Here is a 574,012-nt window from a genome sequence, read left to right as displayed (position 1 = left end):
CTTTTTTCAGAGCTGGCAGGCAGGAACATTTAAGTCTGCTGAAGCTGCACGCACAGCTGCCCCTTCCCCCAGGTGCTCTGTCCCAGGGAGATGGGGATTTTATCTATAAGCCCCTGACTAAGGCTGCGGCATTTCTTTCAGAGATGCCCTGCCCAGAGATGAGGAATCTATAGAGGCAGTCTGGCTACAGTGACTTTGTGGCATTGTGGTGGGCTCTGCCCAGTCCAAACTTCCTGGAGGCTTTGTTTACACTGTGAGGGGAAAACCACCTACTCGAGCTTCAATAATGGTGGACATCCCTACCCCCACCAAGCTCGAGCATCCCAGGTCGACTTCAGACTGCTGTGCTGGCAGCAAGAATTTCAAGCCAGTGGATCTTAGCTTGTTGGGCTCTGTGAGGGTGAGATCCGCTGAGCAAGACCACTCAGCTTCCTGGCTTCAGCCCCCTCTTCAGGGGAGTGAACAGTTCTGTCTCACTGGCATTCCACACACCATTGGGATACGAAACAAAACTCCTGCAGCTAGCTCAGTGTCTGCCCAAATGGCCACCCAGTTTTGTGCTTGAAACCCAGGGCCCTGGTGGTGTAGGTACCCAAGGGAATCTCCTGGTCTGTGAGTTGTGAAGAGAGTGGGAAAAGCATAGTATCTGGGCCAAGTAACACCATCCCTCACTCACAGCTTCCCTTGGCTATGGGAGGGAGTTCCCCAACCCCTTGCACTTTCTGGGTGAGGAAATACCTCACCCTGATTCTGCTTGCCCTCCATGCGCTGCTCCCACGTTCTAACCAGTCCCAGTGAGATGAGCTGAGTACCTCAGTTGGAAATGCAGGAATCACCCACCTTCCATGTTGGTCTCGTTGGGAACTGCAGACCAGAGCTGTTCCTATTCGCCCATCTTGCCTGGGAATCGATTTTCTGTCTCTTTACAGAGTTCACAGACTCACAATTGGAAGCACACATGCTTAGAGTGTTGTCTCCAAAACAGCAGCATCAACATCACCCATGGCTGGAGACAGGTGGGAGGGGTGCTGCAGGGGCTTAGGCTCCCTAGGGATGGGCAGAGATGGTGGCTCAAGTTTGGAGGTCTGGTGGGCACATGTTCAGGCCAGGCTCCTGCGGGCCGCGCTGTGCTGTGCTGGACTGGCCTCAAATTTTAAATGGCTAGTATCCTCTATCAATTTTTGGAGGCTTGACAAAGGTAGCTTAGGATAAACAGGGCAAATGGTGAATTGCTGGAAATGCATAGGAAACAAAATGATTGTTCATAGAACCAAATAAAAGCCTTCCACTAGAATTTTAAAAAGTCAATCATTTTATATATATGTATGTATAAGTAAAACCCAAAAGCAAACAAACAGCAAATAAAAATTAGAAGCAAAAGAAATAAACAGGAAACCAACCCAAAATTTTTCTTATACTCAGTTTACCTTGGAGGCTACAGTGTTACTCAGAGCCAAAAAAAAAAAAAAAAAAAAAAATCGCATGACGAATATTTTCTTCCTGATATGCAATTTAATGTCTTTAAGGCCACCAATACTACCATACATTTTGTGCAATTAGGAAATTCACTTTAGGTCAGGTGCAGTGGCTGACGCCTGTAATCCCAGCACTTTGGGAGGCCCAGGCAGGCATTTGAGACCAGCCTAGCCAACATGGTAAAACCCCATCTCTACTGAAAATACAAAAATTAGCCAGGCATGGTGGTGTGCTCCTATAATCCCAGCTACTTGGGATGCTGAGGCAGGAGAATCACATGAATCACAGAGGCAGAGGTTGCAGTGATCTGAGATCTTGCCACTGCACTCCAGCCTAGGTGACAGAGTGAGACTCCGTCTCACAGAAAAAAAAAATAACAAAGAACAGAAATTCATTCTCAGTACATGACCAGTATTATACTTTAGTGCTAGCCCTATCTGCAGAACAGCAAATGTAGTGTGAATCAATGCAAGCATGTATGTGAGATGTGGTTCTACGCTAAATCTGGCTTCATGCTTAACTATATTTTTTAAAATTGCCAAACTACCAATGTATTTCTTTACAATATTTCCTATATTTCTTATTTTACCTTCATCAAGACTACAAGATTTAACTATAAGCAATGTTAATTAGCCAAATTTCTCCAATTTTCTATCAGGTTTTAAAGAATATTTGCATGAAGAGAGACACACAGACAACGTATGACTTACACAGACCATCTGTGACATGCTTGGACTTTCTGTTTTGTTCTACATTTTCCCTTTTTCTTTCTGTTTTGTTTTTTTGTTTTTTTTTTTAAATAACCAGTCATTTTACTTTAGGACAAAAATTTGCCATACAAGATCCTTTTTCATACATAATTATTCTATTTTCTTTGGAATCTTTTCTTTAGAACCTATACCAAAAATACATCTTCATATCCATAACTTTGTTCACATCTCTCTCCTGTACTTACTGGTTACTTTCTACCTTGTTTCATAAATAACATTTTCAAACCCATAATTTGAATTAACCTTTAGATAACTTCTGAACCAGACAAAATGATTCTTTTTCTCAATAAAAACACATCTTTTTTGGCACACTTTATATACAGAATTATATATTAACTAGAATTCTTATTCTTAGTAACCTTAAATTTTAGTGAAAAAACCTAGGAAGTAGGAAATCCTGAGCTGCTTATCAGATATCAGCATTTGATAGATGAGAACTAATCCACAATTTGTAAAATTATTTTTTCCCATATCATAACCATTTATTAATTGGAAATGAATCAGATATCCAATAAGCATCAAAAATAATTTTAAGATTTTAAATTATACAAAATGTTTACCTATAACATGTATCCCATTTACATGTACTCAATCATTTCATTTTTTAAGTTCATCTAGATTACTTCTGAAAACTGAGATATAAGACACAACTAGTCATCAATCAAAGTAATTTCCATTTTTTATTTTTTATTTTTATTTTTTTGAGATAGAGTCTAGCTCTGTCACCCAGGCTGAAGTGCAACCTCCACCTCCTGGGTTTAAGTGATTCTCCTGCCTCAGCCTCCCAAGTATCTGGGATTACAGGCCACTGCCACCATGCCCAGCTAATTTTTGTATTTTTTTTTAAAGATGGGGCTTCACTGTGTTGGCCAGGCTGGTCTCGAACTCCTGACCTCGTGATCTGCCCACCTCAGCCTCCCAAAGTGCTAGGATTACAAGTGTAAGCCACCGCATCCAGCTAACCATTTTTTTAAATAGCCAGGATCTAAGTAAGAAACTTAAAGTTAAATACATAAGTATTTTTTGCCAATAACTCAGAAGATTCAGCTAACAACATTAAATTGATCTCTTTTGTCAAAGAAGGCACACAAACGAAGATTATTTTGTTTATTCCAGCTGGGTTCAGTTTTATAACCTTCTGTGCCAAACCCTGACACCTCAAAACATCTAGCAGAGACAAATATAAAACCTAGACAAAAATGTATGCTGACAATTCTGAAGACCCTTCTACTTTTATTTTATCAGTAATTTTAAAGCCAGCTTCTTTATTAAAGGTTTATGTAAGTCTTGTGAACTTGAAAAAGACTTTGGACTTAATATATGAGTTTTTTGTATTTATAAGCCAATTTGGTAGACACAACATATAACGTACATACATAAACATATATAGACATGTATACACACATATATAAACAAAGATACAATAGCCTTTGCCTTTGAACTGTAGCCATAAGATAGCAATACAAATCACCAGTTTATGTGGCTACACTTTGTTTGACTGGATAGGCAATCCAGTGAAGGCTGTGAACCAAAATTGTGGGTAAAGCAGTTTCCATGGCAATTTGTTTTTTAAAGGCCAAACCTCTCCAGACTCCAAAGAACACTGAAGCCAAACAGCACCATGGGAGAACATCGCATGATAACCAGGCCCAAGGCTGGGCGTGGTGGCTCACACCTGTATTCCCAGCACTGTGGGAGGCTGAGATGAGTGGATCACGAGGTCAGGAGTTTGAGACTAGCCTGACCAACATGGTGAAACCCCATCTCTACTAAAAATACAAAAATAAGCCAGGTGTAGGCCGGGCACAGTGGCTCACGCCTGTAATCCCAGCACTTTGGGAGGCCGAGGCGGGTGGATCACTTGAGGTCAGGAGTTCGAGACCATCCTGGCTAACACAGTGAAACCCCGTCTCTACTGAAAATACAAAAAATTAGCCAGGCATGGTGGCAGGCGCCTGTAGTCCCAGCTACTCGGGAGGCTGAGGCAGAAGAATGGTGTGAACCCAGGAGGCGGAGCTTGCAGTGAGCTGAGATTGCGCCACTGCACTCCAGCCTGGGCGACAGAGCGAGACTCCGTCTCAAAAAAAAAAAAAATAAGCCAGGTGTGGTGGAGCGCAACTGTAATCCCAGCTACTCAGGAGGCTGAGGCAGGAGAATCACTTGAACTCATGAAGTGGAGGTTGCAGTGAGCTGAGATCACACTACTGCACTCCAGCCTGGGTAACACAGCGAGACTCCATCTCAAAAATAAATAAATAAATAACCAGGCCCAACTCTGCTTAGAACAGCAGCACAAAAGCCTGGATACACAGAACTCCATCCCACTTTCCCATTCAACAGCAAACTCCAGATTCCAAACAATATTGGGGTCAAACAGTATTACAAAAGAATTTCAGTTTATTGAATTCTGATTTCCCATGGCACACACACAATCACCAAAACACAATTCAAATGCTACAGCAATAAACAAGCCCCAAGAGTGTCCAAGCTGAAACATTTGGGGTGCTTCCTCTCTCTATTGGTTGGGCTTGATCAACCTGCAAATAAAATTCCTTTGAAATTTTTCAAATTGAGAGGATCCAATCCTGCTGTGTGGTACCTGCAAGACACTCACTTGCCTGGACACACACACATACACACACACACACACACACACACACACACAAAACACACAATTACAAACAAGCCCCCAAGAATGTCTACACTGAAACAGTCAGGGTGCTTCTCTCAAGTCAGTTGGGCTTGTTCAACCTGCAAATGGAAATTTCTATAAATATTTCCCAAATTGAGAGGAGCAGATCCTGCTATCAGGACCCACAAAGGACACTATCCCATGTGGATGCAGATGTCAAATTTCAAAGGATGCTCTTTCTAGGCAATCAGGAACACAGTTGGGGTCAGCAGCAGGGCCAGAGGGAGACCAAAACTCACCTCCAGACAAAATTGGGTGGGCAGCTGCTTAGGATGGCTTCTGAGATTCCTGGCCTGCAGCAGCCAAACCATGAGCAATGTGTTCCTGGTCAGGGAACCAAAATCTGTTACCGAAACAGCAGGGTTTAGTTTAGGTCCTGCTGCTCCCCCTACAGAAAGCCAATGACTGAGATGATGAGTATTGCCAAGGAAGAAGGCTTTAATCGGGTGCTACAGCCAAGGAGATGGGAGGTCAGTCTCAAATCCATTTCCCTGACCAATTAAAATTAGAGGTTTATATGGCAGGGAAGAAATTTAGCAATGTGTGGGAAAACAGGAACTAGGGAGGAGTAAGAAAGCAATCATGATTAATGACGCATGAGATCATCTCACTTTCTGGATGTGGGGATCATCTGGTGAGTTTCAGTTCTTTGAAACTTTTTTTTTTTTTTTTTGAGATGGAGTCTCACTCTGTCACCCAGGCTGGAGTGCAGTGGCGTGATCTCGGCTCACTGCAAGCTCTGCCTCCCGGGTTCATGACATTCTCCTGCCTCAGCCTCCTGAGTAGCTGGGACTACAGGTGTCTGCCACCAAGCCCAGATAATTCTTTGTATTTTTAGTAGAGATGGGGTTTCACTGTGTTGGCGAGGATGGTCTCGATCTCCTGACCTCGTGATTCGCCCGCCTTGGCCTCCCAAAGTGCTGGGATTACAGGCATGAGCCACCGCAGACAGCCAGTTCTTTGATAGTTTTTGAGAGTCCTGGGTGTCCTTTCCTGAAGAAGGAACTCAGATAAAACAAATATAAGTTTAAGACCAGAGGGGTAAATTTCTATGTTTATCCAAAAGGACTGTCTGTGAGACTACTGGGTCACAGATTGTCAGAGAAAACTGGAACACAGACAATGTCTTACCTAAAGAAGAATTGCTGTCGTTGCTATTTTTTAGAATAGAACTTATTTTATTCTGATTATAAAATGTTATAGAATTAGCCATCAGAGAAACACAAATCAAAACCACAATGAAATACCACTTCACACTCACTACGTTGGTTATAATCAAAAAGGCAGATAATAACAATTGTTGGTGAGGATATGGAAAAAGTAGAACCCTCATACACTAATGGTAGGAATACAAAATGGTGCACTGTTTTGAAAACACAGTCTGACAGTTTCTGTATGTTAACAAAGAGTTAACATATGAGCCAGCAATTCTACTCCTAAGTATGCACCCAAGAGAAATAAAAACATATGTCCACACAGAAACTTGTATATGAAATGTACATGACAACATTATTCATGATAGTCAAAACTTTGAAACAATTCAAAGGTGAATGGATAAATAAAGTGTGGTGTATACAAGTCAATTTAATATTTTTTGGCAGTAAAAAGAAATGAAGCACTGATACCTGCTACCACATGGATGGACCTTGAAAACATCATGCTGCCTGAAAGAAGCCAATCGCAAAGAACCACATTCTGTATGATTCTAGTTACATGAAATGTCCCAAACAGACAAATCTATAGAAACAAATAATAGATTAGTTGTTTCTGGCCGGGTGCAGTGTCTCCCACCTGTAATCCCGGCACTTTGAGGGGCCAAGGCAGGTGGATCACTTGAGGTCAGGAGTTTGAGACCAGCCTGGCCAACATGGTGAAACCCCATCTCTACTAAAAATACAAACAAATTAGCCTGGTGTGGTGGTGCATGCCTGTAATCCCAGCTACTAGGGAGGCTGAGACAGCAGAATCACTGGAGCCCAGGAGATGGAGGTTTCAGTGAGCCAAGATGGTGCCACTGCACTCCAGCCTGGGCGACAGAGTGAGACTCCATCTCAAAAAAAAAAAAAAAAAAAAAAAATTAGTGGTTTCCCAGGGCTAGGGAGATTGGAAATGAGAGGTGATTGGAAATGGGTATGGATTTCTTTCTGCTGTGATGCAAATATTCTAAAATTGTGGTGATGGTTGCACAACTCTGTGAATATATTAATACTAAAAACCATGGAATTGTGCTCTTTTTTCTTTTTCTTTTTCTTTTTTTTTTTTTTTTTTGAGACAGGGTCTCACTCTGTTGCCTAGGCTAAAGTGCAATGGTATGATTACACCTTACCATAGCCTCGACCTTCTGGGTTTAAGTGATCCTGCCACCTCAGCCTCTCAAGTAGCTGGGACTACATGTGCACACCACCACCATATTTGGCTAATTTTTATATTTTTTGTAGAGACAGTTTTGCCATGCTGCCCAGGCTGGTCTGGAGCTCCTCGGCTCAAGCGATCCGCCCACCTCTGCTTCCAAAGTGCTGGGATTACAGGCGTGAGCCACCACACCTGGCCAAATTGTAGTCGTTAAGCAAGTAAAATATATGGTATGTAAATTAGATATCAATAAAGCTGTTGCCAAAAACAGCTGTATATTAATTGTGGAAAGAGAGAGAAAATTACATAAAACCAGTATGGCCTTCTTTGTCAATCTGCAATATGTAACAGTCCATCTCTTATTTCTCCAGGTGGTCACTCCACTCCCTTTGAGACCATGCTTCCCACCAAAAAAGCCCTGGGCTTGCACATACAGAAGGGAGCCCTCCTTCCATCACCAGAGCTCCAAGCCACCACCCTTCCCTGCTTCTGCTCCTGAGGCTGGAACCACAGTGTTACATAATGCTGGCCATGGAGATGCAGAGCTGCCCTTGAGGAGGTCACAGTTTAGAGAAACCATTCACATGTCCTTCCACAAAGGACTGCATCATACGAAAGGAAAATTGATACTATAATGTTATTATGCATAATTTGATCCCTTGAAATCATGTCTATATTTATGTATGTTTATGAAGCCATAACATATTCCAGAAGAATGCAAATACTATATGTATTAGTCTTGAAGGGAATGGTGTAACAAATTGAGTGGCTCAAACAACAGAAATTTATTGTCACATTCCCAGAGCTAGACGTACGAAATCAAGGTGTCGACAGGCCCTTCCTGAGGGCTGTGAGAGAAGGGTCTGGTCCAGGCCTCTCTCCCTGATGGTGTAGATGATTTGTCCCTGTCTTTACATTGTCTCCCCTGGACACATGTCTGTCTGTCTCTGTATCAAATTTCACCTTTTTATAAGGACACTTTTCACATTGGATTATGGCTTACCCTAAGGACCTCATTTAACTTGATCATCTACAAAGCCCCTATCTCCAAATGAGGTCACATTTTAAGGAATTGGGGGTTAGGACTCCAACATATCTTTGTGGGAGACTCAAAAGTCAACCCATAACGCTATTCAAGAAAATAATAACACAGGCCAGGCGTAGTGGCTTTCGCCTGTAATCTCATCACTTTGGGAGGCCAAGGTGGGTGCATCACTTGAGGTCAGAAGTTCGAGACCAGCCTGGCCAACATGGCGAAACCCCGTGTCTACTAAAAATACAAAAATCAGCCAGGCGTGATGGCACATGCCTGTAATCCCAGCTACTCAGGAGGCTGAGGTAGGAGAAACGCTTGAACCCAGGAGGTGGAAGTTGCAGTGAGCCAAGATTGCACCACTGTACTCCAGCCTGGGCAACAGAGCAAGATTCCATCTCAAAAAAAAAAAAAAAGAAAGAAAGAAAATTATAAAACAACATTTTTTTCATGGAACCAAAAGAATAGTTTGAGGTGTGTGAGAAAAAGGGATAAGGCAAGAATATGCTAACTTTTCAGACGGCTTTGATTAACACTGAAGGTATGGTTCTTAACCCTGGCTGCCTATAATAGCCCAAAGCCAAGGCCAAATTCTGGACTAGTTAAATTTGAACCCCTGAGGGGACCGGGGGTGGATTCCATGGATCAATGTTTTTTCTTTATAATAAACTTTAAAATTTTATCAGCACCATGCTTTAACCGATTAAGCTAAACAGCCGCTGAGAAAACTTTTAAATTTTAGAATAGCTTTAGATATATAGAGAAATTGCAAAGATGGTACAGAGAGTTTCCCATATACTCCACACCCATTTCCCCCAATTATTAACATCTCACATTAGCATCGCAAATTTGTCACAATTAATCAATGTTGAGACATTACTATTAACTAAAGTCCATACTTTATTCAGACTACTTTAGTTTTTTCCTAACATTCTTTTTCTGTTCCAAGGTCCCATCCAAGAACCCACATGACATTTAGCCATCATGTCTCCTTAGGCCCTTCTTGGCTGTGACAGTTTCTTAGGCTTTTCTTGTTTTTGATGGTCTTGAAATTTTTGAGGAGTATTGGTCGAATATTTTGTAGAATATCCCTCGGTTGGGATCTGTCTGATGTCTCATGATTAGACAGGGCCATGGGCTTTTGGGAGGAAGAGCACAGAGGTAAAGTGCCATTGTCATCACATCATGTCAAGAGTACATACAATCAACATGATTCACCACTACTGATGCTGACTTGAACACCTGGCTAAGATGTCTCCATTGGAAAGTTACTTTTCTCCCCTTTCCATACTGTAATCTTTGGAAGAGAGTCACTGTTTGCTACTCACACTTTAGTTATAGGGAGTTGTGCTCTAGCTCCTTGAGGGTGGAGTATCTACATACATTATTTGGAATTCTTGTGCACATTATTAGGAATTCTCCCACCACAAATTAAATAATTAATTAATTTAATTGTATATTTATGTTAGTATGAACTCATTGATATTTATTTATATGTTGGGTCCAATACTATTTTATTAATTTTGTTGCTTAACTCGTCCCAGCTTTGGCTATCAGTTTCAATCCTTTATAAAGCTAGGTGATTCCAATGTTCAATCAACGCTGAGAACCACTGCTTTAAGTAAAACGTTGTTTATGATTATGCCACCATGAAGGTCCTGATTTCTCTCAAATTAGGACAAATGCTAACTGCAAGTAAAAAAAAAAATCACCCATGTGGCTGCAGATACTAATCTACACCCACAATGGACAGTTGATTGCGGGTTCCTCCCATTCTCCTCCATTTCTAGCATAGACTTCAGGAATACACAAAATAATAATACTTGTTTCTTGATTGGGACAAATTTTAAATAAGAGCCTGTAGACTTTTCAGGTTGAGTGTTCTTGAATCAACAAGCTGAGAGCAGCTTGGTTGCTCAGAAAAAGTTAAAACGGTGAGCCTCTGGTGCCCCCAGTGGCTAGAAGCCCAGATGTGTGTCTGCAGGAACAGGGTGGTCATCTGGGATGCCGTTTTTTCCAGCTTGGGAAAGCAATCTTGGCCTCAGTAGTTTCACTGCCAGGGAAAGCCTCAATACTGACTTCAAGTAGGCCAGGACTTGATAGGGTTTCTCCAAGGATTCTTGAACCATCTCTGCATGCAGAAGTAATGACTCTGGAAGTGACTGCTTCGTTATTCTGAGGTAATTACTTCCCCAAGCCGCAGCCCAGCCAAAGGGATAGCTCATTTCTAGCCCTACAATTATTCAGGTTTGCGATGGAGACAGCCAGTCATTTCAATCTTCCAGTAACATCTAACAGCAATGGCTGCCGTATGGGTCAGGATGATTGGTTAAGGAGAACAAATGAAGGAAAGGGAATATTCTTAGACCAGCCCTGGCATAATTTTCGTGGAACAGTGGATCTCAAAGTGTGTCCCTGGACCAGCAGCATCAGCATCACCTGATAACTTGTTAGAAGTGCCAATTATCAGGCCAGGTGTGGTGGCTCACACCTGTAATCCCAGCTACCTGGGAGGCTGAGGTGGGAGGATCAATAAAACCTGGGAGTTCAAGGTTGCAGTGAGCCATGATTGCACTACTGTACTCAGCCTGGGCAACAGAGGGAGACCCTGCCTCAAAAAAAAAAAAAAAGAAAAAAGAAAAGAAAAAAAGAAATGTCAGTTATTAGGCCCTGAACCAGAGCTACTCAACCAGAAACTGTATTGGTGGTGGGGTTGGGAGGTGGCAGCATCCTATGTCTTAACAAGCCCACCAGGTCATTCTGAAGCCCATTCAGGTTTGAGAACCAGTGCCTTAGAATATAAATCCAAGCAATGTTTGCAGTTCAAGTTTCCATCTTTTTCTAGTGATTTCATGATGAATAAAATAATGACTCAACCAAGCTCAGTGTCTCAAGAGCTCCCAAATCCTCCTGGAACAGAGCAGGAACCATGCTGTGTTCCCAGAGCCTAGCCAAGTGCTTGGTACATGGCAGGTGCTCAATATATGTTGGGTCCAAGAAGTAAGAAATAATCAACTGGTGATCAAGTCAACATCACCCAGTTTTTTTTGTTTTTTTGTTTTGTTTTTTTTTTTGTAGAGACAATGTCTTGCTATGTCTTCCTGTTATTATTATGTCTCACTACTATCACTCCAGTCACTCTAGATTGCAACTCAATGTCCCATCTCCACTGGCTGACAAGGGCTTTCCATGGAGGCCACCAAGGTCCCTTCCCTGGGTTTCTTTCCCTTAATTGCAGGATAGATTGTGTTGGTGCAGGGGAGGATGAAAGTGAAGGAACTAATGAACTATTCCCTGTGGCCTCTACCCTTGCTAATGACAGAGTAGTCGACAGAAGCGCTCTTGTCACAGGCTTAGTTCTTGCACAGAGTGTCTCAAACTCAAAGACCCATGAGGGCAGGGAGACACGATAAACAATGAGGCAGAGGGCACGCGCATTGGCTTAGTCCTGTGAGTTGGGGGAAGTGGGGAGGGTGGGAGGCCACCAGGTCAGACACTGCCCGGACCCCAACCCAACCCTCAAGTGCAGGTGTGCGGGACAGCCAGTGCTGAGCTGAGCTGAGCTGAGCACGTCCCTCTTCACTTCCCCAGTATCCTGTACAATTTCCATGTGTGTCCGGAGGGAAGCACGTGGCCCTTGCCCCCACCTCAAGGGCAACTACCTCTCATTCACAGGTTCAAGAATGTGGGCTCAGAGTTTCCATATGATTTTCCAAAAGAAGCCAGCTCCTGCTTGCTCACTCTCTCTCTCTCTCCCTGTAAAATATGCTGGTTTCAAAGTATTGGCTCCTACGTATAAAACTATTCAAGGCCAAACAAAAGGTATCGGCCAACGGCCAGGTTGCAGCATCTGTTGGAAAAAATGGAATTTTTTTTTCTACTTCATACCCATTAGGAAGGCTATTATCAAAAAGTTGGAAAATAACAAGGAATGGCCAGGACTCCGAGAAGCTGGAATCCCTGTGTGTTGTTGTGGGAGTGTAGTATAGCCACTTTGGAAACAGTTTGGCAGTTCCATAAAAGAGTTAAAAATAGAATTACCGGCCAGGTGTGGTGGCTCATGCCTGTAATCCCAACACTTTGGGATGCTGAGGCAGGCAGATCATCTGAGGTTGGGAGTTCGAGACCAGCCTGGCCAACATGGAGAAACCCCGTCTCTACTAAAAATACAAAAAGTGGCTGGGCGTGGTGGTGCACTCCTGAAATCCCAGCTACTTGGAAGGCTGAGGTAGGAGAATTGTGTGAACCTGGGAGGCAGAGGTTGCAGTGAGCCAAGATCATGCCACTGCACTCCAGCTTGAGCAACAGAGCAAAACTCCATCTCAAAAAAATAAATAGAATTACTATATAACCCAGCAATTTCACTAAGTATATACCCCCAAAGAATTGAAAGCAGGGGCTTAAAGGGATATTTGTACACCCATGTTCATAGTAGCATTATTCACAATACTCAAAAGGTGGAAGCAACCTTAATGTCCATCAACTGATGAATGAATAAACAAAGTGTGGTGTCTACATACAAGGAATTTTATTCAGCCTGAAAAAGGAAGGAAACTCTAATTCACACAACAACCTGGATGAACCTTGAAGACATACGCTAAGTGAAATAAACCAGACTCAAAAGAACACATATTGTATGATTCCATTTATATGAGGTGCCTAGGGTAGTGAAATTCATAAAGACAAAAGTAGAATAGAGGTTGCCAGGGGCTGGGAGGAGGGACAATGGGAAGTTAGTGTCTAATGGCTTTGAAGTTTCAGTTTGGGAAGATGAAACAGTTCTGGAAATAGGTAGTTGTGATGATTGGACAACATCGTGAATGTATTAATGCCACTGCATTATACACTTAAAATGGTTGAAATGATATTTTACCACATATAAAATGGTAAGTTTTATGTTATGTATATTTTGCCAGAAATATTTTTCTAAAATTAGCTAACATTTATTGACTGTCTATACGTGCCAGAGACTATTCTGAATGCTTTCTGTTCTCACCACAAGCCTCTGACGTAGTTACTACTATCATCCCAATTGTGTGTATGTGTGGAGGTGTGTGTGTGTGTGTGAGAGAGAGAGAGAGAGAGAGAGAGAGAGAGAGGGTCTCAATCTGTCACCTGGGCCGAAGTGCAGCGGCCCTATTACAGCTCACTGCAGCATTGAACTTCTGGGCTCAAGCAATCCTCCCACCTCCAGAGTAGCTGGGACTATAAATGTGTGCCACCACACCTGGCTAATTTTTTAAACTTTTTGTTGAGATGGGGTCTTGCTTTGATACCTAGGCTGGTCTTGAACTCCTAGCCTCAAGCAATCCTTCTGCCTCAGCCCCCCAAGTGTTGGGATCACAGGTATGAGCCACCATGCCTGGCAAAATAATTTTAGAGACAGAGTCTCACTCTGTTATCCAGGCTGGAGTGAAGTGGCACAGTCATAGCCCATGGCAGCCTTAAACTCCTGGCCTCAAGTAATCCTGCTGCTTCTGCCTCCCAAAGCCCCAGGTTTACAGGCTTGAGTCACCATGCCGGACCTTTGATAAGTTCTGACATATGTATAAATCATGAAACCATCACCACACTCAAGACAAAACATACCCATCTCACCCCAAAAACTTTCCTCCTGCCCCTTGGTAACCCCCGTCTCTGCCTCTTTCTATCCCACCTCCTTTGTCTCTTCGTCACTACAGATTAAATCTAATCTTCTAGAATTTTATATAAATAAAATCATACTGTATATACTTCTTTTTAATGGAGGGGATCTGGCTGTTTTCACTCTACATAACTATTTTGAGATTCACCCATGTTGTGGTATGTATCAACCATTCATTCCTTTTCACTGCTGAGTAGTATTTCATTGCATGGATGTATCGCAATTTGTTTATTCACCTGTTAATGGATATTTGGGCTATTCCCAGTTTAGTTATGTTACAAATAAAGCTGCTATGAACATTGGCACACAAGTCTTTGTGTGGACGTATGTTTTCATTTCTCAGGATAAATACTAGGAGTGGAAGGGCTGGATCATGCAGTAGGTGTACATTTAGCTCTTACCAAACTGCCAAACTGTTTTCCAACATTTAACCATTTAATATTTACACCAGAAGTGTATGAGAGTCCCAGTTCTTCCATGTCCCTGCCATAGCTAATCATGGTCAGTCTTTTTAATTTTCACAGTTTCTGTGTGTGGTTTCAGTTTGCATTTTCCCAATGACTGATGACGTTGAGATTTTTTCATGTACTTGTTTGCCATTTGTGTATCTTCTTTGGTGGAGTGTTTGTTCAAATTTTTTCCCCATTATTAGGTTGTTGTTCTCTTACTGTTGAGTTTTGAGTGTTCTTTATGTAGTCTGAATTCAAGTGTTTTATCACATATATGCTTTACAAAGTACTTTTCAATGTCAAAAAAATCTTAAGGACCATGATAATAATTGTGATCTCACTATCTTTGTAGTTGAGAAAATTTATTTTATTTTATTTTATTTTTGATACAGAGTCTCGCTCTGTCACCCAGGCTGGAGTGCAGTGGTGCTACCTCAGCTCACTGCAAGCTCCGCCTCCTAGGCTCACGCCATTCTCCTGCCTCAGCCTCCCAAGTAGCTGGGACTACAGGCACTCACCACCACACCCAGCTAATTTTTTGTATTTTTAGTAGAGACAGGGTTTCACTGTGTTAGCCAGGATGCTCTCGATCTCCTGACCTCGTGATCCACCCACCTTGGCCTCCCAAAGTGCTGGGATTATAGGTGTGAGCCACCGCTCCTGGCCAAAGAAAATCAATTTTTAAAAGGTCTTCAGTGATTTAATAATCTTTCTAAATTAATCTCTAATATATCCACCACAGCAGCATGTATCTCCCTCTTAAGGTGTCTCAGTCCATTTTTGTGCTGCTATAACAACATGTGAGACTGGGTCATTTACAATAAACAGGAACTTATTAGCTCACAGTTCTGGAGGCTGAGAAGTCCAGTGTCAAAGTGCTGGCATCTGGTGAGGGCCTTCTTGTTGCATCATCACATGACAAAAGGCAGAAGGGCAAGAGAGGACAAAAGAGGGTCAAACTCTCCCTTTTATAACAACATCAATCCACTCATGAAGATGGAGCCTTCATAGTCTTATCACTTCTTAAAAGTTCTACCTCTTGATACTGTTATAATGGCAAATAAATTTTAACATGAGTTTTGCAGGGGACTAGCACTCAAACCATAGCAGGAGGTAATCCAACATGGTGATTAAGGACCAGCGTTGATCAGAAGAAAAAAAAGTCACACATAGCCATTTATAAGCTGTTAACACTACATATCAGGAAGGTGCTCAACCCCCAAGCACCTAAAGCACTGCTTCATCACTAGTGGTTTCTTGGAGAGAAATTGCCAGGACACACGTCGTCGGGTCTGGTTGCCACCCTCACCCTGAGTGTATCTTCAGGCTGAATCCAGTCCAGCCTCCATCCTGTTTTCCAGTCACCCCCAACCTACCTGTCTTTGTGTTGCCATGTCTGTCCTCCAATATGATGCAAGCACTGCCTCTCCCACACCTCGCTGTGTTCTCAGAAGCTCCTCTCTGTGATCTTAAACTCTCCCACATCCTCCATCTCTTCTCCTGCCCTACCTGAAACATGGCTGTCCCCAAGGCCACTGTGGCATTATTAGGCAGTGTCCTCATGGCCTGCAGTTGCAGTTTCCAATTCCTATTCCCTCCTCCAAAATCCTCAGCTCTTCTGAAGGTCAGGTCATCTAACTCCCTTGACCTCCTCCTTGAAGCTGTGAGCTACTTCTTGGCGATGCCCCTCCATGCAGGAGAGACTTGCACTTAGCTTCCTGCTTTTCCCCTCCTCCCCAACTCCTGCCATGTCATTTTTACCCATTTTTGTGACCTCAGCATTGATTGGTTGGAACCACCTAACGCCATGTAGTTGAACCATTCAATGCTCTGGCTTCTTAGGTCTTTAACAGATGTGTCCTCAATGATCTTTTTCACCATTCCACCTCAGCTACACACTCACACGGTCACTTCCTTGGGATCAACAGAAATGAACGCATTTGTGAAATCTTTATTTAAGCATCCTACCCTCTGACCACTACCTCTTTCCTTTCAATTCACTTACTCAAGTGCGTCCACTACCATACTTCTTCAACCTTTTCAAAATCTTCAACCCAGTGGCCCACCCCACCATGGCTTGACATTCATCAGCTCCTATATGACTTCATTCTCCTCCTCGTCTTGCCTAGATTTCATGGGCTAAAGTTTAAATTGAAGTAAAACATGCTTGTAGAAAAGTGTAGAAAAGTAACAGCTCAGAAGAATGAGGAGCAATTGCTTGATGGGTATGGGTGGGGTTCCCTTTTGGGGTGAGGAAAATATCTTGGGACTAGACAGAGGTGGTGGTTGCACAACGTTGTGAATACACTAAATCCCACTGAATTGTCCACTTTAAAATGGCTGATAGTCAATTACATGTTATGTGGGTTTTACCTAAATTTTTTTTTAAAAGTTGGCCGGGCGCAGTGGCTCACGCCTGTAATCCCAGCATTTTGAGAGCCCGAGGCTGGTGGATCACAGGGTCAAGAGATTGATACCATCCTGGCCAACATGGTGAAACCCCGTCTCTACTAAAAATACAAAAAAATTAGCTGGGTGTGGTGGCGTACGCCTGTAATCCCAGCTACTCAGGAGGCTGAGGCAGGAGAATCACTTGAACCCAGGAGGCAGAGGTTGCAGTGAGCCCACATCAAGCCACTGCACTCCAGCCTGGCGATAGAGCGAGACTCAGTCTCAAAAAAAAAAAAAGTAAACAGTTTGATTAATTACCACACAGTGAATACACATATTTAATCACCACATAGTTTAGAAAATAGAACCTTACCAGCACCCCAGAAAACTTCTTGAGGCTACTTCCACTTGCACCCTTCTATATTGCCCAAAGGCAACCACTATTTTGTGTCTGGATTCTTTTGTCCAATGTTTATGAAATTCATCCATGCTATACATAAATCGTAGTTCATTCATTTTCAGTGTTGTAAATATTCTTTTCTTTTTTTAGATTAAGGCAGTTACTTCATTTTGAACAAGGAAGTAGCATAAGCAACTCAGTGTGTGCCCCTTAAGATGGGAGCTCTTCCCCCATATCACTCCCCACTCCAAGGAATAATTTTGGGAGAAAAAAATGTCTTCTATCTGGCTACCTGTGATACCTATGATTGCACCTTCTTATATGGCGGGCACGTCATCACGTCCAGACGAGCATCTAAGGAACTGCATTTTGGGAGTTGAAACTTTCATTTGGGTCTGAGATGAATGCATGAACTAACACAGGGCCATGGACCCACTAGTCTTGATCAAGTTAGAGAAAATGAAGGTGACTATTTACACTTCCAAGTTGCTTTCTAGATCCTTTCATTAAAAAATGTTCTGATCAGGCCGGGCGCTGTGGCTCATGCCTATAATCCCAGCACTTCAGAAGGCCGAGGCAGGTGGATCATGAGGCCGGGAGATCAAGACCATCCTGGCTAACACAGTGAAACCCCGTCTCTACTAAAAATACAAAAAGAAAAAAATTAGCTGGGCATGGTGGCAAGCACCTGTAGTCCCAGCTACTCGGGAGGCTGAGGCAGGAGAATGGCGTGAACCCAGGAGGCAGAGCTTGCAGTGAGCAAGATAACAGGATTAAGAGATTAAAGTTTAAAGAGATTAAAGACAGACATAAGAAATTATAATAGTATTATTTGGGAACTGATAAATGTCCATATTAAGAAGAAATCTCCACAATTTATGTTCCTCTGCCGTAGCTCCAGTCAGTCTCTCCATTCAGGGTCCCTGACTTCCCGCAACACCAAGTAAGCTTTTCTTTTCTTTTCTTTTCTTTTCTTTCTTTCTCTTTTTTATCCCCTCTCTCTCTCTTTCTCTTTCAGATGGGGTCTTGCTTTGTTGCCCAGGTTGGGGTACAGTGGCACAATCACAGCTCACTGCAGCCTCAACCTCCCTGGCTCAAGCAATCCTCCCTCCTCAGCCTCCCAAGTAGCTGAGACTATGGGCACACACCACCATGCCCAGCTAATTTTTGTATTTTTTGTAGAGACAGGGTCTCATCATGTTGCCCAGGCTGGTCTTGAACTTCTGGGCTCAAGCAATCCTTCCTCGGCCTCCCAGAGTGCTGGGATTACAGGTGTGAGCCACTGTGCCTGGCCTAAACTTCTTTTCTTTATGAGTGACCCAATCTGTGGTCCTTTGTTATAGCAGCAGAAAAAAAAAAAATGACAGGTACTATGGGGGAAAATGGACAAGGAAGATCCTCTCATATGGGCGAGAGGGTGGTTATTTTGGCTGACCAAGGAACTCAGCATACTTCTGGAAAATGAGAAAAGGTGATATGGTTCATGCTGTTGACTCACACCAGTATTTGTTGCTTCCCCGCTCCCATTTTCACAACTTTATTGAAGTATAATTTTGAATAATAAACTGCATATATTTGAAGTTCACTATTTGATAAGTTTTGGTAAACATATGTAACTATGAAACCATCTCCACAAACAAGATGCTGAACATTTCCATTGCCATTGAAGGTTTTCTCATACCTGTCTGCAGTTCATTGCACTTTTTAACCTGTCCCCAGGCAACCACTGATCTGCAGTCTAGCTACATAAGTTAGTTTTTATTTTCAAGAATTTCATATAAGTGAAATAATACAATATATATCTTTGTTTGGTTTCTTTCAGTCAACAGATTACTTTGAGATTTAATGAAAATCAGTTTTGATTTTGCTCAAGTGATCCTCCCACCTCAGCCTTCCAAATAGCTACGACTATAGGCACGCACAACCCTGCCTGGCTAATTTTTAAAATTTTTTCTAGAGGTGGGGTCTTGCTCTGTTGCGTAGGATGGTCTCGAAATCCTGAGCTCAAGTGATCCTCCTGCCTTGGCCTTCCAAAGTGCTGGGATTATAGGCGTAAGCCACCACACCTAGCTGACTTTCATTTTCTTAACTGACTTTCAAAGAGAAATGTTTTAAATGTTGATGAAGCCCAACTGATTACCTATTTCTTTTTCTTTTTTTTCTTTTTTTTTTTTTTAGATGGAATTTTCTTCTGTGGCCCAGGCTGGAGTTCAGTGGTGTGATCTCGGCTCACTGCAACCTCCACCTCCCAGCTTCAGGCAATTCTCCTGCCTCAGCCTCCTGAGTAGCTGGAATTACAGGCATGTGCCACCATGCCCGGCTAATTTTTTTTTAGTAGAGATGGGGTTTCACCATGTTGGCCAGGCTGGTCTCGAATTCCTGACCTCAGGTGGTCAGCCCACCTTGGCCTCCCAAAGTGCTGGGATTACACATGTTAGCCACCATGCCAAGCCCCATCTATTTCTTTTATATCTTCTTTTGTGTTCTACTTAAGAAAACTTTGCTTATGCCAGGGTCCCACAGATTTTGTCCTATATTTTTTCTAGTAGATTTATAATTCTAGGTTTACATTTAGATCTATGATCCATTTTAGATTTTTTTTTTTTTTTTTTTTTTTTGAGATGGTGTCTCCCTCTGTAGCCCAGGCTGGAGTGCAGTGGTGCAATCTTGGCTCACTGCAACCTCCGCCTCCCGGGTCCCAGTTCAAGCAATTATCCTGCCTCAGCCTCCCAAGTGGCTGGGATTACATGCACATGCCACCATCCCCAGCTAATTTTTGTATTTTTAGAGAGACAGGGTTTCACCATGTTGGCCAGGCTGGTCTTAAACTCCTGACCTTGTGATCTGCCCACCTGTGCCTCCCAAAGTGCTCGGATTAGAGGCATGGGCCACCGCGCCCCGACATTTTAGATTAATTTTTTCGTAGGGTCTGAGGTCAAACTCCTGGCTTCAAGCAATCAATCCTCTTGCTTCAGCCTCCTGACTCACTGGGATGGCATGGGCCACTGTGCCTGGCTCCCAGCCTCCTCTTTAATCAAGGAGCTTTGGCTCTGTGAATTGACTTAGATCTCAACACAAGAGGCCATGACTGTCCACTGCAGTGACTCATCAGGTTTTTAGCTACCAGACCTAGAATTTTTCCCTCTGTTACAGATCAAGCAATACAATGGTAGATTGCCCATCTATTTCATTCCTAAGAACACCATAACTTAACCACCATCAAATATGTCTGCAGGCCAAAGCATTCTGATTGCCCTTTACAGTGGATGCATTTACTTTGTCCTTGGAGATTCAGTGCCACCCCTACCTATGCCACTCTGAGATCCCATCATCCCATCATTGAAATTGGGGAGACCATGTCAATGGCATATTTTCCACCTACCCTATAGAAGAGAGCAACCACAGAGCTCTCCTTTGAAAGAGGTTGCAGGTGCTCCATTTATTAATGCATTTCTCAATGCTTTAGTGAGGGAGATGTCTTCTGGGTTTTCTCATGGGACATTGTTTGGAGGTAGGACTGAACAATGACATGATGAGAACAGTAAGGTAATGTTTTATACCATATTCTGGGCTCTGTTCATGATTACTTTTTTCTGATAATAAGGACTGTTTCAATATTTTAGACATTTTAGAACATGACAGAAGATTACAGAAAGATATTAGGGTATTTTATGATTTGAAGTCTCACAAGGGACAGAAACCAGGGAAGTCTCCAGGTTCCTCAGCTGCATTTATTTGTGTATCTTCTTTTGAGGATTCTGCCATTATTATGACAGATTTTCCGTTCTTAGTTTTGGGTCTCTCCCTTCCAATTCTGGCAGGAGAAAAGCCCAATTTCTTTTTCTCTTATTTTATCAACATTCTTGGAGCCTTTACTGATAAAGGCAAAATTCAGTACAAAGCATACTTTTAACTGGCCTATTTAACAAGTATTTTAAAGAGCAAAAATCTTTCCTATCAACTTCCACAAAGGTGTCCAAAGTCATCCTTTTAAATTGGAAAGAGTTCTTAGGGAATTACGCAATGGTATGTACAAACCTGAACAGGCTGTACTCATGAGGACAAATATGTGATTTATCTAAGCATAGTAAATACTTCAGAGTTTAGTTTTCAGGGTTGGAATGTCTACTGTAAACAGTAGCAATGACTATCTCTATAGCAAAATTTCCAAGCATAAGAAGAAATCAAGTTTTTCAAGAGAACATTTGCTCAGTAATACCTTTGCTCTTTTATTTATAGGGTAAAAGAGGGAAGAAATATGAGAAACATGCTTATAATACTTTTTTCTTCCCATATCCTTTTCCTTACCATAAAAAAAAGTTCTGTGGACTGGAATTAAAGATCAATGATGTATCACTGAAGCCATGAAGTCCTGCAAGTTTACATCATGATGATTCAGTGCTCCTGGATTAGCAAACCTTCCTCTCTGTGCATAAGCATCCCTCAACAATCCCAGGCCCCCGTGTCAGTACTGCTTCTGAACAACTCGCTAGTAAGCCCTTGAAAGAATGCAAACCTCTTTAATGTAGTCAAATGAAACAGATTTGTGCTCTGTCAACTCAGTCTTGACTTTTGCCTCCAGATTGTGGATTACTTGAGATGCCTGAAATATATTGTTTTTAAAACTGAAAGGTAGCTCCATCATTTCAAAAGCAGATAGTAGAGATGTTTACCAAGAAAAACATAGCCAAGGCCGGGCGCGGTGGCTCACGCCTGTAATCCCAGCACTTTGGGGGGCCGAGGTGGGCAGATCACGAGGTCAGGAGATCGAGACCATCCTGGATAACACGGTGAAATCCCATTTCTACTAAAAATACAAAAAACTAGCCGGGCGTGTTGGCGGACGCCTGTAGTCCCAGCTACTCGGGAGGCTGAGGCAGGAGAATGGCGTGAACCCAGGAGGCGGAGCTTGCAGTGAGCCAAGATCGCGCCACTGCACTCCAGCCTGGGTGACAGAGCGAAACTCCGTCTCAAAAAAAAAAAAAAAAAAAAGAAGAAGAAAAACATAGCCAAAACATTACATTCCAGCCCATGGGCAGTGAAGATTAGATTTTCCTGTTATCTTCCACCTGTTTTTGTTGTTGCTGTGGCTTTTTGGCTTGTTTGTTTTCATCCCTGCTGTAATCCCTGATTAACTCTTATTTTTTCAGGTTGTTGTTTCATGTATTTTGGCCACCACTTCCTGCCAAAACTATCTAATATCTGTACATCTCTAGAGGGTTCTAGCAACTATGCTGTCCTTTTTTATAGGAACTGATTCTTTTTTCTTTTTCCCACCCATTGAGCTGATTCTACTTGAACTCAATGAACTTTTGGTCTCTGTGCTTCTTTATTTTAATTAATTGAGCTTTCTATCTAAATTGGCACACTAAATCCTGAACAATCCAGAGCTGCATGTTTGGTCTAGATTGGTTAGCCACACTGCAGGTCATAGAGTTAGCGTGGAAAAAATATTCCAATTTCCAGACCCTTGTGAAAATCAGAATTAGCCAGAAGCACCAGTTTGTAGAATCATGGACAAATCTGGGAAAGCCCAACAATTTGGGGGATGTTTAGCCCCAGATGCACAGGATTGGATTAGAATTAGTTCTAATCTACCAGATGCGTTGGCACACACCTGTAATCCCAGCACTTTGAGAGGCCAAGGCGGGTGGATCACCTGAGGTCAGGAGTTCAAGACCAGCCTGGCCAACATAGTGAAACCCCATCTCTACTAAAAATACAAAAATTAGCTGGGTGTGGTGGCAGGCACCAGTAATCATAGCTACTTGGGAGGCTGAGGCAGGAGAATCACTTGAACCCAGGAGGCGGAGGTTACAGTGAGCCAAGATCGCGGCATTGCACTCCAGCCTGGGCAACAAGAGTGAAACTCTGTCTCAAGACAAAAAAAAAAAAGAATTAGTTCTAATCCTATTTATGGCATACTTTCCTCTGTGGTCCTTAAGTGGCCTCCTCCATTAAATATTGTTATGTTAATATACATATAAACATAGCTGTAGACATAGATAAATACTCATGAACCCACCATCTCAAGCAAAAACTAAGACCTTGACAACAACCTACATCTAACCATATGGTTGCTTTTCCCATCGTGTCCCTCTGCCTTTGTCTACTCAAGGTAGCCATATTGCTGAATTCCATGTTAACAATTTCCTTGCCTTTAAGTCACCATAGTGTTTGCAAAAAAATAAAAAAACAATTTCCTTGCCTTCCATTTCATATAGTTGAATTGCACGTATTTGCATTCATAAAAAGGAACTATTATCTTGGTCATAAATTTTATTAAAAATGCATTGCAGAATATGTAAACTCTTTAGATTCATTTATTATTATTATATTGTTAAGATTCCTCATATTTTTGTGTGTTGTTATGTGGGAGTTCAATCAGGCTGGTGGGAAAAATATTAAAGATAGTTATAAAAATAAACACAAACTTTCTTGGAAGGCCTGAAGGTTTTTACAGAAGTCTCAGGATAAGACAATGGCTGAAGGCAACCTAATCCTTACCTTGAGTAAAAAGCTTCAAGTGGGTAAGGAAGAAGGCAGAGTAGTGTATCTAGCTAGGTTGTTTAAGACTAACCTTTGATCTACCACCGGTGCTTAATTACTTTCTACAGGAAGTCCACAATGTCAATTACCCTCTGGTGGTGTTGACTCAAGCCTTTGTCAATTCATCTTTACTAAATAAATGCGAGTCTCACTAGTTGGTCAGGGCCATGGTCGTGACTGTTTACAGCACTCTGCTTGGAGTCTGTAAGTGGCCCAGACACTCAGCTGGACTGGCATAGCAGAATATCTGTGTGTCAGTGTACTTCATTCATCCATCGTTTGGGTCAGGGTCTGCAGATAGACCCCCTCATTGCTATAGTTCATTCATGTTGACTGCTGAATAACATTCCATTGCGTGGATTTACTACAATTTATTTATTCTGTCTTTTATAGTTAGGCTTTTAGGTTCTTTGCAGGTTTTTGCTGTTGTGAACTGAAATCCTGTGAACTTCCTTATGCAGTCACTTGTACACATGAAATGGTTTATGTTGGGTCTATACCTAGGAGTAGAATTGTTGGGTCATTGAGTATGTGTATTAGTTTCATAGAGCTGCTCTAACAAATTACCATAAACTGGGTGCCTCAAAAAAACAGAAATGTGTTATCTCACAGTAAGTGTCCTCAGGGCTGGTTCCCTATGGGAGCCTCTGAGGGAAAATCTGTCCCATGTCTCTCTCGGCTTCTGATGGTTGCCAGCATCCCTGGACACCCCGTGGCTTGTAGATGCATCACTCCAATTTCTATCTCTGTCTTTACATGGTCTTCTCCTCTGTGTGTTTCTGTCTCTGTCTCTCCTCTTCTTCTTTTTTTTTTTTTTGAGATGAAGTCTCACTCTTGTCCCCCAGGCTGGAGTGCAATGGTGCAATCTCAGCTCACTGCAACCTCCGCCTCCCAGTTTCAAGCAATTCTCCTGCCTCAGCCTCCCAAGTAGCTGGGATTACAGGCGTCCGCCACCACACCTGGCAAATTTTTGTATTTTTAGTAGAGATGGGGTTTCACCATGTTGGCCAGGCTGGTCTTGAACTCCTAACCTCAGGTGATCCACCCACCTCAGCCTCCCGAAGTGCTAAGATTACAGGCATGAGACCCGTGCCTGGCCTCTTCTTTTCTTATAAGGATGCCAGTCCTATTGAATTTAGGGCCCAGTATGACATCATTATAACCTAGCTACTCACATCTGCAAAGTTCAAATAAGATCACATTGAAGGTTCCAGGAGTTAGAATTTTAACATTTTATTCTAGGGGACAAAATTCAACCCATAATAGTATATGAATGCCCAAATTTAGGAGAAAATGTCAAACTTTTCCAAAGTAGTTATACAATTTTACATTCTCACCAGCATTGATAAGATTTGGTGTTATCAGACCATTCAAATTTTTACCAGATGAATGAGTATAAAATTGTGTGCCATTGTAGCCTCAATTTTTTTTTTTTTTTTTTTTGAGACGGAATCTCGCTCTGTTGCCCAGGCTGGAGTGCAGTGGCGCCACCTCAGCTCACTGCAAGCTCCGCCTCCCGGGTTCACACCATTCTCCTGCCTCAGCCTCCTGAGTAGCTGGGACTACAGGTGCGTGCCACCACACCCAGCTAATTTTTTTGTATTTTTAGTAGAATCGGGGTTTCACCATGTTAGCCAGGATGGTCTCAATCTCCTGACCTCGTGATCCGCCCACCTAGGCCTCCCAAAGTGCTGGGATTATAGGTGTGAGCCACCACACCCGGACTGTAGTCTCAATTTATACTTCCCAATTACTAATTATGTTAAACATCTCTTCATATGTTTATTGATCATGTGTTTTCTCTTCTGTGAAAACAGTTCTTTTTTTGGCCCATTTTCCTATTGGGCTGCTTATGTGTTTTTTCTTTTACTGATTTGCAGAAGTTCTTTATGATACCAGTCCTTTGCCAGTTTTATGTGTTTTGAATATCTTCTATATATAACTTTTTACTTTCTCTAACAAAGCAACATTTATCAATCTTTTTCTTTTATCACCAACTGGAGTGCAGTGGCATGATCATGGCTCACTGCAACTTCCCCAGGCTCAGATGATCCTCTCATGTTAGCCTTCCAAGTAGCTGGGACTACAGGCATGCACCACTACACCTGGCTAAGTTTTGCATTTTTTTTTTTTTTCAGAGATGGGGTTCTCGCCATGTTGCCCAGGCTGGTCTCAAACTCCTGAACTCAAGTGATCTACCTGCCTCAACCTCCCAGAGTGCTGGGATGACAGGGGTGAGCCATCACCCTGGGCCACCTTTTGCTTTATTAAATGCATACATGCTATGTATCTTTTTGCCTTTAAGTCCATTTTATCTAATATTGCTGTAGATAAACCAGCTTTATTTTGATTAGTATTTTACTGATATCTTTTTTATTCATTTACTTAGAGTCTTTGCAATTCCTTATGCTTTAGTTTTATCTCTTGTTAATAGCACATACCTGAATTTTTGTTATATCACATTTTTCCATCTTTGTCTTTAACTGATGAGTTTAGTTCATTTATATTTATTGTAATTATTTATTCGGACCTGTTTCTACCACTTTATTTTTTTTCAGTCTGACTCACTTTTTCTATATATATTATTAACCATTTCTTTAAATTGGTAACTATCTCTTCCCCCATAAGAACAAAACTTTATACACTCATCTCTTCATCTCTGTGCCCCCAATCCACATCATGTTATTATCTACACTTTGATGCCAGATTATTGTGTCTATGAGTTCTCTTTTTCTTTAGTCTTGGCTATTCTTTTAAGTCAAAGAAATTTTACCGGTGTACTTGGTCATCTTTACTTTACATATCTCTGGCAGTATCTACTAGATTTACTCTCCCTTTATTTAAGCCTTTCATCTAAAATAGTTTTCAGCATAGCCTTTGTGTGGTAAATCTTCTGAGAACTTCTGTGCCTGATAATATTTTTTTTTATCATGCCCTTATCTTTGAATGGCCAACTGGATATAAAAATAGAGGATGGGCAGGGCATGGTGGCTCACGCCTGTAATCCCAGCATTTTGGGAGGCCAAGGCAGGTGGATCACCTGAGGTCAGGAGTTCGAGACCAGCCTGGCCAACATGGTGAAACCCCATCTCTACTAAAATTACAAAAATTAGTCGGGCCTGGTGGCACACACCTGTGGTCCCATTTACTTGGGAGGCTAATCCAGGAGAATTGCTTGAACTCAGGAGGTGGAGGTTGCAGTGAGTGGAGATTGCACCACCAGGCTCCAGCCTGGGCAACAGAGCGAGACTCTTATCTCAAAAAAATAAATAGGCCAGGCGCAGTGGCTCACACCTGTAATCCCAGCACTTTGGGAGGCCGAGGTGGGAGGATCACGAAGTCAAGAGATCAAGACCATTCTAGTCAATATAGTGAAACCCTGTCTCTACTAAAAATACAAAAATCAGCTGGTCGTGGTGGTGCACACCTGTAGTCTCAGCTACTCAGGAGGCTGAGGCAGCAGAATTGCTTAAACCCAAGAGGCAGAGGTTGCAGTGAGCCAAGATCGTGCCGCTGCACTCCAGCCTGGCAACAGAGCGAGACACTGTCTCAAAAATAAATAAATAAATAAATAAATAAATAAATAAATAAATAAATAAAATTGAGGATGGTTTCTTTGCCTTTATTATTTTGAGAATACCATACCATTCCTCCACCATTTTTTTCTTTTCTTTTTTCTTTTTTTTTTTCCCTTTTTCTTTCTCTTATTTTTTTTTTTTAGAAATGGAGTCTCATGCTATTGCCCAGGCTGGAATGCAATACTATAATCATAGCTCTCTACAGCCGCAAACTCCTGGGCTCAAGAGATCCTCCCACCTGAGCATCCTGAGTAAGCTAGGCCTATAGGAGTGCACTATTGTGCCCGGCTAATTTAAAATATTTTTTTAGAGATGGGGTCTCACTATGTTGCTCAGGCTGGTCTCAAACTCCTAGTCTCAAGCAATCTTCCCATCTCACCCTCTGGAGTAGCTGGGATTACAGGTGTGAGCCACTATGCCCAGCTCATTCCACTGTTTTCTTACATCAGTTGTTGCTGTTAAAAAATCTGATGTCAGGCCGGGCCTGGTGGCTCACGCCTGTAATCCCAGCACTTTGGGAGGCCAAGGTGGGCAGATCACCTGAGGCCAGCAGTTCAAGACCAGCCTGACCAATATGGTGAAACCCTGTCTCTACTAAAAATACAAAAAAAAATTAGCCAGGCATGGTGGCAGGTGCCTGTAGTCCCAGCTGCTCAGGAGGCTGAGACAGGAGAATTGCTTGAACCTGGCAAGTGGAGGTTGCAGTGAGCAGAGATTGTGCCACTGAACTCCAGCCTGGGTGACAGAGTGAGACTCTGTCTCAAAAAAAAAAAAAAATCTGATGTCAATCTGACTTCAGTCCTCTTTTTGTGATGTTCTCTTTCTCTTTATAATCTTTTAGAATTTTCCTTGAATTCTTTTTTTTGTTGTTGTTGGGTTTTTTTGTTTGTTTGTTTGAGATGATGTCTTGTTCTGTCACCCAGGCTGGAATGCAGTGGTGAAATCACAGTTTACTGCAGCCCCACCCTCCTGGGCTCAAATGATCCTCCCACCTCAGCCTTTTGAGTAGCTGAGACTACAGGCATGCATCACCATGCCTAATTTTTAAAACTTTTTGTAGAGATGGGATCTCACTTTGTTGCCTATGCTGGTCTTGAACTCCTGGGCTCAAGTGATCCTCCTGCCTCAGCCTCCCAAAGTGCTGGGATTAAAGGTGTGAGCCACCATGTCCAGCCTTGAAATTCTTAATTTTACTATAAAATGTTCTGGTGTGGATTTTTTCTTATCTTTTTTCTATAACCTTTTTTATCTTTCTTTCATCTTTTTACAGTTATGGAAGATTATCTCATTTTTCTTCAAACATTTCTTTCTGTTCATTTTTCTTCTTTCTAGAATTCTTATTACCTAGATGTTAGTACTTCTGTCTTCCACATAACCTAGTTTTTTCTTTATATTTTATACGTCTTTGTTATTTTCTTATCTCTTCTGAAAGATTTCCTCCGCCTGGTCTTCCAAGTTGACAATTAGTTTTGCAGCTCTATCCATTTTGTTGTTTATCCATGTGATGTGTTCACTTCAACTATGATATTTTACTTATCTAATATTGCTTTTTTATGTTTTCTTGTTCTTATCTACATTGTCATTATCTTCTTTTATCTCTTTTTGTATATTTATTAGGCCAATATCACATTATCTATGCAACTGTTTTTATATATATAGTTGGATTCTGTAATCTAAAATGCTATGTTTCATTTCACATAGTTGTGATTCTGAAATCTGCTACTTTGACCTGTGAATTCATGTTTTCCTGAAGGTATATGCTCCTTTTCTGGGGAACACATATAGGGAAAGGCCAGTCCTAATTAGCTCATTCCCAGTCAGCCCCAGTTAGCTCTGAGGGTGAGAATGGATGAAGCCCAAGGGGGAGAAACAAGCCAGGGCACAAGGAAACCACTGTCATTTACTCTCCACCTCACAACACAATGGGGTCAGAGCTTCACTCTGCCTTCCAGGGCACTCAGCATTCGGAGGAGACCTTGTTGGACTGTCATGTGCCAGCTCTGGGGGTTTGGTGGGAAGGGGAACTGATACCCCAAGGTAATTCGTCCTCACCTCATGCACAACTATTAAATTTAAGGTTGTGAATGTGATTTGATGCCCTTATGTGGTATCACTGGAAGGCAAATCCCTGGATGATTATCCATCATTGGGCACTATTTGCACTAATATTCTCCCCCAGTGGGTACCATGAAATCCTCCTTTTCCAGAAACATCACTTTTTCAAGAGTTCCCCTATTCCAATCCCATCCCTTTGCACTTCTTCCCTTGTGATTCTTCTCCCTCCTTTTCTTCTTCAGATATTTGTTAAGGGCCTAATGTGTGTCATGTACTAGGCTGTGAGTCTGACATGTGTGAAGAGCAGATGTGCTTGAAGAATAAGAAAAATAGGCCTGTTGTGGTGGCTCACGCCTGTAATCCCAGCACTTTGTGGGGCTGAGGCAGGCGGATCACGAGGTCAGGAGTTTGAGACCAGCCTGGTCAATATAGTGAAACCCATGTCTACTAAAAATACAAAAATTAGCCAGGTGTGGTGGCAGGCGCCTGTAATCCCAGCTGCTCAGGAGGCTGAGGCAGAAGACTCACTTTAACCCAGGAGGCAGAGGTTGCAGTGAGCCAAGATCATGCCACTGCACTCCGGCCTGGGCAAAAGAGCGAGACTCCATCTCAAAAAAAAAAAAAAAAGAATAAGAAAAATAGAAACCGAAATGGAGCCAAGATTGCAGAACTAAAGACAAATTGGGCCTCCTTTCCCTGGCAGCGAAGCAAGGAGAGGGCTTATCCTTCCTCTGAGGTGGAGCCTATCAAATGGTGATGGGAAGGTGCTCTAAGTCAATGGTTCTAATCTTGACCTCTCCTTAGAACCACCTGAGGAGTTTTTTTTTTTTAATCCAGTGTCTATACACATTTAATTGGCACAACTATGTCAACTATGTGCCAATTAAATCGTAATCTCTTGAGGTGAACTCAAAACCATATATACATACACACTTTTTTTTTTTTTTTTGAGACGGAGTCTCACTGTATCGCCCAGGCTGCAGTTCAGTGGCACCATCTCAGATCATTGCAACCTCCACCTCCTGAGCTCAAGCAATTCTCATGCCTCAGCCTCCTGAGTAGGTGGGATTACAGGCGTGTGGCACCACACCTGGCTAATTTTTGTATTTTTAGTAGAGAAGGGGTTTCACTATGTTGGCCAGGCTGGTCTCGAACTCCTAACCTCAGGTGATCCACCCGCCTCGGCCTCCCAAAGTGCTGGGATTACAGGCATGAGCCACCACGCCTGGCCCATCAATATATTTTTTAAAATTCTCCAGGAAATCCAATATACATCCACGTTTAAGAAGCACTGCTTGAATATACAGGTAACCATCAGGCTTGGGATCAGGAGTTATGGGTTAAATCCTGTTATAGGGCCAGGTGCAGTGGCTAATGCCTGTAATCCTAGCATGTTTGAGGGCCGAGGTGGGAGGATCACTTGAGCTCAGGAGTTCAAGATCAGCCTGGGCAACATAGCGAGACCTCATCTCTAAAAAAAAGAAATTAAAAAAAATCCTGTTATGAGTTGAATTACTTTCCTGAAATTTTATATGTAGAGGTTCTAACCCCTACACCTCAGAATGTGACCTTATTTAGAGCAGAATCTTTACAGAGGTAATCCAATTAAAGTGAGGTTATTAGGATGGGCCATAAGCCACCCATGTTTAGGTCATTACAGCAGCCCTAAGTGTACTAATACAAATCCTGAGGTAGCCACGTAGCCATGATTCCACTGTGTGCAATAACTTTCCTGAGAGTGCTTCACCATCTTATCAGAAAAACAATATTTAAACTCTCACTCACAGGTTACCGAGAGGTTTTTTGTTTTTGTTTTTGTTTTTTTGAAACAGTCTCGCTCTGTTGCCCAGGTTGGAGTGCAATGGCACAATCGTGGCTCACTGCAGCCTCAAATCTCCTGGGCTCAAGCAATCCTCCCACTTCAGCATCCCTAGTAGCTGGGGCCACATGGGGCCACAGGCGTGTGCCACCATGCCCAGCTAACTTTTTAATTTTTGTAGAGAGGGGTCTCACTGTTGCCTAGTTGGTCTTGAACTCCTGAACTCAAGCGGTCCTCCCTCCTCAGCCTCCCAAAGTGCTGGGATTACAGGCGTGAGCCACCGTGCCCGGTCTTACTGAGAGGTTTAAATGGGTAAAGTAAGTGAAAGCATCCTGCACAGAGATAGGAACGTAGTAGGTGCTCAGTAAATGTTTGTTAAATCTGAGTCTTTCCTGCCCAAAGAAACTTTTCCAGTTTAGCCCACCGTGGTCAGTTCAGCAGCCTGAGGATGCAGGCTAGTGCAACCGGATCCCCTCTATGGCTCCCAAAAAAGATGGAACAGCCTTTGTCCGCTCTAGTAAAGGGAAAGGGAAAGGTAGCCCCCTTTCCATGCAGTGCATCGGCTTAGGGCGCCCCAACGCTTTTCATTCAGCCTTGTCTTTGAAGCAACTTTTGAAGCCGACCACTAGAGGGCGGACAGTCTCCACAACCCGCAGCGGCGCTCGGCCGCGCTGTCAAGGAAAAAACGCGAGGGCTACTCCGGCTGCGGGCGGTGCTCGCCCCCTGTTATCCTCCACCGTCCCCGCAAGCCGTTTCCAGACAGTAATGCCGAGCGGGCGAGGTTCTCTGCGTGCCGGCGCGGCCCCGAACGTGCCCTGACGCCCAGTGTGCTACTTCACTTACTCTGAACAGTCCTATTGTTCCTCCCAGGTGAGTAAATTAAGGCTCAGAGACATTAAGCAAACGGCCGAGGGTCACACAGCTATGGGAATTAAATCCAGGCAGTGACACATGTCTGCCTGACTCCAAAACCAGCAAACACTTGTGGTCAAAATGAGCCCCGATGCCCAGCCCTACTTGCAGACCTACTCAGAGGCCCAGCAAGAGACCCCAGAAGCAAGGAGGATCAGAAGAGCCTCTGTTACCCTCCCTTCTCTCTCCGGAACCCCACTGCCGCTGCCACAGCCCTAAACCAGTGTTTGCCTCCACTGGTCATCTTTTTTACTGCCCTAACCTAGTCTGAAAATGAAGATGTTAAAGTAATTCCTTTTGTTTTTCTTTTCTCCCCCTTTGTATCCGTGAGGATGATCGATTTTTGCAGCCACTCCAAAGGAGTACTTAGGATGGTTTAGAAGCGGGTTTTAATTGCTTACTGCCTCTCCATTGAAGGAGCCAGGACCCATAAAAAAAAACAAAAACAGTGGTAACTACATGTACTCGGCTGCTGGTATCTACACTGCGGGGCAGTGGGAGAGGTGTTCCCCCAAGACATAGCCTTTCATGCCAGAAAAACTAACCAATTTGAAGTTCTATATCACTGAACTTGTATTTGGAGGCAGTCCAGGGGATATTCTGCATCTTCTTCCGGCAATCACCCATCCATCCCTCCCTCCCTCCCTCTCATGCAAGGCTCTGTGCTGTGGCTGTGGAGAGATGGCCCCAGCTAGATGTCTTTCCACCGGACATTTGTGATCCAGCACAGTGAAGCTCACTCTCAGGAGAACTGGTACCAAGAGCACGATCAGAAAACCCTTTTTTTTTTTTTTTTTTTTTTTTTCGACAGAGTCTTGCTCTATAGGCGCCCGCCACCACACCCAGCTAATTTTTTGTATTTTTAGTAGAGAAGGGGTTTCACCATTAGCCAGGATGCTCTCGATCTCCTCACCTCGTGATCCACCCGCCTCGGCCTCCCAAAGTGCTGGGATTACAGGCGTGAGCCACCGCGCCCGGCCGGCAATTCTTTTTAAGAGGATTAAAGCGATTGAGTAACACATGGGGAGGCTGGGATTCTGTTGTGCTAAACAATCCTGGGCCTGGGGACAAGGCCCTTGGTTTCTGTGTATATGAGATAAGGAACATGGGCTCCTTCCTGGCTCGGCCGATCTCTCATGTCACATGCTGGTATCATCGACTACCAGTCTTGAAACTCCTCTAATCGCTCTCCCGCCTGCACCAAAGTTCACAAGGCATAATGCTGTTCGTGTGCAAAATGAACTGTATTAAGACCCCTGGGCCGGGCGCGGTGGCTCACGCCTGTAATCCCAGCACTTTGGGAGGCTGAGGCGGATGGATCATGAGATCAGAAGATCGAGACCGTCCTGGCTAACACGGTGAAACCCCGTTTCTACTAAAAATACAAAAACAAAATTAGCCGGGTGTGGTGGCCGGCGCCTGTAGTCTCAGCTACTCGGGAGGCTGAGGCAGGAGAATCGCGTGAACCCAGGAGGCGGAGCTTGCAGTGAGCCGAAATTGCGCCACTGCACTCCAGCCTGGGAGACAGAGCGAGACCCCGTCTCCAAAAAAAAAAAAAAAAAAAAATACCCCTGGAAAAGAGACCCCAGGGCTGTGGCAGCCTCCTTCCCCTCCCCTCTGTGCATTTGTTCTTTTGTTTTGTTTTGCTTTTTTGAGACCGAGTCTCACTCTGTTACTCAGGCTGGACTACAGTGGCATGATCCTGGCTCACTGCAAGCTCTGCCTTCCAGGTTCAAGCAATTCTCCTGCCTCAGCCTCCCAAGTAGCTGGGATTATAGGTGCCTGCCACCACACCCGGCTAATTTTTGTATTTTCAGTAGACATAGGGTTTCACCATGTTAGCCAGGCTGGTCTTGAACTCCTGACCTCAGGTGATCTGCCTGCCTCAGCCTCCCAAAGTGCTGGGATTACAGGCGTGAGCCACTGCGCCCAGCCCCTCTGTGCATTTGTTCTATAGGTTAGAGGACGCAAGGAGTCCACCTTCCTCTGGAGCCCTCCCTGGGCCCTTAGTTCTTCCATCATTTCTGTTGAAAGATTTCACCACCAAATATCTAAGCAAATAGTATTGGGTGCCATGGAAGGTTGAGACATTAGAAAGCTGCTTGTGAATAAAAGTCATAAGAGCAGAGCAGAAAGTCCATAGAACAATTCCTGTGCCTTGGGTAGGGTCAACTGAATCTGATCCTTAAGCCCCAGCCTTTGGCATCCTTCCCTTGTCCAGCTAAGCTCCCTTTTCCCAGGCTTGATGACCGGTGCCCTAACCCTGCCCATCCAAAGCTGCTTGCAAGAGCAGGGAGACTACAGCATCACAGGCAGGCACAAACAGTCAGGTGCTGGCTCTGCCCTCCACGAGCTCTATGAATTTGGGTAAGTCCCCTGGTCTCTGAGCCCAATGTCCTCATCTATAAAGTGAGCATAGCAATATCTAGTGCACAAGACTCCTTCAAGGCATATGAAATAGTGGATATGAAACACCAGCACGTAGTACACAGTAAATAAAAGGTAGGTATTTTTTGTAGTGTTACCATTCCAGGTGTACTGCAATTTTATAGGCAAAAGTTTCAGTCAAAGGATTGACCTCATACAGTGAATTGAAGGCCATAACCAGGAAGGAAAGTGTGTTTAAAGAGATTGGTCGTCTTTCTACTGCCATCACATGATAGCAGGTGGGCAGCTACCAGCAAAAAAAGCAGTTTTGATAATAGAATATTAGAATAATTATTAGATTATTTGGAATACTGCTGCACTTACATTGAAACAATTTTAGAATTATCAATAAATTTGGATTTGCATTGGCTCATTTGGCTCTAACAGTGTACCCTGTAAGTAGTTCAGGCAGATATCATAATCCCTGTTAAGACATGCAGAAACGGCTGGGTGCGGTGGCTCACGCCTGTAATCCCAGCACTTTGGGAGGCAGAGGTGGGTGTATCACAAGGTCAGGAGTTTAAGTCCAGCCTGGCCAAGATGGTGAAACCCCATCTCTACTAAAAATACGAAAAAATTAGCCGGGCAGGGTGGCAGGTGCCTGTAATCCCAGCTACACAGGAGGCTGAGGCAGAGAATTGCTTGAAGCCAGGAGGCAGAGGTTGCAATGAGCGGAGATCATGCCACTGCACTCCAGCCTGGGCAACAGAGTGAGACTCTGTCTCAAAAAAAAAAAAAAAAATCAGAAACAAAATAAATAAGTAATAAAATAAAATAAAAACAAAGAAATGTAGAAACAGGCTCACAGAGGTGAAATGACTGGTGGGAAAAGACTTAACCCCAGGGGCTGATTCCTCTGGATTCCAAGCTCAGTGTGCTTTCCACCATGCCCTCAATTGCAAGTGTGTAATATTGGCAAGCTTAACTGGACCACAGAGAGCCACTGTGTGTCATTGTCACGACATGTCCCAGAGCCATCAGCGCAGCTTTCCTCCAGGAGCATGTCTTGCATTTCTCCTGGGAACTACGGCGGAATATAGTTCTTGCCCACAGCGTTACTTTCCAGCCAGCTTCTCTGGAACACATGTGCCCCATGCTGCGGACAGAACCAAACTCTTGATCTTGCCCTGCCCCTCGGCTCCTCCTCCAGCCTTCCCCGTGCCTTTGGGGTACAGGAAACTCCCAACAGTCCACTTCCTCCTCCCAGAAACCTGGTGCTTCCCACTCCTTCCCTGCTACACTTTGCTACCCTGTCCTTATTCTTCCCCTAACAAGCTGTAGCTTCATCCACTCCCTCTCGACTGCCATAATTCTGTGACCATTTTCGTTTGACTTCAGCTTGCATCAGAATCACTGGGGGAGCTTGTTAAAACTCCAATGGCAGGGCCCCCACCCCGAGTTTCTGACTCAGTAGATCTGAGGTGGGACCCCAAAATGTACATTTCTAGCAAGTTCTCAGTGATGCTGATGCTGCTGGTCTGGGGTCCACCCTTTGACAACCTCAGTCTAAGTAACTGTAATAGCCTCCTAATGCCACCGAACCTCCCTCCAATCCATTCTCTATACAGTAGTCCAAGAGATCTTTTCAAAATCTAGCTGGATCATGTAACTTCCTTGCCTAGAACCCTTCCTTGCCTAACCCACTTCACTTAGGAGGGAGACTATGTCTGTCTTCTGTCCCAGTGCCTTGTAGATGCTGCACAAAGCTCTCTTGAAATTCATGTCATCAGACTAAAATCCTGCCTCCCTCCTGGTTACTGTCACCTGCCAGTACCCTGGTCATTCCTCCTTGTCCCTTACAGACTTGAGCATTGGGCTCACTGCTTTCATTTTGACCATCTACTAGTGTCACTCTTTGGAGAGTGATCCGTCTGACACCTTGGCCTCTCCGTTCCTTGACCTTTGTGCCTCAAATGATCTTGAGCCTCCTACTCTGGAGGTCACTTGCTTGACCTTGTCATCGCCAATGACCGTGTCGCCCCTTATTCTCACTTTCAAGCGCCTCACTTCCTGACCACCTTGTCCTCTCTTTCCAGTTTAGTGGCTCTAATGCTTCCACACCAGCAATTATTTAATCTTATGAAGAACCATGATTCATTGGCCTTGTGAACAGGTCTCAGTCAATTTAGGAAGTTAATTTTGCCAGAGTTAAGGATGCACACATGGACACAGCCTCAGGAGGTCCTGATGACATGTGCTTAAGGTGGTCTGAGCACAAACTGGTTTTATACATTTTAGGGAGGCATGAGACATCGATCAACATACATAAGATGAACATTGGTTTGGTTCAGAAAGGCAGGACAACTCGAAGCAAAGGCAGCACAACTCAAAGTGGGGAGAGGGCTTCCAAGCCATAGGTAGATAAGAGACAAATGGTTGCATTCTTTTGAGTTTCTGATTAGATCAGATATGCATTCATCTCAGTGAGCAGAGGGGTGACTTTGAATAAAATGGGAGGCAGGATTGCCCTAAACAGTTCCCAGCTTGACTTTCTCCTTTAGCTTAGTGATTTGGGGGCCCCAAGATTTGTTTTCCTTTCACAGCCCCTATCATCATCCATCATCTCTTAGTTTTTCACTTCATTCCTGACCCAGCTCAGATTACATGGCACATCATTAAAAACACTTCCTTTCAAATATTACTATCTCTTTGGCTCTCCCTTTATCCTTGATTAGACCCATTTACTCCATCTCTGTGCCCAAGCAGCAAGAGAAAAACACCAGCTGGGTGAATGTACTCACTTTAAATTGAGGCCACAAACCTCCAAGGTCCATGCTCGCAAATCCTATCCACCTCTTGTGTTAGTCTGTTTGTGCTGCTATAAAAAAATACCACAGACTGGGTGATTGATAAGTCATAGGAATTTATCTCACGGTTCTGAAGGCTGCGAAGTCCAAGATCAAGGCATCGGCAAGTTCAGTGTCTGGTGAAAGCAGCTGTCTCTGCTTCCAACATCACCATCCCTCGTTGCTGCATCGTTTAGAGGGGATGAATGCTGTGTCCTCACATGGAGAAGGCAGAAGGGCAAAAGGACCCAGCTAGTTCCCTCCAGCCCTTTTATAAGGCTATGAATCTCATCCATATGAGGGCTGAGCCCCCATGACTTAACCACCTCCTGTAGGCCTCACCTCAATACTGTTGCACTGGGGATTAAATTTTAACATGAATTTTGGAGAAGACACATTCAAACCATAGCACTTCCCTTCCTAACCAAAACGTGGTGCTGGACCAACAGCACAGGCATCACTGGGGAGTTTGTTACAAATGCAGGAGGCCAGGCCCCACCCAGACCTACTGAATCTGAATCTGCATTGTAACAAGGTCCCCAGGCGTCCAGATGATTCATTTCCACAATTAAAGTTTAGAAGCACTGCCCTAGTGGTTTGTTTTTTGGATCATCAGGACAGTCATTCATTCTCATCTTTTTCTTTCCCCCTCAAATCTTCTGAACCCCTGTGGCCATCACCCTGAGCCTCACACTCCATTGAGAAACCAGAAGCAGTCACACGAAACCCCTTCGCCTTCCAGTCACCACATCTCCAACCTGCTTCCATCTGCATCCACATCCTGCCTTCCCTCCTGTTATTTATTTCTTTTTTTTTTTTTTGAGACAGAGTCTCACTCTGTCACCCAGGCTGGAGTGTAGTGGCACAATCTCGGCTCACTGCAACCTTGTCTCCCTGATTCAGGCAATTCTCCTTCCTCAGCCCCCTGAGTAGCTGGGTGCCCACCATCACACCCGGCTAATTTTTGTATTTTTAGTAGAGACAGGGTTTCACCATGTTGGCCGGGGTGGTCTTGAACTCCTGACCTCAAGTAATCCACCTGCCTTGGCCTCCCAAAGTGCTAGGATTACAGGCGTGAGCCACCGTGCCCAGCCCCCTCCTGCTATTAATACAATGGGAGATGGGGCTCAGCTCTAGTCAGAGGCCATTTCGTTTCATTGGTCTCTGGATTTCACCTCTCTTCTGCTTCCCTGAATCACGAGTTGCTCCTTGGCTATAGACACGTTCTAGTCCCATCTTGTTCTAGTCCTGTCTTGAAAGACTCTCTCCTGATCTTGCATTCAGTCCTCCTGTCCATTTCTTCACTGTGAAATTCCTGCAGACTTTTTTCCTTCCATATGGAAGGAAATATATATGACTACATGTATAAATATATATATGACTACAGACACATGCCACCATGCCTGGCGAATTTTTTGTATTTTTAGTAGAGATGGGGTCACCCTATGTTGGCCAAGCTGGCCTTGAACTCCCAACCTCAGGCGATCCACCTGCCTCGGCCTCCCAAAGTGCTGGGATTACAGGCGTGAGCCACTGCACCTGGCCCTCCTCCCATATTCTTATGGTTCACTTCCTCTCTTCATTTAGGTCTTGGTGCAAATGTCACCTCTGCAGAGGGGCCTTCCCTCACACCTTCTGTAAAATAGCACACACATACTTATTCAGCTTTAATTATGTTTATAACACCACCATCTGGTACGCCCTGTGTTTCTTTGGTGTCTGTCTCTCCTTACTGAGGGAAAGTTCCAGGGAGCAGGGACTTTGTTCTGTCTGGGGCCATATCCCTGAGGCCTGATGCTCACTCTTGTTGTGCAGATGAGTGGGGGCCAGCTTGGAATGCCACATACCAGGAAGAAACACCAGGCTACCAAGAAGACAAGGCCACAGAGACCCCTGTATTTGCTAACAGGCGATGGGACCAATAATAGTGTCTTTTTCTCCCTTCATCGCTTTCTTAGGGTCTGTCTGCTCCAAGGACATAGAAATGCACTTAATAGACACAAGTAAAAAAGAGGGGGGCCACTCTTCTAAGAGCAAGGAGGGTCTCACTGAATCCCACACAGGAAGTTCACAGGGGCCTCCCAGACATTAGAAAGTCACCAGATGGCCTTCAGTGATTCTCCCCTCCCTATATTCATGCCTGGCGTGGGGCCCTCCTACACAGGATGGGCTTGGCCTGTGTGTCACCAATAGGATTGTGGAAACAATGGCATGTGGCTTCTGAAGTTAGATCATCAAGGACATTGCAGCTTCTGCCTGCTCCCTCTTGGAGCCATGAAAGCAACTAGAAAGGTCACTTAGCAGAGGGAACTAGTTCTCCCAATAGCGGCCCTCTCCTTCTCACATTGCGATACACTTTTTATTTGGGCACACGACAATCCAAAATAAAGACAGCATTTTCAGCCTCCTCTATAGGTGGGTGTGGCCATGAGATTAAGGTTCAGACAATGGGTTGAGTGGAAAAATAGTATGTGCAACTCCCAAATTAAACCCTTAAAGAGAAATGTCCTATCCCCTCCTTCCTTGTTCTCTCCCTCCATTGTACTGCTGAGCCAGCGTGGACCACATAGATGAGAGTAACCACCCAGGGCTGCATGATGACTTTCTTTTTGAGACGGAGTCTTGCTCTGTCGCCCAGTAGGCTGGAGTGCTGTGATGAGATCTCAGCTCACTGCAACCTTTGCCTCCCAGGTTCAAGTGATACTCCTGCCTTAGCCTCCTAAACAGCTGGGATTATAGGCGCGTGCCACCATACCCAGATAATTTTTGTAATTGTATTAGAGACGGGATCTCACCGTGTTGCCCAGGCTGGTCTGGAACTCCTGACCTAAAGTGATCCACCCACCATTGCCTCCCAAAGTGTTGGGATTATAGGTGTGAGCCACCGTGCCTGGCCTGCATTATGACTTTTGGGAACCCTAAGCACCTTTGCCTTTGTGGGCCCCTTCTTCTGTTAAATTATATTTTACTACTGTATTAGTAAAACGGCAAAAATAATTCAGGCTGGATTTATCATTATATTCTTTTTTTCCTCCTGATTCTAAATGAAATTAAAACATTTTCGTGGGTCCTAGGCACTGTGTCTGCTGTGCCTCACGGATAGGTCGGCACATAGAAGAGTCCAGGCACTGGGAGGGCCTTCACTGGGCAGGACTCTCCCTTGAAAAAGAATTAAAGGTCTGCCTTTTTTTTAAGTTGCTGTTACTTTGGGTCTCTCTGACATCCATCTGAACCTTCACTGGGGGGCCGGGAGGCTTCCTGTAGAGGTGACATCATGAAGGTTGAATAGAACGTGACCAGGTGGGCAGGGGACAGTAGAGGAGCGTGTTTCTGGCAGATAAAACAGCTTGAGCAAAGGCTGAGAGGAGACAAGGTGAGAGGAACTGGGGGAACTTCACTGTGGATGGAGCTTAGATGCAAAGCTGTGTGTGTGTGTGTGTGTGTGTGTGTGTGTATGTGTGTGTCCTTTGATCTGTTCTTAGAGCCACTCTGGAATTTGGCCACACCCTCTGATCTCTTTACCACCAATGTCTGCAGGAGCCAGCCCAGGCATGAATAAGTGAAATGGCCACAAGACAGTGACAGTGACTCTCCTCTCCAAAAAGAGAGTGAGCGTGTATGAGGTCTAAGGGGCCACCACTGCCCGGCTGCTGCCATTGGCATGTGAAATTGCCGGTCCAGGGGTGAAAGAAAGAGCTATCCATTTTTTCTAGAGAAGCCAGAAGTTTACTTATGAAACTCCTTTTAAGTGTAGGCCATTAATTAAAATAAATAACAAACACTGTCTGCCCCGTGAGTCCCTGAGCCACCACCTGGCACCTTGGCTTGTTGAACCCCTTGGGCCCCTGTGCTGGGCCCCACCCTTTTCTCTCCACAGTCTCCAGCGTCAGCAGCTTCCATTTGGGATGGGGAACAAGGCCAGATTTGGAATCTTTAAAGGGCTAAAACAGCCGTTGCCCAAGCTGTTTTATCTGCTTTGATTCAATTCGGGTTAATACCGTTGATCGATCTTATGCCACAAGTTTCAGTGACACTTAACGAGAAACTCTGAGTGAAAAAAGAAAACCAAAACACAACCGCTTTGAGGATCCAAAGCGATGACTGTGCACGTGGAGATGAAGGGGGAAGGTTAGCGAATATTTATGTATTGCTTACCATAATATTTAAGTTAAGTCTGTACTCTTTCTGTAGTTGGACATCATGTAGTTGGGTTTCTGGTACTTAGAAGGGCAAAAAGCCTTCTTGTCATAGAGTTTAATTTCAATAGTTCTCTTCCAAGGACAGTTGACTTGTAATCTTGAAACTATGCATATTTGTTAGAGAAAATTGCATTTGTTGAAATGTTTGTGGTAAAGAATGTATTTCTTGGCCGGGCACGGTGGCTCACGCCTGTAATCACAGCACTTTGGGAGGCCGAGGCTGGCAGATCATGAGGTCAGGAGATTGAGACCATCCTGGCTAACATGGTGAAACCCCGTCTCTACTAAAAATACAAAAAATTAGCCGGGCGTGCTGGCAGGCGCCTGTGGTCCCAGCTACTCAGAAGGCTGAGGCAGGAGAATCACTTTAACCCGAGAGTTGCAGTGAGCCGAGGTCCCGCCACTGCACTCCAGCCTGGGTGACAGAGTGAGACTCCATCTCAAAAAAAAAAAAAAAAAAATGTATTTCTTAGGCCAGGCATGGCAGCTCACGCCTGTAATCCCAGAATTTTGGGAGGCTGAGGTGGGCGGATCGCTTGAGCTCAGGAGCTCGAGACCAGCCTGAGCAACATAGTGAGACCCACCCCTGTCTCAAAAACGAAACAAAACAAAACAAAGAATGTGTTTCTTCACTTAAAATGACCACCACTGTGGTTTTTCTAGAAGGTTGCATTTGCTCCCCAGCCTTGTCATACATACCTGCTGAGAATGACCTCATTAATGTAATTCAATTATTATATAAACTGTCCATTTTCTTATTTAGTTAGGCAAAGTGTCTGGAAGCCTCTCTTTTCTGCAAAGGGAATTTCTGCAAGTAAAGCCAGTCAGGGGCTTCAATAGATTTATTTTTAAAGCACAAAGCAAACTCTGATCCTCCCATATCATGTAGATAGTTGTTGAAACCCCGGGGTGTGTAAGAGATTGCTCAGAAAGAGTGAAGACTGAGAGGAAAAGAGAGCCATGAGAAAGGCCCCAGCAGAGGGGAGCTCAGCATCCCAGACACCTCTGGGCCTGTCTCCCACCCCCTGCCCATCCTTTTTCATTTTGTTTAAACTTCAGTTATTGCTGTGGCAGTGGGTTCGGCTGATACCCCATCCATCCCTCCCCTCAGCCTCCTGTCGAATCTCTAGCATCTATCGGGGCCTGGGGATCCCTGTGGGGTCCCATTGAGCCATTCAGATTTGTGTGAAAACCTGGAAGTACTAGGGAGTTCCTCACCTTTGGGCACGTCTCGAGCAGTTGGGGCTGTCAGACAATGCTGAGGGCTGTTCTCCCCAGTGACTCAGAGTCCCCAGTGGGGTGGCTTCCTAGGGCCCACAGCAGTGACTGGCTTGAGAATACTGCCTTGGACTCACTCTCCCTCCATCCTGCTTTTACTCAGACACCACTGCCATTCCTGGAGTCCCTTCCTAATGAAACTCCCTACCGACAGTTCTGTCCAAGGCCCACCGGGGAAGTAGGTAGCACTGTTTTAAACAAAGGGAATTTATTCAGAGAAATGGTTACATATGTGACAGAAGAAGTTGAGAAGCCCATGAGGGGCAGGGAGACCCCAGTCAGAAGTCATTGACACCTCCAGGCAGGAGGGACAAAGGACAGGGGTGATGTCACTACAGCCTAGAAGAAGGCAGAATCACAGGGGGCCTGTCCAGCAGGCCCTGGAGCTGCATCTGGAAGTGCTGCCCCCACCTCCAACTGGTGCACCGCTGGCCTGGCCAGAGTCCAGCCAGCAGCCAGCTGACCTGGGAACCTAGGAGACGTCAGGGATCAGCTCCCTGCAGGAGGCCGTGGAGCAGAGGAAGGGCAAGGAAGGGATGCGAGGACAAACCGGTCTGGACTTGCACAAAGGAACAGGCACTGGGAAAAGGAAAACAAAAGAGATTGAGACTGAGCAGCCAGAGAACTCTAAATTGGTCCAATTTTTCAAAGTGTGCTTTGTAAGATTAAAGGAACCTTCCTGACTATTACACACACATATATTTTCCTGCTCTGTCAGCTGAGAGGGCCTGGAATTAATGACACCCCAGTGGTAATGACACACCTAGAGCCCAGCTCTTGGTTTGTAATACCATTCTTCACGAAAAGGAACTAAGTCTTATTGGAGAAATGGCTGACTCTAGGACTGGGTCAGGAAATACACAAGGTGAGCCTGGAACATCTTTAGTGCCAGAAAGTAATAAAGTGTTAAAAAACCCAAACAAACCCAAACCCCCCCACAATGATTGGGGTATGCCAAAGGGACACAGAAACCAACTGACAGAGCTCCCAATGGCCAGAGCTGGGAACATTTGAGCAACAAAATAAAGCAGTACTAGGCCGGGTGCAGTGACTCACGCCTGTAATCCCCGCACTTTGGGAGACCAAGATGGGTGGATTACCTGAGGTCAGGAGTTCAAGACCTGCCTGGCCAACATGGCGAAACCCTGTCTCTTCTAAAAATACAAAAATTAGCCAGGCATGGTGGCATGCACCTGTAGTCCCAGCTACTCAGGAGGTTGAGGCAGGAGAATCGCTTGACCCTGGGAGGCAGAGGTTGCAGTGAGCCGAGATTGTGCCACTGCACTCCAGCGTGGGTGACAGAGCGAGACTCCATCTCAAAAATTAAAACAAAATAAAATGAAGCAGTACTAGATGATGACCCAAAGTATAAAGCAAATATCCATGAGTCCATACTGATATAAATAAATGGCTGAATACATGGGAAAGGATAGACGAATCCCCAGGGCAGAAGAATACCAAACAATGTATGTTGATACTCCACCCTAAAGGAAATAGAATATAAACCACCATTCCTAAAATGTGGGCTGCACACAGTGACTTTCTTCCAAAGCCTACAATATGGAAAGGGGGAAAATGAGCAACTTTACAGTGGAGAAACCTGACAGACACTACCTCAGCCAGGTGATCAAGGTCAACATCATCATGGTAAGTGATATTGACAGTACGTACCCTTGATAGGATGTGACCCCAGTGGCACTTTAACTATCTGGTCTTACTCCCCAGATCAACCCCAGTCAAATCAGAACAAGAACATCAGAAAAATCACAATTGAAGAACACCCTACAAAATGCCTAACCAGCATTACTCAAAACTATCAAGATCATTAAACAGAAGGAAAGTCTGAGAAACCATCACAGCCAAGAGGGGTCTCAGGAGACATGGCAAGTAAATGTAGTGTGGGATCCTGGAACAGAAGAAAGGACATTAGGTAAAAACCAAGAAAACCTGACTTAGTGTGGACTTTAATTAATTATAATGTACAAATATTGGCTTATGAATTGTGCCAAATGTGCCATACTAATGTTAGATACGAATCATACGGGCACTGGGTGCAGAGCACATAGGAACTCTTTGTGCTATCTTTGCAATTTTTCTGTAAATCTAAAACTGTTCTAAAATTTAAACTTTTTTTTTTAAACCTACACAAATGTAATTTTTTTTTTTTTTTTGAGACAGAGTCTCGCTCTGTCACTCAGGCAGGAGTGCAGTGACGTGATTTCAGCTCACCGCAACCTCCACCTCCTGGGTTCAAGTGATTCTCCCCACCTCAGCCTCCCCAGTAGCTGGGATTACAGGCTCCCACAACAACACCCGGCTAATCTTTGTATTTTTAGTAGAGATGGGGTTTTGTCATGTCGGCCAGGTTGGTCTCAAACTCCTGACCTCAGGAGATCCGCCCACCTCAGCCTCCCAAAGCGCTGGGATTATAAGCGTAAACCACTGCACCTGGCCACAAATGTAAAATTGTCTATCATTCAGCTCTGCAGGCACATACCAAAGGCTCTCTCTAGGCAGACATGGGTTACAGGATCTGAAAACACAATAGGGTTCCTGCCGTTAGTAAACATACAGCCTGCTCTAATATAGGCTACAATAAATATCATGTATGCAAGAAGAGAAATATGCACAAGGTGCCAAAACAATTGAGAGAATGGAGTGATTGAGTCTTAAAGGCTTGGAGATAAATTGTTATCCAAATAGGATTTGAGAAAGGAATAGGATTTCACTAGGAAGATAACAGAGGGGATATTATTATTGAAGACTTGAACACTGAGAAAACAAGGACTGGGCCTGTATGTACCTGACCATAAACATTCTTCTGGCAGGCACAGTGACTCACACCTGTAATTCCAACACTTTGGAAGGCTGAGACAGGAAGATCGCTTGAACTCAGGAGTTCGAGACCACCCTGGAAAATATAGCAAGACTCCATCACTACAAAAAATTAAAAAGATCAGCCAGGCATGCTGGTACATGCCTGTAGTCCACTTGAGCCCAGAGGTCGAAGCTGCAGTGAGCTGTGATCGTACCACTGCACTCCGCCTGGGCAACAAAGTGAGATCCTGTCTCAAAAAATAATAATAATATTTTTTCTATACCTAAGGGCTCTCAGAGATGTGCAGCATATTGCTAGTGGTCTGGCCCTAGAGTCCAGTTGTCTGCAATTTTTTTTTTTTTTTTTTTTTGAGATGGAGCCTTGCTCTGTTGCCCAGGCTGGAGGGCAGTGGCTTGATCTTGGCTCACTGCAGCCTCCTCCTCCTGGGTTCAAGTGATTTTCCTGCCTCAGCCTCCTGAGTAGTGGGATTACAGGCGCACGCCACCATGCCAGGCTAATTTTTGCATTTTTAGTAGAGATGAGGTTTCACCATGTTGCCCAGGCTGGTTGCGAACTCTTGACCTCAAGTGATCCGCTTGCCTCGGCCTCCTAAAGTGCTGGGATTACAGGTGTGGGCCACCATGCCCAGCCCAGTTGTCTGCATTTCAATGACTACTCACCACACCCATCCATGAATATCAGACTTCTCTCAGCCTTATCTGCCTCCTCAGCTGCCTGTTTTGCCTCAGCTACTGTGTGTGGCCCACACACCTGCTCCCTATCTGGGGTTATGGCTCCTCCAACCACTTCCAGACTCAGATGAACAGCCAACCCACAAGGCCTGGGAACTAACTTCCCCAGCGCCTGCTAAAGAGGCTGCATGACACCACCCAGGAGGAAGGCATTCTCGACTCCCTATGGGACAAACTTGGGCCAGTAGAGACAAGAGACAGGGGAGAGATGGCAGCAAACTCCCTCTCCCCTTTCCTCTCCCATGGATCATTCTGAGGTGTGGTTTTTCCACGCAGCCAGTGTTCCCTAAGGCCAAGAAGCCATTCCTGCCATGAGACCAGGTGTGCTGCTTCATGGCTCACAGTAAAGTGGTAGCCAGTGTGGAAACTCATCGCCTTGCATTTGCTTCCCATCTTCCCTGCCTCACTCCCCCTACCCCTCACTCCCACATCCCTAGAATTGCACCTCCCAAGAGCATTGACTTAGATTCTATTTTTTCAGGAAACATCAGCAAGTTTTCTGGGCCTCAGTTTCCTCATCTGTAAAATGAAAGAAATAATAGTACCTAATTCATAGAGATTAAATGAAATTATTCATGTAAAGCACTTAGGTCAGTATTTAGTACACAGTAAGCAGTTGATAAATTTTAGCTATTGTTATCTAGAGCAACCTCTCAATCTTGCAGCTTATAAGGTTCAGAGAGCCTGAGGAACTTGCCCAGGATCACTTAGCAGTCAGTGGCAGAAATAGGATGAGAACCCAAAGGGATGCACTTTTTATACTTGAATGAACATCAAGAACATAATTGTATTAGTCGGTTCTCACACTGCTATGAAGAAATACCCCAGACTGGGTAATTTATAAAAGAAAGGAGGTTTAATCTCACCGTTCTACATGGCTGGGGAGGCCTCACAATCATGGTGGAAGGTGAAGGAGAAGCAAAGGCACGTCTTACATGGTGGCAGGCAAGAGAGCATGTGTAGGAGAACTGCCCTTTGTAAAACCGTCAGATCTTATGAGACTTATTCACTATCACTAGAACAGCATGGGAAAACCCGCCCCCGTGATTCAATTACCTCCCACTGAGTCCCCCTCCCTCCCATGACATGTGGAAATTATGAGACCTACAGTTCAAGATGAGATTTGGGTGAGGACACAGCCAAACCTATCAATAATACTTACAAACATTATATGTTATAAACATAATACATTATAAGTGATATAATGAACATATAACAATGAAGGCTGGGTGCAGTGGCTCACGCCTGTAATCCCAGCACTTTGGGAGGCTGAGGCGGGTGGATCACCTGGTGGTCAGGAGTTTGAGACCAGTCTGACCAATATGGTGAAACCCCGTCTCTACTAAAAATACAAAAATTAGCTGGGCATGGTGGTGGGCACCTGTAAAATAAAAATAAAAATAATTAAATAAAAAATTTTGAAACAAAACAAGTAACAAAAAAAGAACATGAAACTCTGACCAGTCTCTAAGTAGATAATTTAATAGGCAATATCTACTTCTTCAAAAAGCAATTAATAATAAAACTATTTCAGGATAATTAAAAGAGATAAAATATGAAGCCCCTCGAGAATTTGCATATTTTTGCATCTCCAGTGACTAGAATAATACTGACCTTTCCTGGTTGCACTCTAATCTTTTTGCATCTTTTCTCAATCTTTTTTTACTGCATGTTCCTCTATTTACTCCTGAGGATCCAAAACAGATATGGAAGAGATAAAGAGAACTAAAAGAAACTATTCTGTGCAACTCTAGAAATGTATCTGAAAATAGAGGAAATTGATAGCTTTCTAGTAAAATATAACTTAGCAAAATTGAGCCAAGTAAAGGAAGAAAATCTAAACAGATCAATGCCCACGGAAGAGACTAGAAAGGCAATTTAAATCTAACAGTTGAAAAAGCACCAGTCTCTGGTGGTTTTGTATCTGTATTCTGTTACCCTTTACCGCAGTGCTACTCAGCTGGTTACAGAACTGTTTGCTACCAGCCCGCAAAAAGTTAAGGAGCTTGCACTGGAACATAAATCAGTATATTGCTTCCTTCATCAACAAAGTCTTTGCTAAAAAACAAAAAACAAAACTCAGCTAAATAGTACATTCGAGCTAAATAGTATGTTTGATTTATACTTTAGTGCCTGCAGAACACATTTTGAGTAGCATTGCTTTATGAATAGATAATTTCTGTTATGTAAACTCTTTCAGGCTATAGGAAAAAAACCACTAAAAATCTCTAAAACATTGTATGAAGGCATCTCAATCTACAAATCTAAATAAGATACTAACAGAAAAAAAAGAAAGAAGAGAAGAGAAAAGGAAGGAAAATAAATACTCTAGATATTAGAGATTTCATAGAGAACAAGTCAGAGTATTGGCTGGAGGAGATTATGGTTTAGTGGAGGGAGACTGGGCACAGTATAAAAACAATATGCTGGCAAGTACTACTAAGAAGATAAAATAGGGAAATGTGGTGAGTTACTGGGGTGGGGAAAATCCACTTTAGCTGCTGTAACAGAGATCATCGTTTTTTGAAAATATAAAAATTTAAATAGTTAACACATGCACTTTGTACAAAATTCAAAAGCTATAAAAGTCAGGAGAGGCTGCCAATTTGGGGGAATAGGTGGAAATTCCAAATAGTTCAAAACGATTGTGACACTTGAGAGAAGGAAGAGCTGGGGGTATGGGTTATGACACTTCTGCCCAGCAGCCTTCCAGGTGTGCAGTCCCTAAGAGCCTACAGCCAGGACCTAATGACACTGCATTCAGAAACAATTTAAATTGCAGGAAACAGTTCATTGCCAGTTGTTAATTTATTGCTAGATGTTACTGTTTTTTTAAAAGTGTTTGGGGGAATTGTTCTTCCTCAAAGTGAGAGACGAGCATGTGTACAGGGTATAGAACTATAGCTTTTCTGGGCCCATCACTGAAAAGGGAGCAGTGGGAGAAAGAGAAGAGGACCCATAGGCATTGCACACCTACTGTGTCCCATGCATTTTGCTTGTGTTACTTCCGTTCATGCATATTTGGAAGCCTCTATTCTGAACAAGAGCCCCTTACCCCACTGAAGATCCAAACTAAAGCCGCCTTTCACAGGAACCACAGCAAGAGGCAGCCAGTCAACTGCTCCTGTGGGAGAGAGGGAGGGAAGGGGCAAAACAGGGGCAACAGCATGGGCTGAGAACTTCTCCAGCCTCAGTTCTCCCATGCTGCCACTCACTACATTGCCTCCTTGTTGAACCATCTAAAATTCCCCTCCACACCATTTAATTTCCCCCTCCAACAAAGACCCTCTCCTTGACCAAACCTGACTCATGCTCCTCTGAGCCTTCTTCTCCACTTAGACTCCACTAAGACCTTGGCACCTGTCCTGTCTTTGGCCTGCCTAGCCCAGTATGAACAAGAATATTGCTAAGTCAGTTTAGGGAGAATTCCCTCCATTTTGTGGTCTGATCACCACTGATACCTGAGCAAGTTCCTCATCCTCCACCTTTGATGTCTAAGTCCTTGGCTTTCCTTCAGTGAGAATCCTGCTAGTTCAGTTTAGCAAGAATCTCTCTACCCTTGATGTCTCCTCCTAGTAATTTTTCACCCACCAACCCCGTCACTCTGCTCCTTGACTATAAGTATCCATTTGTCCAAGCTGTGTTCAGAGTTGAGCCTGATCTCTCTCTCCTATTGCAATAGTCTTAAATAAAGTCTTCCTTATAGCATTTCAACAAGTGTCAGAATGACTTTTTTGTAGTGCCCCTACACCTTTGTATACCAGAAGCCCCTAAAATGAGCCTTTGTCATTGTCCTACCTTCAGGCCAGGAAACTGATCAAACTTGATCTTCTCTGCAAATTTACCATCTTCTTTTCCCCTTACTGTTAGTCCATAGCGTAGCATTTACCTCTCAGATTGTCTCTGACACCCTTTAGCACAAGGATTCCCTTATCCATTTTTTTCTTTTCCTTTTTTTTTTTTTTTTTTTTTTTTTTTTTTTGTTTGTTTTTGAGATGGAGTCTCGCTCTTGTTGCCCAGGCTGGAGTGCAATGAAACGATATAGGCTCACTGCAACCTCCACCACCCGGGTTCAAGCAATTCTCCTGCCTCAACCTCCTGAATAGCTGAGATTACAGGCACATGTTACCACGCCCGGCTAATTTTTGTACTTTTAGTAGAGATGGGGTTTAGTCATGTTGGCCAGGCTGGTCTTGAACCCTAACCTCAGGTGATCTGCCCGCCTCAGCCTCCCAAAGTCCTGGGATTACAGGTTTGAGCCACCCTGCCCGGCCACTTTTTTTTTTTTTTTTTTTTTTGAGACAGCATCTCACTCCGTCGCCCAGGCTGGAGTGCAGTGGCACGATCATGGCTCACTGCAGCTTCGACCCTCCTGTAGTCAGGTGATCCTCCTGCCTCAGCCTCCCAAGTAGCTGGGACTACAGGCATGCACCACCACACTTGGCTAGTTTTTGTATTTTTTTTGTAGAGATGGGGCTTCGCCATGTGGTCCATGCTGGTGTCAAACTGCTGGGCTCAATGATCCACCAAACAGCCCCTAGACTGGGGCTTAGCCTTGGAGAATTATTGACCTCACCCAGGAAAAAATTCAAAGATGAGCTGGTGGTGTTAGACAGCAATCTTTTATTGAATGGTACTGCTTCTTGCAGAGCAGGGCGAATTCATAGGCAGTGCACCCAGAGTCAGCAACATATGGGCACTTGGAAACTGTATTTATACTCACTTATGCCCACTTTTAAGTATATGCAAATTAAGGAAAGGTTAATGCAAAATGAGATGGGTTATTTAGAACTTCTTGGAAAGGGATGGTAACTTCTGGGTCATTGCCATGGTATTTATAAACTGTCATGGCACTAGTGGGAGTGTCTCACACTAATAAGCAAGGAGGGCAGGTAGGGAGCACTTTTGTTGCCATCTGCTGGTTTTGGCCAGTTTCTTCACATTATCCTGTCTGAACTAGATCCTATTTTCGTCAGCAGGGTTGTGACCAGAAAACAAGTCCTATCAGTCTCCTACCTCACTTCCCCCTTAGAAATTAGATACACTTCCTGATTTTTTTTTTTTTTTTTTTTTTGAGATGGAGTTTTGCTCTTGTTGCCCAGGCTGGAGTGCAGTGGTACAATCTCGGCTCACTGCAACCTCTGCCTCCTGGGTTCAAGCAATTCTCCTGCCTCAGCCTCCCAAGTAGCTGGGATTACAGGCGAGCACCACTACACCCGGCTGATTTTTGTACTTTTAGTAGAGATGGGGTTTTGCCATCTTGGCCAGGCTGGTCTCGAACTCCTGGCCTCAGTTGATCCACCTGCCTCAGCCTCCCAAAGTGCTGGGATTACAGGCATGAGCCACTGTGTCTGGCCAAAGCCTCCTAATCTTAAGGGGGCTGCAGAGGGGTGAAGGTCCATCTTCTGTAACTACTTCTTGCTGATTTTATGGGCATAGACCCCGCCTAGTATTGGCAGTGTAAAAGTCTCTGGATACCTGACCTAAGAGGCCCAATGGCAGGATGTTTTTCTTTTCCAGGTCCAAAGACCGGATGAGTTGGAAGCCTTGTGCTGGCATCATCTTTATGTGGAATCTAGAAGATACAAAGTTTACGAGGGAGGCTAAACAAGAAAATTACAATTAGGAGGAAGAGAAAAATTAATGCTCCTACCCCCACCCACAGCATCCTGTTATTTATCTATGTGCTTGCAAAACAACAGCCTTAAGTTTCTAGGTTCATAAATGTAGGTTGTGGTGTGCTCCTTTTATGCCCATGGGGAACTCATAAGACACAGGTTTAATCCTGGACAGGTGTACACAGCTAGTGACTCTCTGAAGCTTAACAGCAGTGACAGTATTTATCAATACCTGAAGGGGCCCTTCCATTTTGGTTTTAACTGATGATCAGGGGATCTTTTTTTGAAGTTTTTAGTAACACTAAGTCTTCTGATTGAACCGAGGAGCTATTTATTTTTCTCTGTGGGAAAGGCCAATACTTTATTTTCAAAATTTTTAAAGACCTTTTGAACCTGGCCTAAATTCCAAGGGAAAGGCATAGTGAGGCAGCTGACTCCCTGTTTCCTGTCATGGCCTGAGTTACTTTTTCCATTTTTTTGGCAGGGGGAGGGATTCTCTTTGGCCAGCAGACTTAGAGTCCAATGACTTGTAGCCAATTAAACATTCTAGGCCAGATAGAAGTGGAGGTGGGCATGTATTCATTAGCCCTCAAAGCCCTTTTAAGCAATATAAGAGTCAAAAACTGGCCAGGCGTGGTGGTTCACTCCTGTAATCCCAGCACTTTGGGAGGCCGAGGCGGGTGGATCACGAGGTCAGGAGATTGAGACCATCCTGATCAACATGGTGAAACCCCATCTCTACTAAAAATACAAAAATTAGCCGGGCGTGGTGGCATGCGCATGTAATCCCAGCTACTCGGGAGGCTGAGGCAGGAGAATTGCTTGAACCAGGGAGTCAGAGATTGCAGTGAGCCGAGATCAAGCCACTGTACTCCAGCCTGGTGACAAAGTGAGACTCCGTCTCAAAAAAAAAAAAAAAGAAAAGAAAAAGAGAGTCAAAAACTAAAAGCCAAAAATAAAGTTATATTCAAGGAAAACCACGAGCATAGAATTAAGCTGTATTCAGGAAAAACACTGGTCCCGCAGACCTCTAAGAAAACACTTTAGCATCAGATCACAGCAACTGTCAGAACTGCAGGAGAAAAAGTCACAGGAGCTGATGAAAAAGCTGAAGGAGAGAGTTACACAAATTTGAAAAGCTTTCAAAAGAAATATATCACAGAATGGAAAAGCAAAAGTTCTGGTAATTTAGCAAATGAACACCTAAAGAAAACCCAGTTTCAACACATAGGCTTTTTTTTTTTTTTTTCTTTTCCTTTTCTTGAGACAGAGTCTTACTCTTGTCACACAGGCTGGAGTGCAATGGCACGATCTTGGCTCACTGCTCGAACCTCTGCCTTCCTGGTTCAAGCGATTCTCCTCCTCAGTCTCCCGAGTAGCTGGGATTACAGGCTCACACCACCACGCCCAGCTAATTTTTGTGTTTTTAGTAGATACGGGGTTTCACCATATTGGCCAGGCTGGTCTGGAACTCCTGACCTCAGGTGATCTGCCCACCTTGGCCTCCCAAAGTACTGGCATTACAGGTGTCAGCCACTGCGCTTGGCACATAGATCATTTTCTAGAAAGTCTACCACAAACAATTTCCCATCAATCATAGCCAGCTTAGTCAAACACTTAACTCCCCTCACAAATTCCCCTTCATGAGCCCCTCACAGCCCACACAGACCGTCCATGACATGTCTGGACCCTCTGACCCATCCTACGTCACCTCCCTCCCAAACACCAGTGACTTTATTCTAGTACAAGAATCTACCACACAAGATTTCTCGTTACACAAGATCATTTAAAAATATATATATTCCACCCCACCAAAAAAAAAAAGTCTTCTATCCATAACTCACCACATATCTCTCTTTTTTATTCGCAGATTCCTTTATATTTTGAACCTCCCTTTTAATAATTTCTGAATTGAACAAGTTATTCTTTTTCACAATAAAGAATATATATCTTCCCTGGTACATTATATATAAATTTAGAAAGCAAAGAATCCTGAACTATCAGATATTGACATTCTATAGATGAGAACCACTCTATAATTTTAAGATTGATTGATTGATTGATTGATTGATTGATTGATTGATTTTGAGACAGGGTCTCACTGTCACCCAGGCTGGGGTGGAGTGGTACAGTCTCAGCTCACTGCAATCTCCACTTCCTGGGCTCAAGCGATCCTCCCATGTCAGCCTCCCAAGTATCTGGGATTACAGGTGCATGCCACCATATCCAGCTAATTTTTGTATTTTTTGTAGAGATGGGATTTCATCATGTTACTCAGGCTGGTCTCAAACTCCTGCTCAAGCAATCTGCCTGCGTTGGCCTCCCAAAGTGCTGGGATTACAGGTGTTAGCCACCATGCCCAGCCAATCTTAAGATTTTAAACTACACAAAAAGTTCAACATTTAAAGCCATTTTAACCATTCTAAAGCCTATGAAAATTAGTATTTTATCTAAGTAAAAAGCTTAAAGTTAAATTTTAGAAGTCACAATATTCCCTTCAAACTAACAAATTTAGTCCTATTTGTTTAATTTATGAGTGCTCTTTTATTTATAAGCCAATGTTTTGGTTTTGTTTTGTTTTGTTTTGTCTTATTTTTGTTTCCGAGATGGAGTTTCACTCTTGTTCCCCAGGCTGGAGTGCAACGGGATGATCTCTGCTCACTGGAACCTCTGCCTCCCAGGTTCAAGTGATTCTCCTGCCTCAGCCTCCAGAGTAGCTGGGATTACAGGTGCACGCCACCACACCCAGCTAATTTCCGTGCTTTTAGTAGAGGTGAGGTTTCACCATGTTGGCCAGGCTGGTCTCGAACTCCTGATCTGAGGTAATCCACCTGCCTCAGCCTCCTAAAATGCTGGGATTACAGGCCTGAGCCACTGTGCCCAGCCTATGAACCAATTTGATAGCATGCTAGACACAACACACATCACACAAATGAAGTGACCTATACAAGACAGCTGGATCTGTTATTTACAAAATTGGGACCTGTCTACCTGGCCAAATATCGTTTGCTCCAATAGGTATGGAAGACAGGAAGAGGCAGGGAAGGGGATCTTGTAGCATCAAATAAGGAAAGGAAGGGGCAAAGCCCATTGCTAAAGGGGAGACCTCAGAGTCCCTGAGCTGCTAGAGAGGTCACCCAGCAGCAGAGACACGGAAGAAGAATGTTTGGGTGGCTACTTGTCTGCCACTGTGGGAAGCTAACCATTGGATCAAGGGTCCGGGATTTGATCCAAAGGTTCTTTTCAGGACCATCATCTTTCCTGGCAGATGGTGGAGCTGAGTGGATAGATGAGCAGCCATAGCGCAGGGTTTCAAAGCTCTGGCTTACTTGAGCAAGGCAGCTTGTTGGGGCTAGTGGAAGAAGGTTAGTTCTAACATGGACAGGGAGCTTTTTCATCTCAGGAGGGATGATTAAGACATTCTTATTGCTGATTACCCTTTTGCTTATAGTAGGCATACTGATTCTGTCCTGGGGGCTAGCAAGTTGGGGCTCTTGTCTAGGTATCCCAGACACCAATGTCGAGACACTTTCTGGGGATGGGTAACCCTGAGGTTGAAGGGTGCTTACAGCATCACCAATAATTGTTCTTTTTGGTTATTTCTTTTGGTCTTTTCCATTTTTGCCCTGTCTCTATTGTTATAAATTTTAAAGGCCATGTTTAAGGCTTGGTTCATAGCGGATTGAGGTCTCACTGCTACTTTGTGTAGCTTCCTCCTAATGTCAGAGCAAATTGAATAATAAAATGCCTACCCAGGAGAGCTTGCCCTTCCAGGCAGTCTGAGTCTGTATTAGTATATTTCTTGAGTTCCTCCACCAAACTACCCAGAAAGAGTGAGATTTTCATCTTTACCCTGAATTACATCTCTAACCTTTTCATAACTGAGAGGCTTAGCCACACACTTTCCTCTGCTTTTTCTCTATGGCATAGCAAGTGGGCAACAATGCTTGCAAGTCATACCAAGCTAAAGAACATGGTCAATTTAACAAACTCTTCTATAAACTTTAATGAATTCTCTGAAAACTGGCAGAATTTTTCCTTGCATAGAGCCAAATCAGACATAGAAAATGGCATGTGTATTCTAAGTGTCCCCCCATCTCCATCAACTACCTCCCACAATGGACACAGCTTTGACTTCAGGGGCTGATATGGAGCCCCATTTCTAGGGATACTGGTTGGGCTACTTTTTCCGACAGCAGAGGGTTTAGGCTGGGGCTAGCTGAATAACAGGGAGGAGTGCCTGATGACCTTGGGTGGAGTCCTGTGTTAGAGAACTGGCAGGAACCCCTCCAAATTGGGAGACTGAGGAGGCTCTGGGGAGGGAGTAGGCCTTCTAAGAGAAGCAGCTAGGAGGGGATCCCTTAGGCGTGGCTTCCTGGTGCCTTGAAGTAACATTGAGTCAGTAAAGGGCCATAAAAGCCTGTACATAAGGGACCTCGTCCCATTTTCCTTCTTTTTAATGTTAATTGTAAAATAGCATTATAATGCATAGAACCATGTTTAGGCTAAATGTCTTGGTCTTCTCATTTGTATTGGACCCAAGTGGTGTTGCAATAGGAAATGAGTTTCTTTTTCTTTAAGCCAAAATTGAATTTGCTCCAATAGCCTGAAAGGCATCCTAACGGTGAGTCCTCAGGTATGCTTATCATTGTCTCCATGTCTAACGATGATTTCTACTGGACATAGAAGTTCTTCTGAGTCTAGTGAGAGGGAAAGCAACGGGGCCCTTTCTATTTTCCTTTCCAATTTCCACTTCCTGCAGAGAAGGAGTAAGTATAGGTAGCAACGTGTTATGAAAGTGGCTTATAAAGTGAATGAAATGTGACAAAAGAAGTATTTTCATTAAGCAAGTTATAGTGGGAAAAGTGTAAATAAAGTGGCAATAACAAAAGGAAATGCTGTTATGGGAAACGATAACTTTAGGGTAGAAAATGAGAAAAGGCAAGACCAAGATTCCCCTTAGGTAGGCTCCTACCCCACAATCCTAGTGAATGCCAATGCCAAAAACCCGGGAGTGCCTGGGGCGGCCAACAATACCAAATGCTGAAAACCCACAGTAACCGAGTAGTGGCCAATGAGAGTCCCCACACCCAATGCCAAAAATCCCAGAGCATCCAGGGGGCGGCCAAAGACCAAGTTGGGGCCACAGAACAACATGACTCTGGCATCCCAGGGTCAACACAACAGGGTACCTCTCATAACCAAGTGTTCAGCCTTAAACAATTGCCCAAATAGAGTTAGCAGGAAGCCAAAGCAAAAACTGCAAAGAAAACATATATTTCAAGGTGAGAAATAAAATAAAATGGCTGACAGAAAAATAAAATCGTGTTAGAGGAGAAACGACCTAGAAAAGGGGCAATAGGGATGTAATTAGGGATGCTATGGCAGACTTTGAATTGACTGTCTAAGCCAAAGGCCTTATTTTCCTGGCTCACCTGATATTTGGGGGATGAGTCAAAAGGGATACTTACCTGTCCACAGGAGCCAAAATAGGGCCAACTGGTCTCTGATGTACAGTGCAGGTGAAGGTTTGCTCCCCAGGTTTCCCCGGCTTGGGCAGGCTTGGTTGCTGCGAGGGAATTGGCATGTGATCCTGCAGCCTCCCAGCCAGAGCTTTGAATCCCTGCACTATGGCTACTCACCTATCCACTCAGCTCAACCATCTGCCAGGAAAGATGATGGTCCTGAAAAGAACCTTTGGTTAGTGTTCCAGCTCTCTGCAGCTTTGATCCTTACAGCACTGACTGACTGCCACATCACCACCTCTCTCTGATTGCCGCCTCTCACCATCTCACTGGTCACTGTCTTGCCATCTTGCTGTCTCACCATTTCTCCATCTCTCAAGTATTTCTTATCATTTGGCCTCTTTGCTAATTGCTATTGTCTTGCCATCTTGCCGCTGATGACTGCCATTTCTGCTGTCTCGACGCCACATTGGTCACTTCCTCCCACTCACTATCTTCATCCCTTTGTGGCCACCAGATGATGCAGAACAGGTGAGCCCCAAGATTGAGGCTTAGCCCAGAAGGGTTCTTGGCTTTGCCCAGGAAAGAATTCAAGGGCAAGCCAGTGGTTTTAGACAGCAACCTTTTCCTGAACAGTACTGCTTCTTGTGGAGCAGGGCTAACTCACAGGCAGTGCGCCTAGAATCAGCAAGGTATGGGCTGTCAGCAACTGTACTTATACTCACTTATATTCACTTTCAACTATTTGAAAAATTAAGGGGAGGGTTAATGCAAATTGAGGGGTGGGTTATTTAAAGCTTTCTAGGAAAGAGTCAGTGACTTCTGGGGCATTGCCAGAGAAAAGGGTGGTAACTTCGGGGTTGTTGGCATGGCATTTGTAACTTGTCACGGCACTGGTGGGAGTGTCTTATGCTAATGAGCAATGAGGGCAGCTAGGGATTGCTTTTGTCACCATCTGCTGGTTTTGGCCAGGCTCTTCACTTTATCTTGTCTGGACTAGATTCTGTTTTGGTCAGCGGGATTGTGACCAGAAAGCAAGTTCTGCTGGTCTTCTATCTCACTATCACATGATAGGCACTCAAAAAATGCTTATTGTATTGTATAAATGCTCTCACTTGATCCTAACTTAAGACTAAAGTAGCCACCAGTGTCCCACATTACCAAAGAGGACATTGGTTCAGAGCATTTATGTAATTTGCCCGAGGTTATTCCACTAATATGGCAGAGCTGGGATTCAAACCTAGGTCTTTCCCACTCCAAAATGCCACCTCACTAGAAGTGCTGTTGATAGGGAAGGTGGATGAAAGGAGAGATAAAGTGAAGGGCCTGCCATAAGTGATCAGTGATTTGGCTTTAACTAAAGATCATCTTTCTCTTTTTCTCTTTATCTCTTTTCTTCCATTCTAAGCTCTTTTTATTGGAAGTCATTGGTAAGCTTGGCTTTAATATGGTAAGCTTGGCTTTCATATGGATTCTAGACTGGACAACCAGAAGTCTTAACAACTAGAGGGAGGTTGCATCCCAGAATAAAATTTTATTAGAACTAAATCCTAAATTCAGGGTGACCTGAGGCCATGGGGCAGTCTCCAGACATTTCCCTGAGAATAAACCAAGCTCTTCTCTGTTCCCCACTCCCCAGTAAGATGGCAAAAACAGAGATAAGGTGTCAAAGTCCAAAAGCCTCCTGACTCCGCCCCCACCTTTGCCTGGCTTTGAATATTTGCCCTTTCTCCCCATCCCCCATTAGAAAAAGACAGTCATTGTTGAGAATGTGCATGAATTTGACACAACCCTTCCAGACAGAGAGAGGAGACTCTTTGGCTGGCTCCAGAACCTGAAGTCAAGTTCCGGTGCTTTCTAAACAAGCACACTCTCACATCTCATAATGGTATCACAGCTAGGGTATAATTCTCTAAGTGTCAGAGAACTTAAGCATTTCACAAGTTCTTTCAAGTGCAGTTGTTTCTGGGTATCTGTTCAAACTCTCTTTATCGTCATCCCCTCTGGCTTTCAAGCCTTCCCTAAGACATAAATATACTCCTGTAAAAGCATACCCTTCTTCACTTTCCATCTACAATAACTCCTTGGAAAGCTGAGGCCGATCAATCAATCAATCAGACAGTATTGATTCTCTACTAAAGTGCTTTCTTCAGGTTTTTTAAAATAAATTTTTTGAATAGATGATTCGTGCACATTATTAAAATGCCAAAACTACAACCAAAAGGTATATGGTGAAATGTGAGTCTCCTTTCTATCTCTATACCAATCTGTTATAGATTCAAACATGTTCTGTGCATATTCAAGCTCTTTTTCCCTTTTACACAAATGATAATGTAATAAATACTGTTTTCCACCTAATCTATCTAGGAGATAGGTCCACATCCATTCAGGTAGATCTAAAGATTTTGGTGACTACAGAGCATTGTTATTTTGTGATGTACCAGTTGGGTTTGAAGTCAGGGACTCATCAAACCACAACTTAGAAATATCCCCCAGTCTTACACTAGACTTATAGATAAAACTTGAAGGGTAAAAATGCTTGATGAGAAACCATACAATCAAACAACTGTTTGATTACCAGAGTGCAAAAGACACCTGTAGAGAAAGGATGCGCTCTCCTTGTATTATATATAAAACTTCAGGCCGGGCGCAGTGGCTCACGCCTGTAATCCCAGCACTTTGGGAGGCCAAGGCGGGCAGATCACGTGGTCAGGAGACCGAGACCATCCTGGCTAACACGGTGAAACCCCGTCTCTACTAAAAATATTTAAAAAATTAGCCAGGCATGGTGGCGGGAGCCTGTAATCCCAGCTACTTGGGAGGCTGAGGCAGGAGAATGGCATGAACCCGGGAGGCAGAGCTTGCAGTGAGCCAAGATCGCGCCACTGCACTCTAGCCTGGGCGACAGAGCAAGACTCCGTCTCAAAAAAAAAAAAAAACCTTCATTAGGCAAAGGTAAATGTCCCTCAACCCCCTACCTCCTTGGTTTTGGGGACTCAGTAGTTTTGGAGCCCTTATAACCAAGGGAAAGAGTGTAGGCTATTCATGTGAGGGAATTAGACACGTTCCACTAAAGAAGAGATTTGTCTCAATCTTCACCTGTATCAAGGTGATAACTGTTTTCAGTTACAGTCGTGCACCTCATAAAGACATTTCAGTCAATGATGGACCGCATATAGGAGAGTGATCTCATGAAATTATAACACTGAATTTTTACCGTACCTTTTCTTTCTTTCGGTTTTTTAAATTAATTTTTTTTTCGGAATTTTGCTCTTGTTACCCAGGCTGGAGTGCAGTGGTGCAATCTCAGCTCACTGCAACCTCTGCCTCCTGGGTTCAAGTGATCCTCCTGCCTCAGCCTCCCTAGTAGCTGGGACTACAGGCGCATGCCATCACGCCCAGCTAATTTTTGTATTTTTAGTAGAGACGGGTTTCACCATGTTGGCCAGGCTGGTCTTGATTTCTTGACCTTGTGATCCGCCCGTCTCGGCCTCCCAAAGTGCTGGGATTACAGGCATGAGCCACTGCACCCAGCCACCTTTTCTATATTTAGATATGTTTAGATAGACATACACGTACGATTGTGCTACAATTGCCTACAATATTCAGTACAGTAATATGCTGTACAGGTTTGTGACCTAGGAGGGATAGGTTATAGCATTAGCCTAGGCATGCAGCATGCTGTACAATCTAGGTTTGTGTGAGAACATGACGGGGTTCATACAATGACGAAAACTCCTAATGATGCATATCTCAGAACACATCTCTGTTATTAGGTGACACATGACTATATCATGAGTTTCCTTTAGCTATTAATCTTTTGTTCCCTTGTGGAAAAGCTGGGACAGTCAAGGATTGGGGAAAAAAAGTAGGATCAAATGAAGATGTGAGGGACCTGAGGGAGAGGGCTCCTAGGTAGGGAGGTGGCCAGCTCTGTGACTGTGGTTTCTAAATCCAATTTGTCACTAAAGGGAACCAGGGCGTCCTTGGATAATCACTGATTCCAGAGCTGAGGCAAGAAACGGACATTTTGGGCCGGGCCTGGTGGCTCACGCCCATAATCAAAACACTGGGAGGCTAAGGTAGGCGGATTGCTTGAGCCCCAGAGTTTGAGACCGGCCTGGGAAACGTGGCGAAACCCTGTCTCTACAAAAAAAGAACTGCACTGGGAGGCCGAGGCGGGCGGATCACGAGGTCAGGAGATTGAGACCATCCTGGCTAACACCGTGAAACCCCGTTTCTACTAAAAATACAAAAAAATTAGCCGGTCATGGTGGTGGGCGCCTGTAGTCCCAGCTACTCGGGAGGCTGAGGCAGGAGAATGGTGTGAAACTGGGAGGCGGAGCTTGCAGTGAGCCCAAGCTTGCAGTGAGCCGAGACTGCACCACTGCACTCCAGCCTGGGCAACAGAGGGAGACTCCGTCTCAAAAAAAAAAAAAAAAGAACTGCAAAAATTAGCTGGGCATGGTGGTAAGTGCCTATAGTCCCAGCTACTTGGGAGGCTAAGGCAGGAGGATTGCTTCTGCCCAGGAGGCGGAGGTTGCAGTGAGCTGAGATTGTGTCACTGCACTCCAGCCTGGATGACAGAGGGAGACTCTCTGTCTCTCTCTCTCAAAAAGAAAGAAAAGAAAAGAAATAGACATTTTGACATGCTGGAAAGTAACGAAGCTTTCAGAGATGACTTGGTTGTGTCCTAAATGCTTAGGTTAGGAACCAATAGAAAGAAACTCACTGTTCAAAGATGGAATAATTCAAGCATCCACACTGGATTGAAATACATCAAATATGTTAAAATCCATGAGTTTATAATTATACCAGAAAAAAAATTCTCATAGGTCACCTTTACGGGTTGCTAGGGAACCAACTCATTACTCTGAAAACTGATTTAAAAAGGGAAAGAATTGAGCATTTGTCTTTTGTATATGAACTGTATTTCAGGGTAACTAAATTGTTGTTGAGGGAAAGGTCTTCTTTTAGAAGCATTTCAGCTAATAGATGAAGGAGGAATGATAGAATTAGAATACCATAATTTTGCAATCATAGAAATAATGTATCCAAGCACTGGTCATCAATGGCTGTTAAAACTATTAGGGGAAATGCTGATGGGGAACTCTCTAATGGATGGACTAAGCTGGCAATACCCGAATCCTCTAATTAATCTTAACATTACAAAAATGGGAGGGAAGCAGACATGTGCCCCTGATGAGATGCAAAAGCTCGCAACACCACCTATGAAATAACCTTGTCAAAATATCAAGCTGGAATTGTTCAAGGCTGTAGATCTAGCAGACACTTTTCAGGAAATACAGGGCTTAGGGAAACAGGTGGAATGACACCACAGGGATGCAATCAGCAAAATTCAGAATGTGGGAAACTCAACAGGACAAATGGCCCAGTTTCTCCAACAAATAAATTGGAAGAAAAAAAAGAAAAGAAAAGAAAAGAAGACAGGGCAGCTTGTTACTGAAAAGAGAGCCAGTAGACATATTAGCCAACTGCAGGTGTGAATCATGTTTGAATACTAATTTAAACAAATTGTAGAAAAAAATTATGAGAAAATTGGAGACATTTGAACTCTGAATATTTGTCAATATTAACGAAGTTTCTTAGGTGTGATAAGGACGTCATGGTTATGCTTTTTAAAAAAACAGAATCCTTTTTTTTTTGGAGCTACATACTAAAATATGTATGAATGAAATGATATGAAGTCTGGGATGCATCTCAAAATAATCCAGAAAAGTGGTAGAAAATAGGGGAGAGAATAAGGGTTAGAGAGAAATAGATGAAATGGAATTTCCACACGTTGATAATTGTTGAAGCCTAATGATGGTCCATTACATTATTTTACCTATTTTGTATATCTTTGAAGTGTTCTATAATATAAAGTGTTTTAAAAGTGGGTGTGAGGGTGGCTGGGCATGGTGGCTCACGCCTGTAATCCCAGCACTTTGGGAGGCTGAGGTGGGCGGATCACTTAAGCTCAGGAGTTCGAGATTAGCCTGGGCAACATGATTTAACCCCGTCTCTACCAAAAATACAAAAAAAAAAAAAAAATTAGCCGAGTGTGGTGGCAGGCACCTGTAATCCCAGCTATTCGGGAGGCTGAGGCAAGAGAATCTCTTGAACCCGGGAGGTGGAGGTTGCAGTGAGCCAAGATCGCACCACTGCACTTCAGCCTGGGCGACAAGGCCAGACTCTGTCAAAAAAAAGAAAGAAAGAAAGAAAGAGAGAAGGAAAGGAAAGGAAAGGAAAGGAAAGGAAAGGAAAGGAAAGGAAAGGAAAGGAATGGAAGAAGGAAGGAAGGAAGGAAAGAAAGAAAAAAAGAAAGAAAGAAGAAAGAAAGGTTTTCTGTGACAAATGGGAATAATAATCCCTATTTTCTAACTGCAGGGCCAACATACAGGTTACCCTTTGTACTATTTTTCCTTTAGTAACCAATAATTTAAGGTAGACCCTCAAGAACTAGTTCAGGGGAGATATGCTTCTTTTCATAGACAAAAAGGCCCCCAAACCAAGGCTGGTCCTAGAATCTGATTAGCTGAGGTGTGGGTGGACTTTTCAGGTATCTCAGCAATGAGCAGGGCCAGCACTTGACTGGGTGATGAGGTCATGAGAGAGGCATAGCAGGCTCCCATGTCACCCTTCCTCTCTCTCTTTTATTTCTTCCTGCCTCTTTTGTGCTGCTTTGCCACTACCAGTAGCAGGGCTACTTTGTACAGTTGTGCAGGCAGTGCACTGTACAACTCCAGGGAACTACAGAATCTGGGTGAATGGAGCCTCCTGGACTTGTGCAGCATGACTGCCTCCAGCAGAAGCCTAGTCTTCTCCTGCGGTCTCTGAGTTTGGAGTTCTTAGTCCTAAACATAGCTACTTCCTCAGGACCCAGGCTTTAGTCTCTGCTAAGGTCAATGGGTAATAATGGCTTAGGTCATATTAGAATCTTTTTTTTTTTTTTGAGACAGAGTCTTGCTCTGTCACCCAGGCTGGAGTGCAGTGGTGCGATCTTGGCTCACTGCAACCTCCGCCTCCTGGGTTCAAGTGATTCTCCTGCCTTAGCCTCCCGATTAGCTGGGAGTACAGGTGCGTGCTACCATGCCCGGCTAATTTTTTGTATTTTTAGTAGAAACGGGCTTTCAGCATGTTGGCCAGGCTGGTCTCGAACTCCTGACCTCGTGATCCACCCGCCTTGGCCTCCCAAAGTCCTGGGATTACAGGCGTGAGCCACTGCACCCAGCCTAGATCATATTAGAATTTTTAAGTTGGTATTTGTCTAATATTTTTACTGTCTTTCTCATAATGGTAAAATTCCTGTATGCATTAGTCAGGATAAGCTAACAAACAAGGTCCAGATCTCAGTCATTTAACATAAGTAACATAAATAAAGGATGATCTTTTGCTTGTGTCACAATCCAGTGTGGAGTGCAGGAGAAAGAGGATCTGGCCCCTTGGCCATCTGAGGCCTCTGTCAATACCTCAGAGAAGTCCTTCACTGAGTCTGGTGAAAGCGGGGAAAGGTCATGAAAGGCATCCCCATCTGCATGGCCTCTGACTGGAGGTGACACACATCACCTTCACTCACAGTCCATCAGCAAGGACGAGGAGATAAGGAGAATGTCAAGGAAGGCAGTGCTGATGTTTAAGCTTAAGAACAACCAGCTAGGCTCAGCCATACCATGGGTAGTAACAATGCCTTATTCTAGTTAAGTGAACAAACGTCCACCCCAGAGTGCTGATGCTAACGTAGAAATTCCTGGCCTCCCAGAGAGGTGAGGGAGAGAGAGTTATGTGGCCGGACGCCTTCCTGGTCCTTTTGTAGCTGTGGGCAGGTAGACTCCTTACTTCACCCACCAGGTGGTAACTGCTTTCAGAGCAGGAATATTTGGATGGGGAAATATTCAGCCACGTCTCCTTTATATAAAAGGCTGGAGGCCCAGGAGTTTTTAAATGAAGGGAGGGAGTCCATGGATGTGCTTCAAGGGTTTGGTGATTCCCTGGAAACCGTAAGTAAAATTTTGTGTTCATGTGCAATTTTCTGGGATCAGAGTCCATAATTAGGCACATAGAAGACATTCAATAAATATTCCTTCTAAAAACTCACAAAAGGGTCTGTGTTAGTCAGTGTTCTCCAGAGAAACAGAACTAATAGGATGTGTCTATAAAGAGATTTATTTTAAAGAATTGGCTCATGACTGTGGAGGCTGGCAAGTCTCAAACCTGCAGGGTGGGCTGGCAGGCTGGAGACCAGGAGGAGCCAAGGCTTCAGTTAAGGTCTGAAGGTCGTCAGGCCAGAGAATCCCCTCTTGCTCAGGGGGAGTCAGTCTTTTGTTCTTTTCAGGCCCTCAGTGGAGTCAATGAGACCCACCCATATCAGGGAGGGCCATCTGCTATACTCAGAGTCCACCAATTGAAAAGTTAGTCTCACCCAAAAACACCCTCACAGAAATGTCCACAATAAGGTTTGACCATATACATCTGGGCACTATCACTTAGCCAAAGTGAGACATAAAATTAACCATCACAGAGTCCTTGACCCAGACAAAAGGCAAAGGTTAGGAACTACTGTTTTAAGAAGTTTCTGCCATTCTCCCTACCTCTCATCAGCTAGTTTCTATGCCTGGTCCAGCTTGCTTACTCTGGTGGCATGTAACCACTCCCTTCTAGCAACTTTCCATCTATTCCACACTGAGAAAATTGGAGCAGGAATACCCAATTGAACTTTTGTAAATGTTAAAGAAAGGATTACTGTTTTCCAGGATTTTTTGTTTGTTTGTTTAAGTTTTGACAGAATCTCTAGAAATGTTGCTTAATCAAAACATTTTAATCTTCCTTTTCTGTATGTGTCAGTGATGGTATAATTGGCTAAGATATGTATCTTTCAGTTTATATTTTACATCCTTGCTTCTAGTCATTTGTGTTGAAGAAATCCTCCAGCAAAATGAAGTTCCTTGAAATCACAGATTATACCTTATTCCTTTGCAATTCTCTACAGCGTTAAAAATGCTACCGGCACAGACACAAACACTCATTAACTGGTGGTGTTGTCACATTCTGTTTTATTTGACTCCACTAACATTAATCCACCAGCTAGCCCTGGTATTAAAAATAGTCCATATTTATCTTTCAGATTGTCACTTAACTTGGACATCTCTACCTTGATTTCACAGAAAGAGCTGCACATACAGAAGACAGAGGCAAGGCTGGGGCAAGAATCTTCTTACTTTCTGGTTATTTCTTTGCATAGGTAAAGTCCAGGGATTTAATGCAGATATTCTCTTCCATCTCCTTTAGCTTAACTTAATCCTCATCTGAAAAAGTCCAGTGAGGTGGGTTTGCAAGAAAAAACTCTTTCTGTTCATTCTTCTTCAGGGCCCCTACTCATGCTGTAATGTGGTATGGCTGAGACTTCCCTTCCTTGCCCTGGGAAAGAAAGGATGTTCTGTTTCGTGAAGTATTAAGGGACCTGGATAGGTCAGTGCTGCTCTATTAATATAAAATGAGATTATTCACCAGCTGTTGTTTCCTGGCTTTCAGCAGAGCCATTGAAACGTTTGCAAAATAGCAGAGGGTTCCAGATGGGAGGAGCCATTGTTCAAAGTCCAGACCACCCAGCGGGCATGTCAGGTAATGGGCTTCACATCTGACCCCTGTAGAAATTTGATAACACATTAAGGGTGTCATATGATTGGTCTGCGCCATTGGGGAAAATACCCTCCTTTTCCTTCCTGCTGACTTCTTTTTCCCCATTATCTTCCCTCTCCTCTTGTAGGACCACAAATCCTCCCAAAAACCTATTCAAAAGAAGTTACTAGATTAAGTTAAAATTAAACTTAGTTAAAAAAGATAGCAAATGTTGCTTTGTTGTCAAATTTGTCTTCTGCAGCTCACAACATGACCTGCTCATGTGTTTGATTTTCATAGACTCGTAAGACATTATCTGCAATGGACGAAACAATGGCAGAGAAAGGTATCTATGTAGAGCAGCAAGCCCCTCAGATTTAATGTGCATGCAAATCAACTGGGGTTCCTGTTCAATTGATTCAGTAGGCCTGGAAGGGGCCCAAGAATCTGCATTTCTAACAAGCAACCAGGGGATGAGGAACTCTGAGTGGCAATGGTCTGGATTGGATGTTGTTTAACTGCTTCCATTTTGTAGCACGTCTGTCAATTTGCCCAAGCTATAGAAAATACAGGGTGACAAACTTTTCTCCTTAAAACTTTGAATTCCTTAATTCTTTGTTACAGAAATATATGAGGATAGAGCATTGTCCATTATCCATTTTTTAAAAAAAGTTTCTTTCTACTGATGATCATTCAACCTTCATTACCATTTTTGTTGCTTTTCCACTGTGAGCACAGAACACCTATTTTCTATCTGGATCCAGTATACTAAGCTATAACCACCTCTCCCAGGAAATCATGTGTTTGCTGGGAGTGAATTTTTCAGAAGGCACCTTGGCCTCATGACAGGGAGGGTCTGATTCCAACTCTGCCAATGAAGAACTGACAGACCCTGGACAAGCTGTCTTGCCTCTCTGATCAATTGCTGTACCTAAAATAGTGTGCACTGTGTTGGGGGAAGCAACTAAAATTTTTGAAAAAAATTTAATTTTTTATTTAGTATTTTTTATAGGGATGGGGTCTCACTATGGTGCCCAAGTTGGTTCAAACTCCTGGACTCAAGCGATCTTTCCTTGACGGCCTCCCATAGTGCTGGAATTATAGGCATGAGTTACCACTCCACACCGAAAATAAAAAAAAAATTTTTTGAGTGGGAAAATAGAACTATCAACTTCACAGGATTATTTTAAGCTTTAAATGAGATAGTGTATGCAAATTACTTACTATATTACATGAAGTAAGAACTAATCCTCATAAAGCCATGTGTAATGCTCCATAAAGTAAGCTTAAAAACAAACAAACAAACCCCTGAAATTTACATTCAGAATTGCTAAAATGTTTTCCTGTAAACCATATTGGAAGGAAATCGTTCCAAGACATCTCCCATCCCCTGCCTTGTTTAATGGTGTCTACTGAATTTACTTTAGCTCTTTCCTCATGACTCAGGGTCCCTGTTTTGCAATGAGTGACTGCACTGTCCTGGAACACAGGGATGACCTCAGTCAGGGGTTTTTCTACCGTCCACCCTCCCCGCCCCTCTCCCCCACCCACACTCTCACAGACCTGTTCATAGTTCCATAATAGCACTTACCACACTGTGGCAAAAATATCTGTTTACTCAGCTTTTTGGCCTGGGACCCCCTTTCTTGGGGCAGGGGCCAGATCCTCAGTAAATGTCTCCCCAGGCCTCATTTAAAGTGTTGGGTGTCCAGGACTCAGCAGCATGGCTTGTGTTCAATCATTCCAACACTTTAAAATGCCCCCATGTCCTCGGCCAAGTACTGAAAGCACGGCTCTGTTTTATCTTTTCCAGATAACCAAGGACAGAAATTACATTCCTCTGTAGAAACTTGTAATGGTTTTAAGTTACTAAAGGACCAAGAAGATATTTACTCTTCTGCTAAAATTTAAGCCTAGTCTGTCTTCTTTGCTTTTTCTTTTGGGTCTTTGTTCTGCTTTCAGTGACAGCAAGGACATTGGAACCAGAGAGCCCTGGGTTCAAATATTGATCTACCATTTAGTAGTTATCTGACTCTGAGTGAGTCACTTAAATTCTCTGCTACTCAGCTTCCATATCTGAAAAAATGAGATAATTCTCAGACTGCAGAATTGCTGTGCATGTGGAGAAGCAGTAAAGGTATAAAGATGAGTAAAACTCCTCTAAGGAAGGAGTTTTGATATCCCTGGCTTTAATAACCTTGCTAGGGTTGGGGCAGAGGTCGGACTCTAAAGGCCTTCCTGAGTAATGTTAGATGGCTCTTACCCAGGCTTCAAGAGCATGGCCTAGTCATAGTTGGGCGTTGTACTTTGCAGAGCACACAGGTGAGTAGGACACCAAGCTACTCAGGGTGGGTGAGTCTGGTGGTTTTCTTCCCAACAGCCATTCTCTCCTCATCTTTCATCCTTGCTGTCAGAATCCACTTTCCAACTCCAGAGGCTAAAAATGTCAATAAAGGTTGAACATCCCTTAATCTCAAAATCTGAAATCCGAAATGCCTCAAAATCCAACATTTTTTGAGTGTCAACATGGTGCTCAAAGGAAATGCTCATCAGAACATTCAGGTTTTGGGTTTTTGGATTAGGGATGCTCAACTGGTAAGTATAATGCAAATATTTCAAAATCGGGAGGGAAAAAAATCTGAATTCTGAAACACTTCTGGTCCCAAGCATTTTGGGATACTCAACCTGAATAACTTTTTTTTTTTGAGAAGGAGTCATGCACTGCCGCCCAGGCTGGATGCAGTGGCGCAATCTCAGCTCACTGCAACCTCCACCTCCTGGGTTCAAGCGATTCTCCTGTCTCAGCTGAATAACTTTTATTATTAGGGCATGAGCATGTAACCCAACCCCAGTGGAGGAGTTTAAAGGTAAGTCTTCTGAGATGTTTCTGTGAAAGTTTTTCCTTTATGATGTGGGGAGGAGGAATAATGGTCCTCTTCCTATCTTTAGATATAGTTATGTGTGGACGTAATTCCTGGAGCTGTGGCAGCCTTCTTGTGACCATGAGGGAAACTCTGAGGATGAAAACCAACAGGCTGGGGATGGCACAGAGGGAAGTAGAAAACACATGGGTTGAGTGCTTGATGATGTTGTTGGGTCCCTGAATTAACAAAGCCTGAAAATGATACCCCCAGAGATAATAAACCCTATTATTTAAGCTTTATGTAGTTACATATTCCATTATCTGTTACTTCAGTATGCATTCAGCATACGACTGAGAAGGCTAAGCTTCGAGATGTGGGGAGAAGGAGGAGCCTTGATGGTAGCACAGCAGAAAAGGAAATTAGAGAAAAGCTGCTTCTGTTGGGTGTGCCCTATAAATCTCTACTCCACTGTTTTGGGGAAGCCTCAGTCAATTACACATGGCTCGTGAACACTTTTGGTGTTCATGGATTGTTCTGGGGGACTTGAAGAAGGGTTGAGATCTATATTAAGAATGATGCCTAATGAAAACAGAGGCCCAGCTGGAAATAGCTGCACTTCTGGGATACATAAGAATTTGAGACTATATGCAATAAATGGTAGATGCTATTATTACTATATGCAATAAATGACAGATGCTATTATTACTATATTATCAGAATTATCTTAGCTCCTGACTGGTAGGCAGAAAGGAGGTGGAAACTAGATGCTCATGGGTGGGGATGTACCTGGGGCAGACCCTGTAGTTGTCCTCGAGAAGAAGCTTGTGACCAAGGCTCTATGAAGACAGCAAGGGACTGAGCAGCAATTGGCAGTAGCCCCAGCGGATGAGCAGCAGCAGAGCTGCTGTGACTCTACAGATGGGGCCAAAGGCTGGATCCCTGTTAGCAGAACGAAGGTCTGAAATCAGAGCAGGCTCAACAGAAGTCTGACTTACTGTTTTGGAACGTGGCTTCCTGAATTCTCCCTGACTAGAAAAGAACTGGTCCTATATCTCAGGTTGGGACTGACCTTCAACCTTCCACACAGAAATGAAGTTGCCTTAAGAACGTTATACACCAGCCGGGTGCAGTGGCTCATGCCTGTAATCCCAGCACTTTGGGAGGCCGAGGCAGGTGGACCTGAGGTCAGGAGTTCGAGACCAGCCTGGCCAACATAGTAAAACCCCGTCTCTACTAAAAATACAGAAAATTAGCTGTGCGTGGTCATGGGCGCCTGTAAGCCCAGCTACTTGGAAGGCTGAGGCAGGAGAATCACTTGAACCCGAGAGGTGGAGGTTGCAGTGAGCTGAGATCATGCCATTGCACTCCAGCCTGGGCAACAAGAGCGAAACTCCATCTCAAAAAAAAAAAAAAAGTCATACACACACCATGCATGTAGAAATACACATAAATTCTCTTTCTTTGCCTCGGTCTCTCTTTTTCTCTGTATGTGCATATCTCCTTATTTTAAACTCTCACAAAGGGCCTCGGGTGCTAACCTAATTTACCCAGACAGCTACAGGGAGTCCTCAAAGTCAGGGATTTGCTTTGGTCAATGGGGTATCAAAGGACATAACATACACCGTATTTGAACTGAGGCTTTAAAGGGCCATCGGGTATTTTGCTCTTTTCATTCTGCCAAGGGGATGACAGGTCTTGCTTGAATGGGGGCTCCTCCTGCAGCCTTGGTCCCCGAACGTGAAAACACATGGAGCAGAATCAGAGCCTTCACTGATGTGATCGCAGACGTGTAACGGCAGAGTGAGGAACATGGGTTGTTACAAGCCCCTGGGATTTAGGAAGTCATTTGTTACTGTGGTAAAGCTGACTAGTAAATCCAGACAATCACTCAGATTGCCAAGCTGAGAGACATCATAAATTTTTGTTGTTTTAAGCCACTACATTTAGGGTCTTTGTAAGGCAGGAATAGATAGCTGGAGGTTGAGTGGCTTCCGACACTAAAAAGTTCAGGACTCAAATGATGCCTGCAGGGTTCAATGTCCCTGCTTCTCTTAACTCCACTTTCACCCTCGATGGGCTATTACCCCAGCTCTGTGCAGCAGACTCCAGCAGCCTTAGATGATGCCGTATTTCCAGGCTCACGTCTTTCCAGGTTCAAGTCCAATGGAAAGAGAGCTTCTTTTCTGGCCATGTCTACAAAAGCCCTGAGGTTCACTCTGAATAAACAGACCGGCTGAGGTCATGGTCCCACCTGTGAGACACTCACTGTGCGGGTGGGGATGGCAGTGGCTGGAGAAGGGGGTGTATCTGTTATGAGTCTTTCAGTTGAAACTCAAACAGCCATTTTAAAAAGGGAATTTATTTAGCCACATAACTAAAAAGAAGAAAAATTCATGGATGGCTCCAACTTCAGGTGTGCTATGATTTGGAGCTGAAGTAATGTCACTAGGACTCACCTCTTGACTTTTCAAAATTCCTGACAGACAAAATTGCTGAGATACACTTCCCACTGGGAATTATGAAAACCAAGGAGAAGTGGGTTTTGATGACAGTAATAGGTTCCAATCAAATGTTTGGGTTCCTCATTTAATTTGGTTTCTACAAGTAACCATAAACTATAAGATGTTAGTCTTGACATATGGTTGCAGGTTTGTGTGTAGCAAGGAATCAATGTCCATGTAAGTGCATCTTTGTTTCAACTGCCAACAGAGACAAGAGTGTAAAATGGAGCCGGATTGCCCAAGCTCAGATTCTGGCTCTAATACTTATTAGCTGGGTGACCCTGGGCAAATTGTTTAACCTCTCCATGCCTCGGTGTATTCCTCTGTAAAACGAAAGATGATATTCTCTACCTACCACATAGGGCTGTTGTTAATACATGCGAATTACTTAAAATAGTGCTTTAAACATATTAAATGCTCAATGAATGCTAGCTATTATTATTCCCATTTCTACAGAAAACAAATGATTACTAATAAAGACATTTTTCAAAAATGACCATTTTAGATAGCAGGGGTTGGCTTGGGTCAGATTTTTTGCTTAGCAGAAAGAGAGTGACTAGAACCGTATTTGCTCATATTGTGCATCAGAAAACATTCTTATATTGTTGTCCTGTGTGTTTTCACCTGCCCTTGCATGTTCCCATCAGTTACTGAGCTGTAGTCTTCCAAGAGAGATATTTGTGCTTCTTTGTATAAAAGAAAGAAACCCTACATAAAGCTCAACTAAAGCTATAGGGAGGAGAAAAACTAAAGATTTCTTAGATTAGTATATTTTGCAATCTAGCTTTGAATAATAAGGATGAAGCATTGATTTCTTTTTTTCTTTCTTTTTTTTTTTTTGAGATGGAGTCTTACTCTGCCGCCCACGCTGGAGTGCAGTAGTGCGATCTCAGCTCACTGCAACCTCTACCTCCCGGGTTCAAGCAATTCTCTGTCTCAGCCTCCCAATTAGCTGGGATTACAGGCGCCCACCACCATGCCTGGCTAATTTTTTTTTTATTTTTAGTAGAGACAGGCTTTCACCATCTTGGCCAGGCTGGTCTTGAACTCCTGACCTCGTGATCCAACTGCCTCTGCCTCCCTAAGTGCTGGGATTACAGGTGTGAGCCACCACGCCTGGCCCTGGAGCATTGTCTTCTATCTCCTTTATCTTCTCATTGCATAATCTTGTCTATTTTTGGGGGCAGGGGGAGCAGGGGGAAGCTTGAAAAACTTGACTGTCCAAGTGTGGCATTAGCAATTATTTGAACTTCATATCATGATGAGTTGTAGGTTACTCATTGCTTCTCAAGGTTATTTTTGTTTTAGTTGTATTGTGTAATTGTGGTTGATAAAACAATCGTTTGATGAGTCTGAACTTATCCTGGCTCTGGTTGCACACATTCCTAACTGTAAGGTGCCCCTCTGTGAGATTGGCAGGGATTAAGCTCTGCAGGCACATAATCCACAGCTCTGTCTTTCAGCTTTGGATGCTTTTACACAAAGTTCCATATTGAGATGAAAAGGGGAAGAGTGTGGGGCTAGAGAGATGCTTAGATAAGTTGAAGGGCTTTTGAAAGTACTGGTATGTATAACTTGAGTAGGTTTTATCTCCAAGTTAAAGTGGGGTAGGAAGATGGGAATTTTGCCTCATTGCTCTCCAAGTCAAACTTAGATCGCTGAGAGACTTCGTGTACAAACACAAACATTTGCCGAACGTGTTCCTGAATTAAATGTGAGGGACGGTTTGATGGTTTGGGAATTAGAAATCTTCTGGGACAATTTATGAGTTTAAACAGCTACCAGAGTCTAAGGTTTCTCCACGGCAATTCAAGTTGTTTTTCTCCTAGAGAAGGAACAAAAACGTGTAAGTATTCTATGACATTTTTAATCTAAATTTTTGGTAGTCTGCAAGGTTTATTGAGTACTCAAGGTATGAAGAAAATATTGATATCTACTTTGAATCTTAAAAGCTTCTTTTTTTTTTTGGAGAGACGGAGTCTCGCTCTGTTGCCCAGGCTGGAGTGCAATGGCACGAGCTCCACTCCCTGCAACCTCCACCTCCCAGGTTCAAGCGATTCTCATGCCTCAGCCTCCCAAGTAGCTGAGACTACAGGGGTGCACCACCACGCACAGCTAATTTTTGTATTTTAAGTAGAGACAGGGTTTCACCATGTTGGCCAGGCTGGCCTCAAACTCCCGACCTCAGGTGATCCGCCTGCCTCGGCCTCCCAAAGTGCTGGGATTACGGGCATGAGCCACCACACCTGGCCTCAAAAGCTTTTTTACTTTGGATCAAAAAGGGAATGTTTGATCCCTAAGCACTAATAATAATAGTTTTATTAAGCAATAAAGTGTGTTGGGCATTACTGACTACCACCACACAGGTGTAGGTATGTTTGTGTTTCTTTCTTTTTTCTTTTTCTTTTTTTTTCTTTTCTTTTCTTTCTTTTTTTTTTTTTTTTTTGAGACAGAGTCTCATTCTGTCACCCAGGCTGGAGTGCAGTGATGTGATCTTGGCTTACCGCAACCGCTGCCTCCCGTGTTCAAGCGATTCTCCTGCCTCAGCCTCCTGAGTAGCTGGGATCACAGGCACCTGCCACCATGCCCGGCTAATTTTTTGTATTTTTAGTAGAGATGAGGTTTCACCATATTGGCCAGGCTGGTCTCGAACTCCTGACCTCAGGTGATCCACCTGCCTTGGCCTCCCAAAGTGCTGAGATTACAGGCATGAGCCACTGCACCCAGCTGTATTTCTATTTTATAGTTTAAATATCTGAAACTTTGAAAGTTTAAGAAACTTCCCATGGTCACAAGTCTAGTAAAAGATTAAGGTGGAAATTGAAAAGATGAAGGTCTGTCTGTTGCTAAACGTGTGTTGTGTTCTTTCTGGGGTAGCCACAGAATTTTCTGTGATAAGGTTCTATATCTCTGTTACCAATACAGTCCCCACAATATGGTGACTATTGCGCACATAAAATGAAACTAGTGTGAAGAAAAACTCAATTTTTTTTTTTTTGAGACAGGTCTTGCTCTCTGTTGCCCAGGGTGCAGTGCAGTGGCACAATCATAGCTCACTGCAGCCTTGAACTCCTGGGCTCGAGCAATCCTCCCACCTCAGCCTTCTGAGTAGCTAGGAGTGGCTTAAATTTAAAAATTTAAAAGAAATTTTTAAAAGAATTTTTGTAGAGACGGGGGTCTCATAATATTGCCCAGGCTGGTCTCAAACTCCTGGTCTCAAGAGATTCCCTGCTTAGGCCTCCCAAAATGCTGGGATTATAGGCATGAGCCACTGTGCTGGCCCTAGAAACTTAATTTTTAGTTACATTTAATTTTCATTAATTTAAATTTAAAGTTAAATAGCCACATGTAGCTAGTGGCAGCTGTACTGGAGAGCATAACTATAGGACATCACACTGCCTTGTCTATAAATGCTTAAGCTACTATGATCTCATGGATAGAACATCTGCGTATCAAAGAGAGAAAATGTGAAAGTGTAGTTGGAGGAAAAAACACATTTTATCCAAAGCAAAGTTACTTTTCTTTTCTGTTTTTTGAGACAGAGTCTCGCTCTGTCGCCCAGGCTGGAGTGCAGTGGCACGATCTTGGTGCACTGAAACCTCCGCCTCCCGGGTTTAAGCAATTCTCTGCCTCAGCCTCCCGAGTAGCTGGGATTACAGGCACCTGCCACCATGCCCAGCTAATTTTTGTATTTTTAGTATAGATAAGGTTTCACCATCTTCGCCAGGCTGGTCTTGAACTCCTGACCTCATGATCCACCCGCCTTGGCCTCTTAACGTGCTGGGATTACAGGCCTGAGCCACCGCACCTGGCCAAAGCAAAGTTATTTAAACTGCAGGATTTAAAGGGAAATAGACCTAAAAGTTAAAAGACTCATACAAGTTAGGTAAGAAAAATTTCTTTTAGAAAATTTCTATTGGCCATTCACTAAGGATTATTAATGTATTGGCAATGTTGATTATAAGGGACATAGAAATTTGAAATAGGGGGGAAACAGTGTGCCCAGAACTGTATTGTTCATTTTGGGAGACCGAGGCGGGCAGATCACCTGAAGCTAGGAGTTTGAGACCAGCCTGGCCAACACGGCGAAACCCCATCTCTACTAAAAATACAAAAATTAGCCAGGCATGATGGCACACACCTGTAATCCCAGCTACTCGGGAGGCTGAGGCATGAGAATTGCTTGAACCTGGGAGGCGGAGGTTGCAGTGAGCTGAGATTGCGCCACTGCACTCCCACCTGGGCAACAGAACGAGCCGTTGTCTCAAAAAAAAAAAAAAATGCTGGGTGCGATAGCTCACGCCTGTAATTCCAGCACTTTGGGAGGCCAAGGCAGGCAGATCACCTGAGGTCAAGAGTTTGAGACCAGCCTGGTGAAACCTTGTCTCTACTGAAAATACAAAATTAGCTGGGCGTGGTGGCACATGCCTGTAATTCCAGCTACTTGGGAGGCTGATGCAGGAGAATCACTTGAACCCGGGAGGCGGAGGTTGCAGTGAGCTGAGATCACACCATTGCACTCCAGCCTGGGCAAAAAAAAGGAAACTCCGTCTCAAAAAAAAAAAAAAAAAAAAGCATTGTTACTGCACATTTCAGTTCTCTAGGTATTTTCCAACCTAGGGAATCATAAATTCCTCAAATAGTAGGGACAGAGGAGAATGTTTACAATCAAACTAATGAACCAGTCTTTTGGATGGCTACTTTCAGGTGTCTCCTGCCTCCCGTTACCTTGTTTTCCAGGAATGACTTTAGAGCTGAATATTTACAGACTGGAGTCTTTAACGCTCCATAATTAGTAAGCAGAGTATGTCTCCTCCAAATGGCAATATGCAAAGGATAAAAAGTTATCTACTTAATACAACTCTAGATGACAAGCCCTTTTTTGTCCGACTTGTGGATTTAGTGGTTTGTCTGAGTCCTCTCCTAGTCCTGCTGACTTGACGATAAAAATCTCTTTTCAGTAGAGACTAGCTTTTCACACTTGTTTAATTCTTCCTCTTTTGGTAACCAGTTTACCTAGACCTTTTTTTGTTTGTTTGTTTTGCAACTAAATATAACATTATTGTCCTGTGGAAACCGTTTTGTTTGTGCTGGATCAAGGAGGTATCTCTAGGTATTGTGACCCAGACAGGACACATGGCTCTCCCCCATCTCTCTGCGTGCTTGCCTGCAGAAAACCAAATTACAGACATGGGCCCTGCAATCAAGTTGCATGGACCCTCTCTCCTCCTGACTGTGCAAGAGTTACTTAGCATTTTTTGGCCTCAGTTTCTTCCTCTATAAAATAGGAGTAAAAATAGTTTCTACCTGATAATACTGTTGTGAGAATTAAAAGAAGTAATCCCAGAAAAGGCTTAACGTGGTTCCTGGCACATGGTGCACACTCAGTAGTTGTCATTGATCATTTTTTTTTCCTATTTACGTCTCTACATGTTGGTGATTTTTAAAAATCATTATTTTATTTTATTTTTTTCAGTTCCAGGGTTCACGTGGAGGATGTACAGGTTTGTTACATAGGTAAACATGTGCCACAGTGGTTTGCTGCTCCTATCAACCCATCACCTAGGTATTAAGCCCTGCATCCATTAGCTCTTTTCCCTAATGCTCTCCCCTGCTCCCTGCCATCCCCCGATTATTTTTTATTTTTATTTATGTATTTATTTACTTATTTATTTATTTTGAGACGGAGTCTCCCTCTGTCACCTAGGCTGGAGTGCAATGGCATGATCCCAGCTCACAGTAACGTCCGCCTCCTGGGTTCAAGAGATTCTCTAGCCTCAGCCTCCCGAGTAGCGGGGATTACAGGCACCCACCACCATGCCCGGCTAATTTTTTCGAACTGCTGGCCTCAAGTGATCTGCCTGCCTCAGCCTCCCAAAGTGCTGGAATTACAGGCATGAGCCACCACAGCCTATTATTATTTTATAACCATAATCCCCATCTTCACCAGACTATGACTTTTTTATGCAAAAAAGAAATGTGCTCCTCTTTTTTCTTTTCCTTTTTTTTTTTTTTTTTTTGACAGAGTATCACTCTGTCGCCAGGCTGGAGTGCAGTTGCGCGATCTTGGCTCACTGCAACCTCCGCCTCCTGGGTTCAAGCGATTCTCCTGCCTCAGCCTCCTGAGTAGCGTGCGCCACCACAACTAATTTTTGTATTTTTAGTAGAGACGGGGTTTCACCATGTTGGCCAGGATGGTCTTGATCTCTTGACCTCGTGAACTACCCGCCTCAGCCCCGCACAGGGCTGGGATTGCAGGCATGAGCCACCGCGCCCGGTTGCTCCTCATTTTTATTATACCAAACATTTTATGGATTCCCCTCCAATGGGTAAGGTTAATTTTTTTTTCTACTTGAGTTTATTTATTAATCCACCTAGCATTTGTTGAGGCCCCATCATGTGCTATGTACCATATTAGACACAGGGAACCCAAAAATGAGTAAGACATAAATGCTTTCCTCCAGGTACTCGTGTTTACTGGAGAAGATGATGCAGAAACAGATAACAAATCTGGTATTCGTTCAAAGAGGTCACTTCCCAGTAGCCCTAGTATTATCAAAATAACTTCCAGCAGGGATCAGCTGAAATTGGATGCCAAAGGATTGCTTTTTGTTTTCTTGTGTGGGGAGGGGAGGGTGGATGTTAATAATAGGTTAGATATATCAGACATTCCATCTGCTGGAGTTCACATGGTTTAATAAGGTCATTCATACCTTACCGTGAGTGAATTATTTCTTATCTGAGATAATGATTTATCTTAATAACTTTTAATTTAATTTTTTTTTTCAGCTATGGGATCTCATTCTGTCGCCCAGGCTGGAGTGCAGTGGTGCATTCACAGTATACTGCAGCCTCAAACTCCTGGGCTCAAGCGATCCTCTTGCCTTAGCCTCCTAAGTCTCTGGGATTACAGGCACGAGCCACTGCACCCAGCCTATCTCAACTATTTTGAGAGCGAAAACTTTGGTTTGAGGGTGATTTGGTGGCCTAATGCATTTGAGACAGGGAAGATCTGGTGGGTTGAGCACAGTGGCAGCTTCTGGAAAATCAGAAGGCCCATGAAGGACTGGACATGAGTGGAAAAAAATCAGAACACTCAACTTTCGGTCCGTTTGACAATTATGATCATTTACTGTCTTTGTATTTCTCATCTATAAAATAGGGAGAGACAGGAGAAGAGATGCTGCTGGACTGGAGTGGTGGGCTCACAGGTTCAAAGCATTATGCCTGTGAGAGGAGGCTTCAAGATCACCCAGTCCAACGTGCTCATTTCACAAGTGAGCAACTTGCTACTTATATGAAATAACCTGTTCAAGGACACACTGCTTGTTATTTAAAGAACCAGCAAGTTACTAAACTTCCAGGACTGTGTTCATCTCTAAGGTACCATTTGGTTCTATATCTAGTATTGTAAAATTATATTTTTACATATATGTACTATAATATCTAGTATTTTAAAATTATATCTATATATGTGTCCTATAATATCTAGTAGTATAAAATTATATTTTTACATATGTGTAAAATCATGCAGATTTCACATATGTGTAAAATCATGCAGATTTCACTTATGTGTAAAATCATGCAGATTTCACATATGTGTAAAATCATGCAGATTTCACATATGTGTAAAATCATGCAGATTTCACATATGTGTAAAATCATGCAGATTTCACATATGTGTAAAATCATGCAGATTTCACTTATGTGTAAAATCATGCAGATTTCACATATGTGTAAAATCATGCAGATTTCACATATGTGTAAAATCATGCAGATTTCACATATGTGTAAAATCATGCAGATTTCACATATGTGTAAAATCATGCAGATTTCACATATGTGTAAAATCATGCAGATTTCACATATGTGTAAAATCATGCAGATTTCACATATGTGTAAAATCATGCAGATTTCACATATGTGTAAAATCATGCAGATTTCACATATGTGTAAAATCATGCAGATTTCACATATGTGTAAAATCATGCAGATTTCACATATGTGTAAAATCATGCAGATTTCACATATGTGTAAAATCATGCAGATTTCACATATGTGTAAAATCATGCAGATTTCACATATGTGTAAAATCATGCAGATTTCACATATGTGTAAAATCATGCAGATTTCACATATGTGTAAAATCATGCAGAATCATGACCTTGAGACGGTAAGTATATTCTAAATTATGCCCACTACAATTTTAACATTGTTTATTTTATTGTAGTCTAATTATTTGAAAATGATATTGGGGGACAATGTGTGTGTCCCAGGCCCATTAGCCCATTATTATGCATTGAGGTTATCTTATTTGTGTTATCCACATAATTATGTATCAGTGCTTACTGGCCAGACACTAGCCTCGCTTGAGGTGTCCCCAATTATTTCTGGGGATTTATCTGGTTCTTCCTCTCTGACTTTTCACCTTACTGCTACAATGCTGTCTGCTGCTACTGACTATCATGGATCACGAGATGGTTGCCCTGCTAGGCACACCCATTTCCATGACTGATGCTCCCCGCACAGGGGACACCCCTTGGAGAGGAGACCTTACTTTCCTAGAGTCTAAGGACTGTATTTGTTCTTTGGGGAGAGTGGAGGTCTTCATTACTGCTATTCTAGACATTGGCCACAAGAGAAACCACTTGTCTTTCTGTGTCTTTTTGCTTCCGTTGTTCCTGCCAACACCACAGACTCTCACCATGCCTTGGAACCAGAGCTCCAAGCTCCGCCTGCCCCAGAGAGAGATGGAGATGATAATTTCAACCATGCAGGGCTTTCACAGGGATTAGAGATGATGTATATAAATTCCTGGCAGGAATTCAGTAAATGAAAACACTTATTATTTTACATTTCTTTACCACTGAGGTAAGAGCACTGCTAGGTAGCTGGGTTGATGCATTTGGATGTCATTTTCTTCAATTTTCAGTATTTGCTCTTTGCTTCAGGTGTGCTTAAAGTGTGGTGAATTAGCCAAAAGGTGATCATGAGGGAAGAAAGGAGTTTATTCATTCACTCATTAATTCATTTGTTCATTCAGCAAACATGCATGATAGAACATGCTGATAGAACAAAACACCTGAGACCTGATAATTTATAAACAACAGAAACTTATTTTATTTTATTTTATTTTATTTATTTATTTTTTTGAGACGAGTCTCTCTCTCTCACCCAGGCTGGAGTGCAGCGGTGCGATCTCGGCTCACTGCAAGCTCCGCCTCCCGGGTTCACGCCATTCTCCTGCCTCAGCCTCCCGAGTAGCTGGGACTATAGGCGCCCGCCACCGCACCCAGCTAATTTTTTGTATTTTTAATAGAGACGGGGTTTCACCATGTTAGCCAGGATGGTCTCGATCTCCTGACCTTGTGATCCGCCCGCCTCAGCTTCCCAAAGTGCTGGGATTACAGGCGTGAGCCACCCCGCCCGGCCAACAGAAACTTATTTCTTACAGTTCTGGAGTCCAAGACCAAGGTCCCAGCAGATTCTGTGTTTGGTGAAGGCTGCTCTCTGCTTGTTGCTGTGTCCTCACATGGCAGGAGGGATGAACACTGTGTCCTCACATGGCAGGAGGGATGAACACTGTGTCCTCACATGGTGGAAGAGACAGAAGGGCAACAGGCACTACGGCGCTCCCTTCAACATTTTTTTTTTTTTGGAGATGGGGTCCTGCTATGTTGCCCAGACTGGAGTGCAGTGGCTGGTCACAAGTGTGATCAGAGCCCACTATAGCCTTGAACTCCTGGCCTCAAATGATCCTCCTACTTCAGTCTCCCAAGTAGCTGGGACCACAGGTACACACTGGCTGCAGCCTCTTTTATAAGAGCACTAATCCATTCATGAGGGCAGAGCTATGAAAACTTCATTACTTCCCAAAAGACTCCACGTGTTAATACTAGCACATTGGGTATCAGCTTCCAACATATGAATTTTGGAGGGACATAGATGTTTACACCATAGCAATAGGTAAGAGAGAGATAAGACTACACAAATTGCAGCAATACAAAACCATAAGTAAAGTTCTTCTGAGGTTCAGAGGGAAACATATTACTCCTGGCTAGGAAGATAGTAACAACTAATATTAATAGAGCAATTTCAAAGCACTTCCACATGCATTTTAGAATTTGATTCTCACAAAACCCCAGTGATTCAGGATCCTTACTTGTAGATGAAAAGAGGATTGAGGGCAGATAATTGACTTACCTGGGCTTGATCTGATAGGATCAGCCCTGGGACCTGAATTTTCAGGTTCTGAAGATCCTTCCACAGTACCACGCTGGGAAAGCTTCATAGAGAAGGTGACCATGTGGGATGAGTATTCAAAGAGGAAGCGATGTTGACAGGCAGAGACAGAGGCAGGGCCATCTGAGCAAGTCAAATGGCAAAGATGTAAAAACTGGAAAGGTTAAGATATACTTGGAAAAAGGTGAGCAGAACATGTTAGCTGAAGCATGAGCAATGTGCAGGGGAACCAAAAATAAGAAAAAAGTATCTTGCACTGTGGCTGCATCACATATGATCTTAACCACTAGACAAGTTTATTTATTTTAATATGTATATTTTTTGAGGTGGAGTTTTGCTCTTGTTGCCCAGGCTGGAGTGCAGTGGTGCGATCTCGGCTCACTGTAACCTCCCTTTTCCAGGTTCAAGCGATTCTCCTGCCTCAGCGTTCCAAGTAGCTGGGATTACAGGCGTTGGCACCGTGCCTGGCTAACTTTTTGTATTTTTTTTAGTAGAGACGGGGTTTCACCATGTTGGTCAGGCTGGTCTTGAACTCCTTTTTTTTTTTTTTTTTTTTGATGGAGTCTTGCTCAGTTGCCCAGGCTGGAGTGCAGTGGCCTGATCTCGGCTCACTGCAAGCTCCGCCTCCTGGGTTCAGGCCATTCTCCTGCCTCAGCCTCCCGAGTAGCTGGGACTACAGGTACCCGCCACCACGCCTGGCTAATTTTTTTGTATTTTTAGTAGAGACGGGGTTTCACCATGTTGGCCAGGATGGTCTCGATCTCCTGACCTCGTGATCCACCTGCCTCGGCCTCCCAAAGCGCTGGGATTACAGGCATGAGCCACTGCGCCTGGCCTGGTCTTGAACTCTTGACCTCAGGTGATCCACCCGCCTCGGCCTCCTAAAGTGCTGAGATTACAGGCGTGAGCCACGGAGCCTGGCCCTAGACTGAGTTTATAAATGATTTGACAGACAATGGCAGAGGAGAAGGGTATGCTGATTGGGAGCAGAGATGAAGTCAGGAAGATCTGGAGAAGTGAGTCAGATTGCTGTGGAGGGATTGGGGAGGCAGGTGGACTGCTTAGGAGGTGTTAAGGTAGTCTCGTGGGTGGCATGGGAAGAAGAGAGAGATGCCAGAAACACTGAGTGGTGAATTAACATGGTGACTAGGTGAGGGAGTTGAGGGAGAGAGACAAGAAGTAAAGACGGCTCTTAGCTTGGAGAGGTGTCCCTGGAAGAATGGTTATGCCAGTAATAGAGGGGTGAGTTTGCAGAAAGAAGCTGACTTAGGAGGCAAATCATGAAGTCCTTTTCCCATCTGTTATGCTTGTGTTGCCTACGGCATACTGCTACCTGACTGACTGCTGGCATGACTCCCCATGCCTTGGGAAGGTGGAGAGTGAGTCAGAGGATTTGATTGACCCCTGGGCTGAGGGCCCTTCCTTCCTGTCTCCCCCGAGACCCCCTAGTCCTTCATACATGTGCCCGATGAATACAATGCTTGGTATACAGTAGACACTCACAATATGTGTGGAAAATAAATCCATTTAAAAGAAGAGCTGTCCAGAGAAGTTTCAGGCCAAGGATGATGATTAGAGTGAGGCAAAAGAGAAGGAGATAGTTTCTAACAATGAGAAGCACCAAATTTGAGTCCCTGGAGGTGGTCATTTCCCAGAGATTAAGGTCTCCAAGGTCTGGTGCAGGCTTGCACTTTTTACCACTTGAGTGGTAAAAAACTTGGTGAAGTTAAGGATGTAGAAAGACTGTGGTGTCAGGGTGCCACATTTGTGAATGCTGAAGTTACCAGGGGTACTGGCAAAGAATAAAAATGAGTAAACTAGATCCAGGCAAAAGGGCAGCCCTGCTTTGGACTGGGTGTGAAGAAAGGTGGCATAAAGTAACCTGAAAAGGGAATACCTACTAAATTATAATAGAGACTGAGCAACAGTCTGAAAATTTCTCTTCCATTTAGCCAAGGAGAATGGCAAACACACAAGTTCTGTTTCCTTAAAACCCAGAGTTGAGCTAATGTATTCTTTCTTTTTTCTTTTTTTTGAGACAGAGTCTCATTCTGTTACCCAGGCTGGAGTGCAGTGGCGCAATCTCAACTCACTGCAACCTCCGCCTCCCAGGTTCAAGCGATTCTCCTGCCTCAGCTTCCTGAGCACCTGTGACTACAGGCATGCACCACCATGCCTGCCTAATTTTTGTATTTTTGTAGAGAAAGGGTTTCACTATGTGGGCCATGGTTGGCCAGACTGGTCTCAAACTCCTGACCTCAGGTGATCCTCCCACCTCAGCCTCCCAAAGTGCTGGGATTACAGGCATGAGCCACTGTGCCCTGCCTAATGTATTCCTTCTAAATTCATAGCTGGTGTGTGTGTGTGTGTTTCCCTTCAAATGAGTGGTTAGACTAAGATCAGGTGTTGCAAACTGAGGACCTGATATTCTGAAGTGACTGAAATGCTTAAGTCCATTAACAAAATGTGAATTAACATTTAAAAATAAAGAGAAAAAGAATCTACCTTTTTGGTTTTCCTTGAAAAGTGGAATCTTCTGGCAACACTGGGCCACAGTCCAGTATGACCAGAGGATCTGAAGCCTGTGTTTATCAATAGGCCACACCCCACCACTCACAAGACGAATGCCCCTGGACATAGCTTGGCCACCAAAGGCTTCTGAATTCCTGACTTCTGGGCCTCAGGTTCTTTAAGGCCCTTTCGCTTTTTTTTTTTTTTTTTTTTCTGTATCTCCTCATATATTTATTCTTTTTCTGTGATCAGTGTCCTTTGCATGTTTTTGTTGGGTTGTTTGAATTTTTTATTTTTATTTTTTGGGGATGGAGTCTCACTCTGTCGCCTAGGCTGGAGTGCAGTGACACGATCTCAGCTCACTGCAACCTCCGCCTCCCAGGTTCAAGCAATTCTCCTGCCTCAGGCTCCCAAGTAGCTGAGATTACAGGTATGCGCCATATGCCCGTCTAATTTTTGTATTTTTTTTAGTAGAGGTGGGGTTTCACCATGTTGGCCAGGCTGGTCTCGACCTCCTGACCTTGTGATCCACCCACCTCGACCTCCCAAAGTGCTGGGATTACAGGCATGAGCCACCGCGCCCAGCCAAGGCCCTTTCGCTTTAAAGATTGTCCTTTTTGATCTCTTCATGGTATAGTCCTACCAACTTTTGACCTCAGTTCAATTATAAGTACTACAACATTACATACCTGCTCATGTCTACCATAGATTCTGAAAATTAACATACAAGCAAATGAAGCCCACCTGCTCCAGAAAGTAGCTTTTTGTTTTTGTTGTTGTTGTTTTTGTTGTTTTGTTTGAGACAGAGTCTCCCTCTGTCGCCAGGCTGGAGTGCAGTGGCGCCATCTCGGCTCGCTGCAACCTCCGCCTACCGGGTTCAAGCGATTCTCCTGCCTCAGCCTCCAGGCATGCGCCACCACGCCCAGCTAATTTTTGTATATTTAGTAAAGAAGGGGTTTCACCATGCGGGCCATGGTTGGCCAGACTGGTCTCGGTCTCTTGACCTTGTGATCTGCCCTCCTCGGCCTCCCAAAGTGCTGGGATTACAGGCGTGAGCCACCACACCCGGCCGAAAGCAGCTCTTTATCAGTGTAATCCATCCAAATTTCCCTCTTTCATTCTTTCGATGCCCCCAGAGGGAGTGGGAGTGCTACACAGGAGAGTCTGCGGACCAGGGCTGGGCTGCTGCCTGAAGGCTAAGATTCTGTGTGGTGGTAGAACAAGAAGTGTTGGGGGGCATGTAAATACAGGGACTGCCAGAGTGAAGGTTGCAGAACCGGGCTTGGAAGGATGATGAAGAAACTGGGCGACACTAAAGCGCCAGTTCAACAAGTATTGCGTATCTACGACGTGGTAGGCATTGTTTTGACACTAGAGATTCAGCAGTAATTCAACCAAAGTACCTGCTCTCATTGAGCTGAATTTCCGCGCGGGCACCTAGGTAACGCATATAAACACTCGTATCACATACATACACATGTACATGTCAGGTAGAAATGCTATTTATAAAACTGAAGCAGAGCATGGGAAGAGCGAATGAAGGTGGCTATTTGAGAAGACCCCCAAAAAAGCGAGACTGCAAAGCACTCGCGGTTGTTCCTTTTCTGATCTTCTAGCTACAGGCAGCGAGGTGCGCTCCCAGGAAGGCCCGCCCTCTTCCTCCTGATAGGGCGCAAGGTGCCAGGGACGCTCCCCCGCTCTTCCCCGCCCAGAGGCGGCCTTGTGGGGGCGGAGCTTTGTGCCCAGCAACATGAGCGCGGCGCGCAAAGAGCCGCGCGCGGAAGGGTCCCGGCATTCTCCTCGTTCTCACTAGGCGTGGAGAATTACTCCAGGCGGATCGTGGCATGATGGGAACTGTAGTTGACGACCGCCGCCCCGCGCCTGAGGGGCAGTAAAAGTCGCCAGGTCCGGCTCCATTTCTGGCACAAAACTTGCAGCACCGAGGGGTTGTGGAGAGCCCTTGCAGGGGAAGAGGGCAGGGTCATCCCGAGAACCAACGGGCACGTATAGCCCGGCGAACGCCCAAGCCGGTCACCGCCCCCGGTCACGTGTCGCCAGCCTCCGCGGCCGCGCGCCGCTCTCAGCACCGTTCCCGCCCCACCCGGCCCGGCAGTCGGCCCGCGCCTCCCCCGGCGCTACTGCCACCTCGCGCTCGGAGGCGTCACAGAACGTGCTCTTCTCTCCCCTCCCCCCTCCCGCTCTCCCCCTCCTCCCCCTCCCGCTCCAAGATTCGCCGCCGCCGCCGCCGCAGCCGCAGGAGTAGCCGCCGCCGGAGCCGCGCGCAGCCATGGCCGAGAACCCCAGCTTGGAGAACCACCGCATCAAGAGCTTCAAGAACAAGGGCCGCGATGTGGAAGTGAGTGTGCTTCCGCGGTCTGGGCCCGCCTGGCCGCGCCGGCCCGGCGACGCGGGGAGGGGCGGGGGGCCGGCGCCGGGCTGGTTCTCGTCGGCTTGTGGTCGGCCGGAGTTGGCCGCCGCCTCCCGTCACCGCGGCCCCGGGCTGGGCGGAGCGGGCGGCGAGACGCCGGCCGGGCTGCAGTCACCCCCCGGAGCTGCCGGCGCGGCGACCGGGAAATGCCGGCGTTTTCGGCCCCGTCACGCGGGCGCGGCCTGGTGTCGGCGAGGAGGGGATGTGGAGCTGAGGCGGGGTCCGCGGGCCAGGGCCGCCCGGATGAACGGGGATGCTGCCGCCCGGGCCCTCCGACCGCACAGCCGAGGGGGCGGCCGCTGCTTGCGCCCGCCACCGGTGCAACCTTCCGTCCGGTGCAGCCCCCTCTGCGCCTCCCGCGCGGCTCACATGGAGCCTCGGCTCTGCCGGTCCGGGCTCCTACCTTCTGCGAGCCGGGCCCAGGCGGGCGGTGGCGGCCCGCAGAGGGGGGTGGGGACCAGCCGGGTAACTGACTTGTTTGAGGGTGATCGATGGGGGAGGGTAGGATGCGCCAGGACCATTTTCTTATATTCCAGTGCTCGTCTTTGGACTAGTCGTGCCGAGCTGTTGCAGCTCATACTCCTGCAACTGCTGGCATTTGGAGCGAGCTGAAGGTGGACAATAGTTTGCCATCTATTGTGTTCAGGCTTCGGAAAAGAGGTTGCTCCGACCTCCGCTCATAGGACTTGTTTTCTTAGCCTTTCTTGGAGTGGGGTGTGCATAGGGTGATAATTTCTTTGACACGTTTTACTAAAATAAATTGGATACACAGGTTCATAATTCTCTTACATACCTCTTGCTCCAAGCTAGTAGAATTTCCAAGTGGTTGCAAAACTAAACATTCATCGCGGTCACTCAGTTAGTTGCTACTCAGCATGTTGCCATTGTCTCATTAAGGTGACATTAGCAGGTACTATTTGCAAACTCGGCTTATTGAGGCAGCGCTAGAGGTCTCTCTGCAGCTACTGAAAACAGTAAGTATAATGCACAAACTTCACTGGGACCGTGACCTTTGGATTTGTTAGGGGGAAAATGGTTTTAAGGCCGCAGCCTTCTTTGCTAATACTAGGCGACATGATTTGCAGTTTTGTAATTTTTGATAAGCTAGTGTGATTAAGAGGTGTGTTTTATCCTGTCTTAAGGAAGGTTGTGGGGTAAATATACCATTCAGTGTTCTATTTTGTAGAGAAACAGACAAACTCAGGCCGTTTTTCAGAGCTACAAAATTAAATACTAGTAGGAAAGAACCTAGGGAGATATCCGTGGAATTCCCATTTAAATGAGTCAAATAAAGATCATATATTCTTTCCTGGTCATGGTTAAATACCCTTTGTAAGAAATACATCTAAGCGAAAGTAAAACTTGGGAATAGGAACAAGAAATTTTGGAACTGCCTCCTGTTATTGGTCCACTTGATGACAAGTGTTAATTTTGAACTTTTCCCATTAGGAATTTTTCTTGAAGCCTATCCTGTTCCAAATAAAAATTTATTGAAAAATACTCATTGTTTGTACAGAAAAACCAGTAACATTCTTCTCTCGGATATTGGTACAGGTTTTTGTTTCATTGTTTACCTCTATTGTGTTCTGGTAGCTCAGTGATACTTAGTAAGGACTCCTGCACATAATAGGTACACAACAAATATTTGCTGATAAGAATGTAACCCGTGACTTTTAGATGCATGAAAAAGAGCATGGTTGCTAAGCCATTCAGCCTGGTATTGGTCACAACATTACATTTCTCGGGATTCTATAGTGTAACTAAAACATGAAATAGACATTCAAATGGTAGTTCTAATGTGGCAGACACTGTTACGAGCTTCATGATACCTTATTTAATCTGTGTAACAAGTATATGAAGTGTGGCATTATCCCCACTTTACATGAGTAAAGTATTTTTTGAGACGGAGTCTTGCTCCTTTACCCAAGTTGGAGTGCTCAGGCACTCATAGCTCAGCTGCAAGCTCAAACTTCTAGGTTCAAGGAATCTTCCCACCATGGCCTCCCAAGTAGCTGGGACTACAGGCGGACACCACCACACCTGGCTAATTTTTTAATCTTTTTTAGAGACGGGGTCTCGCTTTGTTGCCCAAGCTTGTCTTGAACTCCTGGGCTCCAGTGATTCTCCCGCCTCGGCCTTCCAAAGTGTTCGAACTACAGATGCTAGTCGTCACACCCAGCTGGAACTTTAGATAAAAAACCTCAGTGTGCTTATGTAGCCTGTGCATGTCACTCAGTGGATATGGGTATTATTTATTCACTAATTGTCTATTGGGTATCTATCAATGTTAGGTCTTGGGGATAAGGAATAAGATGCAGTCTGTACTTCAGGGAGTTTACAGTCCAGTGGGGGTGATAATTACAATGCAGAACAACAATTGTTACAGTATAGTATTCCGAAAATGCATGCCAAAAAAACTACTTGGAGGTGAGCAGAAAGGGAAGATACTCTGGTTGATTTCTAATGGATGAATGGGAGTGAGCTGATTGTGAAGGATGAAAGAAAGGTGGCCAGGCAAAGGGCGGGAGAAGGCTGGTGGAAGAAAGGGGCATTCCAGACTAGAGGGAGCAGTAATTGAAGAGTCCTGAGAGAAATGTAGGAGAGAGAGAGACTAAAGGGTAAACTGGGGTCAAATCTGATGAAGGGCCTTTATTGGGGATTTAGGCATATCTAAGAGTAGATAACCATGCTTAGTCTTGTCCATTAGAAACAGTACAACTTAGCTCTGTAACTGAGTAGTTGTGGTTATCAGGCTGTTCCAAAACAGTGAGATGCACTTTGATAAGCTATGATGCCTATTTTTTCACATATAGGATAGACAAAAACTAAAACATGTTATAAATTATAGAAGCAGCTGATACACAAGATGTTAGGTGCAAGAATAAGATCCATACTTGTTAAAGAAAATAAAAGGATAGAGTTATGCCAGGGGATTTGAGTAGAGAGAGGGTTGAGGAAGAAAATTTCTTTGTCATTCAATCGAGAGAGACTTTAAGAGATCTTTGGAGAGGAAAAAAAAAATGAGGTTAGTGAATCTTATAGGAAATATGTACCAAACTTAAAAGGGGCATGTTAACTGGTGAATAAATATCCAGGTAAAAAAGAAGAGTGATTATATTAAAGAGAGGAGACTTCCAGGTGGCCTGTGTTGATGCAAGAATATCTTGTGGCAAAGAGTTGCTTGGAAGCTTTTTCTTAATAGGGAGATGTGAAGGAATTTATTCCAGAGCAAAGAGGAGATGTAACATGATTAGAGCAATGGAAAGGGTGACAGGGCAGTAATACCTAGAATTCATTTTGGAGAAATAGCGCTGTTGTCTGATCTGCAAAGAAGAGTTTTCCAAAAAATTGAGACTGGGAATGGCTACAACCTGGAATGAGGATTTGATGATGCTGTTCTTCCTCCCTCTTCCTCCTCCTTCAAATTCTCTTTATAAAGATCACTGAAGAGAAAGGGAGTAAAGGTTATTCTGAGGTTTATAAATGGAGGAAGGGAGGGAGTAATTATCATCACTGATAGAAATTTGGAGCTTGGGTAGGGGATGCATTTTGTAGCAAAAACTAGGAAGTACATATTGAAAGGGAAACATTTCCTTTTATTTGTTCTGGAATGTGCTTTTTTTTTTTAAAAAAAAAAAAAAAAAAAAAGAGGGTCTGGCTCTGTCGCCAAGGGTGGAGTGCAGTGGCCCAATCTCGGCTCACTATAACCTTCGCCTCCTCCCAGGCTCAAGCCGTCCTTCCATCTCAGCCTCTTGAGTAGCTGGGACTACAGGCACATGCCACCACACCTGGCTAATTTTTGTGTTTTTTGTAGAGACGGGGTTTTGCCATGTTGCCCAGGCTGGTTTCAAACTGCTAGCTCAAGTTATCCTCCTGCCTTGGCCTCTAAAAGTGTTGGGATTAGGGGCATGAGTCACCATGCCCGGTCCTGGAATGTGCATTTTAATGCTAGACCTTTTCATGTAAGGCATTGATTCTTAAAAACTTTTCCTGTTTTCAAAGATAACTTATAGAAAAGTGTGCAAAACAGAAATGTTCTGTTTAATGAATAATTACAAAACAAATGCTCAGGTAACTGCAATCCAGGTCAACTCATTTTCTTGCTGCTGTATACCTCAAGGGTGTGACATTTTCATTAGTAACAGTAATTAATTATTTTAAAAACCTTAACATTTATTGTTTACAGTATATCAGTGCTAAGTACTTTATATAGATTATCTATTTAATCTTCACAACAGTCCTATATCAAGTAAGTACTATTATTATCCCCATTTACTGCTGAGGCAACTTGAGGCCTACAACCCTTAAGTAAGTGGCCTTAAGTCTTCCATCGGGTGTTAAGTGGCAAAGCCTGGACTTACAATATATCAAAGCTTTATGCTAAGCGGCTGGGCGCAATGGCTAACGCCTGTAATCCCAGCACTTTGGGAGGCCGAGGCAGGTGGATCACCCGAGGTCAGGAGTTCGAGACCAGCCTGGCCAACATGGTGAAACCCCGTCTCTACTAAAAATACAAAAATTAGCCGGGCATGGTGGCGCGTGCCTGTAGTCCCAGCTACACGGGAGGCTGAGGCAGGAGAATGGCGTGAACCCGGGAGGCGGAGCTTGCAGTGAGTCAAGATCGCACCACTGCACTCCAGCCTGGGCGACAGAGCGAAACTCCGTCTCAAAAAAAAAAAAAAAATACAAAAATTAGCCGGTCCTGGTGGCTCATGCCTGTAATCCCAGCTACAAGGGAGGCTGAGGCGAGAGAATCACTTGAACCGGGGAGGCAGAGGTTACAATGAGCTGTGGTCATGCCACTGCACTCAAGTCTGGGCGACAGAGTGAAACTCTGTCTCAAAAACAAACAAATAAAGCTTGATGCTAAAGCTAGAACTCTTGCTTACTGTGCTGTACTCCACCGAAGGGAGTCTAAGACTTGACATGTACAAACCACGCCTGAAAGTTAGTGAATGGGGAAAATATTGAAGAAATATCGACTATATCACAGAAATTGCTATTTCTATACTTTAAAACCTTGCAAATTTTTGATGAACTTTACTATTAGATTTATTTGCCTTTTTATCTTTTTACTCTTGCAAAGTTTCCTTCTTATCAGCAAGGAGCCAGTTGGTTGGTTTTACCAAAAAATGATAATCCGTATCTTTGGGCTTAACACTTAAGCTTTATGCTTTAGTTTCTGATACCAGGGCTAATATATATTTTCTCACCTGCAAAATTCAGTTAGCTCTACCAGACTTGCTTCTGTCTCTGGAACCTCCAGTGCTAAGTGGCACTATCTGATTGTCCAAGTTTAAGATTCTATCCTTGACTCCCTTCTCTTCCCCTCCTTCACCCTTCTTTGTATTAGTTATCTGAAGAACCCTCATGTTTGTACCTGTTACCAACCTTACTTCCTCTGCCCCTAGTTTAGACCCTTATCTTTGTTGCCTGAACAAGTATAATAGTGTACCTAGCTCTTCTGTGTTCAGTATCTTCTCTCCCCAGTGTATCTTGTGGATTGATCTTTCTCATATCTTTCTGTGTTACTTTCCTGTTTATGATCCTTCCCATTGACTTCAGGATAAAAGTCCTTAGCATGCCACACATAGTTGTAAGACCTTACCTTTTTTACCTCACCTTGCACTTTTCCTTATATCTCCTTTGTGCCAGCTGTGATAAAGTACTGGAGATGCTTGAGTAACCAGTAGTTTCTTCTTCATGCCTTTGTATATGCTGTTCTGTGTGCCTTCTTTTGACTATCTGTTGAGTTGGGGTTCACTCTGGCAACCTATCTCTTCAGTGAGACTCCTTCATATATCTCTGGAACACCAAGATTACAATTCTGCCACACCATGTCATTCTAGTTAAAAACCAAAAACAAAAAAAAACTTTAAAAGTTCTCCATGAGCCTTTCCTGACTTACAGTATACTTGGTACTATCAGTCCCTATTCTTTTCCTCCTCTCTAGTGTTTTCCTAGGTGAATTTTCCTTCACCTATTTGGGATAAATTGCTGTGATGTACAACAAATTCTGTGTTTGTATAGCTATTAAAGTATTTGGGCTCTGTTGAGAAGCTCAGTGAGAATAGATACCTTGGATGTAACTTGAAACATGAAACTTAATGAGAAGAGAGACTAGATGATATACCTGAAAAAAGTCTACATTTGGGAATGAAAGGTTCAGTATTATTCTAAGACATTAATTTTCTTTTGGTGTTGACTCCATGGCATTGATACTGTTGCCTAGCCCTCCTTGAACAGCCTGTTCTCCTATAATGTATTTCTGTAACATGAACTCGCTCATACTTGAATGGTTAATAAAAAAATGTTAAGGCAAAGTTCATATTGGTTCATATGTGATTTTTAGTATCACATTAATGTTTAGCACTCTTAAATAACAACAGTTGAACATAAAGTACAGAAACAGTTGAACGGATCAAGCCCAGGAGTATGCATATTGGCCATGCACCCATGTTCTGCCTCTTGGCTCTGTTTAACCATATGCAGTGTCTAAAGGTGCTTAACGACCATCCATCCTGTGCATTTCCCTCTTCTTCCTAAGTTTGGAGAGTGTAAAGTGTTTCAGGAATCTATATGCCATATAGCAAACAAACTTTTTTTTTTTCATGAATTCACTAATGGGGCATATACTGCTTCCTGGTTCTCTTGGAGTACTCTTTTTCAGTCAGCTTTGGTAAGTCTTCTTCCTACCCTTTGAATGTAGTAGGCATGGCTTGGGATTCTGTCTACGATTCTTTTATCTGTAGACTGTTTTTCTTGCTCATATCAGCAACTCCCTTGGCTTTAATCATCATTTCAATGTGCGGGGACTTAAATTTCATAAAATCATCTGCTGGAAATTATTCACATGAGCATCTTTTTAGCTTCTCAAGCTCAAAGTGTTTAAAGCCATGTTCTGCCTTTGTTTTTTCTTTTTTCTGTTTATGGCATCATCACCCTCACTGTGACCTGAATTTGAAACTTGAGAGGCTTCTTGGACTTCTCCTCTTCCACATTCAGTCAGATGCCAGTTATGTAGCTCGAATCTCTGTGCTGTCTCTGGATTTTGGCCCTGCCTCTATATTCTGCTGCCTCCAGCCTACTTTAGGCCTTATTACCTGTCACCTTCCTGTTTAAAAACTATCTCCAAAGTGGTTTTCTTCCTTTAGTTTATGAGATTTTTCAGTGAGCCTGATGCCTGATTATTTCTCCAGATTCAGCCTTCCTCCCCCACCCCCTTAAGCCCTAGCAACACTGAACTTCTTATATGCTTATACATAATCTGGAATCCCGCCTGCCCCTCCTCGCCAGTGCTATTTCTATTCTCAGGGCCATCTTGCTGACTGGAATATCCTTCTCTGCCTCCTGTTGCCTGGCTAATTCCTACCACTTTTAAATACTCAACTCTGGGTAGGTACCATTCTTTGCTCCTGGAAGAAGTCTGAGTGTATCTTTCTCGTTGCAATTATGATAATGTATTTTAATTAGATTTTATTTTTCCTACTAGATTGTGAGCTTTTTGAGGGCACAGACTATGTATCTTCATTGCCTACCACTTAGTACAGTGGCTAGAACCAAGCAAGCACTAAAATATTCCTTGAATAAATACATCGTAGGCACCGCAGACACAATAATTTTTCCCATGTGTATTTTTGAACTGAAATGTTTACTCTTTTAGTGCCTTTTCCTACTGCTTCCCAAATCAACTCCAAGCTTTTTATTATGACAGGTAAAGTTCTGGGAGATTAAGGTATATACATAGTGAATGAATTAGTGATTAAGGCTAATTTGTATGGCTAAGTAACATTCTATTGTATGTATATACCACATTTTGTTTACCCATTCATCTATAGATGAATACTTGGATTGTTTCCAACTTTAGTCTGTTGTCTCCCAACCATTTAAAAATGCCACTAATTTGTTCGGGTCAGTTTTCTTTTATTAAATTGCACTATATGAAATTGCTTTTTTCCAGGTTTGTAACAACAGCCAAGTATTGGCAATTTCATATTTAGCCTAATAGACTGTCCTAATTACTGGGTTTGTCTGTTTCCTTCTGGTGGTGCTTAACTGGTTCCTCTTATTTGTTTTTTTACCACCCTTCAGATTTTTTGTAATCTGGAAGTTTTTTTAAAAAAAAATTTTTAAACATTATTTTTGAGACAGAATCTTGCTGTTACCTGGGCTGGAGTGCAGTGACACGATCATGGCTCAAGCGATCCTCCTGCCTCAGCGTCTTGAGTAGCTAGGACTACAGGTGCACACTACCATGTCCAGCTTATTTACTTTTTGTAGCGATGGGGTCTTGCTGTGTTGCCCAGGCTGGTCTTGAACTCCTGTCCTCAAGCAGTCCTCCCTCCTCAATCTCCCAAAATGCTGGGATTATAGCCATGAGCCACTGAGCCCAGTCTAAACTGGAAGTTTGATTTAAAGTCTTGATTAGCTTCAAGTTAAGCTTCTATTAATTTATTTAAACTTCAGTTGGTGGTAGTGTGTACCTTAGAATATATCTCAGTAATGATAATAAGAATGATCGTAGGGTTCAGGTGATAAAGAACAAATAGTTTAATGCCATCAATGTGAAAGTTACTTAACAGTTTGTGAAGTGAATTTTAGTTATTTGGGGGAAATGGGACATGAAATTGATGACATTTCAAGAAGTGGAAAAAAAAGTAACTTCTTGGTATCCAGTAAAGGAGTTACAAAGTGTATATCTAGAACTTCTAACTTCAGAGTCAGTAGGATTTTCTTTCTATGACTGACACCACTCCTCAGTTGACCTTTTGTTTAGTTAGCATACGGTTTGGCTGTACAGCTGGCCCTTTGTAACCTGTGGATTCGTAGGGCTGACTGTACTGTGCCATTTTATAGAAGAGATTTGAGCATCTGCAGATTTTAGTATCTTCGGGGGAGGGAGCATCTGGAGCCAACCCCCCCGAGGATACAGAGGGAGGACTGTATTCTCATTTTCAAGTGGAGGTGAAGGAATATTAAAAGTATAAGGAGGATGTAGCTATCCTTTCTTGCAGTTTTGCTGTTAAGAAAAATTTTCTTACAGCATAGCCAACATCAGCAGTTAAAATATGGTAAAATAAATCATGACTATATTTACTTGGAATTAATCATTCTTGGTTTTCTGGGTTAGGGAGGTTGTATACATACTAGATTTTACTTTATTTTGACACTTGCCTTAAATAGAATATAATTTAGTTGTTTTCTTGGTTCTTGAGAATCACCATTATGCATATGGATATTGGGTTTTGCTTTTACATAAGTGATGCCTTCAGGTTGTTAAATTAACAGAATTTTCTTCTTGATTTTTACGCTTGTGGAGTTTTTGCTCTTCTTAATTTTTTTGGCTTGTCCTTCCCTTGCTTTTGGTCTATCAGCTTTCTTTTGATACTGTCAGCATATTTACTTGTGGTAGCCCCTATGTTTCTTTTTATTTGATGCTTTACATATTCTAGTGACTTGGGAAACAGATTTATTAAACATTTATTTAGCTTTTTTTTTTTCTTTGAGACAGGGTCTTGCTCTGTCACCCAGGCTGGAGTACAGTGGCACAATCACGGCTCACTGCATCCTTAACTTCCCAGGCTCGAGTGATCCTCTCAAGTAGCTGGACAGGTGCACGCCACCACGCCCAGCTAATTTTTTTATTTTTTGTAGAGACAGGGTTTCGCCGTGTTGTCCAAGCTGGTCTCAAACTCTTAGGCTCAAGTGATTCACCTACCTCAGCCTCCCAAAGTGCTGGGATTACAGGCATGAGCCACCGCGCGCAGCCTATTTAGTATTTTCTACATGCTATGTAGACATCATTAGGTGCCAAAGATTATAAATATGAAAATATTCCCTGATCTAAGGAAGTTCAGTTTAGTGGGAGAGACTGATACTTAAGCATATGGCTAGTGTACAGTGTGGTAAGTTCTATGATACAGGTAGATAATTTGTAAAGTACTATAAGAGTATAGAAAAAGTGTGATTGTACCTGGGGAAATTAGTAAGGTTACACAGAAGGTCATACTTGAGGTAGGTCTTGAAGGATGAGTTTGCCAACTCAGAAAGAAAAATAGTATGAATAACAGTGACTGTGTCATGGAGTCTAAAGGCTTGGCATGTTTAAGCTGCAGCTGATATGAGGGGCATTGTATCCATTCCCCCTGCTTTTGGAAACAACCTTCTGATTTGGCCTTTGGAAGCTACTTTTCTGCCATTGGCTATCTTATGGTGGGATTTTTAATGTAGGTGCTCCTGCCTCTGATTAATTAATGTGCCTCACATTTTTCTGGCTAACACAAATTAGGCTAATTTGTCCCTGGCATTTAAATCTTGAGTGAGCTGATACTGAGACCTAATTGATTCATCTTGACAGAAGTACTGTGAAGGTAACCATCCGTTAATTCCTGCCGGCTAGATATGTGGGAGTTGCTTTCGTAGGCTTGATTCTTCAGCTTTGTCTTGGTTTTGTGAATTACTCTATACATTCTACCAATAAATTCACTCTTCCCTTTATTTCTTCTTAAATTTACCCAAGTCAGTTGCTGTTGTTTGCAACATAACTCTAAGGTGATCAACTGTCTTGGTTTGCCTGGAACTGAGGTAGTTCCCAGTATACAGGACTTTCAGTGTTCAAACAGAGAAAGTCCTGGACAAACCTTAACAAGTTGATTGCTCTAATTGAAACAGTTTGGGCATAAAAATAATGAGTTCTCGGGATCCAAGTGTTGTTCAGATGAAAATATTCAGTATGCAGCTGAAAACAGTGCAGAACTAGCTTGCTTCAGTTATGTCACTCAGCAGCTATTCGAATTCTTTACTGAGTGTGAGGGATAAAACAATGAAAATAATGATAACCAGTAATTGTTGAGCACTTAACTATGTGTAAGGCACTGTGTTTATAAGAATAACCTTAAATAATCCTCACAAAGTTTACATTATACAGAGGAAGAAAATGAGTTCTTCATTTCTTCATTTTCTTCTTAATTTGTTAAGAACATACAGTTAGGAAGGGGCAGAACTGGCACTGAGTCCCAGATTTCCAACTTTAAAACTCCATGCCCTTAATAGCCATTTTCCTACTCTACCTCAGGGTTCCTGCTCAAGGAATGTATAGACTAGTAGGCAGATTATGTGAAAGCAAGTAAATATTTCCTGTAATGGAAGTGTGTACCTAGTGGAGCGGGCACATGGGGAAAGAATCACCTGAGTTGGCCTGGGTAAGTCACTGAAGGCTTCATGGAGGTGATTGTGCCTGAGCTGAAAGTAGAAAAATGTGTAGGTATTTATGGTAAATCTTGGGCAAGCCTGGAAGTAAGAGATAGTGTGATAGATTCTGGGGAACTAAAGTAACAGTATTTCTGGCTGGACGCGGTGGCCTTACACCTGTAATCCCAGCACTTTGGGAGGTTGAGGCAGGTGGATCACCTGAGGTCAGGAGTTTGAGACCAGCCTGGCCAACATGGTGAAACGCTGTCTCTACTAAAAATACAATAATTAGCCGGGTGTGGTGGCGTGCACCTGTAGTCCCAGCTGCTTCAGAGGCTGAGGCAGGAGAATCGCTTGAACCTGGGAGGCAGAGGTTGCAGTGAGCCGAGATTGCACCACTGCACTCCAGCCTGGGCAATGGAGTGAGACTCCATCTTAAAAAAAAAAAAAAAAAAAGAAATATTTTTCAATATTCAGGTGTGGAGTAATTTGAAATTTGGGTAGGACAGACAAGAGCCAGATTGTGAAAAACCTTTTCGCTGGGGAACATTTTAAACAGTGAAATAGATTTGTGCATTTAGAAGCATTGCTTTGGTTATACCATAGGGGATGGATTGGTGAAGATGAGAAGAGAGTTTGGGAGTAACAGAAAACCCTCAAGGTCTCAGATGGGGAGTTTGGGAGTAACAGAAAACCCTCAAGGTCTCAGATGGGTGGCCTGACTATAGTGTTGGCACTGAGATTGAAAAGCAGAAAAAGTTATTAGGACTAATCTTTTGGCATATTTTACCTTATAGAATAGAGGTTGGCAAGTTTTTTGTAAAGAGCCATAATATTTTTTAAAAGCCTAAATATTAGGGCTTTGAGGGCCATTCTGCTTGTATTGCAGCTATTCACCTGTGTCTTGAGCGCAAAAGCAGCCATAGACTGTAGGCAAACAAATGAGTGTGGTTGTATTCTAATAAAGCTTTATTTATGAAATCAGTTGGGGGTCTAGATTTTGCTCACAGGCCCTTCTAGGCTAGCGTATCCAGTGGTGAAGATTAATAGCTCAAGCAATGGCTAGAGTAAGATGATAATATAGGTGAGGGATTGTAGGGATAAGAAGGAAAGAGGAGCAGGGGAGGAAAGAACCCTGAGGAACCAAATCATATTAGGAGAAGAGGTGAAAATGGTACTGAGGGAGTCTGTAGGAAGCTTAGCAGGAAAATGGTGTATAAGAACTTAGGGAGGAGAGTTTCCTGAAGGAGGGGCAGTAATTGCAGTATCAAATGCTACAGAGAGGAGAGGCATGATGAGACCTTACAATAAGCCATTCATTGTATTTGCTCTTTGGGGGCCAGTGAGAAGGGAAAACTGAGGGTGGTGGAGGCTGGAAGCTAGATCATGATGAGCTAAGGAGTGAGTTGGAGTTGAGCTATTTAGACTAGTTAGAGCTTTGATTTAAATATTTGGTAGTCATGGGAAGGAGGAATCACAGGTTAGCTTGAGGAAGACGTAGGGTGGAAAGAAGGCTGTTCGTTTGTTTTTTATTTGTTAAGAAGGGTGGTGTTGACTAGGCTAAACTGAAGAAGCCAGAGCAAAAGAGACCTGAGGACTTGGTTAGAAAAGGAACAAACGACTGAGCCTAGATAGAGTAAGTAGGGAGTTGTTGGGGAAGGGAATAAGAAATATAAGAGATGTGTGAGATGTGGAGAGATCTTGAAGCAGCCTCAGGTGGAAAGGACTTGAAGTACAGGCAGAAATGAGGATGGGCTGCATTAGGGGTAGGGAAACTGGAACAAATTATACTTAGTGGCCTCTATTTTCTTTGACAACGTTAACTATAGAGAATGAAGGGTCTAAGAGGTAATACTTGAAGGAAAGGTGTTTCAGGGTAAGCAAAATAGGATTTATATAGGAATGAAGGCCCAGCTGAGGTAAGTACTGTACTAGATTGTTATTTTGGTAACAGTAATGAACAATTTTCAGTTAATTATATAAGATTTAGCTATGAATGCATTCTGGATTTTAGTTAGAATTGTTAAACCAAATTCAAAGTGTGGAAGTCATTCAGTTGAATTGTTAAAAAAAAAAAATGGAACTAGCAGGAACGTTGGAATTTAATGAGTCCAACTCCTTTTTCACAGATGTGAAAATTTAAGGCGTAGAAAAATAATGAATGTTGTCCACTCATCTAGTTGGTAACCAGGTTTTCTGATTTCAGAAAATCAAAAATCACTTGTTTTTAATTATGTGTTTTATCATAACACACTTAACAAAAATTCTGGCTGGGCACAGTGGCTCACACCTGTAATCCCAGCACTTTGGAAGACAGAGGAGGGAGGATTGCTTGAGACTAGGAGTTCAAGACCAGCCTAGGCAATACAGTGAGACCTCATCTCTACACAAAATTTAAAAAGTAGGCAAGCATGGTGGTTCACAACCGTAGTCCCAGCTTGGGAGGCTGAGGTGGGAGGATCTCTTTAGTCCATGAGGTGGAGGCCACAGTGAGCTGAGATTGTACTGTCTCAGAAAAAACAACAACAAAAAAACAAAAGCTCTCTTTTATAAAACTTTCAAACATATGTAAAAGTAGAGAGAATAATATATTGAACTCCCATGTGGCATTTTAAAACAATTATAATTTATGGTCGTTTGTGTAATTTATATCTTGTTAAAAGAAAGTCCTTAGTCAAATTAAAGAGTTCAACTGAGCAAAGAATGATTCGTGAATAGGGCAGCCTCCTGAGCCACAGTATGTTCAGAGAGACTCCAGCACAGCCAGGTGGTGGAAGAAGATGTATAGACAGAGGTACAGAAACAGTCAGATTGGTTACAGCTCGGCATTTGCCTTATTTGAACATGGTTTGAACAGTTGGCCCCTTTTAACTGGCCAAAACTTGGTGATTGGCACAAAAGTAGGTTACAGTCTGTTTACACCTCCATTTAGATACATTTATAGTTCACTATGTACAGAGAAACCTTTAGACTGAACTTCAAATATGTAAGGAGACTGCTTTAGACTAAACTTGATTTAACAATCTCTACCCACTTCTACTCTTCCCTGCATTATTTTGAAGCGTCATCTATCAGTATTATGTTTCATCTGCCAAAATTTTAACATGTATGCCTAAAAGGTAAGACATATGGTAGTTTCAGTGTTTTTTCTCCTTTTAAAACATAAACCACAATATGGGTTAATGTGGATTATGTGGGCTAAGCAGGTTGATGTGGGTTAATGTGGGTTATGTGGGCTAAGCAGGTTGATGTGGTTAATTTTTAACTTCCAAAGATGTTTATAAGTTATTATGAGTAGACTTTTTGGAATAAAGGTTTCCTCATATTGCAGTATTTTGGAAAGTGATTTTACTAAAAAATAATACGGGCCAGGCATGTGGCTCATGCCCGTAATCTCAGCACTTTGAGAGGCCTAGGTGGGAGGACTGCTTGAAGCCAGGAGTTCTAGACCAGCCTGGGCAACAAAGTGAGACCCTACCTCTACAAAAAATACAAAAAAAAAAAAAAATCATCTGGGTGCATTGTCGTGTGCCTGTAGTCCAAGCTCCTTGGGAGGCTGAGGCACAAGGATTGTTTGACCTGAGGAGGTCAAGGCTTCACCAAGCACTGCACTACTGCACTCCAGCCCACGTGACAGAGTGAGACCCTGTCTCAAATAAAGAAAAAAATAAATAGTGTAACAACTGTTTATGTGGCATTTATATAATATTAGGTATTATAAGTAATCTAGAGATGATTTTAAAATATGTGGGAGGAGTGCATAGGTTATATGCAAATACTATGCCATTTTATATAAAGGGACTTATGCATCCTTGGATTTTGGTATTAGGAGGTCCTGGAACCTGTATACTTTCTTTGCATTTCCTGTTTCAGAAACACAAAAGGGGTACAGATCCAACTCTTCAGCATATCTTTGTGGTGTTTACAGAGGGTGTTAAGACAGATACTGTTGTTATTTTTCTTTATGCAAAATGATAATAATAGGGACTGAAAGGTAGAAAGCTGAATAGAGTATGGAGGAAGGTAGCTGAACAGGCATTGAAATAATTAGAGGGATTGGATATTGCATGTGCATTCCTCAACATTTGAATCAGCAGGAAAAAAGGAATTCAGTAGACTGAGAAGGATGATCATGTTGGCTAAGTATTGGGCTACAGATTGTAGAGATGCATATATGGGTGGTAGAGAAAAAGTAGAAACCAGCTTTTATACAGTGTTAACCTCAGCTAGCAGAGAGCAATGGACTATACAGTTAGTATCTTTTTATAAATTTGAACTGACTGTAAATTTGAAACTACTTCCATGACTATATGTATCTTGGTTTTGAAATAATATATACTTGGGAATGCTTATTGAGGTGCTTTTTTTGTCTTTTTAGATTATGCATAAATAAATTTTAGTTAACTTCAGCATCTGGTATTTTAAACAAGGGTCAGAAAAACATCAGAAATGGATAGAAGCATTTTTCAATAAATATTTTGGGAATGATCCTTGTATAACTTAATTTGTGTACTAATTCATATTAAGTATTCACTTATAGTTATTTTTCTATTTATTCTACTTACTAGTAGTTAAAAATTAACTATTTTTTAAAGGGAAGGGGAAGATGAAAATAAAAATTGTGATTCTAAATAAAATCTTAGCATTCAGATAGATTCACAGATATTACAGAGAAAATTTATAAGCTGATAATTCCTAGTTAGGATTATCATACTATTTAATGATAAAATGCGTATTTACTCCTGTATAATAAGAATAAATTCTCTTGGCTGGAATCCTTCAATAGATGTGAAAATAATTTAAAATGCTTCCTCACTGCTCTTGGGCAATTTAAAGTTACTGTCAGGGACTATGGCTGGTAACAACAGTGTGGTTTTCAGTTATCTGTTGAGTTCTGGAAACCTTGTTTTTGCTTGGAAGAAAGAATTGATACTTGGATGTTAAAGTTCTGTAGGGGTACAGCCTGGCGTGGTAGCTCATGCATATAATCCCAGCACTTTGGGAGGCTGAGGTGGGTGGATCTCTTGAGGCCAGGAGTTCGAGACCAGCCTGGTCAACATGGCGAAACTCTTGTCTCTACTAACAATACAAAAATAAAAAATAAAAAAGTTCGATAGGGGCTGGATATTTGCTTTTGTTTTCTAAATTTTGTGGATGTGGGGCTAGTGCAAACAAACATTTTTGTGTATCCTGTTGAACTCTTGAAACTGGAAAATTTGGGATATTTGAGAGGCTTGGAACTAAATAAATCCAATTTCGGAATACAGAGGGAGAAAGTACATGGGCTATTGTAGTACAAAAAGCATTGTCACTGAATATGACCCACCCCAAGTCCGATTGAACAAACAGGTTGTACAAACTCTTTTTTCAATATTGTGGAGCAAGAAGGAAATAAAAATGAATGAAACAAGATCCTTCTATTCAAGGGACATATTTAATAAGGTAAATAATAGCTAAAGGCAACTATAAAACAGAACAGGATAGTTTAGTAAGAGTAAAGGAAGTTTGGGAACACAGAGAAAAGATAGGTGTGAATTACAGCCTTAGAGATTTGCGAGGGCTTCTTGGTGGGGATGAACTGGGCCTTGAATGTTTCATGGTTTGATGAAGATGTATAAGTTAGAAAAGCAGAAACAAATATTTTTTAAAGCTGGTTTGTTTGTGACAGTGTACAGCCATATGGATGAACTTCTCCCTAGTTTGTCACAGTGACCCAGGGTATTAGCATGAGAGCCTGTTTGGTCAGTGTTTCCCATGTGGTGTGCTGCCCTAGGGGTGGCCACCCGGGGATTTGGGTGGTGGAGCCTATGTAGCCTTGTCCTTTTATCTCAGTATGCTGTATAAATATTTTCTGTGCATGCCATGATATGAAAGTGGTTGGGAAGCACTATTTTAACTTACTAAATATTTCTCTCCTGGTAATAAATTCTTTAGTATATTGCTTAGTGTTTGTCAAAAATAGCTAGAATATATTCTTTTTTCTTTTTTCTTTTTTTTTTTTTTTTTTTTTTTTGAGACAGAGTCTCACTCTGTCGTCTGAGTGCACTCACTCTGGAGTGCAATGGCATGATCTCCGCTCACTGCAACCTCCGCCTCCCAGTTCAAGGGATGCTCCTGCCTCAGCCTCCCAAGGAGCTGGGATTACAGGTGTGTGCCACCATAAGTGGCAAATTTTTGTATTTTTAGTAGAGGCAGGGTTTCACCAGGTTGGTCAGGCTAGTCTTGAACTGTTGACCTCAGGTAATCCACCTGCCTTGGCCTCCCAAGTGCTGGGATTACAGGCATGAGCCACCATGCCTGGCCGAATATTTTCATAATGAGAACACATTCCTAATTAGTTGTATTAGTTACCAGTGCAGGAGTCTTCTGATAACGTTAGACATAGCTCCATGCAGCAGTTAGGGGGCATAGCCAGGTTTATCACCTTCATTCTAAGTTTTTGTATTTGTGAATGTGATGACATTATGTGAGGACATGATATGCTTGTGGTCATGGCTAAACTTTAAATATAATTTAACCAACATATCCCTCCCTATGCTTTTCTTTTGTTTTGGTAACATAGTAAATATTGGACCTATTTCTGAGAGAACTGTATAGTGTTTACAGCAGTGCAGGTATTAGGGAGGAAGGGATGTTGGGCAGATCTGCTTAGGGTAAAGATAGCCTTGAGAGGAGGTCCAGAGCTCTCTTGTCTAAAAGGCAGAGAAGGGAGAATGAGCAAAAGAGAAATCTAAAAGTTCTGAATTTATAAACCAGAGGAAACCAGGCAGCTGGACATCCAGGCCTAGGTGTTATAGGAGACCCCTAGTTATGACTGCTGCCAGGTGTTGAATTCGGGGTATAACTGTAGATTGTTGGGGCTGTGGCTCATGTGGCTTTAATTAATCTTTTTCTCTTTTTAAAGAATCCATTAATTTATTGAAGTGGAGAAATTGGAGTCTCTGCTGACTTGTATCAAGAAAAAGAACTAAGACCTGGTGTGGTGGGTCACACCTGTAATCCTAGCACTTTGGGAGGCTGAGGCAGGGGGATCACTTGAGCGCAGGAGTTTGAGACTAGCCTGGGCAATATGGCAGAACCCCATCCCTTAAAAAAAAAAAAATTAGCCTGGGTTTAGTGGCACACACCTGTGGTCCCAGCTACTTGGGAGGTTGAGGTGGGAGGATCACCTGAGCCTGGGAGGTTGAGGCTGCAGCGAGCCATGATCACACTACTGCATTCCAGACTGGGTGACAGAGCAAGAGCTGTCTCAAAAAGATGACTATGAATGGGATAGTATTGGTGCTATAGACTTTCAGAATATGGTTACTTCTTCCTTTCTTTTTTCTTTTGGTGAGGTAGGAGTTATCTGGTGCCTAGAGTTGTTTTAGGGACCTTCAGAAAATATATAACACCTTCCTGCTCTTGTTCAGTTCTTCTGCCTAGTAGACTTCAGCAGTGTGAGTTTGGTTTTATAACTACTGTAAAGTCATTTTTACATGAACTGCTCACCACTTAGTCCTAATTATCATTGGAACATAAAATGGACAAAACATTAAAATAGGTGTCATGTAAATGTTATTGTAAATTTTATTTATTTATAACACTCTTGAAGGTTTATTAGTTTTTGACTGCTTACAATTTTTTTTAATTACAGGGAATATTTATCAGCCGCCCCAAGTGTTGATAAGCAACACAGATCCAAGTGCATAATATGGTATTAATAGGATAAAAAATTAGGACATTGGTAATTATATCATCGAAAAAATCTTTGAGGCAGATTAATTTAGAAAGGACTTCAAATAATTTAAGTACTTCTCAGAATAATTAACATTAAAAAATTACAGAAGTAATACACATCAGTATTTAGCTTGATGAGTTTTGACAAATGATTACCTCCTTGTAACCACCATTGCAATCAAAATGTAAATATTTCTGTCTTCCCAAAAGTTCCTCCATATCCCTTTGCAGTAACCCCTTCCTGTCCCTAACCCTTAGGCAAATATTAATCTGCTTTCTTTCATTGATCAGCTTGCCTTTTCCAGAATTTCGTTTAAATGTGATGACAATACATACTCCTTTTGTGTCTGATTTTTTTAAAACTTAATATTAACATTAATATTTTGTGTACCTAAAGTTCATTCTTCTTAATTGCTGACTCATATTCATTATATGAATATACCACAACAGTAGGCCATTTACCTACCGTTGGCCATTTGAGTTGTTACTAGTTTTTGGCAATTGTAAGTAAGACTGCTATGAATATTTGTTTATAAAGCTATGTGTATGTCTTTTGGATCAGTACAAGTCTATGTGTTTCTCTGTTGTATCAATACCTAGGAACAGAGTGGCTGGGTCATATAAGTGTGTATTTAACTGTCTTTATTTATTTTGAGACAGAGTCTTGCTTTTGTCACCCAGGCTGAAGTGCAATGGCATGATCTCAGCTCATTGCAGCCTCTGCCTCTTGGGTTCAAGCAATTCTCCTGCCTCAGCCTCCTGAGTAGCTGGGATTACAGACGTGCGCCACCATGCCCTGCTAATTTTGGTATTTTTAGTAGAGATGGGGTTTCACCACGTTGGCCAGGCTGGTCTGGAACTCCTGACCTCAGGTGATCCACCTGCCTCAGCCTCCCAAAGTGATGGGATTACAGGTGTGAGCCACTGTGCCCAGCCCAACAGTATTTAGAAACTTTGAAATTCTTTTCCAAGGTGGTTGTCCTATTTTACATTCACCAACAGTGCGAGAATTCTAATTGTTCCACATGCTCACCAATACTTTGTTTTGCCAGTCTTTTAAATTTTCATTATTTTACCAAGTGTGTAGAGATGTCTTATTATGGTTTTATTTTGCATTCTTCACATTCTCTTGATGAAGAGCATCTGAAAAATCCACAGCTTATGTCATATTAATGGTGTAAATGTAAAGCTTTCCCCCTAAGATCAGGAATAAGACAACCGTATTCATTGTTGTTCTTCCTATTCAGTATTGTACCAGATTTTCTAGCCAACACAATTAGGCAAGAAAACAAGATGAAAGATAACCAGGTTGGAAAATAAGAATTAAAACTCTTTATTTGCAAATGATATGATCTTCTGGATAGAAAATTCTAAAGAACTCACTTAAAAACTATTAGAGCTAATAAATGATTTCAACAAGGTTGCAGGATACAAGATCAGTATACAAAATCAATTGTATTTTAGTATACCAGCAATGGGCAATCTAAAATTAAAACAGGCCAGGTGTGGTGGCCTATACATGCCTATACTTCCCAAAATTTAGGAGGCTGAGACAGGTGGGTTGCCTGAGCCCAGGAATTCAAGACCAGCCTGGGCAACATGGCTAGATCCCGTCACTACAAAAAAAATACCAAAATTAGCTAGGTCTGATGGTGTGTACCTGTAGTCCCAGCTACTCTAGAGGCTAAGGTGGGAGGATCACTTGAGCTTGGGAAGTCAAGACCACAGTGAACTGTAATTGTGTTACTATGATGAGCAGTAGAGCCTCCAGCCTGGGTGAGACTAAATAAGCAACAGAGTGAGACCCTGTCTCAAAAATAAATAAAATCAAAAATTTAAAAAGCTGGGTGTGGTAGCATATGCCTGTAGTCCCAGCTACTTGGGTGCAGAGGAGGGAGCCTTGAGCTGGAGAGGTTGAGGCTGCAGTGAATGGTGATTGCGCCACTGGCACTCCAGCGGGGGTGACAGAGTGAGACCCCGTCTTAAAAAACAAAATAACAATTTTGTTACAACAGCATTACAAAGAATAAAATGCTCAGGAATAAATTCAGCAAAAGTGTAAGACTTATTTTCTTTATCAGGAATTCATTGTTTACTGAAAGTTTAAGACTTGTATGCTGAAAACTACAACTTCATTGAAAGAAAGATCTAAGTAAATGGAAATATATTTCATGTTCATGGATTGGAAGAGTTAATGTTAAGCTGCAGTAATCTCCAAATGAACTAAGAGATTCAATGCAATTTCCCATAAAATCCAAGCTGACTTGCCTTTTTTCTTTTTTTCTATTCTTTTCTTTTGGCTTCTTTTTCTCTTCCTCTTCTTTTTTTTTTTTTTTTGAAATATCAACAAGTTGATTCTGAAATTTGTATGGAATTGCAAAGGACCCTGAATAACCAAAGCAAAACTTGAAAAATAAGAACTAAGTTGAAGGACTCATATTTATATTTAGCAATTTCAGAATTTACAGAACAAGCAAACCTATAGTAATTAAGACTGTGTGATACTGGCATAAGGATAGACATATGGACCAATGGAATAGAATTGAGAGTCCAGAAAGAAACTTTCACATTTACCAGTTATATTTTCGGGGGTTTTTTCTTTTCTTTTTTTTTTTTTTTTTTGGTAGGTGGGTAGGTCAATTGATTTTCAGCAAGGGTGGCAAAACAGTATTACAAGGAAGGAATAGTTTTTTTTTTTCAACAAATGGAACAAATGACTATCCACATACAAGAGAATACTGGAGCCTTACACAGTATGCAAAAACCAACTCAAAGTTGATTAAAGATATACATGTAAAAACTAAAATGTGTAAACTTCTCAGAAGAAAACATCTGTGTAGATCTTTGTAACCTTGGCACTGGTTTCATAGTACCACCTTAAAAGCACAAGTGACAAGAGGAAATATAGGTAAATTGGACTTTATCAAAATTAAAATATTTTGTACTTCAAAATACGCCATCAAGGAAGTAGAAAAGTGGCCAGGCATAGTGGCTCGCTCACACCTGTAATCCCAGCACTTTGGGAGGCCAAGGTGGGAGAATCACCTGAGCCTAGGATTTCGAGACCAGCCTAAACAGTGTAGTGAGACCTCGTCTTTATAAAGAATTTAAAAATTTGCCTGGTGTGGTGGTGCACATCTGTAGTCCAAGCTGCTTGGGAGGCTGAGGTGGGAGGATCACTGGTGCCCAGGAGGTTGAGGCTGCAGCAAGTGGTAATCATGCCTACCTGGGCATCAGAGTGAGACCCTGTCTCCAAAAAAAAAAAAAAAAAAAAAAAGCAGCCCACAAATGGGAGGAAAAAATTGCACATCATACATCCATTAAAGGTACTACTTAACATCCAGAATTTGTAAAGAACTACAGCTGAACAATACAAAGACAGTCTAGTTTAAAAAGGGGCAAGGACTTGGACAGTTCCCTGAAGGAGGCATACAAATGACCAACAAACACATGAAAAGATGCTTAATGTTATTAGTCATTAGGGAAGTGCAAATCAAAAGCAAGAGATATCATTTCACGTACACTAAAATGGCTAAAATCAAACAAATAATAGCATTGGGAAGGATAAGTAGAAATTGGAATTCTAATACGCTTCTGGTAGGATGTGCAGCAACTTTAGAAAATAGCAGTTCGAGATGTTAATCATAGAGTTCCCATATCACCTAGCAATTTTATTCTTAGGTATGTGTCCAAAAGATGAAAAACACGTACATGAATGCTTGTTATAGCATTATCATAATATCCCCAAAGTGGAAACAACCCAAATGTCCTTGAATGGAAGAATAGGTAGATAAAATGGGGTATGTCCATACAGTAGAATATTATTCAGCAATAAAAAGGAGTAAAGTATTTATACATGCTACAGCATGGATGAATCTCAAAAACATGCTAAGTGAAGAAGCCAGACATGAAAGTCCACATATTATATGATTCCATTTGTATGAAATGTCCAGGCAATCAAATCCATTGATACAGAAAGTAGATTAGTGATTGCCAGGGGTTGTGGGAAGGAGCATGGGGAACAAATGCTAAAGGGTATGTGATTTCTTTTTGTGGTGATGAGAATGTTCTAAAATTAGGTAGTGGTGATGGTTATACAACTCTGTACTAGAAACCACGGAACTTATCCTTTTAGGATAAATTTTATGGCGTGGGCATTATATCTGAATAAAGCTGCTACTAAAATAAAAAGGAAAAATACACCTAATAGTAGCATAAATTACCTAGTTAAGTCATTTTCAGAATGGAGTTTATGTAGTAAAAGTAACGTGGCATTCTGGCTTCTAGTAATGGTGCAATACTGTAGAGTTACCTTCCTATAGATAACAATGATAATATCTGGACAAAATACATTAATTTTTCTTTAAAGGTACTGGAGAGTGATCAAAAGCAGACAAACTGGAGGAGAGCCTATTCTTAAAACATAACTATCTTGTGAAATTCATGAGTTGGTGGGTTTTTGTCTGAGGGTGCTCTGTAATCCTCCTGCTACTTGGTGAAGAATACCACAACCTTATTTGCATGAAATGTAAGGATACAGAGTTCTGGGCTAACAGAACAGCAAGAAACTTAGTGGGTAAATCCTGGAAGAGAGGCAGCTACAAAGAAAGTGAGTCCAAAAAAATTCGCATATAAGATCTGTCCAAATTCTTGGCAGTTTTTAAATACTATGCATGCAGTGGTGGCATGTGTAGTACATGTATGTGTGGCACACAAGTTGGGTTCTTGACATTTAGTAGGTAGAACATTAACTCTGAATAGATTGTTTTAAGTTAAAGTCACAGTTGTGATCCCTAGTGAGAAATCTCAAAATTAAAAGATGAACCTAAATGCCAGGAGAGGAATATCTAATGGAATGCTAAAAAAAAAAAAAAAAAAAAAAAAAAAAATTGATTAACCCAAATGAAGACAGGCCGGCAGGAAGAGAAATAAAAAACAAACGAGATGATCAAAAACAAAAATACCATAATGAAATGCCTGATTTCAACAATATCAGTCATTATGATACATTTAAATTGACTAAAGCATCCCGATTAAAAGGCAGAGATTGTCAGACTGGATTAAGAAGCAAGACCCAACTGCATACTGTCCATTTTAAATACATTTTGCACTATGTAGTGCATTTTGGCTACAGTGCATATTGGCTTCTATGTAGCAGCTTTTTTTTTTTTTTTTTTTGAGACAGAGTCTCGCACTGTTGCCCAGGCTGGAGTGCAGTGGCGCGATCTTGGCTCACTGCAGCTTCAGCCTCCCAGGTTCAAGCGATTTTCCTGCCTCACCCTCCTGAGTAGCTGGGATTACAGGCACCTGCCACCACGCCCGGCTAATTTTTTGTATTTTTAGTAGAGACGGGGTTTCATTATGTTGGGCAGGCTGATCTCAAACTCCAGACCTTGTGATATGCCTGCTTTGGCCTCCCAAAGTGCTGGGATTGTGTAGCAGCATTTTAAATACAAAGACACAGTTTGAAAGTAGAAAGATGAAAAAATATAATAGTGATATGTACATTTTGGACTATGTAAGGTAGGTTTGTTGTTGGTACTCACATTGTAACTTAGTAATAAAGCACAAGTTTTAATGAATGCTTTATATAGGTATACTTTACTTTGTACAGTAAACAAGTCATATTTTGTAGATGTTCAGTAAGGACTTGTTATGGAAGGTACTTTCACTGTACTGTCCCAGAGATAGATTGTGATATCCTCGTTTCCTAAGTGGGGACTCTGGGGTTCAGAGAGGTTAAGTAATAGGTTCAGGATCACATAGCTAGTTAGTGACAGAGCCACTCTTATGGTCTTTCCATTGTGTAGCTCTTGTGGCTTTAATACCTAAGAAGGTACATAGGAATAGATTTTTTTGCAATTTGAGTCACATTTTTTAAAGCAGCTTTAAACTGTACACAATTTGATACTCTTTCACACACGTACATACACTGATGAAACCATCACCACAATCAAGATAATGAAAATATAATTTGTAATAGTTCTTTTTATTCTAATTTAATTGATATTATTCTTTTTTTCTTCTTTTTTTTTTTTTTATTGAGACAGAGTCTTGGCTCTGTCGCCAGGCTGGAGTGCAGTGGCGTGATCTCGGCTCACTGCAACCTCCACCTCCTGGGTTCAAGCAATTCTGCCTCAGCCTCCTGAGTAGCTGCGACTACAGGCGCCTGCCACCACGCCTGGCTAGTTTTTGTGTTTTTAGTAGAGACGGGGTTTCACCATGTTGGCCAGGCTGGTCTCGAACTCCTGACCTCAAGTGATCCGCCCACCTCGGCCTCCCAAAATGCTGGGATTACAGGCGTGAGCCACTGCACAGGCCTAATTGATATTATTCTTGTATTAAATTATTTCATGGTATTGCTCTAAAATTTTAAACTCTTAGGACATAATGTCCTGTGTTTAGTCCTAAACCTATACTTTCAGTCAGAACTTAAAATTATAAAAAAAAAAAAAAAAATCCTAACTTGATTACCTCTGTGAAGAGGAAAAAAAAAAAAAAAGGAATCCCATTTCAGTTATTTGTAAAGTGAAAAATCTCACTCCCTTCTTAATTTTTTAAAAAAATTCTAGTTGATATCTTGTAATATTAACGCAGTGGAATTTTCTGTCTGCAGTGGAGTAGGAATAGGCTTTTTTGGAAGGGTAAAACAAGCTTTAATTTTTGATGTTAGGTTTATTAATAAACTTCTCCACCCCCTGCTATATTTTTTTAATCTGTAACTGGCAGACCAGTGGAACTGGATAGAGAAGGAAGTTTGAAGTTTCCGATTTATTCTTAATTTCACATACTAGAAAAGACTTTTTAGATCAAAATAATGCTTGTCTTCCAGAGAGGATGCCATTCAAATAGCAAATTTAATATAATTTCTGCTATTTAGATTCTAAGTTATTTGATTTTTAGTTACTCTTATAGAGAGGCTAAATGTTTCAAATTTTGGATGGTCTCACTAGCACAGGAAGAGAACAGGTTCATAATCCAAAATTATAAAACACAGGAAGAAATATATCACAGATAATACAGACACCAAAAACGTCAGTCTTATGTCTCCTAAGAAATTCAGCAATAGAGGTAATCAGAGAAAGACTGTAAAATAAATATTTTTAAGATGATTGAATCATTTTAAGAAGGACCTAAAAACATTAAGAAGTACTACAAAAATAAACTTGCTAGAAATGAAAAATAAATCATTGATGTTAAAACCTCAATGGACAGGAAAAGTAATGGCATTTAATATTGGAAATGGAGATTACAACCTGTAGACAGAAAAGGGAAACAAACATTGATGACTGCCTGCTTCGTGACACGAGCTGCTTTTATTAATGTTTATTTTATTTAATTCTTGGAACTACTTTTTGAGGTAGTTGAATATCCCACTTTTAGAGAGTGCTGTTATCTACAGATAAGGTGAAAACAGTAAATTAAGTAAGACCAGTGAGGAAAATGATGAACTCAGTTTTGAATGTCTTAAGGAACATGTGGGGTTTTCTAGGGAGTGATCCAGGAGATACTTTAGTTCAGGAGAGAGATCCGGGCTTAAAATTTTAAGCTGCTTAAATTCCCAAGGTTATGGGACTTGCAGAACACACCAAAATCTGTTTACTTAGAAATACAGCAGTTTACTTAAAGGATGCTAGCTAAAGGGAGCTATAATTGGAGGGGTGATTGACGTCTGACATCTGACATTTTATGTCAGCATTTTCAAATCTATAGAGACAAAAAGTAGATAAATGGTTTTGTAAGACTGAGATGGGGAGCTTGGTAGAATGGTAAGTGTCTGCTAAAGGATAAAAGGTTTCTTTATGTAGTGATGAAAATATAGGCCAGGCGCGGTGGCTCATGCCTGTAACCCAGCACTTTGGGAGGCATAGATGGGAGGATCACTTGAGCCCAGGAGTTTGAGACCAGCTTGGGCAATATAGTGAGACCTCCTCTCAGAAAATATGATAAAATTGATTGTGTTAATAGTTTTATAACTCAGTGAAATACACTAAAAACCATTGAATTGTATGTATACTTTAGGTGAATTGTTGGTAAGTGAATTATATCTCAAAGCTGTTATGACAAAAAAGGTAATGGTTCCACATTGCTGTATTGATTAATCATAACCTAGAATATATACAGGTGAGCAAAATAATAAATAGTACGTTTTAGATGCCAGATACAAATATTTTTCTGTATTTAAAGATTAACTAGATTTTCCCTTACATGTATTCTATTTATAACATTGAAAAGTTACATATTACTGCCCAATTCAGAATTCATCAGGAAACAAATCTGGATTATCCAGAGTTATTAATACTTAATTGATAATTGAAGCCATGGAGATATATATGATAACCTAGAAAGGGTTTGTAGAGTAACTAGATGAATAGGCAAAACCTTGGGAAGAGCAACATGGATGGATGAAGGAGGAAGACCAAAGAGGAGGAAAACCAGGAATGTGGTGTTATGGAAGTCAAGGAGATGAGAATGAATGAAGTGTTCTCCCGCAAAGGTACCATGTAATTAAGGATTGTGTTCCATGAATAGAAGGTTGCTGATAATGTTGGCAAGAGCAGAGCCAATGGAATTTTGGATGGAGTGGACTAAATAAGTAGAAGTGAAGACAGTCTAGACTACTTTTTCAAAAATTTTGGCAAAAGAGAACAGGAACTAGTTAAAAGAAAATGTAGATTGAGAAAGGTTCTTTTTTTTTTTTTTAAGTGAAAGACATGGTCATGCTCATGATATGGGAAATAGAATACTTGAAAGATGGGAGAGAGGAGATGGATAATTGATGAAGCAAGGGGACAGTTGATGAGAGAATAATTAGATTCAGTGCACAGCTAGCCACCTCTTGCACTGTCATTGTGATAGGATGAAAGGAGACAGGGATCTTGGGATTGGGGAGGAGATTTGGACGTGCACGTTAGGAAGTTGAGGGAGTTGCTACTATCTGATAGTTTCTGTTTTCTCAATAAATATGAGGCCTGGTCTTCTGCTGAGAGGAAGGACGATTTGGAAGGGGGCTTGAGCAGTAGCTTTTTGTGCAAAATCTAACTAGGAAAGCCTGGAAAGATTTCCAGACAGTAAGCATTGAGAGCTTAATTGAGGTTAGAGACCTAGAATTTGTTATACCTATAATGGAGGTTGAGTAATTTATTTTTTCTGTTGCACACTTAGCAACTCAGCTTTTGGAGTGAGAATTGAAACAACCCAGAGTTAACTTTTCACCAGGGCAACAGGATAGAAGTACAAGAGTTAGAGTTGATGAAGTATGAGGACTATATAAGAAGGAAACAAAAACAGAGCGAGATTCTGTCTCAAAAAAACAAAACAAAACAAAACAAAACAAACCCAACAGACTAAAAACTGACAAACTGACTCTTTTTTTTTTTTTTTTTTTTTGAGACAGGGTCTCTCTCTGTTACCCAGGCTGGAGTGCAGTGGGACAATCACAGCTCACCACAGCCTCAACCTCTTGGGCTCAGGCGATCCTTCCATCTCAGTCTCCCGAATAGCTGAGACTCCAGGTGCACAGCACCACACCCAGCTAATTTTTAAAAATCTTTTTGTAGAGATGTCTCATTATGTTGCCCAGCCTGTTCTTGAACTCCTGGGCTGAAACACTCCTCCCACCTCAGCCTCCCAAAGTGCTGGGATTGCTGGTGCCCACCACCTCACCCAGCTAATTTTTGTAGTTTTAGTAGATGGGGTTTCACCAAGTTGGCCAGGCTGGTCTTGAACTCCTGACCTCAGATGATCTGCCCACCTAGGCCTCCAAAGTGCTGGGATTACAGGTGTGAGGCACTGCACCTGGCCAGTTTTTAGTCTGTTGCTTTTTGAAGATAATCTGTTTTTCTCTGGCTCCTTCTAGGATATTTTCCTCCTGGGAAAAGAAATCTTTTTATTTTCCCACTTGGAGTTTGTTGGGTGTCTTGAATCTGTGGTTTATTGTTTTTTATCAATTCTGGAAAATTCTTAGCTATTATCTCCTAACAGTTGCTTCTGTCCAGAGGAACCCAAACAAACACTGTTTTGTATTTTTTATTGTATCCTTTATGTTTCTTACCCTCTTTTCTATATTTGTCATCTTTGGCCCTCTTTTATTTCATAATTGACGGTTTCTTCTGACCTGTCTTAAAGTTCACAGAATCTCTTAAACTACTTTAAATTTGCTGTAAAACCCATCTGTTCAGTTCTTAATTTTGGTTATGTGTCTAACTTAATAATTATTTTTTCATATCTCAGAGTTCTGTTTGGTTCTTTTCATTTTTCAGATCTGGTCATTTCTGATCATTTCTTCTGGCTTGCTGATATATTTTACTTCCATTTTTCTGTTCCTGAAATATTTGCTGTAGTTATTTTATGTTGTATAACCTAAGTGTTAATTTAGGTTTAACTCTCCAACCTGGCATCAGGGGTCAGGACTTAATTTGTTCCCAGTATGAAATAGGCAGCTACCTTCATAGTTTTCATTTCACTTAATTACTTTTTATGACTTCCCTCTTAGGTTCAACTTGACCGACCTCTCCTCTTCTTTTTTTGTTTTTTAAGCCAGCCTTGGTGTAAACTTTATTTATTTATTTTTTTAATTTAATTTTATTTTTTTTATTGATCATTCTTGGGTGTTTCTCGCAGAGGGGGATTTGGCAGGGTCATAGGACAATAGTGGAGGGAAGGTCAGCAGATAAACAAGTGAACAAAGGTCTCTGGTTTTCCTAGGCAGAGGACCCTGCGGCCTACCGCAGTGTTTGTGTCCCTGGGTACTTGAGATTAGGGAGTGGTGATGACTCTTAACGAGCATGCAGCCTTCAAGCATCTGTTTAACAAAGCACATCTTGCACCGCCCTTAATCCATTTAACCCTGAGTGGACACAGCACATGTTTCAGAGAGCACAGGGTTGGGGGCAAGGTCATAGATCAACAGCATCCCAAGGCAGAAGAATCTTTCTTAGTACAGAACAAAAATGGAGTCTCCTATGTCTACTTCTTTCTACACAGACACAGCAACAATCTGATTTCTCTATCTTTTCCCCACATTTCCCCCTTTTCTATTCCACAAAACCGCCATCATCATCATGGCCCGTTCTCGATGAGCTGTTGGGTACACTTCCCAGACGGAGTGGTGGCCGGGCAGAGGGGCTCCTCACTTCCCAGCAGGGGCGGCTGGGCAGAGGCACCCCCCACCTCCCGGACGGGGCGATGGCCGGGCGGAGGCGCCCCCCCTCCTCCCTCCGCGACGGGGCGGCTGGCCGGGCGGGGGCTGCCCTCCACCTCCCTCCCGGACGAGGCGGCTGGCCGGGCGGGGGCTGCCCCCCACCTCCCTCCCGGACGGGGAGGCTGGCCGGGCGGGGGCTGCCCCCCACCTCCCTCCCGGATGGGGCGTCTGCCGGGCGGAGATGCTCCTGACTTCCCAGACGGGGCGGCTGCCGGGCGGAGGGGCTCCTCACTTCACAGACGGGGCGGCTGCTGGGCGGAGGGGCTCCTCACTTCTCAGATGGGGCGGCTGCCGGGTGGAGGGGCTCCTCACTTCTCAGACGGGGTGGCTGGGCAGAGACGCTCCTCACCTCACAGACGGAGTCGTGGCTGGGCAGAGGCGCTCCTCACATCCCAGACGGGGCGTCTGGGCAGAGGCGCTCCCCACATCTCAGACGATGGGCGGCCGGGCAGAGATGCTCCTCGCTTCCTAGACGGGATGGCAGCCGGGAAGAGGCGCTCCTCACTTCCCAGACTGGGCAGCCGGGCAGAGGGGCTCCTCACATCCCAGACGATGGGCGGCCAGGCAGAGACGCTCCTCACTTCCCAGACGGGGTGGCGGCTGGGCAGAGGCTGCAATCTCGGCACTTTGGGAGGCCAAGGCAGGCGGCTGGGAGGTGGAGGTTGTAGCTAGCCGAGATCATGCCACTGCACTCCAGCCTGGGCAACATTGAGCACTGAGTGAACGAGACTCCGTCTGCAATCCTGGCACCTCGGGAGGCCGAGGCTGGCAGATCACTCGCGGTTAGGAGCTGGAGACCAGCCCGGCCAACACAGCGAAACCCCGTCTCCACCAAAAAAATACGAAAACCAGTCAGGCGTGGCGGTGTGCGCCTGCAATCGCAGGCACTCGGCAGGCTGAGGCGGGAGAATCAGGCAGGGAGGTTGCAGTGAGCCGAGATGGCAGCAGTACAGTCCAGCTTCGGCTCGCCATTAGAGGGAGACCGTGGGGAGAGGGAGAGGGAGACTGTGGGGAGAGGGAGAGGGAGACCGTGGGGAGAGGGAGAGGGAGAGGGACCCTCTTCTCTACTACTTATATGACATCAGCACTGCATTAAAAAATATTTTTTTCTGTTAATAGCCAGGATCCAGTTGTTGTAGAACAGGTGACCTCCCAAAGTATGACGTCTTTCAGAAGTAACATATACTGTTTTTGTCCTACTTTTTTGTTATTAAGAATATGTATGTTATTTAAAATATAGGAATTCTTTTTAAAAACACGATACCATTATCACACTTGCCAACGTGATCATGGGGGGAAAGGGCAGCAGTGCTGGTGCAAGTCCTGGAATCCGAAGACCATAGAATCTGGAGTTCTGACAGCAAGAATTACTCTTGCCTCCTCTTTTTGTTCCATCTGGGCCCCAGCTTATTGAATGCTGCCCACCCACATTGAGAGTGAAACTTCCCCTATCAGTCTACTAACTCAAATGCCAGTCTCTTCAGGAAATACCCTCACAGGCACTGGGACAGCCCAGTCATTCTAATCAAATGCCTGACCGCCCGGGTTTTCCTTTCAGCAGAAGAGGGACGAGCTCAGTGCTGTCTGAACCACTGAGGATAATTAATGCTTTCACCAGCTATCTGGGTATCCCTTAATCCAGTCAGGTTGACACCTGGAATCAACTATTACAAGGTCCACACATTGCGATTGATTGATTGATGTGAACTCAAAGTCTCCTTTTTAATTTATGGTCTCTTAATCTCACCATCTTTGTCTTTTTTATGCACTTTATTGTTGGAGAAACTGGGTTCATGGAGGTTCTCATAATCTGAATTTTGCTTTTTTTTTTTTTTTTTTGAGATGGGATCTCACTCTGTCACCCAGGCTGGAGTGCAGTGGTGTGATCTTGGCTCACTGCAACCTCTGCCTCCTGGGCTCAAGCAGTCCTCCCACCTCAGTCTCCTGGGTAGTTGGAATCACAGGCATGTACCACCATTCCTGGCTGAGTTGTTTTTTGTATTTTTGGTAGAGATGGGATTTCATCATGTTGCCCAGGCTGGTCTTGAACTCCTGAGCTCAAGCAGTCTTCTTGGATTGCTGGGTTTACAGGCATGAGCCACCGTGCCCGGCTGGATTTTACATCTTATCATGTCACTTGACATGTGTATTGGCCCTCTGTATTTCCTGTAAATTCAAAGTTGAAGCTGGAGGCTTTATCAGATTCAGATGATTTGGGGGAATTGGGAACATGACTGCATCATATGTGATGGTTTTCTCTTCCATCAGAAAGGCACGTAGTGTCTGGCTGTCTCTTTCTGTTATGTTGACATCACCACTGAGGAACATTGTCTAAGTCTGTTATTTACTAGGATTTGTAAAATGGTGATAATCTATCACTCCTTCTTTAAGCTAGACCAGGGATCCCCAACCCTGGACCACTACCAGTCCGTGGCCCATTAGGAACTGGGCTGCACAGTAGGAGGTAGGCAGCAGGCAAGCAAGTGAAGCTTCATCTGTATTTACAGCTGCTCCTCATTGCTTGTATTACCACCCGAGCTCCACTTCCTGTCAGATCAGCAGCTGCATTTGATTCTCAAAGGAGCACAAACCCTGCTGTGAACTGTGCATGCGAGTGATCTAGGTGCATGTTCCTTATGAGAATCTAATGCCTGATGATCTGTCACCATCTCCCATCATCCCCAGATGGGACCTCTAGTTGCAGGAAAACAAGCTCAGGCCTCCCATTGATTCTACATTATGGTGAGTTGTGTAATTATTTCATATTACAATATAATAATAATGGAAATAAAGTGCACAATAAATGTCATGCACTTGAATCATCCTGAAACCACTCCTTCTACTTCCTAGTCCATGGAAAAATTGTCTTCTGTGAAACTAGTCCCTGGTGCCAAAAAGTTTGGGAACAGCTGAGCTAGACTACATCTATTAAGAGAAACCTTCCTCTCATTTATTAATTGGTTAGATTACCCCATGATAAAATTTGTTTAGAAACAGTAAAATAAATGCTTGATTCTTTTCCTTTATCAGTTTTCAAAATAATGAGGTAGTTCATTATCATCCTTCAGTGATGACAATTTAGTTGTTTGGGTTTTTATTTCCATTTCCTGGATTTACAGATTGAAATCTATGTGTGTTTGAATTCATTGTCTTATTGATAATTGATAATAATTGTATTGTCTTTGAACATTTGGAGCCTCTTCATGTTAGCTCTTGAGTAGTTTTTACAAGACTCTAGTCTCGTAAATATCTTTGATATTTGGTATGTTAAGATATTGCAGGCTTACCTTGTACCTTTTCTGCCCATTAGTTGGAATGAACCAGTTCTGTTTGCTATTGGTGGTATTTTTGAGAGTATTGTCTATGCACTCACTGATTTGGTCACTGTTTCTAGGCGTTGGAGATACACATCTCCAAGTAGACATCTTGGGGTGGATAGATATAGGATTAAAACAAAATTTTGTGTGTGTGTGTATGTATATAAACATATGTGTGTGTGTATATTTATATGTATACATATTTATATGCATATTTATATACATACATACACACATAAACACACACATATAATGCATATATTGATATTCCAATTCAAATTCAGGACTATGGGATTTTACTAAACAACTTCTATCATATATCCGTCTTTCTCCTAGGCCAAACTTCCTGTTTTTTTCTGACACCAGGAATAATAGAATATGACATTTTTACTCATTTGCTTTATTCCACATAGACACATAACAGTCTCAGAATAACAACACCAGCAGCGCTGCACCCAGTAATAGGGTTACCGAGAACAGTTTGGAGTTTTCCTGGTAGTTCTCTTTAGGGTTAACTGGAGATGCAGGGTTAAATTGCTGTGTTGAAAAGTTACACAGGATAGTGTGATTATGCTACCAAATGGATACACGTTTAGGTTCATTTCTTTATTTTTAGGGATTGCTTTTCTTGTTAAATTTGATTTTGTCATATTCATACGCAGTTTATTTTCATGGTTTTAAAGTCAAGTCCTAGTTTCCTTGTCATCACCTATATATTTATGTGTAAAATAATCATTGTATGTGATCTGTTTTATTTTTTGTTTTAGTATACTTTTGGCCTCTAGTTTGTGGTTTTGTTTTTGTTTTCTTTAGTCCTCTCTTTCTTAGTTATTTTCTATTGATTCCCCATCATGTACATTATTGAAATTAGTTGTGACCTTCTCTTTTCCTTCCCCCTCAGCATCTGATGTATATCCTTTAAAATTTTTATTAAAAACTGACCTTTATTTTGAGGTGATTGTAGATTGACATGCAGTTGTAAAATATAACACAGAGATCCTGTTTATCCTTTCTCCAGTTTCCCCAGTGGTAACATCTTGCAAGATGCTCGTACAGTATTTATGTTCATCCAAGTCATTGTTTGTATCAGCAGTTTGTTTCTTTTAATTGCTATATGGTGTTCCATGGTATGGATGTACCACAGTTTAAGCGTGAAGGATACCTGGGTTGTTTCCAGGTTGTAGCTATTAAGAATAAAGCTGTTGTAAACATTTGCGTACAGGTTGTGTGTGTGTGTGTGTGTGTAGATGAGTTTTCATTTATCTCATATAAATGTCCAATGTGTAGTTGCTGGGTCCTGTGGTTGTTACATGTGTACTTTAAGAAATGGCCAAAGGTGCTGTCATTTTACATTCCCACAAGCAATGTATGAAAACTCTCCATACTCACCAGCATTTGAAAGTATCACAATTTTAAATTTTAGATGTATAATAAGATTTCATGGTGGTTTTAATTTGCATTTCCCTAATGGCTAATAGTATTGAACATCTTTTCATGTGCTTATTTGCCATGTGTATATCCTCTTCCATGAAATATTTTTTCATTTCTTTTGCCCATTTTCTAGTTCCATTGGTTGGTTGGTTACCTGTTGAGCTTTGAGAGGTTTTTTGTTTTTGTTTTTTAATTCTAGATACTAGTCCTTTCTTGGATATGTGGTTGCAAATTTTTTTTTTTTAGTCTCTAGCTTCTCTTTTTATCTTCTTTACATGGGTGTTCAAAGAGCAAAATAGTTTTTTATTTTGATGAGGTCTAGTTTACCAACTATTTCTGTTATGGATCATGCTTTTTACGGTCAAGTTTAAGAACTCTTTGCCTAGCCCCAGATCCCAAAGAATTATCTCCTGTGGTTTTTCCTAAAAGTTTATAGTTTCACATTTATTTTGAATTAAATTTTTTTTAAGGTGTGAGGCTTAAGTCAGGGTTAATATTTTTGTCTGTCAATATCTATCTGGTCCAGCACTGTTTGCTGAAAAGTCTATTGATGTCCTCCATTTAATTGCTTTTGCACCTTTGTAAAAAATCAGTTGGATATATTTGTGTAGGCTTATATTGGGTTCTCTGTTCTTTTCAATGTGTATATTCTTCCACTGATATCACACAATGTTTATTACTGTAACTATGTAATATATCTTGAAATTGGCTAGATTGATTCCTTCCACTTCGTTTTTCATTTTCAGAATTGTTTTAACTATTCTACTTACTTTGCCTTTCCGTATAAATTTTAGAATAATTCTGTATCTGCAAAATATATTGCTGGGATTTTGATAGGAATTGCATTAAACCTGTATATCAGTATGAGGAGAATCAACATCTTTACCAAGTTGAGTCTACCAATCTATGAACACAATATGCCCCTCCATTTTTTCTCTTTTTTAAGCTAGAAACAGGATCTTGCTCTGTCACTGAGGCTGGAGTGCAGTGGTGTAATCATAGTTCACTGCAGCCTTGAACTCCTGGACACAAGCGGTCCTCCTGCCTCAGCCTCCCAAGTAACTAGGACAATAAACACTTGCCTCCATACCTGGCTAATTTTTAAATTTTCTGTAGAAGCTGAGTCTCGCTATGTATGGTCTTGACCTCCTGGGCTCAAGCAGTCCTCCCTCCTTGGCCTCCCAAAGCACTGGGATTACTTGAGCCATCATCCAGCATTGTTTGTTTGTTTTGAGGCAGGGTCTATCTCTGTCGCTGTGGCTGGAGTGCAGTGGCACAGTCTCCACTTACTGCAGCCTCCGTCTCCCGAGCTCAAGAGATCCTGCTACCTCACCCTCCCCAGTAGCTGAGACTACAGGCATATACCACGATGCCCAGCTAAATTTTTTTTTGCTTTTTTTTGTAGAGATGAGGTTTTGCCATTTTGCCCAGGCTAATCTCAAATTCCTTGGCTCAAGCAATCCACCTGCCTCGGCCTCCCGAAGTGCTGGGATTACAGATGTGAGCCACCACACCCGGCTGTTGTTTGTATTTTTAATTTCAGTGTCTATGTGTTCATTGCTAGTATATAGAAATATAATTGATTTTTATGTTGTATTCTGTGACATTGTTGAACTCACTTAATAGATCTGGAAAGTTTTTGGTATATTCCTTGGAATTTTTAAATCATCTTTTCTGCAAATAATTGATTGTTTTCTTTATTTTATTTTTTATTTTGAGATGGAGTCTCCCTCTGTCGCCAGGCTGGAGTGCAGTGGCACGATCTCGGCTCACTGCAACCTCCGCCTCCTGGGTTCAAGCGATTCCTCTGCCTCAGCCTCCCGAGTAGCTGGGACTACAGGTGTGCACCACCACGCCCAGCTAATTGTGTTTTTAGTTGAGATGGGGTTTCACTATGTTGACCAGATGGTCTTGATCTCTTGACCTCGTGATCCGCCCTCCTCAGTCTCCCAAAGTGCTGGGATTACAGGAGTGAGCCACAGCACCTGGCTGGGATTATTTTCTTTCTTTTGCATCTATATGCCTTTTACTTTATTTTCTTGCCTTATTTTACTGGCTGGAACTTCTTATACTATGTTGAATAATAGTGGTGAGAGTGGACACCATTTTCTTGTTCTCAATCTAGGGAAACATAGTATTCAGACTTTTCACCACTAGAATGTTAACTCTAGGCTTTTATTTTTCTGAGTGTTTTTACTATAAATGGATGTTGAATTTTGTCATTTTTTTCTGCATTGAATAATATAATCATTGATTTGTCTTCATTAGTCTATTAGTATGGTTTATATTGATTGATTTTCAAATACAGAACCAGCCTTGTATCACTAGAATGAAGCCTGCTAGTATAGTGACTTCTAGTTGGTAACATTTTGATAAGGATTTTTGTATCTGCAGTCATTGAGAATATTGGCCTGCAGTTTCTTTTTCTTCTTTTTTTTTTAATGCTGTCTTTTCTGGTTTTGTTATTCAGGTAATTTTGTAATTAGCTTCATAAAGTGAATTGAGAAGTGTACCCATCTGTTTTTTGTAGAGATTATATAAAATTGGTGTTAGTTCTTCTTTAGGCATTTGGAAGAATTCTCTAGTTAAACCATCCAAACCCTGAAGGGAAGTTTTAAAATTACAAATATAATCATCTTAATAGTTAACAGCGTTATTCAAATTAGGTATTTCATATTGAGTGAGGTGTGATAGTTCTTGCTTTTTGAGTCATTGGTCCATTTCATCTAAATTGTCAAATTTGTGTGTGTAGAGTTGTTTGTAGTTTTCCCTTGTTCTTTTGATGTCTGCAAAGTCTGTAGTGATAGTACCTTTTTCATTTCTAATATTATAACTCTGCATTTTCTCTTTTTTTTTGGCCAGTCTGCTGATTTTTTTTTTTTTTTGAAAGAACTAGCTTTTCATTAATTTTCTCTACTTTTTGTTTTCAATTTCATTGATTTCTGTTTATTCCTTCTGCTTGTTTTGGGTTTGTTTTGCTTTTTATGTTGTAGGGTGTCGAAGCTGGGAGTTTTGATTATTGGTTTGAGACTTTCTCTCTTTCTTAATGTTTGCATTAGGTGCTTTAAATTTCTCTCTCAGCACTGCTTTAACCTCTTTTCTGCTCTACTTCAGCATCTGATGTGATGCAATTTCCTTTTCTCACCAGTTAATAGTTAATAAGGCAATCAATACACTTAGTTGTTTTTTTGTTTTTATTCTTCTTGAGATGGAGTCTTGTTCTGTCACCCAGGCTGGAGTGCAGTGACGTGATCTCAGTTCATTGCAGCCTCCACCTCCCAGGTTCAAGCAATTCTCTGCCTCAGCCTCCGGGAATAGCTGGGATTGGATTACAGGTGCAACCACCACACCCGGCTATTTTTTGTATTTTTAGTAGAGATGAGGCTTCACCCTGTTGGCCAAGCTGGTCTTGAACTCCTGGCCTCAAATGCTCCACCCGCCTCAGTTTCCCAAATTGCTGGGATTACAGGCGAGAGCCACTGCACCTGGCCCACTTACTCAGTATTTCATATGCATGTTTTGTCTTCCTTTCAATTTTGTGTCTACATTGTCAGGGCATGTAGCAGTTAAATACTGTATTTTTTCCCTTATAACAGTGGTCCCCAACCTTTATGGCACCAGGGGCCAGTTTTGTGGAAGACAGTTTTTCCATGAATGGCGGGTCGGGGAGGATGGTTTCGGGTTGAAACTGTTGCACCACAGATCATCAGGCATTAGTTAGATTCTCATAAGGAGCACACAACCTAGATCCCTCACGTGCTCAGTTCACAACAAGGTTTGTGTTTCTATGAGAATCTAATGCCAACCGTGATCTGACAGGAAATGGAGCTGAGGCCATAATGCTCACCTCCTGCTGCTGTGCAGCCTGGCTCCTAACAGGCTATATGGACTGGCACCAGTTCACGGCCCAGGGATTGGGCCTACCTTATAAGGACTATTTAATCTTAGTTCTACAGGTAAATAAATTCATTGCTCACGGTCACCTTTTATCAGTGTCTCTCCAGTTATTTTGGTTGTGTGGTGACCATTCTCTATTAGATTCTTCAGAAAGTGCTCATATAAACAGTAGTCCTTGAGTTGTGTTTATAACAGTTGTTTTGCCACTTGTATACTTTAAATTTAGTGGTTCTGACTGGATATAAAGTCCTTGATTCACATTTTCAATATTTTTTGCCTAATGTCCAGATGCAATTTTCTCTTCTTTTCTTTTTGGAAGTCCGTTAGTTTCACTTGTATATTTCTCAGTGTTGGTTTTTCTGGATGGATTCCCCAGGTACTTGGGTGTACTTTCAGTATTTCAGTTCAAGTCTTCTAATTTCAGGAAGTTTTTTTTGATTTATAGTTTTAAGTATTTGCTCTATTTCATTGCTTCGGTTTTCTTATTTGAGGAGTCTTTATTATATGAATTTAAAATCTAAGTGCCTTTATTGTCACTTCCTTCTGATAATTTTCTTTTTTTTTTTTTTTTTTTTTTTTTTTGAGACAGAGTCTCGCTCTGTCACCCAGGCTGGAGTGCAATGGCGCAATCTCGGCTCACCGCAAGCTCCACCTCCCGGGTTCATGCCATTCTCCTGCCTCAGCCTCCCGAGTAGCTGGGACTACAGGCGCCCGCCACCATGCCCGGCTAATTTTTGTATTTTTAGTAGAGATGGGGTTTCACTGTGTTAGCCAGGATGGTCTCGATCTCCTGACCTCATGATCCGCCCGCCTCGGCCTCCCAAAGTGCTGGGATTACAGACGTAAGCCACCGTGCCCAGCCCTTCTGATAATTTTCACCTTCATTTCTGATTACAGTTTTTTTCTTTACATATTCTGTTTCTCTTAAGCATTATCTGTTGTTTACTGGCTCTTAAGATTGCTCTTGGCTAGGTTCCTTTCTGAAATAATTTTTTGCTTTATTTCTAATTCTTTTTTGATTGCTAGGACCTCATTTCTGAGTTTTTCTAATTCTGATTGATAATGTTATTTCACATTTTCTATCATTTTCTAGGATAGTTTTTATCACTTTTGTGTATATGTCTTTTCAGTAGGCTTTCAATAGCAACACTCTGTTTCCTATTCTCTCATTTCTTACAGCATGGGCTTCAACGCCAATCCTTTCCTGTCCATTTTTTGATAGATTTTCCTGAACTTTTAAGAGCAAGAAGTGGGTCAGAGTAGCCTTTCTAGTTTCACCACTCAAGATCTTTTTCTTCTGTTGTTTGTTACAAGATGATTTTTTTTTTAAGGGGGTGGCATTGGCATCCTATTTTCTGAGGTCTGGCTCTGTTCATTGTAGGACATTGTCCAGGAAGAGGATTTTAGTTCTTTGATTTTGTGTCTAGCTCCATCATACTTAACAATGTTGATGTGTGCAAAAGATCCCTTCCATTTGCAACTGTTCTCAAGTTGCCTTTCCAAAGTCTCTAGTCATTCATGATTTGGGAGTTCTCTTGTTCTCAGGGTCTTCAATCGCCCCATAACTTCTGCCCTTCCATTTTCTTCTGCATATATGCATATGAATCCTGTAGCTGGTGATTTAACCAGACCCTGCTTGTATTTGAGAATTCGTTAGAATACTTTGTCTCCCAACCTTGTAGGTGTCGTTTGTTTGCTTGTTTTGGGGACAGGGTCTCTATCACCCAGGCTGGAGTGTAGTGGTATGATCATGGCTCACTGCAGCCTTGACCTCCTGGGCTGAAGCCATCTTCCTGCCTCAGCCTCCTGAAGAGCTGGGACCACAGGTGCACGCCACCACACCTGGCTAATTTTTAATTTTTTTGTAGAGACAGGTCTCACTGTGTTGCACAGGCTGGTCTCAAATTTCTGGGCTCAAGCAATCCTCCCGCCTCGGCCTCCCAAAGTTCTGGGATTACAAGCATGAGCCACTGTGCCTGGCCCTCTTGTAGGTTTTGTCTGTGGAGTTTAAGTTTGGCTATTCTGATGACATTTTTTGTGTGGGGCAGGGGATGCCAAGAGATGAAAAAAATCATTGACACATTTTATTCAAGAGAAAGATGACACAGATTTTGCATTTTAAAAAGAACCCCCCCGGCTGCATTGTGGAAAATTGATTCAGTGCATGGAAGGAGACTAGTTAGGCTATTTTAGTAGTCCAGATTAGATGATGGTGGCTTACTCTTAGATAGTGGCCGTGGAGCTGGGAGGTTTGAATCCTGTTCTGGTTGACTTGTTTGATTTCAGAGGATTGAAAGTGAGTAGACAGGGATAGTCTTCCAGGATTGGTCTCTTGAAACTATTTGGATGGTTGTACAGTTTCCTAACATTAGGAGTATTGACAGGAGAGGAGATGTGGGGGATCTTTTTGGTGAGGGTGTTAGGAAGGGAACAAGTATATTAGTTTTAAGCATACTGAGTTTGAAGCCTTTAAACCATCTCTCTTCCAGCCCTTAACACACATATGCACATATTTTAATTCTTTTGGGAGCTTTTTTCTGTCCCTCTGATTATATCTCCTCTTGATACAGATCTTAACATTTACTTTCCTATCTCAAGCTTAACACTTTTTTTTTTCGAGACAGAATCTCACTCTGTTGCCCAGGCTGGAATGCAGTGGCCCACTCGTGGCTCATGGCAACCTCCGCCTCCCAGGTTCAAGCAATTCTTGTGCCTCAGCCTACTGAGTAGCTGGGATTACAGGCGTGCGCCACCATGCCCAGCTAATTTTGATATTTTTAGTAGAGATGGGGTTTCACCATGTTGGCCAGGCTGGTCTTGAACTCCTGACCTCAGGTGATCTGCCTGCCTTGGCCTCCCAAAGTTCTGGGATTACAGGCATGAGCCACTGTGCCCGGCCAGCTTAACACATTTTTATCACTCATTATTACTCTCATTTCCACTAGACCAGGTGCTGGCAAACCTTTTTTTTTTTTCCAAGGCAGGGTTTCACTCTGTTACCTAGGCTGAAATGCAGTGGCACCATCATGGCTCCTTGCACCCTTGACTTCCTGTGCTTAAGCAATCCTCCATCTCAGCTCCCCCAAGTAGCTGGAACTGTAGGTGCACACATGAGCACAATGAGATACTACCTCTACAAAAAATGAAAAATCAGCTGAGCATGGCTGTGCTCAAGTGATCCTCCCGCCTCGACCTCCGAAAGTGTTGGGATTACAGGCGTGAGCCACTGCACCTAGTCTGCTAACTTTTCCTTAAAAGGACAAATAGTAAATATTTTAGCATTTGAGGGCAAAGAGGCAAAAATAAGAGCATGATGTAGGTACTTAATATCATTTATAATGTAACCACTTAAAAAATGTAAAAACCATTCCTGTTGGGACCTACAGAAACAGATAGCCTGCCAGATTTGATACACAGGTTATAGTTTGCCGATCCCTGTGCTAGACTGTGAATTCTGTACTTGCTTCCCGGTTGGCAAATGTATTGCCCAATGTATTTTAAATGTATTGAGTAAATTTTTGTTGAATGGGTGAATGACTTATAGATTAGGAGCTTAAGAGACAGAGTGGACTAAAAATAGATACTTGGGAGTGGTCATGAAGCAGTAATTGCAGACATGAGGGTAGATGAGATCACTTGGGAAGAATATAAGGGAGAATATAAGGGAGTCCATCTTTTTCTGTAATTTAAACAAAGAGCATAGTAAGTCATGACTAACTCAGAGGTACTTAGGTATGGTAGTCAGTACCTCCTCTTCTTAACTGACCTAAGTGAGTTTGGCCATTTACATTTATATGATTCTTTCGGGTGAATAAGTGGTCTTTAATTATTAGAGATAGGTGAGGGTAACAGATACTTTCGCCTTTGAAGTTTTGCTACTAGTGAGTTATATACACAAATCTTAGAATTATGCTGCATATATAAATATGTATTAGTAAGCAGTCACAAAAGTCATATGGTTCGTTTCATGGGTATAGTACTTTTAGACTGGAGATTACCACCTTGTAAGAAAACTTCAACCCTAAGCAGATACCACAATGTTCTGACTAGGATTAGGTGATACAGTTCTCTAAGAAGGGATGGAACACAGGATCAAGGGGGTTTCTAGACACAGAAACTTCTCTGAAGTTGTGCTGTAGGGCCTGCCGGATTCTTAGACCCCAAACAAGTAAGAATCGAGGTGCCTGTATTTCTAGTCAATTCGTATATCTTGAATAACTGTTCTACTTTAGCAGTAAAAATCTATTTCCAACTTTCCTTATGCAGAGTATCAAACCAGTGTCTATAAATTGAGATGTTCATATTCGAAGCACTTACTACCTGGGAGCTAACTCCTGTTTAGGGGTGTTTAAAACATTAAATTAATCACCTCTTAAGTGTGGTTTCCTAATTTAGTGTGGTTCTTCAGAATTTAACTCACTAATTCTGTCTATACAGAAATATCTTAGTGTGAATTAAGATGATAGAGCAGAAAATCATATTTTGGAGCAGATATGCTGCCTGGATCTTTTTGTTATGCATCATCTTTTAATAATTCATAAATAGTTAAGTGTTGCAAATATTGCAATGAAAATATTTTTCTTTTCAGTTATAGGAAAAATTGAAGTAAATATTCATTTAGGTAAAATTTTTAACAGTGGTAGAGTTCTAATCTTCCAGTGAATAAAGATAGCTTATAGAGTTGTCAAATAACACTTCATTAATGTTGGTATTTGAAGATTGTTCAACATTTGTCATTTTTATGAACTTATGCGTAAGACATTCTCTGTATTAATAGTACTAAAGTCACAATATAGAAACATACTAAATATAGAATTAAATTCAAGGTTCTTTCTAGTGTCGAACCTTATCAGGGATAATAGTTTTTATCAGTATATAATTCCATCACATGAAATGAATATGACTAATTTGAATTTTGTTTGGCAGTTTTGTTTCTATTTAATATATATCTGTATTTAAGTTTAAGTTTATATCTAGATTATTTCAGTATAGTTAGCAAACTTTATAATTTGGATTTTATGAGATTTTTTTTCTTAAGAAGATCACTGTGGTTTAAGAAAGAGATATCACAAGAATTATTAAATAAAATATAGCACACTGAACCTTGGCAGTATATTAAAATAATAATATACCATGATCATATAGCCTTTATTCCAATAATATAAAGATGTAACCATGCTTATATGTGTAATAAAAGAATCCATTATATCAGTATGTTAGAGGGGAGATATATATTATTTCAGTGTTTCCCCATAAGGCATGCCTGATAGATCCTCTTAAACTCAGAAGGATACCTTACCTTTTGATACAAAACATCTATCTCAAACTTATTTTTATTTTCATGTTTTTAAGGCCATGGCAATGAATTTACTTTTTAAAAATATGAATCATTAGAGATATAATTCATTGATTGCAGACATCAGAAACCATCCCTGGCTGACTTAAGCAAAACCATAATTTATTGGAAGAATGTAAGGTAGTTCATAAGATGAGTAGAGAAATGGAAGAACTGGGAATTGAGCAAGTCAAGGATATAGGCATTATTTACTACCTTGTCCAAAATTCTTCCTTTGGAATTTAATGTGCCTTTTTTTCCCTTTCTCCTTAAGATTCAGAGTTATAGAGGAGATAATTCTGATAGTGTAGTTGAGTCTTGTGACCTACTTAAGCTAGGAGAGAGTGAGCCACTTTAGGTCTCATTAAGACTACAGGATGGGAAGGATGTAATTCCCCAAAGATGACTGGGTACAGTTAGGGCAGGGAAATGGGTCCTAGGCAGCCAAGTCCCACCTTCCACAAAATTAACCAACAGATATCCAGTAAATACAGAATTTGGCTTTTTAACTAATTGTAGCTCATCATTTAAAGTATAAGATGTATCAGTCATTGAGATTATAAATTTCTTCTTATTTATTTATTTTTTGAGACAGAGTCTCGCTCTGTCACTCAAGCTAAAGTGCAGTGGCATGATCTCAGCTCACTTCAACCTCCGTCTCCCAGGTTCAAGCGATTCTTGAGCGTCAGCCTCCAGGAGTAGCTGGGAGTACAGGGGCGTGCTACTGCACCCAGCTAATTTTGGTATTTTTAGTAGAGATGGGGTTTTGCCATGTTGGCCAGGCTGATCTCGAACTCCTGGCCCCAAGTGATCCTCCAGCCTTCTAAAGTGCTGGGATTACAGGTGTGAGCCACTGCACCCAGCCAATATTAAATGACTTCTAACTCAAATACCTGAGTTTTTTTTTTTCTTCTTCTTCTTTTTTTTGAGATGCAGTCTCGCTCTGTCGCCCAGGCCTGGAGTGCACTGGCGCCACCTCGGCTTGCTGCATCCCCCCGCCTCCCGGGTTCAAGCAGTTCTCCTGCCTCAGTCTCCCATGTAGCTGAGATTACAGGTGCCTGCCACCAAGCCCGGCTAATTTTTTTTGTATTTTTAGTAGAGACTAGGTTTCGCCATGTTGGCCAAGCTGGTTTTGAACTCCTGACCTCAAGTGATCTGCCCGCCTCGGCCTCCCAAAGTGCTAGGATTATAGGCATGAGCCACTGCACCCAGCTGAGATCTTTATATACTAGCAGTGTCCGTATTTTGATACATCTGTAATCTTTGTTTTTCTTTTCTAGACAATGCGAAGACATAGAAATGAAGTGACAGTGGAACTGCGGAAGGTAAGGTTGATTTACATTTAAAGAAAAGTAATTAGATTTTTCTGATGTTAAAATTCTGTGTATCTTGAATAATGAAAATACTGTGGCAAATTAGTGGTCATCCCTAAAACCACACATCACTGGATACTTTATCATGGTACTTATTCATAATAGCTTTCATTTACTGAGGGTACTAGGCCCTGTGTGAAGCACTTTACCATCACTGAAATTCTCATAACATCTGATGAAGTTAGATACATTTTCTTTGACATCCTCTTTCTGTGGGCTTCCTCTCCCTTTGCTTATGTAAAAGTTACACATCCTTGTTAAAGATACTTTACAGAAGTAAATAAAAGTAGAAAAGTAGAAAAACCTTGTGTTTTCCCAACTGAAAGCAACTGCTATTAAAATTTATTGTATTTTCTTCCATTATTTTTGGAGGATTTTAGAGTTACCTTCATCAGATTGTGTTTTCTTTTTTCTCTTTCTTTTTTTGAGACAGCGTTTCACTCTGTCCAGGTTGGAGTGAAGTGGTGTGATCTTGGCTCACTGCAGCCTTGACCTCCCGGGCTCAAGTGATCCTCCCACCTCAGCTGGCTGAGTAGCTATGAATGCAGGCACACCACCACACCCAGCTGTGAATACAGGCACACCACCACACCCAGCTAATTTTTGTTTATTTTTTGTAGAGACTAGGTCTCACTATGTTGCCCAGGCTGGCCTTGAATTCCTGGACTCAAACAATCGTCCTTCTGTTGGGATTACGGGCGTGAGCTGCCATGCCTGGCCCAAATTGTGTTTTCATGTGAACACATTTTATTTGAAACAAATATTTAAATTGCTAATCCAGAAAATAATAGTGAATTCTCTTTCTTTACACGTTTCTTTTTTTTTTTTTTTTTTTTCTGATGCAGAGTCTCGCTCTGTCGCCCAAGCTGGAGTGCAGTACTGTGATCTCGACTCACTGCAACCTCCGCCTCCCGGGTTCATGCCATTCTTCTGCCTCAGCCTCCCAAGTAGCTGGGACTACAGGCGTCCACCACCTCGTCCGGCTAATTTTTTGTATTTTTAGTAGAGATGGGGTTTCACCGTGTTAGCCAGGATGGTCTCGATCTCCTGACCTCGTGATCTGCCCGCCTCAGCCTCCCAAAGTGCTGGGATTACAGGCGTGAGCCACCGTGCCCGGCCTATACATATATCTTTTAAAAAATAAATTTAAAACTTATTTCAGATCTTTGGTGTTTGTCTTAGGTTAGACTTTTCCTCATGTAATTCACTCCTAAAACTCCTTCCTATATTGAATTACCATCTTGGGCTGGGTGCGGTGGCTCATGCCGTCATTCCAGCACTTTGGGAGGCCAAGGTGGACAGATCACCTGAGGTCAAGAGTTCGAGACCAGCCTGGCCAACATGGTGAAACCCTGTCTACTAAAAATACAAAAATTAGTTGGGTGTGGTGGCACACACCTGTAGTTCCAGCTACTCGGGAGGCTGAGGCTGGAGAATTGCTTGAACCCTGGAGGCAGGGGCTGCAGTGAGCCAGGGTCACGCCACTACACTCCAGCCTAGGTGACAGAGCGAGACTCTGTCTCAAAAAAAAAAAAAAATTACCGTCTTGAAACTTTTCAGTTGTAGGGAGAAGGAAGGAGGTCTTGATTCTGAAAGTACACATTTTCTTAGAGTCACTAGAAATAGACTTGTGCATTTATTATTTAAGAATTATTTTAAATACACACTTTGTTTCATACACGGGCTAGGTAGCTCTTCAAATCTGTAGTTTTACAACAATATTGCCAGAAGCTCATTTTAACTACATTCATAAGGTCTTCATCAGAAATGCATTTAGTTATTCAACCAAGCATTACCATTTGAGCAATTGTCTCATGGAGGTGAACACTAGATAAATAATCACATAACCAAATATATCCTTACAAATTGTGGATGATGCTATGGAGGAAAAATAGCCATGAAAGTTAACAGAGTGAGGTTTTTTTTAAAATTGGGCATTCAAAGGTGACTTGTCTGAAGAAATAACATTTAAGCTGAAACCTGAAGGATAAATTGAAATTAGCTTATTTTTTCTAAGTGTTTAAATAACCATATTTTGAATTTTTGCAAATCAGTGTCATGCTCATTGGTATAGTATATAGTTCCTGACATCCATTCTCCTGTACCCTTTCCCCGCCCCCTTTTTAAAAGTAAATTTTGAAAATACTTGCTAAGAGTTGTAGTATATATTTACTAAATTTCAAAAAATTCACCTGAGGTCAAGAGTTCGAGACCATCCTGGCCAACATGGTGAATCCCTGTCTCTACTAAAAATACAAAAATTAGTTGGGTGTGGTGGCACGCACCTGTAGTTCCAGCTACTCACAACATAGAATATTTTCTATGTAATTAGTCCAGTAGCTCCAAAATTAGGAAATTAACAAGGAAGATCATTTTTTTGTTTCAATCATCAATGGATTAACAACTAATGATAGAATTATTTTGTCTATTATCTATTAATCATCAATCATTTTGTATATTAATAAACATTAGCATAATAAACATTAACATAAGCATAAAAATACTTGCTAATTCCCATTCCCTGTCAACTCCTTTATGGACACAACAATACTTTGGTAATCATATTTGCAAGTTCTTTCAGATCTTTGGGTCATTTAGACCAGAGAAATGAGCTAAGCCTTAGCTTAATAAAGTAAGGTGTTTTTTCCAGTCTTAACACTTTAAACTTTTTTTCTTTTTCACATTTTGTTGACATACACCATACATACAAAAAGTCCACACGTCGTAAGTATCCAGCTTGATGAATATTTGTAATGTGAACACATTTGTGTAACCACCAGCTCCTGGATCAAAAAAGAGAATACCCCAGGGCCTCTTTCTAGGTATTGGTTATCCCCAAAGGTAACCATTATTCTGATTTCTAACAGATTATTTTGCATATTTAGAACTCTATATAGGTAGAATAGTGTGCGTCCTTTTTTGTCTGGATTTTCATTCACCAAATGAAGATTACTTTCTTTAATAGATGCAATAGAAGTAAAATTGGAATTAAGTAATTAGTAATTATTGCCATCTGTTAACATTACACCATCTGCCACCAGATATGGGCCCTTACTTTTCCTTAACTTTTCACGCTTGCAATTCAACTTTAAAACTTTTGTATTAGTTCAGAAGCCTCCTCTTGTTTAATCATTTTAGCCCTTCTAATGTGCTTATAAATCTAAGCTACTAATTTATATATTATATTTGGTTACTTGATCCTCCTCCTGTTGTTGTGCTGCCTTCTCTAATTTATAGAACTAAAAATTCTTGCATGTCACAGCATATCTTTTTAAATATTCACCTTAGTTGCCTTAGAGACCCCTTTCTTTTTTTTTTTTTTGGCTAACATTATTTCCTTTCCAGTTACTAAGGTTCAATTTCTGAAAATACTTGTAGTAGGACCAAAAATGAAATTAACTAAAGAAATCTCAAGCAATTTCTTATTTCAAGTTTAAGAATTCCCCAAGTAAGCAGTAGAAAGCAAACTTTTCCTGAAACAACGCCTGAAGTTTATTCAGACAAAACTTAATTGATTTTGATGTGATTTTACAGAGATGTGGAGAGCTCTTCAAGAGAAGATTCTTCCACTCTTTATGGTCAGAGTATCTGTCCCTGATTCCAGGCCTTGCTCTCTCTATTGCTCCATTGAGGAGAGAATCACATTGTTTTTATTTAGTGACATTGAGATTCTTGAAAACAAAAGAGAGCTAGTCCCCAGAGTTTCACTGAGAAATTAAACTAGTGGATATCATCTGTCAATTGTAACTCACTTTACTCCATGGGATTTTGCTTTGAATATTTCATTTTCCCTTAGATTGTAAGCTTCTAAAGTGCAGATAATAACCACATTCACTATCCATCTACATCCCTCCACCCCAGCCTCCCAAATAACTCCTAAGTCTCTTTCTTAGCCCATCTCAAAATGCCTAATCACATTGTGGCTATGTAGTCGATTAAGTGCTGATATTCACGAATTAAATTTAATTATGATCTCTAAAAATATGCACTTATATTTAAGTCATGTATTGAAGTTTTAAGACAAATACTTCAGATATAGGCCGTGCTACTCAAAAGTCCTGATCTGTGACAAGTTAGGGAGCTTGTGCCAAAATGTAAAAGAAGGCACTGCTTCCTTCAAGAGAGTCTTTCTGACAGAAGTAAATTGAAAGATATCCCATGTTCACGGATTTGGAAGAATTAGTATTATTAAAATATCAGTACTACCCAAAGTGATGTACAGATTCAGTGCAATCTCTATCAAACCTCTAATGTCATTTTTCACAGAAATAGAAAAAAAAAAACTAAAATTTATATGAAACCACAGAAGACCCCAAATAGCCAAAGCAATCTTAAAAGAATGAACCCAGAAGCATCACACTACCTGATATGAAAATCTACTGCAAAGCCATAATAATCAAAACAGCATGATAGAGACATAAAAACACACACACAGAACAGTGGAACAGAAAAGTTTGCTTTCTACGGCTTACTTGGGGAATGCTTAAATTTGAAATAAGAAATTACTTGAGATTTCTTTAGTTAATTTCATTTTTGGTCCTACTACAAGTATTTTCAGAAATCGAACCATAGTAACTGGAAAGGAAATAATGTTATACAGAAAAAAAGAAAGGGGTGTCTAAGGCAACTAAGGTGAATATTTGAAAAGATATGCTCTGACACGCAAGAATTTATTTCACCAGAAATAAATCCACAAATTTGTAGTTGGTTGATTTTTGACAAAGGTGCCAAGAACATGCCACAGGAAAGGACAGTCTTTTCAATAAATGGTCTTGGAAAAACTGGCTATCTACATGCAGATGAATGAGACCAGGCCCTTATTTCACACCATATACAAAAATCAACTCAAAATAGATTAAAATGCAAACATAAGATGTGAAACTGTAAAACTACTGGAAGAAAACACAGGGGAAAATCTCCATGATACTGGTCTGGGCAATGTTTTCCTGGATATGACCCCAAAAACACAGCCAACAAAACAAAAATAGACAGATGCAATTATATCAAATTTAAAAGGTTCTGCACAGCAAAAGAGACTATTAATAAAGAGAGAACCTATAGAAAATATTTGCAAACCATACATCTGATAAGGGGTTATATATAATGAACTCAATAGCAAGAAAACTAACAATTAAAAAATGGGCAAGGATTGGGCACGGTGGCTCACGCCTATAATCCCAGCACTTTGGGAGGCCGAGGCGGGCGGATCACAAGGTCAGGAAATCAAGACCATCCTGGGTAACACGGGTGAAACCCCATCTCTACCAAAAATACAAAAAATTAGCTGGGCGTGGTGGCATTTGCCTGTAGTCCCAGCTACTCGGGAGGCTGAGGCAGGAGAATGGCGTGAACCTGGGAGGCGGAGTTTGCAGTGAGCCGAGATCACGCCACTGCACTCCAGCCTGGGTGACAGAACAAGACTCCATCTCAAAAAAAAAAAAAAAGGGCAAAAGAGCAGAATAAACATTCTCAAAACATAGAACTGGCTAATAGGTATACTAAAAATTGTTCAACATTACTAATCAGAGAAATAAAATTAAAACTACTGTGAGATATCATCTTACACCTGTTAGAATAACCATTATCAAAAAGATGAAAGATAACGCATGTTGGTGAGGATGTGGAGAAAAGGAAACTCTTGTACACTCTTGGTCAGAATGTAAATTAGTATAGACATTATAGAAAGCAGTATGGGGAAGTTCCTAAAAATAGAACTACCATGTGATCAAGCAATCCCACTACTGTGTATATATCCAAAGGAAAAATGAAGCCAGTATGTTGAAGAGATACCTGCACTCCCATGTTTATTGCATCACAATACCCGAGATAAGGAATCAGCCCAAATGTCCACCAGTAGACAAATAGAAAAAGAAAATGTGGTATGTATACATAGTGGAATACTTTTTAGCCTTAAAAGAAAGAAACCCTCTCTTTTGCAACAACGTGGATGAACTTGGAGGACATTACATTACCAGAAATAAGCCAGGCAAACAAGGCAAGTATCACATGCTCTCACTTATGCATGGAGTCTAAAAAAGCTAGACTCATGTAGGATGGTGGTTACCAGGGGCTGGGGCCAGGGGTGGGGGGTACAGGGATTTGGGGAGATATTGATTCAAAGTATAAAAAATTTCAGTTAGATAGGAGGGATAAGTTCAAGACCTTTACTGTAGAACATGGTATATTGGTCAGTTTTCACGTTGCTGATAAAGACATACCTGAAACTGGGCAATTTACAAAAGAAAGAGGTTTATTGGACTCACACTTCCATGTGGCTGGGGAGGTCTCACAATCATGGCAGAAGGTGAAAGGCACATCCCATATGACAGCAGACAAGAGAGCTTGTGCAGGCAAACTTGTTTTTAAAGCCATCAGATCTTGTGACACTCATTCACTATCATGAGAACAGCGCAGGAAAGACCCACCCCCATAATTTAATCACCTCCCACGGCACACGGGAATTGTGGGAGTTACAATTCAAGATGAGATTTGGGTGGGAATACAGCCAAACCATATCACATGGTTATGAACTATAGTTAATAACAATGTGTTATATTCTTGAAAAATCACTGACAGTAGATTTTAAGTGTTTTCACCACACACACAAAAATGAAATGTAAGGTAATGCATGTGTTAATTTTTTTTTTTTTTTCTGAGATGGGGTCTCATTCTGTCACCCAAGTTGGAGTGCAGTGGCACAATCTTGGCTCGCTGCAACTTCTGCCTCCCAGGCTCAAGCAATTCTCCTACCCTCCTGGGTAGCTGAGACCACAGGTGCTCACCAGTTTGCTCAGCTAATTTTTTGTATTTTTGGTAGATACGGGATTTCGCCATGTTGCCCAGGCTGGTCTTGAACTTCTGAGCTCAAGCAATCTGCCCGCCTCAGCCTCCCAAAGTTCTGGGATTACAGGCATGAGCCACTGCACTCAGCTGTGTTTATTAACTCATAGCTATTATTCCACAGCTTATACATATTTCAGATCATCATGTTTTACTCAATACATATATAGAATTTTTGTCAACTTTTTAAAAATAATATGTTTAAAGCAGGTCTTTCTGTCTAAATAAAGAGCTGAACTAAACAGTGTGCTTAGTTTCACAGTTGGTTTACATTCTGGCACAAGCTCACCTCCCCACCTTTTTTTGTTACTTTAGAGGCTTATCACCCTGAAGGTAAAAGCTCCTTATCTTGTAGCAGAACTGTAACAAACAGTTTGAGAATTATTAACTAGTGTAAGGATCACACTTCAAATAACAGATACTGATCCGTCAAAATTGAGGATGACAGATGACATCTGTTTATTAATAGGTACTGTTTACCTGGCCTCTGACTCCTTTCGTGTGAATTGTTTTTTCTTTTACCTCCTTGCTCTCTTTCTTCCCAATTTAGAGAGGCTTTTATGCATCAACACTTAAACACACATCTGTACCTCTTTTTTTTCATCACATTGTAGACAGAGTTATGTAGGAATTAAGTAACTTGCATAGTCACAAGCTAATAAATGGCAGAGCTCTTACCATTATGCTATAATGCCTCTCAAAATACATGTGTGTTGGTTGAATAATGCTTCGTGGGTTGAGAATGAGCCCAAAACCTGTTACTTATATTTTCAACTTTTGGCACATTATATTAAATTTGACCTAATCTTTTCTTGATGATTGGTCAGTCAGGCCATAGGCCCTTATTTTCAGTAGATTTGGAGGTGAGGCAAGTTTAAGATCCTACATAAAGAAAAAATCCACCCAAGTGCCCCACTTGCTTGATAAGATCCAGTACTTGTTTAGTTAATTGTTTGAAAGATCTTTTAAAAATACTCTAAATTCCCCCATATTAATAAGCCAAAAAAGAAAAATATGATCATATCAGTTACTCATTTCTGATAAAAGGAATAGAAAGGAATTGCCTCATCTTGGTAAAGAGCACCACAAAAACCTCACAGCTAACATCACACTTAATGGTGAAAGACTAAATGCTTTCCCCTGAGATTCAGAAGCAAGGTGAGGAAGTCCATCATAACTGCTCTTATTCAGTATAATGCTGGAAGTTCTAGCCAGTGCCATATAAGGCAAGAAAAAGAAATGAAAGGTATGTAGTTTGTAAAGGAAGAACTAAAACTGTCCGTATTTGCAGATAATGTGATTATCTATGTAGAACATCCCAAGGAATCTATCAGAAAGCTCCTGGAACTAACAGGTGAGTTTAGCAAGGTCACAGAATAAAGAAATCAGTCGCATTTATATATGCTGAACATGCAGAAACCAAAATTAAAAACAATACAATTTTTAGACAATTCAAAGAAAATAAAATACTTCAGTATATATTAACAAACATGTACAGGATTTATACAGTGAATATTACAAAATGCTGGTGAAAGACATGAAACAAGACAAGTAAATGGAGAGATGTATACTGTGTTCTTGGATTGGAAGCCTCAACGTAATAATGACATTGATTCTCCCTAAATTGATCTGTTGGTTTAATGCATTTCCTATTGAAATTCAACCAAGATATTTTGTGGACATAGATAGACATTTAAAAATGTGTATGGAAAGACACAGTCTCTAGAATAGCTAAAACAATCTTGACAAGAAAAAAGGGGAAATTACTTCACGCAATATGAAAGCTTATAGTATATAGCCATAGTAATCAATACTGTGTGTTATTGGTAGAAGGAAAGACATAGACCATGGAACAGAAAATATAACCCAGAAATACACCTGCACAAATACCTCCAGCTGATTTTTAGCAGTTACAAAACCAATTCAATGGAGGGAAGGACAGCTTTTTCAAAAATGATGAGCCTAAACTTCACACCTTATGCAAAAATACAAAATGGATTATAGAATTAAATGTAAAGCACAAAGCTATAAAAGTTTTAGGAAAAAACATAGAGAATTTTCTGGATCTGGAGACAAAGAGCTATATTTGGCCACGAAAGCCTAATCCATAAAAGAAACAATTGATAAATTGGACCTGATTAAATTAAAAATTTTGCTGTGTGAGAGCCCATATGAAAAGATAGAAAAGACAAGTTAGATATTGGAAGAAAATATCTGTTAAACCACGTATTCAGTAAAAGACTAGTATCCAGCACATACAATGAACTCTCAGAACTCAGCAGTAAGAGCCAGGTGCAGTGGCATAACACCTGTATTCCCAGCTACTCAGGAGGCTGAGGCAAAAACAACTCTTGAGCCCGGGAGTTGGAGGCTGCAGTATGCTATGATGTTGCCTATGGACAGTCACTGCACTCTAGCCTGGGCAACATAGTGAGACCCCTGGCTCTTACACACACACACACACACACACACACACACACACACACACACACACACACAGACACACACACTTAATAGTAAGAAAAAACAAAACAGTCTAATTTAAAAAGATGTGAAGAGTCATTTCATTGAAAGGAGGACATACAGATATTAAATAAGCACATGAAAAGATGTTCAGCATCGTTAGCTATTAGGGAAATAGAGATTAAAGCCACAACTACACATCTATCAGAACAGCTAAAATAAACAGTAGTGACAACACCAAATGCTGGCGAAGATGTGGAGAAACTGATCACTCATGTTAGTGGTGGAAATGTAAAATGGTACAGTCACTCCGGAAAACAGTTTGTCAGTTTTTTGTCTAAACATGCAACCTCTGTATAACCCAGTGCTTACAATCCTGGACATTGATCTCAGAGAAAGGAAGATTTGTATTCATATGAAATCTGTACATGCATGTCTATATAGCAACTTTATTTTTTAATAGCCAAAACTTAGAAACAACACAGATGGCCTTTAATGGGTAAATAGACATACTGTAATATGTCTACAGTATATCTATATGATGAAATACTATTTGGCAATAAAAATGAACAATTATATAAGCAACAATTGTTGATACAAGCAACAATTTATATAAATCTCCAGACAATTATACTGAGCCTATAATTCTGTCATAAAAAGGTTATATACCATACGATCCCATTTATATAAAATTTTTGAAATGATAAAATTTTAGAAATGGAAGACAGGTTAGTAGTTGCCAAGGGTTATATACGGTGTCAGATGAGAAGGAGTTGATTTTGCTTATAAAAGGAGGAATGCATCTTGTGTTTTTGGAAGTGTTTACCATCTTGACTGTGGTGGTAGATAACATGAATCTATACAGGTGATAAAATTGTATGGGATGTAATACACACACACACATGCAAATACATGTAAAACGAGAAGTCTGAATAAAATAAGTGGATTGTATCAATGTCAGTATCCCAGTTGTGATACTGTACTATAGTTTTGCAAAGTGTTACCTTTGGGGTAACCTGGGCAAAGCATACAAGGGATCTCTCCATATTCTTATAACTGCATGTGAATATACAATTATCTCAATAAAAATTTCAGTTACCAAAAAAAGTCTAAGTTAGTATCGAAAAAAGCAGCTATTTGATAAGATGAATTAAATGATCCTGCAGGGAAAAAAGAAACATGCATTAGATTGTCAGTTCTTAACATGATTCATGAACCAGTAGTGTTATTTTAAAAAATTTGTTTTAATCAAAGCATAACACACTGAACAGAGTGCCCAAAACATAAATATAACTTATAAAACTTGTGGGTGAATATCCATGTAGTCACCCAGCAGTAATATCATTTCATAAATGTTAATATTGAGGGGAATTTTCATTGAGTATATTTTCCTACCTCATTAAAAGCATTTAGATGCAACCAGGGTTGGACTATTTCTTAAAAAACAAAACAAAACCCAAGGAACTAAAACCTAAACTAGATGAAGATTTAAAGTGAGGGTATTATTGGATAAAAACAGATTTAATTACTTATTTCAAGCTTGAAAGGGGGCTGATAAATAATGTAATTATCCTTTTCATAAGATTTAAAAGAATTGGCATCAAACTTGCTCCACAAGTTTAGGTATAGAATTGCAAGCCAGTTTTTCAAGGTGGAAAGAGGAATTTGGGAATGAAAAGGAAGTACTTTATATAGAGTTTAATAACATACAGAACTTACTAACTCAAACAATATATTAAGTTGGGTTATAAGAAATCGCCCATAGTTAACTGCTTTGACCTACAAAGCAGTTCATGTGGTTCAACCTAGTAAAAAACAGAAGATCCAAAAGGGCTAGGTAGATACATGCATACGTGGATAATAGATTAATAATGGATTTTTAAAGGAATTTAAGAAATCCATTTAATCCATATGTGTGTTTAAGGATTGGTTGGGTGTTGAAATTAGGTAAGTTCCCATAACCCCTGAGCTGCTTTCTCACCTGACAAAAGAAAAGTATACCCTTTACGGATGCTGAATTTATTGTAGTGCAGTTTTCAGGAGGGTAAAAATCTCTAGGTATCAACTGAAGGGACAGTTTAAGTTACTGGTTTTAATGATTAATCTGACCATTAGAAACCTGCCCAGTGATTATTTTTCCTTGGCTTGTACATATTTTTGTTAAGAGTAAAGTATGGGGCGGGCGCGGTGGCTCACGACTGTAACCCTACCACTTTTGGAGGCTGAGGTGGGCGGATCACCTGAGGTCAGGAGTTCGAGACCAGCCTGACCAACATGGAGAAACCCCGTCTCTACTAAAAATACAAAATTAGCCGGGTATGGAGGCGCATGCCTGTAATCCCAGCTATTCAGGAGGCTGAGGCAGGAGAATCACTTGAACCCGGGAGGTGGAGGTTGCAGTGAGCTGAGATCGCACCATTGCACTGCAGCCTGGGCAACAAGAGCAAAAACTCCATCTAAAAAATAAAAAATAAGTAAATATGGTTCTTGTGCCATAGATATTTTGGTCTATGTTAGGATGTTTTCAATTTAAATGCAGGGGTTGTTACCCAATGTTTGATAAAAGAAATAATTTACAAAGAAGCTATAATAGCTCTAAACTAGTATATGCCTAATAGAATGTCTCTCTCTCTCTCTCTCTCTATCTATCTCTCTCTCTATATATATATATATATGTGTGTGTATATATATATATATAAAGTCAAAATTTGCAAAATTAGAAGGGGAAATTCATCAAAGATATAATCATTGTGGGAGATTTTCTTAGTAATGAATAAACACAAGAAGAGATAGAAAATTTGAATAATTTAATTCACAAATTTTAACTAATAGACACATGTAAAACCACATATGTGTTTGGAAACTGGTTTTATGATAGAATAAGATGTAGTTTCCAAACTCTGCGCTGAGGTAACATGGGGCTCCACAGTGACCTGAAAGGGTCTTTGGGATATTTCAGTTTTGAGAGAAATACAGTGACATCTTTCAGACACCACAGAACTATTAGATCTCGAGGTAGTCCACAGTTTAAACACTTAAATAACACTACATTCCTTTCTACAATTATTTTATCTAAGAGTGAAATAATTTTTTCTTTTAGTTTATTTGTTTTTCTTTTCTTTTTCCCAAATGACTACTTTGGCGTACACTGTGGACTGAGAAAGTTTGGGAACTTCTGGTATAAAGCAGATGTCAGCTAATTTCAGTGTATTGTACATACATGTTCTCTGACTTCAATGTAATTAAATTAGAAATCACTGAATAAGACAGTTACAAAAACCTCATAGTTGTGAACGTTTTAAAGTATGTCTGAATATATTGAATATATTGAGTATAAAAGAAATCTTAATGGATTCTAGGAATACCTAAAAATGAACAGTAGGAAAACTATTATATGTCAGAACCTGTAGAATACAGTTAAAGTGGTAATTCAGGAGACAAATTTATAGCAAGTAGAGAGAAGGAACAACAACAAAATACCAGGAATTTTAGAAGTCTTATTAATTTAAATACAGCATAAATTTAAAAACATGAGTGCATCATCTAGTTTTTTGCTTCATAATACACCACTCCAAACTATGTAGCTTAAAACAATAGCCATTTTATTGAGCTAACAATTTTGTGGGTTGGCAGAGTGGGTTTTCTGGCACAGGCCAGTTCAACTGTTTTCTGCAGGCTTCCCTTACTGTCTCTGGTCAGCTGACAGGGTTGGTTGGTGACTAGATGATCTAACATGGTCTCAGGTAACTTGGCTGGGACTTGTTTGTTGTCCACACAGTCTTATTCTCCATGGCTCAGTGTTCACAAGGTGATTTCAGGAAAAAAGTTGCAAAAGAGAACCTGTCCCTGATGTGTAAGCACTTTTCAAGTCTGTTTGCTTAATGTCCCATTGCCAAAGCAAGTCACACAGCCATGCCTACAGTCAGTGCGGGACTGGATATGGGAAGGGGAATTACTGCCATTTTTGCAAACAATCTACAATTTAAGTATGAGCAAACTTACGCAAATAGGCAAGGCGCAGTGGCTCACGCTTGTAATCCCAGCACTTTGGGAGGCCGCGGCAAGCGGATCACTTGAGGCCAGGAGTTTGAGATCAGCCTGGCCAACACGGCAAAAACACATCTCTACTAAAAATATAAAAATTAGCCAGGTGTGGTGGCGCACGACTGTAATCCCAGCTACTCAGGAGTTTGAGGCACGAGAATCACCTGAACCCAGGAAGCAGAGGTTGGAAGTGAGCTGAGATTGTGCCACTGCACTCCAGACTGGGTGACAGAGCAAGACTCTTGTCTCCAAAAAAAAAAAAAAAAAAAAACACCACAGTGGGTGCTTAATGAAGTGTGTGTGTGTAAAAGCCAGCCAGGAAATTTTGTTACCGAAGCCAGAATGTGACCCTTGTCATTGGTTTGCAGTATGCACATTTAATTCATATTATCCTTATGTGTTCAGTATTTGTTTCATAATTGCCTAATAAAGTTGAAGTAGTTTTAATGGATTTTTCATTAACAGTAGTCCTTATGACTTCTTAAGCATTTATTGGTTGCCTTTCAGAACAAAAGAGATGAACACTTATTGAAAAAGAGAAATGTTCCCCAAGAAGAAAGTCTAGAAGATTCAGATGTTGATGCTGATTTTAAAGCAGTAAGTTACCATGTTTTAATAGTGATTTTAAAATAATTTTTATAGTAACTGTGAGAACTTCATTTTTAATATAAGACCAACTTTATAATGATAATGAAAGTATATTAACTCAGGTACACTGTTTAATGAATGTAATTTTGTTAATAAACTCTGCTGAACTATTTTTTTTTTCTTTTTAAGCAAAATGTAACCCTAGAAGCTATATTGCAGGTATGTTACTAAATTAATACTCTCGTTTTGAAGTATTTTGAAATTGATTTTTTTTTTTTCATTTCTGAAATTTACATTTGGTATTGCAGAATGCCACAAGTGATAACCCAGTGGTCCAATTGAGTGCTGTCCAGGCAGCAAGGTAAATACTAATTTGTCTAGAGAGAGAATTATGTCATTCCTCAGTTGTGTTACCTGGTAGTCTAGAAGTTAATATGTTGTTATTTCTTTTCACAGTTTGAAAATTATAGCAATTAATTTCTCATATTTATTTTCCTAGAAAACTGTTATCCAGTGACAGAAATCCACCGATTGATGACTTAATAAAATCTGGGATTTTACCAATTCTAGTCAAATGTCTAGAAAGGGATGATAAGTAAGTATGGATTTTACTCCCTATTCAGTTTTTTTCAGTTAACTTAAAAGTTTGGATTATTACTTAACCAGTGAGTTCAGTTTGGTTTTGTACTTATGATGTTTTTCAATCGTCATATATTTTAATTTAATTTTCTTATTCTGTGATCATATTTAGCAGACCCAGAGTGCTTCTCGTTTTCATTTCTGAAGGATGTGTATGTTTTCTAGGAAATTTTTATCTCCTGTTTATTGCCTGTTTTAACTTATCTCAAATATTTATAGTCTTTATTAGGATTTTTTATTACTAATATTTTAAAACAACCCAAATAATGTTTGAGTCACTCTTTGCTTATGAGCCTATATATAGATTAACCTCATGACTAAGTCAACATGGATGGTTTCCAGAACTAAGTGGCTCTTTCTTACCCTGGGAATCTTCCAGCTGATTACTGATCCTCTGTGTTGTCTTTAACAGAACTTCATCCATGATAAGTTGTCCAATGTCAGACTTTTTGTTTGCTGCAAATTAAGAATAAGGGGACAGGTTATATTTACCCAGGAGAGAAGGAGTAAAACTCCACTGGATATCTTTTGAGGAACTGGCCCTATTTCCATTTTTGTTTAGTGATATCTCAGTGCTGTGCCTTAAACTTTGTTAATTTGGATTAACTGGGGAGAATATAAGTTTGAACTCCAAAACATATTAAAACAAATGCTTTTTTTTTGCATTTAAGAGCATCTAGACTGAAACTTGGGATATTTTGCTAAATGTTGTCCAAGGAATTTTCAGTTGGCTAGATAAGAATAGTGGTATATAAATGTTGCCACTAAGGGTTTTTAGTATTTAAAAATACCATTTGCTTTCGTTGTGTGCCACAACCTCTCCCACTTTCCACCCCCAGGCCTGTAACACTTTTTAAAATACTATCATGTTTGTTTTCTGTAACAGTGTTACTTAAGTAAAGGTAAGTTTTATTTTAGCTGTTGAAAAAATAAATTCTGGCTGGACGCAGTGGCTCACGCCTGTAATCCCAGCACTTTGGGAGGCCGAGGTAGGTGGATCGCTTGAGTCCAGGAGTTCGAGAGCAGCCTGGGCAACATGGTAACATCCCAGCTCTACAAAAAAAAAAAAAAAAAAAACACGAAAATTAGCCAGGCATGGTGGCACATGCCTATAGTCCCAGCTACTTGGGAGGCTGAGGTAGGAGGATCGTTTGAGCCTGGAATGTGGAGGTTGTCCTGAGCCAATATCATGCCATTGCACTCCAGCCTGGGTAACAGAGCAAGACCCTGACTCAAAAAATAAATTCGGCTGGGTGCAGTGGCTCACACCTGTAGTCTCAGCACTTTGGGAGGCTGAGGCAGGTGGGTCATGAGGTCAGGAGATCGAGACCATCCTGGCTAACGTGGTGAAACCCTGTCTCTATTAAAAAATATTAAAAAAAATCAGCCGGGCGTGGTGGCAGGCGCATGTAGTCCCAGCTACTTGGGAGGCTGAGGCAGGAGAATGGTGTGAACCTGGGAGGCGGAGGTTGCGGTGAGCCGAGATCGCACCACTGCACTCCAGCCTGGGCGACAGAGCAAGACTCCGTCTCAAAATAAATGAATAAATAGGGGGGAGGGGGGAGGGATAGCATTAGGAGATATACCTAATGCTGAATGACGAGTTAATGGGTGCAGCACACCAGCATGGCACATGTATACATATGTAACTAACCTGCACATTGTGCACATGTACCCTAAAACTTAAAGTATAATAATAATAAAAATAAAATAAAATAAATAAATAAATAAGTTCTATTCTACTTCTACCTTTAGGACCCTCCAGTTGTTCTTTTTTTTTTTTTTTTTTTTTTTTTTTTTTTTTTTTGAGACAGAGTCTCGCTCTGTTGCCCAGGGTAGAGTGCAGTGGTGCAATCTTGGCTCACTGCAATGTCTGCCTCCCGGGTTCAAGCGATTCTCATGCCTCAGCCTCTTTGAGTAGCTGGGATTACAGGTGTGGCTAATTTTTGTATTTTTAGTATAGATGGGGTTTCACCATGTTGGCCAGGCTGGTCTTGAACTCTTGACATCAGGTGATCCTCCTGCCTTAGCCTCCCAAAGTGCAGACATTACAGGCATGAGCCACTGGGCCCGGCCTAGGGCCCCTTGTTTGTGGCCAACTTCTCTTCTTCTTTTTTTCCTTTTCTTTCCAGTCTTTTATATGTAGACTCATTTGTGTGTCTGTGTCTATGAAACATAACATATAATACAGAAAAATATGCTAAAATATATACAGCTTAATGAATAATTATGAAACTCAGACCTCTGTAACCACCACCCAAAGCAAAAACAGAAAATTTTCCGTGATTTGGATCTGACTTTATGGATTTGTCATGGGAAGTTGTGTTATAATGTAAAAGGCCATATACTTTGGAGCCAGATTGACTGTGGTTCAAATCCAGGGTTTGCTGTTGATAAAAATCCACGTGGCTTTTGAACCTCAGCTATCTCATCTATAAAAATTAGGTGATGGTAAGGAATGGAAATAATACATACAAAGCACTCTACACAATGTCAAACTTATGATAAATGTCCATTTATTTTTTATTTTTATTTATTTATTTTTTTGAGACCGAGTCTCGCTCTGTTGCCCAGGCTGGAGTGCAGTGGCACAATCTTGGCTCACTGCAAGCTCCGCTTCCTGGGTTCACGCCATTCTCCTGCCTCAGCCTCCCGAGTAGCTGGGGCTACAGGCGCCTGCCACCACGCCCAGCTAATTTTTTTATTTCTAGTAGAGATGGGGTTTCACCATTCACAGGATGGTCTCGATCTCCTGACCTTGTGATCCACCCACCTCGGCCTCTCAAAGTGCTGGGATTACAGGCGTGAGCCACCGCACTCGGCCATAAATGTCCATTTGTTATTGCACTCGTTTTTTCTATATCTTTTCTCATTTTTTTTTATTTTTCCACATGACATCTTGAAAGACTTTCTTTGGCTTTATAATTTTATTTTTTACATTTATCCATTTTCTCATTTAAGTCCCCCATTCCCAGTATTTTGCCAAACCACCTAACCAGCTTAATAACTTTCTCCTTCCAGTCTGAGGCAACATATACTGTCTTACTGTTTTTGATCTTACTGTTTTTTTTACTTCTTCCCTGCCTCTGATATACCATCTTATTTCCTGCCTTCTGCTAGAATTCATCATATACAGGGGAAATTTTAAAAGTTTGTGGAAAAGTGGAATCAAAAGACAATAAAATATATGAAAGATAATAAATATATAAACTTGATTTCTCAACATAAGCTCCATCAAGGTCAAGACACTTTTGTAAGTGATACTACCAGCCATTGTCTATCCCTAAAGAACTGAGGGTCCTGGGAATTTAACCATGTCAGCGCAGTCTTTTTCATGATATTAACTGAAGAAAACTAGATGCCCTTTACAGGTTGTTTTTTTAAGATTAGGAAACAAAAAGAAGTCACAAGATGGCCAAATCAGAACTGTAAGGTGGATACCTAATGATTTCCTATTGATTCTCTTGCAAAATTGCTCTTGTTTGATGAGCAGAATGAACAGAAACATTGTGGTGGAGAAAGACTCTCTGGTAAAGCTCTCTCAGGCTTTTTTCTGCTAAAGCTTTGGCTGACTTTCTCAAAACACTCTCATAATAAGCAGGTGTTATCATTCTTTGGCCCTCTAGAAGGTCAACAAGAATAATACCTTGAGCATCCCCAAAAACTTTTTAGTCATTACCTTTCCTCCTGACCAGTCCACTTTTGCTTCGATTGTACTTTGTCTTTAGGATCATACTGGGAAAGCCATGTTTCATCTCCTTTTACAATTCCTTGAAGAAATACTTCAGGATCTTGATCCCTCTGGTTTAAAATTTTCATTGGAAGCTCTGCTGTTGTCTACGGCTTATCTGGGCACAATGGTTTTGACACCTATCAAGGGGAAAGTTTGCTCAACTTTAATTTTTCAGTCATAATTTTGTAAGCTGAACCAATCAAGATGTCTGGTATTGGTTATTGTTTCTGCTGTTAATCAGCAATCATCTTCTGTTAGGGCACGACCAAGATTAATCTTTTCCTCAGATATTGTTGTTGATTGTTTGCCGCTGTGGATTTCATCTTCAACATCGACTTGTCCTTTTTTTTTTTTTTTTTGAGACAGAGTCTCGCTCTGTCGCCCAGGCTGGAGTGCAGTGGCACGATATCAGCTCACTGCAAGCTCCGCCTCCTGGGTTCACACCATTCTCCTGCCTCAGCCTCCCGAGTAGCTGGGTCTACAGGTGCCTGCCACCACGCCCGGCTGACTTTTTGTATTTTTAATAGAGATGGGGTTTCACCGTGTTAGCCAGGATGGTCTCGATCTCCTTACCTCGTGATCCGCCTGCCTCAGCCTCCTAAAGTGCTGGGATTACAGGCGTGAGCCACCATGCCCGGCCGACTTGTCCCTTCTTAAAAGGAGTTAACCATTTGTAAACCGCTGATTTCTTTGGGGGCATTTTCCCCGTAAAGTTTTAAGTACATCAGTGAGTTCACCATTATTTCACCCAAGCTTCACCATAAATTTGATGTTTGTTTTTGCTTTAATTTTAGCAGGATTCATGTTGCTCTTCTAGGGGCTCTTTTCAGATTGATGACTTACCCCTTACCCCTCTTAGTGCCTCAAACTAGATCATGTTCAGACGTGTATAGAAAGTTAGTATGAGTTTATTTTGGTGCAAAAAAATTGAAATCCATGGAGTTTTTTTCATAATACACATTTTTAATGAGTTTTTTAAAGTCCCCTCATAGTTCTTCTCTGCTACTTCATTTTCTCATATGTTCCATCTTTTTAACCTGTATATCACTATTTGCTATATCTCTGACATCTATTCTCCTTAAAACCTTTTGTTCTTGGATCTCTTCAACCTTTTTTCTCTTTTTTCTTTCTTTTTTTTTTTTTTTTGAGATGGAATCTCTCTCTGTCGCCCAGGCTGGAGTGCAGTGGTGCAATCTCAGCTCACCACAACCTCCGCCTCCTGGGTTCAAGGGATTCTCCTGCCTCAGCCTCCCGAGCAGCTGGGATTATAGGCACGCACCATCATGTCCAGCTAATTTTTGTATTTTTAGTAGAGAGGGGGTTTTGCCATGTTGGCCAGGCTGGTTTCAAACTCCCGACCTCAGGTGATCCATCTGCCTTGGCCTCCCAAAGTGCTGGGGTTACAGGTGTGAACCACCTTGCCCGGACTTCTTTAACCTTTTGATACTAACAACCTTGCTTGCTCTCTTCCCTGTTTATAGGCTTTTCTTCAAACTCCCTAACCTTTGTCTAATCTTAATTTTTGCTGACTAAATCCCCCCAATCCTTGGTATTCCACTTAAGGGAATTTGTACTCTTTCAGCTATCCTAACTTAATATCTATCATTTCCTTTTAACAGGTCTTTCCTTTATGTCTTTTTTGTGACAGGGTTTCACTCTGTCACCCAGGCTGGAGTGCAGTGACACAATCACAGCTCATTGAATCCTCAAACTCCTAGGCTCAAGCAATCCCCCCATCCCACCCCCGCCCAGCATCCCAAGTAGCTGGGACTACAGGTGTGTACCACCACATCTGGCTGATTTTTTTATTTTTTGTAAAAATGGGGTCTCACCGTGTTGCCCAGGCTGGTTTCGAACTTTTTGGCTCAAGCGATCTGCCTGCCTCAGCCTCCCAAAGTGCTGGGACTACAGGTGTAAGCCCCAACATGTCTTTTAATAGGTCTCTCCTATATCAGCCTTTAACCTTTTTTAGCCATTCTGCATACCATTGATTTGAACATTATTTTCTTTCCTCCCTTTTTCAATGCCCCATCCTTAGCATATCTGTAGAATACACTCCTCACTCCCATCCTGAAACACACACACACATGCACAAACACCCTGTTACTTGCTTCTTAGTTAGTTTCAGCTCTCTTGATCTAATCCTTGTCGTTCCTACACATCATGATCCTTCCATGCATGATACCTGTTTTATTTCCCACTGTCACTGCCTTTCTTTTTAAATCCATCTTTGAAAAGCTAGTTCAGTTGTCACTTTCTTTGTGAGGTCTTCCATTACTATTCGAAAATATAATGATCTTGTTTTTTCAACAAAATTATACAGCCTTGTAATATCCCTAGTATGTAAAGCAGATGGTGTAATGGAGACAGATGGGGTTCTAGCTTTAAGACCAGCCTAGAGCGTGTGATAGTGGTTAAAGTGAGATGATGAGGGCCTCAACTAGCACTTGATATTAGGGGTGATTATATAAATGTAAGAAATGTTTAAGAGGTAAAATCGACATGATATATTGATTAGATGTGTCTGTGGAGAGGAAGTCGAAGTCAAGGGAAATAATGACTGGCTAAATGTTGTAATACCAGTGGACATAAAGAAGCAGGTTCATAGTGACTGGCTTTGGGAGCCAAAGAGATTTTTTAAGTAGAGATGGCTGCTGGGTGCAGTGGCTCATGCCTATAATCCCAGCACTTTGGGAAGCCGAGGTGGGCAGATCACCTGAAGTCAGGGGTTCAGGACCAGCCTGGCCAACATAGTGAAACCCTATCTCTACTAAAAGTACAAAAATGAGCCAGGTGTGGTGATGTGCACCTGTAATCCCAGCTACTTGGGAGGTGGAGACGAGAATCACTTGAACCCCAGAGGCAGAGATTGCAATGAGTCAAGATGGCGCCACTGCACTCCCGCCTGGGTGATGGAGGGAGACTCCATCTCAAAAAAAAAAAAAAAGTAGGGTTGGCTAGCAGGCAATTGGATTATAACAAGGTGAAATTCAAGGACAAGGCAAAGAATAGCCATATCTTATCAGTCTTAAGATTCATTAATTTAAGTGGTAGTTATGTGTCTAAAAAGATGTGTTATTGTTTTTTTACAGTCCTTCATTACAGTTTGAAGCTGCTTGGGCATTAACTAACATAGCATCAGGAACTTCTGCACAGACTCAAGCTGTTGTGCAGTCTAGTAAGTAAATTCCTTACTGTCTGAACTTTTTGTGTTTTAATGATGGCAAGGAAGTAGAGTTTTGTAATAAAGAAATTTTATCTTGTAACATTTTTTAAATGATGACTTTTATAAGTTACTTTTGATGACCGATATCTTTTTCATAGCCGTCATTAATTTATCATGAAAAATTTTTAATTGTGGTTATTAAAAGAAGAGTAGAGTTTTATCTTTTGGAGTAGACATCATGCTGTGATAACAGGATTTTAAATTCCGTTTCTGATATCTTCAAGATGCTGAATGGCTTCTGCCTTTTAGCTTATGACATATTTTAAATTTTACTTTCCTCAAGATGGGCTAATAATTATTGTTAAATGACACTGACACAAGCTCTTTAGAAAAGTACTAGATATCACCACGTACGTTATTATAGTATGGGACACTTAGCTAATTTTAGGTGTGGTAATCAAGGTGATTTTAAGTAGCATGTGATATGGCAGTAAGTTACATTGAATCATGTATTGAGAATACTATTCTCACCAGACCCACAGGTGGCTCATGCCTCTAATCCCAGCACTTTGGGAGGCTAAGGCAAGCAGATCACTTGAGTTCAGGAGTTCAAGAACAGCCTAGGTGACATGACAAAATCGTGTCTCTACAAAATATTTAAAAATTAGCATTGCATGGTGGCGCATGCCTATAGTCGCACCTACTCAGGAGACAGAGGCGAGAGGATCGCTTGAGCCAGGGAGGCAGAGGTTGCAGTGAGCCGAGACTGCACACTGCATTCCAGCCCCGGCGACAGAGTGAGACCCTATCTCAAAAACAAAGGCTGGGTGCAGTGGCTCAAGCCTGTAATCCCAGCACTTTGGGAGGCCGAGGCGGGTGGATCACGAGGTCAGGAGATCAAGACCATCCTTGCTAACATGGTGAAACCCTGTCTCTACTAAAAATACAAAAACAAAATTAGCCGGGCATGGTGGCGGGCGCCTGTAGTCCCAGCTGCTTGGGAGGCTGAGGCGGGAGAATGGCGTGAACCCGGGAGGCGGAGCTTGCAGTGAGCCGAGATCGTGCCGCTGCACTCCAGCCTGGGTGACAAAGCGAGACTCCACCTCAAAAAAAAAAAAAAAGTTATCATGTGACCCAGCAGTTCTACTCCTAGGTGAAACCAAGAGATATGAAAACATATTCATACAAACACTTGTACATAAATATTCACAGCAATGTTATTCATAACTAACCCAAATGTTCATTAACCGAGGAGTGGATAAAGTGAATGTGGTGTATACAATGGAATACAATTCAGCAGTAAAAAAGAATGAAGTACCAATACCTGTTACCACATGGATGAACCTGAAGAATGTTAAGTGAAGTCAGACCCCCCAAAAAACACAGTATGATTTCATTTGTATGAAATGTCCAGAATAGGCAAATCTGTAAAGACAGAAAGCAGATATTTAATGGTTGCCTGCCGCTTGGGGAATGTGTGGCAGAGGAACAAATGTGGAATGACTGCCTTAAGTATGAGATTTCTTTTTTCTTTTTTCTTTTCTTTTTTTTTTTTTTTTAAGACGGAGTCTCGCTCTGTCGCCAGGCTGGAGTGCAGTGGCGTGATCTCAGCTCACTGCAACTTCCGTCTCCTGGGTTCAAGCAATTCTCCTGCCTCACCCTCCCAAGTAGCTGGGACTACAGGCACACACCACCATGTCCAGCTAATTTTTGTATTTTTAGTAGAGACGGGGTTTCACTATGTTGGCCAGGATGGTCTCAACCTCTTGACCTCGTGATCTGCCCGCCTCGCTTCCCAAAGTGCTGAGATTATAGGTGTGAGCCACTGTGCCCGGCTGAGTATGATATTTTTTTTTTTTGAGACAGAGTCTTGCTCTGTCACCCAGGCTGGAGTGCAGTGGCACGATCTTGGCTCACTGCAACCTCCGTCTCCCTGGTTCAAGCAGTTCTCTGCCTCAGCCTCCAAAGTAGCTGGGATTACAGGCGCCCACCACCACGCCCGGCTAATTTTTATATTTTTAGTAGAGACAGGGTTTCACCATCTTGGCCAGGCTGGTCTTGAACTCCTGACCTGGTGATCCATCTGCCTCGGCCTCCCAGAGTGTTAGGATTACAGGCATGAGCCATCATACCCAGCCAAGATTTCTTTTGAGGTCCTGGAAATGTTATAAAATTAGATTGTGGCGATGTCCTCACAACTCTGTATAAATATGAAATGTCATTGAATTACACACTTAAATGTAAATTTATTGTAATTATATCTCCGTAAAGTTGTTAAAACTGAATTAATTTAAATTTTAAGTAAATAATACAAGTAATACACAGATACAGCAAAAAAAAAAAAATGAGGTAGTGCACAGTTGATTGAAATTTTTAAAAAGTGATCTAGCTTATGCTGGAAATGGGTATAATGTATACATTCTGTAAAGAGTAAGGATTATGAGAAATTATTTTAAAGTATAAGATAGACCTGATATGAGATTAATCAGTTCTTTGGTTAATCCCCGTATCAGGAATTGAGATTTTGTAGACTAAAGCATTACATTTTAAGGTTACATGTTTGGGGTAGGAACTCTTTTTTTTTTTTTTTTTTTTTTAATGGATTATAGGAAGGATTTCATGCTGTTGCTTTCTTTTAGTTAATGGTATGATAGCAACCTTTAGATACTGCCAGTTGGTTACGGTACTTGACTATTACTAGGGGAAAATACTGAAATTGATTCTTTTTAGGGTAAAGATATTTGCCACATTTGTTCTTCCAGCTACAATATGCCAGGCTGTGTATTTGATCAATTTCTTTGATCTGAAATCTGTAAACTCTTCAACATGTTGCTAGTATAAATATTAGTTTTTCTTTATTACAGATGCAGTACCTCTTTTTCTGAGACTTCTTCGTTCACCACATCAGAATGTTTGTGAACAAGCAGTATGGGCTTTGGGAAACATTATAGGTAAGTGGTTTGAAAGGAATCCTCTTAAGAATCTAAATTAACTTTTTTCCTACATTGGCATAGCCATTACATACTATGTTTCCTCTGAATTTAATGTGTGTTGACTCTCTTCTTGCCTCATAAGTACTGACTTAAGATGATGCTCTTTGAAAAGGATATACAGTTTGCTGTTAGCATTGGTAGGTTAAATTTACGTTCCCCAGATCAAAATCTGGAGAAACAACACTTGATGCCTTTGACTAATGGTGAGGAAACATAGAACGTCAGTGTTCCCACATGAGCCATTGCATACATTTCAGACTTTCTCATCCTGAATGTAAGTTTTTTTTAAATATAATTTTCATTTCTGTAGGTGATGGTCCTCAATGTAGAGATTATGTCATATCACTGGGAGTTGTCAAACCTCTTCTGTCCTTCATCAGTCCCTCCATCCCCATCACCTTCCTTCGGAACGTCACATGGGTCATTGTCAATCTCTGCAGGAATAAGGATCCCCCGCCGCCTATGGAGACAGTTCAGGAGGTAAATGAAGAATTGTAAAGGCCAGATGGTATATTTTCCCTATGTTTGTACTTCAGGAATTCATATACAGGGGACAAAATAATACATATACTGATTTCATTGCAGGTGTGAGTTTTTTGTTTGTTTGTTTGTTTGATAACGGAGTCTTGCTCTGTCGCCCAGGCTGGAGTGCAGTGGCGCGATCTTGGCTCACGGCAAGCTCCACTTCCTGGGTTCACGCCATTCTCCTGCCTCAGCCTCCTGAGTAGCTGGGACTACAGGCACCCGCCACCACGCCTGGCTAATTTTTTTGTATTTTTAGTACAGACGGGGTTTCACCATGTTAGCCAGGATGGTCTCGACCTCCTGACCTCGTGATCTGCCCGCCTCGGCCTCCCAAAGTGCTGGGATGACAGGCCTGAGCCACCACGCCCAGCCACAGGTGTAAGATTTTAAAAGTAACGTACCATATTTAATTACTCCTATGAAATAAAAGTTGAGTGTCTTACTGTACCTGAAAGAATGTCAGTTCATCCTAATGCCTATTTTTTTGATTATCTGCATAAAAAGAAAATATAAAAATTCAGAGAGAAAAATACAAAAGGAAAACAATCTCAAAGTTTTATTACTGTATTGCATTGTTGGTTTAAAGCTATAAAAGGGGGTTGCTACAGGCAAAACTAGTATACTTACATGCAAATGTTCTTGAATGAGTTTGCTTTAAGTCCAATTGATTTTTTTTCTTCTTCTTCTTCTTTTGAGACAGTCTTGTTCTATTGCCCAGGCTGGAGTGCAGTGGCATGATCTCAGCTCACTGCAGCCTCTGCCTCCTGGGTTCAAGCGAGTCTCGTGCCTCAGCCTCCTGAGTAGCTGGGATTACAGGCCAGCGCCACCACACCCGGCTAGTTTTTGTATTTTTAGTAGAGATGGGGTTTCACTGTGTAGGCCAGGCTGGTCTCAAACTCCTGACCTGAAGTGATCTGCTCACCTCAGTATCCCAAAGTGCTGGGATTACAGGTGTGAGCCACTGCCCCCACGGCCTAACTCCAATTTATTACTGACAAAATTGGAGTTCTTAAAAGTGTGACATATTTTTTGTTAAATCTACTAATTAAAACAAAGTAAAAACTTTTTTATTTACATTTGATATGTAAATAGATCCTTGTGCTTTGCATTTTAAAAAAAAATCCTACATAACCTTTATTCACTGTTGACTGTGTTATCTCTTTTTTTTTTTTTTTTTTTTGAGACAGTCTCGCTCTGTTTCCCAGGCTGGAGTGCAGTGGCACAATCTTTGCCCACTGCAGCCTCCACATCCGGGGTTCAAGCGATTCTCATGTCTCAGGCATGTGCCACCATGCCAGGCTAATTTTTGTATTTTTAGTAGAAATGGGTTTTCACCATGTTGGCCAGCTGGTCTTGAACTCCTGGCATCAAGCAGTCCACCCACCTCACCCTCCCAAAGTGGTGGGATTACAAGCATGAGCCACCACACTTGGCCAACTGTGTATCTTTATAATGGACATCTTTCTCTAGTACCTGCTACTTTTTGTTGCTATGCAAAGGTATTTTGTGTGATTTCCTACAACCCCCTGCTCCCTTTCTCCCATATTTTAAAAAGAGATCTCTGGGGCCTGAATTTAACAAGCAAAGCTTTGTACTTTGTACTGGTTCGAATTTTCTTGACTAAAGGTGAAGTTGAAAACTTTAATTTGACTTAAGTAGCTTATTAAGTAAAATCGTATTTTTACGTTAAGCAGGTAAGTGAGACAATTACGGCAGTTTTAAGTGTAGCTTTTCTTAAATAGCTGTAACTGTATATTTGCATCTCCATTTTTTCCACTTGACATTTTATGCCATAAAGAAGGTTATTAAAAACAAATGTTTTTATTTTAAGGTACATTAACTTCTGCCAGATTTATTTGGATATTTTAACTTGTTAATTGAACATATTTCAGTTTAACATTTGAGATATGTTTTTGGTTTTTTTAGATTGAATTTATCAGGTTTTCATTTTCCTAAAAGATATTCAGACAAATTTAACATTGTCTTTCTCGCCCTACAAACCATATTTACCGCTTTTTATGTCAAAGTTGTTCATTTTTACAGACATATTAATTAACTAATGTTAAGTATTGTTTATTTTCTTTCCTCAGATTTTGCCAGCTTTATGTGTCCTCATATACCATACAGATATAAACGTAAGTTAAGAAGCAGCTTAAATGTGGGATTTTGCTCTTGATGGGACAGAAAGGGTTTTTATGTAAGTGTCAGCATACATTTTATCAACTTGTCAAGTTTCTACAACGTATTTACAGTTTTCAGAAATAGGATTAAGCTTAAATTAGGTTTATAGCTTAAATCTGTAAGCAGTAACAGCCAGACAGCAAAAATGCTCACTTTTGAGAAATTACTGCATATGTAGTTTATTTCTGTCATTATTAAGTAGTGTTTTTAAACCTTAATATTTGTAAAGCGGTAAAACCTCATGAAACACCTTACTTTTTAAAAAAAATCTCACTGGTTCTTACAACAGATAGGCTAGATATTATTCCCCCCATTTTATAGAATAAGAAGAAACGGACTCTCAGAGAGAGATTAAATGACTTATCTAAAGTGGAAGAGCTAGTAAGGGTCAGAGTCAATATTCAAATTAAAGTCTTCTCATAACAGGTCTTGGGTACTTGTCACAAAACCATGCTGCCTTTTTATGCTACAGTCTTTTTAGATATAGTATAGAAGAATATATAGTTTTAAATGCAAGGCATTTTTAGGTGATTTTTTTTCATTATATTCAGATTTAGTGAAGCATTTACTGTCAACGTTCTGGCAAGTTTGATACTATCTAGGCAATCTGAAAATTCTCCTAAATGCAGTAAGGTAAATTGTTACTTTTCCATGGAGTAAAACAGTGGATAAATTTCGGTGACTAGTGTTGATCCAGTTTCTTTTATTCTAACTAACATCTCTTTCTGATTTGTTGTATATTTGTGTTTTTGTAATCTTTATCTACATACACATAACATGTACATACATATGTGTATATGTGTGGCAGAATTGTGAATTGTGTGTAATTTATCATTGGGACAAAGAAATACATCTTTGCTTACCTTTCTCACAAGGCAATATAATTTGTATATAAAAATTGTATCACATTACTCTAGCTCATTTGCAGATTTTAAGCTCTCAGGATGGAATCTTTTAAAGGTAGCTAAAGTCACTTCGTGTTTGACACAGCCTAAAATGTCATTAAAATGAAGTAAAACATGTTTATATGCCGTCTTATTTCCAAAATGGATATAAAGTGACTTAACAAAAGACATATAAGATAATATCTGTAAAGGAAAAAGTAAAATTTATACAGAAGTTTAGTTGTTGCTGTTGAAAGGTAAGTTTAGTTGTAAGCTTTCTGACAGCAAAGATTAAAAGGGGAATAAGCAAAATATCTGCTGTTTGCCTCAGGACTTTCCCCCAGAACATTATAGAATTAATTATAGGCAAATAAAAGCTTTCACCATCTGTTGGTTGTGTTTATGTGAAAGCTGGGGTATTAAAGTGGCAGTGTACTGTAGTTACAGGTATATTAGTCAAGTTTAGCAAACACTCACAAATTATTCCACTTAAAGCCAGAATTGTGCCATGAATTGTACACTCAGTGATAAGACATAAAGAGACCATGCCTTCTAAGACCTTAACATTAAAGATGTAAAAAGAGTTAAAAGGAAAGAACTTATGTCAAGAAATTGCTGTGCTGGATCTCTCTGTAGACTCCTTTTATCTTACCAGTATCCTTGTAAGATAAGTTTTATTCTTCTATTTTACAAATACAGAGATTGAAACTCGGTAAAGTTAAATAATCTTTCTAAGGTCATGCAATGAATGAGAGCCATACCTGAGAACTGAAGCCAGGTCCAAGGCCTGTGCTTTTTCATACCATGATCACATATTCAGTATAATCCATAGGCTCACAGTGAAAAAAAAAATCATACCATAAGCACATAAACATAAAACATGGTATGAAAGCCAACAAGAAAAAAGGTAAGATAGAGCAGTGACCAAAGTGCTTTATTATGGAAGCACAGATAATTTTGCTAGCGAAGCAGAAAGCTTCGTTGACAAAGTAACATTTGAGACGAGCATTATAAGGAGACAGAAGTGGGGACAGAGTCAAAGATTATAGTGTTCATAGTTACCATTTATTGAGTTTAAAATCTGCCAGGCACTGTTTTAAGCACTTTTGCTATGTTAACCCATTTAATTCTTACAAAATTCTTGTGAGATTGGTACTCTCATTATCTCCATCATCTACAAACGTTGTAAAAGAAGCAGAGGTACTTAAGTAATTTGTCTCATGTCATATAACTAGGATGAATAGGATTTTCACAGGTTGAGAGAAAGTCATTTCAAGAACACGGGGGAAGATATTAAGAACTCAAGAATACATGGAGGTTTAAGAGAATACATGTAGATAATAACCTAATACGTTCGCTAAGGAGTTAATTTGCAGAGTCTTTGATTCTTTTTTTTTTTTTTTTCTTTTTTTTCCGAGATGGAGTCTTGCTCTGTCACCCAGGCTGGAGTGCAGTGGCGCGATCTAGGCTCACTGCAACCTCCGCCTCCCGAGTTGAAGGAATTCTCCTGCCTCAGCCTCTCCAGTAGCTGGGATTACAGTGCATGCCACCACTCCCTGCTAATTTTTTATATGAGTTTTTGATTCTATATTAAAGAGTTTTAAGTTTATCTTGTAATGACTGCAGAGTCATTGTAGATTTTTTAAATCGAGAAATGATATTTGTTTTATACAGATAAAATTATCTGTAACAGACAAATAACACAAATATGGAAGGTTTGAAGTAGGGAAAGTTTGACTGTAGGTAGATGTATTTTGCTATCATAATAGGTTTAGGGAAGTTGATGAAGGCATGGACTATTACTAAATTGCAATAATAGGAATCGTTAAGGGAGAAAAAACTTTGAGTGTTAGGAAATAAAGTGAGTAGAACTTGGAACTTGTTGTTCCTCAGTGGCGGTATTTTCCAAAAGCAAAAGACAATACAGATTTTGGATTCGTCAGTATTTAAGGGATTGATGAAAACCTGGGCATTGAATGAGATCACCTGGAGGAGGCTGTATTTCGGAAGGAGGGCTAAAAATGTAACTTAGGAATTCCTGGCGTTTCAGGAATGGCAGCAAGGGAAGAAGAACCAACAAAGGAGTTTTTAAAAGTAGTATGATGATGGCTGGGCACGGTGGCTCATATTTGTAATCCTAGCACTTTGGAAGGCTGAGGACAGTGGATCACTTGAGGTCAGGAGTTGAGACCAGCCTGGCCAACATAGCAAAACCCCGTCTCTACTAAAAATACAAAAATTAGCTGGGCATCATGATGCGTGCCTGTAATCCCAGCTACTTGGGAGGCTGGGGCAGGAGAATCGCTTGAGTCGGGGAGGTGGAGGTTGCAATGAACCGAGATCACGCCACTGCACTCCCACGTGGGCAACAGAGCGAGATGCTGTGTTAAAAAAAAATAATTAAATAAAATTAAAGTGTGATAGAAGCATAAAATGTGGAACAAATAGTGGGGAAAAAATAAGGCAGAGATTTAATAGGTTCTAGATCATATAGTCTTGTCTAAAGAACTACATACCCTTTTTATGTAGTAGATAAGGAGCCAGAGAATAAATGGTCAAATTTTTTTTTTAGGTTGATAGCTCAAAGGCTAATATAGATCAAAGGCAAGAAAATCGCTTGAGCCCAGGAGTTCAAGCCCAGCCTAGGCAACATACTGGGACCTCATCTCTAAAAATAAAAAATTAGAGACTACAAGTATTTGCAGTTTCAGGGTGCCTAACACCCAGCTGTAGCTTATCTTCTCCCAGCCTTTGAGATATTGTCATGGAGACCCCACTGAAAACCATTAGTTGAGCTCAGTCTACAATTTCATTATTATATTAGTTAGAAAAAAAAATAGTTTTCTGCTAATAGTAGTGACCATGTAATGGAGAAACATCTTAAGGCATCATGTTGTTTTGCACAGGATTCTGTTTTGTGGACACAGTTTATTTAAACACACTATTATGGATAGGCATTTAGGCCATTTCCTGAATTTTGCAAATGTAAAAGTATTATACCAATGACTATTGTGTGTTTTCATATTATTGGAGGTATATCTTCAGGGTATATTCTTAGAAGCAGGATTGCTGGGTCAAAGAGTAAATGCATTTGTAATTTCGTTGCATACTGCCAAATTCCCTGCTGTAAGGGTTGTGCCATTTTGCCTTGGTATCTGGGAAGGTTTGTATTCTTGTTCTAGTGGTTGCCTTTATTGTGGTTGCCCTTATTCTTATATCTTTTCTTTTTTACTGTTTTGATAGTTTTAAATGACATTTTTCGACTCCTTTATCTATTATGTAGTGTATGCAGTATGCATTCAAAAGTGAAAGTGACTTTCTCAGTATCCTTGCCAATAGAGTGTGTTGTCACATTTAAAATTTTTGCTCATCTGATAGGTGAGAAACAGTATCTCAGTTTTAATTTGCATTTTACTTTTTATGAATGACGTTGAACATTATTTCATTTGTTTAAGGGCCATTTTAATTTGTATCTTTGCGAACAGACTAGTCATATTTAATGTCTGTTTTTCTGTAGGATTTTTGGTCTTTTTCTTAGGTTTTAAGAGTTCTTTATATATTAAGGATATTAGTTCTGCCATACTTAAAATACTTCCCTAGTTTGTCTTTTGTCTTTGACTATGATGTTTTGCCATGTGAACTTTTTGTATATAATCAAATTCATCAATTTTTTTTAATTGTATCTACATTTTGTCTGAACTATAGATGTTTTATGTTAGAGAAATATCTATACATTCCTTTTTTGGGTGTTCTATCAAGGACACTGAAAAAATGTAATGAATTTTTCAGTGTCTGTAGAGAAAATTCTATTATTTTCTCCTTAAATCTATTAATAAAACTTATATTAATGATATTTTTAAAAATTGAACCATCCTTGCATTCTTTGAATCATCTCACTTGATCATTATATGTTAGTTTCTCAATGTAGTATGTGATTCTGTTAATAATATTTTATTTCAGATTTTTACATCAGCATTCACGTAAGTGATATTGGTTTGCAGTTTAGCTTTTGTTCAATTTATTAGGCAATAATTTACATTAATTACAAATATTAATATTAAATTTAATTATGTTAATACCATTAGTTAATGGTGCTATAATCATGATGTATTAAGTTTTATACTTCTATTGTTTTATTAAAGTTGAGGTGTTAATGTTATGCTTCCTTCATTTTCTGTACTCTGGAACAATTTATATAGCATCAAGTCTGTCTGACCTTTGAAGATTTGATAGTTTCCCTCTTAAATCCTTTGGGGATTTGGTACTTTTTTGTGGAGTTAGTTTCATGATAATTTTCTTTATTTTTGATATGGAAGTTGGCTTGTTTAAGCACTCTTTCTAAAGAAGGTCAGTTTTTATAAACTATTGTTCTAGTAAATTATTCATTGCATCTATGTTTACTTGCATTAAAGTGTGCAGGGTAGTTTTTTGTTCTAATTTATTATTTTAAGGGTTATTTTATCATTTCTGATTTTGTGTATTTGTGCCCCCTCCCTGCTCTTTTCTAATTAAGTTAGGTAGGACTTTTTCTTAGTTGTTTTTTTGTTTGTTTTTTGTTTTTTTCAGAGAACCAGGGTTTCAGTTTATTAGTTAGATCTATGATTTTTCTATTCTTTATCTCATTACTTTTGTATTTTTCATTGACTCATCATAATCACCCAAAATCCGTAGTTTACACTGTTGTTCACTCACTCTTGCTGTTGTGCATTCTATGGGTTCAGACAAATTTGTATAAATTTTTAAGGCTATGAATTTTCCTTTAATCACTGTTTTAAATAAATGTCATAGATTCTGATGTGTGGCATTTTTGTTTTAACTTTTTAGAAATTTTGTTGAGTTTAGGCCAGGCGTTTTGGCTCATGCCTGTAATCCCAGCACTTTGGGAGGCTGAGGCGGGTGGATCACCTGAGGTCAGGAGTTTGAGACCAGCCTGGCCAACATGGTGAAACCCCATTTCTACTAAAAACACAAAAATTAGCTGACTGTGATGGCACGCGCCTGTAATCCCAGCTACATGGGGCACTGAGGCAGGAGAATCACTTGAACTTAGGAGGCAGAGATTGCAGAGAGCCAAGATTGTGCTACTACACCCCAGCCGGGGTGACAGAGTGAGACTCTGTCTCAAAAAGAAAAGAAAAATAGAAATTTTGTTGTTGGGTTTTTCTGTTTTGTGTGTGTGTGTGTGTGTGTGTGTGTGTGTGTGTGTGTGTTTCACCTAAGAGCTGTTTAATATAAGGCTATTAAATTTCTATATAGAAAAGCCTTTTTGGTTTTCATTTTATTAATGTATAAGTTTTTTGCCTTGTGATAGGCTTATAATGTTTCTGACTTAGGTAATTTATTGATGTTTTCTTTGAACCTAATATGATATTTGTACATGTGCAAGTTGTAGTTGCCATTATCAGGGTATAAAGTTCAATATATATTCATAAGAGTTATACCTTTATTTTTTGCCTATTTGACTTCCCTCATATGACAGTAGTATGTTAAAACCTCCTATTATTAGTATGTTTTTACATATATTTGTGTGTGTGTGTGTGTGTGTGTTTATTCTCTGCTTTAAAACAGTGATTGCAGGGCTATTTGGTTAATAGATGTTTATAACTGTTGTATTTTCATGATAAATTGTGGGATTTAACTTTGTAAAGTATCCTTTTTTCTTTGTAATTCTTTTTAGATTAAATTCTACTGGTCGTCTTTTAACAGGGTTACAACCTCAGCTTTCTTTTTATCATTTACTTGGCATACTTTTGCTCATCCCTTTATTTTTAGCCTTTCCAAATTCTTTGTTTTATGTGTGTCTCTTGTATACAGCGTGGAATTGGGTTTTGTTTTGAGAGCCAGGGCCAATTTGAAAATCTTTTTTTTTTTTTAATAGGTTAGTTAGGCCCATTCACATAGGTTGATAGATTGATTTGAACTGTCATTTTGTGAAATAATGTCCCTGTGTTTTTTTTTTTCTCTGCTAAGCATACTTTTGTCTTTCTCAATTTTCTTTTGGTATTTGGGGAAGTTTGTATTTTTGTTCTAGTGGTTACCTTTATTCTTACACCTTTTTAATGCTCTCTTACTATCTGTTTTGACAGTTTTAAATGATATATTTTTTTACTTCTGTCTCTTACCTGTGCAATGATGCATGAGCTTATTCTATTTTCTCTTCTTGCCTCAACCTCCCATTTTTTAATCTGATTCTAGACTTATCTATTTTGCCAAATTTGGAACATATTTCTTCATATTTTTTTCAGCTCCGCCTTTCCTTGTAGGGTCTCTGAAGACACAAATATTAGATCTATTGTTATTGTGCTGGAAGTTCCTGAGAGTTAATTTCTGTTTAATCTTTTTTTTTTTCTGTTATTCAGTTTGGATGATTTCTATTGATGTATCTTTGGGTTCATTTATTTTTTTTTCCCCCTTCTATCATGTCGGGTTTTTTTGCTGAGAATTCCCACTTTAAATTTGTTTCAAATGTGTTCATAATTGTTCACCAGTGCATTTTTATGATAGTTACTTTAAAATCTTATCAAGTCCTTGTCAGATAATTCCAATATGTGTGTCATCTCAATATTGGCATCTGTTGACTGTCTTTTCTCTTTTGAGAATTTCCTGGATCTTGGTATGAAGGGTTATTTTCCATTGTAGCCTACACATATTGGTGTTATGCTTTGAGACCCCTGTTTCTAGGTAAATCTAGTTACTGTTACTGCCAGGGTGGGCAGTAGCCAGACTTTGTTCTCAGACCCAGCATCTGCAGACACCTCCAGCAGGGAGGCCTCCTCACTTCCAGAGTGGGAAATGGGCTGGTAGGTGGGCTCAGCTCTTAGGCCCAGCTTCTGTCCTCTCTTTTACACAGTCTTGAGGCAAGAGGTCCAGACAAAAGCTAGAATTTAATTTTTTCTCCTCTTACAGATAATGGAAATTTTTAGTGTTCTCTGACTCTTAGTAATGCTGAAGGGGTGTGGGTTATATGTGTAGTTCTATTTTATTTATTCATCTATATCCTTTTTTGAAGGGTATGTGAATTCAGGTGCCTGCTATTATTTTAGGGCAAAAAGATGTGATGTCTTCAATTTGGATGACCTAATAGGAAACATCTTGATTTTGCATAAGCTACAACCAGTGCTTATATTCCTCTGTGACGACACCAAGCAATGCCACATACAAGATCTTTGACCTTGAATGAATCACCAGATCGCTAAGCCTGTTTTCTTCTATGTAGTTGCAAAGTTAGGATAGGCCTAGGGCATGGTTTATACTCCAGGTTTATACTTCAGTTGGGGACACATTTCAGGAGATTTTCAAACAGTTTTTTCCCCAGATGAAGTTAAAGTGCCAAGTCATTTCTTTTATTGGTTTACTTTAGTAGCCTGAAAAATTGTATTGCTAAATATGTTGGAAAACCAGTAGAGTAAATAGATGACCTTTCTGTTCTCTTCTGAACTTGAAACAGTATGGTGTGTTGGCCTCATTCTTGTAAATAGTGTTTTTCTGTGGGATTATTAGGTAGCTAATTTGTGAGGGCAGGGAGAATTACTTTTCTGCCTGTTTTTAAATTCATCTGTCTGATACATAAATGCAGAAGTTGGAATAGAAGTTTTCCCAGACTTCTGTGTCTCATTTTCTGTGAAGAATGATCTGAGGTAGGCACTGAAAGAAAGATAAGGTACTTTCTACTTAATAGATTAATCAGCTAAGCAGATATTTTTGCCACTAAGCTAAAACTTGAAATTTGGTTACTTTTTCTGTCACTACTCCTGAGGTGTGTTGAACAAGTAAAGCATTCAAACAAATATGTAAAATGGTTTTTCTTTTGTGTTTCCTGTAGATTCTTGTAGACACTGTTTGGGCTCTGTCATACTTGACAGATGGAGGTAATGAACAGATACAGATGGTTATTGATTCAGGAGTTGTGCCCTTTCTTGTGCCCCTTCTGAGCCATCAGGAAGTCAAAGTTCAAGTAAGTATTTTTAAATTTTTCTTATTTGTATACAGTTGTGTTTGCTATAACCAGTTAACTTGTACAGCTAGGCTTTAATTCTATCTGTAAGTGCTTATCTTCCACATTTCTTCTGCTAGTCCCTGAGCCTGATTTTGTTGATTTCCAAATCTTTATCTCACCCAGTTTCTTTGCTGAGTTCCACACTTGTATAGCCAATTGTTCTTGACCCTTTATACATATCATCTAAGAACTCCTTCAAGCTTTCCGTGGTTAACTAGACAGAAATGAAACGATCATCTCCCACAAACCTGCTCTTCTTCCTTGTCTACCTTCAGTGAACAGCATGGCCTAAGCTAGAAATTTTGATTCCTCCTTGCAATTCCCATTCCATTACAAAATCATTTCAATTCTTCTTATATAGGTTCAAATCTGTCTCTCCTTATCTATCTAGAACAACAGATTTAGTTCAAGACTCTATCTTTCCCCCAAATAATTGCAATAACCTAATTGCATTTCTTCTTTCTCTCTCCCACTCTAATTAGGGGTAGGCACTTATTAGATCTGTTCATCCTGCTTTACCAAAGTGACTTTCTAGGTGGAAGTGTGTGCCCATTCCAGGCGTTTATTAAAATATTATATATATTTTTGAGATGGAGTCTTGTTCTGTCGCCCAAGCTGGAGTATGGTGGCGCGATCTCTGCTCACCGCAGCCTCTGCCTCTCAGGTTCAAGTGATTCTCCTGCCTCAGCCTTCAGAGTAGCTGGGATTACAGGCATGCACCATCACACCAGCTAATTTTTGTATTTCTAGTAGAGATGGAGTTTCACTATGTTGCCCAGGCTGGTCTTAAACTCCTGACCTCAGGTGATCCCCCCCGCCTCGGCCTCCCAAAATGCTGGGATTATAGGCATGAGCCACCATGCCCAGCCTTAAGAAACTGGACTTCTTCTAAAATTTTAATTTCCTTTTATTTTTTGAATCTTTTTCCAACCAATTTTCACACAATTTTTTTTTTTCATAAAGTTTCAGTTTTTCACAAGAGACTATTTAAAATTCAGAATAGCTCTCAGACTGCTTGGTGCTTTGTGAAAGGATGAAATAAGTGTTATTTATGCCTTGCATTTTTACTTTTTCTCAGGATTATGAAAAATATAGAATTAGTCTTATAAGCAAATAAATTTATAGAAAACATTTTATCCCCACCCTAGACAGCAGCCCTCAGAGCAGTTGGCAACATAGTGACTGGCACCGACGAGCAGACCCAGGTTGTTCTCAATTGTGATGTCCTGTCACACTTCCCAAATCTCTTATCACACCCAAAAGAGAAGATAAATAAGGTAAGGCATATAATGTCCTCATTATGCTATTTCTTTCTGTGTCTCATTTTTAACTGTCTCCTTGTTTCTATTGCTACTTGTATGTTTTTCTTAAAAGCCACTGCAGCGAAGATGAGAATTATTTTAAATCACCTCTGCAAATGTTTTTCTTCAACTTTTTTTTTTTTTTTTTTGAGACAGAGTCTGTCTGTTGCCTAGGCTGGAGTGCAGTGGCACGATCTCGGCTCACTGCAACCTCTGCCTCCTGGGTTCAAGCGATTCTCCTGCCTCAGCCTCCCGAGAAGCTGGGACTACAGGTGCCCGCCACCACGCCCAGCTAATTTTTGTATTTTTAGTAGAGATGGGGTTTCACCATATTGGCCAGGCTGGTCTCGAACTCCTGACCTTGTGATCCGCCTGCTTCAGCCCCACAAAGTGCTGAGATTACAGGCGTGAGCCACCGCGCCCAGCCTTTTTCAACTTTTAATCGCTTCTGGTAGGTGCTGCCCTGGTCATCACAGAGTAAAAAACATTTTTAGACTACCTGTGTTTCTATTTAAGTAGACTGAGCATAGCAACAATCATTAAATTAGTAGCCGCTTGAAAGTGCAGACAAAATCTGCCATTTGAATGGGCTGGTATTTTTTTAAACAAACCGATCATAAAAATTTTGATCTCCCAGCAAAATTAGTTTGGACCCAAAGACGAGGTGCCTAAATTCAAGGATCATAAAAAATTACTCTTTTTAAGATTTCAAGCTTCATAGACAAGTTTATTATTAATTGTGTAATATGTACTTACTAGTATGTAATAAGTCTTCATGCCTGGCTTATTTCATCTAGCATGTTTTCAAGGTTCATTCATTTTGCAGCATGTGTCAGAACTTTATTCTTTCTATGGCTGAATAAATATTCCATTGTATGTATACACCACATTTTGTTTTTACATTCTTCTGTTGATGGACACTTCGGTTGTTTCCACCTTTTCACTATTACGAAGAATGCTGCAGTGAACATTGGCATACAAATACCTATTTGAGTTCCCGCTTTCAATTTCTTTGGATATATAACTGCAAGTAGAATTGCTCGATCATATGTTAATTCTGGGTTTAGCTTTTTGAGGAACCACCAAACCGTTTTCCATTGCAGCTGCACTGTTTTACATTCCCACCAGCAGTGTTACTAGAATTCTAATTTCTCCACATCCTAGCCAACGTTTATTTTCTGTTAAAAAAAATTACTGACAATCCTAGTAGATGTGAAGTGGTGTCTCATTGTGGTTTAAATTTACGTTTAGTTGGCCAGGCATGGTGGCTCATGCCTGTAATCCCAGCACTTTGGGAGGCCGAGGCGGGCAGATCACGAGGTCAGGAGATTGAGACCATCCTGGCTAACACAGTGAAACCCCGTCTCTACTAAAATTACAAAAAATTAGCCGGGTGTGGTAGCAGACGCCTGTAGTCCCAACTACTCAGGAGGCTGAGGCAGGAGAATGGCATGAACCCAGGAGGTGGAGTTTGCAGTGAGCCAAGTTTGTGCCACTGCACTCCAGCCTGGGCGACAGAGCAAGACTCTGTCTCAAAAAAAAAAAAAAAGGAAAAAAGAAAAAGAAATAAATTTACATTTAGTTTACTAAAGTTTTATCTGCCTAATATACTACCATCACCCAAACCCAGCAGAACTGATCATTTCTTCTTCGTCATCATAACTATATTTGTATAGTTGCTTGAGTATAATTTGACTGTTGGGTTCTTATAGAAAAGTATGGTGTCAAAAAACACATTTTATAGATACATTTGTTCCAGTGAAGACAAAGAAGCCAGAGACTTTCAGACTCTGGGCCAGTTACTTTTACTAAAGAAATTTTTAACAATATAGGTGATTTTTTTTTTTTTAGCTAAATGAATATATTCCATAATTGGAAACAACTGAGAAGTGAGGAAGCTGGGCAGAAGTCAGCAGAGAAAGGTTCCGGCCTGTGATGTAGTATGCTTTTAAGTGAGGGTATCGTGGGGGGTAGAGGAAAATTTCATAGAAATGCCATCTCAACTTCAGCAAGCAATTAGTTACTTCAAAAATTTTTTGCCTTGAAAATTTGTTACTTGCATTTTGAGACTATCATAGGACCCTGGAAGTAGAAGTTACCAACTTGATTTTCTTCCCTCAGCATTTCTGTTTGAAACTTTTTAAATCTACAAAAAATGTGCAAGAATAGTATAGTGAACACCCATGTACTCTAAACACAGATTCAGCAATTATTAACAACTTACCACAGTTGGATGGCAAAACAAATTCATTTGTGGAAGAGGAAGATACACATGTGATACTAACCTGTAAACAGCTCACAGACGTGTTTATGACTTATAAATCCCTTAGTTTTAGAATATTTATGTTATATAGACCCATGCTAGACTAGTTAGATGGTTAATTTTTATGGAATACTTGAATGACTATATCTTGTGAGTAAATATTTTTTAAAATTAAAAAAGAAATCACCTTTATTAGAAGTAGTTTTTAAGTAGTTTTAGAAATTCAGTTGTATAGTGGCTGGGCGCGGTGGCTCATGCCTGTAATCTCAGCACTTTGGGAGGCCTAGGCGGGTGGATCACGAGGTCAGGAGATCGAGACCATCCTGGCTAACACGGTGAAACCCCGTCTCTACTAAAAATAGAAGAAAATTAGCTGGGCGTGGTGACAGGTGCCTGTAGTCCCAGCTACTCGGGAGACTGAGGCAGGAGAATGGCGTGAACCCGGGAGGCGGAGCTTGCAGTGAGCCGAGATCACGCCACTGCACTCCAACCTGGGCGACAGAGCAAGACTCCGTCTCAAAAAAAAAAAGAAAAGAAAAAAGAAATTCAGTTGTATATTTATTTCTGTCTTTTAGAGGAAGCTAATGCACAGACATGTAAGCTCCATGAATAAAGATTTCTGTTTTGTTCATTTCTATAAAATCACCATTTCCTAGAATAATGCCTAGCTTATAGTAGGCCTATATATTAATGAATGGATAAATGCCAGGTTATTGGAGCCCAAATATAATTAATGGAAATTTCCTTATAACTTGTTTAAAATGGAAGATTTTGTATACCTAATCACTTTTTAGGTGCAGTCTCTTTAACGTAATTCAGGTGATTTTGTTATTGTCTATATAAAATATATTAGAAAGACATTAAAGGTATTATTTTTCAAATAAAGGTGCCCTATATTTTGTTCAATTATAGGAAGCAGTGTGGTTCCTTTCCAACATAACAGCAGGCAACCAGCAACAAGTTCAAGCTGTAATAGATGCTGGATTAATTCCTATGATAATTCATCAGCTTGCTAAGGTTGGTCATATTATGAGTTCACCGTGTCTGTTAATCTGTTAATAACCAAGACTTTTTGGATAAAGAGTCCATTTTATGATCTCATTTTTAACCTTCAGGGGGACTTTGGAACACAAAAAGAAGCTGCTTGGGCAATCAGCAACTTAACAATAAGTGGCAGAAAAGATCAGGTGAGTTTGAAAACCTGTAACTGTCATGATTGTTAATACTGGAAAGCATGCTGCTCTCTTATGTTTCGTAGTTGCTGACTGTATTGTGTTCTTTTTGGGGAAAAGATAATTATTATTATTTTAAGAGATGGAGTCTCACTATGTTGCCCAGGCTAGAGTGCAGTTGCTATTCACAGGCATGACCATAACGCACTACAGCCTCCAACTCCTGGGCTCAAGATAGCCTCCTGCCTCAGCCTTCCATGTAGCACGACACCCTACTGGGAAATAGATAATTATATAAATAAAAATATTTCTTCTCTTTTGTTGTCTAGGTTGAGTACCTTGTACAGCAGAATGTAATACCACCGTTCTGTAATTTACTGTCAGTGAAAGATTCTCAAGTGGTTCAGGTGGTTCTAGATGGTCTAAAAAACATTCTGATAATGGCCGGTGATGAAGCAAGCACAATAGCTGAAATAATAGAGGAATGTGGAGGTAAGAGTGGATTGATGGAAGAAGAGTATTTGAGCACTGGAACTCTGAAACATAAGTTCTTTAAAGTCAACTTACTAGACAGAAAATTACTAGGATACGTTGTTTTTAAATGATCACAGTATGTTGCTTTTCTTTATTCACTATATTTGCATTCCAAGAGGATTTTCCAGAAGACAGTAGTCCATACTTTGCAAAATCAGGTTGTGAAAGTCACTGTATAGCCTTCTAGAGATTGACAACATAGCTTTTTTTTTTTTTTTTGGAGACAGAATCTTGCTCTGTCGCCCAGGCTGGAGTGCAGTGGCACAATCTCAGCTCATTGCAACCTCTGCCTCCCGAGTTCAAGCAATTCTCACACCTCAGCCTCCCAGGTAGCCGGGATTACAGGCGCACACCACCACACCCAGTGGATTTTTGTGTTTTTAATAGAGACGAGGTTTCACCATGTTGGCCAGGCTGGTCTCGAACTCCTGACCTCAAGTGATCCACCTGCCTCAGCGTCCCAAAGTGCTGGGATTACAGGCATGAGCCACTGCGCCTGGCCTGACATTGCATTTTAGGAAACACTAATACTTCTCTTGAAGTCACAGTGCATGACAGCAAATTTAAGAGCCCTTACAACACTACATAAATTTTAAAGCTTTATTTAATCCAGCATTTCTTAAACTTCTTAACAATGAAACACTTTTTTTGTGTGTTATTACCATGTAATTCTGTGGACCCCACTTTAGGAAATATTATTTCATATAGTTGGAAAAGGTTACTGACTTCTGAGTCACCTAGATATTTTGTTTCAATCTTGTAATGATTCTTAGGATTTCCACAACTACATCCTGAAGTTATTACTGTGGCAGTTACTTTGAAATTTTAATGAGAAATAATTGTGATTTGACATACTGTATTATTCTTTAATGACATGTGAAACATATGTTAAAATTCTGTTTTTAAATGTACATGTTCAATATGTACTAACATGTTTAAACCTTAAATTAGTTTATCATAATGTCATGTTTTAGATTTTACATTTCATTGACTACTTTATATGAATATTCTATTGTTTATTTATTTATTTATTTTAAGAGAAAACAAATGCAGTAGTACCGTAGAATATTCAGACTGGGAGGATTTCTTTCTTTCTATTTATTTATTTATTTATTTATTTATTTATTTATTTATTTATTTATTTTTTATTTATTTATTTTTTTTTTGAGACAGAGTTTCGCTCTTGTTGCCCAGGCTGGAGTGTAATGGCTCACCGCAACCTCCGTCTCCCGGGTTTAAGCAATTCTCCTACCTCAGCCTCCCTAGTAGCTGGGATTATAGGCATGCACCACCACGCCCGGCTAAATTTTTGTATTTTTAGTAGAGGCAGGGTTTCTCCGTGTTGGTCAGGCTGGTCTTAAACTCCCAACCTCGGGTGATCTGCCCGCCTCGGCTTCCCAAAGTGCTGGGATTACAGGCGTGAGCCACTGCACCCAGCCGGGAGGGTTTCTTGAGAAGAAATTATCCCACAGATTTTAAGGAGTCTTGTCCAAGGTGACAGAAGTAGGTTGTGATAGAAGCAAAGTTAAAATCCAGATCTTCTTACTATTAAGATAATTAAAAATTGTAGTCAGGTTCATAACACAGTAAGTTTGAGCAACTTAGAGAATTACTACTCTTCAGCTTTTTATCAATATAGTTACTTTTGTCTATAGGAGTAATAGGATACATATTAATATTTTATAATTGTATAAAGCACTTTGGCAACGATTTCCCCCATTCTTTTGGTTTATTAGTATATAAGAAAAAATTGCAACTATTTTAAAATAACCTTCAAAAAGACATTTCAAGGAAGAATATTAAGGTGTGAAATTGATAAACATGTATATGATGTGTGGAGTAAATATATTGGAAATATAAATGAAGGCATTCTATGATATCTGTTCTGGAAATATTTTCTCCCAGGTTCATTGTGGCTATAGGACATAAGACCTCTATTCATTTTTTAAAGAAAGTTTTTCAAAATTTAAATCTTTATATCTTTTATACCAATTATAAGGTTCTAAAAACTCATTTTGTGGTTATATAAAGGTAATAACATTTGGAAAACAAAGAGAAAGATACAAATTACTTTATGAGGCAGTAAGATTAATAAGATTGGCCGGGTGCAGTGGCTCACTCCTGTAATCCCAGCACTTTGGGAGGCCAAGGCGGGCGAATCACGAGGTCAGGAGTTCGAGACCAGCCTGGCCAACATGGTGAAACCCCGTCTCTACTAAAAACACAAAAAATTAGCTGGGCATAGTGGTGGGCACCTGTAATCCCAGCTACTTGGGAGGCTGAGGCAGGAGACACTTGAACCCAGGAGGTGGAGGTTGCAGTGAGCCGAGACGTGCCACTGCACTCCAGCCCTGGCTACAGAGTGAGACTCCGTCTCAAAAAAAAAAAAAAAAAAGAAAGAAAGAAAAAATGCCCAGGCGCAGTGGCTCACGCCTGTAATCCCAGCACTTTGGGAGGCCGAGGTGGGCAGATCACGAGGTCAGGAGATCAAGATCATCCTGGCTAACATAGTGAAACCCCGTCTCTGCTAAAAATAGAAAAACTTAGCCGGGTGTGGTGGCGGGCGCCTGTAGTCCCAGCTACTTGGGAGGCTTAGGCGGGAGAATGGCATGAACCCAGGAGGCGGAGCTTGCAGTGAGCCGAGATCACACCTCTGCACTCTGCACTCCAGCCTGGGTGACAGAGCGAGACTCCGTCTCAAAAAAAAAATAGATTAGTAAATTTATATTAAAGCACTGTGGGGGAGTTGGTTCTAGTACTGTCACAAACTTGCCATATAACTTGAAATAAGTCTCTTTACATATTTATGCCACAGCTTCCCTCTGTCAAATGGATTGTTTGGGTGTTTTTTTAGACTGTCTGCCTCAGGGATCCGGGTACCTCAAGGGCTTCTAAGAAGGAAAAAATTAGTGGGATTCTGGTCCTCCAACTAGAAGCAGCCCCGTGTTTTGTCTGTTTTTTAGACAAACCACTATCTTAGATGGGGGAGCAGTGTGTTCTGAGTTCCTTAGGATTTCTCCATGATTAAAATGAGTGTGGTTTTGATTAGTATCTCCTTATCAATTAACCAGTTATTTTGATTATTTTATTTTTACCAGGTTTGGAGAAAATTGAAGTTTTACAGCAACATGAAAATGAAGACATATATAAATTAGCATTTGAAATCATAGATCAGTATTTCTCTGGTGATGATGTAAGTAGATATTAAAATAGCGTGTATCTTCATGTAAATGAAAACCTATACATGATGTAAATTTACTAAGAGTTTTCCTTTTATTATTAGGATGACATAAGTTTGTACTGTATTTCTATTAGACATTCCATCAGTCACTTTCTCTTAAATACTTTGAAACTTCATTATAAGGTAAAGTTGTAAAAACAGTTCTTGTTTCATTTCTAATCTATTAACTAGGAAGAAATAGTAATTATATAAGTGATATATGTTCAGATAGGTTAAATAAATCTAGGTCCCAGATACAGAAACTTAACAATGCAGTTTCGAAACGTGTTAAATTTTAAATTGTTAAATTTCTTAATAAAATTATTGATTTACTCGAATATTTTTAGTTGGTTAAAGCATTCACATAGAATTATTTGCTAAGAGGTAAAAAGTCAATTCCACTTACATCATAATGTATAGTATCATAACCTAATAAGGATTTTTTTCTTGTTTTTTACAGATTGATGAAGATCCCTGCCTCATTCCTGAAGCAACACAAGGAGGTACCTACAATTTTGATCCAACAGCCAACCTTCAAACAAAAGAATTTAATTTTTAAATTCAGTTGAGTGCAGCATCTTTCCCACATTCAATATGAAGCACCACCAGATGGCTACCAAATGATAAGAACAACAGCAACAAAAGGCTCCAAAACACACATGCCTCTTTGTTTTGATGCTTCTAAAGCAAGCCATGTCTCAGTCACTTTGCAGTTGCCAAAAGTCACTATCACATGGACTGTAAATGCATATGCATGATTTCCTAAACTGTTTTAGAACTCTCCTTAACAATCTCAACTACCCTATTTTTCCCTGTTCCCTGGTGCCACAGGCTGACAACTGCAGTCTCCAGTTTAGAATAAATATTCCATAGTGGTGACATGTCAGCTGCCCACTGATACTCCTTTGGAAAATGGTGCGCTGTGGATCAAGACACTTTGGTATGATGCATATACAAGTTGGAAGACTAAAGAGGTGCAGTGTGATCTGAGCCTCCATCATTGTCCTCCACAAACATATTTTCATATTCTTTATGTGGAAGAATAGATTTTAAAGTACAAGCCAAATGATTTTCATTGGTGGAACTGACACAAAAAAAGTAACTTAAAAACAAGAAACTTGGTTATTGAATAAACAGATAAGTTTAAAAAAAAAAAAAAACTACTTCATCTACCAGTAATTGATGTGTTTATTATCTGCCTCAGAAGCCAGGGTTGGAGGAAGAACTTTAGATATGGATATTAATGCTTTTGCCATTATACCTAATTTTTGAGAACAGCAAGCCCTATTTGACCACTCTCTTCAGCCTGTGTGTTCCTGCTGTTTTGAAGTAATCAAATGCTGTGCATGGTATTTTACCTGAGCTGCAACCTGTTATGGACTTGAACTTCTGTTTAAGTTGAAAGCAAGAGTCCCTGAGTATAAAGGAAAAACAGCAAAACAAAAAGCAAACAAAAAAAAACTGCAAAAGTCTAAAATACCCATTGGTGATGTTTTTTAAAAAAATCTTGCTTTCAGCTTTCAGGAGTTAATATTCTTTGTTTTAATTTGATAATTGGATATGGTTGATTTATATTGGGTTTAAACTGTGGAGCTTTCATGTTTACTGTAATTTAGTCTTAAAATATTTTTTACTTAGTAACCAGTGCTTTTGATAATGTGGTTGGCAACAAACCAGCAACTATTTAGAAGTGTCATAAGAGTTCATTCTTTGAGTATTGGGAAAGTTAATTCAGATCCTACTCAAAAAGCATCTTCACATATTAAAAGATTCAGACAGGGATCTGTGTAGAGGAGTAATTTGCAGTTATTTAACATAAACCTGATTTGCAGTGATCTCTAAGTAATTCTGCAAAATCCGGTATTACTATGTCAAGTTATTGCTTTTGGTAAATTGTCTGACCCAGTTATTAATGAAAGAATATGGATTTAAAAATTTTTAAACTAAATAATTTGTGCTGTCACAGAAATGGTATTGTTGCTCTTGTTTACTGGGTATAATTTCCCAATGCATTGATGTGAAGGGATAGAAAATCTAAACTAATTTAGTTATCCATTGGGGGGTGTATTTACTGTGATGAAGATGAGACAGATGCCATCAGAGCTTTGTGAATCAGCTGGGGTGTTTTCACTGATAAACAACACATAGCAGGTGTGCATTCATTACAAATATATGTATCTGCCAAGGTGGAGCCACTTTAAAGAGTGAGTTTTGTCTTGTATCTAAAGTGGATACAAGCGTATGTTTAAACTGCAAGATTTTTACTTGCTAGAGAATCTGTTTTAATATAGTGGTTTGGCCTCTGATTATTTATAGGTTTTATAAATTTTAGAATCAATTTCTCTTTAAGGTGGCTCAGATTTTTCAACTCTTGTGCACATAAAATTGAGTTGAAGTTCATTGTGCCTTTTTTTCTTTATCCAAATTTTGAGTTAAAGCTTCATATGGTAACTGCATCCTGTTCGGACACTATAGTCTAAATTTTTGAAACTGTGTGGTGTTCGCTAAAAGTAGGAATAACAACGTAAAAGCTAATTAAGGTCACAAACTTCGGTGAAACCCTTAAAAGTCCAAATCTTCTTGATATTGTGAACCGTACCCCTTCCAGTTTAGTTTCTTCTGGACTTTCCTTACTTAACTGACAGTTACCTTTTAAAATTTGCACACATTATGATTAAAATTGGGCCTCTACTGTGATGATTCCTATTTCCTCTCATGTTTTAAAGTGCAAACTAACATTTAAGTGAACATTAGCATCAAGTAGTGCAGACACTTGTATGCATTTCCTTGATTCAATTTGTGACCTTACCAGTTTTGAATTGGAATTGCACCATTTCGTAGATAAAGGAAACTAAGTATATTGCTGCACTTTTAAGTTTTCAAAACAGTGTTTAAAAATTGCATTGTTATTTTTTTTTAAACTCAGTTTAAAAAGACTAAAACGTTCTTTCAAAAGAGGCATCTAAATGTGTTCCTAATTTTGTATATGGGCTTAGGTTTTGTAACCAATAAAAAAAGCTGCTATCAAATATGATAAAACATTGAAAACTTATTTCTGAAAATAACTTGTTTGTTTTCTGTATGGTTAAATTTAAATTTGGAATTATTTTTTTAAAAATCACAATGGAGGTAAATCATGAATTACTCTTTTACTGTATTTTAATATCTCCTTCACACCATATTACTGAACTAAACTGGAGTCTGTTCACCTGGCACAGTTAGGCCAAACATTCATAGCAAGGTTTTGCAGCAGGAAAAAGGAGGGCATTTATCTGCAGGCAGGGCACCAAACAAGAAAAATGAGGCAGCTCACACTTAAGACCCAACTTCCCTCATGGCTTTACAAGCAAGGGTTTTTAAAGGCAGGGGTGAATTTCAGGAAAGCATAAATTACAGGCAGAATTGTACATCAGTACACAATGGTTTGGCCTAGAAAGGTGGGCTGTCTTGAAGCCGAGGGTGGCAGGGGGTGACTTATAGGTCATAGGTGAATTCACAGATTTTCTTATTTGCAGTTGATTAAGGAATCAAAGCTTTGTCAAAAAACTTGGGGTCAGCAGAAAAGAATGCTAAGTCTGCCCCATGGGCGTGACTTCCTATAGGCCCCTCAGGAAGACATTTAGAACAAAGAATGGCAGTCAGAGCTCAGTCCTCAGTTCCCCCTTCCCTGGCCAGTGGACCATTTGGTGGGGGTCCAGGTGTCTGAAGAACAACTCAGGGACATATGTTAAGATGTTATCTTTAGTTTCTATAAGGAACCAAACATCCTGTGACTTCCTTGGCTGTTGTTTTAAGCTACTATTACTCTCTTGCTTATCAAGTTTCTTATTTATTCATAGGGCTAGCTAGGTGCCTGGAATTTCCCTTGAAGGAACTCAAAATTTTCCTTTATTTCCATGCTTGGTGGGGCACCTGGCAGGCCCTTAAGAGGGGTTCCTCTTCCATCTCAACTCTAACAAACCAGGATGATCGATAATAATGCTAGATTTGAGACTATTCTGTGACAAATAAGAATTGCCAAAATCTATATTAGTTTCCTAAGCTGCCATTACAAAGTACCACAAACCAGGTGGTTTCAGACAATAGAAATGTATTGTCATCCACTTCTGGAGACCAGAAGTCTGAAATCAAGGTGATGACTGAGCCATGCTCTGTCTGGGGACTTCGATGGGGATGATCCTTCCTTGCCTCTTCCTAGCTTCTGGTGGTTCCTGGCAATCCTTGGCATTCCTTGGCTTGTAGCTGCATCACTCCAGTCTCTGCCTCCGTCATCACATGGCATTCTCCCTATGTGTCTCAGGTTTAAATACTATAACTTAGAAAAAGTCCATTTATTTGAGATGATGGTATGATTGTGACTGATGAAACAAAAACTCAAACTTTAAGACCTGGCTACCCCTTGAAAACATGTAACTATGGAAAATAGTAATCAGAGCAAACCTAAAAGTTTTAACCTGTTAGGTAAAGTTTATGGCACTAAATGAAATCTTGCATTAACTAAAAGAACAAAGGAGCAGCCAAACTTTTGAGTATAGAAATGTTTACTTTTGTATAATGCCACTGCAAATTACTTTTAAAAGAAGTTGGTGTATAAGTAAATGTGATAGTACTCATACAATCTTGCCATCATTTCTTTCAGAAGGGTCATCCTGAAGGGCGTGGTTGGTGGCAGACACCTGTAGCTCCAGCTACTTGGGAGGCTGAGTCAGGAGGATCACTTGAGCCCAGGAGTTTGGGAGCAGCCTGGGCAACATAGCAAGACCCCATCTTTAAAAAAATTCTATTTTTATATGAAAAGAAAATTTTTTAAGAAGCGTCATTCATCCTTTTCAGGGGATTAGTTAATGCGGATAAACAAGTAAACAAGAGCACCTGACATTCATGAATGTCCGTTGTCTTACAGTGATGGTTAATTTTTTAAACCCTAGTTAAACTGGGAAAGTTTACTTAACTCTTTTTGGGGGAAAGGAAATATAATTTCTGTATATGAAGCTGTGAGTATAAATGTTGTTTAGATAGCTAAAAAACAGTGATAGAATGATTCTCCAAAAGTGCTATATACAATGTGTGGGAAAAGGGATGTGGGAATGCAACCTAATGCCACTGTTTGCCCATAAAATCCCTCAACTAACTTAGGCCTAAATTGTTTTTTTGTTTTTTGAGATGGAGTTTCGCTCTTTAGCCCAGGTTGGAGTGCAGTGGCATGACCCACTGCAACCTCTGCCTTCCAGTTTCAAGCGATTTTCCTGCCTCAGCCTCCCGAGTAGCTAGGATTACAGGCGCCTGCCACCACACCTAATTTTTGTATTTTTAGTAGAGACAAGTTTCACTATGTTGGCCAGGCTGGTCTCAAACTCTTGACCTCAAGTGATCCGCCTGCCTCGGCCTCCCAAAATGCTAGGATTACAGGCGGGAGCCACAGCGCCTGGCCTAAATTGGGGTTTTTTAAACCCTGCACTATTGACATTTTTGGCTGGATAATTCTTTGTTGTGTGTCATCTGCCCTGTGCAATGTAGGATGTTTAGTAGTATCCCTGGGCTCTACTCACTAGATAGCAGTAGCACCTCTCTCCTCTCCCCAAGTTAAGACAACCAAAAATGTCTCCAGACATTGCCAAACATCTGGGGGCCCAAAACCATCCCTGATTGTAAACCACTGTCCTAAATCAATTCCTATAGAAAACTCCACTCAAATGAGACAGCCTAAATCATGACTTTTTTGTTGTATGAACAGTCCCAGGCTTTCCTCAGATGCATAAGATGAAGAAAGGAGACACAAATGTGCCTTTTCTTCATTCTGAGTTTTAGGAAAAATTGAAGGCAGGCCTAACCTAATTTCCCAAATCATCTGTAGGAAACTCCAGGTAGTACTGAACATCTATTTCAAGGGACTTGGGATAAAGAAATAGAAATATGGAGCAACTAGTTACCTCTTAAATTTATCCTGTGGCTAAAAAACAGGGTTGTAAAACAATCAAATGTGTTAATTGCCCAAATCTCAACACCCTATGGCAGTGTTTTTCAAACACTTGTAGTTGAAAATCTTTAAGTTATCTAGGGAAAACTGGAGTTGTACTAGAAAATCATAGCATAGTTTGAAGATCACTTGAAGCATTGTTGAGAGATTGGCCTCATCAGAAAACTTACAATCATCTATTAAATTATTAAAAACAGAAACTATGGCCGAGCCATGCCATAAAGAAAGTATTCTCTGCAGGGAATTTCTTCTACAGCATCCCCCTTCCCTACCCTAGCAAATTGCCATACACCTTCTTGAGGAATTCCCTTAAACTGTGGTACCCAAAGATGCATGGGGCCTTGTGCCAAATAGTGTGAGAAACCATAAGATAAGGAACACTTTCGTGGGACAGCAACTTTACTAGGTGGTAAGTAAAAGTTTTATTGGTAATACAAGCCAAAGTGTTATAAAGTATACATTTTACATATTTTAAACATAAAATCTGATTTTTGAGGCAGGGTATTTTATGGAAACATTCCTGCAGGAGTAAGTTAGAAGAGCTTGAGAAACAAGGTACTCATTTTGAGGGAGCTTGTATTTATTGGCTAGCTTTGCTTGCTACAAGATCCTTTCTTAACCTGGGTGCAGTGGCCCACACCTGTAATGCCAGCACTTTGGGAGGCCCAGGTCAGTGGATCACTTGAGCCCAGGAGTTTGACACCAGCCTGGGCAATATAGTGAGACCTCATCTCTACAAAAAAAATAAATAAATAAAATAGCTGGGCCTGGCGGTACATGCCTGTAGTCCCAGCTACTTTGGAGGCTGAGGCTGCCATACACTGGACCCGAGATCGTGCCACTGCACTTCAGCCTGGGCCACAGAGTTGAGACCCTGTCTCAAAAGAGAAAGAAACTTAAATTTCCATCATTGTAAATTAACTGTTTTTGATTGGGAGTAGACTTTGTTATTTCCAGATAGCAGAGGAGACTCATCCATTTTTTAAATCAGCTTTCTTTTACTCGAACACCCCTTGCATTTCATCCATTCTCATTATAAAGTCATTGCTGGACCTGGTTCCTGTCAGCGTGATGTACTCCAAGGATTCCAACAATAAGGAGTGTGGTGTGACTGGTTTCTGAGTACTTTGGAATGAATGGGAACATTCCATTATCTGGACTTTTGATTCTATTAATGTGGGGGGAGTCTTTCAGTTATTTTACCAGCTTCATCATAATTAGGTTTGTGATCAAGTCACACCCTCTTTATCATCAGCTCTCTTTAACCCAAATCGTTGGGCATCTACCCTTTTCAACTCTAAACATAAGAATAAATTTCATATTTACTTCAGCCTAGTTTTTCTCATGAGATCACATTCTACATATGTATCCTTTCGATGTCTTCAGTCTTATATAAATAAGAATTCTGACTAAGCCTTTAGAAACATTCGAATACTGAATACTCTGTCCCGTGCCAGGTACTGTGCTATGGCACAGGATACTTGTAAAAATAACAGGAATAAAAAAAAAGACAAGTTTTGACAAATGTTAGAAAAAAAGAGGTATACAATGATACACATACTAGAGGAAATTGGCTACTGAGAAAGGTGATAACCAGGCTAATGTTGAGCCCTTAAAAAGTGCCAGCCAAAATTTCACTGATCGTGGTGAAAAGGCAGGAGTTTATTGGGCACATTGACTGGAAAAGCTTTCCAGCAGTGGGAAGAGTCTGTACAAAGCCTTGTGGGAAGCACCATGGGGTATTTGAGGAAGTGAAAGAAAGCAAGTATAGCTAGATGAAAGATTATAATGGAGAGGAGGATTAATAGGGGAATGGGAAAGGGCTAAAGAGATAGGGAGGGGCCAGACCCCACAGTCTAGTAAGTCATAAAAAGGATTTTGGTATTCTATATGAAGATCATCATTAAGCAAGAGGGATAATAGATTAATAAAGATCACTAGTTGGTAAGGCTAAGGACAGAAAACGTCCTTTGGATTTAGTGATGTAGAGGTCGCTGGTCACATTAGTGAGTGAAGCACAGACGAGATGGTGAACAGGTCCATGAAATGCATGGAATCAAGAAATACTTGGCTGCTGAGGAGGAGTTGGTGATGCCTTAGATGCCAAGTTTGGGGAGAGAGAAGTATCGGGGATGATTTCTAGGTTTCCGGGTTGTAGTAACTGATGAGTGGAAGTAACATGAGATAGGAAGGAGAATCAGACATTGGGGTGGAAAGTGATGAGCTCAGTTTGGGTTATATTGAGACATCCAAGTGACTGTCAAGTAGGGCAGTTGGAAATACTGGTCTGGAGTCCAGAGAATAGGACCAGGCTAGAGATTTGAGTTCTCTGCAGGTTTTGCTGGTCATTAAAGCAGAGGGTAAGGATGAGACTGCCTGGATTTGGGGTCTGGAGTGAGAACAGGGCCGAGGACTGGGTTGTGGAGCTGCAGCATTCACTAGGCATTTGTAGTGGAAGATGCACTTGCAAAGGAAACAGAATGGCTAAGGAGGCTGTATTCTCAGAAAACCAAAGGAAAAATATTTCAGTGCTGGGATGCTGCTGAGAAGTAAACTACACTAAGAAAATGAACTGTTCTTGGGGTTCAGTGATGTGGAGGCCAGTAGTCACCTTAGTGAGAGCTATATCAGTGTGATAAGGCAGAAACCAGAGTAGAAAGGACTGAGGAGCAGGGTCAAGACATGAAGACAGGGGATCTGATCAGTTTTTTCATTAAGTTTCTATTTTGCTCTGAAGGGGAGGTGGGCCGAGTGGTCCCTAAAGGATGATAAGTTAGTTACAGGACAGGATCCAGAGCATAGGTGGCTAGATTGACCATACTCAGTCGCCAGTTATTTAACTGAGCAGCTAATATATGCCAAACTCTGTAATAGGTGCCAGGGATACAGCAATAAAAAAGCTAGCCACAACCCCTGGCCTTGAAGACTTACATTATAGTGGCAGGAGATTAGCAATAAGTGTGTAAACAAGGATCATTCTATCTGGTGTTAACTGCTATAAAAAATGGTATAGGAAGTGACTAAGGGAAAAATTTCTTGTGTTCAGTGCCAGCATTTTTTTTAATAACTGTAAAATACACATAAAATTTGCCATCTTAACCATTTTTAAGTGTGCAGCTCAGTAAAGTATGTTCACGTTGTTGTGCAACCAATCTCCAGAACATCATCTTGCAAATCAAACTATCCGAATAAATAACACTCCACTTTTCCCCGCGCCCCCCCCCCACTCCCGCCCCGCCCCACCCCTGGTAACCATCATTCTATTTTGTTTCTGCAAATTGATTATTTTAGATATTTCCTGTAAGTGGAATCATAAGTATGTTTTTGTGACTGGCTTATTTCACCGACCTCATAGGGTTGTTGTGATGTTAAATAATGTAGGTTTGTTCCCGGACCAAACTGGGGGTTGGGCAGCCCAATAATGAGGTGCAGATGAACTGGGGAAGAAGAGTTTTTATTTCTGCAACCGGTTACAGGGAGAAGGTCTGGAAATTATTGCCAGACCAACTCATAATTACAAAGTTTTTCCAGAGCGTATATACCTTCTAAGCTATATGTCTACGTGTAAGAGTGCATTCATCTAAAGACGTAAGTGATTAACAACTTCTAATCCTGAAGACCTTCCTCTGGAGCCTCAGTAAATTTACTTAATCTAAATAGGTCTGGGTGCTGGGATGATTACCCTTATTTTGTCTCTTGCTAAATCATGGAGGCTTGTGGAATTCCTCCAGACTCCCAATAAACTTGTTTTTGGAGGCCTGGGGAGTTTCTTCAGACCCCCAATAAAACTTGTTTAATCCTAAACGGGTCCTGTTAAAAATTCCTTAGTTATCTTGTCATGCTTCAAGGCCCAAGAAAGGCCTAGGCAAAACTCTTGGTGGGCTTTTGTTACATTCCAGACTTTGGTATATGGGCACTGACTCTTTCAGCTTTTAATTTTTTTTTTGTTTTTTGAGACGGAGTCTCGCTCTGTTGCCCAGGCTGGAGTGCAGTGGCGCGATCTCGGCTCACTGCAAGCTCCGCCTCCCGGGTTCACGCCATTCTCCTGCCTCAGCCTCCGGAGTAGCTGGGACTACAGGCGCCCGTCACCACGCCCGGCTAATTTTTTGTATTTTTAGTAGAGACGTGGTTTCGCCGTGTTAGCCAGGATGGTCTCGATTTCCTGACCTCGTGATCCGCCCGCCTTGGCAAAAAGTGCTGGGATTACAGGCGTGAGCCACCGCGCCCGGCCTCAGCTTTTAATATTTAATTTAACCACTCAGTGCTGAAGCAGTTGTGATGGAGGCCTGCGATAGTGAAACCTGGCCTGCCACAGGTTAAACGCATCTATCGCCAAGCCAATAGGACTTACCGCTCCTCTCACCCACCCTTCTACTTTTCTGGATTTTTAAGAAATGGAAAGATTGTCAGAGTAGGCCATAAAGGCTTTAAGCCGGCTGGTGGCTGAAAACTCCCTTGGCCCCCAGCCTCCCTGGTAAGGCTTGCTGCAGCCTAATTAAAACCTTTTGCCCCTAAAATTCTGCCCCGGTCTACTGGCAAAATTTCCACTACCTAGGCTTCACTTTGTGGCTTAAAGTTTGAGCCTTGTTAAAAGCGAAACAACATCAAAAGGTGTGGCCCTATTACCAATCCTTTGGGCTCGGTTTGGGAACAGGTTTGGTCGAGGCGGTTGCGCAAGTTGGTGAGCACGTTCCTTCTACGGAACCTCCATGGGCGGCACCTGGCAAAACCACCGGACTCAGCAGGCTGGCCAGGGTGCGAGGCGGGCACGGAATCCTCGCTCTGGCCCCGACCCGGCCGGGGAGCCCCGTCCCTCCCCGGACCGCCTTGGCCAATCAGCTCCGCTCCTCCTTGGCCATCCGGCTCCGCCCCTTCCCGGCCAGCCCCGCCCCGTCGTTTCTCTCCCTGCTTTCCTCTGCCGCATGGTCCTGGGCCGTTGGCGTCGGAAGCCTGAAGCATGGGCGCTGAGTGGGAGCTGGGGGCCGAGGCTGGCGGTTCGCTGCTGCTGTGCGCCGCGCTGCTGGCGGCGGGCTGCGCCCTGGGCCTGCGCCTGGGCCGCGGGCAGGGGGCGGCGGACCGCGGGGCGCTCATCTGGCTCTGCTACGACGCGCTGGTGCACTTCGCGCTGGTAAGTGCCATCGCCTAGACCCTGCACTCCCCATCCCAGAGAGTGGGAGCGGGGGCGGCAAGGCGGGGTGAGGGGGTCCTGCGGCTTTTTGCAGCGAGCTGGCCGCCCCTCCCCCTGCTGCAGGAAGTCTGTTAGCTGAGAGGCGCCTGGAGGCCGCGGCGGCCGGAGTTCTGATTCCCAGGTCTGTGAACAGAGCGCAGCTTACCTTGTGCTGCCGATTCCTCCACCAAACTTTAAAAAAATTCTGTACGTGCTATGTTAGTTTAGAAGATACCTCAGCTTCCTCGGCTTTGTAACCTGCACGTAACTGTTGAACTGGACATAATTGAGAGTAGAATTGAGGTCATTTTTAAATGCCCCAGAGGGGGCAAGGAGAGATGCTTGCTCCGGAGGCAGCAAGGCTATTGTCGCAAAACCCGAAGCCTTTGCCAAGACAAACGAAACACCCGTGTCTAATGTGTGCCAGGCGCATTACTGAGTTTAAAATTTCAGATCTTTACAGCATCCATAAATTAGTTATTATTGTTCCCCATTTTACAGAGGTGAAGGTAGGCGCTGCAAAATTAGGTGACTTTCCAGTGCCACACAGCTGGCATGATTCTGAGGCAGTCTAGTCTGGCTCCCAAGTTTGCACTCTGTGTATCAGTCGAGGTCTTAGGAAATATGTGTCCTTAGAGATTCAACCCATTTTATAAAATAGCCAGGAAGGTTGTGTTTAAGGCATTTATATTGAAATGCCCCGCCCCCCACCACACACGCGCACGCACACACACACACACACTTTTAAGTTTTTTTTAAACTATGCCCAAGTATCAGTTTGTTTTTTTTTTTTTTTGTAAAGTTGACCTTGTTTAACTCTAGACACACCTGTGGCTAATGTGAAGCCAAAGTCAGTAGTATTGAGAAAGCAAGCCGAGTTTTGGGTAATCATCGAGTTCTGTAAATGTTTACGGGTTGGCTTTGTGCCCATGACTGATGTTGCTGGAATTCTTTTTATTCTGATAATCAACATGTAGAGATAAGGGACAGTGAATGTTTCTCTCAACTCCTTTATTTATAGAATTCTTTTTTTTTTTTTTTGTCTTTTTTTTTGTTGTTGTTCTTGAGACAGAGTCTAACACTGTTGCCCAGGCTGGAGTGTAGTGGCACTATCTCGGCTCACTGCAACCTCCGCCCCTTGGGTTAAAGCTATTCTCCTGCCTCAGCCTCCCGAGTAGCTGGGATTACGGGCGCCCGTCACCACGCCCAGCTAATTTTTGTGTTTTTAGTAGAGATGAGGTTTCACTATGTTGGCCAGACTGGTCTCAAACCCCTAACATCAGATGATCTGCCCACCTTGGCCTCCCAAAGTGCTGGGATGACAGGCGTGAGCCACCGCCACCGCCACCAGCCGAGAATTGATTTTTAAGCTATCACTTGAACACAAGGTTTCCCACAGAACAAGGGAGATAAAGCAGATTGCTAGGCCCGGTTAGAAAAAATGTATAACAAAATGTATAACATAACAAAAATGTTGCTAGGCCCAGTGAGAGAAAACTGTGTAACATATTGGCTGGGTATAACTGTATATAGCATATCAGAATGTATATATATAAAAATGTATAACATATCGGACACAGTGGCTCATGCCTGTAATCCCAGCATTTTGGGAGGCTGAGGCGGGTGGATCACGAGGTCAGGAGTTCAAGACCAGCCTGGCCAACATGGTGAAACCCCGTCTGTACTAAATATACAAAAATTAGCCAGGTGTGGTGACGGTGCCCATAATCTCAGCTACCCGGGTGGCTGAGGCAGGAGAATTGCTTGAACCTGGAAGGTGGAGGTTGTAGTGAGCCATGATCAAGCCACTGCACTCCAGCCTGGGCAACAGAGCAAGACTCTATCTTGGGAAAAAAAAGAAAAATGTTTAACATACCTTAGACAAACAAAAAGCTGTAAAAATACTTAAACTATATGCGTGTGTTCACCACTTGGTTTAAGACTGTTTACTTTTCAAGCTCAGGTTGTTACAGGTAACACGACACACACCTCCTTTTGTGCCATTACCTACCCCAGCTGCAAAGTAGTCCACTGTGTGAATACACCATACCTTAGTTCTCCAAGTCTAAGACCCACATTTTTTCACATATTAGAAGAATCAACTACATCATGTAACTACTGTAGGCCATTTGATTGATATTTTAATGTCTCTAAATTGGGATGTATCTTATATTTGATGAATACGATCACTTAACCAGCCCATATTAGTGGACACATTTTTCTGTCATTACAAACAATGCATCTACCAACGTCTTTGTACATGTGTCTCAGAGATCAGTGGGGAGAGCACTTGAATTAAGCAGTTGAGGCTGCAAGAAAATACATGCCCATGTTGTCTTTGCTTGGGAGTTTATTGCAAGAATACCCAGAAGTGTGGGACAAGCTAAGACTAAGATGTAGAGCTTAGGGGAGAACCAAAATTAAAACTCACTTGTTCACTAGAAGATGAGTTGCCTCTCCTTAACCCGACACTTCTTTTTTTTTTTTTTTTTTTTTGAGACGGAGTCTCGCTCTATTACCCAGACTGGAGTGCAGTGGCGCAATCTCGGCTCGCTGCAAGCTCCGCCTCTCGGGTTCACGCCATTCTCCTGCCTCAGCCTCCTGAGTAGCTGGGACTACAGGCACCCGCCACCACGCCCGGCTAATTTTTTGTATTTTTTGTAGAGACGGGGTTTCACCATATTAGCCAGGATGGTCTCGATCTCCTGACCTCGTGATCTACCTGCCTCGGCCTTCCAAAGTGCTGGGATTACAGGCGTGAGCCACTGCGCCTGGCCACCCCCTGACACTTCTTAAAGAGAGGAGCTCTGTAGGTTTTTTGGCTGCCATCAAATTGAAAGCTATCCTGTTGGACAGTTTCAAGCCAAGCATTCCCAGGGGCAGTTCATTTCCCAGATGTCCAACCAGAGTGCAGTCACCTTGGGCCCCAGCACTGGTCATCAGTTCAGCTCGTTATGACTACAGCAGAGGGCAGGCTGACTTCCCATCAGCCTACCTGGAAGGAGCCATGGCAACATACTAGAAGAAGGAAATGGTGGGGTCACCATTCTGAGGTCGCTGTGGGCAGCCTAGGCACTGGTGCTTCATGGATAAAATTTTATCTCTTCTGCAATCTATGTATAGCATTCAGGCATGGCCAGAAACATGAGGCAAGATATGAATGCCTGTGTATGGAACACATCCTGTAGTCCAGATTGACAGGAGCACAGGGTTTACATAAGAAGTGGGAGGACCAGCTGGAAAGGTGACAGGTAAGAATTGTATTCTGTAGTGAGAAGCCACTGAAGGATTTCAAGCAGGGAAGTCACGTGGCCAAAGCAGATCTTCATAAAGATAATTTAGTGGTGATGTGTTAAGTCAGAAACTCTAGCGTCCGAGATTTTACCCAACTTAGAAGTTAACAAGGTAGTCCAGTTTGATTCCCCAAGGCCCAAACCCCACAGGACAACATAATGAAGGCCAGATGTTACTGCCTGTACATGCAGTGGGATGCGTTACAAGAAAGGAACTCCAGAACTACGCGTCCATCTTATTGTGAGCTGGTGGTGGCCTGTCCATACTTCTCTCTGGAGAGACCTTATCTTAGGAATGTAAACCTCTGAGGAGGAGAAGGTGAGGTCTTGATCTTTACCACCCTAGAACCTCTCTGGAGGGAGCTGTCTCCCAGGTTTACTACTCTGGAAAGGCTCATTATAGAAACATTCTTAAAATTGATATAAATGTCTTTGCTCAGAGACCCAGACAGTGCAGGATGTGAGATATTCATGGAGAATTGTCTCTCAACATGGTGCAGGTTGGATTGGAAAGGATGGAGTTGAGGGGCAAGAAGAGCAACAAAAAGCAACTGCTGTAGTGTGGGGAGTCATTTAAAAAAAAGAGAGAGGCAAGCTGAGGTGGTGTTGGAACTTAAAATGGGGAGGAAAGCTAACTGTGAGAGACTTTCCAGGGGAGAATGTGGTAAGTCAAAGTGGCCACTTGTAGATTGGGGGTGGACATGATCTTGGGGCTTAGGCCCTGAGCAACATGGGTAATGGTGATCATGTTAACTAAGACAGCAAAATCTGGCTTTAGAACTATGAGTCGGGGGTCCTCGTGTGCAGTTAAGAGAGAATAGTGCTGGGCAGTGGCTCACACCTGTAATAAGCACTTTGGGAGGCCGAGGCAGGATTGCTTGAGGCTAGGAGTTGCGAGACCAGCCTTGCTAACATAGTGAGGCCTTGCTAACATAGTGAAGCCTCATCTCTACGAAAAATTAGCTGGGTGTGGTGCTGCATGCCTGTGATCCCAGCTACTCAGAAGGCTGAAGTAGGAGGATCACTTGAACCCAGGAGATTGAGGCTGCAGTGAGATATGATTACGCCACTGCACTCCAGCCTAGGTGACAGAGTGAGACCCCATCTCAAAAAGAAGAGAGAGAGAATGGCCAGAAGGCAATTGAAAAATGTAAATTGAGTTGGAGAGACAGAGTCAGGGCAGAAGAGAGAGTGCTGGGAATTCTTTTCTGAGTTGGGGGAGATAGCACGAAGCCCCAGGTATGACTGCTTTTGCTGAGCTAGAGAGAACAGAAGGGTGAAAGAGCTGAGGAATAAGAGCAGAATCTTTTAAAATATCTATCCTAGGAGAGAGTGGGAAAGACCACGAACCAGGAGAGTGCTGGGGTCCTGGGATCCACAGAATGGAATTTCAAGAACACTGATAAATTGCTGTAGCACCATTAAAAAAAAAGAAAGAAAATAAAAGGTGAGGCACCTGGCAACCAGGAAGTCAATGGTGAGAGTGGGATTGATGGGAGGGAGGCTCCAGAAGCCAAAGGCTTATAGGCCAGGTAGAGGAGAAGCTGGGCAGTAGATGAAAGCCCTGCAGGAGGTTTGGTGGTGGGCGGAGGAAGAGCAGGAGGGTAGCTCCAGAGGCACCTCAGGGCAGGCTGGGGGCTCTTGGTTCTTTTGAAGATGAAGGTCTGGGCGAGAGGATGGCCGAAGAAGGGTAAAAGTGCAGACGCGGCAGGCAGCTCTCGCTGTCTGATGTGTGCTTGGCCATGGAGGTTGACCTGTTTCCTAATAAACCTCTGCCTGGTTGTTGCTTCCACACTTTTGTCATGGTGTAGTCTGATTAGCCTTGTCCTGCAGGGTGAAGCACAGCTGTCACAGAAAACCTGGGCCTTGGCTGGCTCTCCATGCATCCCACCTAACACCTGTGAATGGTTTTTCGTTGAGAAATCTTGAGGCCCAGTGGCTGTGCCACGCCCTCTCTGAAGCTGGGCATTACCCTTCTCCAGTTCACATCACCGTCTGTTCCTCACTGCCCACTGCCACAATTCCAGTCTCTAATTCTTGTCCCTTTTTTTTTTTTTCTCTCTCTCTCTCGCCCAGGCTGGAGTGCAGTAGCGTGATCTTGGCTCACTGCAACCTCTGCCTCCCAGATTCAAGCAATTCTTCTGCTTCAGCCTCCCGAGTAGCTGGTACTACAGGCACGTGCCACCATGCCCAGCTAATTTTTGTATTTTTAGTAGAGACACGGTTTCACCATGTTGGTCAGGCTGGTTTCGAACTCCTGACCTCGTGATCCGCCTGTCTCAGCCTCCCAAAGTGCTGAGATTACAGGCGTGAGCCACCATGACCAGCTGCCTTCAGTTTTCTTGAAGGAGGACTGCTTTGCTGTTTTGGTGCTAGGCTTTGGGACGAGATTCTGGGGCGTAGATCTTGGGATCCTCCTTCTATAGCCTGTTTTTCAATGGGGATGTTTGTCTTTTCCTTAATGATCTATAAAAGGTGTTCATATATTAGTACAAACAATTTCACCCACACTTTATTACGCTTTTGGGGAGAAAGGGCAAGAAAGTGTTGTCAGCCCCATTTATTGACTAATCCATTCTTTCCCCACTTATTTGAGATGCCAGCTTTATCATATACTAAAGTATTTTATATGTATGGATATGTTTGGGGATTTTTGAATTTAGTTCTGTTTCAGGAATCTTTTGGTTCCAGTTCTAGCCACTGTTTTAATAATTTCAGCACTATAATGTAGTTCAATATCTGATAAAGCAAACTTCTCCCCACTATTCTTTTTCAAACACTTTAAAATTATGATCTATCCTTCCAGATGTACTTTTAAATTCACTTTGCTGACCAGGTGCGTACAAAAATTAGCCAGGCGTGGTAGCATGCACCTGCAGTCCCAGCTATTCAGGAGGCTGAGGCAGGAGAATCGTTTGAGCCCCGGAGGCAGAGTTTGCAGTGAGCTGAGATCACACCACTGCACTCCAGCCTGGGCGACAGAGCAAGATCCTGTCTCAAAAATAAAAAATAATTTCACTTTGCCAAGTTCTAATACTCGGTATTTTGATTGTGGTTTTCTTAACTTTATAGATTAGTTTGAGATTAAATGATATCTTTATAATACAGTCTGCCTTCTAAGAACTGGGTAGGTCTCAATTTGTTTAAATCTTCTGTTACAGTCTCTTAAAGTTTATTTCAAAACATTTTATATTTTCATTGCTACTGTATTTCTCCTTTGTATTTTGTTTAATTTAATTTTATTTTTTGAGACAGTCTCACTCTGTTCGCCCAGGCTGGAGTGCAGTGGCGCGATCTCAGCTCGCCACAGCCTCTGCCTCCTGGGTTCAAGCAGTTCTCCTGCCTCAGCCTCCCAAATAGCTGGGATGACAGGCACGTGCCACCGTGCTCAGCTATTTTTAGTGTGTGTTTCTAGTAGAGATGGGGTTTCACCATGTTGCCCAGGCTGGTCTCAAACTCCTGGCCTCAAGTGATCCAGCTGCCTCGGCCTCCCGGAGTGCTGGGATTACAGGCATGAGCCACTACGCCTGGCCTCTCTCCTTTGTATTTGGACTGATTATTGTTATTATAGTGAAAGCTGTTGAGATATACCTATATTTGTATGGTTATCAGCCACTTTTCTAAATTCCCCTTTTCCTCCCTCCAGCTTTATTGTTATAATTTATGTATAATAAAACCCATTCTGTGTACAGTTTGGTGAATTTGGGTGATTGTGTAGAGTTGTGTAACCACCCTTGCAATCGTAGTATAGAACGTTTCCATCACGCTTCTAGTAAAAGTTTTCTCATGTCCCTTTGAAGATGATCCCAGTGCCCATCACCAGCCCCAACAAACACCCGTCTGCCTTCTGTCTTTAAAGTTTTGCTGTCCTATAATTTCATAAAAATGAAATCATACATACATAGTCTTCATTTAACGTAAGTTGCTGAGTAGTATTCCAGTCATGGATGTATTTCAATTCATTTATCCATTTATCAGTTAATGAACAAATGGGTTATTCCTAGTTTTTTACTATTACAAATAATGCTGCTAATAGATATCTGCATCCAAGTCTGTGTGGGCATATTTTTCTTTCTCCTAGGCCGAGGCCTTGGAATGGGATTCTTTCAGTTTAGTAGAAACTGCCATCCTGCTTTCCACGGCGGCTGTACTGTTGTGCATTCCCACTAGCATTGTGTGCGAGTTCCTGTTGCCCCACAGCCTCACCAAAACTTAGCATTTTTGTGTTTTTTACTTTTGTTTTTAGTCATTCTGATAGATGTATATGACTAAAACTTGTCACCCTCATACATGCCACAGGTTGCATTTTCAAATGCAGTACCAGATCGGGTGCAGTGGCTCAGGCTTGTTTTTTGTTTTTGTTTTTGTTTTTTTTGTTTGTTTGTTTGTTTTTGAGACAGAGTCTCGCTCTCTGGTCCAGGCTGGAGTGCAGTGGTGCGATCGGCTCACTGCAAGCTCCGCCTCCCGGGTTCACACCATTCTCCTGCCTCAGCCTCCCAAGTAGCTGGGACTATACAGGTGCCTGCCCCCATGCCCAGCTAATTTTTTTTGTATTTTTAGTAGAGACGAGGTTTCACCGTGTTAGCCAGGGATGGTCTCCATCTCCTGACCTCATGATCTGCCCGCCTCGGCCTCCCAAGGTGCTGGGATTACAGGCGTGAGCTCAGGCTTGTAATCTCAGCACTTTGGGAGGCTGAGGCGGGCGGATCACCTGAGGTTGGGAGTTCGAGACCAGCCTGGCCAACATGATGAAACCCCGTCTCTACTAAAAATGCAAAAAATTAGCCAGGCGTGGCAGTGCACACCTGTAATCCCAGCTACTTGGGAGGCTGAGGCGTGAGAATAGCTTGAACCTGGGAGGTGGAGGTTGCAGTGAGCCAAGATGGCGCCACTGCACTCCAGCCTGGGTGACAGAGGGAGACTCTAGCTCAATAAATTCATGGATGAATGAATGAAAGAATGAATGCAGTATCAGTTCCTAAACACGGTTCTAGGTGGAGTCTGACCATCATCCAAGGAGCCTGGGGCGGTGGGGGAAGGTGGAAAGAACAAGGGCCTTTGGGATGCAGCAGATGCACCCTTGAATGCCAGCTTTCCCGATGACCAGCTCAGAAACTTGGGCATGCCCCTTTCCCCTGCAAATCCTTTCTGTAATGAGGAGGAAAAGAAGGAAGGAAATTTTCTTAGTTTTCTTACCTGTGAAGTATGGAAATAATGTTTTCTTCAAACGGCTGTGAGAATTAAATAAAGCCTTATAACTTAGCGTAGTGCTTCTCAAGCTTGGCCATGCACACAAATCATCCAGGGATCATCCAAGATTCTGTATTGGTAACCAGCTCCCAAGTGAGTGCCAGGCTGTGGTTCATGAACCGTGTTTGAATGGCAAAGATGTAAGGCACCTGGCACTTGCCAGAGTTCAGTAAATGTAATTCTCTTCTCTGTCCTCTTAGTGTGAATCCTCCTTGCCATATTCCATACCCGGATTAGCATTTGTCATCCCATCCCTGTATACTAAAGTGATGATGTATATGTCCAATTAAGATGAGCCTTGGAAGGTTTCCTTTCACATCTTTAATCTGAGAAGTAACAACCTTCTGGCAGAGAAGGGTATATTCTTAAAAAGGGAGAAATATGATTCAAGTCCTAAATCAAACAGTATACTGCCATGTTGTAGGAACCATAGAACTCGTGTGACTGTTTGATCCTGGTAGTTCTGAAAGAGACCAGTGTGGTCTCCTGTGAATGTTAGGTGACAACTGGCTGCTGGGCAGGTTCAATCAAGTGGAAATCATCGTCTAATTAAGCGGGCAGCAGCTGGGCAGCATACATTTATGGAGTCATTAAAGCCTTGTCACCAAAGGACAGTAGGAGGCTGCCGCAGCTGATCCCTCCAGAAACAATGTTGTATGCTGTTGTCATGACATGCAAAAATCCAGTCTGATTAGGCTGAGGTTTTGTGAGTCAGATTTGCAAATGCTAATAAATGTTGACAGGATTTATGTACTGATTCTATTCCTGCTCCACTTCATTCTCTCACTCTTGAAAGTGAATGTTGCCATGTTTTCTCTAGGTCTTCATTCAAACATACAACAAAAAAACAGATACATTCAAATATAAACTCAGCCTCAGTATGTGTTCTTTTTATTTCTTTAAGGACTTTTTCTGCTAAATTTTTCTTTAAGGATTAAAATGAGTAAATTGAGCATGCTCTTTAAATTGGATATTATCAATGGAAATAGCTGGCATAACTTAATCATTTGTTTGATCTGAGCTTTGACTTATAGCTGTCTTTAAGTCTATAAAATACGTTGTTAAAACCCTTATATGCCTGGGCTGGGTGTGGTGGCTCACGCCTGTAATCCCTGCATTTTGGGAGGCTGAGGTGAGCAGATCACCTGAGGTCAGGAGTTCAAGACCAGCCTGGCCAACATGGTGAAAACCTGTCTCTACTAAAAATACCAAAATTAGCCAGGCGTGGTGGCGTGTGCCTGTAATCTCAGCTACTCAGGAGGCTGAGGCAGAAGAATTGCTTGAACCTGGGAGGCAGAGGTTGTAGTGAGCCGAGATCGCACCACTGCATTCCAGCCTGAGCGACAGAGCGAGACCATCTTAAAAAAAGAAAAAAATTTCATGCCTGGGACATCTTAAGAGAAAAATGAGACTGGCCTTTCTTTATTTGCTATAATACATTTTAATTTTTAAGCTGATTTTGTTAGCAGCTCAATTAAATATAGTTCAGTTATATTTTATAACATATGTCCAGTAGGAACTTTACTGTATTTTTTAAACCAAATTTTTTGATATACAGAACTTAAATAAGTATTATGAAATTTTCCTCATCACCCTCTGGGTTAATAATAGAAAAATTCATAGCAGGGAGAAAATATTTTAAATATTTATAACTGCTTATTAATATAAACCTGAAAAATTCTTGAAGGCTACCATGGAACTTAACAGTGGTCATCTCTGGGAAACGTGATTGGGAGTCAGGAGGGAGAGAGGCTTTTATCCTTTGCTTTGTACCTTTTTATAATTTTTTTTTAACTTTAACATGTATCACATATATTTTTTTTGTTTGTTTTGTATTTTGTTTTGTTTTTTGAGACGGAATCTCGCTCTGTCACCAGGCTGGAGTGCAATGGCACAATCTTGGCACACTGCAACCTCCGCCTCCCTGGTTCAAGCAATTCTCCTGCCTCAGCCTCCTGAGTAGCTGGGACTACAGTCGCGTGCCACCACGCGCAGCTAATTTTTGTATTTTTAGTAGAGTGGGGGTTTCACCATGATGGCCAGGATGGTCTCGATCTCCTGACATTGTGATCTGTCCACCTCGGCCTCCCAAAGTGCTGGGATTACAGGCATAAGCCTATGTATCTTTTTAAAATTAAGTTTTACAGTGAACAATTTCAAACATTCACAAATGTAGAGAGACTAGTACAGTATCAGTGAGCAGATTCAGCATTTTCAAGTTTTGCTGCACTTGCCCATCTGTCACTTTTTCTTCTGTTTTTGTCCTTCTCTCCCTCCCTTTTTCATTGTTACTGCTGAAGTACTGGAAAGTGATCTGGACCTCATGTCACTTTACGTTTATGTACTGAGTAAGTCTGTCTCTAAAAAGTCAGGTCTTCTTCAGGGACAGGTGCCTGCCTTTCATGTTATCATAGAAATGACAGTACAGGAGTCCTCGAAGACCTCATCATGTCCAGTCAGGGATCTACCCTGGTGGTCGCTGTGAGCTTGACTTCCCTGTGGCTCGTGGGTCTTGGCAGGTGTAGAACTCATGGCTCATGCCCACTGGAAGTGCTGGTGCTGAAGCAGGCCCCTCCCACCAACCTGGCCCTCTGCTGACAGACACTACCTGGGCCTCCGCTTAGGGTCCTCACCATCCTCTCAGTAAGCAACATGCATCTTCCAAGTGCTGTGCTCAAGGCTGGAAATTGGTGAGCGACTCTGTCAAAAGGTGGAGATGCAGATCCAGCCTGCCTCTCCTTATTACTTATTCATTCACTAGACATATATTGACTAATATATATATATAGCTTGACTCTATTTTTTTCTTGGTTAGGAAATTTAAGCCCGGAGAGGTGAAAGTAGCCATGAATGTCAGAAATACAATCTCGGCCAGGCATGGTGGCTCACACCTGTAATCCTGGCACTTTGGGAAGCTGAGGGAGGAGGCGCTTGAGCCAAGGAGTTCTAGACCAACCTCAACCACATAACGAGACCCCGTCTCTACAATTAAAAAAAGAAAAATCAGCCTGGCATGATGGTGCACACCTATGGTCCCAGCTACTTTGGAGGCTGAGACAGGAGGATTGCTTGAACCCAGGAGTCTGAGAGGCTGCAGTGAGCCGTGATAACACCACTGGATTCCAGCCTGGGTGACAGAACAAGAAAAAAAGAAAGAAATACAATCTGTTGTACTTGCTTTTGCTCAAGCTTAACCATATCACGCCTGACACCTAGTGGAGCCCTGCCTTCCCAATTACAGCAACATCCTGCATGTGGCCCTTTGCTGTTGACCAGGCACCTTTCATCTGATCCTTAGATCCTCAGTGCTTGTTGAGCTCAAACATGAATCTTAGTTCCAGATGGCTGGATCTCTATCATACGTTGTGGTTAAAGACTTTGGAGCTGATAACCTTCCATGTTTATTTGGTTATTTAACATAAACTTCATGCCCCAGAGTCTAAAAACAATTTTAAGGGAGAAGAAAGAAAGTACTGTACAGTTCATTTAATATAAAGCATGAATTCACAGGAGGAACTATAACTGTCTCCATTCTCTACAATTCCACAGATAATTTTGGTGCCTGGCAAATAGTAAGTAGTGTTTTCAGTGGCTTTGATCTTCGGTCTTTGTGTGGTTAGAGCAGATTTTATTCAAAAGCCCCTGAATAGTCTTTTTTTTTTTTTAGACGGAGTCTCACTCTGTCACCCAGGCACAGACACACACGATCTTGACTCACTGCAACCTCCGCCTGCCAGGTTCAGGCGATTCTTGTGCCTCAGCCTCCTGAGTAGCTGGGAATACAGGCGCGTGCCACCCATGCCTGACTAATTTTTATTTTTTTGTATTTTTTAATATTGAGAGGTGACAACGTGCTAACAGGCCTCACTCGCTCTCGGTGCCTCCTCAGCCTCGGCATCCACTCTGGCCATGCTTGAGGAGCCCTTCAGCCCGCGGCTGCACTGTGGGAGCCCCTCTCTGGGCTGGCCGCGGCCAGAGCGGCTCCCTTTGCTTGTGGAGAGGTGTGGAGGGAGAGGCGCCGGCGAGAACCCGGGCTGCGCACGGCGCTCCCGGGCAGAGTTCTGGGTGGGCGCTGGCTTGGTGGGTGCTGCCGGCCCCAGTTAAGGAGGGGCTTAGCACCCGGGCCAGCAGCTGTGGAGGGTGAGCTGGGTTCCCCATCACTGCTGGCCCGTCCGCGCTGCGCTCGAATTCTCGCCGGGCCTGAGCCGCTTCCCCACGGGGCAGGGCTCGGAACTTGCAGCCCGCCATGCCCGAGCCGGCACCACCCCCGCTCCTGAAGGGCACTGCCCCCTGCTCCGCAGCGACCTGTCCGATTGACCGCCCAAGGGCTGAGGAGTGCCGGCGCGCGGCGCAGGACTGGCGGGTAGCTCTGCCCACGGCCCTGGTGCGGGATCCACTAGGGGAAGCCAGCTGGGCTTCTGAGTCCAGTGGGGACTTGGAGAACTGTTGTGTCTAGCTAAAGGATTGTAAATGTACTAATCAGCATTCTGTGTCTAGCTCAAGGTTCGTAAACGCACCAAACAGCACCCTGTCAAAACGGACCAATCAGCTCTCTGTAAAATGGACCAATCAGCAGGATGTGGGTGGGGTCAGATAAGGGAATAAAAGCAGGCTGCCCAAGCCAGCCCCGGCAACCGGCTTGGGTCCCCTTCCACGCTGTGGAGTCTTTGTTCTTTAGCTCTTTGCAATAAATTTTGCTGCTGCTCAGTCTTTGGGTCCGCATTGCCTTTGTGAGCTGTAACACTGCGAAGGTCTGCAGCTTCACTCCTGAGGCCAGTGAGACCACGAACCCACCAGAAGGAGCAAACTTCTGACACACCATCTTTAAGAACTAACACTCACCGCGAGGGTCCACGGCTTCATTCTTGAAGTCATTGAGACCAAGAACCCACCAATTCCAGACACAATATTTGTATTTTGTGTTTTTAGTAGAGAAGGAGTTTCACTGTTGGCCAGGCTGATCTTGAACTCCTGACCTCAGGTGATCTGCTTGCCCCAGCCTCCCAAAGTGCTGGGATTACAGGCGTGAGCCATCACGTCCAGCCCTTACAATCTTTAAAACCATAATAGCAGGTCTCATTCTGAAGCTGGGGCCTCTGCCTCCCACACCTAGTTTGTTTGTTTTTGCATGGCGTCTTTATTGATGAGAATCAGCTGTGGATGGTGCAGCCTAAAGTGGTGGGCCTGTGTTTGCTGATTTATATTTGTGAGTTCTGTTAGGGTAAGAGCCAGCCAGTCTCAGAATCACAGAATGTTCAGAGATGTCACTTGGAACTCTGATATTGGCAGGCTCACCTCCTTTTCACCATGTGCTTTTTCTGACTTTGATCTGAATGACCTTCCTGGGGTGGGATGCAGCAGGATTGACGTGGGCTGCAGTGGGAGTGGACAAGTGTGATGATACAGGGAAGGGATACCAGCTCTTAGCATTGTTTCAGGGAAGAATCAGGGAGTTGCTACTGGTGTATTACCTACTTCATGAAGAAAAGACAAGTGTTTGTTGGTCTATTTGGCTTCCTTTTTACATAAAACACAAGGGCAGTGTCCTCATGTAGAACCACTGCCCCTTCCCGGAAAAGGATGACCTGCTATTTAGACAGTGCCAGTGCACACTGACCCACCAGACCTGCCCATGTCTGCAATGGTCCTATTTTTTAAATCAAACGAGAGCATTTTTTTAATATACTGAATGTTTCAACAAAGGACTTTTGCAAGTCACACCTCTGGACCCATGTCATCTCTGCTATCACTAAAAAAAAATTAGGAAGGACTAAGGAATTAGGTGGCCCGGCTAATACCACATGATTCAGGGATAGCTGTGGAAAGTCTGGAGAATCAGCCTGGGATTATCTATAAAATCTCACTGTATGTGTATTTGGTGTTTATTGCATGTAATCAACCTTGCCCCGCCCTTAAGGAGCTTTAATAGTAGGGAAAGCAGAGAGGGAAACAAATCATTGTCATGCAGTCTGGTGAGTGATAAGACTGTCCAGGCCTAGAGGTGGCACCGAGGAAGGAAGGATTCACCGGGGTTTCTTTCTTATTTATTTATTTATTTATTTATTTATTTTATTTTTTTTGAGACATAGTCTTGCTCTGTCGCCCAGGCTGGAGTGCAGTGGTATGATCTGGGCTCACTGGAAGCTCCGCCTCCCGGGTTCACACCATTCTCCTGCCTCAGCCTCCCCAGCAGCTGGGACTACAGGTGCCCGCCACCACGCCCGGCTAATTTTTTTGTATTTTTAGTAGAGACGGGGTTTCGCCGTGTTAACCAGGATGGTCTCGATCTCCTGACCTTGTGGTCCGTCCGCCTCAGCCTCCCAAAGTGCTGGGATTACAGGCGTGAGCCACTGCACCCGGCCTCACTAGGGTTTTAAAGACCGAAGAGGAGGTTACCAGGCAGCAGGGGAGGGGGGCTCAAGATTCACTGCAGACCCCTTGCCCTCATGATGAGTGGGCAGATCTTGTTCTCAGATTCTTATGAAAATGGCCCCTGCTCTGCTTTACCAAATGCTTTGAGAATTATTGGTTCATCTTGCCCATGGGGCAGTCTAGCCCAGTGGTTTCAAATTCCAAGTGATGATATCTCCATTTTAAAACTTACATTCTTAACAATTAAAAAAAACCTCAAAGGTAGGCAAAGGATTTGAATAGAAATTCCTCCAAAGAGCTCAATATGTACATGAAAATATGTTCAGCATCACTAGTCAGTCATTAGGGGAAATGCAAATCAAAACCACAGTGAGATACTCCTTCACACCCGTTAGGATGAGTACTATTAAAAAAAAAAAAACAATAACAACAAAGGAAAATAACAAGTGTTGGCCAAGAATGTGGAGAAGTTTGAACTGTGGTGCACTGTTGGTGGGAATGCAAAATGGTGCCAGCGCTGCAGAAAGCAGTGTGGGAACTCCTCAGAAAGCTGAACATTTATCTTAAGATCCAGCAATTCCACTTCTACATATACACCCAAAGGAATTGAAACCAGGCACTCCAACAGATCCTTGCAAACCAGTGTTCATAGCAGCAGACTTATGAGCCACAATAACCCCAAAATGGAAACAACATAAATGTCCACCAGCAAATGAATAAACAAAATGCAGTGCCTGCATACAGTGGAATATTATTCAGCCTTAAAAAGAAACGAAATTCTGACACATGCTACAACATGGATGAACCTAGAAGACACTATGCTAAGTGAAATAACCCAGACATGAAAGGACAAATACAGTCATCACTGCATAAGGACATTTCAGTCAATAAGGGACTGAATATACCATGGTTGTCCCATAAGATTATGATGGAGCTGAAAAATTCCTATTGTCTAGAGACATCATAGCTGTCATAATGTTGTAGTGCAGTGCATTACCTTTTCTGTGTTTAGGTGCACAAATACCATTGTGTTATAATTTCCTACAGTATTCAGTACAGTAATGCCGTACAGGTTTGTAACGCAGGAGCAAAAGGCTATCCATATAGCCTACGTGTGAGGTAAGTGTTACACAACCTAGGTTTGTGTGAATACACTCTATGATGTCCACACAATGACAAAACTGTCTAATGATGCATTTCTCAGAGCGTATCACCGTTGTGAGGCTTAGCATGACTGGTCTCATTTCACTTACACGAGGTACCTAAAATACATTCATAGATGCACAAAATAGAGTGCTGGGTGTTGGGCTGAGAGAGGGAAGAAATGGAGAATCAGTGTTTAGTGGGCACATTGTTTTAGTTTTAGAAGATGAAGAGTTCTGGAAATGGATGGTGGCGATGGTTGCACACATTGTTAATGTACACAGTACCCCTGAGCACTACTGTTTGTGCCACAGGGCTGAGCAGGGCAAAAGCTGGACCCACGGGCCTCACACCATCCTCTGGGCTCCATCCCTGTCCTCCTACCTCTCAGCCTGCCTCCCTCTGAAATTTTTCCTCACTGCCTCAGCTACAGCTCCCTCATCTTCCTCCATCCTTTATTGAATTGGAAGTCATTGTTATCCAACTAGACAATAAGCTCTCTGAGGCCAGAGCCTGGCCTATTCTAAATTTTTTTTTTTAAGTCCTGACAGTTGCCAAAAAAAAAAAAAGCCCATTCATTTAGTCATGGTACTCTTTCTCCCATGTCTTTCTCTGTTTCTTTAATTAACTTTTTATTTTGAGGTAATTGTAGATTCACATACAGTTGTAAGAAATAATACAGAGGTCCCTTGTTTACTTTTCCCAGGTTTCCACGATGCTAACATTTTGGTGGGTTTTTAAAAAATTATTTTCAGCCAGGTGCAGTGGCTCACACTTGTAATCCCAGCACTTTGGGAGGCCAAGGCAGGTGGATCACCTGAGGTCAGGAGTTCAAGACCAGCCTGGCCAACATGGCGAAACCCCATCTCTACTAAAAATACAAAAAATTAGCCAGGCATGGTGGCGGGCACCTGTAACCCCAGCTACTTGGGAGGCTGAGGCAGGAGAATTGCTTGAACCCAGGAGGCGGAGGTTGAATGAGCCAAGGTCGCACCACTGCACTCCTGCCTGGGGAGCAAGACTCTGTCTAAAAAAAGAAAAAGTTATTTTCTATTTTGATAATTTTGGTACCAAAAATTTTGTAAAACTATAGTATAATATAACCATCATATGGACATTGATACAGTCCACTGATCTTTTTCAGACTGTCAGTTTCTTTGTGTGGTGTGTGTGTGTGTGTGTGTGTGTGTGTGTATTAAGTTCCATATAATTGTATCAACTGGGTAGATTCATATATCAACCACAACAGCCCAGGTATTGAATAGTTCCAGCACTAACAAGGATCCCTAGTGTTTTCCTTTTATAACTACACATCCCCCCACCCCACACCTCCATCCCTTAACCCCTGGCAACCACTAACAATGTCCTCCATTTCTAAAATCTATCATTTCAGAAAAATGTTATATAAATGTAACCACAGGGTTGGCCATGGTGGCTCAAGCCTGTAATCCCAGCACTTGGGGAGGCTGAGGCGAGTGGATCGCTTGAGGTCAGGAGTTCGAGACCAGCCTGGCCAACATGGTGAAACCCCATCTCTACTAAAAATACAAAAATTAGGTGGGCGTGGTGGTGCATTCCTGTAATCCCAGCTACTTGGGAGGCTAAGGCAAGAGAATCCCTTAACATGGGAGGTGGAGGTTGCAGTGAGCCAAGATCGAGCCACTGCACTCCTGCCTGGGCAACAGAGTGAAACTGTGTCTCAAAAAATAAATACAGAAATAAAAATAAATGTAACCATTATGTAAGCTTTTGGGATTGGCTTTTTGAAGGACATCAGTTTTTAGTTACCACAAATAAAGCTGCTATGAACATTCGTGTAGTTGTTTTTGTATAAAGATGATAAGTTTTTATTTTTCTGGGAGAAATACCCAACTGTGGAATTGCTGGGTCGTATGGTCATTGCATATTTAGTTTTAGAAGAAACTGCCAAACTCTGGTTTTTTTTAGTGGCTGTATCGCTTCTATCCCTTCAGAAATCTGTGTTTGTTTCAGTTTTTCCACATCCTCACCAGTATTCGATGTTGCCAGTATTTTTTTATGTTGCCACTATTTTTTATTTTAGCCTTTCTTTTCCTTTCCTTTCCTTTTCTTTCTTTTTGAGACACAGTTTCACTCTGTCGCCAAGGTTGGAGTGCAGTGGCACAATCACGGCTCACTGCAATCTCTGCCTCCCGGTTCAAGCGATTCTCCTGCCTCAGCCTCCTAAGTAGCCGGGACTCCAGGCACACACCACCACACCCGGCTAATTGTTTTGTATTATTAGTAGAGGTGGGGTTTCACCATGTTGGCCAGGCTGGTCTCAAACTCCTGACCTCGTGATTCGCCCGCCCAGGCCTCCCAAAGTGCTGGGATTACAGGCGTGAACCACCACACCCAACCTTATTTTAGCCATTCTGATAGTTTATACAGTCATACCTCACTGTGGCTTGAAGGTGTGTTTCCTTGGTGGCTAATGAGGTTGAACATCTTTCCATGTGCTTATTTGCCATCTTTATGTACTTTCCGGTGAGATGTCTATTCATTTCTTTTGCCCATCTTCTAACCAGATTATTATTATTGTTATTATTATTTTTAACTGTCTTGTTTTCTATTATCCCTTTTATTTCTTACTCTTTTAGGAAACGCTTATTAGCATGTTCTATGTGTTAGCCATTTGCAATACAGAGATAAAAGAGAAAGAATTGGCCCTCAGAGAACTGGCAGTTTTGGGAAGAGACAAGTGAGCAAGTTTCTGTGTAGGAGGGCACTGACCTCCCAGCAGGAGAATAGTAAAATCTTGCTTCCTGGAGGAGGTGACACCTGATCAGCATTTGAAGGCATGAATATTCGTTACACTTGATATGTATTATACTATCTTTACATTTAGGACATTAATACAGTAAGAGATAGGGCAGTCTAAAAGCCTCTTCAGGGCATCCTTCTTTATAAGTAATTTGTTGTATGAACTTAATTCAAGGTTAGCAAACACGGAACACAAATGTCATGTTTCTTGGGGATTCTAAGGTAGAGATGACAGTATTCCAGATCCCAATGATGTGTGATCCAATGGGAGCTGGGGGTCCATAGCGAGCAGATAGCTGCTGGTTACAGAAACAAACTTAGCCACATGGGAGATTTAGGAGAGTGAGATATTAATTCTCACTAGGAGGTCAAAGAAGGTTTCTTGAAGAAGGGGGTTAGGGCTGGGATTTGAAAAATGAGTAGAGCTTCAACAAGTAGATGTAAAAGGAAACGGATTTGTTATAGACTCATAGGTTCCTGCATGTTACTGATTTCCAGTTCCCCATCTTGCTCTTACCCAGAGTTGCTTCTGTGGAAAGGTCTGCAACCTGGTGTCAGACTCCACATCTTACTAATGGGTCCAGTGAAAGAGGTCGCCAGTGGAGGTTGCATTTCGTTTTAGGATGAGATTTACAATCTATAGGAAGGAAGTCCTTCATCTTACAGATAGATGGCCTGAGGCCTAGAGAGGGTCAAATCCAGTCCAGCCCCATTGCCCCACTGGCCAGCCCAGTGGATGTGCTTTGTGTAGAAAGTTCTCAGGCCAGAGCAAGGAAGTGGTATGGATTTCACCCTATGGCTCTGCTAAAAATAAAAAATTGGCTGGTAAAAATAAAGTGTTGCAAAGTAAGTGGACTGGGGAGTACTTATTTGTTAAAAACACAGCTATTTTTCTCATATGATTTTTTTAATGTCCTTTAAGGGATATGATTTTTGGAGCCTGGCACGGTGACTCACACCTGTAATCCCAGCACTTTGGGAGGCCGAGGTGGGGAAATCACTTGAGGCCAGGAGTTTAAGACCAGCCTGGCCCACATGGTGAAATCCCATCTCTACTAAAAATAACAAAAATTAGCTGAATGTGGTGTCACACGCCTGTGGTCCCAGCTACTTGAGAGTCTGAGGCACTGGAATCGCTTGAACCCGGGAGGCGTAGGTTGCAGTGAGCTGAGGTTGCACCACCACACTCCAGCCTATCTTCAGCTTCAGAGTGAGACTATCTCAGAAAAAGAAAACAAAGGATACTTCATTTGCAGCATTATCCTTAAATGACACAGGAGTCAGGATACGGGATCCCTAAGGAAAGAAATTGTGGCCCATTACAGTGAACGCTGTTTCCATAATCACAACATTGTAAATGCTGTTAATTGGCTTTTTCAGCTTTTAGAATCCAGTTACAGATAAAACAGGGAAAACAAATATGTTTAGAGAACAAGAAAGGACATGTAATCAGTCTCAACAATGCACAAGCAAACTGGACAGAAATTGAGAGTTGGGAACAGGGTGCGGGGAGCCTGGTAGAGGCTGTCATACTCTTTCGTGGTTTAGAAGCCCAGAGACTGCACAAAATTGATGAGTGAGTGAGCTGAGGTTTTCAGTTTTTTTACTTAAGTTACAAATTTGTGTAAGTAATAGAATAATATATCAGAAACTCGAAGGACTGGAAACGGGAGAGGAAGGAGTATCAATCAAACAATAGCTTTTCCTGCTAGTAGTCGAAGGAAATAGCAGTGTAAGTATATTATGAAATCACCGCGGGAACTGCAAAGAGATGTGATTGAGAGTGGTGACCTCTGGGGTGGCAGGACCCAGTTTTAATGTCATACAAATGATTGTTTAAAAGGAATGAGAAAAAAGTTTTATTGACCAGCAGCAAAATTTGTTCAAAGGAGCAACATGACAATTACATATCCCAGTGGCTTCTAGCTGTTTAGTTTTAGAAATCTTAGGCAAAGAAGCACTTCAGTGATGGGAAAATACTAACTGTAATTGCAGATATTTTATTACCTGAATGTTAAATGTAGCCTGTAACTGTTTTAAATCTTCCTAAACTTGCCCTTATATAGGAGAAGGGGGGAGGATTGCTCAATGCTGGTATAAACTTGATTGCCTTTCTCTTTAAGATCTTAGATTTTTTTGAGTTAAAAAAAAGTGAACTTCTGTGGGGTTCTCCGCAAAGACTTAAGATCCCTGGAATAATCTAGAGCTTACTCTATTTAATACAGTAGTTAAACTCTTATGCAAAAATTTCACTTTTTCCACATAAGAACACATCTCTGCTTTTACAGTGCCAATCATTGAAAAACAACATTAATTGTACATTAGGGTGAGACATACCCATTTCCAAGGTCCAGGTAACCAGGTCCCAAGATTGTATCCCACAAGGTTGTATGGATGTTTCCAGGCTGTGGCCAGGATGTGAGCCATGGAGAAGGGTGGGGGATGGAGCCAGGCAATGCCATGTGTCTACAGTGCCATCCTGTGGTTGTGATGCTGTATTAGAGCATGTCTTCATTTTCTCCTCTCTAGGAAGGCCCTTTTGTCTACTTGTCTTTAGTAGGAAACGTTGCAAATTCCGATGGCTTGATTGCTTCTTTATGTAAGTAATTAAAAACGTTTGCGTTTGAAATGTTGGAGGAGGTTTATTGCAAGTGTGACTGTCAAACGCCTCTATTATATACTGTATGACTTCATTTATATGAAATGTCCAGAATAGGTGAGTCTGTAGAGATACTGTAGATTACTGGTTGCGTGGGAATGAGGGTAGGGGTGGGGGTGTTGGGGGGAAATGAGGAGTGACTGCTAATGGGCACGGATTTCTTTTTGGGGTAATGAAATGTTCTAAAATTAGATTGTGGTGATTCAAACCTGTGATTCTACTAAAACCAATTATTTAAATAGGTAGATTGTGTGGCATGTGAATTACATCTTAATAAAGCTATTATATTAAACAATATTTGAGCCTGGGCAACATAGCAAGACCCTATCTTTAAAAAAAGTTTTTTAAATGAGCCAGGTGTGGTGGTGCACACCTGTAGTCCCAGCTACTCAGGAGGCTGAGGCGGGAGAATCTTTTGAGCCCAGGAGTTCAAGGCTGCATTGAGTCACAGTTGCACCACTGCACTCCAGCCCGGGCGACAGAGCAAGAGTCCATCTCTAAAAAACAATACATAAAATAAAAAATGTTGGTAGTGAATGGCCGGGCATGGTGGCTCACGCCTGTAATCCCAGCACTTTGGGAGGCTGAGGCAGGTAGATCACCAGGTCAGGAGATGGAGACTATCCTGGCTAACACGGTGAAATCCTGTCTGTGCTAAAAATATAAAAAATTGGCTGGGCGTGGTGGCGGGCCCCTGTAGTCCCAGGTACTTGGGAGGCTGAGGCAAGAGAATGGCGTGAACCCAGGAGGTGGAGCTTGCAGTGAGCCGAGATCACGCCACTGCACTCCAGTCTGGGTGACAGAGCAAGACTCCCTCTCAAAAAAAAAAAAAAAATGTTGGTAGTGAGTGCAGATGGAAGAGCTTGTGGGGTTTAAACTGGGTGGTTTTCCCATACTTTTAATATCAACTTTCTTTTTATTGTACATATATATTTGTGGTCTTGTAGATCCTTTCCAAAAGTCTTCATGCTCATTGTCAGTCAATATTCAATTAGCATTGATATTCTACCATGTACTGTGTCAATACCAACAGGTATTTTTTTTTACCACTTTATAAAACTGCCTTTCTCAGGATAACTGCTTTCAGGTTTTGCTTCTGAAACTTTGCATCATTTATCTCATTTCTTTTTTTTCTTTTTTTTTTCAGGCGAGTCTCGCTCTGTCCCCCAGGCTGGAGCACAGTGGCACCATCTCGGCTCACTGCAAGCTCCGCCTCCCAGGTTCACGCCATTCTCCTGCCTCAGCCTCCCGAGTAGCTGGGACTACAGGCGCCCGCCACCACGCCTAGCTAATTTTTTTGTATTTTTAGTAGAGACGGGGTTTCACCATGTTAGCCAGGATGGTCTCGATCTCCTGACCTCGTGATCTGCCCACCTCGGCCTCCCAAAGTGCTGGGGTTATAGGCATGAGCCACCGCGCCTGGCCCATATATCTCATTTCTTTGTGACTCTAAAATCATCTCCAGCTAGGATCTGTGTGGGGGACTCCTGTTTACCACTAGTGTTAGGAAACATCTAGAGAATTGAGTAGGCTCATTAGTACTTCCCAAAGGAAAAGGTGTCATCTTTGATGCCTCAAGTCCTAGCCAAGGAGTTTGAGCCCCCTTGACCAGAGTAGAGCCACTTCAGATCCAGGGCTCAGCTGAATGCAGCTATGCACTTTTGATTGGCTGCATTAAACTCTGCCTGGGGATTGCTGGTGAAGCCCAGAGGCTGACGGACCCCAGCCTGAGTCATGGCTCCTCCCTGCTGAGTGTCCTCTTCTCCCCTTTGCCAGATGCCATGCTGACACCTCCTCCCCTGGCTGCCCTGCCTGGCATGAGAGAAAGCAAACAGCCCAGATTTGGCTCAATCCCATGAAATGCAAATGTCTAACACAGGCTTTCTCTATCATCTTCACGTTTACATTATGCACCTTAAAGAAGTGAAAACTAGCTGGGTGCAGTGGCACGAGCCTGGAGCCCCAGCTACTTGGGAGGCTGAGGCAGGAGGATTATTTGAGCCCAGGAGTTTGAATTTAGCCAGGGCAACACAGTAAGACCGTATTTCTAAAAACCAAAACGCAGTAAAAACTCATTTATTGAAGGTGTCCTTTATTTTCATGAAAGTAAAAATCCAGTAGATAATGTAAAGCAAGTAGTACTTCCCAGACTCCAAAGTGCCCCAGATCACCTGGGAATCTTACTCAAATGCAGATTCTGATACCGTGTGTCTAGGGCAGGACCTTCTGATGATGACCTGTGTTCTGACCTTGGCTTCACTGGGATGCAGGGCCAGCCATAAACCTCATGAATACTCAGCATCTCCTGGTCTCCACTGTCTGGTTGAGGACACAACAATGGCTCTGGTTGAGGAAATCTACCCCGACCCTTAGTTTGCATCTTTTCCTTGTAAACCTCACCTAAGTCCAGTTATCAGTCACAGAATCAATGGAAATGATCACATCGTCAGGCTTTTTAATGCTCCTGTTTGCCTTTTTATTGTTTCAGTGTTTAATAAGCAAAGAGATGGTTAAAGTTTAGCAGTAGAGGAGATGCCAGAGGGACTGCCAGAGGGAGATGCCACAGGGAGATGCGCTGGGACTGGTGGATTCCAGGGCCCCTTACTATCCGTCCCCTACCTTCCTCTCACGCATTAACCTTCCCCCACCATCAGCTCTGCTAAACTGTCTGTAGATTCAGACACGCTACCTCTCAGCTCCAGGCCTTTGCACATGCTCCTCCCTGAAACACCCTTATTTTCCACTCAGATCTGGAGTCATCTCTTGTGGTATAAGGCCTGAAATTAGGATTCAGTATTATGTCTGCCTTTTTTTTTTTTCTTTTTTTTTTAACAGAGTCTCGCTCTGTCTCCCAGGCTGGAGTGCAGTGGCGCAATGTCAGTTCACTGCAACCTCTGCCTCCCAGTTCAAGTGATGCTCTTGCCTCAGCCTCCCAAGTAGCTGGAACTACAGGTGTGCGCCACCACGCCCAGCTAATTTTTGTTTTTTTTTTTTTTTTTTTTTTTGAGACGGAGTCTCACTCTTTCGCCCAAGCTGGACTGCAGTGGTGCTATCCCGGCTCACTGCAAGCTCCGCCTCTTGGGTTCATGCCATTCTCCTGCCTCAGCCTCCCGAGTAGCTGGGATTACAGGCGCCCACCACCACGCCTGGCTAATTTTTTGTATTTTTAGTAGAGACAGGGTTTCACCATGTTAGCCAAGCTGGTCTCAAACTCCTGACCTCAACTGATCCACCCGCCTCGGCCTCTCAAAATGCTGGGATTACAGGTGTGAGCCACCCTCCCTGGCTGGGATTCAGTATTATGTCTGCTTTGATACCTGGTAAGATCCAGGGGGGCCTCAGATGGCCAAACTGCAAGTCTCCCTCCCCACTCTGCTTCCACATATAAGGTTCCCTAACCAGATAGCTCTCCCTATCAAGGGGAGCAGGCACAGATTTGGAGGGGACAAATGCTTGTCCCCTCAGTAGCAGGCTTCAGTTCCCACCAGTCTGCCTGTGGAATTATCCAGACAAGCCAATCACATCCTCTGTGGGGAACCAGGGCTCATCCCACCCCCTCCTCTTGTTACTGCAAAGCCTGCCTGCGTGGCCCCTGCCCGAACACTGTTCCCAGGTGCAACCCCTATGTGGCCCTGCATGGCGAGATGTCCTCCTTTCCCGGGCCACAGTGTGTGCAACTAATAAACCTCCTCCATCTCATCTGCCCAGTGTCGGGTCTTGTGTGTTCAGCCATCACCATAGCCCTCAGGCAGAAGTCCATCCCTCACCAACAGGGAAGAGAGGCAGTGATCAAAACACCTCCTCCAGGAAGTCTTCCCTGAAGTTCGTAGTCTGGCTTCAGTGCCACTTCTTCCCTGCCCTCATATTCGCTAACCGCCACTTACTGCCTGGTTTTCAGCCTCACTAGGATGTGGGCCACTAAGGGCCAACATGGTCCTACTTGCAGCTGCATTATCAGGGCCTACCATAACACCTTCCAAATGCTTAAAAAAAAAAAAAAAGACTTGTTGAAGGCTGGACACGGTGGCCCACGCCTGTAATCCCAGCATTTTGGGAAGCCAAAACAGATGGATCACTTGAGGTTAAGTTTGAGACCAGCCTTGCCAACATTGTGAAACCCTGTCTCTACCAAAAATACAAAAATTAGGCCAGGTGCAGTGACTCAAGCCTGTAATCCCAGCACTTTAGGAGGCCAAAGCAGGTGGATCACCTGAGGTCAGGAGTTCAAGACCAGCCTGACCAACATGGTGAAACCCCATCTCTATTAAAAATACAAAATTAGCCGGGCATGGTGGTGAGTGCCTATAATCCTAGCTACTTGGGAGGCTGAGGCAGGAGAATTGCTTGAACACGGGAGGCGGAGGTTGCAGCGAGCCAAGATCTGGCCATTGCACTCCAGCCTGGGTGACAAAGTGAGACTCCGTCTCAGTCAGTCAGTATTAGCTGAGTGTGGTGGTGGGTGCCTGTAGTCCCAGCTATTTGGGAGGCTGAGGCTGGAGAATCACTTGAACCTGGGAGGCAGAGGTTGCAGTGAGCCGAGATCATGCCATTGCACTCCAGGCTGGGTAACAGTGAGACTCCTTCTCAAAAAAAAAAAAAAAAAGACTTGGTCAATATCTCTTTTTGTTCCTAAAGAACTGACATTTTACTTAGGTGATATTTTATTAGATTTTAGGTGCACTAACTGGTACATTTCACCTATTGTATGTATATTTAAATTTAGAGGAGAAACGTTTCAATATGACATTGTTTTCCAGTTAGTTATTGGAGGGCACAGGAGACTGCAGACAGTCAGCTAAGGACAGGCTGATGACTCTCGGTGGCCTCTCACAGAACATTCCCTCAGCATGTGCCTTGTGTGTTATCCCATTAAATAGCTAATCCTCTTATTGTCCTTTCTCTTAGGACAGCCTTTTGTTAGAAACCTTTGTCCCAGGCCCTGAGGGATCCTTCCTCTGGTCTTTATGAGACAAGAGCTGTGTGCTGCTCAGTAGCAGATCACAGGCTCCTCTGTGGACTTCACACCTTTTCTGAATAATGCGAGGCAGTATTAAAGGGGGAGACGAGGTGTGATCACTTCCATTTTTTCACTGTAATCATTTGAGATCTTAGGACCAGCATGTATTACTTTTACAAATTAAGAAAGTAATTAAATAATTTTTAATGGCCTCCATAATACCTGGCCATCATTCCAGCCCTGAAAAGACTTTCTGAGTCATGGTGTTCCTGAGAAGAAACCACTCTGATAATGGGTCTGGATGGATCTCTGAGAGCACACTGGCTCCCCAAGCAGCACAGCTGAGACTGTGTGAGAGCCATTGTGAGTTCCCTGTCCCTGTGGGCGGAGATGCCCCTCTGCCCACTCCGATTCATTCTGCAGTCTGGGCTCTCTCCTCCCCTCCCTGCCCACTGTCCCTTCAGCACCTAGTTTCTCTTCTGTTATTAATAAACGTGTTGTTGTATTGAGATAGAGTCTAGCTCTTGTTGCCCAGGCCGGAGTGCAGTGGTGCGATCTCGGTTCACTGCAACCTCCGCCTCCTGGGTTCAAGCGATTCTCTTGCCTCAGCCTCCCAAGTAGCTGAGATTACAGGCATGCGCCACCACGCCCAGCTACTTTTTGTATTTTTAGTAGAGACACGGTTTCGCCATGTTGGCTGAGCTGGTCCCAAACTCCTGACTTCAAGTGATCCGCCCACCTTGGCCTCCCAAAGTGCTGGGATTACAGGCGTGAGCCACCGTGCCTGGCCAAGAAACAAGTTTTTGGTTGTTTGTTTTTTTGTTTTTTTTTTTTTGAGACGGAGTCTCGCTCTGTCACCCAGGCTGGAGTGCAGTGGCGCAATCTCGGCTCACTGCAAGCTCCGCCTCCTGGGTTCATGCCATTCTCCTGCCTCAGCTGGGACTGCAGGTGCCCGCCACCATGCCTGGCTAATTTTTTGTATTTTTAGTAGAGACAGGGTTTCACCATGTTGGCCAGGATGGTCTCGATCTCCTGACCTCGTGATCTGCCCGCCTTGGCCTCCCAAAGTGTTGGGATTACAGGTGTGAGCCACCGTGCCTGGCCATAAACGTGTTTTTTATAAACATGTCCTTCATAACAAATTTCCCACATCTCCATTATACTTACAGAATTTATATGGAAATTTTGAAGTAAGGAATTACAATGTATTTACCAAGATCATGACTGGAGATTGTCTTTGCAAAATCTGACCATGTTGAATTCTTTTAAAATTCTGCTACTTATGTTGAAGAGGGTGGGGCTGAGGAGGGCGTGTATGTGAAAGCATGCTGGAAACTGAATGATTGGACACCTGTAAACCTGCTGCTGTTCTCAGTGCTTGTGTCAGGTGGTAAACGCATTTTGGTCCCAGGGCTTCTCCTGCCTTCCACTAAGGCATCGTGAAGAATGCAGAGAGAGTGGCGATTACTCATTTTATCTCCACCTTAAAGGAAAGAAAGGTCATTTCCATGAACTGTCATAAAAATTGTTGCCATTTGAGTAACAACATGGATTTTGTCTTTAGGGAAAGAATATGGCAAAGCTGATGCAAGATGGGTTTATTTTGATCCAACCATTGTGTCTGTGGAAATTCTGACCGTCGCCCTGGATGGGTCTCTGGCATTGTTCCTCATTTATGCCATAGTCAAAGAAAAATATTACCGGTAGGTGCCCTTCTTCTGTCCTGCTGGAAGGAGGGGAGACATTACATGTCCCAACACTTAGGTGACCTTTGGAGTAGGTTGTGACCACATATATTTGTTAGATAAAAGGTGGAAGAATAGAGGCTGGGCGCGGTGGCTCCCACCTGTAATCCCAGCACTTTGGGAGGCTGAGGCGGGAGGATCACCTGATCCCAGGAGTTTGAGACCAGCCTAGGCAATACAATGAGACCCTGTCTCTACAAGGAATAAAAAATTTAAAAATTAGGCGTGGTGGCACACGCCTGTAGTCCCAGATACTTAAGAGGCAGAGGTGGGAGGATCACTTGGGCTTAGGAGGTCAAGGCTGCAGTAAGCCATGATCACGCCACTGCACTCCAACCTGGGTGACATAGACCCTGTCTCCAAAAAAAAAAAGCAGAAGAGAAATGAAAATTATTTTATGTGAGATAAGGGTGATGGTGCTACTAGGATCATTTCAGACTTTTCAGAATCAAAAATATGAGAAATATTATTTTAATAACAACCTAGACTCTGTAGAGGCAAGAATGGTGCTAACGCTCTTGGATGATTTGCCACCAATACTTTGGAGAATAAAACCATAATACGTCCATCCTTTTCCCCCCAAATCATTCAAGAAAACTCCTGTCCCACTTGACAAAAAGTAAATTATCTTATATAATTTGGAGTCAGACTTGCAAGATAAATAGGAAATCTTCTCAGAAGCAGATTGTGAAGGATATGGGGCAGGCGGAGTGCAGAGAGACCAGGTGCGGTGGCTCATGCCTATAATCCCAGCACTTTGGGAGGCCGAGGCAGGTGGATCACGAGATCAGAAGTTCAGGACCAGCCTGGCCAACATGGTGAAACCCCGTCTCTACTCAAAATACAAAAATTAGCTAGCCAGGCACGGTGGCGGGTGCCTGTAAGTCCCAGCTATCGGGAGGCTGAGGCAGGAGAATTGCTTGAACCTGGGAAGTGGAGGTTGCAGTGAGCCACGTTCGTGCCACTGCACTCCAGCCTAGGTGACAGAGCGAGACTCTGTCTCAAAAAAAAAGGATGAAAAAATTATCCATCCTATCAGACTCAGAGACTATAAACTCTCCTCCCTTCCTTCCTTTTCTTTCCTTAGGGACAGAGTGGCCTGGGGTGAATAGATTGCTATCCTGAGATGAATCCCTAAAACAATTTCAAGTAGGCACAGCTGCATTCCATTTTCCACCATCTTGTAATGAAGAAGTCTTATTTAAAGCTTCCTTCCCCACCCAATTTTAGAGAGATAGTTGGCAATAAAAATTAAATTTTTCCTTGGTACCTTGACGTATTTTTCACTCCATGACGCTGGTTGCAAACTTACTACGTGTGCCCATGTGTTTATTATTTTAAACATTTGTGATATTTGCATTATTGAGCCTTTTACTTGCCCATCGCTTGGCCCTTTATCCTCATATCTCATTTAGTCTGCACTACACTGTTTGAGGAAGGGGTTATTACTCACTCTCCCCTTTTATAATGGCTCATGGTGAGATTCAGAGTCAGGCCTCTCTGTGTTAAGTCAGGTGTGATCTCACCAAATTTCCCCAAGAATGGGTCAGGATCCCTGAGGGTCCTTACTTAACTCTGAGAATAATCTAGAAAGGGCAGTGTTGCTCCTCTAAGGAAAGAATGAGCCTTCATTAATTAGATTGACTTGCCCCCATCAAAATAGCACCACCCAACATCTGAGGCCCAACTTAGGACGGTTTTCATAGCGAAGACTGTTGATGCCGCCATTACAGACAAGATGTCATGACTCTGATGCCAAACTGTGCCAAGCTGGTGGTTCATCCCGGGCTTCTTTCTCTCCAACAGGCATTTCCTGCAGATCACCCTGTGCGTGTGCGAGCTGTATGGCTGCTGGATGACCTTCCTCCCAGAGTGGCTCACCAGAAGCCCCAACCTCAACACCAGCAACTGGCTGTACTGTTGGCTTTACCTGTTTTTTTTTAACGGTGTGTGGGTTCTGATCCCAGGACTGCTACTGTGGCAGTCATGGCTAGAACTCAAGAAAATGCATCAGAAAGAAACCAGTTCAGTGAAGAAGTTTCAGTGAACTTTCAAAACCATAAACACCATTATCTAACTTCATGAACCAGAATGAATCAAATCTTTTTGTTTGGCCAAAATGTAATACATTCCAGTCTACACTTTGTTTTTGTATTGTTGCTCCTGAACAACCTGTTTCAAATTGGTTTTAAGGCGACCAGTTTTCGTTGTATTGTTGTTCAATTAAATGGTGATATAGGGAAAAGAGAACAAATTTGAATTTGTAATAATAAAATGTTTAATTATACATTTTATGGCTGGCATTAATTGTTCCACATTAGTAAAACCAATTATCTTAGAATACTGCAGTGTTATATTAATTTTTTATTCCAAAGGAAATGTTCTTGCCTCATCTTTTAATCTTCTCACCAGTCTTTTTTGGTTACCAATGTGAAACCAGAAATGAATTGAAAGCTTCTGTTTTTATATTTATACTATTTAAAGTTTGTGAACCCAAATAGGAGCTGGTGAGTGAGCTGACTCCTCCTGAGTAAATGGGTAAACACTGGGGCCCCATGCAGAGAGATGATTGATTTATATTTGTCCTTTTTCAAGGAGGAAGATTGGAGATGCCTTGCAGAAATACATAATACATTATGATGAAAAGTAAATCAGGAAATAGGAACACAGGGAGAGTGAGAGAGAAATAAGATGAGCATGAAATAAATATGCAAAATGTATGCCCTAACCTTCTACAGAATTGAGAGAAGGAAAGCACCAATTTGGCACTTACCCTCAGCACCAAGAGGGACTCGTGATTACATTGCGTTTCAGAAAACACTCGTCTGGGAGATGAATTAGCAGTTCTGTGGTGGCTGGGGAGCAGGTACTTACGTTAACTTGTTCAGTGCTTGCCTTTCTTACTAGACTCTTGAGCTCACAGATCTGATCTCTGCCTTGCCCAGCACATAGACCAGGCCCTTGGTATGTTGTGGCGGATGCTGTAGCTCTGATAGCTCAGTCTGTGTTCCACTCTCCTTCTAGGTTGGCTTCCTACCCTGCAGAGGCTGCAGGCCCTGGTCCCAGATGCCAAATTGGTTTTACCTTTCAGAAGTACTTGAGAGATTTGGAGGGTGAAAATATAGAGGCCATTTTCTACTGTTTCTCTCTCTCTCTGTCTCCCTCTCTCTCTCCTGTCTTCTTCCCTCCCTCTCTCTCTGTCTCTCTCCCTCTTTTCTGTTTTGTGCAGACAAGTAAGGTCATGGAAATGTGAGAGTTTGGCATTACTATACCAAGTGTCCAACTCCCTGGGTATCAAGAGGCAGTCATGGCGGGAGCAGCAGGTCTGTGGTCTGAGTAGCCCCAGTGGTGGCCTCACTGGTAGTGCTGCCCTTGGGGGTGGTCCATTCTGTGGTCATCCCGTAGTCACCCCCAAGAGCTTAGCCAAGCATCTATATCCTGTAACCCGGCAGTTTGACTCCTAGGTATGTACCTCACAGAAATGCTTAATATATGCACCAGAATGGCAGCATTATTCATAATAATCCCAAATTGGAAACAATCTAAATGAATAAGTTATACGTAAATGGATTACTGTACAGCAATGAAAACCAACAACCAGCTAGGCATGATGGCTCATGCCTGTAATCCCAATACTTTGGGAGGCCAAGGCGGGAGGATCACTTGAGCCCAGGAGTTCAAGACTAGCCTTGAGCAGCATAGTGAGACCCTCACACCACAAATGAAAAAAAAAAAATAGCTAGGTTTGGTGGCGCCTCTGGTCCCAGCTACTCAGGACGCTGAGTGGGGAGGATTGCCTGAGCCTGGGAAGTCAAGGCTGCAGTGAGCCGTGATTACCCCACTGCACTCCAGCCTGGGCGACAGAGCAAGATCCTGTCTCAAAAAATGAACAACCTTCTGCTACTCATAACAACATGGAGAAATTTTGCAGACATAATGAGGAGCAAAAGGAGCCAGACCAGAAGAATACATGTTCGGTGATCCTATTGATGTAAAGTTTAAAAACATAAAACTAATCGATGGTGTTAGAAATCAGGATGGCCAGGCACAATGGCTCACACTTGTAATCCCAGCACTTTGGGAGGTTGAGGAGGGAGGATCGCTTGAGTCCAGGAGTTCAAGGCCAGCCTGGGCAATATAGTGAGACCTTTCTGTATAAAAAACCAAAAATAAAAAATGAAAAATCAAGAAATCCGGATGGAAATTGCCTTTGGGGGACAAGATGGGTGCAGTGATGGGGAGAAGTCATAGGGGCTTCTGGTAATGTCCTATTTTTTTCATTTGGGGTAGTTATAATTTGTGATATTTGGCTGTACATTTATAAATTATGTACTTTTCTGTATATATGTTATACTTTTTTATTTATATTGAGACAGGGTTTCACTCTGTCACTGGAGTGCAGCGGCAAGATCATGGCTCACTGCAGCCTCAACCTCTCAGGCTCAAGCTCTCCTCCCACCTCAGCCTCTCAAGCAGCTGGGACTATAGGCATGTGCTACCACGCCCAGGTAATTTAAATTTTTAATAGAAACAAGGTATCACTATGTTGCTCAAGGTGTGTTTTATTTTTGTTCATAATATCATTTTATTTGGTAATTTATTCAGTCAGATTTCCTGGTTCATTATCAGTAGTTATTCTTTACTTCCCCATGGGCCAAACTCAGGCTGATGTGTTTTAACCATAGTCAGAAACCTTTGTAAGGAAGTGAATTTTACATCACCTAATATGGTTCTGTGTCCCCACCCAGATCCCATGTTGAATTGTAGGTCCCAGTGTTGGAAGAGGGGCCTGGTGGGAGGTGACTGGATCATGGGGGTGGTTTCTCATGGTTTAGCACCATTCCCCTAGTGCTGTCCCATGATAGAGCTCTCACGAGATCTGTTGTAAAGTGTGTAGCGATGTCCCTTTCGCGCTCTCTTCCTCTTGCTCCGCCCATGTAGGAAGTGCCGGCTTCACCTTGCCTTCCGCCATGATTGTAAGTTTCCTGAGGCTTCCCCCAGCCATGCCTCCTATACAGCCTGTAGAACCCTGAGCCAATTAAACCTCTTTTCTTATAAATTACCCAGTCTCGGGTAGTTACTTGTAGCAATGTGACAGTGGACTAATACATCATCCATGCACAACTTTTTATGATTATAACAACTGCATTAAGAAAAACACCTTCATATTTATTTAATTTGTGCACATTTATGGGATACATGAGAAAATTTGCTGCATGTATGTAATGCGTAGTGATCATATCCTCCATTTCTTAAAATTTTATTTATTTTTTTAAATTTCTGGTATGAAGACGTGAAAAATGTCTCCAGTGGTCCTCATGAAGACCCATTGCTGTGTCCTTGACAGCAAATTCAGGACAACTCGGCCTGTTTCTAACAGCCTCCCTGGCGTGGGCCAACAGCCCGCCAGCAGGAGCGTCTGCGCAGGCCTTCCCATGAGGGATTACCCAGCGTGGTTCCAGGGCTTTGCTCTCTGCTGATCTGGCTCAATCCAAGGGTAAACAGAGTAGAGCAAAATGGATGGGCTGCCAATCCTGCCGGCAGTACTGCAAGCATGATTTCTCTCCATTGAGTTTTTGCTGAGTATCAAATGGGAGAGAAATGGGGATTATACTCTGACAGGAACTTGGAGTACAGACCCACTCTACTGCCAAGTAAGGACACGTCTAAATGCCTTCACAGTGAAGTGAGCTGGGAGGAGGGTTGGTGTCCCCGTGTAGCAGTTAAGGAGCCACAGGCACTGTGAGTAGAATCCCGTCACACCCTGACAAGGAGGTGGGAGCAAGCAGACTGGGGGAATGCTGTAGTTCATTGATCCAAGGTGGTACTTTCCCCCACATTTTAACATTTTTAAAATTGGGATGCATTTTGCAGTTTATATGTCATAATTTAGTTGGCAGTGGTTCTTTTTTTTTTTTTTTTTCTTTTGAGACAGGGTCTCGCTCTGTTGCCCAGGCTTGAGGGCAGTGGCTTGATCTTGGCTCACTGGAGTGCCGTGGCCTGATCTTGGCTTAAACTGCAATCTTTGCCTCCCAGACTCAAGTGATCCTCCCTCCTCAGCCTCCAGAGTTGCTGGGACCACAGGTATGCACCACTACGCCCAGCTAATTTTTGTCATTTTGGGTTTTTCTTTGTTTGTTTGTTTGTTTTGATGAGACAGGGTTTTGCCATGTTGCCCAGGCTGGTCTTGAACTCCTGGGCAAGCAATCTGCCTGCCTCAGCCTCCCAAAGTGTGGGATTACAGGTGTGAGCCACCACACCCTGCCAGTTTTTTCTGTCCAAAGTACAGTACATCTTACGCTTGACGGCCTCTTAGATTCAATGAACAAGGCACTGCCTCAATATTGCTTCCCTCTTCAAGCCTCAATATCTCCAACTACTTGATAAACAATTGGAATTTATTTTCCTTCTTTTTTTTTTCTTTTGAGACAGGGTCTCTCTCTGTCACCTCAGGCTGGAGTGCAGTGGCACAATCACAACTCATTGCAGCTTCGACTTCCAGGCTCAAGCAATCCTCCCACCTCAGCTTCCCAAGTAGCTGGAACCACAGGCACAGCCACCACACCTGGCTTTTTTTTTTTTTTTTTTTTTTTTTTTTGGTAGAAATGGGGTCTAATGTTGCCCAAGCTGGTCTCAAACTTGTGGGTTCTGGCAGTCTTCCCGCCTTGGCCTCCCAAAGTGCTGGAATTACAGGCATGAGCCACTGCACCTGGTAGAGTTTATTTTAAAAGTCTACATTTTGCCTTCGACATTTAGAGATCTGTTACTCTGGTACCTTCTATCCTCTGCCCATCACATTTGTTGCCAGGGAGCCAGCCATAGAAGGCATGCTTTCATGAATATATAAAATGATTCGCAATGGGTTTTGAATAGCTTATATTGTAGGGAGTGATTCATGCAAAGAATCCATCCTTCCTGCTGTGGTTTGAATGTGTCTCCCAAAAAAGATGTATCAGACACTTAATCCCTGGTGCAACAGTGTTGAGAGGTAGGACCTTTAAGAGGTGATTAGGTCATGAGGGCTGTGCTCTCATGAATGGATTAATGCCATTAATGCTGAGCGGGTTAGTTATCACAGCAGAGCAACTTCCTGATAAAAGGATGAGTTTGGCTCCCTCTTTCTGTCTCTCTTTCAGTCTCTCTCTCTCTCTCTCTCTCATGCTTGTGCCCTTTTGCCTTTCCACCCTTCTGCCATGAGATGACACAGCAGAACTCCCTCACCAGACACAGTCCCTCAATCTTGAACTTCCAGCCTTGAGAACCATGAGCCAGATAAATCTGTGTTTTATAAATTATCCAGACCCAGATTTTCTGTTACAGCAGCACAAAATGGACTAAGATACCTCCCCAGTGTTGTTTATACTGTAAATTTCCTTTGCAAACTCTTCCTTTCTAGAAAATATTGGGGCAAAAGTCAGCATAACCTATTTAAAAGTGTTTAAATGATGATGTTTGCTTGTATTTAATTATGCGAGCTCTATAACTCCTGAAGTATTTACACTGGAGCTTCAAGAAAAGTCTATAGATTCCAATACGGAAATTGTAAAAGAAAACCTTCTCAAAGTTTTGATGGAAATCAAAATGAAAAAGTTTGGAGAAGAATCATTTGTTTTTCATTATTTTAAAGTTATTAAAATCCATGTGCTGTTTTTCTTGTTTGTTATGAACACTTGAGTTTGACTCTAAAGAGAAGTTATTTATAAAGAGAATAATTGGGCAAAGCCTTGCATGAGAAAAGGTTAACTGTTATTATCCTTAATTGTTATTAAATGCCCTCTGGTCAGGAGCAGTGGTTCACACTTGTTATCCCAGCACTTTGGGAGGCCAAGGCAGGAGGATCACATGAGGCTGGAAGTTCAAGACCAGCCTGGGCAACACAGTGGGACCCCATTGCTACAAAAACTAAAAATAAATAATTTTTTAAATAAAAATAAATAAATGCCCTCAAGGTTACAGGCAGCAGCTGGCGGGCCTAAGGTGTGAGCCAACCTTCTCCACCCACTTCCCTTTTGAGGGTTCTCCACCTTCTCTCTTCCCTTTCTACTGCCTTAAGTGCCACCTTGAGATCTGCAGACCCCAGACCTAACAAAATCCACTTCTTACCAGTGTAGGAAACAAATCACACCCATTCACTAACATCAAGGAGTTAGTAACGGATAATGATTTGATGTATTACCCTTCCTGCATGTATTTGCATTAAAAAAAATTATTACGCAAATTGACATGTTCTTTGCTGAAAAATGAAAAATTCAGATAAGCAAAAAATAATAATGATTACCTCCAGTATCATCAGACAGAACCACAGTTACCTGTTACAAAGTTAGTTTCTTTTTTTTCTTTTCTTTCTTTTTTTTTTTTTTTTTGAGACAGGGTCTCACTCTGTCACCCAGGCTGGAGTGCAGTGGCATGGTATCGGCTCACTGCCACCTCAACCTCCTGGGCTCAAGTGACCCTCCCACCTCAGCCTCCCAAGTACCTGGGACGACAGGCAAGCACCATCAAGCCCGGCTAATTTTTGTATTTTTTTATATAGACAGGGCTTCATCATGTTGCCCAAGCTGGTCTCAAACCCCTGGGTTCAAGCAATAGGCCTCCCAAAGTGCTGGGATGACAGGTGTGAGCCACTGCTCCTTGCCATTGTTTCTATTTTTCAAACTTTTTTCTGTGCATATATTAACATTTTGGGGAGACTCCTGAAGAAAGACTTTCTCCCCCTTCCTTCTTCCCCTCTTTCTTCCTTGGCCTAAACTTATCGTTCAGGAAGCAGCAGTTCTACGTGTACACACAAAACCAGCTGTGAAGAGTATTACGGAAAAGGCCCCATTCTTGAGAATTTCATGTGCTTACAGAGGTTTATAGATAGCAGTGATCATTTGTTTTTGGAAACAAAATGTTTCCTTAGATGCTGATAATGATACAGATCAAGTTGACATCTTAAAATATCTGACTGGCCACCTCCCAGCTCTTAAAAAGAGATCAAGTATTTTGATCATGCTACAGCATTAGGTCATAGGGGTGTAATCCCTTGTCTTCCAGAAGCCTTCCCTGGGTCCCTGAGGAGTTGGGAGGGAGGCATTCTGAATTCTCAGTCTTTGTCTATGTTGCTGAAGTGGCCCTGGGTGGCATTCCGTTGGAATTTTTGTACATTCACCTTCCCAACTCCACAGGAACCTCTCAAAGTCACACTTAGAATCCTAGAATCTTACATTACTTAAAGGGGCTTTGGAGAGGTCCAGTTTATAGACATAGAAACTGAGGCACATGGGTCAGATTACCTCCCCAAGGCCACATAGCATTTTTTTTGAGACAGGATCTCACTATGTTGCCCAGGCTGAAGGGCAGTGTTGCAATCACAGCTCACTGCAGCCTCAATCCCAGGCTCAAGGGATCCTCCCACCACAGCCTCCTGAGTAGTTGAGACATATGCCACCATACCTGGCTAATTTTTTAATTTTATGTAGAGATGGGGTCTCACTATGTTGTGTAAGCTGGTCTCAAACTCCTAGGCTCAAGCAATCCACCCACCTTAGCCTCCCAAATTTTTGGATTTTTTAATGCTCTAAAACAATCAACATAAACACATTTCTGATCATTTGGGTCTATTTATTATACTTGAGTGACCACTGAATTTTATTCTTCACTTTTTTGTCTATGAATGGTCCTGTTTGTATTTTTCACTGGTTGGACCAAGTCACTTACAATGCAGTGCTTTTTCTAGAGAGAGAGGTAACAAAACAAAGGAGACTCTCAGGGGTCGCTGCTTTTTCACATTTGAGCAACACTACACTGCAACACATCGCTTCGTGTTCCCCACTATGGTGTGTTTGTTGATGATGCATTTTAATAATAAGTAAATTAGAAATTCTGCCTTTGCCTCTCATTTATGATACATGGTATTGTGCTGAGAGTGAAGATGAACAGATCTTTGGCATTTTGTGGTTACCTTTTGGGAGTGGGACTGATTTCAGTCCCTGGGGGTAGGATCTAATTGCTAAGAACTGGAAGCAGGAAACCGATTTCACAGGTTTGCCCCTGAGCGCCCCTGGTTTGAACAGTCTCCATACATTCAGTCCCTGTCCTGACATCTGATCACCAATATCCATGATCCCTTTAACACTGACATCTGGTGGCCCTGGAGTAGTAGGACAGTCGTTGGGCGGCTCAGCTGTGGTTTTGATGAGATGACCTTATTCTATATAATAAAGCAGGTGGCTGTCGCGGCACAGGGGCCACCGCCCTTTCCCCAGGACCCCCTCCAGTGACTCACTCCCTTCCGCTTACCCCACACCCACTTAGCACTTCTGGCCCCAGAAGCCTCCAAGCAGGTCCTGTGTCCTCTGAACACACTCCCTCGCCCCCCTGCCCCGCCCCCCCCCACCCCCCTGCCCCCCCCCCCCCACCCCCAGCAGCAGGCAGGCTCTTGATGGTGGCCTGGGTGGGAGGAAGGGAACTGATCCCTTGGGTCTGTGTCCGCTGCCATGTTGGCCCGGATTCTGGTGCTAGATGGCCAATGATTTATTGCCTCCCAGGGCAGCAGGTGGCTGGGGTATTTTTAGTGTCTAAAGCCTTTAGGGGAAGGGTTGGGAGGGGGTGGGGGCAGCCATGAGGTCTGAGAGAGTTCACTCTTCCAAGGTTTCAGTTCAAAGCCTCTAGACGGTGGGTCTCCACCCTTACCTCCTTCATGCCTTCCAGCTCTGGGTAAAGGGGTACCCACTTTCAAAATCACACTTCTGTCTTCTTGCGTCTACGTGCCTTTTTCTAGTCAGCTCATAAACACGCGCTAGAGAGGGTGATCCCTTTGGGATGCCAAATTGTTGGGTAGCTAGGAAAAGGACTGGCTGTGATTGGCACCCCATGTGTGTATTCACTCCACTCCAAAGCACTTTTCTGCTCACTGCATTATCTGATCCTCGCTATAATCTCATGAACCCCATGGACAGGGATTATCGAAGAGCCTGGCAACAACAAAAGGTGAGCGGCCTGCCCAGTGCCATGGGGAACAGTGGCAGCCAGGCCACCTGCGAAGCGTTGGGGGGGGAGCCCAGAGCCCAGGCTGTGCCACCAGGAAGTGCTGAGTTACAACTGCCCCTTGCCAGGGGGAGACTTGACAAGATATGTAACTGCCCTCATCCTCAGCCTCTGCACCCCAAAAACTGCGACTCCTAGTGCTTAGCACGTAACGTTGTGAGGACGAGCATGTAGTAAACACTCAATATAACTGTTCTTGTCTATTCCAGCTCACACATTTAGTGGCTTTGCATCTGTCCATGGTACAGGCCCTGAATATAGGACAGTCTCAGAACTGTAAAACATGCCAGGGCGCTCAGGACTAGAGCAGAACAACTGGCCGAAACCTGCGGCTCCTGAGCTGGGCACATCACAGAGAATAAAATATAAAAATGTAAAAGCTGTGCATCCAGAAGCTTCGTCAATCAGACAGCCTGAGACTGGATTTGCGTTCCTTTCACTCTGGAATGACTTGGTGGTGTTAAGTGTGTGATGCCTTGGCCTTAGCAACCCTGTGTTTTCTTTCTTTCTTTCTTTCTTTCTCTCTTTTTTGAGATGGAATCTCCCTGTGTCACCCAGGCTGGAGTACAGTGGCACAACCTCGGCTCACTGCAATCCCCACCTCCCGGGTTCAAGTGATTCTCCTGCCTCAGCCTCCCGAGTAGCTGGGATTATAGGTGCACGCCATGATGCCTGGCTAATTTTTGTATTTTTAGTAGAGATGGGGTTTCACCATGTTGGCCAGGCTGGTCTTGGACTCCCGATCTCAGGTGATCCACCCATCTCAGCCTCCCAAAGTGCTGGGATTACAGGCGTGAGCCACCATACCCGGCCCCCTGGCTTCCTTTCTAAGGATACATTCTGCCTGTGCTTCAGAGAAGAGGGGTTTTCATCAGCTCCTGGATGGAATGGTGTCGGCACCAGGGAACCCCCACTAGAGACCTGGAGAAATCAGGGAAATGAAATGACTGAGTCCTCTGTAGCAGGTGAGTGGGGACAGGCTGTGATTGTAAGTTGTCAGCTCCTGCATTTGCCCCAAACAAGCTGGGCCAGAACCCCCGGGGTTCACCTTCCCACAGCAGCTGCCTCTACCATTTCCAGAGCCTGACCAAGGAATGCGACTCAGGGTGCTGGGCTGATGGAGAAGGGCTGCTGTAGGTTTGATCTTGGCTTTGCGTGGGCCTGTCAGCATGCTACAGGTCTGGGGGCCACTGAGTCCCACCCCTGCTGGGTGCCTCTGTACCTTATAACTGGGCCTCTGCCTACATTTCTGTCTTGTTAACACTTCAGTTTTTCATGAGAGCAGAGCCTGTCTCAAACCTCAGTTCATTTGCCTGTTGGCCCCAAAACCCTAATTAGCCCTAGCCAGTGGAAAGGGGTTGGCAGTGATGGTAAAGATGTGAAGATACAAGGAACCAGGTGCTTTTCCTGTTAGTGCCGGCCCTGACTGACGCCGACCCCTACTCTGGAAAGGGTTGTCAGTAGTTCTCTAGTCCAGTGTTAAGTTCTGCATAGAAAGGGTTCCATGGTCATGATCAAACACTCTGTCACCATCTCCCCCACATGCCATGCCTTAGAGATTGGATATTCCCATAATCATATGAAGGGTTTTGAGATGTCCTGCATTGGAGAAACTTGTTTAGTGTCATTGAATCCAGCATTTCTCAAGCATGTTGGACCAAGGAACCCTCTTTTCAGGTCAGTTCTTTACATCCTTCAGAAGTAGTGTTTCACAGAACCTACCTTGAAAACAAGGCCCAAACCAGGCCACAGCCACCTCGTGACAGCTATCAGCTGCTTTGACTTGTGGCTGCACTCCACCCTAGATGGCATCTCCTTAGATGCTGAACCCTGCTGAAATAGAACCTGAGGTCATTGCATCACGAGCCAGCACAGCCTGGCCCATCTTCCTAGCCCTAATCCCACTCAGCCTTGGCTTCCTTCCACTAGCCACCAGTTTGCCTAGGACAGCAGAAGAGAGGATTCCCCTGTGTGTTCACATCTGCCACACCACCCTCACTATTCCCACCCAGATGATACCTAAAATGTGCAGCTTGCCTTGGGGCTGGGAGCCCATTGGACAGAGATTTTCTTGCTTCTCACCTTTGAAAACAAGAATTTAATTCTTATCCCTATACTCCACTCACACACATATTTCCCTTCTTCCCTCCTCCCAATATAAATATTTAGTTAAATGAGTATTTAGTATTTACATTATCGTGACTATGGAAAAATTATCCACAAGTGAGTCATTTAGGATACTATGATTACATTTCTTTTCAGGGCAACATTTTGTTTTCCCAAGAGCTGATCATTGTCTTTTTTTTTTTTCTGTTTGCTTAGTTTTCTGCATACTTATCAATAATTCAATCCCACACTCTGCCAAAACGGAAAACTTCCCCGATATAATCAAATAGATAGGTAAACTGTTGGTGGTGATTGGTTGGTTAGCTGGTTGGTTTGCAACATCCTTCCTCTAGGAACAATTAGTCCCCTTGCTCCCATCTATACTGGTTGTTCTGGAAGCCTCTGCTTAGCCACAGTTCTGGAAATACCTTTGCTTCCCTCTAGTGTTGAATTCCACGTTGCCTAGATGCCATGTCTGCATCTTGGTTCATTCTTTTAAGGGAGCAAAACTATAGTCGCTTCCTAACAGAAAGTGAATGAGCCCTTGCATGTCTGAGAAATGTCATTATGCTATGCTCACAATTGATTTATAGTTTAGGTATAAAATTCTAGGTTGGAAATAATTCCTCTTCTGAATTTTTACTTTCTATTTTTAAATAATTTTGGACTTACAGAAAAGCTGCAAAGACACTGCAGAGTTCTATGTAATGTCTTTATGCAGCTCACATAGCCATAGTACAATGATCAAAACTAAGAAAATAACTTTGGTACGCTACTACTTACTAAACTACAGACTTCAGATATAACCAATGTTTCCAATGTCGTTTGATTTTTCCATGATCCAATCTGAGATTCCACTTTGCTTTGGTTGCTAAGTCTTCTCAGTCTCTTCCTGTCCTAGGCAGTCTTTCTTTGTCTTTCATGACTTTGACAGTTTTGAAAAAGACTGGTCAGTTATTTTTTTGGAATGTCCCTCAATTTGGATTTGTTTGATGTTTTCCTCATGATTAGACAGTTATGGGTTTGGGGCAAGAATACCATGGAGGTAACGTGCCCTTCTCAGTACATCGTGTTGGGTGCTTGATGTTGATCAGACTTATTACTGGTGATGCTAACCTTGATCATGTGGTGAAAGTGGTTTCTGCTAGTTTCTCCATCATAAAGTTTTTTCCTTTTGCAGATAATAAATATATTAGTGGACATACTTTGAGACTATGTAAATATCCTGTTAATCCTCAAACTTTTACCAACTAATTATAGCATTCATTGATGAATCTTGCCTGCAACAATTATTACTGTAGTGTTCTAATAGTGATTTTCTTTTTTCCTCATTTCTTTTACATTTATTAATTGGAATTCTCTTGTAGGGTAGAGCTATTTCTTCTCCATTTATTTAGTCATTCAATTATTTATTTTTATTAGCACTGACTCATTTATTTTATCCTATGGGTCACTGGACAATTTTGTTGTTCAAATTGCCCTCGGAAATTAGAAGGCTTTGCTCCATTATCATTTATTTATTTATTTATTTATTTATTTATTTTTATTTTTTATTTTTTATTTTTTGAGACAGAGTCTCACTCTGTCGCCCAGGCTGGAGTGCAGTGGTGCGATCTCGGCTCACTGCAAGCTCCGCCTCCCAGGTTCACGCCATTCTCCTGCCTCAGCCTCCAGAGTAGCTGGGACTACAGGCACCTGCCACCACGCCCGGCTACTTTTTTGTATTTTTAGTAGGGACGGGGTTTCACTGTGTTAGCCAGGATGGTCTCGATCTCCTGACCTCGTGATCCGCCCGCCTTGGCCTCCCAAAGTGCTGGGATTACAGGCGTGAGCCACTGCACTCGGCCCCATTTATTTATTGTTTTAGAGATAGGGTCTCACTCTGTCACCCAGTTTGGAGTGCAGTGGCACCATCATAGTTCACTGCAGCCTCAAACTCCTGAGCTCAAGCCATCCTCCTGCCTCAGCCTCCCAAGTAGCTGGGACTACGTAGGTGCATGACACCAGGCCTGGCTAATTATTTTATTTTTTGTAGAGACAAGGTCTCGCTTTGTTGCCCAAGTTGGTCTCAAACTCCTGGCCTCGAGTGTTCCTTCTGCCTCAGCCTCCCAAAGTGCTGTGATTACAGGCGTGAGCCATGGCACCTGGCTCCATTATCCTCTTTTTTTTTTTTTTCTTTTTTGAGGCGGAGTCTTGCTCTGTTGCCCAGGCTGGAGTGCAATGGTGCAATCTCAGCTCACTGCGACCTCTGCCTCTCGGGTTCAAGCCGATTCTCCTGCCTCAGCCTCCCAAGTAGCTGGGATTACAAGCATGTGCCACCACACCCGGCTGATTTTTGTATTTTGGGTAAGAATGGGGTTTTACCATGTTGGCCAGGCTAGTCTCCAACTCCTGACCTCAGGTGATCCACCTACCTCGGCCTCCCAAAGTGCTGGAATTACAGGCATGAGCCACTGCGCCCGGCCCTGGCTCCATTATCCTTTAGATTTTAGTGTTGCTGTTAAAAAGTTTAATGCCATTCTGATTCCTGATCTTTTGTATGTGAACTGTTTTCCTCTTTTATGATGTTCAGAAAGTTCACAATATTGTGCTTTTGTGTTTGTTTTTTAAAAGGTATTTTTTAAATTGTATGTAATTTTATATTTAAATATATCATATATTCAAGGTACACAAACTAATATTTTGATATACTTATCTTGATGTATATAGTGAACTGATTACTAGAGTCACGCAAATTAACATACCCATCATCTCATATACTATAGTTTCATTCTTTCTTTATTTCTTCCTCTTTTTTTTTTTTTTTTTTTTTTTTTGTGAGACAGAGTCTCACTCTGTCGCCCAGGCTGGAGGGCAGTGGCATGAACATGGCTGGCTCACTGCAGCCTCCACCTCCTAGCCTCCTGAATTGCTGGGACTACAAGCACAAGCCACCATGCCCAGCTAATTTTGCTTTTTTATTTTTGGTAGAAATGGGGTCTCACTATGTTGCCCAGGCTAGTCTCAAACTCCTAGGATCAAGTGATCCGCTCCCCGCCAGCTTCCCAAAGTGCTGGAATTACAGGCATGAGCCACAGCACCTGGCCTGTTCTTGCTTTATTTCTCTGATAATTCACGCCCTCTACTTTTTCTCTTTTGTCTTTCTGGAACTGCCATGATTCTGATGCTAAACTTTTGGACTAATTGTTTAGTTTTCCTGTGTTTTCAGTTTCTATTTTTCTTTCTTTTCTTTTTTTTTTTTTTTCTTTAGATGGTGTTTTGCTCTTTCACCCAGGCTAGAGTGCAGTGGCACGATCTCGGCTCACCGCAACCTCTGCCTTCCAGTTTCAAGCAATTCTCATGCCTCAGCCTCCCAAGTAGGTGGGATTACAGGCTCGTGCCACCACGCCCAGCTAATTTTTGTATTTTTAGTAGAGATGAGGTTTCACCATGTTGGCCAGGCTGGTCTTGAACTCCTGACCTCATGATCCGCTTGCCTTGGCCTCCCAAAATGCTGGGATTACAGGTGTGAGCCACTGCACCTGGCCTCAGTTTCTATTTTTCATCTTTTTGTTCTACTTTATAAGAAATTTTTGTTTGTACTTTACCTTCCAATTTTGCAGTGGATTTTTCAGTGTGGAGCCCAAGAGCACTATCTTGTTTTTGAAATTTTTTTTTGGCCAGGTGCAGTGGCTCATACCTGTAATTCCAGCACTTTGAGAGACTGAGGTGGGAGAATCACTTGAGGCCAGGAATTCAAGACCAACCTGGGCAACACAGCGAGAGCCCATCTCTACAAAAAAATTGTTTTTTAATTAGCTGGGTGTGGTGATGCACACCTGTAGTTCCAGCTACTTGGGAGGCCGAGGCAGGAGGATTGCTTGAGCCCAGGCACTTGAGGCTGCAGTGAGCCATGATCATGCCACTGCACTCCCCTGGGTGACAGAGCAAGACCTTGTCTCAAAATAAATAAATAAATATTTTTTTCATAGCAATCTTGTCAATTATGAATGTAATATATATTCTCACTTTTAAGGCTATTTATTGTTTAGGGGAAGTTTTCTTTTGCTTCCTGCGATGGTCTCTCTTTCCTCTGAGTCGGCTTTTTCCTGTTTGTTTCTGTCTCCCTCTTTCATGTTGAAAGCTTTTTCCTGTTTGTTTCTGTCTCACTCTTTCATGTTGAAAGCTTTTTCTCCGTTTCCTGTCATCCTTTATTGTCCATATCTGAGTAAGGCATTGCGCAGGATATTCACACTGTGCCCGGGTGTGTTACCCGAAGGTCATTGGCGAAGGGAAACGTGTGCCTTTACAGTGGAAAGATCCAGCAGTCACTGCCTCCACCAAGTGATCAAACTTCGCTTCACTGCTAGTGACCTATGCAGACGCTGTCTCCAGATACAATGCGACATGAAGGATAGAACTTCAGCTCTGTGTCAGCCGGGCGCAGTGGCTCATGCCTGTAATCCCAGCACTTTGGGAGGCTGAGGCAGGCAGATCACAAGGTCAGGAGATCGAGACCATCCTGGCTAACACGGTGAAACCCCGCCTCTACTAAAAATACAAAAAATTAACCAGGCGTGGTGGCACGCGCCTGTAGTCCCAGCTACTTGGGAGGCTGAGGCAGAAGAATTGCTTGAACCCGGGAGGCGGAGCTTGCAGTGAGCTGAGATAGCACCACTGCACTCCAGCCTAGGTGACAGAGGGAGACTCCATCTCAAAAAAAAACAAAAAAAAAACAAAAACTTGAGCTCTGTGTCTTGTCAAAGGTGTCTGATCTGAATCTAGTCAAGACTTTAGATCTCACTTCCAGTTTATGGGATTTACAAGAGATAGAGGTACAAGTTAAATGACGGTACAAGGAAACAATCAGACAAATCAGATATGAGATGCTCCTTCCACTAAATGGCCTGGCCTACTCAAAAAGTCAGCATTGTGGGGAAAACAAGAGGTTGGGAATATTCTAGTAAGGAGAATAAAGAGACATAAGAGCCAAATGCAATGTGTGCACATGGAAAAGACATTCTAGGGCCAATGCAGGAGGCTAGAATACGGATTCAACATGAGACAACATTAGAAAATTGTGTTAAATTTTCTTGGGTGTGTCATGGATTTAGTTATGTGTGATAATGTCCTTATTCTGTGAAGATAGATACTGAAATATGTATGGGAAAATATTATGGCTGCAGCTCATTTTCAAATGGTTCAGAAAAACAATATACACAGCTGCGCGTGGTGGCTCATGCCTATAATCCCAGCACTTTGAGAGACCAAGGCAGGTGGATCACCTGAGGTTGGGAGTTCGAGACTAGCCTGGCCAACATGGCAAAACCCCATCTCTACCAAAAATACAAAAATCAGCCGGGCCTAGTAGTGCATGCCTGTAATCCCAGCTACTCAGGAGGCTGAGGCAGGAGAATCACTTGAACCCAGGAGGTGCAGGTTGTGGTGACTCGAGATTGTGCCACTGCTCTCCAGCCTGGGCAACAGAGTGAGACTGTGTCTCAAAAAAAAAAAAAAAAGGAAAAGAAAAACAACATACACAACACACACATATCTAAAGATAAATATGGTAAGGTGCTAACAACTGCAGAACAGAGGGAGTGGGCACATTGTACTCTTTGTGTTGTTTTTCTGTATGTTTACATTTTTCCATAATAAAAGTGTAGGAAAAAAGGGGAAGGTAACAAAAAGCTGACAGAAGGTTGTGTGAGCCCCGTGTATGTGGCCAGGACTCGTCAGTTGGTGAACCAGCAATTCCAGCAGGGACCTTCGGATGCTAGTGCCGTCAGTCTTCTCCCCAGCCAATCAGCACTCCTGGAGAGGAGCTCCCAGCCCCCGCCTGGGGTGTGTGGGCCTCACTGCCAACACATGGGAGCTGAATTCAGATTTTCACTGAATTCTCTTGTTTTCTTTCTTTTTTTTTTTTAGACAGTATCTGGCTCTGTCACCTAGGCTGGAGTGCAGTGGCGTGATCTCGGCTCACTGCAGCCTCAACCTCCCAGGCTCAAGTGATCCTCCCTACCTAAGCCCCAGCCCCAAGTAGCTGGGACCACAGGTGCCCGCCACCACACTCAGCTAATTTTATTTTTTTTTTAGAGACAGGGTCTCCCTATGTTGCCAGACTGGTCACAAACTCCTGGGCTCAAATGATTCTCCCGCCTCAGCCTCCCAAAGTGCTGGGATTACAGGCATGAGCCACCACGTCCGGCCTAAATTCTCTTGTTTTAATAGGTGTCTCACCCCATCCTCAACTGGGGAAAGCCTCCTAAAGAAACCCACAGCCTTCTGCCCGGGAGCAGAGGGCAGCTGCCTGCCTAAGTAAAATGGGGAAGGATTCCGAGGGTCTCTTTTCCTCCAGACTTTCCCCCAGTCCTGTTTCCAGGCCCACTTCGGTGCTCCTGATCTGCCAGCCTGAGGTCTCCTGGGGTTTGGTCCCTAAGGGCTTACTCATGACTGTGAGGCTGTGTCAAGCGTGGTCTCTAGAGCCGAACCTCGGAGAGGTTCAGATTCTGCTGTGTAACCTGGGGCAAATTAAACCTTTCTGTGCCTAGTCTCCAATATTAGGGTACAAATCCTGCTAGCATTTTTGGGGGATCGCGAAAGTGAATATACCTTCAACCCTTAGATCAGTGGCTGGCACGGAGTAAATCCTTGAGGCTACACACACACACACACCCCAACCCCCGGCAGATGTAGGTTTCTGATTTCTCTGGTCTGTGCGGTCACTTCCCATTTTCTGTAATTATATTGCTATCTCCAGTCTGGTACTCTTTCTTCTGCTTTGCCTTTGTAGGTTTTGGCTTTTTTTTTTTTTTAATCCCTTTCTCTCTCTGGTGAGACATACATATACATACGGTTATATATACAGTTAAACATACATATACATTCACAACATTAAGCCACAAGTCTCAATGACTCTCTTTTTCTTCCTTTCTTTTTCTTTCTTTCTTCTTTTTCCTCTTTCTCTCTTCTTTCTTTTCTTTTCTTTTTTTTTTTTTTTGAGATGAAGTCTCGCCCTGTCGCCCAGGATGGAGTGCAGTAGCGCGAGCTTGGCTCACCACAACCTCCGCCTCCCGGGTTCAGGCCATTCTCTGGCCTCAGCTTCCCAAGTAAGTGGAATTATAGGCATCTGCCACCACGTCCAGCTAATTTTATTTTTTTAGTAGACACAGGGTTTCGCCATGTAGACCAGGCTGGTCTTGAATTCCTGACTGCAGGTGATCCACCTGCCTCGGCCTCCCAAAGTGCTGGGATTGCAGACATGAGCCACCACGTCCGGCCAGCTCCCTCCCTCCCTCCCTTCCTTCCTTCCTCCCTTCCTTCTTTCCTCCCTTCCTTCCATTCTCTCTTTCTTTCTTTCTCTTTTTCTTTCCTTTTCTTGCTTTCTCTATTTCTTTCTTTCTTCTTTCTCTCTCCTTCCTTCCTTCCTCACTCTCTCCTTCCCTCTTTCTCTTTCCCTCCCTCCCTCCCTCCCTCCCTTCCTTCCTTCCTGCCTTCCTTCCTTCCCTCTTCTCCTCTTTTCTCCTTCTCCTTCCTAAAGATCTCCTTTAGGTAGTGTATTCCTGAACTCACAGGGCACTGATGACCAAGCCTGGGGAGTGAATGTCCATACTTCTGAGTCCTGTCTGGAACCAGCAACTAATGTTATCTAGAAAATGCATCAGAAGTGCCGTAAGCTGAGCCTGCTGCTTGAGTGTTCCCTGAGCTCCTTCCCAAAACCTCTTGAGTCATCACTGACTGAGGGGAAGGAAGGGTGTGGGGTGGGGCCACCCCAAAGCTTGTGTAAGAACCTTGTGACCTACAGCTGTGGGGGAACAAAGGAACCCTCAGGCTTCTGCCCCAGCTGCACAGGGTTCTTGGTTCCTAGGGCTCATCCAGTTGTCCTAGGGAACATAATCCTATCTTTAAAATGGTAGAAGCGGTACCTTTGCAGATGACTTGCTTGAAGAGTTTTAAACCCTGGCTTAAAAGAATGGATTCCCTCCCCCACTAGGGTTAGGCCCATGGAATTTTGCAATCATACTTTCTCGGCCTGGGTCATGATGCTGTCCTTCTGCATTTGGAGAAGCCTCACTCGAAGTGAGGATACAACTGAGGAAAATGTGGCTTTTCCAGTGAAAGGCTGAAGCAACCCTCTGGCTGGTTGTGCCTTGGACCTCAGCATTCTCTGAATGACAATAAAGAGTTTGTGCTGCCTTTTTTCCATTTGCCATTCCCCACCCCATCCCAGATCCATTCTCCAAACTTGTCCACCCTGTTTTACACTCTAGGAGGCCAATCTCTAATGGAGACTTGGCCGAAATCTCAGGGTCAGAGGAAGGAGAAGCCGGATTATTATTCCTTCCCTAGCCTAAACGGGTGCTCCTGGGCCAGCTATAATATTTAGTTCTGTGGCTCCACAGCTGGAGGCCACCCTTCCAAGTGCCTGGAAAAGGTGGCAGCCCCCTACCCAGGAGGTCCTGCCTGTGTGGATGATAATACCTATTTGGTCCAAATTCATAATGGCCTTAGGCAAAGCTGTGAAGGTCCCGCCCTTTCTCTTTTTGGCAGCGTCAGTCCATCATTCTTTCAGGCCCTTCTCAACATTTAGCTTTGCTGCCTCACAAACGCTGTCCTGAAAAGGGCTGGATAATTCATTCTCATTAAAAGGTAAATGACTATCCCTGCTGTCCTTCTTCTAGGGATGTTTTCTTTGAAAAGCTGAAGTCCAAGGAATGAAGCACTCATTGTAGAGTTTCAAAGAGGAGCTGAGTGTGGGATTCAATTTCCAGTCTTCTGAAATCCTTCCTGTCTTTTCAACTTACCAGCCTTTGCTGGAGGAGGGTGCATTCGAAGTGCGTGGAGAGGCTCATGCTGGGCTTTCCAGTACTCAGACTGCAAGAGCTTTGGTCTAAGGAGGGGGAGAGGAGAAGTCCTGGGATAGAAGTGTTCATTGTGGTAGAGAGGAGGCTGGGAGCTAAATGTCCAGCAGCCTCCAGAATGCTTAAGAACAACAGTCTTAGGCCCTGCACTTCCTTCGGCCCCCACCCCCGCACTTTCCATCAGCCAAGGCACCCTCCTTCCCCCAAAACAAGTCTCGTTCTGGAGAGTTCCAAGGATGGTGGAAGGGAACATCAAGAAGAGCCTAGGCCCTAAGAACTCTATGCTTCATTTACATTTTAACATCCATCAGTGGGACTTAATATTAATAGCTCTCCCTTATTGAAAGCTCGGCTGTAAGTTAAGGGCAGGGACTGGGTTTATATGTCCTTCATCTGTGTATCTTTTAAACATAGCTCAGTGATTTGCTCAAGAAACACGAGTCAAGGCCTGGCACAGTGGCTCATGCCTGTAATCCTAGCACTTTGGGAGGCCGATGCAGGAGGATCACTTGAGCCCAGGAGGTGGAGACCAACCTGGGCAAGATGGTGAGACCCCCATTTCTATTTTTTAAAAATCTTAATTAGCCAGGCATGGTGGCCCATACCTGTTGTCCCAGCTACTCAGGAGGCTGAGGCCAGAGGATCCCTTGGGCCCAAGAGTTTGAGAATACAGTGAACTGTGATCACACCACTGCACTCCAACCAGGACAACAGAGCAAGACCCCCATCTCTAAAAATGTATAATACAATTAAAAATAAAGAAATACAAGTTGACTAGATGAACACAGGATCTCACTTAATTCTCACAAGAACCTTGTCAGGTACTTCCTAGCATCATTTCCATTCTGCGGATGAGGTAGTTACGGCTTAGAAGGGTTAAATAATTGGCCCAAGGGTACCCTATTGGTGAGGGGTAGGGCTGGTGTTCTAGTCAGTTCTGACTGACTTCAAGCCCAGACTCTAAGGCAAGACACTCAACTGCATTTAGACAATGCCAGTTTGGACAAAGGGTGGTCTTGCATCTCCCTTTTTGTAGCAATTCTCTCACAGAAGTATTTTTATAACTCTGAGAAATCTTTATATACATTTCTTTATATCCTTTATATTTTCTCTCCAGGTTAAGCCAGCACTTAACACCACATGAAATTGAAGTTCATGGAATTCAAAGACGAGGTAAAATAAAAATTGCAAGAGATGTGGTGTGTGATGTTTCTAATCCAGAGATTATTTATAATTAGGCTGCCTCCTTTTATTTGAAGGATTGGAAGTGCTTTTATGAGAACCAGTTTGTTTAGGTTTGCAATTTCATGCTTGAAGGAACCTGCAAAAATATCAGTGTGCCCCAGATCAGGGGCAAGCAGGAGGACTCATTGTCAGGTTCTAGTTCGAGATCTAAGGCAGAATAATGCCATTTCTCAAGGAGAATTTAAAAATACTTATCATCTATAGCTACACAGCCAAGTTTCCTGGGGGTGAATGTCTCAGAGGAGTGGAAATCAAGACAATTAAGTGAAAATAAAAGGCTTTTTTCTTTTCTAAAATTGTTTTGTGGCCAGGCATGGTGGCTCACCCCTGTAATCCCAGCACTTTGGGAGGCCAAGGCAGGAGGATCACTTGAGCCCAGGAGTTCAAAAGCAGCCTGGGCAAAAAGCAAGAACTTGTCTCTAATAAAAACATTTTTTTTCTAAGATGGAGTTCTGTTCTTGTTGCCCAGGCTAGAGTGCAATGGCACTATCTCGGCTCACCACAACCTCCACCTCCCAGGTTCAAACAATTCTCCTACCTCAGCCTCCCGAGTAGCTAGGATTACAGGCATGCGCCACCATGCCCAGCTAATATTTTTTTTTTCTTTAGTAGAGACGAGGTGTCTCCATGTTGGTCAGGCTGGTCTCAAACTCCCAACCTCAGGTGATCCTCCCACCTTGGCCTCCCAAAGTGCTGGGATTACATGCGGGAGCCACCACGCCTGGCCTTCTAATAAAAATTTTTAAAAAATAACCAGACATGGGGGGCATGCCTGTAGTCCCAGCCAGTCAGAAGGCTGACATGGGAAGATCACTGGTGCCCACGAAGTTGAGGCTGCAGTGAGCCATGATTGTGCCACTGCACTCCAGCCTGGGTGACAGAGTGAGAACCCGTCTCTAAAAATAAATAAATAAATAAATAAATAAATAAATAAATAAATAAATACTTGTTTTGTTTTTCCTGAGCTGCTGCTCTTATGAGCCATGTGGGAAGGAAACTCCAGGTCACCCTTCACACACTGTAAAAGACTTTCCTTAGTGAGTTCAGGAACAGTCACAGGTGTTCATACTCTTGCCCATGGGGAGGGCCGCAAGTCATGTTGAACTGTGTTCATCATTTCCTAACTAAGCACCCTCCAAAAACCACCTTGAGTTTTCCCTTGCTCACTAGGATGCCTTTGAGTTGAGCAGTTGATCTGACTGATCCTGGGTGTGGCTGAAAGCTCACAGAGTCAGGGGACGATGGGCCTGTGGAGAAAATATTATTAAAAGTCAACCTCTGCCAACCCAGGAAATCTCTCCACAAAGGGAGTGGAGAAAGAAAACTGTTTCATTAGTGAATAAGCACTCAACTAAAATGTAATGCACATCCCACACAATCCCCTAAGAGACTACAAAGACAGAAAGAGACCTCACCCTTTTATAGAGTCATGCAGAGGTGACCTATTCCAGACAGGTTCTCCACATAGACAATAGCTAGTCAGTCCTCAAGTAAGAGGACTTGACAGCCCCATTTGTTGCACAGAGTTTACCACAGATTCACCTGGTAACTGATGTCACCATCTATGTTAGCTAATTGGCTTTATTCAAAGGAAAAACAAACCTCTCATAGCTTTAGGACAGGAGGTAGTTTTGCAACTTAGAGCGAGGCACCTGCCAGGTCAGGCTCCTACCCTCCCATTGAAACTCTTGATGACTACGTTTCAAAAGGTTGGCTCCTTGGTCCTTGAAAAAGATATTTCTAAGTCCTAAAGCTGCCAAGAGGCTTATTTAGCTTCTTAAATTTATTATTTATTATTATTTTAAAGCACAGGGCCCCTGTTGCTGCCCAGCTGGAGTGCAGTGATGCAATCATGGCTCACTGTAACTTTGAACTCCTGGCCTCAAACAGTCCTCCTACCTCAGCCTCCAAAAGCGCTGGGGATAACAAGCGTGAGCCCCCTCACCTGGCCCTTATTTAGCTTTTTAAAAGATTTACATACATCTCAAAGAGACAGAGGAAAGAACTTAAAAGTTGAAGTTTCCTAAAGTAAAATCTCTAAGAAAAGGGAGGGAGGTGAAGTCTCTTCCCTTATTTTCCACAAGGAGAATTAAAACTCTTATTTTTTTAGTTGATACATAATAGATGTATATACTTTTGAAGTATATGTAATAATTTGGTAACATTAATATAATCAAATCACGGCAACTGGAATATCCATCACCTTAAACACTTATCCTTTCTTTATGCAGCGGAACATTCAAATTATTCTCTTGTAGCTTTTTTGAAATGCATATTAGATTAATGTTAATTATAGTCACCCTACTGATCTATCAAACAGGCCTCTTCTTTCAATGTGAATTTGCAGACTAGGCGCAGTGGCTCATGCCTGTTATCCCCACACTTTGGGAGGCCAGGGCAGGAGGATTCATTGAGGCCAAGAGTCTGAGACCAGCCTGGGCAACATGGCAAAACCATGTCTCTACAAAAAATTAAAAATGAGCCGAGTGGGGTGGCTACTCCACGTAGTCTCAGTTACTCAGGAGGCTGAGGTGGGAGGATCATTTGAGCCCAGGAGGTGAATGCTGCAGTGAGCCAAGATCGCACCACTGCACTCCAGCCTGAGTGACAGAGAGAGACCCTGTCTCAAAAAAAAATTAAAAAAAAATTTTTTTTTAAATTGTATTTGCTCTTACAGGCCCAAGAGGCAGCAGCAAAGGTCAGCATCTCCACCACCCCATCAGGTCTTGCCCATGTTGACCCAGGTGCTGGGACAGGAGGCACACACTGAACTTACTGCTCCCGTTGACTTCTCATCTGGTTCCAGGTCTCCACTTTCCACCCCTTTTCCTCCACAGACTAAAAGCTAAGTCATTCTGGGTGTGACGTGTGTCTAGAAAGAGTGTGTCTGGCTTCTTGTTTTTACCACAAAGTGTGCCTGAGATATAGGTCTGTGCCGCCATTTTGGCTCTCAAGCCAGGGAACCTCTTGGTGTTCTCATTTTGGAATTTTATTCTGGAAAGTTCGGAGGACCCAGGGACTCCTTACTGTGATACCCGATTCTCTGGCTTTAATCAATTATTCATTATTCACTCAGGTACTTAATGAACAACTCTCAATATCTAATTTTGTTCCAGGCTTTGAAGAGGGTCAGAAGGATGGAAGACTTGGCCCCTCCTCTCTAGTAGTGTACACCATGCCTGAGGAGACCACATATCAACATGGAACAGCCCCGGTTAGGGCACAAGGGCGCTGGGGCCTGGACAGTCATGCCATGGGAGCTCAGTGGGAGGCTGGACTTAGGCTGAGGTGCGTGGGGAGAGCTTCCTGGACAGCTGGGATCTAAGGATGCTTAAATCATGGACAGGAAAGCAGCTGCAGCCTAACGAAGAGCAGGGGTGTTAGGAGGCTTCCCTAAAGTTCTGTGACCCTGTAGAACTGTTGCCACTGCTATGGTCACTGCTGCAACTACAAGCACTGCATCTGGCATGGGAGCTTGATGGACCAGAGCACATGCAAAGAGGGCATCGGAAATCCCAGAAGGGTATGCGGGACCTTGTACCCTGTGGGATTCCCATGCTTACTTCAGGCAAACAGTAAGCCAGTAAGTGGATGGCTGGCAGAGCTTCCCCCAGACTCTGAGGCTCTCAAACCCATCTTTCGTGCAGAGAGAATTGTGTGGTTATCATCCCCAGAACTCACCTGCTGAGTAATTCGATGCGAGTGATTTGATGTTCAGTCCCTCCTAGCAGGAGGCAGACCAGCAGGGAGTTACAGTTAACACTAACTGGGCATGGCTATTGAGGCAGGAGAGTAGGGTCTGGAGGCAGGGAACCTAAGGCTGATTCGCGCCGAATTCCTAGAACTGAATCAAAAAGAAAAGCCCACCTCTCCACACCCAAATAACAAAAGGATCAGAGGCTACTCCCTTTGCAACCCCCCAACTTCCCCTGCATTGCAGATGAAAACTGAAAGTACCTCTGATTGGTCCCCTCCTGCAACCAGTCAGGCTGGTCACAGGCCAAGTCTTCATTTGCAGAGGAGTATAACTTTGTAAGTTCACTTCAGCCTCTGATTGGTCACTTTCTGCAATCAATCAGACATTTGCATAGGGTGTAACTTTGTATCTTCACTTCAGCCTCTGATTAGTTGCTTTCTGCAATCAATCAGACTGATCGTGGGCCACTATTTCATTTACATAGGGTGTAAACCAAGTAACCAATGGAAAACCTCTAGAGGGTATTTAAACCCCAGAAAATTCTGTAACCAAAGCTCTTGAGCTGCTTGCTCGAGCCCCCTCCCACTCTGTGTCGCGTACTTTTGTTTCAATAAATCTGTGCTTTTCTTTTGTTGCTTTGTTTGTGCTTTTTGTCCAATTCTTTGTTCAAAATGCAAAGAACCTAGACAGTTATGACTTTTTGTTTTCATTGTCCTTTTTCCAAAATTGTATCTGAGGGGAGACTTCCTGGGCTCTGTTAAGATCAAGCACATCTGCCTTCAGGGATGATGGGCTTGAGGCAAATACTCAAAGCCACCTGAGGGTCCTCTTGTCCACTGTGTCTATTCCATCAAGGAGCACACATTTGGAGCTGGGGAAGAGCATGGTCCATCTTGGTGTCAGAGAGGAGGCTACTGTCCTGGCTGAACCAGAGGGATTGCCAAGAGAACAGGAAAAATCGAGCCTATGGCATGAAAGGGCAGCTGTGGTGAACTGTTTGCGCAGACCAATGTGTCAGTAGTGTCTACCTGGGTCAAAAGACACCTCTGGTCTTTCTTTAACCTGTCTCCTTGCCTTCAGGATGCTACCTCTACCCAAATGCTGCTGCCCCTGATATCTTCCTAAGAACAGATCTAATCATGTCACCATTCTGCCAGCACCCCGGGAAGGCTCAGGGTCACATATCAAAACAAGTTCAGGACTTCTAGCATTATGGCAGATGGCCTTCCCATGAAAAAAAAACATAGAAATGTTGGGTAAACGATAACAACAAAAGTTTTTTTTAATGTGTGCTGTCTTTAAACAAAATAAAAGGAAATCCTCACGTGGTAGAAATGGAAGAGAGAAACCACAGCCAAAGCAGTAAGTATAAGCTGGAAACCTAGAGCCCATGGAAATTGCAGAGGAGCCAAATTTAGGCTCTAGAGACTGGGCTGAAATTAAAGCACCTGTGTGAGAATAGGACATGTGGCCTTAGGCTTGCTTGGAGGAGAGAAAATGGTTTTTTCATTTGTTTGTTTTAAGACGGAGTCTCGCACTGTTGCCCAGGCTGGAGTGCAGTGGTGCAATCTTGGCTCACTGCAACCTCCGCCTCCCAAGTTCAAGCAATTCTCCTGCTTCAGCCTCCCAAGTAGCTGAGATTACAGGCGCCCGCCACCAGTCCCGGCTAATTTTTTTGTATTTTCAGTAGAGACAGGGTTTCACTATGCTGGTCAGGCTGGTCTCGATCTCCTGACCTCATGATCCGCCTGCCTCGGCCTCCCAAAGTGCTGGGATTACAGGCATGAGCCACTGCACCCAGGTAGAAAATGTTAATCTGAGCTCAGCAAAAAAGAAGAGCATCAGAGAGATGACCCCTCCTTAAAAGAGGGTTCAAAAAATGCTGCCCACCAGCTCAGGGAAGTCTGAGGAGGCAGGCTGTCTGTCTTACAACATAAAGGCAAGGAAAAAAAGTCACCTGTCACATATGGAATCCCTAAGGCCTGTGCATTGAATGGGTACACAGTTCAGATGTATACTACCTCTGAGGTCCAGTAGCCCCAGGCAGAGAAACTGACATAATATTTGGTCTAAAATAATTGAAATCCCCAGGATCCTAGTAGATACCACTCTGTAGAAATGTTGTTACAGACCAGGGCACATGGGAGTCACACAGGATAAACAACTCCTACTGCAGATGAGCTCACAATCAAAAGTGACAAATCATGCAAGGAAATGAGCCTCCATGAGTGAAAGCCAACAAATATATCCGGCAGGGTTGTTGGGAGTACAGATAATGGAACAATCTGAAAGCAGCTATAACCAAACACGTACCCACCCTGCAAAAGCTGAACCCAGCTGTTCCAGCCCCGTCCCATCCTGGTTCTTCAGCGCTCACCTTCTCCAGTTCATGGCATTCCAGTCCTTCTGTCATGTGGACTCAAAATCTTGAGCCCTCTTCAAATTCTTCCTCTCTCAACTGTTTTTCTTAATAATAGCTCTCAATTTTCTCATCTCTCTTCCACTCCCTCCTTTGCTGTGTGATGGTCATCTAGCCGGTTTCCTGCCTTCCCAGCTCCAAGGTTCCCTTTTCTCTTTATTTCACCTCCACACTACCACAAAATTATCCTCCTAAATGGCAAGTCCCATGATTTTTCTTCCTTGACCCAAACCCCTGATTATTGAAATTCAAACAACCTTGCCCAAATTGGACCTAAACTCCCATTCCAGTTTTGTTTTCTATCGTGATGTCAACTTCACCCACCCTTCATCCCAAGCCTCTGTTGCAAGTACACTGACTTACTTATCTTTCTTACACCTCCCTTCATGCTTCCAAGCAGTCTCTTCCCTCTTATTAGAAGGCTCTCCCCATCATGTCTGCTGGCTGAAAGCCTACCTAGCTTAAACCTTCTAGAGGCATGATGTTGTAGAAAAATGCAGCATTAGCCCTAAACAGATCTGATTTCAAATTCCAGATATGTTACTTTATAACTCTGTGCCTCAAGCAACAAGAGGTCACACCTTCTCTGAGCCTCAGTTTGTAGTTTTATAAAATGGGAATATATATATTTTGCAGAGTTGTGAGAATTAGAGACAGTCTATGTAAAACACCAAGACCACAGTGCTTGGTCCAAGTAAGTGCTCAATAAACAGAATAAACAGTTGCTGAACTGAGTCTCTCTCCTCACATTTTTATGGGAGTAATGTCTTTACTGTCTCACCTTCCATGAGGCCTGAGGCCTTATCTCATTCATCTTTGCATCCCTAGTGTCTAACACAGCGTCTTGAAACATGTTGACTGACAAGTACTGGAAATAACCAAGCATGCCTAACCTGGTGTTAGAAGAGGGGCCTGGCAGATCTCAGATTTTAGGAGGGTACTGATGGCCAATTTATACTGCATTACTCCAGAGATAGAGAGAACCAGTCCAGGATAAGAAAGAATATCTAACATTCAGAGCTGTTTAACATGAGAACAGGTGCTAAATATAGGCCACTTGCCATTAAAAAACTCAGATTACAGAAAGTGTTCTGGGGTTGGATGAGGGATACAACAACCACATCAGTGATTGTTAACTTTTGGGAGTCACAGATGTCTTTGAAAATCTGGTAAAAAGTTCTGGATCTCCTTCCCCGGAAAAATGGTCCAAAGCGTAACATTTTGCAAATAATTTCAGGTGCTTCATGGATGCTAGGTAATGATCACCTGATGAGCCTTCTAGGATGCTATGGTCAACCTTCCTTTTCCCTGTCAATCATGAGACAGAAGGCATTCGTCACTGTCATCTGTATCTTCAGAATTCACAATTCCCACCTAAAGCACATGATTCATATTCGAAAGCTCAGTGTTTTTGCCACAAACTAAATGCTCTGTTTTTTTTGTTAAATTAATGAATAAATAAAATATTTTATTGATCTGATCTTTAACGAAAGATATGTGCTACAAGAAGGAGAAAAGAGAAGGAAAAAAAAGAAAATGAGTTTTTGAAAAAGATCAACACAAGATGTCATAAAATCGGGAGAGGCTAATTAGCATCAGAAAAAAAACAAGGATAAATTTTGGATGGTGTGAACTTCCAGCCTCTTGCCCAGGGGTGAGCGTCCCAGGGCAGGGAACGTCTAACCTGCAGACCCCTGCTGTTGTATGGGCCCTGCCTAGCTTGCCCTTCTGAGTGACAGTGGCACATCCCCAGGGGCCACTGGGGAAAATCACTCATAAGGATCCGCGATCCATTGTGACATGTCCAGATGATATTTGAATTTGACTTTTTTTTTTCTTTTTGGAGACACAGCCTGTCTTTTTCACCCAGGCTGGAGTGCAGCAGCACAATCTCGGCTCACTGCAACCTCCACTTCCTGGGTTCAAGCGATTCTTCTGCCTCAACCTCCTGAGTAGCTGGGACTGCAGGCGTGCACCACTATGCCTAATTTTTGTATTTTCAGTAGAGATGGGGTTTCACCATGTTGGCCAGGCTGGTCTTGAACTCCTAGCCTCAAGTAATCTGCCCTCCTCCGCCCATGAGCCACTGCACCTGGCCTCAAATTTGATTTTAAAACCTCTTTCCCTATTTGAGAATTTAGGTCTCTATTATTATGCAACCAGTGGCTACTCTATTATGACATATTGCTTCATTCACACTTGGTAACGAGCTATTAAATGAAGTATGTTGAGATTTTTTTCTTAGAGTATCATCATTATTATTATTATTATTATTGAGACAGGGTCTCACTCTGTTGCCCAGACTGGAGTGCAGTGGCGCGATCTTGGCTCACTGCAACCTCTACCTCTTGGGCTCAAGCGATTCTCCTGCCTCAGCCTCCCAAGTAGCTGGGACTACAGGCACATGCCACCATGCCCGGCCAATTTTTTGATTATTAGTAGAAATGGGGTGTTGTGATGTTGCTCTCCAACTCCTGGGCTCAAGGGATTCCCCCACCGTGGTCTCCCACAGTGCTGGGATTACAGGCATGAGCCACCGGGCCAAGCCAGCATTTCTTGTTTGATAGACTAAGCGTAAATTTCTCAAGGATCAGCTGGTTCTTCTAGTTTGTATGAGCAAAGATATGCTGCTCTGTCTGGATCAAGATCTCTTGCTGTCTCCGCGCTCAGCCCCATGGGCTCTCGCCTGCAGACACATGCAGCTGCGAGATTTCAGGAGGCTCCACAGGCTCTGCAGGGCCTCGGGCAGCCCCTCCCCAGTGAGGGCACTGCAGCCCCGGAGCTCCCAGCAGTGGTCCTGGAATCTCTCTAGACTCAGCCTGTTTCTGATCTTAAGCAGCGGAAGTGCATCAGGTGCCTCCTGCTTGTTGGCCAGCACCAAGAAGGGGACGCCAGCCATGTTGGGGTCGTTCAGGACTTCTGTGAGCTCAGCCGCCGACTCGGGTAAGCGGGCTTCATCTGTGCTGTCCAGCACGTACACGAGGATATCTGTGCCTTCCAGATAGTCCTTCCAGCTGGCTCTGAGCGGGGCCTGCCCCCCAACGTCCCAGAGAGTCAGTGACACGTGCCCAGGAGCTTTCAGAGGCTCCACGTTGAAACCAACAGTGGGCAGGGTCTCCACCAGCTGGTGGCCCTTCAGCTTGTAAAGGAGCGTGGTCTTGCCCGCCGAGTCCAGGCCCATCATCACCACCTGGGCTTCCGCCTTGTGACCTCTGGAATTCACAGAACCCATGGTGGCCACTGCTGAATCCTAGGGGAGAAAGGCCAGGGCACACATCAGCTACTGTCTTCTGAAGGAAGACAAATCCATCCTGGTGCAGTGGCTCACACCTGTAATCCCAGCACTGTGGGAGGCCAAGGCAGGAGGATCACTTGAGCCCAGGAGTTTCAAACAAGCCGAGGCAACAAAGCAAGGACCCGCCTTCTCTACAAAAATTGAAATTAAAAATGGAGCACAAATCTGTGCAGGCAAACAACGGAAGAGTTTTTCCAAAACAGGAAAAGTCTTCACAGGGTCAGATTTTAAACAGATGCCTGGGCTTTGAAGGAAGTGAGGATGTGTGAGTCACCATCAGCTAACCTGTCTCTGGGTCAGATAAGAGTGGTCCCTGAGCAGAGAAGATCAGGGGCCTCCTGGAAGACATTCCTGAGGAGTTAAAGCAAAGAGGCAAAATGAAGTTCCAGTCAGACAGAGCTGGTTCAGTAGAAATTACAGAACGATGTCTTCAATTCTTGCTGGTCTGTGGCTTCTAACCTCTTCTCCTCCTATAAGCCTAAATGCTGAAATGGAAGCTAAGCTGGGTTCCATGCACAGAGTGAGAAGGATGGTTCAGCTCACGGTGACCTCTCTTTAGAGCTTCCCAAGGACCAGTACTATGTCTTGGAAACACAGTGAGGTGTCACTTAATGACGGGGACACATTCTGAGAAATGCTTCATTAGGCAATTTCATCATTTTACAAAATCATAGATTGTAATTACACAAACGTGGATGGTCTAGTCTACTCCACACCTAGGCTATATGGTATGGCCCATTGCTCCTGGGCTACACACCGGTACAGCATTCCTGTAATGGGTACTGTAGGCTATTGTAACACAGTGCTAAGTATTCGTGTATCTAAACATAGAAAAGGTAGTGGTTGCACCACAACACTAAGCTGAAAAATAGGAATTTTTCAGCTCTGTTATAATCTTATGGGACCACCGTTGTATATGTGGTCTGTCGTTGACTGAAATGTCTTCATGCAGTGCCTGACTGGGGCTATTTATAAATACTGTTTACTGGGGGCAAATTTATGAGTCAGAGCAAAGCAGTTTCCTCCACTGTCTTACCAAGGTCAATGACTTCTACAACACTCCACATGTGCTTTTTTGTTTGTTTTTGGGTTTTTTTGTTTTGTTTTGTTTTGTTTTGTTTTGAGACAGGGTCTCACTCTGTCGCCCAGGCTGGACTGCAGTGGCATGATCACAGCTCACTGCAGCCTCGACTTCCCAGGCTCAAGCCATCCTCCCACCTCAGCCTCCCCAGTAGCTGGGACTATGGGCATGTGCCATCACACATTTTTGTTGTTGTTTTGAGACAGGGTCTCACTGTGTCACCCAGACTGGAGTGCAGTGGTGCAATCTTGGCTCATCACAACCTCTGCCTCCCTGCAACCTCCGCCTCCTAGGTTCAAGGGATTCTCCTGCCTCAGCCTCCCGAGTACCTGGGATTACAGCTACTACTACCACCCAGCTACTTTTTGTATTTATATTAGAGACGAGGTTTCACCATGTTGGCCTGGCTGGTATTGAACTCCTGACCTCAAATTATCCACCTGCCCGGCCTCCCAAAGTGCTGGGATTACAGGCGTGAGCCACTGTGCCCAGCCACATATGTTTTTAAAGAATCCCAAATTTTAAGACATAAGACCTGTTCCCAACTTAGACGATGCCTGCGTGGAACAGAGAAGAGACATCTCAACTTCCGGGAATGGGGGTGGGGGGATATGAGCTGCCTCTGGAAGGAGGTAAGCCTCTACTCATCCCTACTCCCAAGGGTAGAAAAGTAAAAAGTTAAAATTACCTCTGTGTTACTATTAGACTGCAGCTGTGAGATCCTGCGTGGCTCTCCTCCCCTATGGAGCTGCTTTCTGCTGGCCAGGCATGACCCAAGAGCGAGATGGGAAGGAAGCAGAGCAGCCGTTGCTGCTTCTCCTTTTTGTGCTTCCTTTTCCCAGGTGGCTGGGGGGCGGGGCTGGTGTCACGGCCCCTCCCTCAGCCCTAGGGCGCCTCAGAGCAGTCATCTTGCTGGGCTTGCCACAGAGAGGTCCCCGGCTCTGCAGGTCCTGGCAGAGCAAGGCCCAGTGACAGCTCCATTTTTTAGCAACTCAGACTTGGGTGCCTGAAGGAGGGAGCACGAGCTCGGAGCTGTGTCCAAGCGCAGCCGCCTTCTCTCTTCCCTCAGGATCCTCTGAGCTCCTCGCAGAGAATTCTGACCTCTTCCTTTCAGTACATGCCTCAAGGTTTTTCTGGTGGCTAGAGATTCTCTGATTTGCTTGGAATCACACATGGTTTGTTGTTGTTGTTGTTGTTGTTTTGTTTTGTTTTCTATTTGAGACCGAGTCTTGCTCTGTCGCCCAGGCTGGACAGCAGCCTCCGCCTCCAGGGCTCAAGCGATCCTCCCTCCTCAACCTCCTAAGCAAGTGGGATTATAGGCAGGTGCCACCATGCCCAGCTGATTTTTGTATTTTTCATAAAGACAGGTTTCACCATGATGGCCAGGCTGCACATGTGTTCTTTTAAAAGCTGCCTATGGCCAGGCGTGGTGGCTCAGGCCTGTAATCCCAACATTTTGGGGGGCTGAGGTGGGTGGATCACGAGGTCAGGAGTTCGAGACCAGCCTGGCTAACATGGTGAAACCCCGTCTCTACTAAAAATACAAAAATTAGCTGGGCGTGGTGGCACCTACCTGTAGGCCCAGCTATTTGGGAGGCTGAGGCAGGAGAATGGCATGAACCCGGGAGGCGGAGGTTGCAGTGAGCCCAGATCACACCACTGCACTCCAGCCTTGGTGACAGAGCGAGACTCTGCCTCAAAACAAAAACAAAAACAAAAAACAAAAAAAGCTGTCTACATATGATGAAAACATTCTTTAAAAGGTATGTATGATGCAGATCAACCTTTAAAATTGTGTTAATGTAGTGATTAAAGTTACCGTTCAATTTTTTCTTGAATGGTGTCACTGTGTTTTTCCCAGTAAAAATGACACCTCTAGAAAATGTAATTTTTAAAAAATTGGCTAGTCGCCGGGCATGGGGGCTCATGCCTGTAATCCCAGCACTTTGGGAGGCCAAGGCAGGAGGATCGCTCAAGCTCAGGAGTTCAAGACCAGCCTGGCCAATATGGTGAAACCACGTCTCTACAAAAAATAATAAATTAACCAGGCATGGTGATGTGTGCCTGTAGTTCCAGGTACTTGGGAGATTGAGGCCCAAGAACTGCATGAGCCCAGGAGGTGGAGGCTGCAGTGAGCTGAGATCACAGCACTGCACTCCAGCCTAGAAGACAGAGTGAGACTCTGTCTCTCTCCTATTTTTTTTTTTTAATTGAGATGGAGTCTCGCTCTGGCGCCCAGGCTGGAGTGCAATGGCACAATCTCGGCTCACTGCAACCTCCGCCTCCTAGGTTCAAGCAATTCTCCCACCTCAGCCTCCCGAGTACCTGGGATTACAGGCACGTGCTACCATGCCTGGATAATTTTTTTATTTTCAGTAGAGACAGGGTTTTGCCATGTTGGCCAGGCTGGTCTCCAGCTTCTAATCTCGAGTGATCTGCCCGCCTCGGCCTCCCAAAGAGCTGGGATTACAGGTGTGAGCCACTGCACCCAGCCGAGACTCTGTCTCAAAAAAAAAAAGAAAAAAAGAAAAAAAATTGACTAGTCAGAAACCACTGATTCAGTAGGTATTGAATTTGGATATGGAGTCACAGTGATTTAGCTCTTATAACCAGTAATCTTTGTGCTGTTTTCTGCTTTCCCATGCATTATTTCATTAAAATATCAAGACTCAAGTTGGATGTTATGACTCTTCCATTTTACAAGAAAAGAAGCAGGCTCGGTTGGAAGGCCGAGGCGGGCAGATCACAAGGTCAAGAAATCGAGACCATCCTGGCCAACATGGTGAAACCCCATCTCTACTAAAAATACAAAAATTAGCTGGGCATGGTGGCGCACACTTGTAGTCCCAGCTACTCGGGTGGCTGAGGCAGGAGAATCGCTTGAACCCGGAAGGCGGAGGTTGCAGTGAGCTGAGATCGCGCCACTGCACTCCAGCCTGGTGACAGAGCAAGACTCTGTCTCAAAAAAAAAAAAAAAGAAGCAGGCTGGGACAGGGTGAATCATTGACTCATGATCTTGCTGCGTTTTATAATTCATCTCTTTCTCTTTTACCATGTCATGCTACTCACACAGAAAGTGCCTTGTAAATGGCAAACACCAGATTGTTGTTGTCATTGTTTTTGTTAAGCTACTGTATTTTAGCAGGAAGAACTGATTAGGAAAAGTCAGAAACTCAAAGTGTGTTATGTGCACCACTGTGTGAGGGTATTGATGCTGCTCTTGGTTTGCTCTTTTCAGTGCCTGTGGTCAGTGATCATCCTTTTTCAAGGCCAGGGGGTGTGTGGGGAGGAGACAGAAACAGATAGAGTGCTCCTGGGGGTGGAATTATCCCAGGGAAGTCTCAGAGCAATAAAGAATCGTCTGGTGGAGGGCTTGTCATTCTCGCCCAAACTGCAGCGGGATCGGCTCACGCTGGGACTAAGTCCTGTCCGGGCCCAGCTGCTGAGTCAGCAGGAATCCTGCAAGGGCCCGATTTGCAGGAAGATTGGGGCCGGACGAGGATGACAGCAGGCCAAGGTTGAGGGGCTCCTGGGGGTGGGGGAGCTGGGGTGCTGCTCTGACCCAGTTCCCAGAGCAGCACCAGGGCTAGGTTTGGGCCCCATGGAGGCAGGGAGGGAGCAGAAGCTGTAGAAGCATTAGCACAGTGGCTTGGAGGCACCATGCCAGGCTGCCTGGGTGACCTATGCCCTGGGTGACACAGAGAGAGAAGGGACACTCCCCTTGGCCTCTAGCCTGGAGCTTGGGGCCACATGGCCAGGCTGCAGGCTGCCTCTGGAGGTAGCTGCGTGGCACTGACCACAGAATCTGAGACAGGCACCGCCATCAAGGGGCCGGCTGGCAGTCAGGGGTGGATCTGTGAGCACTGCTGGGGGGCACAGGCTCCCCCAGACATCAAGGAGCCTTGCCTGAGGGCCAAAGTCTTGTGTTCGCTGGGAAACCATGATTACTTTGTGACCCCAGTTCTGCCCAAAGGCCCTTGTGGCCTGAGTTTCTCTGTACAGCCCCGACCCTGACCCCTTCAGCTCAACCAGCAGGGAAGCTTTTCATTAGACACCCCAACGTGGGGAGGCTCACGAGGGCTACTGCCCCGGGAGGCAGCGCAGAGCAGAAGGTAACAGTGTGGCTTTGATTTGGGTCCACCTGGGGGCACACTTGGCCTCCACTGCTTATTTGCTGTGAACCTCAACCTGAATTTCTCTGCACCTCAGTTTCCTTCTCTATAAAATGAGGTTGATGACGATAATAATGGTACCTAACTTGAAGGGTTATTGGAAGGATTTAATAAGTGAAGACACATCAAGTACTTAGCCCAAAGCCTGGCGTCTAGTCCCAGACTAGTTCTGTTAGAGAAGGACAGGAGAGCCCTCAAACGTAGTGGTGTGGCTGGAGAAAGTGACGCTGGTGAATGTGCAAGCCCCAGCACCTTTGTGTGTCTGTGACTGCAGCTTCCAGACCTGGAATAAGGAAAAGGGGCTACACGGGGCTCACTGATACCAGGAGAGACAAAGGTCTTAGGCCCCATCTCTACTGCCCTAAGAGTGTGAGTTTAGAAATGTCCTCCTGCCAACTCTCATACAGGTGGTCAGGCCTGGAGGAGCACGGCACGCCCATTGCACTCACCAAAAAATAACTTGTAAGCCAGGATGCTTCTTCTGATGTTTCTTATGGGATCTGTTTGACCCAAGAGCTGGGGCGGTTTTCTGTGCAGCACAGCTAAGGGAAGGCAGGGGGCCAGGGGCACGCAGAGGACACACACAGGGACTGAAGGAGTCAACTGTAGGGACGACATCCAAATGGGTTGCTGGAAGACCATGGAAAGTTGGTGGTTTTTAAGGGGTTGTTTATCATGCAACAGAGCCTCGTGGTCACTTTTCTGCTCTCTACAGATAGGTCCAAAGGAGGAGAGTGCTAGAACAAGAGCTTTATTCTCCTGGAAAGTGCTAGAGAAACATGGACGGAGTCTCTTGTCCAGCCCTCCTTTCCCTGGGCTCCATAACGGCCCCCACCTTTTTATCTTGTTGTGACCTCCTCTTGCTCTGGTCTCTCACTTTCTCAACTTGCAATATGCAAATTAATAACTTTTTTCCAGGGACTGCCTCTTTTAAAAATCAAATTCTATTTCTTTCTATTTTCAAGCCATCCATACAAAATTCTGAAGGTACAAAAGAGTAGAGCATCAAGGACGTTCTCCTTTCACCGCAGTGCTCCAGCCATGCCAGACCCTCCCTGGGAAACAGCTCACACCATTGGTTTCTTAGACATTTTTCCAGAGATATTCTACGCACATATAAGCAAGTAGGGTGCATTGGGGTTTTTTTCATGGTTTTCCTTTTTTTTTCCCTCAATAATCACTTACTTTGAGGAATGCAATTTCTTGTATAAATCTCTCAATCAGAAGTTCTCAGCCATGAGCTGTGTTGAGGATCAGTGGGAGACAAAGGGGAGGAGAGACAGCCAGGAACCCTAGGAACCATCCACCTTTCCTACCCACCACCAAGTCCCCAGTGAGTGATGTACAAGATGGGGCTGGGTGGGGTACAAGTTACCTTTGTGGGTACTGTGGTGAGAACCAATGCTCCAATCATGCTGAAGGTTGAATGAAATTCTCCGAGAAATTTCCTCCCTCTATGACCATCATGTATTAGGCAACCCATGGGGCCCTAAGCTATATATCTGAATTTGGGGTGGTTGCTACAGATGTAACATGTGTATCAGTGACTGTTTACAGGTACTTATGCCCATGATTCAGCTTTCCCCAGATGTGGAGAAAAGTGGACAGAGAGTACAAGGTCTACTCATATACAGGAAAGAGTAGTTCTCAATGACCACTCTTGGAGAGTTTGATTTGAGCATGTGCCTGACATTCAGTGAGTGGGGACTAGAGATGCTAGACATCCTATAACACCCAAGAATATTTTGTGCAAGAAAAAAATGTTTCTTAAATTTGAATTTCACTTTTGAATGTCCCAAACATTTATGTAGTAGTTTAAAGAAAAAAAACACCATTTAAAAAGTATCTGGGCTGGGCTCGGTGGCTCAAGCCTATAATCCCAGCACTTTGGGAGGCCAAGGCGGGTGGATCACGTGGTCAGGAGTTCAAGACCAGCCTCGCCAATATAGTGAAACCCCGTCTCTACTAAAAATACAAAAATTAGCCGGGCATAGTGGAGCGTGCCTGTAGTCCCAGCTACTTGGGAGGCTGAGGCAGGAGATTCACTTGAACCTGGGAGGCAGAGGTTGTGGTGAGCCAAGATTGTGCCACTGCACTCCAGGCTGGGAAACAGAGGGAGACTCCGTCTCAAAAATAAAATAAAATAAAATAAAATAAAATAAAATAAAATAAAATAAAATAAAATAAAAACTATCTGATCCTAGAACCTAATTTTGTTTTATATGTAACCGCAGACTATTTTCATGTGGTTTTCATATACACTACACTTTCCAGAAACACAACTACTGTATGCATTGAGGAAAGTTTGCACTTTGTTCTGTTTGGAGCTTTTCCAAGAGCTGCTCATTATTTTGGAAAATCACATCACTGACAGCAGCGCTTTGAATAACAGCGTGGCATTTAAGTTGCTGATAAGACGCACCAAAACGGCGATCCACTGCCATGGTGCTCATGTGGATTCTAAATTTAGATGCAAGAACGTGACAACTTCATTAATGTGATTGTCCTGAGCACTTATGTATGGGAACATGTATTATTTTATTTCAAATTACCTTCCGTTGGGTAGAGTGGCTCACATCTGTAATTTAAGCACTCTGGGAGGCTGAGGCAGGAGGATCACTTGCCCCGCCCAGACCCATACTGGACATCACTCATTGGGGACTTGCCGGTGGGTAGGGAAGGTGGGTAGTGCCAAGGGGTCCTCACTGTCTCTCCTCCCTTTCATCTCCCACTGATCCTCAACAAGGAGTTCAAGACCAGCCTGGGCAACATAGCAAGACCCAGTCTCTACAAAAAAGTTAAAAATTAGCTAGGCATAGTGGTGCACACCTCTAGTCCCAGCTACTCAGAAGGCTGAGGCAGGAGGATCATTTGAGCCCAGGAGTTCGAGGCTGCACCACTTGCACCACTGCACTTCAGCCTGGGCTATAGAGCAAGACTCTGTCTCTAAAAATAAATAAATAAATAAATAAATAAATACCTTCATTTATTTCTTACGTTATAGTTACAGCATTATACTGATTGTTTTTCAAGATTGTGTGGCTAGGTAGATGCTATTGTGTATTATTTTCATTTCTAGACTTTACAAATGAATATTGTAAAATATTTGTTACATTAAAAAAGAGGCCACTTGCTCTGTTTCAGGGCTTATCAGTAGAGGAGGACATAGCTGGGTAGAGGAAACTGAAGAGAAGGGACCAGAAGTGGTGGTGCCAGGTGGGATGACCAAGAAAGACCTTAAATCAGCAGTCATCCATGGTGACAGCCAGAGGGGCCAGCATCTTGCCTCTGAATCAGTGAGCTCCGTTGCTTCATGGTACATGTGGTCTCATTCCTACATGGCACCTGCTTCCGCCTGTGAACTATGGTCTGCCCTGGAGCACAACGTGGGCAGTGGTTGCATAGGGGGCAAAGGAGCTTGCATGAAAAAGTGTGAGTCCACCACCAGAAAGTACTCCAAATTCATAATAGGGTTGGGATTTTTATGGGTGAAGATCTTAATTAGTTATAGGACACAGTAGATAATGATTGCAAACACATTTTATTTATATCTATAACACATAGATATATTTATTAACTCTATTTTTTTTTTTTTTGAGACAGAGTCTCGCTCTGTTGCCCAGGCTGGAGTGCAGTGGCGTGATCTCGGCTCACTGCAAGCTCCACCTCCCGGGTTCACACCATTCTCCTGCCTCAGCCTCCCCAGCAGCTGGGACTACAGGTGCCCGCCACCGCGCCTGGCTAATTTTTGTATTTTTAGTAGAGACGGGGTTTCACCGTGTTAGCCAGGATGGTCTCGATCTCCTGACCTAGTGATCCACCAGCCTCGGTCTCCCAAAGTGGTGGGATTAAAGGCGTGAGCCACCGCGCCCAGCCAACTCTATTTTTATATGTTTTTTAAAATATACATTTTGGCCAGGCACGGTGGTTCATGCCTGTAATCTCAGCACTTTGGGAGGCCAGGGCAGGAGGATTGCTTGAGCCCAGGAGTTCAAGATCAGCTTGGGCAACATAGAGAGAACCCATGTCTACAACTATATAATTTAAAAATTAGTCGGGTGTGATGGCATGCAGCTGTAGTCCCAGCTACTCAGGAGGCTGAGGCAGGAGGATTACCTGCACCTGGGAGGTTGAGGCTGCAGTAAGCCATGATTGCGCCACTGCACTCCAGCCTAGATGACGGAGCAAGACCCTGTCTCAAAAAATAAATATATAATATAATATAATATAATATAATATAATATAATATAATATAATATAATATAATATTAGTATAGTATAGTATAGTATAATATAATATAATAATTTGTGATTTCTGTGTGTCCTTCCATGCTTTTCCTAGGTATTTGGTTTCAGTGGAATATTGCTGATCTGTAACCCTCCACAGAACTCCCTAGAACAGAAATCTGTCTGCCTCTGCTTTCCTAGGACGCTGACCACAAATAAAGCTTTCATGATAGAGAATGAATCCATAGGAAACATCCTGCAAGAAATATTTATTCAGCAAATGGCATGTGGAAGCTGTTTCCCTGTGTTCCTAAGTCCCAGGCTGCGAGCACCACTCGCCTCCCTCGCGGTGTCTGGACAGCGGGATGTCTTCCAGGTTCGTCTCCTCACTGTTGGCGCCGGGTCCTGGGTGTGGGCCTCCTGCCACGGACTCCTCCTCGGGGTGCAGCCACAGTGGGGATCCTTTGCATCTTTGCCGCCCCCAACGCCTCTGCACTTGGCTGCCTGGACTATTTTGGCCCCACCCAGCAGCCTTAGTGGAGAGAAAACAACGCACCTGCGTGCCACACGATGAGCACCGTTAGCTTCTCTCCTCTTCGTTCCGTTTTCTGGCCAGTTTCTTCAACAACCCGCAGCCCCCTTATTTCCTGTGTTCGCTGCACTTATTTAACAATCAGTGTGCCAAGTATAGCCCGCTTTAATTATAGCTGTGCTCCACGTGGTTGTAAGCAGAGCACACATACAATTTTGTATTCTGATTTTGTTTTCATTTAATTTATATTAAGAATTACATTGCCTTATTCCTACATAGTTTCTTTTTTTTTTTTTTTTTTGAGACGGAGTCTCGCTGTGTTGTCCAGGCTGGAGTGCAGTGGTGCAATCTAGGCTCACTGCAAACACTGCCTCCCGGGTTCATGCCATTCTCCTGCCTCAGCCTCCCGAGTCGCTGGGACTACAGCTACCATGCTCGGCTAATTTTTTGTATTTTTTTAGTAGAGGCAGGGTTTCACCGTGTTAGCCAGGATGGTCTCGATCTCCTGACCTCGTGATCCGCCCGCCTCGGCCTCCCAAAGTGCTGGGATTAGAAGCGTGAGCCACCGCGCCGGGCCACCCCTACATAGTTTCTAATAAACATTACTGTGTTGGCTTCATAATTATATTATATCAAGGGGATATATTATTATTTACTTCTAAAGGCTGCAAAAAAATCTGAATTAAAGATTTGGTGAGTAAAATTTCTCTCTTCATTTGGATTATTTCTATGGGCTAGATTGCCAGAGTTGGGACTTCTGGGACATAAGAAATGAACACTTGGCTGGGCGCGGTGGCTCATGCTTGTAATCCCAGCACTTTGGGAGGCTGAGGCGGGCAGATCACGAGGTCAGGAGTTCAAGACCAGCCTAGCCAACATGGTGAAACCCCGTCTCTACTAAAAATACAAAAAATTAGCTAGGTGCAGTGGCAGGCACCTGTAATCCCAGTTCCTGAGGAGGTTGAGGCAGGAGAATTGCTTGAACCCGGGAGGGGGAGGTTGCAGTGAGCTGAGATCATGCCACTGCATTCCAGCCTGGGCAACAGAGAGAGACTCCGTCCCAAAAAAATAAATAAATAAAAAATAAAGAACACTTTGTGGCTTGCTAAGATTATTCAATATGTTATTATGATTTTACATGCTTGCTTTTCATTTTTATTGTTTTCCTTTACAGACTGGACTCCCTACCTCCCCGGCCCAAAGCTCCCAGGCCCAAAGCTCCCATGCCTGAGCTCCTCAGCACTTGGAGAAGAGGTGGCAGCGGGGCAAACTGTCTCCAGACCACCACTGTAGGGAGAAGCAACCCGATGCCATGACACTGGCGGAGTGGAGAAAACATTCCCACCACTGAGGATTTTGCTATGAGGGTTATCATGATTATGATATGACTAGCTACGATTTACTGAGTTCCTTTATGTTAGGCATTGTATTATACCATTTCCTCCTACGACCTGCTGGGTAAGTAGTGTTATCGCCATTTTCTAAAGGAAAAAACTGAGGCTCAGAGAGGTAACTATGCTTTCAGCTGCAAGTTATAAAACACCCACTGCAAGTGGCTGAAACAATGAGATTGTCTTATTCTCTCTCATGACAATACATCTGGAAGGAGGTCATTCCAGGTCAGTTTCGCAGCTCAAGTGTCATCAAAGAGCCGGTCTCTTTCCATGTTTCTGCTTCAGCACTGTCAACTTAGGTGTGATGACTCCCCAGCAATGTTGTGCAGCAACATCAAATATCTTATTCTCACAAAACTGAATTGAAAGGCAGGAAGAGGCCAGGTGCAGTGGCTCAGGCCTGTAATCCCAACACTTTGGGAGGCCAAAGTGGGTGGATCACTTGAGGTCAGGAGTTCGAGACCAGCCTGGCCAACATGGTGAAACCACGTCTCTAGTGAAAATACAAAAAAATCAACTGGCCATGGTGGTATACACCGGTAATCCCAGCTACTTGGGAGGCTAAGGCAGGAGAATTACTTGAACCCGGGAGGCAGAGGTTGCAGTAAGCCAAGATTGCACCATTGCTCTCCAGCCTGGGCAACAAAAGCAAAACTCCATCTCAAAGAAAAAAAAAAGGCAGGAAGAAAGGGAAAGGTGTAAGTGTTTTTGGCTGCTTGTGTGCATGTGTGTGCATTTGTGTAATAAAAAATGAAATGTTTTCCTAAAGCCTACCAGCCAATTTCTCCATACATCTTCCTGACCAGGAGAATAAAATTACTTGGCTTGGCCAGGCTGGGTCTACCTTCTCTGAGCGCATTGCCCCCACCCTGTCTGCCCCCACTCCATGCTATCTGAATAAAATTATGCTACTTGTAGCAAGAAGAAAGTGGGAAAGGTGTTGGGTGAGTGAAAACGTCTGTCACACTTCCTTCCCAGACATTCCATAGCAGAAGATTCTCTTTTCAGAAGACAATGCTGTCTTCCAAGATCTTTGTCTCAGTATCTGTTAACAGTATGTGTGTGCGTCTCTGTGTGTGCACATGCGTGTGGTTGTGTCTTGGGTGCTCATAGTTTTGTTACTGGTGTAGCATATTCAAGTCAGAAATAAGGAAATCAGAAGGAATGCTGCAGTAGTCATTCTCGGCTGCTATCTTGCACATGGGACAGGGCAAGACAGTGTGAGGCTCCACATAAATTAGGAAGAATGCAGGCTGAAGATTTAGATCTGGATTCTAGCCCCCAGCTCTGCTACTTTCCATCTGTGTTGCCTGGGTTAAGTTATTTAATCTTTTTGTTATTATTAATTAGATATAGGGTCGGGCTCTGTTGCCCAGGCTGGAGTACAGTGGTGCAATCATAGCTCACTGCAGGCTCAAATTCCTGGGCTCAAACAGTCCTCCTGCCTCAGCCTCCCAAGTAGCTAGGGCTAGGGCTACAGGCACATGCCACCACACCTGGCTAATTAAAATTTTTTTTTTGTAGAGATTGGGGTGGGGGGGTCTGTCTGTTTTGCTCAGGCTGGTCTTGAACTCCTGGCTTCAAACAATCCTCCTGCCTTGGCCTCCCAGAGGGCTGGGATTACAGACATTTGCCACTGTGCTTGGCCATTACTTAGACTTTCTAAGCCTCAATTTTCTAATCTGTAAAGCAAGAAGTTTGCACTAGGTGATGTCTAAAGCTCTAATATTCTATAATACATATATATATTTTTTGAGATGGAGTCTCACTCTGTCACCCAGGCTGGAGTGCAGTGGCATGATCTCGGCTCACTGCAGCCCTCTGCCTCCCAAACTCAGTCTCCTGCCTCCCAAGCTCAGCCTCCTGCCTCCCAAGCTCAGCCTCCTGCCTCAGCCTTCCGGGTAGCTGGAACTATAGGCATGTGCCACCACGCCCAGCTAATTTTTGTATTTTTAGTAGAGATAGTGTTTCACCATGTTGGCCAGGCCGGTCTCGAACTCCTGGCCTCAAGTGATCTGCCTGCCAGCCTCTCAAAGGGTTGGGATTACAGGCATGAGTGCCCAGCCAGTCTATCACATTATTAAACCCAAAAAACCCTGCTCAAATGCATCTGCATGCCATATGAATGAGGGAGGTCAACATTTTTTCTTGTATAAGAGGAATAAAACATACTATAACAATTAGATACAGAATGTAATGTAAGCAAATTATGGGCTCTTTTGAAATGTCTTTATTTTCATTACAAACTGTCCTTTGAATGATTATGCATTAAGTGGCTTGTGTTTTACATTTACAGCACAGCTCATCTTTCAGAATTTTCCTGCTATTTCTGTTTTCTATTTTATTGGCAATGCGTTTCTTTATAACTGAGTGAAGAATGTGGCAAGGCTGGGGAAAATGTTTCTGCCTGTCTCTTTTTGCTCTCTCTCCCCCTCTGAACAGAAATAGTATCGTGGCAGTGCCTCTCTTTGTCTGTTAGGAAAAAAAAAAAAGCCAGGAAAAGGAAATAACAGTGGGTGATCTACTTTCCGAACAGCGTGAGAAAGATCCAGAGAATGTTAGTTTTGCACTGAAGCCGCTTCAACTTCTACTTTTCCAATATTACAGGAAGTTTCCTAGCATTGAGAGGAAAAAGAAACAGTGGCCAGATACTTTCTCCTAAAAATATACAGGAAGGACAATGTGGAGGCCAAGACTAATCTGGGTGATGAGCTCCAGGCCTGCCTCAAAACAGGAGCTGATGGGAGTGAGTTTCTGATCTTCTTCCAAGGTTGTTTCAATATCCAAAGTAGGTCCTCCATGGCAGCTGCTATTCAATCAGCCACATTTCCTGAACTGGATATTTTTACTTTGCAGGAAAAAGAAAAACAAACCAAAAAAACCTAACTTGATTAGGAAGGAGGTTGGAAGGTCACTTCATAGTTAGAAACTAAGATTAGTGCTTGTGACTTGGCTGGATTTCCCAGATGACTTACCATTACCCTGTGCATCAATGAGCAAAGTATTTATTTTGCATGAAGGGGAAGGGAGAAACTTCATCAGCACAGGATCCAGGCCCCACAGCCACGACCAGCTAAGGATTCTCCCTTCAACCCGCAAGACGTATTCTGATTTGCTCACTCATGAGACTGGAGCTGTGTCTTGAAGTAGATCGCGCACAGTAGTTCATTCCCAAGGCCATATTCCTGCTGGACGATAGAGCTGGGCCTGCACTAAAGGTCTGTCAATATTGCCCCAATATGCTGAGGCCTATCCTTCCTAAGATATGGCTTTGTCCACGGTCCTCCCCAGAAGGGGCTCTTGTAAGGCTCCCAAGGGAGTGAAATTCAGACTCTGACCCAGAGACTCTCTTCACCTCATCATCTTCTCCTGGGAGTCTTCATCCAATAGTGGCAATGTCATTCTTCCCTTCTAGAAAGAGTTGTGCTGGCTGGGTGTGGTGGCTCACACCTGTAATCGCAGCACTTTAGGAGGCCAAGGTGGGCAGATCACTTGAGGTCAGGTGTTCGAGACCAGCCTGGGCAACATAGTGAAACACCAACTGTACTAAAAATACAAAAATTAGTTGGGCGTGGTGGCAGGCGCCTGTAATCCCAGCTACTCAGGAGGCTGAGGTAGGAGAATCACTTGAACCCGGGAGGCGGGGGTTGCAGTGACCTGAGATCGTGCCACTGTACTCCAGCCTAGGCAACAGAGCAAGACTACATCTCAAAATAAATAAATAAATAAATAAAAATAGAGTTGTGCTTGCTTCTTTCTTAGCTTTTGTATTGATCCCTTTTCACATATATAAAAGTAGTTCTTGACAAAATGATATAATATTTAGAAGTGAAAAGAAAAAAACTAAGCTGGTTGGTGTGGTGACTTATGTCTATAGTCTCGGCACTTTGGGAGCCTGAGGCAGGAGGATCGCTTAAGGCCAGAAGTTTGAGACCAATCCTGGTGACTTAGCAAGACTCTGTGTCTATTTATTAAAAAAACAAAAACAACAAAACTAGTCTGAGGCAAGGCACTTAATCTTATGTAGCCTCAGTTTCCACATCTATAAATGGGGACAAAAAAATTACCTCTCAGAGGTGTTGGGAGGAGTAAATAAATTAATGTAGATATAATGTATAATGTGCTTAATCAGTAATAGCTTTTTTGCTCTGTCACCCAGGCTGGTGTACAGTGGCATGATCAAGCTCACTGCAACCTCTGCCTCCTGGGTTCAAGCAATTCTCCTGCCTCAGCGTCCTGAGTAGCTGGGACTACAGGTATGCTCCACCACACGGGGCTAATTTTTGTATTTTTAGTACAGTTGGGGTTTCACCATGTTGCCCAGGCTGGTCTCGAACTTCTGACCTCAGGTGATCCACCATCCTCGGCCTCCCAAAGTGCTGGGATTATAGATGTGAGCCATCACACCTGGCCTCCACTCCATTTTTAATGTTCTCTTTTTCTGGAACTCCTATTATTTGATTGTTGCATTCTGCTTAGTCTCTAATTTTAAAAATATTTTCTTTCCTTTCTTACACCTTTGCCTTTTCACTCTACTTTCTGGATTTCTTCAACATTATCTTCCAATCCTTCCATCACAATATTTACTTCTGCTGTTATATTTTAAATGTCCAAGGGCTCATTTTTGTTCTCCTGGGTTCAAGTGATTTTCCGGCCTCAGCCTCCTGAGTAGCTGGGATTATAGGCACGTGCTACCACATCTGGCTAATTTTTGCATTTTTGGTAGAGACAGTGTTTCACTGTGTTGGCCAGGCTGGTCTCGAACTCTTAACCTCGTGATCTGCCCACCTCGGCCTCCCAAAGTGCTGGGATTACAAGTGCGAGCCACTGCACTTGGCATATTCAGCTTTAAAAAAGAAGAAAACCCAGGGCTGGGCGTGGTGGCTTATGCTTGTAATCCCAGCACTTTGGGAGGCCGAGGCTGGTGGATCACCTGAGGTCAGGAGTTCGAGACCAGCCTAATATGGTGAAACCCCGTCTCTCCTAAAAGCACAAAAATTAGCCAGGCGTGGTGGCGCATGCCTATAATCCCAGCTACTTGGGAGGCTGAGACACTCCAGCTTGGGTGACAGAGCAAGACTCCATCTAAAAAAAAAAAAAAAAAGAAGGAAACCCTATCATTTGTGATAACATGAATGGACTTGGAAGACATTATACTAAGTGAAGTAAGTCTGTCACGGAAGAACAAATACTACATCATTCCCCTTATGTGAGACATTGAAAATAGTTGAAGGTGTAGAAGTAGACAACAGAATGGTGGTTACCAGAGGATCGGGGGAGAGGGACATGGGAAGTACTTTAAAAGTATAAAGTTACATTTATTCAAGCTGAGTAAGTCCACATATCTGCTGTACACATATTGCCTATAGTTAACAATAAGATACTGCATACTTAGGATTGTGTTAAAAGGGTGGATCTCAAATTTAGTGTTCTTACCACAGAAAAACAAAAAACATAAACAAAGGGACACAAGGAAACTTTTGGAGGTGATGAAGTGATGGATATATTTATTACCTGGATTGTGGTTATGGTAACATGAGTGGATATATATGTCCAAACTCACCAAATTGTATACATGAATCATGTACAGTTTATACCTCAGTAAAGCTGGAGAAAAGCTGACAAGGAGGATATTATAGAAAACTTTATGCCGATATAACAAACAACTTAGATGAATTTAATAAGCATTATTTATTAAATGAGCTATCTTTTTTTCTGGCTTGAAGTATCGCTGTTATTGTACACTAAATTCATATATTTATATGTATGTGTGGGTTTAGATGTTTCTGCCTTCTATATTCCATTCCACAATTCTATCTGTGGATCTTTTGCTAATATCACATTAGTTTAATGAATATCTTTAATGTTATTGTATTTGATAGGAAAAGTCTCCTGCCCTCTATATTTTACCTACAAAATCTTGTGGTCATTTTAATGTACTTTTTTTTTTTTGAGACAGTCTCACTCTGTTGCCCAGGCTGGAGTGCAGTGGCACAATCTCGGCTCACTGCAAGCTCCACCTCCCAGGTTCAAGTGATTCTCCTGCCTTAGCCTCCCTAGTAGCTGGGATTACAGGTGTACACCATCACACTGAGCTAATTTTTGTATTTTTAGTAGAGATGGAGTTTTGCCATGTTGGCCAGGCTGGTCTCAAGCTCCTGACCTTAGGTGATCCTCCACCTTGGCCTCCCAAAGTGCTGGGATTACAGGCGTGAGCCACCACACCCAGTCTGTACTCTCTTTTTCATATGAACATTAAGATCATGTTTTCAAATTTCATTAAACACTTTGGTGGAAAAATAATGTTGGAATTGTAATTGGGGTAGCTTTTAATAGATTGATTTGTGGAGAATTGACATCATTACACAATTGAGACTTCTCATCTAGAAATATGTGTTGCCTTTCCATTTATGCAAGTCTTCCTTTGTATTCTTCATGGAACTTTCAGCTATTATACTTTTCAGCTTGAGAATTTCTACTTGATTCATTTTTAGAATTTTCATTTCTCTATTAACATTTCCTACATGTTCACTCAGTAATGCCATACTTTCCTTATGTTCTTTAAACATGTGCCTTACTAACTCTTGAACATATTTACAATAGCTGCTCTGAAGTCTTTGTCTGTTGAATCCAACATTTGAGCCCACTATGATTCAGTTGCTATGGACTGATTTTGTTTTTCCTGAGAGTAGTAACACTTTCCTGATTCTTTGCATGTCTAGTAATTTTTGGTTTAAAACTGGACATTGTAGGCTGGGTGCAGTGGCTCATGCCTGTAATCCCAGCACTTTGGGAAGGCCGAGGCAGGTGAATCATGAGGTCAGGAGATCAAGACCATCCTGGCTAACAAGGTAAAACCCCGTCTCTACTAAAAAAATACAAAAAATTAGCCGGGCACCTGTAGTCCCAGCTACCTGGGAGACTGAGGCAGGAGAATGCCGTGAACCCAGGAGGCGGAGCTTGCAGTGAGCCGAGATCACGCCACTGCACACCAGCCTGGGCGACAGAACGAGACTCCGTCTCAAAAAAAAAAAACAAGAAAACAAAAAACAAAAAACACTGGACATTGTAGTAATGTTATACCCACTCAAGATTCTGTTTTGTTCTTCTGAGGGTTGTTGCCATATTGTTCTAGTAGGCAGTTAACCTGCCTGCATTTAAACTGAAAAATCTGTCCCCAGCAATTTATAGTAGTTGATGTATTCTTCTGCACAGTTTTCTCAGGATCCAGTTGCTTCTTTTTTGGCCTAGTGCCTGGGAGTCTTTCCTGAGCCTGTGTAGTTTAGGGTCAGCCACAGATTTGGAAAGAATTTATATTCAGGTATTGAAGCTTACCTACTGTACAGCTCCCTTGCTTTCTTCCTAAATATCCAGTTGCTCTGCCAGCCCCAAGTTCTGCCCAGTGGCACCTCAAGCCAATAAGGTTTTTGCTTTCTGCAAGACCTGAGCTTTGTGCATGTTAAGTCAACAGTGCAGCAAACTCACAAACCTCACCAGGAGCAGTTCTGTCTCACAAGGGTAGATGCCTCTCTAGTCTCTGCTTGCTTTTTCACTGGGCTGCCTGGGGTCTCTTGTGTGTCTCAGCAGTTTAGCAGGCAGGCAGGGATTTGAGCGGAGCTTATACTCAGCTTTTCAATTCAGTCCTTCTGTGGCTCTGGCTCTCATTTTTACAGGATTCCCCCCTTGAATATCCAGTTGTCTGCTGCCTTAAACTTTATTCTCTGACACCTCAAGCTGGTATGGCTGTGGTTTTCTGCCACTAGAGCTGGAGGGTGTTGGGGAGTGACCCCCTGCTTAGGGGTCACAAACTCTTAGTTTTTACCTGATGCAGTATCCGTCATTCAAGAGTAAACCCTTCTCAAGAGTCATCTAACAAAAACACCAACAAATAGTTGTTTTTAAGAAATTTGTCCAGTTTTTATAATCATTATCTATGGAAGAAATTGCCCAATGTCTTCTATGATACTATTCCTAGAAATTCTGCCCTTTAGTGAACTTTAGACATTTTCTCCATATAGCCTTTATGTATTTTTAAACTTTATTACTAAGTATTTTAGGGTTTTTACTGTTATTGGTAATGGCGCTTTTGTCTAAATACATTTTCTAATTAGTTATTAATTTTTATATGTCTTTCCTATATTAAATTAAACTTATACTGAACTCTTCTTTGTTCTAATTGTTTTTTTAGTGGATTCTCTTGACTTGTCTATGGAGACAATCATTGTCTGCAAACGATGGTCGTGTTTAATTCCTTCCAACATTAGGCCTCCCGTTTCATTTACTTATTGGTCCATAAGTTCTAGTTGAATATTAAATAACAGCAGTGACAGAGGGCATACTTTCCTAATCCTTGTCTGTTTTTGTTACTATTGCTGTGAAGCAAATTACCTCAAAATTTAGTGGCTTAAAACAATTATTTTGTTTTGCTTATGATTTTGAGGGTCAGGATTTCAAGAAGGGCTAGATCACATTGTTCTCACTTAGGGTATCTCAAGCAGCTGCAGTCAGATGTCAGCTGGGGATGAAGTCACCTGACGGTTCACCTAGGCTGGATGTCCAGAATGGCTCACTCACATGGCTGACAGTTGATGCTGCTGTCAGCTGGGGGCTCAGTGAGACTAGCAACTGGAGTGCTTACAGATGGCCTCTACATGTTAGTTGGCCTCTTTCCAACATGGCATTCTCAGGGTAGTCAGACCACTTATGTGGAGGCTCAGGGATCTGAGACCAAGTATTCCAGTGAACAAGTAGGAATCTGTGTCACCTTTTCTGACCTAGCCTGAGAAGCCACACTTCTCAGTGTGTACCACTTATTCTGCATTTTATTGTTTGCAAGCAAATCGTTAAGTCTATCCGAATTCAAAGGGAGGGTACAAAGATGCCACCTCTCAATGGGTGGGGTGCCAAAGAATTTGTGACCATATTTTGTAAAAATCCATACATCACTTCAGTGGTGATGTTTCTAATGTTTTACCATTAAATGTAATATTTTCTCTAGGTTCTTGACAGATATCCTTTATAAGTTTGAGGACCCCTTAAATTCAATTATGAGCACATACAAAGAAACAGCAGTTGCCATTTGTTTTTCCTCATATACAAAGGAATATAATTCATGGAGAAGACTTGGGGAAAATTTATATTGTAAGATTTGTGAAATCTGGCTACATAGGTAAAGGTTAGTATACAATAGCAAATAATATTTAAGGATGTTATATTTTAGTCTGGAATATTTTAGAACATAAGTGGGATATTATTTTTTATCAATTGTAATTCAGTTAATATTTAGCAATAACTTGGCCAGGCACAGTGACTCACACCTGTAATCCCAGCACTCTGGGAAGCCAAGACAGGAGAATTGCTTGAAGCCAGGAGTTTGAGACCAGCCTGGGCAACATAGTGAGATCCTGTCTCTACAAAAACAATTTTTTTTTTAGTCAGGCATGGTGGCACACACCTGTAGTCCCAGGTAGGCTGTAGTCTCAGCTAGGCTGAGGTGGGAGGATCACTTGAACCCAGGAGGTAGAGGCCACCATGAGCTATGATCATGCGAGCAAGACCTTGCCTCTTAAAAAAAAAAAAGCAATATCCATCACATATTGCAAAGAGATGATTAGAGAAAAGAATGTAAGAAATTTCTTACAGAAACAATACATTTATTTTATATGGAAAGGAACCATTTTTCCTTTAAATAGGGAATCTAGACAATATTCATCTAAATAGCACATTTAATTTCACTAAAACCTCAGATCCCACTATAGAATCCTGCTGAGCTAGTTTAGATTAGACCATATGGTGAGCTCTTTAAGAAAAAGGAAGTGATCTCTTTCCTAAGCCCATACATACTACTTCAATGATAAGGAAGGCTGATTTGTAACACATAGGCCAAAGAGAAGAATGAACAAGAACCAGAGATGTGTCCCAGTCTCTAGAGCTGGGCTGAGTCAGGCCATCTGCACCTGACCTTTCTAGAACAAGGAGTGATGAGGCTTCTAGGGAAGCTATCACTGGGCCCATCATATCTGGTTACATGGTGATCAGAATGGAGATGATAAATGCTCTAAATGGAAGGCACAGCATGTCCTAAAAGATGAAAGGTTTACATAATATAGGCTTATTCATATACTTTTGGCCCCTGGGAACCACAGCCTTGGGACATATATACCCATGCTTGCGAAAATGTGGAAGCTGGGGAGGTGAGAAGGTAGTGAAAAAGCTGGAGTGTGAAGAAGTTTGGGTTTCCATAGACACCCCCTCTTTTCAAACCTTTTTTCAATTTAACCACAGTCACTGGATTAAATGAATCAATTTAGTTAGGTGGAAATAACAAGTTTATATATCAGTGTAAAAAAGGAACATAAAGAAAAGGATGATGTGGGTTTTTTTTTTCACCCTCAAGTAAATACAATTTTTCCCTTTTAATTGCTTTCTACAGTGAAATCAGGTGAGTTATAGTTGACATTTTATGTGTAATAGATATTTCAGAGTTTGCAGTGGTAGAAAAAGAAAGAAGTAGTAATAGGACCAAAGAAAAAAAGGAACATTTAATAACTGTATCAGAATGTGAGTACTGCTGCCTCCACCCACCAATCATTAGAAGCAAGTGTTAGAAGCAGCAGCTATACCAAGGCCAGGCACAGTGGCTTATGCCTGTAATCCCAGCTCTTTGGGAGGCTGAGGTGGGCAGATCTCTTGAGGCCAAGAGTTCGACACCAACCTGGCCAACATGGTAAAACCCCTCTATTAAAAATACAAAATTAGCCAGGTGTGGTGGCACGCACCTGTAATCTCAGCTACTCGGGAGGGTGAGGCAGGAGAATTGCTTGAACCTGGGAGGTGGTCAGGAGGCTGAGGTGGGAGAATTGCTTGAACCCAGGAGGTGGAGGTTGCAGTGAGCTGAGATTGCACCACTGCACTCCTGGCTGGGCAACAGAGTGAGACTTCGTCTTAAAAAATAAATGAATAAATACATAAAAATAGACGCAGCAGCAATACCAGACTTCCTCTTAGCCACCTGCTAGACCTATAGTCTTGCAAACAACTTCCGATGTCATTCCTGTCTTGATAAATGTAGAGAGAGTTCTGGGAAACGTCAGCCTGGCATGCTAGAACATAGTGAGCTTATACGGTGTTAAAACTCTAGGAAACTGTTAAGTTCTGACTCTCCTTCCATGAGGGTTTTTCATCCATTTTTGGCAGTCCTTCACACTACCTGTTTCCATTCCAAGGAATTCTGCCTCTTATTTTTTTATTTTTTATAGCGACAAGGTCTCACCCTGTTGCCCAGGCTGGTCTCAAATTCCTGGGCTCAAGCAATCCTCCCACCTCAGCTTCCCAAAGCACTGTGATTACAGGCATGACCCACCACACCTGGCCGGAATTCTGCCTTCTAATCTGGCTCATTGACCAACTTTTGAGTGAACTGAGATAAATCCTACAAATTGCTGAGTTTGTTTCCATGTTTGTGATGCACTGAAGTAGTCCTCTTGTGAATGTGCCTGGATCATATTATAAATGTTGTGGTCACTCCTGTAGCCAGTTTGGAAATATTGCAATAATTTCAGAATTGAAGAAATGTATCTTGAAATTAAAAACTACTTAAACCTATAGAATACACCTGGGTATTAATTTCTTATTAGACAGCATTAAATCTAGATTGGTTAGTAAGTGAACCAGAGGCAACCAAGTAAATGAGAATGAACCTTTAACTGATGCTAGGTTTGGGCCCGCGCCACATGGTGGCAGGCTTGCTCTGTGAAGTACTTCCTCTTCAGGACCAACAAACAATAGTGTTCCTAAACGCCATAAAGCTTTCCTCCAAGCCGTGACTCAGGGACCAAGGCTCCTTTCATTCTGTGGCCCCGCCATCTTCAACAAGCGGTTTCCAGGGTCTTTGCAGAAGGAGAAAGAACAAGAAGGACCACCGTGGGAGATCTGTGTGTGATCCCAGGAAAACAAACTTCATCAAGAAACAAGTTTCTGCTTTTCTTTTCTTTTCTTTTTTTTTTGACAGAGTCTCTGTAGCCCAGGCTGGAGTGCAGTGGTGCGATATCGGCTCACTACAACCTCCATCTCCCGGGCTCAAGCAATTCTTGTGCCTCAGCCTCCCGAGCAGCTGGGATTACAGGCATGCACCACCAAACCCAGCTAATTTTTGTATTTTAACTAAAGATGGGTTTTCGCCATGTTAGCCAGGCTGGTCTCGAACTCCTGACTTCAGGCGATCTGCCCTCCTCAGCCTCCCAAAATGCTGGGATTACAGGTGTGAGCCACTGCGCCCTTCAAGAAACAAGTTTTAATGCTAGTATTTAACTACATTAAATCACATTAAACTACATGGTTTAGGAAATTAATTTTTAGAAAGAATAACATAAGTTATTAAGTTGTGAAGATTGTATTTTCTTTTTTTTATTTTTATTTTTATTTTTGAGACAGAGTCTTGCTCTGTCCCCCAGGCTGGAGTGCAGTGGTGTGATCTTGGCTCACTGAAGCCTCTACCTCCTGGTTTCAAGTGATTTTCCTGTCTCAGCCTCCCGAATAGCTGGGATTACAGGCGCCCACCACCATGCCTGGCTAATTTTTTTTTTTGAGACGGAGTTTCACTCTTGTTGCCCAGGCTGGAGTGCAATGGCATGATCTTGGCTCACTGCAACCTCCGCCTCCCAGGTTCAAGTGATTCTCCTGCCTCAGCCTCCCAAGTAGCCGGGATTACAGGCATGTGCCACCACACCTGGCTAATTTTTTTTTTGTATTTTTAGTAGAGACGGGGTTTCTCCATGTTGGCCAGGCTGGTCTTGAACTCCTGACCTCAGGTGATCCACCCGCCTTGACCTTCCAAAGTGCTGGGATTACAGGTGTGAGCCACCGTGCCTGGCCTAATTTTTGTATTTTTAGTAGAGACGGGGTTTCACCATATTGGCCAGGCTGGTCTTGAACTCCTGACCTCAAGTGGTCCGCCCACCTCGGCCTCTCAAAGTGCTGGGATTACAGGCCCACTGCGCTCGGCCAAGATTGCATTCTCTTTAAAAAAATGTTACTTTACATCGTATGGTACATAGGCAGCAATGATTTAACCTTCAGTAGAACATTCCGCCTCTAAATCTCAGTATCATCTTCTCCAAAATGATGGGTTTGTATTTACTTAAAGTTCCATAATTATCATACCCCTCTTACAATTAAAAAAGGCTTAAATATTCTTCTTCAGTAAAAGGAATATCAGTCATGTTACAGTAGCTTTTTAAAGAATATGGTTTCTGGAGTTGGACTGCCTAGGTTTGAGTTTGAGTTCTGCCATTTATTAACTGTGAGGTATTAGGTATGGTACTCAGCCTATCAAAATTTCAGTTTCTTTCCAGGCATGGTGGCTCACACCTGTAATCTCAGCACTTTGGGAGACCCAGGTGGGCAGATGGTTTGAGTTTAGGAGTTAGAGACCAGCCTATGCAACATGGTGAAACTCCGTCTTTACAAAAAATAAAAAAATTAGCCAGGCACAGTGGCATGCACTTATAGTCCTAGCTACCAGGGAAGCTGAGATAGGAGGATTGCTGAAGCCTGGGAGGTCAAGGCTGCAATGAGCCATGAGCAAGACCCTGTCTCAAAAAAAAGAAAAAACAAACAAAAAAAAATGCAAAACAAAAAAAACGAGACTTGATTAGTCCACATTATATACATGTAACTAAATTTCACATGTACCCCATAAATTTGTACACGTAAAAAAGATTTCAATTTCCTCATCCATAAAGTGGGATAAGTTACTGCACATATCTTATAGGGTTGTTAGGATTAAATGGGAAAAACGTATGTATGGCAGAGACTGGCCAACTGTTTACTAAACTGTTTCTTTTTCTTCCTGAGCAAACAGTTAAACCACATTTTCCATCTTCACTTAAGTTAGCTGTGGCCATGCAACTGAGTCCTGATCAGTGGAATGTGAAAGTGTTAGCAGCAGTGAATCTGTACAGGTCTGCAGCAGCCTCAATTCTTGCCACCTCAGAAGAAAGAACTTGACTGAGGGGCATAAGGCAGAGGGAGAGACTGAGGCAAGTTTTAGAGCAGGAGTGAAAGTCTTTAAAAAGTTTTAGAGCAGGAATTTTAAAAAAGTACACTTGGAAGAGGGCCAAGCAGGTAACGTGAAAGATTCAAGTGTACAGTTTGACCTTTGACTCGGGGCTTTATACACTGGCATGCTTCCAGTGGGTAACATCTCTTCTCCCAGTTCTTCCTTTGGGGTGGGCTGTCTGCATTCGCACTGGCCTGCCAGCACTTGGGAGGAGCCGCATGTGCAGTGTGTTTACTGAAGCTGTGCACATGCTCACTTGAGGCGTTTTTCCCTTACCAGTTGAGTGTTCTAGAGGAAGGTCATATACTGGTTAAACTCTGCCATTTTGCCTTAGTTTTCATGCTTGAGCCCACTCACCCAACTCCTGAGATCTTACCAGGAAGCTGCTGATCACCAGTTTCGGGTGTTTTCTATTTATTGAGAGCCTGCCTTTCTCTGGCGCTGGCTGCAACCAATTATTATTTTAGAGAGACAGTTAACAACCGCCTGACCATTACCTGATGGTTTCCTGACATTCCTGGTTGTGGTAGGGGGGTGCTTTCCTGCCCTGCTCATGTCTGCCTACTACCTACTGTAACAAAAGGAAGAGAAGCGTGCTATTTCCAGGCTAAGCTCACACGCAGCTCTCCCACGGTGGTCCTCCTTGTTCTTTCCCCTTCTGCAAAGACCCTGGAAGCCACTTGTTGAAGATGGCAGGGCCACAAAATGAAAGGAGCCTTGGTCCGAGAGTCATGGTTTGGAGGAAAGCTTTATGCCTTTAGGAATACTATTAATAGCGTTTCTCTCAGTATTACAAACCAGAAGCCTACAGCCCTGAACTTAAAACACAAGCAATATAATGGTGATCTTGTCTGCAGGATTTTTTTAAGCTAGAGAAAGTCTAGGAAATAAAGTTGTATGTAGAAGCAGTAAAACTGTAAGCTATTCATATATGTAACTCACAGAAAGTCAACATCTTGTATTTATATTTGCTACATTTTTTGAAAATTTAATGGCATATACAAGAAGGGAAATGAGATAAAATACTGAAGTTGGTGTCATATTGAAAACAGTATTTTCAATTATTTCATCCTTGTGTTTACTTCAGTCCATATTATGATTCATTAAATGATTTCTCTCAGTATTTCACATAATGATTACCCCCCCCCCTTTTTTTTTAACTCTACTCCCATGACAGATTAGGATATGTCCTTTTTTTTTTTTTTTTTAAATTAAAGACTGGGTCTGCTACATTGCCCAGGCTGGAGTACAGCAGCTATTCACAGCCACCATGATAGTGCACTACAGCCCGAATTCCTGGACTCAAGTGAAGCCTCAGCCTCCTGAGTAGCTCGGGCTGAAACTGCCTTTGCAAAATTACAACAGTAAAAGAAATCTGACATGGCTGACTCCATCTTGCTTCCAGTCTCACAGGCTGGCTGTCTTCACTCATTCCTGGATGTGGGCCAAGGTAACTTTGGGGCAAATTTAGTTTATAGTTTAAACGATAATAGCCCTCCCCCAAAACTAAACTGCCCTTGTAAACCTAATGGAAGGTCAAGTTAGGAGGATGGGAGGGGCCTGGATTCTATTAAGATACAGGCTTAGCTAAAATATTACCAACCATTATTGTGGAGGCCACAAGATTAGCAACTTCCTCAATTATTCTTGCAGATAACATCACTATTGTAGAACCTAAGACTGGCCTTTTGAGATGTCTTTTCGGGTTTTTGCCTTTTTTTTTTTTTTTTTTTTTTTTTTTTTTTGAAACGGAGTCTCGCTTTGTCGCCCAGGCTGGAGTGCAGTGGCATGATCTCAGCTCACTGCAAGCTCCGCCTCCCGGGTTCACGCCATTCTCCTGTCTCAGCCTCCTGAGTAGCTGGGTCTACAGGTGCACGTCGCCATGCCCGGCTAATTTTTTTTTTTTATTTTCAGTAGAAACGGGGTTTCACCATGTTGGCCAGGATGGTCATGATCTCCTGACCTTGTGATCCACCCACATCGGCCTCCCAAAGTGCTGGGATTACAGGCGTGAGTGACCGCGCCCGGCCTGGGTTTTTGCATTTCTGATGAACAATGGGTCCACCTGGACTCATCAACCAGTCCTGTGGGCCCCACCCAGAAACCAATTCAGCTCAGGACAGCTTTGACTCCCTATGATTTCATCTCTGATCCAACCAATCAGCACTCCCGACTCACTGGCCCTGTACCCACCAAACTGTCTTTGAAAAACCCTAGTCTCTAAATCTTTGAAGAGACTGATTTGAGTAATAATAAAACTCTGGTCTCCTGTCAGCCAGCTCTGTGTGAGTTAAACTCTGTATCATGACTCCCCTGTCTGGATAAATCAGCTCTATCTGGGCAGCAAGGAAAACGAACCCACTGGGCAGTTACAAGACTACAGAAATGTGCCACCACACCCAGCTACCCTTCTTTTTTGAAAATATCTTCTGTCTTGGCTCTAACACCTTTCTCTGTTTTAGTGCTTTATGCTTATGCCAGTCCCCAGTTTTCTCTAACGAAATTCTACCTCTCTTAAAGCTCAAATTTCATGTATTGAGTCAAAGCCTTCCAAGATATGTAAGGGTTATACCAATTGCAGCCTTTTACTATTTGCTGTCTTCTATCCCAGGTTTTATTTCCAGGTGAGTTTATACAGCTTGCGTCTGCCAAATCAGATTTTAAGCTCCTTCATGGGAGGGACTGTCCTGTTTTCTTTGTATTGCTCAGAGAAAAGAGTAAAGTTTTGTGCAAATAGCTGTTGATGACTGACTCATTCATTTAAAAGCCAAGTTTATGAGATTTCTGCAAACATTTTAATGTCTATCTTTCATGGAGTTTTATAAGAATAAAGTGCAATAGCTCTCATAAAGCTTCCTTCACAGATGAAAAATAACTTGTATTTGGGGGACAATGATGGCAGAGGTGGTAGTATTTTATAGCCAGTGGTTTGGGTTAGAGGAGTTTTACAAAAAATAAATTAGTAGGCCGGGTGCGGTGGCTCACACCTGTAATCCCAGCACTTTGGGAGTCCGAGGCGGGCAGTTCACGAGGTCAGGGGATCAAGACCATCCTGGCTAACATGGTGAACCCCCGTCTCTACTAAAAGTACAAAAAATTAGCCGGGCATGGTGGCGGGCACCTGTAGTCCCAGCTATCGGGAGGCTGAGACAGGAGAATGGTGTGAACCCGGGAGGCAGAGCTTGCAGTGAGCCGAGATTATGCCACTGCACTCCAGCCTGGGCGACAGAGCAAGACTCCGTCTCAAAAAAAAAAAAAAAAAATCAGTGCCTTTTCTCATATTGAAATGAGGACTATTTTATATGTACTAACAACTAAACTTGTTTTGCTTTTCTGGGGGAAGGGGTCTTTCATCCTAACTATTCACTTTTTTTCTTTCTTTTTGCATATTTGCTTAACATAGTTACTTTAAAAATATTAAAATTTATAGCTGAGACCCAGTAAGGTGGCTCACATCTGTAGTCCTAGCACTTTGGGAGGCCAAGGCAGAAGGATTGCTTGAGGCCAGCAGTTCAAGACCAGCCTGGTGAACATAGTGAGACCCCGTCATCTCCACACACAAAAAAATAAAAAATTCGTGAAGCATTCCATATTTTTTTCTGAGATAAAAAAAAACTAAAAAGTTATAGCTGAAAAAGTTTAAATTGTATACCTTACATCATAAAGATCTTAGACTGTTTTAACTGTGAATCTTGCCTCTCACCTTTCACTTGATTGCTAGGTACTAGTCTAGTTCCACTCTGTGCTTATCCTCTAAAAATCAGTAATTTCTTTGCTCATCATTAAGCCTCACATACTGATCCTTTCTGCTGGGTTTATTTTTCCTCTTTCTAAACTACATCCTGGCCAGGCGTGGTGGCTCATGCCTATAATCCTAGCACTTTGGGAGGCCGAGGCGGGCAGATCACTTGAGGTCAGGAGTTCAAGACCAGCCTGGCCAACATGGTGAAACCCCGTCCCTACTAAAAATACGAAAAAATTAGCCAGGCACGGTGGTGCATACATAGTCGCAGCTACTCTGGAGGCTGAGGCAGAAGAATTGCTTGAACCCAGGAGGCGGAGGTTGCAGTAAGCCAAGACTGCACCACTGCACTTCAGCCTGGGTGACAGAGCAAGACTCTGTCTCAAAATAAATAAATAAACTACATCTTTCAGGACTTCTTTCAGCAAGGGTCTGTGAGTGGGAAATTCTCTTAGTCTTGGTTTGATAATGTCTTTATTTTATCCTCACTTTTGAATACCAGTTTAACTAGACAGGGAATTCTAAACCGACAGAAATTTTCCCTTTCATTTTGAAGATACTGCATTATCCTCTGTGCATTATCTACTGTTTGAAATAAGAAACCAGCTTTCGGTCTCTTGTTGTTTCTTTATAGATGACGTGACTTTCGGGGCTATCCTGAACATCCGTAGCACCCAGTGCAAAATTACAAATGGGGGATACCATATGTCTAAAAATTTTTAAGTCAGAAATCAAGCGAATAACTTGTTAAATAAAATATGTTCTATCCTCCTTTTTTTTTTTTTTTAAGACACAGTCTCATTCTGTCATCCATCAGGTTGGAGTGCAGTGGCACAATCACAGTTCACTGCAGCCTCAACTTCCCAGGCTCAAGCAATCCTCTTGCCTCAGCCTCCTGAGTAGCTGGGACCACAGGCATGCACCACTACACCTGGCGAATTATATTTTTTATTCTCTTAGAGATGGGGGTCTCGCTATGTAACTCAGGCTGGTCTTAAACTCCTGGGCTCAAATGATCCTCCAGCCTCAGCCTCCCAGAGCATCGGAATTACACGTGTGAGTTACCACACCCAGCCTATCCTCCTATCTTGACAGATACAGCTTTTTAGTGACTTGGATGGCCATACCTTGAATTTAGAAATCCTAGGGGTTCCATATTGGAACTTGGCAGTGTAGGGAGTGATTACTGAAGGGGTGGGTTGCCCCTCCACACCTGCGGGTGTTTCTCGTAAGGTGGAACGAGAGACTTGGAAAAGAAAAAGACACAGAGACAAAGTATAGAGAAAGAAATAAGGGGACCCGGGGGACCAGCGTTCAGCATATGGAGGATCCCGCCAGCCTCTGAGTTCCCTTAGTATTTATTGATCATTCGTGGGTGTTTCTCTAAGAGGGGGACGTGTCAGGGTCACAAGACAATTGTGGGGAGAGGGTCAGCAGACAAACACGTGAACAAAGGTCTTTGCAACATAGACAAGGTAAAGGATTAAGTGCTGTACTTTTAGATATGCATACACATAAACATCTCAATGCTTTACAAAGCAGTATTGCTGCCCGCATGTCCCACCTCCAGCCCTAAGGCGGTTTTTCCCTATCTCAGTAGATAGAACGTACAATCGGGTTTTATACCGAGACATTCCATTGCCCAGGGACGGGCAGGAGACAGATGCCTTCCTCTTGTCTCAACTGCAAGAGGCATGCCTTCCTCTTATACTAATCCTCCTCAGCACAGACCCTTTACGGGTGTCGGGCTGGGGGACGGTCAGGTCTTTCCCTTCCCACGAGGCCATATTTCAGACTATCACATGGGGAGAAACCTTGGACAATACCTGGCTTTCCTAGGCAGAGGTCCCTGTGGCCTTCCGCAGTGTTTGTGTCCCTGGATACTTGAGATTAGGGAGTGGTGATGACTCTTAACGAGCATGCTGCCTTCAAGCATCTGTTTAACAAAGCACATCTTGCACCGCCCTTAATCCATTTAACCCTGAGTTTGACACAGCACATGTTTCAGAGAGCACAGGGTTGGGAGTAAGGTCATAGATTAACAGAATCTCAAGGCAGAAGAATTTGTCTTAGTACAGAACAAAATGGAGTCTCCTATGTCTACTTCTTTCTACACAGACACAGTAACAATCTGATCTCTCTTGCTTTTCCCCACAATTACCACCCTGGCCCCTTTCCCCTCACCTCATCTCCCTCCATTCCAATCTTGGCTTCATCTGGCACTGCAAGGGGCTTCACCCACATGCTTGTGGATACTTCTCTTCCAAACTCTGTCCACATTCCCCACAAACAGACAGGCCACCCCATGGCTCTAGGTGTGTGGAGTCTGCTGTTGAGGAGAAGGACCTAGGGAAGAGGCCCATGCAAATCTTGGAAGTGGGTTGGAGTTGTCTGGGCATGGAATTCCAAGGTCTTGGGCATTTGGACTATGGTTTAGTGCGAAGGGACAGACTTTGGGTGGGCATCTTTCCTTGATACTGCAATAACATTTTTATTTTATTTTAATTTCTATTTCTTTTTCGAGATGGAGTCCTGCTCTGTCGCCCAGGCTGGAGTGCAGTGGCACAATCTTGGCTCACTGCAACCTCCACCTCCTGGATTCAAGTGAGCCTCCTGCCTCAGCCTCCTGAATAGCTGGGACTATAGGCACACACAACCACGCCTGGCTGATTTTTGTATTTTTAGTAGAGACAGGGTTTCACCATGTTGGTCAGGATGGTCTCGATCTCCTGATCTCGTGATCCACCCACCTTGGCCTCCGAAAGTGCTGGGATTACAGGTGTGAACCACCACACCCCACCCTGCAAATAACCTTCTTAATGGTTCCCCCCATCCAATCTGTTTTCCACACAGTATCCAGACAGAATTTTTTAAAAATGTAAATCATAGCATGTTACTCTCTTGTCTTAAAACCTTTTGAAGGCTTTCCATTGCATTTGAAATAAAACCTTTTAGGCTATGCATGGTGGCTCACATCTGTAATCCTAGCACTTTGGGAGGCCAGGGTGGATGGATTGCTTGAGCCCAGAAGTTTGAGACCAACCTGGACAATATGGTGAAACCGTCTCTACAAAAAAAACTAGTGGGGCATGGTGGCATATGCCTGTAGTCCCAGTTACTTGGGAGGCTGAGGTGGGAGATCGCCTGAACCTGGGGAGGTCAAAGCGGCAGTGAGATGTGATCACACCACTGGAGTGCAGTTGCGTGATCTCGGCTCACTCCAACCTCCACCTCCCAGGTTCAGGTAATTCTCGTGCCTCAGACTTCTGAGTAGCTGGAATTACAGGCATGCGCCATCATGCCCGGCTAATTTTTAAATTTTTAGTAGAGACAGGGTTTTGCCATGTTGGTCTCAAACTCCTGACCTCAGGTGATCTACTCGCCTTGACCTCCCAAGGCGCTGGGATTACAGGTGTGAGCCACCGCGCCTGGCCACAGAAAAACTTTTAAAAAGATTACAAAGCTCTGGGTGGTACTTAAACATGCCTGACTCTTTGCGATCGGCTTTTATCAGAACTGTTTCTCTTTCTGGGACACACTCTCCTACCTGCTTTTCACATGGCTGGCATCTATCTGTTTATAGTTCTTGGCTTAAGTGTCACCTCTTCCAGGTACACCTCCCTGTTATCTGCTATCATTGCATCTTGTTCATTTCCTTCAGTGTACAAATCACAAATCTACTTTGCTTGTTTGCTGTCTTCTGCAAACTGTAATCTACACTGGACAGACTGTCACAGATAAGATGTTCCCCGGAAGCCAACTGCGAGATGGAGATTAGCACATAGGAAGTTTACGAGGGGGCACTCTAATCAACACCCATTGAACAAAAGGAAATAGGATTGGGCATCACTCAGTCGCCGTACACTAGCTGTTCGGCACAGGCCTTACGCTGAGGCAGCTCTCTTCAGCTGAAGCCATCCCCAGAGGGATGACAGCTACAACCCAGGCAAGGCAGTCCACAGCACGTGATAGCATAGGGATATTTGTCCCCACCCAAATCTCAGGTTGAAATGTAATCCCCAATGTTGGAAGGTGGAGCCTGGTGAGAGGTGTTGGGATCACGGGGGAGGGTGCGGTGGGTCCTTCATGAATGGCTTGCGCCATCCTCTTGGTGATAAGTGAGCTCTTGCTCTGAGTTCACATGAGATCTGGCAGTTTTAAAAGTGTGTGGCATCTACCCCATTCCCTTCACTTCCTCCTGCTTTCACCATGTGACTTGCCTGTTTCCCCTTCACCTTCCACCATAACGGAAAAACAGCGCTATGCTTCCTGTAAAGCCTGCAGAACCGTGAACCAACAAAACCTCTTTTCTTTATAAATTAGCAAGTCTCAGATATTTCTTTATAGCAATGTGAGAACAGCCTAATACAGCAAGTGTCACTCAGATCTACTTTCTTTACAAGAATTCTGGGAGTGGCTCCTTTGGGACACTGGTGGGCCTCTCTTCCTGGGGATGACTTGTAAAAGGAGGGTTGGTAGGATGAACTACAGCCTCCCTGCAGCTGCAGCTGGTCTTGAGGCTATAGCTGATATTCATCCCCCCACCCTCTGCTCGACAAGTCCCTGTGAAGGTTTAGGTGACTTTTCTAGTGAGGTGACTCAGACTCTCAAAACTGAGGCATTCTGTCCCATTTGCCGTACCTTCTCAGGGTGTAGCTGCTGCACTTGTCCATTTGCCATCAAAATTGGCCAAGCTGGTACTAACAGATGTCCAAGTCAATGATCTGGGTATCAAACATATGCTTCCTGCCTCCATTGTGTAACAACAGCTGGACTGCTTCTTGATGATAAGAGTCAATCACCCCAACTGGGATCCTTTCCTTGCCTGCTGGCCCTTGGCATGAAAGGCCCAAAGTGCCTGCATGATGAGGTAGCTTAAAGTTCAATGAAGACTCTTGCTGTGTTCCCTGGTGGAAATGTTTCCCTGTTGGAAACCAAGACCTTCGACCCTGTGGGCTACATTTGTGAGGATGAAAACATAAATTCTTTAACTGGGTCACTGGGACTGATAGCAAGTGGGGACACTGCTGCTCCCACACCATGGATTCATCTCCCAGGTATTCTCTTGGGGATACTGCACTATATAATGGTGACTGACTTCAGGCATTACTGCATCCTGGAGGGTAGTGCTTTTTAAAAAAAATTTTTTTTAAATTTTAAGTTCTGGAATACATGTGCAGAATGTGCAGGTTTGTGACATAGGTAAACATGTGCCATGGTGGTTTGCTGCAGCCATCAACCTGTCATCTAGGTTTTAAGCCCCACATGTATTAGGTATTTGTCCTAATGCTCTCCCTCCCCTTGCCCCCCACCCCCCGACAGGCCCTGGTGTGTGATGTTCCCCTCCCTGTGTCCATGTGTTCTCATTGTTCGACTCCCACTTATGAGTGAGAACTGTGATATTTGGTTTTCTGTTCCTGTGCTAGTTTGCTGAGAATGATGGCTTCCAGTTTCATCCATGACCCTGCAAAGGACATGATCCCATGCTTTTTTATGGCTGCATAGTATTCCATGGTGTGTATGTGCCACATTTTCTTTATCCAGTCTATCATTGATGGACATTTGGGTTGGTTCCAAGTCCTTGCTATTGTAAATAGTGCTGCAGTAAACATATGTGTGCATGTGTCTTTACAGTAGAATGATTTATAATCTTTTGGGTATATACCCAGTAATGGGATTGCTGGGTCAAATGGTATTTCTGGTTCTAGATCTTTGAGGAATCACCACACTGTCTTCCACAGTGGTCAAACTAACTTACACTCCCACCAACAGTATAAAAGCATTCCAAGCTTTATCCTCACAGGGTATCATTTCCAAGCTGGCACTTTAGCCAAGCTTTCAACAGGCTGTTCCATTGCTTATTAGGCCAGTAGCTTGGGTGGTGTGCCATATGATAGGTCCAGTGGATTCCATGGTCATGTGACCAATGCTATATGTCCTTTGTTGTAAAGCTGGTCCCTTGGTCTGCTGCAATGATATGTGGAATGCCACCTTGGTGGATTAAATGCAGCTAAGCCCTTGGATGGTCATGTTTGATGAGACTGCAGGCAGGAAAGGCAAACCCATACACAGAATACCTGCCTATTCCTGTGAAAATGAATGGCTGCTCCTTTCATTATGGAAAGAGTTCAATAGGGTCAACTTGCCATCAAGTGGCTGGTTGGTATCTTCAAGGGATATTGTTGTACTGAGTTTCAGCAACAGTTTCTGTTGGTGTCAGGGTGATTATTTGGCTGTGACAGTAGCTAGATTAACAATGGTAAGTGGGACATCATGCAGTTGGGCCCATGGATAGCCTCCTTTGCTTCCATGTCTCCTCTATGAATCCATTGTGCCAGGACTAGGGTGGCTGATGAAAAAGCTGGCTGACATCAACTGGCTGAGTCATTCCACTTGGTTATTTAATGCCTTTTCAATGGTAGATGCTCTTGGGACCTGTGGAGGAAAAGGATGGAAGCAAAACTGGCAGAAAGAGAAAGTGGGCTGCAGTGTAGTCACAACCAGCCCTCAGCCAACCCTGTGGGGAGTTCTAAAGCTGGGATGACTCTTCAGAGATGTCCCCTGAGGAGGTGAAAGGGACAGGTATTTTTTTTCTTTTCTTTTCTTTTTTTTTTTTTTTTGAGATGGAATCTTGCTCTGTGGCCCAGGCTGGAGTGCAGTGGTGCAGTCTTGGCTCACTGCAACCTCTGCCTCCTGGGTTCAAGCGATTCTCCTGCCTCAGCCTCCCAAGTAGCTGGGATTACAGGCACCAGCCACCACACCCAGCTAATTTTTCATATTTTTAGTAGAGATGGGCTTTCACCATGTTGGCCAGGCTGGTCTTGAACTCTTGGCCTCAAGTGATCACCAGCTTTGGCCTCCCAAAGTGCTGGGATTACAGGCATGAACCACCGTGGATCAGGTCTTAACATTCTGACATTGACTAGTCATTTTTTTTTTTTTTTAATTTATTTTTTTATTGATAATTCTTGGGTGTTTCTCACAGAGGGGGATTTGGCAGGGTCATGGGACAATAGTGGAGGGAAGGTCAGCAGATAAACAAGTGAACAAAGGTCTCTGGTTTTCCTAGGCAGAGGACCCTGCGGCCTTCCGCAATGTTTGTGTCCCTGATTACTTGAGATTAGGGATTGGTGATGACTCTTAACGAGCATGCTGCCTTCAAGCATCTGTTTAACAAAGCACATCTTGCACCGCCCTTAATCCATTTAACCCTGAGTGGACACAGCACATGTTTCAGAGAGCACAGGGTTGGGGGTAAGGTCACAGATCAACAGGATCCCAAGGCAGAGGAATTTTTCTTAGTGCAGAACAAAATGAAAAGTCTCCCATGTCTACTTCTATCTACACAGACACGGCAACCATCCGATTTCTCAATCCTCTCCCCACCTCTCCTGCCTTTCCATTCCACAAAGCCGCCATTGTCATCCTGGCCCGTTCTCAATGAGCTGCTGGGCACACCTCCCAGACGGGGTGGTGGCCGGGCAGAGGGGCTCCTCACTTCCCAGTAGGGGCGGCCGGGCAGAGGCGCCCCTCACCTCCCAGACGGGGCGGCTGGCCGGGCGGAGGGCTGACCCCCCCACCTCCCTCCCGGATGGGGCGGCTGGCCGGGCGGGGGGCTGACACCCCCACCTCCCTCCCGGATGGGGCGGCTGGCCGGTCGGGGGGCCGACCCCCCCACCTCCCTCCCGGACGGGGCGGCTGGCCGGGCAGAGGGGCTCCTCACTTCCCAGTAGGGGCGGCCGGGCAGAGGCGCCCCTCACCTCCCAGACGGGGCGGCTGGCCGGGCGGAGGGCTGACCCCCCCACCTCCCTCCTGGATGGGGCGGCTGGCCAGGCGGGGGGCTGACCCCCCCACCTCCCTCCCGGACGGGGCGGCTGGCCGGGTGGGGGGGCTGACCCCCCCATCTCCCTCCCGGACGGGGTGGCTGGCCGGGCTGAGGGGCTCCTCACTTCCCAGTAGGGGCGGCCGGGCAGAGGCGCCCCTCACCTCCCGGACGGGGCGGCTGGCCGGGCGGGGGGCTGACCCCCCCACCTCCCTCCCGGACGGCACGGCTGGCCGGGCGGGGGGGCTGACCCCCCACCTCCCTCCCAGATGGGGCGGCTGGCCGGGCGGGGGGCTGACCCCCCCCACCTCCCTTCCGGACGGGGTGGCTGCCGGGCGGAGACGCTCCTCACTTCCCAGATGGGGTGGCTGCCGGGCGGAGAGGCTCCTCACTTCTCAGACGGGGCAGCTGCCGGGCGGAGGGGCTCCTCACTTCTCAGACGGGGTGGTTGCCAGGCAGAGGGTCTCCTCACTTCTCAGACGGGGCGGCCGGGCAGAGACGCTCCTCACCTCCCAGACGGGGTCTCGGCCGGGCAGAGGCGCTCCTCACATCCCAGATGGGGCGGCGGGGCAGAGGCGCTCCCCACATCTCAGACGATGGGCGGCCGGGCAGAGACGCTCCTCACTTCCTAGATGTGATGGCGGCTGGGAAGAGGCGCTCCTCACTTCCTAGATGGGATGGCGGCCGGGCGGAGACGCTCCTCACTTTCCAGACTGGGCAGCCAGGCAGAGGGGCTCCTCACAGCCCAGACGATGGGCGGCCAGGCAGAGACACTCCTCACTTCCCAGACAGGGTGGCGGCCGGGCAGAGGCTGCAATCTCGGCACTTTGGGAGGCCAAGGCAGGCGGCTGGGAGGTGTAGGTTGTAGTGAGCCGAGATCACGCCACTGCACTCCAGCCTGGGCACCATTGAGCACTGAGTGAACGAGACTCCGTCTGCAATCCCGGCACCTCGGGAGGCCGAGGTTGGCGGATCACTCGCGGTTAGGGGCTGGAGACCGGCCCGGCCAACACAGCGAAACCCCGTCTCCACCAAAACCAGTCAGGCGTGGCGGCGCGTGCCTGCAATCGCAGGCATTCGGCAGACTGAGGCAGGAGAATCAGGCAGGGAGGTTGCAGTGAGCCGAGATGGCAGCAGTACAGTCCAGCTCCGGCTCCGCATGAGAGGGAGACCGTGGGGAGAGGGGAGAGGGGAGAGGGGAGAGGGGAGAGCGGAGAGGGCCTTTTAAGTTCTTAGAAGGCAGCAGTCAATACTCAACTCTTGAAATCACTATGATGGATTAGTAAATTGCTCCTACTCTGTCTCTTCATAGCCATCACTCTTCTTTTCTAGAATTCTTTTTTGGTATTTCCTGGCTCTTCTCACATATAAACATTAGAATAATTTTGTTAAGTTTTGAAAACAAGAAAAAATGGTAATTGCATTGAAATTAAAGATTAGGCCTGGCGCGACTAGTCATTTGTTGCAGGCTGCCCCTATAAGGTGACTGGACCTTGAATAAGGCAGCTTTCTTTAGCAAGACAGTCACTGAAGAAGGCTGTCAGCATACAAGCTTCCCAAAAGCTGGGGGAATAAATCCTTCAGTCTTAAAGGAGAGATTGGGTAATGCAGCATAACATTTATAAAAGAGAACATTACTGTTTTAATCACCAAGGTACACCCAGACCTTATTACAGTGCCTAGCACATGGCAGGCATTCAAAAGATCTTTATGAATAAATAAATTACTGAAATATCCTGCTTTCTTAGTTTGAAATATAAAGGGCACATCTCATCCCACCTTACAACATTTTGCTATGAAAATTTCAAAGTTTAGCCGGACGTGGTGGCTCTCATCTGTAATCCCAGCACTTTGGGAGGTCAAAGTGGGTGGATCACACATAGTGAAACCCCATCTCTACTAAAAATACAAAAATTAGCCAGACGTGATGGTGCACACCTGTAATCCTAGCTACTGGGGAGGCTGAGGCATGAGAGTCACTTGAACCTCAGAGGTGGAGGTTGCAGTGAGCTGAGATCACGCCACTGCAGTCCAACCTGGGCAAGAGAGCGAGACGCCATATCAAAAAAAAAAAAAAAAAAAGAAAGAAAATTTCAAAGTTTAAATAAAAGTATAAATAATAGCTCCTCGATTTAACAATTGCAAACATTTTGCCATATTTTCTCTTTCTTTATGGACATGGATATATACAGTATTAATTTTTTGTGTGAACCATTTGCAGACCTCATTACACTCTGTCCTTAATTATTCTGGTACACATCTCATAAAAATAGGGACATTCTTTCTTTGTTTTTTTGTTTTGTTTGTTTGTTTTTTTGTTTTTTGAGACAAGGTCTTGCTCTGTTGCCCAGACTGGAGTGCAGTGGTGCAATCATAGCTCACTGCAGCCTTGACCTCCTGGACTCAAGCAATCCTCCCACCACAGCTTCCCGAGTAGCTGGGATCACAGCTGTGTGCCATCTTGCCTGGCTAATTTTTGGTAGAGATAGGGTTTCGTCATGTTGCCCAGGCTAGTCTCAGACTCCTGGGCTCAAGCAATCCTCCCGCCTTAGCCTCCCAAAGGGCTGGGATTACAGGCATAAGCCACCATGCCCAGCCAGGATGTTCTTAATATTACTATTACCACATCTAAAAAACCCAGTAATCTCCTAATACTATCTAATATCCAGTCCATATTAAATTTCTGATTCTTTACAAAATATTATTTATAGCTTAAAAAAATTGGAACCAAGGGGCTGGGCGTGGTGACTCACACCTGTAATCCCAACCTTTTAGGAGGCCAAGGCCAGAGGATCTTTTGAGCCCAGGAGTTTGAGGCTGCAGTGGGCTGTGATGGTGCCACTGCACTCCAGGCTGGGTGACAGAGTGAGACCCCCATCTCTTAAAAAATAAAATTGGAACCAGGATTCTACCTAAGGTTCATGCACTGCATTTGAATTTCATGTTTCTTTAGTCTCTTTTAATCTAGAACAGTCCCCCTCTTTTTTTTAACCCCCTAATTTTTCAATTTTAATTTTTTTTTGATATGGAGTTTTGCTCATGTTGCCCAGGGTTGAGTGCAATGGCGTGATCTCAGCTCACTGCAACCTTTGCCTCTGGGTTCAAGTGATTCTCCTGACTGAGCCTCCCAAGTAAATTCTCCTGACTGAGCCGCCCAAGTAGCTGGGATTACAGGTGCCTGCCACCACGCTGGGCTAACGTTTTAAAATATTTTTAGTAGAGATGGAGTTTCACCATGTTGGCCAGCCTAGTTTCGAACTCCTGACCTCAAGTGATCTGCCTACCTTGGCCTCCCAAAGTGTTATGATTACAGGTGTGAGCCACCGTGCCTGGCCTTCCCCCTAAATTTAACTTTTTGAGGAAACCAAGGCTAGAAAGGTTCTTGTCCGCTATTATGTATTTCTCTGATTGTTTCCTCATAAAGTCACTGAGTTTGTCCCAGGTAACTTCACCTTTAATATTCCAAATGAGTGAGTCAAGCCCCATCTGAGAATATTCTTACTACCTCCATCATCATCCCAGGGTCACTCTAAGAAGTCTTCAAGATGCATGTTAACATTCAGAGGACCAGTCCTGCTTCATAGTCAATTGCAGTCAGAACTTCTATGTCTCAGAAGACTAGAGACTGCGTATCTCCCACCAGAAGTTGGTGACCTCCTAATAAGCCATGGTGCTACCACAGCTAAATGCAGGTGGAACAAGGACCACTGCTAATGAATAAAAAATAAACATTTCACCATCAACTGACATGGACAGTGAAGAAATTCCATAATTAAGAAGCTCTCTTGGGCTGGGTACAGTGGCTCACACCTGTAATCCCAGCACTTTGGGATGCTGAGGTGGGAGGATCCGTTGGGTTCAGGAGTTCAAGACCAGCCTGGACAAAATAGTGAGATCCTGTGTCTACAAACAATAAACAGAAGTAGCCAGGTGTGGTGGTATGCATCTGTAGTCCTAGCTACTCGGGCGGCTGAGGTGGGAAGGTCGCTTAAGTCCAGGACGTGGAGACTGCAGTGAGCTGAGATCATGACACTGCACTCCAGCCTGGGTGACAGGGCGAGACCCTGTGTCAAAAAATAAAAATAAAAAAATAAAAAAGCTATTTTGCCTGCCAAAGGACAAAGAAGCAATTTTATTCATTTTTTATTTTTATTTTATTTTTGAGATGGACTCTTACTCTGTTGCCCAGGCTGGAGTGCAGTGGCATGATCTCGACTCACTGCAATCTCTGCTTCCAGGGTTCAAGTGATTCTCCCACCTCAGCCTCCTGAGTAGCTGGGATTACAGGTGCCCACCACCACACCCAGCTAACTTTTGTATTTTTAGTAGAGACAGGGTTTCACCAGGTTGGCCAGGCTGGTTTCAAACTCCTGACCTCAAGTGATCTACCTGCCTTGGCCTCCCAAAGTGCTGGGATTACAGGCGTGAGCCACCATGTCCGGACAAACCTTATGATATTTTATTAGGTTCTTGACAGGTACTTTTCCCAACGTAATCATGTGTTAGCATTAAGTGGAGTGGTTCTCCCTTTTCACATGCTGGAGGTTAAGCCCAGTTTCTGTCTTAAAGTACTACCTGTTAATTGAATTATTTTGCTCTAAAGGAAAGGTTTGGAGTGCTCTAAAATAATCTTCTTTGGGGCCAGGCATGGTGGCTCACACCTGTAATCTTGGCACTTTGAGAGACTGAGGTAGGCAAACTGCTTGAGCTCAGGAGTTCGAGACCAGGCTGGCCAACATGGCAAACCCCGTCTCCACAGAAAATATAAATTAGCCCAGCCTGATGGCCCTCACCTGTGGTCCTAGCTACTCAGGAGGCTGAGGTGCTGAGGTGGGAAGATCACTTGAGCCCATGGAGGTTGAAGCTGCAGTGAGTTATGATCATGCCACTGCAGTACAGCTTGAGCAACAGAGCAAGACGCTGTCTCAAAAAATAAAAAAAATCATCTTCTTTGGAACAAGTAATTTTGGTATTTTTACATAATAATCATAGAAAGCTTTTGAGGCTGGAAAAAAAGGTAAAAAATCACCTCGCGTTAGTCCAAGCCAGTTTTATTCTTATTTATTTATAGGGACAGCGTCTTGCTATGTTGTCCAGGCTGGTCTTGAACTCCTGGGCTCAAGCAATCCACCTACCTTGGCCTCCCAAAGCATTGGGATTATAGGCGTGACCCACTGTGCCTGGCCTAGGCCAATTTTAGATGCAGAGCCTATGATGTGCCTGATAGAAAGTTATTCAATACAATAAATAACACCAATACCAGTAAATATGTCATTCTTTCAAGTATATTAAAATTAACCTAATTTGGTTTCCTTTATCCTAGATGTGAATGAAGTCATCAAGGCATCAATATAGGGTTACTTGTTTTTGTTTTTTTGAGACAGAGTCTCACTCTGTCACCCAGGCTGGAATGCAGTGATGCGATCTTGGCTCACTACAACCTCTGCCTCCTGGGTTCAAGTGATTTTTGTGCCTCAGCCTCTCAAGTAGCTGGGATTACAGGCACGTGCCACCACAGCTGGCTAATTTTTGTATTTCTAGTAGAGACAGGGTTTTCCAAAGTTGGCCAGGCTGGTCTTGAACTCTTGACCTCAAGTGATTTGCCTGCCTTGGCCTGGGATTACAGGCATGAGCCACTGCACCTACCTGTTTGTTTTTTCCTAAACAAATAGTACTGTTTCATGTGTCACTACTTTTGAACACATTGCTCTCTCCTGGAATGTCTTTTTCTTTCTTCTTATCTACTTCCTGTCCAACTGACCTTCTCATGAAGTTTCTCCCTGACTCCCTGATTTGTGGTCCCTGGTTTGTGTTCACTTAGCACCTTGTATCATAATACTTTTCACCCTGTACTGGAATAATGAACCAGACTACACATTCCTTATCAGCAACCATGTCTCATTCAGCTTTTAATCCTCCAAGATGCTCCAAGTATGGCATCTGACACATAAGCAGTGAGGGCTCAGGACATATTTGATTGCTCACACCCCATGCCCTCGTTTTTCTCTCAGACATGTTTACACAAGTTCTTTTGATCGGGTTGCAACCAAAAGAAACTGATTTTAGTTTCTTTGAGCAAAACAGGCCTCTTCTAGTAAATTCACTCAACTGCCACTACTTTGGGCAAGCCACTTCATTCAGTGAGTATTAAGGGTCTATCACATGCCAGGCGCTGTTCTAAACCCAGAAGAATCCTGTTTCAAAGAGTTTATAATCTAAGGGAGAAGACAGCAATAGACAATTCACCTTTTACAGGAAATGCGCAGTCTATTTCTGGGCAGTGTGAGGTGTATCAGAATATATATAGTATTCTGGAAATCAGGGAAGAAGTTGCAGCTGACACTGTCTGGATGAACTTCAATTGCTAAAAAATCAGGGAAGAGGATGCTGGGAAGACAAGAGTAGGCGGCATTTGACCTGGATTTTGAAAGATGAGTAGGAAACTGATGTGTACTTTGGAGGCTGTTGAAGAAAACCAGAGCCAAACAGTAGTTGAAGTGGTAAAAACATTTTATTCAGGAACTAGTGCAACAGGAGCGAGACCTCAGAATAGATACAGAACTAAGCTCAATTCTCTTATTGCATTAGTTTCTTAATACCTTTTTTTTTTTTTTTAATCATTGGCCCTGGTTTTCTTTAAGTGGGGGAGGTGGTGATTCAGGACATTTCAGATACAGACAAAAGAATGAACAAAGCAAAAAGGAGTAAAGAAACTTAGAGAAAAAGTAAATAATCCAAAGAAAGTTGAGTAGTCAAGGAAAACAAATTATTTGTAGCCAGAGCCTCCAGTAATGTTGGGGAAGTGGCAAGAGATGAGGGACGGTAGGACTTTTTTAATAATTCAAGTTACCAAAAGTGAAGTTATCTGGTGATATTTAGAAAATGAAATGTTTTTCTGTTTATTCCTAGGAGCTCAAATGGGAAAGGTAAGTGAACAAGTGGCTGGAATGCTATGCCAACAAGTTTGGATTTTATCCTGCAGCGCCAACTGGGAGTTCTCCGAGAGCTGTATGGTATTTTACAAAGGGACTGTAGTCTTTATAGGTGATAGGCTGGAGCAGCTCGTAGCAGTCCCTCTCCTGGCCTCAGTTTACTCGCTGGTAACACGAATCCGGTTGGACCAGATGCCCTCTTAGGTCCCGTCTAACCTCTATGGCATGCTTCCGAGGTACCTCTGCCTCTTTCCAATACCAGGACCTGTGCCTCATCTCGTCCTTCCTTCATACCTTTGTCCAGCTGCCACCTTCCCTAGTCCCTGGCCTGCCTCAGGTACTTTCAATCAGGAAGTGAGGGGCGGGGAGGGAGGGAGGCGCGTCTCCAGTAAAAACAAACTAGTCCCAGCTCCGCCGCCTTTCCTCCCAGGCAGCACCACCTGGGTGGTGCCCCGGGGCCAGACGCGCTCTAGAGTGGGCAGGGAGCCAAGTTTCTCGGTCGCTTTTCCGTCCTAGGTCTCTGGGGTGGTAGGCCGACCCTCCCCACAGCCAAGCCATCTCGGGGAGCAGAGCAGGAGCCCGTGCCTCGCGCGTTCCTGGTTCCTCAGACACAAAAGCCTCTAAGTCCCGGCAGCAGCCACCGGATTTCATGGGGACACTCCAGTGGCAGGGCCTCGGGGCGGGCCTGAGACGGCCAATCGGCTTCTAAAGAAGTCGGGTTGTAGGGCCCGAAGAGCAGGGTTTCGGCCGGGGCCGGGGCCGGGGCGGTGCGGGATGCTCGGCTGGGTAGCGTCCCGGGCGCGCGCTGCACCGGGTCACGTGAGGCGGCCGGGGCCACGTGACCCGGCGGGCCCGGCGCCCTGGCGCTCCTCCTCTTCGCTGCCGGTGGGCACCGCCGCTCGCTCGCACTTCTGCGCCCATTGGAGCTTCGGAGATCCCTGCGGTCCCGCGGGACGGCGCGGCAGCAGCTGACCTCGCAGGTAGCGTGTGGGCGCGGGGTCGAGCTCGCGGAGGCCTCTTCCCCCTCGGCCCTGCCCCTGCTTCCCTTCCCCGCAGGCCGGGCCGGGAGTGCCCCGTTACTCCTGTACCTCCCGCCTCCCTCGCTCGGGCTCCCGGGCAGTCCCTGCGGGCGCTGCGTCCGGGGCGAGGGATGGGGTCCCCGGCCCGGCCCCGCCAGCACCTCAGCTAATGTGCTCTCCTGCGAGGAGGAGGGAAGGATGGGGAGAGGCGAGGGAAAGTTTTCCCTGCCTCCCTCTCTTTTTTGAGGTGCACGGACTCGATTTTGCTCGTAGCTGAAGTCTGACTGCTGTGGGTGCCGTTTTACTGAGAGGAGATCTCCCCTCCGACTCTTCCTATTCTCTCTCCTTTCCAAGATCTTAGCATCTCTCCTTCGTCTCCTGAGAGTAGTGCTGTCACAAACCGTATTCTTTATCGTTTCCCTTTCCGACACAGAATCCACAAAGGCAGGGATTTTGTTAGTGAGGACTTTTATCCAGGCGTGCGGTGAACTCTAAATAAGTGACGTTTCCCTTGTCTGCCTCTGATAAAGTACCTACCTGCTCGGTTTAAGATGACTATCGAGCACGCTGTGTTCTGCTCGCATAAGTGGCCTTTTGTTTTTATTTATTTGCATGTAAGACACTTTCAAGCCATCTGCGGAACTCTGCAGCTGGGGATTACAATTTTATAAAGCAGTCTTGTAATAATGCTTTTAGAAAACCAGATTCATGATCTTCCTTGCTTTTGCCCTATTCTTTTTTTGGGAGGACTAAAAGCCCTTAGAGGACAAAAACTGAGTTTCTGAAACTGGTGTGTATTGTGGGCTAATAACATTAAAACATCAAAGTATATAATGCCGGAAGGAATGGAAAAATGATTGAATCCTGAGGGCAGTTTATAGGTGCTTTAAACTTTAGAGTACTCATTTCAAGTGAGCACTGGGTGAATTTCACCCGTTTAAACTGCTTTCAGGGTCGAGGATGTAACTGTATATTTGGATTCTATTAATATAACAGTTCATCTGTGGGATGGACTTTAATCCATTTAATCCATTGTGTGAATATCAGTCTATTTATTAATACTCTAGACGGGTCCTTTTTCTTCTACCCGCTAGTCTGTTTCTCTTGAAGAGGAAGCATATTCATCTTTAAAGAGATTTTTGCAAGTGATTTTTTTAAGTGTGTGATCCAAATGATAAAGTTCTGTGAACTTCAGAAAACAAGTAGCCATAAAAACCCAAAGCTGTCAAGCTTGTAGCTTTTAAAAAATGATTTGAAAATTTTAAAGCGTGCCCGTATGCTGCAGCAAGAACTTGGCTCCACCTAATATACGGGAGCTGGGAAGTCTGAAACAGTACCCTCCTTTTCCTGGGAGTCATTGTGGGGTAGATGAAACTGTGAAGGAAAGTGAGGACCTTTATTATGATGATGATATCCCTTCTGTGTGTACTACATTAAACAGTAAGTCATGCATAGGAAAGGAGGCTGGGGCCTCACAGAGTCTAGAATCTAGGCAGGGCATTCGGACACATTTCAAAATATTCTCTGGTTTTACAAAAAGTTAAAAATGTTACATATTGGCCAGGCGCAGTGGCTTACATCTGTAATCCCAGCATTTTGGGAGATTGAGGCGACAGATTACACGAGGCCAGGAGTTCAAGACCAGCTTGGCCAACATGGTGAAACCCCGTCTCTACTAAAAATACAAAAAATTAGCTGGGCGTGGTGGTGTGCGCCTGTAGTCCCAGCTACTCAGGAGGCTGAGGTACGAGAATTACCTGACCTGGGGAGGCAGAGGTTGCAGTGAGCCGAGATTGTGCCACTGCACTCCAGCCTGGGCGACACAGTGAGACTCCATCTCAAAAAAAAAAAGTACATGTTGTGTACGTGCTGAAGAATGCACAAGAGGGGTATGATGAGTGTTGTCTGAATTTAGCCAGAATAGACTTAGTAGAGGAGATCAGTTAATGAAATAATTATATAAGTCAACTGTGTGTTAGATCACATTTAAAACACACACACACACACACACACACACATACACAAAAGCACACTTCTTTCCTGGGGTAGAAAAGCTCACAGAGGAGACCAGATGGGTACCTCTAAAGACTTACGGTCTCCAGCTTTCTCTGGGCTTGGTCTTACCATCCTGCTAGGTTTCTCTGCTCAGTGCTCTTTCCCATCCTCCCTGGTGACTGCTTCAGACTTCACCATTTTACCCCCAATTGCTCCACTCCACTTTTTTCTTTTTGAGACAGGGTCTCACTATGTCGCCCAGTCTGGAGTACAGTGTGCCATGTGATCATAGCTCACTGCAGCCTCAAACTCCCAGGCTCAAGTGATCCTCCCCACTCCCAAGTAGCTGGGACCACAGGTGCGCACCACCACATTCGACTAATTTTTTTATTTTTTGTAGAGACAGGGTCTCCCTATGTTGCCCAGGCTGGTCTTGAACACCTAGCCTCAAGCAGTCCTCCCGCCTTGGCCTCCCAAAATGTTGGGATTACAGGCGTGAGCAACCACACCCGGCCTCCACTCCACTGTTTATTGCTACCTCCCCTCTTACTCTTAGCAAAAAGCCTAACTCTTTCTTCATAGGGGAAAAATAGGTGACCTCAGAAGAGAATGGTCTCCAAATGCCAATCAAAACCATGAGATACCACCTCCCATCCACTAGGATGGGTATAATACAAAAGACAGTAAATACTGGAGAAAGCAGCACTGTTGTACATTGCCGGTGGGCATGTAAAATGGAGACTCAGCGGGGAGAGAGAATGAGAATGAGAGAATGAGTATGTCTCCAGCATCTGGATTCCTAACCTTTAAACTGGCTTTCATTCACATTCACCCTTTCCTCCTCCTCTTGTGGAAGGAAGAAAAGGAAGACTTGCTCCTTTCTACAGTTTCTCTTGCATTTATTTATTTATTTATTTATTTAGAGACAGAATTTTGCTTTTGTTGCCCAGGCTGGAGTGCAGTGGTGTGATCTTGGCTCACTGCAACCTCCGTCTCCCGAGTTCAAGCGATTCTCCTGCCTCAGGGTCCTGAGTAGCTGCGATTACAGGCACCCACCACTATGCCCAGCTAATTTTTGTATTTTTAATAGAGATGGGGTTTCACCATGTTGGCCAGGCCGGTCTCGAACTCCTGACATCAGATGATCCACCTGCCTCGGCCTCCCAAAGTGCTGGGATTACAGGCATGAGCCACTGCGCCCGGCGCTTCTGTTGCACTTCTGCTTCAGATCCCATTCCCTGCTACTTTCTTAAGGCCCATTGAGTTGTTACATCCTCTCCTCTTTGATGTTTCTACTGGCTCCTTCCCATTAATTCAAACATGTTCAAGCCTCTAACAATGTTTACATTAAAAAGGTTAACAGAAAACGTCCTGCAACTCTATCACATTCTGTGATTACTATGCGATTTCTCATTTTTCCTTCAGAGTGAAATTTCTTGAACAAGTTGTTTATACTCATGGTTTCCTTTTCTTCACCTTTCACATACGCCTCAACCTGCTGCAACCTGGCCTCTTCCACCCACAACCTCAGTGAAACTGTTCTTGTTAAGGTCACTGATAATTCTCCTTGTTAAATCCAATGGAAGTTTCTCCACCCTTCCCTCGTTTGGTGTCTCAGCAGCATTCGACACTAGCATGCCTCTTGCCTGTGATGCTCAAGTCCCCAGATCTCTGTGACACTCTGTCTCCTGGTTTTCCTCCTGGTCTACCTCTTCCTTCACAGTCCCTTCTAGGGGGTACTCCCTGTCCCTTTCCCGTTGGAGTTTCTTAGAGTTCTTCTTAAGGTACTCTGCTCTCCTTATTTCACTTGCTTTTTTCCTGGGTGATTTCATGCCAGATTTCCAAATCTCCAATCCAGACCTTTCTTGAGCTTCAGATTTCTAAATCCATCTGTTGGGACTTGTCCACTTTAATATCCCACAGGTACCTGGCACAAATGTCCATAGTAGGACTCATCACCCCTGAGGCCTGCTGTGCTTTCTGCTGTAGTGAGTGGCAGCACAGTTCTCTCTCACTCAAGCTCAGCGTCTGCCTGTGATCTTCGGCTCTGCCTTTCTGCTTATCCAGTGCTCCTTGTCCCATTCAGCCAGTTGCAGAATCTTCTTGATTTTCCTTCTTGTTCAATTTTCTCCATTTCCCTAGTGTGGGCTTCAATCCCTTCTTTTCTGGCTTACCATAGCCATCTGGACTTCCTCTAAGCACTCCTTTGTCGTCTCATGTCTCTGTGGTCAGCCAAAGTAATCTTTCATAGACCTACATCTGTTTATGCCACTTCCCTGCTTAAGACCCTTCAGGGATTACCTGGTGCTCTTAGGATAAAGCCTGAGTTGTTTGGCTGCAGCCATGCTGACTTTCTTTCAGTTCCTCCACCAGAGCCTTACCTGGCATGAGTGCTCACTGTTGCAGGCGCCTGCTTCTCTTTAGGTAGCTGAAGCATACTTCCCAATTCTGTTGCCTCCACAGCATCTGACCAGCCACACTGTTGTGAGCATCTGTTTATGTGTCTAGATCCCCCAACCCCATGTAATTTCTGTTGGTGTTGGCTCTGTGTCCTGTTTACCTAAGAAAATTTATTGAATTAATAGTGTATGGTTCTGCCAGTCCATTGCTGGAATTTCAGTTTGGCTTTAGGTCATTGCAGGGTACAGTTGATACTTTTCATACAACTGGGGACTAATAGATGAAATCACTTTTGGGGTATCCACATGAGAAAGATTCATGAAACCATATTTAGATTTGAATTTGACCCACCAATTCCAGCCTTGAATTCATTTGGAAAATAAAATGAAGTATTATGTTTTATCCATTTCTTTTTTCTTTTTCAGACAGGATCTTGCTCTCTTGCCCAGACTGGAATACAGTGGTGTGAACACGGCTCACTGCAGCCTCAACCTCCTGGACTCAGGTGATCCTCCCACCTCAGCCTCTTGAGTAGCTGGGACTAACTACAGGCGCACACCATTATGACTGGCTAATCTTTTTATTTTTAAGGAAATGGAGTCTCGCCATGTTGCCCAGGCTGGTCTTGAACTCCTGGGTTCAAGTGATCCTCCTGCCTTCGCCTCCTAAAATGCTGGGATTACAGGTGTGAGCCACTTCACCCAGCCATCTATCCATTTCTTTAAACTTTGACCCATCATTGGTTTTTTTGTTCTGTTTTGTGACACCTGTTTGTTTGGTTTAACAAAGAACAAACTTACAGAAAAAACATTATTTCTAATCATCGATATTTCTTTTCTGGTTTCCTTTTGAAAACAACAGTATCCTATAAAAGCAATACTTTTATAAGATCTCAGTCAGCTGCACAACCCTAGATATGTTATTTTTTTCACTGCTAATGCTATTGCCACTTGGTTCGTTTGCTTTTCGAGCACATGGCTGAGGTTAGAAGTGAGACGAGATGAAATGAATGAGATGAAAGCAGCCCCTTGGATGATGGGGCTAAAGAAATGCTTACAGAGGCCATTATTGCAAATTGTGCTTCAAGTCAAATAACTTATTAGTGGTTGGGAAATGACAGTTGTAGGAACTTACATTTTCCTCTAAAATTAGTGATGAATTTGAACAAAACTTATGAAACAAAGGGTAGGCACAATCAGAGAATTCTAAAACACTAGTCATACTGTTCTCTAAATGAAGGTGGGGGTATTATCTTCACTCACCTGTACAGGTGGCTTCAGCTTGAAGGATGACAAACTACTTTGGGAGAAGGCTACATTCTCAGACTCCTTAGTCAAGCATTCAGGGCATTCTTCCTTTCCCTTTCATTCTTTTTTTTTTTTTTTCTGAGACAAGTCTCGATCTGTCACCCAAACTGGAGTGCAGTGGCACCATCTCGGTTCACTGCAAGCTGTGCCTCCTGGGCTCACGCCATTCTCCTGCCTCAGCCTCCAGAGTAGCTGGGACTACAGGCGCCCACTACCAGGCCCGGCTAATTTTTTTGTATTTTTAGTAGAGACGGGGTTTCGCTGTGTTAGCCAGGATGGTCTTGATCTCCTGACCTCGTGATCCGCCTGCCTCGGCCTCCCAAAGTGCTGGGATTACAGGTGTGAGCCACCACGCCCGGCCTCCCTTTCATTCTTGTAGTACTGTGTGTTTGCAGAAGAGAGACGTGGATGACAGCTGTTCTAGCAGCTGGGGCAATAACATATTAGTGTCTCAGCACATCTTCGAAACTTTGCCTGTGATTTGCAGCCCTTATACCATAGAGTGGGTGAAATGGTTTTAAGTTTTATTTTTATTTAAAAATGTTTGAGGCTGATTCTTAGAGGCTTATCTGGACCTGGGAAATACATTTGGTATCTCAATGAGACAGCATTTGCTCAGTCTCAAAAAGCCCATCAGAATTATATGTAAGAAATTGGTAAGAGTAACATTTGGCTGTTTGTACCTTGAGAGGGTTTTTGAATTGCTTTTGCTGTAGCATAGATGGAAGACATTAAGTTGTAATGTTGTATACCAAAGTTTACCCCAAACCGTAGAGCTCTCTTATTTGAATGTTTTTCTGGAATTAAATGGATTCAGAAATAAAGATTGTCATACCCTTCAATCTTTTGTGCTCAAATGGAACATTTATTGCTAAAAAAGGAAGAAGGCTATGAAGAACACTTTGTTCTTCTAGGAAACTGGATGATCTTCACTGAGGAAAGGCTCACATTTTATCATCTGCTGGAATATGGAGAATTTGGTTTCTGGGATTTCGTGTAATTGTTTTCTGTTATATACAATTTTTATATAGTTGTCACTAGTTTGCACATAATTATTTCCTATTTGACATATTAACATGTGTCACATGGACCATATACTTGCATGATACATTCATTTCCTTAATTATTCCAGTTGTATTTGCATTCTAGTTTTCCACTTACTTAGGATCTGACTTTCCATTAGACCTTCAGTTCCTCAGAGGCAGAGACCATGATTGTATTCTTTATGATGTCCCTGGCATTGTTGGTATCTGGGGTCATTGCAGAAGAAGAATTAATGTATGCTATTAAAGTCAGCTCTCTGTATCCATGGATTCCACATCTGTGGATTCAACCAGCCTCAAATTGCAAATATTAAAAATTGCATTTGTACTGAACATGTAGAGTATTTTTTCTTGTCATTATTCCCCAAGCAATAAACGTTAACAACTATTTACCAAGCATTTACATTGTATTAGGTATTATAAGTAATCTGGAGATCATTTAAAGTATATGGGAGGATGTGTGTAGGTTATGTGCAAATACTATGCCATTTTCTATCAGGGACTTGAGCATCTGTGGATTTTAGTATCTGCAGGAGATCCTGGAACCGGTCCCCCACAGATACTGAGGGACAACTGGATTTTGTTCACATTAGCATACAATAGTACTTTTTTCCAAGGCCCTTTAGATTTTATCACTAGCTCATTAACTATAAATAAATTTTTTTCGTAAGACAGCTTAGCAACTTAAACTGATAAATAAAATCATCACCCATTCAGTTTACAAAAATAGAGAAACCTCTATTAGGAATTTTCAGTGTATGTGTAAATGCTTTAATTCAAAGTTTTTGCAATTAAAAATATCATTTTGCATATTAGAAGTTGCTGTTTTGAGTAGTTTAAAGCTTGCTGTAGCTTGTATGCTGAAGAATGTTTAGGCTACTTAAAATGATTGTTCCAACATTCAGAGCCCTTCCAGTTTCCTCTGGCTATCGGCTTCCATAATAAAGAATGACACAAACTCATTTCATGCTTCTAAAATGACACCAGAAGCGTCAGAATCTTGGTGCTCGCCAATGCTGAAGGATTGCTTACTCTTTTCCCACTCTTTTCCTTAGCTCTAAGGTCAGTAGAAGCCAGATCTAAAGGTAGAATACCCTATTGGTGGCATTTAAAAGCCAGTACATAACAGCAATTTAAACTAGCCCAAACAAATACATTCTGGTTAGTTGAGGTCTGTGTGGAAGCCATGTGCTTACAGATCAACCCTAAATTTCCACTGTTGTTTAATATTGAGAACATTATTTCATCAAAACCAGTTTTCCTGTACCATTTCTCTCCATTTCCTGTTGTTTTTAAAATCTCCATAAGCATGTTGAAATATATTTTTGCTAGATCAGTAAAATAAACTAAAATAAAATTAGCCTTTCCTTAATATTTGTTCCTTGGGGAAAGTAAAATAAATGTGCTCTTAGGGGAATTAAAAGATTAGTTGCTACATTACTCCTTCAGCCTTCCAGTTCTAAATGTAGATTTCTAAAATTGGAAGGCCTGTGTTTGTCCTGACTGAATTTGCTTTCAGAGTATAAAGTAAAATAACCTTTTCTTCCTCATGCCACAAGTTCTCTGAGGGACAGTGCCAATAGCTAGGATAAGCCATCCCAGGGAATGGGATATTGATCTGTAGGACTAATGGACGTAGGATAAGTGCAGTGGGGATACAGGATGTATTTTCAAGTGCCAGAGAAAATACGAAGAGCCAAGTGGGTTGGCATATTATCTTTAAGGACGTTACACTCTTTCTACCTCTGCTTGCATTTTTGCGTTCCTCTTTTCTTTCCTTGCACCCTTGTTTTATCTTTATACAGTTAAAAAAAAAAGTCATTGATTCACCTAATAATAACTCATAAAGAGTGGTAATTCAGGCTGCAACACATTAATATTGTTTTTCAGAAAGTATTTCCTAAATAAAACATGGAAGGCTTGCAAAAAAATTACTATCTTAGTGAGGTACTTCAGAAGTAACTATTTAAAGATGACTGACATTCTAATTACAGCTCATCATTTTTATAATTATCAAGATGACAAGCCCTGGAAGGACCTGTCATCTTAGCAATTTGTTTGGTCTGGTTTAAATTGCTGTATGCACTGGAAAATTCTAAGAAGGCTATATTTCTTTTATAAATGCTCCGTTGAGAATTTCCCTAATCTGAACTTATATTCTCAAGACATGATTAAAACAGTATGATTTTACTTTTCCAAACACATTTTTTAGGACTGAAACCTTTCTATATTTAATTTTAGAAATGTATCTTTGAGTTTATTAATGCAGTCTTGATAAAAGCCCACAGGATGATTATTTGATTTTAAAAAATTGGGGTAAAAGGTATATAGTGTAAAATTTACCATTTTAATGATTTTTAATTACACATTTTAGTCACATTATGTACATTCACATTGTTGTACAATCATCACCACCATCAATCTCTAGACTACTTAAAAAAAATCATCTCAACTTTTTTTTTTTTTTTTTTTTTTTTTTTTTGCGACGCCTGTCGCCCAGGCTGGAGTGCAGTGGTGCAATCTTGGCTCACTGCAAGCTCCGCCTCCCAGGTTCATGCCATTCTCCTTCCTCAGCCTCCCGAGTAGCTGGGACTACTGGTGCCCGCCACCACACCCGGCTAATTTTTTCGTATTTTTAGTAGAGACGAGGTTTCACCGTGTTAGCCAGGATGGTCTCGATCTCTGACCTTGTGATCTGCTCGTCTTGGCCTCCCAGAATGCTGGGATTACAGGCGTGAGCCACCACACCTGACCCAATTTCAACTTTTATTTTAGATTCAGGGAGTACATATGCAGGTTTGTTACATGGGTATAGCGTGTGATGCTGAGCTTTGGAGTACGAATAATTCCGTCACCCAGGTAGTGAGCATAGTATCCAATAGGTAGTTTTTTAGCCTGTGTACCCCTCCCTCCCTGCCCCTGTAGTAGTCTCCAGTGTCTGTTGTTCCTGTCTTTATATCCACGTGTACCCTATATTTAGTTCCCATTTCTAAGTGACAACATGTGGTATTTGGTTTTCTGTTCCTGTGTTAATTCACATAGGATAATGGCCTGTAGCTGCATCCATGATTTTGTTCTTCTTTATGGCCATGTAGTATTCCATGGTGTATATATACCACATTTTCTTTTTCCAATCTACTGTCAACGGGCACCTAGGTTGATTCCATGTCTTTGCTATTGTGAATAGTGCTGTGATGAACATACAGGTGCATTTTTTTTTTTTTTGGTAGAACAATTTATTTTCCTTTGGATGTATACCCAGTCTTGGGATTCCTGGGTTGAATGGTAGTTCTGTTTTAAGTTCTTTGAGAAATCTCCAAACTGCTTTCCACAGTGGCTGAACTAATTTACATTCCCACTAACAGTGTATAGTGTTGCCTCTGCTGTACAGCCTCGCCAATATCTTTTGTTTTTGACTTTTTGATAATGGCCATTCTGACTGGTGTGAGATAGTATCTCATTGTGGTTTTGATTTGGATTTCTCTGATGATTAGTGATGTTGAATATTTTTTCACATATTTGTTGCCTAGAACTTTTTCATCACCCCAAAGTGAAACTCTGTACCCATTAAACAGTAACTCCCCATTCCTACCTCCCCCCAGCTCCTGGCACCCACAATTCTACTTTGTCTCCATGAATTTGACTGTTCTAGGTACCTCATGTAAGTGGAATCATGCAATATTTGTCTAACTTATTAGCATAATGTCTTCAGGGTTCATCCCTGTTGTTGTATGTATCAGAATTTCCTCCTAAGGGTGAATAATATTCTATCGTATGTGTAGACCACATTTTGTTTATCCATTCATCTGTTCATGGATATTTGGATTATTTTCACATTTTGGCTATTGTGAATAATGCTGCTTTGACCGTTGGTATACAACTATCTGTTCAAGTCTCTGCTTTCAGTTCTTTGGGGTATATGCTAGAAATGGAGTTTATCTAGATAATATAATTCTAATGTTTTTTTTTTTTTTTAAGGAATCACCATCTGGTTTTCTATAGCAGCTGTATCATCTTACATTTCTACCATCTACATTTAATTTTATATTAATAATTCATTTTTCCAGATTTTGCCTGAAACATTCTGCCACTCTACGTTATGAATCTAAAGCAAGAATACATCTTAAAACTTCTAACAGCCTAGGGGTAAAACATAATTCAAATAATTGAACTTTTATTTTCATTGGAAATATTTGTTCATTTTATTGGTCACAAAGTGTTTGTTATAGAAATTTGGGACTGGCCGAGCATGGTGGCTCACGCCTCTAATCCCAGCACTTTGGGAGGCTGAGGTGGGCAGATCACCTGAGGTCAGGAGTTTGAGACCAGCCTGGCTAACATGGTGAAACCCCGTCTCTACTAAAAATACAAAAATTAGCCAGGCGTGGTGGTGCACACCTGTAATCTCAGCCACTCAGAAGGCTGAGGCACAAGAATTGCTTGAACTGGGGAGGTGGAGGTTGCAGTGAGCCAAGATGGTGCCAGTGTACTCCAGACTGGGCAACAGAGTGAGACTCTGTCCACCCCCCACCCCCAAAAAAAGAAATTTGGGACTATATTTTAAAAATACAAAGAAGGCCAGGTGTGGTGGCTCACGCCTGTAATCCCAGCACTTTGGGAGGCCCAGGTGGGTGGATCACTTGAGGTCAGGAGTTTGAGACCAGCCTGGCCAACATGGTGAAACCCCTTCTCTACTAAAAATACAAAGATTAGCTAGGCATGGTGGTGTACACCTGTAATTCCAGCTACTCGGGAGGCTGAGGCACAAGAATTGCTTGAACTGATGAGGGGGAGTTTGCAGTGAGCCAAGATGGTGCCAGTGTACTCCAGACTGGACAACAGAGCGAGGCTCTGTCTCAAAAAAAAAAAAAAGAGAGAAATTTGGGACTATATTTTAAAAATACAAAGAAGGCCAGGTGCGGTGGCTCACGCCTGTAATCCCAGCACTTTGGGAGGCCGAGGTAGGTGGATCACTTGAGGTCGGGAGTTTGAGACCAGCCTGGCAAACATGGTGAAACCCCGTCTCTACTAAAAAAATGCAAAATTAGCCGGGCGTGATGGTGGGCGCCTGTAATCCCAGCTACTTGGGAGGCTGAGGCAGGAGAATTGCTTGAACCCAGGAGGCGGAGATTGCAGTGAGCCAAGATCGTGCCACAGCACTCCAGCTTGGGCAACAAGAGCGAAACTCCATCTCAAAAAAAAAAAAAAAAAGATGAGGAATTGTATCTAATTTCTAAAGGGGAAGTGAGGTAGGAGACTGATAGGACTTGTTTTCTGGCCACAACCCTGCTGACGAAAACAAACAAACGAACAAACTAAAGAAGTGGGGATGGCAGGCCAAAAAATAGAATAAAAATACAAAGAAAGAAAATGATGCCACCTGTAATCTCTCCATGGAGATATATTTTGGTGTATACATTTCTGTATATATTATACTTTAGAAAAATTGTAATCATACAGGACATATTGTTTTATAACATAGCTAAGCTAACTAAGTCTTACAGGGTACATTTATTTTTGTGGTTTTGTTTTGAATTTGGGATGTGCACATAGTTTAGCTGTATGACGTGTTTGGGTGGCAGCTTCTGTTGGGATGCTTCCTTGGGGGGTGCTTATAATTTGGACAAACCATAGCACCATGGGAAGGAAGAGAGTTGGGCTACCTTGCTCAGGGTACTTACCAAGGTACTTGACTGTCAGGGAAGGCCTGGGCTGAATAGGCCAGTTGAAGGTTCTTTCCATTAGCAGTGCCTCCTTCATACAGGAATAGAACACAAATAGAATCACTTCATATCTTCCTATTTGAAGCATCTAAATTATTGTGCAACCCTCTGGAGTGATTATTATTATTACTATTATTTTGAGACAGAGTCTCACTCTTATCACTCAGGACAGTTGCATAGTCTTGGCTCACTGCAACCTCTGCCTCCTGGGCTCAGATGATCCTCCCACCTCAGCCTCCTGAGTAGCTGAGATTACCAGCGTGCGCCACCACACCCGGGGTAATTTTTGTATTTTTAGTGGAGACAGGGTTTTGCCATGTTGGCCAGTCTGGTCTCAAACTCCTGACCTCAACTGATCTGCCTGCCTCAGCCTCCCAAAAGTGCTGGGATTACAGGTGTCAGCCACCGTGCCCAGCCTGGAATGATTATTTAAATGAAATTTAGTTGAACTACATTTATATTCCTTTGAAATGAAATCCATAGTTAGAATAAGTCTGTTAATACTTTTCTTTCATGTTTAGGCAAATTTAATAGATGTCATGATATCAGAGCTGTCCTAAATAATGTTGCTGTTCCTTGCAATGGATCCTGCATTTTTTTTTTTTTTTCTGAGACAGAGTCTCGCTCTGTCGCCTAGGCTGGAGTGCAGTGGCATGATCTCGGCTCACTGCAACCTCCACCTCCCAGGTTCAAACGATCCTTCCACCTCAGCCTCCCAAGTAGCTGGGACACCAGGTGCATGCCACTACTCCTGGATAATTTCTGTATTTTTTGTAGAGGCAGGGTTTCACCATGTCATCTAGGCTGGTCTCAAACTTCTGGACTCAAGTGATCTGCCTGCCTCTACCTCCCAAAGTGCTGGAATTACAAGTGTGAGCCACTGCACCTGGCAGATCCTGTATTTTTGAGTCATTGTTAACCGCACAGTTCTTAAGTCTGACGTAGATTTTATCACAGATGAAATACTCATTAATTTTTAGATTGCACCTGCTTTAGTTTATTGGATTGATAGTGTATACACATTAATTCTTCTTAAGGTTGATATAATTATGATCCTTAATGTGGTTTTCTTAACAGTAGTAAAAGGTGCCACTGCCTCCAGGAAAATGGAATAATTAAAGACCTCACCACAATAGTCAAATTATAATGAGGATGGTGGTAATTTTGAGTAAATTAGAAAGTTTTGGTGGTATTTACAGTTACGCTCTGCTGCCTTAGGAGGGAAATGCCACGCGCCCAAGTTAAGGACCCTGTTCTGTTGTTCTGCCTGGCACATAGCCCCACAAAACCTCTCAGGGAACCTTGTCTGAATTCCAAGGATGCCAGTTCATGTTCTCAGCTGCCCAGGTTGAGCATGCATGGTCTAATGAAGACACACTTTGTGCCTTAGCAGTCTCCAGCCCAAGGATGCACCTTGTATGTTGTGAGCTCCGAGGACAGAGGTCACATGTGTTCTCTAGGCCTGCCTCTCAATGGTTGATGCAAAAGTGCAGGAATAAATGACATTCATGAGGTTTAACCAGGCAAATCTAGGCAGAAGCATTTTGCGGAATGCTTTTTATTGGGAGAGTGGATACTTCTTTTTTTTTTGAGATGGGGTTTCGCTCTTCTTCCCCAGGCTGGGGTGCAGTGGTGCAATCTCGGTTCACTGCAACCTCCACCTCCCAGGTTCAAGCGATTCTCCTGCCTCAGCCTCTTGAGTAGCTGGGATTACAGGCATGTGCCACCATGCTTGGTTAATTTTGTATTTTTAGTAGAGACAGGGTTTCTCCATGTTGGTCAGGCTGGTCTCGAACTCCCCACCTCAGGTGGTCCGCCCGCCTCGGCCTCTCAAAGTGCTGGGATTACAGGTGTGAGCTACCCCGCCCGGCCTGGATACTTTTTATATTGGTAACAGTTTAAAGACAGATGCTGCTGTACATTTACAAGGCAAGATAAAGTCAGAAAGAAGTGACTTTAGGAAGTTCACTGAAGTTGTTGAGGAAGTTCAGCCCTTCAAGGGCCAGGACTGATATTCTCCATAAGAAAAATTAGAGGGGTCTGCTGTGTGACCTTGGCGTCATTTCACCTTTGAGCCTCAGTCCTCATCTGTCAGAAATGGTTTACAGTCTCCTCCTCACAAGAGTATTACGAAGATTAAATGAAATAATGTATGGAAGCTACCTAATTAACAGTGTCTACGACAAGGCAGGTTCAGGATAGTTATTCGTTTCTTCTTTCCTGCTGTTAGCTTTGCTTGATTGTCTTGCTAGGGATAATTACTTGCTTGGCCAATATTACTGCCTCTGTTGTTCTTATCTGTTCAAGAAATCCCCCAGCTTCTTCATTATATCTTGAACATAAAATGACAAATTTCTAGGTTTGGGGGAAACCCAGGCTCAAAACAGCAAACAGCTGTCATACTGACTGATTTTAAAAGCAAACCTGGGACACAGGCCTCAGCACTCTGTTGTTACCACCCTACCAAGCCTGTTGGGGATGCCTTTTTCTTTTATGATGGGTATGGACATGTAAGATACATGACCTATTTCTTGAATTGACTCTTAAATGACAAGTCTTTGGAGAAATACCTTGTAAAATAAAGCTTCATGTGATTTAGCACTGGGTGAAGTCAGTGCGTATAATAATGCCCCATCATTATGAAGGTTAGCTTGATCTTGCAGTAGATTACCAAACCCTTAGGGCAGAGTTGCCCATATTTGTTTAATGATTTTAGAATAATTGTGCTGCTGTCAGGAAGTTGTGTGGTTTTGAATGTCTTACCTTTTGTGTTGTAATTTTAAAGGTGGTGAGTCATATTTTTGGCTAATTCTGTGTCATGTAAAATTAAACATTTTGAAGGCTAACTTGATATGGTTCATAATTCCAGGAAAACCTGCTTCTGGATTTTCTTGAAATTTACTTACCTGCTTGTATGGCTTTATATGGCTTGACTTCTTATGACTCCTTTCTCCATCTGTTTTGTAAGAGGCACAAGAGGTCGTTTGAGGGGCATCTTGTTCCTTTTTGTTTATTTTATTAATCTTTTTGAGACAGGGTCTCCCTCTGTCACCCAGGTTAGAGTGCAGCGTTGTGATCTCGGCTCAACTGCAGCCTTGACTTCCTGGGTTCAAGCAATCCTCTCACCTCAGCCTCCTGAGTAACTGAGACTGCAGGCATGCGCCACCATGCCTGGCTAATAATTTTTCTTTTTCTTTCTTTCTTTCTTTTTTTTTTTTGAGACAGGGTCTCTCACTCTGCCACCCAGACAAGGAGTGCAGTGATGCAGTCTCGGCTCACAGCCACCTCTGCCTCCCGGGCTCAAGTGATTCTCCTGCCTCAGCCTCCCAAGTAGCTGGGATTACAGGCATGCGCCACTACCGCCAGGCTAATTTTTTTTGTATTTTCAGTAAAGATGGGGTTTCACTATGTTTGCCAGGCTGGTCACGAACTCTTGACCTCAAGTGATCTACCCACCTTGGTCTCCCAAAGTGCTGGGATTACAGGAGTGAGCTACCGTGCCTGGCCTTTTTTTTTTGTATTTTTTGTAGAAATGGGGTTTCGCCATGTTGCCCAGGCTGGTCTCAAACTGCTGGGCTCAAGCAGTCCTTCCGGCTTGGGCTCCCATAGTGCTAGGATTACAGGCGTGAGCTACTGCGCCCAGCCTTTATTTTTAAACTTTTAAAAGCATTTAAGATCATCTTACCATACAAAGAATACTTATAAATCAAGAACAAGAAAAAGAACAATGATCCAGTAGAAAAAGATAGGCACTTTGCACAAAAGGCTGACAGTGGGCTCTTAAAATGTGAGTGAGAGGTGAAGAGTTCAGACTCAGGCTTCAGGTTGCCTGGGTGCAGATCCCGACTCTGCCACTTCTTAAAATCTCTTTTTCTCCATTTCCTTATTGGTAAAGTGAGGATTAAATGAATGAATAAATATAAATTTTCTAAAAATAGTGCTTGGCACATAGTGCCCAGTAAGTTAGTTGTTATTGTTGCAATTATTCTGATCATTATTTTTTATTTTCGAGACAGAGTCTCGCTCTGTCACCAGGCTGGAGTTCAGTGGCACAATCTCAGTTCACTGCAACCTCCGCCTCCCGGGTTCAAGTGATTCTCCTGCCTCAGCCTCCTGAGTAGCTGGGACTGCAGGCACACACCACCATGCCCAGCTAATTTTTGTATTTTTAGTAGAGATAAGGTTTCACCATGTTGGTCAGGATGGTCTCGATCTCTTGACCTCCTGATCTGCCCACCTTGGCCTCCCAAAGTGCTGGGATTACAGGTGTGAGCCACCCCCCTCCCCCGGCCTGATTATTTTTTTAAGTGACATCCAACTCCACTCATCACAGGGAAATGCCAGTTTAAACAAAACTGAAATGCCGTGAGAGTACGCTGTGTGGGAAGGGTGTGTGTAAACAGGTGCCATCCTACATCCATGGTGATTTTATATATGGCCACTACTTCAATAGAAGACTGTTTGAAATATTAATAGCTAGTAACAGTAAAATAGCTATTAGACTTTGACCTAGCAATTTTCATTTTTAGGAATTTATTTTAGAAATTTCTGTATAAAACAAGACATGTCAATACAATAATGTGCAGGCAACAATTGCACTATTGTTCTAGCAAAAGACTGGAATTGACTTAAATGTCTCTCAGTAGAAAATAAGGTAAATTGCTAAATCGATGTAATGGAATGCCATAGTACCATTGGAAAGAAATGTAGCAGGTCTATGTGTGCTAATATAGAATGATTTCCCCGATGTACTGTTAAGTAGGGAAAAAAAACTTCCATTTGTGCTTCTGTTTTTAAAGATACACATACACCTATGCATACATGTAGTGCTTCCATGAGCACTGTTTCCAGAAGGAATTACAGATCACTGGGAACAGTGGTGGCCTTTGAGGAGAGGGTCAGGGAGGGATGATAAGGAGACTTTCTTTCTTATCCCCTTTTGTCCATTTGAAACCAAAGTTTTTTTCCCATTTTCATGTATTACTCCCCTGTCAAATCTTTTACTTGTCCTCACCCATACCTCCCCCTCCACCTGCACACACATTTGTCAAGACATCCAAATGTTATTCCAGTAGTCTGGCTATGCAGTGACAATGAATAGCCTGATTTGACGGCGTTTAATCCTCATTGAATTTGTGGTATGATACCTGGGGCTGAAGCTGATCCTTGTCATCCAAGTTGGTGCTGGTGGGAAGAATATCTCTGGTGGGTGGGGACAAGGCTTTGGCTAAGCATGCTCCAGCTGCAGGCGCCCTCTGTGTGTGCTGTTGGAGGTGCTGGAGCCAGAACTTGGTCTTGACCTGCTGCTTTGGCTGTTTTTAGAGGTCTAAGAAGAGGGTGAGTTGGAAGCACATGTGGAACAGATAAGCACTGACTAGGAAGTGGGCAAGACAAACAGCTAGTTCTTGCACGTTATTCTCTTGTAGGAAAGTCCGGGGTTTGAAGGTGGAGGAGGGATTGCACACATGGCTGGGGGAAAGTGAGTGATCCATGTAACCAAAGGTAGTTCATTTATTCTAGAATCAGCTTTTGTTAGTATTTATTAACAGGTCTTTTTTTTGAAAGTTAGCTCAGTGACTATTTAATTTTTTTCTGGAATCCTTTCTGTTCCAGCAGAGATGTCGGCTTATTTATAGGAATTGCTTGAAGCCAGAGTCATGGTGGATGTCGGAAAGTGGCCCATCTTCACTCTACTCTCCCCTCAAGAGATCGCGTCTATTCGGAAGGCGTGTGTCTTCGGCACCTCAGCCAGTGAAGCACTGTACGTTACTGACAATGATGAGGTAAGAGTCTCTTGAAACCTAGTTTCGTTTTAGGACTTATTTGGCAATTGGTCTTCAAAGTGTCCAGTTCAAAGATGGAGAAAAGGCGGGGTATAAATAAAGAGATCCTGAAGTTCAGGAAGACTATGGCTTTGATAGTTTCTCTTTTTTCAGTTTCTTGATTTAATACCCGTCTACTCCATAGCACTCTGAGTTTCATAATATAGACAAACATTCTGAAACGTAAGCAATGTCCACAGAGGTTGAATTTTTCTTAACAACCATATCAGTCTCTTTTCACCTCCTGAGCTCTGTAGTTGAAATGTCTTATTTTCAGAGGAGAGAAGGGAGCTTTTAATACAGCTTTCGGTCAAAAGACTCAGAAAAAAAACTATCTATTTTCTAGGTCTTTGTATTTGGACTGAACTATAGTAACTGTCTAGGAACTGGAGATAACCAGAGTACACTTGTACCCAAAAAGCTAGAAGGCTTATGTGGAAAGAAGATTAAAAGCCTCAGTTACGGGAGTGGACCACATGTTCTTCTCAGCACCGAAGGTAAGGAGGGAACCCATCTAACTTTTCAGTTTGTAAGAAATTGACCGGTTAATTCTAAGCTTAGGGGAGATAGGGCTATACCAGATAACTGATTTTGGATTGTTTGCTTCTTAATTTCTGAGAGGAAGTACATAAAGCAGGTGAAAGTTAAACACTTCGGGCTAACTCTGGAAAAGCTATAGGATGTCTTGCAAATTAGGCAAACTTCTGAGGTTTTCGACTGCCTCCATAAAGCTGTGGATGATTAGATATAGCAAATGATGGTCCTTCCAGCCTAATTTTTCAGTGGATTTGTGTTGCAATGCAACTTTTTTATTTATTTATTTATTTATTTATTTATTTATTTTATTTTATTTTTTTATTGATCATTCTTGGGTGTTTCTCGCATAGGGGGATTTGGCAGGGTCATAGGACAATAGTGGAGGGAAGGTCAGCAGATAAACAAGTGAACAAAGGTCTCTGGTTTTCCTAGGCAGAGGACCCTGCGGCCTACTGCAGTGTTTGTGTCCCTGGGTACTTGAGATTAGGGAGTGGTGATGACTCTTAACGAGCATGCTGCCTTCAAGCATCTGTTTAACAAAGCACATCTTGCACCGCCCTTAATCCATTTAACCCTGAGTGGACACAGCACGTTTCAGAGAGCACCAGGTTGGGGGTAAGGTCATAGATCAACAGCATCCCAAGGCAGAAGAATTTTTCTTAGTACAGAACAAAATGGAGTCTCCTATGTCTACTTCTTTCTACACAGACACAGCAACAATCTGATTTCTCTATCTTTTCCCCACATTTCCCCCTTTTCTATTCGACGAAACCGCCATCGTCATCATGGCCTGTTCTCAATGAGCTGTTGGGTACACCTCCCAGACGGGGTGGCGGCCGGGCAGAGGGGCTCCTCACTTCTCAGACGGGGTGGCTGCCGGGTGGAGGGGCTCCTCACTTCTCAGACGGGGCGGCCGGGCAGAGACGCTCCTCACCTCCCAGACGGGGTCGGGGCTGGGCAGAGGCGCTCCTCACATCCCAGACGATGGGCGGCCGGGCAGAGACGCTCCTCACTTCCTAGATGGGGTGGCGGCCGGGAAGAGGCGCTCCTCACTTCCCAGACTGGGCAGCCGGGCAGAGGGGCTCCTCACATCCCAGACCATGGGCGGCCAGGCAGAGACGCTCCTCACTTCCCAGACGGGGTGGCGGCCGGGCAGAGGCTGCAATCTCGGCACTTTGGGAGGCCAAGGCAGGCAGCTGGGAGGTGGAGGTCGTAGCTAGCCGAGATCACACCACTGCACTCCAGCCTGGGCAACATTGAGCACTGAGTGAACGAGACTCCGTCTGCAATCTCGGCACCTCGGGAGGCCGAGGCTGGCAGATCACTCGCGGTTAGGAGCTGGAGACCAACCCGGCCAACACAGCGAAACCCCGTCTCCACCAAAAAAATACGAAAACCAGTCAGGTGTGGCGGCGCGCCCCTGCAATCGCAGGCACTCGGCAGGCTGAGGCAGGAGAATCAGGCAGGGAGGTTGCAGTGAGCCGAGATGGCAGCAGTACAGTCCAGCTTCGGCTCGGCATCAGAGGGAGACCGTGGAAAGAGAGGGAGAGGGAGCGGGAGTGGGAATGGGAGCGGGAGCGGGACAGCTGCAATCCTATTCCTTAATAGCTCACTGGTCTTTGTTCTGCAATGCAACTTTCAGGGTTCCTTTGGTACGTTTTTCTTTTCTTTCTTTCTTTTTTTTTTTGAGACGGAGTCTCTCTCTGTCGCCCAGGCTGGAGTGCAGTGGTGCAATCTCGGCTCACTGCATGCTCCACCTCCTGGGTTCACGCCATTCTCCTGCCTCAGCCTCCCGAGTAGCTGGGACTACTGGCGCCCGCCACCATGCCCGGCTAATTTTTTGTATTTTTAGTAGAGATGGGGTTTCACCGTGTTAGCCAGGATGGTCTCGATCTCCTGACCTCGTGATCCGCCCACCTCAGCCTCCCAAAGTGCTGGGATTACAGGCGTGAGCCACCGCGCCCGGCATTTTTTTTTTTTTTTTTTTTTTTTTTGAGAAGGAGTCTCGCTCTGTCTCCAGGCTGGAGTGCAGTGGCATGATCTCGGCCCACTCAACCTCCATCTCCTGGGTTCAAGCGATTCTTCTGCCTCAACCTCCCGAGTAGCTGAGACCACAGACGCGTGCCACCACGCCCCGGCTAATTTTTGTACTTTTAGTAGAGACTGGGTTTCATCATATTGGCCAGGTTGGTCTGGAACTCCTGACCTCGTGATCCGCCCACCTTGGCTTCCCAAAGTGCTGGGATTACAGGCATGAGCCACTGTGCCCGGCCGGTACATTTTTCTAAACATAGATGCTACCTGGCTTTCCTTTCTTTGTGCATTGCTTGCATCTTGAATCGGGAAATCTTCATCTGTTCTCTGGCATTCATGTAGTTGCCATATTGAAAGAACCGGGGATGCAGGTTGATAGGTTCTTGTCCTTTTTTACTCTGCCTCTTCAAGATCACTAAGGGAGAGTGGACATTTTGTATGTGTGTGTAATCGATCTGTACTGTGGGCACCCAACACTCTCTGAAAATTCATTATCTATTTAAATGCTTCCTTTTATACTTTAGATACATTAACTCTTGCTCTCTTTCTCTGAGGTCCTCAGCTTTTTGTTGGATAATTGTCTAGGGTGGCATTTGGGAGATGATTTGCATCCCGGCCTTTCTTTGTCTAGACTGAGGAATCACAGCTTCCTAGAATGCTGTCACAGGTTTTAGTATCTAGCCTTCTAAGTGCCTGTAACTCCTAACTGAATCTACTTCAAGTTCTCTGCATCTTTCTCAAGAGAGCTGTGAAATCCAAATCTGAGCATCATCATGTGGTATGAATATAACTGGAGTTGAGCATAATGAGGTGATTATCTCACTTTTGCCTTGCGTAATCATGCCTTCTGGCATCACACTGGTTCTTTCTTTCCTTTTTTTTCTTTTGAGACAGTCTCGCTCTATCGCCTAGGCTGGAGTGCAGTGGCACGATCTCAGCTCACTGTAACATCAGCCTCCTGGGTTCAAGCAATTCTCATGCCTCAGCCTCCGAAGTACAATTAGAGGCATATGCTACCATGCCTGGCTAATTTTTGTGTTTTTAGTAGAGACAGGGTTTCTCCATGTTGACCAGGCTGATCTTGAACTCCCGACCTCAGGTGATCCACCCATCTCAGCCTCCCAAAGTGCTGGGATTATAAGCATAAGCCACTGTGCCTGGCCTTTTTTTTTTTTTTTTTTTTTTTTTGAGGCAGGGTCTCTCTCTCTCTGTCACCCAGGCAGGAGTACAGTGGAGTGATTATGGCTCATTGCAACCTTGACCTCCTGGGCTCAAGCGATCTTCCCACCTCATTTTTAAATTTTTTTGTAGAGATGAGGTCTCACCATGTTGCCTAGGCTGGTCTCAAACTCCTGGGCTCAAGTGATCCTTGTGGCTCGGCCTCCCAAAGTGTTGGGATTACAGGTGTGAGCCACTATGCCTGGCAACTTTTGCTATTTTGTATGTGACTGTTTTTTCCTCTTTGGAAGCTTCAAGGATCTTTTTTTTATTTTTATTTTTATTTTTTTAAGTATTGTGACATAATCATGATTCTGTACTCTGGTGTAATTTTTAATTTATTGTATTGGTCATTTCTGGAAATTTCTTCTTGTAATATTTCATGAATAGTTTCCCTTGTTGGCTGTGTGTGGTGGCTCATGCCTGTAATCCCAGCACTTTGGGAAGCCAAGGCAGGACGTTTGCTCCAGGCCGGGAGTTCAAGACCAGCCTGGTCAACATAGCGAGGCCATGTCTCTTAAAAAAAAAAAAAAAAAAAAAAAAAAAAAAGCCGGGGATGGTGGCACGCACCTGTAGTCTCAGCTACTCAGGAGGCTGAGGCAGGAGGATCAGTTGAGCCCAGGAGTTTGAGGTTGCAGTGAGCTATGATTGCGCCACTGCACTCCAGCCTTTGTGACAGAGTGAGGGTCAGAGTGAGACCCCATCTCAAAAAAAGAAAAATTTTCTTCTTTGTTTTCTCCTTTATGGAATTTTTCTTAGAAAGTTAGAGATTCTGGAGTGATCTTCCAAATTTTTTTTTTTTTTTTTTTTTGAGACAGGGTCTCTCTGTCCAGGCTAGAGTGCAGTGGTGCAATCTTGGCTCACTGCAGCCTCACTGTGTGAGCAGGTGGTTCACACCTGTAACCTCCTGGGCTCAAGCAATCCTCCCACCTCAGCTTCCAAAAGTGCTGGGATTACAGGTGTGAGCCACCATGCCTGGCCTGATCTTCATGATTTTTTAAAAATGTTCTCTCCCATCTGTGTTCTGGGAAATTTCTTCAACTTTATCTTACAACGCTTATGTCAAATTTTTAACATTCCCATTGTTTTATTTCCAAGTGTTCTTTCTTGATCTTTAAATGTTTCTTTCCAGAACTTGTTGCTATTGTTTCATGGATTCAGCGTCTTCTATTTGAGATTATTTAGAATTACAGGTTATTTTAAAATTAACCTTTTTTTTTTTTTCTTTGAGATAGAGTCCTTTTTGCCCAGGCTGGAGTGCAAGGCACAATCTCAGCCCACTGCAACCTCCGCCTCCTGGGTTCAAGCAATTCTTGTGCCTCAGCCTCCTGAGTAGCTGGGATTACAGGTGCGCGCTACCATGCCTGGCTGATTTTTGTATTTTTTTTTTTTTTTTAGTAGATGTGGGGTTTCACTGTGTTGGCCAGTCTGGTCTTGAACTCCTGACCTCAAGCAATCCACTTGCCTCGGCCTCCCAAAGTGCTGGGATTACAGGCAAGCCCAGCCTCATAGAAACTTGTTATAGGTTTTAGTAACTGGTAGAATTAGCTACCTTCTTGCTTTTTTTTTTGTAGGGTTTTCCTATTTATTCTTGTTTGTTTATTCTTCCCATTAAACTTTCTAATCAATTTGTCTACCTCCAGAAAGTAACTTTAAGCTTTTATTGCTATTTAAACTTTATAAGTTTATGTAGGAAAAACTAGAATCTTTATGATACTGAATTTTCCCATCTAAGAACAAGGTATGCATTTCTCTATTTAAGTCTATTTTTCTGTTTTCAGGGGTTAAAACACTCATTAGTTTGGACATTTCTTTCACCTGCCGTAGCTTTTAACACAATATCATGGATCATACTTTTTGTGTTTTATACTCTTTCTTTCAGTCTTAAGCCTCATCTTTCTCAGGATGAAATTTCCCATTTATGGTTTCTGTCATAATTTCTGTAGGAGGGAATGGCTCTTGTGAGCCACATGTCACCTGGAAGAGGACTCTGAGTTTGTGTGGGCTGTCTTCGTTCTACAGTAGACAAGTAGAAGTCTGTTTCCCCTGGTTGCCTGGGGACTGCTGTGAGTGACCAGCAGCCTAACTGTAATACTTGGATTTCTGCTGTTGCCCTTGAGTGTTGTTGCCAGGCAGACTGTCCTTAATAGGTCAGGATGTTTTATTACCATGGGAAAGATAAGAGGAGAATGTGTAACTCTGGGAGACCTGCCCTTGGCACTCGGGGGTGCTGTGGAAAGAAATGCCTGAAACGATGATACTTCAAGAGATAACACAAGAAAAGTTGTCTTCATCAGAATCTCAGAAAAGATAAAGTCATTATAAAAAAAATTCAGACAGAGGAGCTTCCGGGTTGGTGACCACATCGAGGTGCTGGGAGGGGGTGGCATGCCAGGGAGGGCATGGGAGCTCCGTGCACCCCTCATCCCCGCATACCTTACCCTGTGTGTCTCCCCCATTTGGCTGTTCCTGAGTTGAATCTGTTAGAATAAGCTGATTATGCTTTCCAGAGATAGTCACAGCAGTGTGAGTGACAATGCCTCCAGGTGTTGCTAGTCCTCAACTCTCAAGTCATCTCCAGCCTTTTAATCTTCCTGAGATCACACACACTGTGAAGCAAAGACAAGCCATCTTCATTGTCCCCTGTCCAAATTCCTGACACAGAATAAATGAGCGTAAAAAAATGGTTGCTTTATGTAAAAAAAAAAAAAAATTCAGCCAGATTTCATGCCACTAAAATAAAATAGTCTGCTTCAAAGAAGCCCTGAGACTTTTGTTTCCTTTGTAAACAGTCTATCTCTTTCCCCTATACTTGGTGAGCGAGTAGCCACACGCCCCCTGTGGGTTCCCCGTGACTTGGTATTTGGTTAAGCAATGGTAAACATTAACATCGAGCTTTCTTATCATCTGCCTTTTTCTTGGCATCTGACACAGAAACTATTGAGATGAATCAAAGCTTTTAGAAAGCCTAATTCTTGCATACGTAAACTTTGCTTTTGATCACAAAACTGATCTTTCTATGTTATTACCAAGTTTTTTCTTTAAAGATTTTGCATCTGTCTATCCCGTTCTGTCACCCATCTCTCTCTCCTTTACTCTGTCCATGGTTACTTAATAGAGAGGAGGGGGCAATGGGAGAGAAATGAAGGTTGGAGAAGGAGCTGTACGAAGTTCTGGGGAAGAAAGTACAGGGTTACTATTTCTTTTTGGAGCTGATTTTTTGTGTGCTTTGTGTGCACAGATGGAGTGGTTTATGCCTGGGGCCACAATGGATATAGCCAGCTTGGGAATGGGACGACCAACCAAGGCATTGCTCCCGTCCAGGTCTGTACCAATCTCTTGATCAAGCAAGTGGTGGAAGTAGCTTGTGGCTCACATCATTCAATGGCTCTGGCAGCTGATGGAGAGGTAAGTATGCTGCTTTTATTCTTTATTCTTTTTTTTTTTCATCATAGTAAATACACTTAACATAAAATTTACCAGCTTCACCAGTTTTAAGTGTATAGTTCAGTGGTGTTAAGTATGTTCACCTTGTCATACAACTGTCACCAGCATGCACCCACAGAACTGTTTCATCCTGCAAAACTGAAACGCTGTCCCTGGTAAACATTCACTCCCATTCTGTCCTCCCCCAGCCCCTGACAACAACTTTCTTTTTTTTTTTTTTTTTGAGATGGAGTCTCGCTCTGTCGCCCAGGCTGGAGTACAGTGGCACGATCTCTGCTCACTGCAAGCTCCGCCTCCCGGGTTTACGCCATTTTCCTGCCTCAGCCTCCCAAGTAGCTGGGACTACAGGCACCCACCACCACACCCGCCTAATTTTTTGTATTTTTAGTAGAGACAGGGTTTCACCGTGTTAGCCAGGATGGTCTCGATCTCCTGACCTCGTGATCTGCCCGCCTTGGCCTCCAAAAGTGCTGGGATTACAGGCGTGAGCCACCGTGCCCAGCCAACAACTTTCTACTCTGTTTCTTTGAGTTTGATTACTCTAGGTACCTCACGTAAGTGGAATCATACAATGTTTGTCCTTTTGTAACTGGTTTATCTCACTTAGCATAATATCCTCAAGGTTCATCCACTTTGTACCATATGATAGGATTCTCTTCATTCCTTTTCAGGGCTGAATAATATTCCATTGGATACATATAGTAAGTGCCCACATAATGTCATTGATAGATTCTTGGAAACTACAACTTTAAGCAAAAAGACATGTAATGAAACCAGTTTTACCATTGGCTAATTGATAAAAACAAGAGTTAAGTTCCTATGGTATATTTCTGGTCACAAAGACATCACCAAACTTCTGAAGACCCAAACCACTTCTTAAACATTTAAATAAATGCAAACTAATACATATATTTAACAAAGATTAATAAAAGCAATAAGAGAATTATTTACCCAATTTATGGTGAATCACTGAGTTGGGGTGATCATAGTGGTGGTGGGTTAAGTCAAGGAATAAATGTTTGCAAAGCAAAAATTACAAGGGGCACCTCCTACTGCCACACAGTTCAAAAGCAAACGATCACAAATGTGACAGCTCACTGAGGGTGTTTGACTGTGTTGTTTATTGTTATGCATTTGTATGGTTATTGTCTACTTTGTGAATTTTTTTTTTTTTTTTTTTTTTGGAGACAGAGTTTCACCCTTCTTGCCCAGGCTGGAGTGCAATGGTACAATCTCGGCCCACTGCAACCTCTGCCTCCTGGGTACAAGTGATTCTCCTGCCTCAGCCTCCTGAGTAGCTGGGATTACAGGCGCCTGCCACCATGCCTGGCTAATTTTTTTGTATTTTTAGTAGAGACGGGGTTTCACCATGTTGGCCAGGCTGGTCTCGAACTCCTGACCTCAGGTGATCCTCCCGCCTCGGCCTCCCAAAGTGCTGGGAATACAGGCATAGCCACCATGACAAGCCTACTTTGTGAATTTTTATTTTCTAATAATTTGTATTCATTTATTCATTCATTCATTTTCCAACCCGTTTGTTCCAGTTCAGGGTTGCATGTGGCCACAGCCTCTTCTGGCAGCGCAGGACACCAGGTGGGAAGCAGCCCTGGACAGGATACAGGGTGCACTCATGTATACCCCCACACTCACTCTCACTAGAATCATTGAGACATGTATACAGCTTAGACACAAACTAGTCTGCACAGCTTTGGGGTGTGGGAGGAAATCAGAGTACCCAGAGAAAACCCACACAGACATGGGACATGCAGACTCCACAGACAGTGGCCCTGGCCGGGAATTGACATTTTTTCTCATTAGTGTTATAACAAAATGATGTTGAATGAAATGACGTTTTTCAAGGACCTGCTGTAAGCCACACTTTGTTTGTCTATTCATCTGTTCATGGATGTTTGGATTTTTTCCACTTTTGGCTATTGTGAAAATCCTCTGATTTTAATGACCATATTTGTACTTGATGTGGTGTGAATATTGTAGCCCTGTGCATGTAGCTAAAAACCTTGTGGGAGTGCACTCTCTCTCTAGCATAACGTGTATTGTATAATCAAGATTACACTTTTGATGGCAGTAGAATTCATTCTTTTAAAAAAAAAATTTTTTTTTGTAGAGACAAGAATCTGGCTATGTTGCCCAGGCTGGTCTTGAACTCCTGGGCTCAAGCGATCCTCCTGTCTCAGCCTCCCAAAATGCTGGGATTATAGGTGTGAGCTACCGCACCCAACCTAGAGTTCATTTTTTAAGGCAGCTGAGTCCCATGCTCTTTGCTAAGACTATAGCTCAGATGTGTGACAGTGTTCTGTACTTTTTTTTTTAGTGACCCCATCCTTAAGGTCTATTTTATTTTTCAGTATATGTAATGAGTTTGGAAAAAATAACTTTACTATCCTCCTAGTAGGTACTGTAACACTTGTTAAGCCCCCAAGTTGTGCTTATCTTAAAGGTCACTCATCCTATTGATTCTGTCTTCTAATCTTTTGTACCATCTCCATTTCCTCTCCATTTCCTTTGCCTTTTTGTTCCTCCATTTTGTTCCTCTCCATTTCCATTGCCTTTGGTCAAGTCTTGTCATTTCCTGCCTAGACTACTGCCATAGTCCCTTCTATTCCCTATCTTTTAAGTTGATCCGTCTGTCCAGTCTTGCTTTGCTGTCCTCTCTGGTTTCTAACACAGATTAGATCATACTGTTCCTCTCTTTGAAGTCCCTCAGTGATGTTACAGAGATTTTATTAAGTAGGACAACTTATAAGTGAACAAACCCAAAAGCTCAGGGAGACCAAGATTTCATGACTGGGATGTGCTGGAGCCAGGCATAGCACACAGGCCTCATGCCCCAGATCCACTGTTTCCTAGTCCATTTCTTGGTTAGTGGAACTATAGCCCCAGTTTTTAAACAAGAGTCAGCAGCACTGCAAGGGAATGTGATGTATTTGAGAAGTGCCAGAAGAATGATTGCTGAAATTAGCTCAAACTTGCTAATTTATGCCGGCTGGGTTCCTGATTTATTTTAATCTTAAGCATATGGTACTTTGAATAATTATACTGAATATTAATATTTGCATAATTAAACTAGATATTTATGTGAATATACTTTGAGGAGGTGTTGCAGGTTATTTGTTTTGTACCTGTGAAATGAACCTGTAACACATATACCAGAGGGCTCTACTGTTGTTGCCTTGGCCAGCATCAGACAAGAATCATGGAAGCCACACTCAGTATATACGTGGACCACCTCCTGCAGCCACGTGAAGCAGGGTGGGGAGCGGGGGCTTAGACATTTCCTAATGTTGGAGGAAATTATTTCCTCTACTGCCAACACCTCCCTCCCTAATTCATCTCTCTGTTTATAGTCTTGTTTAGAATGGTTTCCATGAGGCTGGGCATGGTGGCTCACGCCTGTAATCCCAGCACTTTGGGAGGCCGAGATGGGTGGACCACGTGGTCAGGAGATCGAGACCATCCTGGCTAACACGGTGAAACCCCATCTCTACTAAAAATACAAAAAATTAGCCGGGCATGGTGGCGGGCGCCTGTCGTCCCAGCTACTTGGGAGGTAGGAGAATGACATGAACCCGGGAGGCGGGGCTGGCAGTGAGCTGAGATCGCACCACTGCACTCCAGCCTGGGGGACAGAGTGAAACTCTATCTCAAAAAAAAAAAAAAAAAACCAAAGCAAAACAAAAAGAATGGTTTCCATGGAAAACAATGAATATTTATGCCCAAAGAGTTGAGCAAATGTTTTACATCACTAATACTTATGTGGCATATACCGCATTTCCTATTGATGCCACATTCGTATGTGTGTATGTGTAGTTGTGTGTGTATACACACACACACAAATTATAGAGGGAATGTAGCATGGTGGTCAAGAGCATAGCTAGACTGCTTGGGGTTAAATTCTCTTAGCGCTACTTACCAGCTTTGGTACCTCAAGCAAGTCACTTAACCTCTCATGTTTCAGTTTCCATGTATAAAACGGAGATGTATAAAGTGGGTACTACCTACTCTAGGGTCACTTTGCAGGATTACTAGGCAGGTTAAATAGGTTAATGTGTGTAAAGCATATAGAACCGTTTAGCACATCTTAAGTACTCATTAAGTAGGATAATTTTAATTTTTATGATTATTTGTGTTGGGGTAGAATTTTCACCCTGACTATTCTTTCCTTTTCCTTTTTCTTTCTCTTGTAGGTGTTTGCTTGGGGTTATAACAACTGTGGCCAAGTGGGATCAGGTTCTACAGCAAATCAACCAACTCCTCGAAAAGTTACAAACTGTTTACATATTAAGAGGGTAGTTGGCATTGCCTGTGGTCAGACTTCATCCATGGCTGTTCTGGACAATGGCGAGGTGAGGTGTCTCCACTCCCATTTCCCTTTCTACCTTCTTTTTCAATTACACGTCAGTTTCTTCACAAGGTGAATGTATCAGATGGAAGAAGGAAGAGTGCTTTGTTTTGGTAGCTCCATTGAAAGTTAACTGATTACTGACTGAGGAGCTGGAGGTTTTTTGCTCCTCAGTATGACTTTTCTAAATTCCAGGATTTACCTGAAAGTAAAGATTCTATATGTCTAAGTTGTATTTTTTGCAAGATCCAAAGAGCCTAATGCCTATAGCTATTTGTTCGTGATATTTAATGTAATAGATTAAAGAATTTAATCCTACCTTTCTCTTCCAATGAAACAATGTCAACTGTACATTTTAAAATTAACTGATGAAGTCCTTGTAGAACTACCTACCTATATCTTGAATGTTCACAGGAGGAAGCAACTTGCAAAAGCAGATTTTTTGTGGGGTCCTGACTGTTGTTAGCTACTTTTAACAACTGTCCCTTTAGTTACCCCCTACTGTGGTCACTTTTGAGCTGATGGTTATTTCTGTGAAATTAGTCTCTGGATGCAGCTTCCACTTAAATAGGCTATTTACTACCTATGCATATTTTAGTGCATGAAAATTATACAAAGATATTACCCTGGACACAGATGTTTTGGCATCATGCATTGGTGTGCTTGGGCAGTGGTCCCCAACCTTTTTGGCACCAGGGACTGGTTTCATGGAAGACAGTTTTTCCACAGATGGCGGTGTTGGGGGCATGGTTTTGGGATGAAACTGTTCCACCTCAGATCATCAAGCATGAGTTAGATTCTCATATGGAGCGCACAGCCTAGATGCCTTGTTGTGCAGTTCACAATGGGGTTCGTGCTCCTGTGAGAATCTTATGCTGCCATTGATCTGACAGGAGGTGGCGCTCAGGCAGTAATACTCCCTTGCCCGCTGCTCACCTCCTGCTGTGCGGCCCGGTTCCTAACAGGGCACGGACTGGTACCGGCCTGCGGCTCATGAGCTGGGGACTGGGGACCCCTGTGCTAGGGTGCTTTAGAGTTTATGCATAGACCTTATGTTAACTTATTTTTTAAAAAATCAATCTCAGTATCATGAAATGACTTCAGAATTCCTTGGGATGGCCGTTGAATATCCTCCATTCCAGTATTCTTCTCTTATTTTTAAAAATAAGTTTAATTTTTAGGTTATTATTATATGGTTATTTTAACAAAGTAAAGGAAGACAAGTGAAACAGATAAAATAAAAAGTGAATACCTTTTCCCAATCTTGTTAATAGTTTCATGCATATCTTTTTGGACTTTTCCCTTAAACAATTATATATGGGTGAGTATAATTATCTTTTTTTAAAAAAATGGGATGATTATACCTACTGCAGCTTTTCTCTGCTATTCTTCAGCCTGCTTCCCGCTCCCCTGTATAGCATCCTGTGTTTATCTGTGTCTGTGATCAGACCATTTATGCGGCTTTCCATCATTATGGCTGCTGACTTTGGCTTCTGTGAATGACCCACATACAGAGCTCTACTGATGAACATGTCAGTTTTCTAATTTTTTGCTGTTATAGACAGAGTTGTGGTGATTTTCTATGTTACTCTGTGTATGTGTATCTTTGTACACTTATACAAGTATTTCTATAGAATAAATTTCCAAAGAATTTCTGGGTCAAGAAGTATGCCATTTGAAATACTGATAGCCATTGCCAAATTTCTCTCCAGAAAGTTCATGTCTGTTACACTTCTGGCACTGGGTGAAAGTGCCTTTAACCATCTCTCCCCAGGCCCTTAAAGTCCATTCCCCCTTTCCGCTCCATCATGTTACCCTGAAAAGCCCCAGTCTATGTCTGCCGCCCTACATTGCTGTGGGGCTCGATGCCACCACAAATCTTGGGTTTGTAATTTGAGCAAGGCCTTTATTTGTTCCTGGTCAGTACTTTTTCCTATGGCTATTTGGAACCTTTAACACTCCTGTCAAACCTATGCCTAGCTCTGTTACTTTCAGCAGATGGGCCTCCTCTCACTCTATATCCAAGGGACTGTCACGTTCTGGGAAGTCTTCTATTTTTAATCCTCTTTCCTCTGCTTTCCCTCTCATGATCCCCCTATCACTCCTTAGTTTAGAGCCTCATCAGAGCTCACCTATTTGCTAACGAGGGAAGAAATGACCTCCTAAAGGTTCTTCCTGCCTCTAGCCTTATATGCTCCATCATCTTTCATACTGTGGCCAGCATTATCTTTCAAAAATACAAATTAAATTAATATTTCAATGAGAAATTTATAGATGTATTGCACTTTCCCTGGTAGGTTTTTTGTCACTTTCCCTCTGAGCTCTTGCCTTTCCTTCTAGTCTTTTTGTTGTTGTTGTTGCCAGGCTGGAGTACGGTAGCACGATCTTGGCTCACTGCAACCTCTGCCTCCCAGGTTCAAGTGATTCTCCTGTCTCAGCCTCCTGAGTAGCTGGGGTTACAGGCACGCGCCACCACGCCCAGCTAATTTTTGTATTTTTAGTAGAGATGGGGTTTCACTGTGTTGGCCAGGATGGTCTCGATCTCCTGACCTGGTGATCTGCCCACGCTGGCCTTCCAAAGTGCTGGGATTACAGGCGTGAGCTACCCCACCCAGCCTTCTTCTAGTCTTTCTACTACCACTACCGCAGTTGTGTCCAGCCAAGCCCACCTACTTATCTTCTAAACTAGCTTCTAACACAGTCAATACCTTCTGCTTGGAATGTTTTTGCTCTCCTTCATCCTTCAGCTCTGCTCCAATCTCCACTTTTTGAAAAGTCTTCCTTAATCTTTCTTCCTAGAGCTAAAGCCTTCCTCCTTGCTGTTCTGCAGCGCCTTGATTATACCTATTGTAGCACTTGCTACCCATCAGCAAAAAATTTGCATGTATCTATTTCGCCTGTTAAACTGTGACCAAAAACTAGTACCTTTCAGAGTGTTCTGACATACAGTAGGTACTTAATAATTGTTAGTGAGGCTCAACTTCCTCATGTATTAAACAGGAAAGAGTGACTTGCCCCAGACTATCTAACTAGTAAGTCATGGAGTAGAAACTGATGCCAATTCTGTCATCCCCTTCTCCAAAATAGCTTCTGTTTGGAGATCAGTTGCAGGAGCATAGAGTAGAATATAGGTGTTGGAAGTATCTGATTTGTTTAGATGGGCTGGTTTTTTTGTCTCTTCCTTCTTACCAGCAGTTTAAAAATCTCACTCTCTCCCTTCTGTCCTCTCTAAGGTATATGGCTGGGGTTACAATGGCAACGGTCAGCTGGGCCTGGGAAACAATGGCAACCAGCTGACCCCTGTGAGAGTGGCAGCTTTGCACAGCGTGTGTGTGAACCAGGTACGTGTGGTGCACTCTCAGTTAGTGGCTTCCCATCTACCTTCCTTGCTCTAACTTGGAGAAATATTGGAGGTTTACTCTTCAGTCAGTCTTTTCTGGCAATACTCTGTGCCTTCATCTTCCATATTTAATATTATATCTTCCCTAATTTCCCACGAGGAGAAGCAAGACTATGGTGTTGGCAAAACAGGCTCGACAAGTTAAAAAAAAAAAAAAAAATGGAAAAATTCAGTAGCCTAAGGTTTAGGCTTTTCTAATGCTTTTTTTTTTTTTTTTTTGAGACGGAGTCTCCCTCTGTCACCCAGGCTGGAGTGCAATGGCACGATCTCAGCTCTCTGCAAGCTCCGCCTCCCGAGTTCACGCCATTCTCCTGCCTCATCCTCCCGAGTAGCTGGGACTACAGATGGCCGCCACCACACCTGGCTAATTTTTTGTATTTTTAGTAGAGACGGGGTTTCACCGTGTTAGCCAGGATGGTCTCAATCTCCTGACCTTGTGATCTGCCTGCCTCGGCCTCCCAAAGCGCTGGGATTACAGGCATGAGCCACCACGCCCGGCCTTCTAATGCTTTTTTAATGTTCCAGCAAATGTCAGTCCACCCCTGATGATGATTTGGCATTCTGCAGAAGCTGGCTATAGCCTTTAAGTAGATGTTCTCCCTGCCCTTCCTGTTTTCCTGCTAATGGTAACCGTTTCAATTTACTTGCAGATTGTCTGCGGTTACGCACATACTCTAGCACTAACAGATGAGGGCTTGCTGTATGCCTGGGGAGCTAACACATATGGGCAGCTGGGAACTGGCAATAAAAATAACCTGCTAAGCCCAGCACACATCATGGTGGAGAAAGAAAGGTAACTTGGCTGTGCCACGTCTTGGGACTGTGTGTGCGATGTGGCCTTGGGGCTGTGTGTGGCAGAGCTGTGGTGTTTGGCTTTGTGATTCTTCTGTTTATTAACATTCTCATTTTGGACAAAAGAGATAACCTTCCCTTCTCCCTTCCCCCTTCCTCCTTCTCCCTCCCTGCTTCCCCCTTCCCCCTTCTCCCTCCCCCCTTCCCTTCCCTTCCCTTCCCTTTTTTGAGACAGAGTCTCTGTCACCCAGACTGGAGTGCAATGGCACGATCTCGGCTCACTGCAACCTTCACTTCGTGGGTTCAAGTGATTCTTCTGCCTCAGCCTCCTGAGTAGCTGGGATTACAGGTGTGTACCACCATGCCCAGCTAATTTTTGTATTTTTTAGTAGAGACAGGGTTTCGCCATGTTGGCCAGGCTGGTCTTGAACTCCTGGCCTCAAGTGATCTACCCACCTCGGCCTCCCAAAGTGCTGGGATTATAGGCATGAGCCCCACCGTGCCTGGCCTATGCAAAAGTGTTTTGAGTAGTAGCCAGAATGAACATGAGGTTGATATGATTCTTATGTAGCTCTCTGAAATAACCACCTGTGATTGATAGGTGTGAATGCATCTTGGTATAATTACTGCAGTCTTGCTGTTGCCCTTTTAGTATGGAAGACAAGTAAGGTCTATGGCCATGTTGATGTTTATGGTGTAATATAAACTTTTACTTTGAGCCAAGTAAAACAACTTTTAAATAAATCTGCTCTTGAAAGGACATTATCTGTTTAAATATTGATTTGATATAATATGTGTTACTGGAATAGATGCTTGATGTTGTTCAGCCTAATTGTAAGGTCTTACCTCCTATGTCCTGGAGTGCTGACTTCTGATTATGAGACCTTACCCAAGAAGCATACTACTGAGAAATATAGTAAGTTTGGCTTGTTTTCCTTTTGGATTGGAACGTTCAGAGTCCGTGACCCCCAGCCAATGCTTATCAGCCCAATGAGTGTTCTGAGCTCTGGTAGGAGATGAGAGAAAAAGTTACATTTATAAAGAAATGGGCCAGGCACGATGGCTTACACCTGTAATCCCCAGCACTTTGGGAGGCGAAGGCAGAGGATCACTTGAGCCCAGGAGTTGGTGACCGGCCCTGGCAATATAGCGAGACTCTGTCTCTATAAAAAATACAAAACTTAGCCGGGTATGGTGGTGCAGCTGTGGTCTGGGAAGCTGAGGTGGAAGGATTGCTTGAGCCTGGGAGGTCGAGGCTGCAGTGAGCCATGGTCATGCCACTGCGCTCTAGCCTGGGTGACGGAGTGAGATCCTGTCTCAAAAAAGAAAAAAAAAAGAAATGGTATTTAAGCCATCACATTTGTTAGGGCATTTTCTCAGTGTCCACTTTCCTCATTTGCTTGGATTTGCTGGTCTGTTTTCCAAGTTTTCCTCGGCGGTCTGTGTGATCTATCCTAACTCACAGTGAGCTGAGGATGAGAAGTGGGCATTTGGGAAAGGAGAACAGTGCTCTTGCCCTGATCTGTTGCTTTTGTTGCTGTGACTTGGCAGCTAGTGTCCCTGGAACTTGGACTGTTTTCTGAGGTATTGCAAGCATGAACTTTTAAATTGCCTTGTGTGGTGTGCTGTGGGCTTCTGTGATCATGAAGTAACATGCATTTTTCTTAAAACTTTTCAGGGTGGTAGAGATTGCAGCCTGTCACTCTGCCCACACGTCTGCAGCCAAGACGCAGGGTGGGCACGTGTACATGTGGGGCCAGTGCCGGGGTCAGTCCGTGATCCTCCCGCACCTCACCCACTTCTCCTGCACCGACGACGTGTTTGCCTGCTTTGCCACTCCCGCCGTCTCGTGGCGCCTCCTGTCTGTGGGTAAGAAAGTGCAGGGCCACCTCCACCCAGGAAGAATGGTACTACCAACTGACCAGTTTTCCTGTGTCTTTGCTGGTTTTGGGATCTCTCAGAATGTTTTATTCTCTATTAGCTTTCATACGTTCCGTCAAAATAGATGTGCATAATCAAATGTATTCATATATTATAAAATATTACCATGAACTTTAAATTTTCTCTCATAAGTGCTTTCATTTCAATTGATATCAAATTCGCATAACATGCAATTAACCATTGTAAAGGGTACAGTTTAGTTGCGTTTAGAACATTCATAATGTTGTACATCCACCTTTTTTTTTTTTTTTATTGAGACAGAATCTCACTCTGTCGCCCAGGCTGGAGTGCAGTGGTGCAATCTCGGCTCACTGCAACCTCCACCTCCCGAGTTCAAGAGATTTTCCTGCCTCAGCCTCCCAAGTAGTAAGACTACAGGCACCAGCCACCACACCCAGCTAATTTTTGTATTTTTAGTAGAGGTGGGGTTTCACCATGTTGGCCAGGCTGTTCTCGAACTCCTGACCTCAGGTGATCCACCTGCCACTGTGCCTGGCCTACATCCACCCTTTATGTCAAATTCTAAATTGTTTTAATCACCCCAGAAGAAAGCCCTTATACGTTAATTAGTCACACTCCATTCTCCTCTCCCCCCAACCCCTAGCAACCACTAGTTTGCTTTTTGTTTCTATGGATTTGCCGACTCTGGAGAGTTCATATAAGCGGAAGCATACAATATGTGACCCATGTGTCTGGCTTCTTTTACTTAATGTTTTTGAGGCCCATTGACGTAATATGTCTCTGTATTTCATTCCCTTTTATGACTGAATAATATTCCATTATATATATATACACCATATTTTGTTTGTCACTTAACTGTTGATGGACATGTGGGTTGTTCCCACCTTTGACTCTCGTGGGTAGTGCTGTCATGACTGTTCTTGTATAAGTTTTTGGGTAGCCTGTTCTTAAGCACTTCTGTTATACTAGATTTCTTACAGAACTTGATATAATACCAATCAAAGATGAACTTTCTTTTCTTTTTTTTTTTTTTTTTGAGACGGAGTCTCACTCTGTTACCCAGGCTGGGGTGCAATGGCGCGATCTCGGCTCACTGCAGCCTCCGCCTCCCAGGTTCAAGTTCTCCTGCCTTAGCCTCCTGAGTAGCTGGGATTACAGGCGCGTGCCACCATGCCTGGCTAATTTTTTTATATTTTTAGTAGAGACAGAGTTTCACAATGTTGATCAGGCTGGTCAGGAACTCCTGACCTCGTGATCCGCCCGCCTCAGCCTCCCAAAGTGCTGGGATTACAGGCGTGAGCCACTGCGCCTGGTCCAAAAATGAACTTTCAAAAAAGTGAAGAACCGGCTGGGTGTGGTGGCTCACACCTGTAATCTCAGCACTTTGGGAGGCCAAGGTGGGTGGATTGCTTGAGCTCAGGAGTTTTAGACCAGCCTGGGCAACATGGCGAAACCCCATCTCTACAAAAAATAACCAGGAGTGGTGGTGCCTGCCTGTAGTATCAGCTACTCAGGAGGCTGAGGTGGAGAATTGCTTGAGCCTGGGAGGTCAAGGCTGCAGTGAACTGTGGTCGCACCACTGCACTCCAGCCTGGGTGACACAGCGAGACCCTGTCTCAATAAAAAAAGCAAACAACTTGTGGTTTTTAAGGTGACACATTAACCCCATCTTCTTTCTTTCTATCTTTGTCTTTCAACTGATTTCAAATTCTTTTATTTCAGAAGGGCATCAAAACAGAGGTATTATAAAGGGTAGTGGAATTTGGGGTGATATTTGGTTACATAATCTGTACCTTTTCTGAATATTGTCTTCTTTAAGAGTCCATTATTGGCTGAAAAAGCTAGGATGTCTTAAAACTGAGTAGCCATTTACAAGGTGACTTTAATCTTTTTATTTTATTTCTTGTTTATGTTTGCCTTTTTGCTAGCATATTTCTTTTAAGTTGTTTTATTTATAAGCAGAGGGAATAAGTGGGTCATGATGCTCTGTGCTTGAAAATTAATGTAGTTCTTGGCAGTTAAGGTGTTTGGGTTGTTCAGCAATTGATATTGAAGGTTAATTTTCTAAAACGTCATGCTTAGGTGTGTCAGACAGGTGGAGTTGTCCCAATTAGGTGACCAGTCATGGGCATGGAGGCAAGGGTGCTTAGGAAGAGTTAAGCTTGCCTTAAAGTGAAACCAATTGAATACTCCCTTTCACTTTATTTTTGCCATGTTCTTTAGGTATAATACAGTATTTTTTTTTTTTTGCAGTGAGTATTGTGATTGGAAAATAATTGGTTCACTGAATGGGACTATTTGGCCAGAATTGCACATGTATGGCATACCCAGCTGAAGCACTTCTGTACACATCTTCAGATTTGTATATACTACTTAACCTGGACTTGTTATAAAAGGCTTCCCCCAGTTCTTATATCTTAAAATGGCACAGGCATTCTTTTCAGAACAAATGTCCTAACAATTTAAATGTTAAGTTTGGAAAAAATATGGTCATTGACTATATCCTCCTAGATCAGGGGTCCCCACACCCCAGGCCATATGCCTGTACTGGTCCGTGGCCTGTTATTAACTGGGTTGCACGGCAGGAGGTGAGTGGCAGTGAGCGAAGCTTCATCTGTATTTACAGCTGCTCCCCATCACTCACATTACCGCCTGAGCTCCACCTCCCATCAGATCAGCAGCGGTATTAGATTCTCAAAGAAGCGTAAGCCCTATTGTGAACTGCACATGCGAGGGATACAGGTTGCGAGCTCCTTATGAGAATCTAATGCCTAGATGATCTGTCACTGTCTCCCATCACCCCCAGATGGGGCCGTCCAGTTGTAGGAAAACAAGCTCAGGACTCCCACTGATTCTACATTATGGTGAGTTGTGTAATTATTTCATTACATATTACAGTGTAACAATAATAAAAATTAAGTGCACAATAAACATAATGTGCTTGAATCATCCCCAAACCATCCTCCTCCCCGCCTCGGTCCGTGGAAAAATTGTCTTCCACAAAACTGGTCCCTGGTACCAAAAAGGTTGGGGACTGCTGTCCTAGATAACTTCTTTCCCTTCCACCCACTGAAAGTCAAAAGTGTTTTTTCCCTCTCACTTTGTGATCTCATCTGAGTGTTAGACGGAAAGTCACATGGTGAATTCACCCCTTTGAGGAGGATTTCTTCTCTGAAAGGATGTACTATACTTGTTGCCAGGAGCAAAGAGGAGAAAGAGTCATTTCAGCCTAAGACTGGATGCAGAAGTTGAAGCACTGATGAGAAGTGGGTTTTTTTTTGGATGGGTGGGGGTAGCAATCTAGACTCCTGGACTCTTGGCCCATCTTAGTCATTTGTATTCTTTTACCCACCAGTGATCCAGGTTGCAAGGTCAGGGGAAGCCTGACTTTTGAGAGGTTTTCTACCTTTCCTCTGTAGCCAGGAGAGCTCTGCATTGCATGGGGTGGAGGGAGGGCTGTCAGTTAAGGTCACAGGGCTTAGGTGAAAGGTAATGCCTTGGGGGAGAGTCTGATGATAAAGCTTGCAGATAAGCTCATTTGTTGAGTTTCAGCCTAGGTTTTAGCTGTTGTCCCTCCTCTAGGAGTTGCTCTGGTAACAGCACGCTACCAAGGGAAAATGGTTCATCCCAGGCTTGGAAGCCGAGGTCTTTGATTAAGACACTGATTATTAACTCAGCTGTGGGCAGTTGAAACCTGCTTCGTGTATCCATAGCAGCTTGATTCGATGCCTGGTCAGGATCTCTGGAATTTAAAAAAATTTCCCCATTAGCCCTTTTCTGCTTCTTTTCTTCTTTCATACATATAAAACACAAGAAAGCATTCCGGGAATTTGTACAAGTGCCTTTACTTTTCCTTGTAGTAACACAGTTCTACTTAACATATAACCACAACAGCAATTCTTCTTATCAGGTAAGGTGATCCTGTGTTCTTATAAAACTGTTCCCTTCATGTAGGTGTTGTTTCTAAGTGAATTTGCTCTGTGTTTAGACAGTGAGTAAGGATTATGCATATAGTGATTTTTAGGGTTAACAGAGATGTTTAGATTCCAGATACTTAGGAAAGAGTTTCTCTGCTTGAGAACATGACCGCTTAGCATTACCATTTAAGTGGTAAGTTTGTTTCTTGCACCTCCTTGAGTTGGGTATGCTGACCCCTTGAAAGTACCCCAAAGCAGAAAAAAGATATTCTTAGTGTTTCAGTCAAGGGAAACAAATTCTTAGTCTTAGAAGAGAACCACTCGTTTTGAGAGGGGGTTATTATATTATCATGAAGTACCTATAATTTTTTTCTTTAAAAATATACATTTCTAATGTATAACTAGGCATATAAGATGGTATTTAGCCTTTCTAAATACCATCTTTTGGTGGTTTTCTTTGGTAGTTTATAGATGCAGGATACTTACTTTAATACCGTAGAATTGATTTGTCAAACAAGGTATGAACTCTTGAAAAAAAAACAAGTGGAATTATCCATCACGGTCATGATGATCTTTTTGAAGTCTTTTGAATCTTCAATCTGTTCCTTGAACTTGCCATATTAATATATGTTTGTTGCCTTCAGAGCATGAAGACTTTTTAACAGTTGCAGAGTCACTGAAGAAAGAATTTGATAGTCCAGAAACTGCTGATCTGAAGTTTCGAATTGATGGAAAATATATTCATGTCCATAAAGCTGTTTTGAAAATCAGGTATTTTTGCATGAGCTCAGAGACATCAATAACTTGACTTTTCTTTCTTTGTTATTCCACAAAATGAGTACTGATAAAAAATAGCCTTGGTAGTAGAGAGAAATGTCACTACTTAATATTTTTGCAGATAGTATCAGTCCATTTCATGTCAAAGAGTTTTTTGTGTACACTCATGGAGCGTTTTAGAAAAAGTGTAATGTAGGAATTTAAGTATTTGTCCATATTGGTTTTTTGTGTTTGTTTGTTTGTTTGTTTGTTTGTTTCTTTGAGACAGAGTTTCACTCTTGTTGCTCAGGCTGGAGTGCAGTGGCACGATCTCAGCTCACCGCAACCTCTGCCTCCCGGGTTTAAGTGATTCTCCTGCCTCAGCCTCCTGAGTAGCTGGGATTACAGGCAGGCGCCACCATGCCTGGCTAATTTTGTATTTATAATAGAGATGGGGTTTCTCCATGTTGGTCAGGTTGGTCTCGAACTCCCGATCTCAGGTGATCTGCCCGCCTCAGCCTCCCAAAGTGCTGGCATTACAGATGTGAGCTACCACGCCCAGCTTATATTGTTTTTTAAATTAAGAATCTGGTGAATACTCATTTCCATCAGAAAATTTATTTACGTGGTTAAAGAAAATACAAAAGGTTGTTATTGAAAAGTGTATATGCCCTCTTTTAATTATAGATTAAGCAGAAAACTCTCATAGGAATGCTGTGCTTCTGTTTCTAAGGGACATGCAATTACCAATTGAAGAATGTTCTAGGCTCAGCATGGTGGCTCATGCCTGTAATCCTAGGACTTTGGGAGGCCAAGGCGGGAATATCACTTGATCCTAGGAGTCTGAGACCAGCCTAGGCAATATAGCGAGACACTGTCTCTACAAAAAATAGAAAAAATTAGCCAGGTGTGGTGGTGCATTCCTGTAGTTCCAGCTGCTCTGGAGGCTGAGGTGGAAGGATTGCTTGAGCCCAGTAGATCAAGGCTGTGGTGAGCTGTGATCATCCTGGGAGACAGAGTGAGATCTTATCTCAAAAATGAAAAAAAAAGTTTTTAAGATATAGTTCCTTGTATAAATGTGAGGGACCTATGCGTTTATTAGTAACTGTTTGCCACAAAGGTTGCCATTGCAGAAAAAGGCACATAAGCTAAGACCATTAAAGTGGCCATTTACAAGTCTTTTTGGAAATTTAGGTAAAAACCTATTGGCAAAGAAATACATTTGAAAGGAACAGAAAAGCCCTATGTCATTCCTTACCTAAGGGAGTAAATATCTGAACCACAGTATTAATTGAAAAGATGAACTGGAACTGTTTCTGTCTGTGCACCTGTGGTCAACCAGTCTATTCCTTTCATGTACAGTTTTCTGACCATGAAATCCATGATTCTTTCTTAGACAACTATTTCTTTTTTATTTCTCAGGTAATTTTTTATGTAAGTGAAACTATTTTTTTAGTATTCTGAATGGATTCTTTTTCTTTTTTTTTTGAGACAGAGACTCATTCTGTCACCCAGGCTAGAGTGCAGTGGCGTAATACCAGCTCACTGCAACCTCCACCTCCTGTGTTCAAGCGATCTTCCAGCTTCAGCCTCCCAAGTAGCTGGGATTACAATCGTGCACTAACCACGCCCAGCTAATTTTTGTATTTTAAGTAGAGACAAAGTTTCGCCATGTTGGCCAGGCCGGTCTCAAACTCCTGACCTCAGGTGATTGAGGCTGACCTGCCTCGGCCTCCCAAAGTGCTGGAATTACAGGCTTGAGCCACTGCACCTCAGAATACTTTTTCTCTTTGTGCCGTATCTCACTTTAAAATAATTTAAAAATATGATTTTTAGAAAGATACAACTGTGTTATACATAAGAAAATCCAATATTCAGAAATCAGTTTCTTGTGCAGGTGGCTTTGTACATGTAAATACAGTGTAGGAGCTGCTCAGGTTTTCTTGAAATATCTGACTATCCTAGTGGATGTGAGTGTTTTATAAATAAGCTTGTAGCAGGCCTGGGAAGAGAGGAAGGGGAACAGGCAATGCAAAAAAAAAAAAGGAGTGATGGCTGTTTTGACGATAAGTCAGAAAAGAAGAAAAATTGTCGGATAATCAGACAATAATCAGCTTGATGTAATCCAGTTAACATATAAAACAGTTTTAAGAATATGCTTATTATGTAAAACAAAAAACAAATGAATCATTTTAATGTTGATACATAGTCAAAAGTTTTGAACTCTTGTTTCTGAATTTCTTTCACTTTATTGTTTAAAATGCATTTCTGTACATCATTTTAAAAAAAACAAAGGAGCAAAAAAATCTTGGGGACCATCAAATGGAAACAGTAGTGGAAGTGCTAGGTACTTCCAGGCTCTATGTATACCTATTAGTATTTAATAGGAGTTACAAAAAATGAAAGTGAGTGTATGTAAAAGGCATGTACAAAAACCACTTGCATGTGGAATGTTTTTTGGGTGCTAACTAAAGGTCTGTGATCCTGGTGTGTTCAGGCCCAGATAGTAGTTAATATACTTACTTTTTTTTTTTTTTTGAGACGGAGTTTTGCTCTTGTTGCCAGGCTAGAGTGCAGAAGCGCAATCTCGGCTCGCCACAACCTCCACCTCCCGGGTTCAAGCGATTCTCCTGCCTCAGCCTCCTGAGTAGCTGGGATTATAGGCATGCACCACCATGCCCAGCTAATTTTGTATTTTTAGTAGAGACGGGGTTTATCCATGTTGGTCAGGCTGGTCTCGAACTCCTGATCTCAGGTGATCTACCCGCTTGGCCTCCCAAAGTGCTGGGATTACAGGCATGAGCCACCACGCCCGGCCCAAGGATACTTCTGTTTATCTGATTTTATCAACTTAATTAGGTAATTTTTTTTTCTTTTTTAAAAATTGCTGCTGAACAAATAAGACTTTTGCTTTGCTGTTTTAGGTGTGAGCATTTTCGATCCATGTTCCAGTCGTATTGGAATGAAGACATGAAGGAAGTGATAGAAATCGATCAGTTTTCTTACCCAGTGTATCGTGCCTTTCTCCAGTACCTCTACACAGACACAGTCGACCTGCCGCCAGAAGATGCTATAGGTACTGTGGTAGCATTGGGATGGACGAGCCGCATGGTGGAGAATATATCCCCTCATATTCTTAGTCCTGAAATGTAAAAAGCTTCAGGTGTATTGGCTTTAATTTGGTGCTTAAAAAAGATTTGAAGTAAGTATCTTTAAAAGTAGTATTGTGTAGTTATTATGGTTAATAGTTTTGGACCTAGTTTATGACCATAGGCTTTTTTGTTCTAATGTTACTGAAGGACTTTTTTTTTTTTAATTTATTTTTAAGTTCTGGGGTACACGTGCAGGATGTGTAGGCTTGTTACATAGGTAAACGTGTGCCATGGTGGTTTGCTGTACCTGTCAACCCATCACCTAGGTATTAAGCTATGGGCTTATTTTAATTTTCTAGTAGTGAAGTATAAGTTGCTAATGCATTTAGCGTTTTAGAAACAAAATGAGGATTGAAATTGCATTTTTTGCTCTTTCTTTGCACTATTGAAGAAATTGTATAAAGTAAATATAGGAGAGGTGTGGAAGTGGAGGAGGCAGACAGTAAAAAAGAGAATTTATTTACTCAAATTCAGAATCTTATCCACTAAGAAACTTCTAATTTACCTGTACACCTCTGTTCACCAAAACAAAATCTCTGTGTATTGGAAATTATTATACATTTGATTAAACCTTTCACATATTTTACTTTTAGGTCTTCTGGATTTGGCGACATCTTACTGTGAAAACAGACTGAAAAAACTTTGTCAGCACATTATCAAGAGAGGAATTACTGTGGAGAATGCCTTTTCGCTATTCTCTGCTGCAGTCAGATATGATGCAGAGGTAACTTAAACAACAAACAGAAACCAGACCACCTTTAACTCCCTTTGTGCTCGTCTCCCCCGCTTCTTGCGTGAGGCATGGAAAACGATGAGTCACTCCACTTCTGTTTAGGGAATCAGTGAACCCATTGAAAACTGAAATCTGCCCTTGCTTCTTAATTCCCTGTTCATTGTTTCAAAAGTCGTTGTTCCTCTACTTTCATTTCTAAGTAAGACAGGAAACGAACCAAGGTCCTAGCAGCTGTGCTGCAGGTTGGAACATAAGGTGCCACAACTAATTGGACTAACAAACAGCATATTTTAGTTTCAAGTCTTTCTTAATGTCAGCATATGTGTTTATTTCGAGACTTACCTTGCTGTCTTTCCACCTCTGCCCTGTCATAAGCTGGGGATGTGTATGATTTGTATCTGTGTACGCTCTGCAATTCTATTAGTGTCTAATTACAGCTCACAGTTATTTACCTGTTAAGAACTTGCTGTGGACTCCTTTTGTTTTTGCACTGGGTTGAGTTCTTAATCTGAGATTCACAGATCTGTTGAGCCTGTGAATTAATGGGCTTTGGGGAGTCTGAAAGTTTGTGTGCATTTTTTTGAAGAACCAAAGCATCAGACTGTAAGCTCCTCGTGAGCAGGAACTGTCTCATTCGTCTGTATACCCTATAGTGCCTGGCACATATTAGGCACCTGATAAATGTTGAACTGGATGAAGATAGTACCTTAAAGGAAGCATTAAGGATGATCAGTGAGCTGAAGGCGGGTATGGTTGGTTTCACAGATTCAGAGAGAATAAAAGGTAGAGAGCAATAGCCTTGGAGTTTCAAAATATCTAGCTAAGTTGTGCATGTAGAATGTTACAATTAGCCTATCCTTGCAGATACTTTGTCATTTGACAAAGCAGAATATCTGGTATCAAGGAGTTTATCAAACACCTGCAAAGATCTGCAGCTGTGTCCTTTGAGGTATAAGAGGACACACTTCATCACACATAGGGATCAAAGTTGACCACGATGTTTTCAAAATGTATCTTATTTTTGTTTGAGGCTATATTCTGATTATAAATATTTGATAAGGTCAAATGTAGCTGACTTTGTCTGCAGCCCGACAACAGATGGAATGATGATCAAAGTAAATCATTTCTAATAGAAAATGGGGTATGATTTTTTTCCTGTCCTTCCTGTGACACCCTGAACCTCTTTATTAGAAAAGCTGTTTCTTTAGATTTTATTTCCACCCGGTGATATAATTTTAAATTGGGTTAGTGCCTTTTCTGTCCATTTGGTGACGGATGTTAGAATCCTCTCTGGGCCTCTCCACGCTCCTCCTCCTTGTTAACGAGTTCCATACTCAGGATCAGACCTTGCTGACTAACACCAGTGAGAACAACCTGGGCAGAGGCAGATGTCTCGGCTCAAGTTGCTGGAAACTTCTTCCTCACTTTTAGCTAAGATCTGTCCTAGGAAGTTTACAGAAAAAGCCTCTGCTGCTGCTTCCTGTGCCAGCAGGTCATTTCCTTTACTAGTTTTCATTTTTCTCATATTAAGTATAAACATGATAAAAACTTCCTTTAGAAAGACTCCAAATAAGTGTGATTCCCCAGAGTCTGTCACAGTGTGGGCATGGAGCTGGCGCTCAAAAATGCATGTTGAATTAAATAAATGAGTGAAAACATTTGAAATACCTCACCATGAAGGTGTGCTTAAAAAAAAAAAAATGGCCAGGCTTGGAGATCACGCCTGTAATCCCGGCACTTTGGGAGGCCAAGGTGGGCCACTTGAGATCAGGAGTTTGAGACCAGCCTGGCCAACATGGTGAAACCCTGTCTCTACTAAAAATACAAAAATTAGCTGGGTGTGGTGGTGCGTACCTGTAATCCCAGCTATTCGGGAGGCTGAGGCAGGAGAATTGCTTGAATCTGGGAGGGAGAAGTTGTACCACTGCACTCCAGCCTGGGCAACAGAGCAAGACTCTGTCTCAAAAAAAAAAAAAAAGTTAAAAAAAACTTAAAATCCTACAAATATTACAGATTCAACGTAGAAAAATTAGAGAATAGAAAGAAGACAAAAAGAAAGACTCACCTCTTTATTTCTAGGGCATATATATATATGTGTGTGTGTGTGTATATATATATATTCATAATTTGTATGTATTTTTTTTTCCTGGTGATACAGGGTCTTGTTCTGTTGCCCAGGCTGAAGCACAGTGGTGTGATCACAGCTCACTGTAGCCTCAACTTCCTGGGCTCAAGTAGTCCTCCTTCCTTCCCAGTCCAGGAACTGGGACTACGGATGTGTGCCACCACACCCAGCTAATTTCTTATTTTTTATTTGTTGTAGAGACAGGGTTTCATTATGTTGCCCAGGCTGGTCTTGAACTTCTGGGCTCAAGTGTCCCTCCCACCTCAGCCTTCCAAAGTGCTGGGATTATAGGCATGAGCCACTGCGCCAGGCCTCTTTCTAGGGTGTATTTCTTAGGTTACAATACAAGTTACGTAATTGACTAATGTGCTTTTACATTTTATTTCCTGAATGCTACAAGATACAGTGAGTACATGAATGAAGTTCTGGAGTACAAAATTAAAATCCATAGCTGGGCACAGTGGCTCATGCCTGTATTCTAGCTACTCAGGATGCTGAAGTGGGAGGATTGCTTGAGGCTAGGAGTTTGAGACCAGCCTGGACAACATAGTGAGACTGCCATCTCTTAAAAAGAAAGCCCTCTTACTGTGTTTATTAGTTGATTGGAGGCTACTGATGAGTCAGGTTAGAAATTGACTGCAAAAACTATTATTTTTAGAGCTCAACTTGGGGATGCTAGATGACTTTGCCTTCGTGCTGTGGGCCAAAATGCTAGGAAGATGGAGACTACCTGCTTCCAATGTTTCTTGTCTTTCTACGAAAGTACCTGAGGTTCCTCCATGCCCCGTTTTGACAAGATAGCTTTGAAGCAAATGTACACACATTAAAGCAACAAAAATGTATGGACTCAGTAGTTACAGGGAGTTTCAAAAGTAAGTTGATGATTGTGGATCCCTTGCTATGAACGTGTTATGAAACTGTCCACAAGTTTTATTAAGAAGGACTTCACAAAGGAGCACCCAGATACTCCTTTGGTACAGACCTGAATAAATATTGACATCAGGGAGAAAATGTGGATAAAACATTGTTTCAAGATAGATCAGTTGCACAATGCAAACTGATTCTTTTCAGGAAATTTTTTATTTTTATGTGTATTTGAACGTTAAGAGAAACAGCTGGGAAGTATTATTTGTTTAACCAGAGTAGAGAACTTTCCAGAAATCCTGTGTGCTAAGCAACTTATATCTTACGATCTTGCTTTTGGAGGGAAGCGATAAACGTGAGCCCAGGAATCTAATTCTGAAGTTGGTCTGGGGTATGAGTATTGGACAGCTTGGTGTTAAGGCTTGGTGGCCAGCGTTTTTTTCTTCTTTTGGTGGGCCAAATGAAAAGTCTTTGATCAGCAGTAGGCTGACAAATGTTTTTTGCGTAATGGGATAAATTATGTTTTCTCCATATGGTAGAATGTTTAAGTACATTTTGAGAACAAAACAAAACTTCTTTGATTTGGAATATTTTGTACTTGATGTGCTATAACATGAATTATAGACTGACAGTTTTGGGGTTTTGTCTTGCAGTTACTTTAACAACAGGTTGGACAGAGTTAGGTGTGGTTCGTGATCTTGTGTCATCTGGAATGTGTCTTGTGGGGAGCTGTGATGCCGAGGCACCTGCTCACCCTGGTTAGGTGGTCTTCAAATTATTAACATTCAACTAGTTTAGCTTTGGAGTTTTAGGACAGGGTAAGAACTCCCTTAGAGGCGGCATTAGCATTTTTTAAAATGAGGATATTAAGACCATCAATGCTCTGTGTTTTGTTTTGTTACTAAAGAAAATTTGTGGAAAGGAAAAACAGCTTATTTTCAGAGTATATATATTGAATTGGAATAGTTTCAATGTTGAAAGATTTGGAATGATTTATAAATTACTTCAGAAGAGCAGTTTTTATTTTTGTCTTCTTTGCTAATGACAATAAATCTGGTATTTTATCTCATTTGCCTTAGAACACTTTATAATTGTTCTGCCACATAACGTCATAAACAGAGTTTAGTTTCTAATACCAAGAAGACTGTATTAGACCCTTCTGTTTTTATACTCTCCACTTCCCTATTCCATGGGCTATAAGAGGACTTTCATTCTGTCGGGAACTTTGTTCATCTCCTGGTCACATGATCCTTCTGGTCCTCCTTGGAACTGTTTTATTTAAAGCCCAGTTAGAAGTAAGAAGTCAACTATAACCAGCCCTGTTATAGTTGACTTCTCACTTGGACAGGAGTTGCATTTTCTTGCCTGTTATTGAAGATTTGATCCTTTGCAGAATGAAAGGAACAGATTATGTAGATTCTTATAATACTAAAGAGAGGTCAAGTCGGAAGGGCGTTTGTCTAACTTGCTCATCAAAGGCAAACCAACCCTGGGCACTGGTTGCTAAGTGGTTCAGCTTGACTGTGCGACTCTCTGGTGAACTTGCAAATTCAAACGTCCCTCACCACATGCGTTCAGGGCTTCCTTTTACATAGATCTGCCTCAACCAAGGTTTAATTAGTTACTTACACAACCCAGATTTAGATTGTTTTCAGAATTCTCTAGTTTGGCTTTTAATGTTTGGAACTTTTGAATATTTATTGCATACCCAGATACCTCAGTAGTTCAAACTAATTGGAGGGGAAGGGAAGGCAGTTTGATAGAACCATTTTCATGAGTGTATAAAGTGAATTGTGATTAGTGGCACCATTTTTATACCTATATTGTGTATAAAAGTTCTTTTTTTTTTTTTTTGAGATGGAGTTTCACTCCTGTCTCCCAGGCTGGAGTGCAGTGGCATGATCTCGGCTCACTGCAACCTCCGCCTCCTGGGTTCAAGCGATTCTCCTGCCTCAGCTTCCTGAGTAGCTGGGATTACAGGTGCTTGCCACCACACCTGGCTAATTTTTGTATTTTTAGTAGAGACGGGGTTTCACCATGTTGGTCAAGCTGGTCTCAAACTCCTGACCTCGTGATCTGCCCGCATCAGCCTCCCAAAGTGCTGAGATTACAGGCGTGAGCCACCACGCCTGGCCTGTGGTTTATCTCTTAATGGTTATGTGACTGGATGGGTTTCTGGAGTTTACTCTAGGGCATCTTTTAGCCAGGGACAGGAGGACCCTTAGAACAAGGAAATCATTGTTTGCAGAGGTCTGTGCTGAGAGCAGAAAAGGGGTCTCTCCATGTTTGTGTGGGCCCCTTCCACTCTGTCTAACATTCCCACCTCGTGGTAGCTGGAAATGTGCGGTCAAAACCTGCAGTTGAAATGTTGAGCTTCTGGTTCGATAGAACCCGGAGTGCTGACCTTCAATGTACCAGCTAACCAAGTTGTAATAAAGTCAAGCTATTTGTGATAAGAGCTTTTAGTGTGATTTCCTTTTATATATTGAGTCTTTGTATGCATTCCAGGTGCCTAATCGATTTAATAAATATATATTCCAACATCCTAAGGGACAGACTATATTAAAGTTTGGCAGGGGATGAAAGGGTGGATTAGCATAGGCAGGGATTGATTTTGAAATGGTTCTGGTTTACCCCTTGTGGATGTTACTCCCCTGAATGTTGGTAGTTGGTGACTTCTGTTTGACTGAAAACTAACCTGTGTAAATATACTTCTGTGGGGGTGATGTTCTGAGATATTAGTGTGGTGGAAGTTGTAGTGTTATTATTCTTTATGGCTTTAAAAATAAAGTCATTATTAGGAGAGCATAAAAGTGAATTTAAGGTGAATTTTTTGGGATTTTCTTTCAGAGCCTCTGCTCTGTCACCCAGGCTAGAGTGCAGTGGTGCGATCTCGGCTCACCGCAACCTCTGCCTCCCAGGCTCAAACGATTCTCCTGTCTCAGTCTCCTGAGTAGCTGGGATTACAGGCATCCACCACCACGCCCGGCTAATTTTTGTAGTTTTACTAGAGACGGGGTTTCCCTATGTTGGCCAGGCTGGTCTCGAACTCCTGACCTCAAGTGATCCGCCCGCCTCGGCCTCCCAAAGTGCTGGGATTACAGGCGTGAGCCACCGTGCCCGGCTGGGATTTTCTTTTTAATGTGCCACTTTAGGTTGACCATATCTCTTCATTACCTTTCTGTTTCTTAAACTAACCCACATCTTAATTCTTTTCTCTGATGTCTTGAACGTGACAAAACACATTCTGCAGACTAAAGTGGCATTCTGCCTTTTACAACAATGTCTTTGAGCATAACTAGATTATGTGATAATCGTGCAGGAAATTCTTTCCCTTGTAGATCTTGCGTGTGTGTGTGTGTGCGCGCGCGTGTGTGTTTTGAAGAGTCGTACTTTGAGTTAGAGGACCATTGCTTTTACTGCGTTGAATAAATAGTATGTGTTTTTCTCACACCTACCTGTGGTCACCTTTTTGCCTAGTTTTAGGTATCTGGCCTCTCAAATATCTTTTCTGGGGGAGGGTGAGAGATTTGGGGTAAAGGGCTCAGAGAGAAGTAATTCAATCAAAGTTGCCTAAAAAAGCCATTTTTGTTTTTATTTTTGTTGTGTGTCCAGGATTTAGAAGAATTCTGCTTTAAGTTTTGCATCAATCATTTGACAGAAGTTACACAGACTGCAGCATTTTGGCAAATGGATGGCCCTCTGCTAAAGGAATTCATTGCTAAAGCCAGTAAATGTGGAGCCTTTAAGAACTGAAGCGCAAGGCTGCTGGGTTCTGTGTGAGTGCTCTGGGGCACTGTTGAGGATGTGTCCAGTTTGTGCTCTACGGGTGATGTGATTCTGCAGGTAAAAGACCATCAGGTTGTTTTTTTCCACATCTGGGACACAGTTGTTTGTGTAGGAACATAACAAGGGTGTACGGCTTTTCTTGAGCCCATTTTAAACAACCCTTGTTTCCAGATAAGTGTATTTTAAATGTGACCTTTCGTAAATTTGGGCTGGAACATGTAAAAGGGTGAAAGTTAGTCGTTTTTGGTCTTCTTTTCATTTTTGATTAGAGGAACTTCTGAACTTGGAAAGGGGAAGTTGGCAGCAACTCTCCTGGGCCACGTATCAACAATCTTCTGACAGCAGGAGCAGTGATAGTTGGGGAATTGTGAGATGAATGGAGAGGCCCCATCGTGAATTAAAGATGCTGACCTGGGGATTGTTAAGTGCTGCCTTAGTTGCTAGTTTAGTAGCCTTACTGTGAAGGAATAATTAAGATTGTTTCAGACTTTTGTTTGTGTGCTTGCGTTGATGACTTTTTTAACTTCAAGATAAATCAAAGTAATAAGTTTAACGTATATTAAACCTGTTGAAATGATAATTATGTAAAGATAAATATTCTAGGTTAGTCAAGATTTCTCTTAAGATTTAAGTGCATAAAGAATAGTAATTTAGAAGTATCCGTGAAAAGTTGATAATGAAAGAAATTTGATGAAGGTGAATATTTTATAAATTAGAATCTCCACTACTTATCCAATGGTGTTTTATTTCATTAAGGTAGAACTTGAGAACTCAAGTTTAAATTGTCCCCCACCACCTTCTTCTATAAATGCAAACTTAAGAGGAAAATAATGACATGTATAGTATACTCTTGCCTTCCTAAATTATGACTGCTGAATCATCATATCTACTATATATGACTGGAAGAAGTGGTTCTTCAAGTCAACCCTCTTACAAGACTTAGTGGAATTTGCTTTATCTACTTTAGGCCAAATCCATCACACATTGGCTTATGTGAAACTTTATCATCTTTCACTTTTGGTTTTCCTCTGTTTTTAAACATCTTAGGTATAACAGCACAATTTCACCTTGAAAAAGCACCAAAATTATGGTGTTCCTGAAAAGATCCTATTAAAAGACAGTAGTTTATTTGAACTGGTTATGGAAGGTGACTTTGGGATGTAAGAGTGTTCAACTGTGAGTTTCATCATGTGTGTCCGTTGAGCTTGCTTTTAAGAGCAATGTTTTGCTTTGCTCTCTGGTCCATGAACTCATTTCCATTTGAGTGAGTTCCCTTAGTGAATTTTGTCTCCTGCTTGGAAAGTCTCTCTTCTGAACCTGGAGCCTGAATACATTTTCAGAGCCAAATTACAAGTGGGTGAAGACATGCTACAACTACTATTTTTAGCAATGTTTTTAAATTTGTGTCTATTGGGGTGGGAAGGGGAGTGAGGCCCTAAAGATAGGAATTCACTGATAGCTGAAATAGATACAAGCCTAGGAGCCCCAGCCCCCTTTTCTTGACCATATCACAAGTGATTGAAGCCCAGTGAATTAGTCGGTTAGAATTCGTTCTACAACATGATAGAACTTTTCTTACTAGCTTCAGAAATGCACATTGATTTGTGCTATGATGGGTGGTGTTTGTAACAATCACTGTTCTATAGGCTTATGATCTGAGCAAAATGTGAACTTCAGTATGTTTACTATTGCTCTTACTTGAAAACTTTTTTTCAAAAAAAGCACAAATTAAAGTAGTAAATTCATATCCATAGATAGTTCATTCATTCAACAAATATTTACCAAGTTCCTAATATAAGTGAAGGACCACTTCTCATATTAGATTACTAAGTCATTTGTATGAATATGTGTGGCAGTGAAGAGAACAGGTCTTTCAAAAAGCATTTGATTATTTTTTTTAAATACACTCTCTTATTTTTCTACTTGTTTTTTTGTTAATCATAGCAGGATATGACAACTCTTATTTGAATTGATTTTTTCATCTAATGTAATAATGGAAGCCAAAGTATTCATATTTCTTAAGATAGCCCTAAATGTACTCTTGAACTTCTTACTGGAACAATGTTTGATACTCTAGTATGTAAGCTGTATTTATGTAATATTTAGAACGACATGTTAATAAACAAAGTAACATTAAAACAGGCACATAGAGTTGTTTTTTTCCTTCAAAATCAGTAGTCTGCAGCCTTAAAAAGGAAAGAAATTCTGACACATGGTGCACAGAGGTGAACTTGAGGATATTATGCTGGGTGAAATAAGCCACTCACAGAAAAATACTATGTGATGCCATTTGTGTGATATACTTAGTCAAATTCATTGAGACATAGTAGAATGGTCATTGCCAGGGTCTGAGGGGAGAGGAGAATGGGGAACTTGTTTAATGGATACAGAGTTTCAGTTTTCCAAGATGAAGAGTCCTTTAGGTCAGGGGTCCCCAACCCTCGGGCCACAGACCCATATTCATCCCTGGCGTGTTAGGAAGAGGTCGCACAGCGGGAGGTGAGTGGCGGATGAGTGAGCATTACTGCCTGAGTTCTGCCTCCTGTCAGATCAGTGGCAACATTAGAACATTAGATTCTCATAGGAGTGCAAACCCTACAGTGAACTGAGTATGCAAGGGATCTAGGTTGTGTGCTCCATATGAGAATCTAATGACTGGTGATCTGAGGTGGACCAATTTCATCCCAAAACCATCCTCCCCACCCCTGACCAACCGCCCCATCCCCATGGTCCGTGGAAAAATTGTCTTCCACGAAACCAGTCCCTGGTGCCAAAAAGGTTGGGGACTGCTGCTTTAGGTGCATGGTGGTGATGGTTGCACAAAAATGAATGTTTAATGCCATTGAACCATACATTTAAAAATGATTGGGATGGCAAATTTTAGGTTATATATATATTTTACCATAATAAAAAAAATCAGTGGTGTGATTCTTAATGGGTATCAGGCTAAAAATAGGTACCAGCATGAACATGTCAACTGCTTGATTCTCAACTATACACAAACAAACATCATAGAAATCTTTGGATTTTATTCCTGCTGAAGGGTAGTACAGTTGAACTGGCACAGTAGAAAAATGTGTCTGTACCTTTGGGGGTACTTGAAGGGAAAGGCATATTCCCTATCCTCAAAGAACATATGAATTATTAGGAGAGAGGGAGATAGGTTTAGGAATTAACAACACAATGAGATACTTATAAAGAGCTTTTCATAACAGTCAGTGAGAGAAAACCAAATAGGATGATGTGGTTTGGCTCTGTGTCCCCACCCAACTTATCTTGAATTGTAATCCTCAGTTGTTGAGGGAGACCTGTTGGGAGGTGATTGGATTATGGGGGCGGTTTCCCCATGCTGTTCTCATGCTATTGAGGGAGTTCTTATGAGATCTGATGGTTTTATAAATGGCAGTTCCCCCTGGGCTTTGCGTGCTCTCACTTACTTGCCACTACGTAAGACGGGCCTCTTCCCTTTCCGCCACAATTGTAAGTTTCTTGAGACCTCCCCAGCCATGCGGAACTGAGTCCATTAAACCTGTTTCCTTTATAAATTACCCAGTCTCTGGTATTTCTTCATACCAGTGTGAGAACGGACTAATACAGTTAATAGGGTTAACATGACAAGCAGTTAGTTGTTCTGAAGATAACGCTTGTGTTGGATAGGGGAAAATATAAAGTGTCCTTTTAGCTCATCTCCAAAACAAAAAGAGGCACAAGAGATGGGGGCTAATGAGCCTTCCAGAGCTTATCATAATTAAGTTTGGTTAGAATGGAGAAAATAAGACAGAAATGTTAGCAAGGGGAGTGTGTGCGTGCATGGGTGTGTTTTAACATTTATTTCCCATAGTGCCAGACATTGTGCTCTCTGCTTCACATTTTACTTACTTGTCCATATTTTGTCCCATAAGGTAGGCAGCAGCATTCTCAGATTAAATAATCGGATTCAAGTTTTTCAGTAGTGACATAGCTGAAGTTCATACTCGGCTCCGCCTTATGAACCCATACTCGGGTTTGCCCAGTAGCCAGCCTCATGGCCACCAAACACATGGTGCTCCATGGTGCACAGTTACATGCTGTGTGAGTCACAGGTTAAACGTGAAAGTAAAGTGGGGGACAAAGGTTTTTTTTTTTAAATAAAGATCATGACATCAGAATGATTAGTCAGATAAACTTTGCTAAGATGGCTGGGCGTGGTGGCTCACGCCTGTAATCCCAGCACTTTGGGAGGCCGAGGCAGGCAGATCACGAGGTCAAGAGATCGAGACCATCCTGGCCAACATGGTGAAACCCCATCTCTACTAAAAATACAAAAATTAGCTGGGCATGGTGGTGCGCGCCTGTAGTCCCAGCTACTTGGGAGGCTGAGGCAGGAGAATCGCTTGAACCTAGGAGGCAGAGGTTGCAGTGAGCCGAGATCACACCACTGCACTCCAGCCTGGCAACAAAGTGAGACTCCGTCTTAAACAAAACAAAACAACAACCAAAAACTTTGCTAAGACTTAATATCAGGATAGGAAGCTGAAGCTACAGTAATCAATAATCATCTAGACTAGCGGAAATCTGTTCAGAGGGTGTTGGATGGGGTCTTCACTTCTGTAGTTTTTAAAGTGCCCCACATGATTCTGATGTGCGGCCGGATTTGAAATCCACTGGTTTAGATTTTGTCCCTAAGATATAAGAACTTAGGCTAGGGCTGCCATTACAACTGGAATGGACTGTTCTTTTTCATCTCCTGCAAATATTTTTCCAGTACTTATTTATTACATGTCAGACACCATGCTTGGAGACTCAGTTAAAACCCATTTTGAGACGCAGCATTATTGAAAATCAGAGTACCATGGTAAAAAATGAGAACTGTGAATGTTAAGTTTTCAGGGGTCAGACGTGATAGTGTGGGCATAAAAACCAGAATCGTATATTAGATTGAGAAAAATGTAACTGTCAATTTTTTTTTTCATTCTTGCATACTCCCGATAATGTTCTTATTCAGAGTCCAATTTAAAATTTAGGTGTCTGTTTTGAAGATGATGAATCTCCACGTGATAACTGTGGCTGAAAAGAGACTTTTCAAAAGCAGACTTTGTGACACGAAAACAGGCAAATTTGGTACAAGTAAAGTAGTATAATCCAAATTTATTATATCTAAGAGGCTATCATGGGCTGTAAGTAGAATCAAAGGTTAAGAACATTTTATGCACTTATTCCACAAACATTTACTGAGCATACTAGGTGCTGGGAATGTGACAGTGAGCAAAAAACACAAGAGTGTGCAAAGAGTGATCAAAATGTCAACCAGTAAGAACAGGGAAGAGCTGCTGAGGCCAAGAGGAGACGACTAGTTCTAAAGATGTGTGGATTTCACAGCCTGGTCTCTGGTTTTGAGCCTGATTGCAATTTGACATGACTCTTGGCTTAGGAAACGGTAATCCCTAATAAGACAGGGATGATATTGATGTAGAACTTGACATAAGATCTCTATTTTCTTGAAAAGAGCACAAGGTTTGTTTTAAGTCCTGAAGTAGCTCAATCTCTTCCTTCAACTGCTGCCACCTTTGTTGAGATGCATGAATTTTTTTCTCTATTGCTATGAAAAGAAGAAATAAAATTATTTCAGCTTATTCAGTAGTTTTATTAGAAATAATGTACCATTTCTAGCCCCTTTCACTTGCAGGTACAGATACACAATCCTCGTGCCTCTGGTGAAAAGGATCCAGAGCCTTATGGGCAGGAGCTGGTTTCTTTATGCCTTCACTTCCTCCTTCTAATTCAGGACAGAATTCTAACATTTATCATACACAAAGCTGTTCAGTAAACCCTTAAGATTTTGTGCACATTTATAGCAGAACAAGTCCCTTTGTATATCTTTGAGAACTTGAAAACAGTGACTGTATAACCTTCATGCTATACTATATCCATTTATTGAGAGATGATAATTGGAGAATGTGGCTAGAATACCAAGGTTAAGGACAAATCCTTCCTAAAAATGTGTCCAATTTTTAATGTTACATAAAGGCTTTTGGTTTCATTTAGAAATAGGAAGGCTTTTAATTGTGGAAACTTAGAAAAGCTTAGGAGGAAGATACTTAGGCTTTATAAATAACAAATAGTAGTCAATGGCAATGTAATTTTTAAAAGCCTCAAAATCGAACAGTTACACACATATACAAACTTTATTCAGAATAACTGCATACGTATAGTTAACTTAAAATATGAGTAAGGCTAAATTAAGCAAGTTTTTATCAACCAGGGTAGTGAAACCCAACTTAAGCCTTTTAAGTTGAATCTCATGCAGTTCTAAGTAGTGGCACCCCCGCCATACTACACTATAATATATGTACTCCCACCTAATCCATCCAAGTAGTGATGTGTGACATGTTCCCTTACATGAAAGAAAAACACACATGGAAGTCCCCTACAAAATAACTCTTTTTAGAAAAAAATTTTTAAGGCTGCTTTAAAAAAATATGGATACTGCTATATATTAGCAGACATCCTCAAAAGACTATTAAGACAGACACTCTTTTTGGTAGATTTTTCAAAGTATTTTTCCTGCTGGTTATAAATGTAGTAAAAAATTCAAATAGAAATGTATAATATAGAAGCCAAAATGAGAAAGGTTGTGTATGTTGAGACAGGGATATGAACTAATGATTTCTTCACAGGGAAATCTTATTGTCTTCCTACCATATGCTGGAGAGACAGATGCATCTGTGGAAATGCAGAGTGTGGAGGGCACTCACTCTGTTGTGCAACTTCAGGGGGAGCCATCCACCAATGCTGTTTGACTCTGTGCCCGGCCTGCCCAGCTGTGTGTGGCAGCCTTGATAGAGAAGTCAGACCAGACTCATAAACAAGTGGAGGTGTAGCCTGTCTTGAGGGCATCTTAATGCTGAAAGGAGGACTCACTCAATAAATGGTTGATATTTAATAGGAAGGTTAAATCTCCCTCCTCCAAACCAAACGAGATTTTCTACTGCAAACATTTCTTGGCTATTCTTACTTGCTCATTTTTTGTTTGTTTGTTTTTGTTTTTTTTTTTTCTGATGAACTTTAAATCAGTCGTAACCCTCCCTGATAAGAAATTAAATTAGATTTGAGGATTAATAGTGGGAGAATTAAAATTTTGACCTATCTCACCAAGCGAGAGGGAGGCAAGCGGAGGGATGGTTTATCATAGCCTCGCCACCCAAGAGCAGAGAAGCCGCAGGAAGCTTTACCAGCTCCTGCCTGGGCCACACACAGGCCAAAATATGCTCCAATTTTTGAATCAATTTTTTGTTGTCTCTACTTTTTTAATGAGTTTTTCTCATTATAAAAGTATTTGTGTGTATATAGAAAATCTGGAAAATATAGCAGTAAAAGAACAGACAAAAATCACTATATTCCAACTACCTACAACCAACTACTGTCTCCACCAGGTGCAGCTTTTGTCTGTGCACATGTACCTCGATATTTTTTTCCTGTGTGTGTGGGCAGGTGGGCGGGGTCATACTGTTTTTGTAATTGGCTTTTCTCATTTAAGAAAACAATGAACATTCTTCTAAAATATTTTTATCACCTGTACAGTATATTGTTTCAATATCGTGATAAATATTTCTCAAAACTATGCTGCTCAGATGTTATATAACTCATATACCTGCTTGAAAATTTACAAATGTGTCTTCGAACAATCTACAGTCAAAAAGTGCACTCCCGATTTCTTCATAGTCTGGAGGGAGAGAAACATTTTCAATATTAAACAGTTTGTATAGGCAGAAACTCCTCCATTTATATATGTAATCCAAAACAGGGGAAAGGAAAGAGAGCAGTCATGTGCCATGGAACTTTAATGTTAGATGGCAACAGCAGCAGCAGCACTACAGGGAAGCTGTCAGAAATGTAATTCTTGGCATTTCTCTTTTTTCTTTTTTTTTTTTTTTTTTTTTTGAGACAGAATCTCACCCTGTTGCCCAGACTGGAGTGCAGTGGTGCGATCTTGGCTCACTGCAACCTCTGCCTCCTGGGTTCAAGCGATTCTCATGTCTCAGCCTCCCAAGTAGTTGGGATTGCAGGCGCGCACCGCCACGCCCGGCTAATTTTTGTATTTTTAGTAGAGACAGGGTTTTGCCATGTTGGCCAGGCTGGTCTCGAACTGCTGACCACAGATGATCCACTCACCTCGGGCTCCCAAAGTGCTGGGATTACAGGCGTGAGCCACCGCGCCTGGCCCCCAATTCTTGGTATTTGTACTGAATCAGAATCTCTGTGGGATAGGCCCAGCTATCTGTGTCCTCACCAGCCCTACAGGTGGTTCTCAGGCACACTGTTTGGGAAGTGCTTGGTCTAGAGGAAATAAATGAATAAAATAGTATAATAAATGAGCTTTTGGAAATGCTTACTATTTATTTCACTTTTTGGTTTTGCCCTATAGAAAATAATCCCATTCAAATAAACATTTTTTATATTGTTGCCTACAATATAAGCTGTCCAGCTTGTCCTTGTAAAATAACTATATTTATAATAAAGGTTTTAAACTCATGGGATATAAGTTATAAGAAAGCTAAGTAAGGCTGGGCACAGTGACTCACACCTGTAATCCCCGCACTTTGGGAGGCCAAGGCGGGCAGATCACATGAGATCAGGAGTTCAAGACCAGCCTGGCCAACATGGTGAAACTCCATCTCTACTAAAAATACAAAAATTAGCCGAGTGTGTTGGCACATGTCTGTAATCTTAGCTACTCTGGAGACTAAGGCAAGAGAATCACTTAAACCCTGGAGGCAGAGGTTGCAATGAGCTGAGATCATGCCACTGCACTTCAGCCTGGGAGAGAGAGCGAGACTCTGCCTCAAAAACAAACAAACAAAAAGCTAAGTAGCTATATACCTGCACATACAAATGGAACTTTGACTTCCCAAAGAGCCCTTAAGAAAGAAACTTCTTTAACAAAGTACATCTTTAAACCAAACATCAGTCAAAACATTAAAATTCCTTCTTCTATACTTTAAAGTTTGAGTTAACCTTATTTAAAAAAGGACACTTGGCTTATTAAGGAATAGAATTGGATTCCAAAATCAAAACTGTAACATAACACTGTTCTCAGATCTTAGCAACAGGAATGCAGGGCGGTGGCAGGGGAGCATATGTGACCGAATCAATCTCTGAATGGCACATTCTCTTAGTGGCCAACCTGTTAGACACCTCTGGAAAATGTACCACAACTCTCAGGGCATGAGGTTACTTTTGACTAAATTACTGAGTTTGTAAATTACCCACATCCTGTTGATTTATGAAGGATAGTAGATCTGGTCCAATTATTTTATTAAAGAATGAGGTAAAGGGCCAGGCATGGTGGCTCATGCCTGTAATCCAAGCACTTTGGGAGGCCGAGGTGGACGGATCACCTGAGGTCAGGAGTTCAAGACCAGCCTGGCCAACATGGTGAAACCTTGTCTCTACTAAAAATACAGAAAATTAGCCAGGCGTAGTGGCGTGTGCCTGAAATCCCAGCTACTCAGGAGGCTGAGACAGGAAAATCGCTTGAACTTGGGAGGCAGAGGCTGCAGTGAGGCAAGATCGCACCACTGCACTCTAGCCTGGGCAACAAGGGCGAAACTCCGTCTTAAAAAAAAAAAAAAGAATGAGGTAAAGGTAAAGAATGACAAGCTGGACAGCTTATATTGTAGGCAACAATATAAAAAATGTTTATTTGAATGGGATTATTTTCTATAGGGCAAAACCAAAAAGTGAAATAAATAGTAAGCATTTCCAAAAGCTGATAGAAGAAAAAAGTAGTATAGGAAGAAAATGGGCCTTTTTTTTTTTCTTGGGTTTGTTTTGTTTTAAATCTAGATCTGGGAGAAGTCTCTATACTTCGAAATATTGCTCTTCATCAGTACCTGATTCTGAAGTAGTCTCATCCATGAGTTTTTCTGGAATTGAATGAACTTTGTCTAATATTTCTTCAAGTAAGTAATTAAGAAGTCCTGCTTCCTTGCATTTCTTAAGAAAAGGAACTTTCACAGTTGCATCTAAGAATAAGACAAACATTTGAGAAGGAAATAGTCTTAGGGCAGCTAATCATAAATTACTTTATGCTTATTTCTTCAGACCTTGCCTAGTGGTGGATGCACATACTTAGTAAAATAATACAGCACCTTCACCCTTTTTATTAATTATAATTTCATCATACCTCATTTTTTTTGGCCAGCTGAAACAATGAATAAAATGTTACAAAAAGTAAAAATGAAAATTTCTCTGCTTACAATAACTATATGAATTAAGAGGCTTTTTTAAACATATAAAACTGTAACTTTTTAAATTTCAATACCTTTTGGGGAACAGGTGGTTTCAGGTTACATGGATAAGTTCTTCAGTGGTGATTTCTGAGATGTTGGTGCACCTGTCACCTGAGCAGTGTACACTGTACCCGATATGTAGTTGAATTAAGAGGATTTTTAAAAATTACCCTTAAGTCTTTGACATAACAGCCCCTGTCACTTCTTGTCACAGTTTGTATGTGTTGTTAGTGGAATGTCTATTTCTTTAAAGAACAGAGAACTACAGTTACAGGGGTCACAGTGTGAGGGGTGACACATTGCTGGATTCTGAGCTCAGGCAAGCCTGTCTGTGTCTTTATTAATAGAAGTCTATCTTTTCTTAATACTGAATGCAATGGACCATTCCAACCTAAGTTATCTTGATATGCTGGGATTACAATAGAGTGGACAGTTGCGATAAAGATTTATACTCATTAATTACCACAAGCCTAGAAGAATAAAGATTTAGGCGGGATACCAAGTTTGAAACAGGTGGGTTGACATTTTTATAAGTATTGTAGGCCATATTTGTTACAGACAACACTTAGCGCAAACCTGTGTGTCTGCCATGCTCTTCTTTCACTTGTCTTATGAATGTATTACATTTCATTGTTTCGGGTGGCTAGGAGAGAAAATCAAGATTGCATTACATTGATTTTAATATTGCATAAAATGAAAACCAGTCTTTTGCTGTGCATAACTAAATGATATGCCTACAGTAAAAATCATGCCCTGGCTGGGCGCGGTGTCTCACGCCTGTAATCTCAGCACTTTGGGAGGGCAAGATGGGCAGATCACAAGGTCAGGAGTTCGAGACCAGCCTGGACAACAGGGTGAAACCTTGTTGCTACTAAAAATACAAAAATTAGCCAGGCGTGGTGGTGCATGCCTGTAATCCCAGCTACTCAGGAGGCTGGGGCAGGAGAATCACTTGAATCCAGGAGGCAGAGGTTGCAGTGAGCTTAGATCACACCATTGCACTCCATCCTGGGTGACAGAGAGAGACTCTGTCTCAAAAAAAAAAAAAAACAAAAAAACCCCATATTCATATTTAGATGTAAACATCAAATATATTTTTGTTTTGTATTATAAAACATTAAGAGGTGTTTGACAAGCACCCCTTGTATAAACAGGAGGAGGTGAAGGTTGCTGGCGCATATGAATTTAGCTTATATGTGCTGATGTGTAAAAACTCAAATCCCCAAAATATTTTCATACATTTTATACATAATCCAGAAATTTATAAGAGCTACAGATTTGGTCAGGTGTGGGTCATGCAGCTGGGAAATACTTGGCTCCATAAGGATGTTTGACTGCACCCTCTGCCCGTTTTAACTGTAAGCACCTGTGGGGTCAGATGCTCTCACTAGTTTGGTGCCAGGGAATTTATAGGAGCTCGGAGAATGTCACCTCCTGAAGGTTATGTGCTTGGAACTTCCAGCTTCATTTTCATGCTCATCTCATCATGATTCTATCATCTAGGAATTATCTAAGAGCTTCCCGACTATGGGATTCTTCCTAAAAAGGCAACCTCAGGAGCAGCCTTAGCTGAGAACACAAATGAAGAATGTTCTTCAAAGGCTCTCTGTTTGGACGATTTGGAAAGTACCTTTCACCTGACATTCAGACTGGTTTAAATAAGGACTCTGTATGAAGAAATGCAAAGCTATAAAAACTAAGTCAAATTACCTGTACATGATTGCCTGAGAGGGGTTTCTTCCTTCCTCTTTTTCTTTTCACTCCTGAAAATTTAGCTAAAAATATAAACCATTTAAAAATTGGAATCCATAAAGGAAAAGATTACTGTTTGACTACATGAAATATACAACTCATATGCCAAAAGTTTTTACAAAGTCAAAAGATATGGCAAACTTCAACTAAGTGTTTGCAGCACTTATGATAAAGGGTTAATTTTTAAAAAAGATATTATAAGTTTAATGCAAAACAGGTAAATAATTGAGTAGAAAAATTGGCACATGGGGAACTCTCTGGGGAGAGGGTTCATTGAATAGAAAAATGAACAAATTGGGTCATAGGAAAACAAATATAATTGGTGAAAAGATATGGGAATGCACTCAATTTCACTCAGAAGATATTCAAAGTAAAACAGACTAATAAGGATGAAGATATTTAATAGATGACATTTGCAAGGATTTGGTTAAGTGTGTATTGCTGGTGCTTTTCCCTGTCAATAAACACTGATTTAAAGAAGTATCTGTAATAGCCTTTCCTGCTGAGTTAAAAGGGTAACGACTGAAAAATGATTGTAGAGGTGCTATTTGGAGAATGTTATCACCATAAAATGCAGTTGGCATGACGCAGAACGAAGTCTTCCAACGAGGTCCTGACTCCACTTCACAATGAACATTGCAGATGTAGTGCTGCTAAGACACTGCTGTTCCACTCATGAATGAAAGTATACCCCATGACTCCAGTTAGCCAGGATCCAGTCTGCCTTAATTAGAACTGAAATGCTAACCATGCATCCTTAGGGAATTTTCACTCAGGGAAGGTGCAGCACTTTTAAAATTTTATCTACTGAAAATTCTTATGGAAGAGAAGCAGTCCCAAAAGTCAAGGCTTTTTCCCATGTCTTAGTTTGGTTCTGTGAGCGTAGGGAGAATGAAAGATACCAGGGAATGGTTCAAAGAGAATAGGTCTTGTTCATAAAGAAGAAAAAATTAGTCAGTCATATCACATAGTACACAAAGAAGTTGTCAATTTTCTAGATGTGTAAAATTTTAACTCAAACATTTGTATTTTAATTCAACGAGGCTAGAAAATTAGACTATTCCTTATGTTACATAAATGTTTACCTTTCTTTAAAACCCACAGTGCTAAATTTTAGAAACTTACCACTTTGAGCGATGATCGGGAATTGAGCATGTTGCTGGCAAAGCAGTCTGAAATATTTAATTTCAAAGAATTGTAAAATATTTTTATTTACAGGTTTCAAATATTATGTCTATTTTTGTGATTAAAAACGTACCAACCTACTTTTCATGACGGCGTCACACTAAAGTTTTTTTTTTTGAAGCCCTGTGTAAAATTAGTGACCCACACTGAGTGCAGATGGAGACTCAGTTAGATGTCTTTTATGCCCTCAGGGACTTAGGAAGATGATTATGTTCTTTCAAGGAATGAGTACTGATGAAGTATTATGAACAATACTAGTTCATATACAGTGGTCAGTGAGATTTTACTGTATAAAGATACCTAAAGATCCACAATCTAAGACATGCAGATTTCCATCTGACTGTACAAGATTCTGCTGGTTTTCAACAATAAATAGCACAAAATTGCAAGCATTAATTTAAGGAAAAAGTCATTTTCGATGAAAACAGGTATTTGCCCCAGATCTTAGATTTGACCTACAAAGGGCCTAGAACTGATTAGTATCTTCCAAGAGAAAGCAGCAGCATAGCAGGCTATGATGAAGAAATGAAGTGAGGCCGGGCACGGTGGCTCATGCCTGTAATCCCAGCATTTTGGGAGGCCGAGGCGGGCAGATCACGAGGTCAAGAGATGGAGACCCTCCTGGCCAACATGGTGAAACCCCGCCTCTACTAAAAATACAAAAATTAGCTGGGCATGGTGGCACGTGCCTGTAGACCCAGCTACTCAGGAGGCTGAGGCAGGAGAATCGCTTGAACCCAGGAGGCTGGAAGTTGCAGTGAGCTGAGATCGCACCATTGCAGTCCAGCCTGGGCCACAGAGCAAGACTCTGTCTTAAAACAAAACAAAACAAAAGAAATGAAGTGAATCGTTTTATAGAGCTGCTCAGGCCACTTTCTAACCTTTCCTCCTCCTCGGCACCCAGCTTCATCTCCCTTCCTCTTCAGATGGCGCTGACTCTCAGGAAGCAGTGGCCTCCTTGCCTAGGGGAATACCGTTTCTTCCCATCTTATACCAGTTCCCACCTCCTCCATGCAGTCTTCCCAGCAACACCCAAACAAAGTTAATCTCATCCCACTTTGATTCTGGTATCTCTGAGCACTTTCACTTCCCAAGTACTTAAATTTTTTCAAACATATAAAACAGTGTTGAAAATATCAGGATGAACCCCCATGTCCCCATCCATTCCACAGTGTCAACAATTCTCAAGGCCAAGCTCCTTTCATGTAACCCCTCCTGCTCTCGTTATCCCATGTGCTTCTGTTTGCATTGACCCTTCTTCTGGCCTTCCCACCAGGTGATAACTTCTCTGAGGTTCAATCTATATTTTATTCTTTGTATCTCGTAGCACCTAGCAAGGTGCCTCATGTATGATAGGCATGAAGGTTTAAATTCAGTTTAAAAATGCGTAAAAATTCACCTGTTCCTTGATAAAACAATGCAAGAAGACTGTTTTATTGAGTCCCTATTTGTTAGTTCTTCTAATGGGTGTGATCAGTATATTTTTTCAAACTTTAAGCTATAGCAGGGACATTCCTTTTCATTTGATCTTGTGTTTAAGGTCATTGTAAAGGTCATACTAAAACGAGCTCTTTGGTAAGGTAAATAATAAAAATGAAACTCTGAGACTATAACAACCTGTGAGTTTCTTAGTGAATCAAATATAAAAAGAAGTGCAGTACGAAATTTACATATTTACACATTTCATGTCTGATTAGCAACAAAATACTTACGGAACTTGCTCGAAATCAGATTTAAAATTATTTAGCCCGGGCGCGGTGGCTCACGCCTGTAATCCCAGCACTTTGGGAGGCCGAGGCGGGCGGATCACGAGGTCAGGAGATTGAGACCATCCTGGCTAACACGGTGAAACCCCGTCTCTACTAAAAATACAAAAAATTAGCCGGGCGTGGTAGCGGGCGCCTGTAGTCCCAGCTACTCGGGAGGCTGAGGCAGGAGAATGGCGTGAACCCGGGAGGCGGAGCTTGCAGTGAGCCGAGATCGCGCCACTGCACTCCAGCCTGGGCGACAGAGCGAGACTCTGTCTCAAAAAAAAAAAAAAAAAAATTATTTAGCAAGCTTCTTTCAATGGTAGGCTTGCCCTCTTGTTTTAGAATATATAGTCCCCATACCTGAAGACAACAAGGTGGCAAAGAGCGAGGACTTGGAAGTCCTGCAGCCCAGCTCTGCCACTGACCAGCTGTGTAACCTGGGGACAAGTCACTGAGTGTCTCAAGGCCCCAGTTTCCTCCTCTGGAAAATGGAGATAATAGTATCTACCTCAGTTGACTATTATGAGGATTAAATGAGTTAACATTTGTAAAGCACTTAGAACTATGCCTGGCATAAAGCAAGTGGTTATTAAATAAATAAATAAAATAGTGCCTGGAACACTATGGGAAAATTAGGAATATATGCCCACTGGCAGGAAAAACATCAGCCTCTGAATGGAATTTTTAAAAATCATCTTACGAATGTAACATAGCTCACAAAAATCATATTTAAAAAAACATGCTGTCCTAACATTGATCTCATTATTCAAGATATTGTGACTAAAATAATATATATATATATATAGATTTTTCACTGAAATTCAAAATTCACATAACCCCTGTGCATCCCCCAAACTGGCTTTGTTCTCATTTGAAAACCATTTACATAAAATTAGTCTTCAAAGTCTCCTTGTCTTAATCCAACCATTCCTTATCCCAATCCCCCAAATGTGGTTTTAAAAATGTTTTATTAAATACTTATAAATTCCTCGAACTCCATCAGACTGTGGAACTGCGTCGTCCTTCTTGGCACAGAAAAAGTGGTAATTCTTGTTACAGTTTTTTAAATCACATCCCACGGTGGCTCCTCTTTTATGACAAAATTTGCATTTCTACAGAAGAATAGATTTTACTGAGTAAGTACCTGTTTGTTGTTATTTGTTAAAATTCAAAGATATCATTAAATGTTATTTAAGTTCCAGAAGCCCTGCATTTTATCCTGGGCATCATCAGCAAGATTCCATCCCGTTACAAACATTAGGGTACAGTACTTATATTTGGCTGCTCATTTGGGAATTTCAGCGAAACCTCAGCTAACCGGAATGCTTGGACAGACAGTTTTGTAATGATCTGATTAAAAGCAGAAAAATGCTTTTTGTTTCAAAAAAACAGTCTCTGTCTTTTAAAAAGAATTTTCTAAAAAGCAGAGTGGGCAAACTTGTCCAGCTCCAGGCAAGGGGCCCCACTAGGGGGCCCTTTGAGACAGGCGAGATTGGTCGCTGGCTGTGCCACGGAGAGTGGTGTGATTTCTCTTTCGGACTCAGAACCTGCTGTGGGTGATAATATCTGTCTTACAGAGTTGCCATTGAGGATAATGTGAGATAAAGTAAGGGAATCTAGGTAGTAGGGCCAAAAATTTTTAAAAATTCTACAACTCTATTAACAGTTTTTTCTTGGTTCAATTTATTTGATCCCTGGCTTGTATTTATCTATCTGGTATTTTATATGTGACAGTGGTGTCATGATGGCTAGGCAGTGTGTGGCCACAGCAGCCTAACTGGTTTAGGGGAATCCAGCCAGGACCAAGGCTGATCAGCATGATACTCTGGCTGAATGACGTGGGGGCACAGTGAAATTGCCTTGCAGAACAGGAGGTCACTCACACCATAGCCCAGGGTCGGCACAAGCAAGCATAGAAACAGTTAAAGGAAATTCAAATATAGGCAAGAAATAAGGTTATGATAACGGTGGAAATTCAAATCAGAGCATACAAGAACGATCATTTAATTTGGGAGGAGGGTAACTGGCTATGTATATAGGAAAAAAATAAAGTTAGATCCCTACCTCACAATATACTCCTGAATAAGTTGTACATGGATTAAAGCTCGAACCAGATAACAATGTTAAACAAAAAACTCTTAAAGATTAGGAAATATAGGAGAAAGAAAAAAAGCGTAGTATGGAGGCAAGGAAGGCTGTCTAAGGCAGGAAGAAAACCCAGAAGCCACAAATGAAAACTCTGACAGGCTGGGCATGGTGGCCCATGCCTGTAATCCTAGTACTTTGGGAGGCTGAGGCAGGAGGATTGCTTGAGCCCAGGAGTTCGAGACCAGCTTGAGCAACACAGTGAGACCTCATCTCTACAAAAAACTTTAAAAATCAGCGGGGCATAGTGGCACACTCCTGTAGTCCCAGCTATTTGGGAGGCTGAAGCCAGAAGATGGCTTGGGGCCAGGAAATCAAGGCTGCGGTGAGCTGTGATTGCACTCCAGCCTGGGCGACAGACGGAGAATCTGTTTCAAAAACAAAAACTGACAGAACCTACTATACAAAAATTTTAAACTTCCATTTTATAGTGAGGGCATTCAAAATATTTAAAAGACAAGGAAAAGATTGAAAGAAGAATGTTTGTAGCATACTAGATAAAGTTTTAAGATTCTGATAACCTGCAGAAAAATGGTAACTGGCAAATTACAGAAGAAAAAATACAAATGGCTAATAAACATTTATTCATTTAAAAATACATGAGTATATAGTATTTATTTAGCATGCAGTAGCTATGATGTGGCAGGCATGGTTTTAGGATAAGGGAAAACAGTAGTGGACAAAGCAGAAAAGATGCCTGTCCACGTGAAGCTTACATTCTATTGGAGACAAGGTACAATGATCAAATAAAGCAAAGTTTAAAACGTCTCACAAAGTTATATACACATTATATCGAATTAAAATAGGGTGAAGTGACAGTGTCACTGGGTCCCTACTTCAGACTGGGCAGTTAGTAAAATGGGTCACCTCTAAGGAGGTGATATGGAAGCTGAGATCTGAATAATAGTAAGAGCTCCCAGATGCAAAAAGGAGGAGGAAAGACATTCTAAGCAGAGGGCCTTGGGTCTTGGCCGCAAGAATGAGCTTCCCCATTGGCAAGCTACAGCGAGGACAAGACAGATGGCCAGTGCTGTTGGAGCAGCGAAGTGGGCACAGGGAAGTCTCAGGATGATCAAAGGGGTAAGTAAGGGCTGGGTCACGTAGGACTTACATGCCAGAGTAAGGAGTTGGGTTTTATCTTTCTGCACGGGGAACATAAACTGATTAACATTATTGAAAGATCACTCAGGCTGCTGGGCTGCTGCTGGGTGGAGAACTACGGGCTGGGGTAGGGATGGCAGGAGAGACAGTCGGGCGAGTGTCAGTACTCGCTTTAGAGAACAAGATGGGTGACTCCGCTATGGTGGATTACTGACGCTGAGAGAAGTGGGTGGATGAATGCAAGATGCACCTAGGAGTTCGTGCCCATGGGCTTGGTGTTGGGCTGGGAGGTTGACGAGGAAAAGAGAGTCCTTAGACTTCTGGCTTGGGCAAATGGATAATGATAGTGCTGTTTTTATGAGCAGATTTAGATGGAGAATGTGTGTGTGTGTGTGTGTGTGTGTGTGTGTGTGTGTGTGTGTGTGTGTATAGGAGATGGAACTGTACTTTTTTGGCCACTTTACTCTGAAATGCTATTGGATGTCCATGTGGCTCTGTCAGATTGGTAGTCTGAATCCTAGGGAGGAGCCTGCTTGCTGAGGGCCCCTGCTGCTCACCCTCAAGGTACTTGCCCAGCTTACTGAAAATACCACAGCACTGGCCTGTCCCCACCCTGGGTGTGTGCCATGTATCTGCCCACATAGTCCAAGAGTTCCATAAATGCTGTGAGAGGGTAACTATTACCTCAGGTGACTTTCCTCTCTTCTCTCCTTTATCCTCCACTTCCAACCCATCCCAAAGCCTTCCCAGTAGGGAAGTCTGCATCCCAAGGTCCGCAGAAACCCTCAGGTACCTGCTTTCCCCCAAATATTATGCCTCCAATCAACTGCCCTCATTTCTCAGCCTGGGTCTCTTCATAACTGGATGGCTACTAGAATTTCACAGAGATTTCTTTAACTCTGTGTCTCCCCACTCAAATCCAATTAGTGAAGAGCAAAAAAATATTCCAGTTGAGGTCTGTCTGCTACTTTCTAATCAGTTCACCCATCTCATCACACCCAAAATCCTAGGGATGTGGCATTGTCAGCACTAATGATGTCAGCAGCCAGTCTTGCCAAGTATTAATTAGTAATAGCATAGACATTGAGAGCAGGATCCACACACTCTTTTTTTTTTTTTTTAATTTGAGACAGAGTCTCACTCTGTTGCCCAGGCTGGAGTACAGTGGTGTGATCACAGCTCACTGCAGCCTCGACTTTCCAGGCTCACCCAATCCTCCTACCTCAGCCTCCCAAGTAGCTGGGACTACAGGTATATGCCACTGTGTCGGGCTAATTTTTTTTTCTTTTTTGGTAAAGACAGGGTCCCACTATATTGCCCAGGTTGGTCTCAAATTCCTGGGCTCAAGCAGTCCTCAACTGCCTTGGCTTCCCAAAGTGCTGGGATTAGAGGCATGCAGCACCATGCCCGGGCCACACACAGTCCATTTTTATGGCTTGCTTCAGGACCTACTACAGTATTGTGTACACTGCCTAAGATAGCATAATTTGCAGAATTCCATCTGGACTGTTGCCTTTCACCCTGCACTTTCCATTTCTTCGATTAAAATGGGCATCATTTTACCTATAGCTGGGAGTTTACCTAGAGCAATGTATGTAACACACCTACCACAGGATGCTGCTGATGCTGATGCCTTGCAAAGACTAACTATACATTTGTCCCTGGTTATTAACCCTGTGGTTGTAGTCAGAATGTGAGGTGCTCACACTTGCTGTCCTGCTTGCTAAGATGTGAAGGGTCCTTGAGAGGATGTCGCTGCAATAAGCCCAGTGGAATGACTTCTCAGCATTTCTTCCTCCTTGAATAGCCCCCTTATGACCCATGAGGAGCTGACCCCTGATTAGTTATGGCCACCCCCAGCAGTTGGTGCAGAAAGAGGGGTGCAACCTAATGAAACTTTCAGAAGGGGGCTTATTCCATGTGTATGGATGACCTTTGTCTTTCACTGGGTATGAACAAGAAAGCCTGATGCTTCAGTTGCTGCCTGCGGCCACCCTATGACCACAATGGGACCAGCTGATGTTGGGGACAGGAGGCCAGAGAGGAAGAACCTGGGCCCCTGATGACATTATCAAGCCACTCAATCAACCAACTTGGAAAGCAGGTGTTTTCTCTGATCAAGTGAAAAAGTAAGTATCCTCTTTGTAAAAGTCTGTTTGACTTGAGCTTTCTTCTACTTACAGCAAAAGCATTCTAACTCAGATCACTTTACTGGTGAAGTATATGGTAGTTTATTTTAAAATATTAAATGTTGGCCGGGCGTGGTGGCTCACACCTGTAATCCCAGCACTTTGGGAAGCCAAGGCAGGCAGATCACCTGAGGTCAGGAGTTCGCGACCAGCCTGGCCAACATGGTGAAACCCTGTCTCTACTAAAAATACAAAAATTTGCCGAGCATGGTGGCCCGTGCCTGTAATCCTAGCTACTCGGGAGGCTGAGGCAGGAGAATCGCTTGAACCCAGGAGGCGGAGGTTGCAGTGAGCTGAGACCGTGTCACTGCACTCTAGCCTGGGCAACAAGAGCAAAACTCCGTCTCAAAAAAAAAAAAAAAAAAATTAAATGTTAAGTTGAATTGAGGTTTCCAATACAGTTCCTACTTCTTCCAGCTCTCCAAGATGCTTCTCTATCCCTGGTGTATCAGTCAAATAGACTCCTTTGGAATGCATTCCTTGAGGGTCTGTTCATCCAGTATAAGAAATAACATCATTTACACTTACCAACTTCCTTCCTCTCTGGATTTCTTTCTTTACTGATTCCACATCAAAACTTCTATCAGGATTAAGTGGATCCTGATCCTCACATTCCACAAGTCCTGAAGAATACAGCTGCAGATTGGAAAAAAAAATCCAGAGTATGCACAAAGTAATATTGAAAGCTACATGTCAGAAAATCATACCAAAAGTGGAAAATCAAACCAGGAGTGGGAAATGGACTGGGGGTAAAACAGTGGCAACTTTGGGGGTGGATGAGCAGACCATAAGCCATCCCATTTCTCTGGGAATGACCCTGGTTTCCGGGCATGTTTTATACTTTGTAATCCTGACCTCTAATAACTCATTGACCTGGGTGGAACCCTGATGCCAAGCTGGGTCAGTCTGATCCCCTATCCTAAAAGTGTGGAATGGGCTTTGAGCAATAGCTGAAGCCACGTGGTTAGAGCAAGTCAGTCTGCAAAGAAAGAAAAACAAGGGCTAGAAAGAGGACATTCTAGGTTCCCAATGGCTTTCTAGCTGTTTCTTACACCCACCTGCATGCCTGCCTTTAGGAAACATGAAATGCCCCCAAAACCTTATCATAAACCCTCTTTTATGTTTAGGCTGGCTCAAGTCTCTATGTGCTACTTGAAACCAGAAGACTCCAAATCTGAATTGAAGATCAATGTTTCACATATTACACTCAAATAACAAAAGGGCATGAGAAACATAAGAGTAAATTTTGGTGACATTGGCATAGGCGAAGATTTCTTATAAAAATCAGAAAGCATAAAGAAAAAGTAAGTTGGATTCCATCAAAATAAAAATTGTCTTTGAAAGACATTGCTAAGAAAACAAAGAGGCAAGCCAGAGACTGGGAGAAAATATTCACAATACATATCTCTGACAAAAGACTTGTATCCAGATTTTAGAAAACACTTACAACTCAATAATAAGACAATTCAATTAAAAGTGGGCACAAAATTTGAATAGACACTTCATGAAAGAAGGTTTATGAATGGCAAATGAGCACATGAGAAGATGCTCAATATCATTAACCCTTAGGCATATTAAAGCCATAGTGAGATGCAATATATATCTACTAGACTGCCTAAAATAACAAGACCCAGTGTTGATGAGGATGTGGAGCAAATGAAATTCTTACATATTATTGGTAGAAATGTAAAATAATGCAATCACTTTTAAGGTTAAACATACACTAACTTTATGACTCAGTAATTCTACTTCTAGCTATTTACCCAAGACAAACATAACCAAACAAGAAAAGGAGACTGAGTGCCCCAAATTAAAATTGTCCTTATTTAAAGATGAGGATTGTCCACATACAATATATCCAGGTAAATCTAGAGACTTTTTAGAACTGATAAGAGTTTGGTAAGGTTGCTGGATGAGACCAATAAATAAAAATCAATAGTGTTCATATATACTGATAATAGCTCATTTAAAAATACTTTAGAAAAAAGTAACAAAACAAAACAAAAAACAAGCCCAGAATATGCCTAACCCCAAGTTCTATACCTCTACAGATAAAAATTACTGAATAGCCGGGTGCGGTGGCTCACGCCTGTAATCCCAACACTTTGGGAGACCAAGGCAGGTGGATCACCTGAGGTCAGGAGATCGAGACCAGTCAGGCCAACATGGTGAAACCCCATCCCTACTAAAAATACAAAAAATTAGCTGGGCATGGTGGCAGGTGCCTGTAATCCCAGCTACTCGCGAGGCTGAGGCAGGAGAACTGCTTGAACCTGTGAGGCGGAGGGTGCAGTGAGCCGAGATCGCGCCATCACACTCCAGCCTGGGCAAAAAAAGCGAAACTCCGTCTCAAAAAAAAAAAAAAAAGCCATTGAACAATTTTGAAATTATGAAAGGCCTAAATAAAGACACAAAGACTCATATACAGATGCTTATAGCTGATTTTTATCATAAGAGCTCCAAACTGGAAATAACACATGTCTACCAACAGATGAATGAATAAGCAAATTGTGATACATGCATACCAATTAAGTACTGTGAAGAATGATAAAGGAACAAGATACAGATACATGCAACATAGATGCATCTAAAACAGTATGCTGAGCAAAGGAAGTGACACAAAGGAGGACAACTATAGGATTCCTTTCATATGAAATCTGAGAAAAGATAAGACAAATCTACAGGGACTTGGGGTAGGAAGGAATTGATTGCACAGAACATTGAGGAAACCCTTTGGGGTAATGGAAATGTTTATATCTTGATGGTGGTAGTGGTTGCATGGGTCTCAACATGTCTCAAAACTTTCTGAATTGGACACTTAAAATGGGTACATTTGATTTTATGTAAATTATGCCAATAAAGTTAACTAAAAAATAGTAGCAAATCAACATCAACAGTATATTAGAATAAAAACATCACGATTGGGCTGGGAGCGGTAGCTCACGCCTCTAATCCCAACACTTTGGGAGGCTGAGACAGGAGAATCACTTGAGGCCAGGAGTTCGAGATGAGCCTGAGCAACATAGTGGGACCCCCATTTCTACAAAAAGATAAATAAAAAATTAGCTGGGTATGGTGGTACGTGCTTGTAGTCCAAGCTGAGGTGGGAGAATTGCTTAAGCCCAGGAGTTCAAGGCTGCAGTGAGCTATGATTATGCCACTCCATTCCAGCCTGGGGAGACCTTGTCTCAAATAAATAAGTAAAAATAAAACATCACCATTAAATGGTGTTAATCTAAGAATGGTTTCACAGCAGAAAAAATATATAAGTAAAACACACATTACTAACAGAATAAAATGAAAAAACTTAAGACATGATAACCAAATGCAACCCATGAGCTAAAATCTTTTGTTATAAAAAATGTTATTAGGCCAGGTATGGTGGCTCACACCTGTAATTCCAGCATTTGGGAGGCTGAGGTGGGAGGATTGCTTGAGCCCAGGGGTTGGATACCAACCTGGGCAACATGGCAAAACCCCATCTCTACAAAAAGTACAAAACATTAGCTGGGCACAGTGGCACATGCCTATAGTCCCAGCTACTCTGGAGGCTGAGATGGGAGAATCACTTGAGCCCAGGAGGTCAAAGTTGCAGTGAGGCATGATGGTGCCACTGCACTCTAGCCCTGGGCAACAGAGTGAGACCTTGTCTCAAAAAAAAAGCACACACACACACACACACGTTATTAGTACAACAGGTGAAACCTCAGTGGTTTGAGGAATAGACGGTAGTAGTATAACAAAATTTCCTGATTTTGACGTTTATATTGTTATAGTGTGAGAGAGAATGTCCTTGTGTATTAGTCAGTTCTCACACTGCTAATAAAGACATACGCAAGACTGGGTAATTTATAAAGAAAAAGAGGTTTAATGGACTCACAATTCCACATGGCTGGAGAGGCCTCACAATCACGGAAGAAGGTAAGGGGGAGCAAAGTCATGTTTTACATGGCAGCAGGCAAGAGAGATTTTTGGGGAACTCCTCTTTATAAAACCATCAGATTTCATGAGATTTATTCACTATCACTATCATGTGAATGGCCTGGGAAAAACCTGCTCCCATGATTCACTTATCTCCACCTGGCTCCACCCTTGACACGTGGGGATTATTACAATTCAAGGTGAGATTTGGGTGGGGACACAGCCAAAGCATATCACCTTATTTGTAGAAAATACATACTAAAGGCTGGGCACAGTGACTCATGCCTGTAATCCCAGAACTTTGGGAGGCTGAGGTGGGTGGATCACGAGGTCAAGAGATCAAGACCATCTTGGCTAACACGTGAAACCCCATCTCTACCACAAATACAAAAAATTAGCTGGGCGTGGTGGCATGTGCCTGTAATCCCAGCTACTTGGGAGGCTGAGGCAGGAGAATCGCTTGAACCTGGGAAGTGGAGGTTGCAGTGAGCCAAGATCACACCATTGCACTCCAGCCTGGGGCGACAGAGCAAGACTCTGTCTCAAAAAAAAAAAAAAATCATACTAAAGTATTCAGGATAGATTGCATATCATTTAATTTAAAATGGTTCTGACCAAAAAAAGTTCTTTGTACTGTATATGCAACTTTTCCATAAATTTGTAATTTAAAATAAACATCAAATTATGTATATAAAAAAGTGAAATAAAATAAAGCATTTAGCACTGTTTGTGGCCAGAGAGAGAAAAAGAACCCGGATCATTTCAATAGATGCAGAACAAGCATTTAGTAATATTCAATACGCTATAATTTTTAGCAAATTAGAGATAAAGGTAACTTCCTTATTTTAATTAAATGAAATCATTAAGAATGTAAAACATACACAAATTTAATGATAAGATTTTTGGAGCATCCCATTAATATCAGAAGCAAGACAGGGCTTCCAAATTTAATTGCTTGTAATCACCGCTATAATTGAATGTTCTGGAAAAACACAAGAAAAAGAGATTAAGAGTCCCCCGAATTAAAGGTAAGTAAATAAAATTGTTCTTATTTAAAGATGAGGATTGTCCACATACAATATATCCAGGTAAATCTAGAGAAGTTTTAGAACTAATAAGACTTTGGTAAGGTTGCTGGATGAGATCAATAAATAAAAATAAATAGTGTTTATATATACTGATAATAGTTCATTTAAAAAGCTTTTAGAAAAAAGTAACAAAACAAAACAAAACAAAAAACTTGCCCAGGAATATGCCCAACCCCAAGTTCTATATGACTACAGATAAAAATTATTTAACAGTTTTGAAATTTATAAAAGACCTAAATAATTGGAGAGACAGACTCTGTTAATGGATGGGAAAAAAAAGACACATTCATATATTATAATATATAATATAGTAATATATTATATATGAATATATGAATATAGTAATATATGAATATAGTAATATATTATATAAAATGCATATTATTTATATTTATATAATATATAATTAATATATTAATACATAACACATTAATAATATATTAATACATAACACAATAATATATTAATACATAACACATTAATAATATATTAATACATACTGCATTAATAATATATTAATACATATAATATATGAATGCATCTTTTTCCCATCCATTAACAGGTTTTGTCTCTCTAATTATTTATATTAATTATTTATAATATATTATAATATATGAATGTGTCTATTTTTTTCCCAAATTCATCTATAAATGCAATGCAATTCCAATCAAAATTCCAAAAGGTATTTTGGTCAAACATGAAAAGCTGATCCACAAATTCAAAGTGCCAAAATAAAAGCCAAGGCTAGTAATAAAGCCATAGTGCAGTCGTCCCTCAGTGTCTGCAGGGGATTGGTTCCAGGAACCCCCAAGGCTACCAAAATCCGTGAATGCTCAGTTCCCTTATCTAAAAGGCATAGCATTTTCATATAACCTACACACATCCTCCTGTATAGTACCCATAAACCATTCTGTTTTTCACTTTCTATACAGTATTCAATAAATTTTATGAGATATTCAAGACTTTGTTATAAAACAGGCATTGCATTAGATGATGTGCCCAACTGTGGGCTAACGTAAGTGTCCTGAACATGTTTAAGGTGAGCTAGACTAAGCTATGATGTTTGGTAAGTTAGGTGTATTAAATGGTACAATCTCTTTGAAGAACAATTTGGTGTATTTAGTCAAGTACAAAACACCCCATTCCTGTGCCTAACAATTCTGCTCTTAGCTGTATAGCCTAGACTAGGGAAATTCTCACATGAGAAGGAGACCTAGACAAGAATGTTCATGACGACTTGTTAGTCATAGAAAACAATACTGGAAAAACTAAATGCCCATTCACAGAACAGTTAATGGTAATATAGTCATGAAATCGAACATCATATTTAAAATGAAGGACTTAGAGCTATGTTTACCAACATGGATAAATCTCAGAATTCTGTAGACTTTGATAGAAATTATACCTGGGTAGAAGGTCTATCAGTGTCTGTTATATTTTAAATCTGAAACAGTTCAAAGTCAGAAAAATATGCTCCCCAGGCCCGGGCGTGGTGGCTCACACCTGTAATCCCAGCACTTTGGGAGGCCGAGGTGGGCAGATCACGAGGTCAGGAGATCGAGATCATCCTGGCTAACACGGTGAAACCCCATCTCTACTAAAAATACAAAAAAAATTAGCCTGGCATGGTGGCGGGCACCTGTAGTCCCAGCTACTCGGGAGGCTGAGGCAGGAGAATGGCGTGAACCCGGGAAGCGGAGCTTGCAGTGATTCAAGATTGCGCCACCACACTCCAGCCTGGGTGACAGAGTGAAACTCCGTCTCAAAAAAAAAAAAAAAAAAAAAAAGAAATGCTCCCCAATCTTCACCTAAAAGCTCAAACCATGGCCAACTTGTTATTCTTTGTGTCCAAAGTGTTGTTTATCTATTCTTATGTGTCCTACACTAAAAGTACTCATGTACTTTGAAGTATGTTTTCAAGTAACTTACCAAACAATTCTCATGAGCAGCTATATTCTCTGATTGTGCAAAGTATAGGACATTATATTCGACATCTTTGGGGCAGAGTGCACATGTCCTTTTTTCCATCTTTTCTGCAACCTGAAAGACACCTATAAGTAATATCCCTGGTGAGAAATGGAAAAGTGGAATTTCTTGGTCTCACTAACTCCTCTTCCAGTCTTCAAGTGGAAGGCAGGGCACTTGTTTTTATGAGAGAGTCTTAATTCCCAGAGAGACAAAATATTGGGGACCCAAGTGAAAAAGCTATTTATTTTTTATTTTTTACTATGCTAATAGAAGAAAAGAATTAATGAGTTCACTTCTAAATGCCTAATAATGAGGATAACTTCTTCTTTTTAAAATGTAGAGACAAGAGGCTTGTTCAGTTGACCAGGCTGGAGTGCAGTGGCTCACTGCAGCCTTGAACTCCCAACCTCAAGTGGTCCTCTCAAGTCACTGGGACTATAGGTGCATGCCACCAAAGCCAGCTAATTTTTTTTTTTTTTTTTTTAGAGACCGGGGTCTTGCTACCTTGCCAAGGCTGTTCTCAAGCTCCTGGCCTCAAGTGATCCTTCTGCCTTGGCATTTTCAAAGTGCTGGGATTACAGGCACGAGCTACTGTGCCTGGCCAAAATGAGGAAGACCTTTATTCAAGAAACACAACCAGGAATTTAAATACAGGCAAACCTCTCAAAACACTGCTTTGCCCATAGCAAGCTCTCAATAATAATCATTATTGTCACTACAAATGAAGAAGAAAACAATGGCATATTAAGAAATAGTGCTCTGGTTAATTATCTATTTAAAAAGTTAGAATCCTAATGCCATACTGTATTCAAAAATAAATTCTATGAGAATTAAAGACATAAATGAGCAATGTACTTTAAGTGTGCTTTAATTCAATATCATGATTAGGAAAGATACATGAAGGTAGGAAGTAGATTTTTTTTTTAAGGCGAAGAATGGAAAAAAGGAAAGAAATCTAAGGGAAGAAGAGGTAGGAAGAAAAGGCAAGAGGCAGAGAGAGGGAGAAGAAAGCCAGCTGTTGAGATCTCCACCCATGTGTCAGTAAGAGGCAAAGTTTTTGAACTGGTTATTTGCTATTTGGCCACAAGAATTCGTTTAAGATTTTTTTGCCCATTGCAATGTTCATCCTCTTACTTCCTTTGATTTTCTGTAGTAGAAAACAGCTTTTATTTATAATTTTCAAATTTTAGTTTTGAAAGAAAGATTTATTTTACCATTTAATGGGAAAAGTTTTCAATTTAGATGAGGTTAACTGCTTAAGTGATCCCTAAGTCTCTTCTGTTATCCAGATCTCTTCTCTGTCTCTTTAAGTTAGGTCTTTCATTTCACCAAGTCAGAAGGCTGCATTTGGAGCTAGCGTTTATTTCACATTCTGATCAGTTTCTTCTTTAATTTCTGTTTCTTGGATTTGGGTCCCACCTACCGGGGACACAAATTAACAGTCCCCAGCTTCCCACCAAGCAAGAAAAAAGGGTAAGATAGAGTGAAAACTGCTCAGACGGAATGAGCTAGCTGTTTTTTTCATTCATGTCTAACAACCAAAAATTTGGGAGTATCTTTTTTTTTTTTTTCATTTTTATTTATTTATTTTTTTATTATTTTTTTATTTATTTTTTATTTATCATTCTTGGGTGTTTCTCACAGTGTTTGTGTCCCTGGGTACTTGAGATTGGGGAGTGGTGATGACTCTTAACGAGCATGCTGCCTTCAAGCATCTGTTTAACAAAGCACATCTTGCACCGCCCTTAATCCATTTAACCCTGAGTGGACACAGCACATGTTTCAGAGAGCACAGGGTTGGGGGTAAGGTCACAGATCAACAGGATCCCAAGGCAGAAGAATTTTTCTTAGTACAGAACAAAATGAAAAGTCTCCCATGTCTACTTCTTTCTACACAGACACGGCAACCATCCGATTTCTCAATCTTTTCCCCACCTTTCCCCCCTTTCTATTCCACAAAGCCGCGATTGTCATCCTGGCCCGTTCTCAATGAGCTGTTGGGTACACCTCCCAGACGGGGTGGTGGCCGGGCAGAGGGGCTCCTCACTTCCTAGTAGGGGCGGCCGGGCAGAGGCGCCTCTCACCTCCCGGACGGGGCGGCTGGCCGGGCGGGGGGCTGACCCCCCACCTCCCTCCCGGACGGGGCGGCTGGCCGGGCAGAGGGGCTCCTCACTTCCCAGTAGGGGCGGCCAGGCAGAGGCGCCCCTCACCTCCCGGACGGGGCGGCTGGCCGGGCGGGGGGCTGGGGAGTATCTTTTTTTTTAGACAGAGTCTCGCTCTGTCACTCAGGTTGGAGTGCAGTGGCGCAATGATGGCTCACTGCAACCTCTGCCTCCAGGGCTCAAGTGATCCTCCCACCTCAGTCTCCCACCTCAGTAGCTGGGACCACAGATATAGGCCACCATGTCTGGCTAATTTTTGTTATTTTTTTTTTTAGAGACAGGGGTCCCATTATGTTGCCCAGGCTGGTCTCAAACTCCTAGGCTCAAGATCAGCCTGCTTGGCCTCCCAAAGTGCTGAGATTACAAGTGTGAGCCACTGCACCCAGCCTGAGAGCATTTCTTGTGTTTGAGTCACTATGTTGTGCACTCTAGACCGATGCTGTCCAACAAGAAACATATAACAAGACACAAATGTGAGCCACAGATATCACTGAAAACTTTCTAGGAGCCTCATTAAAAAAATCAAAAAGGAGGCTGGGCCTAGTGGCTCACGCCTATAATCCCAGAACTTCGGGAGGCTGAGGTGGGTGGATCACCTGAGGTCAGGAGTTCAAGACCAGCTTGGCCAACATGTCACTACTAAAAATACAAAAAAATTAGCCCAGTATGGTGGCACACACCTGTAATTCCAGCTACTTGGGAGGCTGAGGCACGAGAATTGCTTGCACCCAGGAGGCAGAGGCTGCAGTGAGCTGAAATTGTGCCACTGCACTCCAGCCTGGGCAACAGAATGAGGCTCTGTCTCAAAAACGACACAAACAAACAAACAAAAAACCCAAAAAAGAAACAGGTGAAGCTAATAATGTGCTTTATGCAACCAAATATGTCAAAGAACTTACATCCTTTCAACATTTAGTCAATATAAAAGTTATTCATTCTTTTGTACAGAGTCTTTGAAGTCCAGTGTGTATTCTGTGCTTAAAGCATGTCTCAATAGGACCAGTCACATTGTACGTGCTCAACAGCTATCTGTGGTGAGGGGCTCCTCTAGTGAATAGTAGAGCAGAGGACGTAAAGAAATGTGGTGAGATAGAACTGGTGTCTGCAAGAAGCTTACGAAATAAACAGGGAGACTAAATAGCAGTTAGGAAAATAAAATGGCAGAATTAAGTGTCACAAAGTGCAACTGCCAAGTGAGTGGGAATTCCAATACACGCTAAGGAGGTAGCCGAGGAAGTGCTCCTCGTGGGAAGGAGTATTGTCAAGGGCAGGGGCCTGGAACTGGTACAACCTGGAGAGGAGGGAAAGGTGGGGTGGGTTGGGGTATGGGCTAGGAGGAACACTGTAGAGGGAAGCAGCCATATGGGAAAAGGCCCAGAGATCGGAGCTGAGACAGTAAGGCAGCCAGGCTGAGGAGGAAAGGCTGCACAGGAAGCTGGGAAAGGATTTGAGAAACGTGTTGAAAGGCTGCCAAGGAGGATGTCTGAGCAGGAGAAGCACATGATGACAAAGTTGTTTAAGAAGGTCAATCTTGGTCGGGCACGGTGCTCACGCCTGTAATCCCTGCACTTTGGGAGGCCGAGGTGGGTGGATCACAAGATCAGGAGATCGAGACCATCCTGGCTAACATGGTGAAACCCCATCTCTACTACATTAAAAAAAAAAATTAGCTAGGCGTGGTGGTGCATGCCTGTTATCCCAGCTACTCGGGAGGCTGAGGCAGGAGAATCCCTTGGACCTGGGAGGCAGAGGTTGCAGTGAGCCAAGAATGTGCCACTGCACTGTGGCCTGGGCAACAAGAGTGAAACTCCGTCTCAAAACAAACAAACAAATAAACGTATTATCAAGGTACAGTTAGGACAGAAGGTTAGATGATGAAGTCAAAGGAAAGAACACGAAATGCAGAGAGAAGTGGATCATAATCTGGACTTACGAATGTAACATGCAGTAAGGTCACAATCCCATTTCTTCTCTAAGGCACTCATGTCCTTAGCCCATTTTTCTGTTGAATTATTATTTTCTTATTGGTTTATAACAGTCAGGGTATTAACCCTTTGTTAGTCATATATGTGGTCTTTTAACTTTGTTTATAATATTCTTTGATATACAGAATATTTAAATGTTTTACTTGATGAAATTACAACAATCATTTATTTTATGATTTCTGCTCTTGGGTGAGATGGACATAGAAAACACTTACCTCTGTTTTCTTCTAGAATTTTAATTTATTTTAATTAATCAATTTATTTATTTTGAGACAGGGTCTTGCCCTGTCACCCAAGCTTGGAGTGCAGTGGCATGATCATGGCTCACTGCAGCCTCAACCTCCCCAGCTCAAGTGATCCTCTCACCTCAGCCTCCAAAGTAGCTGGGATTACAGGTGCATGCAACCACATCTAGCTAATTTTTAAATTTTTGTGTAGAGGAGGGATCTTGCCATGTTGTCCAGGATGGTTTCGAACTCCTAGGCTCAAGTGATCCTCCCTCCTGAGCCTCCCAAAGTGCTGGGATTACAGGCATGAGGCACCATGTCCTGCCTTAATTTAATTTTAGAATTAAAATATTGGCCGGGCGCGGTGGCTCACACCTGTAATCCCAGCACTTTGGGAGGCCGAGGCGGGTGGATCACCTGAGGTCAGGAGTTCGAGACCAGCCTGACCAACATGGTGAAACCCTGTCTCTACTAAAATTACAAAAATTAGCCGGGCATGGTGGCGGACACCTATAATCCCAGCTACTCGGGAGGCTGAGGCAAGAGAATCACTTGAACCTGGGAGGAGGAGGTTGCAGTGAGCTGAGATTGCACCACTGCATGCTAGCCTGGGCGACAAGGGCGAAACTCCTCAAAAAAACAAAACAAAATGAAACAAAAAAAGAATTAAACTATTCATGAACATAGAATAAATTGTTTTGTAATGTATGAGATGGGAATCTAACTTATATTCATAATGGTTAGCCACTAATTTAAAATCTCCTTTTCATATAGTTGGATCTGTTCCTCCTGTGCTTCTGTTTTATTCCATTGAACAATGCTACACTTAAAATTTTCAATGTTTTAGAATATATGTTAATATTTGACAACACAAAGTCCCCTGCCCTAGGATGAAACTGGGGGAAAAACATCCCAATATTCTAATTACCTCAGACCCAAAATCTACTTTGATAGAATACTGTGTTCTTATTAAAGGACACTCAAAACAGACATTAAAACTTGTAAAGTACAGGCTTAAAAAAAGCCAGTGGGGCTGGGCGTAGTGGCTCACACCTATAATCCCAGCACTTTGGGAGGCCGAGGCAGGCGGATCACCTGAGGTCGGGAGTTCAAGAGCAGCCTGACAAACATGGAGAAACCCCGTCTCTACTAAAAATACAAAATTAGCCAGGCGTGGTGGTGCATGCCTGTAATCCCCGCTACTCGGGAGGCTGAGGCAGGAGAATCGCTTGAATCTGGGAGGTGGAGGTTGCGGTGAGCCGAGATCGCACCATTGCACTCCAGCCTAGGCGATGAGAACAAAACTCCATTTCAGAAAAAAAAAAACCAAAAAAAAAAAAAAACAAAAGTTGGTGACTCCCAAATTAAAAGCGATACTATCTGACAGGATATGCAGCTGCCTCTTGTTGTATAAGGGCTGAACATTTTTGTACAACATTGCTTGTTTCTGTGCACTGGGCAGAGCTGTCAAGTCACTGATACCTGAGCTGAGCTCCCAAGTACTTGGGTTCCAAGAGTCTTGGCATCTGGGAATACAGAGGTGGTTTGTATTCTCTGACAACGGGGAATACAGAGAAGAACAAGACAGACAAGACAGATATGCTGACAACACTGCTGTGCTAGACCCAGAGTTTGTCTTCAGTGCAGATGGATTAAAAACATGGGGTGGGACCCACAGGTTCTCCCTAGTGGCTTTTTCCTGCTAAATCCCCCCATATCACAGTGTCTTAATGGATTTCGGCTCTTCTAGCTCTTTTGATCTTCTAGACTGGAGGAAGTGTGTAATTCTCTGCAGTTGGAGGAGTCACACTGAGGACTTTTACACAGGCATCTCTCACTATGGGAGTCACACTGAGGACTTTTACACAGACAGGCATCTCTCACTATCTGAACTCTTGCTATGTGTTATCCGAAACTCATGGACCACATACATTTGGACAGTTTGGTATCCCTCACCATCTGAACTCAGGAACTGTACAGATTCAGAGAGGGAGGGATACCTAAAGGTGTGTCATGAAGGCTGAGGTATTTTAGGGAAGAGCCCATTGGTTTTCATCAGTAGCTGGGACCAAGAATAGTCAGCAGGGCTTTCCAGGCTCCTTTCTAGGGGGGTTTAGCAACCCTGAGGACTCACAGAGCCTGACCCGACAAGATTGCAGAATTTTAGAATTCTCACAAATGAAACTGAGAGCCAAGAAAGTTTATACAGAATGAAACCACAGAAAGATCACAAGCCTGGAATATAAGAACTATGACTAATTCAAACAACACAGTGATTCTTAATCTCTCCGGCAATCTGCAGGCCCTCTTCAATGTGGAAATGGATTGCCGAGGCTCTAGCTTCTACTCTTAAAGCCCTCCAGCCAAGGGTAATCCACCCAGGGCACAGAATCTGGGGTAGCCAGGAAGCGTGGTCAAGGAACACATTCTGCCACTAAAGAAATGGGTGAAACAGTTGGAATGGGATTCACTAATCCTATCATTTCATTTAGAATCCCCTTCCAGTATAGATTTGTTCTGGACTGGTAGGTAACTAATTTATGGTGCTGGTTTGGAGATTTCCTCCTTTCTTCTCCTTTTATCATTAGTGTTTATTGCAATTTACTATTTTAGTTCTTCCACTGTTTGCTGGATGTGTAGAAGCCAATTTTATCACTGGTCCAGTGAATGCCTACCTGAACTGGATACAGACCAAAACAGTAGACATTACCTAGAGGCTTGGCAAGGAACTTGGTAATGGCCTTGGAGAATGAATGGTTCCATCACATTATCTCAGGATGAAGTGGCTAGATATGACTTTGGCAGAAGTTAAGTGTGACTGAATTTGGTTTTGGTATAGCTAGAATTCATTACTGGGAACAGAATGCATCACTGGGAATATCTTTAGAATGTATAAATAGGAATAAGGATGTGTGTGTTATAGAGGAGGGACCATGGGGAGCCTAAGGATAGGATATTCAATGGACTCCTTTAGGGTATCTGTTCAGCTCACAATGATGCGTACACAATGACCCCCAGCAGGCATGTTTGTACTTCATTCCTCTAGACATAGCTGATAGTCCCAGAGGACCTGCTCATCTCTCAGATATACAGAATTCAGGATAGAAGATTTCAGTTCAGATTGGGCTGGTTTCTTAAAGAAGATGTAAAAACTGAGAGGCTGCAAGGGCAGCCATCTTCTATACCATCACCAGGAAAACTGGACCAGAGAAAGAGAAGAACAAAGCAGATACACTGAGAGATGCAGAAATAAGAGATAAAGGAGAGTGTTGTCAAAGTTTATAATGGCTTCTCAGGTCCTAGTCCTCAGCCCTTTCTGTAAGATGCTAAAGTATCCATGCTCTGGGGGTCTGTGAGTCTGGTTTTCCTGCTTACTACTACTAAGCATCCCTCATGCTTAAATTACATCAAATTGTTTTTGTAGTACTTGCAGCCAGTACGTGCTTATTAACACTGGAAGGACCATGACTTACTTGATCTGTGTGTGTGCACTCACATGTTTATATGTGTGTGTGCCCATGTGTGTTTAAGAGAAAGACAGTGCTGGCAGCGGTGTGGAAGGTGGACTGCCTTACCCTCAGGGTCTTTCACCTAGTCTATTCCAGTGATCTCTTGTCCTTGTCTCTATTTTCCCTGTCATGATCCCACTGCATTCTTTATATTACTGTCAGAATGATCTATCTGAAATGTATTACGTTACTGTCAGAATGATCTACCTGAAATGCACTATGCTACTGTCAGAATGATCTACCTGAAATGTACTAGGTTACTGTCAGAATGATCTACCTGAAATGTACCAGGTCACTGTCAGAATGATCTAACGGAAATGTACTAGGTTACAGTCAGAATGATCTATCTGAAATGTACTAGGTTACTGTCAGAATGATCTACTGGAAATGTACTAGGTTACTGTCAGAATGATCTACCGGAAATGTACTAGGTTACTGTCAGAATGATTTACCAGAAATGTGCTAGGTTACTGTCAGAATGATCTACCGGAAATGTACTATGTTACTGTCAGAATGATCTACCTGAAATGGACATCTGCTCATATTTCCCCATCACCTACAGAAGTCAAGCTCCGTAGTGTTATATACAAGTACATTCATTCCTTCAACAAATATTTAATGAGGACTTACTATTATTTAATATTTAATGAGTACCTACTATGTCCTACTACTACTACTAGGCCAACCAGTCTAGGCACTAAGGATAGAAGAGAGTAAGACGAATTTACATGCCAGTGGCCAGTGGTAGAGACAGGCATTAAACAAGTTTTGTTTTGTTTTCCAGGTAGTGATAAGTACTATAGAGAAAGAATAGAGCAGAAGGAGGTAGAGAGTGACAGGAGCAGGGGCAAGGGGTGCTCTTTTAGACAGGATGGGCAGGCAAGGTTGAGGGAAGATGTATATGAGCAGACACCTGAATATGATGGGGAACTGAAAATGGGATAATGTGGCAATGAGTTTTCCTTGCAGAGAATAGCAAATGGAAAGATCCTGAGGCAGGGACAGCTTTGGTGGCTTAGAGGACCTACAAGGTAGCAGGGTAGCAGAGTCATTAAGATGGGCAGGAGTCAAATCAGATAAGGACATGGGGTAAACTGCAGGCCAGGCTCATAGATTGTTCTGAGAGTCATGGGAGACTATTGGTGGGTTTTGAGTAGGAGAATCACATTTGCTTTTTGTTTTTCAAAAAGCATTTTGGCCGCTCTGCAGGCCTGCCTGTATTAAAGGCTAGAATAGAAGCCAGGAAAGCAATAGTCCAGACAGAAGATCATGATGGCGTAGGCTTGGGTGGCAGTAATGGAAGTGGTGAGAAGCAGTCAGGCTCCAGATACAGTCAGGCTGAACACAGAACTGGCTGGCCCGACTGATGCATTAGAAGGGGTGTCCGGAGGAAAGAGAGGCCCTGAGGAGCCACTAAGGTTTTTGCAAGGAGCACCTGGGCGAATGGAATGGGCTGGTGGTTGAGCAGGTTTGGAGTACCTGAATACAGTGGAGGAAACAAGAATTCTCTTTGGGACATACTCAGTTTGAGATCATTTCAGAAATGGAAGAAGTTGGTTATACCAGTCTGGAGTTTGAGGAAGAGGTCAGGATGGAAGCGCATCTCCCGTGACTTACCTTACAGTCCATATGTATACCAATGAATGAAATATCCAACTGATTGGCTTGTGGTTGCCACGTATGATGTTTACGTGTGACGTTTTGTGGTTTGGTGCCTTTGTGTCATCCTCTCTGCTGGGAACACCCCTTCAACTTTTCCACCTTTGGCTGAGTCTTGCCCTTTAAAGGTAAGCCCATGAAACATGGAGAAACCCTCTCTACTAAAAATACAAAATTAGCTGGGCGTGGTGGCACATGCCTGTAATCCCATCCACTCGGGAGGCTGAGGCAGGAGAATCGCTTGAACCCGGGAGGCAGAGGTTGCAGTGGGCCGAGATAGCGCCTTTGCACTCCAGCCTGGGCAACAAGAGTGAAACTCCTCTCAAAAAAAAAAAAAAAAAAAAAGGGTAAGCCCAGCCATCCTCTCCTCAAAAAGCTTTCCCTGAAGACTGGGAGTCAGGAGTCTCTCATCTGTACCTCTGTGGTTCTGACCTCCTCATTAAAGTTGCCTAGTAGAGTCTCTAGGGCAGGGTCTGCCTAACTCATCTTTGTATGCTCAGGACCTTGCCCTGAGCCTGGCACACCGTTTGGAGCTATACACACACGCAAGGGCAGGAACCCATCAGAAGACCCACCCACTCAAGTAGAGGGCCGGGGAGGACTGGAACGACTGGAGAAGGGGAGACGGGTTCCAGTCACGTCCTCCGTGAACGTGAGACCCAGCTCTTCCCTCAGGGCCGCCCCCTGCCTCACCGCATCAGGGCGCCCCTCCACTGTCCTGGTTTACCGGTGAGCGGAGGGGCGCTAGGAGAGTTGACATCGGTTGTGGTGGAAGCACTGGGCTGTCACCCGCGGGGGAGGTAAACCGAAGCGTGCCCACCACTCGCGCGAAACCATGGGCAGTCAGAGCCACCTGTGGAACTGGCCTGGGCCGCGCCCTGTCCTCTGGCCCCCTCCCCCACCAACAGGCACGCGAGTGGTGAGCCAAGTTCGTCCAGCGCCGCCCCGGCGTCTAGGGCCCCGGCCCGGAGTAGGGGCAGGTCGGGCCCCCATGCGGCCACGACCGGAAGGCAGGCCCCTTGACCGGGCCCGTCGCTGCCCAGCCCCGCCCGCCCGCCCGCCCGCCCCCGCGGTACACACCGGTGGGAAGGAGGAGCGCCTCCTGCGCGGGCCGGGCCTCCGGGCTGCTGGCGCCGAGCACCCTCTCGGGCCGGGGCGGCGACGCCTGGGCCATGACTGTGCTGCAGCTGCGGGTGGCGGCCGGATAGCGAGATCCCGGAAGTGCCCCAGCTGCACTAGGTTTCGTTTTCTTAAATCTGGGCTGTCGCTTTGAGTCACTAGCCGGCCCGGGGAAAGTTGGGTGTGCAGAGAGGGGTTGTCACACACACTGCTCCAGATTCCAGTCTAGTCTTAATTTGAATAGCTTAAAAAACCCAAACGCCGGGAGCAGTGGCTCACGCCTGTAATCCCAGCACTTTGGGAGGCCGAGGAGGGCGGATCACGAGGTCAGGAGTTCAACACCAGCCTAACCAACATGGTGAAACCCCGTCTCTACTAAAAATACAAAAATTAGCTGGGCATGGTGGCGGGTGCCTGTAATCCCAGCTACTCCAGACACTGAGGCATGAGAATCGCTTGAATCGGGAGGCGGGGCTTGCAGTGAGCCGAGATCGCGCCACTACACTCCAGCCTGGGCTACAGAGCGGGACTCCGTCTCAAAACAAACAAACAAACAAACACACACAAAAAACAAACAAACAAAAAAACCCCAAACGCCAGGCTTCCCTACTCCACCCCCCACAACACAGCGGGAGAAACAATCACTCTCCTGAGGGTTCCTCCTAAAAACTATCATACTGGCCGGGTGGGCGCGGTGGCTCACGCCTGTAGTTCCAGGACTTTGGGAGGCCGAGGTGGGCGAATCACGAGGTCAGGAGTTCGAGACCAGCCTGGTCAACATGGTGAAACCCCGTCTCTACTAAAAATACAAAAATTAGCCGGGCTTGGTGGCGGGCGCCTGTAATCCCAGCTACTCGGGAGTCTGAGGCAGGAGAATCGCTTGAACCCGGGAGGCGGGGGTTGCAGTGAGCCAAGATCGCGCCACTGCACTCCTGCCTAGGCGACAGAGCCAGACTCCCTCTCAAAAAAAAAAAAAAAAAAAAAAAAATTATCATACCGAGTTTGGCTTAAATAAGCATATCTTAAAAGGACGCAGAATTAGCCGATCCTAAATCCAGTTGCCAGTAGCAAGCCTTTATTTAGCACCCATAGGGTACAGAGCACCATACAAGATGAGGTTTTCAGTGAATCTAACATAAATGCATATAATTATAGTTAAAAAATAAGTTGTTCTGGAAAAAAGACATATAATAGTTGGTGGTTTGCTGAGGAATTAAAGGAAAACTGGAGGTCTTCCACTTTCAGCAGGTTGTAAAGAGGAAGACTGCCAACTAGGGATAGCAGAAGAGAGAACATTAAAAAGGACAATTTGTATAGTCTTGACAACTATGAAATGAATTGCAGAAGAGTGTGGGGTCTGCAAAACAGGGAAGTGAGCAGACAGACCCTAGCAGCCAATTTTTAAATTTTTTTTTGCCCTCCATGCAGGAGGATGAAAGAGTATTTCTTGCCAGGCCAAAATGAAAGGCCCTTTATAAAGAGACTGACATTAGGGTGTTCCCCAGCAAGATAGCTCAGGTAGGTCATAGTAAAACAAAGAGCCCTTTACCACACTCTCAGCTTATAGTAAGCTTTTTGGTGTTCCACACTTAAATATGAGTAGACTACCAAGACCATTAACTCTGAGGAAAGCCTATAATGTGAACGACCAAAACAAACATACAGGGGAAACAAAGAAACAAACCCTGGAGGACACAGATTATGCCGAAAGAATACAGAGATGCATGCCTGTATGTGTATGTATACGTGTGTGCATATACATACATAAACACACAAACATCTTCAAGGAGATAAAATACTGCAACCATGAGCCAAAATAGGATGCTATTAAAAAAAAAGAATATTCGGAGAAGGGGAGCTCTTAGAAATTAAAAATATGAGACAATATGAGACTAGAAAAATAAAATGCAACAGATGAACTGGAAGATTAAATTGAGAAATGCTCCTAGGAAAAGGTCCTAGCAAGAAGACAGAGCTGAAAGTTAAGAGAAAAGATAGGAAAATTAGAGATCAAATTCTGGAGGTCTAACATCTGGAAAACAGGAATTCCAGAAACAGTGAAGAGATGGGAAATCATTAGTTTCAGACGGAATGATCCCACCAGGCACCTAGTACAAAGGATGAAAATGGACTCTTAACAGGGACAGAACATTGAGACAAAGATAAACCTATAAGCTTCAAGAGAGATAAAAATGGATTATATATGCAAAAGAGAAGGAACAGAATGGCATTCAATTTCCAGTAGTCACCCTGGAAGCCAGAAGACAGATTTTCAGACTCCACAGCAACAGCACTGAAAGCTAGCAGATGTCTTCAAAACTGGGCATGGAGACCACTAAAGAATCCTATACCTTGCCAACCAAAACAGCAATCAGGTATAAGGGTAAAATAAAGACATTGTCAAACACACAGAGATTCAAAACATTTACTTTTCATTTTTCCTTTCCAAAAGCTATTGGAAGAGCTTTACCAATATGTGGAAGAGTAAACCAAGGAAAAGGAAAATAATGGCATCTAACTGGAAACAGATCCCACATAAGAGACAAAGTGAATCTCTGGGGTACTGATGGAAGATGATGGCTATGAACCAGTCCAGACTAAAGCAAATCAAGATTTTAGGAGAAATTTCTCCAAGAAGATAAAACTGACAGAATACCTCATATTTCTAAAGGTCAAATGGACTCCACAGGCAGAGCTCAAAGAAATACTGGCTGATCCATAATATTCCCTTTTGCACAAAAATGGTTCCCATACTGATCAAGCTTTTTTCCCCCATTTCATTTTAGTGCATTGCCTGAAATTCCTGCGTCTCTATGGTGAATAAATGGATTTCTCAACTTTCTTCATCTGTAGGTTGCTGGGCTATGTTTTGCTCCTTTTCCTAGCTGTCTGGTTTCCCAGTCTGCTTGGGCTTCCCAGTCCCCTTTTCCACTAGATAGATGATCACGGCCAAGTAACCTATGGCAAAGTGCTTACTCTTTGCCTTTTTTCTGTAAAAAAAAAAGATTTGCAAATCATGCCCAGGAGATACCAAGGGGCTGTTTCAGATTTCATAGTTCAGAATTGTTTTCGTGTGTGTGTGTGTGTGCTGTTTTTTTTGAGAGAGAGTCTTGCTCTATTGCCCAGGCTGGAAGTACTATGGTGAAATTATGTCTCATTGCAGCCTTGACCTTCTGAGCTCAAATGATCCTCCCACCTCACTCCTGAGTAGCTGAGACTACGGGCACATGCCATCATGCCAGGCTAATTTTTGTATTTTTTGTAGAGACAGGGTTTTGACATGTTGCCCAAGCTGGTCTTGAACCCCTAGGCTCAAGTAATCCACCTGCCTCGGCCTCTCAAAGTGCTGGGATTACAGGTCTGAGCCACCATACCTGGACTTCTTGTGTTTTTTAAGTGAAATTTTTGCCCAGTACAATTACTTCTGGCCTAAATAAGCAACGTGTGACTACTTTCTAGGTTTCCTTTTCAGTAACTGTATCTCTATCTAGAACAAAAATATTCAAGTTCCTCCAGGTTTCTATTCCCTCTTCTCCTATCTGTTTGTATAGAAAGAGTAGAGAAAATCTGTGGGAAAGAAGACTCATTTCAAAGAGCTTGCCAGAATCTTACTTACAGAAGAGCTTCTCCCTCTCCCCACTCAAATGGTTGATGGGACAGTGTTTTATCGATCCAGATATTGCTTCTCCAACAAGTGTTAAAATACTTGGGAGTAATATGCATAAAATTAGATCCTCAGGCGCTGTTGCCCACCTTGTAGCTCATAATGGTAAATTATTTGCCAGGAATTAAAAATCAATTTTGTAGGTAAAAATGTGAAATTTAGCTCTTTGGGGGGGCATGAACTAAAAGGTAACAGTCACAAAAGCAATTAGAAACAGCTGAGTTCTGTTATGACATTTGTTTCTCTTAATATATAATTTGTAAATAAATTATAAATTGTACAGTGGTATTTCATATAAAATATACACTTCCATCCTACTCATGTAAAGTAGCACAGCAGTGAACAAGATACCCTATGTGTATGAAAATATCCTAATTGTGTTCCTGGAATTTCTAAGTCACACAAATAAAATCTGAAATAAAACATAAACCCCATGACAAAGGAAAACGGAGGGGAATTTCCTTGATGGACCTAGACCTTCTTTTGCATGGCTTTAATTTCAGCCTGATAAGCTAATTTCACAAACAGGCGTTAGTTACATATTTATAATATTTTTTTTCTACATTTATTAACCCCACATTGGCAGAAGATTTCCTTCTCAGGCACAGTCCCAGCTTCATAGCCATAATCCCATGTTAGCTCTGTTCTTGCTTTCACATACCTAGAAAGTAGAAATTTGAAAAGAATCATAAAATACCCTAAATAACTACCAATGAACCAAATTATATCAATTTTCATATTAACATTAACCATCCTCAAAAATATGATCTGTTCTCTCACCCAACATCCACCAATTAGGAATGACCTTTTATTAAGAATAACCATTTGAGTTTTATTTCAAATCTACTAAAATGTTAAGTAAGAAGGAACCTATCAATATGAGGAAGAAGTGTATTTTGCCAACAGTGGGACCCAGTCATGTGTTGAGGCCTGCAGTGTGGAAGTAGCTGGGGAATAGCTCTGAATTAAAGATTATGTAGCACTCTGCATCATTTATCCCGAGTGGAACTGGGTGATACCTGATATCTTCAGCCCTTTCAGGCATTCATTCTAAATGGGAATAAGAGTCAAAATTTCAGGTGTGCAAAATCTTATTGAATAGGAACAGTTTAGGATAATTGAATATTCTACAGTACCAGATATTTGGGGCTATAGTATATATCTTTAAAAAATATTTTTCTATTATAATTATCATTTTTTGAGACAGGGTGCAAACTCTACCTCTTGGGCTCAAGTGATCCTCCTACCCCAGCTTCCTGAGTAGCTGGCCACCAAACCTGGTGAACTTTTTCTATTTTTTTTAGTAAAGACAGGGTTTCGCCATGTGGCTCTGGCTGGTCTTAAACTCCTGAGCTCAAGCAGTCTCCCCACCTTGGCCTCCCAAAGTGCTGGGATTACAGGTATGAGCCACAGCACTCAGCCCTCTATTGTTATTTTTAAAGTCACAATTTCAGAATTAAGTAAGCGAAATCAATTTCAAACCTGTTGGTGAAGAATGCCACCAATGGAAAATTCCTGTTGTGTGTTTCTACAAAAACATTCTGTACCAAGAGATTTGGGCAACAACTATGCTGTTAAATAAAAATAAACACAAAGGTTAGAAATAGCATAAAGTCTGATGCCTTGTGCTTTTGCATTAGAAAACCATTCTGTTTTTAATATATCACACTGATTTTGTTCTTTTTTTGTCAATGTATAAATTATCACAGCTCCTGTTAATAGTGGGAACCCATTCAGAAAAGCCCTGTTCTGACGCTCTTCTATGTTGCTGGCAGAAATGCAAAAATGGGACAAATCCCTATAAAATATGTCAATATTTATCATTATTATAAATGCATTTGTCTTTTGATTCTGCAATCTCATATCTAGAATTGTATTCCACAGATTCATCTGTATATGTTTCCATGTGTAATTATTCATTGAGCATTGTTTTTAGTGCTAAAGGTTTGGAAATAACCCAAATATTTGCCTAAAGCAGATTGGTTAAATAAACTTTGGTACACAATAGAATTCTATGCAGCTATAAACAAAAGCATACAAATAAAAACAATTTGAGAAGCTCTGGGTATTAATATGGAATTGCCACAAGATTTTTTTTTTTTTTTTTTTTTTTGAGACGGAGTCTCACTCTGTCGCCCAGGCTGGAGTGCAGTGGCATGATCCTGGCTCACTGCAACCTCCGCCTCCTGGGTTCAAGTGATTCTCATGCCTCAGCCTCCCAAGTAGCTGGGATTATAGGCATGTGCCATGACACACGGCTAATTTTTTTTGTATTTTTAGTAGTGACGGGGTTTTGCCGTGTTGGCCAGGCTGGTCTCAAACTCCTGACCTCAAGTGATCTGCCTGCCTTGGCTTCCCAAAGTGCTGGGATTACAGGCATGAGTCACATCACGCCTGGCCCAATATACTGTTAATTTGAAAAACAAAGTATAGAACAGTGAATATAATATGCTATGTTTTATGTAAAAAAAAAAGGGGGGGGGGGCGGGAGAAATAAGGCCAGGTGCGGTGGCTCACACCTGTAATCCCAGCACTTTGGGAGGCCGAGGCAGGCAGATCACTTGAGGTCAGGAGTTCAAGACCAGCCTGACCAACATGGTGAAATTGTGTCTCTACTAAAAATGCAAAAATTAGCCAGGCATGGTGGTGCACACCTGTAATCTCAGCTACTCAGGAGGCTGATGAGGAGAATCGCTTGAACCTAGGAGGCGGAGATCGCAGTGGGCCGAGATCACACCACTGCACTCCAGCCTGGTGACAGAGCAAGACTCGGTCTCAAAAAAAAAAAAAAAAAAAGAATAAATATGATGACCTACAGAGAGAAGGTGGAGTCGGGGCATGGGAACAGGAGCACAGTACTTCTCAAGGTATGGCTTTTTTTTTTTTTTTTAAACAAAAAGTTTTCACAAAGTAAGTTTAATATGAAGATGTACAGAACCTAATTTTTACATCACTGTAACAAACAAGCCTTTTGGAGAGGAGATATTGTAAGCAACAAATTTCTTTGCTGAAGATAGCCATTATGTATCGTCGTTCCGAGGCTTCTAAATAGATGATACCATTTCCTCATATTAGCACTATTCCAGTATTGCTCTGTTGCCCACTAGCCGCCATCTCCACACATTCATCATGTGATTCATTAACGCCTGTAATCTCAGCTACTCAGGAGGCCGAGGCATGAGAATTGCTTGAACCCCAGAAGCGGAGGTTGCAGTGAGCTGAGATTGTGCCACTGGTGACAAAGTGAGACTCTGTCTCAAAAAAAACAAAAAATAAAAACCAAAAAACCAGTATATTGTGGCAATCTTTCCATATTAATACACCATTAAATCCCTGCAGTATTCTTTGGACATATCTGCCACCATTTAACTTCACTGATAACTTCCTAGCCATACATTTTTTTCAACTCAGGTAAGTGAGCTTATTTAAATCTGATATATTTAAATACTTTTCTTATACACCATTTCTTACAGTTTTTTAAAAGCAAATGTTTACTATGTGCTAGGCACTGTTCTAAGCACTTAATGTTAATTCATTAGATTCTCATAACATCCTGAGACAGTTATCATTTATCCCTGTATTACAGAGGTAGAAAATGAGGTATCAGAGGTCAAGTAAAACATCCAACTGTATACAAGTGGAGGACTGGAATTCTAACCAGATGGTCTGACTTTAGAGTCTGTTTATTTTCCTCATAATTTTGTTAAGTAGCATAGAAAAAAACAGTTGTTCAGAAATAGGAATCTCAGCCCTTATACTCACATTAAGGAAGCGGCCGACATTTCCTTCTTTTGTGGCATCCAATAAAAACACATTCCCTTTATTGAACTTTGTTAGAGAATCAGATGAAGTATTCTTGGTTTCACTTAGCAACTCTTCATCACAAAATACCTGCTGTCTTTGACATGCTGTAGATCGTCCCTCTTGGGGTTTCTGAATTTGAACCTCAATTGCCTTTTTAATATTCTGATTATCCAATGTGGTCGCCTGGTTACATCTGCTCCTTGGTGGAGTTTCTTCTCTATATTTAGTTATATCTATCACATCTGATTCAATCAGCAGATTATCTTCAAACTCATCAACATGGTTTGAACTTGAGTCCTCTAATAGACATTTTGGAAGGAAACATCAGGAAATATACTTGCTGAGCAATAGTGCTGAAATTAACAACACTAATTAGATGCTAGGTGCTTTAATTATCGATCCTTACAATGTGTTAGGCAGGTAGTATTATTTTAATTGTATAAAGGAAACTTTCTCTGAGGGATTAAGGAATTCATCTGACCCACAATAACGAGAACTGGGGTAACAAACCTAGAAATGTTTGAATCCCAAAGTCTGCCTTCTTTCTACTACGTAACAATGCCTTTTTATGAATCTACATCTTGCTTCTTCATTATTATATTTAATCTCTACTCATAATAAACTGACTTTCTTCTCTTTAATTCTGGAATCTGCACTTAAGTATATTCTAAACAAATGTAACAGAGTGGGTGTTTTGGAGGCACTCTAGGCCTTTATGCTGCCAATAAAAGGCCTAACCCTGACAGAGACACCTTCCACAAGTCCCAGCAGTGACAACTGTATTGCTAGGGGTTTTGCACATATTAGTGTTTGGTGTTTTACTAGATGACCATTCAATAATTACACCTTTGTAAACAATAATCCTTTAAAAGCAGATGCACTGCTTAATCGTTTTTCTTATCCAATAAGGAAAATAATTTTTTGAGAGTATTCAAGAGTATGAATATGGCTGGGCATGGTGGCTCATGCCTGTAATCCCAGCACTTTGGGAGGCCAAGGCAGGAGGATGCTTGAGGCCAGGAATTCAAGACCAGCCTGGGCAACAAAGTGAGACCCCATCTCTACAAAAAATTTTAAAAAAAAGAAATTAGCCAACAAGGGGGTGTGTGCCTGTAGTCCTGTTTGCTCAGGAGACTGAGGTGGGAGGACTGTTTGAGCCCAGGAATTGGAAGGTACAGTGAGCTATGATCCCACCACTGCACTCCAGCTTGGGTGACAGAATGAGTCGCTGTCTCTCTTTAAAAAAAAAAGAAAAGATATGAATGCATGTCAGATGGAGTAAGTATAAATTACTTACTTTAAAAGAGCCACAAAGCTATTTGGACCACCTAATTCAATGGCGCAAAGAAATTATACTTGTCTAAAATTGAGGCTCTTGATTTAATCATCACTGTTGTTGCTGGCTGCTGTTCCTATATGTACTTATATTTTAATCATGGGTTACGTGTAAGCCATAATACAACTTTGGATTTTTTTATACAAAAAGTATGTAGCTTTTGACTTTTGGAGTACCCGCTATATATATTGTAGCAGTCAATGAAAAGGGCAAAAGAACCAAAAGCAACGGTATGCACTGTGGCTCACATGCATGATAAAATAAATATAATACACAAAATCCCCTTTTTTGATAGACCTTTTCTATCAAGGAACTGCCATGTCTCCTCCAATCTCCATCCTTTAATATTAGGTGGAGAGCTGCGGTTGCAGGGGGGAAGAGACAGCAGTGGCTCACCAATTCTTCACAAACGGATATCTCTCAGCAATGTCTCCTTGTGAAGGACACAGTGAAATGCAAAAGTACCAAAAACAATGTTTGTCCAGTTGTAATATTAACTATGGCAAGGACTAGTAACTCTGAAACACAAGGACTCAGGGTGGCAATATTTTAGCCTTTTGCCAGAGTCAAGCTGAGTATGCTCTGCGGCAGTATTGGCTAGGCAATTGCAGGAAAGTGATGTGTGTTTATTTTTAAAGGCGTCTACAAAGAGTTTGAAAGTGGCTGCTTTGCACAATGGTTCCAAAGCCACGGACAACACCTGTGCACCACAAAGACTCAAGAGTTTTCCAGCCCACCCCTCTTGTCATGCATCAAGTCACTACTGGCAATTAGACCAGAGGTCAGCAAAGTTCTCCTGCAGAAGGCAAAATAGCAAATATTTCAGGCTTTGCTGGCCATGTGGTGGTCTCTGTTGTGATTATTCAACTCTTGCTGTAATGTTGAAGCAGACAATATATAATGTAAATTGGCTGTATTCCAATAAAACTTACATTTTATTTTTTTTTTTGAGACAGGGTCTTGTTCTATCGCCCAGGCTGCAGTACCGTGGCACAATCATAGTTCACTGTAACCTCAAACTCCTGACCTCAACAATCCTCCCACCTCAGCCCCCTGAGTAGCTAAGACCTCAGGTGTGCACCACCACACCTGGCTATTTTGTTGTTGTTGAGACAAGATCTTGCTACATTGCCCAGACTCATAGCCTCAAGCAGCCCTCCTGCCTTGGCTTCCCAAAGTGCTAAGATTACGGGCGTGAGCTACTGCACCTGGCCAAAACTTTATTTCTGGACACTAAAATTGTAATTTCATATAATTTTCAAGTGTCAAAATATTATCACCTTCTGATTTTTTTCAACTATTTAAAAACATAAATATCATTCTTAGCTCACATGCCATACTGAACAGGTAGAGGGCCAGATTTGGCCCACACACGATATTTTGCTGATCTCTTATGTAGACAAGTTGTAACCTTTCTGACAAATGCAGCATGTTTATTATGGAATCTAAGAAAATGAGCTACAGGTATTGAGCAAGAGACAGAGAAACAGGCAGAAGAGGTAGGCATTCACAGAAGAAACAAAGCCTACTTTGTGCTCCCTTGGTTTTAGAGTTCAGATGCTCTCGGGGTGGTTTAAATCCATCATTATCTTCTGGAGTGACAGACTCCGAGGAAACAAATTCCTTAAAAAAACAAGGAAGATGTCTTTACTTTCCAGGTCAGGCAAAAGTATTTAGCAGTTAGGCCTCTTTCATCAAGTGTCAATCATCATAGGCTATATGTACTAGATTCGTTTTGAAAAGCCTCAAAGCTGATATCATAAGGAGTCTTTAGACTAATGGAGTCAACAAGTGTCATCCCCTTTGACTCTGTTCTACTTCTAGGTGCTTTATTAAGCCACAGCTATAAAGACTGTCAAGAAATTCTTTGGGAATTAAAATCTTAATGCATCCCTGTCTGTATCCCCCAATTCTAATCATCTCAGTACTTAGAAAGTGTTATTACTAGATTATAAATTTGCCTTCAACTGTAAGTTGTGTAAAGATGAAAAACACTCATTGGCTAGTTTCTACTTCAAAGAAAGGTTAACGAATGTGATAATGCTTACACATTGTAGACACTGCAGTCACTTTAAGTAGTAATGATAACTTTAAAAGAGGCGTATATACTCAGCACAATGCTTGGCAACCAACTAAGTATTCAATACACATTGACCATATTATTACTATGAAAGTTCTCAGCATGTGAATGGTCAACATGTATTGAGCACTTAGTTGGATGCTAAGCAAGTTGCTGATGCTTATCTCATTTAATCCTCATAATTCTGAAACATATACTATTACCTTTTTACAGATAAAAGAAATGTATGTATGGAGATACCACCCAGCTAGCACGCAGCAGAGCTGGAGGTTACACCTGGGTCTGTGTGACACCATGGCCAATCTTTTCATAATTCTCTGACCTTAAGGAGGTAGCTACTGTACCATTACCAGGCAGAGGGCAAATATTTGCATAACACCTAAAGCAGAGTTTTTACTCTTCATCAACAAGCCCTAAAGTAAGCTACCATTATGTCTCTCTTTGTTCTCTTTTCTCTTTCTCTGCTTCTACGTTTCAGTCTCTGACTAATCTTTAGTTCACAATGCAAAGGGTACCCTCAGAGGCTACCACATAAAATACTGTTTTCTGGATGATTCTTTCATAAAATTGCATCTCTTCTTTCTCATACATCTTAAAACCTTCAGCCAGGCGCAGTGGCTCACGCCTCTAATCCCAGCACTTCGGGAGGCCAAAGTGGGTGGATCACCTGAGGTCAGGAGTTTGAGACCAGCTGGCCAACATCATGAAACCCCGTCTCTACTAAAAATACAAAAAAGTAGCTGGGCATGGTGGCAGGCACCTGTAATCCCAGCTACTCATGAGGCTGAAGCAGGGGAATCGCTTGAACCCAGGAGGCAGAGGTTGCAATAAGCTGAGATCGTGCCATTGCACTCCAGCCTGGGCAACAAGAGTGAAACTCCATCTCAAAACAAAACAAAACAAAAAACAAAAACCTTGTTCTCCTTCACCTAAATTACTTTGTCCCTTTTCTTATATATCACTATTAACTCCTGAAGACTTTAGCTTCTCCCACAAACTCTCAGAATGGGATACCTCTCGGTCTCAGTGGAGCACACTGTCAGATCATGACCAGCATTCTCCTCATACAGCCAAGCTGGAAACATGTCAACTGCCGTGGATGATACTAAGTAAACAGAACATGGTCCTAGCATTTCCACCGTCCACCATTCCAAAACAATAAAAGAAATTCTACACACTATAAAGTAACACAAACATTTTGAGCTAAGTAAAGGATAGGAAGGCAATAGTTTACATCTCAGAAGGGCCCCAGCAGCTGGGTGCGGTGGCTCATGCCTATAATCCCAGAACTTTGGGAGGCTGAGGCACAACAGCTGCTAGAGCTCAGGAGTTGGAGACCAGCCTGGGCAATATAGTGAGACCCCATCTCTACTAAATAAGAGCTGGGCATGGTGGTGTGCACCTGTAGTCCCAGCCATTCGGGAGGCTGAGGGAGGAGGATACTCGAGCCCAGGAGATTGTGGCTGCAGTGAGCTGTGACTGTGCCACCACACTCCAGCCTGGGTGACAGAGTGAGACTCTGCGTCAAAAAAAAAAAAAAAAAAAAAAAAAAAAAAAAAAAAATTTAAAAAAGAAAAGAAGGGTCCCAACTACATTTTGCATTTTTTACCATTTTTTTCCCATTGTGTTGAAAAATGGCTGTCTTGGATTCAGGATCTCTAATAACTGAATGATATTGAATTCTTGAAATATTATCATATTTCGTTTCCCTAAAAAGGAAAAAAAAGTTATTCTGTATCACTAAAAATTCTCTTCATTCTCTTTACTCAAGTACAGATAATATCCATTATTACATAAATATCCTTAATTATTATAAATTAACCTAAGTAAGAACATCTATGTTTATTCCTTTCCCTAGAGAAAGGAAATATAATCATAAATAATTTTTGAAGTACATTTGGAAAAGGAAGAGAACCTATGAAAACTTTGCAGATAAAATGATAGAAAATTTTAAAAAACAGCAAAACTTATGACATCCATAAAAAACCTGACTAAAGTCATATAAGGTAAAATTCCAAAACTGGAACACTGAGGATGGTATATTGGCTAGATTTTTACATGTCCTGGATTTCTCAAAGTGTTAGACTTAACAACTTTGAAGCAAAATGATAAATACAAATGAGGAGAAAAGAAAGAGGGGAAGGAATGAAAAAGAACCAATTGATTGATAATAATTTAGATTTACTCTGGGTTCCTCAGCTGTTACTTACACAGTAAGCTCCTTGGGATTATTACTGAACTTTGGTGGACATTTCTCAGTTTTAGCAGTTCTAGGATGTGTTTCCAATCCTAATGGGAGAACTTCAACTTCACAATCTGAACATGCAACTTCTAATTTCCTCTTTTTTGAAAATATATTTTTCATAGTATTCTCATCTCTCCCGTTTTCATCAATACCATAAGATTTTTCAGTGTTAGCTCTGCTTAGTAATCTTCCTAAAAGGAAAATGTTAAAGAGTTTGAACAACACAGAAGATAATTGCTAATGATAAACAGACATCTCTATTTCTACTCCATGACTAAAGAACCCACACATTCTACAATGAAGATAAACACATTAACTCATCCTACAAAACTGTTGCAAGACAAAGACCAATGTGATATTTCTTATCTTCCAGTATATGAAAAAACAGGGTATCTAAAAAAAAACCATTTGTCTGTTTTGGTATAATACAAAAGAGAAGAGATTTAGCTAGAATGATACAAAAAGATATGGATGAGAAAGTACTCTAGAAAATTAGAGAGATGACTCTAGCCATAAAATTGTAGCTTTTATGTCTAGTTAAAAAGGCGTTATCATCTGAAACTTAAAATTTTTAACAAAAGTACCTATTTAAATATGTGGTGATATGTTCTTAGTGTTGTCATATTAAGTTCTGCATAACACTAAAATCTTGGTCTAAAGTTCATGCATTTTCTTTCAAGGGATTCAATATTATAGTTGCCAAGTCCAAATTAATAGCAGGATATTCTTACCCATTGTTAGATCGGAGACATATCTTAGTTACATTTTCCAGCAACAACGATAAAACCAATGATACTTCCTGGACACCACCTGGCATTTTACAGGTAGCTTTCATCCAAGAGTTATTTTGAGAAGTATGAGAGATGAACGTCTAGGCAGGATGTGTAGAATGTGGATCTGTAAATGGGGAGTGGCAGGGATCCATACGTGTGACTACTCTGAACTCTGCAAGCTTCTTCTTGCCCTCCCTGATGTGAACCTGATATTTCTTTTCTAAGCACATGGTCATGTAAACAGATTAAACCTGATTTTTCAGATGAGTAATTTTCAGAACCTGGTTGTTCTTTTCCCTGATGCCTAACTGCTAAAATAAGTCAAGGACAATTCCTTTAGACTGGCTCTAAAGCCGTGTTTCCCAAACTTTCTCACAGAAGGATGTGCACAGAAAATAAGGGATTTTGCCTGACATGCTGGAGGTAAATGTGTAAGACTACTGAAGACTGATGTGTTTGGCCCTGGGGGCTGTGGCCCTAAAGAATCAGTAATTGCATGACTGTAACACACTGCTCGGGAAGTTTTGCTCTGCAGCATGGACAACTCTCTGCAGTCCCCAAAATAGAGTGAGTTGCCTAAAGTCACTGACTGAATTATAACATGCAGATATTACATAATTAACTTGTTAAATTCTAATAATAGCTCAAAACATTGAATAAGAAAGTTTTTGACTGGTCATCTTTACCTTGGCAAGCCAGTCATTTAGTTTTTTTTTTTACTTTTAACAAGTTTTATTCCCTTACCCCAAAGTACCTGTAGCCATGCAGACAAAACAAATGTGCCTTGTACGTAACAGGCCCTCACACAAAAACCCAAGTGTCATCTCTGAACCTTTCTTTTCTTGAAGAAAGTACCTCCTAAGCATCTCATCTCTTTAGTGCTCAAGTTCCCAGTTTACCTGCCTTTCTCTGATGTTCCTCTTAGATACTGTTACTCTTTACCTTGCTGTAAGCTCTCAACAGCCCTGGCTAGGAAAATGGATATTTAGAAAAGTGGATTCTACTCTAGAATAATTTGAAAATAAACTTTTGCTTTACCTGAATAAATGCAAACAAATGTCCCTCTGTCAATGTCATCTAGACAGCGTACACCCCATCCCTTCTGCTCAGTTTTGAACACCTGTAACCTCACTTGAGGACCATGTTGGACAACTCGGTTTTGACACAATTGTCGATTACATTTGCACAAAAGGCTGCATTCATAAATGCTGTCAACAAAATATGCAAAAGAGAAAATCAGACATCTCAAAAAGCAGTTTATTGACACTTCACTGACACTGATAACTACTGAGGGAAGCAGGCTAAATGTGAAAGCTCTTAGAGGTAGAGTGCCTGGGTTCCCATCACAGCTTCCACATTTACTAGCTGTATTATCTTGGATGAGTTATTTAACTTTTCTGTGCTTTATCTTCACATTTTTAAAATGGGGATTATATGACAATACCTCCCTCATAGGGCTGCTTTGTGAAGATTAAGTGAGTCAGTACCTTGAAAGGTTGAAAATTCCCAATTCTCAAATGAGTTCTAGACAGTTATTTTTAAACGGAGAAATGGCTGCCCAAAGTAGGCTGATACTAGAGGGGTAAGAGCCAGACTCAAAGCAGATGAGTGTTCAAGTACACTCTGCATGATGTATGTGTGGTCTCTGACTACCATTTCCACGAACAATACACAGGATTTTTATTCCTTAATAATTTAGATTTTTGGTATTAGAACCAAATTAAACCAGATTTAACATCTATAAGATTTTGGACCACAATAAAAAGTACCCACCTTCAAAGATATACACACCCTGCAACAAATCCTCAAGGTACCTTACCCAGTAGGAATCTGTCTCTGTAGTCTTTTATATTTATATCCAGTGGTTATTTTGTCACTTGACAAGGGGGAAGTTTTGGCATTCCTTGCTGTCAGTTGAAGACATGCACATTTTGTTCTAAAAGGCAGGCAATGGATGGAGAAAGAATGAAAAAGCAGCAAGTCAAGTCAAGAGACTGTCTTGATAAATGTGTAAATGATGTAATAAAAGATGTAATAGCATTTAGAATAGTTTGGCTCATGAACACTATCAGCTTTTTCCCTAAATAGATCTCTTTGAAAGACAATACCTCCCAAAAGTTTATAAATAATTATAAACTGCACTGCAACTCTATTTGCTCATGAAATACTTAACTATATGAGTTTAGCTTTCCAAAATCAATTCCTTTAATTTCCCTGTTCAGCACAGAAGCTTGTTTGTGAGAATTCTGCTAGTTCTGCTCTTTTACAATGGATAAACTTAAATATGTCAAATTTGTAAGGACATAGTTTTGCAGATGTCTTAAGTTCTCTCTCACTCCAGTGACAGAAACAGACTGGGGAGATTGATGCCGGGTATCTGCCTACTATTATTGAATCCTTTTTTCATACTGTTGCGAGGCAGGAAGCTTGCAACCATAAAACTTCATGTACTTTCCCCTCTATTCAGATGACTAACTAACTTGATAGGGAACCATAATTTGATACAAAGTAAGGAACTTGGGGACTCTAGCTGTGTAACTAGGTAAATGACTGCTGGTGAGCTGGTTAAAATCTCTGGATCTTAGTCTCCTTTGCTGAACAAGTGACTTTAAGGTCTTTTCCTCTATGATTCTCTTCTGTATTTTCTGTATTAATTAATACACATCAGAATGGTGGCTGCTGTTTGCAAGAGAAAAGAACAACGACAACAATCAACAAATTCATTAATTTGGATTCTGTTTACAGATATGAAAATCTATAATTGTTCTTTCCCATGTGATTTTGTGTGCAAAGTTTAAAAAGTACAGAAAAATACAGATAATAATAAACACCCATATTTCCACCATCCAGAATTAGTTGTCAGCATTTTGTCTAGTTCTCTTCCCTGTATATATAATTCAAAATATACACACCACATATACACCACATATATATGGTCTTCTTAAAAAAAGTTAAAAAGTAAAACATAGATATAACTAAACTCTCAAGAGATTTAGTGTGGCATCCTTTATGCTTTTATATACACATGTATCTACAAACAATATATTGTGTATTTTTCATTATAAAAAATTTACTATAGGTATTATTCTATAACTTGCTTTTTTTGTTGTTCAATATAATGTTTTTGAGACCCATCCATGCTATATACAAATCTAGTTAATTCCTTTTAACTTTTCTACTGGATTAGGTATTGCTCACTTCATATACAATTCATAGTTTTTCTTTTTTGAGAAGGGGTCTCACTCTGTTGCCCAGGCTGGAGTGCAGTGGCGCAATCTTGGCTCACTGCAGCCTCGACCTCCCTGCACTCAGGTGATCCTCCCACCTCAGACTCCCGACTAGCTGGGACTACAAGGGCGTCCCACCACGCCACGCTAACTTTTGTATTTTTGTAGAGATGGGGTTTCGCTAGGTTGCTCAGGCTGGTCTCGAACTCCTGGGCTCAAATGATGTTCCTACCTCAGCTTCCCAAAGTGCTAGGATTACAGGTATGAGCCACTGTGCCCAGCCTCTTGGGACAGTTTAATTATACCTGTTTTAAAATCCCTTTCAATTAGATTCAACATTTACCTCTGATTCCTCAGGTGTTAATTCTCTCTACTTGTCGGGACTCATGCTGCCTTCATGGTCCTAAACATCTTTGTGTGCTGTAAATGTTTGTTTGAAATCATACCTTCTGTGGGGTTTAGTCCTGTGTGCTGCTCTACATTGGGTGCTTTCTCCAACGCTTTGGCTCTGACCCCATTGGTTTTACAGCTGTTAACAAGGTTTTCATTAATACAATTCCAGGCCCTGTGAGATACTGGCCTAGTTCCTAGTCTTGTGCAGGTACCTGTTTCTATTCCTTTGAAGAGCCAAGTCCCCAGATGAGGTAGTTGGGTTACATTTAGAGGTAATCTTTACAAAATAAAATACATATTTTTAAACAGAATAAAACAGCACAGTGAGAGGTTTCCTCTATGAGAGGCCTCAAGGAACTGAGCCAAACTGAGGTAACAGTAGATATAGCTCTCATTTTACACTCCAATTAACTTAGAGGATGGTGAAAACTATTATTATACTATTTAAATTATTTATCATTCTCTTATTCTTTTTTTGCCAAGTATGGGTAGCTAAATTTGCATTAAATTAAAAGTACATATAATGCAACACCACTCTACATCTGTATACCTACGAATGTATGTGTACTACACACCCTTAAAATGTTTTTCAAAGTCTTAATATATTAGAACATGTTTTCATTTTTTCATGGGATGTTAATACTATTCTATGATTAAGAAAATACTAGTTATAAGCATCACATTAGCCAGCAAATGATTTTTAAAAGTAAAATGCAACATATAACCCAATGGTTAAGAACATGGGTTCAAATCCTGTCTCTACAATTTGTTCTATGACCTCTCCAAATTGACTTCTCTGAGGCTCAACTTCCTCATGTATAACACTGAGATATTACCTATACCTCATGGGTTTTTGTGAAGATTAAGAGAATGAATGTGAAGTACTTGTCACAGTGTCTGGCACTGTTAAATATCATTTGTTGTAATGCCATTGATTATCTTTTAATGTATTAGTACTAGATTAAAGGAAATATGCATTCTTGGAAGAAATGTTTCAAATTACCATATTTGGCAAATAATTAGAGGTTTTTTTTCCTACTGCTAGTGACAGAGTTCATTTTCCCATTGTAGACTCTTTTATTTTTATTTTTATTTTTTGGAGACAGGGTCTTGCTTTGTTGTCCAGGCCTCTGGTACAGTGTGTGATCACAGCTCACTGCATCCTTGACCTCCTGGGCTCAAGCAGATCTCCCACCCCAGCCTCCAGAGTAGCTGGGACTATAGATGCACACCACCATACCCAGCTAATTTTTAAATTTTTTGTTAAGATGGGGTTTTGCCATGTTGCCCAGGCTGTTCTCAAACTCCTTTGCTCAAGCTGGCCTCCCACTCGGTCTCCCAAAAGTGCTGGGATTACACACGTGGGCCACCACGCCCAGTCTTACTGTAACTCTTGAACAGGTTTTAGATAGACAAATTAATACATAGCAAGACTTCTTAACAAGCGTCCTTACATTCAGAAGATTTTTTTGAAACGCCATGTTTTTCTACTCACATGTCTATGCAGCCCTCAGAGCAGTCACAGGAATCAGTAAACATGCTGGAAAAGTTGGTTAGATTATATGCTCGAGGCCACACAGTCTTTCTGTACTTAAACTGTGGGAGCTTTCTACTGTCAATTTCATTACAGAAAGAAATGGGCACTGATTCCACTCCATTGCTAATATCCACATCAGAAACAACTTCTTTTTGCTTTGGGTAATTCCGAGCCAACTGAACATAGGTATTGAAAGAAAAGTTATCTGTAAATAAAAAGTTACACTCTGTCTCAAGCAGGTAACGAAAAACTTCCTCCACGTTTCGTAGACTCCTTCCACAAGGGGTTTTATAACTCACGTGGAGTGCTGAAGAATGAGAGTTTGTCTTTGCATGTCGTCTTTGGAAGTGACATTTGATTGGCAGCTGCAGAGGGTTTTCTCCCTTCAAGTTCAGTGGCATTTTCATCAGACAAGCACCAGAGCAGTCATGACTTTGGTAAGATAAATTCGAAGATGAGTCTTTTTCTCTAAAGTCTACAACTTTATCTTCAAGAGAGAGAATTTCCTTATTTTCTGTTGTTCTGTTAAAATAAATTATTCATTAGTATCTCAAATTTATAGTTCAATTCCTCATTTTAAAAAAACTATGATTATTTTCTACCTTCTTAGACAATATTAAAATAAGCCAGACTCTAAGATACACATTTTAAGATGTTCTACAGCCATACAAAGATTATATCTATTTTTAAAACTTTTCTCGGAGATGGGGTCTTCCTATGTTGCCCAGGCTGGAGTGCAGTGGCCATTCACAGGTGTGATCACAGCACAGAGCAGCCTTGAACTCTTGTCCCCAAGTGATCCTCCTGCCTCAGCTTCCCAAATAGCTGGTATAGGCACGCACCAGGTCTGCCTTATACCTAATTTCAGAATATTCCAGGAAGTTGTGATTACAGCTGTAACTTTCTGTTAGGTATTTCATAGCACCTAGCAAATTTAGAGTTCATTTAGAGCATGAATCAATAAAGCACTGAAGAAGGTTACTTCTTCAGGCATGCTGAGATCAAGCTCTTTGCATGCAAAAAAACAAAGGCTGGCTGAAAACTTATTAATTCATCAAGAATCCTTTATACTGTTTGCCTTCAACAATAGTACCAACTTAATTCTTTCCATAATATGTAATCTACCTCACAATCATATTGATACATCTGAAAAAATGGCAAACTGATAGGAGAAAATGGGGTGGTTATTAATAAAATAAAAAAAAAAGTCGGCAGGGTGTGATGGCTCACAACTGTAATCCCAGCACTTTGAGAGGCCAAGACGGAAGGACTGCTTGAGCTCAGGAGCTCAAGATCAGCCTGGGCAACACAGTGAAACCTCATCCCTACAAAAAGTAAAAAAAATTAGTAAGGTATGGTGGTGCATGCCTGTAGTTCCAGCTACTTCGGGGGCTGAGGTGGGATGATCACTTGGACTCGGGAGGTTGAGGCTACAGTGAATCATGATCACACCATTGCACTCCAGCCTGGGTGACAGAGTGAGATCCTGTCTTAAAAAAAAAAAAATCCGTGAAAAGCTTCCTTTTGTTTGGAAATCAAGTTTTAAACTTTCACAAATAATCTGAGTTTTGTTTTACATAGAATTTTCTATCTTTAGGTGTCTGTTATGTATTATAATACAGGTATTTTAGAGATGCGTTGTATTTGCTCTATGATATGGTTTGGCTGTGTCCCTACCCAAATCTCATCTTGAATTCCGACGTGTTGTGGGAGGGACCTGGTGGGAGGTAATTGAATCATGGGTGCAGGTCTTTCCCGTGCTGTTCTCGTGATAGTGAATAAGTCTCACGAGATCTGATGGTAACGTAAGGGGGAGTTTCCCTGCACAAGCTCTTTGCCTGTCACCATCTATGTAAGATGTGACTTGCTCTTGCTTGCCTTCTGCCATGAGTGTGAGGCCTCTCCAGCCATGTGGAACTGGTAAGTCCATTAAACCTCCTTCTTTTGTAAATTGCCTGGTCTTGGGTATGTCTTTATCAGCAGCGTGAAAACGGACTAATACACTATATAAAGCAGTGCCATCCAAAAAAACTTCCTCCATTGATAGAAATGGTCTATACCTGTGCTGTCCGATATGGTAGCCAGTGGGCACATGTGGTTACTGAGCACTTTTAAATGTAGCTAGCACGACCAAAGAACTGAATTTTTACATTTTATCTAATTTTGATTAATTCAGATTTAAACAGCCACATGCAGCTAGTGGCTACCATACTGGATGTGCAGATATGGAGCTTCCTCATCCTTTCTCCGACTGTATAGTAATCCTTTGCGTAAGTCCACAATTTAATTACCTAGCCTGCAATAATGGACAATTTTCCATAACATGTAGTATAGGCTAGACCACAATAATGGACTAGTTAACTTACACAGTGATCTTTTAGAACGTATACAGTAAACTTATACAGTGATCTTTTAATAAGTAATTTTATTGTAATAATCTTTGCTATAAAATTATGAATCTATTAATAACAATTTCATACACGTAAAGATACTGTTAGATACTGTTGCAGAACATATTCCCAGAAGTGGGAGTGCTAGGTCACAAGGCAAATGGGTTAGTTATTTCATTAATATTGCCAAATTGTTCTCCATAGTGTCAGTTTCTTCAGCAATAAATGAGAGTGCCTGTTTTCACAGAGTTTCATCAATCAGGTGGATCTTGATGCTTTTGGATTTCAGAGTCTAACAGGTAAAAGGATATACTATAATTTATTTAGAAATCTTTTTTTTTTGAGAGAGAGTGAGTTTCAATCTATTGCCCAGGCTGGAGTGCAGTGGCATGACCTCAGCTCACTGCAACCTCTGCTTCCCAGCTTCAAGCAATTCTTGTGCCTTAGCCTCCCAAGTAGCTGGGATTACAGGCATGTGCCACCACATCCAGCTAATTTTTGTATTTTTAGTACAGACAGGGTTTTGCCATGTGGGCCAGGCTGGTCTCAAACTCTTGACCTCAAGTGATCCACCCACCTCGGCCTCCCAAAGTGCTGGGGTTATAGGTGTGAGCCACCATGCCTGGCCCTTGATTTATTTTAGTATCCAGTATCTTCCTGTTTTTCAAAGGTGGTACCTGGAACCTACTTGTTCCCTATTATTAGGTGTCAAGTTCCTTCTTACCACTTTTTCTTATAAGGAATTATGGTATAACCTGAACTCTGGATTTTCTATTTATTTGTCTCTCTGAGATAAAACACCCTATTTTCTTTCATTCAGAATTCACTGTAATACATTCCTTAGGTTCTCATGGCCTTGTTCTTTGTTTTGATATAGGTTACTCACTCTCAAGTTACTTATACACTTACAGATTTATAGAGATAGTAAACTGTTCTGTTGTCCTTTTCAACTTGACTTAACCAAATAAATATGTTTCAAACTGGATTCTGTAGTATATTATTCTGTAAATGTCATTTGACATTTTGCCTATGAATTTTTTTTTTTTTTTTTTTTTTGGAGACAGGGTCTTACTCTGTCACCCAGGCTGGAGTGCAGTGGTGCAATCTTGGTTCCCCACAACATCTGCCTCCTGGGCTCATGCAATCCTCCCACCTCAGCCTCTCGAGTAGCTGGGACGAAAGGCATGCGTCACAAAGCCCAGCTAATTTTTTGCTTTTTTGGTAGAGATGGGGTCTCACCATGTTGCCCAGGCTAGCCTCAAACTCCTGAGCTCAAGTGATCTGCCTGCCTTGGCCTCCCAAAGTACTAGGATTACAAGCATGAGCCACCGCACCTGGCCTCGGGTATGAATTTTTTGGTTCCTGTTTTGCTCTTTGGAGGAAGGGGAACATTAAATATTAATGTAGATGACTCAATAAATTTTTCTTGGAATATGAAGGGATTAATTCAGGATATATGTGAGAGAGAAAGTATCTGGGTTATCCTTAGTTCTTAAGTAACTACTAATATTTGAATAGTAGTTTAATGTCCTTTACATAATTTCCTCATATGACACAACAAATACAACTCCAAGTTAGCCACTACTGGAACAATATACAATTAGAACTACTTAGGACTAAAATTTGTAATAGTAAATATGCTGGTAAAACTTGTAATTTGGAATTTACATTTCAAGAAAGCCAAACTAGATTAAAAGTATTCTCCTTATGACTAATAAAAACTAGGAGATACAAGACTCTAGTTACTGAGCAATTAACACTGAGAAATACATGTTTTACATTTAAGAAGAGTTAGGGAGGAGTGGGAGGAGAAGAGAAAAAAACAGAAGAGGAGGAGAAAAGCATAAAAATAAAACACTAGTGTGAACCTTAGAAAAGATTAATTTCTTATCTGTGCTTCATTTTACTAAAGAGAAGGAAAAAACCCAACTTACAAGTCTTAAGTATAAAGTAACCTAATTTCATCCCAATTTTATGGAGAGGAGGGTTAACTTTATTTAGGTGTGAAGATACATTACTGAAAAAAAAAATAGAAATAAAACCAATTCTATGCACAGTATTGTAAACCCAGTCATTGATTAAAAGTGCTAGAGGTAAACACAGGATAAGGAGTAAGTAGTGAGAAGGAGAAGTCCACGGCTGTCTGGACCTGCTTGCCAGCCTCTGGGTAAGGATTTCTCAGTTTGCATATGATTTGACAATTGTTCAGGGTGTTGTTAGTCACTCTGAACATCAAAGTGGAGCATGGCTTAGAGGCTGCCAACTGATTATCTAGCTTTTGGCAAGGCTAAAGTAAGAAGTCATTCTATCCTCTATGACCATTAAGGGGGCATATTTTAAAACAAGAATGTATACTGTATTCATCTAAAGACTGCAGTAGGTAAATCTGGTATTTTGCTCAGTCCCTTCTTTAGTCATCCTCTTCTGAAAGGCAGGTATATTAATTTCAGTGTACTCAAAGATGTTGGGTCTTGTATACATACTGGGCTTTTTATACTGTCTCTTTCAATAATTTAAATTAAGATATTAAAAAAAATGGTTGGGTGCGGTGGCTCATGCCTGTAATCCCAGCACTGTGGCAGGCCGAGGTGGGAGGATTCATTGAGCCCAGGAGATCAAGATCAGCCTGGGCAACATGACTAGACCCTGTCTCTATTTAAAAAAAAAAAAAAATATATATATATATATATATATGTCACATGAGATAACACTTGCACTAGAAGGTTAGAGTTTAGCTGGGGCAGCTATGTTTGGTCATGTGGGAAGAGAAGAAACCTACTGGTAACAGAGAGAAGTAGAGTTGAGACTGTGTCAACCCTGACCTTAGGTATTGACTTTTAAGTTCCTATTTTAGTGTTTACATGGCCTGCTGTGTTACATTTTCTGTTCTTCAAGACCTATTTTATTTATATATGTGTGTATGTATGTGTAGGTACATGTGTGTGCATGTTTTTAAAAATAATCTTTTGGGTTTGTGTGCATGTCATGTAAAAAGCCATAAAAATTTAATGGCTTAAATTTACACCTGTGTCTTTAAGCAGTGGTGCAAGCCCAGTGTCACCCAGTATGCTAACCAAAGCTGCACACCTCGTACACTTCTAATAAATTCCACTACTTAAGCTAGCTTGAATAGGTATGTACTCCTGACAAACCAAAGTTTATACTTGACCAAAAAAAAAAAAAAAAAGGGAATTCAGACTTCTAAAATCACAAAAGTAAATATCCTTTTAAAAGAATTATCACTGAAGTAATACTTTTGTTTTTACATTTACCTATGTCATAACTCACTTATGTGGAGTAGAAATTCAGTTCAACTCAAGAATAGAATACTGGCTGGGTGTGGTGGCTCATGCCTGTAATCCCAGCACTTTGGGAAGCTGAGGAGGGAGGACTGCTTGAGACTAGGAGTTCACGACCTGCCTGGGCAACATAGTGAGACCACATCGCTACAAAAAAAAAAAATGTTAAAAATTAGCCAGGTGTGGTGGTATGCACCTGTAGTCCTAGCTACTTGAGAGTCTGAGGAGGAAGGATCGCTTGAGCTTAGGGCGTCAAGCCTACAGTGAGCTGTGGCTATGTGCCACTGCAGTCCACCCAGCGAGACAGTGAGACCCTGCTGTCTCAAAAAAAAAAAAAAAAAAGAAAGAAAGAAAGAAAACAAAAAAACCCCACAAAAAAACACCAAAAGCCTGAAGCCTGTGTCCTATTAGACCCAAGATTTCATCCTGGGGTTTGCCGTTGATAGTTTGTATAATCTTTTTTTGAAATAGGGTCTCACTCTGTCACCCAAGCTAGAGTGCGGAGGCGCGATCATGGCTTGCTGCAGCCTTGATCTTCTGGACTTAGGTGATACACCTCAGCCTCCCAAGTAGCTGGGACCACAGGCATGTGCCACCAAGCCCGGCTAATTTTTGTTACTTTTTGTAGAGATGGGGTTTTGCCATGTTGCCCAGGCTAGTCTTGAAATTTTGGGCTCAAGTGATCCTCCTGCCTCAACCTCCCGAAGTGCTGGGATTACAGGTGTGAGCCACCATGCTCAGCCTAATCTTGAGCAGTTTAGCTGGGGCTAAGAATTCCTGGCTTAAGTTATTGAATGTTTAGTTTACTAGGCAACCTATGTGACCACTGGGCTGCTAAGAGGGTTTAAGTACTGAAAATAAAATAAGCAAATAAACTTCTGGCCTGCAGAGGAAATATAAAAGGAATTATTTAAACATAATTCCAGTCAAGAATGAAATGCTTCCTTGGAATTCTTAATGGCAAAGGAAGAAAATCCTAAGCCTAATAAGACATGTCCCTTCATCTGAAAAGATCTCAGAATGCTCAACTCAAAAGTTAGGTATAATCTCAAAAAAAGCCTCTGAGTGTCAACACAGTACAAGAGAGATGGGAGATTAAGGAAATGAAATTCTGATTATATAATCATAAACAGTCCTAAAGAGATGGGAAAACAGTTAAAGAAACCAACTCAATTTTTCTTGGAAGCTCGGATTTTTAAAAGTATACATACAAAAGAAGACAGCTAATTATGAATACGCAACATTGGTACGAAACTGTAAGAAAAGTATCACAAAGCCTAGTAAGAACCGAGGTTTCCAAAAGTGCTAATAAAATAACAACAACAAAAAACAACTAAAGCTATGCTTAGAACAAGAAAATAATCTGTTAGGAGAAAAATAAGGTTAACTGATAACAAAGAGAAGGAAGAGTTTCTCAAAAACAATTCTGCCTTTGTCTTTTCCATCTTTAAGTATGGCTCTCAAGTTGGAAACAAGAGGAAAAAAATAAAAAGAAACTGAAGTCTGTGACAGTTAAAGAGAGGGTACTAGAACTCAAGTTTATTTAAGCATATAGAAGACTCTACAAATTAAATCTCAAGGTCTGGAAAAAAAAACTTCAAATATAGAAAAATTAAAAATAAAATAATACTGCCCTGATTTTTTCTTTGACCACTTATCCTCAAGTTCTAGCTGCCCTGATTTTTAAAAAGGGAAGGAGGACAGGCTACAGAAAATATAGAAAGGTTAGCTTAACACTGGTCTCTTAAAAATCTCTAGAAGAAGGCATCAAGGGTGTGGCTTCTAAATATTTTGAATTTAAAAGGCCAACCAACACTAGGTGCTGAGTTAACAAGTAGGTGAGAAAAATCCAAATTAACTGAATTTTCTTTTTTGACAACGTTTTCAATAAGTCTGAATAATGTCTGGCAATGCCACAGAATGCTATGGCAGTGAACCTTGATTTTTCATGACCACTTTGTAAGTGAGAAGTGTAGGCGGGACAACAGTAGAAGTAAATTCACAGTTGCTTAAAGCGTTCTTTCTGAAGCGTAATAAAAAGAATGTCTAGTAGTGAGCCAGCCACAAGGTTTTTATCTTTGGTCATGTCCTGTTCAATATTGTTTTCAGTGACCATAATGAAGATTAGAAAGCTTATTTATTTGTACAAGATGATAAGCTAAAAGGGACAAAAAATATTCCAAAATTCAAAAAGATTCTGATAAGCTGGTATAATGAACTTAAAGCAAAAAATGATACTTCACAGGAATAAACCACTCCTGCATTTAAGTTTAAAATATAATATCTAAATATATAGATAACTGTTTGGTAGAGAGCTTGTTTGGTGGTAATTTACATGAAAATTTAATTTAGATTTAGACTGAGTGAATTTGTTCCTAAAAACTTACAAAATTTTACACTGTATATTCAAAGGTCAGAATTTCTAGAAAAAAAAATGTTTTGTGAGCCACTGAAATGGCCAATTAAGGAGCTAAAGTGTGAACTTAGCTTTCTCTGTGAGCATTTTAAAGTAATTTTATGGGCCTTTTGAGACCCACTCAAACTGCAATGACATCTCTAATATTTGTAAATCCAAATTATATGAAACAGTGTCTATCTACAACTCTCACAGGCATGAAAATCAAAAAAATAATTATATAGTTTTTCTTAGTCAATTTAATATTAAGCTGAAAGAACAAATGAAATTAGGGTAACAAAGAAGTTTCTTTCTAAAGATACTTCTTTGTTTTTTGAAACTATGTTCTCTACTCTAGAGAACTTTCAGAAACTTCCCTGTAATTAGTACTTGAAGGGTTAGGCCCAGGTATTACCTACTAAAAATAAAGACTACGTGTCAGAGTATCTAGATTCACTCTTCCGCACATCTCCTTTATGCCAAAGAATCTTTATGGAAAGTAATGATAAAATGAGAAAGGGAAGGTCAGAAAAATTTAGTCTATTCCCATAAACTTTTAGACACTACTTAAGAGCTGTTACGCATTTTGAAAACTCAACTGATACTGAAAGAAACATTTTGACACTTTTAAATTCTCCAGATAATCTAAGCAGTAAAACAAAAAACAAAACAAAACAAAAACACACTACTTGGTAGATTTCAGTGTATTAATAAAATACACAAAGACATCTTAAGCTAAACTTTATAAAAAGACTTGATTAACTAGGAATATTCAATAACCTATTCAGAGACTCATGAAATTCTATCTTACATAAAATACTAAAATATACAACTTTTAAAGCTTTAATGGGAAAAATTTTTTTGTATATTTCATCTATTCTAATGTCAAGTGATTTATAAAGAAGAAATCTGTAGGAGCAAAAGCATTAATAACAAAGAATTTATATACATACAGAAATGTACAGTCTTCTGGAAAGGAGTTTTCACATGATGTAGAGGGAAATGCATTGGATTTGTTTTCCTGTTCCTTCTGAGTCACAGGCATAGGATCTACACAAAAAAATAATGTGAGCAACAAATATACCAAGTTAAAAACCATTTGCTATAAGTACCCAAGTAATATGTTCATTGACTAGAGTCTGCCCATATGGATCCCTAAAATTTGCAAACATAGTAAGGTTTCAAGATTGAGGCAAAAGATTAAGTGTCAATATTTTCAAAAATATGAATAAACTAGGATAAAATACTGAGGACAGAAAAGATTTCTACTGTAGAAACTCTAGTTTGGCCTGAACTTGATTTGAAGCTTAACCAATCTTTAAGGTGGACATTGAGTATCCCTACTTCTGCATGCATTTTATAGAGAAATCACATAATTCTTAAAGGCTCTATAAAAGTCAGAAAATGAAAAATTTATGTACCTTTTGTTTTCCTATTGCTCTACAACTATTTTAGGGAGGGGATGAAGTATCTGGGTATCTCTTTTGATCTAGTTGTTCACATTTCTTTTTTTTTGAGACAGAGTCTCATTCACTCTGTCGCCCAGGGTGGAGTGCAGTGGTATGATCTTGGCTCACTGCAACCTCTACCTCCTAGGTTCAAACGATTCTCCTGCCGCAGCCTCTCCAGTAGTTGGGATTACAGGCATGCAAAACCATGCTGGGCTAATTTTTGTAGTTTTAGTAGAGACAGGATTTTATGTTGGCCAGGCTGATCTCGAACTCCTGACCTCAAGTGATCCGTGCACCTGGGCCTCCCAAAGGGCTGGGATTACAGGTATGAGCCACCATGCCTGGCCCAGTATATTTATTTTCTAATAAAAAAATTATAACTTACTTTCCCCCTCAAAAGAAGTTTAATAAAAGGATATTGTATTTCAAGGTTGCTCCTTGGCTAACTGAAAAACAAATATCTGTCTTTAATTTTCCAAGTAAAGAAAGGTTTAAAATCTGATAGCTGAGCCAAGCACAAGGTTCATCCCTGTAATCCCATCACTTTGGAAGGATAAAGTGGGAAGATTACTTGAGGCCAGGAGTTTAAGGCCCCCCTGAGCAACAGAACAAGGCCCTGTCTCTACGACAGAAAAAAAAAAAAAAAAAAAAGTTAGCCAGGCATGGTGGCGCATGCCTGTAGTTCTAGCTATTTAGGAACTGAGGTGGAAACACTGCTTAAGCCCAGGAACCGTAGGCTGTAGTGAGCTATACTTGCACCACTGCACTCCAGCCTGAGCGACAGAGGAAGACCCTCTCTCTAAAATAAATGAATAAATAAAAGTCTGATAGTTGAAGAGAGCTATGTAAAAAGAAAATAAAAATTTAGGACCTTCCAAATTTATTATGCCAAAGGGAAAAGTTAAGCCCTGAAAGAGGACTCATGTAACATGATTGTTTTTTCTTTGGTGCATGACCATTGCTTTCTGACTTCTGTGTTGAGATGTTACACATTAACTAGACTCCACATTTTTTTTTTTTTTTTAAAGACACAAGGTCTTGCTCTGTCACCCAGGCTGGAGTACGTTGATGTGATCATAAGCTCACTGTGACCTTGAACTCCTAGGCTCAAGCTACCCTTCCACTTCAGCCTCCAGAGTAGCTAGAACTACAGGTGTGCAACTCCACACCTGACTGATTTTTAAAATTCTTTTGTAGAGGTAGAATCTCTACCTCAAGCCTGGCTGGTCTTGAACTCCTGGACTCAAGTGATCCTGCCACCTCAGCCTTCCAAGGTTCTGGGATTATAGGCCTGAGACACCACGCCCAGTCAAGACTCCCTATTCTTTATTCAAACCTAGTCTAAATGATATGGAGAAAGAGACCCTTGTGACTGTTACCTGTTTACAACAGAATGTTGGACAACCCACTTAGAGTGTAATCAACAGTAGCCAATCAAATATCTGTATGTTACCCTTTGTACAAAAATGCTGTAATCCTGTTCAACACCTCTGTTTTGCCTATATAAATAATCCTCATTTCTCCCACACCAGAAGCACTTATCAGTATTCTTTGGTGTAGCACTGGTCCTCAGATGGCTACCCTTACACTTTGCACCTGAATAAACTCTCTTTAAATTAGATTCTGGATGGGGCGCAGTGGCTCACACCTGTAATCCTAGCACTTTGGGAGGCCAAGGCGGGTGGATCACCTGAGGTTAGGAGTTTGAGACCATCCTGGCCAACATAGTGAAACCCTGTCTCCACTAAAAACACAAAAATTAGCCAGGTGTGGTGGCAGGTGCCTATAATCCCAGCTACTCGAGAGGCTGAGGCAGGAGAATCGCTTGAACCCGGGAGGCGGAAGTTGTAGTGAGCAAAGATCGTGCCATTGTACTCCAGCCTGGGGGATAAGAGTGAGACTTCGTCTCAAAAAAAAAAAAAATTAGATTCTGACCCTTTTGATTATTTTTGGTTCACAGCTATAACTGATTAGAAATTAATTTTACAAATAATAAGAGTTTCTGACTTTTCCTCCAGCTAATTTATTTGCATGAGTTATATAAATCTATATTAACAAATATGAACAAAACAAATGTATATCAAGCATAGTTGGAAATAGGATTTACTCAAAAACATGAGGATTTAACATTAGTCATTAGAAAAAAGAGGAAAGGGAAATAATTTCTCTCAAGAAAACACTATCCAGTCCTTCATATGGAGACAGAGCAAATACTGAGAGTTACACAACATCAAGAAAAATAAACATAATTAGCGGTTTGATGACAGCCTGGGGAGTCTAGGTTGGATCCAGGACAGCTTGTTTTGACCTCAACACAAAGTTCTTTTGTTTCTCTCATTCCCAACCTTCTTTTTAAAATAAATGCTAGCGTGAAACTTTTTTTTTTTTTTAGACAGGGTCTCACTCTCTTGCCTAGGCTGGAAGGTTGGAGTACAGTAGTGTGATCCCAGCTCACTGCAGACTTGATTTCCTGGGCTCGAGCGATCCTCCCACTGCAGCCTCTTGAGTACCTGGAATCACAGGCACACACCACCACAGCCAACTAATTTTTTTTTTTATTATCTGTAGAGATGAGGTCTCACTGTGTTGCCCAGGTTGGTCTCAAACTCCTGGGCTCAGGTGATCCTCCCACCTCAGCCTCCTAAAGTGCTTGGATTACAGGCCTGAGCCACTGTATTCAGCCCACATGAACCTTTATTACCAAAGGTTTTCAATCCTTACATTTGCCAACAGTGTCAGTTACATAACTCTCCCCAACTGTTTACTTAAAAACACTTCACTGCTAGCAAATAAATATACTCTTATCTTGATGCATTTGTTACATTTCAGATGGACCAACTACATAAAAATATGAAATTATAATATTCGGCATTTCTATTGATAAAATTATTTCCTTAAAAGACCCCAAACAAAAACCAACTTACTTTTTACGGAAAAAAAGGTTCTTCAGAAAGAAAAGAAATGTTTAGAATTAGTTGTTACCATTTTTCTTGGTAACAAGTGAGGTTAAAAGCCTCTCTCTTGCAAAACTAAATATAATCCCTTAAGGATTGTCCAGATGAGATATAGTAACATAAAGATTATTTTGAATTGAAGACATCTGAGAATGAACAAATACAGGAAGAAGTTGTCTCTGGAGTTCCCTTATCTGTCTAAAAATCGATCCTCCCAAAAAGAAACTCAATTGTCATAAATCCCCTCCCAGAAGTTTCATCAACCAGGAATGATTTCATCTAATCAGGGAGAGCAGAGGAAGTCAGTACTATACTCAGACAGACACTGTTACAAATCTTTCACTTATTCTCATAGGACCCATTTATCTTTGAAGTCATGTGTTCTTCCAGAAGTGCCCCTCTGCTCCTCCCTTTCACCTATTAGGGTGGTATAATGTGCTCTCAAATCTCACCACTGCTTTGGGCATTCACTTCTTTCTGTGATGCTCCTGTGAGGCAGGGAATTAAAGAAAGAAAAATAAAATTAAAAAGAGAAATAAGCTTTCCTGTATTAGGATGACTTATCCCAGAGGCAGCAATAGGCACAGCCCAGACCCAGAAAAAGTCTTGTTAATACTATCTAAGAAGCCAGGACACAAAGGAATGTGCTCTGGGACTCTCCCAGCACTCCCTCAACATAGAGAGGAGAAAAACAAATTTTCCTTTCTCTTATGGTATGAGTGTATAGATTCCTGTTCTCTGTAACTAGTAACTTCAAGTATTCTGTTTTATCTAAGCAGTGGTGGAGTGAAGGTCATGAGCCATCTGAGCAGGCCTGAATTATGGCCACCTGGGCACCACAGTGAAGGTCATGGAATAAGCTGTGCTAGGCACTAGAGAAAAACCTAGATAACAGACATCTGGGCTGCATAGCAAACGTGTAATGCTGAGTTATGAACCTGTCACAATTTGATTAACTGTCTTTGTTCTGCCTCTGTACCCTTTCATGCCACTACGCTTCATGCCACTGTAAGCTTGTTTCAGGCTAGCCCACCCCCTTGTGTATAAAAGTCAAGTGCTGTCTTTGTTCTGGGCCAAGTTTTTGGATGTTAAGTCTGCTGGGTCTGAGTGCACTCAATAAAGATCCTCCTGTATTCACCCGAAGGTCTCTCTGGTCCTCCTAATTCCCGCAACACTTGTGCATATAAAATTAAAAGTTGACCAGGCGCGGTGGCTCACGCCTGTAATCCCAGCACTTTGGGAGGCCGAGGCAGGCAGTTTGCCTGAGCTCAGGAGTTCGTGACCAGTCTGGGCAACATGGTGAAACCCTCTCTCTACTAAAATACAAAAAAAAAAAATCACCGGGTGTGGCGGCATGCGCCCGTAGTCCCAGCTACTCGGGAGGCTGGGGCAGGAGAATTGCTTGAACCTGGGAGGGGGAGGTTGCAGTGAGCTGAGATACCACCACTGTACTCCAGCCTGGGAGAGAGAGCAAGATTTCGTCTCAAGAAAAAGAAAAAAAAATTAACACATTTGTTTATGTCTCTTCTCCTGTTAACCTGTCTTCTATCTTTTGTTACAGCCCTCATCCCCCAGCCACTGAGATAAAATTTTTCCTCCCCTACAATTCCGAGTGTTACTGAAGGATACTGTGAAAGGAAGACTGTTTTCTTCAAGAAACTACTCTTCTAAAGCTATACTGTAGCACTGAAATTGAGGATACTTTGAATACCAAATGGTTTACTTAAAATAGACTGGTGATGCTAGACTATATTTTCAGAGATTTAAAAGCCTTAAGGCTCCAAATTATAAAAGACAAAAATTATTGACATTTATTGACAACATCTAACAGCATTAATACAAACCTAGTAAATATTGTACTTCCTTAAAACTTCAGCAAATGTGACAGACTAAGATTTATGGAATGGTGATTGATCCTGTTAAAATAACTTCTCAGTTTTTCTTTTTAAAGTCTTAGTACATGTAACATCATAAGAAATACATATTTGGTTTCTGCCCTGGCTCCTGACCTAATTCCTAAAACCCTTCTAATTTCAAGTAACAGGTATGAGAGGAGCACCTTCTGTTATAATATTTGTCTTAATCCCCAGTTCCTGACATAAGAACTTCTGAGACCCTTGGAATCTCCAGTAGTGATAAGAGTGTCTTTTGTATGCTAATGAGATGACTGTTGAGAGGTGAGCTATCCCTAGACAGCTTCAGAATGGGGGCTGGTTGTCAGAAAGACCAAGGCACTTCTGACAAAGGCATGGTTAATGAGTTCGCACTTTCATCCCTACTCTTTCCACCCCCATATCCAGGGAAGAGAAAGAGGCAGATTAAGCAAATCACCAATGGGCTGATGACTGAATCATGCCTATGTAATGAGACCTCCACAAAACCCCTGAACAACAGGGTTCAGAGAGCTTTCAGACTGGTGAATGTATCTACATACTGGGAGGGTGGTACACCCCAAAACTCCACAGGGACAGAAGCTCCTGTTCTCAGGCCCTTCCCAACTTTGCCCTTTGTACCTCTTCATCTGGCTATTCATTTGTATCCTTTATAATATCCTTTATAATAAACTGGTAATAGTAAATACTTCTGTGAGTTCTATAAGCCATTATAGCAAATCATGGAATCTGAGGAGGGGGTTGTGGGAACCTCTAATTTGTAGCAGTCAGTCAGAAGTACAGGAGGCCCAGGCATTGTGACCAGTGTCTGAAGTGGGAGCAAGTTGGTGGGAATGAGCCCTTAATCTGTGGGATCTGTGCTAACTCTGGGTAGTAGTGTCAGAACTGAATTAAATTTTAGAATACAACATCCATTGGTGTCCACAGAATACTGGAGAATTGCATGGCATGGAAAACCCACATTTGGTGTCAGAAGCTTTGTGAGAAGAGAAACAGTTTTTCTTTAGTACATTATCTTTGATCCTTCTAAGCTGATTTAGAGCTTGGAAGACTGATGGTCTAAAAGCAATCTAGAAATAAAAGATTTACCCACCAACTTATCTATACAAGAATATATCTTTCAAGTATTGTTCTTCACAGAAAGCGGATATATAGTGTTTTAAAGTTAGAATTCTATTTGCCCTCTTTATATAAGAAAGTCTTTTTTTCCCCCAAAGACGACACACATTTGTTAATTCTTTCCCTAGGCTGCTTAGTTGGATGTGCATTTACTATCTCTAGATGGGTAGGACTTTTCATTTAACAGAGGAAACTGTGATTTATGTAACTTAGAAATGTGGATGTTAGATTTTATTTTAAATTATCTTTAATTAGCCCAACATATTAAAGCTATCCTGCTTCATGGCAAGAAAATATCAGAGAATACTCTACAATGGGAATAGAGATGTACATACCCTTTATTGATGTTGAACTGTTAATTATAGTTGCTTCATTCACTAGAATCATTGCTTGGATGTATTCTGTTAAAGACAGAAAAACAGCATCACCATTACCTTTATTTATGGTGCCAGCTACTGTGCTAAACAATTTACATATTTTATCTCATTTAATCTTCACTATTCCTCTGAGAGGTTAATAGGACTATCTGCATTAGAGACAAAAGAAACTGAGGCTCAGAGGTTAAGCTATTTATTCCAGGACATTCAGCTAAGAAGTAGTACAACTGGATTAGAATCTAGATTTATCTGACTCATGAAGGATTGACAAGGAAGATTAAAATGAAAAACAGTGCCAATTTTTTTTGATAAACACATAATAATAATGTCATAAGACCATCCAGAAAGTACTAAAAATAATCTGGAGAAAAATTTGCTTCAAAACCGTATGTCCTGATGGATTGAAGGAGGATTTCATCTTCAAGTCTTACGTTCTACAACCAACCAGGGTTGACAACAAACAAATAGAAAAAATAAAAACTTGGATTACTGAACTAACTGCCTATGTAGAACACAAATTTTGCTTTCAGAAGACTGGTAGAGTAAGTTCTGTTTAAAGCAGGCAAAATAAAGTTATATGTACTTTTACACATACATATGAAAAAACTAGTTGTCTCTGAATGTGGAATAATTTTTCCTTGTTATATTTTTCTATAAGTGCCAAATGTTATATAATGAGCAGATGTTACTTTTGCAACATTCCCCTAAAAAAAAAGATAAATGAGGGAAAAAAGTAGCTTGAGATAAAAAGAAATTCAGTAGGTATTATTCAAAAGTAATTACATCCATCTACTTTTACAAACAGCAATATTGGAAATAGAATGATACTGTACTGTCAGAGAGAAATATTTAGTATTAAACATATTCAAAGTTTTTATTGCTTCATACCTTTATTGGTGGCAGACCCATCTTTGATCTTTTGTTTCAGTGACTGCAGCACATTTTGTACTTGTTCAAAAATGAAGTCCACTTTTCCATCATCTTCTAGCTCCATCCAGAAAGTTTTTGCATCGCCTAAAATAAAAATAAGTGACTAGCCTAAGAGCTAATAGAAAAATACTATAATTTATCTAAGAACATGTTATAGAACAATCTACTTGGTTTCTAAACAAGATCAAGACTCATCTGGTCTATCATTTTCCTTGAGGAAAATATTTTAGTAATGTTTCCTTACAAAGAGCTAGAAACAATATGATCTAAGTATCTTACCCATTTCTGTTAATTTTTAAAATATATATTGAAAATTTTAGTGACACTTTCTTGACTAGAAAACAGAAGGAAGACTTCACTGGAGAGTGGTTGTGGGGTATATGTATAGATTATACATGCACTTTAAAAAGTCTCAGTGGTATAATCTCCACCGAGTGTGGTTTCAGAATGAGACAACTCAATGGCTGCTGAAATAACTAAATGTCCAACAATACTGCTTTTTAAAAAAGTCTTCTATATGTTTAATTGCATGAAGCAAATTAATGTTTAAAGTTGTACAGAGAAAGTTACATAAATGAGCCAACATTTCTGATGCCCAGTAAGCTAATACTTCAAAATTTTCCTAAAGAAACAATCCTTTCAAAATTGAAAATATAAGAAAAACAATTATAAGTTGTCAAAAGCTAAATCTCACTTCGCGTTTAAAAGTAACAAAAATACCTAAAATGCTAAGCATATTTATACAATGTTACAATGTATAAAATTATTTAAAATTAACTAATAGGGCCTATAAGCAAAGGAAAGACATCGTAATAATTGCATTTTAGAAAGGTCACTGGAGTAGGCACAGGGAGGATTAATGAGTAGACAGTCCAGATGGCTTACAAAAAATACATTTTCCCTAACACAAATTAAACCCAGAACCTCCAAGTTTGGCAAAGAAGGGAGAATCTGCATAAGGGGCTTAGGTATCAAAGTCTCAATTCCTGCTGGGAAAGTCACCTTTCCCAAAGGGGACTTCTGGCTAGTTAGTGCTGCTGCCAACATAGTGGCCTCTGGAGGGGTGTTGTTTTACTACTAATACTCTGGACTGATGTATACTATGTAAGACTAAGCTTACTTTTAATTCCCCATAGCACAGCTCAAACAAAATTTCAAGATTTTAAACAAGAGCAATGTAAGAGGACAAAATGGATGAGAACTGGTGCTTAAAAGGCAGGTAGGGCATGACATCGAAGGCCCTATGTGCCATGCTAAGCACCTTTTATATGGAAAGCTACCCAAGAGGTATAAGGATCTTATGATGTGATTAGTTATGTTTTCCAGAAAGATCACTCAGGTAGCAGTGGGAGGAGTCATGAATGATCTCCACTTTTTTGCCTCAGGCAATCATATGGACAATAATGCTATTCATTAAGGTATGAATAAAGGTAGAGGGACAGGTGGCAAATTCAAGTAGTAAGAGGCTCTCCGAACAAACTGGATGCATAGGCTCTAGAGTAAGATCTGGTTCAGAAATACAAATTGGAGTCATTAACGTACAAATACTTGCTGATGCCATAGAGTAGATGTAATTCCATAGGGAGAACATACAGAATAAGAAGGGTCTTATGTAGAACATCAACAATACAAGGAAAAGGAACTATAGAGACTGAGGTGGAAGAGAAACCCAGGAGAGTAGTATCTCAGAAGCCAAGGAAAGAAAAAGAGTGGTGATTAACAACCTAGGCTTTGGAGTTCAAGTGTAGTTGGGTTTGAATACTAGTTCTGACCCATTTATTAACTGTGTGACCACATCTATAAAATGGAAATAACAAACTGGGCACAGTATCTCAGGCCTGTAATCCCAGCACTTTAGGAGACCGAGACAGGAGAATCACTTGAGGCCAAGTTCAAGACCAGCCTGGGTAACATAGCAAGACCTCCTCTCTACAAAAAAATCAGCCAGGCGAGGTGGTACATGCCTGTAGTCCGAGCTACTCAGGAGGCTGAGGCGAGAGGATTGCTTGAGCCCAGGAGTTCGAGGCTGCAGTGAACAAAAGGAATTCATCTTTCACTGTGGAATTTTAGAGAACAATCAGCTTAATGAGGAAAATATTTTGTGAAGCAGGGCTTTCTCAGGGTGCCTGAAATCATTAGGTTTTTCACTGATAATCAACAAAAACCACTTTTAGGCAAAATTATTTTTCAAAGCACTTCATAGATTATTGTTAAGTTTCCCTTCACAGATATGAGTCAATACCTCTTACTAGGGATTTATCTTTATTAGAGGTGGACATTGAGATGTATTTTGAAGTATTTTCAAGTATTTTGGAAGTATTTAAAAATAGCTTTTGGTAACATTAAAGTATTCTGGAATCACATAAAATTTTGTCCTGGACTGAGGAAAAAAAAGCTGTGATGCTGAAAGACAACAATCAAGACTCAATGAATTTTTGTTTTTTTTATCATTTAAAATTGTTTTAGAGGCTAGGTGTGGTGCCACCACACCTCATGGGAGGCTGAGGCAGGCAGATCACTTGAGGCCAGGAGTTTGAGACATGCCTGGCCAACACGGTGAAACCCCATCTCTACCAAAAACACAAAAAAGTTAGCTGGGCGTGGTGGCACACGCATGTGGTCCCAGCTACTCGGGAGGCTGAGGCATGAGAATTGCTTGAACCTAGGAGGCGGAGGTTACAGTGGGTTGAGATTGCGCCACTGCACTCCAGCCTGGGTAACAGAGCAAGACTCTTTCAAAAAAAAAAAAAAAAAAGTCTTAGAAATGCCAATACATGCTACTAAATTATTTGGTAGGAAATACTTAAAATGAGTTATTAAAAAAAAAAAGTCTTAGAAATGCCAACACATGCTACTAAATTATTCTGGTAGGAAATACTTAAAATGAGTCATTTAAAAAGTAAACAGAGTAAATGCTCAATCTTGGAACCGATTAATAAAACACAGAGCGAGACTCTTTCAAAAAAAAAAAAAAAGTCTTAGAAATGCCAATACATGCTACTAAATTATTCTGGTAGGAACTACTTAAAATGAGTTATTTAAAAAGTAAACAGAGTAAATGATCAATCTTGGAAATGATTTTGAAAAAAAAAAGGACACTGGTAATATAATTTAAAAACACAAAGCCAATCAAAGAAAATACTGAATCTGCTTCTACAATAAATGAATGTAACTAAGCAATTCATATTTATTTGTTCTGGGTTTTAAATAAATATGTTGTTCCTTATGACTTCCTTATTATCTCATATTGCTAGGTTTAATTTTCATTAAAATGGCACTTGTTCCTCATGTCTTCCTTCTTGATCATTTTTCTTTGTCTTCTTGCTATGGAAGCCCTTAACCACAGTAATAAGAAAAGAGGTAACCAAACTTTCTGATAAATGAAACTAATAGATCCAGTTAACAACTTCTGTGCACAAGGAGACTAAATGAGTATCACAAGAAACATCTGGGAGACTTTGGTTTCGACTGTAGACATAGTTACTACAATACAAACAATTTTAGTTTCTTGCTCCTGATCTTCACTTCTTTCGGCATTGTATGCATGCTCAGCATTATAACCTAAAACTAAATATTTCGGTATATTTTACTAGAAGATATTTACAAGGAATACTGGAGCAGGTACCTGAATTGAAGATCAATTCAGCATACTAATATTGCTGCTATTTGCCCCCAGAAATGAAGAATACCATCTGGTAACTTTATTATCTGTTCAAACTCTCTTTTTTATTTAGCCAGTTATGACTATTCATTGCAAGACTATAACCATGAGGCAAGAAGTGTAGCAGCCTTGTAATGAAGGACGCCAAGTACATGGTATAGTTATACTATGTCTACCAATCTCACTCTAGACAGTCTTTGTAAACAGACAATGCTCATGAATAATACTGATCTGAATTCATTTGCTAGCCAAGTATTTATGAAATACTTACCAAATACATTAATAATGACCTCAGTACACAGAAACATATGTAGTAAGGGGCTTATAGGGTATTGGTCTAGAGGAACTCTAAGGTATCTTTGAACCTGTAATTAGCAAAATGTGGTCTGTGGACCCCTAGGACTCCCCAAATCATTTCAGAGAATACACAAGGACAAACTATTTAAAAAATAATATTAGGACATTTGCTGTTTTTATTATATTGACAACTGATAGTACAAAGGCACTGGTGAGTAAAACTGCTAGTGACTTAGCATGAATCAAGTTAGTGGCATCAAACTATCAGTAAGTGATAGTTCACTTACTATTGTGATCTTCACCACCAATTTCATCTAAGTACACCTTTAATGAAACAACATAAGTTATTACAATCATTTGTACAGCCATTATAGTACAATGGCTGTCTCAAGAAAAAATACTAGTGGGATTGTTCAACTTGTAAACTAAACTATCTAGTTTTTTTTTGTTTTTTTTTAAATGAAAACCATTTTTACTTAAAAGAACCACTGATAAAACTGTAGTTTTCCAGACTTGAGTGTTTGGCATATGAGCAAAGTGAGCCTATCACTTGAAGGACAAAACTAACAATATTTCTTGCTAATGACAAAATTCAAGCTACAGAATGAAAATGAGAATTTTGAAAACCTTGTATCTGCCATGGCAAACCTGAAAGTTTCTGAAGAGTTAACCACTTTTAAAATGAGATCAGTAGCTATATTAACAAATGTGATTTTAAAATTATATGATTAAATGTGTCAACATTTGGAAGATCTGCATAATTCACTGAGCCAATATTTTACAAGTGGTCAATACATGTAAAATCATACATGGTAAAAGATCTACTCAAAGTGCAAGATAGACCAATGGATTTTAATGTAACATTGTAAAAATACTCAATGATATGTCAGACTCCACACTCCAACTAACCTTTAAGGAATGACTACCTGTTGAGTTTTGGAGTCAACAAAGAAAAATATCCACAATTAGATGAAAGGCTATTGAAATACTCTTCCTTCTTCAGCTTCCTGTCTGTGTGAAGCTTGTCTTTTATTCAGTTCAACCAAAGTAATATAACACAGAAGACTGAATGTAGAAGCAGATATAAGAATCTAATAAGCCAGTTATTAAAGATATTTCTAACAAGGTAAGACAATGTTATCCTTCTCACTAATATTTTTGCTTTAGAAAATAGTTTCTATTTATATTTTCAACATGTTGGATTTATTATTTTCTTAAAAATAAGCCAATTAATATTTTTTGAAACTTCTTAGTTTCAATTTCTATTACAGTAAGTATCAACAGATGTTACCCACATAAACAAAAGCTCTTTGCGGTTTTAAATACTCTAAAGAGTATAAAGTCATCCTGAGACCAAAAAAAAAATTGAGAACCACTGGCTTAGATCACAGCCTGGTGAAATCAGTACTATGATCTGTATAACAATCCATACATTACAACTATGTTAAAGGCACCGAAACTATTGTGTATGATACTATAATTATAGATGCATGACATTATGCAGTTGTAAAAACCCACAGAATTTAAAGAGTAAACAATGAACTAATAACGTATGCAAATTTTAAAAATCATTTAGGACGTCAGGGATCTCAGTAAGGAATGCAGACTATGAAGAGAATCTAACTGTATTACAAATGTATAAACAACTTCACCAAGGGCTGGGTGGAAAAGGTACTGACCTAAGTAACTTTGGAAATGAGTGGAGTCTGTAAAAATAAAGGCAAAAGTAACTGCATATACTTACTTACTTACTGTACTCTAGTTGATAAAGTATTTTCCTACCTGGGGATGGGTTAAAATTCTATTTTTATTTATTTATTTATTTTGAGATAGTCTTGCTTTGTCACCCAGGCTGCAATACAGTGGCACAATCTCAGCTCACTGCAACATCTGCCTCCTGGGTTCAAGCAATTATCATGCCCCAGCCTCTGGAATAGCTGGGATTACATATAGGCGTGTGCCACTTTGTATTACTATTATTATTTTTTTTTAAGTAGAGACAGGATTTTGCCATGTTTACCAGGCTGGTCTAACTCCTGGCCTCGGCCTTTCAAAGTGCTGGGATTATAGGTATAAGCCACGGTGCCCAGTCAAGGGTTAACAATTCTGATACTGCTACATATATATACTGGAATTGAACAATTAAGTAAATGGATGGTGGGTGATGGGAACTAAGTTTTTTACTACTGGAGTGGGAGCATACAGATAAGGTGAGGAGACTAAAATGATCCACGTGGTAATAGATTAGAGTTGGAAACATCAGCGTAATTTCATGGTTAGCTTAAGGCAGATACAAACAGTTACATATAGAAATATTTATAGCCATGAGTTGTGTATATATAAGTTAGTATATATATATATACTTCATTGCTCTGCCAGCTGAAAGGGCCTATAAACAAGGACACTCCAGTAACAACAAATACACCTATCATTCAGACCTTGGTTTCTAATACCATTTTCCAATAAAAATATTGACAGGTTATTCAAGAAATGGCTCACTCTAAGATGCGTAAGAAATATACGAGAGCAATCTAGAGCAATCTTCGAGTGCCAAAAGGGAAGTGCTATAAAACAAAGACAAATAAAAAATACCTACACTGATGACGGTATATCAAAGGGACACAAGAGCCAACTGAGCAGGACATGGTGGTTCATGCCTGTAATCCCAGCGCTTTGGGAGGCTAAGGCGGGTGGATCACTTGAGGTCAGGAGTTCGAGACCAGCCTGGCCAATATGGTGAAACCCCCATCTCTACTAAAAATACAAAAATTAGCTGGGCGTGGCGGCACACACCTGTAATCCTAGCTACTCAGGAGGCTGAGGCAAGAGAATTGCTTGAACCCAGGAGGCAGAGGTTGCAGTGAGCCAAGATTGCGCTGCTGCACATGAACCTGGGCAACAGAGTGAGACGCCATCTTAAAAAAAAAAAGAAAAAAAAGAGCCAACTGAAAGAGCTCCCAATAGCCAAACCCGGGACAATTTGAAAAACAAAATAAATAAAGTAGTACTGGCTTGTAACTCAAAAAGTATAAAATAAATAGCCATGAGTCCATGCTGATATAAATGATTAACTGAATAAATAAACAGGGAAGAAGAGAGAGAGATAAATCTCCCCTGCAGAAATATTCCAAATATAATTAACGTAGATATTCCACATTTAAGGAGGGGGAGCATAAATCCCCACTCCTTAACTGTGGGCTACCTATAGTGATTTATTTCCGAAGAGTATAGCAGGGAATGGGAGAAAAAGAGTAACTTTACAGTGGAGAAATTTGATACCACCACCTACATTAGCCAGCTCAAGCTCTGTTGATCAAGTTCAATATCAACTCTGAGAAATCATGCTGACAGCATGTACCCTTGATATGATGTGATGAAAATGACATTTTACCTCTGAGATCACACTCCCCAAAACCCATCGCTCCAGTCAAATTATGGAAAAACATCAGACAATAATTCCAACAGAGGGGCATCTTACAAAATATTTGGATACAAAATCCCAAAAAAATAAAAAACAAGAAAAGTCTCAGAAACTATCACAGCTAGGAGGAGCCTAAGCAGACATGACAAGTAAATGGAATGTGGTGTCCTGGATGGGATCTTGGAATGGAAAAAGACATCAGGTAAAAACTAACGTGAATATACTATGGACTTCAGTTAATAATAATGTGCCAATATTGGTTCATTAATTGTAACAAATGTAGCATCCAAATGTAAAATGTTAATCATAGATAAAGCTAAGTACCAGGTTTACTGGAACTCTGCAATCCTCTCAATTTTTCTGTAACACTAAAAGTATTTTGGCCAGGTGCAGTGGCTCACCTATTTTGGCCAGGTGCAAGTGCTGTAATCCTAGCACTTTGGGAGGCCAAGGTGGACAGATCATGAGGTCAGGAGTTTGAGACCAGCCTGACCAACATGGTGAAACCCCATCTCTACTAAAAATACAAAAAATTAGCTGGGCATGGTGGCACATGCCTGTAATCCCAGCTACTCAGGAGGCTGTGGCAGGAGAATCGCTTGATCCCAGGAGGCAGAGGTTGCAGTGAGCCAAGATTGTGCTACTGCACTACAGCCTGGGCGACAGAGACTCCATCACCAAAAAAAAAGAAAAAAAAAAAAGTTTACAAAAAAGTCAATTTTTTCACAACTAATGATAAAGACAGTCAAAATTGGTGGCTATACAAGAATAAACCCTTAATTCCCTCTAATTCAGAAAAGTTCCTCGCAATGCAAAACCTTGACAATTCCACATCAGCTTACATTGTCTATATACTTTTATACTTTTAGATATAAAGTGTAACAGTGTGTTCTTCAACCTACCATTTTTTTCTCCCATCTTTTGATGTCGCTTATAAATATAAAATGCTTCAAAATTAGGTTTATCAAATCACTTTGATTGCAGAATATCACTGGAATCCAACTGTGGTCTCTATAAAATTTGCAGTCCTCAGACAAAATACATCATTATACCATTCTAAACCTGGTATCCTTTGATACTTGAATTTTCAAATAGAAATTGTGGCTGAAGAAACTTTCAGAAATGAGTGACAGTCCAACCAAAAGACAAGTCCATGAATCTTCTCACGTAAATATTTGTAGTGGTATCAGATCATTAACATTATCTTTTTAAAAATAAAAACCAACTCCATCTTTTGGTCCACAAATGGATGAAACATTCTGTAAGGAAAACAATAAAGAATAGTGCATATTTGTAAAGGACCACATATATATATATATATATATATATATATGTATATATAAGGAAATAAGATATTGTTATAACAGCTTGATCTTTTAAAACAGCATGAACCATTACAAAAAAACATTATGTTATCTGGAAAAAATATGTAAAGTATCAAAATTAGAAATAATAGAGAAGGCCCACCCAATCCTATCACCCATATTTAATATATTTGTATTTATATTACTATCTCCATTTTATAAGTCTTTTATAAACCTTTTAAAAAGGGGATAATACTAACTATCTCACAGGTTGTTCTGAGGACAAGACTTAATTACATATAATGTGCCTGACATACGAAAGATTCAAGGAATACTACCAATTATTGTTATTCTTTCAGAATGTAGTTTTAAAACAAAAATTTGGATTGTAGTATATTTAATTTTTTATAATCTTTCATTAAAAACATTTCCTGCATTTTCCTCCATCACTAATATTTTTGTATAATACAACTGGCTGTATAACATACTTTGGTCAATAACGCATACATTATAGTACATTAAATATTTTAATAATTAAATTTTAATAAAAATATTAATTAATAATATAAACCTCTATATTCGATATTTAGATTGTTTTCCTTTATAGATTAATTTTTAGTATAATAAATAATGCTAAAATAAATATACTTTATACATATCTCTGGCAATTTCCCTAGGATAACATATCTGGAGGTAGAATAATAGGTCAAAAATAGATCAACAATTTTAATTCTCAAGATGTTAGTCAAGATACTGTAAATTCTTCTGCCACTTCCACACCAAACCATGGAAATGTTAGGAGATTTAAAATATATATATATAGCCATGCTGAAAACAAAAAGGGAACTCTCTAAGGGCCAAGTCAGTAAGGCCCTTCTGGGGAAAGGAAACAGATGGGAAGCTATAGAGATGATGGCAACCACAATCACAACAGCAAAACGATGGGCAGGAATCCTCTCAGAGGAGATTAATGCACAACTGAGAGTCCTCAAATATCTGAAGAAGGCTACACTATGAAAGAGACTGAGCTAAAGAAGGAAATCTCATCCATGAAATAACACACAATTTTGAAAAAAAGCCAGTTAGCTATCTTGGATATAAAAACAGTTGTTGAAATAAACTCAATAGATGACTGAATGACAGAACAGACTAACATGAAGAGCCAGTTAGTAAGCTGGAAGACTGAGTTGAGTAATTCACCAAGAACACAGAGCAAGGAAACAAGAGGAGGCAAAAAATTGAGAAAATGGAGAGGAGGCAATAATGAGCAAGAATTTCTCAGAACTGGAAAACACATAAGCAAACTGAATCCACTGAGTACCAACCAGGATAAAATTCTTAACACACATCGCTAGACAAACCGTGACTAACTTCAGAATATCAAAAACACAAAGTCTTAGATGTTTCCAGAAAAATGTAGATTATCTAAAAGGAAGGTGTATTAGACTAGTAATGAGATTTCTCATCAGAAATGTCAGATGCAAAATGTTAAAGCAAAGTCAGTATGAACCCAGAACTCTATATCCAGCCAAGCTATCTTTCCATACTAAAGATGAAAAAAAGACATTTGCAGACATTCAAAGAGTCACTCAGAGACTGTGAAAGAAATAAGTATCTGATGATGAAAAATGAACCTATAAGAAAGCACTGAGGTATACGTAGCAATAGTGAGCAAATAAATGAGTAAAACACATTAATGTTAAATGTAAACTGAATTTAATAACAAATGAAAGAAAAATTCTTAAAGATATCATGAGAGATTATGTTCTTTTCTGGAGGAGAGATGGAAGGGATTGTTTCAAGATGAGAGAAAGCAAAGTAGAAGCATGCTAACTTCTTCTTTACAGGGGCCTTATCAAAACTGACTAAATGTACACTTTGTTAAGAAAACATAAATTTAAGAACTGTGAAATGTAAAGTTAATCAACTTAAAAAAAAATGAACAAAGAAAACTTGGGGCTAACCTCAATTAAAAATAAAAGTGATGCCAGCGCTTTGGGAGGCTGAGGTGGGTGGATCACCTGAGGTCAGGAGTTCAAGACCAGCCTGGCCAACATGGCGAAATCCCATCTCTACCAAAAATACAAAAATTAGCTGGGTGTGGTGGTGTGTACCTGTAATCTGGGCTACTTGGGAGGCTGAGGGAGGAAAATTGCTTGAACCTGGGAGGCAGAGGTTGCAGTGAGCCGAGATCACGCCACTGTACTCCAGCCTGGGCAACAGAGCAAGACTCTGTTCCAAAAAACAGGTGGAAAAATAAGATATAAAAGATACAAAGAGAAGCTTGTTAAATAATGACAAGAATAAGGCCAAAATATGTCAATAATCACAATAAAGGTGAATTACCTATTAAAGGGCAGACTCTCAGATTGGATGGCAAGCAAAACCCAGATATGATATTTTAAAATAAGAGACCCACTTAAATTACACAAAATGTCACAGCAAGGCTGAAAACGAAGAGACTGGAAAAAGACATCTGCAATTATAAGAAGAAACGTATCAAATAAGAGTTGAATATGAAAATCAATAAAAGACACAAATATTTTATGCTGACAGAACAATTCACCAGATTTAATATTCATGACCCTTTATGTACAAATAACATCACTCTGAAATATATAAAGCAAAATTAAAAGGAAAATGCACAGATCCACAATTTGGTGATGAAGTAACAAATCTAAGGAACTGAGATAAAGTGGGTAAAAAACCAGAGTATAAAGGATTTAAATGACAAATTAACAAGCTTAATCCAAAAAATATATAGAACCCTGCACCCAACAGAAAATACTTCTTGTGGGAGGAAAAGCATGAAATTTACAAAAACTATTATGAGACCAAAAGGAATTATCAACAAATTCCAAAAGACTGTTTACACAGAGCATAGTCACTGAATGTAGTAAATCAACCCCCCACCCCATACTACCTGCGGAAATTAAAAAATCAAATTTCCCAAATAATGTATATGGTTTACAGAAGAAATCAAAGGAGAAATTTAAGAACATTTAGAAATGGTGATCGGTTGAAGTAATACATTTCAAAGCCTGAAGGATTTTGCCAAAGCAGCATGCCAAGAGATATTTAGGCCTTAAATAAATTTTATTAGCAAAATGAAAATATTGACTTAAACATTCAATTAAAGAAGCTGGGAAAAAAGCAACAAAATAAATAATAACAAATGAAGATAGATCTCTAGCTACTGAAGAGATTTTAAACATTTTAAAATTCAGACAGTTTTATGTCAATGAACCTGAGCACAGACGAACTGAACAATTTTCTAGGAAAATATAAATTACCAAATAGGCTCAAAACACTGAAGATATTACTAGAGATGTGTGCCACACATCCCCACCCCTCACTGCTAGTTCACTAGGTCCATTAAGTTTTACAGATGAATTGTACAAAACTTTCAAAGAATAGATAATTTTTATCAAACACAAACCTGTTCTGAAGCAGGAAAAATATGGGAAGCTACTCAACTTTTTCTTAAGCAGTTACTCAATTTTTTTTTATGAGATATGAAATTTTTTTCACTGCTAGTACACTAGGTCCATAAACTTTTACAGATGAATTGTACAAAACTTTCAGAGAACGGCTAATTTTTATCATATACAAACTGTTCTGAAGCAGGAAAAATATGGGAAGCTACTCAACTTTTTTTTATGAGATAAGTATAACCTTGACATGCAAGAAAAAAACTCAAGGCCCAAATCACTACTGGGTCTTAGACACAAAAATACTGAATAAAGGTATCCAGCAGTAGAATAAGAATGTATTACCAAAATAGTTTATCCCAAGAATACCTAAAAAGTTTAACATGAAAAGTTTATCAATGTGAATGCTTATATTAACAGGCAAAGGGAGGAAAACTATCACTTCATGCAGAAAAACAAAACAATTCAATATAAAATTATTCCATGGAAGGTGGGGGGGCCCCTTAGCAAATTAGGAAAAAAGAGAACTTTCTTATTCTGATCGAGGCTATCTACCAAAACATCCTACTCAATGACAGCAAACATCATACTCAATGATGAAACATTCGGAGAATTTTTATTAGGCACAAGATGAAGACAGTTGCTATCACTGTTTTTATTCAATACTGTACTGGAAGTCTTAGAGAAATTCAGTAAGATAAAAAGAGGCCTAAAGATTGGCAGAGGAAAATCCATCTGTAGAACAAATAAGTTAACAAAAAGTCAAAAGCCAAGCAAGAAGCTAAGAGAAAATGTTTTTAACATATTTTAACAATAGCAACAAAAAGGAGGCATAATTAACCATACACACCAAAGAGACTTCTAAAAATACAGTATCGAGGACACATAAAGAACTTAAACATGTTTTTAAAAAACTATAGAAATGCATATAAATTATAGGTTAACAAACATAATAGACACTTCAATCTTAGATCACAGAATGAAAATTAAAATTAAAAATATAATTTGCAGCCATCACTAGGCAAAAATGAAGAAGATAATATCTCATGTTAGTCTAAACTGTAGAGAAACTTAACTCTCATAAACTACCTGTGGAACATGTAAATTAGTAGAGGTATTTTTGGAGGCAAATTTAGCATGACCTATTAAAACTAAAAATGCTCACAACTTAAAACCAAGCAATTCCACTTTTAGGTATATATCCTAGAGAAATAGCACATGTGCACAAGAAAACACAAAGATTTTCCTTGCAGCATTGTTGTATGGTGAAAAACTGGAAACCTAATGTTCTCAGAGAATGGCAATAAAATGTGCTATACAGCACACATCAAACAAAATAGGATTTAACAACAAGACCAATAAAAGAGACAAAGAAATGTTTTATATTAACAGATCAATTCAGTCATACACTGGAACACTATGCAGCAGGTAAAAGAAATGATCCATAAATAACATAATGAGCTATAAATAACATGTACAGGCTGCAAAAACAATGTCAAGAAATAAAGCTACAGAATGATGTAGTATAGTATTTTTCCACTAAAAAATTACAAATGTATATATTCACCTATATAGAATATGTAACAGTATTAAAAGGTGTAAGTATTAAAAAACACTTGAAAGCTCTGTACCAAAGTCTCCAGCGGGAGTAGGGAGGGAGAGGAGTGAGGGAACATTCCTTGTACAAAACTTTCAAAGAACGGAGAATTTTTATCATATACGAACTTTCAAGAAGGAAAAATACGGGAAGCTATTCAACTGTTTTTATAAGTATAACCTTGACACGCAAGAAAAAACTCAAGGTCAAAATCTGGATTGTGCTCTTTATCTACAAGGTACCAATTCTGTAAAAGAATGTAAAAGTGTACTTAATTTTTAAAAATTAAGTATATATAAATGTTCAAAAAGGAATTCATTTTAAAGCTTTTTATAGCATATTGTCAAACTCTCTTCCAGAAAGGTTCTACCAATTTATACTTCCACCTAAGCACACTCAGTAATAGTTTTATTTTTTTTTAGACATGAGGTCTATGTTGCCCAGGTTGGTCTTGAACTCTGGGCTCAAGTGATCTGCCAAAGTGCTGGGATTATAGATGTGAGCCACCCACCGCGCACGGCCATAGATTTTTTTTTTTTTTTTGAGACGGAGTCTCGCTCTGTCACCAGTGCAGTGAGAAGGGTGCAGTGGCGTGATCTCGGCTCACTGCAGCCTCTGCCTCCCGGGTTCAAGCGATTCTCCTGCCTCAGCCTCCCGAGAAGCTGGGATTACAGGGGCCCGCCACCACACGCCCGGCTAATTTTTGTGTTTTTAGTGGAGACGGGGTTTCACCACGTTGGCCAGGCTGGTCTTGAACTCCTGACCTCAGGTGATCCGCCCGCCTCAGCCTCCCAAAGTGTGGGGATTACAGGTGTGAGCCACCGCGCCCGGCCCATAGCTTTGTTTTTAAGCAGCTCTCACCAGCGTTCACACCTGAAAATTTGAAAACTGAACGTGCACAAGTAAAACATGTTTCCTGGAGAAAATCTGCAAAATACAATAAAGCATAAAGGAGAAAATTTAAACACCATCCCATCATCCAGAGACAACTGGTGTTAATATTTCAGAGAGTAAATGGGCTTAAAAAACTTTTTTCCCCTTCTCACTTTTTCATTTTGGTAGAAAAATAATTAAGCCAGTCTGCTTTGCTTCAATGTATGGTTCCTTTTCGTTTCTAAAACAGGCTTTAAAAACACGTTTACCATTTCCTCTCGGCTCCTTACGTTTTAATTGTAACGACAGAACCACGGGTTAAGTCACGCTTAAGAACCACGGGTTAGTCACGCTTCTAACTACTTCACGTGTTCTTATTTAATCCCCCTAACAGTCATGTGGGTTAAATTAGCAGCTCGTTTGCTGATGAGGAAGCTAAGGAATGCCATACCGTAAGTGGCAGACACGAAATAAGGAACCAGGCAGCATGGTTTCAGAGCCTATGCTTTGGTTACTCCATTTGACCTCTTCAAATTTACTCCTCTCCTTGGCCTCATGTGTTAGTATTTACAGAGCTCACTGCAGGTTTCCACATGCCAAAGAGCACAGTTAATTACATATCTTTCCTTACTTAATTACTTATTGGGCTGTGGCTGATAGCGAGTCAGAAGTGTTACTATCTAATCTGAACTCCATGATCTTGGATGAATGACTGAACTTGCTGTATTTAAGGGCTCGTGTAATCTTACCTGTGAAATGGGCTAGTGGTTTAACCTTCAAGTTCTGCTTCTGGGTTTTATACTGCTGTCCATTTCCTGCCGCCCCTTTGACAACCTCAGGTTCCCAGCAGCTTAGGAATCACCTCTCATTAAGGCTGCACCCTGAGACAGACAGGCTGAAATGGAGGTTGGAAACTCAGTGCGCCCGCGGCCCCTTCTGCAGCCAGGACTGCACTTGGGTGCCAGGAGAAGGGAGGCTGCAAGGGCTGGGGTCCAGCCCCTGCTCGGGCGGCCGAGGGCTCCGCGGCGTTTTCAGCTCCTCCAACCTCCCGGCTAGAGGAACTGTCGGGGGCCAGCCACGGCGGTGCCTTGGTTTCACCTGGCTCCGCTGCGTTTTCTACGCCGCCCGCCTGACCTGAGGAGTGAGCTCCGCCAGCTCCGTTGGCAAGGCTGGGTTCCTCCGCGGGTGGGGCTCTCCTCCGACGCCAAGCCGCCCAAACCTCCCGAGCGCAGGTGCCCTCTGGCCGGGAAGTACTTCACCATTTACTAGCCTTCATCTCAACCACAACAGTCCCGCCCTGCCTCTACCGGGGATGAGGGAAGGCGTAACCTCCGCCGGGGACCAGGCCGACCTACCTAAACCGATCACTACATGGGAGGAGTCGGACGCCGGCCGTCCCACCACCCAGCCAGGAGCCCATTGATTGGTCGCACTCCCCACTGGTTCACGCCTCAGAGACTCGGCGCACTTACCGCTGGCACCGCAGTGGCGCCCGAGCGCGCCGCCTCCCGATTGACTGCTAGCGCTCTCGGCTTGTCTCGCGCACTGTAGCTGAGCCAATGGAGTTACTCGTAGTCGAGAGGCCGGCATCACTGGAGTGGTGGCGCAGCTGTTTCCTCCGGTAGGTGTGAGGCTGCCATCTTGTGTGTGGCTGGGACTGGGCTTCTTGGGGGTTGAAAACATACATAGCGCCTGGCCGTAGTGGAGGGGTCCGGAGAGAACAATGGGGTAAAGGAGAGGCCTAAGGGAGGAGACCCAGCGCCTTCCTACTTGCGGAAAGGATGGGTTTCCTGGGCCTGAGTCTCATCCCTGGCTAGAGAGAGCGAGGAATGGTGGTGGTGGTGGTGGTGATGGTTGTGGTGGTGGTAATAGTAGGGATCCCAGGTTTTGGTTTGTTGATCATTGTGGGGGCTGGGCGGGGCCTTTGATGCCTTAACATTGGTTCCTGGGAGCTCTTTTAGTAATTTTTGTCTCGCAAAGATTCTGACCATCAACCCCCTTTGACAAAGGAGGCTAGCTGATGAACTGCCTGATTGAGAAAGGAGCAAAGCTAGTAGTGGAAGGGGAGTGCCTCTCTACTATCCTCAGGTTCAGAAGAGACCTCCTCTTCCGTCCTTTTCGAGGGAGCGGCTGCTAAACAGTTTGCTCTTCGCGGGGGTTACTTTACTAAGGCCATCCTTTGGTAATAGTGGGCGTCAAGTTCTGCGTTTGGGCAAAATTGTACATTAGCGGGCAGCCAAGCATTCCTGCAGCTGTCTTTTTTTTTTCTTTATTTTAAGCTAGAAAGTGGTGGTCTTGCAGAAACGGGGCGTGAAGGAAGAATTTTGTCAAATCTTGATTTCCCCGATAACGATATGTTGAAGATTATAAATCTCTGGGTCTGCCATGACATGCTTGGTCACTTCATGGAGCAGGAGGAGGCTTTGTTAGGGAAAGCACCTTAATTTCTGAGCTCTTTTTGGGGTAGGAGGAAGAAGACAGGACTTAACCTTGTTTCCCTCCTCCTTTTTTTTTTTTTTTTTTAGCATTGTTGTGGATGGCATTGCATTGTCTTTCATTTGAGGGGAAAATGTATTGGATCTGAAGACCAAGCTGATGAAAGGCTAATATTTTGTGGTAGATTTTAGCAGTTTGACTTGCATGAAAAGAAAGCCGATGTATTATTGCCTTCAGCTTAGATTTCAGTTATTCAAGATTAACTGATGAACAACCTAATCAACAATACATGATAAAGACATCTCGCATCAGGAATACCAAAAAACAAAACAAACAGCAAAATAATTGATGTTTTTTTTTTTTTTTTTTTTTTTTTTTTTTTTGAGATGGAGTCTCTTGTCGCCTATGCTGGAGTGCAATGGTGCAATCTCGGCTCACTGCAACTCTGCCTCCGTGGTTCAAGCGATTCTCCTGCCTCAGCCTCCTGAGTAGCTGGGACTACAGACACCGGCCATCACGCCCAGCTAATTTTTGTATTTTTAGTAGAGATGGGGTTTCACCATGTTGGCCAGGCTGGTCTTGAACTCCTGACTTTAGATGATCTGCCCGCCTCCACCTCCCAAAGTGCTGGGATTACAGGTGTGAGCCACGGCACCTGGCCTGAGAATCATTTTTCTTAATTACTTGATTCCATGCTTGTATCTTCCACTTGACTTGTATCTTCCAGTTGGCTTGTCAAAATGCATGGAGAAACAAAAGTTCATATACCTTTTGACCTTTTCTAAGAAACTTGTAAGGAAATAGAGATAGAATCAAAGCTTTATAATCACAGTGTAATTTTGTTCTTGTGAAAAATTGGAAATAACAAATATCTAATGGTAGAAGAATGGTTTTATAAATTATGACACATCCCATCATTATATTTTTCAGCCTTTTAAAAGGAACGTTTTCAAAGAGTAGTGGCATAGGCTGTTGAATGACATAGGAAAGTGGTTACCATTTTGTGTTAAATGAAAGAAGTATAGAATAGTCATTGGGAAAATGCAAATTAAAACCACCGTCATTGGAAAAATGCAAATTAAAACCACAGTGAGATACTACACAACCTCTTACTCAGAATGTCAAAACAAACAATACATTTCCTGGCAAGGATGCAAAACAAGGAGAAACCTTAGTCTTGCTGGTGAGACTGCAAATAGTACAGCCACCTAGAAGACAATTTGACAGTTTATTATAAAATTAATCATATCCTTATCACATGATCTGGCAAGCCCACTCTAGATTGAAATTTACCACCAAGATAAGAGAGTTCCAGTAGTTTTTCATCCTTGTCAGCACTTGGCATTATCAGTTAAAATATTTAGCCTTTATATGAGGTATGATGGGGTATCTCATTGTGGTTTTAATTTCCCCTTTGATGATTGTATGCTTCTCTGATGAAAAGTGAAATGAAAACCTATATTGGCTGCTCTGCAAATATTTATAGCGATTTTATTTGTAATGGCCAAAACTGGAAACAACCAGATTCCACTAGGAAATAGATTTTTTTAAACTCCAGCATGTCCATACAGTGTAACATAGGAACCTCCTTTTTATTTTCTTTAGAGATGGGATCTCGCTATGTTGCCCAGGCTGGAATACAGTGGCATGATCACAGCTTACTGCAGCCTTGACCCCCCAGGCTCAAGTGAACCTCCCTCCTCAGCCTCAAGAGTAGCTGGGACTATAGATATGTGCCACCATGCCTGGCTAATTTTTTGGAGAGATGGCATCTTGCTATGTTGCCCAGGCTGGTCTCAAACTCCTGGACTCCAGTGATCCTCCTGCTTTGGCTTCCCGAAGTGCTAGCATTATAGGCATAAGCCACTGTACCTAGCCGGGAACCTCCTTTTAGTATATAGTTATATAAATATATGGGAAAAGGGAATATATATATATATATATATATACACTAAATCATTATAAGAAAATCATCAAAATAAGCCATAAAACATTGCACGAGATTATGAAAACATACCCCAAAAATGTGGCCACAAAGCAGATGAAAATGACAATCTAAATATTTCAGAGTAAGCTAAGAGAATTTAAGGAAAAGATGAAATCTTTGAAAGAACCACATAAATTCAGAAATAAGAGCTCAGACATGAGATACGTAGGAAGTTCTAGCCAGAGCAATCAGGCAAGAGAAACAAAAGGCATCCACATAGGAAAAGAAGTCAGACTATCTCTCTTGGCTGATGATCTGATTGTATACCTAGAAAACCCTAAAGACTCCACCAAAGGCTCTTGGAACTGATAACTTCAGTAAGTTTCAGGATACAAACTCTGTACAAAAATCAGTAGCGTTTCTATACCAATAATGTTGGAGCAGAGAGCCAAATCAAGAATGCAGTCCTGTTTACGATAGCCATACACACACACACACACACACACACACACACACACACACACACACTGCCTAGGAATACCTCTAACCAAGGAAGTGAAAGATCTCTACAAGAACTACAAGACACTGCTGAAAGAAATCATTGATGACACAAACAAATGGAAAAACACTCCATGCTCATGGATTGGAAGAATCAATATCATTAGAATCGCCATACTGCCCAAAACAAGCTACACATTCAGTGCTACTGAATGTGTAGCTTGTTTCAAATTATACTTTGAGGCTACAGTAACCAAAAAAGCATGGTACTGGTACAAAAACAGACATATAGGCCAATGGAGCAGAATAGAGAGCCCAGAAATTAAGCTGTACACCCACAGCCATCTGGTCAACAAAATTGACAAAAGGAAGCAATGGAGAAAGAACTTCCTATTCAATAAATGGTGCTGGGATAACTGGCTAGCCATGTGTATAAGACTGGGCTTCTACCTTACACCACATACAAAACTGGACTTCTACCTTACACCACATACAAAAATCAATTCAAGATGGATTAAAGATTTAAATGTAAGAACTCAAACAGTAAGAATCCTAGGAAAAAATCTAGGAAACATTCTGGACATCAGCCTTGGGAAAGAATTTATGACTAAGTCTTCAAAAGCAATTGCAACAAAAACAAAAGTTGACAAGTAGGACCTAATTAAACTAAAGAGCTTCTGCACAGTAAGAGAAACTATTAACAGAGCAAACAGATAACCTGCAGAATAGGAGAAAATATTTGCAAACTATGCATCTGACAAAGGTCTAATATCCAGAATCTATAAGGAAGTTAATTCAACAAGCAAAAAAAAAAAAAAAAAAAACCCATTAAAAAGTGGTCAAAAGACATCAACAGACACTTCTCAAAAGAACAAGTGGCCAATAAACAGATGAAAAAATGTTCCACATCACTAATCATCAGAGAAATGCAAATCAAAACCATAATGAGACATCATCTCACGCCAGTCAGAATGGCTCTTACTAAAAAGTCAAAAAACAACAGATGTGGGCAAGGCTGCAGAGTAAAGGGAACACTTACACACGGTTGGTGGGAGTGTAAATTAGTTCAGCCACTGTGGAAATCAGTTTGAAGGTTTCTCAAAAAACTCAGAACTACCATTTGACCAGCAATCCCATTATTGGGTGTATATCCAAAAGAAATTGTTCTACCAAAAAGATACATGCACTCATATGTTCATCATAGTGCTAGTCACAATAGCAAAGATGTGGAATCAACCTATGTGTCCATCAGGGATAGATTGGTTACATATGAACCGTGGAATACTATGCAGGGAAGGAATGCAATAAGTGTTGAAAAACTAACTGTTGAGTATAATGCCCAGTACCTGGATGACAGGATCTGTCATACTCCAGACTTCAGCGTTACACAGTATACCCATGTAACAAATCTGCACATGTACCCCCAAATCTAAAAGAGAACTTGAAATTATAAAAAAGTAAATAAAATTCACCTCTTTCTATGTTTTCAGGGGAAAAAAAGAAATGAGATGGCTAGACCATAGAAGGAGGTGCAATGAGAGCAGACAAAACTCAATAAAAGATTAAGAAAAAGACAGTTTAAAGTGATGATTGCATTAGAAACCAAGAGTGAATATACATCACAGAAAGTACGATAAGAAAAATGGAAAAATGAAGAAAATAAAAAGATTTTTAAAAAGGAGTCAAGAGGTGACAAGACAGGCAAAGAGAGCCAGAATAAATATAAATGGAGTTCCCCAAATGTAAGCCCAAGGATAGTGGTGATGTTTATGTAACACTGAATATACTTAATGCCACTTATTGAATACTTTAAAACAGTAAATTTTATGTTCCTTATTTTACTACAGTAAAACAAAGCAAGCCAAAGCAATGGACCAGAACAACTATTAGGACTGTAATTCAAGAACGCTTAACATTAAAGTAGGTTTAAATGTAACATATGTTGAAAGGCATACTGTAAACCTGGAGAAATCAACCCACAACAGTTAACACTGAGATGTGGTCCTGTAAAATTGTTGGATTTTTAAAAATAAACCCTTCTTGCATTGATGGGGGAAATAAAAAGAGCAGGTCACTTGCAAAGAAAATCAGATTGGATTTTTGGTGGCAACATTTTATGTCAGATATTAAGAAAGTATTTATTCAAAGAAATAAAATAATTCCTATCTCACCAAACTACCCTTCAAGAATTCAGGGCATTGACAAACATTTATAAACATGAAATAATTCAAGGAAAATGGCTATAATTGTTCCCATGAATCCTTCTGAAGCGTATACTAGAGAACAAATTTCAGACAACCAAGAAATGATTGGAAAATCTTCAACATAAGGTCAGGTGGTGAGCAAATCAAATATATTTTGTGTGTAGCATCAAGATTAAAAGATGAGGATAATGATGATAGAATAGTATATAAATATTACATGGTCTGACATTGTAGAAATAATATAACCCGCAAAAAAATGGGAGGAAAAGAGGAGGGTGAATGAGAAGTAGAATAAGGTTGTTTGCCTTTTAGGCATTAGCTGGGAGAAAAAAGCCCTTGAAGCTGACAGGTGGAAGCTTAAACATACTCAGAAGTGCAAGATAGAACACTAATAAAAATAATACCAGCTGGACACGGTGGCTAATGCCTGTAATCCCAGCACTTTGCGGGGCTGAGGCAGGAAGATTGCTTGAGCCCAGAAGTTTGAGACCAGCCATCCTGGGCAACATGGCGAAAGCTTGTCTCTTAAAAAAAATAAAAAATAAAAAAATTAACTGGGCGTAGTGGCACACACCTGTAGTCCCAGGTACTTAGGAAGCTGAGAGAGGTCGGAGGATCTCTTGAACGCAGGAGGTCAAGGCTACAGTGAGCTGTGATTGCGCCACTGCACTCCAGCCTGGGCAACAGAGTGAGACCCTGTGTCAAAATAATATTAAATAATAACCAGCAATTTGCAGGGAAGCTTAAATTTCGCTTCTGAAGGTTTGATAACTGAGTTGGCTGAACTAAACTAACAGTAGGTTAACAAGAGAAAACCCATACAAATTTATTGATATGTAAGCATACATTAATAGCTAGCAAAATGTCTATGGGCATGCAGGGAAATCAACACTGCAGTCTAGCAGAATCCATGGAGAAGTGGCAAGCAAGGTGGAGACTGTAAAAAAAGAGGAGAGGTTGCAGGACCTAGGGGTAGCAGAATACAGATAATTCCCAGAAAGAGAAAGCCCCACCCTGGATAGAGAAGTGAGAAGAGGTGTAAGATCCATTAGACAAAATAAGAGACTTGAAAGAAAATGAGACCAAAGACGCAGTCTCATGAAAGTACTGCTTCTGGGGAAAGGAAAGAGGGTGCCTTGGAAGGGTCACCATCTACCTGGAGGCTTGGTGATAGAGAGAAGGGGTAGTAGAAATTAAGGATCTTGGTGAACCAGAATAGAAAATAGATACTCATTTCTCCCACCCAAAAAGGAGTCATTAATTAAAAACAAACAAACAAAAAAACACTTTATTAGGTACTATTTACTAAGAAATCCAGTTAAGTCATCTAAATTCCTTGCTTCTGCCTATACACAACTATATCTGGTTTAGGAAAAATAAAATATTTCAAGATGAACAGAAGATGGCAGGCAACATCCATATAAAGTTACTTTAGCTGGAAAACAAAATGATAGTCAAAACATTTCAACTGGGCTGGGCACAGTGGCTCACAGCTGTAATCCCAGCCCTTTGAGAGGCCAAGGTGGGCGGATCACTTGAGCCCAGGAGTTCGAGCCCAGCCTGGGCACTATAGTGAGACCTAGTCTCTACAAAAAATAAGGAAAAAAGTTTTTAAAAAATTTTAGCTGATGAAAAGTCTTCCCGAAACATCCAACTATAGCACTAAAGAAAACTACAGCACAGTACTCCTACCAGAATTTAAAATATCCTTAAACTAACATTTGTAGAGATAAAAAGTCTCAAATCCAAATTCAAAACTGCAAAACAAATGGACAAAAAGAGGAAGATATGAAAAGTGAATTTACTGAACTCAGGAAATAAAATAAATCAAAAGAAAAATCAGCTTTTAAAATGAAGTTAAAGCCAGATGCAGTGGTGCATGCCTGTAGTTCCAGCTATTTGAGAGGCTTGAGCCCAGGAGTTTGAGGCCAGCCTGGGCAATATAGAGAGACTCCTGTCTCAAAAAAAAAAAAAAAAAAAAAAAAAAAGTCATAAAGAAAGAAATGAAGCTAAATTCCAAGGTACATAAGAAAAGATTGGACTGAATATAAGGAGCATTGAGAAAAGGTATGAAAACAACCAAGATAATGAAAATTAAATGAAGAAAGGTTAAAAAGTAATAGAAAGTGATTGATATAGAAAATAAGTAAAAGTAGAGTTCCTAAGAAGAAAAAAACAATAGCAAAGCTAATAGTTAAGTTTCAATCCATGAAAACATTCTGGAAATAAGAGATGACTCCAATCTACATGTTGAAAAGGCTCATTGTGTACTGGGAAAATTGATCCAGAATGGTCAGTTCCAAGTCATGTCCTAGTAAAACAGTTGGACTTTCAAAATGATGAAGAAAAATTCCTCTGGGCTTCCAGACAGAAAGGAGAGGTTAGCAACAGACTTCTAAACAGCAACATACAAAGCAAAACAGCCATGGAACAACATGTTTAAAGTCTACGAAAGTATAAGCCAAAGATTTTATAACTATGACTCATTCTTAAAGAAAAACCATGATAAATCCTACTATATTAATAAAAAAGTATTTAAATAGTGAAAAATGCCACGAGCAAAGTCAAAAGGCAAGCGACAAAGCGGGGAAAAATATTTGGACTTATATCACAAAGAGCTAACCTCCTGGATGAAAACACCTTCGTAAAATTCCAGGCAAGTAAGACCATCAACCCAGTAGGAAAATGGGCCAAAGATATGAAAAAGAAATGCACATGACAGACATATAAAAGATGTTCCAGACTGGGCGTGGTGGCTCACACCTATAACCCTAGCACTTTGGGAGGCCAAGGTGGGCAGATCGCTTGAGGTCAGGAGTTTGAGACCATCCTGGCCAACATGGTGAAACCCCACCTCTACTAAATATACAAAAATTAGCTGGGTGTAATGGTGAGCACCTATAATCCCAGCTACTGGGGAGGCTGAGGGAGGAGAATTGCTTGAACCTGGGAGGCGGAGGCTGCAGTGAGCCCAGATCATGCCGCTGCACTCCAGCCTGGGCAACACAGCAAGACTTCATCTCAAAAATAAAAGATGTTCCACCTTCAGTCATACAAAGAAAAATATAAATTAAAGCTATGTTAAAGCATTTTTCAACAAAATCCAAAAGTTATACAATAGGCCCTGTAGACTGTGGGGAAATAGGCACTTTGATACATTGCTGGTAAGGATACATAAGCATAAACTGCATGGGAGGGAATAGTCAAAGGGAGGTTAGTCATAGCAGCATATTACTTGCATTTGCAAAAGATTGGAAATAACTAAAATGCCCATTAATAGAGAACTGATTGCATAAACTAAGGTGCATCCAGACAGTACAACAGTCTGCAGGTAGATTGTGCCCCTTCCAAGTCACCGTCTTTCCATAGAGGTCATAAAAAAGAAGGGAGAAAGTCTCTATATACCAATAGAGAATGATCTGTAGAATACAATAGGAAGTGGAAAAAACAAAGGCATGGAAAAGTATGCAATGTATCCGCAGAAGGAAGGAGCAGGGTAAAGGTGCCAACAACAGAAGAGAGATTTCTCTAAATGGAAGTTGTTTCTATAGTTTTAACCCTAAATCATCATGTATGTCTACATATTCAAAAGTGGGATTAAATAAAAAAGTAGAATGAAAGAAAAATCTGAAAAGGAAATGAAACAAGTTTACACATCTATATCGCATTTTGGTGACATAACCACACACAAAAAGGAACAAATTCTAGTGGCTCTAGAACATAGATTTTGAAATGTACTTTCTTGGTGGGATATATTCAGTAGTAGTAGTAGTATTGATGTGCTGCTATTTTGAAGGCATTAAGTGTTGCAAAATGTTTTTATTTTTTATTTTTTTTAATTTTATTTTTGTAGAGACAAGGTGTCACCATATTGCTCAGGCTGGTCCCAAACTCCCAGGCCTAATCCTCCTGCCTCGGCCTCCCAAAGTGCTGGTATTACAGTGATGAGCCAGTACACCTGGCCTAAAATGTTGATAGTTGTTGGACAAAACCATAAAATTTATCAAGGCTATAACGTAAGAAAATTTAGTCTGGAAATTCGTTTGACTGAGTAAAGTGAAAATGAAGCATAAAATTACACAGGAAAGCTAACATAATAGAGTTTGTGTTATATGGTAGACACTTTGCTGACACTATATATATATGCTATATCATTTGTTTCTTGCAGCTGTACATTGAGACCCATCTTATTTTCCCACTAGGTTCAGAGAGATTAAAAATTTGCTTCAGATTAGCCAGTTACTAAGTAGAAGATTGAGATTTAAAACCAGATTGATGTGACTCCAAAGCCTGTGCTGTTTTTCCTACATTATTGCAGGATATCCATCAAATATTGAGAAGAAAGAATATCAGGAGCAAAGTGTTCTAAGTTGCTGTTCAGAACGTAAAGATGCGAACCCCAAATCAGTGGTTTGTTCATTCTTCATGCAAGAGCAATGCACTAAAGGAGAGAAGCGTAAGTTTTCTCTTATTTCTGATGGGGAAACAAGCACACGCATACACACTCTTGTGATGGAGATAGATTTTACAGAAATTGTCGCTGGTGACTGAAATTAGTAAAGGTGCGAACTAAAAGTGGTGGAGTAGAAAAGAAAAAATCTAGCAGGCATGGGTTTTCATGATGTTGTTAAAAGCAAGAAACCCTTCAAAGCTTCCCTTTATGACCCTTCAGTGCTCTTCTATGTTTTGTGCTAGGAAACAATAGAAATATGAAAGAGCTAAAATTTTACTGAACATCTAAGGGGAAGAAAGCATCCTTCAGTCAGGAAAGCCTTCCCACAGCCTTTTTGTAAACACTGACCTTTAAGATACTAGTTTAAATAAATTGTGTTTCTTCCTTTTGAAGATGGGGGCTGTTGGAGATTTCAGAGGTACTAGAGCGCCCTTTACCCAAACTAACGCTTTATGTTTCCACTGGTTTCCCTTGATGATAAATATATTTTTCATTCAGTTCAATACTACTGTTTGAAAGGTCTGCCACTTGAGTTATTGGGATATGAAAATTTACCTGTTTTAATTTGATGTATTAGTATTTGATTATGATGGAAATTTAATTTGTAATTCTGTATACCTGAAAGCAATAAGAAAATATGTTGGATTTACTATAAAGACTTTAAAAATTAATTTTAAAGCTTTTCTTTTTGTCAGAAGCTGTGGTGATCAGTGACTTTGGTGAAAGCTAAGAAGGTTCAAACAAATTTGCAAATGATATACAACTTCTAAGGTAAGCTAGTATGATGACTCAATCAAGATTTTAAGTGCTCTCGACAGACGTGTAGACTATGCTCAACATACCAAAATAAAATGTATCAGGAATAAATATAATATTGTATTTAAATGTTATAAAGCAGTTGCAGAAATAGTAGACTGATTTGTAGCAATATGATAGACTAGAGAGCCTGAATTCCTCCCTCCACCAAACATGTAAAGTACTAGATTCAGTATAAAAAATATCCTTTAACATGAATGGATGAGCCCATTAAGAAAATAAGGGAAACTTTCTGGGGCTAGAAACAAAACAAGTATAATATATCCTGTGAGATAAGCAGGTGCTGAAGTCATTGAATACTTTGGGGGCATCCATGGATTTCTGTTGGCATTGAAGCTTTGTGTAAGGAGCAGGATGAGGACTAGAGAAAAAGATCCCTGGGTCCCATATAAAGGTAAGAAGCCTGGTCAGAGACCATCTTGCAAAGATATTCAGTTCTGGGTAGACTTAAAATCTTCCCTAATAATTCTTGGTTATCAGCTCACATTCACTTGAATTTGGGGCCTTAATTTACACAATTTTTACAGTTTCTAAAACTCCACAAGTGGAGGATTTTAATTTAAATTGGACCTCAGTCTGTAATACTCTCAGGTACCTTGTAAGAACAATAAAAAAATCCTCCATGGAGGAATGTACGATCAATGCATTCATCAAATAATTGTAGTTAAAATTCTAACAAATAAGCTCATACACATTTTTTAAAATTACAAAATGTAACAAGGGAGAAAACATCAAAACACCAAGAGCAAGAGTCAGCAGAAACAGCAAACAACTGAAAGAGATCTATAGAGATTTCGATTATTAGAAATATACATTACATGAAATAAATATGTTTATGGCCAGTTGCAGTAGCTCACACTTATAATCTCAGCACTTTGGGAGACTGAGGCAAGAGGATCGCTTGAGCCCGGGAGTTCAAGACCAGCCTGGGCAATATAGTGAAACCCTGTCTCTACAATAAATAGAATTAGCTGGGTATGGTGGTGCGTACCTCAGGAGGCTGAGGTGGGAGGATTGCTGGAGCCTGGGGGTCAAGGCTGCAGTGAGCCATGGTCACACCACTGCACTCCAGCCTGGGCAACAGATCAAGAGCTTGTATGTATGTCTAAATATGTATATATGTACATAGTTTAATATGTTCAATAAATAAAATAGGGATTATAAAATAAATAAAGAGTAAGGGGCTATAAAGTGACCAGGTACATTAAAAAAAGAATTGGCAAGAAATAAATACTCGTTTTTTTGTTCTGCTTTTACTCAGCTTAGTTATTCTGAGATTTATCTGTATTGTCTGTAATGTATATTAATAGTTTATTCCTTTTTATTGCCAAGTAGTATGTCACTTTATGAATATACCACAATTTGTTTATCTGTGCTGTGTAGATGGAGATGAATTGTTTCTAATTTTTAGCTAATACAGATAAAGATACTATGAATATTCATGTATAAGTTTTTATATGGACATATGCATTCTTTTCTTTTGAGTGAATTCCTGGGAATGGAATGGTAGGTAGATTTTTTTTACTTTTTGTTTTTTATTTTATTTTTTGTTTTTTATTTTTTTTTAAGACAGAGTCTCACTCTGTTGTCCAGGCTGGAGTGCAGTGGTGCAATCTTGGCTCACTGCAGCCTCCACCTCCCAGGTTCAAGCAATTCTCCTGCCACAGCCTCATAAGTAGCTGGGATTACAGGAGTGTGCCACCAAGCCCAGGTAATTTTTTAATTTTTAGTAGCAATGGGGTTTCACCATGGTGGCCAGGCTGGTCTGGAACTCCTGACCTCAAGTGATCCACCCGCCTTGACCTCCCAAAGTGCTGGGATTACAGACGTGAGCCACCACGCCCAGCCTTTTTTTATTTTTTAAGAAGCTGCTAAAACCGTTTTCCAAAGTAGTTATTAACAGGTAATTGAATAACAAAATTGTGGTATATCTATACAATGGAATACTCCTCAGCAATATTTGTAACAAAGTGGATGAACCCCAGAACAATTACGCTATGTGAAAGAAGCCAGACAAAAAAGAATATATTACACTTATTAAAAGTTCTGAAAAATATAAGTGCTGTATTGCAATGGAAGCATATCAAATGCAGAGGAGACAACAAGGAAAGGGAGGAAAGGAATTCAAAGGGACAGGAAAGATTTAGGAGGTTCACTATCTTGATGTGATGATGGTTTCACAGGTAAATACACATATGTCCAAACTTTTTGAGTTGTACGCTTTAAATATGTGCAGCTTATTGTTAATTATTTCTTAACAGAACACTTTTTAAAGAAACAAAGCCAGAAAATAGAAACAGTGAATAGAGGAACATGTCTTGATAATAATTCATGTGAAAGGCTTGCAGATTGAGTTTCTATTTGGATTATATGACTATTAAGCCTTTCAGTGCAATTCTATGAAAATAGGAAGAGAACAGGTATGACACTTGCGGTATTAACAGGAATTACGAATTAGGCTTCAAAGATTTGATAACATCAGCAAAGATAGCCTTAGGCAGCCATGTCGATACCAGTCTCACCTCCAGATCAGAAACATCCAGACCCTGAGACCAGACAACTCACCTAGAGTGTACTTGAGAAAAAGTTTAGTCTCTAGGATAAAATAAGAAATAACTAAAATCATTAACTTCCTAAATAAAGGAGAGTGGGAGTACCACATAACAAGCACAGGAAGCTAAAAAACTCTTGAAAATGATTGGTGAAAAAAGAAATGTATAGTTAGTAGGAAGAATTAATTGAAAAAGGAGAAAAACCCAGTAACTTTTTTCCCTGCCCTATACGCCAGTGGCTGACCAGTGCCCCTTCTGAATGACCCATTTGTCTTCTAAAATAGATAATGTTAGAGCACTTTCAATTAGGTTATAGCCACCTTGTGTGGGTCTGGGAGCTGTTTTGTCTCTTTTAGGTAATGTTTACGTATGCCTTACTGATTTCCTATGGCAAATTTTATAGTTAAATTCACAGCATTTATATTATTTATAGTAGTTCCACATTATTTGGGTTATCTTAATCCGCCCAACTATCTATAGCAGTTAGCAGCATGCAAAAGGGCATCTTTAGTTAAGTGCAATTTTTGAATTGTGCAACTAAATTTAAATTGAATATCATAGATCAAAATAAACCCCAGGCTGATTAAAAGGAGAATAAGTATTATAGCTGGTAGCATGTTTATCAACTTTTTGGACAGCTAGTAACTTTTCCATTTTGGAGTGAAAAAACAAAACAAAACACTGAAGAGCATTTTATAGAATAGAATTATTATATAACTTTTTTTGTACAAATGAATGTTGGTTAAACCAAAATAAAAAAGGTAACATTAGAAGAAATATTTGAACCAAATAACAAAGCATGTTTATGAGAAATAACTTATTAAATTTTATAAGAAAAATCTCAAGACTATAGTAAATGAAATACAGATATGAATTTATAGTTCTCATAAGAACAAAGTGAAAAACACAAAAAGGAGTGTTCAATCCCACAAGTAATCAAATAAATGCAAATTAAAACTATAAGAGAACATTTTATTTCATTCTAAATAAGCAAGAATTCAACGAGGTACTTGGGGATGGTGAGGTTTTGGTGAACCTCATGGTATACTCATGCTGGTAGCATCTTTAGTTAACTAAACTATATTAAATTGCTTTTAGAAATCAGCATATAGCAAGGTTCTAAAAAATGTATGTATGTTTTGACCCAGTCAGCCAATTTGTGGTATTTTTTCCTAATAAAATAAACTAAGTAAGGAGGGAAAAATAATGCATGAAAATATTTTGATAGGATTGACTATGAGAGTGACAAATGGGAAATAACCTAATGTCAGTGATAGAGGGTTAAGCAAATTACTGTAGTATTAGTGTTGTCAAAAATGATAATTTTTTGCTGGGTGCAGTGACTCATGCCTGTAATTTCAGCTATTTGAGAGGCTGAGGCAGGAGGACCGCTTGAGGTCAGGAATTCAAGAGCAGCTTGGGCAACATAATAAGACCTCATCTCTAAAAAAATTTTAAAAATTAGCCAGTATGGTGGCATGCCTGTAGGGCCAGCTACTAGGAAGGTTGAAGCAGGAGCATCACTCTAGTCTGGGAGTTGAAGGCTGCAGTGAGCTATGGTCATACCATTGATTCATGTTTCTTATCTGTAAAGTGGGGCTAACATAATAATATTTGCTTTAGTTTTCTTTCAAGGCTATTGTAAAGAATACATATGAACAGTCTGGATATTATAAAATGCTATATAATTATAGTGAGGAATATTAATTTAGCATTTTTTGTTTACATTTATATCAACTTAAAAACAAATTTTCAGACATCTTTGAAGTAAACCATTTAATTTCTGGAATTTAGAAATATATATTCAAAATATGTGATTGTAATCATTGACTTGTTTATCTTTGCTATGCTTTTTACTTAACTTTTGTGGTAGACCGTTGTCTATGCAAAAGTCATACCAACCTCCTACTTTCCTGCTTTCTTTTTATGATTGAGGCAAAAAATGCCACATACTTATTTTTCTAGGCTCCTTGGCACTTAGTGGGTAACTGTTTTATTCTCTTCAGGCCAAAGAGATATAGAAGTTTATTGGAGAGCTCCCTGAACAATATTTTCCCCCTAAGAAAAGAGAAGTTATGTGAAGAAGTTCCCCCTTTCCCTCCCTGTTTCTTTCCTTCCTTATTTGGGTGTTGTAAATGAGACTCTGCCTGGAATTGCCAAGCCACTGCAGCAGCCAGCCTCCAAGATGGCCCCCACCACCTGCTGGTATTTGCGCCCTGTGGATTCATTCTTCTTCCATACTGTGCCAAGACTGGTCTGTGTGACCAATAAAAAACAGCAGAATGTTAATTTTAAGATTAGATTATTAAAGACATTGCAGTTTCCATCTTTATCACGCTTTTGCTGATCACTTGCTCTGGGAGAAGCTAGTCAAGTGAGCATCCCTATGGAGAGGCCCAAACAGCAAAGAACCAAAGCCTCTAGCCAGTAGCCAGTAGTCCTTCCAGCTCCAGTCAAACTTCATGATGATTGCATTCCTGCCTGAGGCTGACATTTGAGTCAGAACCATTGAGCTAACTACTCCTGGATTCCTGACTCTCAGAAACTATGTGAAATAATAGATCTTAAGCTATGTGTTTTAAGCTTACAAGTTTTGGATAATTGTTACACAGTAGACAACTAATTTGATACTGGCACTAGAGGTTGATTGATGCAGTAGACTGATTGTGTCCCCACAAAATTCCTATGTTGAAACTTAATCCCTAATGAGATGGTATTTGGACATGGGGCCTTTAGGAGGTGATCAAGTCATTAGGGTGTAGCTGTCATGAATAAGATTAGTGTCCTTGTAAGAGTCCTGAGAGAGCTTGTTTCGCCTTCCACTATGTGAGGATACAGCGAAAAGATGGCCATCTGTGAACCAGGAAGTGGGCCCTCACTGGACCCTGAATCTGCTGACACCTTCATCTTGGGCTTCCCAACCTCCTGAACTGTGAGAAATAAATTTATATTGTTTATAAGCCACCCATCTATGTTATTCTGATATAGCAGTTCAAATGAAGTAAGATAAGTGATGTCAACAATTTTTTTTTGAGCTAGGGTCTTGCTCTGTTGCCCAGGCTGGAGTGCAGTGATGCTATCACAGCTCACTGCAGACTTGACCTCCTGGGCTAAAGCAGTCTTCCCATATCAGTCTCCCAAGTAGCTGGGATTACAAGTGTGCACCACCACGCCCAGCTAATTCTTTTATTTCTTGTAGAGATATGGTCTTACTGTGTTGCCCAGGGTGGTCTCAAACTCCTAGGCTTAAGTGATCCTCCTGCTTGGCCTCCCAAAGTGCTGGGATTGCTTTGGGAACAATCCCATATGAGCCATGGTGCCCAGCAACAAATATTTTAAGTGGGCATGGCTTTGGAACTTCGTAGTGGATGAAAGGTGAATGGACATTGAAGACACTGTCAGTGTAAATCTAAAGTATCTTGGAGAAACTGTAGACTCATGTTTTTTTGGTGAGGTTGCCAGGAAGGGCTTAAAGGAAAATGGGAGAATCTTTTTAGAAACTGGAGGAAAGGGGATCCTTCTAATATAGTAGCATAAGCTTTATAATGCAACACTGTCACCTGTAGTAATGTAGAAACTAGAATGCACATAATGAACTGAGTACCGTAGCTAAGAAGATTTCCAACTAGACTTGAAGGTGCCACCTGGTTTGTGCCTAAAGAGTGACAGGAGCAAGTATGCTAAAGAAAGGATTGATAAACCTGAAGGTGCTGAGACTTGATAGTTTTGACCATGTCAGCCTCTCCAAACAGTAAATGATGCTAAATTAAGAAATGGCTTCTTCTAAGTGAAAGGGAGAAATAATAATTTTCCTCAACCTTCATAAGTTCGTAGTTGGGACAGACTCCTGCAGCAAAAAACAGATGAACAAGAGAGAAACAAACACGTATAGTAATGCTGCAGTGCAGTTCACATGAGAGAAAAGTAACTCAAGAGTGGCTTAGAGTGGTTTAGAATCCCAGCTCATAGAAAATCTTCAATAAAGAGCAATAAATTGGCTGGGCGCGGTGGCTCACTCCTGTAATCCCACCACTTTGGGAGGCCGAGGCAGGCAGATCACGAGGTCAGGGGAACGAGACCATCCTGGCTAACACGGTGAAACCCCGTCTCTACTAAAAATATAAAAATTAGCCGGGTGTGGTGGCAGGCGCCTGTAGTCCCAGCTACTCAGGATGCTGAGGCAGGAGAATGGCTTGAACCCGGGAGGCGGAGCTTGCAGTGAGCTGAGATCATGCCACTGCACTCCAGCCTGGACAACACAGCGAGACTCCGTCTCAAAAAAAAAAATATTTTAAAGAAGCATATTTTAGGGTGAAATATTCTGGTTTCCTTCTTGAACAAGGATCAGATAGATCCAAGGCATTGTCAGGAAAACTAAGGACAAAGTTGAGAGTGTGGCTGTAAAATCCTTTGTTAAAATTTAAGAAAGATCTAAGTTTCTGCCTCAGAGTACTTTTCAGTCACATAAAAGGGCCTCTAAAGAAAGACTAATGGTGTGACTGACCAATCCATTCAATCAAACAATAGCGCGTCCAAGAAACTTAAGGGGATGGTCCTTATCCTGCAGCCATTTCAGCAGAATCTCAAGGTAGAGGAGGGCTTATCTGAAAAAGATTTGTGCGTGTGGCTTTTGTTTAATGCAAAGAACCCCAGTGAGATTCCTAGGACCCCCACAAAGCTTTAAGAGGAATGTATTTTAAGGATCACTACTAGTTTGGATTAAAGGGGTCAGAGAGTACAAAATGAAAAGATGCCTTTGGACCCCCAAACTTCTACAAGTAGGAAGCATGATGAGAAAACTGCTTAGCAGAAAGCAAGTGCTACCTTTCATTAAAAAGAAAGAGTGTCTCAGAGGGCTGAACCTGGAAGATGGATCCCAGAGCCATGGAGAATCATTTCCCGATGGAAATAGGACTGAGTCTTAACGAATTTCCAGATTTCCAACATTTCCCTCTGTATTTTAGTAACCTGATTCTATGTACTTTGCATTTCCCTCCTTTTTTGAAAAGGATTGTCTGTAATGACTATCTCAACCTCACTAAAAATTGTGTGGGTCAGTGAATTAACTTGCTTCTTTAGCCCAGGGGTTGGCAAACCTTTTCTGTAAAAAGCCAAATAGTAAATATTTTTAGCTTTGTGCCTGTTTTTGCATAGTTTACCAAATAATTTTGCTACCAGAGCTATGCATTTTGCTATGTCTTGATTCATTTATTGTATTCCTACTTGGAAATTATTCCCTTGGCAATGCACAACTGAACTTTTATACTCATCTCTATATACGTGTGTATAGACATATGTATTTTTCTACATATGCCTATATTTTTGTATATGGATATTTTGGGTAGCAAGCTTTGTAATGATTTCTCCTAGTCTGTTACATTTATTCCTATAATTTTTGTTTTATTGATTGCATAAAAAGTTTTTATTTTTCATGTAAAAATAAAAGTTTTCAATATTGAAATTGTCTTTTTCTTCAGGACTCAAATTTTTCTTCTAAGGTAAAGTAAAAAAATGTTCTCCTGTTTAGTTATTTTTTGACTTTTCTTAGGTTTACTTTTTTAACCTCCTGAAATATATTACCATGTGCATTGTGAAATATTAATTCAGATTCATTCTTTTCTAAACTGACATCCTATTTCATTATTTATTTAATTGGAATTGCTTTGTGCTTGTTACATTTTAAATTAGTTTTACTACTGAAAAGTTTTTGGCCGTGTTTTCTGCTTAATGCATTCTTGTGGATTTTGTCAATCGTAGCTTTATAATGGTGTAATTCTGGTGAAATGAACTCAGTACCATTAACTTAAAAATATATAATTTGATATTCCCATCCTCTCATTATAAAATATACATTAAACTTATTTAGAAATTCCTGTCAGGAGCAAATCTCCATATACTTATTTATTCCATAATATATTCATGTATTCCTTTATTTTCCATCATTGGAATTTTTTGACTTTTAAAAACTAAATTAGTGTTCTGAGAAGTTAATTCTCAAGTTTTAAAATAAGTTTTATTTCTTAAAACCATTCTAGATTTACAGAAAAATTGCGAAGATGGTGCAGAGGGTTCCCATATATCCTACAACCAGTTTATTAACTGTTACATATTAACATGTTACAATTAATGAACTAATACTGATACATTTTTACATTATCATTAATTAGAGTCCATACTTTGTTCAAATTGTCTTGGTTTTTACCTAATGAGCCTTTTCTGTTCCAGGATGCCACGTTACATGTAGTCATCATGTCTCCTTAGGCTCCTTTTGGCTGTGACAGTTTTTCAGACGTTCCTTGTTTTTTATGACCTTCACAGTGTTCAGAAGTGTTGGTTAAGTGCTTTGTAAAAGTGTTCCTCAATTTGAACTTGTCTGATGTTTTTCTCTTTATTAGACTGGGGTTACGAGTTTTGAGGAAGATCGCAGAAGCGCAGTGCCATTTTCATCACATACTGTCAATGTGACTTATCACTGTTGATGTTGACCTTGATCACTAGGGTGAGGTAGTGTTGGTGAGGTTTCTCCACAGTCAGGTTTCCATTACCCCTCTTTTCATGCTGCTCTCTGGAAAGAAGTCACGATCTATAACTTACACTCAGGGAGTGGGGAGTTATGTTCCACCTGCTAATTACTTGGAATTCTTCTGCACAGGAGATTGTCTCTTCTCTCCCGTTTATTTATTATTCAATAGCTTATGTCAGTATGGACTTGTTATTCTATTTTTAGAGATTTTTATTGTTAATAGAGTGAAGTTGCTCCCTTTTTCTTTCCTGTCACCAAAGAATAAGAATGCCATTGAAGTTATAACTTAGAAATTTGCCGAACAGATTTTTCTGTGTTTGTCATTTTAGTTAAATTCCTTAACTTTTCTAGGTCTACAATTACTTTTTGTTCTGTTTCACCTTATAGATGATGAGCTCTTTAGCAGTTAATGCTTATTTATGTTTGTGTTCTCCATGTGTTGTACCTGGTATATAGTTCTTGTTCAATAAATGTTGAATAAATGCATTAATAAGGTTGTCGTGTATGGGAAGAGAGTTGCTTACTTGTTTTTATTTTCTGGTTTTTATGAACTTTTACCTTTACAGCAACTTAGGGTCTGACTTCCCTTTCTCTCCTACTAATTTTTACTCTTTTTTTAAAAAATGATTTATTTTATTTTTTGTAGGGATGGGAGTGTTTCTCTGTTGCCCAGGCTGCTCTGGAACTCCTGGCCTCAAGTGATCCTCCCACCTTGGCCTCCCAAAGTGTTGGGATTATAGATGTGAGCCACTGTCCCTGGCCTCTAATTCTTACTCTTAATTCAGAATTAGGTACAGCTGTTCTGCTTGCTTCACTAGAGTTAGGCTTCCAGTAGCTGACCTTTATTATTATATTTTGTGATCTGCACAGGCATCATCTCTTTAAGGCAGTGGTTCTCAAAATGTGGTCATTGGACCAGCAGAATCAACGTCCCCTGGGGACTTGTTTGATATGCCAATTCTCACCTGCCCTAGATTTATTTAATCTGAAATTCTGCGGAAAGGACCCAGTAATCTGTTTCACCTGCCGTCCAGGTGATCCTGATGATACTAATGATAGAGCATCAATGATCTATGGTATAGTCCTTCATGAGTAGCACAGCTGTTTCTTCCTCTTTTTATCCTCACCCAAGCTGTATCACATTTCTGCATTAGGTCTGTGGATTTTGTTTTTTCCTAGTTTTTACGTATAACTTGGAAAAAATTCTGTACACTGAGAATGTAAAAATAACATTTTCTAGTGTTCTTAAAAATGACCTAGTATCATCTCATTCATAAATTATTTTGGTGAGTCTTTCCAGTATATTTTTTAATACTTAAAGATTGACTTTTAAAATGCTTTTGGTCTTGTAAGAATTGCACGGTAACTAATATTAGAGAATAATAAATTTGAGAAGTGCAAGGAATTCATTCCGGTTGCTTCTAATCAACGGTAAGTTTAAGAAATAAAAAAGTAAGGGAAGCCGGGTGCATTTATAGTCCCAGCTATTCAGGAGGCTGAGGTGGGAGGATCACTGAACCTGGGAGTTTGAGACCAGCCTGGGGGACATAGTGAGACTCATCCCTCAAAAAAAAAAAAAATTAAGGGAGAAATACACTTTAAAATTATATTTATTTATTTATTTTGAGACAGAGTCTCGCTCTGTCTCCCAGGCTGGAGTGCAGTGGCACAATCTCAGCTCACTGTAACCTCCACCTCCCAGTTCAAGCCATTCTTCTGCCTCAGCCTCCTGAGTAGCTGGGAAGACAGGCTAATGCCATTATGCCCAACTAACTTTTTGTATTTTTAGTAGAAATAAGGTTTTGCCATGTTGGCCAGGCTGGTCTTGAACTCCTAGCCTCAAGTGATCCACTCACCTGGGCCTCCCAAAGTGCTGGGATTATAGGTGTGAGCCACCACGCCCGGCCAGAAATAAATTTTTAAATGCCGACTTTTCCTTGGGCTAAAATTCCTTGGAAATACTTAACTCTTTCCTTTATCACAAAGTTTATAATTTATAAATTAGTAAAGGCTTTTACTGTATAAGTGCAATGTCAGTGGAGTGTTAATCTGAAGGGCCAGAAGATTTTGAGAGGAAAAGAAAATTGTTGCACAGTCAAGCTGTTTCATCTCAGTGTTGACATCTTTTGATTGTCTTTAATCATTCAGTTTGAGATCTTTATTGGTTCTTGGTATAAGTTATCCCTCTCTCCCCGCCCCCATCAAACAAATGGTATATCTCTTTGTGATTAAATAAGTGATTTTTGACTGAAACTTGGACATTTGTGTATTATTATTATTTTTTGTGTGTATTATGTTATAAGACTCTGGGTCTTACTTAAATCTGTGTTTTAGCAGGCACCCTCCAACACTACTGCTGGGGGTAGACAGGGTTGCCTCATTACCACCAGAGGGGCTTGGTTCTCTCCCTGTTCTCAGTTGACCACCTAGGGGAGGGGGTTTGCTTGTTACTGCTGGGTAGAGGAGGAGGTTCAGGCTCTCCACTAGGCCTCCACTGGTACCCCTCTCATTAGGAGGTAGAGGAGTGCCTTATTACTGCTCTCTGATGGACCTCCACTGACACCATGTGGAGGGGAGGCCTTGGTACTGCTAAGTGGTGGTGAAAGTCCAGCACTCAACAAGTCTCCTCTGGCACCACTCCTGCAGTCGGGGGAGGAGCACCTTGTGACTGATGCGTGGGCTGCAAGTCCAGGCTCCTAAAGTGGTCTCCACTAGCGCAGATGGGAAGGGGGATATTAGATCATGCTCAAGGGGGATGAATGTCCCAACTTTCCCCTTGTTCCCCATTTAGGGAAAGAGCTTGGGGTGCCTCCTCTTACAGCCAGACAGGGATGGAAGTCTAGGCTTTCCACTTGGTTTTTGCTGGTGGGGGTCGGGTGGAGTTTCACTTTTTTCTGTGGTGTTTGTCTGGAGTTATTTATTGCCTTTAAGTTTTCTGTCTTGCTGCCCCTTTCATGTTCCTTTGGCTAGAGAAAGCAGTCTTTTTCCAGGGGCGGGCAGAGAGGGGAGGCAGTTTCTTTGCACTTGGTGTTCCTGGGTTGCTGGCTTCACCAGTATCCAGAGTGGGATATAGAAAGCAAAAATAAGAAAATTCAGGATATCATTACCATGTTTTCTCCTGGGTCCTGAGGTCCCTAGCCAGTTTGTCGTCTCTCCACCTTTCAGAATCCTTTTGGTTTTAGTTGAAATATAATGTACAGATATTTTGCTCACTAGTTCAGATCTTATTCTTTGCCCTTAGATATGATTATTATTTTTTTCTTCATGCAGATGTGTTCTTCGCTTGCTAAATTTATTTCTAAGTCCCTTAGAATTTACTGTTATATTAAATGTAATAATTTTTTTTCTGCTTTGTAGTTCTACTTACTGATTCTTGACCTTATATGCAGCTATCTTTCAAATTCTCGTAATTCCAACAGTAATACTGATGCTTAGCATTTCTAATAAAGTTAGAATAATGGGTGTTCTAGAATTCTAGGATACATTAATTCTATCTCAATAAAGCAAACACATTTTATATAATAAACATAATGTACATGGCTTTTGGTTTTACTTAGAAGAATAAAGAAAAATATGTCTACCCAGAAGCCCCTACTTGCATTTTATTGTCCAGGACTAAGTCACACTGACTCCTTTAGCTGACATTCCAGCTACTTGGGAAGCTGAGGCGACAGCCTGGAAAATTGAGCTTTTATACTGTTTGGCAAAGTGATGAAATAAACAGCGTTTTGTTAGGGAAGAAGTGGAGAACAGATATTGGAAGGCAATTAGCTGTCTCTAATACATTGATAAAATATATAACTATAACTGCAAAATGCTAATAACCCAGCAGAGGAGTAGATTTGGGAACATAAGATGAAAAAGTCAACAAGGTGAGGATAAATGAAGTTGTATCATTAAAGTATATTTATGCATTATTTTTCAGAACTGAATTTACTTACATAGAGAAATATGGCAAGACAAATCTATATGTTAGCCTACTTGTCAGTTCATTGGGGCCTCCTTTTTTTCTTGACAGTGCTGTAGAAATATTAATAAAATCTTGTACATTAAAGAATATTAAAATAATTGTCCTTTCACAGATATCTAAATGGATGTCTGCAACTTCCTTAAACTTGTCATCCTCTAATCTAAAGTTAATGCGTTTAATATAATATTTCTTATTTTATGATGGCTGTGATTGAATAATGTGTTTAAAACCTGGACAAATTGAAACATAGAATGAATTTAATTAATCCTATTTACTGTTTATTGATTCTTTTGACTTAAGTACTGGGATTGCTGATCTTGGCCCTGGATTTTAGAGATAGCTTGCTCTTTTGCAACTGTGGCATTCTTCTATATGATATGGAATAAAAGAAGGAAAAAAAGTAGTTTGAGCTCTTTGTTCAGATTTGGCGGGGTGGGGAGGGGAAGGTCATAAAATCCCGGTTAAAGTTTTCTAGATCCACCATCTCTTGCAAAATATGAACCAAATAGATTAAAATAATAAAGTTTGGGGTTTTTGTTGTTGTTGTTTTGCCAATTGACAGTACTGAAGCTGAATTTGAAAACTGTGATTCAAGCACTGGAAATTTTACATTTTGAATTTCATTTCTTCTTCTTCCTATTTTTTGAGACAGGGTTTCTTTTCTCTCTGTTGCCCAGGCTGCAGTGCAGTGGTATGATCTTGACTCACTGCAGCCTTGACCTCCCGGGCTCAAGCAGTCCGCCCACCTCAGTCCTCTGAGCAGCTGGGACTACAGGCATATGCCACCACATGTGGCTAATTTTTGTATTTTTTTGAGAGACAGGGTTTTGCCATGTTGCTCAGGCTGGAATTTCATATTTTTTAGTGGAATAGAACTTTATGATTCAAAGGAGGAAAATAAGCTTTTGAAGAACTTTTGAAAGACTTGATATTTATCGAATAGTTCTTTGAAAATATTTTGATGACTAAGGGTGGTTCACGCCTGTAATCCCAGCACTTTGGGAGGCCGAGGCGGGTGGATCACTTGAGGTCAGGAGTTCGAGACCAGCCTGGCTAACATGGTGAAACTGCGTCTCTACTAAAAATACAAAAATTAGCCAGGCATGGTGGCATGCACCTGTAATCACAGCTACTCAGGAAGATGAGGCAAGAGAATCACTTGAACCTGGGAGGGAGAGGTGGCAGTGAGCCGAGATCGCACCACTGCACCCAGCATGGGCAACAGAGTGAGACTCCATCTCAAAAAACAAAACATTTTGATGAATAAAATGTAAATTAATTAAAAACATAAGGTTCTTTTCAAATATACATGAGGTGAAAGAGTAAAAAGCACATGGCAAAATGATGCTTTTAAAATATGTTTGCTTGGCTGGGCGTGGTGGCTCATGTCTGTAATTCCAGCACTTTAGGAGGTCTAGGTGAGTAGATCACTTGAGGTCAGGAGTTTGAGACCAGCCTGGCCAACATGGTGAAACCCCGGGCTGTACTAAAACTACAATTAGCCGGGCATGGTTGCACATGCCTGTAATCCCAGCTACTCAGGAGGCAGAAGAATCGCTTGAACCTAGGAGGGGAAGGTTGCAGTGAGTTGAGATCATGCCACTGCACTTTAGCCTGGGTGACAAGAGCGAGACTGTGTCTCAAAAAAATAAATAAACAAAATGTGTTTGCTTTATTGAGATAGAATTAATGTATCCTAGAATTCTAGAACACCCATTGAAGTGTACAAGTCAGTAGTTTTTAGTATGTTCACAGAGTTGTGTAACTATCCTCACAATTATTTTAGAACCCTTTCATCTTCCTGCAAAGCAGCTCTGTAACCCTTAGCAGTCACTTCCCCTTTCCTCTCAACCCTCCTAACTCTAGACAACTATGAACCTATTTTATGTCTCTGGATTTGCCTATTCTGGACATTTTATATGAATGGAATCATACAATATGTGACCTTTTGAGACTGGCTTCTTAGCATAGTGTTTTCACCCATATTGTATTATGTATCAGGACTTCATTCCTTTTTTTGCCAAATAATGTTCCATTTTATGAATGTACCACATTTATCCATTCAGCAGTTAATGGACATTTTTTTTTCTACTTTTGGGGTATTATGGATAATGCTGCTTTGAACATTCATGTATAAGTTTTTGTATGGGTGTATGTTTTCATTTCTCTTGGATATAAACCTAGGAGTGGGATTGCTGGGTCATACGGTGGCTGTGTTTAATTTCTGAGGAACTATTGACCTGCTTCTAAAGCAGCTGCTCCATTTTACATTTTTACCAGCAATGTTTGAGAGTTCCAGTTTCTCTACATTTTTGCCAGTGCTTAGTATGTCTTTTTCATTATAGCCATCCCTAGTGGGTATTCTCACTTTCTGAATATTTAGCATAATGACTTGCAGGGTTTTTTTTAACTCAGATTTTAATTTCTGGATTGAAAACATGGGATAAGAATTCTGCCTGTAAGCACTGCTGAAAACTTCTTGGGGAAAACATAAGAGGCTATTACAGTTTTATTTCAGTCTTCCCCTGATAGAATATCCCCATCCTCTTAAGCTCCCAAAGGTGTATTTTATTGTTATTTTCTCTTTCCTTTCCCTGAAGGTTTTTGCTTCCGTTATTTGCTTCTGTTATTTGCTTCTGCCAGGTGCCTGAGTCCAATTTAGATAATATTTTTAATATCGTTAACATATTATTCTATTGTTTATTTACATTACAGGACATGTTGGCTTCACTGTAGAAGGAAAATGTAATTTCTATCTGGTACAGTAGTGTTAAATAGTTAAGTTGGGTATGTTAGTCATATTTGCGGGAATTAGTTGGGGTTTTTGGATGGCCTGGCAATGCATGATTGTTTTCCTCATTTAAAATAGGCAGACTGCAAGTAGGCAGATGATACAAATAGGAGTAAAGGAAGTGTTCTGAAATTGAATTGCAGCGTTGATTACACAACTCTCCTCAATCCCCTAAAATCATTGGCTGGTATACTCAAATAATGAAATTTTGTGGTATGTAAATGATATCTCAATAAGGCTATTTTAAAAATTGGAATATAAAGTGCCCACTATCTCAAAATTAACTATTCAACACTAATCAGGAATGGATTACTATCCAACCATTATCTTAATCAGGAGTGGATTGGGTTCAGATAAGAGCCAGTGAGATTTTAGATGCCAACATAAACTGTGAGATCTAATTCAAATATCTATTTAGGCATCAAAGAGAAACACCAAATTACTATAGACTAACATTTGCTTGGTTCTATGTAGAAGATTTTGAGATTATCAGTTTTCTTTTTCTGCTTCTAACAAGAGCATCAGGATACGTAGGACCTCTTGACCTTCTCTTACATCTTACCTAATTCTCAGTGTGTGTTTTTCCTCCTCAGTAGGCACATTAATAATAATAATCTTAGCTAATATTTATACAGTGCTCACTGTGTACCAGGCACTATTCTGAGTACTTTATACATTAATTCATTTAATCCTTATAATAATCCTATGACATAGGTATGTTATTTCCATTTTACATATGAGGAAATAGGGGCCCAGAGAGGTTAAGTAATTTGTCCAGGCACCTTGTAAGTTGCAGAGGCAGTACGTGAAGTCAGGTAGGAGGCTCCAGAGCCAGTTTTCTTCATGACTAGATACTCCGTTACATAGTGCCTACAGGTCCAGGGGAAGAAAGCACTGTCTCCTTGTCAGCATTGTTCAAACTGTGGCTTTCCACTCACTAGTAGGTCATAAAATCAGTTTGCTGAGCTGTAATCCACAGTTTAAAAATATTAAATTGAATAGCATAGACAATATCAGACTGCATCAGATGTGGTAAGAGCAGTTGTTTTGTGAAACTTTTGCTTTACTTGCACACATGTTAGCTTGTTACTGGGGTTTTTGTGTTAGCCGTATTTTTTGTTGTGGGTCAGGGGCAAGGTTTGAAAGCACATTCTGTAGAAGGGCAATAGTTCTTCTATTTGGAATCATAGGCCACTGGCTCTACTTTTTCTAAAGCCAGTAACAGAGTGACATGTTCTGTCCTCACTACAACCCAGTTTAGTTGCACCTCCCCATCCATGAACAGTGAGACAGTTGGGGTAAAAGCAAGACTTTCCAGAAGATGTGGTTCAGCATAAATGCTCTTTGCTTGTTAGGAAAGTCAGTAGTAAAGTTGAACATGTCAGAGTAAGCCTGAGTGAGCTTCTTTCTGAGAGAAAGCATTATTTGCTTTGTAGGACAAAAAACACAATGAAAACCAAAAAACTCCAGTTCTGTCTTTATGAGCTTCCCCACTCATCATCTAAAAGTCAGCACTTCCTCTCTGTTTTTCCTTATGATTAGAGACAAAAGGCATAGTAGAAAACAGGAAAGTAATTTATAATTTTTAAAAAATTAGTTGGAGATTTATTAACAAATATTTGTTGAGTGCCTACCGTGTACAAAGCATTATTTTAGGTGCTGAGGATGAAGCAGTGAGCAAAACACACCAACATCCTGCCCTCACAAAGCTCACATTCTAGTGTCACTAAAGTTGTTCTGTATGAGGTCCAAATCAGCACCCTTCCTGTGCCCTTAAAACTTTACTCAACATGGGGTTATAATGGAAACTCAGAAGTCTATAGGCTTCACCAGTACCATAGTGTAGAGTGTATAGATCATAAATATATCAGAGCCCACATTTTTAATTTTATTTTAATTTAATTTTTTTTTTTTCCAAGACAGAGTCTTGCTCTGTCACCCAGACTGGAGTGCAGTGGCACGATCTTGGCTCACTGCAGCCTCTGCCTCCCAGATTCAAGTGATTCTCCTGCCTCAGCCTCCTGAGTAGCTGGGATTACAGGTGTGTACCACCACACCCCGCTAATTTTTGTATTTTTTTTTTTAGTAGAGAAGGGGTTTCACCATATTGGCCAGGCTGGTCTTGAACTCTTGACCTCATGATCCACCCACCTCAGCTTCCCAAAGTGCTGGGATTACAGGTGTGAGCCACCGCGCCTGGCCACATTTTTTATTTTTTATTTTTATTTTTAAAATTTCTAGAGACAGGGTCTCACTGTGTTGCCCAGACTGGAGTGCAGTGGCATGATCTTGGCTAACTGCAGCCTCGACTTCCCAGGCTTCAGTGATTCTCCCACCTCAGCGTCCCAAGTAGCTAGGACCACAGGCACGCACCACCACACCCAGCTAACTTTTTGTATTTTTAGTAGAGATGGGATTTCACCATGTTGGCCAGGCTGGTCTCGAACGCCTGACCTCAAGTGATCCACCTCCACCTCGGCCTCCCAAAGTGCTGGGATTAAAGGCATGAGCCACCGTGCCCAGCAAGCCTACATTTTTTTTTAATGCCTACTTAATGGCGAAACAAAGCTGCTCCTTTTTTAAAACAAATTTTCCACTTATAAATGCTATTGTAGAAAATTTGATTGTTACAGAAAATTATAAAGAAGAAAAAAGTAATCTGTAGTCTTACTACCCAGAGAAAATTACTGTTAAAATTTTGTTGTATTTCCTTCTAGTCTTTTATCTATATAAAATTATGCATGTCTCTGTACACACACACATAGTTGTATATATATAATATTTATGATTTTAAAATGAATTTGAAGTATTAGTCCTATTTCTTGATTTTTATTTAACATATTTTATTATGTGACTATATATGGCACTTAAAATATTTTTATATGTCTATAATATTCTAAGATGGTAGCATAACATAATTTATTCAACTGTTTCCCTTTTGTAGATACTCTTGGCTTTCCTTTGTAAATAACATTGCAATAACATCATTTACCATCTAGCCATCTCTATTTTCTCAGGATAGCTTTTTGTTAGTAGAATTGATATGTTAAAAAGCATGAATATTCTGGTAAATTGTTTTCTAGAAAGGTTCCTGGGGATTTTGTTCTACTCAGCAGTATACAAGATTCTGTCTCACTACATTCTTCTAGTTCTTATTTAATTTTAAGAACTGTTGCTGCCTCTATTTCTTGAAAAGAATGATTCATTTTTTATAACATTATGCTTCTTTTTACTAAGGCAAATCTTTCATCTGCAGTTTTGACTCTATCCCAATGGAGAAATTGTTAATCTTTTAGTAAGCATTAAGAATTGTATAGAAAATGCAGAATTTGTTTGGAAGAAAAGCATGGATAATTCATTTGTGATGAATGTTGACTCCACAAAGGGTTTGTTCAAGTATTTGGAGACGGTTGTTAAATTGCCTTTTAAGGAGGTATGTCCTTGCCGTTGGAAGAGTCTCTGTTTTGTTGCAGTTTAGGATGAGTTAGGAATACATATTTGGAACTAGAAGAGATAGAGTTTAAATTTTCTGTTTAAAAAAGGGAAGAAAAACTTGAAAGGCACAGGGAAAATCCAGCAGGAAAGGAATAGGAACTCTGGAGAAATGCTATGTCGTGTATTGTGACACTTCACTGTGACCTCACATATAAAAACTTACAAAAGCCAGGAAATACTTGGTGTATCTGGATTTCTTGTAGAAGCCAGTTAAAAGGGTGAGTATTGGTTGAAATGGGACCAAAACGTGTTGGGCCAAGTGTACAGGGAATAGCTTTTTACCTCTCTCCAGGCTTCTTCCTTTGACAACAAATATATGTGCCCTCCCTGTCCACCACTCCACCTCAAAAACTTCCCTATGTATTTCCCTTTTAACCACAATTTTCTTTTCTCCCATTTCCCTACCTCTCTTTCCGTCCCTTTTCTACTTTCATTCCAGTCTTTGCATTTTTGCTAAAAAATTTTCCTATGCTGGGATATTGTTCCTTTTTCTATCTCACTATATCCAAATCCTAGTACTTTTTCAAAGTGCATCTAAATTCCCATTTCTTAGGTATTTGCTAACAAATCCTCAGGAAATATGTTGTTTTAGAAGAATTTATAAAGTCTATGATTTTTGTACAATTAAAAAAGTCCCATTTCTTTCACTTACTCCTTTTCTTTCCTCACTTAGGTAATCTCTATATTTTACCTTATGATAAAATACGGTAAAATATACCTTGGTCCCTTGCATATTTCTTCTTCCTTTTGTATTTTCTTCAAAACTTTGTATTCAGGTGTAATGATTTTATATAGATAGCTAAGGTTTTTTGTTTTGTTTTGTTTTGTTTTGTTTTCACAAAAGTTGTACAAGCTCCTTGAAGACAGATCTTTTATCACAGACCTCTTTTGAATTCCTTAGAGAACCTAGTATCACACTAGGCTTCTGAAAACACCAATCAAGAGTTGCTTAATGCAGGGGTCCCTTACCCCTGGGCTGCAGACCTGTACCTGTCCATGGCCTGTTAGGAACCGGGCAGCACAGTAGGAGGTGAGTGGCTGGCTGGCAAGCATTACCATCTGAATTCCGCCTCCTGTTAGATCAGTGGCAGAATTAGAGTCTCATAGACAGCACAAACCCTTCTGTGAACTGTGCATGTGAGGGATCTAGGTTGCAGGCTCCTTATGAGACTCTAATGCCTGATGACCTGAGATGCAACAGTTTCATCCCGAAACCATCCCCTGCATCCCAACCTCCAGGTCCGTGGAAGAATGGCTTTCCACAAAACCATCCTCTGGTGCGAAAAAGGTTGGGGACTGCTGGCTTAACGTAATTGAGTAATAGTGGAGAATTAGTGAGATTTAGCCCTCAAACACATTGGGTATCCAATGCATATCCAAAGGCCATAATGTGCAGTTAATTTGAAAATGAGTTGCATGTGTAAATTTTCAGAATTATTGATAACATTGTATTGAAAACAATGACAGATTTTGCATGTTTATCAACTGTGAGAAACCAAAATATTTAAAATGAAAAAAATGCTTATTATTAGGTTGGTGCAAAAGTAATTGTGGTTTTTGCCATTTTTTTTTTTTTAAATGGCAAAGGTAAATTTTATTTATCTGTATTATTAGAATAATACAAATAATCACTTTATGGCTTTTTTTCCAAGGAGAATTAACATTGTGTTTTTAAATTCTGATTTGTTTATGTTATCAGTGACTAATTTTAAAATAGATTATAAGATAGCAAAACAAAAACAAAAAACAACACCCTCACCTACCTGTATGTCTATATATAGAGAAGTGGTTAAACAAACTGTAGTACAGCAATATTAAGGAACACCAATTTGTGCTGAACCCCTATCAACTCCAGTGGGGATGGCACCAGGTTCTAGAGGCCAAGGAGACCCAGAGCCAGCAAAGGAGACAGAGGGTTTTGGGGGGAGTTTACATACAGGGAAGAGAGTCCAGTGGCAGTGGGCTAGGCAAGAGAACCAACTGCTTGCAACAGTCATGCAGTTTACATAGCATTTTCACTTAATGCCTTCTCCCTAACAACCTCCACCTGGTAACCTTCATTTAACCCAAAACAAAGGACCTCGATCCCTTCTATGCCCTGTGTTCCATGAGCCAGGCTGGGGGCTCGAATGTTCCTCATAGATAAGGAATGGGTCTCCAGCTTATCCCAGATTCCTTAGCTCAAAACTGTGAACCACATTCAGGGTCATCCTCGGGATATACTTAAGTCGAGTTTTCAGTGCCAAGTGCATCTACTGTGCAACCATGCAACACTTTTAAAAGAATGAGATAGAGCTACCAAATGTAGAGAAATCCAAGATCTACTATAAAGAAATAAAATAAATTATAATGCAGTGTGTATAGTATTATCTCATTTAAAAAATTATCTTGGTGTGTATTCAAACAAATACATACATCTACGTATGCCTGGAAAAAGGGTCTGGAAGGATAGCACTTTGAATAGTGCTTAATCTTGGGGAGGGGAATTAGAGAAGAGGGAGGTGGGGGATTTTCTTTTTTTTTTTTTTTTTCTCAGGAGAGTCTCTCTCTGTTGCCCAGGCTGGAGTGCAGTGACGTTATCTCGGCTCACTGCAACCTCCGCCTCCAAGGCTCAAGAGATTCTCCTACCTCAGCCTCCTAAGTAGCTGGGATTACAGGCACACACCGCCATGCCCAGCTGATATTTTGTATTTTTGATAGAGACGAGGTCTCACTATGTTGCCCAGGCTGGTCTCAAACTCCTGGACTCAAGCAATCCACCAGCCTCAGCCTCCCAAAGTGCTGGGATTACAGACACAAGTCACCACACCGGGCTGGGATTTTAAAACAATAGAGAAGCATAGAAAATAAAAAATACTTTTTTAATGGACATTTAATTTAAAATTAAAAGATAAAAAGACATGTTTAGAATGAGTACAGCTAGAACAGTGCACTGGTTTGTATTTTATTTGTAAAACAAGATGCCATTCTGTGGTTATAGTTATTAAAACTAATTGTTCTGTGATTAATAGTTATTAAAGGATTATAATCATTTCTCCTATACTAGATCATGTTTTATAAGTCTTCAGATTTGTGGTAAAATATGTTTTATAAATGGAACCCACTATAATTACTGGATGAATTCCATAGAGATTTTTCCATTCAGTAAATTACCTGAATATGTTATATTGCAAATGCTATGTGTTTGTTTGCCATAAATGGCTTTGACTTTGAAAATTGTCATGTGAAGTACTTTCATTATTAAAAAGCATTATAACTCTGTAGAAAGAGATACTTTGAGACTAGTTTCTCTTGACATTTTAAACCAAGTTATTTATAACTCAAGGTTTTCTGTCCCTTCACTCAGCCTGCTTCTTTCTTTGTCCTTTCTTTCTGTGTTCTCTTTAGATCCTGTTTTTCTTCTTGGCTTCAGAGCACCAGCTTACAAGTTGTACTTTTAAAGATTTATAACAGTAATAATATGATTCTCCAACATAAAATTTTTGTATAGTTCTGGTTTCAATAATTTGTAGAAAAGTGAAAATTTGTAAAAACTTGGAAAATTGGAGTATGACACACCTCATAAAAAGAGAATGTACATCAGTTCTCAACAGGGTGGGAATTGTTCTTTTACTAAAAGGTATCTTATGTTCTTAACTGACTTGAGCAAGAACTTTTCATAAGCGTACCAGTTGTGGAGAAAACAGAACATGGATCCAGCAAAGAAGGACAGGGAAATATGAGAATTATTAGTATCACCATCTGCCTGTGGTTATGGCACTAAGCCCATTTTGTTGTTATGATACTAGCTGTATATCGAATCTTGGGGCTCCAAGATCTGTTTCTTAACCTCATCCTTTGTTATTCCTTAAATTGGGCAGTTGGTGGAAAAGCATAGCATGTACTTAGCGTTGTTATATTGTTTAGATATAAGTGGAATTGTGTGGATATAAGCGGAACTTTAACTGTTAAACTTAGGATTTGGTGTACATGAGTCACACCTTTTAGCTTTTCTTCTTACTGTATTTATGTGGATTTTTTTTTTTTTTTTAAATAGAGAGAGGGTCTCCCTATGTTGCCCAGGCTGGTCTTGAACTCCTGGACTCAAGGGATCCTCCTACTTCCTGCCAGACTGCTTAGGATTACAGGCATGAGCCACTGTGCCCAGCCACATGTGGGTTTTCTGATAAGACCAATTTTCACTCTGCTCAAACACATATTCTTTTACTCTACCTTTGTTCTCTTCAGATGATGGTGAGTCCTGCTTTTCTGAGAAAATTGAAGTAAACCTGTGCTTCCTAACTTCATTCCTCTTTCCCTGGGCAGTCTCTACTAATGCTTTCTCCTCCTTCTCATTTTAGAAAAATATATATTATTCCACTTATGTTCTTGATCCCTCCCATTGTGGGCTCAAAGATCATGCCCCATTAATTATCCCTTTCTCATCTTCTACCTTCCTCCTGTCTGTCCCACTCAATCTACCAAGAGTTGAAAGGTTTTTTTTTTTTTTTTAAAGCAAACAAAAACCTCTTTTATTAAGCCCTTCAAGCTGTCCTTCTAGTCTTTATATCCAACACTTGGAAACAGTAATATACGTTCATTTCTCTATTACCTCATTCCTAACCTCTTATAATCCTAATCCTATTGTTGTGTCAGGTACTACTAAGTCTCCAATCTCCCATACAGTGTTCTAGGCATGGCATGGCAGAGTTGGGTTATGCATGCTGCCTGAATCAGAGCCAGTGTTACCAGTTTCCCGGAAGGGCTGGCCTGGAGTCCTCTGCCTGCCTCATGCTTTGCTGTACTGCTGTATGCTCTGATGGTCCCTGCCTGTCTTTTGTCTCGCTGACTACCAGCCTATGTCTTTAGCAATTTAGGGAATATGAATTCTTAAAAGTCCCTTTCTCTGGGCCAAGTGGTTCTCTAAAGGCCCCTTTCCCACTAATACCTTTGCTTTGTAAGAATTGAAAGTGGGACTTAGAAATTAGACTACAGGGTTAGGTAGTAAGTACTTTTAAATGCTTCTTTTTCTTGAAGGTCTGGGTTTTTTTGGTCACACGATAACATACTTTTCAGTTTCTCCTCTCCCTCTCTAACCACTGTTTATTTAGTTGCCTTTTTTTGGGGGGGAGGGGACAGGGTCTCACTCTGTTGCCCAGGCTGGAGTGCGGTGGTGCAATCTCAGCTCACTGCAACCTCTGCCTCCAGGGCTCAAATGACCCTCCCAGCTCAACCCCTCGAGTAGCTGGGACCACAAGAGTGTACCACCACACCCAACTAATTTTTGTATGTATTTTTTTGGTAGAGATGGGGGTCTTGCCATGTTGTCCAGGCTGGTCTTGAACTTCTGGGCTTAAGTGATCTGCCTCCCAGAGTGCTGAGATTACAGGGGTGAGCCACTACGCCCAGCCAGTTGCCCTTTTTCTACCAACACCTGTAGATGTTTCTTGAAGTTTTGTCCTTGGCTCTCTTTTTGGTCTCTCTCGTACTGCAGTGGCAGGATGGATGACCCCCAGATATATTGCTCCAGTCTGTTTTCTCTCCAAGTTCTAGTTCTGTATGTTCAGCTGCCTGTGGGCATTTATATCCAGAAGCCTTGCTGGCATCTCGGACTTGTTATATATCAACTAACTGGCTATTTCATAAAATTTATTTTTCTTCCTGTGGTTCCTATATGTTTTAAAGGTATAACCTGCTTACTGTCACACAGGCATGGGAATGCCTTGTGATCTTGACTCGTCTCTCAATTACTATCCATATTTTTTCAGTTGCCAAACCTATTCTCTATTATACTCTTGTAGTCCTTTTATTCCCACTGTCTGGTTACCCTCACTGTCATCCTAGACTACTGAGTTACCTTTAATTTCATCACCTACTGTTTCTTTGCCCTTTGATTCTTCTGCCAAATTCACATTCATTACAGAAAGTTCTGATCATGGCCTGTTTTGTCCGCAAATTATTTAGCTCTTTTGTCTAGCACTCCGTCTCTCCATAATCTGACCGCAACCTGGATTTCTAGTTTTTTTATACTATTATCATTCACATAGCATTTGCTTCTGGCATACTAAATTTTTGTTTCTTCTATTTTTTTTTTTTTTTTTGAGACGGGGTCTTGCTATGTTGCTCAGGCTGGTCTTGAACTCCTGGGCTCAAGCAATCCACCTGCCTCAGCCTCCCATAAGGGCTGGGAATACAGACATGAGCCACTGGGCCTTGGCCTTAATACACTTTTTCTTACAACTGTTATATATTTAAATAAAAACAAATATGTTAATTAAATATAAATAACTGTAAAACCAATAAAGTAAAATTAATATTATTTAATTCAAAATATAGCACTAAATTGTGGAGGTGGCACTTAATCATATAATTATGTATTTGTGTATTGAGTATTTTACATGTTAGAGTCTTGATTTTTTTGGGGGGGGATCATGACAAACCAGGTTTTGTGCCATTGTTTTTATTGTTGACAATGAACTCTTTTTTAACCACTAATGTTTTAATTTAATGGACTAATCAATTCAATAATGTACCTTAAACATTCATTGGCTAGTTATAGGACTTATTGCTAGTGAATTGTTATAGTACGAGTATGCCAAGATGGATTCAAAGCCTTACAACACTCAATAATGTAAATATGACTGCTGAGGTGGAGGAGGTAACTTGGAATTCTGCATAGTTAAGCTACCAAAGCTACCACATTTAAGTGATAAATAATTTTCCTACCATTTTTTTGTATTCAAATAACTGTAGAATCATTGCATATTTAGCATGCCATGATGCCATTTGACTGTAACTTGATCTATATACATCATTTAATTTTTTCTTCCTGTGATTTTCTTAATAGTTGAGACAACTCCATTGAACTACACCATTTATAGGTTGTTAAAGTCTCTACTTAAAGAAATTGAAATCTTGTTTTATGAAATTTCTTTCAATTGTGAATAACAATGTAAAATAGTTTTGTTTTTATAACACGTAAAATAATTAAATTTTAACATTAGGACTCACTACTGACAGTTATATGCTGACCACTTCATTAGTTAACGGCAAAGAATTCTTTAAACTTCATTCAGTGATTTTATTTTTAGTAATTTTGGTACTGTTATTTTGAATCTATATTAGACATATTGAAAGAGTAGGCAAATATATCATTATGTTACTGTGTTATTAGAACAAAGATTTGTGGTATAAGTGAAGGTGAATATAAGAGCAAAGCAGTAGAGTTAAAATTCTGTAATGATAGATTAGAATTAAAAGCATCAAAACAAACTATTTTTTTGGAGTGACTTTTTTTTCAATTAAGGTGTTGTCTTTTTAATTTTCAAAATTTTAATTTTTAGGGTACATAGTAGGTGTATATATTTATAGGATACATGAGATATTTTGATATAGGCATGCAATGTGTAATAATCACCTCAGGGTAAATAGGGTATCCAATCATCTCAACTATTCGTCAATTTTTTGTGTTAAGAACATTCCAGGCTGGGTGCAGTGGCTCACACCTGTAATCCCAGTGCTTTGGGAGGCCGAGGTAGGCGGATCAAGAGGTCAGGAGATCGAGACCATCCTGGCTAACATGGTGAAACCCTGTCTCTACTAAAAATACAAAAAAAAAAAAAAAAAAAATAGCTGGGCATGGTGGCGGATGCCTGTAATCTCAGCTACTTGGGAAGCTGAGGCAGGAGAATGGCGTGAACCTGGGAGGCGGAGCTTGCAGTGAGCCAAGATCACGCCACTGCACTCCAGCCTGGGTGACAGAGCAAGACTCCATCTCAAAAAAAAAAAAAAAAGAGCATTCCAATTGTATTCCCTCAGTTATTCTAAAATGTACAACAAATTATTGCTAACTGTAGTCATCCTGTTGTGCTATCAAATACTAGATCTTATTCATTGTATTAAACTATATTTTTATACTCATCCCATTAGTGGATTAACTATCCCCTTTGCCCTGCTTCCTGCCACCATCATTCTCCTCTCTATCTCTGTGAGTTCAATTGTTTAAATTTTTAACTCCCACAAATGAATGAGAACATGTGAAGTTTGTCTTTCTGTGCCTGGCTTATTTCACTTAACATAATGTCCTCCAGTTCTATCCATGTTGTTTCAAATGACAGGATCTCATTCTTTTTTATAGCTGAATATTATTCCATTGAGTATATGTCCCTCCCTCCTCCCTCCCTCCCTCCCTCTGTCCCTCCGTCCCTCCCTCCCTTCCTTCCTTCCTTCCTTCCTTCCTTCCTCTCTCTCTTTCTTTCTTTCTTTCTTTCAGCAGGGTCTTGCTCTGTCACCCAGGCTGGAGTGCAGTGGTTCAATCATGTGCCAGCAATTCTGGCTAATTTTGATTTTTTGTAGAGATGAGGTCTTGCTATGTTATTCAGGCTGGTCTTGAACTTCTCTGCTCAAGCAATCCTCCTGTCTCAGCCTCCCAAAGTGCTGGGATTACAGATGTGAGCTACCGTGCCTGGCCCAGATGACCAGATGATTCTTATTGTACCTTAATGTCCTTTTCTTTCAGACTGAAGAACTCCCTTTAGCATTTCTTGTAGGACAGGTCTGGGTTGATGAAATCCCTCAGCTTTTGTTTGTCTGGGAATGTCTTTATTTCTCCTTCATGTTTGAAGGATATTTTCACTGGATATAATATTTCAGGATAAAAGGTTTTTTTCTTTCAGACCTTCAAATATGTCTTACTGCTCTTTCCTGGCCTGTGATGTTTCCACTGAGAAATCTGTTGCCAGATGTGTTGGGGCTCCTTTATATGTTATTCTTTTCTTTTCTCTTGCTGCTTTTAGGATCTTTCTTTATCCTTGACCTTTCATTGTTTGAGTATTAGATGTCCTGAGGTAGTTTTTTGGGGGTAAAATCTGCTTAGTGTTCTATAACCTTCTCATACTTGAATATTGATATCTTTCTCTACATTTGGGAAGTTCTCTGCTATCTCTTTGAATAAACTCTCTACCCCGATCTCTCTCTCTACCTCCTTTTTAAGGCCAATGACTCTTAGATTTGCCATTTTGAGGCTATTTTCTAGATCCTGTAGGCATGCTACATTATTTTTATTCTTTTTTCTTTTGACTGCTCTGTGTATTTCAGATAGTCTGTCTTCAAGCTCACTAATTCTTTCTGCTGCTTGATCAATTCTGCTTTTGAGAAACTCTGATGCATTTTTCAGTTTGTCAATTAAATTTTTCAGCTCCAGAATTTCTGCTTGATTCTTAATTATTTCAGTCTCTTTGTTATATTATCTGATAAGATTCTGAATTCCTTCTATGTATTATCCTGGATTTCTTTGAGCTTCCTCAAAACAGCTATTTTGAATTCTCTTAAAGGTCGCATATCTCTGTCATTCCAGAATTGGTCACTGGTTCCTTATTTAGTTGGTTTGGTGAGGTCATAATTTCCTGGATGGTCTTGATGCTTCTGGATGTTTGTCATTGTCTGGGCATTGAAGAGTTAGGTATTTATTCTAATCTTCACACTCCGAGCTTATTTGTACTTGTCTTTTTTTTTTTTTTCCAGACCTCTCAAGGATGAATGTATCTGTCCTTTTTGAGAAGGCTTTCCAGATATTCAAAGGGAATTGAGTGTTGTGATCTAAGTCTTTGGTCACTGCAGCCAAATTTGCATTAGGCGATATTCAAAGCCCAGTAATGTTGTGACTTGCAGACTTGAGGAGATACTGCCTTGGTGGTCTTGGGTAAGATCCAGGAGAATTCCCTGGATTACCAGACAGTCTCGTGTTCTCTTCCCTTACTGAGTCTTTCTCTGTCTCTCCTTGCTGAGCTGCCTACAGTTCGGGGAGGGATGGTGCAAGCCCTCTTGTGACCACCACTGCTAGGACTATACTGCGTCAATGCTGGGTCACACGTGAAGCCAGCACAGTACTGGGTTATGCCCAAGGCCTGTAACAACTATTTCTTGGCTACTGCTGATGTTTATTCAAGGTCCAAAGACTAAATATAGTATATATAGTATACATTAGGTTCTTTTAAGTTTCCCCATAGTTCAGGGATTCTCTGTTCATTTTTATTTTTTTAAACTTTTTTTCTCTCAATGCTTTATTTTGATAAGTTCTGTCACTGTGTCTCCAGGTTTACTAATCATTTCTTCTGCGGTGTGCAGTCTGCTATTCATCTCATTTGGTGTAATTTTCATTCCAGAGTTTATAGGGTTTTTTTGTTGTTGTTGCTGTTGTTTAAAGATCTTAGTTGGCCTTATTTGTGATTCTAGAGTTAGGCAACACTTCATTCCATGAAACAGAATAAATGTTTTCTCAGAAATTGTAATTTTAATTCTTAGAAATCTGATGTAGATCTTTTTTATATCTGCCATGTCTCTCCTTAACATTCTTATCTTTCTAATACCTTCTTGAACCTATGGAAGATATTTTTAATAGTTTTAATGTCTTTGTATACTAATTCTATTATTTGTGTCATTTCTGAGTCTTTTTCTAATGATCGATTTTCTCCTTATGCATTATGTTTTCCTGCTTCTTTGCATGCCTGGTGATTTTTGACTGGATGTCAGATATTGTGAATTTTACGTTATTGTGTGCTAGATTTTAAAAAATTTATATAAATATTTTAAAATTTTACTCTGGGTTGCAGTTATTTGGAAGTAATTCGATCCTTTCGGGGCTTACTTTTAATCTCTATTAAGAGGGACCAGAACAACCTTTAATCTAAAACTAATTTGGTTCCGCTACTGAGGCAATATCCTTCTGAATACTCAACCCAGTTTCCTGTATATTATGAGATTTCTGCACTCTTGCTGTTGGAAAATGGAATGGTATTTAATAGGAATTAAATATACAAACAATCATAAATAATCTTAGTAATTATATGTTTTAAAGTCCTTGACTTGACTTTGTGCCTTTGAATCCACTATAGATTGATATACAGTCTCCCAGTTTTAAATTAACCTTGCAGTTATCCTAAGAACCACTTTTATAAATTCTGAATTTCTTTAATTATACTACAACTCTCGGAGTATAACCTAAGGTACTAGACACTTCATACCCTCAGTGATTTAGAATTATTTCCATTTAACATCTCTTTAAAAAGGAGAAATAAAACTCTAAAAATTATAAAACTACTAATTGAAAGAAAAATTGGCAGACTAATCTCTAGTCGTCTTTGATACCTATTTAATAGGTGCTAAGAAATAACCAAATAACTGTATAATATAGTTAAATTTTAATTCTACTTTAAATAAACGAGATCAAAACACCTATATTTTAAGGCCGACTTTTACTGACTTATTTTTCTTAAGGGATATAAACAACTGTTTATAGATGTTTACCTTTCACCTTACTTAAGCTTATATTCTTAGAGAGATTTTAATTCTGCAGAGAATAAGAATGTGTTACTTAATAATAGGTCTAATAACTACTTCTGTTCCTTCTGTACTTGGAAGATCCGTCAGTAGAAGGGCCCAAGACTTTTGACTGGGGACATAGTGGGAGATGGAGAACCTAAAAGTGTTCTGGGCTAAGGAACTGGAACAGAACTCCAAAGCAGGATCTGACTAGCATTCATACAGAGCCAGCACGTATTCCAAGCTGCATACATTGCCTCCTAATTCCAAAGAATCCTACAAATGCCATCTAAACCTGCCAACCACGAGCCCACTCAGCTTTCTACCTAATTCCTCATCCCCAAACCTTACAGAGAGTTTCGTAATTTTAAGATACTTTACTCTATAATTGTATGTGTATAATCACTTTAATAATTTTTTGTAGCCTTTAGACTTTGTAATTCTTATAAGAGGTGTTATGCATTCTGACCGGTAATGTTTAGGGGGAAAAAAAACCTTCTTTCCAACAGCAATAATTACATTTGGTTTGCACATACATGATTAAACTGCTCTTTTGTTTTTGGTGTCAATATTTTTCTATGTTCTTTATAATTTTCCCTTTTATAACTGCAAATTTTGGTCCAAGTTTCAAAATATACCGTATTAAGAAATACATTTTTTTCATAAAATTGCACAGTTTAAATTATAAGTACTCTAAAACCTTCCTTGCTTTTTAAATGTTAAGATTAAGTTTCTAATACAAGTACTTGTGTGTTTACTTGCTCCACTTTCTTATGGTTGGGAATAGCATCTTCCTTCAGGAGCTAGCATATTAGCAGGTGAATCTGTTATTATTACTATCAACATGACTTTTTTAAAAATAACCTTTATTTACATTTTTAAACAAGGTGGTCCAGCCAGTTTAATCAGTTGACAAAACCCCATGCATGAACAAGTATAAGACTTAAGACAGAAAAAAGTGATGAGAAAAAATTTTGTTTATCTCTAGACTTTTTTCTTTTTTGGCCCAAGAATTTATTTTGCCTCAGCTTTACACGCATTCTTGTGACGTTACAGGACTGAGGAGGGAGGAAGTAAAAGGGAGCTGTGACTGTGGTACGTATCTGAAAGCAAGTGTTAGAGAGGGAGTGGAGAACGCATAAGCAAGCTGGTTTGACCAGAAACAGAACTGCCTGTGACAGATTAAGAGACAAGCAAGGCTTGGAATCTGAGAGCAAGCAAAGAGAGTGGAAATTTACAGCTGCCCTATGTGAGTGTTCAAGTGATCATTTTCTGGTAACGTTTTCCAGTGGTAACTGTTACTCTTCAAAAAGAGGGACAGAAAGTCAAGACCTAATTGTGGAAACTCTTTTCTCTGCCACGCTTGGTAATAGGAGGCAACCTCTATTAAATGGACGATAAAGGCTACTTCATCTAAAGTGCTTTGAGCTCAAGAAAGAGCTGTCTTCAGCACCTCACCATGTGTCTACATTTTGTTGCTTAGAAAAGCCTAGGCATTTCTGTAACATTTGGTGAGTATCAACAAGGTTATCTATACTGGTTTATAGAAATGGAAGGAATATGGTAAACTTTAGTTTTAATTGAGGTTCTGCAGTTATTACTTATATATGCATTATAAACCATGCTGTTACCTTGTTTCTTTGTGCATAATGAATTGCTGTTACTAGGAGAGGTTTAAAAAAACTACAAAACAATACTTCTCTGTTGCCTAAGGCACTTGAACCATTACCAACTATTCTGTGTTCATGGAATATCTTATTTTGGAAATGGGTTTTTATTTACAAAGAGTTTCCAAAAATAAAATAGTGGCAGTACAGTATACCTTTTTTCATGTTTCTCTTTCAACTGCATGAAAATTAGAAAGTTATCTCTTTCTGTCTATTGTTAGTAAATTTTGAATTATCACTGTTTTGTATTATAAATTACAGCATTCTCTCATAATTTAAATAAAAATGTTGATACTGTTACTTCAAAGGATATATAATTTAAATGTTGACTGCTTCTTTTAGACCCAATAAGTGACACCTGATTTTTCCTACTTTATGTAAAATGAATGAATGCATTTGGGTTTCTAAGTAAGGAATAAAGCAGTTATTTTGTTCTTACAGTTTATACCAAGCTTTCCTCTCGTATAATCTTATTCTGTTGAAGAGCTAATATAACCATGTGTGTGTGTGTGTGTGTGTGTGTGTGTGTGTGTTTGTGTTTGTATAAGCAATAGAGCAAAGAAAAATAAACTCTTAAAAATATCTATTCACATTCCAATAAAACTTTTTTTGTATAATCTTAAAATAGGAGAGTGTATGCCAATTATATATATCTTTTTAAAGGCATGGAGGGAGGCATGTAATCATTGTTCTGTAGGAGGAAGAAAGTGTATGTTGTTAACTGTGAAATTGAGTCACTGCATGAGGATACACCACTCTAAGCAGAGTTTCTAATCTACCCTCTGCTAGCCTCAAAAAATATATATGTCTTTAGTTATTGATTCAAGTGAATCCTTTAAGGCAAAACAACTGAAATGAAAACTTCTGCAGAGTATCAGTAAACACATTAGAAGGGCTTGTACCCTAGATAGACCATAAAATGGCTGTAATTTCTCTAACATTTCCTCTACGTGTACAGAAGCCTGTAAAACAGGTTTTGTTTTGTGGGATTTTGCAGGTTTTAATTTTTTTTTTAGACTGTTGACCTATGTATAAGAAGCAGCTCAACTGGTCTGTGGGAACCTTTTCTGGGCTAGTTAGTATCTTGCACTTAAAAGTAAACATCATAGAGATAATATCACAAACTTACTTTTACTTCTTTATAGATTTTCCCATGCTCAGTCCTTCTTAGACTGGTGGAAAATTATTTGCATACAGCTTCACACTCTTCAGAATAATTTTTTATTTTAAACTAATCATTCACTGTGTTACCTTAGTGATGGTACCATTTCCCAGGCCCATAGGAATGTAAATATAGAAATAAAGAATAATGCATTCCCAATTTACAAACACTTTGTATTTGAGAAGTTTACTTGTGAATGGGTTGTTGGAAATTTAGAACCCATTTTCCCTGGGAAACAGTTTATCAAGTGACTGTTGGGCGTTTATTATAGTCTAAGCATGTATTTTACCCATGCTGTAGAAAAACCATTGCTACCTTGAAAAATATAAGAAAGTCAATTCCAATGACGAAACTAAATATAAAATAATTATGTTGGATAAGATATTATTTTTATTCTAAATATGAATGCTTAAAGAAAAGCAAGTTTAATAGGTGGATAGGTATTTGGAAGGATGCTTATGGGTTTTCTGGGTGCTTTCATGAGCTTTCAAGGTTGATTGCACTGTTTTTGAGATCTAATCTGACATTGAAATCAGTGATTTCTCTTTTTCTTGCTACAAGAATATTTCTGGCCATTGAGTTTGTACTTAGCCATTCCTAAGGGTCTAGCCCAGTGTGTGGCACATAGTAGGTACCTGATAATAGTTATTGCATGAGGACTAAACTGTTTCTTTGGTTCACAAAAATTGAAATGGGTTATTTTCCAAGATATCCAATAAAGGAAAGAGGCTTAGGGGCACACGTTTTTCCTTATGAGAAAGAGATGGCCTGAAAAGAATTGACTGAATTGTGAGATGTGAACAAAGCAAAAGTAAGATAGAATAGGTCTAACTCTGAAGAGAACAAGAAAAGACCATGGTATAACTTGGTTGCTGCCTTGAATGAGTAGGAATGGTGCTGAGGGGAGGCAATTTACAAGGTTAGGTATCTTGAGTACATGGGACATTCTAAAGTCAGGTGTCAACTTTAACTCAGAAGGATTATGTATTTGCAAATGTTTACTAGGACCCATATGAAGAAATGTGACTTATTTGGAAAACTTGTCTTGGGTCTATCCAAGTTAACTTTACTGGTCCTGAAAGTCTCTGTGAATTGCCAGTATATGAAATTTAAAAGTCAGTAATGCAATATGCATATGTAATGAAATAATAATGAAATAAACAATACAGTAGATGCAGGTTTTGGTTATCTTGGATGATTTGTAATGGCGTAAAAACTCTTGCATTTGATCAAGAAATACTTTCTTTAGTCTATTGTAAATCTTATGTAAAAAGTAATGATTTTGAGTGGTCCTAAATGGTATATAATAGGTTCTTAACAAGTATTTACTGAATGGATACAGGTAGATTTGGACAATTTTCCATTTCTGGGATATATATATGACTGTGTTTACATGCACATATATATTCGTAATGTGGCTTAAAGATTATATTTAGCTGATAGTCACATAACAAAGAAAAATCTATTAAAACTATATTAGCATGTCTATTAATTATAGTCAAAGTTGGTATTTCACTAATTAATTAGTTTAAACAGAGATCTTTACTGCTTATAAGTGAGATAACATACTTTGCAGTTTTGTGACTTAAATGTCTCAAACTTCTAGCAGAAACTCATATAGTCCCTTCCAACTTTGGAAGGATGAAAGATTATATCAAATTACTCAGCCAGAAAAACCGAATCAACTTTGAACAGCTTGGGGATAACAGATAACTTTAGCAAAATCACTTTCATCTCTATTCTCTCATGTTAATGTTTTTATAGATTGACAGGTCATAGACAGGCACAGGGCTTACTGAAGCTATGAAATAGTTGTATTTCACACTATTTGTATAAACCATGTCTTAATATCAATAACAGTAACTAACCAAAATTTGTTATGTGTAATATGTATGTGCTTACAAGAAAGAATGAAAACTGAATTATGAGTCTCCCTTGATAATTCTGTTTTTTAAAGAGTAACCATTTGTTAATTTCAGTAAGATCTAATGCTTTAATGATAGTTACCAGTTTTTGAGAATACTGACTTTGGTTCAGATCGCTGCTATAAGTTGAGATTGTAAAATTCTAATATAAAATTTTCAATCATTGACAATTATTAATAGCTAATAAAGGTGGAAAATTTTAGCTCTGACAAATGACTGGAGCTGTCAACAGAAACATCAGTGTGAACGTAATGAATAAAGTTACTAGTTTTTTTTTCTGGAACTACAATAGCCTAGTAGGATCCTTAGATAATAAATGTAGTAGTAGTTGTATATATTCCTAACTTTATATGTTAATTATTTTTAAAAATGTATTTCAGTGTTACTGTACATTAGAAATAAAGAGTAATTAACAAGGGACATGAGTTTCTCTTATAAAAGAGTTTTTCTTCTGATGTAAGTCTGACTGAGGCTTCCAGATGAATGGGACTCATAAAAAGCTCCTCACAACTTTTCCATTTCTGTGTAAATTGCCCATTTTTAGAAAGTGCCTCTCCCTCAAATTTGGTTAATAAAACTTATAAAAACAAGTTATTCTTAGTCATTTTTAACTGAAAAAGGGATTGTCAGTGAAAGTTGTTATTTATACTTTATTGTTTCACTCATATCTATAGGTTTTCAAGTACAAAATTCAGTTGTGGTGCTTTGTAATTACATTTAGGATGCATATTTTAAAATGGAAAAATTGAAGCATAGAAGATACTGATTGGAAGATTCTTTGACATATATAATATGGTTCATAATGATATGGTATTATTACATATATAATGATATGCTTTGTAACTTAACCATCTCTGTGAAGGCAATTCTAAATTATGTTTTTTGGGGGAGAGTCTTCTTGGATACAGTAGCAAATACAGTAGAACTTTAAGGTGCACTTTTTTGTTTTAAGATTTTCATATAATCAAATGCACCCATTTTAGGAGAATGGTTCAATTAGTATTGACATATGTATGTACTCATGTAACCTCCATCCCATTTAATTTTAAAAAATGAATCTTACAGGCACAATTTTTTGCCATGTACACTTGATTTCATTTCTTTCTATCTGTGAATCCTATTTGGAATACAGGTAAAGGAATAGCATCCCTGACCTTTTCTGAATTTTTTTTTTGTTTTTTTGAGATGGAATCTCGCTATATCACCCAGGCTGGAGTGCAGTGGTGCGATCTTGGCTCACTGCAACCTCCGCCTTCTGGGTTCAAGTGATTCTCCTGCCTCACCCTCCTGAGTAGCTGGGATTACAGGCGCCTGCCACCACACCCGGCTAATTTTTGTATTTTAGTAGAGACGAGGTTTCACCATGTTGGCTAGGCTGGTCTCAATCTCCTGACCTCATGTGATCCACCCACCTTAGCCCCGCAAAGTGCTGGGATTCCAGGTGTGAGCCACCGCGCCTGGCCCTGAAATTTTTTTTTATGTGGTGGTAGGTTTATTTTAATTTTTTTAGTTTAACAGAAGGTGCCTGTGCCTTAAGTTAAATTAACAAGCTCTTAAGAAATCATTTTGGAAATGTTCCTGTCTAACTCATTGTTGATTGTAAAATAAACTTATGTGAGGAAAAGAAGGTTCATTTTTTAGTTGTCTTTCTTAAAATGAGTTAGCAGTTTGGTTATACCTCTGGAAATGTTGAGACATCTCTTTTGGCTTCAGATATAAATTTCCCACTCCCTTCAGTTTTCCTGGGAAAACTTTGACATTCAAAATGTTATTTTTTTAAGTTTTTTTTTTTGAGACAGAGTCTCACTGTGTTGCCCAGGCTGGAGTGCAGTGGCACAAACATGGCTCACTGCAGCCTTGACCTCCCAAAGTGTTAGGATTACAGGTGTGAGCTACCGCACCTGGCCTCAAATTATTATTGAATAGCATAGTTAGAGATTAGATATTAGACATTTTTCCCTTTGAAATATTTTAAGTGGGATAACAACAAGGGCATTTAATGCTCCAAGTGGCTATTCCCCTCTTCCCCTAGGTCCTCTCCTACCCCCCTGCCCCCTGCCAACTCTCCTTTCCATTTATGTCACTGAACATATTCAGATGACTCAATTGGGTGGTTGATTTTGGGCCATCTTCAATGGTGCTCACACACAAGTTAGGAATATGAAATATTTTACTGTGTATTAGGAAAGAGAATGCTGCCAAAATCTACTACAAAATCTACAGGGTGTGAGTTCCCTGGGAGCAGAGTTGGATGATCTTTTTTGGCTTTCTCTCCAGAATCTGAGCCAAGTACTACTCTTTATGAAACTTTATAGCCAAAGAAATCATGTTTGAATAATGCTTTGAAAAGACATGACAGGCCAGGCGTGGTGGCTCATGCCTGTAATCCCAGCACTTTGAGAGGCTGAGGCAGGCAGATCACAAGGTCAGGAGTTCCAGACCAGCCTGGCCAACATGGTAAAACCCTGTCTCTACTAAAATACAAAAATAGCCGAACGTGGTGGTGAGTGCCTGTAATCCCAGCTACTCGGGAGGCTGAGGCAGGAGAATCGCTTGAACCCGGGGGGCGGAGGTTGCAGTGAGCCGAGATCATGCCATTGCACTCCAGCCTAGGCAATAGAGTGAGACTCCGTCTCAGAAAAAAAAAAAAAAGAAAGAAAAGACATGACAATCAGATATTCCACAGTTTGAACTTAAAAAAAAAAGGTTATTTGTTTATTCATTCAAAATACCATTTAAGAGAGACATTTCTACTATAAAAGCATTTGCATGATCTATTATACAAGCTTCGGAAAAAACAGAACATTTGAAGAAAGAAGGAAATTAAGCATCCACAAGCAAACTACATTACTCAGAGGCAATCACCGTTAACATTTCAAAATTATTTTTTCTATACATAGGTTTTGTGTGTTTGTGTTTTTGTTTGCTTTACATAGTTGTAGTTATGCTCTGTAATTTGGGATGTTGTTTTTAACATTAACATTTCCATTCTATTTCACATTCTTTGGAAATATTTTCCTAGACATATTTCATCAAATTTAATAAGTCGCTGGTTTTAAGACATATGGTTACTTTATGTACAACCGAGAAAGAAAAGAATCTGCCTGTTAGTGTAAGGCACCAACAATTGTAAGACACACCTAAGCTTTGAAAATGTTAAAATGTAAAATAATTGTAAAAAGTTTAAAAGTTTAAAAAATCTGTGACATATGCTAATGTTCCATCAACTGGGTATATCACAATTTAATTATTTCCCTCTGTTAGATTAGATATTTCTCAGTTTTTTATGATAAAAAATTGCAGTAAACATTTTTGCATGTAAAGATAATCCTTTATTTTAGTTTATTTTCCTAGGACAGATTACCAGAAATGGAATTACTATAAAGCCAGAGGTTGTGAACATTTTAAGGTTCTAGATTCATATTTGTCAAATTATTGTCTAATTTATATCTGCACCAGTAAGAAATGAGAGCCTGTTGCAAAATACCATCAATAGAATTGAGTTTGTCAAAACAACAAAAAACTTAGTAACATAATGGACAAAATAGTCTTTCACTTTGAGTTTGCATTTTTTTTTATTATAGAGAATGGTTAAACATTTACTAATATGTTCATTAACTGTAATTCCTCATTTATGGTTTTCACTTATCTGTATGTTTCCTTAATGATTTTCTTAATTGTCTTAAAGAGATCTTTTGTAATGATATTAGCCCTCCATCTTTCAGATTCATATCACAGAATTCTCTAGTTTGTTGTTTGCCTATAATTTTTTTTATTATTTATCTATAGAAATTCAAATTTTTGTGTTTGTGGCATATTCGTATTAACTTTGATTTGTTGGTCTTTTTCTTTGAAATTTATTTTATCACTTATAAAATTACAGAAACTATTTCACATCCAGAAATTTGAAAGTCACTTATATTAACATCTATATCTGAGCTGTGTTGTTCATTGATGTGTTTGTTTCTTGTGCTATTACTGTGTTACAGTACTTTATAACACTTTTCATTTCATTTCCTCCTAATTTTCCTTTTTAAAATTTGTTATTCTTGCTTATTTAGTATTCTTGACTAAATTTAGATACCAAAAAAATTTTTTTGGACATTTGATTGGAACTGTATCAAACTGTGGACTTTAAGAATAACTGACATTTAAATAATATTTATTCTGTCTATTCAAGAACAAAATAGAGTGTTTTTTTTAACCTCAAATCTTTCCTATCTTAATTATGTAGGTTTTCTCCACAGTCTCTTTATTATTTCAGAAAAAAGAAATGTGCTCATTATAAATAATGCAGAAAAATACCTACATGAAGAAAGTTAAACCATCACAAATCTCATAATTTAGATAATGTCATTAAGATTAGCTAAGCCACATTCTAGAATCATTCTGTGACTATAAGATTAAAAGGATGGCTAGCTGAAGGGATGAATAGATAAATAGACACATACATCTATAAGTACATCTTCTATTTCTCTGTTTTATTTGTTAGTTTTCTATTTCAGGAAGAGTAATTATCCTATTTTCGAAATTAAGGTTTTGTAGTTTTTTAAAATACAGATCTGGTATAGATTTTGTACATATTTAGTTGGCAGTATGATCAAAATATGCTTTTCATTATGTTTTCTGACTGGCAATTTCTTATATGTGAAAGCTGTATGTATATTTATCATGTATTTGACTACTTAACCTAATTTCTACTAATTTCAGTTGTTCATATTTTTAGGTATATAATCATATTGTCTGTTAATTACAATTTTGTCACATCCTTCCCAAATTTTGTAGCATTTATTTATGTTTTATATTTTAGTGCATTGATCACAACATATGGTAATGATAGCGTGATTGTGATGACCTTTGTTTTATACCTCCTTTTAGTAAGTATGCCTCCATTAACCATTTTTTTGTAAATTGAGCTAAGATTTGTATCTCTCTTGGTTTTAATTTTATTAGATAACTTTTTCAGATGCCACTGAGATAATTTTTATTTGACTTATTGATATAATTTATTATATTCATCAATTTTCTATTATTAAAAACCTGATTTGGTATTTTGTTTTGTAAACACAGCTTTTGATTTTTATTGGCCAGAATTTTACTTAGGGTCTGTATTGAACATATTTAAACTGAAAATAATGTAGATCACTTTCCCAGTAGCTCCTGTTCTCATTTCTGTCAGTAGCTATCTTTTATCTCTTTCCCTACCAGACTCCTCTGTTTTTTGTTTTGTTTTGTTTTTGTTTTTTTTGAGACAGAGTCTTGCTCTGTCGCCCAGGCTGGAAGTACAGTGGTACAATCTCGGCTCACTGCAACCTCTGCCTCCCGGATTCCAGTGATTCTCCTGCCTCAGCCTCCTGAGTAGCTGGGATTGCTGGCATGCACCACCATGCCCAGCTAATTTTTTTTTGTATTTTTAGTAGAGATGGGGTTTCACCATGTTGGCCAGGCTGGTCTCAAACTCCTGACCTTGTGATCTGCCCACCTCGGCCTCCCAGAGTGCTGGGATTACAGGCGTGAACCACCGCCTGTTCCTCTGTTTCCTTTCAAGCAATGACTTCCTTGTTCTACCTAGAGCATATTAAGGTCACCAAATTAAAACTATTTAATATAGCCTTTATTGTACCTAATATACATATGAAATAGTATTAAATTTGCAAGGGTAATTGGCTTTATATGTATGATTATGTCTATTACATACACTGTATATGTAGTATAATAACCTCTATATATTCTCTTCATGACAACTAAATACATATATTAAATGCTTTGTGTGTGTGTGTGTATAATTTCTCATGAACTCTGCATTTCTTATATTCATGTTGTAATATTGCTTGATATATATTTATGCATCCTTTTATTCTGAACATTTTTGTGTCGTTTTGTTTCTATTATGGCTCTTGCAGAATTTAGAGCAGAAATGTGTGTGTGTGTGTGTGTGTGTGAACCCAATTTGAGAGTTTGAGAGTCTTGGTTTTTTAGTAGTAGAATTTAACACATTTGTATGTATTGTAATTATTGGTTGCTCTTATTCCTTCTATATTGTTTTATATTCTCTGTTTACTATTTGTTTATACTTTCCTTTTCATTCCTGATTTTTGCTGATTTGGTCAAATTATTTTTGTTCCTGTTTTCCCCCTTCTGGTGGTTGCATCCTACTTCCATTATTCTAATATTCATCATTAAATGTTTAATAAACAATTCAAGAAACAGGTTTATCTTAATTTGTGTATGATGTGATTATAGAAAACCCAGAGACTTAAATTAGTTTGGCATGACAAACCCATATAAATTTTATTATGATTTAATCATTATTTCTATCCTTTTCCTTGAACAAAGTCTATAAAAGAATTTTAGTTGTATTTTTCCAGATGGTTGGATTTTTTAAAAAACATTTTGCCTCTATCAAAATACTTCAGGAATACATTTTTAGCAGTCATATTAAGCATCACAGACACATTATCAACCTTTACTTAGATTTAGCCATGTATTTTATTGGTTTCTTTGCTCAACTGCTTACTTTTCAACTGTTTTCTCATTTTTCTGTTTCTCCTCCATCTTCCTTTCTCTTCCCCCTACTCCTTCACCATCTTTGTCCTTAGGTAATTTTAGTTTGCCCTCACATCTGCATAATTGGTAAAGTATAGAATTCTAGGTGAAAAATCTTTTTCCCTAGAAACTATGTAAACAGTGTTTCACTGCCTTCTGTCATTTGGTGTGAAGTTACTAATCCTGATTCCACTCTGACAGTCTGGTTCTTAGGTGCCACTCTAGATTTTTCCCCTTTATGGAAGTTTGTGGGATTTCGCTTTAGAGTTCAGAAATTTCACAGTGTATCTTGGAATAGGCCTTTTTGCATTCCCTCTGTGTAATAACCATTAGTTTACTTAAATCTGAAGACATGTTCAGCTCTAGGAATTTTGCTTCCTTTTTATTTGTTGATGTATTTGTTACTCTCTCATCAGTTATCTGTTTTTTTCTTTTCCTTTAAGCATTTATATTCAATCAATATTGGCTCTCCAGCTCTACCCTGTATATTTCCAACTTTTCTGTGAATTAGTTCTTTGCTTTTCTTTGTATTTTACTCTTCATTCCAGATTTCCATGGCTTGGTCTTTAAATTGTGGATTTGTTTTTCAATTCTATACCCTTCTACCAATCAGCTATTCTATTGCATTGCATGTTCTTAGTTCCAAGAATGTTTTCTCATTCATTGTTTACTTCTTTTTCATAGCAGCCTGTTCTTATTTTATGGATGTGATAGCATAGTATATCTTTTGGTTATATAAATATAATATAATTTTTACCATCCCCCCCAGGGTTTGCTCTATTTATTTTTACATTTCTCTTTTATATTCTTGATTTTCATCAAACACCTCATGATTCTTGCACGTGATTTATATTTATTAGCGAGGGACTGTACTAGTTGGTATTGGCAGCTGATATGACTTTCTTCAGCCACCTTAAAGAACTGGGCAAAGTAGCTGGGCACAGTGGCTCACGCCTATTATCCCAGGACTTTGTAAGGCTGAGGTGGGAGGATCACTTAAGGTCAGGAGTTCGAGGCTGCAGTAAGCTGTGACTGCCACTGCACTCCAGCCTAGGTGACAGAGCAAGAACTTGTCTCTAAAATTTTTTTTAAATATGAAATGGGCAAAGTATAGAATTAGGAAATGTACAGAATAAGAAAGTTAAAAAGCTAGTATGGGTCAGGTGTGGTGGCTCACACCTGTAACCCCAACACTTTGGGAGGCCAAGGTGAGAGGATCATTTAAACTCAGGAGTTTGAGACCAGCCTGGGCAACATACAGAGACCATGTCTCTACATAAAATTAAAATTAGCCAGGAGTTCGAGGCCAGCCTGGGTAACATGGCAAACCCCGTCTCTACTAAAAATACAAAAATTAACCGGACATGGTGGCACATGCCTGTGGTCCCAGCTACTTGGGAGGCTGAGGTGGGAAGATTGCTTGAACCCAACAGGTCAAGACTGCAGCAAGCGGTTATTACACAACTGCACTCCAACCATAATGGGACAACCTTTTACAGCTGTCATACTGGCGAAATTTTTAAATTCTGACAGGTCCAAATGTTAGGAAGGATGGGTGATAACTGCAACTCACACTACACAGCTGTGAAAGTATAAACTGGAATAAAAACTTGAGAAAGCAATTTGGCTATATCGAATGAAGATATAGCCATTTTCTCTTTTGTCTCTGCTTTGAATCTATTTTAAAGCAGTGTTTTGTTTTTTGAGACAGAGTCTTGTTTTGTCACCCAGGCTGGAGTGCAGTGGCACATCTTGGCTCACTGAAACCTCTGCCCCCTGGGTTCAAGCGATTCTCATGCCTCAGCCTCTTGAGTAGCTGGGAGTATAGGTGCCTGCCACCACACCCAGCTAATTTTTGTATTTTTTGTGGAGACGGGGTTTCCCCATGTTGGCCATGCTGGTCTCGAACTCCTGGACTCAAGTGATCCACCCATCTTGGCCTCCCAAAGTGTTGGGATTACAGGACTGAGCCACCGCACCCAGCCTGTACTACATTTTTTATCTATTTATCTTTTGATGGACACTTAGGTTGGTTCCATGTCTTGGCTATTGTAAATAAGGTTGCAATGAATACGGAAGTGCAGATATTTCCTTGACATACTGATTTCAGTTCCTTTGGATATATACCCAGAAGTGGGATTACTGGATCATGTGGTAGTTCCATTTTTATTTTTGGCATATCATCCACACCGTTTCTTATAGTGGCTGTTCTAATTCACCTTCCCACCAACAATGTACAAGAGTTCCCTTTTCTCAGCATTCTCATCAACACTTTTCTTTCTTCTTTTTTATTTTGATTGGCTATGTCACAATCTATTTACTAGCTAGTTGCTGCATCCAGGACAGGGAATACTGTGGCCAAACCTGGGTCATGTTCCCCCGCTTTTGTTGGGGTGAGGTGATGTGGGAAGTAGGGCAGACACATCTATCACCAGAAGAAACCCGGACCAAATAGCTACCAGAGGTTTTCTTCCTTTTCTTTTACTTCTCTGATTGAGTTATTTCTACTTCTATCATTATTTCCATCCATCTTTTCTTGGAGATTTTTGGGGCAGTTTCCTTTTTAACTTCTTTAGTTGAATCCTTATTTATTTTTATTCCTATATGAATGAGTTATAATTGTAGATTCTCACCCTCCCACATGTTCTGCCAACAATATACAGGCTCCTTTTCAAGAACTATTTCTGATTTTTTAGCATTAATTTTGTTGAGCTCTTTGTGGGCCTCATTCCATCTCATCTTTTTGTTCCATTTTTAGTAAATATACACTATCTGTTCACACATAAATGGTATATTGGCTAAGGATTTAATTATGGTGTTATAGACTTTACTTATCAGAACTCTAGGTTTTCTCCATGGCCTTGGGGCATTTGGTTCATGGAAGTCTAAAACCAACCTGATTTTTATGCTTTCGTTTGTTTTTTTAAGGTCATTTTGTTGGAATGTGATCTGAGAAGGAAATGTTTATTTTAAAAGCTGCAAGACACTGAATGTTGGGTCTTATCATGAATCTCAACTAGAAAAATCGTTCGAATGATCAAGTTTAGATTGTTTTTCTGTTTACGCTGTTATATCTTTGATTCTGTTCCAGTTTTAATGCCTTTGCTGTTTTTGGCTTCCTATCCTCCCCCCTCCATTGTTGTAACACCTGTTTGTTAGGGGATAACACTCCATTTTCTTCATATCGCTATAAAATACCTATATAGATATAAAGATATGTATCCATACACACTCTATATCTTTTCTTCATCATTTTAGTTTTTTCGACCTTTTCTCGCCTTCTGGGAAAATTTTGCACGTGTCTGTGTCTCTCACTACATCGTGAGCCCTTTGAGGCTTCTTTGTTTCGTATTTCCTTGTTCAGTGCCTAGTACATTATAAGTGCTCAGTAAATACTTTTCGAATGAATACATGCACACTAACTAATTTTGTACCTTGAAGTTGCCCCAGACCCATTTTCTGTATTGTTATTCTGCTCTATGCAGTTTGGGATTCCCAGTCTGCATCTTGGGCATGTGTGTATTTATATGTGCATATATGTGTGTATTTTCAGTCTTTTACCTTGGCTAGCTCTTTTTTTTGTCTAAAAGAGCTTTTTGTCTCCTTTTCTTCTTTTCTTAAATTTATATCTGTTCTAGCTTTATAGAGAATTAATTTCAGAAGCAACCTTTCTTGCCCAAGTCTGCAGGGCATTTATTTCCTTTCATTGTGTTCCTTTAATAATAATAAACAACCTATTTGTTGTTTATTCTGCTTACTGACTGCTGGAAGAGGAAAAGTATAACAGGGCCATTGTCAGTCCACTAACATTTCTGTGCTGCATGGCCTGCTGTCAGCATTAATGCTGAGGGCACGTTGATGTGCGTGGTCTCAACACCGTTTTCAATGCCTAGGAGGCATTTATCTAGTGTCAGCCTTCTGGACTAACATGCGTCTTTTCCTGTCCCCACTGCCTGCTTTGCTGAAACAGAATGTATGTTCTTAAAACTCTGAGGTAGACTTTATGGAAAAATTACTTTCCTGCCACCTTATCCCCACAAGGCACCATTGTCAGGCCTCTCCATTCCTTTTGTTCCCAGCTTAAGCACTTTATTTTTGGCTTTATCTTTATCATGATAGGATACTGGGGGTTAAAGACTCAGAATGGGTGTGGGACAGTGGTGAATAACCTAGAGCCCTGATGCTCAATCTTACTTTAAGAACAACTTCGTTTTACAGATAGAACAAGTGACACCTAGAAGGGGGTGATTAACTTCTTTTGAATCATACAGCAGATCAGTTACAATCAACTAGAGGGAGTTTACGTGTCTTGTGTTTGTGTAGAAGGTTTGAGTGCTACTTGCTTCATTGCTTAAATGACCACCAGTGGGCTAAATGATGTGATTGGAGTAGATGTATATATAGTGACCAGCATGGTCGCCCAGAGTGTGAGAAAGGCAGCCTCAAGTTTCCAGGTGATGGAGGAGGTGTTTAGTCTTGGAGTGGGGGAGGTGTTTAGTCTGGGAGTGGGGGAGGTGTTTAGTCTGGGAGTGGGGGAGGTGTTTAGTCTGGGAATGGAGTGGGGCTGGCCATGGTCTGAGAAGAACTGGGAGAGGCAGGAGAGTTCTGCCTTAATTTGCAGGGGGTCTGGGTGCTGGAACTCAAGCATAGTTTAAGAGCATGAACTTTGATTTCCTTCAAAATATGGATCCCAAAATAGAAGAATAATGATAAGATGAAATTTTAAAACATTGTTAAACTAATCATATTATACTTATTACAATAAGTAGGTATAGTAAAATATGAAAGTAATTTTTAAAGGAGATTGTATTGAGGCAGTATACTGTGTGTTATTTCCCCATTATATAACCCCATTGCCCTAAAATGTTTGCTTTTTCCACTTAATAATAGGCTTCAAAGAACAGGGATTGTGTTTTTCTTGTTTGTGGCTCTATCCCTAGTATTTAGCAAAGTGCCTGTGCTCAGTAATTACTCAGATTATTTATTCAATGAATAAATGAACAAACCCACCATCAGATGAAAAGGGGAGATAGTGAATCAGAAAATGCTTATCACCAGATTGACATGGAAACCCTGAAAACGTTTTTAATTTAAGTAAATTAGCATTAGCTTGTTACAGTGAGAACCAAGCAAAGTAATAATGGACAAAAAATCATATCATATCTATGATACCATGTTATAATTTGTACTCTGTTTTGATGTCAGGGAGTATTTAAAATTCCTACAGTTATATATCTTTCCCTTAGTGCTATAGAACTACAGGGAGAAAGACAGCAATTACAGGCATACCGTATTTTATTGTGTTTCACCTTTGTTGTGCTTTGAAGACACCGTGTTTTTGAAAAATTGAAGGTTTATGGCAACCCTGCATTGAGGAAGTCTATTGGTGCCATTTTTTTCACCAGCATGTGCTCACTTTGTATCTCTTGATACATTTTGTTAATTCTCACAATATTTCAAACTTTTTCATTGTTAGTACATATGTTGTGGTGATCTGTGATCAGTGATCTCTGATGTTAACTATTGTAATTGTTTTGGGACACCACAGACTGTGCCCATAATCGATAAATGTTGCATGTGTTCTGAGTGCCCCATCGACTGGCCGTTCCCCTGTCTCACTTTCCTCAGGCCTCCCTGTTCCCTAAGATACAACAATACTGAAATTAGGCTGGCTCATAACCCTATAAGTGGCCTCTACGTGTTCAAGGAAAAGGAAGAGTCACATATCTCTCACTTTAAATCAAAAGATGGAAAAATGATTAGTCTTAGTGAGGAAGGCATATCCAGAGCGGAGGTAGGCTGAAAGCTAGGCCTTTTGCATCAGTAAGTTAGCCAAGCTGTGGATGCAAAGGAAAAGTTCTTGAAGAAAATGAAAAGTGCTACTCCAGTGAAAACACAAATAATAAGAAAACAAAACAGCTAATTGTTAATACGAAGACAGTTTCAGTGGTCTGGATAGAAGATCAAACCAGACACACATTCCCTTTAGCCTAGTCCAGAGCAAGTCCCCAGCTTTCTTCAGTTCTGTGAAGGCTGAGAGAGGTAAGGAAGATGCAGAAGAAAAGTCTGAAGCTAAAAGAGATTGCTCCATGAGGTTTAAAGAAAGAAGCCATCTCCAGAACATAAAAGTGCAGGGGAAAAAGCAGCAAGTGCTATTTATAGAAGCTGCAGCAAGTTATCCAGAAGATCTAGCTGAGATCATTGGTGAGGGTGGCCACACAAAACAACAGATTTTCAGTGTAGATGGAACACCCTCGTATTGGAAGAAGATGCCATCTAGGATTTTCATAGCTAGAAAGGAGGAGTCAGTGCCTGGCTTTAAAGGACAAGCTGACTCTCTAGTTAGGAGCTAATGCAGCTGGTAACTTGAAGTAGGAGCTAATATTCATTTCCCATTCCAAAAACCCTAGGCTCTTAAGAATTATGCTAAATCTATTTGGCCTGTGCTCCATAAATGGAACAACAAAGCCTGATGACAGCATGGTTTACTGAATATTTTAAGCCTTCTGTTGAGACCCACTGCTCAGAATAAAATATTCCTTTGAAAATATTACTGCTCATTGACAATGTACCTCATCATCCAGGAGCTCTGATGGAGGTTTACAAGGAGGTTAATGTTGTTTTCATGCCTGTTAACATCCATTCTGCAGCCCATGGATAAAGGAGTAATTTTGACTTTCCAGACTTGTTAAAGAAATACATTTCATATGTTCATATTGTTCTAATAAAAGTTAAAAAAACAAACAAAAGAAATACATTTCATAAGATGCAAGCAGCCATAGATAGTGATTCCTCTAATGGATCTGGGCAAACTTAATAGAAAAACCTGCTGTAAAAGATTCATCATTCTAGATGCCATTAAGAACATTTGTGATTCATGGGAGGAGGTCAAAATATCAACATTTTCAGGAGTTCAGAAGAAGTTGGTTCTAACTCTCATGGGTAACTTTGAGGGGTTCAAGACTTCAGTGGAGGAAGTAACTGCCAATATGGTGGAAATAACAAGGGAACAAGAATTAAGAATAGAGCCTGAAGATGTGACTGAATTGCTGCAATCTCACGATAAAACTTGAACAGGTGAGGAATGTTGCTTCTATGGATGAGCAAAGAAAGTGGTTTCTTAAGATGGAATCTACTCCTGCTGAAGATGAAATGACAACAAAGGATTTAGAATATTACATAAATTTAGCTGATAAAGCAGTGGCAGGTTTTGAGAGGACTGACTTCAATTTTGAAAGCAGTTCTACTGTGAGTAAAATGCTAACAAACTGCATCACATGCTATAGAGAAATCTTCCATGAAAGGAAGAGTCAACGTAGCAAACTTTATTGTCTTCTTTTAAGAAATCGCCACAGCTACTCCATCCTTCAGCAGCCAACAACCTGATCAGTCAGCAGCCATCAACATTAATGCAAGACTCTCCAACCAGCAAAAAGATTAGGACTCACTGAAGGGTCAGGCAATAAATATTTTTATAAATCAAGTTATACATATTGTTTTCATTTTGTTTTTGCTTTTGTTTTTGTTTTATTATACTTTAAGTTTTAGGGTACATGTGCACAATGTGCAAGTTAGTTACATATGTATACATGTGCCATGTTGGTGTGCTGCACCCATCAGTTTAGATATAATACTATTGCACACTTAATAGACTGCAGTATAGCGTAAATATAACTTTTATATGTACTAGGAAAAACCAAATACATTTTATGACTCACTTTATTGGGAAATTTGCTTTATTGCAATGGTCTGGAACTGAACCTACAGTATCTCCTAGGTATGTCTATACATGAATGCATTTGGCTTCTTTTTAAAATTCTACTTTAATGCAAAATATTTGATCATTGATTATTATGCATTCAGAGAATAAGTTTATGTTTTTTAAAATAATGGAAAAAGGTATAATTGACTCAAAGAGCCAGAAATGTCTAGGACATTTAAGATAGAATCATATCTAAACTACTGTGCCTTTCTCTTTTGTGAAATAGTTCATTAACTATGTCATGGAACTTCTTGTAATAATAGCAGCTAAGCATTATAGAATACATATAGCTAAACATTATAGAATATATTTATTATTATTATCACTTTCTTTGGTCAAAATATCTAGTTTTACATATCAACTTGGACTCTAAAATTATTTCTTGTATAATCCTTATGTTTCTATTGCAGGAAAGATTTTAAACTTTGTATAAAAACTTTCAAGCAAAACTTTAAAAATATCTTTTTAAAAATATATGTATTTAAATTTGGCATAAAACTTGAAACTCATTTTAATTTGATCACTTTTAATGTTTCAGATTACTGAATTCATGTTATTGAAAACTTATAAGACATTGGTATAAAAATTTAAGCATATTAAGAGTTAAAGTTATAATTTTTGTTGGCTTATTTGTTTTTAGCATTCCATATTGGAAGAAGAGATTTCTACACATGAAAAAAATGCCTTTGTTTAGTAAATCACACAAAAATCCAGCAGAAATTGTGAAAATCCTGAAAGACAATTTGGCCATTTTGGAAAAGCAAGACAAAAAGACAGACAAGGTAAGAGCTAAAACAGTAACATTATGATTAAAGTACATGCATCGCAATGCCAAAAACCAATGTAAAAGCTTAATGAAGAATTCAAAATATGGTCTGTGATGTGCACATAGACCCTCTATAAATAGATTTAAGTTGATTTCAGGTTTTATGCAACTGATTATTATTTAGTCTGTTGTGATGAACTTTAGGTTCACTCTCTAGAGACTCTGACCACACCGGATCCCTCTAGACTACACAGCTTAAAGATCTAAAAGGTTATACTGGTGTGTAATGTTACATTTACATGAAAGGTAAAAAGTTTTTATTTAAAGATTGACTGATAGTTTCTGTTACAGTGAATCTCATTTTCATACGGTTTTAAGGTCTTATTAAGTGGGGCTTCCTCATAGGAATGCTAGTTATTCCTTCAAAGGGATATTGAATCCTATATATTCGATTTCTCTCTAAAGTTTATGGCAAGATTCAAGATATCTATAAAAGAAATACACGAGTTCATAGTATCCTTCTATTCCAGTAAATGATACAATATTGAATTCTACAAGGGGTGTAGAAATAGCTTATTCTAATTCTAGTACACTTTGTAATATTGAGCCAAATCTTGGCCCAAATAGAAGAAAAATGGCTTTTTTGCAAGTATAAATCTAAATGGTAGAAGAGAGAAAAAAGAAAAAAAAACCTTTTTACACATTTTCATTAGTAACTAGGAAAAGGCCAACTAAAACCACAATAAATTCAGATTACACAACTACTGTCTTGGCAAAAATGAAAAGGTGTGATGATGTTAAGTGTTGACAAGGATGGAGAGCAATGAGGACTTTCATTAACTGTGGATGATGACATATACATTGATGTAACTGCTTTGAAAACCAGTTTATTATCTGTGAAATACGAAGATATGCATGTGCCTGCAGTGCCACTCCTAGTTATAAACTCTAGAGGTATTCTTGCACATCTGCACCAGGAAAAATGTACAAGAATGTTCATAGCATTGTTGTTAATAAAAATCCTTTCATGGAAACAACCCAATGTCCTTGAACAGTAGAACCAATAAAAAAGTTGTGGTATAGGCATTAGTGTGGAACATTAGAAAGTGATAAAAATTAAAGAACTTCTGCCTACATGCAACAGTATAGATGCATTTCTTAAAAATAATGTTGAATGAAAGAAGCAAGTCATGAAGGGGTAATGTACTGATCCATAAAGTTGAAAATCAGTGGAACTAAGCTATATTGTTTCAGCCTAAGTTTTCTCATCTATAAAATAGGAATAATAAGAAATGTAAAGACATGTTTGTCACAAGAGATATAAAAATATTTACATCTGAGCTGAAAGGGGCCTTCAGGTGACTCCTGGGTGCTGAAAATGTCCTGTTTCTTGACTGGGTGATGGTCATAAAGATGTTTCCTTTATTATTATCCTTAACTCTCTCTTAAACATACTCTCCATGTATGTTTAAAGCACTCTTCTGTGGATATATCTCACAATTTAAGATGCTTCCGGTCTTTAGTACATTAAGGATTGCTTCAGTCAGGCTATTAAGGATATGAAAAATTACTTTTTAAAAGTAGTGTCAGCCAGGCGCAGTGGCTCACGCCTGTAATCCCAGCACTTCGCGAGGCTGAGGTGGGCAGATCACCTAAGGTCAGGAGTTCGAGATCAGCCTGGCCAACATGGTGAAACCCCGCCTCTACTAAAAATACAAAAATTAGCCAGGCACGGTGGTGGGTGCCTGTAATCCCAGCTACCAGGGAGGATGAGGCCGGAGAATCGCTTGAACGCAGGAGGCAGAGGTTGCAGTGAGCTGAGATTGTGCTGTTGCACTCCAGCCTCGGTGACAAGAGCAAAACTCCATCTTAAAAATAAACAAATAAATAAAAGTAGCGTCACCCAAGAAGCAGAACTAGAGAAAAATAAAAATAAATAAATAACAAAAGTTGCATCATGCTACCATGAGTTATTTTTATGTAATTTGCCTTATTCTACTCATTTCCTTCTTCATTTATAATGATTACAATATTATACTTAAAAGTAATGAAAGTATATTTCTTTAAAATATTCAGACAAATTGTTAACTAAATTAATCTGCTCTCCTTTCCTACCTATATTAATTTTAAAGATTTTTAAATTGAGATATTAAAAATTAACATACCATATAATTCACTATTTAAAGTGTACAATTCATTGGTTTTTAGTACATTCACAAAGTTTTGCAACTCACCGCTATCTAATTCTAGAACATTTTCATCACTCCCAAAAGAAACCCTGGAGCCATTAGTAGTCATTACTTATTTCCCTCTCCCCCAGGCCCTAATACCTACTAATCTATGTACTTTCTGCCTCTATGGATTTGCCTAGTATTCTTTAAAATATAGTGAGTTTTTTTTAAGTTTCATAGATAGCAAAAAAGACAGTGATTCTGTGTGAGGAATAAATGGATTGACAAAGAAAGCTTATGAGTTTTGACAATTTACAATCTTATACTTGGACCATTCGAAAATCAGAGGAATAGGGATTTGTTGAAAAACCTTAACACAATGCTTTAAATAAAGATCAGTAGCTACTGATAAGTCTTCAAAATGGAATCAATTTAATTTTCAAGCATAAAGTTTATATTGAATTGCTAGCAAAATTAGACAATGAGTGTGGTTTAAAAGATTACTGGGCCGGATGCAGTGGCTCACGCCTGTAATCCCAGCACTTTGGGAGGCTGAGGTGGGCGAATCACAAGTTCAGGAGATCGAGACCATCTGGTTAACGCAGTGAAACCCTGTCTCTACTAAAAGTATAAAAATTAGCCGGGCGTGGTGGCGGGTGCTTGTAGTCCCCGCTACTTGGGAGGCTGAGGCAGGAGAATGACATGAACCTGGGAGGCGGAGCTTGCAGTGAGCCAAGATTGTGCCACTGCACTCCAGCCTGGGCAACAGAGCAAGACTCCATCTAAAAAAAAAAAAAAAAGATTATTTAGTGTATGTTGACTAAGTAGAAATACCAAAGAGCTGTTTTATATAAATAAATTTTATAATACTTATAATATTTTCCAAAATAAAAAAGGCAGTGCTTACTGTTTTTGTTTTTTTGTTTTTTTTTTTTTTTAAATTTATTTTTTTATTGATAATTCTTGGGTGTTTCTCACAGAGGGGGATTTGGCAGGGTCATGGGACAATAGTGGAGGGAAGGTCAGCAGATAAACAAGTGAACAAAGGTCTCTGGTTTTCCTAGGCAGAGGACCCTGCGGCCTTCCGCAGTGTTTGTGTCCCTGATTACTTGAGATTAGGGATTGGTGATGACTCTTAACGAGCACGCTGCCTTCAAGCATCTGTTTAACAAAGCACATCTTGCACCGCCCTTAATCCATTTAACCCTGAGTGGACACAGCACATGTTTCAGAGAGCACAGGGTTGGGGGTAAGGTCACAGATCAACAGGATCCCAAGGCAGAGGAATTTTTCTTAGTGCAGAACAAAATGAAAAGTCTCCCATGTCTACTTCTTTCTACACAGACACGGCAACCATCCGATTTCTCAATCTTTTCCCCACCTTTCCTGCCTTTCTATTCCACAAAGCCGCCATTGTCATCCTGGCCCGTTCTCAATGAGCTGTTGGGCACACCTCCCAGACGGGGTGGTGGCCGGGCAGAGGGGCTCCTCACTTCCCAGTAGGGGCGGCCGGGCAGAGGCGCCCCTCACCTCCCGGACGGGGCGGCTGGCCGGGCGGGGGGGCTGACCCCCCCCACCTCCCTCTCGGACGGGGCAGCTGGCCGGGCGGGGGGCTGACACCCCCACCTCCCTCCCGGACGGGGCGGCTGGCCGGGCAGAGGGGCTCCTCACTTCCCAGTAGGGGCGGCCGGGCAGAGGCGCCCCTCACCTCCCGGACGGGGCGGCTGGCCGGGCGGGGGGGCTGACCCCCCCCACCTCCCTCCCGGACGGGGCGGCTGGCCGGGCAGAGGGGCTCCTCACTTCCCAGTAGGGGCGGCCGGGCAGAGGCGCCCCTCACCTCCCGGACGGGGCGGCTGGCCGGGCGGGGGGGCTGACCCCCCCCACCTCCCTCCCGGACGGGGCGGCTGGCCGGGCGGGGGGCCGACACCCCCACCTCCCTCCCGGACGGGGCGGCTGGCTGGGCAGAGGGGCTCCTCACTTCCCAGTAGGGGCGGCCAGGCAGAGGCGCCCCTCACCTCCCGGACGGGGCGGCTGGCCGGGCGGAGGGCTGACCCCCCCACCTCCCTCCCGGACGGGGCGGCTGGCCGGGTGGGGGGGCTGACCCCCCCATCTCCCTCCCGGACGGGGTGGCTGGCCGGGCTGAGGGGCTCCTCACTTCCCAGTAGGGGTGGCCGGGCAGAGGCACCCCTCACCTCCCGACGGGGCGGCTGGCCGGGCGGGGGGCTGACCCCCCCACCTCCCTCCCGGACGGCACGGCTGGCCAGGTGGGGGGCTGACCCCCCCACCTCCCTCCCGGATGGCACGGCTGGCCGGTCGGGGGGGCTGACCCCCCACCTCCCTCCCAGATGGGGCGGCTGGCCGGGCGGGGGGTTGACCCCCCCCCACCTCCCTCCCTGACGGGGTGGCTGCCGGTCGGAGATGCTCCTCACTTCCCAGATGGGGTGGCTGCCGGGCGGAGAGGCTCCTCACTTCTCAGACGGGGCGGCTGCCGGGCGGAGGGGCTCCTCACTTCTCAGACGGGGTGGTTGCCAGGCAGAGGGTCTCCTCACTTCTCAGACGGGGCGGCCGGGCAGAGACGCTCCTCACCTCCCAGACGGGGTCTCGGCCGGGCAGAGGCACTCCTCACATCCCAGATGGGGCGGCGGGGCAGAAGCGCTCCCCACATCTCAGACGATGGGCGGCCGGGCAGAGACGCTCCTCACTTCCTAGATGTGATGGCGGCTGGGAAGAGGCGCTCCTCACTTCCTAGATGGGATGGCGGCCGGGCGGAGACGCTCCTCACTTTCCAGACTGGGCAGCCAGGCAGAGGGGCTCCTCACATCCCAGACGGGGTGGCGGCCGGGCAGAGGCTGCAATCTCGGCACTTTGGGAGGCCAAGGCAGGCGGCTGGGAGGTGTAGGTTGTAGTGAGCCGAGATCACGCCACTGCACTCCAGCCTGGGCACCATTGAGCACTGAGTGAACGAGACTCCGTCTGCAATCCCGGCACCTCGGGAGGCTGAGGTTGGCGGGATCACTCGCGGTTAGGGGCTGGAGACCTGCCCGGCCAACACAGCGAAACCCCGTCTCCACCAAAACCAGTCAGGCGTGGCGGCGCGTGCCTGCAATGGCAGGCACTGGGCAGGCTGAGGCAGGAGAATCAGGCAGGGAGGTTGCAGTGAGCCGAGATGGCAGCAGTACAGTCCAGCTTCGGCTCCGCATGAGAGGGAGACCGTGGGGAGAGGGAGACAGAGGGAGAGGGAGAGGGAGAGGGAGAGCCGAAAAAGTTTCTTGTATAGCCCCGGCTCTTAGAGCCAGGCTGGCAACCTTTGATATGTAAATGCAAGCCATTAGAAACTAGGTCCACCCAAACATGGTGATTCCCCTCACTGTTTTTGTTTGTTTGTAACTGTGCCATTCATTATAAATAAACAGAGCCCAAGACCAAGAAGTGGTTTTTTGGATTATTTGTTTGTTTGTTTATGGCCTAAACATTTTTATTCTTTTAACCGTTAGCATACGTTTTGGTCACTAGGCTTCAGAAGAAGTGTCTAAATCACTGCAAGCAATGAAAGAAATTCTGTGTGGTACAAACGAGAAAGAACCCCCAACAGAAGCAGTGGCTCAGCTAGCACAAGAACTCTACAGCAGTGGCCTGCTAGTGACACTGATAGCTGACCTGCAGCTGATAGACTTTGAGGTAAGCCAGCTGTAAAAGGATGTCAGTGGTGCTTTTCAATTTTAATATCTATCTATCTATCTATCTATCTATCTACTATTCAACTTTTGCTTTTCATTATGGCTTTCCATGTGTTATTTTTTAAAGTTTTTTCTAAAATGTCTACAATTAATCTATTTTTTACAAAAGCAAAAAGCCAAACTATAGTTAAGTTTTATGCAGCTAGGTAGCAAAGATAACGGTTAATAGAAGTAATAATAAGAAGTAACATTTGTTGAATGCTTGCTATATGCCAGGTACAGTTTCAAGCATTCAACTCGTTGAATTCTTAAAACTACCTTTGTGTTTAATACTGTATTATTAGCCCCATGTTATAGATGAAGAACCTAAAGTTCAAAGATATTAAGTAATTTGCCCAAAGTCACTCACTTACTTCAGAGCTTCAAATTCAGACAGTTCTTTTAATGAACATATTATACCAATGATTTAAGAAATGTGTTAAGTGCTAGTAATATACTTATCTCCTTTTGAAGGCAATTATACCTAATTTACCTAAATAATAAACTGACTAACTAAAACAAAAGCTTAGAAATGTAAGTGGTGAATATGTCTAGTCATTTTATTATCTATTGTGTAACTCAGAGGTGGTGATTTTTCAGTGAGAAATGGATACATAGACAAGTTTGGGCATTGACTGTTGAGGCGACAGAAGTCCTGGTTTGGCTTTGTTGCTTTGTTTCTATCATAATACGAATTTTGTTCGTATCAGGTAGGTACTTGGGTCTCCATTCATTCTCAGAGATAGAGGAGATATGCAAAGTGAATAGCTTTTAGTTTTGTTCACTGAATAAGTGGAAGGAAAACTAATGACAGTGATTACTGTGATTAGACCAAGATCAGGTCAGGGCTTTGGGGATCTGTGGAAGTAGTAGCCTACAGCTCTCTGCACAAGTTAGACCAGGGAAGATTTTAGCAGCCGAAGCAGAGGAGGAGGAGTGCAGAGCCAGGAGGCGTGCAGTCCAGTTGTGGCTAGAAGCAAGACCAAGTGGGGACCCCGAAGGGCCCAGACTTCAGCTCATCCTTTCAGTTACAGCTGTCTTTTTCTTTCTTTCCCTTCCTTATTCTATCTCTTTCTCTGCCTTTGGCATTTTCTGACCCATAATCTTTTTCTTTTTTTTTTCAATTTTTTTAAATTATACTTTAAGTTCTAGGGTACATGCGCACAACGTGCAGGTTTGTTACATATGTATACATGTGCCATGTTGGTGTGCTGTACCCATTAACTCGTCATTTACATTAGGTATATCTCCTTATGCTATCCCTCCCCGCTCCCCCGACCCCACAACAGGCCCCGGTGTGTGATTTTCCCCTTCCTGTGTCCCAGTGTTCTCATTGTTCAATTCCCACCTATGAATGAGAACATGCAGTGTTTGGTTTTTTGTCTTTGCGACAGTTTGCTCAGAATCTTTTTCTTTTTCCTCTTGCTTGGCTTGCTTACTCTCCCTCTCCATCTTAGGTCTCCATCTTAGATTTAAAATCAGCTATATGTGAAATTAAAGTATAGTCTTACTGTATGTATATACTTTTCTGTTTCTTTTATTTAGTTTAAAATTAGGTATTATGAACACTTGTAGAAGCTGTGGCATAGTGAAAAACACACTTGACTCGGAATTAGAATTGTTTAGAGTCCCAGCTCTGCTCTTTCATGGTCAGTAACTTAACCTCTTTGAGCTTAAGTTTTCTCATCTATAAAATAGGAATAATACGAACTTACTGCATTGTTTTAAATATTAAACTAAATAAAAATATATACATATATATGTTGTGTTATATAGGGACACTAAATATAAATGCAAACTGTATACAAATGTCAAGTAGTAGTATTTTTTCATTTCCTCTTTTTCTCAAACTCAGGAACTAAAGTTAAGTGTAAGCTGGTTTGTTTTTGTTATAACCCTTGATTTTTTTTAGATTTAGTTGGTCAGTGACCATAAATAGGAAAATGATTCCCTATTCTTATAGTAGTATAGTTTTATAAATTTTCTGTTGTTTTGCTTGTTTCTCTGAGAACAGCAGCATATTAAGCTACTGTCGTCATTAATTCATAAGTACGCTTGAGTTAGTTTATGAGATTAACCCAATTTGCAGTGGAGTGCTAGAAGGAATATGACTAAGGATGGTTATGTTTTGAAGAATGAGTCAGGGATGAGATGTCGTCAGGTTCAGTGACCTGTAGAAGCTTTGAGCAGCCACAGAACCTCATAGGTTCAAAGTGCTTTCCAAGAATTGGGGAGTTAGGGAGGAGTATACCAAAGAAAAACTTTGGGTGCCTTATAACTTTCTTTGGCATTGGCTCAGATAACAAAAGTGGAATGTAAGAAACAGTTATGCAAGTTCCCCTTCTTTTATGTGGCACATCAAATATAAATTAAAAATTTTGAGAAGAAGTTCATTTAAAAATTATTTTGGAATTAAGACATTTAATTGCCTAAAATAGACTTGTACATTTTTATCAAGTAAACTTTTATTCTCTGGAATCCTTGGAGAAAAGAAGTATCTTTCTGAACATTTGAATTTTCCATATAGCTGAAGATTAAGCCTTCAAATGCAGAGTTAAATTGATTACTCTTGTGGATTACTTTAATTTTTAAAATAAAATGTATTATATACTTGCCTTCCCTCCAGAATAAAATACTAGATATAATACGTTTTTAAACTGATGATTCAAAACTATTATGAAGATTTGTTATTGTGATAATAAGATAGGCAATTCTTAACTTTATTTATTCAATTGACGTGACACATACCTAGAACATAATTATAAGTGAATGTGATACTCCATAGATGCAGCCGTTATCCTTCTCTAGCCTGTAGAAAAATATATACTTCCTGGTTGAATGAATAAATGAATGAATGAAAAGGAGTGAAAGTTTAGTACAGTTCCATTTTAAGCATTCCAACTACATACAGTATTTTCAGGAAGGAGGCAGCCAGCATTCCTAGCATTATTAGCCTACTTATAGAAATGTACTATGTTATCTCTATGAACTGGAGGCATGGATGATCAGCCTGCAGGCAGCAACTCTCCTTCTCAAGCCTAAAGTATCTATGTAAGCTACTGACAGCTTGATAAAATTCCTTCTGACTTCAGACTTACTCCAGCGACACAGAACCCCCACCCCCATGTCTCTTGGTTCATGGCTTGCACTGGGACAGCCACTTCTGTGTTACCTTGAGTACGAGGACTGTGTTTGCCACACCTAGTGGCATGTTAATTTGTGAATTGTTTGAATGAATGTAGTAATGAGAATGAGATATCAAAGCAGAGGTAAAAGAATTGGACCAAAAGAAGGTATTGGGACATACCAGTGAGCCATTTTTCTGAAGGAATCAGTAAATTGTTTAGAAGATAATTCAAACTCTTTGGGGTGATGATTATATGATTTCAGTACGTGAATAGCCTCTCCTGGTGCTTCTTTGGATAGCAGAACAGTCATTTGACTGTAAAATTTCTGGTATGTTTTGATAACAGAAAGGAAAAATTATTATTTTAAGGATGGACTACAGCTTTTGCCAGATAACCTAGGAGAATGGCACATTCCTTACAGAGAAAAAAAGTGAATTTTTGTTTAGAAGATACCTTGATTGGCTTTTTTGTTAGTTTGAAAGGCTGAAGTCTCTAGGCAATGTCTGTAAGGAAAAGACTGAAAGAAAAAAGCTTAGATTTCCTTGGCAGAGAAAAGTAACAGAAATTTGAGAAATGCCCTCTTTGGCCAAGGTTGATAGGAGTAGGAAATAGAAGAAAGGAGAAAGGTTTGGAGGGAGGGAGAGAGAGGTATCCAGAACCATGACAAAAGGAAGATGTTCATGGAGAAAGATGATCAGGAAGACTGAGGAACCTTTCATAAAAGTGATCTGTAGACTTCAGCTTGAAGGTGTTTCTGCACTGTGCTGTGATTATCCTTTGTTCACCTTAAACCTTTGTAAAGGAACTTTGTACTAATAATACATGTTGAGGCCGGCGCAGTGGCTCATGCCTGTAATCCCAGCACTTTGGGAGGCCGAGGCGGGCGGATCACAAGGTCAGGAGATCGAGACCATCCTAGCTAACACGGTGAAACCTCATCTCTACTAAAAATATAAAAATTAGCCGGGCGTGGTGGCGGGCGCCTGTAGTCCCAGCTACTCTGGAGGGAGGCTGAGGCAGGAGAATGGCGTGAACCCAGGAGGCGGAGCTTGCAGTGAGCCGAGATTGCACCACTGAACTCCAGACTGGGCGACAGAGCGAGACTCCATCTCCAAACAAAACAAAAACAAAAACAACAACAAAAAACAAGTTGAGTGAAGAAGGGGTGGTTTTCTACACTTGGAGTAAACTGAGTGCTGAAAAAATAAGCAGTTGCAGGAAACAAGGCAATGAATGGGGGTTGAAGGGCGCTGGGAGCAGGGGTTTGGAACCCTGAGCTGACAGCAGTGATGGTGGCTGGCAGCACTGACTTAAACTGGATGGCAGGGACTGACTCAGGAATCTTTGACAAACCTACTTCTCTGTCAGGAATCTAGAGGAAAGTGGCCCACTGGGGTAGGGACAATACTGGAGGATCCGGCTATCATCATGTGAATAATGGCTAGTTAGGAGGTCGGCCTTTGGGTTAAATAAAAATCTCATTATGTAGCTATAAATTTTTATCTAATGCTTTAAGCCTTAAAATTGCAGACAGAAAAGAACCATTTCAGCACACTATTATGAGGTTCAAAAAATGATTTGTGGCTGAGTTTGCAAGGCTTCTGATTTTTATGGGCTCAGGATCAAACTCAGCTGTGTTTTTTGAGGTTTGGCTACTATTCAAGACACAGCTTTAGACTCTTTGATGTTTTGAAACACAACGTGATAAGAGATCAAAGGAGGGAAAATGTATTGCCTGTAAGGTCTGATACATTCATTTTAAAGGCAGGTGTGCCTTGCAAAACCAGGGTGGATGCAAAGTGAACTGTTCAGGCTGAATAAGCAGCTCAAAGAAGCAGAAAATTGTCTTCTATGGTAACTTAATCCCTAATGATTATTTCTCGCTACATTAAAAAAAATTAGCAAAACAGGCCCAGTGCAGTGGCTCACGCCTATAATCCCAGCACTTTGGGAGACTGAGGTGGGAGGATTGCTTGAGCCCAGGAGTTTGAGACCCCCCTGGGCAACATGGCAAAACCCTGTCTCTACAAAAAATAAAAAAAATTAGCAGAGTATGCCTGCCTGTGGTCCCAGCTACTCAGGAGGCTAAGGTGGAAGAATCACCTGGGCCCAGGTGGTTGAGGCTACAGTGAGCCAAGATTGTGCTACTGCACTCCAGCCTGGGTAATAGAATGAGACCCTGTCTCAAAAGAAAAAAAAATAGCAAAACAAACACTCCAGGATCAACTTTTCCACTTTTCATTAAGCCATTTTGTAGTCCTACATTTTGTAAATGTTTATCCTCTAATAATCTTTTTCTATTCCCTGGACCTGATTAAAGTGGCCCTTGGCCAGGCGTGGTGGCTTACGTCTGTAATCCCAGCATTTTGGGATACCTAAATTCAGGAGTTCGAGACCAGCCTCGCCAACGTGGCAAAACCCTATCTGTACTAAAAATACAAAAATTAGCCGTGGCCATGGTGGCATGCACCTGTAATCCTAGCTACTTGGGAGGCTGAGGCAGGAGAATCGCTTGAACCCAGGAGGAGGAGGTTGCAGTGAGCCAAGATCGCACCATTGCACTTCTGCCTGGGCAATAAGAGTGAAACTCCATCTCAAAAAAAAAAAAAAAGAAAGAAAAAGAAAAAGAAAAAAAAATGGCTCTTTACCTTTGGTTTTATTACTGTAAAAATATAACAGAAATCATAAAGCCTTAAAATACCAGCTTTAACTGTACATTATACATTTAACAATTTGAAATGCTTACTATGCGTGTCAGCCATTGATTTTATTTAATTATGTTTGGTCTTGATTTTATTTGATTGTGTATATATTTTGTGCCCCTCACTGGACAAATTAAAGAATTTACAATCTCAGGTAGGGAAATACTATGTCATAGAAAATGGCATTTTATGTTATCATTACCCTATTGCCCTAAAGCTTAATGAATATAAGCTTTAGAAGGCCTTTATCCTATAAAGGAATATAATTTATGGGTGATTAAAAATGGCATTTGGCATCAGGCTCTTAATTAGATGTGAAACCTGTTAATTGTTTGTAATAAAATTAAGACAGTGACCATTAGTTTGATCGTACCAGACATTTTAAGGAATGTAATCTGCATAAGGATGAAGACTGCTTGTGCTGTGTATAAAGTGTTGTGTCTGCCCACTCCCTCTGCTTTCTGGGGAATGCTCCCTCCTTCTCCACTCACATGGTTACCATGGGAACAACCATTTTGGGTGATATGACACCCTGGACAACACAAAGCTGAATGATCTGCAAGTGGATATCTGACCAAAAGAGGGCCAGAGGCTTTCTGCAGGAATTCTGGAACTAGAACTGAGACAGAACCCCAGTGTTTAGCCAGGTGCTAAAGATAGTAAATGCAGTTTTTCCATCAGTGGTCGTATTTTTCACTATGTGGCCTAAAGAAACAGAAGAAGCCAGCCTGCAGAGAAAATAGAATGACAAAGATATTGGGGCAGTGGGGGAGATAATCTCCCATATAAATTCCCACAGATGGATTTCATGTAATATATAAATTTAATATATTTAAATTTTTTTGAGAGCAACTTTGAGCTAGCTTGTAGTTTCATTCCCTATATCTTTCCCAATATCTATAAATTAGTCCAATTTGAATTTTAGTCCCCAGCAAGATCCCTCACTAATCCATTCAGTGGCTACCCCTCACCCGGTAGACTGTTCTGCCTATCCACTTCTGCTACTGAAATTCAGCACAACCACTTGCTCCCACCCACCTCAACTCCCCCGCAACACACCAGCAAGAATAGAGAAGTCCCTGACTTCACTGGCTATAATTTTCATTTTTAAAAATTATGATACAATTTATAAATAGTAACATTCACCCTTTTTAGTGCACAGTTCTGTAATGAAGAACAACAGTTCCATCACCCTAAAAAATTCTCCTATGCCGGCTGGGCACGGTGGCTCACGCCTGTAATCCCAGCACTTTGGGAGGCCGAAGTGGGCAGATCATGAGGTCAGGAGCCCGAGACCATCCTGGCCAACATGGTGAAACCCTGTCTCTACTAAAAATACAAAAATTAGCCGGGTGTGGTGGTGTGCACCTGTAGTCTCAGCTACTCGGGAGGTTGAGGCAGGAGAATCACTTGAACCTGGCAGGTGGAGGTTGCAGTGAGTCGAGATTATGCCACTGCACTTCAGCCTGGGTGACAGAGCAAGACTTTGTCTCAAAAAAAAAAAAAAATCTCCTTTGCCTCTTTGTAATCATCTCCTTTTCCTGTCCTCGGCCTCTGGCAACCATTGATCAGTTTTCAGTCCTTATATTTTCACCATTGCAAAAAGATTGGGTAAACAGAATCATATATATGTAGCCTTTTGAGCCTGGCTTCTGTCAGCATAACGCATTTGAGATTCATCCATGTCGTTGCCATGTATTAGGAGTCTGTTGCTTTTTATTGCTGAGTAGTAGTCCATTGCATGGATGGACCACAGATCATTTATCCATTCCCCACTTGTGGGATATTTTACATATTTCCAGTTTCTAGCAATTACAAATAAAGCTGCCGTTAACCATTTATGTATAGTATTTAGTGTGAACATAGGTTTTCCTTTCACTTAGATAAATACCTAGGAGTAGGGCTGTTGGGGAATGTCAACTTTTTGTTTTGTTTTATTGTTTTAGCCATTCTAATAAGGGTTTGTGATATCTCATTGTGATTTTAATTTGGATTTCTCTAATGACTAATGATGTTGAGCATCTTTTCATGTACATTTTTGCTACCATATCTCTTCTTTTATGAAGTATTTATTCATATCTTTTGCCCCTTTTTAATTTCGTTGCTGAATTTTGAGAATTCTTTATATATATTCTATATAAAAGTCAATGGCTTGTGTTTTGAAGTGGGTGTTTTCTAGTCTCCGCCTTCTTTTCTCATTTCCCTTTTCTCATCTATGCTATCTGTGAGGGATGCTCTTTTTCAGCAATCATTCTGGTTGCTGTGACTGCTGTTCACCACCTCTTTCTTCCCTCCTTTTCTCTTTTCTTATTTGATTTGAGTTAATACTTCCATATATATAATTCATTCATTCAGCAAATAATTATGGAGCATTTCATGTTAAAGCTGACTTTTTTGAATTTGCCAGCAAACACAAGGGCTTCTTCAGGTTTGGGATCTTATTGGTTACATTGTATGTAACCTTAGAATTGCCAGCTAATTTTTGGCATTTTGGGCCATTTCTGGATGTTGCTTCTTTATTATCAAATATATTTTTAGGGTTTTTCTGTCTTTTTTTTCTGGCCACTTCTGAGTCCAGGGCTTGAGATCTGGCAGCCTGCGGGTTGCAAAAAACTGGTTTTGAAATAGTTAAGGTTTCACTCCAGTTAGATTTGGCATGACAAATTGATAGCTACAAAGATTAACGTGTAATGTAGAGATCATTATTCACCAGCTTGTACCTGTTTCAGTGTTCTGTAATCCTTTCTATTCTAATCCTTTCCTCTGTTTTGGGAAGCGGTCCCTGGTAGCAGAACCTGCTTTTGTTATCCACAGGGGGCTTCCTTTGCCTTTGCACACATTTGCTAATGAACTAGAAGAATGTTTTCCTCTATGTAAAAGTTGGATAGAGTTCTGCAGAGCTTCATTTCTACTGGAATGCTGTATGGAATGTTCTTGTGACATTTCACTGGGAAGTATGAAAAACATGTTCCTATGACATTTCAAAGAGGGTTGATATTTATTCTGCAATATTACACTGCAGGGTCTAGAAAGGTTTGAACGAAACAGATGATTTCTTTCATTTTAAAATCAATTTATGCTTACAGCTATATCTTTTTTTATACAGCAAATATAGTCTTTAACATCAGTATAAATAAAATTTATGTAATTCAACCTTTTTTTTTTTTTGAGACAGGGTCTCACGCTGTCACCCAGGCTAGAGTGCAGTGGCATGATCTCAGCTTATTGCAACCTACACCTTCCACCTACACCTTCTAGGCTCAAGTGATCCTCCCACATAAGCCTCCCAAATAGCTGAGACTATAGGCATGTGCCACTACACCCAGCTAATTTTTGTATTTTTTTGTAGAGATGGGGTTTCACCATGTTGCCCAGACTGGTCTCAAACTCCTGGGTTCAACTGAGCCTCCAGGCTTGGCCTCTCAAAGTGCTAGAATTACAGGCATGAGCCACCGTGCCCGGCCTATAAACATTTTTTAGTGTTTTAAAATTATGAGAGCAACTGATTTTGGAGTATTCTTTTAAATTGAAGATTCACCTACTAATTGGTTTTTGTGTGAACATAGTTTTCATTTCTCTGTGATAGATGCCAAGAGCGCAATTGCTGTTATGGTTAGCTGCATGTTTAGCTGTTTCAGGAACTGCTAAAGTGTTTTCCAGATTGGCTATACTGTTTTACATTTCCACTACAATGTATGAGTACAGTTTCTCTTCATTCTTGCCAGCATTTGATGTTGTTGCTATTTTTTATTTTAGCCATTCTGATAGGCATGTAATAATATTTCATTGTGGTTTTGATTTTCATTTCCCTAATGGCTAACAATGTTGAACGTCTTTTATGTGCTTGTTGCCATCTGTATATCCTCTTTGGTAAAATGTGTCTTCATGTCTTTTAGCCATTTTCTCTGTTTTGTTTATTTTTATTTTATTTTTTAAGTAGAGATGGGGTCTTGCTATGTTGCCCAGGCTACTCTCAAACTCCTGGCTCAAGTAATCCTGCTTCAGCTTTCCAAAGTAATTTCTTGCCTGGGATTATAGGCATGAGCCACCCCACCCAGCCTTTTATCCATTTTCTAATTAGATTGCTTGTTTGTTTGAGGCAGGATCTTGGTCTGTTGCCCAGGCTGGAATTCAGTGGCACAATCTCAGCTCATTCCAGGGCTCAAGCAATTCTTGTGTCTCAGCTTCCCGAGTAGCTGGGATTACAGGCATGCACCACCACGCCCAGCTAATTTTTGTATTTTTAGTAGAGACAAGGTTTCACCACGTTGGTCAGGCTGGTCTCGAACTCCTGACCTCTGGTGATCTGCCTGCCTTAGCTTCCTAAAGTGCTGGGATTACATGTGTGAGCCACCATGCCTGGCAGATTGTTTGTTTTTCATACTATTAAGTTTTTTGGGCTTTGATGGGGGGTTGGGTTTTGGAGGGAGGGTGTTTGGAGAGCATGGGTTTTTTTTTTTTTTTTTTTTTTTAGACAGAGTTTCGCTCTTGTTGCCCAGGCTGGAGTGCAATGGCACGATGTCAGCTCACTGCAGCCTCTGCCTCCTGGGTTGAAGCGATTCCCCTGCCTCAGCCTCCTGAGTAGCTGGGATTATAGGTGCGTGCCACCAAGCCTAGCTAATTTTTGTATTTTTAGTAGAGACGGGGTTTCACCATCTTGGCCATGCTGGTCTCAAACTCCTGACCTCGTGAGAGCATGGGTTTTTATTTATTTCTTTTTTCTCTTTTTTTCTTTTTAATTTTTGTGGGTACATAGTAGGTAGTGTATATGAGATATTTTAGTACAGGCATGTAATGTGTAATAACCACATCATGGAAAATTGGGTATCCATCCTCTCAAGCATTTATCCTTGGTGTTACTAGATCTTATTCATTGTTTCTATTGTTTTTTGTACCCATTAACCATCCCCATCTCACCCTGACACACTCCCCTGCTACCCTTCCTAGCCTCTGGTAACCATGCTTCTATTCTTGATTTTCATGAGTTCACTTGTTTTAATTTTTAGATCCCACAAATAACTGAGAACATCTGATGTTTGTCTTTCTATGCCTGGTTTATTTCACTTAACATAATGGCCTCCAGTTCCATCCATGTTGTTGCAATGACAGAATCTCATTCCTTTTTATGACTGAATAGTACTTTATTGTGTATAGGGTACCACATTTTCTTTATCCGCATTTTCTCATCTGTTTTTGGACATTTAGGTTGTTTCCAAATCTTGGCTATTGTGAACAATACTGCAACATATATGGGAGTGTAGATATCTCTTTGATATACTGATTTCCTTTCTTTTGGGCATATACCTAAGAGTAGGATTGCTAAATCATATGGTATCTCTATTTGTAGTTTTTTGAGGAACCTCCAAATTATTCTCCATAGTAGTTGTACTAATTTACATTCCTACCAACAGCATATGAGGGGTTCCTTTTCCCCACATCCTCACCAGCAATAGTTGTTACCTGACGTTTACATGAAAGGCATTTTAACTGTCGTGAGAGGATATCTCGTTGTAGTTTTGATTTGCATTTCTCTGATAATCAGTGATGTTGAGCACCTTTTCATAGAAGGCCTGTGTTCTGTAGGTTTTCTCTTCACTTTGTTGATTGTACCCTTCACTGTGCAGAAGCTTTTCAATTTGATGTGGTCCCATTTGTCCATTTTTGCTTTGATTGCCTGTGCTTGTGGGGTTTTGCTCAAGAAGTTTCTGCCCAGACCAATGTCCTGGAGAGTTTCCCCAATATTTTCTTTTAGTAGCTTCATAGTTTCATAGATCTTAGATATAAGTCTTTAATCCATTTTGATTTGATTTCTGTATGTGACAAGAGATAGGGGTCTAATTTCATTCTTCTGCATGTGGATATTCAGTTTTCTCTGCACTATTTGTTGAAGACTGTCTTTTCCCCTCAATGTATGTTCTCAGCACCTTTGTAAAAAATGAGTTCACTGTAGGTGTGTAGATTTGTTTCTGGATTCTTTGTTCTGTTCCATTGGTCTGTGTGTCTATTTTTATGCCAGTATCATGCTGTTTTGGTTACTATATAGCTCTGTAGTATAATTCAAAGTCAAGTCATGTGATTTCTTCAGTTTTGTTCTTTTTGCTCATGATGGTTTTGGCTATTCTGGGTTTTTTGTGGTTCCATGTAAATTTTAGGATGGTTTTTTCTATTTCGATGAAGAATGTCATTGGTATTTTGATAGGGATTGCATTGAACCTGTAGATTACGTTGGGTAGTATGAACATTTTAACAATATTGTTTCTTTCAATCCATGGACACGGAATATCTTTCCTTTTTTGCATGTCCTTTTTAATTTCTTTCATCCATTTTTTTATAGTTTTCATTATGGAGATTTTTTTACTTCTTTGGTTAAGTTAATTTCTAGGTATTTAATTTTATTTGTTGCTATTATAAATGGGATTTCTTTTTTGATTTCTTCTTCAGATTGTTCACTGTTAGCATATAGAAATGCTACTGATTTTTGTATGTTGATTTTTGTATCCTGCAACTTTATTGAATTTGTTCATCAATTCTAATAGTTTTTTTGTGGAGTCTTTAGTTTTTTCCAAATATAAGGTTTTATCATCTGCAAACAAGGATAATTTGACTTCTTCCCTACCAATTTGGATGCCCTTCATTTCATTCTCTTGTTTGATTGCTCTGGCTAAGACTTCCAATATTATGTTGAATAACAGTGGTAAAAGTTGTCATGCTCCAAATCTAAGATCTGCTACTGTTGTATTGGGATCTGTCTCTCACTTTAGCTCTAATAATATTTGCCCTTCATTTCATTCTCTTGTTTGATTGCTCTAGCTAAGACTTCCAATATTATGTTGAGTAACAGTGGTAAAAGTTATCATGTCCCAGGTCTAAGATCTGCTATTGTTGTATTGGGATGTGTCTCTCACTTTAGCTCTAATAATATTTGCTTTACATATCTGGGTGCTCTAGTGTTTGGTGCATATATATTTACAATTGTTAAATCCTCTTGCTGAACTGACTCCTTTATTATTATATAATGACTTTCTTTGTCTCCTCTTACAGTTTTTGTCTTGAAATCTGTTTTGTCTGATGTAAGTATAGCTACTCCTGCTTGGTTTTGTTTGTTTGTTTTCATTAGCATGGAATATCTTTTTCCATGTCTTTATTTTCAGTCCATGTGTATCTTCATAGGTGAGATGTGTTTCTTGTAGGCAGCAGATCATTTGGGTCTTGTTTTTTTTTCATCCATTCAGCCATTCTGTGTCTTTTTTCTTTTTCTTTTCTTTTTTTTTTTTTTGAGACAGGGTCTCACTCTGTCATCCAGGCTGGAGTGTAGTAGCACAATCACAGCTCACTGAACCATTGACCTCCTGGGCTCAGGTGATCCTTACACCTCAGCCTCCCAAGTAGCCACTTTATGTCTTTTGATTGCAGACTTTAGTCCATTTACATACAATGTTATTATTGACAAGTGGGGGCTTACTCCTGCCATTTTGTTATTTGTTTTCTGGTTGTTTTTTAGTCATCTCTTCCTTCTTCTCTTCCTTTCTATCTTCCTTTTAATGAATGTGATTTTCTCTGGCACTATGCTTTAATTTCTTGTTTTTTATTTTTTTGTGTATCCATTGTATTTTTATATTTGAGGTTACCATGAGGCATGCGTATACCATCTTATAGCCCATTGTTTTAAATTGATGACAACTTAATACTAATTACATAAAGAAATGCACAGAAAGAAAACTAATAAGAACTCTACACCTTAACTTCCTCCCCCTGCTTTTTAACTTTTCGTTGTTTCTCTTTATGTCTTATTGTACTGTTTATATCTTGAAAAGTTGTTATTATTTTTGGTTGGTTCATCATTTAGTCTTTCTCCTTAAGACAAGAGTAGTTTACACACCACCATTACAGTATTATACTATTCTGTGTTTTTCTATGTGCTTCCTGTTTCCAGTGGATTTTATACCTTAAGATGATTTCTTCTTGCTCATTAACATCCTTTTCTTTCAGGTTGGAGAACTACCCTTAGCATTTCTTGTAGGATGGGTCTAGTATTGATCAAATCCCTCAGCTTTTGTTTGTCTGGGAAAGTCTTTAATTCTCCTTCATGCCTGAAGGGTATTTTTGCCAGATATACTAGGGTAAAAGATTTGTTTCCTTCAGCACATTAAATATGTCATGCCACTCTCTCCTGGCCTGTAAGGTTTCCACTGAAAAGTCTGCTGCCAGATATATTGCAGCTCCATTGTATGTTATTTGTTTCTTTTCACCTGCTGCTTTTAGGATTTTTTTTTCTTTGATGTTGGGAGTTTGATTATTAAATGCTTTGAAGTAGTCTTCTTTGGTTTAAATCTGCTTGGTGTTCTATAACCTTCTTATACTTGAATATTCATATCTTTCTCTAGGTTTGGGAAGTTCTCGGATATTATCTCTTAGAGTAAGTTTTCTACCCCTATCTCTTTTTCTACCTCCTCTTTAAGGTCAGTAAGTCTTAGATTTGCCCTTTCTAGACTATTTCCTAGATCTCGTAGGCATTCTTCATTGTTTTTTATTCTTTTTTCTTTTGTCTCCTCTAACTGCATGTTTTCAAATAGCCTGTCTGCAAGCTCACTAATTCTTTCTTCTACTTGATCAGTTCTGTTAAGAGGCTCTGATGCATTCTTCAGCATGTCAATTGCATTTTCAACTCTAGAATTTCTACCTGATTATTTTTAATTATTTCAATCTGTATTAAATTTATGATAGAATTCTGAATTCTTTCTCTGTGTTATTTTGAATTTCTTTGATTTTCCTCAAAATAGTGATTTTGAATTCTCTGTCTGAAAGGTCATATATCTCTATTGTCCCAGGATTGGTCCCTGGTGTCTTATTTAGTTCAGTTGTTGAGGTCATGTTTTCTTGGATGGTGTTAGTGCTTGTAGATATTTATCAGTATCTGACAGGACAGTGAGATCTAGGCAATCTCAATAATCCTTAATTTCCTTATTTATAATATGTATATATACATATTTACATTTGTACATTTTATAAAACATATATTATACATCCTTAATTTCTTTTTTATAATATGTATATTATAAGGTGGTTGTATGCATGCCAGAAAAAAAATAACAAAAAGAATATGAAATTTAAAAAAATAAGGTTGTTGTGAAAATTGGATAATACCTGTAAAGCTCTTAGCATAAGTGCCTGGCACAGAGTAAGCACTCAGTAAGTATTTGCTGCTGTGAAGGTGGAGGTAGAGGTAGTGGGAAAGAGGAGGTACTGATCGATGTGGCAAAGGACATGGTTGTAGTACAGAGAGGGGCACTCATCCCAGGGGAGAAAACTCCTGAACTGAATCTTAAAGAATGACAGAGTTCATGAAAAAAGGAAGAGCATCAACAAAGATATAGAACCATAAAATGTTGTGTATATGTGGTGCAGCAATTTGGTACTAATAGAACTTGATGTAGGAATTGGAAGTGATAGTTAGCTGATGAGACTGGAAAAGTTGGCTGCTGTCAAGTCATTGAAGGGTATTGGACTTTCTCTCTTTCTTTCTTTCTTTCTTTCTTTTCTTTCTCTTTCTCTCTCTTTTTTTCTGTCTCTCTCTCTCTCTTTCCTTTCTTTCTGTCTCTTTTTTTTTTTTTTTTTTTTTTTGAGATGAAGTCTTGCTCCATTGCCTGGGCTGGAGTGCAGTGGCACGATCTCGGTTCACTGCAACCTCTGCCTCCCGGGTTCAAGCAATTCTTCTACCTCAGCCTCCCAAGTAGCTGGGACTACAGGTGCACACCACCACAGCCGGTTAATTTTTGTATTTTTACTAGAGATGGGGTTTCACCATATTGGCCAGGCTAGTCTTGAACTCCTGACCTCTTGATCTGCCCCACTTGGCCTCCCAAAGTGCTGGGATTACAGGCGTGAGCCACTGCGCCTGGCCTTTTTGTATTGGACTTTTTTCTAAGCAAAAGGGAGACGTTGAAGTGTTTAAGGAGAGAGATGGCATGGTCATATTTGCATTTCTAGCTAGCTCACTCTGCAGGGTGAGGATGCTTTGAAGTGGAGACAGTAACTGAAGCAAGCTCTTTCATAGTTTAGTTGAGAGATGAAGGCCAGAACTAGGGCCATACTGATTGAGAATGCAATGTCATTGTATTAGTATGTTCTCACACTGCTATAAGGAAATACTTGAGACTGAGTAATTTAAAAAGGAAAGGGGTTTAATTGAGTCACAGTTCCACATTGCTGGGGAGGCCTCAGGAAACTTACAATCATGGCGGAAGGGGAAGCAGGCACAGACCTTCACATGGCAGCAGGAGAAGGAAGAGTGAATGAGCAAAGGGGAAAGAGTCCCATATAAGACCATCAGATCGTGTGAGAACTGATTCACTATCATGAGAACAGCATGAGGGAAACCACCCCCATGATCCAATCACCTCGCACCAGGTCCTGCCCTCCACACATAGGGATTATAGGGATTACAATTCGTAATGAGATCTGGGTGAGGACACAGAGCCAAACCATATCAGTCATTCTTGTACTTATTTTTCATATAGTAAACTCAGGTCCAGTCCAAGATTTCTTTTGGAAAACCAGGCTAGACAGGTTGTAAGGTGTATGAGAGTGCAGGTCTTGTCCATGAGGACTCTAAGAAGCCCTATCCATGATTGCATATCTGGTTCCTCTGTCTCACTGATTCGGTGATCTCTTCTGTTCCTCTAGGCTAGATGTGATTTGTTATGATCACCTAGATCAAATATTTCCAGCTAATGGAAAACCCACTTTATTTTTTAAGTCAAGGCACTAGGGTGAAGAACAGTGAATAAAGTGATAACGTGAAAGCAAAAAATACTAGAAAGTAGATCTAAGAAAAAGGAATTTGGTTCTAACCTACATTTTACTAAAATCTTATTTTCTTCTTCTGTTTTCCTTCCTTATTCATGAAGGTTTAAAAATGATAATCATAATTTTTTTCTTGCATAAAGGTAGACAGTGAAAAAACAAAGAATTCAGTTCTGTCATATTCACTTTATGTCCTTCCATGCTCTGTGGGAAATGGATTTCTCGTTGGTCAAATTTCCCCCAGCACACATCCTGTGGCAAGGAGCTGCATCCATTTTGTAGACTGTGTTTGCAAGCACAGCTTGTTAGGGGTCTATGGGAAGAGTAAGTTAACGTTTTTTTGCATATTAGAAAGGATGGTACCATTTCTGTCTGTGTGTATATATATATGTATATATTCCACATACTATACAATTCATCCATTTAGAGTGTACAATTTAATTTCTGTTTGTTTCTTTAACAGGGAAAAAAAGATGTGACCCAGATATTTAACAACATCTTGAGAAGACAGATAGGCACTCGGAGTCCTACTGTGGAGTATATTAGTGCTCATCCTCATATCCTGTTTATGCTCCTCAAAGGGTAGGTACATGGCTTCCTTTCAAGTAGGGCTAAGTTTTTAATAGTTGTTAAAAGTGCATAGCATTAGTCTCATTTGAGATATGATGAGTTCCCTTTTGGAACTGCAGTAAAGGTATTTGTCATGTGTGAGGTCAGCCCTCCAGATCTGTCTCTATGATTACTGCAGCAAAATCCTTTCTTTGCACCTTAATGTTTCTAAATGTTATGTTTCCATTTACTGCCTTCCTTTCCTCCACATTTCTGCTATTTCTGTCTCTTCCTATTACAGTATTGCTTATGCTTCCCTATCTGCCCTATTCCTAGCTGCCCACTTACCCTTTTCCTGCTTGCATGAGATTGAATGCCCTCACCACGCACATAAGCACACACATATATATTCTGGTTCTGGGAAATGAAATACAGGTATGAGAGTTTTTCCAGTAGCTAGCATCTGCCAAGGTGAATGTATATGGGTCTATAGGGAAGCCATAAAACTGAAGTCGAGGTGGGTGATAGAATCCCTGATTATTATTTTTATGTATACTTATTTATAAATGTTTCTTGGGCATTTGGAGGCTACTCTGAATCATAAAGACTGGAGATCTAGGTGTAGCAAAGCTTGAGGACAGCAGACCATCTTCTTCCTCCCCTTGTCTTTCTACTCCACCATCTCAAACCAGGACGTCTCTTTATTTTATTGTATTCCTGTTTTCAATTCTGCTGTTTCATACCTAGTCCATCTCACCTGTGTTCATTTTCTCTCTTGTACATTTTAAATATTTAATTGTATCAAAATAATACATAGTTTAAAAATCAGATATATCAATAAATAGCAGTTCTTTGTCTCTTTTTTCTTTTCTTTCTTTCTTTTTTTTGAGACAGCGTCTTGCTCTATTGTCCAGGCTGGAGTACAGTGATGCGATCTTGGCTCACTGCAACCTCTGCCTCCTGGGTTCAAGCAGTTCTCCTGCCTCAGCCTCCCGGGTAGCTGGGATTACAGGTGCCCATCACCACGCATGGCTAATTTTTGTATTTTTAGTAGAGACAGGTTTTCACTATTTGGCCAGGCTGGTCTCGACCTCCTGACCTCAAGTGATCTGCCTGCCTCAGACTCCCAAAGTGCTGGAATTACAGGCGTGAGCCACTGCGCCTGGCCTCTTTGCCTCTTTCTTCTCTATTTTTCAGTCCTATTACCCAAAGACAACCACTTTTATCTCTTTTATTTGTTCATCATTGTTTTCATCATATATTTACCTCTGTGTTACAAATAATGGGCTTATACTAATTTTTCACTTATCAATTTTAAGCAGTATCTTTGACAAGATAAACTAGATGATAGTCTTTTTACTGCCACCATTATTCTATTTCCTTTCCCTTATCTTCCTAATAAACTTTATCATAATTTTAAATTTTAATAATCACATTTAGATTATTATGATTGCACAGTTATTATTCACTAGTGAGCAAAGTAGTGTACTATGATTACTTTTGTTTTGGGTACAAAATAATTGTTTTACTGGAGAATTGTTTCTTTCAGCTCTGGAAAGGGAAAGATCCTTGTATCATCTATTAGTTAGGGGATACAAAGCTTCTATAACACATAGACCCCAAAGTGAATTGGCTCCACAACAAGATAAGTATATTTCTCATGTAATAGTGCAGAGCAGATGTTCTAGTTCATCAGGGGGTTCTGTCATCTTCAGCATGTGCTATCTAAGATCACTTTGTTCATTGCCATTTCGGCCCACAGAAAGGTGAAAGTATATAAGAGATTTTATGTGTTTGGAGAATGACAAGAATTCTGGTGTGACTAGAGTTCTGTGTGAGTCAGAGGGAAGGGTGCCGTATGAAGTTGGAAATACTGAGACCAGATGATGAAGAGCTTTCCAAGTCCTACTAGGGAGTTTGAATGTCATTCTGTAGGCAACATGGAGTCATCCAGGGACTAGACATGAGGAGTTCTGGTGGCAACATAGAAAATAGCTTGGGGTGGGAGGCTGAGATTCCAGCTTGGAAGAGTCTGGGGAAGAGATTATCATCAGAACTTTAATGGAGATACTGAGAATGAAGAGAATGCGTATTTGAAAACATTTCCATTTCTTTCCAATTCAAAAGTAATACATGGTTATTATTTAAAAACTAAAACATTTTAGAAATGTAGAACAGAAAAAGAAAGTACATCCCATAATCTCTCCAAACGAAATCATTAGTGACAATTTGGGGACTACACCTCTGGTTTTAATTCTCTATTGCAATGATTATTCTTCTGTTTTTCAACCCAAACTTTTAACTCATTCCTTCACATCCTGTTTTGTATAAACCATTTACTCATTGTTTGCTATGTGCCAGCTGTTGTAATGTCTTTACTTATGTTATGTTGTTTACTTTCCAATACTATGAGGACTACATATTATTTTTTTACCATTTTACAGATGAGGAAACTGAAACTCAGAGAGAGTAAGGATATTGCTCAAGGTTATATGGCTAATACATGACAGAGCCTAGTTTTCCATGCAGATCTGACACTAAATCCCATGTTCCTTACCATTAATATACCTTTAAGAAGATTCGAGGACTGTTCAAATGTGAAGGGAGCGGGAATTGTTGATGCTCCTGAGGACAGGGTAGTGGAACAGTTGTACCATAATCAGTTTTACCTGTTACCATTTTCTTTTTTTTTTTTTTTGAGATGGAGTCTCGCTCTGTCGCCCAGGCTGGAGTGCAGTGGCGTGATCTCGGCTCACTGCAACCTCTCCCTCCCAGGTTCAAGCGATTCTCCTGCCTCAGCCTCCTGAGTAGCTGGGACTACAGGCCCATGCCACCACGCCTCACTAATTTTTTCTATTTTTAGTAGAGACGAGGTTTCACCATGTTAGCCAGATGGTCTTGTGATCTGCCTGCCTCGGCCTCCCAAAATGCTGGAATTACAGGCATGAGCTACCGCACCCAGCCCCTGTTACCATTTTCTAATTTAGCACTGAATGCTAGAGATTTAGCCCTTCTTAAAAGTCAGGATTTTTACCGAATTATCCTTGTGAAGTCACTTTAAAACCTAGGGCATAACTTGATTGGTACATTTACACATCAAACAATAATATAAATGAGAGTATGATAGTAACATTCTGTATAGAACCTAAGTCTAACCATAAAGAATATAAGACAAAAAGCAATTGATACTTGTGTATCAAAGAGAATTATCTGGATATGTGGTATTAAACATGGTAAAATGTATTTGGAGCCCAAGTTCTATGAAAAGATTATAAATAAGGACTTACTCACTCTAAATGAATTTGTCTTCTGGCTCAGGCAAATGACATTCCAGGGTACTGAGAGAACTTGAGAATGAGGTCACTGAACAGCTCTCAGTGATCCATAAAGAACTGTGGCCAGTGGACTATGTTCCAGAAGGCTGATGTTAAAATCATAAATTTCTCCCAATTATCCTGTTTTTTTAAGTTTATTATAAAAAATTTTAAGCAGTTTCATTTTGGCAGTTATTTTGTAGATGGTGCTATGTAGTTCATATTTCATCACATTAGGAGATGTACTTTTAGTAATGCTAAGACTGAGCAATGGGTTCAGTTGGTGACAGTCTAATCCACTATAAAGTTTCCCATCAACCTTAAACTTAATTGTTTTACCATCCATTGATGAACATTGCCTGATTCCGTCATTTTGCTAGAGGTGACAAAAAGGTAATTTTGAATTCTGTCATTCCTTTTGTATTTTTTATTGGCTAAAGTAGTTTTATAGAGAATACTGTCATTCACCCACCACAGCTTCAGGTGTTAGAATACTCTGAAGTATAATTCATACCAGAGAGGCAGAATAAATGCTCAATTCTTTTCTTTTAATTATCATTTTAGAGAAAAATAAGATATCCTAGGAACTTTCATCGGTGTCTAATGAGTTATTTCCCTCCCTCCCCCTGCCTTTATATATGTGTGTGTGTATAAATATATATATATATTTATATATGTACAGAGACACACACTCTTCTAGTATCTGATGAACTAATGGATTTAATGTTTTCTATATGTCTTATTTAGTTCTACACATGTTTTTTTAATGCTCAATTGGCCATCTGTGGCCCCTTCTAGGTGATATCTCTTAACATCACTAAAATAGTTTCTGAGAGCTTCTTTGCTTTCTGGTGTAACGAGATATGCCACCCAACTTGTACATTTGCTGACAAAGACCTGAAATTTCTACCAAGGATGTTGGTTCTTTTTAGAGAGAAATGGTTCTTAGAGACTACAATCTGGTTGCTAGGGGTGCTCATTGACATTGGATTGTTATTGCTTCTAGGCCTTTTTGGTGGACAGAACTAACTCATTATTTTATTTATTTATCGAGACAGGGTCTTGCTTTGTTGCCCATACTAGAAGGTAGTGCTGTGATCACAGCTCACTATAGTCTCAACCTCCTAGGCTCAAGTGATCCTCCTGACTCAGCCTCCCAAATAGCCGGGACTACAAGTGCATGCCACCACACTTAGCTAATTAATTTTTTTTTTTTTTTTGTAGAAACAGGGTCCCACTATGTTGCCCAGGCTGGTTTCAAACTCCTGGGCTCAAGCAATCCTCCTGCCTTGGCCTCCCAAAGTGCTGGGATTATATGCATGAGCCACTATGCCTGGCCTAACTCATTATTTTTAGTCAGCAAATGTTTCTAGATTAGAAACATACGTTCTTGACTATATTGAGGAGGCCAAGTGTTTGTTGAATGGCATTTTACAAAAGCTTTCCAGGTATTTCCTGGCCTTGTTTACTTCCAGCAATAATCACAAAAGTCATTTTCCCCCTTACATAATGTAATCTTTGTTCTTAAATTGAAATATTCTTGCACAAGATCATTCTTCTGACCATTTTCTGTGTAATGATTACTGTAGCTCACTGCCAGCTGAGACCATTGCTCTTACATTTTGGCTTTCATTAAATTTGAGAGAGACTTTTCATTATGCTGTCATTATTTGATGGGCATGCCTAGATAGTGCCTTCTCCACACTGACACAGTTCATTATAGTCCAGACTATATGATCTAAATTACAAATCAAGAGGGAAGATAAGATTCAGTTCTATAAAATAGTGATTCAGCATTCATCAGATTAACCTTTACTGGGGACCTGCCATGGGTTAGCCATTGTGGAAAATGCAGTAATTAGGCAGGATCCTTGCCATCAGGAAGCTTATCTATGAGTAGAATAGATTAGGTGGGATACATATTGATTCTTTAACAGACCTAAGGATATTAATGTTAGTGGGATTTGAAACTTAACCTAAGCTTATCTTTTGGAGCACTTCTTTAAATAGTAAGCAATAACCTATCAAAAGTCAATATACTAGAGGGTAGTCAGGTAGAAATGATCTATGTGAATTATAAATCACTTAAAGAGTACTGAGGAGAATTAGAATTCCCTATATATCTCTGTATATCCCTATGTATTTCTGAATTTAAGAAGTTGTAATCTCAGAATGACAGATGTCAAACTGCTGGGATGAAATGACAAGTGTGCTGACCCAGAGGAGTCTTGGTTTTTTAAAAACATTCTTTTGATTCTCAAGAATAAACTGTCAGTGCATCACAGATGGTTTCAATAAGCTTCACGAAATGAAAGGAAAAAGAGAACTAATTATACCCAAAAGTTAGAGTGGAAACTTTTTATAGATGGTCTTAGTTTGGAAATTGAATTAAGAAATGAGAAAATGTTGGCCAGAGATGATGCATATTTTGTATACGTCAGAGTTTGACTCTCATTAGAGTACTCTAGTATTAAGACATTTCTTCAGTTTGAGGTTCATTAAATTCATTATATGCATGCTTCGTGAAAAACATTATAATAGGCACTCTTCGGAGACTGGGGTAGGGACAGGAGAAAGTAGCAATAAATGACATAGACACCAAATGGAGATGGGGATAGGGGAGGAGAGGAGAAGGTAACAGGATAAGTAAAACATATCCCCAACAATTAAATTGATTGTAATGAAGAAAATAGACCTATAGCAATTTACTGCAGTATAACATAATACAGAATGAAAAAAGTGTTAAAGAGAAATTACAGACAAGCTGTTATTTGAGTGTGAAGGGCAGAAAGAATAATCCTGAATTGTAGTGATTAGGAAAGGCTTCAAGGAGGAGATGGCATTTGAACTAAGCCTTGAGAGATGAGAAGCATCTGAGTTGTGGGAATGTAAGAAGGGCATTCCAATTGAGGGAATGAGGGGCTCCAGGGAAATAACGAATGTGATGGGAGATGAAACTGAAAAGTTAAGGTTAGGGCCAAATTACAAAAATCCACATATATCTTGCTGATCAATAAGTCTGGATTTTAATTGTCCTTCCCTTAGATTCTTTCTCTAGGCCAACAGCCTTTATTTTATACTCTCTTGAGTACTCTATCAATAAATGACAGTGCTTTTCTCCTTTACATTTCAGAACATATACCCCTCTTTACAACATCTTTAATAAAACCCCACCTGACAACTGTTCCTTGTGAGCCAATAGGCTGAGTTTCAGGTTTTTCTAATAAGAGAAATTGCTAGCACTATAAATTGGCATTCCTTATATTCTACAAAGAATCATGACTATCTGAATGTATCAGCATTTAATGTTACTATGAGTTATTCAGGGAATACTCAATATTTGTGAATATCATTCTGCATAAACAGGACAAAAATGAATAAATACCACCCTGGTATCTTTGTTTGCTGTTTCTTCTACTAATATTTGTAAATTTGATATTGGAAAGTAGTCTATTTCCTCAATTGAATCTTTATTCTTGAATCTGTCTTTCATGAAAATTCTATAATCTTATAAAGAGTAGTACATTACTTATTGTTCAACAAATGTTGTTACTAGTAGTTGATGAGTAATAAAATATCTTAAAGTTTTATAGTATCATAAAAGTTCCATAAAAACTAGTATTCAGTTGAAATGGTCAATGATATCTCTTTAAAAATATGGTCAGATTTTATTTTATTTTATTTTTATTTTTGGAGACAGAGTCTCGCTTAACTTTCCAGGGTCAAGCAATCTCCCACCTCAGCCTCCTGAGTAGCTGGGACTACAGGCGTGTGCCACCATGTCCAGCTAATTTTTTTAGTTTTTGTAAAGTCAGGGTCTCAGCTAAATTTTTTATTTTTTTATTTTTTGTAAAGTCAGCCATGTTGCCCAGGCTGGTCTCGAACTCCTGAGCATAAGCAGTCCATCCACCTCAGCCTCCCAAAGTGCTGGGAGTACAGGAGTGAGCAGTCACGCCCCACCAGATTTTTTTTTTTGGAGGGGGCCCTATATTCTGCTCACTTCCCAGTGTATCACAACTATATCTTTCTTTGTTCTATTCTTCCTATATTTACCACACAATTGTCAACTGTATTATTTCAATACAGGGCTTGTTGTACTTGGGCTAAGCATTATTCATTTTCTTGAAATCTTATCACACACTGGAATATATCTTAAACTTACTTAGAGACTGAATTTGACTTTGAGAGATTGTTGTTGTATTAGAAATGGAACCAATCTGGTATGCCAGTCCTGAATTGTTTCCCACAGTAGACGTTTCGTTTGTCTAGCATATTTTTTGCTGTGAGCCATGATTCCACTTAGGATTTAAGTGAGTCAATCAGTCCACAGCTATGTATTAGCCACCTACTGCATGCAAATCATATATTTATATAGGTCTCTCCTATCTTTTTCCTAAAGTCCAGATAAGTGTATCATACTGCCAAGGAGACCTTTCTACTTAGATATCAGCCATCTCAAAACTAATGTGGTCAACCACAAACTCTTAATTTCTTTACTAACTTGTTCCTCTACTAGTTTATTCATCTTAATAAATAGCACCACCATCTACCCAGTGATTCAAGCCAAAAACATAGGAATCATTCGTGAATTCTCAGTTTCCAAATTTATTCCCTCACCCAACTCCAGCTACATCATCAGCAAGTCTTGTTGACTCTTCCTCCGAACAGTATCCACCACCTGCCCACAGTCCTCTGTTCTGCTCCTGCCACCCCAGGCCAAGCCCCCGTTCCCTCTCCTGGGTTCTGCTCCTGTTCTTATATGTCTCCTGCTGTTTTACAGACATTCTCAACAAGAAGCCAGAGTGATCTTTTTAAAGCATAAGTTAGTCTTGTCAATTTCTTGCTTTAAACTCTCCAAAGGCTTCCCATTACACTTAAAATAAAACCAACTGCTTACCTTGGCTGACAAAGCTGTATCTGATCTGGGATCTGGCCCCTGCCCTTCTCTCCACCCCTGCCTCATTTCACACCACTCACGGTTCTTCCTCTACAATCGAATCACACAGGCTTTATTCCTCCTTCTCTGTTTCGCCAAGCCTGTTCTTGCCATGGAGCCTTTGAACAGTTTTTTCCCTTTGCCTGGAACATTTTGCCTTTTCCTTGAGTCTAAAGTAAAGTAACTTAAGTAGTCACTCACACACACACACACACACACACACACACACACACAATTTAGTCACCTTTATAATGTGGCGTATTTTATTGTCAACAGTTTTTACAGCCCTTCTCAGTGTATGAAATTATCTTTTCATTGTTTACATTCTGCCTCATCCCCCCACCCCCAGCTGTCACCATGTTCATATTTGAGTATATCTAAGTGTTTCAGAATACACTCAAATTCCAGAATACGTCTGCAATAGTGCCAGGCACATAGTAGATCTTCAGTGGATATTGAATGAATCGTGACAAATGGTATGTATGCTTCCATTAATAGCAGTATTGAAATGGTTCTTTTGATGCCATTAATATTATTTTAATAGGATAACAGAGTTCTCTATTTCTCTCTTGTTTACGCTTTAGATATGAAGCCCCACAGATTGCCTTACGTTGTGGGATTATGCTGAGAGAATGTATTCGACATGAACCACTTGCCAAAATCATCCTCTTTTCTAATCAATTCAGAGATTTCTTTAAGTACGTGGAGTTGTCAACATTTGATATTGCTTCAGATGCCTTTGCTACTTTCAAGGTAATTTTTTTTTTCCAACTCAGCTAGGTCAATTTATAGTCACTTGGCCCCTGAAGAGGCAATTTAATTTTAAAAAGCAAGAAATTTTACTTCTTAGGCCTCAGTGTAGCCAACCATGTATGATGTGGATCATAAGAGGAATCTGTAAATAGAATGCAGTCTATGAGGCCAGTCTGTCCTATTGCAGGAAAACAACTCAAAATATTTGTCACAAGCTCAAATGGAGTGAATTCCAGTATATACAGTTACGTGGGAAAGGAATATGTAGTGCTCTGTGTGTGGCATGCTGTCATTTATGTTAAAAACAGATTAAAGGGCATAAGCTTCCACTTAAGGTACATATGCACTGAATACCTCTGCAAGGATGCATAGGAAACAGCAACAGTGATTAATTCTGGGGAAAGGAACTAGGTAGTGAAGGGAGATGGAGAATTACATCTTTGAATATGAAGGACATCATGTTATTTTATGAATGAAATTTTTAAATGTCCACATGGTGAAACAAAATAGTAAGAAATTATATTGTCGTTGTTTCATAATCATCTATAGTTTGATCATGTATTATCTACTTTGTCACTATGTAGGAAATCGTAGGATGCAATATATTCACATTGTTAGGCAACCAACTACCAGAACTTTTTTATTTTGAAAAATTCAAACTCTACCTCTATACTTATTAAATAATAACTCCCCATTTCCTCCTCCCTCCAGCCCCTGACAATCATTTTACTTTTGGTTTCTGTATTTTATCATCAAAAAAATGTTCAGAGAATATATCAGAAAAGAGTGCAGCTAATTTGCAGACAAACATACCAAAACTTAGTCATCTAATGAGTGATGTTACATTCGAGATTTCTATTTTAGAAAACCAGTTACTTAGGCTTATGATCCTGCTATTATTTAACATATTTTGAAGTTGGTATCAATGTGTATTACATGCTCATTTTTCAATAATGGCAAACTTTTATCATTCAAGGGCAGATAAAAGTTTTGGAAACAAAAGCCTATTTGACATTCCGGTTAGTGTATAAAGTGGGTGATCAAGTTAGCTAGAATTATTTGGGGAGGGATAATAATTATAAGAAAACTAATTTTAAGATATAAATAGAAATAAAATAGATATGATTTTCTTCAATGTCTACCAAATCAGCTCTGAAGCTGTTTGAGAAGAGGAATTCAAAAAATACTATAGACTGACAATGTAACAGCATCATTGAAAAAAATAGGTTTTCAGGTTTAAAAAGTAGGTAAGACTCATTTAAATGTATATATATATATATATATATATGTATTCAGATTCATTTCTTCAAAAGCATTTTAGCAATTTAATTGTTCTATTTACATAACTCCAAATTAATTTATACTTTTTTCAGGATATACGTATGTAACTTTTTTTTACAAGTTTTACTTAATTGTAATCCATGTATGAATTTTTATTTTTTATATATTACCTTAAATATGTATTTCAATAATATCGATATAGTCCATATACTAATATTAATACATACTCCAATCGTATTACTTTATGAACAGTGATTGAAAGTTGCCTATGACTTAGATGGTAAATAGTTCTTTTAAATAGCTCTCCAGAGGTGGAAAAAGGGGAAAGCAGTGGTTTGCTCTGCTGAAAACTACCTATTATCTGCAGACTAGGAAGTTACCCAGCCTGTTCTGAGAAGGTGCCATAAATCTGTTGAAAGGTATATTAGGTCACATGGTGACACAAAGTGTGAGAGAGTGTCAGAGAGTGGTAAAGGGTAGGAGATGTCAGTGGGGCAGAAGGAAGCTGGGACTTAGGGAGAAGAATGCCTGGCGGAGGGTGAGGGACGGGGCGTGGTCTCCCTGGAGGCGGAGCCTGCAGGCTGGGCCGTCAGAGAGATTTGTTGTGATGGAGAAGACCAAAGAGTGGTGGGTGGTTAAGCGGGAGGCAAGTCCTGGCAGCTGCCTGGCACACGATCTATAAAGGCAACCAGGCCATCTCTGGAAATACAGGATGCAAAGGAAAATTTAATTGACAAGAACTCTGGAGGGAGAATACTGTTTGAGAATGATGGGAATATTTGGAAGCCACTTGGGGTGGGCTGGGGGTGGATTCCAGGGCAGGCTTAAGCAACAGCAGCTGGTTGTTAACAGCTGCCTAGGAGCAGGGTAAGCCCAGTTAACTGCAGCACTTTTTGAGACAAGGTCTCACTCCCTCACCTAGGCTGGAGTGCAGTGGTGCAATCTCAGCTCATTGCAGCCTCAGCCTCCCAGGCTCAGGTGATCCTCCCACCTCAGCCTCCCAGGTAGCTGGGACCACGGGCGCATACCACCATGCTCGGCTAATTTTTGCATTTTTAGTAGAGAGGGGGTTTTGCCATGTTGGCCAGGCTGGTCTCGAACTCCTGACCTCAAGCCATCCGCCTGCCTTGGCCCCTGCAAAGTGCCAGGATTACAGGTGTGAGTCACTGCGCCCGGCCACTGTGGCACTTTTGTTGTCGTAAGCAGGAGGGTGTGCGGGTTTCGGACAAGCACTGAATTGCCCGAGACATCAGAGGAAAGGAACCGCAATGCCATCATTTCCCCAAAGCCTCAGGCAAAACTGCAACAAACACAAGGCCTCTAGCGTCCGGGTTTGAAGGGAAGGAGTTTGCAGCCTGCTCGGGTGTCCACAGGCCTCCATTCAGCCTGCCAGCGTCCTATGGTCTCCCTGAAGAAAACAGGGAAGAGAGGAGGAGCCCACAGGGGAGGTCTGGGTAGACAGAAAAGGGCAAGGAAAAGAAGGGGAAGGGAAGAAGGGGAGTTAACGAGAGGCGGAGTATGAAGAATGGGAAGCTTGGAGTAAGGAAACTGAAATCTCGGGAGAACAGCCGAGTGAGGGAAGGAAGGAAGGAAAAGAAGGAGGAAGGGCTTGGGAACAGACTCCTGGAAGTGACTGCTGGGTGAAGGGAGGGGCGGTGAGGGCAGCATGGCTCCGGGCTCCGAGTGTTGGAAATCCCAGGAGTGGCTGTTTCTCACCCCGGAAGACAAAAATTGTACAGCGGCTAGAGATGATCCCCTCAAAAGGTGGATCTAGAGCTAGTGGTGAGATAGGCCTCGGTTGCATCCAACATGAAGAATGACATTAAATACAAAGGATGATTCCATTTCTTTCTACCAAAATGTCTGTGTCTAAACTACTAAGGAGGTGTTTGCTAATAATAGACACTACAGTCCCATTTTTTTCCCCTTTCCTATCAGATGGCTCTTCGCTGTCATGGAAACAAGTAAATTCATTTTTTAAAAAAAAGTAAGCCTTCACATAATTACAAACATAGAACAAACGCCAATAGAGGAGGAAAGCAAATACTTAATATGTATTTCTGAAAATTTCCCCAAAGGTTTTTAAACATTTGATAGAATAAGATGTACTTGATAGTAATTTCTTGCTGTCATATATTCAGCCCAATTTAATTTTCAGCAACAATATTGAATGACAAAAATAAATGGTGTTTTGATTTGTATTTAAGCCAATTTTCCATTGAATTTAAGTCAATCCTTTAAAATCTAAATAATCATAAAAAGTTTTCTAGTATGCTGTCAGTTTTGGAAACACCAATTTTCTTTATTTTACCAAATGCTTATGGTTAATATAATGTAACAATGACCATAAATCACTTTTTTTTTTAAAGTAGCTGGTTTCAAAGGGTTTTGTTTGGTTGGATGATTGACTTGATTTTGGCATTGGTTTTGGGTTTTTTATAACCTCCTAATCTTTTTGGTTTTGAGCTCTTAAAGGGACTGTTGCTCAGTTTAGTTATTAATATTGTAACATTGTTAGTTTTTTATTTTGGCATAGATTTGTCTACCAAAAGTCTTTTCCCAAAAAGGATTCCATACAACCATAATCTCTTTCATCCCTCCCTCTAAAAATTCCCATAATAGAAGTGGTTTGAATTCTGTCTTTCTCTGCCACCTGATAAGCTGGATGTCCTTGAGCAATTTAGTTAACCTTTGAGTTTTATTTTCCACATCTGAAATGAAGAAAATCATCCCTTTTTCACGGACTTGTGAAGATCAGAAACCGTATTTGCAAAGTGCTCGGTACACTCCCCAGCACAGTCAGCCCTCTAAACGGCAGCTGTCGCTGGCTCCTCAGCCTTTTATGTCCCTGCAATTAAGTGTCTCTCTCACTCTACCCCAAGTTTCTCTCAAGCAGTATTCATTAAAAATATAGATATCAGATTTTTCAGCATAATATACTATGCAAAACTTAGGCCTCTCAAAACAGAATTGTTAGGAGGTAGGATGAAAGAGTACACTATTTGAATTAAGGTTTTTAAATTCTAAATTCTTTGGAGTTTGAACTTTATTTTCCTTCACAATTTTCTGTCTTTTCCTTCTTGGGTAGGATCCTAGCTGTTTTTTTTGTGGTTTCTTTTTTTTTTTTTCACTCAGTTATGTGATCTATAATGCAGCAATTATATTTGTCTATGTATTATGTGTACATAAGCCTGTGTGTATGTATATGTGGTTTGTATATACATTTATTATGTACATAAATTTGAGGGTATATCCATGTATCAATCCCATTACACACTGGAGTGGAAATGTGGGCGTGAGAGAGGGAATGTGTGCATTGTTTATTGGCTGTATCCATGATATATATATATATATATATATATCTAGCATATATATATATATATATATCTAGCATATATATATATGCTGGAGGAATTCTACCCCACCCTATTATGGTTTCCTAATACTGGATTTTCAAGCTGTTTCAAGGTTTTCTTGCCTTGGAATTTGAAAGTGTTGGTTTTAACCTAACTCCCTCCTGATCCCTTTTTCTTTGGGGTAACACTAATGTATGACACAACCTTTCAAGGCAGCACTGATCTGCAACCTGCTCTTTTTGTTGCCACTGGGGCTGTGTGCGCTGGGCCTGCAGTGTGGGGAACCCAGTCCTCACTTTCAAGGCTGACGATAGTTGAAGCAGGTAGAGAACTCCCATGGGTGCAGCAATCCACAGTGTCTGCTGCAGCCCATAGAGGGGGCTCCCTCTGCCCTGGTTCAGCTCAGAAAATTTCTATTACTGCTCATGGGGTTTCTATGATGTTAGGGGAGGGATGCTTGAAAGCATGACACCAATATTATCCTTTAAAAAAAAGAGTAGGGACCTCAAAGGATCTTGTGGAACTACCTTACTCTTTCAAGGGTCCCCTGATGCAGGAACTAGTTTGAATCAAGACCTTTGACGGGGTGGGAACGGAACCCCTGTAAATGGTTTTCCATTTTAGAACTTCAGTTCCAGAGTGGTAATGAATGCTCTGCTCCACTGGGGGGGAAAAACACCATGTTTCCACTGATAGGCCCAGTGGTTGATCAAGTTGTGTGATAGCAATAGGGAATTAAGAGCCACTCTTATTATTTTTGAATTTGAAAATTATAGTACACAATGCTTTAAATATTTTACTTTTTAAAAAATTAAAGTAGAAATAAGTGGGTTTTATTATGGTTGTTATCTGCCTTTTCTTTGTGAAGTTATGTTGTGTACCTTCTATATGCTTTTAGGAAATTTTAATTAAATATGTATTAAAAGAATTTATTTTGGAAAACTTTAAAATTCTTGTTATGTTTTTAATTAAATTTTTCATAGCACCTAGACAGGGCATTTAGCCTCTAAGCATATAAAAGGGATTAAGTGAGGCTTGTTTTCCTACAACATTAAAGTGAGTTAAGGATATAATTTAGGTATGAGTTGAAGACAGTCAAATGTTTCTTCATGCTTTGTTCAGTTTTCTGCAAGTTTATATCTGCCATAAGATAGGGCTACTCATCTTCAATTTTGAAAGGATGGATTGTGCTACTTAGTAACTTGCACAACACCTTACATCCCATTAACCCAAGAGCAGGAACAATACTGGTTTGACACTGCTAAATGTCAGTCCTACGCTTCCAGTATCCGAGGCGCCCATTTTAAAAGTGGTTAAGGCACTTTGGGAGGCCGAGGCAGGTGGATCACAAAGTCAGGAGATCGAGACCATCCTGGCTAACACGGTGAAACCCGTCTCTGCTAAAAATACAAAAACAAAAAGCCGGATGTGGTGGCGGGCGCCTGTAGTCCCAGCTACTCAGGAGGCTGAGGCAGGAGAATCGCTTGAACCCGGGAGGCAGAGCTTGCAGTGAGCTGAGATCATGCCACTGCACTCCAGCCTGGGTGACATAGTGAGACTCCATCTCAAAAAAAAAAAAAAAAAATTAACTCATCTCAAGTTCCATTTGTTTCACCAGTTAAATTATTTCTATCATAAATCTAACAATATGAATTTGAAACACTAGGTTTAACACCAGAGTTTTTCTTTTCTAACATGAAACAAACTTGTATTTCACATCTTAGGCTAAGCTAGGAATGGAAATAATTTTGTGGCGCAAATGAAAATGTTCTTCTGCAACTTTTATATGTTCTTAAACCTTAGAAAAGACACATTTGTAATATTAATAGCTATAACAGTTTTGTTTCACTTGGTTTTTCTTTTTCTAGGATTTACTAACCAGACATAAAGTGTTGGTAGCAGACTTCTTAGAACAAAATTACGACACTGTAAGTAGAAATCATTTTTAAAGACTTTCCCACTTTCTCTCTCCCTCCCTTTTAGATCTATGAGCAATTGCCCCTGTGAATTATCCACAAGAGAAATCAGTCGCATTCAACCATACTCCTGATTTGTCTACCTGGAAACCAGGTCATCAGGAAACTTTATGGAAAATTGAGATGGCAGGAGGTCAGGGCTTTCACCTTTTTCACATCTCTTCGTGTTGTGCTCTGAAGCTCAATAAATGACTAGCACCTGCTTGCTTTGATGTTGCAAATCAAAGGAGGCAGTAGGTAACTCCAAAAGGAAGAGAACCCCACCCTCACTAAAGTACATCATTTTACTTGGTTGATAATTAGTCTTACTTAGTAGTAAAAATACCAGAAATATTTTTTATCTTGCAACTCCCTTCCCTGACAGTGAATCCAACTCATCCTTTTGAGATTTGGTTGAAATATGACTCTTTAGAAAGCTTTCCCTAATCCTACCCCTCCCAAAACATGCATCCTTTCTCTTTCTCTCTCTCTTTCTGTCTCTGTCTCTCTCCCCTCTCCTCTCTCCTCTCTCTTCTCCCTCCTCTCCCTCCTCTCCCCTTCTCTCTTTCTTCTCTCTCTCTCTGGCTCCCTCTTATTTTTCACCTTGTATTATTATGGTGTGTCTGTATCTTTCTGGCTGGCCCTTGCACCCCCTAAGAGGCAGGAATCTTATCTGCAGGACACAGGGTTAAGAGCACAGTATGGACTTTAGAGTCTTCGTGCTTGCTTGGCTTCAAGACCTGCCTCCTTAGTGGCCCTGGGCAAGTTACTACACCCACTGCAAAATGAACATAGTAATAATACCTGAATCATAGGGTTGTTGAGGGAGTTTGACGGGATTTAAAGTTTTCAGCACAGTACCAGAGTAAGCACTCAGTATTAGTTTTTAATCGTTGTTACTTGTTTTCCTAATGCCTAATGCAGTGTCATACATTTGGTGGTGACAGATCCATCCAAAAGCAACGATACTTTTACTAAATGTGTAAGCAATAGAAGCAGCATTATACAGTAAAATATAGCTCAAACCTAGAAGGAAAACTTTGTATGTTTTGTTCTAGTGTTGGTTCAGATGCTCTACCTCAGTGCTGTCCAGTAGAAATATAATGCCAGCCAGAAATGAGAGCCACTATGTAACTTAAAATTTTCTAGTTAGCCACACAAAGAGGTAAAAAGAAACAGGTGAAATTAATTTTAATAATATACATCTATTTAACCCAACATACGAAAAATGTTATTTTAATGTACAATCAATATGGAAAATGATCATCGCTTCTCGGTCTTTTGGCTAAGATGAAGTGAAAAATGATCAAGCTATTTTACATCCTTTTTTCATGCTGAGTGTTTGAGATCTGATGTGTATTTTACACTTACAGCACATCTCAGTTTGGACTAGCCACATTTCAAGTGCTCAGTAGCCGCGTATGGCCCTATGTTGGACAGCATGCATCTAAACTAGGACTTAGGGAAGGGGAGTCTCTGATCCTCATCCTAGCAACAGCCACAGTTATTTTTTACTGGGATTTTTGGCATTTTTACATGTGTTAGTTAATGTTACTACTCTGTCTCCATCACCCAGTCTAGTGCCTGACACCTAACAGCAAGAATGTAATCTGCTGTCTTAAAGCAGCACTTAACTATTTGTATTATTGATGCCTAAACCAAGAAGTTCTAAATATTTATATATATGGTATGATGAATGGATTTTTTTTGTCTTCATCTATTAAAAGCAAAAAACAATTTCATGTGTATATGATATTTATGGTAGTAATAAGTAAATTAAGGTAAAGTATCTTTATTGATTGAAATCTTTAGTATTAAATTAAATTACATGTGCTTACAAAAAGAAGTACATTTTTGATGATTACTATGACTTTATGCCTTCCCAACAGTATGCAGTATAGTTGGGCACATAATAGGCATATGGACCAGTGGTAGCAAACAAATATTAATAATAGTCCTCAAGGAGTCTCTGAATCATTTATATCCTAGACAAAGGTTGCAACATACTCCTGAATACTGGGAAGGTGTGGCCTACTCTGCCTATCAATAGTATATCTTCACACATTCAAATCACAAATATTTAACTACTTCTCTTTTAATTATAAATAAAATAAATTTTATTTTTGCCAGTTGTCCTTCAATTTAAGATTAGGAATTAGCAATATAATTATAAAATCAAAAGTGATTTTTATGTCCTCATGTTATAAAGGAAATAGCCACAGAATCAACTAGAGTATTTGTTTTAAGTGTAAAATGTGAGGGGAGGATGATTTTTTAAATTGATACAAAATAATTATACATGTTTATGGGGTACATCAGATATGTTGATATATGCATACAATTTGTAACGATCACATCAGGGTAATCAGGATGCCCGTCACCTCAAATATTTATCGTTTCTTTGTGTTGGGAACTTTCCAAATCTTCTCTTCTAGCTATTTTGAAATATACAGTAAATTATTAACTATAGTCACCCTACTGTGCTGTTGAATACTAGAACTTATTTCTTCTAACTGTATTTTTATACCTGTTAACCAGTCTCTCTTCATCTTCCCTCCCTCCTACCTTCCCCAGCCTCTGATAACCTCATTCTACTGCAAGGAGAATAATTTTTATTGCTAGAGGCATCCCAAAATGTATAGACTGAAAGAGGCGGGTGGATCACGAGGTCAGGAGTTCAAGACCAACCTGGCCAAAATGGTGAAACCTTGTCTCTAATAAAAATACAAAAATTAGCCAGATGTGGTGGCGGGTGCCTGTAATCCCATCTACTCGGGAGGCTGAGGCAGAGAATTGCTTGAACCCGGGAGGCGGAGGTTGCAGTGAGCTGAGATCACATCACAGCACTCCAGCCTTGGCATCAGAGCGAGACTTGGTCTCAAAAAAAAAAAGAAAAAGAAAAAGAAAATTGTCTATTTTTGAATTTAGGAAATGAACTGTTAATATATAGTTTGGTTGTTCAGTAACTATATATGCTAGATGGAATGTTAAGGAAAGATTCATTAGATGTCACATTTATAAGAAATAAAATTTTTAAAAGGCTAAGATAACGTGGATAAATCTACAATATCAACTAATTACTATTTTTTCCTATAGAATGAATGAGGTAAATGTGTTGTGCAGTAATGCTTTGTGTTCAGGTATAATACATGACAGTTTGAGAGACTAATAAATTCATTCTCTTTGACTCCTTTTTTACCTAATTTTGTTTTTACATCCATATATCACTTCTTGTGTAATTTAGTAATTTCACAGCTGCTGAAGCTCCTGCATTGGCCTGAATGCGAGCTCTGAGAACTCATGCCCCTTCAAACCTTTCAGACTCTTTCAGCTGATATTTCTTTAGCAGTATGCCATGAAACTGGAGCACATGATGCATGACTCTAAAGTAATAAAGCTGGTGGACTCGGGAGTAGGTCATACCACATACATGTATTTGCATTTTATATTTACTATTCAAATTTATCACAAGGCTTGTCTGATGCATTTAATGATCCACAAAATTCTCCTTGTGTTTCAGGATAGAATAAATAAGTCATTCATATTAAAGAGTATAATTACTGTGATTTTAATGTGAGCTACACCTTTGTATTTTTACTTTTCACTTTATTCTCTATCGGTGATTGTCAGCATGCACAGCTTGCCCTCATTACACAGCGGCACACACTCTCCCCTCGCACTTGACTCTCCGAGGGCTAGGAGTTTGTCACCCTCTTCAGTTCCTGATCTCTTGTCCTCCGTCCTGGCTGCGCTCATTCCTCCCACTTCAGTGCTCTATGAGCTGTGTGCCCACACCTGATGGAAGTGAATGCTGAACCTCCCCAGATGCCAGCACTCTGTGTTAAACTGAAGGGCTAGGCCATGGTTGGTGACCATGTTAGGAAAGAAGACTTCGTGCACCAGTGTCCCCAGCTTCCGGTGAGAGTGAAGTGCTCCAGAGAGACTAGTTGGGCCGTCATGCAACAAAGGTTGCCTCGTTCTTTATCTGTTTATGCAGTGAATTGAACAGTCTGATTCTTTATGGCTTGCCAAGTGAAGCCTTAAGTGTATTTAATATTTTCCCAAATTGTGGACCCATAGCCACCAGCAAGGCTACTTACATAAAGATTTCTTTAAAATGGCATAAAATGAGTTCTCTTGCAACTTTTACTAGAAGTTTTATTCAAAATGATTTATTGGAAGGACTCAAAATTACTCAGTTTTTATCTAATTTGCAGAACTAAAATAAAATAGGGAAGGATGTCTCTTGTAATTCTTGACCTCCCTGTCCCCCAGTGTCTTCACATGTAAAGAAGGATGGTAAAATGGCCAGAAGTTGGGAATTTGCTCCTGAAAAAGAAAGCAAGCCAGCCTAATACGGAGAATCCACTGCTGCTTTTACACTCTAATGTGTATTTTCTTTTCATTAGATTTTTGAAGACTATGAGAAATTGCTTCAGTCTGAGAATTATGTTACTAAGAGACAGTCTTTAAAGGTAATATCAAATTTCTTTAAGTCAGTGTCCCCGTAAGTTTATATCTCATTAGCAAATGACGGGTCTATTAGTATATGAGTAAACACAGAAAAATTAAAATATCCTTTTTTTAAATAACTTGAGAAGTATTTACTATATTTTATGTTATGACTGTATTTTATAGCAAAATAATGTAAGTGTCCTGTCCTGCTTTTGGAAGTAACAATATAAGTACATGATAAGTAAAATTTAGAATATTTCTGCTGAGGCCAGGCATCTTGGCTTACGCCTGTAATCCCAGCACTTTGGGAGGCCGAAGTGGGCGGATCACCTGAGGTCAGGAGTTCGAGACCAGCCTGGCCAACATGGCAAAACCCCATCTCTACTAAAAATACAAAAATTAGCTGGGCGTGGTGGTGGGCTCCTGTAATCTCAGCTACTCGGGAGGCTGAGGCAGGAGAATCGCTTGAACCTGGGAGGTGGAGGTTGCAGTGAGCCAAGATCGTGCCAATGTACTCCAGCCTGGGCAACAAGAGCGGAACTCCATCTCAAAAAAAAAAAAAAAAAAAAAAGACATGTAAAATGCAAAAATTAAACCTTCCCTCTAAGTTTTAAGCACAGCAATTGATAAATTCTTAATATCTGTATTTTTGAGTATAAAATAGCTTTTTACTATCAAATTATGTTTATATAGTTGAAATGTTATGGGGCTTCTGTTTTATGGGAAGCATTTATCTCCCAGATTTGTAACATATTTTCCTAAAGAATTTTTTATGCTATATTTCATCACCAGGTCCCATTCCCTGAGCATTCACGACAGTCAGTGTTTTCCTGCAGGTTGCTTAAAATACTTCCACCACTTAACATGACATGTTCACATGATATTTACGGGAGAGATTCTGAAATATGAAACATGGTCATTCCCTAAGAATTAGAAGAGAAATGTTTTTTAAAAATCACCTCTAACAAACAGATATGTCAGAAGACTACATGATCGCATATACGAAATTTTGCTTTTCTTTTTTACAGTTTTTTTTTCTTTTATTATTATACTTTAAGTTTTAGGGTACATGTGCACATTGTGCAGGTTAGTTACATATGTATACACGTGCCATGCTGTTGCACTGCACCCACTAACTCGTCATCTAGCATTAGGTATATCTCCCAATGCTATCCCTACCCCCTCCCCCCACCCCACAACAGTCCCCAGAGTGTGATGTTCCCCTTCCTGTGTCCATGTGATCTCATTGTTCAATTCCCACCTATGAGTGAGAATATGCGGTGTTTGGTTTTTTGTTCTTGCGATAGTTTACTGAGAATGATGATTTCCAATTTCATCCATGTCCCTACAAAGGACATGAACTCACCATTTTTTATGGCTGCATAGTATTCCATGGTGTATATGTGCCACATTTTCTTAATCCAGTCTATCATTGTTGGACATTTGGGTTGGTTCCAAGTCTTTGCTATTGTGAATAATGCCGCAGTAAACATACGTGTGCATGTGTCTTTATAGCAGCATGATTTATAGTCCTTTGGGTATATACCGAAATTTTGCTTTTCTAAAATACTGCCAGGATTACACTGAAACAGAATCTGGCAAGAGATTAAAAGACGATGCAGCTAGCTGGAAATGAAAATAAAGCCAATTCTCAATTACCCGTAAATAGCATAGTTTGATGAATTATTGGAGAAGGAGGTGTGAGGGAGGTAATAAGACATTCCATTTAGTTAACAAATATTTATGTGCTCATTCTCCAGACATATGATGACAGCCAAGAACAGCTCTGGGCCTCACATTCTGTTGTTGGAAAACAGACAATAGACAAATAAACAAATAAATACATAGTTTTCAGATGGTTTTAAGTACTAAAAAGAAGAGTAGGGAAAGGAGACAGAAAGCGGCGACTTGGGAGATAGGCGTGTGTGTGTGTGTGTGTGTGTGTGTGTGTGTGTGTGTGTGTGCGCCAGAGCAGCTAGACGATCAGTGAAGTCCTTGATGAGTTGATCTTTAAACAGAGGGCTAAATTTATGGAAAATTAAGATGGCTCTGATAAGGGTGTTTTTGTGTGTATGTGTGTGTTGTGTGAAACCAAGTTACATCTGCTACTTGAGGTTATGCACCTATTAACTGGCTGTGGAAATGACAGGGAACCCAACAGAGTAAGACCACATCCATCTATAAGTGGCCCTCTCTCCCACAGTGGAATGGTGCCTGGAAGCAGCCATGTGGCCAGGGGGAGGTGGGAGAGCCCCTGAGGGGAGGGAGATGTGGGCTGGAGTTGTGTCTCTGTCCTTCAGATCCCTCTCAGAATCCCACAAAAAGAATGTTTTCAGCAGATGATAAAACTGACTGTTTTTAGTGCAGCAACTCATATGATGGTCCAGCTTGCTAAACATCACACTTGTATTGTCATTTTTTCCTATTTTTTCTAGGTTTGGGATATAGTGTCACACACTTGTGTTATTTTTACATGTCAAGATGATGGCATTCATAGAACAATGCATTTGCTTCTAAATTTGGAGTATAATTTTAAACTAAGACAATAAAGTCAATCTGTTTTGTATCACATTTTTTGTCAATTTACTTTGCCCACGATCCTGCATCAGCCATGACCTGGTTTCCTTTATATTTGTACCCTCACTGGGTGTTAATGGGGAGGCCATTTTTCAGCCAGCCATCCAGCACTTTTTATTGAGTTTCCCCTTTGTGTAGAAACTTATACCAGGAGACCCATCTAGAAAAAAAGCCCAGTAGTGATGAGACCAAACTGTGTGTGGAACTGACCTTTGGGCAGAGAGTGACTTCAGCGCTGTGTTCTCCCATGTCCAGAAAGCTTGCTAAGAGCAGATGAAGATAAGGTTGTATTCTCTTTATACAGCTGCATACGTAAAGAACAGAACTCGTTATTTGTAGGGCTCCACAAGGATAGCCAAATGAGGTAAGCTTGTCCATGGTACAACGAGTAGTGGCCCTGGAAGGAAGATGGCAATTGGAGTAGTAAACAGAGGTGACAGTGCTCTGAAGGTCCAGCATATAGGAAGTTGCTCATAAATTCTCCAAATCCTTCCTTTTTTTCAATGGGAGTCTATCAGATACTGGATCAAAATCGAGAGATTTATGTGAACTAAGGTGATTGAACCAAATTTGGAGGAAGAAAGCTGTTTGTATTTCCTACTTATTTGCAGATGCCTTAGCCTATTCACGAGGCATCTTTCCTGTTTTTCATTAATTCACCCAGACATACCATTTGGCTGCTATTCCTCCTAAAATCTTTACAGTTAGGCATCTCATGGATATCTGATTTATAGCATGGTAAAACCAAGAATTGATAGGACACTGGAAAAAAATGCCTGACAAAATGCAGATAAATTACCTAAGAATGCAGAAAGTATTAAAATGGTTACTGGAGAGCTGGTTTTTTTTAATGTTAGATTATAGGAAGAGATGTTGCCAAAATGGTTTTGCATCACTCTGTTCAAGCAAACAAAAAGGTAGACGACTGTGAAATAAGCTCATATATAAACATAGAGCTCATTAAATATTGTTTACTCTTTTTTTTTTTTTTTGCTAGAAAAACATTCTGGAAGCTCCACTGATGCAATTTTGGTTTTTCCTTTTGGTAATTAGATCTGTGGTAGCAGTATATTCTATTTTGACACAACTGTGTTTCTGTATAAATGGATTCTGTAATACTTTTTACATAGATGTTTCATAATTGCAGGAAACAAGAGAGGTTAGATTATTATATAGCAACTTTGTAAGTAATAAACTGTCTTAAGTACTAGGCTATTTTCTGATTCCAAAGTAGTTGCTACCTGCTGCCTTTTATTAATCATATTCTAAATTTTCCTGCACTGCTTAATTCCTGGTGTCAATAAAAAATAATTAACAGAGAAATTCCTTTCCATCATGTGACAGAGCTTTGGAATTTTTTCCTTATCTTCTGCAGAGGCCTGGCATTTAATTACCAGCAAGAAAGATTATAATTCAAAAGAAGCTTGGTGGAAACTGGGGAATTTTTTGGGCTCTGGTCAATTTCATTAAAACACTTAGGTTTCTAAAAAACTTATTTCCACTTGCTGCATGGCTTAACTATGTACTATGAGGCATACAAAATAAGAAATTTAAAGAAGTAAAATATGTGTGTTTCCCATTTACTTGGTATAGTATTGCTTTATAGTGCTTTGTATTATTCTGGAATGCAGCATTTTGTCATTGTTAATATTAAAATAGATTAACATTTAATGGCTAAAAGATTTAGTGTTGAATTAACACAATTAATTGTTTCAGAAAAATTGTGAAATTCTATTAGCAGAGGATAGATTGGATAGAATTTATATGTAGGTATCCCCAGGTAATAAAAATTGAAGTGACCTAATCTGAACTTAACTCATAAATATAACTTCAACAAATGTTTATTGAGTGTGTGTGTGTAAATTTTCAAAAATGAAATTTTCCTTTTGCTGAAGCCTTTTAACATGAGTGTATATGATATATATGTGTCTATTCAGTATTTGATTATTTTTGTATATATCTTTAGAAGATAAGTAAGGCTCTGGACAGGCTTACAACCCAGAAGTTTTTTAGTTTTTGTTTTTTCTTTTTGGAGGGTCTGGAAGCCCTACCTTTGAAATATAAGCATCTAGGAAGATAATACTATCTCTCTGTCACAAGGAGAGTTTAACCTAGGTGCCCTTTTCCAACTATTTGCTTGTCAGAGAGATAAGAGAAGTTTTATTATTCAGATAAATAGCTAAAACAAATGGTCACCTTAATTGCTAGGTGCATTAGGGGGAACCATGAAAGAGTGCACAGAAATGGTAGTCAGGTCCTCCCCCAGTGGACAGGTTACCCTTCATCTTGAGGATATATATATGTAATGGATTGTAGCTTCTTGACTGTAATAAGGGATAGTTTTGTCTGTTTGCAATCTCTTTTTCAGAGATGAGTTACTGTATTGTGCTCTGGATATGTGGGTAGGACTTTTATTTCCCCAACAATACCCATGCACATCACACAGTTAGGTTGTAAGGGGATTTGAAACACGCCCTTATGGAGCTTATTCTTTAAACAGGGTCACAAATAACTCTGCACTACAAGGCAAAGCAAAGTCAACTGTAGAGAAGAGGAAAGGCTTTCCCGAAGACGATGTCTGAGCTGGTTCTGAGAGGATGGGCCAGGTTTGAACAGGCAGAGAAGAGGTGAAAGTGTTTCTCAAGATTTTGGAGCTGGGGAAGTAAAGCCACAGAGACAGGAGAGTGGGGAAGATGGAGGAAGGGAGCTGAGGAAAGGAAGCAGGAGAAATGATTCCACATCACAGAGGCTGGGAACGGCATCTTAATGAGTTACTTTTTTCTAAATCTATGGGAATCTAGGAATTTGCTTGTTTATTCGTTCACTTTCTAATCTAAGTGGAATTGGTAACAAATACTGATTTTTGGAAGATTTCTTTGACAAAATGTGCAGAATGGATCGGATTAGGTGAGGACTGAAGGAGAGACCATTTTGCATGCTGTGGTAGTAGGTCAGCTGAAAGGTAGTGAGGGTTTGAATGAGATTACTGGCTGTGAACATTGAATGAAAGGTGTTCAAGAAACACTTAAAAACAGAAAATTGGTAGGTCTTAGATGGAGATTTGATGTGAGGAGCAAGGGAAAGAAAGGAGCTAAGGAAGACCAATTCTCTTCCCAACCGGAGGAGGGCAGCTCCTGGTGCCATTAACAAAGAGAAGAAAGGGAGTTGGTTTTAGAGACGCTAAGTGTGACAGTCCAGCAGTGTTCAAGTGCGACTGCCCAGTGGGCAGTTAGAAATGTGGGTCTAGAGGCCGGGTGTGGTGGCTCACACCTGTAATCCCAGCATTTTGAGAGGCCGAGGCGGATGGATCACCAGGTCAGGAGATCGAGACCATCCTGGCTAACATGGTGAAACCCCGTCTCTACTAAAAATACTAAAAAATTAGCCGGGCATGGTGGCAGGTGGCTGTAGTCTCAGCTACTCGGGAGGCTGAGGCGGGAGAATGGCATGAACCTGGGAGGTGGAGCTTGCAGTGAGCCGAGATCGCGCCACTGCACTCCAGCCTGGGCGACAGAGTGACACTCTGTCTCAAAAAAAAAAAAAAAAAAAAAGAAAGAAAGAAAGAAATGTGGGTCTAGAGTTTAGGAAAGAAGCGGAGACTAGAAATGTAGATTTGGGAGACATCTTCCTAGATGTTACAGTTGAACCCATGGGTATAGATGAGACTGTTGGGAGATAAAAGATAGCAGATCCAAGTATACAGCTTGGAAAATTGCTGCATAAGTAGTGCAAAAGGCAAGGGAGCCATTGAAGAGGTAGCAAGGGAACAAGCTGCACAAGGTAGGAAACCAGGAGCAAAGAAAGTTTCCAGAAGGTGTTAGGTTAACGTTAGAAGCTGCAGAAAGATGAAGGAGGTTGCAGATTAACAGTTTGACTACGTGGTTGCTATTCCATGTGTATGAGAATAACTAGTGACCAGCCAACATCCAACAGGGGTCATCCTTTTTTCAGGTTTGACAAACGTTATTTTCATGCATTAAAATAACCTCAGGTTGTATACTTCTTTCATGTTAAATACACAAAAGATACATCACAGGCAAGGTGGTGGTTTACTGGCAGCCAGATGCTTGCACACATCTGGGACTCCTTTGATAGACAGTTGGCCCTCAGTTTGATGTGCGCTTTTCTTCCCATCCAGGATTTCTGTAACCATGTAATGATGTGTTACTCCCCTGAGGCCTTCAGAAAAAGTCCAGTAAATAGGACAATTGAAAACTAAACATATCTTCTATATAAAGTTATATTACAGTATGTTTCAGCCCCCTGGCTGCTGAAGCTTTAGGAATTGCTACAGCAGCCAGGGGGCTATAATTCTGTTCTCCAGAATTATGGTGAGAACAAAAAGTTTCTAAGATAGAGCAACAATACATTCAGCCATGTTGCTAGAGGGTCTTCAACTATTCTTACTTTGGGTATTTTTATTTTGTTTTAGGGTAATGCTGTATTTGGGGAACTATCAATTTGTCACCAAAAAATGTTTTGCTTTGCTTTTTAATAAAAACTTGCTGCACTTACTAAATTTGATACAGATTTGGGGTCAATTTTTTTTCTGACTTTATATCAGGTTTTATAATAAAAGTCAGGGGAAATGTAAGAGTCATTTAACAAACTGTCTTAATAGTGAACTCCTAGCATACATTTATGCAGGTAAAGAAGGTATCATTATGGTACCAATTTTGTTATTACTTCTACCTGAATGCCTATGGAGCAATACATTAGTGCGAAGCAAGATAATTAAAGTGAGTATTGAAAACCATAAATTTATTTCTGCCTAGCTCTAGGTGAGCTGCAGCAAAGACCAACTAAAAAAAGGTACTAAGCACTGACATCAGCAAAGCAGTGTGAAAAAATTGCTCAATAACTATTGCTTTTATGCCTGTGCTTTGAGATGCACTTAAGGACACTCTAATTTTTTTCACAACACCATTCTTACTCACATTTATATTTTGTTTTTCAGTGAGAAGACGTGAGCTATATTTTGAATCAGGTGGCTCTGAGATTACAGCTTTGGTTTTGTGTTTTCCTCTAGCTGCTAGGGGAGCTGATCCTGGACCGTCACAACTTTGCCATCATGACAAAGTATATCAGCAAGCCGGAGAACCTGAAACTCATGATGAACCTCCTTCGGGATAAAAGTCCCAACATCCAGTTTGAAGCCTTTCATGTTTTTAAGGTAAAAAGTACAAGCTCTGGAAACAATGTTGTAGGCAATTTTTTTTCCAGTTCCAAATGGCAAACTCCCTGCTCTTTACTCTCCTTCATACTTGAAAGAAAATGAAATAGGCAGTCTTTGTGTTTTGCATGATTTAGATGAAATTTCAGAGTTATCTTAATGAATGCCCATTCATAAAGGTTTGCTGACTAATCCATACATCTAAATATTTTTATTTTTTCACGGAGAAAATGCATGATACTCTTTCCCAAAACTTCTAAAACAATCAGTGATTGAGCTAGATCCCAAACCCTGAGTGTCGGCCTTGAATGCTTTGCTTCCTACAAGCACTGTCTCTTCGAACTTTAAATGACGCCCTGAAGACACAGTCGGGTACTACTCACATTATTAATATTATTATTTTTTTACAATGTATTTTGTTATGATAGAAAAGTAACCCCTTTAGACAATAGTGGTTTTTTTGTTTTTTGTTTTTTGTTTTGAGATGGAGTCTCACTCTGTTGCCCAGGCTGGAGTGCAGTGGTGCGATCTCGGCTCACTGCAACCTCTGCCTCCCAGGTTAAAGCGATTCTCCTCCCTCAACCTCCTGAGTAGCTGGGACTGCAGGTGTGTGCCACCACTCCTGGCTAATTTTTTTTTTATTTTTAGTAAAAGCGATTTTCACCGTGTTAGCCAGGGTGGTCTTGATCTCCTGACCTCGTGATCCGCCCTCCTCGGCCTCCCAAAGAGCTGGGATTACAGGCATGAGCCACTGTGCCTGGCCCTACAATAGATTTTTTTAACAGGTGGGGTAGGTGGGAGAATTCTATTTGTAATTCTGTATTCCCAGCCTAACTATTGTAAATAGTTTAGTACATTTTATTTTTCAGTGCACACATTCCAGAGTTTTTTCTACAGCTGTATTCACAGTGTACCAACAACTGATATCCTAATTTTATTACTTAATGCTATACCATAAGTAACCATTTTCATTATTGCTATAAATAGTTTTTAGAGCCAGTATATTTCTCACCATCATAGTGTATCATTGGGTATATTTCTTCTAGTTTAATAGTCCTATGTCATTGATATTTAGGTTACTTTCATTTTTTCCTACTCTAAGTAATGCTACAATGTGCATTTTATGCATCCAGCTAATTTTTTTAATATTTAAGATTCTTATCTTCTGATAGATACCTAGAGTGGAAATAAGCATTCAGAGAGTTCCAGATTTTTTTGGTTCTTTTTTCTAATAAATAAAAAATAAATAATAAATTTATAATAAATAAAAAAATAAATATTTTTCTAAATAAAAAATAAATTTTATTTATTTTTTAAATTCAGAGACAGGGTCTCGCTCTGTTGCCCAGGCTAGAGTGCAGTGGTGTGATCATGGCTTACTGCAGCCTCAAATTCCTAGGCTCAAGCAATTCTCCCACCTCAGCCTTCTAAGTAGCTGGGACTATAGACACGTGCCACCTCGCCCAGCTAAGTTTTTTATTTTTTGAAGAAACAGGGTCTTGCTGTGTTGCCCAGGCTGGTCTCAAAATCTTAGGCTCAAGTGATCTTCCTGCCTCAGCCTCTAAGTGCTGGGATTGTAAATGAACACAAGTTGGATTGCTCACCACACGCAGAGTCCAGTTAACAAGAGGCAGGTCTGGTAAAAAGAAAGTTACTTTATTAGCCAAAAGTAATAATAGGAAAGTGGCCAGATTCCCATCCAACGCAACTACTTTGAATTTTAGGGGCAAGGCAAGGTTTTAAAAAGAGAAAACATGATATGGAAGGCATGTAAAAATTATGCTGAGTACAGTGTCTGTATTTCTTGTTCTGGTAGCTGTCTTGGGTCCCAGTCCAGGTGGAAAGCAGGCTGGCATCGTCTCAACGATGGCTGGGTTGTTGACTAGCCACCTTGAGGTTATCTCTGGAATTTTGCAGCTGGGTCTCCAAGCTTGGTCTGTCTGACTCAAGATTCACGTTTAGCCCCTGGAACTTCTAAGTAGGCAGATAATTAGATACCAGCATGCAGTTAGATAAATGTGAAGGGAGTATAGACAGTGAGAAAGGGGTGGGTCGTGGAGTCTATTTTAAGACTAAGGGAAAACACTTCTGCAGTTTGCTTCAAGGTTACATTTTTAAACCCAAGAGAAAGGGGAAAAATGTTTTAAATGCACTTTGAAGTTAAGCTGCCTAGTTACAGGATTATAGGTGTGAACCATGGCACCTGATCTCAGTTTTTATAAAGAATGTTTAGTGATAGAATTTGTAAGTCCATAAATGGGAGGCATGGCAGTTTATAAGGTAATTGTTGCTTTGAAAAGTAAGACATTTTTAGTTGATCTTTCAGCCACCAGATATTTATTACATCATTATATATATATATATATATATATATATATATATATATATATATATATATATATTTTTTTTTTTAATTGAAGAGATATGTAGGACAAGGTATGGGGAAAGGGGCATGGAGCTTCCATGCCTTCCCTGAGCAGCCACCCCTCAGGAGTCTCCATGTGTTCGGCTCTCTGGAAGCTCCAGCCCAGATATTTATTGTCCAGAAGCCCATTAGAGCAGTTAAAATCCTCAACTAATTTATAAATTTTATTCAGTTCCATTCAAAATCCCAACTGGACTTTCCCTGGAACTTGACAAGCTGATTCTAAAATTTGTGTGGTAGAGCAATAGCCTAGGATTATCTATGGCAATTTTGAAGAAGGAAGTAATCTTCTCTACCAGATATTAAGACTTGTTATGGATTTAGAGTAAATGAAAACAGCATTGTATTGCCTTAGAAGCTGATAAATAGAACAGCAAAACAGAGTAGAGGGCCCAGAAATAAACCTATATAAATCCGAAACTTGATATTTGATCATGGAGGGATTATAAACCAGTGAAGAAAGGGTTAAATATTCAATAAATGTTTCTTGGATAATGGGTTGTCTGTGTAGAGAATCTTACCCTGCAGTATACACAGAAATAAGTTCTAGATAAAGATCTGCACTAGAAAAGCAATTTTTTTTAACTTTTAGAAGAGAAAATAAGAGGCTGTCTATATAATATTGGGGTAGGAAGAATTCCTTTAAAAAGAAATAAAAAGTCACAAAACATAATAGAAATTTTTCTTGAGACAGGGTCTCACTATGTTGCCCAGGCTGGAGTGCAGTAGTGTGATCATGGCTTACTGCAGCCCTGACCTCTCGGCCTCAAGCAGTTCTCCTGCCTCAGCCTCCTGAGTAGCTGGGATTGTAGGCCTGCCCTTACCATGCCCAACTAATTCTATTTTTATTATTTGCAGTGATGAGGTCTCGCTGTTTTACCTAGGCTGGTCTCAAACTCCTGGGCTCAAGTGATCCTCCTGCCTTGGCCTCTATTATGGCTGGGTATGAACCACCATACCCAGCCATAATAGAAAATATTTAAAAATGTGACCACACTAAAATTTTAAACTTCTGTTCAAAAAAGAAATCATAAACTGAAAAGACAGGATAGAATGTGACATATATAACTGACAAGTCTTTAAGAAAAAGACAAATAACAGAAAAATTGGTAAAAGATACAAGTTGGTAGTTTACAGATGAGGAAACCTGATTGGCCAATAAATAGGTGTTCTTCTTACTTGTAATTGTGGAAATGGCCATTAAAATATCAATGAGATACCACTTTATGTTCTTCATATTGGCGAAAATGTCCAACCATATCAGATTTTTGTAGGATTGGACAGCAGTGGGAGCTGTCATACACTGTGTAAATTGGTGTAATCACTTTGGAGAACAGTTTAGCAAAATAAACTCTTGAAGCTGTGGATACCCTTCAACTCTGAAATCCATTTCTAAGCAGTTTCTTAGAGACACTCTTGGATGTGTGCATAAGGGGTTATGTACAGTAAATCCTCTCTTAAAGTCGTTGATAGGTGCTTGGAAGCAGACTTTAAACAAAACCATGTACATTACAGCAAGTCCTCGAATAACCATGTTTTGTTGTAAATTTGATGGAAAAATTGTTTGCCTTATCTGTTGTTTTGCTTAAAGTTACAATTTCTAAGAAGTTATCCACCTTAAATAAGGACTTACTGTGCAAAGATGTTTATTGCAACATTGTTTAAAATGGGAAAAGCCATACATGGGCACCAGTGGGAGACTGGGAAAATAAATTGTGCTACACAAATACAATAGCACATAATAATGGGTTAAAATAAATAGAGTTATGTGGATCGCTTTGCCTAATCTTAGAAACATTTTGTTGAGTGGAATGACCAAATATTTAAATATGTCATTTATTTAAAGTTTGAAAACATGCAAAAGAACACTAAGTGTGGATTCATATATATGCAGTTAGAGTCCAAAAACATGCATGGAATCCGGGCATGGTGGCTCATGCCCGTAATCCCAGAACTCTGGGAGGCGGAGGTGGGTGGATCACTTGAGGCCAGGAGTTTGAGACCAGCCTGGCCAACATGGCAAAACCCAGTCCCTACTAAAAACACAAAAATTAGCCAGGTGTGGTGGTGCATGCCTGTAGTCCCAGATACTCAGTGGGCTAGGGCAGGATTGTCACTTGAACCTGGGAAGCAGAGGTTGCAGTAAGCCGATATTGTGCCACTGCACTCCAGCCTGGGTGACTGAGCGAGACTCTGTCTCAAAAAAACAAACAAAATTGCAAAATGCATGGGAATGCCAAATGCCAAATTCAGGATAATGGTCATCTCAGGAGAAGAAGTAGGGAAGAGAATAAGCGATATCATACAGGAGTGTCCAATAGCCTTCAACTATATCTGTAATATTTTATTAAAAAAAAAATCTGAAGGCAAGTATGGCAAAAGATATTAGATTTTGATAGAGCCAATGGTGGGAATATGAAGTCTGATATGTTACTCTTGTACTCTTCCATGTGTTAGAATTATTTCATAAAAAGTTTCAAAAAAAAGAATGAAACAAAAATAGAGTGCTGTAGGCCTGGAAAATGCCTACACATTATAAAATGATAGGCCCTCTCAAGACCCTTGGACCGAAGGAATTGTAGAAGGCTGTGTATCATATCATTCAGCTCCCACAGAACTTTAAATGAGAATAAACTTCATATAATTTTGTTCAAAAATGCAGTATTATATATAGAAGGAAACAGTGGGTTGCAAAATAAAAATAACCTATTTCCATCCTCTGAGAAGATCAGAATTTGGGTCACCTAATCATTGGACAGGGTAGGTACATTTAAAAATAGTTGACCGCTTGTTTACTTGTATGTGTGTAACTTGGCCTGCCCCGTACCCCGGCTATGTTCCTTCCACTGAAGTATGAACTACATTGTTTACTTGCCAAAAATATTTTGTTATTTAGAAAAAAGTAACAGCTAAGTCCTAGGATTGTTTTCACATCGTTTAATTAATAGGTTTTTTTCCCCAGAGCACCTTCCGTAGGGTGCAAAGAATGTGGAACCCAGTCCTGAAAATGTCTTTGCTGGATTGTTAATGGCTGACTCTCATTAGCCTGCTAATAGGCTCAGCACGTGCTTCCTACTATTGGTGAGCAGGATAGTGTGGTGGGAAAGCCCCGATGGAGGTCAAGAGAGCAAGGTCTTTGTTCTGTCTCAGTTGCCAGCAGCCACTTTGGGCAAATCCACCTGGATGCATTTTTTCACTTGCAAAATGAAAGTGCTGAAGTGTAATTCTAAGATACTAGGTCAGGAGACTTTTGTCTCTGGTCCTGACTCTCCCAGAGATGTGCCCAATATGGATTGAGGGATACATTATGAGATGATCTTCTCCCTTTCCTTTCCCTGTTAACCTTGATAGCAAAGGGCCGTGTTGCCCCTTCCCACCAAACCATGTAAGGTGTAAGAAAATGGTCTGTGTCGTTTGCTCGCTCAGAGCTGCTGGAACTCAGGCATGGCCAGTGCCAAATATGGCACTAGTCTGTCACTCAGATCCTAGCATTTGGCTATAATAGCTATTCCCTTCAAAACAAGAAGTTCTGTCCCCAGCTTATTCCAGAATATAAAAGTCGGCTTGACAGTTCAGCCAAAAAAGTATGTAGAACAAGAATGAGAATAGTTTCCGTGTGGTCTTACTGAAAATAAGCAAAATTACAGATGAATTTAGTGAAGGACTAACCGTGAATTACTCACTTCCTTAAGGACCCACTTTTTAATATTATTTATTTATGTATTTATTTTTGAGATGGAATTTCACTCTTGTTGCCCAGGCTGGAGTGCAGTGGCATGATCTCGGCTCACCGCACCCTCCACCTCCCAGGTTCAAGTGATTCTCCTGTCTCAGCCTCCCGAGTAGCTGGTATTACAGGCATGTGCCACCACACCCAGCTAATTTTTGTATTTTTAGTACAGATGAGGTTTTGCCATGTTGGCCCGGCTGGTCTCAAACTCCCGACCTCAGGTGATCCGCCCGTCTCAGCCTCCCAAAGTGCTGGGATTACAGGCGTGAGCCACCACTCCCGGCCTAAGGACCCACTTTCTAGCACACCAAACTACTATGGTCATGGTGTACCAAATCTAACCGTACTCATGGAGAAAGCAATTGAGACCAAGTGAATTTAGGAATTGGCTATGAACTAGTTTAATAATGATAATTTCCCCTAAAATTGTAACAGCATATTGAAAAGTATACCAACTTCTGACTTAATGTCTCACCAACTGCTTTTAAATGGTGTCGAACATTCAGCTTTATCGTGTCCTCATTTGATCTTATTTTACCCTTTTGCATATTTAACAAAGAAGCCAAGGAGAAAATGTGGAAAGTCATAATTAAGGCCTCACTTCTCCTTTCTATTTTTAAAAAGACTTTCTTTAAAAATTCATAAAACAATCAACTCTATGTTTCTTTATAGAAAGGTTTGCAATGGGTATTTCTGGCAAACTTTAGCAACATCATCAAACAAGTATATAAATATGTTACTTACGGCTCTGTTTGATAATCCTGCTACTGAATGTTTATAATGTTGTTACCTACTTTACAAAATATTTTTGCAGTAGTATATAAAGAAAATGCAGCCTATACTTAATGTTTGTGAATATTACCTAGCATAAAAAAATTTAAGTTGCTTTTCCATGTAATTTTGGGATACATGTCTAGTTTCCTATGTAACTTCCACAATTATATGAAATTTGTAGATCCCAAAGATTTGATTTCCAAAATACCAAAGCAATTGCATTAACAATAATGTTAGTAACATTTTAACATTTTGTAGCGTACAGAACACTTTCCCTGACAAAATTCCATGTGATCCTCACCCCATCTGTGAAGTCAGGCAGATGTGGTGTCCGTTTCATTGGCGAGGAAACTGTCTGAGAGATTAAGTGACAAGCCTGAGCTCTCACAGACAAGGCCATCTTCTGCTTCCAAATCCCATGTTCTTTCTTCTACATAGCCCCACTTATATGTGGGGAACTGAGGCTGGTAAATTCGAAATGGCAAAGTGCCTCTTTGCCAGACCTTTGTATTTCGTAGAAGCGCTTTGCGAGCAGGAATTTTCCTCTGATTTGTTCTTTCTCTGCTCTATCTCCTAACAACTAGAAGGGTTTTTGGCACATAGTGGCTATTTAAATATTTAATTAATGTCTGAGTAAGTAAATTAATATGTATGTTCTTTTTTTAGAATTATTTTTATTTTTATTTATTTATTTTTTATTTGAGACAGAGTCTCGCTCTGTCACCCAGGCTTGAGTGCAGTGGTGTGATCTCGGCTCACTGCAACCTTTGCCTCCCAGGTTCAAGTGATTCTTCTGCCTCAGCCTCCCAAGTAGCTGGGATTACAGGCACCCACCACCACACCTGGCTAATTTTTTTTTTGTATTTTTAGTAGAGATGGGGTTTCACCAAGTTGGCCAACCTGTTCTCAAACTCCTGACCTCAAGTGATCTGCCTCCCTCGGCCTCCCAAAGTGCTGGGATTACAGACATGAGCCACCGCACCCAGCCAATATGTATGTTCTTAAAGGAAGGAAACTGAGAGCCTCTGTGCCTCTGAACCAGATAAGGATTGCCAGATAAAATACAAGATGCCCCATTCAATTTGAATTTGAGATGGCCAAAGTATAGCACTGCACGGAACATACTAACATTAAAAAAATTACTCATTGTTCATCTGAAACAGAATTTAATGGGGCATCCTCTCTTTCTGTTTACTAAATCTGGTAATGCTAACCTGGAGGGACTCATTTCAGTTTTCAAATATTGGGACAAGAACAGAGTCCTGGGTAGTAATATAGTATCTTTTAAAAAAATCTTTCTGACAAAATGTTTGACAAGCATCGTCATGTTAAATAGAACTATTCTGACTTGTGAATATATTTAGATCCTTCCTTCCTGGCATATTCCATTCAGAAAGCGAGAATGTGTAGGTCTGGAATCTATGTTTTGTGCAGGCGGCTTCCCCTGGGAAGTCCTGGTCCACATTTCCATCTGAGGCTTGGAGAATGAGGTCAGCAGCGTGTGTGCTCATCACATTCGCCAGACCTTCCGATGGAGCTGAAGGCCTCCGGGAAGAATAAGGATTCTGAATGGCTGTAGTATTTGTCCATTGTAGATGAAACCAGGAATAAGTGGCTAAAAGCTCAGTGATGAAAAGTACAGTATCACAGACCTGGGAAGGAAATAAAATCATTGAGAAAGTGATGGCACAAAGAGCAGAAAAGTCCAGGGTGAGCAAGTGATAGCAGAGTGAAGGCCCCTGATGCACAAAGCCAGTGTTCTCTTCAACTCGAGTCAGATTTCACCGGGATGAAGTTTATATTGACAGCTCTGGGAATCTTGAGGTTGGCCATGTCATCAGGTAAATGACTTCTCCTTAAGGATCCTAGGAAAGGAGACTGCACAGTTCCTCTGAGGTGCTTACCTGGAGGAGGGTATAGAGAATACAGAGAGGCTCAGCAGAGAGAAGCCACAGAAATGATTGAGCTATTTGGAAAACAAGACCTATGTGGAAAGATTTAAAAACACTTATGCACCAAAAAAGAAGACTGACAGAGAAATTTAACAGTGGTACTTGAGGGCAGAGCACATGTTTCATAGAATATCATAATGCAAGCCAACAGCAGCTATCTCAATAGGCTGCGGAGAGTGACTATAAATAAAACCAATTTTCTGAGAACGGGAGTTGTAGACACTGGAATAGGTCATTGAGGATGGTTATAGAATCACCTTTTCAGGGGATCTAATAGGAATCAATTCTTGTTTGCCAAGAATTACCAGTGGGTTGTGTCTGAAGTGGAAGGATGAATTAGCTAAGTTCCTGAGGTCCCTCCCAGTTACAAGAGTCTATTCTTTCTACAATTGACTGTGATAAAGTATATTAGAAGTATGAATTCCTCTTTTTACAGTATTACTAGAGGAAATACTAGTATACTCATTCTTTGGATGGAAGATAAAATATTTTACCCAAAATAGTTAAAATGAGCTATTGGGTTTAAATATGAATCTTAATAACTTGCATCTGCATAACAGTAAATATTTGGGAAAGCGATTACTGCTGTATGTGACACTGCAGTGATTTCACGTTGAAGGAAGTAGCAACTGTAATGAGCAGTCGCTGCGGGCCAGAAACTCTGCTAAACACTTTATAAGGACATACTCATTGAATACTTTCAAAACCCAATCCAATTTTGGCCACAAAAAGGATGTGGCATTCGTAACATGCTACAACATGGATTAACCTTAAAAACATTGTGCTACGTGAAAGAAGCTAGTCATAGAAACCACGTATTTTATTAGTCCATTTATATGAATGTCTAGAATACGGCAAAGCTCTAGGGGCAGAAAGTAGATTAGTGTTGCCTAGAGCTGGGAGCATGTTGGGGTGCGGAGGGGGCGGGCGACTGCTAATGGGTATAGGGTTTCTTTTTGGGATGATAAAAATGTTCTAAAATTGATTCTGGTGATGATTGCACAACTATGTGAATATACTGTAAAACATTAAAAAGTATACTTTAAATGAGTCAACTATATAGTCTGAATTTTAATAAAGCTGTTTTTAAGAAAAACTTTTTAAAAACTCCGTGAGATATAGGTAATCACTATGCTATATTCCTTTTACAAAACTGCCTACAGGCTTGAATTGTTCAGTTCAAATCAACGTGTTCTGTTACTCTAAGGAAGTGTCCAGACATCCACCTTGCATTTAGCTGTCTAAAGGCAACATTAAAATGCTGAAAAAACTTTGGAAAGAAGGCGTTCCCATTTCTTTGATCCACTAGTTTACTTAACAGTTTTAAAGATGAGAAACGTGATTATAGCTTGACCCCAAGCCCCTTTTCCCCTCCTTGCCCCTACCTTTAGATAAGTAGTTAAGAACATTTGAACGAAATAGTCGGTCACTGCCACACATGGAGAGGGCGAAGCTGGCAGCCATACTGTCGTGTAGTCACTAGCGGAAGCACCCAGCACAGCCCGGAAGGCGCACGCTGCACACACAGCCTAGTGGTCAGGGATGCTGCTTTAACTTCTCTCAGCTTCACCTGGAGATTGGGGAAAAATTGTATCTTCCTCCCAGAGCCGTTGTCAAGATAAAAGAATACAATTCGTATAAACTGTTTAGCACAATGCCCAGTGCATAGCAAGGATTCAGCAGATGATATCTATCTTTTTGAAATGGCGATCATCTCATGTAATGTAAGAAGAATCTACAAGCATTAAAAAACATATTGTTAAGGAAAAAGTAGTTTACAAAGTACTATGTACAGAATGCAAGCCCAGTTTTGTTTAAAATATTTCTACAAATAGTGACGTGCACAAGAAAAAAATGCTGCACATACATACACCAGATATTCACAGGGGTTATCTCTGGGTGGAGGAATTATGTCAGTGATTTTTTTACTTTCTTCTTTGTGCTTTTCTTTATTTCACTAGTTTTCCACATGTATCACTTGTGTAATCAGAGTGATGGTAAGAATGGTGGCAGTGAGGAGGAGGATTTCAGGAGATTCTAGAGGTTTTTAGAGCATCCTGTACTTTCAGGCTGCTGGCCTCCACCACCCTCACTTCCTTCCTGGGGCTTTTCTTCCTCCCTTGATGTGCAGTGGGGTCCAGTCTAATTCTGTCGTGGGCCCAGTGATGCTTATAGACACCCAACCAGCTTGCAGATTTAACAATCAAGTCCTTTCTTAAACAGGAAAAAGTTAATTGTCTCTGATCAGTACTAGCAAGTATTGTGTCAAAATATTCTAAATTATTACTCAGATGTGTAGTCATATGAATAAGGACATGGTTGCCTTATTTGACACTTCGATGGGGTGGGATTTTGCTTGGAGTAGCTTCCACATAACCGTAACAGGAGCATATACAGAGCATTCCAGGCTTGCAGCACGCATCAAAGGCAGTGAGGTCAGCAACGCAGAAGACTAACCTCCCCATACCTTGTCTGGCTCAATCCCTGTTGGCAAAATAGAATTTGAATGAAATTAATGGATATGTGTGTAAGATGTAGATATTTTATTTTCCATGAAATGCATTCAGTTTTAAAATGGAGAGTGCAATATTTTCAGTCTTCTAAACTAAAAATATTTGAGTTGTGGTCATGATATTTGCCTTCCTCTCACCACGCCTGAGAACTCCACAGATCACATCTCTCAGGCATGTTATGTAAACTGAGGGATACAGGCAATAAGGCGGCATTCTAAAAGGAGAAGTCCTGGGTAGTTTCATTTGTTTGGGGGTGGTTTGAAAATTACATTTTTTAAAAAACAGGGACAACAAAGACAACCAAAAAAATTTCTACCCTGGACATAATATTCAAAAGACTTGCTTCCATATACCTTGAATTAGAAGTGTGTTTCTTATCATCAGTGTGTTAATCTCAGGCCTTGACCAGTGTCCTGGCTGCCCCAAGGGAATCATGCACTATTGCATTAGCTGACTCCAGTCAGCAACTACTTTTAGAGGCGGCAGAGTTCAGAAGCCATAAAAAATAAAAACAAGAAAAAATTTAAAACCTGGGCACAAACTTAGCATTTTCCTTAGGTTTATGGTACAGTGAATGAATTCAGTGGAATTGAACCAGTGATGCCTGTCTGCAAATTCCAGTACATTTTACATTTATTTTGGTTTGCAACATCAGTTTGTCTATTATTTTGGTTTGCAACATCAGTTTGTCTATTATAGTTAATCTTTTTTTTTTTTTTTTTAAGAAAGAAAGACTGTCATGAGTTATTTATGTAGTCACCACAAAATGCCAGGCAATTTTTAGCTAAAACTTCACAGCAACTCCCTTGTAAACAAATGGTAACCAGAGCAGCCACACATTTCTGATAGGTATTACATAAACATCAGGCAGTTTGTATAAACAGGCCTGGAGTCCCTTTTTTTTTTTTTTAATATAAGTAACAATTTTAGTTTATTGTGGTAAAATTCACATAACATAAAATTCAGCATTAACCATTTTAAAGTGTACAATTCAGTAACAGTTAGTGTATTTACGATGTTGTACAACTGTCACCAATATCTAGTTCCAGAACATTTCATCATCCCAAAAGGAAACCCTGTACTCAGTAAGCAGTCATTCCCCATTGCCCCTCACCTCCATCCCCTGGCGATCATTAGTCTGCTTTCTGGCTCCATGGATCTGCCTATTCCAGATATTTTATATAAATAGAATCATACAGTGTGTGGCCTTTTGTGTGGTGTTTTGTTCATACACTGTTTTCAAGGTTCATCCATGTTGTAGCATGATCCATCAGCACGTCATTCTTTTTTTATTTTGTTTTAATTTTTTTGAGACAGGGTCTCGCTGTGTCACCAGGCTGGAGTACAGTGGCACGATCTCGGCTCACTGCAACCTCTACCTCCCAGGTTCAAGGGATTCTTCTGCCTCAGCCTCCCGAGTAGCTGGGATTACAGGCATCTGCCACCACACCCAGCCAATTTTTGTATTTTTAGTAGAGACAAGGTTTCACTATGTTGGCTAGGCTGGTCATGAACCCCTGACCTCAAGTGATCCACCTGCCTTGGCCTCTGGGATTACAGGTGTAAGCCACTGCACCCGGCCCGGTACTTCATTCTTTTAAATGGCCAAATAATATTCCATTGCATGGGTATACCACAAATTTGTTTATCCATTCATCAGTTAAGGGACATTTGGGTTGTTTGCACCTTTTGGCTATTGTAAATAGTGCTGCTATGAACACTACTACACAAGTTTTTGTTTGAACAATGTATTCCATTTTTAGGAAAGGAGTTGCTCGGTAATATGGTAATTCATTGTTGAACTTACTGAGGAACAGCCAATTTTCCACAGAGGCTGTGTCATTTTATATTCCCACCAGCAACAATTTCTTTTCTTTCTTTCCTTTCCTTTCCTTTCCTTTCCTTTCCTTCCCTTTCCCTTTCCCTTTCCCTTTCCCTTTCCCTTTCCCTTTCCCTTTCCCTTTCCCTTTCCCTTTCCCTTTCCCTTTCCCTTTCCCTTTCCCTTTCCCTTTCCCTTTCCCTTTCCCTTTCCCTTTCCCTTTCCCTTTCCCTTTCCCTTTCCCTTTCCCTTTCCTTTCCTTTCCTTTCCTTTCCTTTTTTTGACACAGTCTTGCTCTGTTACCCGGGCTGGAATCACAGCTCACTGCAGCCTCAACTTCTCGGGCTCAAGCAATCCTGCTGCATCAGCCTCCTGAGCAGCTGGAACTACAATGTGCACCACAATGCCCAACTAATATTTTAATTTTTTGTGGAGACAGGGTCTTGCTGTGTTGCTCAGGCTGGTCTTGAACTTGAACTCCTGGGCTCAAGTGATCCTCCCACCTTAGCCTCCCCAAGTGTTGGGATTACAGGCATGAGCCATCATTCCTGGCCCAGGGTTTCAATTTATCTCCATCCATCTTTGCAACACTTGTTACTGTCAGAGTTTTTTGTTTTTGTTTTTTTGTTTTGTTTTGTTTTTGCAGTCATCCTAGTGGGTGCGAAGTGGTATCTCATTGTGATTTTGACTTGCATTTCCATAATGACTAGTGATTTTGAGGATTTTAAAAATGTGCTTATTGGCCATTTGTATATCTTTTTTGGAGAAATGTCTGTTCAAGTTCTTTTCCCCTTTTTGGAATGGGTTTTCTGTTGTTGTTGTTAAGTTGTAAGAGTTCTTTATATATCCTGGATACAAGACACTGATCAGATATATGATTTGCAAATATTTTCTCCCGTTCTGTGTGTTTTTTTCACTCTCTTGATAGTATCCTTTGATATACAAAAGTTTTCAATTTGGTTCAGTTTACCTGTTTTTTCTTTCATTGCTTGTATTTTTGGTGTCATATCTAAGAAACCATTGCCAAATCCAACATTATGAAAATTTACCCTGTATTTTCCTGTGAAAATTTTAGCTCTTATATTTAGGTCTTTGATTGATTTTACTTTTTATTTAGAGTAAGATAAGGGCTCAGCTTCGTCTTTTGCATGTGAATATCCAAATGTCCTATATTGAGTGTTTTTTGTTTGTTTGTTTGTTTTTTGAGACAGCATCTCACTCTGTTGCCCAGGTGGGAGTGTGGTGGCACCATCACAGCTCACCGCATCCTCAACCTCCCAGGCTCAATTGATCCTCCCACCTCAGCTTCCCGAGTAGCTGGGACTACAGGTGTGCACTACGGCACCTGGCTAATTTTTATATTTTTTGTAGAGAGGGGGTTTCGCCATGTTCCCCAGGCTGGTCTTGAATATCTGGGCTCAAGCGATTCGCCCACCTCGGCCTCCCAAAGTGCTGGGTTTAGAGGTGTGAGCCACTGCACCCAGCCTCCGTGTTGAGTGTTTTTATCATGAAAAGGTGTTGGATTTTATCAAACTCTTTTTCTGTATCAATTGAGAAGATCATGTGGTTTCCCTATATTCTGCTAATGCGGTACACTTGTGTTAGTTTTCTAGGCTGCCATAACAAAGTACCACAGACAGAATGGCTTAAAACAACAGAAAACACAGTTCTGGAGGCCAGAAGTCCAAAATCAAGGTGTTGGCAGCATTGACTTCTTTTGGAGACTCTCAGGGAGAATCTTCCTTGCTTCTCTCCCAGCTTCTGGTGGTTGCCAGAGGTCCTTGGTGCTCCTTGGCTTATAGAAGCATCTCTGTTTCCATCTTCACATGGCGTTCTCCTCTATATCCCTAAGCGTCTCTGTGTCCAGAGTTCACCAGTCATTGGAGTAAAGCCACCCTAAGCCAGTATTGACCTCATCTTATCTTGAGTACATCTGTAAAGAAAGTCTGTGTTTCCAAATAAAATCACGCTCACAGATACTGAGAATTAGGACTTGAACATATCTTTTTGGGGAACACAGTTTAACCCAGTACATGTGATGTGTTACATTGATTGATTTGCTTATGTTGAACCACCCTTGTATTTCTGGGGAATAAATCCCACTTGGTCATGGTATAGAATCCTTTTGATATAGTGATGGACTTGGTTTTCTAGTATTTTGTTGAGGATTTTTTGCATTTTTATTCATAGAGAATACTGGTATGTAGTTTTTTTGTGTTGTTTTTCTCTGGCTTTGGTATTTGGGTAATACTGGCCTCATATCATAAGTTAGGAAGTGTTCCCATTTCTTACAGTTTTCAGAAGAATTTGAGAGAGATTTGTGTTAATTCTTCTTTAAATGTTAGGTAGAATTTACTAGTGAAGCCATCTGGTCCTGGTCTCTTTTTTGTTGGAAGTTACTGATTTGATCTCTTGTCAGAGGTCTGCAGATTCTCTGTTTCTTCTTGAGTCAGTTGGGTAGTCTGCATGTTTCTAGGAATTTGGCCATGTCATCATCTAGGTTATCTAATTTTTTAGTATATAATTGTTCATAGCATCTCTCATAATCCCCTTTTATTTCTATAAGGCCATTAGTAATGTTTAGCATTTGAGTCTTCTTTCTTTTCTTAGTCAATCTAGCTAAAGGTTTATCAATTTTATTAATTTTTTTCAAAGAACCAACTTTTGGGTTCATTGATTCTGTCATTTTCCTGTTCTCCGTTTTGTTTATCTCTGCTCTAAGTTTTATTCTTTCCTTCCTTATGTTGCTTTGGTTTAGTTTGTTCTTCTCTTCCTAGTTCCTTAAGCTATAAAACTAGGTTACTAATCTGAGATCTTTCTTTTCTTTTCTTTTCTTTTTTTTTTTTTTTGAGATGGAGACTTGCTCTGTTGCCCAGGCTGGAGTGCCGTGGCACGATCTTGGCTCACTGCAACCTCCGCCTTCTGGGTTCAAGCCATTCTCCTGCCTCAGCTTCCTGAATAGCTGGGATTACAGGCGCACACCACCATGCCCGGCTAATTTTTGTATTTTTAGTAGACAGAGGGTTTCACCATGTTGGTCAGGCTGGTCTCAAACTCCTGACTTCATGATCCGCCCGCCTTGGCCTCCCACGCTGCTGGATTACAGACGTGAGCCACCGTACCCAGTCCAGATCTTTCTTTTTTAATGTAGGCATTTATAGCTATAAATTTCCCCCTGAGCACTGCTTTTGGTGCATCTTATGAGTTTTGATATATTTTGTTTTTGTTTTCATTTGTCTCAAAGTGTTTTCTAATTTTCTTTGTGATTTCTATTTCCCATTGGTTGTTTCAGAGGAGCCTAGGATACTTTATAACCCAGAAGGTCAAAGGTCAGTTCCTCCTTGTCACCCCATGGCTGTAGACCCACCAAGCAGAAGCTTAGGAAACCCTTTTCCTTCTCTGTTATGGGTCCCCTGGCCTGGCTGAGCGGTGGGCTCACTGTAAGTAAGCCATGTGGGCTGCCAAGAGACTGTCTCATCATGAGCCACTCGTGACCACAGGGACGTGCAGTGTTCCCAGAGAGGGTTCTGTATTCCTTAGCACTTGCTGTGTGAGTGAGTCCATGACCTTTGATGGAAAGAACAGAAACATGAAGAATTTATATATCATATTTATGAACAATTTCAGAACTAAATTGGCCAAATGAACTGAGTATCAGATTTGTGGGCTTTGATTTCTAGTTCTGAACCTCACCTGGTAAAATGTCACATCTCATCAGTTCTCAGAACAAGCATCCTGGGATTAATCTCAGCTTCAGCCCTTGCTAGTTCTGTGAGCCTGGCAAAAGCAATTTTGCAACAATGTATGTGTTCTACTCCATGCATTTGAATGGTGCATGCTGTGTGCCATGTACCATTTGAATGCATGGAGTAGAATACATATACTGTTCTCATTAAGCCTCACAGTTACCTAATGGCACTCAGGTACTGTTATCATCCCCATTTTTCAGATGAAGAAACTGAGGTACAGAGAGGTAAACAAGTTTTGTGAAATCATAAAGCTAATAAGAGATGGTGCTAGGATTTGGGCCCAGGCTGTGTGCTTCTGAATCTGCGCTGTTAACCATACTACTATGTGGTCAAGTTTATTAATATGACTCAGCCTGTTTCCTTATTAACAGATGAGGATAACAGCTCTTATACTTCAGGGCTGTTGTGAGGGTTAAGTGTTCGATGAGTGTGAAACACTTAGCCCCATGAATGAAGACAACCAGCTGGGAGGGCTATGAACTGGCTGCCCACGGTCGTGTGTACAGTTGACCAGAATTAGGGTGATGGGGCAGTGACGAGGCCTTGAATTCAGTTCAGGCACTTTGCCTCCAGCAAGCACGACTCCCCACATACAGTGACAACAGAAGGCTTTCAGGAGACTTACTTGTGCTGAAGCTGCTGATGTTCTCCAGCACATTCTCCCCACCCAGACAGGCAGAGGTCCTTTTATTTCTAGATAACAAAACTTTGCTGGTGGACACACTGCTAACATGTAGGAGAGGTGGAATTTGAACCCAGGTTCCAGAGCCGGCGCCGCCTTAGCTCCCACGTTCCCTTACTCATTCTTACTGTTGCTCCCACGTCCTGTCCCGCCCACCTCAGAGCCTGCAGTGGGACAATTCAGTATTCCTGGAATGCTGCTTTTCTTACCACCACGTGTAAACATTCTCTGCCTGACTCATGGACTAGCTCTCATGCCGCCCACACCATGAGCCTTCCTGTTCCAAACCCGGAAATGTAATGTCATCGCCACCTCCTGGGATGGGAGCCTCTGCAGTCTTGTATTCTCCACATTGGTACTCAACATCCTAGGGTAGTTTTCTCCTTCCCCACACTTGCTAGGGTGGAGGAACCTTAAAGGCTTAGCCATGAAACCCCCACTGCCCCATAACTAAGCCCTTTCATAGTGTGTTCCCTGTAGAGTTGGGCACTGCACAGCTATGGGACAGGGATGGGTGGGCAGAGGGGGTGCCAGGCAGAGGCAGGAGGCCAGACCATCACACCAGAGAGCTCTGTAGGGCTCAGAGACACTTTGATCTGCATTCTGGTCATGTGGTCATGTATGTAGCAGTAACTAAGGAGTGTGTCTTTTACAAAATAGTGCACCAGTCAGTATCAGATCGTGGTTTCCACCAGGAGTTCACATAAGAATCTCTGTGGAACTTCATAGAAATACAGAATGCTAGACATCCACCACAGACCTGCTGAGTTGACGTATCTGGGAGGTAGGACCTGGGCAGTTGTAATTTTTTTTTTTTTTTTTGAGACGGAGTCTCACTCTGTTGCCCAGGCTAGAGTGCAGTGGCGCGATCTCAGCTCACTGCAAGCTTCGCCTCCTGGGTTCACGCCATTCTCCTGCCACAGCCTCCCGAGTAGCTGGGACTACAGGCGCCCGCCACCACGCCTGGCTAATTTTTTGTATTTTTAGTAGAGATGGGATTTCACCGTGTTAGCCAGGATGGTCTCGATCTCCTGACTTCGTGATCCGCCCACCTCGGCCTCCCAAAGTACTAGGATTACAGGCATGAGCCACCGCGCCTGGCCCAGCAGTTGTAATTTTTAAAGCTTCACATATGTAACAAACAGTGACATTGGTGACCTCCAGGGAGGGAAGGTGAGAGGAGGACTATTCACGTTTGTCCTTTTTGAATTTTGAACTAGGTGATGATATTATGTGTTCAAAAAATAAATTATGTTTAAAAATCATAAGCTCTTTCATACTATATGTTGTTTATGTTTAAATATCTATGTAATAGGAGGATAAGGATTGAAATGTGCCCAGAGATGGTGGCACACTGCTGGAGGTGGGAGGGGAAAGGTGGAAGGTGAGGGTTTGGTTCCATTTGTAATGTTTTATTTGTTTAAAAAGAGACTCTTGAGGCACAATGGTAAAATCTATTCAATTTGTGAGGTACGTATACTGGATTTGTTATGTTATTTTCTGTTTGAAAGATTTTATAGTTAAGAACAAATATTTAAAAGTAAAACAAAGTCAAATATGAAATGTTCATAGATAGCTCCCACGTGCTCCTAGCTAGTGACTTAGGAGAGTGATAGGAAAGGTGAAGTGCAGGCCTGTGGCGCTTAACAGCAGGGAGTTGTTCTGAGAAACATGCTCACTAGGCGATGTCCTTTGTGTGGGAACATCACAGAGTGCATTTACGCAGACCTAGGTGGTGGAGCCTGCCACACACCTAGGCTATATAGTGTGGGCTATTGCGCCTAGAGCACAAACCTGTGCAGCATGTTACCATACTGAATACTGCAGGCAATTATAACCCAATGGTATTTGGGTATCTAAACATAGAAAAGATACAGTAACAAGATGGCATAAAAGAGAAAAAATGGTACACCTGTATAGGGAACTTACCATAAATGGAGCTTACAGGACTGGCAGTTGCTCTGGGGGAGTCAGGGATTGAATGGTGAGTGAATGCGAAGGCCTAGGACATTACCGTACACTACTGTAGACTTCATAAACACTGCTTAGACTACACTAAATTGATTTAAAAAATTTTTTTTCTTGTTTTAATAATAAGTTAACCTTAGGGCCAGGCATGGTGGCTCATGCCTGTAATCCCACAGCTTTGGGAGGCCAAGGTGGAAGGATTGTTTGAAACCAGGAATTCGAGACCAGCCTTGGCAGTCATAGTCAGGCCTGCCTCTACGAAAAACTTTTTAAATTAGCCAGGTGCAGTGGCATGCACTTGTAGTCCTAGCCACTGGGGAAGCTGAGGCGGGAGGATCGCTTGAGCCCAGGAGTTCCAGTCTGCAGTGAGCTCTGATAGTGCCACTGCACGTCAGCCTGGGTGACAGAGCGAGACCCTGTCTCAAAAATAAATAAATACATACATAAAAATAACCTTAGCTTACTGTAACTTTTTACTTTTATAAAAAGTTTATTTTTTAATTTTTTAAAACTTTTTTACTCTTTTGCAATAACACAGCTTAAAACAAACACATTATACAGCTGTACAAAAACATTTTCTTTCTTTATATCCTTATTCTATAAGCTTTTTCTGTGCTTAAAGTTTTTTATTTTTTACTTTTTAAACTTCTTTGTTAAAAACTAAGACATAAACACTCACATTAGCCTCGGCCTACACAGGGTCAGGATCATCAGTATCACTGCTTCCACCTCCACATCTTGTCCCCCTGGAAAGTCTGCAGGGGCCATAACACCCATGGAGGTGTCACCTCCTACGATAACAGTGCCTTCTTCTGGATACCTCCTGAGGGACCTGCCTGAGGCTGTTTTACAGTTAACTTTTTGTTTACTAAGTAGAAGGCATATACTCTAAAATAATGATTAGACGTATAGTATAGTAAATACGTAAACCAGTACCATCGTCGTTGATTATCAAGTATTATGCACTGTGCATAATTGTACGGGCTTGAATTTTATGCAGCTGGCCGGGCAGTAGGTTTGTTTACACCAGCATCACCACAGACACATGAGTAAATGCACTGACCTACGATATCACAAGGCAATGGGAATTTTTCAGCTCCATTATGGTGCTATGGGATTACAGTCGTATACATGGTCTGTTGTTGACTGAAATGTCGTTATGTGGTGTGTGACTGTATTGATCACCCTCACTGAGAATTAGAGTCAGGGGCTTCTACGCATTAATAATATCAGTCACGCATGAAACGCGAGTAGTGTGGGTGAGGTCCCTGGCCTGCACTGCTGTAGCGTGGGTGAGGTCCCTGGCTTGCACTCCTAAGTATTTGTTTCTTTTTGTTTCAGGTGTTTGTGGCCAGTCCTCACAAAACACAGCCTATTGTGGAGATCCTGTTAAAAAATCAGCCCAAACTCATTGAGTTTCTGAGCAGCTTCCAAAAAGAAAGGACGGATGATGAGCAGTTCGCTGACGAGAAGAACTACTTGATTAAACAGATCCGAGACTTGAAGAAAACGGCCCCTTGAAGAGCTCCCCGGCCCCTGTCACAGTCAGTCGTCTCATTTGTCCAGTTTGTACAGTGTGTCATTTCAGAAAGTCATCATTCTTGGGAAGACTTTGGAGGTGCCTATTTTTTCTGCTGTAATTGTTCTGGGTAGATGGAGTATAAACATTTGAATGGAAAAAAATTAACCTAGAATAATATATTCATTTTAGTCAAGTCTGTGATTATTTATGTGAAATGAGAACCATTGTATCAGATGTTGATAAAAGCAATTTTAACTTGCAGATGTGAGCCCCTGGGCACAATGAGCCGCTAAATGGGAGCTCAATTGACAGGCATCACCAAGTCTTCAAGGAGGACTGAGTTCTCAGGGGAGAACTGGGAATGGGGCCAGGGTGCAAAAATGCTTTGCCCATCTGTAGGTAGACACACAGATCGCTCAGGGCACTGAGAGATCCCAGAAGGTAACGTTAATGTTTTCAGTCATTGTGTGTCCTTTGTTGCTGCCAATGTCTTTGGACTGTAATCAGTGCATCCACACCTCCCAGGATCCAGTGCTCCCTCTCAGCTCAGTCTCCCCTCTCTCCCTGTCCTGCATTCCATCCCAGCTCCTCAGCATGGCCTCAGTGGGCGCACCCATGCCTCCCGCAGTCCAGGTGAGCAGGGGAGCAACTGAGCAGGAAGAGGATGGATCAACAAGGGTCACGGGGAATAGGGGACCCACGGGGTGTGACCTGCTTGCTAGAGAACTGTGAACATGTGGCTCTGGATAGAGTGACTGCTGCTCCATATTAGCTTCCAGAGGGTGAGTGAGGGACAGAATATTTCCTTCATAATGGTCATGGGTGAATGCTTTCTGCTGTAAGTGTCTTTTAGAGTAGGAATCAGCATAGTGGGATGCCCAGCAGGCACAAACCATGGGTCCAGGGAGTCTCAGCGGGGAACTTCTATCAGTATCAATAACCATTGGAAGGAGAAATGATTCATGTGTGAAAAAATTCTCAGATCCATCAATAAATTTTTTTCAGAGCCATTGTATCAGATGTTGATAAAAGCAATTTTTTTCTAATAAGCTGTCATTCTATAATTGCCCATCACAGTCTTTAGTGAACACATAGAAAGCCTATACAGTTTTGGTCCTGAATAGTCTCTTGTGACTAGGATGATTGAGGTGTTAATTCCTCTTCCTTATAAAAAGGCTTGGAATCAAAAATATTTTAAAAGGCCGTGGTTTCGTTTCAGACATCAACCATCTAAAACGGGATTTTAAAGCGATATTTTACAAGAATGAAAGGCACAATTGTTGATCTGTATTTTTTACACTTCAGTTTCTAAATCATGAATCGTTGCCTTCCACAGGAACCCTCCCTTATACATTACTTGAGTGTTGTGTAGTTTTTCTTCAGCCAGGTATTTCTCTGCCTAGAGAGGGGAAGAGAAATGTGTTCTCCAGGACTGATCCCCTTTGTAGATTTTGTACCTGAAGAGTTACCTGGCAGGGCACCACCCTTGGCTAGGCCCAGGTGTGTGTTTCTTTCTTGCCTGGCATGGACCCCGAGGCAGGTGATGTGGGGCCTGGCGCACCTCCCCGCTTTGGCAGCTGTGGCCTCCCTGGCCAGTGCCCTTGCAGGAGGCCGGCCGGCAGCCTGATGACCCGTACTCTTTAGTCACTGACGTCAGATTATTTTTATAACGTTCCCTGACAGTTCAGAGTCCCTTCGAATTGCACTTTTCTGGTTTCGCTTATTTAATTAAAAGAGATGAGTGTAAGTATAAAAAATGAAGGTGAAATAACCATTGGAATTGTATTTGGTTACTTAATACTGTTCCACAACATCTTGGGACGTCTGTTTTCCTTTGGAGAGTGAGGCCTTGTTATTATTCTTTTCTGATAAAGAAAACATTTTATTTCCTTTGGGCTTGCATTAGCTCTTTCCTAGCAACCCATTATCCCAGCTCAGTACCTTTCAAACAGAAAACTAGAGTCTGGGGTTTTGTTGTGATCTGAATTTGTAAGTTATTAATGTGAAAGGGGGAGCAGGAAGCTCCCCCTTTGCACAAAGGGGGATTTGTTTGCACAAAGTTCACTGTAAATACTGTGAGAATTGAATTCTGAAAAGGTCATATTTAGTGATTTCAAAAGCACACATTTAAATGAAGACTGACTAAATAAAAGGTACCACACACTTCTTGGTTGGTTTCATTCCATTGCATGTGTGTGGCTGTGTTTGTTCTTGCCACCGTTCCAGGCAGGGAAAGCCTTATGCTGCCCCAGGGCCCCAGCACACCTTCCTGTATGCCCCACCAACCAGTGACCCTGCACCCGTCCCATCGTCAAGGCTGTGAACTAGGGATGGTCCAGGGCATCAGAAACCATGTGGAACTCTCCCCCACTGCTGCCTGGGAGGTTCCCCAGCTGGAAGCGTCCTAGCGTTAGGCCAGTAGGGACTGAGATCATAATGTTCTTGGACGAGGCTCTTGGCCAGAGCCAGGCATCTGCCCAGAAGTTAGGATTGCTCCTGGAGAAAACACTCAGGAGCACCCTCCCCTTGGAAATGTCCCAGACCCTCAGCCTCATAGGCGGACCTCCTTTGATGGCTCTGGGGGAGCAATGTGGCTGTCCAAGGAGGGGCTGTGAGCTTTCCACAGCCCCCCTCACCAGCCAGACTGGTTTGTCTGCATTTCCCATGAGACACAGCTGCTGTGAGCCATAGCACAGTCTAGAAATTATATAAGACTGAAAGTGATTGTAACAATGTGAAGGAAAATGAAATTCAAAGATTCCTGGAATCGTTTTTAATGTCAAAAGATAGTTGTTTCAAAACAGATTTACAAATCTTGCTGGCCTGTTGTATTAGAGGACATTACGATTTTATGTCTTTTACTTGTTTTGCCATTTTATCCAAAAGAATATTATACATGTGGCATGAATGAACACCATCTCTTCATGAGTGTTCTTTCAGAAAGGTTTTGGATATTGTATTGGGGGCTCACAGTTAGATAAAGGTCTGAAACATATACTATTGGGATACCCTGAAAAGCTAGACTTAGTCTACATAAAAAGATTGAAAAGATTGAAGATGGATGTAAACAAGGTGTGATTTTGTTTTTGAAACATGGAAACTGCTGTTATGTAGCTGCCATAATAAGCAGAGAAAAGCTGAGTGTTCGGTCTGGTCTGCACTAAGCCTGCACAGACATCTCACTCGAGTCTCCACCTGATGGAGGGAAACTTGGACCACAGAGAGGGTGAGTAACTCCCTCCAGATCAGACAGCTGGCCACAGAGCCAGGATTTAGGGCCAGGGCTGACCCCAAGGTCCATGTCTTTGGAAACCAGGCTGTGAATTCAGGCCCCTCGGCCTATTCTTCAGCTCTCTGTCCCAGGACAGATAACTTCATCTCCTCCCAGCCCCCACGGAAAAAGGAATTCTGGATACCAGCGCTAAAGGATAACTCAGCGGAAAGATTTCAAAAGCTAGATTCATTCAAGGGGGTAGGTAACTTAACTTCACTTGGTTGTCTGATGTTTGGAAGATCTAATTAGACCTCTGTATAGCGTAGGGACATTCAGTCTTGAACCTCTCCAATATTTTGAGCAGTCCTTCAACTTGACATAGGCATTAATTTCAGATTGCAGCGGTGGCAGTGGCTTATGCCTCTAATCCCAGCACTTTGGGAGGTGGAGATGGGGGTGGGCTGGGGATGGGGGGCGGGTATGGCAGAGTTGGGGGATCAGGATTGCTTGAGCCCAGGAGTTTGAGACAAGCCTAGGCAACGTAGCGAGACTTCATCTGTAGAAAATAAAATTAAATAATTAAAGTGTTAAAAAATTTTTTCAGATTGCAATTCTGCACCTGTTTTGTTTTCTTGGCTTTCTTTTTCAGTTGGACATAACATTAGCTTAGATTTCCTGACAGGAGCGATTGCCACTCAGCCAGCCATTCCACCATTTCCCAGTGGCCCCAGCACCATGGGGCTACAGAGGCTGAAGTTCATGGTGGATGCACATCCAATACCTGCCAGGGTCCCCGCCTTCCCTCATCACTTCCTCCTCATGGAGGAGCATGTGCAGTTACAATACCCTAAAATAAAGTCGCCATCAAAACACACAAAAAGCCGCAACCCCTTTACCATCAACCAATGTAACATAGATGCAATTTAATCACTCCACTGAGAGCCATCTGTGTTACTTTAAAATACTGTGATCATAGGGTCCCTTTGGAGAATATGTTGCAATATACATTGATAATTTATCCTTTAGGGAAGGTTGGAAAAAATAAGATCACTTTTAGTTTTAGTTCTGATATTTAAAGCTGTAAAGCAAAAATATGTATTCAACTACTCATTTATTTGTTCATTTAACATCTGTTGAATTCATTCTCCTTGCTGGTTAGGGATGGATCCTGGGACAGGACCCCGAGTGACACACCGGGGTTACTGTAGGCCTCCTGTGGTGGTGGAGCTCGTGGGGCAGGGGAATCAGAGGCCTTTGTAAGTCTGTCCCCTGCAGCTGGCACTGGGGCCGAGTCAGCAGAGAAGGGAGGATAGACAGGAGGTGAGGAGCCCGGGGGGAAGGGCAGATCCCTCTGCCGACCCTGAGGACATGGCGGACCTACAGAAGGGCAGGCACCCTTCAGTGCAGAGCCCCCCACACTGGGCCCACAGTGGTGAAGCTGAAGGGGGAGGTGCAGGGAATGGGGAACCCTGACAACAAGGGGAGCCAGAGGTCTCTGACAACGCCAGCCAGCTGTGACCACACGGGGCCCGCCCCAGTTCACCTCCCCTCACAGCTGACACGATGTGCTCTTGGGACCAACTCTAATTCATCACCTGCCAGAGAGGGAATTGTGGAA

At 41.2% G+C, this 574,012-nt stretch overlaps 8 protein-coding genes, 2 long non-coding RNA genes and 1 pseudogene across 56 annotated transcripts, besides 40 other annotated features; 6 read left to right on the top strand and 5 right to left on the bottom strand.

Annotated features, from left to right (window-relative positions):
• Nucleotides 43,149–43,775: an enhancer, noted in NCBI's record as "H3K4me1 hESC enhancer chr13:50410354-50410980 (GRCh37/hg19 assembly coordinates)". NCBI's record gives its function as "activates a minimal SCP1, AML or CMV promoter by ChIP-STARR-seq in primed H9 embryonic stem cells {active_cell/tissue: H9 hESC(primed)}" and the evidence as "EXISTENCE:reporter gene assay evidence [ECO:0000049][PMID:30033119]".
• Nucleotides 67,405–67,906: an enhancer, noted in NCBI's record as "H3K4me1 hESC enhancer chr13:50386223-50386724 (GRCh37/hg19 assembly coordinates)". NCBI's record gives its function as "activates a minimal SCP1, AML or CMV promoter by ChIP-STARR-seq in naive H9 embryonic stem cells {active_cell/tissue: H9 hESC(naive)}" and the evidence as "EXISTENCE:reporter gene assay evidence [ECO:0000049][PMID:30033119]".
• Nucleotides 86,949–87,610: an enhancer, noted in NCBI's record as "H3K27ac hESC enhancer chr13:50366519-50367180 (GRCh37/hg19 assembly coordinates)". NCBI's record gives its function as "activates a minimal SCP1, AML or CMV promoter by ChIP-STARR-seq in primed H9 embryonic stem cells {active_cell/tissue: H9 hESC(primed)}" and the evidence as "EXISTENCE:reporter gene assay evidence [ECO:0000049][PMID:30033119]".
• Nucleotides 87,016–87,145: an enhancer, noted in NCBI's record as "active region_7754". NCBI's record gives its function as "activates an Ori minimal core promoter by ATAC-STARR-seq in GM12878 lymphoblastoid cells {active_cell/tissue: GM12878}" and the evidence as "EXISTENCE:reporter gene assay evidence [ECO:0000049][PMID:35858748]".
• Nucleotides 87,216–87,465: a silencer, noted in NCBI's record as "silent region_5348". NCBI's record gives its function as "represses an Ori minimal core promoter by ATAC-STARR-seq in GM12878 lymphoblastoid cells {active_cell/tissue: GM12878}" and the evidence as "EXISTENCE:reporter gene assay evidence [ECO:0000049][PMID:35858748]".
• KPNA3 (karyopherin subunit alpha 3) lies at nucleotides 87,311–180,673 on the top strand. 2 transcript variants are annotated; one of them, NM_002267.4, is made up of 17 exons: nucleotides 87,311–87,555; nucleotides 133,000–133,044; nucleotides 146,947–147,036; nucleotides 147,217–147,246; nucleotides 147,336–147,388; nucleotides 147,527–147,622; nucleotides 154,492–154,577; nucleotides 157,430–157,516; nucleotides 157,869–158,038; nucleotides 160,174–160,218; nucleotides 168,971–169,102; nucleotides 170,293–170,421; nucleotides 173,621–173,725; nucleotides 173,824–173,895; nucleotides 174,210–174,372; nucleotides 177,513–177,607; nucleotides 178,095–180,673. In NM_002267.4, exons 1-17 carry the CDS (start codon nucleotides 87,487–87,489, stop codon nucleotides 178,191–178,193), a joined length of 1,566 nt encoding a protein of 521 aa, NP_002258.2. In that variant the 5' UTR covers nucleotides 87,311–87,486; the 3' UTR covers nucleotides 178,194–180,673. The 2 variants fall into 2 exon arrangements, with proteins under 2 accessions (NP_002258.2, XP_016876050.1); XM_017020561.2 differs by lacking the exon at nucleotides 87,311–87,555 and adding an exon at nucleotides 87,925–88,601.
• Nucleotides 87,586–88,155: a silencer, noted in NCBI's record as "silent region_5347". NCBI's record gives its function as "represses an Ori minimal core promoter by ATAC-STARR-seq in GM12878 lymphoblastoid cells {active_cell/tissue: GM12878}" and the evidence as "EXISTENCE:reporter gene assay evidence [ECO:0000049][PMID:35858748]".
• Nucleotides 87,586–88,272: a biological region, named in NCBI's record as "H3K27ac hESC enhancer GRCh37_chr13:50365857-50366518".
• Nucleotides 87,611–88,272: an enhancer, noted in NCBI's record as "H3K27ac hESC enhancer chr13:50365857-50366518 (GRCh37/hg19 assembly coordinates)". NCBI's record gives its function as "activates a minimal SCP1, AML or CMV promoter by ChIP-STARR-seq in naive H9 embryonic stem cells {active_cell/tissue: H9 hESC(naive)}" and the evidence as "EXISTENCE:reporter gene assay evidence [ECO:0000049][PMID:30033119]".
• Nucleotides 88,277–88,796: an enhancer, noted in NCBI's record as "NANOG hESC enhancer chr13:50365333-50365852 (GRCh37/hg19 assembly coordinates)". NCBI's record gives its function as "activates a minimal SCP1, AML or CMV promoter by ChIP-STARR-seq in primed H9 embryonic stem cells {active_cell/tissue: H9 hESC(primed)}" and the evidence as "EXISTENCE:reporter gene assay evidence [ECO:0000049][PMID:30033119]".
• Nucleotides 117,786–118,506: an enhancer, noted in NCBI's record as "H3K27ac hESC enhancer chr13:50335623-50336343 (GRCh37/hg19 assembly coordinates)". NCBI's record gives its function as "activates a minimal SCP1, AML or CMV promoter by ChIP-STARR-seq in naive H9 embryonic stem cells {active_cell/tissue: H9 hESC(naive)}" and the evidence as "EXISTENCE:reporter gene assay evidence [ECO:0000049][PMID:30033119]".
• Nucleotides 118,507–119,227: an enhancer, noted in NCBI's record as "H3K27ac hESC enhancer chr13:50334902-50335622 (GRCh37/hg19 assembly coordinates)". NCBI's record gives its function as "activates a minimal SCP1, AML or CMV promoter by ChIP-STARR-seq in naive H9 embryonic stem cells {active_cell/tissue: H9 hESC(naive)}" and the evidence as "EXISTENCE:reporter gene assay evidence [ECO:0000049][PMID:30033119]".
• Nucleotides 120,316–120,385: a silencer, noted in NCBI's record as "silent region_5346". NCBI's record gives its function as "represses an Ori minimal core promoter by ATAC-STARR-seq in GM12878 lymphoblastoid cells {active_cell/tissue: GM12878}" and the evidence as "EXISTENCE:reporter gene assay evidence [ECO:0000049][PMID:35858748]".
• Nucleotides 129,107–129,607: an enhancer, noted in NCBI's record as "H3K4me1 hESC enhancer chr13:50324522-50325022 (GRCh37/hg19 assembly coordinates)". NCBI's record gives its function as "activates a minimal SCP1, AML or CMV promoter by ChIP-STARR-seq in primed H9 embryonic stem cells {active_cell/tissue: H9 hESC(primed)}" and the evidence as "EXISTENCE:reporter gene assay evidence [ECO:0000049][PMID:30033119]".
• Nucleotides 133,546–133,840: a silencer, noted in NCBI's record as "tiled region #10165; K562 Repressive non-DNase unmatched - State 23:Low". NCBI's record gives its function as "represses a minimal TATA promoter and a strong SV40 promoter by Sharpr-MPRA in K562 cells {active_cell/tissue: K562}" and the evidence as "EXISTENCE:reporter gene assay evidence [ECO:0000049][PMID:27701403]".
• Nucleotides 154,954–155,454: an enhancer, noted in NCBI's record as "H3K4me1 hESC enhancer chr13:50298675-50299175 (GRCh37/hg19 assembly coordinates)". NCBI's record gives its function as "activates a minimal SCP1, AML or CMV promoter by ChIP-STARR-seq in primed H9 embryonic stem cells {active_cell/tissue: H9 hESC(primed)}" and the evidence as "EXISTENCE:reporter gene assay evidence [ECO:0000049][PMID:30033119]".
• Nucleotides 188,215–189,212: an enhancer, noted in NCBI's record as "H3K27ac-H3K4me1 hESC enhancer chr13:50264917-50265914 (GRCh37/hg19 assembly coordinates)". NCBI's record gives its function as "activates a minimal SCP1, AML or CMV promoter by ChIP-STARR-seq in naive H9 embryonic stem cells {active_cell/tissue: H9 hESC(naive)}" and the evidence as "EXISTENCE:reporter gene assay evidence [ECO:0000049][PMID:30033119]".
• Nucleotides 188,382–188,581: a silencer, noted in NCBI's record as "silent region_5345". NCBI's record gives its function as "represses an Ori minimal core promoter by ATAC-STARR-seq in GM12878 lymphoblastoid cells {active_cell/tissue: GM12878}" and the evidence as "EXISTENCE:reporter gene assay evidence [ECO:0000049][PMID:35858748]".
• On the top strand, nucleotides 188,506–219,319 carry EBPL (EBP like). 4 transcript variants are annotated; one of them, NR_103802.1, is made up of 5 exons: nucleotides 188,506–188,739; nucleotides 193,398–193,518; nucleotides 210,147–210,216; nucleotides 216,798–216,936; nucleotides 218,785–219,317. NR_103802.1 is itself a non-coding variant. In NM_001278636.1 (5 exons), exons 1-4 carry the CDS (start codon nucleotides 188,569–188,571, stop codon nucleotides 218,088–218,090), a joined length of 405 nt encoding a protein of 134 aa, NP_001265565.1. In that variant the 5' UTR covers nucleotides 188,506–188,568; the 3' UTR covers nucleotides 218,091–218,127; nucleotides 218,785–219,317. The 4 variants fall into 4 exon arrangements, 2 of the variants coding, with proteins under 2 accessions (NP_001265565.1, NP_115954.1); NM_001278636.1 differs by lacking the exon at nucleotides 193,398–193,518 and adding an exon at nucleotides 218,066–218,127; NM_032565.5 differs by lacking the exon at nucleotides 193,398–193,518 and having other exon boundaries at nucleotides 188,507–188,739; nucleotides 218,785–219,319.
• Nucleotides 188,612–188,751: a silencer, noted in NCBI's record as "silent region_5344". NCBI's record gives its function as "represses an Ori minimal core promoter by ATAC-STARR-seq in GM12878 lymphoblastoid cells {active_cell/tissue: GM12878}" and the evidence as "EXISTENCE:reporter gene assay evidence [ECO:0000049][PMID:35858748]".
• An 18,263-nt stretch (nucleotides 219,320–237,582) lies between the features above and the next one.
• On the top strand, nucleotides 237,583–244,525 carry LOC105370205 (uncharacterized). Its single transcript, XR_941964.3, has 2 exons — nucleotides 237,583–240,125; nucleotides 242,875–244,525. It is a non-coding gene; the product is annotated as an uncharacterized LOC105370205 (long non-coding RNA).
• Nucleotides 244,138–244,187: an enhancer, noted in NCBI's record as "active region_7753". NCBI's record gives its function as "activates an Ori minimal core promoter by ATAC-STARR-seq in GM12878 lymphoblastoid cells {active_cell/tissue: GM12878}" and the evidence as "EXISTENCE:reporter gene assay evidence [ECO:0000049][PMID:35858748]".
• Nucleotides 245,966–246,260: a silencer, noted in NCBI's record as "tiled region #6161; HepG2 Repressive non-DNase unmatched - State 22:ReprW". NCBI's record gives its function as "represses a minimal TATA promoter and a strong SV40 promoter by Sharpr-MPRA in HepG2 cells {active_cell/tissue: HepG2}" and the evidence as "EXISTENCE:reporter gene assay evidence [ECO:0000049][PMID:27701403]".
• ARL11 (ARF like GTPase 11) lies at nucleotides 246,121–251,486 on the bottom strand. Its single transcript, NM_138450.6, has 2 exons — nucleotides 251,378–251,486; nucleotides 246,121–249,563 (listed from the first exon to the last, which is right to left on the bottom strand). The coding sequence occupies exon 2, from the start codon at nucleotides 249,543–249,545 to the stop codon at nucleotides 248,955–248,957; it is 591 nt and encodes a 196-aa protein (NP_612459.1). The 5' UTR covers nucleotides 249,546–249,563; nucleotides 251,378–251,486; the 3' UTR covers nucleotides 246,121–248,954.
• Nucleotides 251,185–251,234: an enhancer, noted in NCBI's record as "active region_7752". NCBI's record gives its function as "activates an Ori minimal core promoter by ATAC-STARR-seq in GM12878 lymphoblastoid cells {active_cell/tissue: GM12878}" and the evidence as "EXISTENCE:reporter gene assay evidence [ECO:0000049][PMID:35858748]".
• Nucleotides 259,004–259,504: an enhancer, noted in NCBI's record as "H3K4me1 hESC enhancer chr13:50194625-50195125 (GRCh37/hg19 assembly coordinates)". NCBI's record gives its function as "activates a minimal SCP1, AML or CMV promoter by ChIP-STARR-seq in naive H9 embryonic stem cells {active_cell/tissue: H9 hESC(naive)}" and the evidence as "EXISTENCE:reporter gene assay evidence [ECO:0000049][PMID:30033119]".
• Nucleotides 259,359–259,468: an enhancer, noted in NCBI's record as "active region_7751". NCBI's record gives its function as "activates an Ori minimal core promoter by ATAC-STARR-seq in GM12878 lymphoblastoid cells {active_cell/tissue: GM12878}" and the evidence as "EXISTENCE:reporter gene assay evidence [ECO:0000049][PMID:35858748]".
• Nucleotides 259,505–260,005: an enhancer, noted in NCBI's record as "H3K4me1 hESC enhancer chr13:50194124-50194624 (GRCh37/hg19 assembly coordinates)". NCBI's record gives its function as "activates a minimal SCP1, AML or CMV promoter by ChIP-STARR-seq in naive H9 embryonic stem cells {active_cell/tissue: H9 hESC(naive)}" and the evidence as "EXISTENCE:reporter gene assay evidence [ECO:0000049][PMID:30033119]".
• LOC105370204 (uncharacterized) lies at nucleotides 259,548–263,761 on the top strand. Its single transcript, XR_941962.3, has 3 exons — nucleotides 259,548–260,313; nucleotides 260,795–261,078; nucleotides 263,311–263,761. It is a non-coding gene; the product is annotated as an uncharacterized LOC105370204 (long non-coding RNA).
• Nucleotides 272,888–273,107: an enhancer, noted in NCBI's record as "active region_7750". NCBI's record gives its function as "activates an Ori minimal core promoter by ATAC-STARR-seq in GM12878 lymphoblastoid cells {active_cell/tissue: GM12878}" and the evidence as "EXISTENCE:reporter gene assay evidence [ECO:0000049][PMID:35858748]".
• Nucleotides 294,202–294,911: a silencer, noted in NCBI's record as "silent region_5343". NCBI's record gives its function as "represses an Ori minimal core promoter by ATAC-STARR-seq in GM12878 lymphoblastoid cells {active_cell/tissue: GM12878}" and the evidence as "EXISTENCE:reporter gene assay evidence [ECO:0000049][PMID:35858748]".
• Nucleotides 294,435–348,047, top strand: RCBTB1 (RCC1 and BTB domain containing protein 1). 15 transcript variants are annotated; one of them, NR_148015.2, is made up of 14 exons: nucleotides 294,435–294,549; nucleotides 299,409–299,488; nucleotides 312,673–312,839; nucleotides 313,225–313,375; nucleotides 319,909–320,075; nucleotides 324,320–324,478; nucleotides 327,708–327,815; nucleotides 328,525–328,667; nucleotides 330,093–330,250; nucleotides 330,345–330,535; nucleotides 335,130–335,256; nucleotides 338,166–338,317; nucleotides 338,987–339,117; nucleotides 345,731–348,047. NR_148015.2 is itself a non-coding variant. In NM_001352506.2 (14 exons), exons 7-14 carry the CDS (start codon nucleotides 324,455–324,457, stop codon nucleotides 345,869–345,871), a joined length of 1,017 nt encoding a protein of 338 aa, NP_001339435.1. In that variant the 5' UTR covers nucleotides 294,435–294,549; nucleotides 299,409–299,488; nucleotides 312,673–312,839; nucleotides 313,225–313,375; nucleotides 319,909–320,075; nucleotides 320,786–320,815; nucleotides 324,320–324,454; the 3' UTR covers nucleotides 345,872–348,047. The 15 variants fall into 15 exon arrangements, 13 of the variants coding, with proteins under 13 accessions (NP_001339435.1, NP_001339432.1, XP_011533436.1 ...); NR_148016.2 differs by lacking the exon at nucleotides 330,093–330,250 and adding an exon at nucleotides 328,902–329,015; NM_001352506.2 differs by lacking the exon at nucleotides 330,093–330,250 and adding an exon at nucleotides 320,786–320,815.
• Nucleotides 313,649–314,456: an enhancer, noted in NCBI's record as "NANOG-H3K27ac-H3K4me1 hESC enhancer chr13:50139673-50140480 (GRCh37/hg19 assembly coordinates)". NCBI's record gives its function as "activates a minimal SCP1, AML or CMV promoter by ChIP-STARR-seq in naive H9 embryonic stem cells {active_cell/tissue: H9 hESC(naive)}" and the evidence as "EXISTENCE:reporter gene assay evidence [ECO:0000049][PMID:30033119]".
• PHF11 (PHD finger protein 11) lies at nucleotides 351,017–384,040 on the bottom strand. Of its 8 annotated transcripts, NR_135323.3 has the most exons (12): nucleotides 383,511–384,040; nucleotides 382,776–382,937; nucleotides 373,237–373,358; nucleotides 366,827–366,934; nucleotides 361,842–361,975; nucleotides 359,053–359,099; nucleotides 357,886–357,950; nucleotides 356,752–356,818; nucleotides 355,777–355,908; nucleotides 354,056–354,220; nucleotides 353,535–353,606; nucleotides 351,017–351,482 (listed from the first exon to the last, which is right to left on the bottom strand). NR_135323.3 is itself a non-coding variant. In NM_001419874.1 (11 exons), the coding sequence occupies exons 3-11, from the start codon at nucleotides 373,333–373,335 to the stop codon at nucleotides 351,328–351,330; spliced, it is 879 nt and encodes a 292-aa protein (NP_001406803.1). In that variant the 5' UTR covers nucleotides 373,336–373,358; nucleotides 382,776–382,937; nucleotides 383,511–384,040; the 3' UTR covers nucleotides 351,017–351,327. The 8 variants fall into 8 exon arrangements, 6 of the variants coding, with proteins under 6 accessions (NP_001406803.1, NP_001406802.1, NP_001035534.1 ...); NM_001419874.1 differs by lacking the exon at nucleotides 354,056–354,220; NM_001419873.1 differs by lacking the exon at nucleotides 354,056–354,220 and having other exon boundaries at nucleotides 383,545–384,040.
• On the bottom strand, nucleotides 351,017–435,719 carry SETDB2-PHF11 (SETDB2-PHF11 readthrough). Of its 2 annotated transcripts, NR_135324.2 has the most exons (21): nucleotides 435,136–435,719; nucleotides 428,084–428,440; nucleotides 419,761–419,886; nucleotides 418,831–418,896; nucleotides 412,033–412,129; nucleotides 402,954–403,517; nucleotides 399,658–399,774; nucleotides 398,877–399,046; nucleotides 397,797–397,962; nucleotides 397,031–397,256; nucleotides 396,430–396,529; nucleotides 389,083–389,171; nucleotides 366,827–366,934; nucleotides 361,842–361,975; nucleotides 359,053–359,099; nucleotides 357,886–357,950; nucleotides 356,752–356,818; nucleotides 355,777–355,908; nucleotides 354,056–354,220; nucleotides 353,535–353,606; nucleotides 351,017–351,482 (listed from the first exon to the last, which is right to left on the bottom strand). NR_135324.2 is itself a non-coding variant. In NM_001320727.2 (20 exons), the coding sequence occupies exons 2-20, from the start codon at nucleotides 428,097–428,099 to the stop codon at nucleotides 351,328–351,330; spliced, it is 2,478 nt and encodes an 825-aa protein (NP_001307656.1). In that variant the 5' UTR covers nucleotides 428,100–428,440; nucleotides 435,136–435,719; the 3' UTR covers nucleotides 351,017–351,327. The 2 variants fall into 2 exon arrangements, 1 of the variants encoding a protein (NP_001307656.1); NM_001320727.2 differs by lacking the exons at nucleotides 354,056–354,220; nucleotides 389,083–389,171; nucleotides 397,797–397,962 and adding exons at nucleotides 373,237–373,358; nucleotides 394,270–394,363.
• Nucleotides 383,459–383,508: an enhancer, noted in NCBI's record as "active region_7749". NCBI's record gives its function as "activates an Ori minimal core promoter by ATAC-STARR-seq in GM12878 lymphoblastoid cells {active_cell/tissue: GM12878}" and the evidence as "EXISTENCE:reporter gene assay evidence [ECO:0000049][PMID:35858748]".
• Nucleotides 383,699–383,978: a silencer, noted in NCBI's record as "silent region_5342". NCBI's record gives its function as "represses an Ori minimal core promoter by ATAC-STARR-seq in GM12878 lymphoblastoid cells {active_cell/tissue: GM12878}" and the evidence as "EXISTENCE:reporter gene assay evidence [ECO:0000049][PMID:35858748]".
• Nucleotides 383,999–384,238: an enhancer, noted in NCBI's record as "active region_7748". NCBI's record gives its function as "activates an Ori minimal core promoter by ATAC-STARR-seq in GM12878 lymphoblastoid cells {active_cell/tissue: GM12878}" and the evidence as "EXISTENCE:reporter gene assay evidence [ECO:0000049][PMID:35858748]".
• Nucleotides 384,549–385,234: an enhancer, noted in NCBI's record as "H3K27ac-H3K4me1 hESC enhancer chr13:50068895-50069580 (GRCh37/hg19 assembly coordinates)". NCBI's record gives its function as "activates a minimal SCP1, AML or CMV promoter by ChIP-STARR-seq in naive H9 embryonic stem cells {active_cell/tissue: H9 hESC(naive)}" and the evidence as "EXISTENCE:reporter gene assay evidence [ECO:0000049][PMID:30033119]".
• On the bottom strand, nucleotides 384,990–435,719 carry SETDB2 (SET domain bifurcated histone lysine methyltransferase 2). 10 transcript variants are annotated; one of them, NR_172062.1, is made up of 15 exons: nucleotides 435,136–435,719; nucleotides 428,084–428,440; nucleotides 419,761–419,886; nucleotides 418,831–418,896; nucleotides 412,033–412,129; nucleotides 402,954–403,517; nucleotides 399,658–399,774; nucleotides 398,877–399,046; nucleotides 397,797–397,962; nucleotides 397,031–397,256; nucleotides 396,430–396,529; nucleotides 394,270–394,363; nucleotides 391,363–391,703; nucleotides 389,083–389,171; nucleotides 384,990–388,261 (listed from the first exon to the last, which is right to left on the bottom strand). NR_172062.1 is itself a non-coding variant. In NM_031915.3 (15 exons), the coding sequence occupies exons 2-15, from the start codon at nucleotides 428,097–428,099 to the stop codon at nucleotides 388,144–388,146; spliced, it is 2,160 nt and encodes a 719-aa protein (NP_114121.2). In that variant the 5' UTR covers nucleotides 428,100–428,440; nucleotides 435,136–435,719; the 3' UTR covers nucleotides 384,990–388,143. The 10 variants fall into 10 exon arrangements, 9 of the variants coding, with proteins under 9 accessions (NP_114121.2, NP_001153780.1, NP_001307628.1 ...); NM_031915.3 differs by lacking the exon at nucleotides 397,797–397,962 and adding an exon at nucleotides 415,937–415,972; NM_001160308.3 differs by lacking the exon at nucleotides 397,797–397,962.
• SNRPGP14 (small nuclear ribonucleoprotein polypeptide G pseudogene 14) lies at nucleotides 390,629–391,023 on the bottom strand (annotated as a pseudogene).
• Nucleotides 434,566–435,339: an enhancer, noted in NCBI's record as "H3K27ac-H3K4me1 hESC enhancer chr13:50018790-50019563 (GRCh37/hg19 assembly coordinates)". NCBI's record gives its function as "activates a minimal SCP1, AML or CMV promoter by ChIP-STARR-seq in naive and primed H9 embryonic stem cells {active_cell/tissue: H9 hESC(naive and primed)}" and the evidence as "EXISTENCE:reporter gene assay evidence [ECO:0000049][PMID:30033119]".
• Nucleotides 435,340–436,112: an enhancer, noted in NCBI's record as "H3K27ac hESC enhancer chr13:50018017-50018789 (GRCh37/hg19 assembly coordinates)". NCBI's record gives its function as "activates a minimal SCP1, AML or CMV promoter by ChIP-STARR-seq in primed H9 embryonic stem cells {active_cell/tissue: H9 hESC(primed)}" and the evidence as "EXISTENCE:reporter gene assay evidence [ECO:0000049][PMID:30033119]".
• Nucleotides 435,533–436,013: a silencer, noted in NCBI's record as "fragment chr13:50018116-50018596 (GRCh37/hg19 assembly coordinates)". NCBI's record gives its function as "represses an EF-1alpha promoter that drives an FKBP-Casp9 reporter gene in an ReSE screen in HepG2 liver carcinoma cells {active_cell/tissue: HepG2}" and the evidence as "EXISTENCE:reporter gene assay evidence [ECO:0000049][PMID:32094911]".
• Nucleotides 435,812–435,861: a silencer, noted in NCBI's record as "silent region_5341". NCBI's record gives its function as "represses an Ori minimal core promoter by ATAC-STARR-seq in GM12878 lymphoblastoid cells {active_cell/tissue: GM12878}" and the evidence as "EXISTENCE:reporter gene assay evidence [ECO:0000049][PMID:35858748]".
• On the top strand, nucleotides 435,929–571,343 carry CAB39L (calcium binding protein 39 like). Of its 12 annotated transcripts, XM_047430699.1 has the most exons (14): nucleotides 435,929–436,114; nucleotides 445,770–445,907; nucleotides 446,603–446,675; nucleotides 466,953–467,081; nucleotides 478,406–478,598; nucleotides 478,723–478,860; nucleotides 497,052–497,193; nucleotides 502,862–503,026; nucleotides 520,161–520,279; nucleotides 529,081–529,249; nucleotides 535,755–535,814; nucleotides 540,251–540,316; nucleotides 547,903–548,046; nucleotides 569,000–571,343. In XM_047430699.1, the coding sequence occupies exons 7-14, from the start codon at nucleotides 497,083–497,085 to the stop codon at nucleotides 569,177–569,179; spliced, it is 1,014 nt and encodes a 337-aa protein (XP_047286655.1). In that variant the 5' UTR covers nucleotides 435,929–436,114; nucleotides 445,770–445,907; nucleotides 446,603–446,675; nucleotides 466,953–467,081; nucleotides 478,406–478,598; nucleotides 478,723–478,860; nucleotides 497,052–497,082; the 3' UTR covers nucleotides 569,180–571,343. The 12 variants fall into 12 exon arrangements, with proteins under 12 accessions (XP_047286655.1, XP_047286651.1, XP_047286650.1 ...); XM_047430695.1 differs by lacking the exon at nucleotides 466,953–467,081; XM_047430694.1 differs by lacking the exon at nucleotides 478,723–478,860.
• Nucleotides 436,022–436,101: an enhancer, noted in NCBI's record as "active region_7747". NCBI's record gives its function as "activates an Ori minimal core promoter by ATAC-STARR-seq in GM12878 lymphoblastoid cells {active_cell/tissue: GM12878}" and the evidence as "EXISTENCE:reporter gene assay evidence [ECO:0000049][PMID:35858748]".
• Nucleotides 436,482–436,551: an enhancer, noted in NCBI's record as "active region_7746". NCBI's record gives its function as "activates an Ori minimal core promoter by ATAC-STARR-seq in GM12878 lymphoblastoid cells {active_cell/tissue: GM12878}" and the evidence as "EXISTENCE:reporter gene assay evidence [ECO:0000049][PMID:35858748]".
• Nucleotides 492,326–492,827: an enhancer, noted in NCBI's record as "NANOG hESC enhancer chr13:49961302-49961803 (GRCh37/hg19 assembly coordinates)". NCBI's record gives its function as "activates a minimal SCP1, AML or CMV promoter by ChIP-STARR-seq in naive H9 embryonic stem cells {active_cell/tissue: H9 hESC(naive)}" and the evidence as "EXISTENCE:reporter gene assay evidence [ECO:0000049][PMID:30033119]".
• Nucleotides 564,837–566,036: an enhancer, noted in NCBI's record as "P300/CBP strongly-dependent group 1 enhancer chr13:49888093-49889292 (GRCh37/hg19 assembly coordinates)". NCBI's record gives its function as "activates an origin of replication core promoter dependent on BRD2, BRD4, P300/CBP, MED14 and CDK7 cofactors, with strong dependence on P300/CBP, by STARR-seq in HCT116 cells {active_cell/tissue: HCT116}" and the evidence as "EXISTENCE:reporter gene assay evidence [ECO:0000049][PMID:35650434]".
• Nucleotides 573,297–573,796: an enhancer, noted in NCBI's record as "H3K4me1 hESC enhancer chr13:49880333-49880832 (GRCh37/hg19 assembly coordinates)". NCBI's record gives its function as "activates a minimal SCP1, AML or CMV promoter by ChIP-STARR-seq in primed H9 embryonic stem cells {active_cell/tissue: H9 hESC(primed)}" and the evidence as "EXISTENCE:reporter gene assay evidence [ECO:0000049][PMID:30033119]".

This window comes from Homo sapiens, chromosome 13, assembly GCF_000001405.40.
Source record: "Homo sapiens chromosome 13, GRCh38.p14 Primary Assembly".
In the NCBI taxonomy this organism is placed as follows: Eukaryota; Metazoa; Chordata; class Mammalia; order Primates; family Hominidae; genus Homo; species Homo sapiens.
The sequence above is the reverse complement of the archived record's forward strand: the minus strand, read 5'-3'. Positions and strand labels throughout refer to the sequence as shown.

Excerpts from the sequence above, each read along its gene's own strand:
- CAB39L (NM_001079670.3), top strand. The coding sequence starts at position 497,083 with ATGAAAAAAATGCCTTTGTTTAGTAAATCACACAAAAATCCAGCAGAA. Across the intron at positions 503,027-520,160 it reads TGCAGCTGATAGACTTTGAG|GGAAAAAAAGATGTGACCCA; the intron begins GTAAGCCAGCTG and ends TTTCTTTAACAG. Across the intron at positions 540,317-547,902 it reads CTAAGAGACAGTCTTTAAAG|CTGCTAGGGGAGCTGATCCT; the intron begins GTAATATCAAAT and ends GTTTTCCTCTAG.
- PHF11 (NM_001040443.3), bottom strand. The coding sequence starts at position 383,991 with ATGGCCCAGGCGTCGCCGCCCCGGCCCGAGAGGGTGCTCGGCGCCAGC. Across the intron at positions 357,951-359,052 it reads CCCGATCATCGCTCAAAGTG|CTAAATTTTCAGGAGTGAAA; the intron begins GTAAGTTTCTAA and ends TTATATTTTTAG. Across the intron at positions 356,819-357,885 it reads TCTCAGGCAATCATGTACAG|CCACCCGAAACAATGAAATG; the intron begins GTAATTTGACTT and ends TTTCTCTCCTAG.
- SETDB2 (NM_031915.3), bottom strand. Across the intron at positions 412,130-415,936 it reads AGTGAATGCCCAAAGCAGTG|ATCCTATGCCTGTGACTCAG; the intron begins GTGAGATTTGAG and ends TTTTTTGTGTAG. Across the intron at positions 399,047-399,657 it reads CAGAGACAGATTCCTACTGG|CATTTATGAATGCAGCCTTT; the intron begins GTAAGGTACCTT and ends TTTTGTTGACAG.
- RCBTB1 (NM_001352501.2), top strand. The coding sequence starts at position 312,714 with ATGGTGGATGTCGGAAAGTGGCCCATCTTCACTCTACTCTCCCCTCAA. Across the intron at positions 313,376-319,908 it reads TGTTCTTCTCAGCACCGAAG|ATGGAGTGGTTTATGCCTGG; the intron begins GTAAGGAGGGAA and ends TTGTGTGCACAG. Across the intron at positions 335,257-338,165 it reads AAAGCTGTTTTGAAAATCAG|GTGTGAGCATTTTCGATCCA; the intron begins GTATTTTTGCAT and ends TTGCTGTTTTAG.
- SETDB2-PHF11 (NM_001320727.2), bottom strand. Across the intron at positions 418,897-419,760 it reads TGGGTCTGCCACCAATAAAG|AATACATCCAAGCAATGATT; the intron begins GTATGAAGCAAT and ends TGTCTTTAACAG. Across the intron at positions 373,359-394,269 it reads TAAAACCAAGGGAGCACAAA|GTGTCTTTCAGGTTGCAGAA; the intron begins GTAGGCTTTGTT and ends TATTACTTATAG.
- EBPL (NM_032565.5), top strand. The coding sequence starts at position 188,569 with ATGGGCGCTGAGTGGGAGCTGGGGGCCGAGGCTGGCGGTTCGCTGCTG. Across the intron at positions 210,217-216,797 it reads TGGCTTGATTGCTTCTTTAT|GGAAAGAATATGGCAAAGCT; the intron begins GTAAGTAATTAA and ends TTTTGTCTTTAG. Across the intron at positions 216,937-218,784 it reads GTCAAAGAAAAATATTACCG|GCATTTCCTGCAGATCACCC; the intron begins GTAGGTGCCCTT and ends TCTCTCCAACAG.
- KPNA3 (NM_002267.4), top strand. The coding sequence starts at position 87,487 with ATGGCCGAGAACCCCAGCTTGGAGAACCACCGCATCAAGAGCTTCAAG. Across the intron at positions 170,422-173,620 it reads CAAAAGAGAAGATAAATAAG|GAAGCAGTGTGGTTCCTTTC; the intron begins GTAAGGCATATA and ends GTTCAATTATAG. Across the intron at positions 173,726-173,823 it reads TAATTCATCAGCTTGCTAAG|GGGGACTTTGGAACACAAAA; the intron begins GTTGGTCATATT and ends TTTAACCTTCAG.
- ARL11 (NM_138450.6), bottom strand. The coding sequence starts at position 249,545 with ATGGGTTCTGTGAATTCCAGAGGTCACAAGGCGGAAGCCCAGGTGGTG.